General features: G+C 42.5%; 6 protein-coding genes, 1 long non-coding RNA gene, 5 other non-coding genes and 1 pseudogene across 21 annotated transcripts; 8 read left to right on the top strand and 5 right to left on the bottom strand.

Moving 5' to 3' along the window:
- Positions 1-16,553: 16,553 nt before the first annotated feature.
- On the bottom strand, positions 16,554-61,036 carry IFIH1 (interferon induced with helicase C domain 1). 4 transcript variants are annotated; one of them, XM_020812581.3, is made up of 16 exons: positions 60,343-61,036; positions 56,655-56,814; positions 54,259-54,432; positions 48,341-48,412; positions 42,990-43,216; positions 41,761-41,971; positions 39,036-39,253; positions 36,681-36,797; positions 28,220-28,343; positions 27,884-28,114; positions 25,743-25,999; positions 25,270-25,419; positions 23,908-24,069; positions 23,352-23,542; positions 17,386-17,479; positions 16,554-17,285 (listed from the first exon to the last, which is right to left on the bottom strand). In XM_020812581.3, the coding sequence occupies exons 1-16, from the start codon at positions 60,802-60,804 to the stop codon at positions 17,103-17,105; spliced, it is 3,033 nt and encodes a 1,010-aa protein (XP_020668240.3). In that variant the 5' UTR covers positions 60,805-61,036; the 3' UTR covers positions 16,554-17,102. The 4 variants fall into 4 exon arrangements, with proteins under 4 accessions (XP_020668240.3, XP_020668241.3, XP_078250902.1 ...); XM_020812582.3 differs by having other exon boundaries at positions 56,661-56,814; positions 60,343-60,938; XM_078394776.1 differs by lacking the exon at positions 60,343-61,036 and adding an exon at positions 60,236-60,334.
- A 15,762-nt stretch (positions 61,037-76,798) lies between these two features.
- Positions 76,799-99,490, top strand: GCA (grancalcin). 2 transcript variants are annotated; one of them, XM_020812580.3, is made up of 8 exons: positions 76,799-76,998; positions 79,172-79,348; positions 88,892-88,961; positions 89,918-89,961; positions 91,508-91,655; positions 92,916-93,029; positions 95,323-95,381; positions 99,274-99,490. In XM_020812580.3, exons 1-8 carry the CDS (start codon positions 76,975-76,977, stop codon positions 99,298-99,300), a joined length of 663 nt encoding a protein of 220 aa, XP_020668239.1. In that variant the 5' UTR covers positions 76,799-76,974; the 3' UTR covers positions 99,301-99,490. The 2 variants fall into 2 exon arrangements, with proteins under 2 accessions (XP_020668239.1, XP_072838337.1); XM_072982236.2 differs by lacking the exon at positions 76,799-76,998 and adding an exon at positions 80,547-80,648 and having other exon boundaries at positions 79,209-79,348.
- Positions 99,491-107,634: 8,144 nt separating this feature from the next.
- On the bottom strand, positions 107,635-484,165 carry KCNH7 (potassium voltage-gated channel subfamily H member 7). Of its 6 annotated transcripts, none has more exons than XM_072982177.2 (17): positions 483,710-484,165; positions 479,090-479,320; positions 271,142-271,297; positions 238,883-239,311; positions 237,880-237,900; positions 237,094-237,117; positions 234,318-234,532; positions 199,212-199,637; positions 184,011-184,410; positions 164,978-165,177; positions 141,945-142,197; positions 139,892-140,097; positions 136,950-137,049; positions 128,885-129,136; positions 120,755-120,923; positions 109,638-109,827; positions 107,635-108,763 (listed from the first exon to the last, which is right to left on the bottom strand). In XM_072982177.2, exons 1-17 carry the CDS (start codon positions 483,783-483,785, stop codon positions 108,497-108,499), a joined length of 3,615 nt encoding a protein of 1,204 aa, XP_072838278.2. In that variant the 5' UTR covers positions 483,786-484,165; the 3' UTR covers positions 107,635-108,496. The 6 variants fall into 6 exon arrangements, with proteins under 6 accessions (XP_072838278.2, XP_072838283.2, XP_072838295.2 ...); XM_072982182.2 differs by having other exon boundaries at positions 128,885-129,133; XM_072982194.2 differs by lacking the exon at positions 237,094-237,117.
- On the bottom strand, positions 208,727-208,892 carry LOC140703428 (U1 spliceosomal RNA). Its single transcript, XR_012082831.2, has one exon. It is a non-coding gene; the product is annotated as a U1 spliceosomal RNA (small nuclear RNA).
- On the top strand, positions 209,203-209,363 carry LOC144586168 (U1 spliceosomal RNA). Its single transcript, XR_013540928.1, has one exon. It is a non-coding gene; the product is annotated as a U1 spliceosomal RNA (small nuclear RNA).
- LOC140703528 (U1 spliceosomal RNA) lies at positions 247,313-247,477 on the bottom strand. Its single transcript, XR_012082874.2, has one exon. It is a non-coding gene; the product is annotated as a U1 spliceosomal RNA (small nuclear RNA).
- Positions 247,994-248,137, top strand: LOC140703521 (U1 spliceosomal RNA; annotated as a pseudogene).
- LOC140703311 (U1 spliceosomal RNA) lies at positions 255,990-256,153 on the bottom strand. The gene has a single exon (XR_012082750.2). It is a non-coding gene; the product is annotated as a U1 spliceosomal RNA (small nuclear RNA).
- Positions 342,762-342,928, top strand: LOC140703459 (U1 spliceosomal RNA). Its single transcript, XR_012082845.2, has one exon. It is a non-coding gene; the product is annotated as a U1 spliceosomal RNA (small nuclear RNA).
- Positions 484,166-535,124: 50,959 nt separating the features above from the next.
- Positions 535,125-547,268, top strand: LOC140702552 (uncharacterized). Its single transcript, XM_072982703.2, has 8 exons — positions 535,125-535,260; positions 536,578-536,845; positions 537,637-537,773; positions 543,366-543,476; positions 543,749-543,898; positions 545,706-545,825; positions 546,280-546,405; positions 547,174-547,268. Exons 2-8 carry the CDS (start codon positions 536,824-536,826, stop codon positions 547,192-547,194), a joined length of 687 nt encoding a protein of 228 aa, XP_072838804.2. The 5' UTR covers positions 535,125-535,260; positions 536,578-536,823; the 3' UTR covers positions 547,195-547,268.
- Positions 547,269-548,595: 1,327 nt separating this feature from the next.
- Positions 548,596-556,652, top strand: LOC144589630 (uncharacterized). The gene is made up of 5 exons (XR_013545869.1): positions 548,596-548,619; positions 550,239-550,358; positions 550,725-550,798; positions 551,150-551,281; positions 556,550-556,652. It is a non-coding gene; the product is annotated as an uncharacterized LOC144589630 (long non-coding RNA).
- A 2,320-nt stretch (positions 556,653-558,972) lies between these two features.
- On the top strand, positions 558,973-564,077 carry LOC144583026 (maestro heat-like repeat-containing protein family member 1). Its single transcript, XM_072982159.2, has 5 exons — positions 558,973-559,526; positions 562,250-562,404; positions 563,108-563,270; positions 563,472-563,632; positions 563,996-564,077. The coding sequence occupies exons 1-5, from the start codon at positions 559,452-559,454 to the stop codon at positions 564,075-564,077; spliced, it is 636 nt and encodes a 211-aa protein (XP_072838260.2). The 5' UTR covers positions 558,973-559,451.
- A 337-nt stretch (positions 564,078-564,414) lies between these two features.
- Positions 564,415-572,528, top strand: LOC110084754 (uncharacterized). The gene is made up of 6 exons (XM_078386964.1): positions 564,415-564,609; positions 566,794-566,949; positions 569,044-569,163; positions 570,885-571,398; positions 571,833-571,952; positions 572,203-572,528. The coding sequence occupies exons 1-4, from the start codon at positions 564,415-564,417 to the stop codon at positions 570,909-570,911; spliced, it is 498 nt and encodes a 165-aa protein (XP_078243090.1). The 3' UTR covers positions 570,912-571,398; positions 571,833-571,952; positions 572,203-572,528.
- Positions 572,529-576,716: the final 4,188 nt, after the last annotated feature.

The raw sequence follows: 576,716 nt of genomic DNA, 5'->3' as shown, positions 1-576,716 counted from the left end.
TCACAAGGGAGACCCATGGGTGAAGTGAAATTAAGTAAACTCTGTAGTACGTGGGAAGGAAGCATATGATGACATTCAAACCAAGCGAACCCCTTGTTTTCTTTGACAAAGCATATCGCTGTTTCCATGTATAGTACACACGTTTCTTCCCGTGAACGGCCCCGGGAAGAGGAAGAAGACGTAAAGACTTCTGCATCTGAAAGCATTAGAGTGAGCTCTAGTGGTCACTTGCCCCAGCTGCAGTCATCTCCTAAATAAGGGATGCTGCAAGAAAAACAAAGTGCAACGGCTGCTGTGAGGATGATCAGAGGAGTCTATAGCTTGCCTTTGGGTTCGCTTTTGGGGCAGCTTGGTTCACCCTAATTTCTGGTGACCAAATATTTTTTTCAATAAGAGCGATCCAGCCCTTCGACAAGCTGTCCCACGCCTTTCTGACACAATGCTAGAGCTGCGGTATATTTGGGAGTGATCCTGATGATCCTGTTCTGTAGTCTGTGTACAGTAGTTCATTGATTTGACCTGTGAACAGTGTAATCGGAGGTGACAACCACATGACATATTCAGCAGGTTATCACATTGTGAGGACGGAGAAATCCCCTTCTGTATTTTCATCTTAAAAAAACAAACAAACCCTCATGCAGCACAATTCTAATTCACTGGAGGTGTCTTTCAGTACAATACTGTATGCATAATATGTATACTATGTAAGGTTCATGCATTGCGGTAACTCTATGTCACTTACTTTATTTAACCAAAAAGGGGGGGGATCTCCATGGTCCACTGAATGACAACTGAATAGCTCAAGTGCAAGATACAATAGATCACATGGAAGATAAGAGCCTTTTAAGCAGGAACTGGATCTCTCCAACTTCCTTATCCAGTTGTGCTGTTTGACTTATGCTCACTCCAGATGAGACAAAAAAATAGGAATACACATATTGTTTAGTGCACAAACCTTTCTGGACTCTCAGACCTAACAAAATTGCTAGTCTCAGCTAAAGTGAGCCCACTGCACTAACTGCTGAAGAATGAGTCAACACTTGCACAAATCTCCTTGATTCAATGGATCTGTTCTAGGTTGGAGTGTTCCCTCACTACTTGTGATTATTCTGTGCTATCAACTTGTTACTGGCTTATGAAGAACCTATGGTCATCTATCTACCCTGCTCATGTCTTACATGGTGAAAATTGTAGCTGCCTTTACTGAGTCAATGAATTTAATGTTATGCCTTCCTCTTTTTGTCATTATAGGGGACTGGAATGGGAAAGTAGGGAGTCAAGAGATAAAAGGAACAACAGCCAAGTTTGGCCTTGGAGTTCAAAACGAAGCAGGGCAAAGCCTAATAGAGTTTTGTCAAGAGAACAAACTGGTCATCAAAGACACTCTTTTTCGCAATTTAAGGGGCGACTCTACACATGGACATCACCAGATGGGAAATACCGAAATCAGATTGATTATCTTCTCTGCAGCCAAAGATGGAGAAGCTCTATACCAGGGGTCTCAAACTCAATTTACCTGAGGGCCGCTGGAGGCAGAGTCTGGGTGAGGCTGGGCCGCATCAGATTTTCCGCCAAGTGGAGCAAGAGCCCGAGGAAGCCGCCCAGGAGTATCCTTAGTCTGACTGGGGATCCGAGGAGGAGGAGGAGGGTTGTGTGAGCCCTTCTCGCCGGCCACGACGCCCTCTGGCTCCTTCTTCACTACCACCGCCAGCAGCAGCAGGACGAAGAAACAGAGGGAGCACCGGCAACTGTCTAGCACCGGGGGGGGGGGGGAAGGGCACAACATAATTTTTTAAAAAAACCCACAGAATTGCCTTGCCAAAGGAGAAAAGCCCCCATCGGTACCTGCGAAATTAAACAGAACGGGTGGGACACACACACACACACACAAACACAAATGGAGGTCCAACAACCTTCCTCTGAGGGACCCCCTCAAAAAAAAGCACACAAAAAAGCCACACACAAAAAAGTCAGCAGCTACCCCCACCACAACAGGAGCAAACTTTGTGAGGCGAGCCCAGGCAGCCTCGAGAGCCGAGGTGGCTGAAGCAGGACGAGGAGGAGGAAGCACTGCTGGGTGCTGAGGCGGCCACTGGCCGGGCTGGTGCTGGGCGTGCCGAGAGAGAAAGAGAGCCAGAGAGCCGCTTCCCTGGAAAGAGGCGGTGGCAGCTGCTGTTGGCAGCTTGGAAGCGCTCTTCAAGGACAGGACAGGAGCAAGCTCTGCTCTCAGGCATCGCTCGGCAGCGGCTTGGGCCCTCGGGGAAAAGGGCTGGCAGCACGCCTCACTTGTCGGCTCCCCCCAAGACAGTGCCTCTTGCACCCTCCATCCGGAACTGCAGTCTGCCAGCTGGTAGACAGGCTGGCGGGCTGGCAGGCTACAGTTCCAGATGGAAGGCGCAAGAGGCGCTGTCTTGGGAGACAGCCAGCGAGTGAGGTGAGGCTTTTTTTGACTCTTGACAGCAGAGGACGTGTGGGCGCTTCAGGGGGGCAGGCAAGGCAGGGGCCACAAACTACCATCCCGTGGGCCGCAAATGGTCCCTGGGCCGTAGGTTTGAGACCCCTGGTTTAGATTATACAGTACCTGACTAGTCCAGGGTTTTTTCCTACTTTCTTCAGTTTAAGCTTGAGTTTTGCTATAAGAAGCCGATGATCAGAGCCACAATCATCTCCAGGTCTTGTTTTTGCTGACTGTATACAGTTTAGGGCCTTGATACTTGGTTTTCTCCCACCTAGATCTACCCATACCACTTGATCCAATCAGGAAGGGTGACTGAGGAGCCTAACGCCGAGGGAGGTCCGGAAAGAAAAAACAAGACACCGGGCCTTCTCGGCAGTGGCTCATTCACTTTGGAACAAACTCCCTTCTGAGATCTGTTTGGCCCCCTCGCTGGGCATTTTTAAAAACCAGCTTAAGACCTGGTTATTCAAACAGGCCTTCCCTCCAGGCACTGCTTAAATTTCTTCTTCCCATCTTGAACTATTATTTTCATTGTATAATGCTGTAAAACTGTTACTATATATTAACTGTTTTTATCTTGTCTGCTGTGAACCACCCAGAGTAGACTGTGTTTAGATGGGCGGGATACAAGTGCAATAAATAAATAAATAAATAAATAAATAAATAAATAAATAAATAAATAAATACCCTGTTTTTATTCTCGTACTGCAGATAGATGTCTGAGGATAAGAGAAATAAGGCTTTGCAAGGCCACCATATCAATTTCTAGATCACTTTTAAAAAGTTTGAGTTAAAGTGAAGTCTGAACTATAGCCAATTCAATGCACAACACATATTCTCCAGAACAGATACCAAGCATGAATTACACAACGAGGGAAATCCATGTACTGCAAACATTTAAGATCTTGGATATTTAATACAGCTGGGACCTGGATCATCTAAGGAGCAAAATGGCTTCCCAATGGGAACTCTTGCTTATGTGGAAGAAGTCTTCCTATGTGTCTATTATTTCTCTTACCTCTAGCAGCTGAGGAGCCATTTCATCAAGTGTCTGTTCAGGGAGAAAATGCCTCCTTTGGAGTAACATTAACAGCAACCTTTTTTGCTTTTGGTCTGTCTTCCTCTTTTGGTGAGAAGGATTCTCACAGAATTCCTCCAGAGGGTCATGGATTTGTTATTCGGAGGAACAATGATTTTCAGAATACCCATCTAGAATGGCTTGAATATTTTCTTTGTGGTGCTGTATTGCGCGAAAAGGCTGAAAATGGCTGTTAGGTCATTAACGCTGGGTCATTAACGTTAGGTCATTAACGTTGTGTAAGGTGGAGGAAGAATACAACATGAATACTCTCTGCATTGCCATAACTCAAAATGCTTAGCTTTGGGATAGTTTGAGCTGTTAGGTTAGGGTGGGGAACCTTTGGCCCTCCATATGTAGACCACAGCTTCCACAATCCTATGTCACTGACCATGAGGCTTGTGAGAGTTACAGGCCCAAATCCAGTGTGTTTGTGTGAAATACTCCTGGCCCATTTCATGTCTCAAGCAGGCCAAATCCTTTGCTTCTTTCTTTGGGTCAAGATATACTTTAAAAATTATTGAGTACAGGTGAGAAACAAAAGGAAAAGGCGACAGATACAGGGTCAGAATCTGGAATGCAGCTTTTCAGCAACTGTCATGTACAGCTGTGCCCCGCTTTACGATTACCCCATTTAACGACGAATCCGCTTGACAATGTTTTTTCGATCGCTTTTGCGATCGCAAAACAATGGTTTGAATGGGGAAAATCCGCTTTGCAATGATTGGTGTCATGGTTTAGGTTATTGAAGCTAGAAGGTAATTTCTAAATGGGATTTGTAGTCATGGAATGGTGTAGAAGGAATCCATCCTAGTCTGTGTGTCATGAACTAGATGCTTCGAGAAGCTGATTTTTTCTTAGAGCTAGTTGGAATTTTCCATGTAGCAGCCTTGGCCAGAGACGATAAGGACCAAAGACATAACATCGAGGAAGAATGTCAACAACACCTGCAATCCCATGAGAAAAGGAGGTGGAGAGAGATGAGCAGTCCTTCGTCCTGATTTGTTGACATCAGTGGAGAATGAAGGAGGGTGTTCCAGCATGAGAAGAAAAATGGAGAGATGCTGACACAGAGAGATCCTTTTTTGAGCCTTTTTGATTTTTGGATTTTACCTTGGATTATGTATTTTTAAATGGACTTTGGAGTTCCCATTGATTTACTAGGATGTAGTTCATAGTAAGGATAGAGAAAGGGGGGCTCAGCCTTACCCATGTTTCTAGCTAGTAGAGTTTTCTTATTTTATTTTTATACCTGAGATTTGCTGTATTTCTAACTATTTTAGTTTATGGAAATGTATATGGAATGCAATGCTTTGCAACAAACTGAATATCTCAAATTCTTTATTTTTCTAATAAAACAATACTACTTAAAAACTTTGGTCTTTTGAGCACACAACCTGCTTAATTACTTAATTCCTTTTTAGGCCACAAATATGCTACTGAGTCCAATTAATTACCTGAGTTTTGCTGGTTTTGGCAGACTCTGAGACTCATGGTTTTATCTTTGGTTTTCTCAGTTAATTATTAAATGGGAATAGACTTGGGAAAAGAGTGCCAGGTGTGACAGCCTAGTTGAGAAAAGGACTCATCTCAACTTAAATAGGGGTACACTGGACTCTAGAACCTCTCTATTCCAAGCCCCAGCATTCTCTTAGGAGAGCTGAATGCTTACATGGTGGCAGCGGTGGGATCAGGTCCACGTGCTGTATTTACATTGTAACAAAGTGGCTATTTTGCTTGAAACTCTGATCACTAGAGGTGGCACAGTGGAAGTATTGTTTTCTGGCAGTGTGCATCAGAAACAAGCTACAGTGGTGCCTCGCTTAACGAGTGCACCGTATAGCGATGTTTCTGTATAGCGATCCCTTTTTCGGGATCGCTATACGGAAACATACCCGATCTTCGCAATGGGGAAAACCCACATTGTGAAGATCGGGTATTGCGGCGGCCATTTTGGAGCCGCCGAACACCTGATCAGAGGTTCCAAAATGGCCGCCGGAAGCCCAGAAATGGCTGCCGGCAGCCGTTTTCGCGCCCTGCCCTCGCTTAGCGAAGGCGCGAAAATGGCTGCTGGCACCTGGAATCCTCGCTGAACGGGTAAGTAACAAAGGTATTGGAACGCATTAAACGAAGTTTAATGCGTTCCAATACATTTCCCCTACCCGTTTAGCGATGATTCCGTATAGCGAGGGTTAATCCGGAACGGATTAACCTCGCTATACGGGGCACCACTGTATTTGGAGTGTTCTGGATGCTACCTGCACAATAACTGAAGGTCTTGTAACAAGACTTTAGTTCAGGTAAATCTGGTGAGAGACCAAACTACATGAGCTTCGGGAACCGATTTTCGCTTTACGGCGATCAAAAACAGCTGATCATCGGGTTTCAAAATGGCCACCGGGTGTTTTAGGAGCCATTTTTCGCTTTACAGGGACCCGAAAATGGCCGCCCCTATGGAGGATCTTCGCTGGACGGTGAGTTTTCAGCCCATTGGAACGCATTGAGCAGTTTTCAATACATTTCAATGGGCTTTTTTATTTCACTTTGCAATGTTTTCGCTTTACAGTGGTTTCGTTGGAACGAATTAATGTTGTTAAGTGAGGCACCACTGTACAAACAGAACTATTATAATCACTAGTGAAAAGAATCGGAGAACAACAAAAGGGGGAAACAAGATATCTCTTCTAGAAGATTTATTTATTTATTTTATTTATACCCCGCCTATCTGGTCTTTGCGACCACTCAATTTTTCAAATCCAAGAAATCAAAGGAAAATTTAAGCCTACATTAGGAATGCTGAAAGACCAACAGGGAAGCACAGTATCTGATGTGAAGAAAATAGAGAAGGTGAAAACAGTATATTGAATACCTACTGTGACAAACCCAGACCTACTGGGATCTATCACACAGTTACTAAGCTGCCACCAACCATTCCCTATAATAAGTCACACAGACCAGGGATGGATTTTTAAACAACAAAAAGAATAAAGTTTATTTTAAATACACACAGGGAAAAATAAGCAATCAGGTGAATAAAATAAAGTAACGTGGCTTATTTTCACACACACCAGCATACAGTTTGGTTCACCTAGAACCTTTAACTTAAAGCACAGACCCTGAACCCATCAGTTCTGGCTAACCAACAGACCCCTGAACCTTTCAGGTTGGTACTCTGACACACAGTAGTACCCTGTCAGACACACAGACTCCCACAACAGCTTCTTCTTCCCCAGCTGCTGCTTCGTCCCTCCCAGTGTCTCACAGTCTGTCTCAGCATCTCCTCTTCACCACACAGGCATCACATATTTATACAGTACAGCCCCTCCTCCTGATGTCCCGCCTTCCACTCCCCATAGGATGGAACTTTCCCTCCAAACCCATGACAGACAGGTAACATCAGTGCTGTTATGTAACACCTCCCCTCTTTATAAGTTGTTTTGTAGGGGGAAAGCTAAGGTGCTTTTCACCAAAAAAAACAACCTGTATAAAACATACAACAACAGTTATACATACCCTATAATACTTACATATACTTACACTCCAAGTTAAACATAGCAAATAGGCATTTCAAACATTTACCATATGCATTACATCAATTTTACCTTTATTAATACAAACCAATTTAAAACCAGGTACATTTTAACTTTTTGTCTTCATTATATACATATAGTCCATGTTCTTTCGCCGTCTTCAGTCTTCAGGTCTTCTTGATAAGGCGTCAGCAACACAGTTCACTGACCCTCTGACCACCTTCACTTCAAAGTCATAGTCCTGTAAGTTCAAAGCCCACCTCATAAGTTTGCTATTGTGGGTTTTCATTGTCTTTAACCATTGCAATGGTGAATGGTCAGTACACAGAATAAAATGTCTTCCCCAGATGTAAGGCTTGGCCTTCTGGATCGCGTAGACTATGGCCAAACACTCCTTCTCCACGGTTGCCAAATGTCTCTCACCTTTTTGAAGTTTCCTACTCAGGTAGGACACTGGATGCTGGTCACCATTCTCATCCTCCTGGCACAGAACTGCTCCTACCCCGCTGTTAGACGCATCGGTGTAGATGATGAACTCCCGGTCGAAGTCTGGAGCACGCAGGACAGGATAGTTGATTAACGCCTCCTTCAACCTCTGGAACGCCGCCTCACAGTCGCTGGTCCACGGGATGCGGTCATCAGTCTTCTTCCTCGTCAGATCGGTCAGCGGAGCCGCAATCTCGCTAAACCTTGGGATGAACTTTCTGTAGTAGCCCACCAACCCAAGAAATGATCTGACTTTTCTCTTGGTGGTGGGTCTAGGCCAATCTCGAACTGCTTCTATTTTGGCCTCCAGGGGTTTTATCATTCCTCCCCCTACCATGTGACCCAAGTATTTTATTTCTGGGCTACCCAGCTGACACTTGCTGGCCTTTACTGTTAGCCCTGCTGCACTTAACCTCTGCAGCACTAACTCCAGGTGTATCAGGTGATCTTCCCAGGTATTACTGAAGATCCCTATGTCATCAATGTAGGCCACTGTAAAGTCACTGAGCCCTGCCAAGGTCTGGTCCATCAGCCTTTGGAATGTGGCTGGTGCATTTCTGAGACCAAAGCTCAGGACTCGAAACTCATAGAGACCAAAAGGGCTGCAAAAGGCAGTCTTTTCTTGATCCCTGGGATCAATTCTTAATTGCCAATATCCCTTTACCAGGTCCAATGATGAGATGAACCGACAACCCCCTATGGTTTCAATCAGGTTGTCTAGCCTGGGCATTGGGTAGGCATCAGGAGTGGTTACACGGTTTAATTTCCTGTAATCGACACAAAACCTAATGCTCCCATCAGGCTTGTCCACAAGGACTATCGGAGAGGACCAAGGACTAGAAGATGGGACGATTATGTTCTCCCTCAGCATCTCGTCCAGCTCCTTCCGCACCTTGTCCCTATAGGGTCCCGTTACTCGGTATGGGGATACTGCCTGCGGGGGTGCATCCCCTGTGTGGATCCGATGCATCACTCCCTTCACTATCCCCGGCTTGTTGGAAAACACCTGTTGATATTTACTAAGCAGCATTTTTAGTTCTTGCTGCTGGTCTTGGGTGAGTGCAGGACTGATCTTTACCTCCTCTGGGTTGTATTTTACTTCCCCTCTACCCTCCCAGAAGGGTAATTCAGCTTCCTCACTCTCAGCTGCTTTTATAGCAAATAGAACCCTCTGTTCCCCTCTGTAGTAGGGTTTTAGGGCATTCACGTGAACCACCCTCCTTGCTTGGTTCTCCTCTTGCTCTATTAGGTAGTTCAGATCTGACATCTTGGAAATGACCCTATATGGTCCTGCCCATTTGAGCTGCAGCTTATTCTCTCTGCAGGGCCTAAGCCAAAGCACTTCCTCCCCTGGGTCAAAGTGCCTCTCTCTAGCTTTGCGGTCATACCATGTTTTCTGTTTGACCTTCTGAGCTTGCAGGTTTTCTGCTGCCAGCTCTAGATTTCTCCATAGGTCATTCATCAAGGTGTCTATGTATGTCACTACGTCTTGTGGGTCATCCTGGGTGATCTGCTCCCAATTTTGTTTGATCAAATCAAGGGGCCCTTTCACCCCTAAGTGTGCAGCAAACATGTCAGAGTGACCCCTTTGTAAGATCATGGGGCGATACTTTTCAGGTACCACCAGCTGACTTCTGATCCCATCTCCCCCTTTTGAGATGTTCCTCAGGGTTTCTCTATATAAAATCCCCTTTTTCTCCAGAAATCTCACTGGGGTTTCAGGTGTTAGCTGGGCGTCAGTCACCTGTTCAAAACACTTTTGGAGAGTGGCGTCTGCCTTTTGCTCCTGTCCAAATCTGCTGTCTGTGGTTAAGGTTTCCACCACAGCTTCTGAACTCCCCTCTGCTTCCGCCTCTGGCTCATCATTACCCCCCTGAACTGTCCCCGTGGTGGCTTGTGAGCGTGTAATCACTAGCACCCTTTTCACATGTTCAGCCAGGTCATTTCCCACGAGCACGGCTGCGGGCAGAGTAGATGAAATCGCTATCCGCCAATCTCCCCTCCAGCCTTGAAAGTTGACAGGTACCTCTGCTACTGGCAGAGAGATTACCTGCCCCTCAATACCTGCTACCTTTATGCTCTCATTTGGGATTATAAACTCCCGGGGAATGATATCTGGATGGCACAGGGTTATCTGGGAACAAGTGTCCCGCAGCCCCCTATACTGACGGTCAAGTATTCCTACGTCCACCCCGGCTGTCTCAAACAACTGAGAATCTGTTTTTACCAGCAAGCAGCGCTTCACCTCTATAAGAGGACCATTTTCCTCAGCCTGATCAGCAGAGGCAGCTGCTCCAGACTGAGTAGTCATGGCAACAGGCTCCCTCTGTGACACTGAGCCTTGCTCTTTCTGGACACAGAACACAGCTTTTGGCTTGGTCCCACTAGAATTCTGAGGCACCATTCCTTTTAGCTGCTTTAATTTCTCACACTCTGAGATCAGATGACCCTTTCCCTGACAGAAATAGCATTTTCTGGTGTATTTTGATTCTCTCTCCTCTTGTTTGGGTTTTCCCTCCAAATTCTGAGGGCTTGGTTTCATGCCTGAGGGCTTCCCTTCACCATGGGCCCCTCCCCCTTGCTGGCTTTTCCCTGGTCCCTGAGAGTACTTGCTGTAGGTTTCTTTGGGTTTACCTACAGATTTCCCCTCACCCAAGGGCTTTCTTATTTGGGAGATAAAATCCGCGATTTCTGCGGCTGCTGCCACAGATTTCGGTTTCCTTTCCCTCACCTGGAATTTCAATTCCCCATGCAGAACTGAATAGAACTGTTCCAGGGCTATCAAGTCTTTAAGCTGTTCATAGGTCTCTGTTCCCTCCTGCGACAGCCATTTCTCAAGCAGCCTCACCAATTGGGCCCCCACTTGGGTAAAAGTCTGTTCTGGCTTCTTGGTGAGGGACCTGAACCTTTGTCTCAGCTGCTCTGCATTTATCCCATGTCTTGCAAACACCAGTTTTTTAAACTCTGCGAAATCTTTCATCCGTTCCTCAGGCATCTCGGCATAAACCTCAGCCAGGCTACCACTGATTAAAGACCGCATGATGGTCATCTTCTCAGTTTCCCTCACTGAGAAGTCCACAAACGCTCTTTCCACTAAGGAAAAGAACACCTCAGGACAATCTCCCTTGTGGTACACAGGGAATTTCTTCAGGTCAGCCTTAGACAGTTGGCCCCCCTCAGAATCCCTATTATTATTATTGTTCTGGTTCATCAGTTCCAATCTCTTTAATTCAAACGCCATTCTCTCTCTCTCTAATTCAAATTGCCGCTGTTTCTCTCTTTCCCTTTCCTCCATTTCCCTCACCCTCAGTTCATGCTGTTGGGCTATGAGTATTTTTCTGAGTTCTGGGTCTTGCTCTCCTGTGCTGTCACCTTGCACTGAGCCAAATTCATCCTCAGAACCTTGGTCAATCTGGGGGTCTTTCACTTCACTCATGTCTGCTATCTTGCTTCGAGTCAAGGGCATAATCCCCCCTCAGAACAGGCTGCTTTAAAAAGTCAAGCCTCAAAATAAAACGACCACTTTTTTCCTTCTTGCCTCAGAACCAGCTCTCCATAGAGATTGCTGCTGTTCTTCAGCACTAAATTTGCAACAGTATCGAGTCAGAGCCTACCCCCCTCTGCTGGGCCTCTCAGCTGGCAAGCTAGCTCACTGTTGCTACGCAGTTTTGCCTCAGCGTTTTCCCGCCAAAACTAGGCTGCCTCAGAGCACCTTAATCTAAGTCTCCCCAGTTGGCACGTTCTTCTACTAGCGCACCTCCCCGTGAGGTACACCTAGAAGATTACCTACGCGCCTCAGACTGTCCCTGACTAGACCCCCCTTGCTCTGGGCACACTTGCCAAGGCTTTGCTGGACCACTGGACAACTGGACCAGTCGTATCCCACACGCTGGACACCAATCAATGTGACAAACCCAGACCTACTGGGATCTATCACACAGTTACTAAGCTGCCACCAACCATTCCCTATAATAAGTCACACAGACCAGGGATGGATTTTTAAACAACAAAAAGAATAAAGTTTATTTTAAATACACACAGGGAAAAATAAGCAATCAGGTGAATAAAATAAAGTAACGTGGCTTATTTTCACACACACCAGCATACAGTTTGGTTCACCTAGAACCTTTAACTTAAAGCACAGACCCTGAACCCATCAGTTCTGGCTAACCAACAGACCCCTGAACCTTTCAGGTTGGTACTCTGACACACAGTAGTACCCTGTCAGACACACAGACTCCCACAACAGCTTCTTCTTCCCCAGCTGCTGCTTCGTCCCTCCCAGTGTCTCACAGTCTGTCTCAGCATCTCCTCTTCACCACACAGGCATCACATATTTATACAGTACAGCCCCTCCTCCTGATGTCCCGCCTTCCACTCCCCATAGGATGGAACTTTCCCTCCAAACCCATGACAGACAGGTAACATCAGTGCTGTTATGTAACACCTACCTATACAGATGACAGAATCCTATGATGAAGAACCTGCAGTTCTAGAAAGTGAAGTGAAAGCTGTTCTGAAAGAACCAATCACCATGGATAGATGGGATGCCAGCAGAACTATTTCAAGCCACAGAGACTGGATCTGTCAAAATCTTAACAAGAAATACAGAAAACAAAACTGGCCCACAGACTGGAAACATTCAGTATGCATTGCAAACCCCAAGATCAGAGATGCCAAAGAGTGCAGTAAGAATAGGGCCACTTCTCTAATTTCGCATGCACGTAAAGTGATGCTCAAATTGTTGCAGCAAAGGCTTTTTACCTTATATGGAGTGAGGTGTATGTTTGAGGTGTGTGATATTCAAGCTGAATTGTGAAAAGAAGCACTAGAAAGCATATTGAAAATATCCACTGGCTACTGGAGCACACCAAAGAATTTTAGAAGATATTTCTATGCTTGATAGTAGTCTATGTGGATCATGAGAAACTATGGATTGTTACAGGAATGTGTGTGCCTCAATCCTTGATTATACTGTTGCATAACTTGTATTGTGGACAAGAACCTTTTGTTAGGGCAGAATATGGAGAGACAGAATGATTTCCTATAGACAAAGGTGTCAGACAAGGGTGCAATTTATCCCTTTACTTCTTCAATCTGTACGCAGAAAATGCCATACAAAAAACCAGACGAGATTCAGATGGCAGAGGAGTGAAAATTGGTGAAGCAACTATTATTTAAGACATGCAGATGACACCATCTTACTGGCAGAAAGCAGCAATAACTTGAAATGATGATCCCAGAAGTGCCTCCCCCAACTTGAAATGAGTTTAATGAATGTGAAAGAAGTGCCACAGTAGGACTGAAGTTGAACACGAAGGATGACAAAATTATGACAAAAACTATATAACCTTAGTAACAAAAAATGAAATTATTAAAGATTTTTGTATATCACAGTTCAGTCGTCAATCCAAACGGATACTACAGCCGAGAAATCAGAAGATGAGACTCAGGAGCAGCATAATTTTTTTTTTTTAGAAAAACAAATCAAGTGTAAGGATGTGTCACAGGAGTCCTAGGCCAGGATCATCCAAACTATTGTATTCCGATCAGTCACTATGTACAAACGCAGCAGGAAAAGAGAAATACCAAATATGTGATGGATTGATGCCATCAAAGTTCAAGACTGCAAGAGCTAAGCAGGACTGTTAAGGACAAGATTTAGAGATTGCTTATTCATAGGGTTGGCAAAAGTTGGAGGCGACTTGATAGCACATAATAAAAACAAAGCAACCGAAAATACAGCATATAGCAGAGGCTGTGACTGGCTATCTGAGAACAGAAAGACAACAGAAAAAGTGAGTTTGATGGCACCAACAACAGAAGGTTTGCAAACTTGCAGAAAACTGGTCTTCCAAATTCCAAATATGCTCCCATGTATCGCACAGAATCCATATAAGTAGGAAAAATTTGTAATACACTTCCCAAATGTGATTGGTTAATTTTTCCTGTTATATGCTGTCAAGTCATTTCCAAATTTTGGAAACCATAATAGGTTTTTAAGGTTATGTGAGACAGCCAAGGAGTGGTTTACCATTGCCACACTCACACATATACACACGCCTGAGAGTAGTTGTGGGTTTTTCGGGCTCTATGGCCATGTTCTGAAGGTTGTTCTTCCTAATGTTTCGCCAATCTCTGTGGCCGGCATCTTCAGAGGACTGGAGTAGGAACTCTGTCCATGCTCTGTTGGTGTTTGTTGGATTGCTGGATTGTTTGTTGGATTACCGGAGTAGGAGCTCTGTCCATGCCAACAGAGCATGGACAGAGTTCCTACTCCAGTCCTCTGAAGATGCCGGCCACAGAGACTGGCGAAACGTCAGGAAGAACAACCTTCAGAACATGGCCAAAGAGCCCGAAAAACCCACAACCATCAGATCCCAGCCGTGAAAGCCTTTGCAAATACACACCTGAGAGTTTGCACAGCTGAATGGCGACATAATCCAGGTGTCCTGATTCCTAGTCCAACTATACTACAGTGGCTGTTATTGCTATCCCTCATGCCTGTTAAGGCATGAATATTAATATTAGGTGAGTAGAATTTTTTAAATTTATCTATAATAATCTATTATCCTTGGAAAACACCAAAAAGAAAAAAAATCCAGAATACAGTAGGAGCCCCGTATCTACTGAGGATTGCTTCCAAACCCCACCATGAATATTTCTGCAAGACTCAACAGCTGCATGTGTACATTAATTTATTTCACAATTTATCACAATTGCAAAAGTGCATTCACTAAAGTAAATCCTCTGACATCTGAGGAAGGGAAAACTGATGAATAAAATTGATCCATCCCATGATGGAACCATTACAGCCGTGCTGAAAAGAGCAAGAAATAGCCTAAATAAAATCACTATTCTTATTGTTTTGTGCTGTCAAATTGGAATTGACCTATCACAGACCTAATAGGGCTTTCGAGGGAAGTGAGATATTTAAAGGAGTTGTTTTACCAGTTCCAATCCCCCAGTGAGCTTCCATGGCTGGTTTGAACCCAGGCTTCTCAAGTCCTAGTCTGACACTTTATCCACTACACCACACTAGGTTCCTTAAAGAAAATCATTGTTGTTGTTGTTGTTTAGTCGTTTAGTTGTGACCAACTCTTTTGAAAAACCTTAGCAGTGCTCTTCCAGTCTACACCAGGCTAGCACTAAAATTGTACTTTTAACAGAAAAGCTGAACAACCTCCTCACTCAACAATTTATGAAAAATTGTTGTTTAGTCGTTAGGCTATGTCTTACTCTTCATGACCCCATGGACCGGAGCATGCCAAGCCCTCCTGTCTTCCACTGCCTCCTGGAGTTGGGTCAAATTCATCTTGGTAGCTTCAATGACACTGTCCAACCATCTCGTCTTCTGCCATCCCCTTCTTCTCTTGCCTTCACACTTTCCCTGCATGTATTGGAGCCTCAGCTTCAGGATCTGACCTTCCAGTGAGCATTCAGGGTTGATTTCCTTCAGAGTAGATAGGTTTGTTCTCCTTGCAGTCCAGGGGACTCTCAAGAGTCTCCTCCAGCACCACAATTCAAAAACATCAATTCTTTGGCAGTCAGCCTTCTTTACGGTCCAGCTCTCACTTCCATACATCGCTACTGGAAAAACCATAGCTTTGACTATGCAGACCTTTGTTGGCAAGTTGATGTCTTTGCTTTTTAAGATGCTGTCTAGGTTTGTCATCACTTTCCTCCCAAGAAGCAGGCGTCTTTTAATTTCATGGCTGCTGTCTCCATCTGCAGTGATTATGGAGCCCAAGAAAATAAAATCTATCACTGTCTCCATATCTTCCCCTTCTATTTGCTAGGAGGTGATGGGACCAGTGGCCATGATCTTAGTTTTTTTGATGTTGAGCTTCAGACCGTTTTTGGTACTCTCCTCTTTTGCCCTCATTAGGAGGTTAATTCCTCTTCACTTTCTGCCATCAGAGTGGTATCATCTGCATATCGGAGATTGTTAATATTTCTTCCAACAATCTTAATTCTGGTTTGGGATTCATCCAGTCCTGTCTTTCGCATGATGTATTCTGCATATAAGTTAAATAAGCAGGGAAACAATATACAACCTTGTTGTACTCCTTTCCCAATTTTGAACCAATCAGTGGTTCCATATCCAGTTCTAACTGTGGCTGCCTGTCCTACATATAGATTTATCAGGAGATAGATAAGGTGATCAGGCGCTCCCATTTCTTTAAAGACTTGCCATAGTTTGCTGTGGTCCACACAGTCAAAGGCTTTTGCGTAGTCAATGAAGCAGAAGTAGATGTTATTTTGGAACTCTCTGGCTTTCTCCATAATCCAGTACATGTTAGCAATTTGGTCTCTAGTTCCTCTACCCCTTCGAAATCCAGCTTGTACTTCTGGGAGTTCTCAGTCCTGTATTTTATGAAAAATACAATAAAAGACAAATGGAAAGCCCAGGAGACAATAAATCCTGTACAAAAACCAAGTGAATGATGTCCATTCCAAATTGCTAGTGTGTGAACAACACATGTAAGTGTAAGACTTCACAGATATGCAAATGTGAAGTTGCTTGCTCTTTCAATTTGCTTCTTTACTGAAATCTTAAGAACACACTATTTAATTGGTACACTAGACTTTGTTTTACTCAGAGCAAGTTACCAAGAAGCAAGGCCACAGGTGGGGGAAGGGGCCTCCTGCTACCGGAAAAGTTGCAAACAAAAAACTTGTTGTGACGTCCTGCCTGCATAATGAGATTGACATCTCAAGTCAGCAGATTGGTGTTTGCATGATTCATAAGCAATGAGATAAAAGCCATGTGCACCCCAGAATAGAAAGCAGAAATCTTTAATTAGTGGCAATCTGCTGCTGACAATGTCTTAATTCCTCTTGCTCAAGTGAAACCGGCCCAACAGGATTTTGGTCACATTTATTTTTTGTTTGTTTGTTTGATAATGTATCCTTAGGATAAAGATGATTAACACTAAGATAATAGGCCTGACTACAAAAAGCCCAGGAAAGGAAAGAAGAAGAAAAGTCAATGCTGGCATATTTTATATATTTTTTAATGTGATCTAGATATTTAACCACAAACTCTCCAGTATTAATACGAACTACATAGTTAAAATACATAAGTTTTGGTAACATATTAAACCACACTACCGTATTTCCCTGAAAATAAGACAGGGTCATATATATTAATTTTTCCTCTTGGTTTCATCAAGGCCTAATAAACCTGTGGTCTGTTTTTCACATATTGGACAATGATAGCATGGCAAAACACAAACTTCCAAGCAGACTAGTTGCACACCCAGCATAGTGACCCTCTCATGTTAGAATTATGGGACATGGGGTTACTTTTCACATTTGTGCATGTCACAGAACATTTCTTCTCACTTAGTGACTCATTACTCTCCACATGAACTGCCTCTCTTCAAAGTAAAAAAAAATCTGTTGGGATACAATGCATAGACATCATCCCTAGATCTTTGCAGTTCTTGAGTCATAAACATCTCCGTGTGAACTTGTCCTTGGACCTGTATAATCTAAGGTTTCCAAAGAAACAAATGCATCTTCTTTTACATTCTCGGCGTCCATCTTAGTCTTCTTCACTGGAAACATAATGATCTGCATAATTGAAAGCTGGAAACTTAATTGGCAACTCTCCCCACCTTTTGTAGGTTTGGTTTGAAGTTTTCCGGTCTCTGAATTCAACCACAAAATTGTTTATTTTTAAGCAAGGCAGATCTAGACTTCGGTGTACCATCATACTTCCCCATGTCTGGAAAAATAATATGTAAGTTATATTCAAGGAAAACAAATACGGTTATTAAGCACGAAAGAACACAGATTCTCTTAATTAACCCACAAGAGAGACTTACTTGTCCACAGTCTCTGCAGATAATTTCTCCATTTGTTTGATAACCAGCTTCTTTTGCTTGCAATGTCTTATTTTCTATTACAGTGTAAAGATCCCTAAAATATTTGAAAAATATGAATTAATTTTTTAATAAGCAAACGACAAATCATTACTGGTCTTCTCAGAGGCAAAAATTCATTTGGAGTTTTGACCTCTTGGAGCACTGCAAAACCTCTTCCTAAGTCATTCTGAAAGTGGAGGTTGGTGGGCTATGATGTAGAAACATAGGAAGCTGCCTTAAGCTGCTTGTTAAGTGATACCACTGGTCCATCTGCTGTTAATTCTTCCTTCCACTAGCTATCCAGGGTTTCAGGTTCTCTAGTGCAGTGGTTCTCAAACGTTCTTGGACTGCAATTCCCAGATGTCTTTACCACTTGCTGTGCCGGCCAGGATTTCTGGGAGCTGCAGTCCAAGTCTGAGAACTACTGCTCTAGTGCTGCCTGGGGTTCCGTGGTAAATCTATCCAAATACTAGTAAGGCCAGGATATAAATAGCTTCTGAAATCAAATAATACTGGATCAGGTCAGTTTAGGGAAGTGTGGTGCCCAGTGATATACCCCTACCCTGATCACAAACCATCTATGGCTTATCTTCTCTCTCAAAACAACAAAACTGGGCATGAAAATTTGAAAAAATTTTTAAAAATTGTATCATCTCAACATACTTAATTACAGTGGTGCCTCGCTTTATGACGTTAATTCGTTCCAGCGAAATTGCTGTAGAGCGAAAACGTCGTAAAGCGAAATAAAAAAAGCCAATTGAAATGCATTGAAACCCATTCAACGCGTTCCAATGGGCTGAAAACTCACCATCCAGCGAAGATCCTCCATAGGGGCGGCCATTTTCGCTGCCTGTGCAGCGAGGAATCTGTCCCTAAGCACAGTGAGGGGCCACTTTCTTCAGCTGGTGGCCATTTTGAAACCCGACAATCAGCTGTTTTTGATCGCCGTAAAGCGAAAATTGGTTCTTGAAGCAGGGATCCGATCATCGTAAAGCGCAAAAACCCCATTCAAACCATCGATTGCAAAAACATCTTTGTGATGCGGATTCGTCATTATACGGGGTAATCGTAAAGCGGGGCATGAATGCACTTAAAGCTATTTCTCCTCAGATGGGAGTCATATCCTGGAAATAAGTTAGCCAGGAGGAAAGGGACTTAAAGCAGCAGAATGCAGCAATGCTTCCACACACAGGCATTCAAAGAAAATGAATGATCTGGGAATGAAACACACGCACCCTAAAATAAGGTCAAAACTCAAGCTGACTGTGTAACAGTGGATCCTAAACAACAGGAGTGCGAAATATGAGTTCCTTCAGACAATGTTGGACTGCATCTCCCATCAGCCCTAGCCAGCATAGCTAATGGTCAGGGATCACAGATTCTGCCAGTCAACAAGATATAAATGACCACGTTTCCTGCTTCAGCTCCATAATAAGCAATCTGGAAGGCCACACTGGTTGGGGGAATTATGGGAGATGTACGGTAATTAAATAATGTAAAGAATATTCACTGTATTCTTCATTCCTGTTGATACAGGCCGTCTCAACTCAATGGGACACTTCAACAAGGAATTTTCAAGCCCTATGAGATTCCTTGTCTTCAAACGATAGCACAAGAAGCAGAGTTAATTTTTTTTCCTTAGCATTGCCTCCCAAATAAAAAAAATGAAAGGGATGATAGGCAACATTTACATATATTTTTTAAATGTTTTTAAATTGTTATTAATTGCCATCAGTGAAGAAGAGACCCACAGTGGATCTAATGGAACAGGAAGGGGGGAGGGTGTTGGAGGGGGCAGCCATTGAGGTGGTGCTGGGTAGGGGAAGGAATGGCGGTGGAGGTAGGACATGCCCGCGTAGGAGAAGAGAGGTTAGATATCTTACATCTATCCCCTCTTCTAGTTCTACCCCCAACCAGATGGTATCAGGCGACCATATCAGCAAACCCTCGAGCCACACGGTGCTGTTGATGAACGCCAGGTCAGTACAAAATAAAACTGCCCTCATCCATGATGTAATTCTGGATGAGGGGTCTGACCTGGCGTGCATTACTGAGACCTGGGTGGGAGAGGAGGGTGGTGTTCCCCTCTCCCAGCTATGTCCGCCTGGGTACTCAGTCCAGCACCAGGGTCGCTCAGAGGGTCGGGGAGGGGGAGTTGCTATAGTCTATAGGAGTTCTATCTCCTTGACCAGGCTTCCTGTCCCTTTGAGAGGAGGTCTCGAGGGCCTGTATTGTGTGTTGGGCTCGCGAGACAGGTTAGGGATTCTGTTGGTGTACCGCCCACCCTGCTGCGTACCAACAGTCTCCCTGCCTGAGCTGACAGAGGTAGTCTCGGACCTGATGTTGAGGACTCCCAGGCTGTTGGTGCTGGGGGACTTCAACATCCATGCCGAGGCTGCCTTGACTGGGGCGGCTCAGGACTTCATGGCCACCATGACAACCATGGGGCTGTCTCAATGTGTCATCGGTCCGACGCATGAGAAGGGCCACACCTTGGACCTGGTTTTCTCAACGGGACTGGAAGATGGTGGTTTGGATGTGGAGGGGCTGGTCGTGACCCCATTGTCATGGTCAGACCACTTCCTGGTCAAGTTCAGTCTATTAGCGTCTTCTTCCCTCTGCAAGGGTGGGGGATCTATTAAGATGATCCGCCCTCGGAGACTAATGGATCCAGATGGATTCCTGAATGCTCTGGGGGATTATCCGTCTGATATGGTCGGCGCTCCTGTCGAAGCTCAGGTCACCCTATGGAATAGGGAGATGACCCGGGCAGTTGACACGATTGCGCCTAAGCGTCCTCTCCCTGCTCGCCGAGCCCAGACAGCTCCTTGGTATACTTCTGAACTGCGGGCGATGAAGCGAGAGGGGAGACGGCTGGAGCGCAGGTGGAGGAAATCCCGCTGGGAGTCCGATCGAACACGACTTAGAGCCCATTATCGGGCCTATTTCGTGGCAATACGACTGGCGAAACGGCAATATTTCTCCAGCCGTATTGCTTCCTCAGAATGTCGTCCAGCAGAGCTGTTTCGGGTGGTCCGGGATCTTCTTCAACCGGGAAATCCGGTGGAGGTCCCGGACTGCTCATCAGCTCGCTGTGATGAGTTTGCTATACATTTTGAGGGAAAAATCGCTCAGATTCGCAGTGGGTTGGACTCCACAGTTACTGCAGAATCAGAGGATGTGTCCAGTGTGCCGTGCTTAGGTCCAGTATTAATGGATGAGTTTCAATTGTTGAGACCTGATGATGTGGACAGGGTGCTTGGATCTGTCCGTTCTACCACCACTCCGCTCGACCCTTGCCCATCCTGGCTAATTGGAAGATCAGCCAGGGGGGTTCGCACCTGGGTCCAGGAGGCCGTGAACGCCTCTCTGAGAGAGGGAGTGGTCCCTACCGCCTTGAAAGAGGCGGTGATTCGACCACTCCTTAAAAAGCCTAACCTGGACCCAAGGCTGGTGGTCAACTACCGACCAGTGGCGAACCTCCCTTACTTGGGCAAGGTGTTGGAGCGGGTTGTGGCCGGGCAACTCCAGGCGCTGCTGGATGAAACGGATTTTCTGGATCCATTTCAATCGGGTTTCAGGCCGGGTTTTGGTACAGAGACTGCCTTGGTCGCCCTGTACGATGACCTTTGCCGGGAGAGAGACAGGGGGAGTGTGACCCTGTTGATACTCCTAGACCTCTCAGCGGCTTTCGACACCATTGACCATGGTGTCCTTCTGGATAGGCTGGCTGGGTTGGGAGTTGGGGGCACTGTTTTACAGTGGTTCCGCTCCTTCCTGGCTGACCGTGTCCAGAGGGTGGTGCTGGGGGACAGTTGCTCTGCCCCATGGCAGTTATGTCATGGGGTTCCTCAGGGCTCAATACTGTCCCCCATGCTGTTCAACATCTACATGAAACCGCTGGGAGAGGTCATCAGGAGGTTTGGGCTGAGGAGTCAGCAATATGCTGACGATACTCAGCTCTACCTCTCGTTTTCCACCAATCCAGGTGAGGCAGTTTCTGTGCTGAACTCGTGTCTGGACCTGATAATGGACTGGATGAGGGTTAATAAATTGAAACTCAATCCAGACAAGACGGAAGTGCTGTTAGTGGGTGCTTCGCCGGACAGGCTGGAGGGCCATTTCCCCGCCCTGAATGGGGTTACACTCCCCCTAAGGGACAGGGTCCGCAGCTTGGGGGTGCTCCTGGACCCCAGTCTAACACTGGAAGCCCAGGTGGACTCGGTGGCCAGGGGCGCCTTCCTTCAGCTGCGGAAATTATACCAGCTACGGCCCTACCTGGACGAGCGGAGTCTCATGACAGTCACACATGCACTGGTAACATCCCGCATAGATTACTGCAATGCGCTTTACGTGGGGCTGCCTTTGAAGACGGTGCGGCGATTGCAACTGGTCCAGAATCGAGCTGCGCGGCTGGTGAGTGGTGCAGCTGCCGCGGAACATATCAAGCCGATTCTGTATAAGTTACATTGGCTACCAGTTGCTGCCCGGGCCCAATTCAAAGTGCTTGTTTTGACATATAAAGCCCTAAACGGCTTGGGCCCTGGATACCTGAAGGACCGCCTCCTTCCATATGAACCTACCCGGCAGTTAAGATCTAGCCAGGGGGCCCTTTTGAAAGAGCCGTCCCTTAAGGAGGTAAGAGGGACGGCTTGTAGACAAAGGGCCTTTTCGGCAGCTGCCCCCAGACTATGGAATGCCCTCCCGACTGAGATTCGTCTGGCGCCGACGCTGATGACATTTCGGCGCCAGGTCAAAACCTTCCTGTTCCAGAAGGCTTTTAATTGAAATTATATTAGCTGTGGGTCTGATGGCAATTTTAATTGTATTTTAATTGTATTTTAATTATTTTATCTTTTGCTATATTGAATTTTAATTATTGTAAGCCGCCCAGAGACCTCTGGGTAGTTTGGGCGGCATATAAATTGAATAAATAAATAAATAAATAAAATAAATAAAGTATTGACAGAGATGGAGGACCAACAAATTAATCCTTAAACAATATGAAAAGTTGATTTTGGCAAGAAAATAAGTAACAAGGTGTGGAAGAATATATGGAAGAAAATAATTTTAAAGAGTAGGTCTGTGAGAATAAAGGAAAATTATAATAAAATATTTTGAAGATGGTATTTAATGCCAGTAATGTTGAATTGTATGGATTCTAAATATTCTATAATATGTTGGAGACGCAGCTAAGATGTTGGTAATTTTCATGTGTGGTGGAAATGAGATTCTGTTTTGAAATTCTGGAAGCTGGTATTCAAAGAAATTAATGAACTATTATGCACTAAGGTGAAATATGCCCCCAAATCACACTTTTGACCATTACTGAGATCAAAGGGGATGTGCAAAGAAAAAAAGAAAGAAAAAGAAAAAGAGAAGAAAAAATAACAAATTTAATTATAGCAGCAAAGCTAATTATAGCAAAATATTGGTAGGTTAAATATAATTTTCAAATAACTGAATGGTATAAAATATGGAATTTAGCCTATTGGTGACAAGTTGATATGTGAAATAAAAATAAAAATGAGTTTGTCAAAAACAAATAGATTTAATGATATATCAGGAGATTTTATACAATATGTTTTTGTGCAAGGGAAACGTCTGGTTCCTGCACAAGAAACTTAGCAATTTTGGAAAAGACAAGGGGCTTGGAATGAATAACTAAATGGGTATATCTCTGGGGAAGGGAGCACTGAATGTCAGCAACATGAGTAACTGTGTATGAGAGGTACTATTTGTACTAACAATATTATTTTTGTGATTATTATTTTCTTTTCCATTTTAGTTTTTCTCCAAATAAAACAAATGTAAACAATCATTGTCTCCCATAATTTGTATAAATGTTCTGGAAACCACCTCTGAGCTATGGAGCCCTGACAGACATAATGCTAGTAGAACAAGTTCCACAGATGACATGTACTTACTCAAATTCCTTTTTGACACTGACGTGATGCATATCCTCAATAACCTGGATGTCTTCCCCTGAACAGACTTGCTTAGTGCAGTTTTTGCAGAGGAAACGTACCAAAGATGGGTTTTTCGTATATGTTTTGCGCTGTAGTTTCTTGTGTTTCATTTTTATCTCCATTATACTTTGCAGCTGAAACCCTTCAATCTGATAAAGCAAAACAGACACACATACACACACAAATCATCCTCCAGCAATGCCACAGGAGAGGCCAACTGATTTTTGAGATTACTCAATCAGAATCTCAACTAGCTTGTTTAGAAACAATGTAAAATCACTAGATTCTTTTCTCTTTCTTGATTAATTGATCTTGAAGCATATGTCATGAAGTACTGGACAACCATTACCTGCCCAAAGGTCTACACCTGAGTAAATATGCATCTATCTCTCACACACATACATACAGAGTGGGAAAATCTGAGACCCACACTTCTAAGTCACTTTCAACACATTAGTTAGCAAGAAAACCCATTACTAATTTGAGAATAAACACTGCCATGTGCAGGCTTCACCTTCTGTAAATACTCCTCTTGAGGCATCTGTTGGACATGCTTAATTGCTTTATGCATCATTTTTTCACGGAAGATATTAACGTTTTCCCGTTCAGCAGCCCCTGATCCACCTGATGCCACAAGGACATAGGTACTTTCCTCAGCTCGAGCTCGTCCACGAGCCTGAAACAAATTAAACCAAATAATGCTTTTTCTTAGAGGGTGCACAGACTGAGATAGAGATACCGTCTTCTTCTATGCCATTTTTAAAATGAAAATAGTTCTTCCTAATTGTTAGTGTCTCAATAGAAAAAATGCAAAAGTACACACATTTTTATGGAATACTGAACATGAAATCTGATATAACATAAAAGTGAGTTAGCAGAATGGTACTACCTTAAAACATTATATTTAGCCATCAGGATCTTTTTATATTTCTTGATTAATGAATTTTTCAGGGAATAATAAAGCAACTGCAGCAATTCAAAAAAAAAAATTGCTACAAAATGATAATAGTCTTTTCTTTGACCTCCAACCATGCAGCAGGCATGGAAGGATCTCTCTTGTACATGGCAAGGACTCTTATCCTTTTATTCCTCTGAGTGTAACTGCATGTTGTAAGTAACAATACCTTTTTTTCCTACCTGTAGTGCTCCACTTAGTGCAAATCCACTACTCTGGCACAAACAGAATTAAACCCCTCCTAGCCATCAGACAAATAAAGATAAGGAAAACTAAACAAATAACAAACTGGAGCTATTAACTAACAGATGAAGACAATTCACTAAGAAAAAAACAAAGACCACTGTCTAAGGGGAAGACTGTCCTTAAAGGCCTCTTGAAGAGTTCAGTTTTTAGTAACTTTTTGAAAGTCTGCAGAGAGGGTTTCTAGTAGGAGACCAATCCAAAGTGATGAGGACCTCACCGAGAAGGCTTGATTTCTAGTGGAAGCCCTACTTGCCTCCTTTGGCATAGCTACCTATAACAACACAGCCTTGGGAGGACCAGGCGAGACCAGCTAAACTGGGTGACTGAAAAACAAGGAGGAATCTCCAAGTCTGCAAACAAGCACCGGAAGTTCCTTGTTAGGGCTTAAAAGAGAAACAGCACAGTAATGGCAACTGAGTATGTTCCATGGCAGCAAAATTCTGAATATCAGTTGGAGGAAGAACAAAAAACGGGAAAGTGGAGGATGGAGAGGCAGAGTGGAGTGGAGAGGGGCATGGATGATAGCTGGCTAGATCACTGAAAAGGAGCACACTTCTCATCTAATAATGGCTTCAGAAAAATAGGGATTGGATTTATTTCTCCAGGATCTTTGTGTCTTCACCATTACAGAACCTTTATAGATCACAAGGCATCTGAATCTTGAAACAGTCGTACCTGCATCATGGCAATCTCGTTGGTGACAAGGCCATAGCGTATGACAATGTTACACTCTGGGATATCCAGGCCTTCTTCTGCCACAGTAGTTGCAATAAGCAAGTTGATTTTGCCAACACGGAACTTTTCAATGACATCTTTTTGTTCATTCTGTAGAAACATATTGTCAACAGGTTCATGACCAACGTCCATGGGCTAACAGGACAAAATTCTCTGTATTTAGAGGTTGAGGGGCAACTTAAAAATGCAGTTTCTGTCTTTATAAGAACATGAGAATAGTCCTGCTTTCAGGAAAGCAACAAAGTGACTAAGATGCTGACTTTTAAAATGTGTCTTTCTCAAACACTATTTTGTGTGCATATCACAACTCCATACTAGTGATTTGTTCAAATACTTGCTGAATCAAACATCAGGCAAGAGGAGTCAGGATTCCTGCTTGCGACCACATGGTAAAGGGAATTGTTTTTTTTTACCTGAGTCATGGGCTTAAATTCACTATTGTGTCCTGCGCCGATAAGGTAGCGAGCCTTCACTCCAGCTTCTTCAAATTTGGGATTCTCCTTAATCCACTGATAAAGGGCAAAGGCACTTTGTCGAGTTTTTGTGAAAATGATTCCCCTTGCTTTGTCTGTCTTCGCAAACTCTTCCATTAATATTGCACGCAAGTCTTTCAACTTGTTGTTTTCATTTTGGTCGATTCCTGCTAAACTATGCAGCATCTTCGCCTTATCTTTAAAAGTATAATTGAACAAAATGTCACCACAAGGCAAAACTTTACAAGAGCAAAATATCTCTCTGGCACATTAACGTAACAGCCATACTGAATCAGACCTAAGTCCTCTCTTGTCCAACATTTTGTTCACATGGCCACCGCTGATACACCCATGGAAAACCCGCCAAAGGACATATGAACAATAGCACACTTTATCACATACTCCCCAGCAACTGATATACAAAGGTATGCTATTTATAATACTGGAGGTGGCATGCAGCTACCCTTAGTAGTTTTTGCCTGCCCTAACTTTCAAAGATTTCCCCAGTCCCCTTAAAACAGTCCATATTGGCAGCCATCACTCCATTTTGTGACAGTGAATTCTAGAGCCTTAAAAAACATTGGTACATATAATGATGGGTATGAAAACTACAACAATTAGAGATAATGCAGCATAGAGCTTCTTATACATGTGTGTTCAGATTAAGTCCTCATAGGACCACAATGATTTACTCAATTAGATTTAAATTTGAGGATTACAGTCCTCAAAGACTCATGTAAAAATCTCTACAGCTTCTCAGGGAAAGCAACTATAATTGGACTTAATCAACTGCCTTATGTTTAATGGTACACCATGGTGCAATAAAGCAGTAGGCAGCACAGTTCACACCATATATTTTGGACAACCCAGATCATGCTCAGCCTTCATAGCCAATAGTCAAGGATGATGAGATTTGTAGGCCAAAGCACCTAGAGGACACCATAGTTCCTATCCCCGGTTTAGGGCTACATGCATGAGTTGAAATGGGTACAAGACTTATCCCTGCAACCAGAAGCACTTCTAGCATTTAGTCCAACATCCAAAAATTGTTACCTAGCATCATGTATAAACTAGAAAATGGTTCAAATCAAATTTTGATACGTTTTTAAACATGCCAGTTTCAAAGCTGGTGGGTAACACTGGCTCACTGAACAAACCAAATTTCTAAATCATGTTCATCTTTCGTGCTAAGCCAAGATATGAGCTAATGATAAGAAAATAATGTACAAGCGGAAGCCTTTTGTTCAGAATCCTTTGTGCTCATGCACATAAGCAGAAAAGTATGGATCACAGTTCTATGTGAACCAGGAACGTTGCAGTGTGTCCTTGTGAATTAAAGGCAACCAATAGCCTGTGGCCTCTATCTGCAGAAACTCACGGCATACCCCAAGAACTGTGTTTTTAAAGAATGAAATACACACGATCACACTGGATGAAAACTTTCAAACTTCATAAAATATCTAAAGAAAAACAATAAACATTAAACAAATCTCACTGAAGGTTCAGTGCCTTCATTAGCAAACCAAGGCGAAGTTGATGGGTCAGCCAGTTCTGGCTAGAAATTAATTTCTGAAACCACAGTTTTTCCTTTCTATAGCTAGACAGGATGGATTGAAATCACAATTTAAATCAATTTGATTTTTAAAAAATCATTGATTTTAATCCACTGTGTTGCTAGATGAATCTCATCACCGCTTCAATCACAAAAAATGGAAAAGTCAAGCCTAGTGGTGTATCCATCCATCCCTCTCTCTCTCTCTCTCTACCTATACATGCTTTCATTTGAGACTTGGCCTTCAGGGAGACTTTTGCTTAAAAAAGCTTTGTAACTGGTATCCCTTAACATATATACAAATGGCAGGATCCACAAAGGCACATGCTGGAGAAATAAATTCAGCAGATAAATTTACGAACACCGAATAAAACTGCCAGCATTAGCTGGCACCTCTAAATTGCCTCTTTCTGAACACCTCAACTGAGGACCTCGCTAAAAGGAGTGGCCAAGGTGCTCATCCTTGTCTGCATCTGTATACAGATGCGTACAAATATATAAAGCAATTTACAAGATGTCTCATTGTTACCATAGAATAAATCCATCAGGAATTTATCTGTTTCATCTCGTTTTGGTGTGAATGGCTTATCCTCATCATCTTCATTTATTGCCATCTTCTTGTTCTTCTCTTCCTTATAAAAGTTCCTGAGGTGGTGATATGCATCAGTCATCCGGATAGTGTCGTTGATGAGCAAGGCATCGTTATATTTCTTCAAGTGCTCTGCGCAGAGACGTTCCTTGCGGTTTTTTTCTTTCGCAGCTAGGAGAAGGAAAAATGCCATTACAAAACCAGTAAAGAGATCTCTGAGACAGCTTTGGATAGTGAAGGAGGGAATACATTACAATAATTACATATGGAAGTTACCTTTTTTCTCCTCTTGGATTACCCACTGTTCATAGGTTTGAGAGCCAAATTCAGCATTTGGGTTGAAATGGCAATACTCCTGGATCTTTGTCATTATATCTATGAGTTCTTCTCTAAATGGATCCTAAAATTACAAAAATCCCACAGAAATTCATTGAAGAGAGGCTAGATAGCCTATCACCATCAACAAGAGACAGGATTCCTTCTGCTTAAGTTCACCCATAAAAAGCAACATTCAAGTTTTCCTTAGTATGAACATTTGCTGGCATGAACTCTGCAGAAAGAGCAATTCATTCCACCTCCAAAAACGGAGAAACATATACATATTTCCATTTTTATTATTCATACTAGAGCTATAGTCCAAGATTCCAAGATTGAGAACATTTACTCCATAAAGAGCCATTTAGCTATTCTCAGGATGTGATCACATAGGTATATAGCTTGTATTTTGGACCACTGGTGGCACAATGTGATTTGTGCAATTTCCAGTCAATTACATCACATACAGGGAATAGTGCTCTAGCCTGATCTCGGTCCATATCCTAGCTGGACATTTTTAGTCCAACAGTAGGGCTACCACTTTTGGGGGGCAGGCTGCAGTGATTTCCTACTGGACAGAAGGGTGACCCTTTCTGATGACCTTTCTTGCCATCTGATCACACCCTCAGTTACAAGGATTAGAATCCCCTTTCTTTTCTTTTTTTAAACAAATGCTTAGTATAATAGAATAAGACCTTTTACTGAAAATATGTACAAAACATCCTTTAAGTCTGCCTCCCTCATCCAAAATAGCTGGTAAGAACATGGTGAACAATTCCTATCACACCCGAATCAGTTCAACATACCTATCCCAAAACTTGGAAAAAAAGAAGTAATGGATAGAGTGTGCTGTCTCCCTGGAGCACAGATTAGGGAATATAACAGAAGGACTAACATCACTCATAAAACCCACAGATACATATCCCTTTCTTCTCATCCTTGTGGGAACAAATGAGACAGCCAAGAGCAACTTTGAAGACATCACATCAGAGTTCAAAGCTCTGGGAAGGGAACGTAAGGACTTTGGGGGCCAGATAGATTTCTCATCCATTGTACCAGTATTCAGAAGAGGAAAGGGAAAGGAAAATACTCCGGGTGAATGACTGGCTATGAAGGTGGTGTTGACAGGAGGGATTTGATTTTTGGGATCACAGGCTGAGCTTTCTAGAAATACTTTCAAATACAGTGGTGCTTCGCTTAATGAGTGCACCGTTTAACGATGAATCCGCATAGCGATTGCATTGCGATGTTCTGAATAGGCAAAACATCGCATTGCAATGGTTTTTTAAACAGCTGATCAGCGGTTCCAAAATGGCCGCCGGGTGCCCAAAATGGCTGCCGCAAGTGTTTTCGCGCCCTGCCCTCACTTACCGAGGGCGCGAAAATGGAGGCTGACAGGTCTCAAAGTCAACCTGAGGAATTGTTCATCGCAATTCAGTGTATAAGTTGTTACAGAATCAGAATTTAGTGAAGCAACATGTAACAAAGGAGCACAGCTGGGTTAATTGAGGCAGCTGTGTGACAACCAATTTGATTGGTTCAACCAAGAATAAAACTAGTCAAGCTTGCAGAGACAAACTGTTGGGTAGTTGGGTAGTTGGATAGTTTGTGTAGTTTGTTGTGTTGCTGGTGATCGTGTTGTTGAGAGCTGTATTTACTGCATCGTTGGATGAAGACTTGCCATATTGCAAGGAGAAGATCCTGGAAGAAGACTATCTCCGTGGTGAGAGGAGAAGACTTCGTGGATGCTGGACTCTTTATATTGGTAACAATCTTTGGTTACTGAAACTGTAATTTACCATTGCTAACTGAAGAACTACTGTGAATGACCAGGACTGTATAAAGACCAAGAGAAGCTGTATTTACCCTGTATATATGGACTTTAATGTAAATAATACTATCAACACTACAACAGTGTCTGTTTGGTTTAATCTCTGAGCAGTTCACTTCACCATTACGCCCCCTGGCGTAGTCTGGTAACGCAGCACCTCTGTCAATTGGTTATGGGCCCAGACAGCGCACCAGACTGCATCCAGGTATAAATTTAAGAAGTTATTGAAGAAACTGCTGACCAGAGAGAGCCAAGTAGTGTGGCTACAGTCTGTGGTAAAGATGGCCAACGAAATGTCTATGGCTGGACTGTGCATAAAAAAGTTGAATGGGGAGAATTATGCAACTTGGCAGCAGAAGGTTCAGTTGCTACTACAAAAGGAAGCATTATGGGACATTGTAGAAAATCCCCAAGCAGTCCTAAATGAGAGGAAAAAGAAACTAAATGCAAAAGCTCTGGCTATTATTGGGTTAACTCTAGAAGACCGTCTTCTTATCCACCTGAGAGGCCAAAACTCAGCAAAGAAGGCATGGGAGGATTTGAGGAGACTCTTCGTAAGAGATAATGTTGGAAGCCAGATTCAAATTGCCAGAAAACTTTTCCGAACTAGACTGCAAGCTGGAGGGTGTATGCTTCAACATTTAGAGGCAATGAAGTCAATGTTGATGGACTTACGAGAAAAGAACATCACATTTACAGAAATACAGGAAGCATTTATTATCCTGTCTTCATTAGATGAGTCATATGATCAGCTGGTGACCAATTTAGAAATTCTTCCTCAAGCAGAGCTAACAGTAATTAATATAACGGGCAAACTGTTGGAAGAAGAACAAAAGAGAAAAGATAACAAACAACTCCGAGACTCCAAACTTACTAATCACCGTGATAAGCTGAAAGAAAGTGAGGAGGAGGGGGGACACAGCTGCAAGCATTCATTCTGGAAAACGCTGTTTTTCCTGTGGCTCAAGAAAACATCTGATGAAAGACTGTAAATTTAAGAAAGTAAAAGAAAAACAAACCAGACGCAAGAGAGAAACACTAAGCCTGACTGAGGAAATTTATAACTCTGAACAGGGAGAAGAGTGGATTGTCGACTCTGGAGCAACTGCCAGCATGTGTAAGAGCAAACAGCTAATATTTAACTACCAACCTGTATCCAACCAACAAGTATGCTTAGCAAATGGTGTTAGTGCTAAGGTACTTGGAAAAGGTAAAGTGAAATTACCTTATATAGCTAGACCAATAGATGTTTTACATGTTCCAAATTTGAAGCATAATTTACTTTCTGTGAGTTCATTAGCAAAGAATGGGTTTATTAGCACTTTCTATGAGGAGAAATGTGTAATAACTAGCAAGAACAATGAAAAATTGAATTGCTATGCTAGAAACAATTTATATAGACTAAACTGTACTAAGGCTAACAATGTCTATGAAAACAAATGTATACACAAAGATTGTATTCATTTATGGCATCAAAGGCTAGGACATGCAAACTACAAAACATTGAGAAAAACAATTGAAAACTCAGTAGGAGTTAATTTAAAGCAATGTAATGAATATGTGAATTGTCAAGCTTGCCAATTAGCCAAGAGTAAGAAAGCTCCAATAATGAAACATAGTGATGTACAAGTGAAAAATATATTAGATTTGGTGTCAGTTGATGTAATTGGACCCAAAAGTGCATCATTAGGAGGAGCTAGATACATTCTCTCTATCCAAGACCAAAAGTCCAGGTTTGGATATTGTTATCTCATGAAAGATAAAAGTGCAGTACATGTAGAGTTTGAAAGATGGCTCAAATTTGTAGAGCGCAAAACAGGGAAAAAGGTTAAGGTGGTACAAACTGACAATGGAACAGAGTTTACAAATGCCAAATTTCAAGCAATATTAAGAAAAAATGGTATTACTCACAGGAGAGCCGCTCCCTATACACCTACTCAGAATGCCTTTATTGAAAGAAGGGGCCAAACTCTGCAGAACATGGCTGAGGCAATGATTAGGGGGAGTAGACTATCAGAGAAATATTGGGGTGAAGCTACACTTTGTGCGAATTTTTATATTAATATTCTTTGGCACAGTGGAATAAACAACATACCTTACACAGTTTGGACTGGGAGAAAACCAAATTTAAAATTTTTACACGTATTTGGATCTCCTGCATGGGTTCACATCCCAAAAGAAATAAGGAGAAAGGGAGAGAAGAAAGCCAGACTGATGTATTTCCTTGGATACCAACAAAATAGGAGAGCATTTAGGTTTGGGTTGCCAAATACCAACAAACTTGTAATAAGCAGCAGTGCTTCATTTAATGAGCACAGTAACTGGGACAAAATATGTAAACCCCCAGAAACAATAATTAAATTGCCTGAAAGGAATGAAAGTAGTGAAGATAGTGCAGATGAAAGTGACTCTCAAACAGAGCAAGAAATAAAAAGAGAAGTAGAACCTGAGGAAATGCAATCTGATAAAGAAATTCCATCCAACTCAGAAAGGAGGGAAACTCTCGAGGAGGACAGGGAATTACCTAGGAGGTCTAGCAGAGAGAGAAAAACTCCAGACAGGTACAAGCCTGAGACCTATTATTGTCTCAATGTGGCTGAACCAGAGACATATGATGACATATGTAATATGCCTGAGCAGGAACAAATAAAATGGAAAGAGGCAATGGAGAAGGAGTTAAATTCATTAAAACAACTGAAGGTTTATGAGGAGGTGAAACTGCCTGAAAAATCAAAAGTAATTGGTTCCAGATGGGTATTTAAAAGGAAGGTGGATGCCAATGGTAATGTGAGGTATAGAGCAAGGTTAGTGGCAAAAGGATATGCACAAACTTCAAACGACTATGATCAAGTTTTTGCACCGGCCCTAAGACCAGAGACATTGAGATTTGCTTTAACCTATGCAGCCAAGCATAATCTCATGACCAGGCATGTTGATATAGAAACAGCCTATTTATATGCTGACCTGAAACACACAATTTATATGAAAATACCACCAGGAATTGAAAGTGAAGGTAAATGCTGGATATTGAAAAAGAGTCTGTATGGTCTCAGACAAAGTGGCCATGAATGGAACCAACATTTAACCAAAACTTTAAAGGATAATGGTTTTGTGCAAGGAAAGGCAGACCCTTGTTTATTTATAAATGAGAAGACACAAGCTATAATATTAGTATTTGTGGATGATTTAGCCATATTTACCAAAGATAAGAAAGAGGCTGAAGAAGTAATCCAAATGTTAAAGAAACACTACAAGTTGAGAGATTTGGGAGAAATAAGTAACTACTTAGGAGTAGAAATAGAAAGAAGTAAGAAAGGATTTAAAATAGCCCAAAAGAGCAAAATATTAAAACTCCTAAAACAGTATAAGATGGAGGATTGTAAAGGTGCAGCAACTCCAATGAACATAGAGTTTGAGAAAGAAGATATGAATGGCCCAGAATGTGATATTGATGTATATAGGTCCCTGATAGGCAGCTTACTATATTTGAGTAGATGGTCAAGGCCAGACATCTCTATAGCTGTAAACTTGTTATCTAGGAATGTGAGCAAGCCGAATGCAAGGCACTGGCAATCAGCAAAAAGAGTACTTAGGTATTTAAAGGAGGCACAAAATAAAAAGCTAAATTTAGAACCAGTGGGAGAACTATCTATTTCTGCTTATGCCGATGCAAATTATGGTAGTGATTTAACAACCAGAAGATCAACATCAGGCATGACTGTGCATTTGGGAGGAAGTTTGATAAGCTGGAAGACAGCTAGACAGAAATTTATATCATTGTCTTCTGCCGAATCTGAGTATGCAGCATTATCTGAATTGTGTACAGATCTAGTATTCTATAAACAATTGGCACAAGATCTGGGAGTGAATATAAAAACACAAATTAAAGTTTTTGAAGATAATCAAGCTGTCATACAGATGGCGAACTCACCAAATGTAAGAAGCAGATCTAAACACACAGATATCAGGTACCAAAATGTAAAGCAAAGTATAGAGAATGGGTTAATTGAACTGGTATACTGTGGAACAGAAAACAATAAAGCTGATTGTTTGACAAAAGTATTGGGGCCAACTAAACATAACAAAGCATGTGAAATGTTGGGAATGATATAATGTATGTGAATGTAAAAAAGAACTCTGTATATGTTCGAAGCAATGTACTATGTAATTACATGTGTTACAGAATTGCTATAAACAATTGGAGGAGATTGACAGGTCTCAAAGTCAACCTGAGGAATTGTTCATCGCAATTCAGTGTATAAGTTGTTACAGAATCAGAATTTAGTGAAGCAACATGTAACAAAGGAGCACAGCTGGGTTAATTGAGGCAGCTGTGTGACAACCAATTTGATTGGTTCAACCAAGAATAAAACTAGTCAAGCTTGCAGAGACAAACTGTTGGGTAGTTGGGTAGTTGGATAGTTTGTGTAGTTTGTTGTGTTGCTGGTGATCGTGTTGTTGAGAGCTGTATTTACTGCATCGTTGGATGAAGACTTGCCATATTGCAAGGAGAAGATCCTGGAAGAAGACTATCTCCGTGGTGAGAGGAGAAGACTTCGTGGATGCTGGACTCTTTATATTGGTAACAATCTTTGGTTGCTGAAACTGTAATTTACCATTGCTAACTGAAGAACTACTGTGAATGACCAGGACTGTATAAAGACCAAGAGAAGCTGTATTTACCCTGTATATATGGACTTTAATGTAAATAATACTATCAACACTACAACAGTGTCTGTTTGGTTTAATCTCTGAGCAGTTCACTTCACCATTACGCCCCCTGGCGTAGTCTGGTAACGCAGCACCTCTGTCAGAGGCGCTATGGGGGAACTTCGCTGAATGGTGAGTGCATTCCTATGGCTTTTTCCGTTCCGTTTAGCGATGTTTCTGCATAGCGACAATTAATCCAGAATGGATTAATGTCACTATGCGGGACACCACTGTACTTGAAAGGCTGTCATTGAGGAGGATTTGTTTTTGATCACCCCAGAGTATAGGACATGCAACAACGAGATCAAGTTACAGGAAGGCAGGTTTCAGTTGAGTATCAGGAAAAACTTCCCAGCTGTTAGAGCAGTACAGCAATTGAATCAATTACCTAGAGAGGTGGGGAATGCTCCAACACTGGAGGCATTCAAGAGAAACTTAGATAACCATCTGGCACATATCCTTTGATTTGTATTCCTGCACTGAGCACACGGTTGGACTATTTTATGATTCTATTCTATGATTCTATAGCCTCTGGAAAATGAAAAACATACAATCTGCACGGACAATTTGAATAACCCTCCCCAGAAGGTCTCTGCAGATCCTTCCAACAAGAGATTTGCCTGCCTTATAGAGGGTAGAGAAGTTGGCTGCGTACAAAGAAACAGATGAGACAGCCTGAGGAATTCTCTGCTGACTGGAACACAGGATTACCAGAATGCAGCAACCTCAAACCCTCTTACCCGGGACTAAGTTTCATTCAACTCAGTGAGAATCACAATTACTAACTTCCTCCATTCTAAATGTTGTGGTAAAAGGTCACAGTCACTGCCTTATCTATTTCTTTCTTAAAAAAAAAAAAAAATCTGCATGTGCAGCATAGTACACTTGTAACATGCCTACCCAGAAGTAAATCCCACTTCATTAAATAAAGTTTCTCAGATACCCCAGCCAGCTCCAAAGAGGAAAGGTGTTCAATAACTGGAACAAGAAGAGAGATGGGCACACACTGGTTCATCCCAGTTCCAATTTGTGATTTTACCTATAATTAATTGCTCTTCAGTTCTAATATTCCATGCTTTAGTTCTGCCATCGGGGCTGGCCTTATCATAAAGCACAGAAAGCAGCTCTCTTAGGGTGCAGATACTGGGGCTAGAGAGGTGCTGGGAGACAGAGTGGTATATGCCACACAGCCTGCCCCGAACCACATCAGCTACTGTGGAGGGCTGCTCCCATCACCAATGTCAAACGAGGAGGGGGAATTGCTTCAGGCAGTAAACCACGTTGGGTCAGCCTTGTACCTCTGTGCTCCTCCTCATGTGTGCCAAGGACGGAAGACAACTCCTTTGTTTTCTACTATTTGTAGGTTAGCATTGTAAACATTAACACCAATGTTCCTGAAAGGCTGAGAAGCCAGAGAGTCAACAATGAGCCCATCCACAATGACAGACAGGCACTTGGTTGAGTTCTGCTTATGCTGGAGCAAGAGAGTAGCTAATTTCTCTTCTCTCACATCTTGCACCAGCCTCATCTACCAGGCTGTACCAGATGGTGGTTGATCTTCCAGAACAATGTATGTGGTTGCATCAATAACGGCAGAGAGAATAAGAGCAAAACTGCTCCCAAACCCTCTTCCTTTAGCAAGGGGATTCTCTCAGATCCTAAATCCTGAAAGAGTCCTTTCATTCACAGGATACGAAATCCAGCTCTAATGCTAATTATTGTTATTTATCTGAAATCCTCTCCTCTCTCCAGTTAGTGGAACTGTACCTTGAAAGACTGGAGCAAACACTAATCTTTATTTGGTTAAAAAAAGGAAGAAAGGAGGTGAGAAAATAAGTGAGAAGACAATTTACAACCATAGGCCCCAAACAAACTTCCTACCTTTCTTTTGTCGTCTGCAATCTCAAACTTCTTAAGGGGCTCCTTCACCTGATTTTTCAACTGAGAGGTGTGTTCCTGAACTGTCATAATTCCTTCTGCATCAAGATTGGCACATATCTGGAGGAAGCAATGTTACGACAGATATAACACATGCATTTTGTGACTCATGTTGCCTAAAGCTGTTAACAGTCCCCCCAGGGAATTAATCATTCTCATTAAGCTTTCATTACTACAGATGATTAATGAGGGTGTCCGACCATGAAGAAATGTGTGCCTGGGAGATTTGTTGTTGTTGTTTTCTGCTTCAGTAACTGAATTCTGTCCAGTGCAGAGTGTAGATTTATGGCTACCTAAATCTGGGTTGCTCAGAATGATTTCTGGTTTCCTCTTCTTAATCTTCTCCTCTCCAGCTGGCATTTTAAAACTCTTCCCATGTTTGCCTTTGCAACTACCAAGGCAGACATGCCTCCCTCCCATTTCAAGTACTCAAACTAGGTTAATTCAGGAGTTGTTTTGCCATCAAAGCAGCTCCAACCCATGGGAGAACTATGCTGGAGAAAGGGAGGGAGGAAAGACCATGATCGTCAATTCTGTCCTTCTCCTGCAGCTTCTGTAACCTCCCACACTGTTTGGGAGCATCCTCCACCATTTAGATCAAGTTTTTAAGGTGAGGTAAGGAGAAATGAGCAATTGTCTCCCTTGCTTCCTCTAGTACAAGCCAGGATCCAAGCCTTCTTTCTCTTGCTAAATCCAGTGCAAAGGCTGCAAATGTATCATATTTTATGCTGTGGTACAGATGTAATGCGCCCCCAAGTTTAATTTTAACATGCGTTGTGGTGTTGCCTACAGGCACCCACAGAATATACTACGCAGGACTCTGTCAGCTGCTCCTAATTCTATTTCATGCATCCACAAGTGCTATTTTCTTAGAACAAAAATTTTCGTAAGAGACTGTCAAATTCCTATCCCTTTCTGAACACTGAAGAAACTCAAAGAGGAGAGATAAGGCTCGTACCACACACACACATCTACCACCGAAAATCAACTGGCATCTCTCTTGACAAGTTTCCCCCTTCTCCCCCCTCCAAATCTGCAATGCTGCTTAGCCTGTTTGTCACATCATCAAACTGTATTTAATATACTTAAATCTTCAGTTCACCCCAAAATTATCAGAAACTACCCTGTTATCTCCCCACATCAGGATAATTTCTCTGACGATGCAATGAGATGGGCATTTGACTCGGTCAGCTATTTGCTTCTTTTTCTGTTGATTACACGATGTAATTGCTGGAGCCAACCAGCCCAATCTTAGAGCATTCCCACCTGAATCTTTCTGGGCCCCTGTCAAGGGCGTCTACTTTTTCGGCACAGATTGCTCTGTTTTTTTGGTTCATTTCCAGTGCATGCAACTGCTGAAAATGAACATAAGCAAGCCTTTAGCTGTCAAGGCTTTTTCCGCCATAATGTGAAGTGGCTTAAGAAGAGAGCAGGACACTGGCAAATTAAAAACTTCTGCTCCTCTGTTCTTCTTCTGCTCCTCCAAAGGAGCACACTTTGCACAGGAACTTTTTTTTTTAAAAAAAAAATGGACTTCATTACAGCAGCACAGATACACTGCATCACTTGTTTAAAAGAAAAAATAGAAAACTTCCTCCCGAAAGTGGGAGGAGACAAGGGGGGGGGGGATAGAATAATGAAGGCCATTTTTTTTCTTTGACTTGTTTTAAAGGTCTGAATGAGAATCCGCCTGCAGCTGAATCCACCACCAACTGGTACCCATATCCCATCCTGCATCATAAATGTCTCAGAACAAGGTACAACATAAAGCAACTCAAATATTTTAAGATATAAACAAGTATTTGCATGAGAGGAAGTACTGGTGTAGCACTTGCCTTTCCCTCATTATCCTAGTGGTCCATGAGAAACGTAGCTTTCCTCACTCATTGTCCTGAGACTCTATGAGGCCTAATAATGGGGAGAGCCTATGCAAGAGTGCAAATCTCAAATGCAATGACTGAATTAGGACTGCCCTAATCTTCTGTTCTTGTAGAAAAGTTAGGACTCGTTAAGTGTAATTACTGGTGACACGATGTCATCAGGAATCACTATGACATAGTGCTGATGACATTATGACATCAGCCTTGGCAATAAGTTCTCAACCTTCTCAAATACAGCTTACCAAGCAAGCAAGAGCTAATTTCCCCTCCCTTGATCTTCCACACTGTCATGGTTGGGGAATCTTAGAATTTCAGGCTGAGGAACTTTCATTCATTTATCTAATTTTGGTTCTCCTTCTCTTCTTTCAAACCGCAGTCCTACCTTCTGTGACAGCTTTCCTGCCCAAGATTGACTTACTTTCAGAATATGTTCCACAGCCTTGGAAGCGTTCCGTGCACCTCCGACACCAGGGGAAGCGGTCAGTCCCAGAACCTGAGGTTGGGGGATTAGTGGTTCACCCCGTTTGCTCCTCTTCTGGTTTTCCCTCTTTTGCTTTAAATAACGGCGCATGATATTATTATAGACAGCTTCCTTCTGAGTATGATGGCATTCATCAATAATCATCAAAGAGAACGCTGGAAGATAATGATCACGGATCAGTCAGTTCTCTGGTACACACAAAGCCACCGTTAAGCATTCCACTTTGTTTTTATTAAATATGCCTACATTTGACTGGCAGCTCAGAACATACATCCCCCAAAAGGACGCAACTCAGGACAGTGCTATAGCATGCCCAGCAGAGCACTTCTTTTATTCAAGGCACGTGTGTTATTTTAAAAAAAAAAAATAAGTGGAGCATACTTTGAAACAGCCCTTTCAAAAGTTTTGGACTAAAACTCCCATCCCACTGGCCAATTAACTATGCTGGCTAGGAATGATGGGAGCTGCAGTCCAAAATACCTGGCAGGATCAAACAAGCCACAAATGTAGGAAAAAAGAAATAGGTTGAAAATGTAGACCTATGCCAGTTGACAAAGATCTCCAGACACAAATAACTCAACCAGCAAAAGCAGTCTGTTGAAACAAACGTACAGCATCCCTGGGCTTGTGATGTAGGAGAAACAACTCTTGTCCATGCAAGTATTTTCAACTAGACATAGTAACAGGAGTGAACGATAACATGAAACTGTACAGCACTCATTTCATACACCTCTGGGGGGGGGGGGGGTTTATAAATTTAAAAGCACATCAATATCCGTTTGCATTCTATGACATTCCAGAAATTATAATCAAACAAATGCACCCATAGGTTTCATTGGCGATACTTACCTTCGTCCAGTTGACCACACTCAACTCAAACATAAAGCCTAAAAATTCTGCCCCATCCTCCATCTCTTATCATCTATCTCAGCAGTCTCTTTGTTTGATTGGCAACTCTCTTTCCCAGTGTGGAAGAGGCCATGTTGCCGAGTTCTCTTGTGAGTAAGAGATCAGCAGGGGCAGAAAACAACAACAACAACAACTGGGCAAACTATGAAATAAAGAAAACTGCAAGTGGTTCGAAACATGGTACATTTCAGCAGTGTGGGTATTAAACAGCTGATTTCAAAACAAAACAAAGCTTCCACACAGAAATTCTAAAATAGACCAATGAAGTAGATACCTCTGATCTGCCTTCAAAAGAAAAAAAAAGGGTGAGTGGGCAAGGGAAGGAGAAAATCCACCTTGTTCTCAATAGATGCAAAGTGAAACCTGAAGAAAGGGCTCATTTACATCTGTTAATTCAAAGGGGCAGAAATGGGGAAACCCCTTCTTCACATATTGAACACCCAGGCTGTAAAGTTCTTTAGAGGCTAATGTTGCCTTGCATTTAGCTTAGAATTGGTAAAAACATGAGAGACATTAAAAATCCAGCTCATAGTAAATATGTATCAACACCAAATGCTAATTGCGTGCTGCCACCTTCAAAATACATAGTCTGGGTCCCATCTTTATGGATGTGTACTTCAGCCTGCATAGATCTTAAAGTGGATAGATGTGTACTTCAGCCTGTACAGACTATTTCCCAAAACACCATCAAGAAAGATTTATCCACACCTGTCCATTAATGAGAGAGTGACTCTTAAATCCTATTCCTATATATTTTTTGCATATCTTCATCCCTTATTGCTTCCCACACTTCAATTATCAGGTGTGGAAAAACTTGCTTCCTTGGGCCCAGAATGAGGTTGAATCTGTATCATCTCTGTCTCTAAATGCTCTTAGATTACTATGCCCATTATCCCTGACCAGTGATTCTGATGGCTGGAGCTTATAGGAATTGCAGCACAACAAAAGGGTCAAGGTTCCCTGTGTCTGGCTGTTAACATAGAAGACATCAAACATTCTAGATTTACATGGCTAGCATTAATGTTTCACAAATGAAAATGCAATGAAGAATGAGTATGCATGAGTCCCCAAATGCTAATTACATTCTAGACTGGGGCCTCATGGCAACTCTTCTTCCCAAATAGAAGTGGTCACTTCAAGATTATAACATCTCATATGTGGTGGTCATGCAGAGTAGCGAAACAGTATTGGAAAAGAGTACATGCTGTGCTGCAACAAATATTGCTTTGTAAGGTTCCATTAACCCCAGAACTGTTTTTATTGAGTATGATACCTGATAACATAGATAAGACAAAGAAGTATATAGTTATATACATAGCCACTGCAGCTAGAATTCTTTATGCCAAAAATTGGAAAAGTCCGACGGTACCGAAACAAGAAGATCTTATAGAGAAGATACGGGAAACAGCAGAAATGGACATTTTATCAGAAGTGATGAAGGATTGTCCTCTACAAAAGGCAACTGAAAGATGGGACTTATTCTACAAATGGTTTGAGTCATCAGACATCGCTTGAAGAACATGCATTAAAATGAGAACTTAAATCTGGAAGGCAGAAAATAGTAAAAAGAGCAACTTGGAATTTTGATATGGCAATATGTATAGAATGGATGTTAGTATGTCATTGTTTCTCCTCTTGCCCTTAACCTCAATCCCAAAAATAAAATAAAATAAAATAAAGATTATAACATCAAGAGTATAACATACAGACTGGACCACACAGCCAGAAACACGCTGTTATTGGTGATACATGCCTGATAACTGGACTCCTTCATCATCACTTGTGTCTGCATTTTGCAAAGCATTCTCAAGAATTTGAGCTGTACAAATGATGACGTCATGCTCTCTGACAACTTTAGGGAATGAAATTTTTAGCTGTGTTGCACCACTCAGCCCAGTCACTCTATATGAATGCTTCAAGTAGGGATAAAATTCTTTCCAGTAATGCTGCTCCACCAAAGGTACCTGCAGAAGAGTTTCCAGGAAAAAAAAAAGCAGCAATGAGGTTGGAACTTAACACACATGCCAGAATAAGGTGTTGACGAATGGTCATCCCATCCAGTATATACAATTTGGCTCTTCTGGATCTCGAGCAATACGTATCGCCCTACAGTTCCATGTTTGGGGTGAATCATACTAGGAGCTATGGCACTGTTATACAATTTTAGTCTCTGGGCATCATGGCTTAGGGGGCAAAGGAGGCCGATCAAGATGATAATGTTATAGGGAATCTGCTTTCAGAAGTGAGTAGAAGTAAGAATGGGATCTGAGGACAGATCTCTGAATTATCTGCAATTGACTAGCAATGGTTTAATCACTAAGGCCACCATACCAGCCTGAATGCAATCTCATCCAATTTCTAAAGTTAAGTAGGGCCAGGGCTTGGTAAGTACTGGGAGCAGGAGAGCATCAGGGAATACCATGGCTCTGCTGACAACGTTGGTCATTGGGAATTATGCCTGAAACCCCAGGGAGCCATTCCCAGTTAGAGATGACAATACCAGCCTAAAAGGATCAATTGTTTAAATCAACACAAGGCAGCGCCCTATGTCCCTGTACCTTCCACTCGCAATTATTTAACAGCTGCCATTTATAGGTCTAAATTACATTGTTAGAACCCTTAACGTTGTAACTCCACATTTGTGCCTGCAAGTTATTTTAAGTGAATGATTCACAGGGAGCAGTAGCTATCTGACCCTGCTCCCTGCACCACCCTTTCGAACCTCCAGTACCTCCACAGTCAGTAGACCATGGGGTTCTGAAAAGAAAGTTGGTTTTGCAAGTCTGAAGCCTGCCCCCTCCTATGTTAAAATATGATCATCCAGCCCTACCATACCTGGGGACCTCCTGTATGGGGCTCTGGACCTTGAGCTGCAGAGCTGGATGGGATAGTGAGGAATTGAACTCCCAACTCTGACTCCGCAGCCAGATCCTTAATCCCTAAATCATACCTTGATGACACTAAGATAATGGAATAGCATACCTTGTTGACAAGTACTATAACTTTTCCACTCCCTTTACCATCTTCTTTTTTCTTATCCAGGTGGTTTTTGGCAACGTAAACAGCCACTCGGGTTTTGCCACTGCCTGTAGGGAGACACAGCAGAATATTCTTCCCTTCCAAGGCTGGTCTAGCTACTTCCATTTGGTAGTCCCTGAGACTCAGCTCTCGCTCAGGAGAACCTCTCTTACCTCCATTCTCAGGATCATCTGTAGGTGAGAGAAATCAAAGATAGATGCACTTCCATAACAACAACAACAACAACAACACAAAGATGGCAATGATTCTTCTCAGCTAATGCCTCATTTTCACATCCAGACTTAGCAGTAGATCAAAATTGTACAATCCATGACCTATCAGACAGGATAAGTCTTCAGTCATATTTCCCTACCTTATTACAACTACAAAAATGTGTGTGTGTGGGGGGGAGAGAGAGAGATAGAGAAAGAGAGCATGCAGGCCAGCCCAAGACATTCTGCCGCAATTTGAGGGGCAGATAGGGCTGTCATTCCTTTCCCTTTTAGAAAAGCTAATCCACTGGTGGTGGAATAGCATCCTCCACTATGCCTATCAACAAATGACAAGGAAGGCTAAATGGCGCATGCAGCTCTGTCCTCAGCACCACCGCAGCCGGGAATGATTTTTTGTTCTTCCAAATATTTGGGATTATTCTTTACTTCTAACCGTAACATGAATCAACTGTTTGTTCAGAGGGGTTTGGAGAGCCACTACAGGTTGTGTTCAGCTGCAGTCTTACACACACTTTCCTAGCAAAAAAACAACAACAACAAAACAAAACAAAAAAACCCAATACACTCAGTAGTGGGGTTTACTCCTTTTTTTAAATTTTCTTTTATAGGTCAGGTGAAGGGATAGGGAACATGGGACTGAACAGGGGTTGTAAATCAACATGAACATTTTACAATATTCATTATTATCTATTACATTTTTAATTAATTAATTTATTTAATTTTTTATTCATTCATTCATTCATTCAATTTATATCCCGCCTATCTGGTTGTTGCAACCACTCTAGGCGGCTTACAGACTCGTAATACTATAATAAAATAATAAAAAAGAGTTATTACATTAAATAGTCAATATTTCAAGATGGGAAAGAAAAAATGAAAGATAAACCACAAAAGAAAAAAAAAGGAGAGAATCAGATATTAACTGGAGGGGAAGGCCTGCCTGAACATCCACATTTATAGTTGGTTTTTGAAAATACCCAGCGAGGGGGCCGCGCAAATCTCCGGAGGCAGATTGTTCCAGAGGTGAGGAGCCACCGCCGAGAAGGCCCGGTTTCTTGTTTTTTCCTTCCGGGCCTCCCTCGGTGTCAGGCTCCTCTGCCTCACCTCCTGGCTCGCACAAGTGACACGGGTAGAGTAGACGTTCCATCACGTATGGAGGCCCTAAACCGTTTAGGGCTTTATACGTAAGCATCAAGACTTTGAAGTCAATGCGGAACCGAATGGGCAGCCAATGCAGTGCGGCCAGAATAGGAGAAATATGGTGGTATTTTCTCACTCCACTAAGGAGTCTGGCTGCCTCATTCTGTACCACCTGGAGTTTCTGTGTCAACTTCAAAGGTAGAGCATATTACAGTGGTCTAATCTTGAGATTACAAGCACATGTACCAAGGTAGTACACGTGCTTGTAATCTCAAAGTAGATATGCAAGTTTCCGGTGTAACTAATTTATGTAGTGGGGTTTACTTCTGAGCAGACGTGTGGGACTGCACCTCTCTCTCTCTTTTTTTTTTTTACTATTAACACAGAAAACTTACCAAACACATAAACACAAAATACAAGTGCATCCCTCCCACTAAGGACCATTATATCTTACATACTTTATAATCATAATCTTCCTTCTCCTTTATCCACCCCCAAAATCCTTCCAAAAATACATATATTCATTGCCTGTTTTTTCCTTTTACACAATGCAGCTTTTATAAATTCTTCCCACCTTTCATTGAATCTATTATTCTTTATTTCTCTCTTTTTAAACTTAATTTCTGAAGTTAGTTTATCATTAGTCACTGTATTCCATATTTCACTGTACCAGTCTTGCAGCTGGAAATCCCAATTCGGCTTCCAATTCTTCACTATAAGCAATCGAGCTGTAGTTACCAAAATTCATTAACCTTTTTTTTGTATTATTCACATCAGAATTTTCTATCATCAATAACAATGCTGTTTTTGGAACCATTTCAATACAGTGGTGCCTCGCTTAGTGATGTTAATTCGTGCAGAAAAATCACTGCTAAGCGATAACATCGCTAAGCGAAAATAAAAAGCCCATAGAAACACATTAAAACACGATTAATGCATTCCTATGGGCTTAAAACTCACCTTTAAGCGAAGATCCTCCATAGCGCTGCCATTTTCGGTGCCTCTAAAGTAAGGAATCCGTGCCTGAAAACAGTGGGCGGCCATTTTGAAACCACCGATCAGCTGGCTGAAAATGGGGGCTTTGCAATTATCGCTTCCCTGCGATCATTGCAAAGCGAAATTTCCCCATAGGGACCATCGCAAAGCAATCGCTTTTGCGATCGCAAAAACAGCGTTGCTAAGTGATTTCATCGCTATACGGAGCAATCGCTATGCGAGGCACCACTGTATTGACTTCCAACAATTCTCTAATCTCTTCAAATATTTAACCCATACTTTTTGTATAACTTCACAATTCCACCACAAATGAAAACATGTACCAACTTCTTTGTTGCATTTCCAACATTTCTTAGAATATTTATAATTTATATTTAATTTTACCATTGTTAAATACCATCCCCATAATATTTATAATTATTTTCTTTTATACTAATTGACATATCTTTTAAAAAACCCTTTTATTCCAGATATTTTCCAAGTCCTCTTCATCTATCTTCTCTATGAGTCTCCCATACCGTTTTTAAATCTTCCAGCTGTCCCCCCGATCAATCAAGGTTCTATAAATTACCCATTCTTCCTTTCTCTTTTTTCCATCTATTTCTTTTTTCAAATTATTTTTAAACTTAGTAATTTTCTATCCTATAGTTTTAATTTCTTTATTCTTCCCATTTTAATTTTCTTTAAATCTTGTATTTATTTTGTAAAATCTATACTCAGATATCTAATACGCTCTGCCTCATTAAATTTAACTTATTTTTTCTATTTCTTCTCTGGAATGGTTATAAAATATCATTTAAGATTTATTCCAGTTGATTGTTAATTGATTTAATTCCCCCAAAATCATTTAAATGCTTCTGTATCCTATCTACTATAACTTTTACTGGGTTTTCTGTTGTTAATGAAGTGTCATATGCAGATAGACTTATTTTAGTTTTCTGTTGAAATCCAATCCCTTTTATTATTTCATCTGCTGTTATTGCATTTGCCAATAGTTCCATTATTAATTCAAACAATGACTTCCAATGTGCTGTGATCCTATGGAATAATGAACTCAGAAAAGTCCTATACTAACTTCTCTGCTTAGGTTTTGTAAACTAAAGGCTGTGGCACCTTTTTATGAGTCAATCCCTCTAATCCTAGGTGTGGCAGTAACCCAGTCATGGACCCCCTTCCATAGCCACTCTGCTACATAACTCTTCTTGTCTATCCTGGGCTGGGCCAGCCCAGGGAGAAGTCAGATGTGATAAAGGCAATGGAACTGGACTGGAACTGTATCACCTCCATCCACCACCATCCACTCAGACACAGCACCGCTCCCAGTGAGTTCAAAACAAAACCCACAAGGTTAAGCACAGAGAAGCAAGGTGCCTCTCTTTCAAGTGTAGACTTGCCACCACACCCACAGAAACACCAAACATCCCGGTAGCTTGGTCATGGCAGAACCTGGTTTTAGCACCATAAACCCTCTAAGCCAAAAATCCAGGCAGTTGCTTGAATGGATTTTTGTATTTTATTAAAAGAGAAACAAGAAGGTTAGAAGAACAAACGGCAAATGTTCCAAAAAGTTACAGAAAGGCTTCCCAAAATGCTGGAGCAAAATACAGACAGGATTTAGGCCATCAAAGAGAAACACACCAGAAAAATAACAAAAACTAAGGTAGGCTATCTAATGTTCATCCCTTAAGAAGAGCAGTAGCATAGATCTGCCACATGCATAGAGTGCATCTTTCCCAGCAGTTTCATAGGACACTAAATGAAGAGAAGGTGAGCCAAAGCACTTTTTCCTTAGAGATATGCTAGGCTGTCTAATCAGTTTTCCTAATCCCTTTAATACGTTAAATGAGCTATTCCGAACCTGCTGCAATCAGCATTTTAATCCTCTTCCAAGTTTCCCCAAAACAAAAGCATCTTCCTCCTCTCTTCCTTTCCCACAGCTTTAATTTGTATGACTCTCAGAAAGGAAGCGGACAGGCTTTTGATGTCCCATCAGAAGAGATAAACATGGAGGTGTCATTTCTCTCTCAGTTCTTCTTTGAAGTCCTCTTTAACAGGAGGTCAACTGAAAGCATTAATGTCCTTTTTGTTCGGGGCACCCATTGGCTCACACATTTGTAGCCAACCTTCCTAGTCACACTCAGAGAAGCCTCGAAGCTTCTAGATGGATTCTGTGGTTCATGCTCCCTAGTTTCTCACTTTCTTCACACTAAGTCTTCTTTTCTACTTTTCCTATTACTTGTTTTCTTCCATTGAGTCTTCTATTCTCATGGCATTCCTAAAATACTCTAAAGTTTTAGCTTCTAGTGATTTCAGGCTTGATTGATCTAGAACTCACTTATTTGTCTTTCTGGCTGTCAAGAGTGTCCATTAAATTCTTTTTCAACCCTACATTTCAAATTAATAAATTTTCCTTTTCCTGTCAGCTTTCTTTGTTGTCCCATTTTTGCACCTATACATAGTAATCAGGAATACCACAATCTGAACGATCCTGTGCCTGATCTCCAGTGAAACATCCTTTATGGCTGAGTAACCTTTATAGCTGCTTTTCCAAGTCACAATTTCCTTTTGACTTCTTGATTACCATCTCCATTATGGTAAATGACTAAACTAAGGTATAGAAAGTCCTTAACAAATTTGATTTCTTCATTGCTCGAACTAAAATTTTAGAGTTCTTCTCTGGATGTTACTTTTGCCTTCTTACATTCAACTGTAATTCTTTCTTTTTAAACCTTCATAATGGCTAACAGGCCCACTCTGTAGTAGGTATACTTAAACTTAGTTTAAAAGTCAGTGATGTCCCCCAGCATAACGAAGTGGAAAATAATACCTTATCAGTCACCTCTCGTTGAATCACTGTGAAATTTCTGCTCCAGCAACAAAGAGAGTGTTATGTATGATTCCAAATCTCTTTTTATGCTTACTAGAGAACAATGAATAAAGATGTACCTGAATCACCGCTGACCACAAAGCTTTCACTGGTCTCACTGATATTTGCATCAAGCAAGCTGACATCAGATTCTGGTAAACAAAATACATAAGTGTAAGTCTAAATATGCCACACAGTATCTAGTTATTTCTGTGCTAGGGTGACACGCCCTGAATATTTCTTACCCTTATCCATGTTGAAACAGCCAAAGTAAATCTGAGGATTTTTAGGAGGCCACATTTTCCTCTAAAGAAGTGTCCCGGGTCTCTTCCTGTGTATCTTTCCATGTTAATTTCCCCCCTAAATAGGAAGTGAACTCCCAGGCATCTTTGGATTTAAAAGAAATGGAAGAAAAATGTTCTGGGCAGGGAAGCAGTCCTCCCCTACTATGTGGTAGGGCAAACTATATAAGGCGATCTGACTGACCTGATTATCCAAGTAATAAGAAGACCTGTTCTTATTCGTACTTTCTGTGCTGAGATTTGTATCCCACCTTCTTAGTTTTAAAGATCTGGAAATCATACTTAACAAAATGTGTCACAATACTTTCAGTTTTATTGTTGAAACAGGCTAACACAGTCAGTAACTTGAAGCCTTCTTTAATACTAAAGGCAACTGAAGGGTCCTAATAAAGAAAAAAAGCTGAGCAAACTTCTCATCATTCAAGAAATAGGCCGGATTGTGTAGCTATTACTGTGAAACACTCCCTCTACTACAGGGGTCAGGGAACTTTTTAACCTTTTACCCCTCAAAAAATTTATATACGCCGACATTACCCCCTTGATTTGAAAGGAAGGAAATCATACATTATTTGAATTAAAAATATTATTGAATCTACACAGGCTGTGTACTGAACTAGCAGGATATATCATAAGTATCAATGGCTGCCAGGCTATGTACCAAACTAGCAGGATGCAACAAGTTTAATAAAGATGTGCACTATTTTTGCTAGAATACATTGCACTCCAGCCATGGGGTGGTATAGGGAGTGGTAAGGTGTCCAACGTGCCTAGCAAGTTGCATTAAATTTTTGCTAGCTCGCAGAGGATTTAATCATCATCAATGGCTGCCAGAGTGGTGCTAGCAATGATATGCTTGCTAGAGACAGTCAACACAGAGTTGGGGGGGGGGGCTTTTCCTACCACTTTAATCATTTTGTGTATGGTGTGCAAAAAGGAACAAACCAGGGTAAATGTCATGTCACCCACCCTGGTGCCACAGCCCAATATCAAAGACCAGTGTGCTACTTTTTATCATCATCAATGGAAAACTCAGCAGTGGCCAGAGGATTGGAAAAGATCAGTCTACATCCCAATCCCAAAGAAGGGCAGTGCCAAAGAATGCTCCAACTACTGTACAATTGCATTCATTTCACACGCTAGCAAGGTTATGCTCAAAATCCTACAAGGTAGGCTCTGCTCATTACCCCCAGGATTTTCATTTTTACCCCATTTGGGGTAATTTACCCCTGTTCCCAAACCACTGCTCTACTAGCAAAATGCAAACATGTTTTCTGTATAACCTTTAATGAACAGAAATTTGTCCAAATAACCTGTTTTACAAAAGCAAACCTTCAAGTCCCTGGCTATACAGGAGGCCTGAAATATAGCACAAAATGGCTGCCAGGCTCCCTGCTGGGTGCCGGCTTTTATCTGTTTGCGGCTCTTTTTCCTGCAGTTTGGGGGCTACCAAGCCCTGGTAAGTGACTTTCTTTTATTTATTTTTAAGTTTCTGACCCTTTTTTCCCCTCCAGAAGCCTCTAAGGGGAGGGATGGGGCACTTTTTTTCCTGTTCGTAACTTGAGGGAAGTTCGTATGTCAAGTCCTTATTTCCCTATCGGGCGGGTTCGTAAGTTTAATTGTTCGCAAGTAGGGTTGTTCGTAAGTCGAGACCCCACTGTATTAGATAAGAAGCAGATGATCTTCTTCAAATCTGCTCTTTGTCATTAGCTCACTAGGGGTCCAAAACCAAGATACATACTCTCAGGGTCATTGTGTGGGTTCAAACAAGATCATGACTAGAATTCTATAGGGATTTGAAAATAAATGGAACTGCAGAGGTCACAGCTGTTTAATGAGGTACCAGATCCATGCCTGGTTGTATGCCTGGTAGTATGACTGACATGATAATGCACAAGATGAACATGATGTTCATCAGCCTCAATTTGCCACTATGACTTACTCAATTTCATCTACTCCAGAATAAACTGCCAACAGGATTCTAGCCCATGGGGTGCAAACCACTAAAAATGCTTGCAGTGTTCTATCCATACATGTTACCTCTGATTGAATTCTTTCAAAGGCAGGAACCTGTTCTGCCTGTGCAACCCCCAAGACAGCTGCAGTAAAGAAGATCTGGATGTTGAGTCATGGCAACTGGACTTCTTTCCTTATAATAATAAATAAATAAAATAAATAAGGTTGAAATGTTTTGTTACTCATCCAAGTAGCTTCTTCAGTCTGAGGAGAGTTGGTAGGAGACCCCTGGTTGGAGACTCCAGGTTGGTTTAACTTCCCCTTGGTCTGAATAGGCTCCTTAGATGGACAAAGGGCTGGGGGCGAGTGAAAATCCCACCTCTGCAGTTCTTCTCTACCCACTGCCATGGGTTGTTAATGATCATTAACAGTGGTCTTTCTGGTATGTGCGGTCCTAATCTTTCTGGGGATGGATGAGGGATTTTCTATATGCACATGTATGGCCTTCCTGACCCCTCTCTCTAACCACCTATCTTCTCTGTCCAAAATGAGTACATCCTAGTCATCAAATGAGTGCCCTTTGTCTTTCAAATGAAGGAACACTGTTGATTGTGGTCCTGAGTCATTGCCCCTCTTGTGCAGGGACATTCTCTTGTTTAGTGGCTGATGGTTTAGTGAAACCAACCTGGAGGATAGATCAGGGATCTCCTACCAACTCTTCCTGAGACTGAAGCTACTTGGATGAATAGCAAAACATTTCAATCTAATGAGAAAGAAGTCCAGTTGCCATGACTCAACTTCCAGATTAACTCACCTGGATGACTAAGAATCTACACAGATGTAAAGAAGATCTTACATTTCATCATCTACAACTGGGGTCCCCAACCCCCGGGCCTTGGCAGGACCAGGTTGCATAGACAGATCTCCGGCCCCCCGCACACACACACCCCACAAGCACGCACGGGTGCCATGCCCCCCACGCATGGACGCCATGACCATCCATGCATGGACATCGCCCCCCACCAACCAGTCTGTGGTTCGGAAAAGGTTGGGGACCACCAATCTACAGTGGGGTCTTGACTTGAGAACTTAATCTGTATTGGAAGGCGGTTCTCAAGTCAAAAAGTCTGTAAGTCAAGTCTCCATTGACCTACAGTGCATTGAAAACCGATTAATCCCGTAATAGGCCGTTTTTGTTCCATTTTGGTTTTTTTCTGGTCTGTAAGTCAAATCTCAGTCTGCAAGTCAAACCTAAATTTTGTGGCCAGAGAAGTCTGTAACTCAAAAAGTCTGTAAGTCAAGCCGTCTGTAAGTCAAGGGTCCACTGCACAAGGTCTGGTCAGTCATTTTGAAAGCATGGGGATGGTGTGTTCTAGCCTTGCTCCCTCTGTCGTCGCTTTAATAATGAAAAGCTACAGTCTGTAGAAGAGTTTTCTATCCATGTATGCACCCCCTTCTGAACCAGAACACATAAAAAATAAAATCCCAGCTTATGTAGAGAGATTTGCATCTTTAGACCCCCTTTGCATGGAGAAAGCAAAGATAGAGGAGGAAAGGCAGTGCAATCCCCTCATCGTGTGTGGTGTCTACCAGCCTTCTGAACAAGTAGGGCCGTGCTCCAATTTCAGTACAGTTCTCTAAATCCCATCTCTTTGGCAGCACAAATCAGCATCTAAAGAGGTACAGTATCAGGTTTATAGAAGTACAGAATTTGGGGTGGTGGTGGAGCAAAACAGAGGGAATCCGTCCCTCCGAGTGTGAGCCAGGATGGGAGACGGAGGCACCTCTCTCGCTGGAGTGCCGTCCATTCCCACAAAGGAGGGGGAGAAAGAAGGGGATTATGGACTGCCAGCTCCCCCCAAACAATAGGAGGATTCTCTCAAGGGGGTCAAGAGAGAAGATTCATCCCACAGCCTAGGGGGGATGGAAGAGCTAAATGAGCAGTTAGAAAAGGCGGGAAAGAAGGAAAAGGAGGAGACAGAAAGGAATAAGAAGGGGGAGGAAGGAGACACAACAGTAGTGGTAGAAGCAGGAGAAGGAGAGGAGATAAAAAGAATAAGAGAGACTACCACCAGGGCGGAAATTAATCCCGTTAGAAGACCCTTGGACTCACAGGTGAGAGAGATTAAAAGTACCTTGGGAAGAAGCAGACATAGGAGGAGAGTGGTGATTCCCCCAAAACCTTCATACTGGGGAAAAACCAAGGCAAGGGAGTGGAGAAGGTGGTTAAGAGAAGAGAAAGAAGAACACAAAAGACAAGAGAGGATTGAATGGCAAACGTGGGAGATGAGGTGGAGGCCAGCACCGGAAGAACCTGGGAAATCATAGAATCCGGGGAGAGGACAAAGTGGGAGGAATTTTTGAGAGAAGCGTTGGTGCCCGTTACCTGTATTAAGTGGATACCAGCTGAGCAACCGGGCCACTGGAATTTGATTTTTGGGAACCCTTTCGTTCAGGAAGAGTGGAAACCCTTTCCGGCCCAGTTGGTAGGAAAGGAGAAACACTATGTTTCAGTTGAAGCAAATTGTTTGTTTGATAGTTCTAAAAGAAATGTTCAACTGTTGCAACCACAATTGGTGTCCGTGTTTGGAGATGTGGGAATTCGAGAGGATGAGAGACAACTTGAAATTCAATCCGAACCCTCACACCAAGCACAAAAAGGACTAAGCATACTCCATGCCCAAACAATGCCAGCTGGCTATATTCCAAGTCCGAGGAGGAACAGAATAAAATGACTGGGAAAGGGAGATGATAGAAGAGGCACAGGTACATACACCTGCCCATTCACGTACCTTCTCACAATCATTTCTCTAACTCCGAACACCCTTCTGGGAGAGTTCTGAAGGTTCTCCCCTATACACAGGGTGCACCCCTTGCTTCCTATATTCAGGCTATGAGTGCCATTTCTGACACAGCCAAACTACACATGTATGCGCGCACAAACAAGTATCAGGAGGCCTGGGGAAGATGTGGTGGTGGGGAATACATAGGCCTTCAAATATGAAAAGAAATTCGGGAACAATCCAGTGAGGATTGGGAATACTGAATGATTTGGGAGTGAGATACAAAACATGGGGGGAGGAAAAGTGGAAGGGGTGTGTGGCATAGCTGACTATTTCCTCACATCACAAAAGTCTGCAGGAAATACGGTAAGAACGGAACACTTTTAACAGCAGAATTTAGGGATGTACCTAAATGGCTGCTCCAATTTGTCATTCTTGTGTTAATATATCCACCAGAGACAGAGGGCTAAGCCTAATTTTCTTCTTTTTTGTGTGTGTGGAGTACTTTTCTCCAATGTTTCCTCCACACCCACACCCGCCCCGTGGCTTTAACTTCCACAAAAATCCATTTGATGGTTTTTAAAAGCTGGCAGCATTGCTGGTTGTTTCCGTGGCACTTGCCAGAGATCATCTCAAACTCTGCTCTGCTCCTGCTGCCATTGACATAATCAGCAGATTTTAAACAGAGTTTAATTAAAAGGTGAGCGCTAGGTGTTACAGAAAAGGAGGGGGAATTGGAAGTGGCTTTTGCTGTCCCATAGTAAGCATTCCTTCTTGTCTTTCAGTAACCTCTTCTGGCAAAATAACTGCTCCATCAAAATGTGTGCCACTTTCAGAGAAAGCTAAAATGTCCCTCTGGTATCTGATAAAGAACTAATTTCAGGGAGATGCCCTAAACTTTTAGTGGAACCCACTGTACAGTATGGAGGGATTTGTAAAGGCTAGTAGCTGATATGTCACCTGACATTGCTGAGGCGCCGCTGAAGGATTTGTCTGAGTCATTCTTCTCACCAGCCTTCATGTTGTGCCTCAACTCAGCACCCAGATTCAGGTCTCCCACATCTTCAGAAACAAGGGGATTGCCTGCGGCCATCTCCTCATCCTCAGGTGCAGAGGCCCCATTAACATAATGTTCTGTGTACACAAATACAATGTTAGAATCCATAACAAAAAAAGTGCTTTTCAGCTGGAGTTCATAATCACCCATAGGCCAAATGGCCACACACGTATGATAATGCAGTTCAACAAGCTATAATATTAATTAACCCAACTTTCTTCCTTATAAGAGTAGTTTACTACATGCATTTTAAAACAGATAAAACAAAACAAAACCATAACCATTATATTATAGTATTAAAATATCATTATGCAGAGTATAAAAAATAAGGCCTTTCCTTATTGACAAATCAGTAGCCAAAGTGGGTATAAATAAAAATGCTTCTACCTCCTGGCAGAAGGACAAAAGCCTCTCTCAAAAGGGAGTATTGTATCCTGAGAGCAGACACCAAGAAGGCCCCTACCTGTGGCTTCACAACTGTGCCTGTGAGGGGGATAGGAGAGAAAGAGAGGCCTTTCCTGAAGATCCTAAGCTCTGGGCAGGCTCATGTGGGGAGACAGAATCCTTCATAAAGCTGTATAAGAGACCTTTGGGTAGAGTGGGCGGCATATAAATTAAATTAAATTAAATAAATAAATAAATAAATAAGCCACAGCCACTGTTTTGGACTGCACCCAGAAAGCCGACTAGAAGGCTGACTAATGTCACTATCAAACATGAAAGTAAGCAATGGGCATTCTTCAAGGACCAGATAGACACAACATGAGATCTCTAGCATGTTCTTCTGTCAAAGTATTGTAAATTTTATAAGCCTGAACAGGTACAGATGTAACATTAATGAACTGCCATAATGAACAGCTGTGTGACTGCTGAGTCACTGTGACTAAGAGGAAGATGATGCAATGCCTGGAGAAGATGTGACACCCATATGGAGGAAGATGATGCAACACTTCCAGTGATTGGACAGAAGGATAAGTTTAACTGTATATAAGGGAACAGTGTGAACATTAATGTATCTTCTCCTTCTTTCCTATGCTACTATCCTCTATGCCACTTTGCCTATATTTTTGCCTGCTACGCTGAAGGTCTGCCAGTTTGTATATTTGTATATATTTGTTAATACACGTGTCTTTTTGTAGAAGAGGAGAGTGTGTGTGTTTCTTCAATCAGCAAAGTCTGCACATTTCACAGCGCGAAGCTGACATCTTCCATGTGCTGTCTTTTACGAGTGTAGCACAGCGTACAGGTGGCTAAATAACATGTGCTTCAAGTCACAGTACACAGGATGAGCACTAGACCTGAAGCAGGGTCTTTTAGAACAGGTGCAGGCAAGCTTTTTTAGCCCAAAAGACAAGTTGGTAGGTCATGGGTATCCAAATGCAGTTTGCATGAATGGACACATACTTTCCTCTCCATAACCATACTAGGTAAGGGACATTTACAGTGGTGACTCACTTAACGACAATCCGTTCCATGAAAATCGCTATTAAGCAAAAACATTGTACGTAAAGCGAAATTAAAGACCCACTGAAACGCATTGAAAACCTTACCTGCTGAAATCAGGACTGCTAGGGGTGAATAATCCTGACCCAGACTATTATTTTCCCACTAATATCAGCAGTGGGGATACAGTGAACTGAGATGCATCATGAATGTCGTGCATAAAATCTGTTCCCAGTAGTCCCTATCATGATCTTTGTCCTACTGTTGCTAACAATATCTGAAATGATACCCCGCACCACTTCACTGATGGCTGACCAGCTGAGCTGCAGGCGAAAATCGCCTGGTGGGCAATACAGAGAGTGGCTACGGGCAGTAAGTAACTTTTGTCTGTTCTAAAATGAGGAATTAGGAACAGAAACAGTGTCAAATTTTTCAGCAAACATACTGAGTGAATGATGGAAATAAAAGCAGTATATAAACAAGCAGCATTCAAATGGGGCCAGTAACTATTTGTTTAACTTTAGGGAAAAGTTTGCAGGTGGAGAAAATGACTAATATAGATAGAATAATATACGAGAAGGAGGATTGTTTCTTCCAAAATAAAAGACAAAAGGAAAAAGGGGTTTTGGAAGACATGGAGAAGTCTAGCTACGATTAGACACGTATTTGACAGGTCTAACCAAAAATAGCCACTGTAGTCTGGCGATGTGAATGTTGACTTCGGACTCCAGAGATTTGGATTCAAATCCCCATTGAGACATAACACTCACCAAGTAATCCTGGGCCAGTCATTTGCACTCTGGATGTGTAAACACGGGTCAAACACTAGCTACTTATGAAAATCATAAAATCATACCATTACCATTTTCCTGCCCACTGAGCTTAGCGGCTTCATCCCCATGCCCTGATTCACGGAGGGCTTCCAGAAATGGCGAGAACCATCGTTTCTTCTTCACTACTCTGCTCAGCAGCTCCCGTACTGCTTGTCTGTTCCCTTTAGTACTTTCAGCTTCAACCTGGTTAGAAGAAAAAAGGGGGAGAAGGAAGGAACGGGATCAGTGACATGTCTGTAAGACATTTTACAATGCAGATAAAATACATACCTACATTGCTTTCTTCTCCTGAACTAGCTCAGTGGTTTATGGATCTAGCTGTGGTGTCAGAGGTTGGGAGTTCAATTCCCCACTGTGCCTCAGGGGAGAAGAGTCAGCCTGTGTGGCCTTGGGGGCAAGCTGCACACTCCCAGTGTATCCCAGAAGAAGGGAATGGCAAACCAGTTCTGAGTATTTTTAACTAGAAAATAATGACAGTACAGTGGTGCCTTGCTTTATGACTGCCCTGCTTTATGACGAATCTGCTTTACGACGATCTTTTTGCAATCGCAAAACGATGGTCTAAATGGGGAAATTTCGCTTTGCGACGATCAGTTCCCTACTTCGGGAACCAATTCTTTGCAAAACAATGTTTTTCTAACAGCTGTTCGGCTGTTTCAAAATGGCCACCGGGTAATTAAAATGGCTCCCCGCTGTGTTTAGGGACTGATTCCTCGCTATACAGGCAGCGAAAATGGCCACCGTATGATCTTCACTGTATGGTGAGTTTTTACCCCATTGGGACACATTGAACGGGTTTCAACGCGTTTCAATTGGGTTTTTTATTTCGCTTTACGATGTTTTCGCTTAACAGCGATTTTCCTGGAACGGATTATCATCATTAAGCGAGGCACCACTGTATATTATTATAATGATTGTGTGTGCTTGCGTGTAAACAATGATGAGCAAAAGACCTTGTGACGGCTGCGATGACGTCACCTGCATATCATGGTTATGCTGGAGCCCATCTGCCTATAGCAGAGCAGGGGGTGGGACTTCAGGAGGTGGAGCTGTGTATATAAGGGGGGGGAGTGAATGATGGGAGACAGTTTTTAGTTAGGAGTTAAGAGTTTTTAGTTAGTTGAGAGTTATGAAGAGTTAAGGTCTGAATGATAGTGTGTATGAGGGAATACTTTATTATTACTGATTGCCTTTTTATTTTAGTTGATAAAGTGATTTACCATTCCTTCTGTTGTTATCAATAAAATACAAGTTTTTATTTTTAAAATCATACATTTGTCTGAAGAGTCTTATGAAGGAGTGGTTGGTGGCAGCGTAAATAAAGTGTGAATGAGAGAGTGTCCTGACCGTTGTGACGTGAAAGAGGGACGTCACAGACCTATAATTTCAAAAAGGAATATTGAAAGTGATTGCCAGATGGACCAGATTGAAACAGCATCTTTTCTTATAGGAATCTGCCTGAAATCAACGGTCATTACTCAAGAGCTTAGAAAGCTGAGGCCATTGGGAATGCATCCTGACTGTGGAATACCTTGTCCCTCGGATGTTAAGCGAAACTCTTTATTATTCTTCATACAGCTGGTGAAGACAACATTGTGCTGTTTCTAATAGTTAATGACACCCTCTTATTTTATTATGTAGTTGTGGTTTTCCAATACAAACATCTGTGCTCAGCGTTATGGAGTTTGTGTATTTTATTTTTTTCTCTTGACTTGTACATCACTTTGAGTACTAAATTAATTATGAATTTAAAATTAATAAAAATTAATTAATAATTAATTAAACAATATTCAGATAGATAGATAGATAGATAGATAGATAGATAGATAGATAGATAGATAGATAGATAGATAGATAGATAGATAGATAGATAGATAGATAGATAGACAGACAGACAGAAAAAGTAACCTCTTGGGGAGGTACGTGGTCCCACCCATTGTTTAAAAATGCTTGTGGCATGGAGTTCTATGTAGGTAAATACAGAATGATTTTGAGCTGGGAGGCTTATACCCCCCTCCATCTAGCAGTTATTTACATATTCAGTAGAATCAAAAGGTAATGCTAATCCTGGACTACAGAGCTTTAAGTCACACATAGGCTGAATGTTCCATTTGTCTGGTAGAAAGGGGGAAGGAGTCTCCATATAGAACTGTCACAGCATTCAGTTGAACTCATCTTATACTTCATAATCTTCTTAGAACTGCAGAGCTGGAAAGGATCCTACGGATCATCAAGTCCAACCTCTGTCTTCCTGCAAACTTTACAGCCTCCTAAAGCAGAGGGCAAGTAGCAGACTGAGTCTGCATTTAAAGAGGCAGTGTTAGAGTATAGCTGTCACCCTATTTTGAACAAGAGTGATTTAAACCCAAGCAATGTTGCAGTATCTGAGAATGTCAATAAATTACATGTATGATGACTCACATAAGAACAAACAAATCTGTAAATGAACCTGCAGGGTGTGTGCTCCCTTGGACTGCATTTTTAATTCTCTGGTGTCTCAAAAATGAACAAAGGAACGACTAGAACTACATGAAAAGAAGACAAAATTGCTTTTAAAACCTCCAGAGATTAAGAAAATTACTTCTGTGGGCTATAGTTTCCAAAATCTCTCTTCCAGCATAGCTCATGGGAACTGTTGTCCAAAATATTAATTCTCCTAAGTCAAGATCTGTCCTCCGGCCTAGGTGAAGACTTGACTCTTATCGGATTTCACAAGTTTTATATTTATATTTTCTGCTTCATATTTATATTTTCAAGCAAGCTCTTAAACTGAAGAAATCTTGGACCCCTCTGGTGCTGTAGCAACCAGCAAATGATAGAATACTGTACTCTCTCAAGGTCTTCCTGTCCTCTCTGAGCAGTGTGTGCATGCCAGTGTTGCTCTCAGGCTTATTCCACACCTGTTCTATTTCAGCTCAGCCCATGCTGTACATTAGCCACCTCAAAATCACACACAGCGACCCTGGAGAAGACTTTGAATAAGTCACTTCTTCCAATGACAGCCCTCAGAGTGAGTCACCCCATATGGGAAGAGGGCCACGCTTGGAGGCAGGCTACCGGGAGCAGTAAAACAACAGCATTTTCCCCCAAGCACTCCTCTAGGGTCAGACAATAGTTGGCCCCTGCTCATTCACCCATGCAAAGGTACACAGCTGCCCACGGGCCAACACAGCTATCCATGTGGTTGGGTAGCCCTTAGGACAGTGGTTCTCCACCTTGGGTCCCCATATGTTCTTGGACTACAACTCCCACCCTTAGTGGTGAAAACTTCTGGGAGGTGCTGAGGAGAACATTTGGAGACCCATGGCTGGGAAATACTGCCTTAGGGGCTTTGCCAGGATCAGCACCTATGTGCCAAAGGATAAAGCTGCCCCCTCGTCTGATCTCTCTCAAAACGAATCCGAGAGCAGGCCCTCTGGGTACAAGGGGAGGCAACCAGATAATGCGGGCTTGCAGCCCCCATTATCCTGAACCCCGGGCTGGAGCCCCTGGATATCACAACTCAGCAACACTGGGATGGCCAGAGGTACGCTCTCACCCCCCCCCCGGTCCTAACCCTGCAAAGGCTCGCTATATCAGTAAGGGATCCTTTTTATGCGCTTACTGCCCGTGGGTGCCCACGCCTTCCTTCCAGCTGGTGGGAGCCCATGCAGAAGAAGGGCCTGATCCTTCGGCCAGAGAGCGCGTCGGCGCTGCTGCACCGCCACCTACCCGCTCCACGTCCTCGTCATCGAAGAGCTGGTTCTGCAGACAAGCGGCGGCCACCGTCGGGGCCCTCAGGCGCTGCACCAGCTCGCCAAAGAAGACGTCCACCACCAGCTTGGCGACGTCGCTCTCCGCCTCCAGGGAGGGCGAGGGCAGCTGGCTCAAGGTGGGGTCCACGTAGCCCGAGGCCTCGAAGCCGCCCCGGGCCAGCGCCTGGCAAAACTCTTGGCACAAGCCGGGCGGGCGAGCGGCGGCGGCGTTCTCCAGGGCGCGCAGCAGCACCTCGGCGGCCTCCACGTTCCCTCGGGCCCCGGCCGCCGCTCGGATGCGATCCTTCTCCTCGCGGCTCAAGGAGGGCATCCAGTCGAGCACTTGGGTCACCTGGATGGTCTCCTTGATCCTGCGCCTGAAGCAGTGGATCAAGTAGAGGATGGTTTCGTCGCTCGACGGGCTGGTCGCCGTTTCCATCGCGGGCGCCCCTCGCCTCCGCCTTCTTGCCAACCGGGTCTCTCCCTCTCGCTCCGTTCCCCCACGAGCGCTTTCCTGGACGTGAAGCGGGCGATGGCTCCCTTCCTCGCACCAACACAAGCGCCCAGCCTCTTGCCGGATTAGCCCCTGGAAGAGACCCGGAGCAACCCCCGCGCCGCTCCCTTCGCTTCCCTTTGTCTCGCCTGGCACTGGCCGGTCGGCTCCGCCGGGCGCTTATTATTAAAGGCGGCAGTTTCAGTTTCTATTCCCGCCGGGGCGTCGCTTTCCAAACGTAAAACGCGCTCCCTCGAGTTGCTGGGAGGCTTCCCGGTTGAGTTTCGTTTTGTTGACTCGCCGCAGAAAAGGCTGGATTTGCATCATCGCCCGCTTGCCGTGGTGCTTTTTTATTTATTTCCCACACCTTGGACAAACGGTGTACTCCTTGGCGCGCAGTCTCTTAGGAGAACGCTGTCGTCTCCTGAATTGGGTTCAGATCACCCCTCAGTTTTTAGGGTGCTGCAAAGAAAGGGGTTCTCTGGCCCTAAAACCAAGTCCAGTTTTATGTTGTGAGGACACCTTTACGAGGCCCAGTAAAAAGGAACAGAAACCTCTGTTCAAACGTTGGGGATAAAACAAAAATCTCTTCCTCAGGTGTTATGATACCAACAAAAAAAAAAAGGAGGAGGGACACTGAGGAACCATGGTAGTGGCAGTATGGTCTGCATGTATGTTGTGTTAGGGTGTAAAAGAAAATAAAATGGCGGACATTACAGCGGGCTGCCCTCGGTGTTACAGCTCAGCCTTAATGGCTGGGAACAAGAAAAACTTATCAAATAAACAGCTATAAAATGTGAATATCCATTTTGAAAATGCAACAACAACCCCCCGCCTTGAAGCCCAAACCTGCCTTTGAAATCTTAATGGTTTTCTCAGTCAGGACAGTATAAATCATAATAAAAATAATCCTCAGAACTGCAGAGCTGGGAAGAGACCCAATGAATCGCTGAGTCCAGCCCACGTGGAGGCACAGCGGGGAATCGAACTCTCAATCTAAGACACTGAGCTATCCAACAATTATTCCTTTGTTTATGGACATTTATTTGGAAGTTATGTCCTGGTTCCATTGAGTGAAATGGGACTGACTGCTTACTAAAGGTATGTCAACTCTGGGCAGTGGTGCCCTAAAGGTGGGACTCGAGGAAGGCGGATGGGGGTGAAATACTGTACTGTAAGTGGAGGGCCCCACTCCACAGAATAAGCAGGATGTGCCCTTACCCTGTCAGGCCTGGTTTGTCTTGTCCTACAGAAAGGGATATCATGCCCCTTCTCTGCCACCTAAACTAAATTTACTGTATACCATAGTTGGGAAGCTCCAGTGCTGGATATGGACGTAAGACGTTGGCGTTTGCCATCTTTGAATCAAGGGTAGTAGTGCCTGAATTCTAAGTGCATAGTGTGGACAATGTTATACAACAGGGTTTTGCAGGGTTAAAAAAAATTGTGTACTTTGCTGTAGTTTTCACAATTTTTATTTCGCTGTCAGCTGCGAATTCAGCTTAGTGTTTGACTAGTATGACTCTACCTACATACATAGCCATCGCCATCCCAGAGAAGCTTTCCTGGGGAAAGCCTTATTGTTTCAGTACAGTGGTGCATCGCATTACGACGTTAATTCGTTCCAGCTAAATCGCTGTAGAACGAAAACGTAATGCGAAAATAAAAAGCCCACTGAAACACATTGAAACCCCTTCAAAGCGTTCCAGTGGGCTGGAAACTCACCGTCCAGCGAAGATCCTCCATATGGTGGCCATTTTCGGTGGCTGTCTTGCAAGGAATCTGTCCCAGAAAACAGCAGGGAGCCATTTTATTTACCCGGTGGCCATTTTGGAACCGCCGATCAACTGGAGGAAAATAATCATTTTGCGAAGAATTGGTTCCCGAAGCAGGGAATCGATCATCGCAAAGCGAAAAAACCCCATTCAGACCATTGTTTTGCGATCACAAAAAGATTGTCGTAATGCGGTTTCATCGTAATGCGGGGCAATCGTAAAGCGAAGCACCACTGTATCAGGCAAATATTTACCAGGGTTTGGTTTTGTTCATTTCTAACATACTAGTAATTTTAATGTGCATATTTTAAAACCATGCTAAATATACATATGTACATACTTTTGCTTAGAAGGTTTGCACTACCCTGTTTTCCCCAAAATAAGACCTAACATGAAAATAAGGCCTACAGTAGTATGATTTTTCAGGATGCTCGTAATATAAGCCCTACCCCCAAAATAAGCCCCAGTTAAGTGCAACCCCACCCTCCACCATTCTGCCGCATTGTGCAGCAACCAGAAGATTACATGATTGTAAAATAAAACATCCCCTGAAAATAAGCCCTAATGCATTTTTGGACCAAAATTAATATAAGACCCTGTCTTATTTTCGGGGAAACACGGTAACATTAGGTAGGCATGGTAAGATGTTTGCCCCATATCAGCAAGGTTGACTAGTGGAGGCATCAGTAAATAATTATTTGCCCTTTGGGAAGAAGTCACAGCTACAATTTTTATTCTAAGAAAAAAAAAGTGAGATGTGGGGTACCATGAAAGGGCAGCACATTGTTTATTTAATTTGTCTGTTGTATTTTCACTACTAAGGAAAGGAAAAGTTACTTTTAAAATTCTTTCTGCCTCATATTTTAACATTAACTTGTCTGGTTTTGGATAATATCCCCTTAAGTTTGCTGCTTTTTCCTGTTCTATCTCAGACACAAAAAAGTCTTCAGCTGGCCCTACTCATTTGTATTATATTGATATGTCATTAAGAATTTCTAATTTCAGTATTCACCCATCTAAGGAGAATAGGGTTTTCTTCAAGAAAAAACACAATACACTTCTTTAAATTGCACAGGGCCGAACAGCATGGCTTTGATTAGACTTACAAATAAATAAATATTTCAAAAAATAAATATTCAATATTTGTCTCCAGGAAGTGGCTTGAGAAAAGTGGGTCTCCGATTTACAGAGGTCCCCATTGTTGACAGCAGCTTGGCCAGCCCTGTCTCTTGGCACCATAGCTCCACCTGGTGGCTGGGGCAGTTGTGGGGCATGCAAGGAGGTTAATCAACTACTGTACAGTGGTGCCTCGCTTAATGAGCGCTTCGTTTAACGATTAATTTGCTTAGCGATTACTTTTTCGGAGCATTTTTGTGCTCCGTTTAACTATGTTTCCTATGGGCGATTTTTGCTTAGCGATTTCGGGACCATGCTTCACATAACGCTTAGGTTTTTGGGTCCCCTGTTTCACTTAACGATAGTTTAACAGCCTCATGTTTGCTGTTTTTTAAATGTTATAAAGTTAATGTTTACTGTGTAAAATGTTTGAAATCATAAAGTGCACTTAATAAACCCTTTGTTAACCAAATTTGACTTTGTTCTGACTCTTTTTTAATTTGTTGTTGAATTTTTCCCCCCATTGAGATGCATTGAATGGATTTCAATGCATTTCAATTGGGGAACCGCGTTTCGCTTAGTGATGTTTCCTATGGTGATTTTCGCTTAAGGACGGCAATCTGTTCCTGTTGGAATGGATTATCCAGTTTTCAATGCATTTCAATGGGAAACCGCGTTTCGCTTAGCGATGTTTTCCCATAGCGATGATTTTTTTGGAACCAATTAAAATCGTTAAGCGAGGCACCACTGTATATGCTTTATAGTTACATTTTTGGGGCATAAGAGTTATGCACAGTTTGAACTACACAGGGATCCTAACCTCAGCATCGTTGGAGGGAGAAGTATATCTTTTCTTAAGTAAAAGTAGAATGAAAGATTAGACCTAACCGAATTGAAAGAACAATAAATTAGCATTTAATTTCATCCAAATTAGATTTGCCATTTGTATTAAATTATTCAAGATAAGGCTGATAGGAGGATGACCCTCTCATTCAGCCTCATAATAAGGAAGCCAAGTACGAGTCTAGAGGAAAATGTACCTTATTGGGTTATAATAGAGTGGGGTCTCGACTTACGGAATTAATCTGTATTGGAAGGCAGCCCGCAGGTCGAAAAGTTCGCAGGTCGAATCTGTATTTCCCATAGAAATGCATTTAAAACCATTTAATCTGTATCTGCTGTTTTCCATCCACAGAAACTAATGGGAAGCTGCTATTCTGCATTCTACCACTAGAGGGGGATATTTTTTTTCCCTTAGGTCAAGAAAAGTTCAGGAAAGGGGGGAGTTTTAAAAGCACTCTTGAAATCGTTTTTTCATCTAAGCCAATTTTAAACACAGAGACAGGAGTCTGGAATTCACCTTAGCCCAATCTTTGCAAGCCAGCATTCTGACCCACAGAATTCAGCAAAAAGACAGGCGGGACTCTGGAATTCACTTTTTCAATCAAACCAAGCCAAGCCAAACCAAGCCAAAGGCAGGAAAGGAGGGAGGGAGAGAACAATAGGGAAGGAAGGAAGGAAGGAAGGAAGGAAGGAAGGAAGGAAGGAAGGAAGGAAGGAAGGAAGGAAGGAAGGAAGGAAGGAAGGAAGGTCATTACTGGGACACACAGACCCCTCAGACAAGGGTTTGTGCTTTGAAGCACAAAGAGAGAGAGAGAGAAGACATTTTAAGAACATTTTTTAAACCAGCAACTTTTAAACCAAACACAGTTTAACAGGAACAAAGCAACTTTTCAACCAACCAACCAACCAATCCACTCATCCACCCACCCCACCCATCCACACCTTTTAAAACAAAAGAGAGGTGGCTTACCTTTCATTGTCTTCTGGAGGTCCCCTCCTCTGGGTCATCTTCTGCAGGGGATTCCTTCTGCAGGGGGTCCCATGGTGGCGGTGAAGCCTTCGGAGCTCTCAAAGGGCTCCCCCTCCACCAATGCAGGCTTTCCCAGGGTGGACGGGCAGGCCTGGTCTACTGCCCAGGAAAGCCTGGTAGACTGGGCCTACTGGCAGAAGCCCTCCCCTGGGAGGCCTGGTCTACCAGGCTTTCCCGGGCAGTAGACCAGGCCTCCCAGCGAAAGCCCTCCCCTGGGAGACCCATCCACCCTGGGAAAGCCTGCGTCGGCGGGGGAGATGTCCAGAGGCCTTCCCCGCCGCCATGGGAGGCCTCTTGGAGGTCCCCCGCCGCCACCGATAGTGGCTCCGAAGCACTATCGGCGGTGGGGGGGACCTCCAAGATGCCTCCCATGGCGGCAGAGAAGCCCTGGAAGGCATCCGGAGGCACAACCTACGGCCTACGAACTGGAAGGGGGAGGCAGGGAAAGCGCCAAATTTGAATTGGGCGCTTTTCCCGCCTCCCTCTTCTGGTCCATAAGTCGAAAAGTTCGTAAGTTGAGCCGTACGTAAGTTGAGACTCCACTGTACTGATTTCAGCATGCTTCAATAGTTTGGGTTCTGGCAGCACAAAGTGAGTACTGCATAATGTGGAAACTGCCCCACCAGACCTGAGAGGTCTAGTGAGTTATATAGTTGGAAATTACGTTTGGACAGTAACTTTTTCTGATGCGTCAGGAATAGAGATGGGGTGCAAATAACGAGGGTCCAGCCCTCTGGGGCCAGACTGCCCACTCACAATCCCGCCGCTACCGCCAGCTCCGCGGAGCCTTCCTATCGCTCCATTGCTCGCGATAGATTAGCCAGTCCTGGCAAAAGGCAGGATGATGAGCCTCTCTGCCAGGTTGCAGAGCGGCTAATCCATTGCAGACCATGGAGTGATAGGAAGGGACCGTGGAGCTCGCTGCACAGAGAAGTCATGAGTGGTCAGTCTGTCCGCAGGGGGCCAGACCCTCATTATCTGCACCTGTGGGGGGATATTCGTATTTATATATGAATACCCCCATCTCTAATCAGGAATTATCTATGTTGAGCATATGTTCCTTCCTCTCCTTCCCCCACTTGCAAGCCAGAGTTAATATACTTTTAAAACCACAGTATGCCATTTTATCTGAATTAGCAAGTGGTGGCCTAAACAATGGCATCAGAGCTCATTGTTGTCCTCTGGAAGAGCTGGGGAGGTGTTTGAAGCAGTTCCAATTTCTGTTTCCTTCTTCTTTGCATTACTACTCTTACGTTGTACAGTATATTATCAACTGGGTCATCCCATGTCAAATCAACCAATGCATGGAACCTTGATGTCATGGATTTGATTAATTTTTGGTACATTGGTTGATTTGACATTGAATGACCCAACTTTCTTATTTTCCATTTCCAGCATTTACTTTTTTTTGCTTCTTGCTGTACTTCAGTGGCTTTTGGTGACCAACTGGACACAGAGTTTTCCAAATCTAAATGGTTGTGAAACTGGGAAAACGATTTGGGGAAATCTGGCAGAATGAATGATCCTAATGGGAGTGCTTGTGACATCACAATATGCAGGCTATGCCTCTTCTTTAATTGTGTTGCATTGGCCTGGCAAGACATAGGACTGGGATTATATTACATCAACATTGGATATAATGGAACTACTGTATAGGATTGCCCAGGCCATGGAACTTCTTTAATAATAATTATGTCTGGAACTGCACCTCAATATGAATTTCATAATTAGACTTAAAATTTCAAATAATTAGACCTAAACTTTCAAATAAAGTAAAATAAATATAAGCTGGTTCTTAAATACTTTCCACACTATGGTACATAACTTCTTGATTGCAACTGGATTTGAAAGTTTCCTTTGCATTATCACTTTCATTTCCCTTCTTTACTTATTGGTTTTATTTCACAATCCTTAAGTACATGTTTCCTTCTAGTTAACAAAAGAATTAAAAAGAAAGGCGCACATATCATGTGCTAGGTCAAGACTTTATAAATTTGCTTTTATATTGTTATATTGTCTGTGTTAGCTTGAGGATATTTCCTAGCTATTACATCATATTTGCAAAACAAAACAAAAACATGACTTTGACTTGCTCTAAATTAAAAGATTCACTGTCTAGTTAGGACACATAAAAACCCTCTCATTTATTTCTCTTTTCCAAGCCAATTTGAACTGTATACTGTATATAACCTTTTTTCAAGAAATGAGAGGGTTTTTATGTGGATCTTTTCATTCAGAGAAAACCAAAGCCATGTTTTTTTTTTATTTAGTTTTAGCAAATGCAATGTAATAGCTAAGAAATATTTTTAGGCTAACAAACATGACAGACAATAATACTGTAGAATCATAGAAAGTGAAGTTGGAAGGGGCCTACAAGGCCATCAAGTCCAACCCCCTGCTCAATGCAGGAATACAATCAAAGCATATCTGCCAGGTGATTATCTAAGTTTTTCTTGAATGCCCCCAGTGTTAGAGCACTTACCAACTCCCGAGGTAACTGGTTCCACTATTGTACTGCTCTAACAGTAAGGACGTTTTTTCCTGATATTCAACCGAAATCTGGCTTCCTTTGAGCCCATTGTTGTGTGTCCTTCCCTCCAGGATGATCGAGAACAGATCCTGTCCCTCCTCTGTATGACAGCCTTTCAAATATTCTTTTCTCAAGGCTAAACATGCCCAATTCTTTTAACCTTTCCTCATAAGGCTTGGTTTCCAGCCCACTGATCATCTTTGTCACCCTCCTCTGAACTTGTTCCAATTTGTTAGCATCCTTCTTGAAGTGTAGTGTCCAGAACGGGACACAATGCTCAAGGTGAGGCCTAACCAGTGCTACTTGTCTGTACTCATCCTTGGTGGCCTGGCCTTCTTTCCACTTCCTGTACATGTCTTCTTTTGGTTTTTAGGTCCTCCCTGAGCTTTTTGTGAAGCCACACTCGCTTTTTTTTGCCGCCTCCCACCTTTTTTTTTAATTGCTTGTAGTTGTGCCTTTAGAATTTCTTTCTTTCTTTTTTTTTTTTAGAAGTTCCCACGCTTCTTGGACTCCTTTTCTTATTAGTATCTCATGCCATGGGACCTTACTTATCCTTGTTTTGAGATTATTAAAATTGGCTTTCGAAAAATCCAGCAGATGTTTGCAGCTACACTCTGCTTTCATTTCCTTTGAAATCAAGAATTCTAGAAGGACATGGCCTAGAGTTCCCCCTACACTACAACCACTTCCCCCACCAAGTCATCTCTGTTGGTCAGAATCAACTCAAGGATAGCCAATCTTCTGGTTTCTTTCTCCACTTTTTGTAGGACAAAATTATCAGCCACACAAGCCAGGAATTTCTTGGAAGGGGCATACCTGGTAGAATTTGCTTCCCAATATCTATCTGGATAATTTAAATCTCCCATTGCTACTACGTTGTGTCTTTTTGAAAACCCTGCAATTTGTTTTTCAAAAGTTTCGTCCACTTCCTCTCTTCGATTGGACAGTCGGTAGTAGACTCCAGCTACCAAGTTCTTTTTTTTTTTTTTTTTTTTTTTTTTGCCCCAACTAGATTGATCCAGATGCTCTTGATGGGACAGCCAATCTCCTCCTCTTTTATTTCTGTGCAGAAATGCGTATTTTTTACATGTACTGCAATTCCACCTCCCTTTTTATTCTCTCTGTTCTTTTTGATCAGTTTATATCCTTCAATTGCTGTATTCCATTCATGGGAGTCATTCCACCAAGTTTCAGTTATTCTAATCAAATCATACTTACCTTCCTGAATTAAAATTTCCAGTTCTTCTTGTTTGTTTCCCATACTCCTGACATTAGTATACAGACACTGGAGGGTGTGTGATTTGTGGCCTGTACATGATGATGATGTTTGTTGTGTTTATTATTATTATTATGTTTATTGCATTTATTATTATGTTTATTGTTACATTTATTACTGTGATTATTATTCTTCCTGTTATTATTATTGCCCTTTTAATCAGATTGGTCCATTCCTCATATTGTGTGTAAGGCTTCATCTACCCTTAACTTTGTGCTTGTGTCACCCTCCTCCTTCCAATTCAGTTTAAAGCCCTCCTGATTAGGTCCTTCATGCTGTGGGCAAACACGTTCTTCTCAGTCCTTGTTAGATGCAAGCCATCTCTTGCTAGCAGTCCTTCTTCCAGGAAACCTAGCCCGTGGTCCAAAAAAACAAATCCCCCTCATCAACACCACCTTCATAGCCAGATAGCAAGGTTATCAACTCTTGACCTAGCACATGATACGTACGCTTTCTTTTACACTGGGGTCTCTACTTAAGAACATCCCTACTTAAGAACAATCCAACTTAAGAACAGCTCCATTTGCTAAATTTTGCTTCTACTTGAGAACAGAAATCCAAGATAAGAACAGGAAAAGAAACCTTTCCCGCTCTTTTTTTAACCTTAGGTCATCTTAGGTTAAAAAAAAATTCTCCCCCTAGTGGTAGAGTACGTATTAACCAGCTTTGCGTTAGTTCCTATGGGAACTAATGCTTCAATATACGAACACACCTCTACATAACAAAAAAACAGCCAGAACGGATTACAATCCATTTTCAATCCATTCCTATGGGAAATTTTGCTTCAACTTAAGAACGTTTCAACTTAAGAACACTATTCCAAAACAGATTAAGTTCTTAAGTAGAGGTTCCACTGTAGTTTCTACGGACGGAAAAGAGCAGATACGGATTAAATGGTTTTCAATGCATTCCTATGGGAAATGCAGATTCAACATAAGAACTTTTCAACTTGAGAACCACCTTCCAATACGGATTAAGTTCTTAAGTAGAGACCCCACTGTAAATTCTTTTACACTGTATATATTTGTTTGGAGATGTCAGAGTGGAGCTAACATCAGTCCTGTATTATTATATTTTCATACAAGAATCCCCATGATCTATCATTGTGTTTTTTAAATTTTAAAGCAAGATTGTATACTTGGGATCTCTTAAGAACAGTTTAAGTCATAGAATGACTGAGCTAACCCCCTCCAAGCAAGTGGGGGGAGCTTTTATTTTTTTCCTAGTTCCCTGGCCATTACTTTCTGTTGAAGAGAGACCTGTATGTACCACCAGGTTTCCCTATACTGGTCTGCTTCCCTCAGGGGTGGTGGTAGCAGTCTAAGTCAGCTTTTGTCTGTCAAATGGGGGAGAGACATTATCTTATCCTTTATTTCAGTCAATAAAATGTCTTCCACCACAACTCTTGACTATTTCATTAATTGGTGTTCATTAGACTTTTCCTGATTGAGGAACATACAAAGTGGCTTGTTGGCTTAGACTGAAGTTTATCTCATCCTCTATTTTTGGAACAAAAACAACAGACACATTAAAATAAAACCAGTATAACCAGAAATTATCCAACAGTTGGCCATAGTCTACCTTCTCAAACCATATCTGTTGTGACCTTAGTATAAGTGCTGGTTTAATGGCTCAAATAGAGAAAAAGATAAGTTGTACTGATTTCTATGGTTTAAGTAGGGAAGAAGCAGAGTCCATGTTACTGTTATCACATCAACAGGTCAGAATGGATGACTCGTCTAGTCTAGTTTAGACTCTTTCAGCTTTATGATTTTAGTGTGTAGTGTCTGCCAGTTTTCCTTTTTACAGTCCATTGTTCTCCCTGTTTACAGTAATGTGAAAGATAAAGTACGCCTTCTTTGAATCCTATGGTTTCACAGCTCAGGACATCATAAAAATCATCTGTTCCTTAGCAGGTCTGAAATTAGGTAAATACAACCTCAGATTAACAGCAGCACATATTACAAGAATTATTCTAATTGGTTATTGTTGATGAAGAAAAACTTGATATCAAATTTGTTCCCAGTCTAATGTTCCTATGTAATTAAATGTTATCATTTTTACTCTTGAGCCACCAGGTCTGGTATAGTTAATTACTACGGTAGTGTCAGACATGCTACTGGAAATATGTTTTAAAAGGGGACAGGCCTGGGTTGGGGTTGGTCACAGTTGCGTTCAATCAATTTGTTTTGGTTTTTGGTCACTGCTGATGCATCACACTGTGGAGTCTCTTGTGGACTTGTGGTCTGCTAAGATCCTTAAACCCTTTACATACAAATTGTATTTATTGAATTCACTGGCATTGCTTAAGTTTTTCCACTTTTATAAACACATGTATATATGCATACAGTGTGTGTGTGTGTGTGTGTGTGTGTGTGTGTGTGTGTGATTATCCACAAAGCTCATGCCAAAATACATTTATAATTTGACAAAGACTTTTTGATGCACTATGTTAATTAGCAAGCCTACCCCAGAGAAAAGCCTATACGAAAGTCACAAACTACATAGTGGAAGATTATGGCAAGGTATTCAGGTGTTTCAAGTAATTCCATTCCTCTCTATTCCACTCCCATGCAAACTCTTTGTTGTCCTACCTCTCTAAGGGGTTGGCTACATTAACAAATAGTACAACAGCTGCTCCAGGATTGGCATGGTTAGAGTCACAGTATTTTTTGCTTTCTATACAATGTACAGCTCAGTGTGAACCAGACTAGGCTTTCTCCCTTCCTAATCTGTACTTTTTTCCTCTGCTCCTGGGGCTCCTATTTTTGTTTGATAGCAAATGTATTTGAACTGGTTTGCATCAATTCATCTATGTGTGATCACTTGTGCCAATGTAGAAAAGCAGTGGGTGTCCGTGACGACATTAAGGACTTGGGGAATATTAAACATGAAAGTCAGTTTCTGCGGGTGGACACACATTCCTTCGGCCCCTGAAAATGTGGAAAATATATTATGTGGCCCTCACAGTGAAAAGTTTGGAGACCCCTGGTCTAGAAGGTCAGGAAAGCTGCCTTTTGTCTTGTAGAAAGATCAAAGAGGGTTAAGGGCAATTACATGATAGCAGGCACAGGTGCTAAACGGCCCATTTATTTGTATAAAAATGGGAATTAGGAAACTGAGCAAGATAGCCTAGCAGATCTCTGCAGAGACCTTTGCTTCCCAGCAGCAGTGTGACTTGTGAGAAGACGTTTGTGTGCTGTTTTACAAAGCTATGTGGGGGAATGCTCCGGGAATATCCCATGGAATGTGAGGGTTCAAAAGGGGCCTCTTTCTTGTCAGAAACAAACGCAACACATTCAGTCTTTCAAAAATCAAAACCAGGGTTTATTGAAACATCAAACAAAGGTTCTCCCATTTTGTAATCTCCAACGGTTTTATCTCTCACCACCAATAGGTCTAGTGGGCATCCAAACATCTTGTAAGAACGGATTGAACACAGACTCGTTCCACTTAGTAAAAGGGTTAGTGTCCTCTAAATCAGTGGTTCTTAACGTGGGCGATAATGCCCCCCAGGGGGCGATTTCATTTTTCAGGGGGGTGGTAGAACGAAAAGGGGCGGCATGGGGGTGCTGGAGCAGAAGGGGGGCGGTAGGGGGGCGCTGGAGCAAGCCAAACCTGTTAAGATGGCTGCAGCCTTTTTACAGTGTGCATGAATATATATTTGCCTCCAATCTTAATTTAGTTTCAGAGTTTTCGTCTTGAAATTTTTAGTTCCTGCATTGTGGTTTGTTTTTATGCCCTTTTTATTTTTTTTGTGTGTCTTAAAATTCGCTTGCAACTAAATCATTAAATGTTACTTTTTGGGGGCATTTCATTTTCTTGGAATTGAATTTTGTTTTCAGGGGTCATTGGATTTAAGTGTCATAAATAAATAAATAAACAAACAAACAAACAATAAATAAATAAATAAGAAAGATATCATCACCGTGGGGAGGGGGGCGATGATAACTTCCTCAATGGCTCAAGGGGGCGTTTCTTTCAAAAGGGTTAAGAACCACTGCTCTAAATCAGGTGAGTCCAAGCCAGTGTCTATCAAAGGAAGGGTCTCCTCATCTCTCCCTTCCAGGCCGAAGGGGTTGTCTCCCTTTGTGATGGGTACCCAGGGTCCGGCGAGCCTTCTCCAGACGCCATGCTCTTTTCTCTCGTTCTTCCCTCTCCACAGCTTCCTTCTCCTCTCTCAATCTCCTCCGCCATTCCCTGACCTCTGATTCCCCCCAGTATGAGGGACGAGGAGGCAGACCTCTCCTCTGCCTGTAATCCGCCTCTTCCCGAGGCACTTGGACTTTTTCACACTTCCCTGTCCAGGGATCCTCTACCCATATTAACTCCCAACCCCCTGATATATCGTCTTTCCTCCCTTTTATATCGCCACTTCCCGCCTCTACCAATGGCCGGTCCCTTTCCTCCGTTCCCGCCTTTTCAGTCCTGGTTTGGGTGGATATAGATATCTTTTCCATCCCCTGTTCCAGGTCCTGGGTGTCTACTCCCTGCTGGGCTGTCACGGCGCAAGGGGCTGGTGGGTCTGTCTGCATCTCTTGTTCTCTCTTAGAGGAGGATGACACTCCAGCGAGGGCTTCAACCCCCTCGCCTCTCATCTCACATGGAACTACTCCATTTCTCTGCTTAGGTGTAAGTTAGATAGGGTAGATTAAAATTTATTATTTAATTATGCAAACAACAACTTGCCCCCCAAGCAAGCAGGGTACTTGATCTTCATGTTTATACTTACATAGAAGGAAATCTCTATCCATTTCTTCTTCTTTTAATAAAATACAAAAAAAAAAAAAAAAAACCAAAACCAAAATGAACAACTTTTACGCAACTGCCAGGATCTCTGACTTGAGTTTGGTACTGAAACCAATCCTAGCCTTGACTAAGACACTGAATTTTTAACCCCCACAAGGTTTCTCCTTTTCACCCTTAAAATTAATTTAATATTTTGTTGTTAGAATTATCTATTCTAAACCAGATCACCTGGTCATTGCAATGCTAGAACAGTTCCTTTGTATCTGTCCCCCAGTTACTTCCCAGAATTACTTCCTGCACTAGCCATATCATCTCTTTCCACAGTATTAATTTGTCTTTGTTTAGTTGCTTTTGCTTCACAATTTCTGCATGCATCCCTAAATACTTTGCATATGATTTAAAAGTATAAGACCTGGTGGTCTGTGTTTTCAACAGACCTGTTCATATTATTACAACAAATTTGTACTAGGGCACCTGTAAAAAACAACAACACTAAAACAAACAAATAAAAAAGCAACTCCGACAAACTAGAGCAGACTGGGAATTGCATCTGTGCTGTGTGTATATTGTGTGAGTGTATACCTATTGCAAACCCCACCAATGCCAGACAGGGAACATGAAGAAATCACTAAAACCCTCTGCAGCTAACAGCAGCCCCTGTGGCTGACAGCAAGGAACAAAGCATTAACAAAAGCAGAGGAGGGAAGAGATTGAGGGTCACAAATCGAATTGCAGCATACTGACGTGTGGGGAAGATACTTGAAACAAATCTAATTAGGACTATTTGACTTTTACAAGTGATTGACAACAGTACATGTAGAGCAAAAGGAGACTTTGAACCAACCTGCAAGAGACCCTAATCTGAACAATTTGGATGCTTAATGTAATTGCACTCTATGTGTGGTCAAAAAAACTAATGGATCAAGCAGAAAGCTACAATAAATATATAGCTCAAAAGCAAAGGAACTTCAGGCCACAGATCATAAGGGTGCATCACTTTGTCCTTAGTTTGAATGATGATGGGGTCAGGTTGGTCTGTGGTATGAGGTTCCTTGTTTCAACATTTTGCCTTAGATAGAAAAGTTTTATTCTCAAAAGTAGGAAACTGAGCCTTGTGTCACCATCCATTAGAACATGTAGTGACAGATTTTTAAAAAATAATTATTTAAAATAATATTACAAAAAGCAGGACTTCTGTACTGTACAGTATTATCTTTTTCAGAGAGACATGCTGCTGTCTGGCCTGTATGATGGGGATGGACAACTTTTGGCTGTGCAAATATCATGGCCTTCAGTTTCCAGAGATCCAGACCAGCATAGTCAATGAAAGGGCTTGTGGGAGTTGTAGTCAAAAATACATTGATGGCCCAAGCTTTTTCTACCCCTGTACTAAGGACTTAACAAATTTTTAAGGGTGCATCTCACTTCCTTCTCTGGAGACAAAACAAAACCAAACCAATGAAAAGCAGTTTTCAAAGAAGTACCCTGGCTAATCTGCTTCATCATATATAAATTTAAAAACAGTGGCACCTTAAGGAATAGCATGTTTGTTTCTGCTTGAGTGTTGCTGTTATGTGCTGTCATGTCATCTCTGACTTATAGTGACCTTATTAAAGAGTGTTCTCCAAAATATCCTGTCAACAGCTGGGTTCAACTCTTACAGACTTGAGTTTGTGGGTACTGTTAGGGAGTAAGCCCATCTCATATTTGGTCGTCTTCTTTTCCTGTTACCTCCTGCTTTCCCCTCTGGTAAATCCAGAGCACAGAGTGCTGTCCTCCGAAGATGCCGGCCAAAGAGACGGGCGAAACGGCAGGAAGAACAACATTCAGAACACGGCCAAAGAGCCCCAAAAAACCCCAACAACCATTAGATCCCGGCCGTGAAAACCTTTGCGAATAAAATAAATAAATGTTCACCTTTCTGGCAGTCCAGGGTAACCCCACAGCTCTCTTCCAGCACATTTTAAAAGAATCCGTTTCTCCCCTTAAAGTTGGGTCTTTCATGGGTTACAATTCACTTCCCCAGTCTCTGAACAAATGAAAGCACAGACTGAAATACATCTTAATGGTGAAGGCAGATGTGCATTGGTAAATGCAGGCAGATGGAGCTGCCTATATCAATAAATAATAAGCAGGTCTTTTGCAAATCTAATAGCTTTCAATTGGCCATTCAGGATCACACCAGCCTTAAACATACTGTACTGTATTTCACTTCAGCAGGGACAGTTTGCAACAATATATTGTTCCTAGGAAAATTCATTCCCATCTCAGCTACTGACACGGTTACACCTGAGGTCAGAGAAAACAGGGAAGCGGTGCGTGTGTTTGCAAATGATGGCATAGTTCCAACTACGCGCAATATAAGCAAGTTCTTTATTAGGAAAGTAAAAATACTTCCCTCTGCTGTCGATCAAAGGGGCCCATCTCTACGGATATGACCCTCACCTGTCTGTCATAGCGGCCCCAGGACCAATCACTTTCCCATCCTTGCTTTTTCCGCCTGAAACGCTCCGCCTCCTCCCTCCTCTCGCGGCCCTATCCTGAGCGAAGACGGCACCAACCAATAGTCGAAGTGGGAACGGGGCGGGCCGGGGGGAGGTGACGCGCTGGTGAAAGGGACTTCCGGTTCCTGCAGCATCGCGTCAAGAGGAAGAAGGAAGTTCCGAAGGCCGCGCCTGGAAGGGGAAAACAACTGGCCATTGCGGTCGATTGGAAGGCGAGCGGCGTTTGGGATCCGCGCGGCGGCTGCCTCCCCTCCCCCTCCCGTTCTGCGCCGGCCTTCTCCCGTTACGGCGCCATGACGTATCCGGGGTTCGGAGCGGTGAGTCAGAGGAGAGGGCGGCTGGAGCGAGCGAGCGAGCGAGCGGGAGGGAGGGAGGCCTGCGTTCCTCCATTTCCCCTTCGGCCTGGCGCTGCAGCCTCCTCACGGTCTCGGCAAGCCGGGCCCCAGGCCCACCCCCACCCCCACCCCACGCCCCCGACCTGCCTGGCGGCTCTTTCAGGCGGGGTGCGGCGAAGGGAGGCTCTCGGGCCAGGATGACGCACCCCGGGCCCTTTGTTGGGCGCCATTTCGTTGCGGGCCCGCTGGGTGTCTGCCGCTTTCCCTCTCATTTCCTGAGGAGTTCGGGTGGGTGGGAGGCCTTGGGGTGTGACGAAGAGAGAGAGCGCTCCTCACCGCAGGGGAAGGAAATGGGTGGCCTGCTTCCTTAGCAGGGCTAAACCGAAGAGGGATTGCTGCGATTTAAAAATTACAGGACTAAAAAAAAAACCCACGAGGATATAGGCCTGTATTATGTGTTTTTCATAACAGTGTAAGAGTCACGGGAAACGTTATCCTGTTTCATTTTGGGATGTTGAGCCATTATGAAAAGCACAAGAGCTGGGGTAGTGGATTTATGTATATATATATTAAATTGGCCCTCACTTATGTCTGTTTCATAAACATCCCTCCTAGTAAAGCTTAGACAATAACTTTTATTGTCAATGCACAATATGTGTGCAGTGAAATTGAATGAGCCTCCATTGGTACAACCACACAAAGCACAAAAACACAGAATACATTCAGACACAGAATAAATCTCCAGCCTTGTTAGAAGGTTTGTGCAACTGGCCAAATAAAGGTGTTTAAAAAAAGCTTTACTAGGGTCTGCTGACTATGGAAAAGGTAGTGCTCCACTCAGACTGTGGGGTAGCTGTGTATGGTTGTGCTATGCTGCCTAGAGTGGTTGCAAGACCAGATATCCAGGATATAAATGGAATAAATAAATAGAATAAATAAATAAAATAAATATGCAGGCAAAATATTCACCCACATCAATCCCAATAATAAGATGAATAAGGTATCCAGAGGTGCTCTTGTGACATCTGCATTTTAATAAGGATCCTGCCACTGTTTTGTTTCTATTAAAAGTTTATAACATATGAATATAACTCAGAAATTGGTAAGTTTATCTAATTGGAAATAAACTACTTCTGAATATGTGTAAGATTGCGCTGGTAATTGATTTGAAAGCAACAGGTAAAATAAAGGGTTTCAGATTGGTTGATAGCTATTCATCCAGTCAGTGTAAGAAATGCCTTTTAGCAAATAATAGTTGTATTTCAACCACTTCCTTGATGACTCCACATTTCTGAAGCAATGTTCTTAGACCATAATACTTTAGCTTCAGAGTTTAACAGAATAAATAAAAGTGACATCAGTTGTGTAAATATACAAAATTCAAATGGGAGTAGCTACAAAATTGGAAATTTGAAAACATCCAGGCTATTTTTTCATTAGCGATAAATAAAATACCATTGGTTGCCAGCCAGCATTTGGATGTGTATGTGTCTTGAAGTGTTCTCTCTGTTTTAACTTCAAGATGTTTTGAAGTCTCCTTTTTACCTTACTACTAAAAACAGTAACATGTGCTAAAACCTTCAAACTTCTCTTCCTTTTAGTGGAGCAGGATTCTGGTTGGCAGACCCTCAGCATTAGGACACTAATGATTATTTCATTTTACTGATAAATAGCTCTTGCATTCTTTATGAGTTGCCTTAGTACAGTGGCTTGGACCATCACAGCAAGTGCAGCTGATTTGGTTTGCATTCTCCCTGGTAGTGTATTTTCCTGTGCTGTTTGGAAACCTCTGATTGCTGTAGCCACTTTTTGACATTATGTTGATCTCATCCATATAGTGTTTAGGATATCATAAATGGAGCAAAATGGATATTCTCTTATACTGTATTGAAGTGTTACAGGAGCTATACCATGCTTTTGCTGGCATAACAAAACTTACTGCTATATCAAGAATATCATTTTCTGTAACTGCTCTTTCGATGAGCTGCTGCTTGTTGTATCTTTGCAAAACTATGATACCAATACAAGAATTTAAACATACCCACACTTGGTGTGTAAGACATAGTGAAGCAATGAAAATTTATTCGTCATTGACAATGCAGGTTTGTCTTAAACTGATAAATATAGTGAAACACATCTCTTTTCTTTACCAAAGTACGGAGCTTATCGTGGTCAGATACCAATGCAAATGGCAGTGGGCCAGTCTGTCCCTGGAGGAGTACCGAGCGTGGCCCATGGAGGATCTCCCGGATACTCTGTTTACTCTGGTGCCTATGCTGCAGCAGCTGCTGCTGATCCATTGTGGACATTCTTCAGTGCTATTGCTGGACAGGTATGTTGAACTTTGTAATTTTCTGGAAGAGTTCTCACGTTTTTGGGTTCAGTGTTGATAGGATAGTTTATCAAGAACTTGTTTGGCAACATGTAATATATCAACAGTAATACCTGTATCGTAGCCCTGTAATTAATGACTAGCCTGCTAGGCTTTTTTGTTGGCCTGCAGTGTCCCTTCCATAGCTGCATGGAAATGAAGGGTACTAGCTTGTTAGCAGACTAGTCTTTTTTTAAAAAAGTCTTCTGCAAACCAGGTTGATAGAGGACAGACAGGGCTTAGGGATGGATGCGTCTTTCTCCCCAGCTAGGATGGAAACCAAGCAGACTGGCCAGGAAGAAATGGAGGGATCCATCCTCCAGCCTTTTTACTTGTCTGCTTATACAGTATTTATGGTCACATACAGTTAACCAGTTGTTAAATACAGGGCTGCTGTATAAAGGTATCAGGGATTTGTTGCTAAAAATGTAGCAAACCAGTAGCAATTGTATATTGTTTTCTTCCAAGGGTGGGTGAGGATACTTGTGGCAGGATGGCTGGAAATTGGCTGAGCCACATGGTAATTAGCTTCCCACAGAGCAGGCACTGGCATGTGTGGATTTGGCTTATCATTTTAGGCATGTCTCTTGGGGAGTCTACAGTTTTAATACTGCTTTTTAAAAAGAAATAGTGGTACTATTTCTTCCCCATTTATTTCTGGTCTGCATGCAGACTTCAGATGGAATTATTCCTAGCTAGTGTTTTGGCTATAAAAATACAGATTTAAATGTTGTTTCTTTGCTCATTTTATATGTTGAGAAACACTCTGTAGGGTTTTAATGCGGGTGGAAGATGCTGCTCAAATTTGATAGAGTAACCCCTTGGCTGAAGTTGCTCTGGTTAATCATATTTACAGAGTTATATGTCAGATTAGAATGGGAAGGCTGTTAAGTGGAGTAAAGCTCATTTTTCAAGACTGCATGGGTTATTTAGAATAGTCTAGTTATAAGTGGATGAATGCATAACTGAGGAGCATGCAGAGTGACTGTTTAATCATATTTTTGAGTCTGCATTGGGTTTTTGGGTTGGAAGACGCAAGTACTTTTCACATAGCTAACTATTTCTAGAGTAGCACCAGAGATCTATGTAATCTAGACAAAAGGACTGGTTAAAAGGTTATAGTAAAGATTCACAAAAGGGCATATGCATGGCCCCACAGGTCATTGGTCTCTAGAGCGTTTTGGGACTTGTGATGCCAATATGCATTCTATCAAGAGTGTGGACCTGCAAAGGCAATGTTTAAGAAGAACTTCAGTTTCAGGTGAGTAACCATTGTTCAGATATTCCATCCCTTTCTCTGGCATTTCAATTTGTAGTTTTTACAAGCTAAGGTCTGAAGACACCCATTTGTTACATCCTACATGTTACTGTTTAGTAAACACAACTCTTCGAAGGCACAACTCTTAATCTTGGTTCGATGTCTTGTCCACCCTAGGAGTACCATTTTGGATTTTGGTATTGAGAGTTTAGGTAAGGTCCAAGGATACAGTTTTCTTTGCATTTAAGTTTGAATGGTTAAAAGGTAAAGGTTCCCCTTGAAAATTTTTGTCCAGTCATGTTCGACTCTAGGGGGTGGTGCTCATCCCCATTTCCAAGCCATAGAGCCAGCGTATGTCCGAAGACAATCTTCCGTGTTCACATGGCCAGTGCGACTTAGACACGGAACACTGTTACCTTCCCGCCAAGGTGGTCCCTATTTATCTACTCGCATTTGCATGCTTTCGAACTGCTAGGTTGGCGGGAGCTGGGACAAGCGACGGGCGCTCACTCCGTCACGTGGATTCAATCTTACAGCTGAAGTTCTACAGACCTTACAGCACAGAGGCTTCTGTGGTTTAACCTGCAGCACCACCATGCCCCTGAATGGTTAAAAGTATTGTATTTAATGTGTTAACTTTCATCAATAATATTGTTATTCATACCTGTTTCAGTAAAGGCAATGGTATCATTTGCATGTATGTGTCATATTTAAGGCACTTTGGCTCTGTATGGTGCTCCATTTTCAGAGCGGAGGAGCGAAACAGAGTGAAGGAAAGATGCTGTTGAGTATAATTACCTGTGATCTGAGTCAGGATTGCCCTTGCTCAGTAGGAACTGAGATGGACATGAACTTAGGCTCAGAGCTTCATGCTGGTTTATATGCACGGCACCACAGGGGCCGAGCATTCCCTTAAACCACCTCCCCAGCTAATGACCCACTCACCAGTTGGAGCATGCTTATACCCTCTTCTATTCAGACAGTCTTTGGCATGGGTTTGTCTGTCCTGCCTCCTTGAATGAGTGGGCAGTCAGCCAAGGAGGTGGACCACGGAAGTCTGTGCTCCTCCTGGAGACTGGTTGAGGAGCCAGAGAGGAGGAGGAGATGACTGTGGGCGGGCTGACAAGTGGGGGATCCAGCTGGGGAGGTGGGGGAAGGGAACTCGTGGCACCTGGTGTGCCATGTGTATGAACTGGCCTTAACCTCTGAACCAAGGTTCATGCCCATCTCTAGTAGCAACCCTTTTCTATGAAAGTTGACTCCTATTGAAATGAGCTCCTGCAGAAATATGGTGTTTCCCCAAAAATAGGACAGGGTCTTATATTAATTTTTACTCCAAAAAACACATTAGGGTTTATTTTCTGGGGATGTTTTATTTTACGGTCATGTCATCATCTGGTTGCTGCAAATGGTGGAGGGCAGGGTTTCACTTAACTGGGGCTTATTTTCAGGGAAACAGAGTAACTATTCAAACATAATATCTAATGGCCAGAATCTGCATGGATATTTATGACTCTGTAAGCACGTTGATGTAATTCAGAATGTTGAATAGCCAGTAATTAATAAATCTCATGTTGTACTTGTATGGCAATTCATGCAACTGGCACCCTGCTAGAAAATCAGTTGGGGTCTTGTTAGTTAGCAGATGCTTGCTGTTCCATGTTACAGTGGTACGATTGTACAAGCTTATATTCACCTGGTAAGCACACATTTAAATGTAACTGTGATAAATCTATTGATAGAGATCCAAACCATATTAAATTTGAATAACTGCTAGCAGCTCTATATTCAGATACCAACTTTGCTTAGTACCTTTTAGTCTGGATTTTAAAAGAGACTTTTTAAAAAAAGATCAGCATGTGTTGCATTTGATAATCAAAGAGAAGCATTATTGAGAGTGTCTTTGTTTACCTGAAGGGATATACTGGGAGGGCATACAAAATATGGAACCACTTCTGTGGGACCTTCTCGGCTCTTTTCTGTTTGAATGGTTGCATGAAGAACAAATAGATACTCAAGCCATTTGTTTTCCATCTAGGGCAGCAATGGTGAACCTATGGCGAACCTATGGCACATGTGCCACAGCTGGCACGCAGCACCCTCTTTGTGGGCATGTGAGCCATAAGTTGCTGGATCGCTACCCCTGGCAGCCAAACCTAAGGAGGAGGCTGCAGCCACGGTGCTAGTGCCCCAACAAGTGGCGGGCCAGGATCTGGAGCAGATGGCGCTGGCGGGCTGGCTGAGGTATAGGCAGTGGTGGGGTTTGGCATGACTGGAAGTGGATCCTCAGTGGGGTCTGGAGGTACCTCTGTGCCCAGGATTCCTGCTTCTGCCGCCACTGCTGCCATCATTTCCGCTTCGACCACCAACTGCTGGGTTGTGGTGTTTTTTTTTTTTTCCCCAGTTTGGGTACTCGGGCTCAAAAAGGTTCGCCATTGCTGATCTAGGGCAATGGATGAGACAGTGTTATGTAGTTGCCAGAGCTGTGCCACTTAATGGAGATGAGGATGAATAGCTTCTGAGCCTGCTTAGCCCAATCAAATACAGTATATATATGATGGAAAGCTGAGAGAAAAATAATAAATTAAATGATAATTGAATGAGATTGTGGCTGAAATCCTATAGTTCAGCATAGTAACAGTTAGAGCAGGCCTATTGAATCAGTGGGAATTTTATGAATAAACTGTTCTGTAAATTCCATTGAATTGACCTGTTGTAATTGTGATTCACTATGCTAACCAACAGGATTTCAGCTAGTACAGTGGTGCCTCGCATTATGAGCACTCCGTTTTACGACGAAAGCGCTTTACATTGAAGATTTTGCGATGGCAAAACGATGTTTCCTATGGGGGAATTTCGCTTTGCGATGATCGGTTCCCTGCTTTGGGAACTGATTCTTGCAAAGCGATGATTCTCGGCCAGCTGATTGGCGGTTTCAAAATGGCCGCCGGGTAAAAAACATGGCTCACCGCTCTTTTCTGGGACGGATTCCTTGCTGCACAGGCAGTGAAAATGGCCGCGCTGTGGAGGATCTTCGCTGGACAGTGAGTTTCAATCCCCTAGGAACGTATTAATCAGGTTTTAATGCATTTCTATGGGCTTTTTAATTTCGCATTACAATGTTTTCATTCTACAGCGATTTCACTGGAACGAATTAATGTCGTAATGCGAGGCACCACTGTATACTAAAGGATGATTTTGGAGATTGGTGCTTTGGAATAGAATGAGGACTCTGAAAACTACTATACAGTACTGTACACCCCTTTGTGTCCCTATATTGAAGACTATAGCAGTGTATTATGGGACATCACTAGTAGCTCATATGCAGTTGAACCTCAGGAGTGGCTGCTTATCCCCTCAAATTGTAAGGTTGTCATTGTTACTAAACCAGAAGACGTGTGAGGAAATGAAATTTTTTCATAATTGCAAAATGTCTTGTTCATATCTCTTCTGGTAAAGATGAAGAAATAAGATAGAAGCTACTGAATAATTGTTTCAAAGCATCACTGAAAAAGCAGATACTAAAAGGGCGGGTCCTTATGTGGCATCTTTTCTAGACTCAGTTCTAGAAAGGTGGCTATTGTGTAAATTAGCGTAAATAGAATAAAATTTCTTTAACAGTTCTGAGGCCATCTAGGAAAAGTGTTGTAAAGTATACTGAAATTACACTGAAATTTTGGGTGTATCCTAGAATTCAGATCCATAGCATACAGCTGAAGTAATTAAGATAGGATTTGATAAAGAGCAGCCAGAATTGGGGATGTGTGGGTCAAAGGTGACATTTGAGAAATCTAGGGAAGTTTCTGTAGAAATGTTTTGAAAAAAAGAAGTTATGTTCCATTAGAAGTAGAATTGTTCAGGTGATAGCAGTAACAGAAAAATGAAAAATAATTACCAGTGTGAGGGTAAATGAAATGAGAGAACCTTGTGTATATACAGTGGTGCCTCGCACAACGATGTTAATTGGTTAAAAAAAAACATTCTGTGAAAACATCGTTCTGTGAAACACCATTTCCCATAGAGATGCATTGAAAACCAGATAATCCGTTCCAATTGGAACGGATTGCCGTCCTTAAGCGAAAATCCCCATAGGAAACATCATTGTGTGAAACAATGTATCCACCATTCAAATGCATTGAGTAGGCTTCAAGGCATCTCAATGGGGGAGAAAAAAATTCACCAAAAATTAACGAAGACTCAGAACAAAGCCAGATTAAGTTTGCAAAGGTTTCACAAGCTGCACTAACGAGTCCAAACATTTAAAACAGTTTCTGAGTCTTCGTTAATTTTTGGTAAAAAAAATTCTGCCCCATTGAGATGCATACACCCCCCCAACCAAGAAGCAGCATGGCAGCAGTTAAAAATTTTTTAAAATCAGATTTGAACTTGGGCATCCAAATCCCAGAGGCAGGCATGGCCACAAGAGAACAGCAACCATTTCCTTGTGGAATTCCACACACACAAAGCATAACCCCCCCCCAACCAAGAAGCAGCATGCAGGAAAAAAAATTAAAATCAGGTTTGAACTTGGGCATCCAAATCCCAGAGGCAGGCATGGCCACAGGAGAACATCAACCATTTCCTTGCAGAATTCCACACACACAAAGCATAAACCCCCCCCCCCACCAAAAGCAGCATGGCAGCAGTTAAAATTTTTTTAAAATCAGATTTGAACTTGGGCATCCAAATCCCAGAGGCAGGCATGGCCACAAGAGAACAGCAACCATTTCCTTGCATAATTCCACACACACAAAGCATAACCCCCCCCAACCAATAAGCAGCATGCAGGAAAAAAAAATTAAAATCAAGTTTGAACTTGGGCATTCAAATCCCGCACAAATCCACAGAAACCCCCAGCTAAAAAACCCCCTGCAATTTCCCCAGTGAAAAAAAAACCCATAACCAAAGCCAGACAGACCCAAATTCCCCCTTGCAAAAATCATCAGAGTTTTGCAATACAGTATAGTACAGATACACTGTAAAACCCACCACCCACCTAGGAGAAGAAATGCAAGCTTACCTTTGAAAGTTCTCCAGCACAGAAAGCACCCACAAGACAGAGCAAAGAGGCAAAGCCAACCTTTGAACTGCATGTGGGAAAGTAAACCCAGGATGCATGGGGAAGGTTTTTTATCCCTTCCCTGCACAGGCGCAATGCATCCTGGGTACAGGCAGTTAGAAGAACAAATTAGCATTGCCAAACAGCCACCTTTCCCGCTCTTTTTTGAAAACATCTTTAAGTGAAACAGGGGACCCAAAATGCAATCGTTCTGTGAAGCATAGTCCCAAAATCGTTGTGCGAAAATTCCCCATAGGAAACATCGTTGTGTGAGGCAGCAAATTTTTCAGAAAAAGCCATCGTTGTGTGAGGCACTAGTTGTGCGAGGCACCACTGTATATAGGAGCTTTGTGTGTGCATTGCAGTTTTCACTGCATGGGGAACTCATGTTTTGAGCAATCTGTCCAAAATTGACTGTAGATAGTGGTTTAAAAAAACAGTATGAGGGTTTTTCTGTGTGTTCCACTTCAGTTTTGAGTGTAGTTCCTTTCTGCAAATAAGAAAATTTTGAAGCACTACTGCCTTTGGATTAAACATAGGTTCAGATCAGTGGTTCCCAAATTCTGTATCTTCCGAAAATCCTTTCTGTTTAGAAGTGTCTGCTGAAGGATTCATTGCCTCTGTGTGAAGCAAAGGATTTTGGACCATGTTCTAGAGCAGCCATTCTCAACTGAGGCCATATGGCCCCCTGGGGGCCCCTGGCGCATTTGAAGCAGCCGCAGACTGGAAACAATTCATCAGACACCATCTTCTAAGGTTTGTTATGTGACTTTTACAGTCCTGATTCAGCCTATATTTCATATTATGTTTATGGCCATGCCCCAAAAAAGTTGAGAATGGCTGGTCTAGAGCGCACACTCTGGGTACTGTTTGGTTCTGCATAAATCGAGGCTGTAATCCTAAAATTAAAATGTTCGGATTGCAAGTTATGGATATAATAGTTCTTTTTACTAAGCTGATGTCCTTTTGGATAAACAACAGAGAAAAACATGCCTAATAGAAGTTGGAGATCTATCAACAGGCAACCTCAGAAGTACAAAAAGTGCCAAACATTAAAATAATATAGAAGCTAGATTAGATCCTCCTCCTCTCTGTGCTAATTTCAGCAACTGAAGTTATTCCAAAACCTTTGGCTAACAATTTAAAACAATTGCCATTAACTAATATTTTGCATCAGAAACCAGTGCCTATTAACTTTATTTCACCTACAGAGTTTTAGGACTTGAGTCTTAATTTCTCAGCTTAACCCCTTGGTCAAACCCTTGTGCACCAGCAGTGCTAAGAAGTAACAATAACAGTGTGCCATTAAGTTGATTCCAACTTATGGCCACCTTTTCCAGGTTTTTTTCATTATAGCATACTGAGCAGTGGTTTACAGTTCCTTTTTCTGAGGTGCTCTGGGACCTCTCAGCTTGCCTAAGGCTACACTGACTGGCTGAAGCCCAGTGGTAATTGAGCTGTGGACCTTTGCCAGCACAGCTAGGGACCAAATTTACTGAGCTACATAGCCAGCTGGGAAGTTTCTCACTAGGACTGATTTTGCTGAAGATTCAAGCTCCAAGCAGTGTATGTGTTCTGTACAATATTATTTTGAAAACCACCTCTGTAGAGGAACTGTATATATGCGAAGGTGTGGCAAAGGGGTTTTCTAATGTATACTCTTATTTTCTGTAAGCAGGATCTCAATTGTTCGCTTGCATATTTTTCTCAACAAGTGTAATTTTTAGTAAATTTAGTTTATTGTAGGATAAATAAATGTTCACTGAGAATATTTACAGTCAAATAAGCACTGTTTGTCTTCTGCCATTTAGCATGACCAATAGGGCCATGGACGGTGGTGTCTTGACACATAAAAGAACTGATCAGGTAGAGATTTGTATAACCTGGATATTGGTTTTTGAGAGGAGGGTGAAAGTAGGATAGTGTTGCATCATGTTCAATGTATTTATCAACATTTCAGTTATTCTTCTCTTTATTTTCTGAGTTTATATAGCAAACATTCTTTGTCTCTTTGTTTGAGTGATGTAAGTACCTTTACACAGTCGTGTAGTTAGTTGTTAAACACTTCGCTTTTAATATGTGGCTATGTAGATCCAGAGCCTTTTAGAGATGTTTGATAGATCTGTACATATTCTGCCTTTTAAGCATAACTCACATCCATATTAATTCTTCTGACAACTGATCGTTATGATGCCAGCTTCATTGATTGAATCATTCAGGTTGTGATAACTGAGACAGTTACTGCCTGTGGGAAGTGTTTTCTATGAAGCCTAATGTGTTTGTAATTTCAGATTAATGGAATTTGCATGAAATGAAGAATCAAAGAAAGAAAATATTAAGTTTATGCCCGATGTATGCACATGTATTGGAGAAGCTAACAAACGATTAATTTTTTTATTGCTGTAAGACCAACATGAGGGTTTAGTTGCCTTCATGTGAGTCGTCTTGTACTGAAAGATAATTTTTTGTGACATCCTAGCTCAATAATGCATTGATGTGCCATGGTACTTGAAGTGCTGTGCTTCATACCATTATGAAAGTCTTCCTCCAGGTGTTATGTTCTCGTTGATCAGACAGGGAGCTAAGCCACATGAGTGTCGAACTTTAGGACTGCTTCAAAAGCCAGCTTAGTTTTTCATTATGTCCAACTATTCATTTTTGTTGCAGGAAGAAGGATATGTCTTTATTCTACATCACACATGGGTATATGCAGAACTTAGATTACTGTTAAGTTTTGGATCTTTTTTGTATGCAGCTGGATTTGCATTAATTTCAGAAATTAGAATGAATGCATAGGATGTGCCTGGAGTTGAGTTGGAAATGGGAAAAGTCCTTCATATTGTTTTTTTTAAATGGCCAATTGCCTGTCTTAAGCTGCATGTGAGGTGCTTTTGAACAAAATCAGCAAAGGTTGTGGGAAAACCTCAAGTCACTTCATAGGAAAAATTATGCTATTATAAGATGTCTTTGCAGCCTTATAAATGAGAAATTGATGCTTAATATTTTTTTTAATTTAGAAGGGATGTTAGCTATACTTCAATATACTAGAATGTAATTAGTGCTTGTGTGAATTCTAATGCTGTAAATTTGGGTAGATGATTGACTGCATTGAATTTACATGGATTTGATTTTGATACCAGATAGCTAGTGTCCTTGAAACACAAATTTGTATGCATTCATTTTACAGGATGGTGAAGTGGATGCAGAAGAACTACAGAGATGTCTAACACAGTCTGGAATCAGTGGAACATATTCTCGTAAGGCTTTGTTGCTATCAGATACAATACATCTAATCTGCAAGTAGTCATATTAGCACCAGCATTGTTGTCATCATTTTAATGATGCTGTCTCCTTGATACATACCCTGATAGTAGTAGACCTGTATTACACTTCTCCTATTTTTGATTATCTTAAAATGCAGAAATACTTCTGTTTAGAATTTGGTAGAGGAGAACTTTGATTAAAGTGATGCTTTTGCATGTGTTTTTGTAGCATGTGTAATTAAAACTATAACAAATTATGGTGTCTTCTACTTTTATTGTCAATATAAATCACCATATGCATTTCCATAGCAAAGCAACACAGAACAATTATGTGTCACTTTAATGGTAGTTCTAAAGGCCAATATGCAGGCATTCCTCTGATCCCCTTCAAATGTTTATTGTTAGGAGAGCTTATTGCATGTTTGAGAACTAGTTTGGACTAGCAGAACTACCGTGTATTCTTATTCATGCATCTACAAACTTAGGATAAACAACAGAACATATTTTTCAGAATACCAAGGATTATTCACTAATTCTGTATCTCAAGAGGAAATGATTTCATGGTTGAATTTTTCAAGCTACTAATTTAATTTCACATTGTATTATAATATTTTACATTTTATGCTTTAGATACTACTATAAACTTTTGAATAATAGCCATTTGATGACATACATTTTCTGTTGTGTTTCATTCTCATGTAAGTTCTTATAGACTAGAGATTTTATAAAACTGAACTCTATAAAAGGGAAATAATGTTCATGTCAGTTTGATGTTGTGACTCTCATCCTTGACAAATCACCCTTTATTTTGCTAGCTGTTACATCTGCTCACATTTATACAGATTAACAATTTCATTATGCTGCTGATTATTGTGCCTTGAACAATAGTTAATAAGCTGAGGTTGATATTATTGACCTCACCTTGATTCATCCTTCCCTTATAATTTCAGCATTCAGCTTGGAGACCTGCAGAATTATGATATCAATGTTGGATGTATCCTTTAAAAAGTCTAGATGGAGCTATAGATTTACTTTTGCATGAAACTAGCTAGGGCATATTTGATATATAACAAAACAGAGTTTCAGGGGTTAGGAATTCAGGGCCTTTTTTTATACATTGCCAAGGAGGGAAAAAGGTGGGGAACTAGAACAACCGAACTGTACTGGACATGGCAGTCTAAGAAAGCAACTGTTCATAGAGCTGCAGCCTTATTATGGGATACATTTACCAAAGTTGGTGGGATTCATTTTTGAGTAAACATTTCACATGTGACTTTTGTCAGATTGTGCTCAAGACTAGGAATATGTGCTCTCTGAGTTGTCCCATAAAACTATAGCAGATCAGTATCTGGTAGTATTTTTTACACTATGAATCTAGCTAGCTTTTAATTCATGAGTAGTAAATAACTAAAAGGTGACCCAGTGCTTTTTTTTGGTAACAGTTCCCTCTCCCAGGATGTGAATGACTTGAGATGAGCAAAAGAAGGCAGCCAATCCTAAAATAAAACAGCTAACTAAACTCTATGGCCCAGTTTTAAATCTGGAAGCAAATACATTCCAGGTGCTCTGTATTGGTTGGAATCCTGTTCTGCAACTTTTGTGCAACAGAAGTGACAGCATCAGCAAATCACACAACTTTGTTGCATTGTGTACCAGTCCCAAGTACCCTGAAACTGCCAAAGTTTCAAGCTGCTAATGGCATTATTCTCATTGCTTAGGAGGAAATATTCAACAGGATTTCAGCCATTAAATCACATGATTTGGTTTTCAATTCTGGATGTTGTGTCCTCTGACAACAGCATCTTTTTGGGATCTCTGGCAAGTGTTGTCATCATATCTCATAAAATCATTCAACAGAATGCATGCAAAACATGCTATTTATTGAGTGGCCTCATCTCAAATTAGAAAGCAACCTGAGTTTGGATTATAGATTAGATGTGATTTAAATCAAATTGATTTAAATCCCAGTTTAAATGAAAAAAAGCTTTGAGAATACATTGATTTTTTAATACTTAAAAAAATTTAAATTGATTTTTAAATTTTAAATTCTGATTTAAAGTAACTTGATTTTTAAAAAATCATTGATTTTGATCCATCCTGATTGGGAAACAGTGCTAGGGTTATAGAAAAGAATATGGAAACTGTAGTCTTAAGAAAATAACTAACATGAAACATAGTTAATCTTTAGGCACTTCAGTCTACTAGGAAGAGATTATAAAGACCGAATTAAATTACCAGTTTTAGAGATTAATTTGGAATGCCAACTAAGCTGAAAGAAAACTCAGTTTGATGCCACTCAAGTTGGTAATTTTTGATGTTATGCTGGGATACTGGAATATCTCATTGCTTTCCATTCTGCAACCTGATGTAAATCTCTTTTAGTTATTATTTTGTAGTAATTGATGGAATGAAATGTAAACACCATCTTTAGTAAGCTCTTGAATTGGAAGTGGAATGTGGCTATTGGGAATAAAAATGTATAACTACAGTATTACCTAATTTCCTGTGAGGCCGTATGTGCCTTAACTATATAATATTAGAGAGAGAACACTGGGAAAATGGGATACAATGAATTTAAGGAACTGTGGGCCGCTCTCAATGCTTGGAAGCAGAATTTCATGATGATTGATCAAGACCGAAGTGGAACTGTGGAACTTCATGAATTGACTCAAGTCATTGTCGCTATGGGTAAGACATCCTCACAAGTCTAATACAAATATTTGGCTCAAATATTTGCTATAGTAATATTCCTTGTTCTCCAGTAACAGGAGGCTAGATCAAGTGTTGTATTCACAGAACGAAAATGCCTGTAAGCATAGTTGCACAGAATTTCAAGTAGCACTGTGAACATGTGATCTACTTTGTGTAGCTGTTTACCCAGCAAACTACTGCCACTTTAGTGCAGACTCTTCACATGTATATTCTTTAGTCCAGTGGACCTTGTACTAGGGCAGTGATCGGACTGGATGGAGGCTTTGAGTTTCTTGTGGTTTTTAAACACTGAAATAAATTGCATTCAGGTTGGAGTTCTACTTGTTTTGTTTTTGCTTTATATAAAAACAGTATTGTTACAATTTGACACTTTTGGTGTTGGGTTAATAATAATTATAATTATAAACTAGTTCTGTGTATGGAAAGACAAGTGCAGAAAACCCTGGGTTAAGTACTATAACACATGAATAAAGAATATCTGACATTTGAAGGATTGTGTTATACAGAATAAAAGCTGCTTCTCATTCACAACTACTGTAAATGCATAGCTCCCATGGCAAGCAGAGGAAAAACACCATCAGCCTTCTGTTTAGGTGCAATAAAGGCTTATTAATATCTAGGAAGGAATATTCAGCAGCAGACACCGGTCTGGAAACTGCTCCTTCAAAACTAAAATGGGTGATCTAATTGCACACTAACAAGGTGCATAATTCTCTTCTGAGTTGCCCACTGTTTTTCTCCTGCAAACAGTTTCTAATAGATGGGGCTTAAAACACAAAAGTACACATTGAAAGTTAAATTGTTTGAGGAGGAAGTATTCCTGGCCCACCACCTGCTTCTCTGCTTATAATTCACCCCTTCCAGCTGCTTGGATCCCCATATTCCCAGATGCAGATATGCTTTTGAATGAGTGTCTCCGTCCTGAGCATAATCAATCCAAGTGGCCTTGTTGCATTTAGGCAAGGTAGACCATGGATACTGTACAAAGTACCTTGGCATTTTATGACTACTGAAGGTAGCAGTACTCTATGTAGAAGGTAATGCTGATCCCCCCCTCACTTGACAGCTGCCTTCTGCAGTTTGTTTATGAGTGTTGAATTTGAGTTTATCTTTGAATAGACTGTGGCTGCCAGAAACTGCATGTGTTAAAATTACAATATTGAAAGGTTCTTCTAAAACATCTACTCCTCTGATAAGCTTGTAAACATACTCTCCCCCCCTTCTGCCTCATCGTAGGTTATAGGCTAAGCCCACAGACATTAATTGCTATTGTGAAACGTTACAGCAAGAATGGGAAAATATTTTTTGATGACTACGTGGCTTGCTGTGTGAAGCTTCGAGCTTTGACAGGTAAGATATGTTGTTTGCCACTTATCAAAATAGTTCAATACTTGGTACCAGTACCGCATTGTTATAACAAAGTGAAAACTGTCAAATTCAGGTGCCATCACATTTCATGGATTTAGACATACAGCTGTCTTGTGTGAGTGGAAAAAGCTCTTTGCTTGATCAAGGCATTACCACCAAATTTTCCTGTTATTTTTTGACCCTCCATCCTGCCACAACATCAGTGCCCCATCCTTTGTTGCTCAGGGATGTTTAGATTCTGTGCAAAGAACTGAAGGAGGACCCAGGAAATCCACATCATGCAAGTGGAATTCTGCTTGATCCTCTCTGGATCCATCCAAAAACCCCATGCAATATTGCTTGAACATTCTCAACTTAAAATTTGGATCAGTTTGAAGTATGTTTTGGCTAAAATCCTGTTCCATAACTTATGCTTCTGGAATTGTGATGGTATCATCTATAGGGGGGAATTTAATAATTAAAGCCTTACTCCTCTCCCATGGTTCATCCAACTCATAAGTAATTTATTTCATTTCAGTTGTACCTTGCTAAACGATGAATCCGCATGATGATGACTTTTTGCAATCGCTATAGCGATTCTCAAAACAGTCATTCCTATGGGCGATTTTCACTTAACGACAATTAGGTCTGTGTTTCGCGAACCGTTTGTTCGCAAGACAATGATTTTTTTCAGCTTCGCAAAATGGCTGCCCTGTGTTTTCTGGACCCATGCTTTGCAGGGCAGCCATTTTTACAGCTGATCAGCGCTTGCAGAATGGCTTCCCTATGGGCGATCTTCGCTGGACGACGAGGTATTTTCCCCATTGGAACACATTAAACCGGGTTTCAATGCATTCCAATGGGGAAAGGGTTTTCGCATGACGATGATTTCGCTAAACAGCTATTTTCCCAGGACGGATTATTATCGTCATGCGAGGCACTACTGTATATGGAAGCCATGGAGTGGAAGGAGAATACAGTGGTGCCTCGCTTAGCGAGCGCACCGTATAACGACAAATTCGTATAGCGATCCCCTTTTTCGGGATCGCTGTACGGAGCACCCAATTGCCGCACCTCGCTTTGCGACGATTGGGGCGTCCGGCAGCCATTTTGGAGCCGCCGATCAGCTGATCGGCGGCTCCAAAATGGGCGCGGGAGGACCCGAAATGGCCCCGCGCTGTGTTTTCGCACCCTCGGCAAGCGAGGGGAGGGCGCGAAAACGCGGCGCGGGGCCATTTCGGGTCCGTTTTGAAGCCGCAAAACAGCTGTTTTGCGGCTTCAAAACGGCCGCGGACGACCCGAAATGGCCCCGCGCCGCGTTTTCGCGCCCTCCCCTCGCTTGCCAAGGGCGCGAAAACGCCGCGCGGGGCCATTTCGGGTCCGTTTTGAAGCCGCAAAACAGCTGTTTTGCGGCTTCAAAACGACCCGAAACGGCCCCCCGCGGCGTTTTCGCGCCCTCGGCAAGCGAGGGGAGGGCGCGAAAATGGCTGCCCGGGGCCAGGAAACTTCTCTAAGTGGGAAGTTTAGGGCCGATTTGGAACGCATTAAATGAAGTTTAATGCGTTCCAATGGCTTTTTACTTCCCGCTTAGCGAAGATTTCATATAGCGAAGGTTAATCCGGAACGGATTAACCTCGCTATACGGGGCACCACTGTATCTTGAATTAGCAGCTTTCACGCAATGAAGTGCATTATTTGTGCGTCAAACAGGCCACACAACAGAAGAAAATTTTTTACTGAGTATCTCCCCCTGCAGGTAAGCCATCACTCTCCTGCAGGTATAATTTAAACTATAGGATTTTGGTCACTGAGAAGATTGAAAACAATGACTTTAAAAGTACTTAGTTCCTACACTTAACATTAGGCAAATGCGGCAAAATATTTTAAATGCCATTAATTTTGTTTGAGAAATATTGTGTCCAATACAATTCAGTTGAGTTGAACAGGGCTTTACTTTGCTGTAGTTGGCTGTGTAGCTCAGTGGGTTCATGCAGGGGTTGGGAATACCATCCCCTCCTGTACTTCCTGGGAGAAGAGCGAGCCTGTATTCTGTTGGCTGAATTTTGTTATCCCAGGGCTCCACCAGAAGAAAGGACTGGCATACCACTTGTGCATACTGATGAGGATAATCCTAAATTTGAATTGACCTGACAACAGAACTTTAAATTTTTATTTTTTTACTTAGTTGTGTATTCGTTCAAGGTGTTACCAGTGAGGCTTAAGTTTATATGCATAAGCTCAGGATTGTTTCTCAAAATGTTCATGGTATCAATTTATCACCATTTTATTTTTCAAGACTTCTTCAGAAGAAGAGACAGCATGCAACAGGGCGTTGTGAATCTTGTCTATGATGATGTAAGTAATAAAACTGCAAATTTGTTACTCAGACTTTGTTAGAAACTATACTGTGGAGGTGCTAGTTTTAAACTGTTTTTTGTAATCTTTCTCTTGTCTGTTAAAATTATGTTGACTATTTCAGTCTCTTTCACAGTTGCATAGGACCCTATTCACTAAGCAAGTTTTCCTTGTCCTCAGATTATTTTTCCCCCCAGAAGCCTAGTACTATTCTAGTTCCAGGATAGTAAATCTATAAAACCTTTCATATGAATTTTAATAATATATCAGGTATGGCAATTGAAAATCCACAAAAATAAGTAATTATTTTTTAAATGGCACAGTATGTGCCATATTTATTTTACCTCAAGTCAGAAAAGTTTTGTTTAATTTTTTATTATTATTAATAAGCTACAATCCTCTAGTCACATAACAAAAAAGAAAAAAGTAATAATTACCTATACAGTTACACTTCCAATAATTTTCTTACCTGTAGTATGCTAATAATATTTGAGCATTTATAGATGTTCTACGTCTAACCCTACAGTTACTCAAACTATAGAGTTTAATACGATAGGTCAGTTTTTCTATCAGAGTCAGTCTCCATATTCTATTTTGAAATCTTTGCAAGAACAAGTCCTAAGCATCCTTCCAGTGTTGGTCAGTTTCATTGCAGGCTCCTCCAAATATAATTGCAATTAGTACTTGATTCACAATGTTTTTATTCCCGCCCGTAAATAACGAAAAAAGTAGCAAAGTTGCATTTGAGAGTATTTTTTTCTTTTGTTATACTTTCTAACCACTTTACCTCAGACCAGAAAATTTTAACTCTTGGGTATGTTAACCACATATGTTCCAAAGTTCCTTTATTTCTGCACTTCCTCCACCACATGTCTGATATTCCTTCATTTATTTTATTTAATTTTACAGGGTGTAAGTGCCATCTGTGCACTACTTTTAACACTATTACTTTAGCTTGAAATGAAAGTGATTTGTAAGGTTGAGAGGTCCATTTTCTTTTCCATGTGTTTTCTAATATTTCAGTTTTTAAGTTTGTTTCCCAAACTCTTGGATCCCATATTGTCCCAAATGTTTTATCTATAATACATTTATATGTTGCTGAAATTAACCCTGTTTTTCTTTTATTCCCTATCTCTATACAATATTTCTCTATTTCTGTTAATAGTTTATTTGAGCCTGGTGTTTTATGCATTTGAATTGCCAAATTTCTGATTTGGGCTATCTGATGCCAATTAGTTGCTATATACCTAGTTTTCTCCTGGAGCTGTCTGATTCTAATAGGTTTTCCTTGTGTAAACAAGTCTCTTATTCTATACGTTCCTCTTTTCATTGTTTAAATTGTGCATACAGCATTTATCTTGAATTTTAAGTTTAGGGTGTTCTAATATATGACATAATGGAGATATAGGGGGAGCGAAGATTATCATATATTTCCTCCATATCCGGAGTAATTATTTAGTAAAAGGATTCCGTATTTGTTTTTTCATTTGTCAAGATTGTTTATATAAATATACAATGGTGCCTCGCTTAGCAATGTTAATCGGTGCAGCAAAAATCGCTGCTAACTGAAAACATCGCGAAGCGATTTTAAAAAGCCCATAGGAATGCATTGAAACCCCTTCAATGCATTCCTATGGGCTTAAAACTTACCTTTAAACGAAAATCCTCCATACGGCGGCCATTTTCGCTGCCCGGTATGCGAGGAATCCGTCCCTAAACACAGCGGGCGGCCATGTTTTTTACCCGGTGGCCATTTTGGAACCGCTGATCAGCTGTAGGAAAAAGATCGCTATGCGATAATCGGTAAGCAAAACAGCTTACCGATCATCGCAAAGCGATTTTTTCCTATTTAAAACGTCGCAATGCAATCACTTTTTCGATCGCAAAATCTTAATCACTAAGCGGTTTCGTCGTTAAACGGGGTGCTCATTAAGCGAGGCACCACTGTATATACAATGACTTTCCTTCTTCTTCTTTCTTCATTCTTGCCCATTCAGGAGTCTTGCAGTCTTGTATAAGTATGATTACGTGAGCCATTTGTAAAGCTTCATAATACAGTGGTGCCTCGCTTAGCGATTGCTTCGTTTAATGATAAAATCGCTTACCGATGACTTTTTCGGAGCGATCTTGCGCTCCGTTTAATGATGGTTCCTATGGGTGATTTTTGCATAGCGATGTTTGGGACCATGCTTCGCATAGCAGTGACAGTTTGGGTCCCCCTGTTTCGCTTAACGATGGTTTTGACAGCCTCATGTTGGCTGTTTTTTAAATGTTTAAAAATGTTTAAAAATGTTTAGAATGCTTGAAATCATAAGTGCACTTAATAAACCCTTTGTTAAACTAATTTGACTTTGTTCCAACTCTTTTTAAATTTGTTGTAATTTTTCCCCCCATTGAGATGCATTGAATAGGTTTCAGTGCATTTCAATTGGAGAACCGTGTTTCGCTTAGCGATGTTTCCTATGGCAATTTTCGCTTAAGGACAGCAATCCATTCCCATTGGAACGGATTATCCGTTTTTCAGTGCATTTCTATGGGAAACCGCGTTTCACTTAGCGATGAAATCGCTTAACAGCGATTTTTTGGGAACCAATTATCGTTAAGTGAGGCACCACTGTATTTTAGTAAATATGGTATTGCTAGCCCTCCGTTTCTACTTGGGCCATAATTAACTGTGTTTATAAATCTCAGGGATTTACTTTTCCCTGCAATAAATTATTTCAGTATGCTTTGCCATTGTTTTATCTTTTTCGTTTCCAATTGTAGAGGGATATTTTTAATTGAAGTTTTGGTAGGATATGAGCTTTTACTATTGCAGTTCTTCCCAATAATGTTAATTTAATCTATTCCATGCTTTTATTTTTTCCTTTATAGAACTAAATACTTTTTAATAGTTCCTATAGACTAGTTGCCTTATTGTTTTGACACATATTCTTCATAAAGTTGGAGACAACATGAGTTTTCTCTTAACACTGTTCTGAAGAAGGTATCACTCTAATAATTTGTAGTCTTTGTTCAGTGGCTAAACATGTGCTTTTATCTAGGCAGCAGTTGTTTCACACATAAGAAGATAAGGCCACTAACTTGCACAATTATTCTTCAGTGATTTATCTGAGCTGCTAAAACTAGTCATAAGAATGACCCTATTGGAGCATAATGGATTTTGTACAAATTGGCATATTAGCATATTAAATCAGGTTTCCATTTTCTAAACTGTAATGGCTGTATCCTTCCACTGTGTGTAGCTTTCAGCCTGCAATGTTACACATATTCTAGGAAAAGATTTTTAGGACCAGGTGATTTCTGACATTTTAATTGTTTGTATGTATGTAACATGTATTACTAAATATTAGAAGAAATGTTTAGGTGGTGAAAATTTCCTCCCCCTCCTCCTCCTCCTTTTGGTGGTATTGCTGTGGCTGATATAGACATGTGCCTCATACATGTCATAATGTTTGTGTAGGTTGAGCTATTCCTTGTTTTTTGTTGTTTCTCCCTTTTTATGCCTGCTTGGATCCAAAGTTGCTCTTTTCAGAATGAAAGGGCTTCTACCTGAAGAATTTTTGATTAAGTAGAGCAGTGGTTCCCAACCTTGGGTGCTCCAGATGTTCTTGGACCACAACTCCCAGAAACCCTGGCCAGCACAGCTGGTGGTGAAGGCTTCTGGGAATTGCAGTCCAAGTACACCTGGGTTATCCAAGGTTGGGAACTACTGCTGCAGAGGATACTGCTGATGGGGGTGGGGCAATTTTCATACAGTATGCTAAAACCTAAGTATTTAATTTACTTTGTATCACTGTCAAATCCTAAATTACATTATCTCCATGTGTTGTTCAGTTAATGTCTGTTTCTAAATGCTTATGGCTATATTAAGCTTACTTTCGTTTCTCAGTTCCTGCAGTGCACCATGGCTATCTGAGTGCCAATTTGGGAAGGAAACCCCCATGAATAATTTCAGTGACTTCAAGAAAACTAACTGAATGCTGTGAGAGGAAGGCTGCCATTGATTTTTCCACATTTCTGCCTGTTAATGCCTCATTGCTGTATAAATATCTTTGAGACTTTTAGTGTGTAGTTTGACAATAAACAAGTGTTCACATTTACAGTAATTCTTAGAAGTGTTCCATTCTTTATACATATGGATGGTAAGCTTTTTATATTTGGGGGTTAATATGCTCAGGACTGATAAATGGAAACAATCACATTTCATGTAATGGTTATAAACAGGGTTCAATTTACCTTGAAAGTGCTCTGACACAGTACCTGTTGGCTTAACTTTCAATAAAGATTGCAACAAGCATTCTAATATTCTACAACATTTGCTGTTTTATGTGCTTTACATCTGTGAAGTACTAAATCTTTGGCATGGGTGAGATGAGATGGGAAAACAGTAGATGTCTCAAGTACCAAATGTAAGAGAAACATTTGAATATTTTTTTGTTCTAGATGTTCAGTAGATTTACTTGATGTAGGATAATAGAACATGTTCATAGTGCAGATTATATTTAATAGTGATTGAATGCATCCTGCTACTTTTAATCCTCTTTAAGTAATCCTTATGGAAATTCATATGCCTGTACAGACCACCCATTTTTCCTTTTAAACTCAATGTTTGAGACTGCTTAGAAGCGTAAAAGAAAAATAAGCTCCTACTTAGCCATTATTGTTCCCATGTAAAATCCAATAGTAGTTAAATGCATCAGTAAAATGCCTGATTTAATAGTGTGCAGATGCAGCTCCCTTCTTGCACTATGGTTGCTGTCAAAGAATAGAATCATGGACTACTCAGGAAACTTCCTGTGAAACAAGTTCTGACATGTCTGTAATAGTTTCAACTAGGTGGAAATGATAGCAGCATGTTTTCCCCCTTCTGGCTGTGCTACTTCCTTATCATTCAGCCTGAATTTTGCATCACTCTATGATTTATGGATTTCAGCAAAACAAAGACAAAAGTTCCGAAATGACTGAAGCTCTGTGTATATTTAGCTGTTTGCAACTGTCCAGTAATAGCTGTACCCTTTTCTTTTTGCCTCATGAAATAACTAGATACCGTTCTAAACTGTATAAGTGATCCTGTAGTAACTGTTTTCAGTGCTATTCCAGGAAATTATTCCAAAATAAACATGAGTTTGTTTTATATTCTTTTATACGAAAGCTGTGTAATTTTGAGATAGATTTTCGGCACAGCTGTAATTATACATGTTCTAAATTTTTCAAAAGACCTTGAAATCTGTGTAAAGCAACACTGCAACATGTTAGTTGGAACTTGGGGGTGGGCAGCAGGGGTGCAATAAATGAACATTCTCAGGAAACTGAGATACATTGCATAATCCAAGTGATTCAATATGTAATTCAGGAGAAAGCCACAATACAACTGTACCATTTCAAACTATAATGTGCAGCACAATGTTGAGATGGTTGTCAGAACAATCCCTTCAAGCATTTGTTGCTTGGCACAAGCAGATGAAAAGAGCAGGAGAAAAATCAAACAGAACAAATGATTATATTTGTCCACTTAATGTAGCATCAGAAAAGAATAGCTAACGAAGGTGAAAATTTGCTGAAAAATAATTTCTGAATCGTAGATATAAAGAATCATAGATGTATAGCAACAAACTGGATCCATTTTTTTGCAGTTTTCATTGGAATTATCCCATTGTCTGCAGTAATGGGGAAAGGTGTGAAATGCTTTAGTTAAAAGAGAAGCATGTTAAAAGACTAATTGGACATGGCACACTCTTAATCCTTTAGATGTATGCCATAGGAAAGTGCTTACAGTGCAAGTGACACACATGGAGAAGTCGAGCCCTGTCCAGAAATTAAGTAAAATCTCTCCCATCCTCTCTCTCCTTGTTTGATTTGGGAGATGATAATATTCCTTCAGTTAAAATAAATTCATTTTAGCTTAGTTGAAACCGAAGCAATCTAGAAGCTTTTAAAATCCCAGATATAGTGACCAGCATAGCTCATGTAAACGTCTTCTAAAAGCACATCACTGTGCAAAGTGTAATCTGGTCGCTGGTTGTAGTGCTGAATATTTCCAGAGGAGGCATGTGAGTGTGAGAGGGAAATGGATAGGAAGGGTAGTCAGATAATTCCTGTTACTTCCAGATGTGTGCAAAGGTGAACCCATTCCTTAGTGAGGCACGTCATCCAAAGAAAGTATGTGGTCCTTCAGTTATTCATCCAGAAGAATATGTAGCTTAGGCAGAAACCATTCAAAGTTTTACTGTGATAATGCTAAGAAGCCCTGTTTATATTCAATCCATTTCTTAGCTGCTTACAAAACCGTAGTTTTCCCAGTCCACAATGTATTCTTAATGATTATGAAATGTAAAGTTCAGATCACTCCTCTTTTATTTGAGGGAACACCTGAAGTTCATTGAAATTATGTGGCTGTTAAGTAGCACACAGCCCAGGGGATTTGCTTTGCCTCGGTGGGACACTTGTAAATAAAAACTTGCTATACATCTCTGGTTTTGAGCCATGCGTAATCTGTCTCATGTTGTGTCTGTGGAGTGTTGGCATTCTGCAGAAATATCTAAAACCAGAAATTCCTTTAGGGAATCAATTTGATATGCCCAAAACTTGCAGAAGCACAATATGTATGACTACAGAATGGCCAGAATCCTGTTGAATTCCCCACTTGTAAATAGGTGATCATGAAGTGAGCATAGATGGACTGCCGGCTGACTGTCATGCTCTTCTGCTTGCTTTGGTCAGGAAAACAATTGCATGCTTGCCCACACACTCAGTTGTACAACAGATGGCAAGCAAAGACAAACTGCACAATTGCCCTTATAGGTCTGGTTTTTCCCAATAGGTTTTTTCCAATGTCCAAGTAAGTTGGGAGAGAAATGTGTCCCAGTACAGGAAAAATATGGATGCTAGAAATGTTGCCTTTGTTTACATTCCCCCAAAATTTATTTTTCCTTGAAATAAACTTCCCTGGTCCGTCTCATTCTCAGACCGTTTAGAATTGATTGTTGTCATTTCCTATTATTGTTGAGCTTACCATAATGTTGCAAGGAGATCAGCAGTACTGGATTTTTCTTTCTATTCCACATCTCTTCCTTGGCTGCCCACCAGTTCTGAAAAAGTCCTGTTCGATGAGTTCCCTTTATGAGACCTTCCTGGGCCTTCAGTTGATGTGCTGGAGCTAATGCGTCTGCAGTGTTCTCCAGAGATATTTGTAACATGAAAGGTCAGACATTCACATACACTCTCATAAGTAATGTAAACACTACCATCCTGAACCTCACCTGTGAGACTTATGTAGATGTTTTTCAACCTTTGACTTTTTTTAAAAAAGGGAATTTTAAATTGAAAGAGAATGGTCAAACTTCTCATGGGAAAATTTGTTGATACAGTGCTAGTTTTGATCCTCGAATGATCGATATAGATCTGTTTTGGTGCTTGTGGAGTTCTTAGCTATCGGAATAGCAATTGGAACAACTCTAGAAGGTAAATAAATGCCTTGATGTGGCAGAGGCACTCCATATGCGAAACTACTGTGTGGTGCGATCAATGTGTTGGGACAACATCTGCTTGTATAAAAATGTTAACGCACCAGGATGAGGCGGGGGTTGTAAGCATGTAATCTACAATTGCAAGCAGTGTATTTGGCCAACTCTGCTCTATCAACTAGTAATTGACAAAGGCAAGTTGGACAGTGTCATTACCTACTTGGAAATTTGGAGCATATTTTTCTAACAGTGCCACACTCCACACATGAACAGTAATAGTCAAGACTGCCTGTGCCCAATGTTGGTCTAAAACCAACACCACAGTGTTGCCTGACAAACACAAAGCGGGTTTTGGGGTGAATATTGTGAGAGGTAGAGGTTGCTTTCTCCCGGTTTGCGGAGAGAAACATTTTCCATCCATGAAACCATCTCTTGGCCATTGTTAGGGGATGCGCAAGCTAGGTCCTGACACAGCAGTAAATACTGTATGCTGTTATGGCACATATAAGGAATGTCTGGTCTCCAGATGATGGACTACAATTCCTAGCCTTCCCCATCCCAGCTGATTGGTTAGGGGTGCTGGGATGGGCTGCAATCCAACAACCCATGCATTCTGCATCCCAGAGCTAGGGTGACCAGATGAAAATGAGATTTTATCTTTCGAACAGCTGTGCAGGGGAAATAATTTCAAGAAGCATACCTTTATGTGTCTCATCTCTTCCCTGGAAGACGTCTTGCACAGAAATATAAAAGTACAGGAGTCCTGTCTTCAGCAGATAACATTTGTGGCTCAGTTTATGACTGTGCATGAAGATCTTTGAATTTGGAGAGGCATAGTGCCAAAAATAAGCGAACAGCTCAACATTTTTGGAATACACATGCTCCTGAAAACGCTCTAAGCTTGCTGTTTCTCACATAGAAATTTTGATTTCCAGAAGCCCTAGGAAGGCAGCCTATAAGAAAGGATTATGGGACCTGTGCTGCAGCGTCATTGCAAAGGAGATGGCGATACATTCAGAATTGCTTGGCTCTTCTGACTCCAGACGTTGGCTCTACCAGCCATTGTCTACCCCACCTACCAGAACCTGTGGGAGCAGCTATCACTGTGTGCAATTGACCATGGTGTGTTTCTTGATAGGCTGCTTAGGTTGAGTATGGAAAGCAGGGCAGCCCACTGTCTTCCACCATGTGAGCCAGGAAGCAATGTTGACACCCTGTTCACACCAGTAGTAGCACCACCACATCTCTCCCCCTCCCCACAGCAAGATGCAGTACTGGTGGCTGTTTCCAGACAGGTGGTGCCTGGAGATGACCGGTTCACTTCATGCCAAATAATGGTTTAGGATTCCAGCCCACTGGGTCCCAGGCTTTCTTCTACGTTATTTAGAAGCAACATAAAACTACCAAGAGAAGGCATCGGCAGGCAGAATCTGATGTGTCACTATTTTGACACCACAGCTTTATAGCTCAAGCCTGTTATAGCTCGGGGCACTTTTCTCCTAACGCAACTTCTGTGAGCTTCAACCCACAGGGCTAATAGTCCAGGTTCAAAATATATGGAACGTGGGCTCTAAAATAGCAGGTTTGCCATCTAGGGGTTGATGATTCATCCAGCCCTACTGTTAAGATATCTAAGTAATCTTTATTATTTGAATCATGGCAAGTCAGCGTTCCTGAGATGACAAATGTGCCCTGATCGTGATGAAGATCACTTGGTCATATTTCCCTTGCCTGTAACTTTCCATTTGGACAACAGCAATTATTTGTACGTGAGGTTGTCTTTAAAAACAGTTTAGAAAGTCCACTTGGTCCAAAATAGGGCCTTTATCCTGTTAACTGGAACTGCACCCTTTGATTTGGTTAGCTGCACTGGCTCCCAGTTTATTTCTAGGCTCAATTGTTTCCGAGTGCTGGTTTTAGCCGTTAAAGCCATCCACGGCTTGGAGCCAGATTCCCTGAAATATGGCTTCTTGGGCTCTTAGATCTTCTTCTAAGGCTGTAATTGAACTAACGTGGACAAGGGAGCTTTTTTTTTATTTTTTAGTAATGAGATCCAAGTTGCTGAATGACCCTTCTAATATGCCGAAATAACAAGTAGGGCAAAGTATAGGGTCTAGTCTTAGTTCTCAAAGTAGATGTACTTGGATTGCAGCTCCCAGAAATCCTGACCAGCACAGCTGGTGGTGAAGGCTTCTGGGAGTTGTAGTCCAAAAACATCTGGGGACCCCAGTTTGAGAACCACGGATCTAGGCCATTTTAAGCTATATTATGTAGGTTTGGCTTCTTTGCTTTAGGGCCAAATTATAAATTTGGAATCACCTATATTAGAGCTGGAATCATGTCAGTGTGCAATAAATGCAACTAAGGTAGTCTCATGTCTCAGAAATCTTACAAAGGAAGAACATCCTTAAGGCTCGAAAACTGATCACAGATCAAAGCAAGCTAATTTTCACATTACAGAACGTGAGAAAATGTCCTATTATGATCAATGAACTCTTAAGGAATTTCCCCTTCTCTATCTATGACACGTAATTGAGCCTTTACGATCCATGTTTTAACTATGGGGTGCTGTGAAGTTTGTTCCATTCTCCTAACTTACGTTGGTTTTGATTTGTATGAAGTTATGACCCATTCATTATCTATTTTGTACTGATGGCAGCATATTGAAAAAGTCATTGCATCAACATTTTTGTTATTATTGGTGGAATAGGTAATTAATTACAAGATGTATCTGTCATTACTTTGATATAGTGTTTGTATTTTGCAGAATAAAAAATAGCCACAAATACGTTTTGATATGGCCTTGTACATTTTTTTTGTTTTGGTTGTTAATTGTAAGTTACCCACAGACCTTCATTAGATGAGACACACATTTATGAGATTCAGCAACCACAGAAGAACAGCAGGGAAAATGTTGTCACCTCTGGTGATGTCACTGTTATTTTTTCAAGCTCCTTCCTACCAGTGTTGACTGAAGTATTGCCTTTATCTAGCATATATGCTGCCTGATCATAGTAGACTTCACAAGGTTGCACACCCATCACCATGACCCTGTTCTGTAAACATGAAAGATGCAAAGCCTGTAGAGTGTGATTCTGGATGCATTTCAGCTCTCTTTTTGAATGGAATCTACAGAATACACATAAAAACTAGCCCTGTGATCAAAAATTCAAATAAATTTGATTTGAAAAAGTTTCAGCACAAATCCATAGAAAAGCTGGAAAGTGCTCATTCATCTTAAAGCTTTTATTTTTTTTTTTTAAAAAAAATTGTGACTATTTTTAATTGGGCAAATGAGCAATGTTGGTTCTCTTCTAAAAGAAATATAGTTTTAAACCATAATAATGTAATTAAATTCAGTCTAGGGATTCTCAAAGCATCATTATGCATACACAGCATACAGTGTATTCAAAGTCTACAGATGATTATTCCTTTTCTTCCCAGTCACTTAAACCTACTAGATTTGTAATATACTGTAGCAGATACAATGTGTGTACTGTATATATACTTCTAGGGCGATCTTCCTTCCTTCCTTCCTTCCTTCCTTCCTTCCTTTTACACACATATAATTTGATGAGTGTGTTAATATATCTTGAGGATTCTGCTCATGCCTGCAGAACTGAAAGGTAAGGTAAGCAGAGGCTCAGATCTGTTGGCTTGTTTTGTGTTGGCTTCTTAGAAAGTAAATCTTTTTGGAAGAGTGGGGGTATGCAGGAGATAGCTGGAGAATACTGTACCTCCTTAGGATTCCAAATGATAGGTATGATCCAGCCGATCCAACAGCTGTGTATAAAGGGATTTGCCACAGAGACCTGTCTCTCAACACAACCCCCTGCTGTGGCTTATGTGCCACAGTATGGATTCTAATCACTCACACAACTTGCATTGGGCAAAGAGAGAGAACTGGATGGCTATTAGGCAGGCATGTACAAAACCCCTGCCTGGCGTAACATCTAGGTTCATTGTGCAACCCCTGGACTAAGAGAAAGAGGTGTATGGCAAGTCCTGGGTTTTACTGAACCCTATGGTGACTTCCTCCCATGTGGACACTGCACACAAGGTAGGATGGATCTACCCCAACCATTGTGCATCACTCAGTGGAAGAGCTCAGCTAACACAGAAAGAGTCTTTAAACGAAGTCACTTAGTGCTTTTGTGTCAAATTCCCCTAAAGATCAAAATAACCCATATGGTGAAGCCTATATTGAACTAGTCTGTCTGTGTTTGGGGGAGGAGGGGGCAAGAACCCTCTAGCCCAGGGATGAGATAGGCCCACAGCATTCTCCATCCAGCCTGTGAGCTTCTTCTCCTATACCAATGATGGTGAACCAATGGCACATGTGGCACAGCTGGCATGCAGAGCCCTTTCAGCTTGCACGCAAGCCATCAGTTGCCGGATCGCTACTCCCCCCCCCACCTTAGGAGGTGGCTGCAGCTGCGGTGCTGGCGCTTCGACAGGCAGCGGGCCAGGATCTGGAGCAGCTAGCAACGGCAGCAAATCCGGAGTGGAGTCTCAAGGCACCTCTGAGCCTGGGATTCCTTCTTCCGGTTCCACTGACGCCGCAGCCCACCATCCCCCCCCAGTTTAGGCACTTGGGCCCAAAAAGATTCGCTGCCACTGCCCTATACTCTCTCATCAGTGACTCAAGATGTGAGGCAATTAAAGCCCAGGAAATTGTTGCAGGGATCTGAGCCACCAGGAGGTGTGGTCGTGAACTGCAAATGTAATTGAAAGAAATATTTGCATTAATGGTTTGGACTGAAGAGAGAAAAAAAGAGAGCAAAGCCTTCTATATATGTAGAAATTATATTTATTGCATTTGATTATGTTTGAGGGTCTTGACATTGAACTGCCCTTGTAGCATGGCAGCTGATAGCTATTATGAGGTTTCAACAAAGAAAATAAATTTATAAATCAATTATTTTGGTGAGGTTGGTGCAGGCCATTCCACTGTGCAGACTAGTTACTCTAGCTGTTTCCTCACTCCATCACCATCAACAACAAAATAATAAGCTCCTTTGCTAATTACGTTTTACAATGAATAATTTCCAACTCAGAGACCTCAGCCACTCCGCACTTTCCGAGTTGCTGAATGGCTCTTGGTGGCTGTAAAACGCTCAATGCCAGAAGGGAAAGTTCTGTCAATTTCAAATGGTAAACTGGAAGAAACATTTTGCTTGAACTGCAGAGCTGCTCAAGAAAAACAAGCAATTTCTGGATCACGGGGTGGGCCCTCAATTCAGTTTTTTGGAAGGCAAATATATCTGCCATGAAGTAGGGCTTCATCAAAAACAGTAAATAGTAATCTCCATGCAACAGAACTGTAATCATTTCCAAACATGCAAGTGCTTTAAAAAAATTAAAAAATATAAGGTGCCTTGACAATGCTGGCAGTTTTATATTTGTAACATACAATTTGTATATATATCTATATATATATCTATATATTTATATATTTACATTGTTACTGTTAACTTTACCTTACAAGCTACAAAGTTAGGAAAATATACAGTACTTTTGCATATAATGGTAGATCCTTGTAGCCCCTGAGTCAAGTATAGAGGATTTAAATTAAAAAAAGGAAAAAATAAACCCAATCAAGCCATTAAAAGCACTTACATTTTAGGTGATGTAAGAGTACAAAAAAGGTTATTTTCCAGGAAGACCAGGATCAGAAACATGCCTATGGAGACCCAAGATACCTATAGTACTTAGGGAAGAATCAGGCAAGGACGGGTGCCGAATTGGGTGGAGGTAAGTCTTACTACGTTGTGTGGGTAGCTCTGGAGACCGGTCATGCTCTTGTTCCAAAAACGAAGCCAGGTTGTCTTCTGAAGCTGTATTCAGATGAATTCCACTGGAGAGGGATTCTTTGGATTTCCGTTTTGATTTTTCAAGGTCTAGGAATTCAGGACACTGGGAAAATGAAACACAACAGTCATATCAAAGAATACCTTACGAGCCAGTGGCTAAAAGAACGAAAAGTGGGCTTGTGGGAGAGGGTCTCCGCCATCATTAAGACAGCAAAGGAGGCTGGTCACAACATATATCTTGTTGTGAACCTGTCCAGATTCTAACATCTGCAGGAGAGGCCCTCTCGAGAGGTTGCAGAAAAGCTGCAGAGGCCTGCATCTGGCTGTCGCGTGGGAGAGGTGTTTTTTCTGCGTGAGGCCCAGATTGTGAGGTGCACTCCCCTCACCGCTGTTTCCACCCTCCTTGCTTTCAAGAGGTGTATGGGCACACATCTTTTTTTACATCACTTTATGATACTCTTCCATTTCTTGTGGTGATTTTGGCTGTCAACATTCTGATTTTAATGGCTGTGTTTCGTTTTGTTTGATTTTATCGTTTGTACAGTGAAAATTGATTTTTACTTATTTCTATTATGTTTTATGGGGGCTGGAAGTTGCTTTGAGCATCACCCAATAGTGGAAAGGCAGGGTAGAAATGTGATTGCTAACAACAACAACAATGTTGATGATGTAGCTGTTTGCTACTTCCATGGGTTGCATGTTTTGGAACACCGTTTGCTGGGGAATGACAGCAGGAGACGGTTCTTGTGCTCATGCCCTGCTTGTAGCTTCCAGGAGGCAACTGGACTGGCTACTGTGAGAAAGAGGCCGATGGACCAGGAAGGTGCCCAGCTGAATCTAGCCCAGCTCTTTCTCCATTTGTATGTAGGTTCTGCTGGTGACATGTCCTGCTGCCAATAAGCAGGGGAAGCAAGTATTGGTTGTTGTAGGTGTTGTAGGAAGCAAGTATTATCTGTATTCCTGTCCATGCATGATACCTGTGAAGGACTGAAGCTCCTGTCCGTTTTAATAGACGCTGTGGGATGACGGTTTTGCACTTTCCGGACAGCTGGCCTCTGGTAATCCGTATCTGCGGTCACCACACTATAGGCAGGTGGGATGAGCGCTGATTGTCTCTGCAGGAGCTGCAGGATGGTTTGAATGTCAGCAGTCATTTGGGATTCAAGCCTGGAACAGTAAGAAGAATTCAACACTGTATGTTGACATGAACGACACCATTTGACAAGACAAAGTAAGTCATAATGTGCAAATAGTATTACAGTGGTGCCCTGCATTACAATGAACTCACAGAACGACAAAATCGCATGACGATGACTTTTTTGCGATCGCTATAGTGATCACAAACAATGTTTCCTATGGGTTTTTTTCGCTGGACGTTGATTAGGTCCTTGCTTCGTGAACTGCTTGTTTGCAAAATGATGATTTTTATGGCTCCGCAAAATGGCTGCCCTGTCTTTTCTGGACCATGCTTCGCAGGGCAGCCATTTTAACAGCTGATCGGCACTCGGAAAATGACTTCCCCTATGGGCGATCTTCACTGGACGACGAGGTAATTTCCCCATTGGAACACATTCAATGGGTTTCAATGCATTCCAATGGGGAATTCTTTTTCGCATGACGACAATTTCGCTTAACAGTGATTTTCCTGGAACAGATTATTGTCATCATGCGGGGCGCCACTGTACTTAATAGTGTTGTAAAGGAGAATAAAGAGGATTCTCTACAATGCCGACAATGTTTGCCTGGAGAGGTAAAGCAGGATGTTGGCTAACTCGAGGTTCAGATGAACAGTCTGTTTGCTCATGCATGCAACTTCTTTGCTCCTGGCAAAGAAAGGCCACACAAATTAGGAATAGTCTGTTTATTGTCTTGTTGCATGTTGGGTCCTGGAGCATCCCTATCTTTTGAGTTGGCTTACGGAGTGTTGTAAACTGTTCCTGCTCAATATCTATTATTGTGCAGCAATCATTTATGTCAGCTTATGAAGCCACCTAAAGCTGAGCCATACAACTGACCCATTTACCTCAGCTATCTTTGAATGTTAACCACTCTCTGGTTAAGACCCTTCTAGGCCTGGCTACCTGAGATAGGTTAACGAAGGAAACCAGGGAATGAACATGGAACCTTCCATAAATCACATGCTGTGCCCTGAGCTATGGAATCACTCCCATAAATAGGTTTCCAGCTCGTGCACAGAGTTGAAGTAGAGTGATGGTAATTCTTAGCAATTGCACAGCTGCTTTTAAGAGTTGAGCAATTTCAGACACATTATCTTTGAACTCTTATAAAGGCCTTGATTTAGGTCAGGATAATTAGCTTCAAATTGCTGATGGAGCTCTATGATTGAAAGAGAGAGAGAGCGAGATTGATTTTTCCAAAGCCACCTAGGAAGTTCCAGGTAGAGGCAAGAGTTGAAACACTGATCTACAGTTTCACTTCTCACCAAGCAGTGGAGAGGTCAGATAGGATCAAGAAGTGGATCTTTATGAAAAGCTCCACAATGCCAGCTAATTAATCAATAGATACACCCTTTACAAGGCTGCCAGGTTCTATTTGGCAGAGCCAAAACCTAAGACCAAGGAGTGAGGTGGTCCCTCGTAATGTCAGAGGTAGGGCAGGGAGCAATTGGGAAGAGGGCTGGAATGGCTTCTTGGCCACTTGCTTGCTGGAAAAGGTAAAAGAGGAATCTAGGTAAAGGGGCCTGCAATCTGGGTAAAAATAGCTAATAATGCTTAGCTGGGCCTTCTGACAATCCACAGCCATGTATATGATTAGTGAATGAGGGGACATTTTCTGGCAGCCTGGCAAACAGAAAAATGTGCCCCACAGCTACAGATTTGCCCCAGTTCCTGCTTGATCTTGTGTCCTGGATTATCTGACTTTCAATGCATAGACACATCGTCAAGAATGTTTCCAGGCTATTCTGTTGCTGGCCAATGAAACAGACATACAAGTACAATTGTACTGAGCCACCGAGAAGTCGCACCAGATGGGAAAAGGCAGAGATACTGCATGGGCTTGAAAGCCCCCTCAGAAAAATATATTTGTCAAAAAAAAAAAAGTCATCTTCTAGTGCTGTTTGCTCAGAGATTTGTCTCCTCACCTAAAAACCATGGGAAACCAAGCAAGCCTAAGCCTTCAGGGGCAGATACTTCCTTAACAATCAAGCCCAGCCAGTAAACTGTCCTCCTTTTCAAATATAGGGCCTCCAATAGTTCATGAACACATCTCCTTCCTTCCTTGGTATAACACCTCTGCATCTTCAAAATCATGGATACTGGACACGTTGTACAAATGCTTTCTATAAATGGTTTCAAATGCTCATCTGAAGTATGCTGCCTGCTTCAAAACTCAACACAAGTGGAATCAACCACCAAGAAGCTTCCATTAATGCTCAGGCATGTGATGGGGCTTTCTCAATAGAGGTGCTTGAAATATCAACTGCTGTTTTTTTCCCCTGCGCCTCACAGGGTTGTAAATGTTGCTGTTATTGCCCCTATTTTTGGTTTTGTTTTGTGTTATGAGTTGTAATTTATTTTAAAAAATTCTTACTGCATCCTGCTGTTAACTAGAGGCGTGCTGGGTGACCGTGTTGCTTGGGGAATCCTGGGAGCGGTAGTGCAAACCCACATCTGCACACTGTTACTTTTAACTGGTTTTAACTGACTGGGAGCCACCTTGAGTGCCCTGGGGGGGGGGGAAAGGTGGCATATAAAACAGACAAACAGAACTCATAGAAACGTACACACATAACAAGTCAGTCCTGTTATCAAACTATAGGATAATTTATGAAGATATTTGGGAAAGCAACCATTCCCACTCTCTTTCAGCTCCTCAGATGTTCGCAGAAGCAATAACACGGGCACACTTGACTATCTCTCCATTAAGTTAGATAAGGAGCAGGAAGTTCTCTACATATTTTGGATTCTAGCTCATGACTCTCTTAACTCTGGACCATTGGCTATAATGGCTAGGGCTTATAGCAGTTGAAGACCAAAATATTTAAGCAGTAGAGACCCTATTCTTCAGCATGTGATGGGTTTCTCAGTAGAGGCAGCAGCTACATTTTTCAGTGGCTCCCATGCTGAAACGGTTGTTTGACGTCGCCATAGATTCATCAACAAACAGGCAGCTGGAGTTCTCGGCACGTTTCCTACTACCTGCTGCCTTGCAACGTATGTCATATTGCTGTGTTTTATGTTTCCCTGGAAATTAGGCCACTGGCGTTCAGGTTTTATCGGCTCATAGATTGCAAGGGAAAGGGCTGACCCTTACATTGACTTTAAATTGCTTGTTAAAATGTGCATTCGACATGCCCAGGAGCACTCAGTGACTAATATAGACTGAATTTGTCAACTCAGGATTAAATTGCCCATTTGTCATGACAAAAGTGATGACAGTAATGGAATCCTGGGGAAGTGATATTTTTAAAGAAAGGTTATATGCCTGAACAAAAGCCAATTTCCAATTAGACACAGTTTTGCCTGCTTGCAAGTTCTTTTTGTGCCTGGGGGAAGATTCGTTCCACTTGGGTAGGGGCAGGGGTGCGGCCATGCAAGTTCCTTCAGAAACCAGAAGTCCAACAGGAGCTGAACAGTGGTGCCAAAGAAGGTTTCCTGTTTCATGCTCATTCGTGACATTTTTAGCATTGATAGGGGAATGGTGACATTCTCTCTCTGTTAGGTGAGGATCAGGTTTTATTGGCTGAAAGCTTGAATTCAAATCTAGTGTTTAGGAACCTGATGAATCTGTCAACAGATGATGAATCAATCATGCTAGATTATAAAGAATTTAGATTACATCTGTCACATGAGGAGATCTTGGCTCCCTTCTGCCTATGCCCTCCAGATTTGCTCCAGCTCACCCCTGATCTCTGGAACAGAAGGGGGGATACGCGCAGGGAGTTTTGGAGGAATCCAATGTGCCACCAGTATTCTTTTCATTGGCAGAGAAGAGATGAATAACAGACACAGCCATTTGAATCTGTAGGATACTGTTTGGCTTTGTCTCCTGTAATATTTCCTGGGGTGTTTTTAATACAGAATTATAGTAGCCGCCTAGAGTGGCCCGGTGGGCCAGATAGGCGGGGTATAAATCAAATAAATAAATAAATATATAAAATAAATAAATACTCAGGTTGGCAGCGAGATGGCTAAATGCATGAAGAACTGCGAACAGCAGAGTTGGATGAAACCTGTTTTATTCTCTATATGGGTAATTGTTTTTAGTTTAATGGTAGTTTTGTTTCCATTTTTAAATTTTAAGATGACTATCATGTGGCAGCAAAGAAGGCTTGGGAGTTTTTTGCTATTAAGACACAATTAACTACATTAATTGACTACAGTTAACTACTCTGCTAACTTTACCACCAATTGTAGCCACCAGTATTTTTTTCGAATCAGCTTAGGAAACATTCTGAAATTTCTAAAATAAGGAACAAATAATAATTAGTGATCCTAGTAATATATTGTAAATAAGGCAGTTCATAATAACTGGAACATTACTTCAGCACCTTCCCTAGCCAATGGACTAAATCTGCAAAGTTGGTACCACTTGGATTAAACCCACTGAAATAAAGGGCGTTTACATTAGTTGTGACGTAGAAGGCCTGTTCATTTCAATGGCCTGTACTCTATGTAGGAATAATAAGAGATTTATCCCAATGAAGCTGCAGACCTATTAATTTGCTGACCTATCATTCTAATAGTGTGACCGCAGTGTATTGGGTTATGAAATTCAGAGTGATTATTCACGAACTGATGATGAACTCCCAGAAATCCAGAGGTGGTGGTGAAGGCTTCTGGGAGTTGTAGTCCAAGAACATCTGGAGGCCCAAGGCTGGGGACCACTGCCTTAAAGGACCAGCTGAGAAACTGCTGGTCCTTTAATTGCAGTTTCTTGACCAGCCCTTCAGACAAGGAAAATAACTTTAAAACATAAATTTTATAAGTGATGCAGTGCATCAGCAATGGTCTACTACAGATGGAAAAAAATTACTTCCCCTGCCCCTCTGCGGTGGAGCAGCGGAAGTGTTCAGTTTGCCAACATCCTGAAGTAGCCACTTCACAATATAGGAAATTCAAACCAGAAGGAGCCTTGACAGTCAGGATGTTCACTTTTGGTCTGTTCCCAGTGATCCTATGCACTGGAAATGGAACAAACCAGAGCGATCCTACCCATACCAAAAAAAGTAGAAGCCCCTGACAGGGGTTCAGAAAGGTGCAGGTTGGAATTCTCTGGGGATGATTTGGTTTGATCCAGGGATTACAGCAGAAAAAGGAGTAAACCATCTGTCCCAGCAGCAGACCAAGCAGTGAGTTAAATGCCCATGTAAATTAGCTTGTAAGTCAATCAGAAGGCCAGTATGGGTATGCAAATCTCAGTATGATTCCTTTACTATCCAATGCCAAACTGCTACAAACCCAAAAGGATCTTGTTTCAAAGAAAATTATTAACAAATTATTCAGTTTTGGAGAACTCAGGATTGAAATAATTGTACCTGTCATTGTTACCTGGCACTAACATGCTTCTGCTTAATGGTTCCTCTGTAAATTACTGACCTACAGAAGATCCTATTATTTACAGCACTGCTTAGAGCTTGCAAACAAAGAGCTGTGGCTTTGTGTATTTACTCAATGCATCTCTTGTTTGGTCTTCCTCTTTCTCCCATTGCCTCCAAATTTTCCTAGCATTATTGTCTATTCCAGTGAGTCTTGTATTCCCATCATATGTCCAAAGGACAACAGCCTCAGCTTTGTCATTTTAATTTCTACTGAGAGCTGAGACTTGACTTGATGTAGGATCCATTTATATGTATTTTGAATGATCCGTGCTATCTGCAAAGCTCTCCTCGAACATCACAATGAATATATTTTTTTACCTGTGCCTGTCCATGTATAATAATAGGGTATATTACAGTACAGTACACTTCATTTTCAGTGACACATGCTTACTCTCGAGGATCTTTATTAGTTCCTTCGTAGCTGCCCTTCAGAGTCTCGGTTTTCAGATTTCTTGGCTGTATTTCATATATTTGTTTGTTCAGCCCCTGTAGTTTCACCTCCTGCTACTTACAAGAGGCTTTAGCTCCTGTGTTAGTTTTGTTTTAGATGCAAAGTTTATACTTTTTTTATTGTTTTGTCTTACCTGACCTTCTATGATACCTAGAAAACAGAATAATGCCAAGTGGACACCCCTCTGGGCTGCTGCCATGCCATGACTAAAAAGGAGAAGGTGGTGCACAGCGACCTGCTCCCAAGTCATACTGGCAAAGGGTTCCATAGGTACCAGATGGTGTCTTTAGCCAGCAATTCTGGACTTCATATGAATTCATTGTTACTTAAACATGAAGAATTATGGAACACAAACTTGACTGCTATCTAGTGAAATCTTGTAGGGAACAAATCTCCACTAAAGACAAGCTGTGTTTTCCTACCGGTCTGATTAACTGCCTTGTCTCAATGACAAACAGCTCTTCTTCCCCAAAGGATATGGGGGAATCATCGCTGCTTTGATATTTATTATTTCTTGGAATATGACTGGCTGGAACACTGTTTCCGGGGGAGAGTTTTCAGAAACAGCCCAGAAGGCAATAATATTGTTTAATCAAAACTCTGTCGATATTGATTCAGATAAAAATTATTTTATCTGGGTTTAAAGCTAATAAACCGGCACAAAAGGCAGATATTTCCCCACCATCACCCAACATGACACTGTCATTTTTGTTGATATAGTCGTAGATGTGAAGAGTAAATAAATAAACTTGAATTATGCCCTTCCCTTGTATTTAAAATGTGGGTTAAAAAGGGTTTCTTTCTTTTAATCGCTAACCTCTATATGCCCCGCAGGAACTCAAAATTTTATACAGAATTAATGTGGAACAAACTGTGCTCTTCTATTGAGTTAACTGGAATGTAGATATGTTGACTCTGTTATTGTCCTGGCAGGTGATTTTAACACATGTATAGACAGGGATAATAAAGCACCAACAGCTACATTATGTCTTGAGAAAGATTCCCTCCCCCTTTATTTGCTGCAAGACGTGAGAAATGATCAAATCAATCCCACTGGTGTTCGCTGGTAAAGGACCTCTTCAGATTTAAGCTTTGTTTCTAAGATGGAAAGAGCGCCAAGATAAATCTGGTGACTCCACTTCTGTCTTAAGTGGCCATAACAGATTAGATCTGTATTTCATCAGATCTTGCCAACAGTTTTAGTGATGTCAACTTGCTTCCACTTGGCTGCAAATAATTGCCAACAGTTTAATCATCGTATTCGCGAAGGCTTTCACGGCCGGGATCTAATGGTTGTTGTGGGTTTTTCGGGCTCTTTGGCCGTGTTCTGAAGGTTGTTCTTCCTAACGTTTCGCCAGTTTCTGTGGCCGGCATCTTCAGAGGACAGCACTCTGTGCTCTGGTGTAGTTGGCTTGGGAGTGCAGTATTTATGGCTGTGAGATGGGCTTTTGTCTGGCCCCAGGGGCTGGACCCTCGGTAACTCCAGCTGTGCGGGGATATTCGTATACGAATGCAAATCTCTAGTAGAAAATGCTAAAAATACTTGTTTGCACAGCATGATTAATCTTCAACAGAGACTGGAAAATAATTTTTTACCTAATCTGATTTTGCCTAAGTCCAGAGGAACCAGAGAGCTTCAACACATGGGCCTGGCACACCTGTAGGGTTTTGAGACCCCTTTCTCTTCTTTGTCGAGCAGCACACACTGTTTTGCCACATGACAATCTCCTTTTGAATGTTCCCTTGGATTAAAAAGGGGTTTGACATGAGGCAAGAGTCGGCAGACATTTTACAAAAAGGCAAGCCCCGCCCCCCCCAAGCGAAGGAGTCCTAGGAGTTGCAGCCCTTGACATCCCAGTCTACATGGGCACCAAGGAAAGCTTGTTCAATTATTGAGTTTTTAGAGAAGTGCTTCGGCTGGGTTATACCGGCAGCAACACAGCAATTCCATATAAACTTAAGATGCGTTTGTGGCAAGGAAGCAGCAAAGAATATCCTACATCGTTTATCCTGAAACTGAGCAGAAAGGATTCCTCTGAGCACGTGTCAACTTAATAAATCAATGGAGATTGCATTTTTTGTTACTTGCAAACTGAGAAATAATTTATGATAGTGATGTTCAACGAACAAAGCTCACATTTTGTTAACTGCTGCAAAAGACTGATGAAAAGTCGGGGATGACTATACAGCTGAATGTGTATGGTTTGTTATTTTATTCTGTTTCCTGTTCTGCTGCAAATGTCACATTTATCATTTTTATCATTCAAGCCAGTTGAAACAAAAGGAATTCTGAATACTGTGATGCAATTACAGTGATGTGGTGAACTGTGATATATGACTGATCTGTTGCCTTCATTTCATAGAAAGCAGACTACTATGTTTCTGAATGAACAATTGCAATAACATGTCGGGGAGGGGGAAGAAACTATACGGAGTGCATCAGGACAAAGAGGCTTGTCTAAGTAGTATTTTGACAAAGAAAATAAGTGTTTTCTAATAGCTCCGTAAGAACAAGTGTTTGAGCATTTGTGGTGCTTCCCCCCTTCCCTTCCCCTCCCTTCCCCTTTTCTCTTTTTTCAGTTGTTTAGTATGGAGTAAAAGCAGATTATTTCTCACAGCAGAGAATGAAAATTTCTGCAATGGAATGTAATAGATGTGTAGCTGCAGCTGACTCACTGGGTTAGCATCCCCAGAAGGGAAAATAATCATAATGACACTGCAAAGTTCCACTTCCCAGGAAAAGGAATGTGATATTGGACGGGGGGGGGGGAGGGGGAGGAGATCAGATGACATAATTTAAGAAATAAAGGCAGCTGAGTAATTAAACGCCTTCAGTTTCTGTCCCTGATGCAACTGATCTGTTTGTTCTTTTGATTAAATTCTTGGGAAGTCAATGAATTTTGAGAATCAGTATATCATCAGTACAAAGATCCTTTTTCAGTCTGAGGGCCGAATTTTTACATAGGAGATGGTTGGAGGCCTTTCCAGTGGTGGGCTGGACAGACCGGATGGGGCCAACAATGGTCAATGTTGGCTGTTTTTAAGCATATATTGTTGTGTCAGGTAGATTGTTTCTTCAGCTCCCCTTCTAGCCAACCCCCTTCTCCAGCTTTAGGTTGCATCCTCTCATGGTTGTTTCTTCGGTGACCTTCGACATGTTAAGTTGTACTGTGATGGCACTGGCCTATGCAACCATCTTTCCAAATTGTCTTCTGTTAATCTAGCATGAAGCCTAATCCCCAAACGTGGTGAACTTCCAAGCAAGAAAAAAGCCAGGTGGGCAGTATAGTTTCTGTCAGATGTCTCATCAACGGCCAGAGCAGAAGATAAATTCCAAAGCAGAGTCTTTCTGAAACATTTCTACAATTTCAATTGTTTCTTGAATTCTGTCATGCATTGCCTTCCAAGATAAGGCAAGATTCTCAAATAACTTAATTTTGTTTGTACTCCTCTCCTCCTCTTCGGCTGTTTGACCTGGCAGGAGCACGAGTTTGTCTGTCCTTCCTCCTTGTCTGGGCAGGCAATCAGCCAAGGAGGTGGGGTAGGGAAGCCCATGCTCCTGCTTGAAATTGGAAGGAGAGGAGAGGAGCATGTGCCAGCTGGGGAGTGGGGGATCCAGCTGGGGAGGCAGAGGAAGGGAACACTTACAAACCAGCACAAACCTCCGAACTGAGGTTCGGTCTATATCTAGTGCAAGTACATCTGCAGTTGCAGCCATATGTTCCTTCCAAAATGCGTCTTCTGAATGAGAAAAGAATCTTCTTATACACAAACCCTTGTTCTTAATTCCTCACAACCAGAGTGGCTCTTTTAAAGAGGACAGACTCTGTTTCAAAGTCTGCCAGGGGACAGCCTGCTCTTTGTCTGATTAAAGGACAAAGAATGAGAAGAAGGGAGGTCAGGGACCTTGACATCACTCACCTACAGGGAAGACCAGGATAGTAGAATCAACAGACTGTTGTTACCATGTATATACTTCAGTGAGAAACGCTGCAAGTAACAGGCTTTGTTCTGCTAAGAACAGTGCCTGGAGAATCAGAGGGTTTTTTTAAATCTTATCCTCCTGGCTGGCTTGCCACAATGTCAGAATGTTTTCTGACACAAGTAGGTTTAAATTATATATTTTAAAATATTTTCTAATTTTGTGCATATAGATGGCACATATGCAATTTTCTGCAAACTGGTGACCTCTTTCTTGGTGGATCTTTTGGTGATATACAAGATCAGATCATGCTTGAAGAACGCCCAGGTCTTTATAGTCCACAAAAAGTCTAAAACAACTAAAACGAGGCTATACTGTTTTGGAGACATTATAACTTACTGGAAAATATAACAATGTTGGGAAAAGTGGAAGGCAGTAGGGAAAAAAGTCCTACTATGAAATGGATTGAATTAATAAAGGAAGCCACAGCTGAGTTAATTAATTACTATAGTTGCCATGAGTGAGAAGCCACTTATAAAAGCAATAATATAAGTGGCCACTTACCACAACAGTTGTTGGGTGAGACCTCTGAAAAGGAAAGGCTACCAATAACTACACAAGGGCTTATTGTCTTTGGTAGCAGTTCCAGTACAAATGAAAAGCCCTGAAAAGCTCAGAAATGTGGTGAACTGGAGAGTGATGGAAAAGCACAAACACTTCTGAGAGGCACGGAAGGCCTCAGAGATACCCTGGAAAAGTGGGGGCGGGGCTAGAAGAGGCTGGAATATCTACGAAGACCACAGACTGTGTTCTGGTAAACTGGAGATGGAGATGGGCTTCTTGGGGTGGGTAGGGATGTCTAGCAGACCAGAAAAGGCCTGTGGAACAGAGGTTCCTCATCCTTGGCAGAGAAGCTAAAAGACTGAGATACAAACCATGAAGTCCTTTGATCAAATCTAACATCTTCCATAGATCCATTTGTGGTCATAACAACAAGCTACCTTTGGTTACCTTAGTTCCTTGTTTCAATGACTACTGTTACGTGGTTACTGAGGTGGTGTGTCAAACATCAGAATGAGCTATGTAAAATCTAGGTACAGTTAACAGATCTTGTTAAAGATCCAGTGTTTCTCGTTCCCTCAGAGCTGTTTCTTTTTACCTGCTGAGTTGGTCTTGGAGTAAATCCAGCCTCTGCTCCACTTCACCATAGTTGATCTCACTTTCTGTTTCTGAGGTGCCCCACATGGCACGAGGTAATGCTGACTGACTGGATGACTCTTGGTGGCCTCTGTTACAATCCTCCTGCCAGAATCTTCTGTCTGTGATGTCTGCCAAAATGTAAGATTACAAAAAGAGAAAAATCACTGAGAGATACCCACGGTCGGAATGAAGCCACAACAGGAGGGGCGTCCCACATTAGGGCAGATACACAAAAGGGGCTTCCCTTTCTTCTGGTGTTAACGCTTAGCTGCTCCATGGGAATCAAGCTGCAAGTTCTATAACATGTGAGATAAGTCATTTATACAGAACGCTGATGCTGCTAGCAATGCAGTTATGGTGGCTCAGTAATGAGGCTGGCTGAAGTAAATATTTCAGCTTATATGAGCCAGGTGGAAGGCAAAGTAAAGCAGGTATGAGAAGACACAAGGGCGGGCAGGATGCCAAGCAGACCCTTAGTTCTGGAGTTGGCCCATAAGAATGACTTTAGGGAAGCCTTTGACTATACGGAGGATATGATTCTTCAGCTTGGAGAGTCTTCAGCTTGGAAAATATCAGCTACAGAGAGAGACCATATCACAATAACTAGGTTTCGGGACTGTGCAGCTCTCTATGCACAATATTTAAAAGTTCATGAAAACAAAATAGAAAATTGGAAAACAATACAGATTCATAACGAATGGGAAGTCAAGTCATATAATAAAGAACCAGGCAGCTGAGATATCAGCAACGGTACAAATTAGAGAAAAATGTTGAGGTCAGTCTCACATGAACCAATTAAAGGCACTTGTAAACACCCAGGTCCTTGCTTCCTTGATAAAGAAGGAAGCCAAGTACATCTTATAGGAAGAAATTCTGTAACAATGCACCTGCCATATAAAAGGCCCTGTCTTGTGCGCCCAGCAGGCAATTCAAGCAAGTGATCCCCTTACTGGATGAAAATATATATACTGGATGAAATATATATTGCTTCCTGCCTTTCTTACTGATGCATTTTAAATGATCTGTTCTTGTTTACAAAATTACAATTTTAGTTGTAATGCATTTGTTAACTATTTAAAAAAATCATTTATTCCTTATTTAGTTTCTGGACAGGGGAGTGGGTCAGCTTTGCTCCCAAGAAGAGCAATGGTTGGGGAACACCTTCTCCCTGCTAGGGCCCTCACAAGGGTAGCCATAACATCCAACAGAGCATCAGCTGGGAAAGCCCACGCTGACCCTGAAGAGGCTATGAAGGTGGAGACGACAGCACCAGCAGCTCATTCAGCCAGCCTGGGACAGAGAGGGACAGCTCTGGCAGCAGGACGGCCATTGGCATGGCACTTAAGAAGCATTGGACTGCTGGGGATGGTGAACCCTCCCCAGCCCCAGCCACGGATACTGGACAGCAAAGGACTAGAGCAGGGAACTAAGCCCCAATGGTGGGCATGGGTGGTGGTGGTCTAGTTCAAAGACCAGTCCCATATATTTGGTAAAGAAATATAGCTCTAGGCACCCGGAGAGTGTTTTCTTTTGCTTTCTATATATCTTTGCTATATATCTTTGTTTTCTCTCTGCCAGCAAACGGCATTTGTTTTATCTCTATCTTTAGTGGTTGATATGGAATCATAATAAAGAGGGAGGGAGGGAGGGAAAGTAAAGTGAAAACTGCTTTCAGAGCACTTGTAGGAAATAAATCACCAGGAATAAATGGGATAGCAATAGAGTTGTTTCAAGCTTCAGAGAATGAATTTATCAAAATGCTAACAATAATGAACTAATAAAAATGGTAAAAAGAAAAAAATGGCCCACAGACTAGAAATGCTGAATATACTTTTTAGTCCTAAAAAATCAAGACCAAAGAGTGCTATAACTATACGACCATCACATTAATTTCTCATATGGAGAAATAGGTGCTGTATAACTTTTTACCATATATGGAATGAGAAATGCCACACATTCAACCTGTAAGGCACTAGAGATCATATTGCAAATATATGTTGGCTACGAGAGTGCATGAAATTATTTCCACCAAAGCATTTGACTGTGTAGATCATTATCATCTTTGATCATTTGAAAAATAAAGGGTGTCCCACAACATTTTATCATCCTAATGCCTAACCTGTATTCTGGATAAGAGGTTACTATTATGACAGAAAATGGAGAAATAGAATGAGTTTTTCTTGGCAAAAATGTGAGACAAGAGTCCATTTTATTTCTGTATTCAATATATAGGCAGAACATATAATACAAAAAGCTGAAGTAGTAGAAATAGGTAGCAAAAACTATGATATATATGTGACAGAAAATAGCAATGACTTGAAATGCCTACTGAGGAAAGTAAAAAAAGAAAGTGCAAAAGCAGGATGAGAGCAGAACATGACACAACCAATGACTACAGAAGAATTGTATCTAGTCAATGAAGAAACAGATTTATCAATGATAGGACTTTTTATAAGTCAATGATACATAGGGTCACCATATGTCAGAACTGACTTGCTGGTGCATAATAATAAGCAGTGGTTGCCTTGAACACAATGGCTGAAATCCTGTTGCTTAGCATAAGCTGCACTAGAGTAGCCCCACTGAATCAGTAAGAATTTGGTGAGTCAACTCCTCCACAAGTTCTGTTGATTCGAGTTACTGTATGACTTATTTTAGTGTAGTTTAACAATTAGAGTAGGCTCATTTGAATCGGTTGAATTTATGAAGGATTTGACTCATCAAATTCCCACTGATTCAATGGCCTACTCTAATGTTACTTACTATGCTAAGCAATAGGATTTCAGCTAGAGATGGGGGTATCTGTATATGAATATCCCCCCCACAGGTGGAAATAATGAGGGTCTGGCCCCATGGGGCCGAACTGCCCACTCACCATTTCACCATTGACGTGAGCTTGGCGGAGCCTTCCTATTGCACCACTGTCCGCAATGGATTAGCCACTCCTGGCAGGAGGCGGGATGACAAGCCTCTCTGCCAGGTCGCAGAGTGGCTGATATAAATATAGGACATAATAAATGGCATATCATTGGAGACCAATACTGGGTTACAGGTCCACAAACAAAATATTTAACTCATTTTAACAAACCCTCACATTAATGGGTCCTACATGTATTCATTTAAATTATGATATTTAAATATATAAATGTTAGAATAAAATGTTCTGATCAATACCCAGTATAAGATTTACAGAAGTGCTTTCGATCTCAGTTATATCCACAACTTTATAATTATAGGTGTTGTAAAAAATATTGTGCTTCTAATTAATTCAGTTAAAAATATAAGTGAAAACAAGCATATGAAGAGTGAATCAAACATCATTGTAAAAAAACAAACAAAACCCAGAGTATACACACACCTTCATCAAAGATGATTCATTCTTAATAACACAACATAAAAGGCCAAGGAAAGGAACAAAAGATTTTTCATTTTAATTTGTGTTTGGCCACAATGAAAAACTACACCTCTTAAACCTTATAAATTTAGCTGAACGCACAGTTTGCACCAGATTGCCTTGGAAAATGTTGCCATAGCTGCGAGAACACAGTTCTAATAGCCAAAAGGAAACAGGTGAGCTTCAAATCTATGGGTCTCACCTTTTTATAAGCTCATGCGGAATCCAGAATCTACTTCTCATTAGCATTCTAGAATGCCCAAATATACATTCTACACTCCGTTTGGTTCATGGACTGATAGGCAGTCGAGTGAAGTGGCATTCAAACCTAAACCTTTGCTTTAGAGGTATGAATGCAAGCTTGGAAATCTTAGAAGCATGAACACAGACACACAGAGGCACATTGCTTGCAACAAGTAAGCATTATATATGACATAAGAATGTTTAATGTTTCACACATATGTAGGTATTTCTGCTACGTATTCTTAATCAACAGCTTTCACGTTGGTTTACAGTTTTCTCCCAAAAGTGAGACTCAAGGTAGCTCACACTATTAAACATGTGAATGTTATCTATTAGCAGCCACATTATCCTATTTTATTCGTAAAGATCTGCCTGTGAACTTGATCATGGCAACATATTATTATAAATCACAACATGTACATGTTTTGGTTATATTTTTGTTGACACAACCAATTAAACATAATTCTCTTGTAGCTCTCATCAGGCTCACTTTCCTATGGACAAGATTAGTAGAATTTCCCCCTAAACCCAAATTATCCAAAGTTACACAAAGTTATCGCTCAATGGAAAAAAGAATGACTCCTCACAAATCAATCTCATCTACTTTTACTTATTTCCAGTATTTTACGATGTGTGCTTTTGATATATGGCATTAGATATAATTTAGCTACTGATCCTAGGATAGGATGGTGTTACAGTGAAATGTAGCATGAGATCCTCATTAATTCTACAGATTTGAAAATTAGTCCCTGAGATTTCAGGGTCAAAACTAGGGTGGCCCCGTCATTGCAGTCCTTCTTGCAGGCAAATATCTTTTTATTCAGGCAGGCTTTCCATTAAGAACTGGTGGTCCGAGAGGGTTTTTTTTAAATGAATGGTTGTGCTCTGATGTTTTAAATGTGTTTTAGTGTTGATTTTATTTACTGCTTTTAATATAATACAGTGGTGCCCCACATAGCGATGATAATCCGTTCTGGAAAAATCGTCGCTATCCGGATTCGTCGCTATGCAAAAAGAAAAAGCCTATAGGAATGCATTAAACCCCATTTAATGCGTTCCTATGGGCTTAAAACTCACCGTTATGCGAAAATCCTCCATATGGCCGCCATTTTCGCTGCCCAGTATACAAGGAATGGGCGTGAAAATACTGCGGGTGGCCATTTTTTCCGGTGGCCATTTTGGAACCGCCAATCAGCTGTTTTTAAAACATCGCTATGCAAAAATCGGTAAGCGAAATAGCTTACCGATCATCACAAAGCGATTTTTTGCCATTAAAAGGATTGCAATGTGATCACAAAAAACAAATCGCTATGCGGATTCTTCGTTAAACAGGGCGCTCATTAAGCGAGGCACCACTGTACTTATTTATTTATTTTTTGTATATCTGTTGTATTTAGTGTCTACATACCGTCTTTTTAATGATGTAAGCCGTCTTGTGTTCTTTTTAAGGAGAAAGGCGGGATAAAAATATTTTAAATCAGCCTACCTACCTAACTTTTGGAAAAGGGCTTTCACCATTAGGCATATGATTTTCAGAAATCATGTACTATAGCCCCCCCCAATTCCCCCAGCCAGGCTTCTGGGGGCTTTAGTCAAAACAACACATAAAACAAACAAACAAACAAACAAACAAACAGAACTCCCCAAACTCAGTCCCTTTCAGATGCCTGTAATCACTTTCAGCTGAGAAATAATGGCTTCTCAGACATGATGAAAACATAGGAAGTGGGACTGAGTTTAGGAACTCCAAGGCATCATGGATCTGGTGGTCTCTCTGCCTATTATGCTTCATACAGGGTGCCTCTCAAGAAACTAGCAGACCCCTAATGCTGTGGAGATCCCAGAGAGCTTAAGCCACTTCCTTTGTCTTTATTGTGTCAGAAAGAAACCATTATTTCTCAGCTGAAAGAAAGTGATTTCAGACACTGAAAGGGACTGGTTCCCCCCTCCCCCTGTTAAAGTGTGTTTGGGGGGGATTCCTGGGACAGGCAAGGATTGGGAGAGAGGCTGGAACCAAGCAAAGTGGATAAAAGGCATCTCAGGGCTATGGGGACGGAGATAGGCAGTTAGATAGTTGGCTAAATAAACTCAACAGCTGTAGAGTTGTTGCCGTTCCCAATATGGCTTGTCTTCGATATGGCCAAGGCTATATGTTGCTGCTGGGGTTTGTCGAAGAATCACACCCAGTCAATGGGGTATTTTCTTCCAAGGCGTGTGCAGCAAGATGAAGTAATGTTGGTGGCTCCACTTTGCCTTTCTCTGAATGGTACAATGGGTTCAATCACCTACCTACCTATCAGTTCTACTTTCTCTCCCTAGTCCCACCGCCCCCATATAAATACCTTGAGGCTGGGTACAGGAGCCCTGACTCTAGAGGAGAATTAACAGAGATGAGTGCCCAAGCTTGAAAATCATACACTTATACATACATATGCACTTACACTTTCCTTGGGTCCTTTTTAAGGAGAAAAGTGGGTTAAAATATTTTAAATAAATAAAGAGAATGAAATACAAACATGATAATGCAATAAAAATGTCAGACATAATAGCATGTCAGTGGGTACACACTGGTTGGCAGTTGGGGTCAATTTCAGCATCTTTCCTTCCCCTCCAAGGTCCCATCTGAAGGCTGATGGAAGGTTATGAATGGCTTCCTTCCCCAGGCCAGGGAAGAGTGTCACCTCCCCCAGGTGTTAGATCAAAGAGTGTGGAAAGGTAGGAAGATGAAAAGGGGGGCAAAATCCCCACTCCAGGAGTTTCCTGCCCAGCAGAGACTATAAACGAGTAAATTACTACTAGAGGACAGGGAAATCCTGCAAGGAATACAGAAAAAGAACTGGATAGAGAGAGGGGTGGGGTGGGGGAAGGACCAGAAGAGAGGGGGAAAGTTCAACACACGCAGATAAAGGGGAGAGTGGAGATGCCTCTGGGTGAGTAAGTGCGGCTGATGGTCCATTGGTCTATGCCTATTTTGCCTGACTCTCTCTATCTGGTAAACCTTCCCCATCTGAACACAGCGCTCCTGCCAGGGAACCCTAGCCAAGTTTGCCTGGTAACAGCTAAAACAGGCGACTGGCTGGGGGAATGCAGGAGGTGAGCCTATTCAGGAGAGCCTGCAGGAGGTGAAAGAAGGAAAGAGTATGCCCCAAGCGATTTGCTTTTCTCTTTGTGCTTCAGGGTTAAGTGTCACCAGGATTGAAGTGGAACCACCGAGGAGTGACAAAGGGACTGGACTAGAGGCACAGAAGCATCAAGAGAGATGCCCATGGGCCCCATTATTCTCTTGTGAATAGTTCTGCAGTAAACGTTTGGCTGGTTGAAAAGGCTGTTGGACTTTCCTTATGAGGACAAACACACCTAGTGGTCTGTCTGTTGGATGTCCATTTGTCTATGGATGGACTGAACATCCTCACACAGCATTAAAGCTGCACAGGATGTATCTGTACTATAGACGTAGTTTTAGAAGAGGCGTGTGAGCCTGTGCTAGAATATCAGGCAAAACCCAAAGCCAAACCCAACCTAAAACCAAAACAAAAATAACAACAAAATATTAAAAAGACAAAAAACTTGTGGTACCTGAAAGATTAACTGTTATATTTCTTGTGTTAAGCTCACATTAAAATATAACAATTAGTCTTTAAGGTACCACAAGGTTGTTGCCTTTTTCTGTTTGTTTTTCATTTGGATTTTGCTTGTATTATAGAGTTATACAGCTTGATACCTCTCTAATTATCATGGCACCATCCTACAAGAACCTGAGACTTTTAATTGGGTGAAATACTTAGGATTCTTTGCTAGAAAACTCCAGTCGACTCTCTTGAACTACAACACAGAATTTCCTCATCAAACTACAAATCCCAGGATTCTTTTGAATGGGGCCATGACTAGAAATGGGCACAAACCATTTGTGTTTGTTTGTTTTTGGCCAAACAGGTGGGGCTTCCCAGCCCCACCTTCTCCAGAAGGTGCCCACTCTGCAAACCAGCCATGCCTTTATGAAGGGAATGCTTTCTTAAACGGCTGCTGTTTAAAGAGATTAGCTTTACGAATGTTATAAAGTTGGCCAGAAAGAATATTTGGAAATATTTCATGATAAAACTGAAGAACATGCATGATTTTCCATGGATCTACCCTGTTTCTCCGAAAATAAGACCTAATGTGAAAATAAGCCCTAGTATGATTTTCAAGGATGCTTATATTATAAGCCCTACCCCCAAAATAAGCCCCACTTAAGTGAAACCCTGCCCTCCACCATTGTGCAGCAACCAGAAGATGATGACATTACTGTATTTGAATACATGTAGATTGTTGTCTATGAAAAAAATAAAACATCCCCTGAAAATAAGGCCTAATGCATTTTTTGGAGCAAAAATTAATATAAGACCCTGTCTTATTTTCGGGGAAACACGGTATAATTCTAGATATGCTTTGTGAAATAGGTGCATGATTTACCTTTACAAGAATGACTTCTTCTGTCAGTCTGGACTCTTTCCGTTGCATGTAGCGACTCCTCAAAACCCAGTACTGCTGTCTTCCCCAGGACGGACGGGTAGCCTATTACCCCAGAGAACAAGGGTTTCTGCTCATCATCAATAGAGGACACAAAGGAAGATGACCTGCTTCTTTTCTCCTCAAAATGTTTCCTGGTGTTTTGATAAAGTCTGCTGTTATCCACTGAAGCTCTCTCCTCTTTGTCATACTCTGCTAAAAAGGATATCATTGTGTCAATAATATGCAATTTATCCTCCCCCTTGGAAAACCAGGGGAGAACTTATTACAGCATTTAGCACTTTTGTTCCCTGCTAAGGATAATATTACGTTAATATTCTGTTAGAGAGAGAGAGAGAGAGAGAGAGAGGTAGCTGAGGAATGTCGATTTATTTCCTCAGGCAGATCCTGTGATTCATTTTTACATAGCTCTCACGGGCATCCTTGAGCCTAGAAACAAAGAGTATGCACAAATAAGTATACAGTATTAAATGTGGAGAAGTGTATATGAGCATGAAGGATTACTAATCTTTCTATTTTGTATACTTCAATATTTCATTCTGTATGCTTTTTTTGAATGGAAATATTGAGATATGTTGCTAGCACTGAAGATTTATTGCAGGCTATGTTTTACTATGGGAGTCCTAAACCACTCTGTAGTCAAAGTGGTTTGGAGAAATTTCTCAATTTGCTTCTGTTCATGCTGTTAAATCAGCCAAATTCTGCCATCTTTAATCTTTATATAGGAACCATATGGGCAGCCTCAATGTGGATTTATTTATCATTTCATTTCAATTCTGCGTTTCACCCAAGGCAGCTCACAAACTATTAACTCTCCCCCAGATAATAATATGAAATAACACCTTACCTATATCTGCCTCTGCGTGCACGCACACACACACACACACACACACACACACACACACACACACACACACACACACACACAAACACACACACACAAACGAACACTGAACAAGCAATAATATTTACTGTAAAGTAGCATTGATTTTAATACAGTTTGAACCACTTTAAAAACACATCAGAAATCAATACAATGTACAACATCCCACGCTGAAGTTTCTTTTTCTAATTTCTTGGTGGTTTTGCAAATTCTTTGGATTTTGCAATTCCTTTGTAATCCTTCAACTCAATCATGTAAGTTTGTTTACTTCAAAGTAAACCCGCACTTCAGCTGGACCTAGCAGGAAAAATCAAAATATATTTGCTGAGAAGTCATACCCAGGAAGTTGGGTTTCCCTGGGTTAATTCACTTCAGCCAACACAGGATTCAGCACAGAGAGGGAGGAAATCAGACCTCTTTGTATCCTGTTAACCATTTTGATCCTGTCCTCCCCACACTTGGTACCTGAATCTTTTTGTTTCCCTCTTCCCTTCCTGTTCAGTTTCTTTCTTTCCTTCTGTTTTCCTTTTAAAGGCTTTGGGTCCCAGTTGTAGAAGAGCTAGGTGACCAAAGTGGGGAGGAGCACAAAGAGTTGGTAGAGAGATTGGAGAGAGTTTTCACTTTAATCTTGTTTCCAACTTATTCAGAAAAAAGAGTGATAATGTGGCAGAGAGAGAGGCAGAAATTTTAAAGTAACTCTGCTCTTACTGTCTAGATTACAAGAGGCATGGTTATAGCAAAGCTACTTTAAAACTTCCTCCTCTCTCTTTGCTGAGTCCTAACTCTGTTTCTTCCTCTCTAGTCACCTAGCTGCCCTCTCTTTGTCCCTAAGTTCACAGCATTAAGTTTAATAAAGGTAAAGGTAAAGGTTCCCCTTGACACTTAGTCCAGTTGGTCTAACTCTAGGAAGTGGTGCTCATCCCCGTTTCCAAGTCGTAGAGCCAGCATTTGTCTGAAGACAGTTTCCGTGCTCACGTGGCCAGCGCGACTAGACACGGAACACCGTTTACCTTCCTACCGAGGTGGTACCTATTTATCTACTCGCATTTACATGCTTTCGAATTGCTAGGTTGGCAGGAGCTGGGACAAGCGATGGGAGCTCACTCTGCCCCGTGGATTTGATCTTATGATTGCTGGTCTTCCGACCTTGCAGCACAGAGACTTCTGTGGTTTAACCTGCAGTGCCACCAAGTCCCCATAATACAACTTAATCAATTCCCTCTCTAGTGGAAGTTTTGACATCTTGCCTCTTTCTGTACAGATCATATTTTATGAAGTTAGGAATAAGCTTCTGGTTCATGAATTGCTGCTTCACCTTTCTTTCCCATGGCACAATGAAACCCCAGTGTATTTACAGTAACACACTGGGGTCTCATTTATTTAAGCCATATTTCCCTGTTCCATATAGCACATTCAGCACCACTAACCAGGATAACATTGCAGCCCCAAATCTGATTTCATCCTAAAATCCTGCTGAAAATCAGAAGCCTAGGGCCCCTGAATAGAAGTGCACTCTTTCCTCTTCACTCTTCAGGTCCCCTTCTGAAAATACACATTAAGAAAAATAATAATATACACACAGTTAAGCAGCTGGCATCATCTGGATCAAGAAAAGAATCTCAGCCTGGATCCTAAACAGAGGACCAAGCGCTGCCGCTGAATGGCTTCAGGAAAAAGTTTAGAAATCACTGAATCAAGCACACGTTGTGTGGGCCGTGAAAGATAAGAGACTGGAGTATTGATAACAGGATTTGAATTAATCTCTGTGTTGTGACTTGGTTGTCAAAGAAGTCTGGGATTTGATTAAGATATTCTTATGGCCTTGCTTTAATTCCGTGCGAAATGGCGTCACTGAATCAATTGTTCTACTCTTGACAAATTATGTAGCTGAGGCAGTTGAGATAAAAGCATAAAAGAGTGTTGCAGATACTGTCTAAAACTGGTAGCAAGCAACTGCAGAAAGAGTTGCCATAGTAACAGCCAGACTAACATGAAGTGAGGGATGAAGTAAGTACCACCCCATATTTAGCACTTCAAGGAAAGAAAAGCTCAGATGAATGTCGGTATTCTCATACTGGCAAAAAAAGGAAGGAAATATCTGGAAGAGGTTCGTAATCCTTATCGGGAGGGGAAGAGAACTGGCAGTGAAAAGATATCAAATTCTTCTAGAATAAAATGCTCAGAACGAAAGAAGACACCCAGTGGGGAGAAGACATGGCTCCTCCGTTGTTGCTGGACTGCTGTCTCCACCAGTCATAGCCAACATAACCACCAGAGAAGAATCACAAGGAGCTTCAGTCCCACAACATCTGGATGCCAAAACTCTACTCATCCTTGCCCTTTAGTTACTGTACCTATAAATAAGCTTAAGTTACACGTGACTATTACAGCCACACAGTCCTCTGTTCACCCTCGCCTCCATTTCCCTTCACTTCCTCTGTTGGCTTCCTTGCGTTATTCCTCTAGACTGCGAGCTTCTTGGGACAGAAGCCTTTCCTCCAAGTCTTGGTAAAACACTATATAGATGGGGAATAGTATATTAATACTGTATTTGAAAAGGTAATGAATGAATGAATGAATGAATGAATGAATGAATGAATGAATGAATGAAAGAAAGAAAGAAAGAAAGAAAGAACAACAGAGCATCCTGTGTGTGATTGCAAGGGGAAATAGCTACTTCCTCCCACAATTGTCTTCTTCACTTTAGCCACAGTGTCATGGATTTGTATATATGAAGAATTTGCAACGGATAACTGTAGTAATGCTTGTTTAGGAACGGGTCACTGTGAAACCACAAAGACCTTCTTACCCTGAGGTACGAATTGTGGCTATTTAGTTCAGGTTCTCTTGGATGAAATGGCATGTTTAATTCCATTTCATGTTGATCTCTATCCTATGAGACAGACAGGATATTGGTTCTCCTTGGCCTCCCCGTCACTGAGACTTCCTTCTGGACTGCCTTTTTGTTCTTTGGGAGTGGAAAATATGGTGATTCCGCTCCCCCTCTCCAGAATCAAGTACTGGGAGATATCTGATTCAGCTCCTTGCACGTACGCTGTATTTCTCCATCCCTACCATGGTTTTTTTGGTATCTACTGGACAAGGTTATCTTAGTGGTTAGAGTTCAGTGCTGTCTGGATGCTGAAGCTACCTGGTTCTGGTATTCCTAGTCATCTGACTGAGGTGAGGCTGCAGAAATTCTGAAAGAGTGACTTGAATTCAGTAACAACCTGGGTGAATTATTCCTGAGACACAGTGGAAGGGCAACGGGGAGATAAGCTCTTTGAGTTAAGTTTCTTGTCTCCAGGCAGATGGCGTTCAACTTGTGGTGGTCACCATTGCTCTTCCCCAAGAGAGGATGTTTGCGGTTTGGGAGTACTCCTAGACACAGCCCAATCACCAGAGTTTCTAGAAGCCCAAGGCACTTTTCCTCAGGTGCAACTAGTTCATCAGCTGTTAGCACTTACAGACAGGTATAGCCTGGCCATGCTGATCCATGCTTTGGTAATGTTCCAACTCAATGACTGCAATGTATTACATATGCCATGATCTTTAAGATGGTTAAATATCATAAGTAGCTTCAATTAGTAGAAATCTGAATATTGACTGGTGCTGCTTACTTCACCTGTATTATGCCAAGTCTAGAACACCTTCGCTGATGGTCCAATTCAATCTGCTATTTCCTACCTCTAAAGCTCCTGCCACCAAAAAACCTGAAGTTCTTAGTCCCATATCAACCGGTCTGCTTTCTACAGTTCTGCTGAGGCCCTTCTTTCCATACCTCTTTCAGTACAAAATCAATAACAAAATAATCTTGCAGAGATACACCAGTCTGCAGATATCTTCTGCAAAGAGATTCAAACAGTCCCAACACCGGTACTACATAAGAAAGCCAAAACATTTATTTCCCCAAGTGCTTCTATGTTTAATTGTTATTATTATTTATTTTACAACAAACACACAAACTCAGAAAAGACAATAAAAATGCAAACATACTACAATACGCTCCTTAGTGCTTATAATGTTTAAACTGAGTAAGTTTTAGTTTGCTTTAAAACTTTAGCAGTTCTGTCATCTTTTTCCTTTTTTGCATTTGATTTATGATGTACCCCACTGTGAAATCTGATAAGATGAAAGGCAACATTAACATGCTTTCAAAGAAAGAAATATAACTGGATACCATTCATTAATGGGCTAAAACCAGCATGTGATGAACAAAATGTATATGCTTGGTCCAGACAACTTGTGAACGGAACTCCTTTCATATACTGGTCAAAGGGGTGATTTTATCTTTAAAAAGTCACCAATTTTTGCCAATTACCTCTGCACTCACTCAACACGGGACACTCCAATCAGCATGTGAAGTGAGGCTCATCTCTATTGCTTCCTCATGAAGGGTGACTGTGTCGGATCTTATGCCTTCCAAGACAAAAGGAGCTCTTCCATTCACAGAAAGACAAGACTGGATCCAAGTTAGAGATGTACAGCTTTGTGTTTTTGGACTACAACCCCCAGAATTCCCTAGGCAGCATAGCCATACTGCCTAGGGAATTCCAGGGAGCTATGGTCCAAACAATCCTGTGAGCCTTCGATCCAAATTGAAATTTCATTACTTTCTGCCCTTTTTTTTGAAGAGTGCTATGTGAGATGCATGTTGAGATCTGAATGCATGAAAGTCATTTATTTGCTACTGCGAGGCAGCTATTAAAAATTCCGCAGTGGACATGGCTTAGAAGGTTACTATTTCTTCTTTAGGTGGCAACGAATGGTTTCCCATACGAAATGTGAAGGTCACTCAGGCAAGTCACCTCTGTCAATGGCTTGTGTGTGCATGTGTGAGAAGAGCAGCTTAAATATTTCATGGGGACATTTCCTTGACAGATTTGCTGTCACTCTTGGCTTTGTGCTTCAGAGATGCCCCTTTGATGGAAAGGTAATGTCACACTACTGAAAAGAGAAAAAAAAAGATACCAAGCTAAAGGCTTCCTTGTCTAGGACAAACAACTGCTTGGTAACTTGAAAAGTTCTGACATCAGCAATTCAGAGAGACCTTGAATTACTGTATTTATAATGAGGACTATGTCATAGCAAATAAAAAATTGTTCATTTAATTAACACTGTAATCCTATACAAGTTTTTACAAGGATGGAATGCAGAAAGTCTTCATTTCTACACGCACTTGTATCTGGGAGATAAGCTCTTTGAGTCCAGAAATTCTTAGATACATGAGTGTCGGAATGCAGCTTAAAAGACAAAAGATACATAAATCATGTTTGATAGTTATTTAATATGTTGGAATATGTATCAGAATCCTCAAAGGCTTAGGGCTAAACATCCAAAGATTTCCCAGTTTCTCCAGCTGTGAAAGTTTCAGAGCTTTTTTTTTTTTTGCATGAGGGCTTTAAATCCAACCAGCTTGATAAGGCTGGTGTGCCCATCAGGCAGACTAAGGTGCCATCGTAGCAATGTGGTTAAAGTATTGAACTAAGACTCAGGAGACTGTTGGAGTTCTTTGCAACTGCACATTCCACCTCTAGTAGGTTTGGCTGGGAGGGAGCTTTCTGGGCTGAGATGACTGTATATGTTTCTAGCACTAATCCATTCTTCCTTCCCTGCCTATAAGTGCAAAGAAAGCCCTGCTTCTCTGCTCCGTCTCTCCTTTTCCCCCACTCAAGAGTCTGTTGGAAGCAATGAGTCGCTTGAGGCCAGTTGTTCAAAGCAGTCATGTTTTTAGCTTAATGTTATATTTCACTGAAAGTAATGAAACCTTGTATTCTTATTTTCACTAATGTCTCAGAATGAGTTATTGAGACAGTAAGTGCCAGTTGGTGCGAGAAGGGGGTGGACTAAATCTGAGAACTTGAAGCTAATTCTGCTCCTTGAATCCTTGCATTTCTGCTGCACAGCTAGCGTAATTTAACCAACATTGCAACAGAGATATGGGATTAAACTTCCTACTCAGTCATGAAAGACACAGGCAACTTTGGGCCAGTCACACTCTCAGCCTGATCTTCCTCAGGGTGACCTTGTGAGGATAAAATGGAGAGGAAGGGATCCATATACCTTGTCTTCAGCTCTCTGGAAAAAGTGGGGAAGGGGATATAAATAAATAAATAAATAAATAAATAAATAAATAAATAAATAAATAAATAAATAAATAAATAAATAAATAAATAAATAAATAAAACAAACAAACAAACAAACAAACAAACAAACAAACAAACAAACAAATAAATAAGGCTACCAGCTCAGGTAGCAGATGTTGGAGGCCAGCAGCAGGATGTTCCTTCCTAACTGTTCTTCCAGCACTTCCCAAACATTTTCTTCTGTTGGACACTGCTCAGCATCTCCAGGGCCCCTTCAACTAATCAAGTGCTTCTACCCTATCACCAAAGAGGCTGCAAGTCCCAGCAACCTCTATACATGATTGAGGAGGGGACACCATCTTGTCCTGAGACATGGGCTGCAATGTCTCAGGCTAGCCTCGGCCCTTTATTCTGTTTTGCAGAAAATATAATATGACAGCATTCAAAGGAATGATACTACTCAGCTGGAGAGCCACTCAGACAAAAATTCCTTGCAGCCTCACTTGAGAAGCAGAATTCTGGCAGTCATCACGTTTCCATAGAGATCTAATGAACACAACTGGGTTTTCACCTTGTCGGATTAAACCTCCTGCTACGACTGGAACCATGTCACAAATAAGGCAGTATCATGATCTGACTGGTTTCTGAGCTTTGCTCAGGTCCCGCTATCAGATGCTACCCATATCAGTTTCCCTAGACCTTTTCCTGAATTCTGTAGGTTTTCCAAATGGACTTGAATAGCTTACAGCTAGGTAGGCTAAATGTTTCAAGTAACTGAGCAGATCTTAGTATTTTAATTCTAAGGTCAATGAGCAATTTTTGTCACATTAAAGGATGTCAACATCACCCACGCACTACACGGTTTGAACTACAGCAATACATTAAAATTCTAAAATCTAATTCGTACAAATAAGTTGAACGGCTTCAGAGCCTTTTAACAAACTCGAACTTTAGACAATGAGAAGCACTTAGTCTGAGGATGACACTTCCTCCACCATCATCAACACTCATTTTTTTTTTAACAAAAGGAATTCATTACCTTTATCTACTTCACTTTCAAAAGATAACTTCCTTCTTCGGAGTTTGCGGCTGTCCTCATCTGACTCGTTTGTGGGTTGTGGTCTTATGGTGAGGTCCGCCTGGATAAGTGACAGAGCCCCACATGGTAGATTAGACAATGATCTTATGTTGCACACCCCTTCACAGGTTAACTTTGTGTGGGGAACTAGACTTCTCTGTCCGTGAGGTAAACTTTTGTATCCCTCTCCCAGTGTCTGGTGCCCTCCCCTACACATTCTATATATCATGATGCATTCCCTCCATGCCTTATGGCAGTGGTGTCGAACTGTGGCCCTCCAGATGTTCTTGGCCTTCAACTCCCAGAAATCCTGGCCAGCAGAGGTGGTGGTGAAGGCTTCTGGGAGTTGAAGTCCAAGAACATCTGGAGGGCCACAGTTCGACACCAGTGCCTTATGGCGTAAGAGCAGAGGAACCTCAAATCCATCACAGCAGAATTCTCAAGGGTGAAAGGGGATGCAGGAGACTTCCTTTTTCCACTGGCAGAAGGAAACTCTGGATCTAACCCATACATACAAAATCCCAATAGCAATAACTGCACACGTGAGGGTAATCATGTAACTCTCTTCCCCTTCAGTGGGTTGCCATTCAAGGGATGAGTCACACATCCAATTTCACAAACAGTATGCAACCAGTCACTCCTCAATAAAATAAAATAAAATAAAATGCCTGCTAGGGGCAGAAATGCTGGCGGGCCTGCCCTTTCACAGTCACATAGGTGAACAGAATTGCGGCCTCAGTGTTCCTTTTTTTAAGCAAGCAAGAAAAAGTAATCCATTTCTAGGTAAGGCCCATAATCCAAATTAATGTGCACAGCTGGAACTGAAGAGAGTGTGGGTTAATGCTGGCGTTAACATGTTAATTAAAGCATTTCTCCAACTTCTATAATGATTGGCAATTGTTTGTTTTTTGAGCATTGAAAAACAAGCCTGGTGAGGAAAAATATGAAAAGTCCCCTTAGGATGTGTATTACTGCAGACAGTAATGTAGTAACTGATTGTAATTAGTTATGACATTTAATTACACAATAATGGTGATAAACATTACATTGGATAATACTAGGACTGATGAATTATACACGTCTTTGTGTCTTCCTGCTTTGATTTAGATAAATTCAGCTATTGCTGAAACTGGCTTTTTCTGACTGCTATTTTCTTTATTTTAATGAATAATTCGTTCTGCTTCTTTGTGGAAAATTTCAGATACAATACTAGGTTTACAGTTCAAATTCACGAAATTCACGATGCCTCTAACTGGAGAAAGGGGTTCTACTGAGTCTTACAATGATGTCACCCCGTGAGGTGATGCTTCATGTCATACATAGTGTATAAATTTTTAAAATATAACCTTTCTATTCTTATTTTATTCCTAAATAACAGATTGAGGGTGGCAAACATTGTACGTGTCAAACAATGCTCGTGTTATATCCCCCCACTCACAGCCACTAACAATGTAACAAACAACTTTTACATCACAAATTTTCTCATTAGTCAAAAAAAAAGAAAAAAGAAGAAGTGTGTGTTGTGAAAATTAAATCATCCCATTAGAAAAAAAGTGGTCAATCACAGCAACATTTTTGGTCCTGAGTATGAAAAATGAAGCTTTTTAAAAAAAAAATCAGCTGCCAGAATGACAAAAAACCCTAAAAAACCCCCAAAACCAAAAAACCCAAACAAGAAAAACAAAGGATGATGTTTTGGTGCTAAAATTGGTTTCTTTGTGCAGAACTTATATTTTTTGAGAGAGATTTTTGTGCAAAATAGAAGGCTTTTTGTACGTGTGTACAAAATCCATTTTTTTAAATTTTATTTTGGAATAAAATGTTCTCAAATGCAAAAAAGCCACACAAACTCTGGTAATGTCCTCCAGCAGAGAGAAAAACGTGTTGAATTTTTCATTCTCACCTGTGTGGGACAAGGATTCAGATCCCTGTTGATGTTTTTGTATTGTGTTGGCAGCCCTTGGACCAACTTCTATTTCTAGACGTTACATAGGAACAAGGCATAGTTCATTCTGCTGACAGTGGTTTGGCAGTTGGCCCAGAAGACAAGGCCAGGCCAAGCCAAGCCATGCTACAAAGATGGCATGCAGAATCCCATTTCTCTTTCTTTCTCATGTCTTGTTTAAAATACATGTTTAGTTTGACTGAACTATGCTGATGGCAATGCTGATGTTCACTTTTCTTATCCTCCTGCCTTTTGGTAACAGGCTAGAAGAAAGGTTGCTATGGCAAATTCCACTGAACTGGAACAAGGATGTTGATTTTGTCATTTAAACCAAACATTCCACGTAGTGCTAATCAAAGGGAAATAATGCAAAAATAATAACTTAAAGGTTTGACAGTTGGTTGTTTAATAGCATCCAAAATTGTCATAATGGCAGTACATGTAATGTTGTTTTTAATGTTATTTTAATACAGTCTTGTTGTTGATTAATATATTATTATTGGTTTTATGTGTTCTCATTGTATGCTGCCTTAGCGATTCTTGTGGAAAGGCAGTATAAAAATGTCCATCAAGGCATGGGGCACAGTTCTGTTGTGGTTTTCAGCCAAGCGAAATCTTTTATTTTGTTTACTGACTTGTTTTTAAAATTATTTCTCACTTGTCCTGTATCAACAGATCTTAGGGTACAGAATAATCAGTAAAATCACATGAAACAATCGAAAGGAGTCCAAACAATAAAATAATTTGAAGTATTTAAAAAAAAAATAAAAACCCACTTTAAAACAATTTAAAATCCGCCCCTCATTGAAGGCAGCGGTGGGGTGCGCGCGAATAAGCTAGTTTGGTTTCTTTCTAACTTTATTCGGTTCCTCTGCAGTTTCAATTCCATTAACCCGAAGATGATCCTTATCTTTTCATATGTGAAAAAATATATATCAAAATTTCACACGTCATGTACCTTGGGAGTTTCGTGTCTCAAATTGAATGTGAGCTCCAGATTAGTGAGAAACAGGTCTGAAAATTCAGGGTACATGTCCAAAACTTCTAATAAGTCTTCCCGTTGGATCTTATGCAAGTCACAGTAGGTCAGGGCTCTCACATCTGCATTCGACTTCCCTGGTTTTGCATAAAGATGTACCATTTCTCCAAAAATATCATTTTTTCCTGCCCCAATCATGGGTGAGGGAAGGAAGCAGACACAGAAAAAAAATTACAATAAATAAATATATACATGGTTTCCTCAAATAGATATAGAACCAATCTTAAAAAGGGATTTGTTAACATACAATCTTTCTAGAAAAGGCACTTATTCCACCTTGAAACAGGAGATTTGGGATGTCACCTTTCCTACTGGTAGCTGGGGGGTGGGTGTGGCTGGGAGGAATTTATACACTTTCCCTGACATTATGCATGCATACATGCATGTGGGTGTAGGTGCTCAGTTTGGAATCATGCTTCTACTCTAATATGTGTTTGTGTGAATTTCATATGACCCTCCCATGCACTGAAACAACATGTGAAGAGGATTGTGAAGCTCCACATGTTAGCCTTATTTCCTGCTGCCCTCCGTGCTTTGTGTTAGGCCGCCACAGGGAGGGTCTTTACATGTATACTGATTTATGTGTGTAGAGCAGGGGTTTCAATCTGTGGCCCTCCAGATATTCTTGGACTTCAACTCCCAGAAATCCTGGCCAGCAGAGGTGGTGCTAAAGGCTTCTGGGAGCTGTAGGCTAAGAACATCTGGAGGGCCACAGTTTGAGACCCCTGGTGTAGAGCTTCTCCATATAAATCTGGCCAAGTTTCTATCTTCTCTGATAGAGAAGAACATCATGCACATATATCAGGATATGTGCGGAACCCCACTAGAGGCTGGACCAATACATGGAAGGTAGAAAAGCATGGCTACTGCAGGGGTAGTACTCTAGACCAGTGGTTCTCAAAGTGGGGTCCCCAGATGTTTCCAGAAACCTTCACTACTTGCTGAGCTGGACAAGATCTCTGGGAGTAGCAGTGTTTAAGAACATCTGGGGACCCAAGTTTGAGAACCACTGATCTAGACCTTATACTTTGCCTCACTTCTTTCAATATATTACAAGGGTCATTCAACGTACCTAAGAGGAAACTATATCACAGGATTGTGCTATGCTGATATATTAGCTTTGGAAGCTCTACATCTTATGGAGAGGGGACAATGTGCGTTTATGGAGAGGCATCTTTTCCTCAGCTTGCATTCTTAAGTCACAAAATTCTCACAAATGGCTAGTTGGAATAAAGGGTCTTTGAGGGAGAAGGGGGAAAGCGCTTAGTGGAGATGGGCTCTCAGTACAGCTGGCAGTGCGGTCTCTATTCTCCTGTCTTTCCATTTGCTTCAGTGAGATGGAGGTAAGCTGGGTGGCTCACCCTAAGCCCCTTTCAGAACACTGGATGAAATGAGGGCTTATCCAGTAATCTAATAGGCCCCTCTGCTGAGCCATTCTTCTAGTGCAGTGGTTCCCAGCCTTGTTCTTGGACTGCAATTCCCTGAAATCCTGGCTAGCACAGCTGGTGGTGAAGGCTTCTGGGAATTGCAGTCCAAGAACACCTGGGTTACCCAAGGCTGGGAACCACTGCTCTAGTGGAATGGATGTTTCCATAGCAGAACAGGAGTAGTGGACCACCATTCATGCTTCGAACACATTTTCCCTTCCTCTTCCCAGCTGAACAAGCAATGGATGCAGCAGACAGCAGAGTGCTGATATCTCTCTGGTTTTGGCATAAAGTGAGTTTAGGATTGCAGTTCTGTCAGGCTGCAGTCCTATACACATTTGCCTCCCACAAAAACCAATGTGGTTTCCTTTAACTACACAATACGGTATTTTTCTTTGTTTAAAAGTACAATTTACATTTGCATTAAAAAGACAGATTTCCAATTTCATTGATTTTCATCCACTTGAAGTATTGTCTCTCGTAATAACTGCTACTGTGTCAGCAACAACCTCTTTCCAGACTTGATGAAATCTCACAGGGCTTACCGAGAATGGCGACAACCATGTCGTTCTTGAGGATTTCGATGGAGCCCCGCGAAAGGAAGTAAAGGGCAGTCAGAACGTCGCCACAGTGGACCAGTGTGTCCCCAGGAGGTGCATGGGTCGTCTTAAACTTCATAGCCAAAGCCCGGAGACAGCCTTTACTGGCCCCCTGGAAAGCTTTGCAGTTTTGAAGTAAGGTTTGGTTGAGGTGGAGACAGATATCAGCTTGTAAACATTCTGGAAACCCCTTTAGGACCTAATGAAGACAAGGCGAGAGTTTAATCCAACTAACCTGCCAAGTTGCTTACAATTTTGGATGTCTCCTTCTGGGCACTCAGATTAAGAAAAAAAAATCCCACCAATTAACAACTCCGGTAGCTAGTCCAGGGCGATCTGCATAGAATTTGTAACAGACTGGGATCAATATATTATCAGAAGATTGAATTGCAAACAATGGAATAAGTAAAAAGATTCTACACGAATATTGGCTCCTATGGGGCTACCCTATGTTGAAATATTATCTAGTGTACTCCTATTAAATATTTTGCAATCAGATATGCACTTGCATAGTACACTAATAAGTAGAATATTACAGTATTACCCCCCTATCTGTGGGATCAGTAGCTATTGATTCATTTATCCACTGTGTGAAAATACTAAAAAAACCCTCAAAAATATGTATTGTGTGTGAAAATACTAAAAAACCCTCAGAAATATACAGTGGTAACTCGACTTACGAACATCTCTACCTACGAACATTTCAAGTTACGAACGGCTTCATTTACAAAATTTTGCTTCGACTTGTGAACTGAGCTTTGACTTATGAATAATAAAAAAACTTTCCTGCCCTTTTTTTGACCTAAGTTCATCTGAGGTCAAAAGAAGAAAAAAAAATTCTGTCCCTAGTGGTAGAGTATGGATTAACCGGCTTTGCATTAGTTCCTATGGCAACTAATGCCTCTACTTGCAAACAGCACCTCGGCATGAGAACGAAAAACAGCCAGAATGGATTAAATGGTTTTCAATGCATTTGTATGGGAAATTTTGCCTTGACTTATGAACGTTTTGCTGTACAAACGCCGTTCCAGTATGGATTAAGTTCGTAAGTCGAGGTACCACATATTTATTTACCTTTTTATCAGAACTGGCCAATAGATGGAGCAAGACCATGTAATATACTGTATAGCGTTCAATACTTCCACATTTTTCAGGATTCCCTTGCCACTGGCTACTCATGGGAGCTGCGGTTCAAAGTATCTGGATGGGGAAAATTTGCATTGAATGGATGCTTTTAGTTTAAATGAAAAATTGATATGGTAATCTGCCCTTTTCTCTTTCTTTCTTTTTGGTAAGCGGCAGGCAGGACAAATGGCATTGCTGGAGGAAATGTGAAAGAGTTATCTTAAAGGGCCACAGGTTTTGGCTGGCCACGATCCCACCTAGGATGACATTTGATTTGAAGGCATCAGGAAATAGTGAGAGGTCATATTTCTGAGAGCTGAGCTACCGTTTCAGGCATCTCCCTGGCAGTGACAGTTTGTTGTCAGGACTACAGCATGCAGGGAGGCAGAGTTTAACCAATTCCTATCTTGCCTTTGCCTTGACAATAAGTCTTCCTCCAAAACTACTAATTGCATTGAGAGGAAATTACTTGCTGATAATCAGAGCAGTATTTTCTTCCAACATAAGAGGAACAATTTTGCTAGGTCTGCTCAGGAGAGGGCCAATTACTGCCCCAAGCTGCTGGGGCCGATCAGTCCTGCCAATCTGCTTTGCTGTACTCTGCCCACATCACAGCACGATCAACTGAATCTTCAGCCATTTAGAACAAGAACCGTCAGAGTCCCATTGGCCTTTATGTAAGAGCTGTATAACTTACTATAGCTTACTGGGACTGATTTTGATGAACTGCCAGAGCGTGACTCAGTCACACACCTGGTCATGTACCTGACTGTGCAACTGAGATGCATCCCAGCTTGCTGCCAATTAGCTGCAATTAGCCATAGCAAATTGCTCAAAGCTGACACAGATCCCAGCATTTAGCATCTCAAGTATAAATGGCCTTCTCGAAGGTTTTCACTGCCAAGATCTGATGGTTGTTGTGGGTTGGGTTCTGAAGGTTGTTCTTCCTAACATTTTGCCAGTCTCTGTGGCCGGCATCTTCAGAGGACAGGAGTCAGAGCACAGGCAGAGTTCCTACTCCAGTCCTCTGAAGATGCCGGCCACAGAGACTGGCAAAATGTTAGGAAGAACAACCTTCAGAACACAGCCAAAGAGCCCGAAAAACCCACAACAACCATAAATGGCCTTGTCTGCACAGCTACGTGTATTTCATTAGCTGGTGCTGAAAGTTATTTGTTGCACAGCTAAATCCATGTTCTCTTAGATTTTCAGACAAAGGCTGTTCACAGTTCAACTAGTAGGCGGCTGTTATTATTGACACCTGCCATTTATAGCACAGCCACTGTGGTCTTACGTGTAGTATGGGACATACAGTGGACCCTCGACTTACAGACGGCTCGACTTACAGACTTTTCGAGTTACAGACTTCTCTGGCAGCAAAATTTAGATTCGACTTGCAGCCGGAGAATCGACTTACAGACTAGAAAAAAACCAAAATGGAACAAAAATAGAATAAAAACTGCCAGTTATGGGATTAATCGGTTTTCAGTGCATTGTAGGCCAATGGAGATTCGACCTACAGACTTTTCGACTTGCAGCCACCATTCCAATACAGATTAATTCTGTAAGTAGAGGGTCCACTGTATAAGAAATTGTTTTCAGTAATTTCCATCCAGTACTTGGAAGTGCCAGGTTACAAGTTACAACGTTTTTTGCAATTTCTTACTTTTTAAAAGTACCATGACAAGTGGCAACATGTTCTCTTTCTGGTGTAATGGGCATAATTTACTCATTAAGGATGTTCCTGGAGGAGTTATTTGGGGAGACTTTTGCCCATGTTTGCATTTGTATAAGTATCAGGTTTTAAAAATTATTAACATTAATTGAAAGTTACTCATTAATAGTGAGTACTGTAAATGAACTAGTCCGTCAATAACAGGCAATGGTAACAAGGCACTTTTCAAAGGAAAAGAGTAAGAAGTAATGAATTACTTTTAAAAAGCTATTTCCCAAGCTCTGTTTCAGCCTATGATGCTGTAACTCTGCTTTTTTTGTCTTCTTCATACTGTACACACCTCATACAATTGGCACTTACATTATCTCTGTGTTATGCTAACAAGACAAGTTATCCTGCATAGGAGTAGAAAATATCTGAAGACAGGAACTTCCTTTTGAGAATATGAAATAAATTGGATTTTTACTGACTGGGTCTGCCTACCCACTACTTTTAAAATGTGTGCTACATTCATATTTACAACATGAATTCTAAACACGCTGTTTAAAATAGATGATGGCCACACAACTTAAACATTTAATCCTTTCAGCAGAAATTTGTTTCATGTTGCCCAATAAAGGTCCGTGGAAACACTTCAAAGTTTGATCCAAAAAATATTAACCCAATTCCTCCACTTTTAACAAAATAGTAAAAACCAAACAATGAGTGTTATGTTTGACATGAGACTCTCACTGCACTAAAGCCAAGCAATGATTGAAGAAATGACCTGAAATAAGTGTTTGGTACGTTTCTATGATGTGGAAGGAAACAACAGAACTTGTGCTGTGAAAAAACAGAGAACATTATTATAACAGACATTTATACGAAAAAAAGAACCAGCCAAGAACTCGGGAACAGAAATGGTCAGATTTCCAAAAAATAGTAAAAGCTAGAGACACAAATCTTTGCATGGAGACAACCGAGATCTCATCTAACTGAACAGGCTACATCTCAACTGGCTCTGCTGCTTGGGGGAATTAGAATCCAGAACTGGGAAAGAAGGATGTAAGAAGATCAGTGTTGTGTTTATGATGGGAAACATCACAGCAGAGGAGGAAGAAGACGGAGTGTGGAGTGGTGGTGGGACCATATCAGTTTCTAACTCTGATATAAACTGAATGAAAATCAGAGTGGAAAAAAAGAAAAGAGAGGAGTGTGAAAGCATGATGGGGGGTGGGTGGGAAAAGAGAGAGCATTGTGGAGAGGAAGGGAGTCATCGGTTTTTCCACCAGGGTGAAAACAGGTAGACTTGCTAATAATCAATATAACAACTTTAGAGGCTTGCCTTGTTTTAAAGCAAAATACCTAGCAGGTATACCTGGTTTGTACGTCCATTATTTGTAACATTGTTCATTGTGCTGAACTTGTGAGATGGCCCAAAGTATAAATGTCCCCGAAGAGTACCAAAATGTAAAACCAGAGGAACAGTAAGGACAATGATATTCCTCTCCACTGTGTCTTCAAGTTTTTTTTTTTTTTTTGCATTATGCATTTTCCGATGAGTCTTGCCTTCTCAGGACCTGCCTGAAGTACAACAGCCTCAGGGAGCGGCTACATTAGTGGCAGGAAGCGAGGTAATGTGGGCCTCTTAGGAATGGTTGAGCTTCTTTAGAACGATCTAATGAAGCCTGACGGTTCACATGGAAATCGCTCCTGCCAATATTGTGAAGCTGCTTAAACTGCCCGCAGTTGAGTCCACTGTGGGGGCTTTGGCTGCAGGCACTTTCTCAATCAGCATTTTAACAGAAGGCAGAGAGAAGTTTTATTGATTTATTTATATCAGTTATATATATATAACTGATGGAGCATATCAGCAATAGTCCATTACACAGTAAAAAGACCCAAAACCCCAAAACCTCCCCTGGCCCTCTGCTGAGGAGCAAAGGAAGTGATAAATTTGCCAGTATCCTAAAGTGGCTCGTGTATTAAACCACTTCATGATATTTGCAAATTCATACTAGAAGGCTTGCTTTCGATTGGATCCAGAAAGACATGCACTGGAACTAATCCAAACCAAGGTGATCCTACTTCCACAAAAAAATAAAAATAAAAATAAAATACAAAAACCAACCCCCCCCCCCAAAAAAACTCCCCAAAACAGAAGCCCCTGGGGTTTTGTTTGTTTGGCTCAGAAAGGTATGGATAAGACTACTCTGAGGGTAGACTGGTTCTCTCCAACAAAATTGTCATTTGATCACTGTTTCTAAGAGTGAACCACCCCATTCCTAAAGCAGACCAAACAGTGGGCTAAACACCCATGTGCTCAGTATCTTAATTTCATCATTTTTGCTTCCAGATCAAGTTTTGGCTTGATTTGATCTAGGGCCCACATTCATTGTTCAAGCAGTCCAAGGTATCTGCAAACCTCTCTTCCAGCACCATATTGCATAGCTGTACAAAGGAATACAATATTGTGGATTATCTTGCCCTTGGTCTCTGGTGACATGTTCTTACACTTGATTATCTTTTCTAGTTTCTCGTCTTCATTGTTGCCCTTCTGAGCCTCAGCCCTTTTCTAATTTCTTTGCTGCAGTCTTGTTTTAGATTGATGACTGAACTGACGTATACAACATCTTTAAAAACTTCGGTTTTTAAAATTGTGCAGTTCTTCTGTAGTCATGATCTTTGTCTTAAAGTTCAACTGCAGTCCTACTTTTGCACTTTCGTCTTCCATTTTCATCAGAAATTATTTCAAGTTATTGAATATGTCTGTTAGTAATATGCTGTCATCTGTGCATTTTAGATTATTGATGTTTCTTCCACCAATTTTCACTCCTCCTTGTCTGAATTCAGTCCAACTTTCCACATGATGTGTACAGTACTTTGAATTACATGGATATCGTTACTTACGTGCACACAAGTGGCTCAGTTTTATGCTTGTTTACTGGAAAATACTATACATTCCCATGGAACTCACTTCTTCATAAGCCTGCTTAGGACTGGTTCTCCAAAAGGTTGCCATTTTGGCTCCCAGAGTCAGCCACATGCACGAGTTACAGATACTGTGGAGTGATTTCCTACTGTTATCTCCTTTTCTACAACATCTGAATTCCATTCATATACTGTTATGAAAATGCTGAAACATGACAAATATTTAAAATATCTATATACAAGTAGGATTAAGTGGTCCTTCTACATTGAGTGGGTCTTCTGCACTAATCATGTCTCTCTTTAAAGGGCAAGATTATTATCATAGACATACTGTATACTGAATAGGCCATTTAACTGACTGAAAACAAGTCAGACTACGTCATGTTCCTGAGAATCTGTACAGAGCTAGATTGAACAGTGGCTATGACTCATAGTGTAGCCTGGAAATTGTAGTCCAGAAAACTCTCCGCATCACTGTCCACACATGGCAAGCATTTTAAAAAAAACACCACACAATATTGTATCATGCCAGGACTACTGCTGGACAGTATGCGGAGCTGGAGCGCTGGGAGATCATACAGATGACACAGAGGAGCCAGCCAGGGAAGGCAGAAACCATGCAGCAAGGCTGGGGAACCTTCGGAGTTTCAAATGTTTTGGACTACATCTCCTTACAGTAGTGGCAACAAGAGCTTCTGGAAGTTGAAACCCCAAACATCTGGACTTTGAAGGCTTATCCCGAAGTGGACAGTCTGAACACAGAGTCCATGTTTGAGTTTGTTTATTTATAAGTACAGGAGACTGGAAGGGAAGAGCAAGTAGCATGCAAGAAGGATGGGCTTATTAATTCTGGGTGTCAAAACGATGCCAGCTACTGACCCCTCCTCCCTGGTGCTCTGAAAGTGCTGGAGGCATGATAGAACATGTGGATAGATCATTCTCTTCCTTGGATGTTCCTAACTACCAAAGCTTGATCTCAACCTTCTGTAACATAGCAACCTCCAGATGTCTTACATACTAATTCCCATCATCCTTGACTGTTGGCTACGCCAGAAGGCTGAGGAAGGTCCCAAGTATCCGGGGCACATAAGGACAGAGACAAGTTAAAACATGCTGTTTAAGATACATTGCTAAGAACAGTGGCATGCACATAAACATCCCATGTACGTAAAGGCAACTGGTTAAGGAGAAACCAGGCTTCTTCCTGTGCTACCTCTGAAGATGCAAGCACAGTGTTGAAAATTATTTTGTCACAGAGGATACTTTTCAACCAAGTTTTTTTTTAAATGGCAATGCTAAGAACAAGCATATTTTATCTAGGCTAATGGCCTAGATGTTGTCTACTTCTCTCATCTCTTCTGCCCACCCTGTGAAACTGTCTAATATTAGATATGCTTAGTCATTAAGAAAGGTTTACTATTTTATATTGCCTGTGGATACATTTTGGGGAAAAAATGCCTCAGGCATTACTGAGAGGTTTCTAAATATATGCTTAAGGAATACAAGGATTTCATATTCATTCTAAAATACTGTCAGTTTTTACATAATGAAGGTATTTTAGAAACCGTAACTGTGTGTGCCTATAATGAGTGCAGAACATTAAGATTTCTTTGGTTTCTCAGAGCTTTTCTGATCCAGAGGTCTGCTGTAGATGAAAATTTAATGACTGGAATTTGATCACAACCATTGCCTGCTTACTCGCACCCTGCCCAAGTGATCCATTTCCTGTCCACATCTCGTTCATGCCCCGTTCGTTTAATCGTTTAGTCGTGTCCGACTCTTCGTGATCCCATGGACCAAAGCACGCCAGGCCGTCCTATCTTCCACTGCCTCCCAGAGTTGTGTCAAATTCATGTTGGTTGCTTCGCAGACACTGTCCAGCCATCTCATCCTTGGTCGCCCCCTTCTCCTCTTGCCGTCACACTTTCCCAACATCAAGGTTTATTCCAAGGAGTCTTTTCTTCTCATGAGATGGCCAAAGTACTGGAGCCTCAGCTTCAAGATCTGTCCTTCCAGTGAGCACTCAGGGTTGATTTCCTTTAGAATTGATAGGTTTGTTCTCCTTGCAGTCCAGGGGATTCTCAAGAGCTTCCTCCAGCACCACAATTCAAAGGCATCCATTCTTCGGCGGTCTGCTTTCTTTATGGTCCAGCTCTCACTTCCATACATCACGACAGGAAAAACCATAGCTTTGGCTATTCGGACTTTTGTTGGCAATGTGATGTCTCTGCTTTTTAAGATGCTTTCAAGATTTGTCATCGCTTTCCTCCCAAGAAGCAGGCGTCTTTTAATTTCGTGGCTGCTGTCCCCATCTGCAGTGATCATGGAGCCTAGGAAAATAAAATCTGTCACTGCCTCCATGTCTTCCCCTTCTATTTCCCAGGAGGTGATGGGACCAGTGGCCATGATCGTAGTTTTTTTGATGTTGAGTTTCAGACCGTTTTTTGCACTCTCCTCTTTCACCCTCATTACAAGGTTCTTTAATTCCTCCTCACTTTCTGCCATCAGAGTGGTATCATCTGCATATCGGAGGTTGTTGATATTTCTTCCAGCAATCTTAATTCCGGCTTGGGATTCCTCCAGTCCAGCCTTCCGCATGATGTATTCTGCATATAAGTTAAATAAGCTGGGGGACAATATACAGCCTTGTCGTACTCCTTTCCCAATTTTGAACCAATCAGTTGTTCCATATCCAGTTCTAACTGTTGCTTCCTGTCCCGCATACAGGTTTCTCAGGAGATAGATAAGGTGGTCAGGCACTCCCATTTCTTTAAGAACTTGCCATAGTTTGCTGTGGTCCACACAGTCAAAGGCTTTTGCATAGTCAATGAAGCAGAAGTAGATATTTTTCTGGAACTCTCTGGCTTTCTCCATAATCCAGCGCAGGTTAGCAATTTGGTCTCTAGTTCCTCTGCCTCTTCGGAATCCAGCTTGTACTTCTGGGAGTTCTCGGTCCACATACTGCTGAAGCCTACCTTGTAGGATTTTGAGCATAACCTTGCTAGCGTGGGAAATGAGTGCAATTGTACGGTAGTTGGAGCATTCTTTGGCACTGCCTTTCTTTGGGATTGGGATGTAGACTGATCTTTTCCAATCCTCTGGCCACTGTTGTCTTTTCCAAACTTGCTGGCATATTGAATGTAGCACCTTAACAGCATCATCTTTCAAGATTTTAAATAGTTCAGCTGGAATGCCATCACCTCCACTGGCCTTGTTGTTAGCCAGGCTTTCTAAGGCCCACTTGACTTCACTCTCCAGGATGTCTGGCTCAGGGTCAGCAACTACATTGTCTGGGTTGTCCGGGATATCCAAATCTTTCTGATATAATTCCTCTGTGTATTCTTGCCACCTCTTCTTGACGTCTTCTGCTTCTGTTAGGTCCCTCCCATTTTTGTCCTTTATCATGTCCATATTTGTGCAAAATGTTCCTCTAATATCTCCAGTTTTCCTGAACAGATCTCTGGTCTTTCCTTTTCTGTTATTTTCCTCTATTTCTTTGCATTGTTCATTTAAGAAGGCCCTCTTGTCTCTCCTTGCTATTCTTTGGAAGTCTGCATTCAATGTTCTGTAACTTTCCCTATCTCCCTTGCATTTTGTTTCCCTTCTCCTCTCTGCTATTTCTAAGGCCTCGTTGGACAGCCACTTTGCTTTCTTGCATTTCCTTTTCTTTCGGACGGTTTTTGTTGCTGCCTCCTGGACAATGTTACGAGCCTCTATCCAAAGTTCTTCAGGCACTCTGTCCACCAAATCTAGTTCCTTAAATCTGTTCTTTATTTCCACTGTGTATTCATAAGGGATTTGGTTTAGATTATATCTGAGTGGCCCAGTGGTTTTTCCTACTCTCTTCAGTCTAAGCTTGAATTTTGTTATGAGAAGCTGATGATCAGAGCTGCAGTCAGCTCCAAGTCTTGTTTTTGCTGACTGTATAGAGCTTCTCCATCTTTGGCTGCAAAGAATATAATCAATCTGATTTTGATATTGCCCATCTGGTGATTTCCATGTATAGAGTCGCCTCTTGTGTTGTTGGAAAAGAGTGTTTGTGATGACCAGCTTATTCTCTTGACAAAACTCTATTAGCCTTTGTCCTGCTTCGCTCTGAACTCCAAAGCCAAACTTCCCTGTTGTTCCTTTTATTTCTTGGCTCCCTACTTTAGCATTCCAGTCCCCTAGAATGAGAACATCTTTCTTTGGTGTCAGTTCTAGAAGGTGTTGTAAATCTTCATAAAACTGTTCAATTTCAGTCTCCTCAGCAATGGTGGTTGGTGCATAAACTTGGATTATTGTGATGTTGAAAGGTCTGCCTTGGATTCGTATTGACATCATTCTGTCATTTTTGAGATTGTATCCCATTACAGCTTTTCCCACTCTTTTGTTGACTATGAAGGCTACTCCATTTCTTCTACGGGATTCTTGCCCACAATAGTAGATATGATAATCATCTGAGCTGAATTCGCCCATTCCTGTCCATTTTAGTTCACTGATGCCCAGGATGTTGATGTTTATTCTTGCCATCTCCTGTTTGACCACCTCCAGCTTCCCAAGGTTCATAGATCTTACATTCCAGGTTCCTATGCAGTATTTTTCTTTGCAACATTGGACTTTCCTTTCACTTCCAGGCACGTCCACAGCTGAGCGTCCTTTCGGCTTTGGCCCAACCACTTCATTAGCTCTGGAGCTACTTGTACTTGTCCTCCGCTCTTCCTCAGTAGCATGTTGGACGCCTTCCGACCTGAGGGGCCCATCTTCCAGCGTCATATCTTTTAGCCTTTTGTTTCTGATCATGGGGTGTTCTTGGCAAAGATACTGGAGTGGCATTGCCAGTTCCCACTCCATGTGGATTGCGTTTAGTCGGAACTCTCCACTATGTCCTGTCTGTCTTGGGTGTCCTTCATGCCCCAGAAAGGCCAAATCCAGTGGGTAGCAAAATATGCTTTTTACAAAGTTCGTATTGCTATGACTGCATACTTTCTACTCATTCAGGACCTGATAAGTGTGTCAGCTGTGTCTTTGTCCCTTTGAAGCAATTTTGGGAGGGAGGGAGGAAAGCAGTGGTGGGTGAGAAGAAAAGGTGGGGGGGAAGAGGGAGGGAAAGGAGGCGGCAAAGATAGGGGCAAAGTAGGCGCTTCTCCTCTGCCTTCGGTAGCAAGAGAGCATGGGCTCCTGACAGAGGGAGTGCACGTAGATGACATCTTTCACAAGAGGTTAAATGGAAGACGTCTTTTTAGGTGGGTTTGGTTAGAGGAAGGCACAACCTGTTTCTTGTACTCTTGTATAATTGTCTGGTTCCTTGTCATCACATGTACTTCAAGTCATGTCACTGCTGCTGTTTAATGCAACAGCCAGCAAGAATATTTAATTTCTTAAGCATTTAATAAAATGAGTTTCTTTTTCATTGCCTTGACTTTTAATGCTGGAGGTTATCTGAAGCCAAAGACACCTTGTGCTGGATTACAGTTTTAGAATGTCCTGCCTATTTTATTTTATTTATTTATGTATTTGATTTATATCCCGCCTATCTGGTCTACTCGACCACTCTAGGTGGCTTCCAGTATAGGATAAAACAATAAAACACAAGAACATTACATAATCATTTGATACAGTTATAATAAAACAGAGTGAGAATAAAATAAGAAGGAATAGAAAAGAAATCAGGTATTGACTGGAGGGAAAGCCTGGATGTACAACCATGTTTTTAATTGGGTTTTAAAGATTCCCAGTGTAGGGGCCGCACAAATCTCTGAAGGGAGGTTGTTCCAGAGGCGAGGAGCCACCGCCGAGAAGGCCTGGTTTCGTGTCTTTTCCTTCCAGGCCTCTCTCAGCGTCAGGCTCCTCAGCCTCTCCTCCTGACTCGTTATCCATATGGAAAGACGAATTCTGGTATGGAGTCTGAGAAGCAGAAAGAAGAATGTGACCCTTAAAAAGTTGATCCTCCACAACAATTGCTATGATGTACTTATACCAAGATAATAAACTTATTACCTTTGAGTAAGTTCTACTGGTTTAAACTGGGACATTAACAGTGTTTTTCAACCCAACCCATCCATGCATTTCTGGAACGATATCTCCTGTGTTCAATGGGGCTTACACCCAGATAAGGATCCACTGGATTGCAACCTTGGCTAGTATGTTTGAGTGTAGTGATGGTTTATTGTTTTGCTTACCTGTGAAATTCAGCATGATTGTCAGTTCTTCCTTTTAATACAGAATAAATCCTATGCTTCTCCATGTTATTACTAGCTAGTCACCTCAGCAATGCCATTCTGTTTCTAATATTTAGCAAGAAATATCACAACTAGGCAAAATTCGAATTGTTCAGTATCTCCAGTGTTTCCATGTTGCATTATTTCAATCACCCTAATCAGATGTCCCTCATTTGGGTTTCTCCATGTGGTCTTTGTTGAGGCCTCACTCACTGGATTTGATTTCAAACCTCACTATTTTTTCATCATTTTATTTTATTTTGTTTCCTGCTTCATTATGTGTTTCCACAACCTATCATTCTTTGCAACTAAAGTGGAAACTGGAAACTTGAGAAGAAATACATGTCTTATTCTTGTCCAGCTTTGATGGAAACTGATATAAACAAGATCCATGTGATGGAGCAGTTCACTTTTGGGTTAGTATATACTACTAAACCATTAGAATTGAAAGCTAACTGTTTAAACCATTATTCTTAAGCATCTGTTTTCTTTTGTCTTCCATAATCACCTACTGTGATCACCCACAGGTTACTTTTCCATGTCGCAGAATTTTGATTGCTAATCAAATGAGATAGAATTTACTAGCCACTTGCTTTGCCCACTAGAGACAGCCAAAAGAGAGACATGTTTAATTAATGCAAGGGACTTGAGTGTTGTAGCACAAATTTCTCTCATCTTTGGGATTATCCAAATCAGTTTGTTTTGTATTCGCGAAGACTTTCACGGCTGGGATCTAATGGTTGTTGTGGGTTTTTTTGGGCTCTTTGGCCATGTTCTGAAGGTTGTTCTTCCTAACATTTCACCAGCCTCTGTGGCCGGCACAGAATGCTGTCCTCTGAAGATGCCGGCCACAGAGACTGGCGAAACGTTAGGAAGAACAACCTTCAGAACACGGCCAAAGAGCCCGAAAGACCCACAACAACTATCAGTTTGCTTTGTTTGGCAATTGGTTTGAGGGATTTAATACTGGGATTCCTTTGAAATTTGAGCTTACAAATCCCAAAATACCGCTTCAGTTACCTTTCTGTGATGTTAATATGCTTTCAGCTGTAATTTATGGGCTATCTTTAGCATCTATTTTTGGCCTACAATATCAGCCATTACCGGGCAACTATATATTCCAGGGAATATATCATCGTTATAAGGGCTGTTTCAGAGCTAATGTGAATTAAGTAAACTTTGGCATTTGTTTGTAGAATTAAGCTTACACCTTTTTGTTTAAGACTGTTTAAAGTATTGTGCCTGGATGTATATGAGGGGGGAAAATGAGCCTACTGCTCTGGGCTTCGCTTTGCGCGCACAGACACGCACACACGCACGCATACACACACACACACACAGAGGCAAAATGACTGAAAAAATGGCATCGAGTCAGCATTTTAAAACGTAATTGATTGACCCATTTGTTCAGATCCTGTCCCGACTATATCGTTGTGTATAGGTGTTATGTAGCTTTTTCCTTTTGATGTAGGGGAATGCATGGAGGTACAAGCTAGGAAAGAAGGTGCATGCATGATCCAAAGAGCAAGCTCTGAACATCTAATCCTTCAGCAGGGAGTACCATGCAGCCCAGCGGGCACAGAACTGACTGGACAAGGAGAAAGAAAGAGAAGTACAGAACCAGAAATGAAGGGTGGGAAGGGGCACAGCCATTTTAATCTGGGGGCCTGGCAGAAGATTAGAAGGAGGCGTTTGAACTGTAATTTTTAAAATTAAAATTTAAAAAGTCATACTTTTACCAAAGCAACTGAGGAAGGTGGAAGATGAAATGTTCTGCTTCATTTGTTTGTCACCCGTATAATCTGGCTTCTATATCATAGAAGCCAGGATTCCAAGGAATGAGGAAGTTCTGAACCCACCTTTACTCCCTGCCTGCTGGTCCCTCCATATCCTCTACACCTCCCCTCTCCTTCTAGAGACAGTGCCTGTAGGGCCACTACAGAGTTGACTTATATACGACAGTGCTCTGTTTGAAGGGTATGAAGAGGCAAAACTTTTTTTTTTAAGTAGCATCGTATTACTGTTGGCTGGTAATATGCTATTATTGGTCTTTTTAAGGAAAAAGGTGGGGTAAAATATTTTAAATAAATAAATTAAATAACACAGCAAATCAACTTACTATCTGTTATTGTCAATGTACCTTCATCAACCCCTTTCCCTGTAACATGTTACGGTAACGTGATTGCTTGTAATATATTCTTTCCAAGCTCTGGATGGATGGATACAGTCCTCCAGTTTCACATTGTCTTCTCTAACTATGGTTCAGTCCAAGACCAATTTATGGAAATTAACAATAAGGTGAGAGAGAGATGAGGACTCTGGAATATTCAGTACCCAAAGAGCTGACTGAGTAGCTACACAGATGACTTGATCTATGCCATCCTTTTGTCCCTTTGTTTGGTGAAACAAGTCCTCTTTTGGGTGATGTGCGGATGGCCACCCTAACTGCATAGCTTCTAGCCTTGGTACTAGGCACACCTGCAGTTGAGCTGAGACTGGAAGAGCTAAGCAATGTGGGAAAGGAACAAGCCAAGGAGAGAGGAAAAGACAGGGGGGTCATGGCAGCTCCACAAGGTGACAATCCACCCAGGAGAGGGGGATGCTTGATTCCTGCTCTCTTCAGCAACTCTTCAACGACAGATGACAGCCCCATGTTTTAAGCACCTGTGGTTGCTGAGTACTGAATCTGGAAACTGTTGGTCACAGGAAGCAGTCTTTCCACAGTTTCACCCTTTCTAGGGCATACTGTATGGATAAAATTAAAATCTGCGTACATTTGGTGTCAGGATTTGGATCCCAATGGCAGCAGATCTCGAATCCAGTTGATCTAAACCTTGTACATAATATGTCAGTATCTCAGATTACCAACATATTACATGTTGAGGATGAACAACAAAACAAAGGGGGGGGGGAGTAGAAAGAAATGAACAAGTGAATTAGACCCTGAGAATATCTCACTACTAGAATGTAAGTTTTCTTTCATGTATTATTTATTTAAATAGAAATAGGTAAAAGTAAAGATTCCCCTTGACATTTAGTCCAGTTGTGTCTGACTCTAGGGGGTGGTGCTCATCCCTGTCTCCAAACCGTAGAGCCAGTGTTTGTCCATAGACAGTTTCCGTGGTCATGTAGTCAGCACAACTAGACACAGAACGCCGTTACCTTCCCACTGTGGTGGTACCTGTTTATCTACTTGCATTTTTACATGCCTTCAAACTGCTAGGTTGGCAGGAGCTGCGACAAGCAACAGGAGCTCACTCTGTCGCATGGATTTGATCTTACAACTTCTGGTCTTCCGACCTTGCAGCACACAACGCTTCTGCGGTTTAACCCGCAGTGCCACCATGTCCCTTTTAACTAGACATGGAAGGACTTTAACTTTTTCTTTAAAAAAAACCCCCATAAAACCATATCTTAAAGTTTTCCTCTCATGAAAGCAGTTGTGTTTATCTTGATTACTTTGTTTCTCCTTACATGAGAAATTACTCCTTTCTCCCTGTATATGAACACTCACCCATTAAAAAATAATTATAAGGAATGACTATAACTAAATAATGAATGCATTTGTTTTTCCCAGCAGGAAATCTTTTTTTTTTTTTTTTTTTTTGGCTTTGGACTTAAATATCTGATTGTGCAGAATTAAAACTAGCCAAAGACATCTTGTGCTCTTTAGTAACAATTCACTTGATTGTGTCAGCAGGTGACCTGCCTGCAAATCAGATGAGAGGGTTCTTATGATGAACCACCATGCAATGTCAAGCAACTTAAAAAGCACGTAGGTCTCCATCAAACAGGCACATGTTCCAGAACCTAGGGAAAAAAACTCTCAGTGCTCCTTCCTGTTAGCATGCAGATGATGTAGAAAATAAAAATAAAAATAAAAATAAAGCACCAATACAGATGAAAGCACAGATCAATAGGCATGACAACGTTTATCCACCAACAGTGTTTCTACAGAGCAGCTGACTATATGCGCAGGACCTTTTGGGGGCGTTCATGAGTGACTGGAGCCGTGGGGAGAAACCATGGTGAACAGACACGGTGCTTGCAGAAAAGCTTTTGGTTTAAATAATCTCAGTGCAGTTGCCCCTTTTTTCCTTTTTCCTTTTGCCCCATCTCTGATTTTGCCCGTTGATATTTATTTTGGCCCTATCATGTCATCATGCACAAAAATTTACAACTTAAAACAGAATGCATTAAAAATAAGTTTAAACTCAACAGAACACAGATACTCATTTGTTAAAAACATTGGAATTAAATTGTATATAAATACCTCCTGCTCTTACCAGTGGGTGGTGTTATTCCATGTATTAAGGAATGAAGCAGACAAGAAAGAGATAAATCTTTCATAAGTACAGCATACAAAAGACAGTTGGCATTTCAACCTAGAAGTAAGACATGTATCTATCTTCTACATGTATTTCCCTCTCTATTTTGGTGCTTATTTGTTTGGTTCGTGTTCTCCAACCTAATGGACTGAATTTCATGAAAGCATCAGAGATAAATTATTGCAAAATGATCCACTTAATTGTATGCACTGTTTTGTACTGAATTTAAAGTGTATATACTTCACATTATCTCATACTCATTGATTTGGATAGGGGAGTGTCTAGCTGACATCCCAGCATACCATGTTTCCCTGAAAATAAGACAGGGTCTTGTATTCATTTTTGCTCCAAAAAAACACATTGGGGCTTATTTTCAGGGGATGTTTTATTTTACAGTCATGTCATCTTCTTCTGGTGGCCGAACAATGCTGAACAATGGTGGAGGGTGGGGTTTCACTTAACTAGGGCTTATTTTGGCGGTAGGGCTTATATTATGAGCATCCTGAAAAATCATACAAGGACTTATTTTTAGCTTAGGTCTTATTTTCGGGGAAACAGGGTAGATAGCTATGGATATGAAATAACACCACATTCAATATTGCTAACGCATCAGATCTTGTTTCACTGAACAACATCCAGTTCTTTAGAGCTGCTGGCAAAAAGCAGAAATATTATACAACTAGATATCACACCATTTAGGCTGCAATCCAATACTCGTTTTTTTTCTAGCAATATACCCACTGAATGCAGTTGGGCTTACTTCTGAGAAGGTGGACAGGAAAGCGCTGCTCAAGAATGATGTCTAGGCCCTTTGTTAAGGCACTTCTGCCACTTAAAGTCTCCTGAACTAAGCAGATCAAGTCACACCACCTTAGGCAGTGTGCTGAGAGCTTTATCTGATATTATTGTAAGAGTTTTGATTGAAATTTATTCAAGCTGAGACACTTTGCCTGGGTTGTGAAAGCTTGAGCACCAGCGTCATTATTCTTGAGATCTGCCCTCTAAAATAGCACCTCTAAACATACCAGTCCCCATAGATGCAGAACTCAGTCAGGTCTGTTCCTGACAGAAGACTTTTCATAAGGGCCAGTCTTACTCGTCTGGGACGTTGGTCAACTGATGAATCCTAAGGACCATCCTGACTCTTGTGCTCCCTGGACCTACAAACTGACAGGGATCTAGCAGGGTTAGTGCTGATAGCACAATTCAAAACTGAGACTTCTACGACACCCTTATCTCCTTTTTTGTATTAATGCACTAGCAGTAATTCTGCCACTGTGGACTCAGTCATTAAATATGAAGGAAGAAATCCATCATCTTCCTGAGCTGAATAGCCTGTGGCTCAAATCCTCTTGCCCAGTTATGCTAACACAAACAGCACAACTTTAGGAAGGAGATTGCCTGAAGCTAATGTGAGGAGGGGAAGACAGTGGCACCGAGGCCCCTGTTGGTGGCCATCTCATCTTCTACCGGGACCCCCAGAATTTTAAACATATAGCTCTACAGTGGACCTGGGCAAAATCATGTTTAATTGTGATTACCCAGAATAACCTGGGACCCCAGGGAAAGGAGAAAAGCCAAGGATCAGACTAACAGCCCCTAGCGGAGAGAAAAAAAAATTCACCAGGGAAATGAAAAATCTACAGTGGACCCTCAACTTACAGATGGCTCGACTTACAGACTTTTCGAGTTACAGACTTCTCTGGCCGCAAAATTTAGATTCGACTTGCAGCCAGAGAATCGACGTACAGACCAGAAAAAAAACCAAAATGGAACAAAAATAGAATAAAAACTGCCAGTTATGGGATTCATTGATTTTCAATGCATTGTAGGTCAATGGAGATTCGACCTACAGACTTTTCGACTTGCAGCCACCGTTCCAGTACGGATTAATTCTGTAAGTAGAGGGTCCACTGTAAAAGGTACAGACGGGTCAGGGGAAGAGCCCAGGAAGGAAGAAGCAAAGGAAGGGATAGCAGGGGAATGGGGACAAATTAAGAGGGATAGTCTAGAAATTGCAGGAGAGAGAGAGAAAAGGAGGAGGAGAAAGAAACTTAGGGAGATGCAGTGGAAAGACTTGAGGAGAAAGCTTATTTCCTTGAGGCAGACAAGCTTTTTGGAGATTGGGAGTATGTATATAAAGAAGATCCCTGGATGGGGGAAACAGCATAATTACCAAACACTGAGGAATCCTTTGTAACAAGGAGAAAGAGAATCAAGGGAACAATGCCAGCAAGAGAAGGACCAAGCCTTCTCTGAATCCTGATGAACCCTGGCAGAACACAAGGGAAGGTGCGTGCCAGATTCCCAGGTCTATGGCACTAAGGTTAAGGGGAAAGGAGGACCCACTCTATTGCTTCTACAGCATAAGCTATCTCTGCTGTACCCACATGTGCCAGGCTTTCCCCCAAAAGAAAGCACACCACTGATAGGTGTAAGGACTGAGCTTGGAGGTTCAGAGGACAGGATTTTTTAAAAATTCTTAAGGCATGCACAAGGTCATCCCCAAACATTCTGCCTCCTGAGGGAAATGGTAAGACTGGGCCTCCTTTTCTCTCTGCCCCCACCCTTTCATCCACCAAAGCTGACCGGAGTGGCAGCTGAAATATATATATTCTCTTGGACACTGCCCTCTGTTGCACCTGAAGACAACGGCGTAGCTTATGGGGTACAGAACAAGACACATGGCACACACAGCTCTATGAATTCCATGTACCTTAATATCTGTTGCTGGAGGCAGCTGCCTCATTCTGCCTAAAGGGAAGGCCAGCCCTGAACATGTGGCAGGATGAGTTGATGGCCACCTACATGCTCATATAGTCCTTTCAAAACATAGCAAAAAGTCTACTGTTTTCCCTTTGGTGTGAAATTAACTCTGAACAGAATCAGGCTGCTCTGAACTGTTGTTCTGTGTTGTCAAGTCACAGTTGATTTATGATGACCCTAACAGGGTTTCAGAGGTCTGCAAGATGTTCGGGAAATGTTTGCCATTGCAACACCCCCAAGTATTTTCCATGTGTGGGCGGGGATTAGAACTCAGGCCTCCTAAGTTCCATTCTGACACTCTACCTGGTACATTTCACTGGCTTTGAACAAGTCAATTCCATCTCCTTTAAATTTCACAATACCAGGAGGAGCCATTAAAATTGCAGCTATGGAGTAGGAAAATCTAGCAAATAATAAGGTGCCCTCCTCCCACTTCACTGTATTTGTGCCAACAACTGGGTGCTAGGGCCACAACAGATGAAGGAGGGGAGCAGCTCCGTTTACTCTACAGGAATGATCACCTGGACATAACCTCAGCTCATGCACCTCCTATATAAGCTTCCGACAGTTAGTTCTACCGACAGATACACTTTCCATGAATAGCCTATTTACTAGAGAGCAAGGAAATGGCTGACACAAAGCACTATGTGAGACTGCCTTCCTGAAACTATCCTACAGAGTGTTTTTGTCTTCACCCTAACCTTGACCCAAGCTTTTGAGTCGTTGAATTCACAAATTTTTGCCAAACACTGGGAATTACTCTTTTATTTTTAGTTTTGAATTATTGATGCCGCTTGAATCCTGTTAAAAGAAGGGCACTGAGGACAAAGCCAAGGGAGTGAATACTACTGAAGATCCAGACGAGGATATTAAGGGCCACAATTTAGTGGTAGGGCACATGCTTCACAGGTCTGCTTTCTGATGTATCTAGGTAGGGCAGGGAACAAAACCTTGCCTGAAATCATGAAGGCTTTCTGCTAGTCCAGGGTGAGGAAGCAGTTCCCTGTGCTCTTAGCCTTGGTATGGATGCCTCCACTAGTTTTATTATCTTCACTGGGAACACCATACATACTCTACTGGCTTGATTTTAGACTTGTGTGTGTGAGATTCCATGGGTTCTATACGCTCAGCGTCTGAAGCAGAGCACAGAAAAGATACTTGTAAAACTACATCTCCCAGGATCTACCTAGCTGATCAATTGACTTTTCCGAGCTTGCTCTAAAATTATAAAAGCTAGTGCCAAGAATCTTGAATTTAGGCTGTATTTGGACAGAGAACTGGCGTTTCTGAGGGAAAGATTGCCTTTCAATTCTTACTACTATGAATACAGTATTGTCTTTAGAAATAACCTCCCATTTTCCTGCCAATGCCATGCCAGTACAAGATGGTTTAAATTCCCAAGCCCTTTTCCTTAGGAGGCTGAGCTGAGGCTGAAGACCAGGTTTTCCTGCATGGACATTTTGCTGAGGAGTTTGTTTTTGCTGGGATTTCTTTTGTTCCCACCACTACCACCGCATGGCCTAAGAGGTGGGGTTTTCCCTCCTTAAATGAGGGTGTGCCAGAAATCCTCAAATTCTCTGACTCTATCTCTAACCCTAATATGGTAAATAGGAAAGCCAATTAGCATTGCATACACCTAGGAGGCAGGAAAGTTTTAAGGGTCGGAGCATACTTCCGCACTATTAGAGAGCAGACCGGGTAGGTGGGGCTTATCAGCCATGGAAGGCAGCCCATTTAAGAAAAGGAAAACTCCAATTTCAAACCTCCACTGTCTTGTGGCTATATCCACTCATGGAAAAGGCTTCAGGAGTTAACCTAGAGGCAAAATCCGGAGCTGGAGTCCCGAAGGCAGTTCGTGTCGTTCTGCCAATTCCTGCGACGTTGCTGGAACCAGTTGTATTGGCTCTTGCATTTCCATTGGACCATTTCAGCAACGTGGAGAGGGGGGATTTGCTGCTTGGGTAACAGCCTATCCTCCATACTACTTTACCCAGGCTTCATGCTCTGGAGAGGACACTTCTCGATACAGAGCATGTTACCATGGTCTCTCGAGACTGAAGGTTGCCTATGGAAATTCCCAAAAAACATCAGCCCTGTATACCAGCATAGATATATGGGGTGGAATCTGGAAGACTACTTTTTGGTAGCTCCAAGGATTTCAGTGCACCCCATGGGACCCCAGCACACCATGACCAAAGTTCATGTAAGTTTCAAAAGAAGCTGTTTGCTTTATAGAGGGCTTTGATTTCATGAAACCCAGGTCCACGGCTCCCTTGGGAGAATACCAGTAGCTGTGCATTTCCTTGAAAACCAGCCATTTATATGTATATACTCATATCTACATGAAAATAAGGCATATTAGGTCCCATAGTACTAAAATTCTAGGATCTTAATATTAAAATCTTAGGATTAAAACCTTTAGTCCCGTAAATCTTAATGCTGGCCCAGACAGATGTCAAGCAAAGTGCTATGGGAATGATAGTGAAGAGATCCAGCTGTTTCCGGAAAAGGTTTTAAGATGAGGCTAGTGTGGATTGAAATCCTACTATTTTAAAGTCATTTGCAAGGCCAACTTCCTCTGATAAAGGAAGGAGCATTGTGGCTCAGTGGTTAAACTGCAGTACTGAAATTAAGACTCTGCTCACAACCTGAGTTTGATCTTGGGCTCCGGAAGCTGGTTTGAGACTGACTCAACTTTCCATCCTTCCAAGGTTGGTACATTGAGCACCCAGCTCACTGGTGTTTGTGGGGCAGTGTGTAGCCTGCATAATTAAATGGTAAGCTGCCCAGAGAGTGCTTTGCGCACTGTGAGGCAGTATATAAGCAGCGTACTTTGCTTTTGTTGGTATGTTTGCTTTCACTGAAGAGCAGCCCTGAAGGCAGCAGAAGAGCCTCAGGGGTCATTTACCTCTTCCCATGGTTTGTCTTTAACAATGCATGTGTACACCTGCTAATTTGCTAAAGACAGCCCCAAGACAGCTGCTTCTTCCCCTGCAAGTATAAACATGAGTACTGTAGTCAGTCTCCTATGGGGCATTAGTGGGGCATGTCACTCTACTGGTGGAGTAGCACACAATCCCCTGCCTGCACAAGACTTGCCCTTACTAGGATTACTATTTGGCTCATCCTTGCACAGTGATGTCCTAAATACTTTTTTCCCCAAGCAGCGAATAGACAAACTGCTTGTGTTCTGGTCATTCTATGAGTGGTTTGACTCTACAGGATCCTGGCCTCCTTCTCTTCCCTGCTGTTCAGTGGGATACCAGCAGCTGGTTTTATGCTTAGTTTGGATTCAACACAAAGCAGGAAGGAAGAGGGTCCAGCAGCCTCCCTTCTCTTGGTGCTTCTGCTTCATGTACAGCCTTTTTCAGCCTAGAACATCACTGGTAGAGCCACGCAACTGTGTATATGGTGAACTTTGGTCTATGGAAATGGCTACTGAAAAAGTCCTCTCCACCATTCACTTAAATACATTCGGGCTCTTAGTGCCCATAATATGATACCACCCATCTTCCTTTCAGCAATGAAGGTGTTGTAAATGTTTTGTGGAGAACAGCTTAATTAATTGTTCATGTGACCTGTGCCAAGCATGCTTTGAAGCCGCCTTTATTAAGATTAAAAAAAAAGGAACCTTGAAAACTCTGCACTAAAAATGATACATTCTAACTCGTACAAAACCATCTCCAAATTACAAAAACACTGTGCTTCCCCAAAAGAGAGTGGGATATATTCGCTTTCTGCCATGTTGCACCGATTAATTAAAGAATGAATGAATTAACATGGTACAACATTACACAGAAATGCATAATGGCATGAAGGTGAGCCAGAAAACTGAACCAGAATGTGAATGTAGATCACCAAAGCCATCCAAAGTCACATAGGTTTCTTCTTTGGATGTCAGGGCCCATCAATCATTCTATCTGTCTGTCTAGCTATCGATGGATATACAGTTCCAAAAAAACCAGATTTACCTACCATGTTCATGTCAATGCCATTGGTATATGTCCAGGCGTGCTGGAAATACTCCTCAAGGCGCTGCCTCAGAGGGTTGGGAATTTGATGAAAGCGGATAAATTCTTTGACGCGCAGCATCTGCATGTGATATCGTGCTGTCCCTGAATACAGTCTCTGGATTATTGCAGACACATTTCCAAATATGCTTGCATACATTAAGGCTGGAGAAGACAAGACAAGGAAACCAACACAGGGTTAGATAACATCATGGTACTTGGCTCACACATAAAAGTAGATTAACTGTGCAACCCCAGTTCGGTTTTATTATCTCTTGATCTTCAAGGCAGAAGGAGGTGGGGTGGGGAGAGCTAACATTCCCAACTGGATGAAAGATTTGTGACCTGCATTTTGAAGAAGTCTCAGGATTATGCAGAGGTGACAGCTGTACGCATGAGTGCCTGTGCACAGGAGGTGCACAAATGATCTCCATCAACACAGAAAAACGGCTGCCATGTATGAACAAACAGCCCTGGTTATCTGTTCCCCTTCCATTCTGGAGGCACCATTGCCTGCCCCGACAGTTCTGTGCCTTCCCAGTTGGATTCCTCGCCTGGCAGCAGAGCCCTGCTTTTCTACACTTAATCATGCAGAGGCAACGGGTTGTCTGAATCAGGCCAAGCATTCCAGTCCCAAAGGAAATTGTAGCTATAGCAGTGTCCAAATTCTTATGTAGTTATGAGCGGCAGTCTGCCTAAAGCAAGCAGGACAATTCTGTCGATTTCGAGAACTGTGCAATCGCATGCCGAGTTTTGTGCAGATCCAGGTGGCTGTGTGTTGCTTGAACTGCCCTACAGATATCAGGCAGACATGGCCTTCAATACCGCCATGCAACACCCCATTCCTGTGCAGAGTTAGGCCAAGGAAGAGCCTTGCAGTGCCACAGTATGTTGTCCTCCCTCTCTGGCATCATGCCTTGGCTACTCTGCTGTGATAACTCAACCCAGTGTTGGCTAGGTTCTGTTCCCAGAGCAAGGCAACAGGTGACAACAACATGCTGGCAGAATATTTCATTGATTGATGGGACAGCTGTTGACACAAAGAGGATGGAGCACTTTTTTTGGGGGGGGGGAAATATCCAACAGGAGAACTACTAAAAAGGCAAGTCAGTAGAGGAATGATTGCTTAAGCCTCTGTCACTGAAATTGGTGAGGCATGGGGAAGAGGCAGGTAGGCATAAGAAAGGTTGTAGCTTAGTGCCAAATCACAAGTTTTGTGTGCAGAAGGTCCTGAGTTTGATTTTTGACACCTCCAAGTAAGGCTGGGGAAGACTCTTTTTAATTACCACTCCATGATGACAATACTGCCATAGATTATATTAGTGTAGACACTGCCAGTCAGGGTAGTTAAAATAGCTGGAGAGACCAGCTTTATACGGCAGCTTCAAACTGTATTCAAACGGTCACAACTCGTATTTGTTACACTGAGAAGTACCTTAAGGGCAGAGACGGTACGTTCAAGTAACTTCTATCCACCTTTTAGAACAACCTTTCCCAACCTGGTGCCGATGGCGTGTGGTGGGAAATGTAACCCAGTCCTACCTGGAGAGCGGCAGGCTGGGCAAGGCTGTTTTGGAGTATATGGCTCTGCTTTCACCCTGAGAATGCTTCACTTTGCCTGCATTGTAAAAGCAGTTCACACACCCAGAGGCAGACTAGCTTGAAGGGGCTTCACTGAACCTAAGAATGGTGCTGCACCCTAAGAATGTAGCCCTGCCCTGATGCCTACATGTACCTTGTGACTGTCTGGAGGAAAGGCGTCTGTGCAGGCACAGCTGTAGACATGCAGACCCCTCCTTTAGACATTTGCACAACGGTGATTTGTAGTCCAAGCAGGAGGGGTGAACCACCTACAGTCTGCATGAGACACAGAGATGCTGTGAATGGGGACGAGGGGGCGTAGGTAAAATTACTTGCATGGCATTGGAGGTATGGAAATACACAGCACAGCTCCGCTCTCTGGGGTTTATTTAATTAAGCTCTTTTGGAAATGCCTCTAGTCTGTGGAGAGTTTTTCAAAACGGTGAATGGAATAAAAAGGATTGAATCACTACTGTGCTGACGCAGAGGAGAATTCAGCAGGCCTGTACTCTGGCAGTGTTGCATTTTGTAATATTTCACAGCAGGTGTACAGTCATTTTGGATATGAGCTCCAAATACTGAATATGGCACACTGTATGAAAGAGCATTAAAATGTCATTAAATCACAGTTCCATCCTGAAAAGAGACTGTAATACACAACCTAGTTAAGCATGATTGACTTTAAATTGGCTGCCCTAAACAGAAGCGTATGTACTCGTAATGTGATTAATAGCCTTTCAGGAAGCGAGTGAAACGTAACTCATCATGTGGCTTCAACGGGGGGAGGGGGCTACCTTCTTCCTGTGAGTTCTGTTATTGTCCCATGAACAGCAATCGTGTGGCTGGGAGTGCCATCTTTTCTCTTACTATCTCTCTTCCTCCGTCTTTAACAGCAGCCTACTTGGGAACACAAATGATTTGGGAAATCTTTTCCAAACTGGAGGAAGTTTTAATCCGTTAAGTTCCACCAAGCAGCTCTTAAAAATAGTAAGCAAGGGAGGAAAATGGTGGCAAAATCAAATCAAGGAGTGCAACCAGCATACGATCACTACATATGTGATTGTATGCTGATTATCTGAAAGAGGATTGCTCACTACCCAATGCTGCAAATGCTAGGAAAGAAGCATTTAAAGAACAGCTTCCCAAACCTGGGTCTCCACATGAAGAATCCCTGTTTGGCTCATTAACGTATCAAGTCAATTCAGTCCTAGGTAGAGTCCTGTGTAGGACTGCCAGCTCACCAGCGCTGCCTTTCCTGAGATTTCAGGGCTAAAACTAGGGGTGGGTGGGTGGCCCATTGGGATGTCACCTACGAGGCTGGAACAAGATGGGGTGGGTGAGGAGTCCCCCATCCAGCTTTTTTGCACCACTGTGCAGTAAGGAGGCTCATGAGTTGTGAAACTGGTGCTTCACTCCCTGCTGTACTGCAAAGGGCATGAAGGACACTGCCTCCGGCCCAAAGCCTGCAGCGACAAAAGGGGTTGGGGAAGAGACCGTCGGCAATGCACACACCTGAGCCCAACATACTCAAAAACCTTGATGCTGAGCTAGTCAGTCCTGATGCAAGCTAGACACGGGGGAAAACGGGTGTCTATGTTATCAAACCACGTCACACAAAAATATAACAACCTCCTCTCATGCTTCTTGCCCTTTGATTTTTCTCCCTGGTTGGAAGCCCAGGGAAGCCCAACAACACCTAAGACCTGGCAGCCCTCATGGTGCCCTTTATTAACATTTATTTATTATTTTATTTATTTATTATTTGATTTCTACCCCGCCCCTCTAGACAGAGTCTGCTCGGGGTGGCTTACAGTTATAAAAACATCATAAAATACAATCATATAAAAGCATCATTATTACTATCAAAATATGGAATATATTGTAGGTTGACCAATCCTAACATGGTAGACGCCTGACAGATAAACTACTGGTTCCTAAGTTGGTGCTGAGACATGCATGGCCCTCCAGGTATTGGAACACCGCTGTTATCATCCTTTATCATTGCCTATCCTGGCCAGGATGGGTGGGAGTTGCAGCCCTCAACTGGCTCCGACCAGCAAGGGCACAAGCTGGGAAAGGGCGACCGCTTTAATTTCCCCCTCCTTCCATTCTCTCGGGTGGGAAGGCACTTCTGTGCCTGCGCTCAGGCGGACATTGTTCTACAGTTCAGGGCACCCATCAGGAAAACAAAATGGCAGTGGGCCTTTTTACTATCAATGAAACAAACAAACAAAAAATGAGATGGGGTAGCCAAAAAAACCCGAACTGAGCTTTGTAGAAGAAGGAATTTCAGAGCTGGATCTTGCAGAGCTTCACATCTTGCCCATCCAGCAGACCTAGCACCTTTTCTGCTCTTCCTAGGCCACATACAGGTGAAGACAAGGTTTTTACACCTGTAATCCTTCTGTGCAGCCTCTCATGCAAATGCCACCTGGCAAGCGTCTCTCTCCCACGGAACTTTGAGAACTACACAAGTCCTGCTCAGCCTGTCCAACTCCATTTTGAGGGTTTACTGCCATCAGAGCAGTCTCAGCTCCATCCACTCCTGGAAGAGACTCAAAGGTTAGGTCTTCCTTTCTAGCTAAAGAGAGGAGAGCCTGTAGGTTCCCATGGCTGCAAGGTCACCATCCCATCAAAATGTATACATAACTCTTATGGCCACAAAACCGTAACTACGAAGCATAAAGAGCTGATTCATATACAACACACACACACACACACACACACACACACACACACACACACACACACACACACACACACACACACACACACACACACACACACACACACACACACACACACACACACACACAGAGAGAGAGAGAGAGAGAAAGAGCAAGAGAGAGTGCATGGTGCGAGAGAAAAAGTTCCCTCTACCAGTGGGGTCTTGACTTGAAAACTTAATCCGTATTGGAAGGTGGTTCTCAAGTCAAAAAGTCTGTAGGTCAAGTCTCCATTGACCTACAGTGCATTGAAAACCGATTAATCCCGTAACAGGCCGTTTTTGTTCCATTTTGGTTTTTTTCTGGTCTGTAAGTCAATTCTCAGGCTGCAAGTCAAACCTAAATTTTGTGGCCAGAGAAGTCTGTAACTCAAAAAGTCTGTAAGTCAAGCCATCTGTAAGTCAAGGGTCCACTGTATTAGGGTTTTTTCCCATAGCGTTGACAATCCTTTCCACGCAGTGCCATGAGTAATGAGTCTTAAAGGTCCTTAATATAGAGGAAGAATTATAAATGATGCATTCGGGGGCAAGTAGACAAATCCCAGCCCTTTAGTATTGAATTAATGCCTATGGTTCTGGCAAGCCAGGAACACAGTACTCATTGAATATTTATTTATTTACTGTATTGAAATATTTATTTACTTATTTTTTAAAAAAATCTCTGTATAAATAAAACCATACTGTTCAGACCCATGCAATTCAAGGGAGAAGTGCAGAGATGCTATGCCACTATCTTACAGATACAGTTTTGGGGTGTGGGGTGTTTGTGTCTTGCCCCCTGCTTTTAAAGACAAAGTAAACAGAGAGTTGTTTCAATTTTAAGAAAGAGGCGATGGGGAACTGCTATGATAAGATGCTTTTAATGTTGTACTGACGTTGCAGTACTTCAATGGGAATTGTAATGCTGCATTTTGATTACTGAATTCCTAAAACGAATCCTATTTAATTTTTTAGAGTAAGCTTATCTACATAAATGACACACTCTGTTTCTAAAATGACAATGTTCTCTGCAAAGGACATCAACCACTGATGAAATTACTTGAGAATTCTCTGTAGAAAACCTGCAAAGCACAGAGCCCAGATCCATCAACCCAGCATCTCATACAACAAAGCAAGGGTCTGAGAGCTGAACTACCATGCAGAGGTGGAGAGGGAAGTATAGGAAGGGGCCTCCATGTGATTTTTGTTACCAGAGAGGGGATTAATTTGAGAATCTGGCAAGACAAGGTGGCTTTAGGCAAGGGCAGGTCATGCTTTATGGATCATTGAAAGAGGCACTAAGATGATTTTCTGACTTGACCAGCTTTGGATATTATGTGAAATGTGAAGGTGGAGAGGAAGGAGATGCTATCTACCACTTTGCTTTGGACAGCAAAATATCTTGGTTTGGCTTTCCAAAAAACAAATTAAATAGATCTGGGAATTTTATAGCTTTAACACTTGTGTAGAAAAAGGAACTGAAGCTGATTTACAGAGAAGCCTGACCTCAGCAAGGAGTTCTGCATGACAACAGGGTCCTAACTTCTCTCCAAATTGTAAATACAGCAGCGCCCATTGAGTCACTAAAAAGTACGGTATGTGAAGCCCAATCTTGATGACCTGCATTACGCAGTGATCACGGACTAAAGGCCTTTACTTTCAAAGTATGGGGATCAGCGTAATCCTGGGTCCTTCCCCTTGCTTTGAAGACAACCTCTGAATCCCTGGGTCTTGATGGCCAGAAGCAAAGCTGGCTCCTACACTTTTAAGGGTTGTGAAAAAGTGGCAACCACAAGAGACACTGCTAATCATGCACGCTGACGATAAGCAAATTCTCTCTTCTACAAGGACTACCCTTTCATCTTCTACAAGGACTACCCTTTCATCCGGCCAACTATCCATGCAAATTCCTTTTGCCTACGTTAAGGAATAAAAAAAGATCTTTGGCCTTGAAATTGTGAAACAAGTTTGAAATTATAAAAGTCAGCACAGAAACTCCCTTTGCTGATCTATTTTGAAATTATGGAATCAGAAATTTCACCCGATTCTGTCAAAAAGTAAACCAGTGACAGCCACTTCATTATTTCCCTTTGTAAGTCAATGTGGAGACATATAAATACATGGGGTTCCTGCAATGAGTTTTCTGTTATCTCTTTGGATGCAACCAAGGTGAGTTATACAGCTATTATAGACCTAGATATTCACAGCCATTCTATGTCTACAACCCCATGAGTGGTTTTGGATATCCATTCTCAAAATGTTTGTCATATAGCTGAAAAATATGCCAAAAAAAAAAAAAAAAAAAGCAAAAGGGGGGAAGTAGAACAGATCCTTAAATGGTTTTCAAAATACATGTGTACATAGAACTTCAAAAAATGGTAAAGTCCCAGTGTGTTTTGATAGATACTGTATTTTTCTGTGTATAAGATGCTACTTTTTCCAAAAATCATTACACTAAAAATTAAGGGGTGTCTTTTACATGGAAGTAAGCTGAGAACACAGAGAGAACAAAATGGCCCATACCTTGCCTCTGCAAACAGGCTGCCTCCAATTAGGAGGCTTAGCTTCCTACAGTCAGGAAACTTGTTGTTCCTGTTTAGTCATTTAGTTGTGTCCGACTCTTCGTGACCCCATGGACCAGAGCACGCCAGGCCCTCCTGTCTTCCACTGGCTCCTGGTCAAATTCATGTTGGTAGCTTTGATGACACTGTCCAACCATCTCGTCCTCTGTCATCCCCTTCTCCTCTTGCCTTCACAATTTCCCAACATCAGGGTCTTTTCCAGGGAGTCTTCTCTTCTCATGAGATGGCCAAAGTATTGCAGCCTCAGTTTCAGCATCTGTCATTCCAGTGAGCACTCAGGGTTGATTTCCTTTAGAATGGATAGATTTGTTCTCCTTGCAGTCCAAGGGACTCTCAAGAGTCTCCTCCAACACCACAATTCAGCCTTCTTTATGGTCCAGTTCTCACTTCCATACATCGCTACTGGAAAAACCATAGCTTTGACTATGTGGACCTTTGCCGGCAAGATGATGTCTCTGCTTTTTAAGATGCTGTCTAGGTTTGTCATTGCTTTCCTCCCAAGAAGCAGGTGTCTTTTAATTTTGTGGCTGATGTGACCATCTGCAGTTATCATGGAGCCCGAGAAAGTAAAATTTCTCACTGTCAGGAGATTAGCTTCCTCCAATCACGAGCCTTATTGAACTGACATCAGCTGATGCTGAACAAAGCAACTGGAACACACCTTGTTGGAGGTGGAGCCTGTAGGCTCAGATTCAACAAGGACTCCTAATGTCCGAGTGTTCTGAGCCCAGAGGCTGAATACTCACAGCTAAATTTTCTTAACTTTTGGGTTAGAAAAGTAGTGGTGGTGGGCACCTCATAAATGGAAAATACGGTACCTTCCTTGGAGTGCACAAGTACAGTTTGCTGAATATTTCTATTAAGGCAACATATCTTTACTAAATAAATAAAATGTAATATATTGCATTCTTGTCCTCTTGCGAAGTTCTTCCTCTAACTATGCTGGTCATTTTAACTGTAAAATTATCTCCACATTTTTTCATTAGCTGTAAAGAAACTTTGTCAGTCTTAAGCTGTGGCTAAGCAACCGAAATCCTGAGTCAGCTGGCAATTGGTACCTGCTCTTGAGAAAAGCAAGCCCACTAATTCTCTTACCTCAGAGCCAAAACCAGCCCTGCAGGTCAGAAGAACATGTAAATCATTTAATTCCATAGCTGACCAAGGAGTCAAGACTGGATTTAGGACCAGCTCTTTCCTTGTTCTCCACTAAAAATACTGTACACTAAATGTGGAGAAGATTTTATTTTATTGAAAAGCGAGAAAACACCAGTATTAAAAGGAAAAAAAATACTCTTGGAAATGCCAAATTACAAAATAGACAATTTGGGAATAAACCAGAGCACATAAAAAATAACAAAGGATGATCTAACCTATTCAACTGACACAAGTGGGATCTCCCAGGAGGTGGAGACAGATTCCTGAGTTTACACAGAGTGTAAACCTCACCAACATAATGATAGGCTAACATTCAAAGATATGAGACTACAGCTGGGCTATTCGTATTCGTACTCACCGATCCGCCATGGATGGGGATGACATGCTTCTACCAATGGCTCCTCAGCGTGCAATCCACTCACCTGTCTTTGACCTTGCAGCGAGGCTTATCCTCCCGTCACCTGCCAGGTGTGGGGAGTGGATTGCGCGCTGCAGAGCCATTGGTAGTATTGCGTTGTCCGCATCAGATGGGTGAGTGGACAGTATGGCCCCATGGGGATGGACCCTCGTTAACACCACCTGTGAGGGGATATTCGTATTCCTATACAAATACGAATACCCCCATCTCTACATCAGACTTTTAAAAAAATATATACCAATCCTAGAATTATCCAAGAATTCCTCAGACAGAATCCTGGGAATTCCAGCTCACAAACACACATCCCTACTTTTTCATCATCTGGCCCACAACCTATCTCCAACACTGCATGGCTGTCTCGGGCCTTGTTTCCTGCTGCTAATGTACAAAGAAGGAAGGTGGTGTGATGTCTCCTGTGTATCGTAGTTCTTCAAGAGACACTCTTCATAGCGCCTAAAGGACAGTGAGACTACCACTCCCAAGAGCCACTCTGAAGCTTCCTTTTTGTATACTGGCAACAGGAAGTAGACTGCAAAGCAACCAAGAAGGTAGGCCCTGTTTCAAGTGAGTGAAAGGTATGTGTTTGTAGGCTGGAACTCCCAGAAATTTTCCTGGGGGATTCTTGAAGAATTCTGGCATTTGGAGCTCAAAATAAAAATTAAAAAAAAAAATCTCACCCCTAGTTACTTCTTCCAGTTAAAATACTTCCCCCTCCATCTGCTAGATCTCCACCAAGATGGACAACTTGTTTTGTTTTTCAGATTTCTTCACAGCAGCAGGACAAACTTGGGAGTTACATTTTCCCTCCTTGGAATGTCTATGACTTTCCTGTTCTGGAGACACAATTTTGACTCTAAACCCTTTGATATTTTACTGATCTCTAGGAACCCCAGAGGCTGATCTGATGCAATGATTTTCATCAATGTTTATGATTTGGTGACTTCTAGGGTCAAACTGTGCATTAATAGGAAAGATTTTCCCAAGAAAATAACATGTTTTCCCTATAATGGGATCTCCTGAGAAATAATGTCCCTCAGCAATCGGTCTTCAAATCAAGCCTGTATTTAAAAATGCTAAATGCAAGATAATAATATGCTATGGATATCTCAGTGAGTTAGGTAACTAATGGGCTGTGCCAAAGGTTTGGAGTTCAATTCCCCACTGTGCATCCCATAAGAGCCAGCCTATGTGGTCTTGGGCAAGCTGCACAGTTCCAGGATGCCCCCAGAAGAAGGGATTGGTAAACCATTTCTGAGTACTCTCTGCCTAGAAAACCCTGGAAAGAACTGACTTGATGGCACACAATTAGAATTATGGCACACACACCTCTGTGACCAGTTGAGAGACATCTGCAACAAACAAGATAAGCATATCTTCTGAGTTAACTCCCAGTGGCTTTCTCATTTGGCAGCAGAGATAAGGGCACTGTAGTAAGGCCTGTCAAGATCCCAAACCAATCATGATCACATACCCAACTCTCTGAGCTCACTTCCCTGTTTCTCCATTCACTTAACCTCCTATCAGTTTTCTCAGATAATGGTGTAAGATAGTTCGATTTTAAATTCTTCACATTCTGATTTTGCAAGCAAACTTGTTGGCTCTGTGGTTGCTAATAACGGGTGAGCCCGTCACTCATTTTTCCTGTTATTGCTTTCTCAGGATCATCCTTGACTCTATCCCATTCAGGTGGCTGAAGTGCACTGTAGACCAGGGGCGGGCAATTAATTTCTATGGGGGGGCACATGAAAAATCTGAACTGTGTTTGGGGTCCGAACCAACTTTACTTAAAAATAAAATGAAACAGTGATGTTATGTGAGCGTTGTAATTCATTCACCAAATTGGGGGGGGGGGGGGAGAAAAGAAAAAAAACACCTGACACTGAGCTAACTCACTTGTCCTCCGTTCCCCCATAGCCTTCCTCTCCGACTGTCAAGAGGACGGAAGCGATCCTTCCGCAGGCGACGTGATGCGTCATCACGTCACCTGCGCAATGATTGCTTCCGGCCTCTTGAGCTGCAGGCTCTGCAGCCTGTGGCTCAAGAGTAACCGTCAAAACTCACGAGATCCCAGGATCGGATCTCACAAGTTTTACTTACTGCCATGCTCACTCAGCGGCAACGGGCCCCCCGAACTGGAACGACGACCGACGGGCCGGACAGTAGCGGCTTGTGGGCTGTGTGGTCTGCAGGCCACACTTTGCCCAGGTCTGCTGCAGACCATCCAAACTGTGACTCCATATAAGGCCAATCATGTGATGAAAACCCGTATTGGCAAGATCTTTGCCAGTTGGGAGGCTGCGCCCTGCGACACCCCCTCCAGAAGAGAGGTCCTTTGCATGTTCACTTTCAGACAGAAAAACAAGATACCTGCTTTGACTGTCTTGCTGTTTTCTCTTGTCCTGAAATCAATCTAAGTACAATTTCTCAATGAACAAACAAAATGCATTTGCTACCAAGCTCAGCTTAAGGTTTTGGTATTGACTTTTTCTTATTTGTCATCAAATTGATTATGGTGACTTAATGGAATTTTCATTGTTTGTAAAATGTGCAATGAGTGGATCACCTTTGTCTCCCCCAAGTAAGACTCCACGGCCAAACAGTGCCCTGATCCTACCCAATGTGGTGCAGTGGATGGAGTGATGGACCAGGACTCATGAGGCCTGTGTTCAAGTCCTCTCAGTCATGGAAGCTCACTGAGGGTGTGGAACTCATAGAACCACTCCTTAAACATCTCAGTTACCTTGAAATCCCTACTAGCGTTGCTATAAATCAGCTCTGACTTGACAACACATAACATTAACAAGAATGATTTTAGTTACTAGATTCTATCTTGCTAATTTATTTCTAAAGCAGCATCTGTCTGTTCATTTAGCATGGCTGTGACCTTTCAGAATGGTTCCATCATAAGGTGGGGCAATTTTATCGATCAGTTTCCTCCCAGGAGTCGGGATTTATTTTTACGAGTGCAGTTTTGCAGTTGTGATAGTAAAATAATGAAATAAATGTATAAACACTTGCATCTGTTGAGTCTTGCAGAAATGCTCCTCTCTAATTTGGCTTAACAGATATACAGTGGTGCCCCGCATAGCGAGGTTAATCCGTTCCGGATTAACCTTCGCTATGCGAAAACATCGCTGTACGGGCCAGGAAAAGCCTATTGGAACACATTAAATTTAGTTTAATGCGTTCCAATAGGCGCCCAAACTTACCCCTCCAGTGATGTTTTCGCTTGTCCGGCGGCCATTTTGGAGCCGCCGAACAGCTGTTCGGCGGCTCCAAAATGGCCGCCGGACGCCCCAATCGTCGCAAAGTGAGTGCGGCGATTGGGGCAGCTCCGTATAGCGATCCCCAAAAAGGGATCGCTATACAGATTCTTCGTTATACGGTGCGCTCGTTAAGCGAGGCACCACTGCAGTTGAAATATCTCACTGGTGTTTTCCAAGAATAATAGATAAGTAATAAAACTTTACTTGACCTCACATGTATGTATTCATGCCTTTATTGGGGGCTGGGTGTGTTGTTACTCTTTTGAGATTATTTTCACATGTTGTAGCAACAACTGAGAGCTAGGGTAGTATAGTGGATAGGTGTTGGATTAGTATTCAGGGCACCTGGTCCATGTCCCCATTCACACTTGTTGGAAAAACAACCCTGACCACTGCTTTTTGTTTGGATGAGAAGTGGTTAACTGATTTAAAAAAAAGGGCTTCAGGGATTTTTTCCTTTGCATGGTGTCATTTTGTGAACAGTAGTGAGCACAAGAGGGTAACCAGTAGACCATCCTGACTGCTGCCATTGGTGTTCTCAAAATTTAGGCTGCCCTTTGCTATGTAAAGCCTGGCATCCTTTTTCCTGCTGGCATGGCAGGCACAATATTTGTGCAGCAACATTGGGCCATTCCCTGACTTTTTCAATCATGGGTGCAGAAGCACAATATCCCACATTCATCAACTAGAAGTTTTTTTTAAAGAATTGATTTGTATAAATCAAACTTTAAAGATGCCTAGTGCAGAAATGCTAAAACCTGACTGCCAGAAAACTGACAAATTCACTCATCTCTCTAGTGTGTATCAAGTCTCCACATTTCATATAAATCGATATAAAAATAAACAAAAAATGCATAGCTATTGTGGCTTTCTAATGCATTGGCTTTACAAATTTACAAACAGATTCAAATTTTGAATAAATAGGGAAGTATGAACTTGCCTCAATGCTCTACTGCAGCTAATGCCACTGCTAAGAACATGGTATCAGGCTATAAGGTCCCTTGGACTCACCCAGGACCCTTCTTATGACTTCCCCCACCTTGTCACATCTGCAGTTCTTTGAAACACCAGATGCAGCACTTCTCCTTCCCCAAATGACCAGTTGCCATCCTTTCCCTGTTCACCAGTCACCACCGCTAGGCTGCACTCCTTGGACTTCCAGGTTTCTGTTCTCCAACCTCAAAAATCTCAGGATCTGAGCCTTAGGAAGACCCATCAAGCTTGGTGGATTCATGGACAATGATGAGTACATACAGGACAGGGGCTAAATACTGCAGATACTACCAAGATACCCAGCTTTGTGTAGAATTCTCTTCAAAGATCAGCATAGTTTACCCACCTGGCACCACTCATTTCACAGCATACATTTTATTTATCAGCACTTTCTAGAGTACAGTCTCTCTAGTCTCACTTCTCATGATTTCTTTGTTTCCATGTCAGTTTTCCATGTCTGCTCAATTTATCAAATTTGTCATTTCTTTGCACTATACATCTGGCAATCTAAACATCTAAAACAATTAAAGCAGAGAAATACCATCAGATTTCTTTATTCTCTTTCTGCATAATTTTTGTCACAGAGTTTTTCTGTTCCAGTCCCATTGGCACTTCCTGTGGATGGCCGCTGAACCCTCAGAAATCGCACCATTTCTGCAACAGATGGATTCTCACGCAAAAAGATACAGTATGCCCCCTAATAATCAGGATGATGAAAGCTGCAAGAAAAGGGAGCATGCTAGCCCTGCCCCCCCCCCAATCCTAAGTCCCATCAGCCAGCTTTGAAGACAAGTTCCTCCTGTATCTGTGGCCATTCTTCACATGAATTGGAACCCTGGAAAAACTTGGTTCCAGCTCACATGAAGAGCCCCCACGGATTGCTGCCGCTTTCCCTCCACACGCAGGAGGGCAAGACAACTGAAGACTTAGATGAATGGAATGAACACACATACATTCTCCTTGCCAGTTTGATCTACACACACAGCTAATTGCCTATCCAATTTAACAAGGAATTAAACACACTTCTTGATGAAAGTTTTATGCAGAACACTGTGAACATATTCTCAGAGAGAACTTCATCTGACTCAAGACGAGGAGGCGGGACAGGGATTCTGTCTATACAGCCAGTGAGTGGCCGGCTGCCAGAGGAGGCAGAGAAGGGTAGCCGGAGCTGCTGCCTGAACTGGAGCACTGCCAAAGCAGGAGGACCTGTTTAGTGTATGCTGAATTGTAAGTGGGACAGCTGGCTGGGGTGGGGATGGGGTGAGCAGAAGTCATGTGCAGCACTTGTGGTGCCATGTTGACAAATTTCACTGATTTGGGTCAAATCGATTTGTGCCCATCTCTATCCTTGAGTTATTTTATTTATTTATTTATTCTATTTGTATCCCGCCTATCTGGTCATTGCGACCACTCTAGGCGGCTATCACAGATGCTGCTAGAAATTTATTTGAAAAAGGAAATATTAAAACCACAAAGAATTTGGTTTTCAATCAGCCATTTGCATATAAGGACATTTCCTAGAATATCTGTGATCATTGGAAGTCAAAGACGTAAAGTGAGTTCATTCATGTCCTGCATGATACCTTTCTTCTACAGTGCCAAAAGAATTAAATCTGACCCTTTCCTTGCCCTTCTTCTTTCCTTCTTCTATCTTTTTAATATATTCCCTGTAGTGAAAGATGATGGCTTGAGCACAGGGAATACATGGAGGAAATAGAGTATGTGTCCTCTTTAAAGCTCTTTGAAGTTTGGACTGCACATGTTCAATATTTCAATGTATCTTTGAAGCATTCTTGAACTAAATGAAATATATAACTAAATAAATTTCCCAGGCAAAAATGGCATTTTTTTAATTTTAAATTTTATTTTCTTCTAAATTATCGAGTTTTCTAAAGTTGTGTTCATTGTCCCAAATCCAAACCCTAAAAAGAGTAAGCATAATGGAGCCATAAGGGGATGGCTGCTCACAGTAATGGACATTGAAAGCTATTTTAATCAAATGGTCCTCCGTACTTCTGTTACACGGACAAATATTTGTGAACAAGATTGGTGTCAGTTTTCACCCCCATGATACCTTCACTGGTCTTGTGGCCTTAGGTTTGCAAAAGCCTTTCTCTGAAAAAAAAATATTATTGCATATTCAGTATACTATAGTATCATAATGACTGCTATCTTCCATACACACTCCATCAAAATGATTTCAGATCATCTGTGGAGGTTCTTGTTATAGCCCCTCTCCACCCTCTGTTTTTCCAAAGCTTTCTACCTTGATTGTCAAGCAGACAAGAGGCCTCACTTTGCTCAGGCACAACACTTTCATCACTCCCACTTACTCAGCAGAAAGGAAGGGACCTCCTTTTTTCTCTGAACAATTGCAAGGTCTGTTGTGAGTTTCCTTCCCTAGAGCTGGAAGACTCAATAACCAAAACCCAAACATTAAAACCTGGCCTCTCCCTTTATTAACTGTGCAAGTTCCTGGTATGTATGCAGAGCGGATAAGGCACTGAGTGGGCTGGAGTTATGTAAAGATGTAAAATGTTGTATCTATAGTGTGATAATAAAATATAGAAAAAAATTGGTCATGAAAATGAAAGTGTTTTTAAAATTGAGGATTGAACAATAGTTTACTGCAGACATTGCAAAAGAATTACCTAGCGCTTCAGCAGAGAAAGGTCACTGTATCATAACATCCTGACAGCTGAATGTGTTTATGTTGCAATGTGTAAATGTAAAGATGGTGTTTGCTGGTCTTATGGTATGCACTCTTTGTAGTCCCAACATCCTGGAGCTATTGTTGTAATATTTTGGCTTTCCAGAATTCTGGATTTCCACATCTTCTTTGCTACAGGACTTTGTCCCTCCAGGCTCTGCAAACATTTTAGTCATAACAATGAAGTTATCATCATAGTGGAAGCTTGACCGAGATTCAGTTACAAAATTCTGCAGTTACAGTAGATGCAACAACAATTAAGATTCCAATTTAAAATATTTTTCTTGGCGCTCAAGATGCTTGGATCACCAGGTCCCTGGAAAAGAAACTGTTTACACAGAATGGGAGAAGTGGGCAACTGAAAGAATTATAAATATAGGGAGATAGGACATACACAGAGGCATTTAGGAATTCATCACATCAGGCTCTCCTGAAGGAAACCAATGCTGTTGATCCATTCTAGTCCAGGTTCAGGCCGTGATGACGGAGACACCATTGGTTGCCCTGCAAGATGACCTCTTGAGGGTGGCCGACAAGGGCAAAACGTCCTTGGTGGTCCTCCTCGACCTCTCAGTGGCCTTTGATACCGTTGACCATGTTATCCTCCTGGGGAGGCTCTCGGGGTTGGGGATTGGTGGTCAGGCTTTGGTTTGGCTCTGATCCTTCCTGGAGGACTCTCCTCAGAGAGTTCAGCTTGGGGAGATGTTCTCTGCTCTGTGGACTCTCAATTGTGGAGTCCTGCAGAGGTCAATCATCTACCCAATGCTATTCAATATCTACATGAGGCCACTAAGGGAGGTCATCAGGAGTTTTGGAGCTTCGTGTCACCAATATGCAGATGACACGCAGCTCTGTCTCTCCTTCCACCTTTCTGCAGTGGATTTTGTCCCGCCCCTTGAGCACTGCCTAAATGTGGTGCTGGGATGGATGAGGAACAACAGGTTGAGGCTGAACCTGGACAAAATGGAAATCCTGCAGTTGGGGGCCCCTAGTGTCTGTGGTCTGGGTGCCTCCCTGCCTTTTGGGGGGGGTCAGTCTTTCCACAAAGGATGAGTTGCATAGCTTGGGTGTACTTCTGGACCCAGCACTATCAATGGCATCACAGGTAGCGTCTGTAGTCTGTTCTGCTTATTTCAACCTAAACCAGGTCACCGAGCTGTGCCCCTACCTTGACACTGAGTCCCTCACCACGCTGGTTCATGCACTGATAGTCTAGAGATTAGACTACTGTAATGCCCTCTACATGGGGCTGCCCTTGGGACTGCTACGGAGATTGCAACAGGTTCAAAATGCAGTGGCCAGATTATTGAGTGCGACAAGAAAATACCAACTCATCTCCCCCACCCTGGCCACCTTACACTGGCTTCCTGATTGCTTCTGTATCAGTTTCAAGGTAATGGTCCTAACGTATAAGGCACTAAATGGTTTGGGACCTTGATACCTGGCCGCGTGCCTCCTTCTGGTTAGATCTGCCCATTCTGTAAGACTGTTACAGGCAGGGCAGCTGAGAGAGCTGACCCAGAGAGAGGCCCAGAAAACAAATACTAGAAATTGGGACTTCTTGGCCGCAGCTCCACAACTATGGAACTCTTCTTTCTGAAGTCCACCTGACTCCTTCACTGGGCACATTTAGGAAGCTGTTAAAAACCTGGCTATTTAAGCTGACCTTCCCTGAACAAACAACTGTATGATACAACAGTGTTTGCTAAAATATCATCCATCATACCACCATGCTTCTTGTCTTTTATATTTTATGTTTTTAATTGTAATTCATTGTATTGTATTTGTTTCTTTATGATATTTGATTTATGCTCCAATTGTATTATTATTATTTTGTATATGTATTCTGTTGTTATTCTGTTTGTTTATCTGTTGTAAACCGCCCAGAGTGGTCCTGAATGCCAGATGGGCAGTATATAAATCAAATAAATAAAAATAAATAAAAATAAATTGCAGCTCCATGACACTTTGGGCACCCGACATCATCAAAGAGCAACAACCATGTAGCAATGCAGCAGAATCATTTCCAGAAATCAATAACAATCATAAAGGATTTCACTGCATAGATTGAAATTGGCCTGGTCAGGTGATTAATTCTCTGTGTGCATTTTTAACATGCTTAAAGGCTAAAGATTGCTTCATGATGTATTTTAGAGATGTGTTCTTTGTCTTTTGTTTCTCAGTGTGCCTGTTTAGGCTATAAGCACCTGCGATTGTGGGAAGTAAGCTCCTGAAATTTTGAAACATAATTATAACATGATTTGATTTCTGTATACAACTTAATTTTGTTTTGAATGCACTTTTGTTTGCAAATTCTTGTAGCTGTAAAAATTTTGGATGATGATCACATCTGCAGCTATTCACAAGTTGCATGTTGCTGAAAAGAGGGTACAGATATGCACAACATATGCATATGGGAAATTGCACGTGTAGCTGTCAATGCTGAAACAATTACGGCAATATAAAAAGAAACACAACACATTTCATCATAATGCAAAAGAGTATTTAGACAACCCGTGAGCCTGCTGGGTCAAGACCCTGGCTTTCCCTTCTGATGCTTCCTTATCTTTAAAATGAACTTGGACCAGGTAGCCCTTCAAATAGAGTAAGGTGGGGGAAACAGCTGTCATTCAGATTTTACTAGATTTCACCTTCCACCAACCCAAGTTCTAGCCAACATAGCCAAGGCAGAGGCAGGATGAAAGACACAGTTCAGCATTATCTATTGGGCTGCAAGTTGACCACCTCTAAAATAAAGAAGGCTTCACAGAGAGGGATTTTTCGAAAGAAGGTAGGACACATGCCCACTCTAGCATCTCATAGAATACTGCAAATTTTGGTTTAACAGGGGATTCTCCAAAGACTAAATGGAGGAGGGGATTAAAGTAGCCAGCTAAGCCTGCCTATGAATGTAGCAATCGGGTGGGATGGGAAGGCATACATTCCTCCCATCAACCCCTCCTTGTTGATCATGCTGGCTAGAGCTTGTGAGAATTGCAGTCCAACAATATCCGGTAAACTATACATTGCCTAATTTGTCCTAGGGAATAAGGTCATCCAAACCCCATGGGTTGAAATAAGTTTAGGGAAGTATGATCAGCTTGGTAGTTGACCTTTCCCTTTCGTATAGATTCAAAATGTGAGCTGGCCCTTGGAGCATCTAACAATGAGCTTTTGGTACTTGATTTCTAAAAGGAAAGGTGCCTGTCCAGAACCTTAGCTGCAATATGCATTGACTATGCCAGAAGCTTTTACTCCATAACAAGTTAGACAGAGCCATTGTGATGTTTGGGTTAAGAAAACTCATGTTCCATTGAGAGACACTCCTATATTTTTTGATTACTTCACACATTGCACTGTAGTGCCTGACAGAAAACATTCTCCTCCATGAAGAGTGTCATTAAAAGACAGGCAGAAAAAGCAACTAAATAAATAGAAAATTGGTCTAAGATCCTCTGCCTTCTAGCTTGTATACATTACGTTTTTTGTTTATGGTCCTTACTGCTAATTTTATTTAGCATATGGAATTATGTTAATACTTAGCGTTACATTAGACGGGCAGTACAGGAGAGGAAAATATACTTACAGCCAATCAGCATGACACAAATCGAAAATATTTTCTCCGAATTGGTGTTTGGAGACACGTTTCCAAATCCGACGCTAGTCAGGCTGCTGAAGGTAAAATAAAGTGCGGTGACGTATTTGTCTTTGATGGATGGTCCAGAGCTGAGATCGCTCACGTTGTAATGTTTCCCCAACTGTTCTCCAAGGGAATCCAACCAACCGATTTTTGGAGTCAGGTAATGCCTTTCAACATTCCCAATCGCATACCAAATGCAAGCGAGCCAGTGAGCAATGAGAGCAAAAATGCACATAAGCAACATCAGAACAGCAGCACCGTATTCAGAGTATCTGTCCAGTTTCCTTGCAACCCTCACCAACCGCAGCAGCCGAGCCGTCTTCAGGAGGCCAATGAGCGTCGTCGTCTGCAGAAACACAGAGCAAGAGGCACCATTAGGAAAGGAGTTGTACTGTTCTGATTCAAATCAGGAAAAAAAACATGTTTCAAAGTAAAAATAAAACACATTGGCTAAAGTCCAGGAGCAAGTCACAACTAGAGTAGGCCTGCTGAATCAGCAGAAATGTGTGAGTTGACACCTGTATAGGTTCCTTTGATTTAATGGGCCTACGCTGGTTGTGACTTACTACTGGATTTTAGCTGTTATAAATTAAAACATTGAAAAGAAATATGAGGATTCCTTAATAGATCTGAAAAATAATCAGATTTTAATTGGAAAGTATAAACTGTGACCTAATGAGCCATTTTAAGTAATCCTTACAGGCTTGTGCATTTATGTTACAGAAATACATCGATTAAGCCCCACTGCCTACTGTGGACCTTAATTCTGAGCAGACATTCACTGACTTTCTATCTTTTATTGTGTTATACATTCTTTAACAGGGCCTAGCATTAGGGTTCCTAGGAGATTTCCCAACCAGACAGTGATAAGACCCAAGTTTTATCTAGTCAGGCTCATTATTATTTTTGGTTTATAGCACCAACAAAAGATGAGTATAGCTGACCTCACATCACCCCACCAACTGCCATAATACGAACTGTTCCTACTTCTCTCCTGTGTTTAAAAAACAGTTTTCCAACTGATATTGGAAGTGGAAAGATGCAAAACCAACACCTTGGGTAGTAGAAATACCATTTTGAGATCCTTTGGCTCTTCTCAAGCACTATCCTCTGTTTTGTAACAAGAGAAGTAAACGAGTCCCATTTCACTAGTCGGAGAACCTCAGAACGAACAGCACACAGAGACGAATGCCTGGGGCCTATATATGTGCTATGCTTCCACCTCCTCACAGCCTTCAAAACTCTTAAACTTTTCTCTCACATCAAACTGGATTTTAAGCTCAGGGATATAAACAGAAATCTGGGATCCTGATAAAGGAGGCCTTGAAAGATGCAAAGGAAACTTCACAGGGCGGAGAGGCAAGCATTTGCTGATTTAACAATTTGTTAGGAAGTTCCAGTCTATCACCAGAGACTTAAACTGGGAGAATGAATTCTTTTACAACACTTTGTGCATTTATTGGCTTACTCAGTGCTGCAATGTTTGTGCAGAGTTTTGTGAATAGCCAAAGTTTAACTGGCGATAATGTTTGTTTATTGTCCTGTATATTGTCCCCCAGTTTATTTAACTTATATGCAGAATACATCATGCGGAATGCTGGACTGGAGGAATCCCAAACCGGAATTAAGATTGCCGGAAGAAATATCAACAACTTCCGATATGCAGATGATACCACTCTGATGGCAGAAAGTGAGGAGGAATTAAGGAACCTTGTAATGAGGGTGAAAGAGGAGAGTGCAAAAAACGGTCTGAAACTCAACATCAAAAAAACTAAGAACATGGCCAGTGGTCCCATCACCTTCTGGGAAATAGAAGGGGAAGATATGGAGGCAGTGACAGATTTTATTTTCTTGGGCTCCATGATCACTGCAGATGGAGACAGCAGCCACGAAATTAAAAGGCGCCTGCTTCTTGGGAGGAAAGCGATGACAAACTTTGACAGCATCTTAAAAAGCAGAGACATCACCTTGCCAACAAAAGTCCGAATAGTCAAAGCTATGGTTTTTCCTGTAGTGATGTATGGAAGTGAGAGCTGGACCATAAAGAAAGCTGACCGCCGATGAACTGATGCTTTTGAATTGTGGTGCTGGAGGAGGCTCTTGAGAGTCCCCTGGACTGCAAGGAGAACAAACCTATCAATTCTAAAGGAAATCAAGCCTGAGTGCTCACTGGAAGGACAGATTGTGAAACTGAGGCTCCAATACTTTGGCCATCTCATGAGAAGAGAAGACTCCTTGGAAAAGACCTTGATGTTGGGAAAGTGTGACGGCAAGAGGAGAAGGGGACGACAGAGGATGAGATGGCTGGACAGTGTCTGCGAAGCAACCAACATGAATTTGACACAACTATGAGAGGCAGTGGAAGATAGGAGGGCCTGGTCACGAAGAGTCGGACACGACTAAACGACGACGAATGTTTGTTTGCTTGTTTTATATGCCGCTTGTCAAGTCTGTTCTGATTTATGGTGAACCTTTTCAGGTTTTTCCAGGTAGAAAAGACTCAAAAGTGGTTTACCATTCCTTTCTTCTTGGGGCATCCTGGGACTGTGCAGCTTGCCCAAGGCCACACAGGCTGGGCATTTCTCCCAGGGAGCACAGTGGGGGAATCAGACTTTAGAACAGAGGCTCTGCAGCCAGATACCCAACTCACCGAGCTATTTAGCTCTGTATTTAATTCCCTTTACCTTCACTGTCTATTAACCCCTCCCTGACAATGTCTATTGCATATATATCTGAAATTCTGGGTAATATTCCCTCCATCTGACATGCACTGTAGTCCACAACAGTTCACGCTACAATGAATGCAGCAATCTTTAAGGTGCCACTATACTATTGGGTGTTTTTCCTTGGAAGTGGCTGTGTGGCTCTAGTCACAGAAAATGGCCTTATCCTGAACCAGGCCACCCATATACAAGGCTGATGTTCTGTCATCAAAGAACAATCCCTTCCCCACAAAATGCTTGAGCACTTTAAGGCCCCCATGAAGTCAATGAAGAGAGCTGAGCAAAATATTTAATCACTTTAGTCTTTCTTGCCACTATTGGGAGTACTGTACTAAACTAAACAACTCTCTGTTCTGATCTATTGAGGCAATTCTTACACATATTTGGGCGACCTGATAGTAAGCACATGCTCTGTTTCACATTATATAGAAACTACAGCTCTGGAGCAGTGAATCAACTTTTCACCTTTCTATAAAATATCCTACAAGTGACAATTACAGAGGCTTATCCAATATTCATCCTATAATACTCTGCAATATTAGAAACAGCAATTGCTGAAGCTTCCTTTCCCCTTCAAAATCTGTTAAGAATGAATGTACAGTATTAGATGTGAGCCACTCCAAAGGGTCGTTCTGTTGCAGAATTCCCAGAGAATTTGACTTAACCTTGTTCTCAGTCTTTTTTAAAAGCTACAAATAATGTCCACAGATTTCAGCCATTGGCCATAGTTTTTGTTTTTTGTTTTTGGGTCTGCAAATTAAGGTACTCTCTTGTCTTAGCCAGTGGGGCACTGTTTGTCCTAGCCAATATGAATGCCTTATGATAGCCCCCTCCCCAAACCTCGCACATCATTTTCTGGCAAACCATGAGGCTGAGAAACAGAACTGGCATATTCTGCTTGTCTTACATTGGCCTCATTTTTGGTGGGTGTAGGGAAATAGACTTCCCAGTGGGTTCAAGAAATATAAGCTGGCTGGATAGCTCAGTGGCTTAGGAATGGTTGGGAGTTCGATTCCCCACTCTGCCTCCTGGGGAAGAGCCAGCCTGTGTAGTCATGGACAAGCTGCACAGTCCCAAGATGCCCCCAGAAGAAGGAAATACATGGCAAACCACTTCAATGTATTCTCTACCTAGAAAACCCTGGAAAGGGTTGCCATAAGTCAGAATTGACTTGATGACATAAAATTGTTATTCTATTGTTTCAAGAAATATAAGACACACAAACTTAACTGTTTCACTAACCCTGCTGCTAGCTTTCAGTACTTTCCTTGGGGTCAGAAAACACCCATGAACTCAGTACACTTAAAAAAAATCTACCTACATGAGGCTTAGAGCAAAGAGCAATACAGGCTTTCCACACATAATCTCTACCCATCATTACCTCTTCTTTTTTTTCCTTTTAAGGAGGCATGCATAATGCATGATATTTTACAGCTAAAAACATGTATAGTTCTGGTCAGAGAAGCCTGCCTGCTAGTTTCTTTCCACTAAGTGCCATTTTTAATGTTTTATTAAACCTTGGTATATTTTATGCATTGCTGAATTTAGAACTTGATAATAGTAGGCTGGGAGGGAGGAAGAAGGAAGAAAAAGTGCTCCACAGGCCATATTCATTGAAAACAACATATTCCATTTATACCAAAATTTCAACTTTCTTCCTGCAGCAACACAACATGATAGTTCAGTAATAGCAGCTAAATGTGCCACTGCTGCACAATGGCAGTGCCAACAAATTAAGAAACTGGCAGCAGAACTAACCTCCACTGTGGGTGTATTTCAAAAAGTGTCTAACTAGCAATATTGCCATATTTCATCTAAGCTTCCTCCTGTGCCACTTCCTGAAAACAGATGCAACACATGGAGACAGCAGAGACTGCCCTTCACAAAGCAAAGCATTAGATTGGACAAGGAGTGAAAAGCTGGGAACATAGAGTGCTCACTAAATAGCAACATTGCTTCCCTGAAACTTGGGAGCAAGTGGTCTCCTTTGGAAGTTTTGTGGGCATTTTCACAAAATGGCTGCTATGGGATGAGGGTCCATTTATTTACTCATGAAATGCCTTCCACCATCTTCTGGAAGGTAAACTGGTGAGGCTAAAACAAAGGCAGCTTTTTCAAGAAGAAGTGTAAGGCTGAAGAGGAGCTGGAGTTCCAGTGTACAAAACTACCGTATTTTTCGCTCCATAAGACGCACCTTTCCATAAAACGCACCAATTTTTTAGGAGAAGAAAACAGGAAAATATAATCTGTTTTCTTCGCTCCATAAGATGCACAGACTTTCCACCCCCCTGTTTTGTGGGGGGAAAGTGCGTCTTATGGTGCGAAAAATACGGTATTTCTTTGACTTCTCAGTGGTAGCATTTTGTTGTTATACACACTTTCAAGAAGGCAGATTGAAAGGCCCAGAGACAAGTAGCGTAGCCAAGAAATCACATACAAGGCAAGGGTAGGAGCTAAGAACGAAAATCCAAATCATACTTCTTCACACGCATAGCACAACAGTATAGCCATTGGATACGAACTGTCAATGCTTAGGGAAAGGTTCACCCACAACTACAGGCAAATCACCTACCCAGATGCAAAACACTCCCCTAAGAAATGACAAATTTTCACTATAAAGCTTTCCCTGCAAAATCCCAGGTGAAGCTTTATAGATTAGTAAACTCCACAGAAAACTCAGAATATACCAAAACAAACAGTGCAACCAGTGGACACACAAGCAGTCTCTCATCCCAGCATAAGTAAAACATGTTGGATTTTTTGGAGATTGCGATCGGCGAGCCACTCTTCGGCCTTGCAGAGGCTTGTTGTCCCGCCTCTTTCCAGGATTGGCAAGCCAATCACAATCTCTGGAGCTATTGGAAGGCTCTGCTGACGTTGCGGCCGCGGTGGAATGGTGAGTGGACCATCCAGCCCCATGGGGCTGGACCCTCCTTATGTCCACCTGTGCGGGGTTATTCATATTCATATACAAAACCCCTCATCTCTACTCTGAATTCAAAGAAAGCTCCACCTCTCTGCTGAGTGTCTCCATTCCCTTGCATTAGTCTGTTGTTGGAAACTGTTCGTTTGCTGTTGATCTGTTCACAGTTCTAAGTAATGAAACATTCATATTCTTTCTCCTACAAATGTCTCAGAGTAAGTTATTGAGCCCTTAAGTACCAGTTGATGAGAAAGGGGTGGACTATTTGGGGAACCTGTAGCTATCGTCCTCTGTAGATCTCTGTACTTCTGCTGTGTATCTAAAGAGAATTTTACTGGAAATTAGTACTCTTCAACAACCCCCACGCTGCACCCAATACCTCAATATTTTCATCAAGCCCCCTCAAGATGTTTCCCATCACTCCATAAAACTCTCTAGGACACTTCCCCCTGTGTATGCTTTTCTCAGTGGCCCAGTGTGCTGCAACCACTCACCACTTTATTTGCTCGTAAAAGGGCCTCTTGGGCCCACATGGGAGCTGAAGGCATTATGAGAAGTAAAGACGATGCTAGAGAATGGTGCCTCATTTTAAAGTGTAACCAGTTTCCCATTTTTCACCAGTATTGGCCAAAAGCCTATTGAGCGTCTGCTGAGCAGAAATTCCCACCAGCACAGTAAAGTGGGATGGTGCCAGTCACACAAGTATTGCTGTTGGTACCAGTAAAGACTGGGTTTTCCTGGTGGAGGTCTCTGCTTGCACAACAGCAGTGGTTCTGTAAGCAGTACAACTCTACATTACTACAATGGTGGGATTTTACATTCATCGGAAGCTCAATGTGACACCTGACACCTTTAAAAGAAAAACAAGCATCAGCTAGGTAATCCCAGAGCTGACTGGTACCGTCATAAGCTTGGTTTTGAAGTGTCCCTGGCAAGATAAGATAAATCTGTCAGCTGTGGACAAGAAACTGTTCCTGTAGGAGCTACAGACTCGTGTGCTGGCCAAAAGGTATGCATCCCTCTGCTCAAGAAATGCCAAACCAAAAAGGAGGAACGAAGCAAACACAGTTGTACAGTAACTGTCTACATTAATCCCTCCCACAGGAGGCCCGGCTGGCCCCCTCTTTGCTGTCCTTTCTTAAGCAGGCAAAGTCAAGCTTTCCCTGAGTGAATGGCTGCTGAGTGGGTTTTTTAAAAATTAATTGTTGTACCTTACTGCTTTGACTGTGTTTTGCATGGCTTATATTTTTTGTATAGCATCTGTTTGATCCTTTTTAGTATTTGTTAGACTCACTGTTGTTAGCTTCAGCATTGTCTTTTAATGATGTAAGTCACCTGGGGTCCTTTTTGAGGAGAAAGGCAGGTTAAAAATATTTTAAACAAACAATACAAAATATGCAAATCTGGACAAAAATCGATAGAAATAAAGCAAATCTTGCTATAATGGGGAAAGCTTATGCCTGCTGTTTTCATTGCCCAGATGATAACTGCTGATGAATAATGTCAGGATCTCTGTTCTCCCATGTTGTGGTTCTTTACTACACAACTGGACTTTGCCAGGACAGTCATTTAACTTTCCAGCAGGGGCCTCTCCTCTATAAATTTGGATGCTCAGTCACCTTAAATCCTGGTTTAAGCAAACCAAAGCATCTCAGTCCTATTCCTACCACCTACAATATGAAAATCAAACCACAGATTCATTTATATATATATATTTATAGTTATATATTTATAGTTTGATATATATTTGTAGTTATTTCTCAGCCAAGGGAGAGTGGGAGGAGGCTCACTTGCACTGGTTGGTGTGACTTGGTGCCCAATGAGCAGAGGGATCTTATTGGGGTTTTGTCCGCACCTAGTCTCGAACCTCAACTTCTCCTCTCTTTATCAGTTCCTCATCCAAAAAGTGGTTGAAAAGTATGTTTTTGCTGCTGCTTCTGCTTTACTTGATTAGTGCAAAATTAAAAGCTCCGAGAGCCCTTGGCAGTGCACATCCACTACTAATCCACTTTGGTAACCTGCCGTCTTAATAAAATACTGTTCTGAAAAATCTTGGTGAAACTCTGTAAAAACAAAACAAAACAAAACAACTACCCTGGATTTTTGCTTCATGTTGTTCTTCTAGTCAGCCAGAGCTAAACAGAAAGCTTTCGAACTGGGAAGCTCTTGTCCCCTGAACTCCACCCAAAGTGAAACAATAAATAAATAGGAAAGCACTCACAGGGAGTGGTTTAGGCATATACACAAACACAAAACGTGAGAAGGGGGAGGGAGGGAGGGAGGGAGGGAGGGGAGAGGGAGAGAGAGAGAGAGAGAGAGAGAGAGAGAGAGAGAGAGAGAGATTTCAGGGAAGATGGGCCCAACCTTTCGACTTTGTCCTTCCAGCTACTCCCCCATGACTTAAAACTGTACTAATTGCAAACTTGGCAAGGGATGCCTAATGCCCAGTAACTGAAGATGGCCCCTCAGACTTCAGACACATGTAAACCAGTTGACACATGTTTAAAACCACAAAACCTACAGGTGCGCACTCCTAAGATCTCCTTAGCATACACACCAGGTTTCATGTGCCTGGTTTTGACATATTTTGGTTCTGACGCATCCTCTGTATTTATTACAGAGAACCCTAGAGGTACATTATAGTGTAAACTATAATGCCGCCCAGAGACCTTTGGGTAGTGTGGGCGGCATATAAATTAATTAATTAATTAATTATTTAATTAAACAAACAAACAAACAAACAAACGAGGCCCCTGGGAGAGGGATTAGTGATGTGACTTAGAAGCCATTTCTGGCTTCCGACTTCCTTAGAGAAAGAACAATGCCAGCCCAAATGAAGTAGATTGATTTGATTCCACTTTTCTCTTTGCAGATTCTTCGCTTCTTTAATAAACCTTGCTGCTTTTTTCGAGGAAATTAGAGCAAACTTCTTTCCTTTGGAAACAACAACAAATGTTGCTGTTATATGCTGTCAAGTCAGAAATGACTTACAGCAACCCTTGTAAGATCTCCAAGGTAAGGGAGGTATTTAAGAAGTGGTTTTACTAGTTCCACTTCCCCCAACAACTTTTTGTGGCAGAGCCAGGGAATTAAACCCAGGTCTCCTGAGTCCTAGTCCATTTCTCTATCTGCTACATCACACTGTGTATTCAGATAAATACATTTGTTGTTTAGTCGTTTAGTCGTGTCCGACTCTTTGTGACCCCATGGACCAGAGCACGGCAGGCCCTCCCGTCTTCCACTGCTTCCCGGAGTTGGGTCAAATTCGTGTTGGTCACTTCAAGTCAAACTATATAAACACACTGAATGACCTCAACTCAGAAACTGTTGCCTTGTGAATATATTATAATGCTGAAATGTTTTTACATCTCTTTGAAATCTTTGTGTTCTGTACCCTTCTTTTAGTCCTGAAGTCTCACGTATTCCACAGACTAATTTCAATGCTACATGACTAAGGCATTCTTCATGAGTTAGAAGTTTATATTGGACAGTATCTTGTCACATAGGTACCTTGATGTGTAGGGGGAATGATGTTACTTGCAGTGGCAGATTGCCGCTAATTAGAGTCCCTGCTTTAATTCTGGGTTGCATGGAACTCTATCTCATTAAATGTGAGTCTTGAACAATCCAAATTCAACCTCAGTCTATTTAATTGGCAGCAATCTGCTGCTGCTGATGTAGTACTTCTGTGCTGGTACAGTATAGCTATGCAACAGATATTGACCACTATATTGTATCATAGATGACTCATGACTAGTGGGGTGGGGCTGGAATTTCATTTCATTGTATTGCATATGAGCCATCTTCACCCTGAGATTAAAAAAAACAGTAGCTATCTCCTGATGACTATTATATTTTTCCTGTTTTGCAGATACAGCTATGCAATATTATATTATATTATACATTTGTAAAGGGTTCTAGATCAGTCACTCAATTATCACAAGCAAAGCATCAAGATTACCTTACCATATACCTTACAGTATACCTGAACATGGCTTATGTAGAACTATTTGCATGCATGCTCTGCACACATATTTGAGAATCTTGCCTTTTGCAGATTTTCTTAAAGAAAGAAAACGTTTCTGTGCAAATTTCACATCTGCTCAGCTAAAAACACCAGAGTTCTAAGAACAGCCTTAGAGGTCTTTCTTAGAGGTTCTTCTATCAGTCTGAGCACTGACAGGTGCTGGCCAAGGAAAGGTCTGACATTAACTCCAATTACTTTTCAATGTCGGGGAACAACCTTTTTATTTGCATTCATTTAAAGTTTTGTTACAGAGCCTGCAAAACTACAGGTGTCACCTAAAATGTTTCCATATTAAAGGGAACCTTCAAAAGTCAAGATTTGCAATCAGGTGCATAGAGCATATATTTGTGTAATTCTACATAAGCTGTGTTCAGATATCCTGTATCCAAGGGTATGAAGGGGCACTCCAGCTCACAACCATCAACATGTGGCCATGTCCACTGCCAGTGCCTAATCAGTATCTGTCTGAAGAAGGCTACATGGTGAAATATATATTCAAACACAGAGAGCTCCTTCCATAAGTGCATGGGTCCAGTCAAAAAAGGTCAGTGTCTCCATGGAGGGAGCCCTATACATAGAGAGACCCCATGTGATTGTCACTAATTTTCCGTGGGGGAGGCATGCCAAACACATGTGTTGATTGTTGGTCTAGGGTTAGACTATTTGGCCTCTGTAGTTTCACTCAAGTGTTTGTGCTGAATGCCTGAAGAAGGCTAGACTTAAACAGAGTTCAGAATTCAGCACGAGAACTCAAGGGAGTTTGAATAGTAACAAAAAGTGTGGTGTGGGTGTAATGGAAGGGAGGCAAGCTGAGCGCATGCCTCCCTTCCATTTCTGAGTTTCGTTATTATTTTAGTATGAATAGACAAAGACTTTGTTGTAGTGCCACATGTTAAGTATGCAAATTATTGTATTCGCAAAGGCTTTCACGGCTGGGATCTAATGGTTGTTGTGGGTTTTTCGGGCTCTTTGGCCGTGTTCTGAAGGTTGTTCTTCCTGATGTTTCGCCAGTCTCTGTGGCCGGCATCTTCAGAGGACTGGAGTAGGAATTCTGTCCATGCTCTGTTGTATGCAAATTATTATTCCACAGCTCTGCCACTCCCTCCTGGAAAAAATCTTGTGCAACTCCTAGCAAAAGCAGGCACAAAGCTCAGAGCCTCCCAAATGCTGTAGTGTGAAGGGGCAGGTATTTCTTTCTGAATTAAAAGGGAGCTTTTACATCCCCAGAGGTTTATTTTTAGAGTGGGTGAGCACAATGTCCCCCTCCTTAGAGGAATCCACCCAGAGCTGGATTTCTGTGTTTGTACTCTTCTGGGAGTACGGGTAGGTCATTTTGCTGCACCTCTGTTTTAGAAGATTCATAGAGTACAAGGAATCATTTTGTGGAGGGAACTGATCAGCTCCCTAAAGATATCAGTGTCTCAGTTCTGATTACTGAACCCTCAGCCTTCAATTTCCAGATCTCTGCTGCTAAATTGGTTTATGATTACTGACAATTAGGTTTGAAGGGAACAATACATGTTGAGATGTGATGAACCAGACTCATGAATGTATTAAGATGCATTAGCCTGTCTGATTTTGGAGCCACACTTAAGGAAGGTATTTCACAGGAATTCAGCTGTGTGGAAGAATGCGTTCTAATTAACTGAGCAAATGTGTGTCTAAATGTGTTTTCTTCTGGAGGTAAAAACCAATACTAATAATCAGACCTTTGCTTCCGCCCAGGCAGTTTTGCTCTCTCTGTATCATTTGTTTTCATTAGATACTTCTTTTTTAAAGGCTGTTCTATAGTTCTGTAGCCTTTGCAAGGCTGCAGTCTTCTAGTCCCTGGGAGGGCAGCCGAGTGATGATAAAGATGTAGGAGAAAGGGAGGTCCCATCTTGGAGAGGTAGAAAGGACCATATACACTCCATCCAGGCTAGAGGGGCAAAAAACAAAACACAACAGGGCATCTTCTGGGCATCGGAGGGTGGTAGATTGGTGGTGGTGGTGGTGGTAGGGAGATGGTTATGGCTCTGTATGATCTCTCCATTCCTGTAACATCCCATCTTATTCTAGAATCAGTGGTAGTCCAATGATCACCTTGGAGATGGTCTTCATAATTTCCTGCCCAAGGCAACCAATGAGAGGTCAAAAAAATAAAATAAATAAAAAATAAAAAATGGAAAGGAAGAGCCAACGAGAGCTGAAGCTCCTCCTTTAATCACCCTTTGATTTCCAAATGTGTAAGAGCCTCTTACAAGTTACCATATTTTTTCCGTGTATAAGATTATACTTTCGTGTAAAATATTTAGATTAAAAATTGAGTTGTCTTATACACCGAAGTAAGGAAGGCGGGAGGGATCAAAGCGCTTTGATTCCTGCTTTCCCCCTCCACTTTTTTTGCGAAGAAAGTGCTACTACATTTACAAACGGCAAGTTCTGCCTGCTGGATAAATTATTGATAGGGTCCATTAACAAGGATGGCCCCCTTACCACAGAACCTCTGCTCGAAGGTGAGGATCCTTCTCTGAAAACTGTATCACATGTGCTGAGAGGGAATGTGATTATTGGATGGTGCTCACTTAATGACAGTGCCGCAAACCCCGTATTTTAACAGGTTTTAGTGCCAAACTGAATCTGTAGCTCTATTTATAAATCACAACCCTGCTTTCATGAACCTCTGAAGTAAAGTCGTCACAAGCTGTCACCCAGTTGTGGGAACTGGCTGGCCTGCTTCTTACCTCAGCAAGCCGACACAGAAACAGAACCTTTCGCCCCCTGTGCCATGAAGTATTTCAATTGTTGCTTCATGACCTTTCTAAAAGCAACCGGACACTCAGAATTTCTCAGCCTTGGAAAGCCTGCCTGCCTCTGCCTTTGGAAGGGACGCCACTTCATAAGGAGGGCAGTCGACACAGCTGCTAGCAGGGGTTCTGTTATTAGCTGGACTTCGAGATAATGAGGAAATCTATTTCTTTGCAAAGATACCTCAATGACTGGAAATGGCCATTTGTGAACGATACCACGCTGTGGACATTTTACATCCTCTATTGTTCTTCCTGTAAAAGGATCTCCACAGAAATATTAAAAGCAAAGGGCACAAGGGGAGAAGAGGAAGCAGTAGTGAAGTGAGACCTATGCCGTCACCAAAGATCTCTCTTACATAACAAATAAAAAAGGAAAATAAGTGCTATATGTATTCACAGGAAAAGAGGGGAAAGGGCTTCCCTCAGTGTATAAGGCCTGTTGACTCTGTCATTAAATGTTCTGCCCATTGAAATAGGTTAAATTCACAGCATGTGGAGGGAACCTGTTAGTCATTTTATGCATTCTATTGTACTTATTTCCTTGGAATATCTACCACTTTACTACAAAGGCTTTTCAAAGCAATTTACATAGTAAAAACAAGGCTTACAAACATGTGTCAATAGTTTATTCCTCACCACACTTACATCTTTTGTGTGTTATGTACCATCAGGTCAATTCTGACCTATGGTGACCCTTGTAGGGTTTCCGGGGTCTGTGAGCTTTTTAAGGAAAAAAAGCCACACCCCAGTAAGATTCCATGGCTGGATAGGGATTTCATCCCAAATCTCCTGAGTTCTGACTTGAACACTCTATTCATCATTAGACTACATTGACTCTCCTACATCTTCCACCTTCAAATAAAAGATTCTTTCACTTGTTTTCCATGCAATGGCCTTTTCCTTTCCTATTCATCCAATTCCCTTCCCCGCCACAAGCTCTCCTCAAGGGAAGATCTGGAGGCCCCATGGGAGCCTGCAGCACAAACAAAGAACCGGTTTGCCCAGCACCCTCTGTTCCATCAGTAGGTGGTCCTCTTTGTCTAACCGCACAGTATTCTGTGAATTGGCCTTGTTTCTGTTCTTTTCCAGGCAGCAGACTCCAGCCTTCTCTATTCTATGACAAGCCATTTTAAACTGGGTGACATTTTCAAATGTGGCATTTTCGGATAGAGCATCAAGGCCTGCTTCTCAAAGAGAAATGCTAAAAAAAAGAAGTTAGTCTAACTGCCCCGAACCAGTATTTAGTTTTTGGTATGACTAGGTATGATTCCTGTCAATATATACAAAAATCTACATGCTCGGAAATGTTCCTCAATGTTTTAATGATCACTGGCCTTCACAAGCTACTCTTTGGCATTTAATCTGAACAGGATCTGATCTCAGACCAAGACTGGCTTTCCCACGAGGAAGGGGGAAACCTAATCTTGAGTCACTTAATTCATACATCCCCGTCTATCATTAAAAAGGCTGCCTGTTCCTGTTTGCTGTCATGGGTCCTATTTTCCTGGGTGGCTCTGGCTTCTGTTGCTGCTGCCATCATCCCATCCACTAACTGTAGACCATCACCTGCTGTTGCCACAGCACGAGTGCCTGTGAGGATCTCTGAAGTACTCGTTGAACCCATTGAGTCATTTTGGGAGACCTTTCTCAGAGTGAGACATTTGGGATGAAGTAGCTACAGAGAATGTTGATGCCACTGTTCTCCTGTTGCACAGCACACATGCAGTCTCTGTGACCGTCTCACCCATTTATGTCTCACACTGACCAAGGACCCTTCAAGGAGAGCTATGAATAATTGGGAGGACCTTGGTTGCTGCCACAAATGCAGCACCAGAAAACAACCACCACCACCATGCATAGGTAGCCATTTCAGTGGTAGCCTTAAGCAGTACAATGTGTTGTGCCAGCCCTGCCTCAAACTAGGACCTCAAACCATAGTTTGATCCTGTTGTGGGAATCATCTTGATTTGAAGGCAACATATAGTTTGTATACTCCATGGTTTGCAGCACCTAGGTAACACCTAGGTAACAATGGTGAGTCACAAATAAGTTGATTCTAATTTTCTCCTTGCTTGCCAAGGAAACTATGGTTTATCATTATGTCTGAACTGAGTTTGTCAGGATCTCCAATTTACAGTGGTATCTCAACTTGAGAACGTCCCTACATAAGAACGATTTAAGTTAAGAACGGCTCCATTCGCAAAAAGTTGCTTCTGATTTGAGAACAGAGCCTCGACTTAAGAACCAAAAAAAAGGAAGAGGACGAAATCTTTCCTGCCCTTTTTTTGACCTAAGTTCACTTTAGGTCAAAAGAAGAAGAAAAATTTGTCCCCTAGTGGTAGATACGGATTAACTGGCTTTGCATTAGTTCCTATGGGAAATAATGCTTATACTTAAGAACAGCGCCTCGACTTGAGAATGAAAAACAGCAGATACAGATTAAATGGTTTTCAATGCATTCCTATGGGAAATGGTGCTTTGATTTAAGAACGTTTTGACTTAAGAACGCAGTCCCAATATGGATTCAGTTCCTAAGTCGAGGTACCACTGTATATTGGAAATGAGTAAGGTTCTAATAAAGACAAATTAACTTGAAATATGAAGCATGCATATATGATGGCATCACATAAATCCAATAATGAATGAACAAATGAACAAATGAATGGCTTGTTCTGTTTAGCTTACCTCATCTGAGCCAGATCCAAAAATCAGCAGGTCAAAAGGTATTGCGGCAACCATGTCAATTAGGAACCAGCCTTTGAAGTAGTGAATTGCTATTTTTGCTGGGTCACTTACCACTTCTTCATTCTGGTTTACGTACGTTGTTCGGAAGTTTATGAGAATGTCAATGATAAACATAATATCTACAATTAAGTCTACCATGTTCAGTGGGTTACATGAATAGCCACACACCCGCCTCTTCTGTTCTTCATTGTCATTGAGAAGAAAGGCTGCAGAGTAAGGGGTGAATATGGCCGTGTAGATCACCAGCAATAAAATAAGCCAGTCCCAGACGGCTTTGAACGGACTGTAGTGCAATATAGTAAACTTGTTGATGCGAGGTGTTTGAAGTTTGTATTCTGGCAGTACATCTGCTCCCAAGGATAGGACCTAAGAATGTAAAGAAAAGAAAACAGAAGTACTGAAGGAGAAACTGCTATGACAGAGTGCTGTATTTCAGAAGAATTTTGTTAAAGCCAGTAGCCAGTCTTAATTTAGAAATTGTTGTGGCTGAAATCCAGTAGTAAGTCTCAACTAGAGTGGCCCCGCTTAATCAACGGAACTTACAAAGGAGTTGGCTTACCAAATCCCCTCTGATTCAAAGCAGGCTACTTACTACTGGATTTTAACCAATATGTCTATTCAGTATTTTCTGATTTGGAATATTTCTCTCCCAGACTCCTAAGATGGTCCACAGTAAGTTGAAAGGTACAATAAAACAGACCCGAGTCATCTGGGAGAGTCAGAAGTGAACACGAGCTTTCTGTCAGCCCTTAGAAGTCGCAACTGCCTTTCAGTTTCCAAACTGTTCACTGGAAGGTTCATACACTGTAACAACAGGTGAATGGTGTGGCAAGAAATAGCATTGCTGTCTCTCCAGCATCAGCAGGCATACTGGCAGCTTATGCCACCATGCTACCCTCGACATGTCCAATCTTATCTAATTTTTTGAAGGGTCGCACCTTGTTAGTACTTGAATGGGAAGACCACCATGGTACACTTGGGCTCTCCAGGTAGGGCTAGGGAAGAATTCTGCTTCAATCCCAGAGAGCCACGGCTACTCAGAATTGACAGAATTGGGCTACAGTGGGGTCTCGACTTACAAACTTAATCCGTATTGGAAGGCAGTTCTCAGGTCGAAAAGTTCTTAAGTCGAATCTGCATTTCCCATAGGAATGCATTGAAAACCATTTAATCCGTATCTGCTCTTTTCGTCCATAGAAACTAATGGGAAGCTGCTATTCCGCCTTCTGCCACTAGAGCGGGATATTTTTTTCCTTTTTTCCTTTTAACCTAAGATGACTTAGCTTTAAAAAAAAGGAAAAAAAAGAGTTCGTAACTCGAATCTAAGTTCGTAAGTCGAGTCCATATATTCCTATGAGAGCGGTTCGTAAGTCGAAACGTTCGTATGTCGAGCCGTTCGTAAGTCGAGACCTCACTGTACATAGAAGACCAGTGATCTGACTGAGTATGTATAAAGTAACTTGCTATGTTTCAGCTGCACATATGAGGGTTGCAGATTATATAGGCAAACCCAGAATTAAGGGGGCAGGCTTCAGTGAGTTATTCAGACGGGAAGAAGACAAAAGCTGTTAATTTATGTTGACAGATCTATAGATGTAGATGACAATTCAGTAGGAGATCAAACATCTCTGCTTTCGCAAACATGGTCCTGTTTATGTCTCTTCACAATGAACCTTTTTTTAAAATTTAACTTCTTTTCAGAAGGCTTGAAAATGCTGTGCTCTCCCTACTTAAATCAGGCAGGCAACATTAGCGGTTAACCAAAATTCCAAATGGAGAAAATATTGTGAAAACACCGGTGGTTAACCAACATCTTTTTTGCTACTGGAAAAGCACAGGAGGGAATGATTGAGCTCTATGCAGGTTATATAAGCCATTCCAAGCAGCCATTAAAGGAGATGGGCAAAGAGGCAGGAATAAATCTATTATTTACTCTTTGGCACTTAAGGGAGGCTTGCGATATTGCTATGCACCAGCAGCAGTGGTTTATATCAGAAGTGAAATTGCCATTTCAAGAGCTTGTGAGCAGCTCTTCAACACCTGCTACTATTGGAAAACTAGATAGAGAAAGCCATCTTTTTCTCTAAGAGTCTTTCTCTTGAGAGGAAATATCCCTGCCCCTTTGTTCCCTGTTTCCTTGATCAATTAGATGCAATCAAACCCAACAAGGCTATGTTACAATTCCCATTTCCCCCAAGAATACGGCCCTTACTGGGAACTGCTTCTGATGGAACCTATATGGGATTGGTTAATAAAGCAAGAACAATTCACATTATAACAAACTAGACACACTAGTTGCCCAGTCACAGCTCTGCTTTGATTTCAGCTGCAGAGATTAGTTTGTAAAGCCAACAAAAATGAAGGTACGAGAGTCAAATGTATATGTGGGTGTGTGGGTGAATGAAACAGGACTCAGAGTGATTGGATTATTGATTACATCTAATATATTTTGCACAGACCATTTCCCCCCTTCATTTTTGGTGAAAACTGGAAATTTTGAACAGCCATCACAATTTAATATATTCATTAAAGCTAGGAGATCCCTCTGAGGTAGCTTGCGTTGCAAGAAAATATAATCTTTTCTGTATTTCAGGCGTTTTTAACACTTTCATGTGTCCAAAGAAGGAATGGTATTTCCAAAACTCTTCTGCTGTAATAAATAATTTTGGTACTTTGAGAACTGTTTCTATTTTTCTTTTTTCCCTTCTCACATATTGGTTCATGCCACTGAAGCTCATATGGGTTCACACCACCAGAAAGTATGGAAGACCAACCAGAAAAACTGATTTTTGGGTCTCTGTTCACATACCAGTTTTTGTAGCTGCCCAAAGGCTGAGATTATTTCTGAGCTTATAGACTCCATCACCAGATCCACTCTTGTATTGAAGAGTAACCTGGATAGTCAATAGCCCAAATCGTCTTGTGGAAGCGAAATGACACAACTCCCAATGAGAACTCCAAGTGGGAACTCATTCATAAGTAACAATTTGCCCTGTTGAGTTATGCTATTTCCCTTCCATTGTCACAACGATGCACCATGGTTTTGCCCGATGATTATAAGAGGGCCAGAGAATGACAGTAACGGTCACAAGTGCTATGGTACTTTTCTGCTTCCTGATTCAGTATGCCTGATGCTGGAGTATGCATCCACAAAACATCCCAAAGCACTTTTGTTACAGCTCCTGCTTCATAGAATCCAGCAGGGAATCTCTGCAGTGGGCAAACCATTGATTCTGCAGCCTGTTGCAGGAGAAGAGCACTGCGTGCCCAAGTCACACCTTCCCATGTTGCTACATGTACCTTCCTGGATTATGGGCAGCTATAGCTGCATAAGTGGCAGTCAGTACAAATCAGCTTTCCAACTGCCACTGCACAGGAGGGCTTTTAAAGGCAATGACTTTCAAAACCAAATGTCCATAGATACAGTAGCCCTGGGGACACATGATTGACAGCAACATGACTGGCTTTTGGCAGTGCCTGTAGCAGTTGCCATCAATGACTGGTGACTGGTGTTGGTACCAATGCATTTCCTAGACAACCCCATTTAAAGTGTTGTTCTTGACATTTGAAGCTCTGAATCGATTAGGGTCATGCTTCTATGAACCACTGGGTGAGTTTTCCTAGTACTTGAGATCACCTTCAGAGGCCCTCCTGTGGGTCTGGTCTGCTATCTGGAAAGAAGATCCGGGTGGCTCAGGCTGCTGAGTCAACAGCAGCAGCCCCCCATTCCCTGAGCTTTTTAGGTCTAAACCTTGAGATCACAGGGGGGTGGGGGGTGGGACTGTGTGATGTCACATGGGCAGGTGCCTGAACAACAACTGAAAAATTGTGTGTGCAGGACAGGCAGTTGCCCTCTTTTGAGATTGCTAGAGCAGGAGACTCCCCGAAGAATTTAAAAGCCAAAGGGTAAATTACAAGAGCAGCAAAAAGAACATTCACGGTAATGAAAGGGACAAGGGTATTTCTTAATGGCGTATGCTAAAGTCACGACAATGAACCCCACAATCTGGGATTCCAAGGTTGGCAGCACCCTTGAGATTTCAGGTCCAAACATTGAGGTCCAGGGAATGGCTCCAAAAGCAAAGTCTTGGAGCCAAAGCTTGAAACCTGGCAACCCTGTAGGTTGGCTACAAGGGGCAATGACGTTTGGGTGATAATACTGCACATCTGGAACTCTCCTCCCTATTAACTTTCTAAAAAATGTTCTTTTTAAAAAATAACTTCTGAAAATTAATTTGCACCTTGAAGAGATAAGTTGTTTGCTTAGTGATTACTGAATAATTATGCTGGCTCAATTATAATAATTATACTAACTCAATTATAGAAGATTGTTACAGCTATCCAACGTTTGGTTTTAAAACAAACTTCTTTGTTTTAGGACACCCTATGAGCACTGGACTGCCAAAAGTGTGATCAACATAAAATAAACAATAAAACAAACAACAGATAGATGATTGGATTTAGTTATTCATGGGAGCAGAACTTGGAAAGTTACCATATTTCCCAAAAGCAATTACTGTAACTCTAGTTCCAGGGTCCTCCAAAGTAATTACTAAATATCACAGTTATGGCTTTAAATGTTGTGTGAGGCTAGTCTATAATACAAACACATTGAAATAGTAAGGGAACATCCCCTGTAAATAGAAAACTTGTAAAAATATAAGGCTGTTTTTAGAATTAATGTTAAGAATTACAGTTATACTGCAAAAGGAGGAAACATTGTAATTATACTAAAATTGAGTTATGGCTTAATTATTACAAAAAAGAGAGACAATTATGCACCTTGTTATTTGCATTTAGTTGCTTCCACACTTTTACTAGAAGCCATACAAATAAATGTTGTGTGGATAAATCAATATATTCAAAATACAAATAGTCCTAGGACTCGTTAATATAAAACACATTTGGTCAAAAATATAGTTTCAGATCTAAATACCAGTGCCACTTCATTGAAGTAAAATGTATGTCTCCTAAAACTGAAAAGAGAGCTTGATTTCCTACTGCCATTTTCATCAGTTGTTTGATTTGATTTCCCCACATGAGTCTACTTGTGTATGAATCAAGAAAAGTGATAATTCTTTTCGGCTTTTCTGCTCCCTTGAAGTCATCAGGCTCTATCCAGCCAAGCCAACCTTCTCCCCCTCCCTATTTTCTTGTTTCACGAAAGCAGGAAAAAGACTAGAACTTGCTTTTCCCCATCTCTTCTGAAGAAAAGCACGAGATCTAAATATAATTCCTAAAGTCATAACAATTGCAGTTCCACAAGGGAACATTAAGTCAACAATTACCCCTTCCCTCACAATAATCAGTCTTTTCGTCTTTCTGATATGAAGCACTATTGATTTTTACAGGACAGGAGAGAAAATCATTTTGTCTTCCCTGATACCACCTAGGCGCCATTCCCCCCTCAGACACATTTGGAATGCACATCTCAAAAAGACTGCTCCTGACAACATATCCTTAACAGTATTTTATCAGTAGTACTCCTTTCCGTGCCATTCCCCGGTGTCCCCCTGATTTTCTCAAGGCGCCAACTTTTGCTATCTGGCAACATTTGCATTTGCCTTCACACACAGGCACGTGCCTGCCACACTCACACGCACGGGAAGACAGATAGAAAGACACATACAGGCACGCAAAAGGCCAAAACCCACTGTGTTCCAAAATCAGTTTAGTAGCATTTTGAAAACATCCGGTCTGCCTTGCTTCCAGCTGGACTGAGAATGTGGTTAACACCTTTTAAAGATTTCTTGAAAAAAATACTGGCCAAGATTCTATGGGAAAAAATGTGCTGGTGCTTTAAAAAAATCTAATTGCTGAATAACTTAACTAATGAAATTGTTAATAAGTATATAGAAGTATGAAAAAGGAGTTTTGCAAGCATGTTAATTGCTTGAGCCTTTTAAAAAATTATTCTTTGGTAACTTTTTACACAGAGAGCGAGAGCGAGCGAGCGAGAATCTAGAAATTCAAAGACAATGTGAGGAATGCTGCAAACTGGGAAGCGCTAATTGATGAATTCATAGTTACTAAAGAGCTGCAAACATGTGATGGTGGACATAGGCTAATTTCATTAGGCTCTACCTGAGGTAAAATCGAAGGAACAGATGTTAGCCACAGCTAGTTTATCACATGGATTTCCGTGGAGCTAAAGCCCAACCAGCTCAACCTACATCTAACCTACAGGCAGGATGTGACTTCCAGAATAAGCTACTCAGTTCCCAAAAGTTTTACTGTGATTGCAGAGAACAGAACAGATTTCATTTATCCACATATGTTAACACATTAATTTTTCAGTGTACCTCTGAACCAAGCCGGACACAGAGGGGAAAAAGGGTGTGCTTTGTCCCCTTGATGTCAACTGTCTATGGCTTCTTCAAAGAAGGGAGGTTAGCAGTCCATAAAGGATGCTTCAGGTGTCTCACTTTGGAAGCCATGGGTAGTCATGTGTTAATTCATTGTCCTCCCCTCACTTTGAGACAGCTGAGGCTTCTGTACTGGGAGGGCTATTGGTTGCTAATACTGTATTTAGGAACTGGGGAATGTTCTGTCTTGTAACCAAACAGAATAGGGACTGGATCAAAGCTCCTTGGAGGCAAAGCAGTGGCTACGGTTCAGTTTAGCTTTCCTTTGTTTGCTTGTTTGTTGTGTTAATTGTCATTCTCTCCCAACATTCTGCCATTGCTCTAACAATGTTTTCCATCTCTGTTCTACTGGAGATGTGTGCAATTATTACTGACACTTTAAAAAAAGCCTGTTTAGAACAGAACTGCTGGATAACTCAGTGATTTAGGTCGCTGGGTGTGCAGCTAGAGGGTGGGAATTTGATTCTGCACTGTGCCTTCTCGACAGGGGCTAGCCTCAGTCCGTAGGGTCCCTTCCAGCTCTGCAGTTCTAAGATGATAATTCACTGACAAATATGGGAAAATCTGACAGAGATGGGGGTGGGATTCAGGGGCAGAGGGACTTTAAATTTCCTAATCTATATATAAAACTTCTGGGAGTTATCATCCATCAGAAGCTTCTCCAGAATTCTAACTGTAGTGATCAATGCCCACCTTAAAGTATACTTTGTTCTCTGAATGTGAGGAGAAACAGAAAAAGACAAGGCAAGGAATCCTCCCATTAGCATTTGGGTGCCACTAAACAGTAAATCAATTCTGAACATATTCCTTATATTAAATTCATCTGGGATCAGAAAATGCAGGACACAAACCAATACCTATACAATTTATTACAACTCCAGTGGTGGAATTAATTAGCAAGTACAAACCAATGATAAAATAAAAGCCAGGCTACAGAAGTAAAACAAACCCTCTTATTAATGACCATTGAATGCTTTCAACACTCCCAATTAGAGTTAAACATTTCTAAAGAGAACAGATTGAGAGTTTAATATAATTGGACAGGGCTACGGTTTCAAATCAGAGTCCTCCGCAGTGGCCAAGTACCACAAAGCAATAATTTGCAACACACTGTTCTGAATTCCCTGTTGTTAGATGCTCAGTGGTTCTCTTGGGTCTCTGAAATGCTACAGCTCAATGAGAGAGAGAGAGAGAGAGAAACTGTGTCTATAATTAGAAAAGTTTTCAAATAGCCATAGCGAAGGGAGAGAGCAGTATCACCTTAGTGCTTACTCAGCTGGAACTGAACATACATCACTTTCGATTTTTACATCAAAAGCTACCCTTTTGACAAAGCAAAACTTTTAGCTGAAAAAGCAGATAACCTATCAAAAAGAGTAGAAGTTGGGTCTCATCACCTCCACCATTTTTAAAAAGCCTTCTTCAAGAGAAGCAGCCTCCCAAGGTTAGACCCACATGTCTCTCAAGAAAGCTAGCATATGCAAACTGTAAAAATTTGGTTTAAATATTGTTCCAGCTGAGAACCAGAAAACCTGAGTGATTTCTAGCATGGCCTTTTTGAAGGCCCCAGTAACCCTGGATCTACCATAACCAGTGCCTCATCCTTATGAATGGGAACCAGTCCTTTTAGCCCTCTAGCACAGTGGTTTGCAAACTGGGGTCCCCAGATGTTCTTTGAATAGAACTCCCAGGAGCCTTCACTGCTAACTGTGCTGGCCAGGATTTCTGGGAGTTGTAGTCCAAGAACATCTGGGGACCCCAATTTGAGAACCACTGTCCATGTGGGCCCCAGGAAGGAACACTGTGCTCAAAAAGTGGACATGACATCTTATTGTCAGCAGGGAGATCCTGAGGAGCAATCTCCGCCCAGCTTCCTATTGCCTCAACCCGGAGATGAGAAACATTCTACTTTCGGATTGCAAATCCCCTCATTTTTTTTCTCTCCTTAGGAGAAACCAACACCCACGGAAAAAGGCTGCTAATCATCTTGGAGAGGAGCTTAGAAAAGAGTTTCTACCATTACCAGAAATTCCTGACAGTTCCTCCTAATTATTTTAATGTGGTACTTTGCTGACAGGATTGCCGCCTATAGTCCTGCAATCAGTTCTCTCCTAGACTGGTAACTGTGGTGCTATCTGTGGTACTAATGATGCTATTGCTGGACATGAGCCACACTATCATTCACACTTGTTGAAATACAGCCCTGACAATTGCTTTGTGTTTGGGTAAGAACTGGATAACTGATGAAAAAAGGAGCCAGCTTCTTGGATTCTTCCTCACATAGTATCACTTTGTGAATGGTAATGAGTACAAGAGGGTATCCTGTAGACCATCTTGACTGCTCCCATCGATGTCATCAACATTCAGGCTACAATTCTACTATGTAAAGTTTGGCATCCTTTTTTTCTGCTGGCAATGTGGGCATGATGTGCAGTAATATCAGGCCATTTCTTGCCATTTTAAATCTTGGGTACAGAAGCACAATATCCCACATGGAGGTGTTTTTTTTTTTAATTAAAGAATTGGATTCTTGACCTAGTTGCCTGTCTCATGTTGTTCCTGTTCACCTGAGCCATTTTCTAGAACACTAGATGGAATCTAGAATGGAGCAAGATAAATATCATTCTTTGGTGGAGGTACAGTGGTGCCTCGCAAAACCATTTTAATTTGTTCCACGGAAAACACTGTCTTGTGAAACCCAGTTCGCCATTAAAATGCATTGAAATCTATTTAATGTGTTTCAATGGGGGAAAAATCACTGTCCTGTGAAAATTGTCTATAGAAGACATCGTCTTGCAAAACACAGTTCCCCATACCATATTGGGGAAAAGCAATCCTCTCACCTGCACTGCCTTTGAAAATGCAGTGGGTCTCAGATGGCCATCCCCCTTTTTCTCTCTTTAGCAAAGAAATAGGGTGAAAGGAGTCAAAACAGCCCCCTGGTTACTGATAATGTTGATTCCTTTTGCCCTGATCCTTTACCACAGGGGAGAAAAAAAGAGAGAAAGCAATACAAGACATCACCAGGACTTGTGCCTTTGCAACAGGTCCTGAAAAGGAGAAAAAGAGATGAAAATAAATCTAGAAAAACCAGGGAAATCGCAAGGGAAATCCCCCATTAACACAAATTATGCAGTTGAGTTACCCACATTTGGGGAAATCATAGAGATCAGCAGCACACCTGAACTGCAATAGATGAGCCTCCCCCTAGGAGGCCCACTTTTATGACAGGGTATTTTCTCTGAAAGGTATGACTTGGAATGGCCCTTGTAACTCTTAACCCTTCTGTCCCCTGACCCCCCAAGTCATGGTGACCCCCCACGCTGCACCTCCCACTCAGTACAGGGCTGCATATGCTAATACCTGTTCACTAGAGGATTGTGGGAGGAACAATTAGCCCCTGATGGGGGTCCTGCAAGGCACCCCAAAACACTGAGGAGCTCTCTTGGCCTCTGGCAGGACTGGGGCTGTGCAGCCCTGTACTGAGTGGGAGGTGCAGCCAGGGGGTCACCATGCCTTGGGGGGTCAGGGGGCAGAAGGGGGTAGGAGTTGCAAGGGCCATTCCAATTCATACCTTGCAGGGGAAATGCCATGTCATAAAAGTGGTTTTCCCGGGGGGAGGCTCATCCATTGCAATTCTGATGCTGATCCTTATGATTTCCCCAAATGTGGGGAACTCAACTGCATAGTTTGTGTTAATGGGGGATTGCTGTTGTGATTTCCCTGGTGTTTTTACAATCTCTTTACCCTTTGGTCCCTGGCTGTTTTCACCATCCTCTACCATTTAAATTTGCAACCATAGCCCCATTGGCAATGCTTTGCAAGATGGTTTTTCCCCCCTACTGAAACACATTGATTACATAAGACCTACTTTTTTATCCCAAAAAATGAGGGAGAAAGTCTATGCTGCTATTTTTCCAGGAGGCAGACCCTAGAAAGCTAGAAGCATACACTCCCCCCCCCCTTTTTGGGATAAAAAAGTAGGTCTTATGTAATTAACGTGTGTTCCAATGGGGGGGGGGAACCGTCTCTTGAGAAACAGGGTAAAAAAAAAAAAACACCACTAACATCGTCCAGTGAAAATTGCCCATAGGAACAATTGTTTTGCAAAGCGTAGCGTAACATCGTTCAAAAAAAGTCATTGTTTAGCGAATTCCTCGTTTTGTGAGGTAATAGTCTAGCGAGGCACCACTGTATTCAAGAACAGGGTGAATGGCCATCTTTCTGTGTTAACTACAGCCTGCGTTGGAAGATTCTAGAGAGAGCTGGAGGATGAACTACCTCAGAGATCTAGCTCAGTGGGTACATTTGGTTTTTGTTATAAGTAGTATCACAAAATGGCAGAAGATGCTGTCAATTCATAAAATGGCTGCTGTGGATGGGAGTGACCAACCACAGAACACCCCAGAAAGGGAAACTGGTGAGACTAAGAGATTACTTGCCCCAGAATCTGAGTATCAATTAGCTGGCAGTCTGTTATTCTGTAAAGCTAAGTGCCTCTGTTATACCCATGTGCCATCTTCACTCTCTAAGAGCAGTTCTCGGGTCACAGGGGGCTCAGGGAGCTTCTGGGGAAAGCAAATTGAGAGGACAGGTGTCGAAAAGCCAGGTGCTCTACTTTAGAACCAGACAAGCTTTTAATTCTGAGGAAAAAAGAATTTCATTGGGTGCCATTGGAAGTGCCCATGGGCCCAATGCCACCTCCAGATGCCTGCTGGGGACTCCTGGACTATGTCATCACCAAGGTTTCCAACTGTGGTAAGTTTTCAAGAGGAGAATCTTCGGAGCTTAGACTGAAAGCATTGGGTAACCCCCCAAAAGCTGTACTCGGAATAGCTTTGGTACTTGCTAGAAGGTAAATCCAAAGGAGGCGTTCTAGAAGTGTTTCACTTTGCATGGAATGTGTAATATTTAAAAACAATGGGGGGAAAACCAGAAGTATGCAATGGAAAAAGAATGATTTTTTGGGAGTTCAGTTCCCCATTGATTCTTCTTGACAGGTCCTGGACTCATTGATCCAGAGGGTCCCTTCCAGCTATGCAGTTCTAGGATGATGATAATAATGAAATCTGTGTAGACTTTAGGCATACCGAGATGAGTGACTCTGTGTGCAAATGGTAATGTCTACAGAGATTTCTTAACTTGGGGCAATTTGCCTCCAAACGTTATGCCATTTGTCTAGCTGCACAAGAGGATTTGGGCCACCATTGCCAAGTTCTACCTAAGAAAATGCTGAGATGACTGTCTATGTGTGCCCACCATCATAGAGAGGCACATAAGAAGAATTTAAGGCTTTAAAATGACTTCTCACCACTCTTTTTAAAAAGTTCTTTTTGATAAACATTTTCCAATGGGGGGCTGCTGAAAAACGGCTTGTGTTTGTTTATATTGTGTATTTTTTTCCTCTAGGATACTCTGTAACTGACAATGCATAGACATATTTTGCAGATGACACAATCATACCAAGATTTCCCAGCCATCAAATATATATAATAACATAAACATTGTAAGGAAATCAGAGTCAACCAAAGATGGCCCCCCATAACTGTTTTTATAGCAGGCTCAGAAACAAACTTGACTCATTGACAAAATGCAATGATATGCTGAAATCCAGTAGTAAGTCAGAACTGGATTAGGTGGATTGAATCCTTGGAATTTATGGAGGGGTTGGCTCACCAAATCCCCATTGATTCAGTGGGCCTACCCTAATTGCAGCTTACTACTGGGTCTCAGTCATTGTGTTTTGTGGAGGTGAGAGAGGAGAGATATTGATGTTTATGTCCGTAAATAATAAAAGCTATTGGGATGTAATTGTCAAAGCAAAAGAGGGCAAAAACTCCTGCTGAAAATCCACCACAGAAAAGTTATTACCTAAGCCTACCTTTCCGAAGCAGGATCTTCTCCCAGACAAGTGCAGTCGTATTGGTTTTCTGTGGGAAAGACTGGAGATGCTCATTTAGCACCAGCATTCCTTGCAAGCACTCTGTTCCCTAAAATTGAGCCTAGATCACACTGATCCTCACCTCCATGCTGCCAGTAGACATGGCAGACAATTGCAGGATGATGGCAGACTGGGTGGAGAGGACCACATGCTATAGGAGACATCAGCACCACATTTACTCAGGCTAAAGCAAGACCAAACATTCCCCAGAAATGTCTAGGTTAGAGCTAAAATTTTCAACCACAAAAGTGGGAGAAACTCCTGGACTGCTGTTGCCTCTTGATTTTTTTGTTAGACTTATCTGCTGACTATGCTCATGACACTTCAAGAGGGAAGGGCACATATGTGCTGAAGTAGCAGCACCATCTTAGAACTGTCCCACAGTCTAAAGAGAGGATTCTTGCAAGAAGCAGACATTCCTTAAATGTCACAATCTGTCCAATCGGTTTTTCAAATGTGCTGTAGCTTGCAAATTAGCTCTCTATGCTTTGTGCTTGGTTGTCAGGAGTCAAATATTGGGTTAGTGTTCATTATGACACAACGAGAGACACTAATGCATTTTCTTCTTTTAATGATGTGCTAAGTATAGCATCTAATCTGACCCACAGAAACAAACCTGCTTCGGAAGCTGTATCTCAAATTAAACCATGGCTTCTAGCTTTACTGAAGAAATATTCCACCTAATTATGTATGCATCATCTTGTTTCCCCAAAGTGGAAAAATATCTGTACTATTTCTTTTTGTTCTATATCACTACCTACAACAGAAAGACTCAAGTTTTCAATTAAATTCAATTGTCTGCTTAATAAACCTTAAATGACTTTCTGAGACAAAACTGAAAGTTGGTTAGGAAAAATGTTCTGTGTCACCTGGATCTCAAATATGTGGAAGGATGAAGGCTGCAGACCTAAATACAGGCTTTAGGAAGGAAGCCCCACTGAACTTTGTGACAGCTACTTCTCAGTAAACATGTGTGTGTTATGTTCTGCAATGTCAAGTCACATCTAATTTCTGGTAATCATGATAAAGGATTTCAAGATATGTGGTTTTACCATTATCACCCTCTTCTTGTGAGATTCCATGCCCAAGCAGAGATTTGAACCCAGGTCTCTTGAGTCCTAGTCTGACTATCTACTACACCACACTGGTTCTCAAAACATGCATAGGACAGCAGTACTGTATTGAGTTAGAGTCCTATATACACTTACCTTGAAATATAAGCTCACTGAACACAGCGAGCCTTATTTTGGAGTAAAGATACACAGCATCCTACTGTTTATGCACAGTAAGCCATAACTCATAGTCTCATTCTTGAAATTACATTGTCTTCTCTCATGAAGGGAGAGTGCATTTTGATGCATCCCCCCCCCCTTTGTTGATATGCTTTGTGCATATGAAGGACCCAGATTAATGTTGTTTTTTTTAAAAAAGCAAACAGTACAGATCTGAGCCCTGAGAGTTCTTACTCACTGATCTAAAATTACTTTCATATTGGAGAGTATATGTATCATGCAAGACACTGTTTGGAGGCTTAACGTTTAAAGAGACAGATTTACTCAGTGTCATTTTATAAACTGTAACTATAATTCTACTAATTTGAAAAAATATTAAGGAAAAAGGGACTGTTATGTAAGTCTTTTAATGACAAATAATGATAGACTATTTGGAACTTTTCCCTTTGTTTTACTTGCTTTTACCTATCTATATCATTAAGACGCCCTCCTGTTCAGGTGCATGCAACCCATCACTGTTTCCTCCCTCCTGTTTCTTATCATCCTCATTAATCTCAGCATCCTCAGTCCCGCCATAATTTTCATATTGAATTAAACAGTTCTAGCACACCTTTTAATATTTTGTGCTATGGACTAGAAAGGAACATACTGGTAGATTTATTGATTTTTTTCCCACAAACTCAATGCCATTAATAAATAGGTACAATTTATCCAGGAAGAGAATAACTAAGAGGGATTTAAACAACTGCTAACTGTGATAATTCAAAATATACTTTCATCTGTAAGCTAGTATTCTTTTCCCCCATGCAACTGATTTTTAAACAGTATTTGGGGAAAAAATAATAATACTTTAAACATGCTGTCTGTGTTAGAGCCTTCCTTAAACCAGCCTGCTCGAGCGAAATTTAAAATACAGCCCAGCTCTAAAGACCCTCTTTTGTTGAAGGAATAATACAAACTGGAGTTTGTTTCCCTGCAGCCATATGAACAGAATGCCAGATTCAATGCCATAAGCCTTCCTGCTACCATAAATCCTGTACAAAGCATGACATGGACACTGACCCCATTTGTGTAACAATATTACAGTGGTCCAGCAATTTTCTGATGATCTAAAGACCATTATAATACTATTGATAAGGGATAGTAAACAATCCCTTTTAAAAGATTAAAGGTCCTGGGATGTTGTGGGGACCTTGCTGGCTATTGGCTTTTGGGAGTTGTAGGCCAAAAAAATTAAATAAAAAAATAAAAAAATAAAGGCCATCCTCGCCACCTCTCCTATTAGGGGAATCTTTGTATTTGCTCCATCCCGCACCAAACTCCTATCTTCATGTAATGAAGGCTATGACACTGCAGTGTAGATACCTGTGCATGTGCACTTGTATTTTCTTGCTCTCTTTTTTAAAGACTAAAGACCTACATTCTACTGCTAAGGAATTTCAGTCAACTAAATGTAAAAGGATAACTAGGCAAGGCCTGCCTGGCCCAAGATATTTTGCTGCCTGAAGCAAAGGGCAAGTTGGTGGTCCCCTCCTTTCCATGTACAGAAGCCACTGGCCATGAGATACCATACTTCCACCATGGCGACCCAAGGAGAACACAGTGTGTGCACACAGCTTTGTCCTCCAGGGAATGGGGAATACCCGGGGGCTCCAGAGGAATAGAGAAGGGGTGCTGTTGCTACTCCCCAGGATCTGCCCCCATGAATGACTTGCCCCACTCTGCCTAACAGCAGGACTAGCCTACTTCCTCTTTACATTATTGTAGACATTTATCTTGAACAAGTCTACCCTGCCTCTGTTTTCCCATTACTCTTCAATTAGAGGAAGGGTTGACTTGTTCAAGATAGGTACCTACTAAAATGTAAAGGGGAATTATATTAGTATATGTGCAAAGGGACGTGGTGGCGCTGCGGGCTAAACCGCAGCAGCCTGTGCTGCAGGGTCAGAAGACCAAGCAGTCGTAAGATCAAATGCACGCACCCGTCGCTTGTCCCAGCTCCCGCCAACCTAGCGGTTCGAAAGCATGCAAATGCAAGTAGATTAATAGGGACCACCTCGGTGGGAAGGTAACAGCGTTCCGTGTCTAAGTCGCACTGGCCATGTGACCACGGAAGATTGTCTTCGGACAAACGCTGGCTCTATGGCTTGGAAACGGGGATGAGCACCGCCCCCTAGAGTCGAACATGACTGGACAAAAATTGTCAAGGGGAACCTTTACCTTTACCTTATGTGGAAATAAGTGAGACTGGAAAGGAGACTGGATAAAAAGCTGAGCAACGCAGCAAGAAGGCAGGGACAGAGTCAACTGTTCCCAGGAAGTGATTCACCCCAACAGAAGGCAAGACAAGAGAGGTGTGCATTTCCATATATATGTAGCACATAGCTTATGTTGTATAACATTAGTAAGCTCAGGAAGTCATGTTGATTAATGATTCCCCCCCCACAAAACATTCAAGCATACTATAAAGCTGTCTCTATGCTCAGAAAACCAAAACTAAAACATAAAACAAAACTAATTTGGAGAGGAAAGGGATGCCCAGCTTCACAAGAGTAGACAACAGAGAAAGCAGCAACTATGTGCTAGGGCAATGGTTCCCAACCTTGGGTCCCCAGATGTTCATGGAGTGCAACTTCCAGAAATCCTGGCCAGCACAGCAAGTGGTGAAAGCTTCTGGGAGTTTTAGCCCATGAACATCTGGGGACCCAAGGCTGGGAACCACTGCCCTAGAACACAGTTGCTGCTTTCTCTGTTGTCATCTCTCGAAAACCTGGGCATCCCTTGGCTCTATTTCTCTCTGAATTAGCTTTGGTTTGGTTTTAGTTTCTTCAGAAAGTTCCTTTGTTCCACTTTACTTTATATGCCTATTGGTCATACACTGGATTAAGACATCCCTATAGTTAGTCCCACATCCCGAGGCTTCAGCAGGGTCCACAATTCTCTTCCTTTCAAGACTTAATCCAAGTTCTCTTCTGCTTCACAGTATGTCTTCCCCTACCTCTTTCTGTTTCTGTCCCAGAATTTCTTCTACCCTTCCACAAAGGGCCCTTTCCTTCATAAGGTATTGTACAATGGCCAACTCTGTGCAATATTTTTGAATCAAGAATAAAATTGCTCATTATGCCAAACAGAAATGATTTGGCCATTGGCATCAAAGCCTGAAAAATTAATCCTGTTGGTCCTTCCTACCCCAAAAAGTAATGGAATACAAGTAATGCAATACAAGTAACATTTCTAAAGTGTTACTCCTAAATTCTTCATTTCCATCACTGTATTTTCATGAAACCTATTACCTTTTCTTCTCAAAGAGAGATATTTTGAATCTAACATCACATCTATTCCAACCATTTCTAATTCATCTTTATTGCAGATCTGGTTTTATTTTTCTCCCTGCTCACCATTTACCTGCCTGTCATAAGAACCTCTGCCTTCCAGGGAACGTAGATAGTTTTAATTAGCGCACACATGGCATCATGAACCAGTTCCCCTATTAAAGAAACTGAATGGATGCTTAAAATAATTTCTGTTTCTTATTTGGCCCTCTTGACCCCTGGCATCTTAAATGGCACTCCTGAAGATAAGTAGGCAGGCTTTACTTCTGTCCCCATTGTGGCTAAGGCATGAGAAATTATCCTTCACTACTGTCATGTTTTTTTCTTTTTCTTTTTTATATCCCTCAAGCATGCTTATTTCTAGCTGCTTAACGCTGCAACCCTGTTCTAATCCAGCTGGCAGGATGCTTAACTGAACTCAATGGATGGCATCCCCATGTTTCTGCAGGATGGAAAGTCCCAGAAGTGTAGTAATCTGCGATCACATCACTTGTACAAGCACTGCAACTACCCAAGGAGTGTGTGGGTTTTCTTCCAAAGTTCGTTCCTTGCATTGCTGCACTGGGAGGACCTTCTGTTCCATGGAAGCTCAGTAGAACATTAATCACTGGGACTTCTAGGTGCTTTCTCTTTGTATGGTTCTTTGCTTTTCCAGTGGTCTTAGATAGAGCAGTCCATCGCAAGCAGATGTTTTCAAAGAGAAGACTGTTCATGGACAACCTCTCATACTGCGGTCCTTTTTGAAGCAGGACATGTTGCAGTCCTAAACAAATGTTATAGCTAAAGGTACACATCGACTTGTAAGGAGAAGTGGAGTGGTGGTAGTCCTGGAATTCTCCAGCATGGGACTGAGAAAACACAGAGAGGACCTGAGCAACAAAGGCAGAACATGGCTCTTACATGCACACAAGGGGATAATAAATACTACCTTGTGCAACTGGTGTGCAAATACCAGCATGTGTGGAACAAGCTATTGAGCATGTGGGGGAAAAACAAACAAACAGGATTTTGGTTGAAATTCTCACCCAGATGTGTCAGTCCATTGCAACAAAACCAGTAAAGAAACCCAGTCACCTTTAAGACTAGCAGGTTTTATTTGGTACATAAGGTTTTGTGGGTCACAGCTCTATAAAAAAGTTGACTAAAGACCTCAAAACTTCTCCTACTTCTTCTGAAAAGGTGGGCTGCAGTCCGTAAGGCCAATGCCAAATTAAACCTGAGGATTTTGGCCAGTGTGTCTTAATGGCGGGTATCCTGTTGTGCAGCTGCGCATGTGCCCTGGATATGACATCAGTCGCAGTGCTGAGCAGCTGTTGATTAAAGCCTTCCTTTGTGTGTCCTTCCTTCGGGGTGCACACACCTTCATCACATTGTGTGCGAACTTGTGCACACCCTGAAGTCACCTTCAGCATGGTAATTTGCCTACAATCAGCAGCACATTGCTGCTGCCATCCCCACAGTGCACATGGAGTTGTGCAGAAAGGAGCCTGGCAAGGATACATTTCTGGACTGCAAACCTCAGGCTCTGGGAGCTCTATATTCCAAAATGATGATGTTTCAAAGCTCAGGTACAGAAGATCACTATTTTCAACTGGGGGTTTCAGGAACGTTTGTATGCAAACCGCTGCAGAAGCAAGCAAATAGCTTTTCATGGAGAAATGAGCAGACCTGTACCAAAGGCTGCTTCAGCTGCAGTGGGACTGAGAATTGGCAGGCTCTTCTATGATTAGATATCCTGCTTAGCGCTGTTTCAACTTGCCGCTCTTCTACTCCCGAGATAGAAAACACCACCTTAGTAATTTTGGGAAAAGGTCAGACCAAAAGCTTCATTCCCTACTCTCCTGTCTCTGCATTTTATAGTCCTTTATCTCTGCACCCCCCCCCCCGTGCACTGTTGTATTTTGTTGGCATCCTGTATCCACTTAAGGATGGCACAGGTGCAACACAGGGCAAACTTCCTGCCCATTGATCTCTGCTGCTGGGCCCATCTGTGTGAAGTATACTCACCCCCTCCTCCTTCCCTATCCCTACACACAGCTGTTTCTCCACATCTTCATCGTATAATTACACTTTGGAAATGATCATGTAATTAAGCACATTTATATCATTACCATAATTAGGACCTGTGTTGCAATTAACATGGGGCTGCTGCTATATAAAATAAGTTTTGTAACCATATAGCTAAACTAAGAGCTGAAATCTTATTCCACTAAGCTATTGCACGTTAATCTACATTTCCTGCATAGTGAGGTCTGTTAATTCCATATCAGGCATAGGAAGAGACCGTGCTGGAAAAAGTAATAACACTGAATAAATCTCAAGGACAAAATAGTAATGAAGGGGCATCAAGCCTATACTCTAGGGAGGATTCCATATATAATTGGAAGATCCAGATTAAGTATTTGACTTCTCATAATTTAAGGAAGATGCTCCAATGAGTATGTACACATTAGACATTTCTTAAATGATATTCTATGACACAGTGGAGAATGTGTGGCCCTCCAGATGTTGCTGTACTACAGCTGCACTCATTCTTAACCATCTTAACCACTCATTCTTAACTAAGGCTGGTGGAAGTTGTAATGCACCATCTGGATGGTCACTAGCTTCCCATCTATACTCAGTCACCATTCTCTCTATCTTTCTCTTTCCCCTGCTTCACCTTTTAAATAGCTTACAGGACCACCACCACCACCACCGTTTAACGCAACAATATGGCATCATTTTCAAAACTGGAAGACAATTTCTACTTACTTTCAGTTCTGCTGTTTTGAGATTCTTGAATTTTATGTCCGTTTTGGTGTCCCATCCCCCTGAAGATCCATGGGATGAAAAAAAAAAAGGGCCCCAGGGCTGCTCCTGGTCTGGGGGAATGATTACTGCCATCTGTTTAGCTGCCTCCAAAGAATGAAAACCAAGGGTAGGGAAATTTTGGCCATCAAGCTGGACTCTAATGTCTGCGATCCTTTACTACCAAACCCTGGTAGATAAGACTGGTGGGAATCTTTTCCCATGCTTTTTGCAAGATCATTGGGAAAGTTAAATTAATAATCCACATGATCCTCATTATCCTGGTACGAAGGATGACCTCCCAGTTTCTACCATCAATTCCTGAGCATTACAACCCATCCCACCAGATGCTGCAGTATTTGGTGAAATGTATTTCCCTGTGTAGCGGAAAATACAAATATTTGCACATTTTTCTACTGTCATTAGAATAGTGACTGCATACTTGATGAAAGTTTGGAATTCACTTTAATTAACAATGCAAAAGCTGAATAAAACTAGTCAAGCAGGCTATAACCTGTTTGACACAAGCACTATAAAATATGAGAGGGGAGCATGCTTCTACACTATGTCTCTTCCCTATTCCCTCTTTTGTGTGCGCTCCCCAACATCTTACATTGTACCCAGGGATGGGATATCTGGCTTTCTTTTTCAGACTACGGCTCCCAGAATTCCCCACCTAGAAGAGACACATGCTGGCTGGGAGATTCTGTGTTTGTGTTCCAAAAATAATTTCTCAGAGCACTGGCCTGGATTCAAAGCAAGCCCTGGAGGATCATCCCGTGACTGAAATCAAAACAAAACCAAGCGTATCACAGGGAACACATCCTCCCTAACTTGCTTCTCCATCCAAAACAGCCAACGTAAATACAGGAAGGATGATCCACTGCAATTAATGCAATGTGTCAGTCGAGTGTGTCCGAGATCTGAACAGATGGACTTATTTTTAGTTTTTGGACAGCCCTTGATGTCCCTGGATGTGACCGCTGTCTTGCATGATTTTAGCCTGAAAACCTAAAGGTCAGTCTAAAGTCTGAATTTCCCCTCCTTTTATCAACAGTTGTGGCTAGTTCAGTGATATGAAACATGAGAGGCTGCTTGATATCAGGTCACCTTTTGATCATCCAGCTCAGCCCTGCTTACTCGGACAGGAAGTAGCTCTCCAAGGTCTCAGGGAACCTGAGCTTTCTGACAGATTCCAGGGCAGAAGACTTGGCATTCTGTGGGCCAAGAATATGCCCTACCACTGGGGGGACAGGGGATTGTGCCTTTAATTTGTCATAAGGGAAAGATTGTGTCTTTATTTAAGCCTTCAAACAGAATCCAGGCAAGATTCAAGCAGTGCTTTCCCTTGACCTTTGCAAGCAAAGGAAATGCTGGATATGAGGAAGGTCACAGCTAGAAGTCAAGCACTGATAATGTCCTCTTAGGGACCAGGCTTTCAATGGCTACTGGAAATATAAGATACACAGTCTTTCAGCTGTTCTACTAAAAATGGAACAAGATAAAAAGAATTTCACTGCAAGCCAAGCCAGCATGGCTTCATGTACATTATCTGGCCTTGTTGTTGTTTGTCTTAATAAGTGGTGGAGGATGGGCCAAATTGTGAGGTGGAGCTTTAATCCTGATTCAAAGGTTCACATTTGCAACTGGCCTCCCAGTGTCTGCTATTTGTACTGGAGAACCACTCTCACTGCCAAGAGGAATGGCTAGGCCTCCAATTCCAGCTGGGACCACAGGAGAAACAAAGGGTTAAAGTTCTCAGCCTCCACTATCCATGGTCCCTGTCCAGACAAACAATGATCGGACTCTTCTTGTACCATAAGTGGAACATTAACACTTTACCCACAGGGTTCAGCAGTGTCCAGCTTTCTGCAGTAGGGGCTTGGCTTTTGTTCAGACCAGTGGTTCCCAACCATGGGTACCCAGATGGACTAAAACTCCCAGAAGCTCACAATTACTGAACAGGAATATTTGTTGAAGGGGGAAGTAATCCTTCACTTTGATCTCCCAGTGGGTAGAATACCTGATAGCTGCAAGGGTATTACATTTCCCATTCATTGTATCAGCAACACAGGTATACACAGCAAAAAAATGAAAAGCCAGAGAGGTACAGAAATAAAAATTAGCAGTAGTGATTAAAAAAAAAAAAACAACATGGAAGGACTGGCAAGTTAGGTCCTATTCTTAGTGCTACTTTGACTTACTCCACTCAAATTTTGCATGAAAGACTCAAGACATTCACGGCACATTCACACATGAGCTCTCAACTCATTAGATTCTACATTATAATGCATAATGAGATCTGCAGTTGCTTAACAGAAAAGAAGAAAAGTTCTCTGTTCCATATCCACCCTACTGAAAATGAAAACAATGCAATTGGCAATCTTTAACAGACTTTCTTTACCTTGCTCTGCCAAGATGTGAAATGGCTGCCAATCATGGCACAAGGGAATTTATTTGATCAATCTGATCTCTCCCAGAAGCTCTGCTTGGAGTTTAAGCGATTCTGCACTTTTCATTAGTGCCTGAGTTGCCAGTCTTCTTCTGCTTTGGCCTTCCTGGTTCTGTTCAATAATTGCTTTTGCTTTCTGAGCGAGATTTGTTGGTGCTTAGTGCTTGTTTTAAAACTGAAGCAGCAAAGTAATATGTGGCTTTCTGGAGACCCCCCAGTTCAATTTGAATCACCACCTGGTGATTCCTCAATTAGTTTCAGGTTGGTTTGGAAACTGACAAACACCTTTGCTTCACTTCAGATCCTGAAAAATTTCAAATCCAAAGCACATCTCTACCGTGTTTCCCCCAAAATAAGACAGGGTCTTATATTAATTTTTGCTCCAAAAATGCATTAGGGCTTATTTTCAGGGGATGTTTTATTTTTTTCATATATAACAATCTACATTTATTCAAATACAACCATGTCATCTTTTTCTGGTTGCTGTACAATGGTGGGGCAGGGTTTTACTTTAGGGCTTATTTTTGGGGTAGGGCTTATATTACGCACATCCTCAAAAACCACACTGGGGCTTATTTTCAGGTTAGGTCTTATTTTCAGGGAAACAGGTTAATACTAACCACTTGGGGATATCCAGTATGGTACACTGATAGACTAGGACGCAGATGACCTGGATTTGAATCCTCACTAGAGCATGGAAACTCACGGGGGAGGGGGAGAGGTGGAACTAGAAAAACCACATCTTAAATATCTTACTCACCTTGAATAGGGCTCTATTAGACTCACTACATGTGACTTGACAGTGCATAGCACAGAACAATACTGACCACTGCTATTACAAGTGGGGATCTGAAGCTGGCAAGCATGTGACTGAACCAAGATTCAGCAGCATCTTACAAAAGTGGAACTTGTAGACTTTGTTGTACAGATCTGTGAGCATCAGAAGAGTGTCTTAAGCTACTTCCAGGAGGCTTTCAGTTGTTCCACCTGACTCATTCAGCATGATGGAAAAGCACTAAACTAGTCAAAGAAAAGCTACACATACAGTTGTATGATATACAAACTCTGTGGGAGCTAGTATTGATTCTCCAAGTGTATGTTATATGGCTGAGTGCACATAATCCTTACATCTGTAATCCTTTGTCCCTTCTGAATAGAAATACAGTAGAGGGATCACATAGATGTAGTATGCATCTAAATGAGTGCTCTTAGATATACATATGCATATGTATATACATACACATATACATATAAGCCCATGCCCTGCTTTTACACTCCAGTCAGCAGAAGTATGTACACTGGTGACTTATACACAGCAGAGATAGTGGTCACCTGGCTGTTTTATGAGCTCATCCTTGAAGTGAGCCATGCTTGCGCCAGGACCCCAGAGACCAAAGTGATATGGATCCATCTGTGCTGACACAGGGCACCAGAGCCCAAACACCCCTTGGAACCACTAAGCTCAGACCCCAAGATGCCAGAAATCCCCAACATGTTGGAGGTTCCTAAACTACAGAGGCTCAAGGTAGAGATCCTCAACTCTGAGCCAACAACCACACGGCATCCCTCAAAGCCTAGGTCAAGTATGGAGCTACCACACTTGCCTCCAAGAACTCCACAGTCCAATGCCAGCACTGCATTTGGCCAGAGTGGACCTAAGAAAAGTTACTTATTAGGAACAACAACTCCCAGAATGCCCCAGCTGTCTTGTCCAGCTGCAACACTTACAATAGCTGCTACCTTTATCACAAAGATTTGTAACTTTAAGGGAGTTACAACCTCCAGAAGCCCAAAGGATATACTACCTCCCCAATATTATTATTTTAAAAGGCTTTTCTGTTCTGTTCTGAAAACAATCTTTTATGCATTCTAGTGAGCCTCCTTTAAAAAAAAATTACAAATAGTTTGGAGCTATGTGAGGGACTTGGGGATAATGAGATCCTCAACCATGACCTCCCATGTACCCAGAGTGCAGAAGGAGACCATCTGAGCACTTTTTCAAAATCTAATGGTTCCCAGCCTTGGGTAATTCGGGTGTTCTTGAACTGCAACTCCCAGAAACACCAGCTAGCACATCTGGCTGTGTAAGCTTCTGGGAATTGCAGTCCAAAAACACTTGAGTCCCTTACCGTTAAGAACCACTAGGGTAGGGGATGGGACCCCACAAGGTGCTGGGAGGCTGAATTTGGGTCCCTGAGAGATCATATATGGTCCATAACACACCTTCACATCAAGTCTTTCTACCCTGCAGGAAAGGATGAATCCTGGGAAAAGATCCCCTGGCTTCAGTCTGAGTTCAGAGTTTGCTGGAATCTGTTGTTCGCAAGAAGGCCTCCTAGGTGTTGTGTTGCAACCCTGTCGTCTGAATTTCCAGTTCAGTCCAAACAGGAATGCCGTTCAGGTGTTTGTTTTTGGGAACATTTGCAACGTTCTCCAGGGCAAGACACTGTGCCTGCCTTCATCTATCTCCCGTTGTCTTGAACATGCAGAAGTGACAAGTATGAAGAGGGGAACCTCCATAATCTGTCAGGGATTTCCGCTAAACTGGAGCCTTTCGTTCCAATTCCTGCAGACAGCTCTAACAGATAGAGAAAATGTTCCTTTCAGATTCGTTGTTTTGCTATGCATTCACAGCTATGGAAATGACAACGGAGGAAGGGTGGGAGTGGCAGATTCTCTCTCAATGTGTGGTGAATATTCCCTAATATGAAGATCTGATTAGGGTTTCAGTAATTTATATTCCACAGATTTACAGGCATCTATGGGAGAGAGAGCGGCCCAATTGTGTGTGTCTCAATTTCACCATACCTTTCATTTGTGCCCATTTTTATCTGTACAAAATCACCTTAGGTACAGTTTGGACACCATACAACTTATCTGTGGTTAGGTGACGAGGGAAAGGTGGTTGCTGCAAATTTATTTCAAAGCATGAAGCAGTATGAAACTAGACCTCATGACTTTTCTGCAATTATGTCCGAGGGTCAGTTTTCAAGGTAGGCACATGTTTTATTGCTGTATGAGTTCCAATTAACTCAGGGGTGAACAAGGTGAGCCCCTGACACCTGTGCCCCTCCACAATTTTAACTTAAACTCCACCTCACAAATGTCTTGTTTAAAAAAAAAACAAAAAACAACCTAGGGAGTATGAAGGGTTTTTCTTCAGTTAAAAAGAAAATATTTCCCTTGATTGCATTAATGATTTTTATAAATCTCACACAGTTGAACTAAGCTTCTGGAAATCTGACTGCCTTCGTTGTTTTTTTGTAGTCTGTTCTTTTTACCACACAGCTCAACAGTTTTGGACTGTTTGGTAAAGGTAAAGGTTCCCCTTGACATTTAGTCCAGTCGTGTCCAACTCTAGGGGGCGGTGCTCATCCTCGTCTCCAAGCCGTAGAGCCAGCATTTGTCCAAAGACAGTTTCAGTGGTCATGTGGCCAGCATGACTAGACATGGAACGCCGTTACCTTCCCACCGAGGTGGTACCTATTTATCTACTCGCATTTTTACATGCTTTCGAACTGCTAGGTTGGCAGGAGCTGTGACAAGCAACGGGGGCTCACTCCGTCGCGTGGATTCGATCTTACGATGGCTGGTCTTCTGACCTTGCAGCACAGAGGCTTCTGCAGTTTAACCCACAGCGCCACCACATTCCCTTAATGGGACTGTTTAGGCATCAGCAAATCACAGAGCTACAAACCATGTGTAATGCTTGTTCTGATGCTTACTAATATACACAGAAATGTATTTTAAAATGAATTAGTCAGTTTTATTTAATAAATTAGCCTGAAGGAATGAAATGTTATTTCCAAAAAACTGAGTAGTATTTTATGAATTAAAAGCACTGACCAGAATCCTACTGGTTATTTAGATGGGTGTAAAATCAGTGGCAGAAATAGCAGCAGCAAACTGCCACTAGTTAAAAAATTAATACTGCCTGTATTCCTCAGCCAGTGCTGGTTGTTTGACTTGGGGCATAACAAGGAATACAAACAGTAACTTGTTAACTAGTGGCAATTCCCCCCAGCAATTTATGCCGTGGTGCTTAAAGTTGGTCTAAATAGCCAATAGGTTTATGTCCAATATTTTAAAGCATTAACATCCTGTATTTATCATGTTCGGGGTGGGGATTGCCTGATTTTTATTTTATTTAACCAAATAAATGAGTACAAGATTTCATTAATTATTAAATAAATGATGTCCTTATTTAGAACATCAGTTAGCCATTTTTGCCATATGCCTTATAATTATTACTGGTATATCTATCCCCTTGGGTGTAGGATCCTGGAGCTGCTGGCCAATTAAAAAAAAAAAAGTTTGCTAGCCTTGCTGAAGTTGCCGATCATGCATTTAGGAACAACTCTATCACCTTTCATGTTTGTTCCTGTTCTTCCCTCTCCCACACATCTTTCCTCCTCATTTTTCTTTTTATTACAATGCAATGTTACAACTCAATGAGTGTTAACTAGAGATGGGCACGAACTGCCAATTTGGTGATTTGTACTGGCTTGTCCTCCAGACAAACAGGTGTTTCCCATTCCTAGCCCCGCCTCTTCTAATGGGCAGCCATTCAGAGGCAGCGACTTGGTCTCTCTGCCCCACCTCCTCTGAGCGCTGCCTCTGAGTGGGTGTCTGCTGGAGGAGGTGAGGCTGGAAAGGACGAACTGGCACGAACCACTGAAATGGAGGTTCATGGCCATCTCTCTTGTCAACTGTAACCACGGGTAACTTCAAGTTATTGTTTGGAAACATACTTTTAAGGACAGTTGCAAACTGTGGCTTGAGTTACAGTGGTGCCTCGCATAACGAGCGCCCCGCTTAACGACGAATCCGCATAGCGATGCGGATTTTGCTTTAAGTGACTGGGAGTACAGTAGGATTGCCATGTGCTCAGGATCAGTACCTGCCATTTTACTTATTCGCCGCCTGAAAATATTAACAACTCCCCCCCCCCATACATGCTTCCAGTGTGTATAACCTGAACGGGACATGAGAGGGAACCAGAGATTATGCAATAGAGAGAGTTTCCAGCATCTGTGGAGATAGGTGGCTTGGAACCGATCCCCTCAGATACCATGGTCCTACTGTATTAGATTTGCTCTGATCAATGCCAGGGGTGGAGTGTGTTCCAAGCCAGGGAAGGTCCTCAACCCAAAGTGGTAGGGGGAAGTACTCTTCCTTCTCGGACCGTAGGTGGCCAGTAGTCAAGGCACTAGAGAAGATGTAGGGAAGACAAAGAGATGATTCTTTAGTATTGGCGGCCATAAGGAAGCAGATGGTTTCCCCCACAGAGATGAAGAGTGTGAAGGTGGTCTGAAGATTCATTTTGCATTATCTAAGGAAATGAGCACACAATAGTCTAGACATTTTCCTATGATCAAGCAGACATCATGGCCCTTCTTCAGTTTTTGTTTCGAACAATTGCCAAAGGAAACGACAGGTCACCACCCAGTTGTAACACGTCATAGTGGCTTTTTGCTCTTGAGATTACTATCAATGACTGGGAATATCTATAAACAATTACAATATATGAGAGAAAGAAAAGGAAATGGAGAGGAAAACATTAAGGCTCCAGTACCATACACATTTGCATATCAGTGAGACACACTGGGATATTCAGTGCGGTGTAGTGGGTAGGATGACAGACTAAGACTCAGAAGGTCTGGGTTCGAGTCCCCACTCAGCCATGGAAGCTCACTGGGGTATGGAACATGTAAAAGCACTCCTTAAATATCTCACTTACCTTGGCAGTCCTATTACAGTCACCATATGTCAGTTCTGACTTGACAGCACATAACTACAACAAGACCCACTGACATCAATAGTAGTTAGTTCGAAATAGAAAGGTACAGGATTGCAAGCAAGCAGCTCAAAATTATACTTTCTCCCAGCCAAAGTTTGAGCCCTTTCTCTCTTTCTCTCTCTTTCTTCCCTGTTTCACAATTCGTTAAAAACATTAAGGAAGATATGTCAAGATTTTGCAAATCAGCTTTCTTTAACAAAACCTACTTTTCCTGTGCCCATGGGAAAACTTGTCTCTTTCTGACAATCAATGCCAGGACCCCATCTGAACCTGTCAGCATAAAATATGTAGCAACTGGATCGTTCTTCTGTGTTGGTTAACAGGAAAGACGACTAGTACAGAAGGATAGGGGGAAAAAGCAAGTGGATTCCGCCTTCCACCAAAGGACTATAATGCAGTTTGGGACATCTTGAAATTAACTGGAAAATATATAATGAAGTGTGCAGATTGCAGGTTTTATGGCTTTTTCAGGGGCATTAGTTACAGACTAATTATCACCACCATCATTTCAAATCTGTAATCGATTACATTTCTGTTGCACTGTATCAGGATAGTTCTGTTCTTTTGGGACAGATATGGGGAACTTATGGCTGTCCCAGTTGGACTACAATTCCCATGAGCCACTACCATTGGCTATGCTGGCGAGGGATTGTGGCGAATATAATCTCACATCTGCAGTGCTGCATGTTCCCCATCCTTCATTTACAATATTAGTAATTAATCATTTAAACCAGTGTTTCCCAGTCTTGGGTCCCCAGATGTTCTTGGACTAAAACTCCCAGAAGCCTTCACCATTAGCTGTGCTGGCCAGGATTTCTGGAAGTTGTAGTCCAAGAACATCTGGGGACCCACTGATTTAAAAACATCAGAATGAACCAAATGAACAATATCCAATAGCTTTAGAGGAAGAGACAGGAAGAAATATATGACTAATATATATTTGCCAAAATTATCAATACAGATTAGAATATTTAATGGAAGAAGCCATCAAAACTGTAGGACAAATCACAGATGCTTTTAGTTCCAGTTATGAGAATTTCTATGCTGATGTAATTTGCCAGCTGTAATCATGAATGTCATGTATAGCAAAATGGTTCAATATCTGATGGGCATGCAGATTGGGCTGGTGACAAAATGGATACAGCTGGTGTTATCTGACTGAAAGTTATTGTGGTAAATGCAAAGTATTTGGCTGAGAAATTCACTGACTTTGTCCTGAGCACATATGAGACTCCCTCTTCAAAAACCCACACCAGTCAAGAAGCTAAAGGCTGTTGGGATTCCTCAGCTGCCTTTATTCTCTTTCCCTGATAGCAGGCAGAAGGCATATTGCTGTTCTTGTTCCCCAAAGCTGCTGTAGTTTTTAACTTTGCCCCTTTGCCAATTCAAAGTGCTGGTTCTAACCTATAAAGCCCTAAATGGCTTGGGTTCAAGCTATCTCGGGGATCAGAAGTAGGCATCCTTCAGTCTCGAGAGACTATGGTAACGTGCTCTGTATGGAGGACTTGGAACAGTGTCTTGTGTGGCTGAGAAGGCAAATTCGAGAGTGGCAATCCCTTCCACACTGAAGACAAATACAATCTGTCCCCTGTCCAGCTCCGTGATTTTGCTGTTTTTGTGACTGCCTCTTTGCCTCGGCCTGCTGGACAAGGGTCTCTTCAAATTGGGGGAGGCCATGATGCAACACCTGCCTCCAGGCTGAACGCTCAGATGTCAGGGTTTCCCATCTGTTGAGGTCCATTCCTAAGGCCTTCAGATCCCGCTTGCAGATATCTTGGCATCGTAACTGTGGTCTCCCTCTTGGGGGGCTTTCCCTGCACTAATTCTTCATACAGGAGATCTTTTGGAAGCCTTTGGAGAGATCTTTTGGAGAGATTAAAGAACTTTCCATCTGATCTAGTCTGGAGATAGACACTATATGTTGCAGTTTCAAAAGTGTGCTTCAGAATGACAGCAAAAAACATCCTAAATAGAATCGGCGTGAGGACACAGCCCTGTTTCACTCTGCCTTTGATGTCAAAGGGATCTGATGTTGAGCCATCAAAACTACAGTGCCCTTCATTTCCTCATGAAAGGACCTGATGTTGTTAAGGAGTCGAGGTGGACATCCAATCTTGGGAAGTATTTTAAAAAGGCTGTCCCTGCTAACCAAGTCAAAGGCCTTTGTGAGATCTATGAAGGCCATAAAGAGTGGCTGTTGTTGTTCCCTACATTTCTTCTGCAACTGTCTGAGGGAGAATACTATGTCAATGGTGGATCTATCAGCTCAAAATCCACACTGTGATTCTGGATAGACTCTGTCTGCAAGCACCTGGAGCCTCTTCAGCACAACACGGGCAAGCAGCTTCCCTACAATGCTAAGAAGAGAGATGCCACGGTAGTTATTGCAGTTGCCCTTGTCTCCTTTGTTCTTATACAATGTGACGATGTTTGCATCCTTCATGTCCTGTGGTATTCCACCTTCCCTCCAGCAAAAACAAAAGATTTCATACAGTTTGGTGGTGATGATCTCTTTACAGCACTTCAGCACTTCAACAGGGATGTTATCCTTTCCAGGTGCCTTGTCGGAGGCAAGGGAATCCAAGGCTGCTTTTATTTCTGCTAAAGTTGGTTTGCTGTCCAACTCTTCCAAGACAGGCAGGCACTCAATGTTATTTAATGCCTCTTTGGTTACTACGTTCCGTCTAGAATATAGCTAGGATTAGTGCTGCACCAAGCGTTCCATCTGCTGTGCTTGATCCTGGATGATCACGCCTGTAGCAGTCTTCAAAGGAGCAGATTTCTTCTGTATTGGACCTGAAGCCTGTTTGATACCGTCATACATTCCCTTGATGTTACCTGTGTCCACTGCTGTCTGTATCTGAGAGCAGAGCTGAAGCCAATAATTGTTAGAACATCTCCTGGCACTCCCAGTGCGTCATCTATATCAGTGGTTCTTAACCTTGGGTTACTCAGGTGTTTTTGAACTGCAACTCCCAGAAATCCCAGCCAGCACAGCTGGTGGTGAAGGCTTCTGGGAGTTGCAGTCCAAAAACACCTGAGTAACCCAAGGTTAAGAACCACTGGTCTATATGCAGGTTGTCAGAAAAGCCAGGGGTCATTGTCTGAACATTCCAGGTGCCCAACTTTAGGGCAGAAGTTTTCTGATGATTGTTGCATGGTGCACGGTTATCCATCTGCTTGTTGGCTTTCACCCTAAACCCCACACACCCCATGAGCTTAACAGACTGTGACGAGGCAGCACCTTACTGACTGGGGGCAGCCCAGCTTAAGTTGGGCAGTAGCTACCTAGTGAGGTTCAATGCCCTCTCCCACCATCAGATGTCGCCCCTGACGTCATGCTCTATGCCAATCGAGCAAAGACTTATAACCGGTAACTGCTACTTCCCATGTTATTCAACGCTGTATGTGAAGCTGGAGTGTCCTCTCCAGAGCACGAAGCCTGGGTAAAATAATACGGAGGATAGATTGTTACCTAAGCAGCAAATCCCCCCTCTCCATGTCACTGAAATAGTCCAATGGAAAGGTAAGAGCCAATACAACTGGTTCCAGCGATGTTGCAGGAGTTGCCAGAATGACACAAACTGCCTTCAGGATTCCAGCTCTGGATTTTGCCTCGAGGTTAACTCCTAAAGCCTTTTCCATGAGTGGATATAGCCACAAGGCAGTGGAGGTTTGAAATCGGACTTTTTCTTCTCCTAGATGGGCTGCCTTCCAAAGCTAATGAGCCTCACCTACCTGGATGCATAGATTACTGTGCTTTTGTTGCACAGAAAGGAATATAAAAGGGGTGGAAAAGGAAAAGGGAAGGAAAGGAGTTTAGATGAAGTGGAAAAGGAAAAGGGGTGGAAAGGAGTTTAGATGGGGTGGAAAAGGAAAGGATCTCATGGATCACCTCACCCTTTATGAGCCTGCTTGGTTGTTAAGATCATCAGAAGAGGCCTTTCCTTTGGTCCCACCATCCTCCCAGGTACATTTGGTAGGGACACAGATGAGGGTCTTCTCTGTTGCTGCTCCCATACTCTGGAACTCCCTCCCACAGGAGGCCAGGCTGGCCTCATCTCCGCTGTTCTTCTGCAAACAGACAAATACCTTCCTCTTCAGGAAAGCTTTCCCTGACTAAAGATACAATTGTGTGTCTTGCAGGAGAGGCAAGGCTATCCAATTAGATTCCATATCCTAATATGAGCATCCATTATTTTCTTACAGTTTGTTGAGCTGGCTATACATTTAACCATTACATCTACTGGTCCTGAGGACTGATACATACTTACATCCTGTCATTTGCTGACTTTCATTTAATCACTGGTCTTTTAGGGCAATGTCGCAAATTAATGTTTTTATACCATAACAAGTCATGTCGGTGGAATGCATCTTAAACAGTGTTTTTTTCAACCTGTAACTTTCTAGACCTTGTGCACTTCAATACCCAGAATCCTCAGTCTTCAGGGTAAATGAATAAAGGGGTCTAGAAGCTGAAGTGCAGAACACAGGAAAGTTGAAGGCTGAGAATGAGAGGAGTACATATTTGTGTTTATTTGTGTTTGCCTGGGGAAGTTTGGAAGGTGTTGTTCAAAAAGAGAAATACACTCCCTCCCTTGAGAACCACGGTTATAATGACAAATAAGAACAAATTAGTTTCCAAAAGTAGCTTTGCAATCTCTCTGTCTGCCCCACTTGGAATCTTAGAAGTAACTTGTCAGAAATAATTGGTTGCCTGCAGTTAATTCATTTATGCTATAACAAAGGTATAACAATTACATTAAAGTTGTACCATAGGTAAAGGTTCCCCTTGACATTTAGTCCAGTCGTGTCCGACTCTAGGGCACGGTGCTCATCCCCGTCTCCAAACCATAGAGCCAGCGTTTGTCTGAAGACAGTTTCTGTGGTCACGTGGCCAGCACGACTAGACATGGAACGCCGTTATCTTCCCACCGAGGTGGTACCTATTTAGCTACTTGCAGTTCTACATGCTTTTGAACTGCTAGGTTGGTGAGGAGCTGGGATAAGCGACGGGAGCTCAGTCTGTTGCATGGATTCAATCTTACGACTGCTGGTCTTCTGACCTTGCAGCACAGAGGCTTCTGTGGTTTAATCTGCTGCATCACCACATGATGGTTAAATCTGCTTTTTATAATGTTCCTCCAACTGGAAATTATACAAAGTTTCTTGGCTCTGTTTAAGTTCCTTTTATAGTTACAGGGGAATGTGATGTCACTACTGATGCATGATCTAGATCACAGGTCAATCAATGGCTTTTAGGATTCTAGTAGGCTTTTTACTCCCCCGAACAAAAAAAATCACTAAAAGCAAAATAACTTTTAAACATTTATTACCATAAAGGTCAATAAAGTACATCAGGGGCCCTCAGAACTGATTACTTTTTAAAAGTCACCTTCCAAGCTGTGAACATGCATATATTCTGGGGAACAATTAAGAAGAAAAAGTAATAAAGCTCAGTGCTTTGATAATTTCTTTCTCTTCCTTGTAAGCAGTGACGTGCTTCTAAAGCAAGCTTAGCCAATATCACTGGAAAACACATTTTACAAAGCTATAAAGAAAGCCCAAACAAAAACGCATGTCAAAATTCATTGCAAACATTCAGTGAAGAATTCTTGGCACCTTACAGAGCACTTTAAATTTAATTTTAAATCTAGAGAGCTGCAGAGGTCCTGACAAGTCAGGCTGACCTCATTTGCATTCTGCTCAACCTTCTATAAATGTATAAATGAAATGGCTATTAAATAAAACCATATTCTTTCCCCCCCATGTCAAATATTTCTGTTCTGATGCAAAATAAGAACAAGATATAAACAGAATGTTTAGCCATGAAATTATCCCACTAGTGCTTAAATGGGGGTAGGGGTGGGGTGGGGTGTGATTTATGCAAACATGACTTTAAAAAGCAAATTTTGTAAATAAGAAAATGATTTCCATGGTCACCAAATTTAAGCAACCCAAAGGGCAGTGAATCAAATCTAGAAGAGACTAAATATCTTAAAGCTATAAAACTAAATGTGATGGCTAGATCTTTGTTAAAAACCAAACAAAGTTCTCAATTTGTTTTCAGCCATGGACCAATCTCCAAAAAAAGAGAAATGTTTGCTGGACTACTTCCTGTCTCTCATACGTAGTCCCCAATAGAAGGAGGAGAAGAATAGCCGTGTGATAAGGCTACGTAGCTTTACTTTGAGAACTCTTTCAATGGAAAGGAAGGGATTATATGAGATCCATCTGACATCTTTGACCAGATTTTCAGGCACTTCCTCTCTTCTTCAGGCACCTGTCAGGGGCCTTCTGCTACCACAAACCTTAAATTTGTACGCCTCTTTAGCTTCTATGTTTACATGGAGCATTGAACATGTACAACTAGGTCTCAATACACATTGCCTTCTACTGGGAAATGCTGCTATTCTGGCTTGGGGGCGGGAGGCTGCCCCTGCTCTGGTCATGATGTGACTGACAGGTTCCTGTGATTGTCAAATAATGTCAAATAATGCCCTTGAAATTTGTTAACATAGACTGAATTTTCTAACATTTCCCACTGACCAAAGAGTAAGAACTGGTGCCATGCAGTAACAGTGAAATCTGAGATGCACTGTTATTTCACTGGAGTGAAAGCTAGGGGTTGGGGAGAAGAAAAAATGGGCATATTTTATTTACTATTTTCTACCACATTTTGTAAGATCATAGGATTGTAGAACTGGAAGGTACACCAAGGGCCATCTATACAGGAAACCCCCACTTATACAGGAAATCCACAACTAAAACATTCCTGAGAAAATGGTAATACAACCTCCATTTAAAAATCTCCATCAAAATAGAGTCCGCCTCCCATGGTAGTTCATTCCACCGCCAAATAGTCCTTATTGCCAGGAAGTTCTTTCTAATATTTAGTCAAAATCTCTCTTTTTGTAATTTGAATCCATTCCTCTAGTTCCCACCCACTGGAGTGTATGATGCATCTGAGGTGACCCTTGGTTTCTTTTTTTTAAGGAACACAATCTGTAACTAATCAGAAGGCAAGTGCAAGAGAGAATGATATAAATGATATCATTAATACTCCCTTGAACATATGGAAAAACTGAAATGATATACAGAGCCACTCAAAAGGACACATCACAAAGTTCCTACCTGTGTCACCTTCTCAGTTACGTTGTGTGTTCTGTCTTTTACTTTGGGCGCAATAATTGTTTTCTCGGATGACGGAGGTGATGAGCTTTTTTTTTCATTTTTGATATCAGAAAAGTTCAGTGTGAGCTGGGGGAGCCTGTTGATGGTGTTGTATTTGTTGAGGTTTGAATCTGACGTAGATCCTAACAGACTTGACTTGATATGGTTGAAAGGACCTATAAAAAAAGGGAAGGGTGGAGGGAGAAAAAATAAGTGTGGTATAACACCAGAAATCACAAAAGACAGTGTCTGAAATAAAGAATTCACTATCTATATTATAAAAGACCAGTTAATAGGGATAGGTGATTGGCCATCGTGGGCAACAAGATGATGTACTATATAGACCTTTGATCTGAACTAGTTAAGCTTCTCATGTTCCTAAGAAAAATGGTCTAACCCAAGTTAAACTGGTCCATGCTGTCACTTGAGAACATGGAGAACAACGGTCTGCTGTTTACATGAAGCAAGATTAACCTGGGATCTCTCAGTGGCAGAAACAGAGTTGTATCTATGGTGTTCCACCTGTATGGATACAAAGCTTGAAAAGATTATTTTTCTGACTACAGCTTCTAGAATCTCCTAGCCAGCACAGGCTGCTGGGTTGTGGGGCTTGTTGCAAATAGCAACTTCCCAAGTTCTGCATGAACATTATCCCGACCAGCCTTCCTCAGTGGAAATCATATGTATATTGGAAAAACACAGGGGCCCTACCAGAGAGGATGTTTTGTGACATAACAGATAGAATGCTGGACCTGGGTTGGGAAGATTCAGATTCAAATCCCACCTCAACCATGAAGATTAACATTTACCCCTTGAGCCAATCACCTCCTGACAGCTTATCCAACCTCACAGATTGTTGTGAGGAGAGAAGAAAACTGGAAATGAAAGACGATAAACTGTTACTTTCCTACCACCAAGATGTCCAGATCAGGGAGGGGAGGTGATCTAAATGTCACAGTTTATTTAACTTGAACACATGATGAATTAAGATTCCTTTTACAAATCCTTTGGAAATCATGAGCCTCGTGGCGCAGTGGTTAAATCGCTGTACTGCAGCTGAAACTGTGCTCACGACCTGGGGTTCAAATCCCAGGTAGCCGGCTCAAGGTTGACTCAGCCTTCTATCCTTCCGAGGTTGGTAAAATGAGTACCTAGCTCGCTGGGGGGCAACGTGTAGCCTGCATAATTAAATTATAAACCGCCCAGAGAGTGCTTGAAGCACTATGGGGCGGTATATAAGCAGCACGCTTTGCTTTTTGCCAGACTTGAAAATGCTTACAAACAGCAACACAGGAATGTTTCTAATCTATAGGCTTACAACTCTGTTAAAATGTGTGTGTGTGTGTGTGTGTGTGTGTGTGTGTGTGTGTGTGTGTGTGTGTGTGTGTGTGTGTGTGTGTGTGTGTGTGTGTGTGTGTGTGTGTGTGTGTGTGTGTGTGTGTGTGTGTGTGTGTTCATGGCCACAAATATTGGCACCCTTGCAATTCTGTCAGAAAATGCAACCCTTCTCTCAGAAAAATGTTTTGGTACAAAAAACAACCTGAAAAAACAGAGAAGAAAAGTCGAATCTGATACAATCCAACACAGAAACCCAAAAATGCACTGGTCAAAATTATTGGCACCCTGTCTAAATTGTAAGAAATAATTGCTTGTCAAGCATGTGGTGCTCCTTTATTTTGTATTTAGACACAACTGTCACAAGTAAGAGGTGTGGGCAATATAGCAACTATGGGGTGGAGGAGGGAAAGAAAAACAAGGCATAATAAGAACCTCCCAATTCCGAGATCAGATGAGGGGGCCCAGCTCAGTGGCCTATAAGTAAGGTCCAACTCAGGTGATCAAGCTCAAAAAACAGGGTCTTTTCACTGCTGACTCCTTTTGCAAATCCCTGGTTAAACTGCAGGGGTCCTGACTATTTTTAAAGACTTGGATGTTTCAATCCTGTTTTAAGTTTCTGTTGACATTTGACACATTTTATAAATGATCATAAACAAAACAAAAAGCTTGTGCTGTTTTAGTTAACTGTATTGATAATTCTGCTCTGCGCTTTCTGTTTTGTAAATCACCTCTTGAAATTTTTTTGTCATAAAAGGTGAGATTAATATAATAATAAATAAACAAACAAATAAACAGTTAGATAAATATGGACAAGAGCACTCCAAACCAGCACCAAGGCCACTTACAAAACTGATTTCACACAAAGAAGTTCACCACACGACATCTAAACCATTGCTGATGGACACAGGAAGCAAATGGGTGGACTCTGAAAGTTGGCAGCGTGGCCTGTGGCCTTTGCCCCATGCACACCATGCAGTTTCAACAGGAAAAATGCCCTCAGTTGCACACATCCTTCCACAGCATGCATGTCCTCTTGAAAGGGGACTAAAATGAATCATTGGCCTCTTCCTTCTCCTACCCAACCCACCACCCTTCCAAATTTTGGTCCCTGAGGAAAGAGTTGGGTTTAGTATACCCAAGCTTTTTATGCAACATGGAATGTTCTAAATGTAGATAACAAACATAATTAACAGGATCCAGATTTGTTATATAAAAAGGAGAAAGAGAGAGAGAGAGAGGAAAAATGCTCCATTTGTCTGCTTTTGGTCAGCATGATTTTTCTGAGCAAAAAGGACCAATTCCAGAAAGTGATGTACATGATTAAGAATTCTTTCTGCATGAAATTAAAAATGAAATGCATGCATGCACATTTGAAGACCACATTAAGCTGAATCCATACCCCCTGCCATCCAGGAGCGTGAAACTAGTTTTAAGGAGACAAAAGAGGTATAAGTGAAGAGTGCCAAAAAGAGTCCAGGTGACTAGTCAATTTGTCTTGTTCTGTTCAAGAAAAAAACTGCACTGGATTTAAAATGCATCATCGTTGTATCATTGTTCACTAACAGCCCAATTTGTAATCTCTTTGTGTAAATTCATATCTCGGAAGCTTTGGGGATCAGTTTGCCTGCACTGGACTGATAGCACCCATGGTACATCTTCATAGGCACCATCTGGGAGTATAAAAGTTAAGCATTTTTAATTTTTCCCCCTTCAAGCCATTAAGACTTAAAAGTAGAGATGGCATGAACCCACCTCTACTTTAGGTTTCCCTGCCCCACTGCTCTGAGTGGGTGCCCACCAGAGAAGGAGGGGAAGGGAAGTGCTGAACAGTTGTTTATCTGAAGGATGAACTGGCACGAACCATTGGCCTGGGGTTTCACGCCCATCTCTGCTCAAAAGCGATTCACAGAATCAAGCCAATTGAATTTAGAATATATACACGAGCCACTCCTTCCTTCCCAGTCTCCCCTGACAAACAGCTTAAAGGGACTCTGTGGCAACAGCAAAGGGGACTGTGGTGTATCTATCAAGTGAGATAATGGCCATTTCTGTCACGTGCCCAGCCCGACAGAGATGTGCATGGAAATGTTGCGTCTTTACATGTCATCCAGCAGGCAGGTTAACATGCCAAAGAATGTGGCCCTCCCACGCACAGACAAGAAGACACCTGAAACATTTACGTTACCTTTGACATTGCGACCATTATCTGATATTCAGCAGAATAAAGAAAAGCAGAGGGGTAAGAATAAGCTCGATATGCAAAAAATGAAAAGTATATGTTTATCTAAATTGTTACCCCAGCGTAAGCTGAAGGGCCCCATTTTGATTTTGCTCTGTCAGCCAATTGGTCATTGTGAGCGACTGGAAATGAAACATATTTTGTATATAAGAGAGGAGGCAAACATTTCTTCCAATGGGCCCACATTAGAGCAAGAAGCTGGCTTTATTTCATTGCCACCTGATTCCCAATGCAGGAATCCAAAGTAAAGCATATCTGGCAGGTGGGTGTCCCTTGAATTCATTTAAGCAAGTTTGGCTGGGTATGAGGAGCAGGGGTTGAATTTGGAGCTTTGCAGAGCTACATACATTCCGCAGGCTGCTGCATGGCACCGTCCTTTTTTTGCTAGACTCTGCTAATTTACCCCTTGGGATTGTTCCTTAAGTACCCCTAACCTCAGTGGAACTGCTAGACATGTACCACATGGTGAAAGACACTGTCACTTTTGATGTGACTATGATAACACTTAAATAGTAAGGTAAACATAACTTAATGTTAGGAAACATTAGAGGTTAAACTAGGTAAAGAGTAAAAACCTAAGGTTTCAGTTTCTTGGAGATTGAACTGAGGGGTAACGTGAAAACCACAGCTTGCAATCATCCATTTGGTACAATAGGACCCTCTTATCCATGGGATCAGTATCCGCTGATTCACTTATCCACAATCTGAAATTATTAAAGATATTAAAAGGAAAAATTCTAGAAATGGATATTTCTAAAGATGAAGTTACTTGAACTGGCTACTAGAGGGAGCAACAGACCATGCTATGTACAGTGTTTGCTATTGAAAAGCATCACTGCAATCTGCATTTTTCAGCATCCATGGAAGCAATCCCCCATGGATACAGAGGTCTTACTGTATTTTGAGAGCATTTATAAGGAGTGTTTTGCTTCTCCCCCTTTCCCCGTACCTTCACTAGCATGCCGGCCCCTAAAGACATCATTTGGGTGGATGGTGAATCCTTCAATGTTGTGTACGGAAGATGCTCTCCGGATGCTGCAAAGGCTTTCCTTTGATGGAGCATGGGTTAGCGCTGTACTGGAATGTAGCATGTCTGGGTACAATCGATCCCACTGTCGTTTGGGGGAGGAATGATCAAGGGGTCCTGATATATCCACTGGCGGGGAACACGTGCTTGGCTGGATGAGTGCTTTGGTGTCGTCTGCTTCAGAAGGGCTACAGCTCTCTTTTACTGGAGACTTGAAGTGTTTCATAGCCATGGAATCATCACTGTGTTTTGATGAATCAACAATCACTGCATCGGGATCTTCCTGTGGCAAGGACTGCTTTCGGTAGGGCAAAAGACTCATCCTGGGGATCTTGAACCCAAAAAGTCTGCCTAAGTAGAAAAGAAAAAGAAAAAGAACAGGTCTAAAAATAAGGTTTTTTTTAAAAAGATACTGGGATGAGGAGGAGATAGACTTGGTTCTTTTTATCACTTCATACCTCATGTATTACCAAAAGAGTATCAGCCATCAAGAAGTTATTAAACACATGACTGGCATGCGGTTTGGTTTAAGCAGGGGTGGGCAAGTTCCAAGGTCCAGGGGGCATCATCTCATCCCAAGGATCCACCTGGTAAATATGGAACAAACCAAGAACCAAAATAGAAGTGGCCAAAGGTTCCTCTTCCACTTTTGTAAAACTGGCCACCACATGGCAGTGTCGTCCCCATTCTGATTTAAACCCCCAATCCCCAGTGCTCCCTTCCCCTAGGATCATGGGTGGCTGCTGGGAGCTTTCAGAACAGCTACAGAGGCGTGCTCAAGCTGCAAATTTCTCCTGATGCTTTGATCCCACCCAGCAGCCTGGACCTCACCCAGCACCAGTTCTGGCCCCTTCAACTGGAACACAGGCCCTGCTCCCCATTCAGCGCTTTAATTAGCAAAAAGATGATCTACTCCCATTTCACAAGCTTAGTGCCTGACCGCATAAAGAAAATTTTCAAGGGCATCCTGAGACTCATAGGTGGCCTTGAATGCTTCAGATCAGCTGCTCCAGGTTTTGCATGACTGGGATGTATGGCTAGCCTTGGGAAGGCCTGAGAAATAAAAAGTCATGGAACCGTAACGTCCCCCTGCCTCAAAGGCTCCCAAATGTATCTCCTGGGGGGGGGGATATTCCCAATCTGATGCATTCCCAAATCCCTCTTGAAAAATGGACATACTGCACATGATTTCTATCAAGCAAGAAGCCTCTCTCTTTCTCTCCCTCTTTCACTTTGGGATATTAGAGTGGACAAAGCAGCAGTTTGAAGAACTCAACTGGAACCAAGGCGGGTATTGCTGTTCTGGTGACATTGCTAGTTCTCAGTATGTGATCATTGGTGCTTGAAGAAATGTGTAGGCTGTCCACGCTATACGCCTTTGCTGAGAGAAACATGAGTGCAACAGAAGCCCAGATGAAGACAATTTGCCAGCTGAGGGACATCCCTTGTTTTCATTTGTCTTCATCTGGCCTTATGTCATGCTCATGTTTCTCTCAGCAAAGGCATCCAGTGTGGGCAGCCGACACCCTTCCTCAAGCGCTAATGATCTAATACTGAAAGCAGCCTCCTTATTTTGTTAGGTGAGCAGAAATTCCCACAGGTACTTCTCTATTTATGACAACAAACATTATAAGAGCAAGTAAAACAAACATCTGCAACCTGAATGAGCTGTCTCACTCTAATGACAGAGCAGTCCTTGACTGTAAATAATACAGCAACCTTGTTTGCTGTGTAGGAAAACATATTCTGTGAGACCACTTTTGCACAGCCGTCAAGTTAAAAGGCCAATGCTTTGGAAATATTGGAGGGGAAACAAACTCTTCCTAAAGTTATAAATTTGATTAAGAAAAGGTCATCTTTAATAAGATGTTTAAAAAGGCTCTATTTATTTGGGCTTATCGGCAGTCTTTTAATTTTAAATTTATCTTTAACAGAGAGATTTATCTACTGCCATCTTGACTCAAGGATACAATGAAGTTATTTATCTCTCCTATTTAAAATACACGGCAAACGTTTGTGCAGAGAAAGAAAGTTGCTATCCAACTGCTGAATCTTGAAGGCTTACGAAGTTGGTATTTCTATTAAATTTAAATAAGAGATTTCAGCAAACTTTATTTCAAAGAGGACCTGACTAGGAACCACACAATCAATTTTTATATAACTTAACTCAACAACAACTTTATTGTTTCTGACTAAAGGCCTTTACAATATGTGATATAAGAAAAAAAATATCCAGTGTAAAAACTGGTGATTATAATAACTCATTGAGATGCATGTCATTAGTCCAATCATAACACTCTTTAAAACAAACACCCAGACTCACTGATCATACTGATAACAATTATACAACACTGTTATCCTTCGCATAATAAGAATGCATCTTCTTGGCTGCCAGTGCAAATTATGCTACAGTATATGTGGTAAATATCTGATTGTCAGTGAGCAATCCTAATACTGCTCCCTCAGAGGTACAGTTGGACCACGACTGGATGATAGGTGACGGAAACCTTTCTCTAGGATCCATATAAAAGGGACTGTGCCTTGAGCATTAGGTGAGTAATAGAGAGGGGAGAGCACACCCACTGGCTATGCATAGATATACCCACATTGTGTATTTGTGATGGACTTTCCTGCTTTCAGGCATGCTGGCCAATCAAGAGTCCCAAAGCTTTGGGGAGCTATTTCAGCATAGGGCTAATACTGAACACGAGTCATCCTGAGCAAGTCTTTGTATTGGGGTATAGCCAGCTGCTCTGAAATCCTCTCCTTTTTCATGAGTTCACTGACGGTGACAGAAATAATCTGTATGGAGCTTCTCTATGCTTCAAAGAAAAATACTGCTGTACAGCTCTAGAGCAGACTCCGTCAAACCATTTTGGATATGAGCACAAGTAGTCAAGAAGAGAGCAAAAAGGCCACCATTCTCACCCATGGGTGGGCAATGTGTGCTGATTTTTAAGGATTCTTGGGTGCATCTGTGTGTGTGTGTTTCAGGTTACTGTACAGATGGAATGGCATATAAACGGAGATGGACTACCAATAGATGGATTCACCCATTCCTAGCCTTTGAGGACATGGAGACATAGGCTCAGATTTTCTTCCTCTAGCTTCTCCACACACAAAATCAGGGCCAAGGCTGTACAGGATGAGAAGCCCAGTGCTTATTTCCACACAGGGGGCTCTATCCTCATTACACTGCCTTCAGTGGGGCATGCATTCAAAGGGGAGGGAGTGTTCCTTCACGATAAGCTGCATGCTTTTATGTGACTGCTTTCCAAGACCAACGTCATTCTTAATCTCAATCCTCACATGAGGTGCAGAACTAGTGAGTGGAATCAGAAAGATCTCCTCCACACTGCACACAAAAAGGAAGAAAATTCTCCTTATCTGTTCATTTGAAAGGCATGCACAGCAGTCCCAAGAGTACACAACTGCTTTAGACACCCAGTGGTGCATAGTGGTTAGAGTGCCAGAGATCTGGTTTCCAATCTCCAGCTGGCCATGGGGTGACCTTCTGCCAGTCCTATTCATTCTGGTTGACCTACCTCACTGCATTGTGGTAAGGATAAAGTGGAGGGAAAAAAAGAGCCTTGGACACTGAGCTCTTGGAGGAGAGACAAGATAGAAGTTTAACAAAATAATACGGAACAAAAAACTAAATAACTAAATAGTCTTCTGTCTCGTGTGTGGAGGAGTGCTCTGGCAGTGTGCATATGTTCCAAGGATGGTGCCCTAAAACCCATAGGCTCGTCTCCCCATCCCCCAGAGGTCATCAGGGCTGCCTGGCAATTGGCTTGTGGATGCATATCACCCTTCTGGAGTAGGTTTTGGGGTACATGGCAGGTTAGAAGGGGGAGGGATGATTGCCCTCCCCATTCCACTGAGAGAAGCAGTTTCATTAGTGGAACTACACTAGATACTAACCCATCTCTCTCTCTTTCTCTTTTTCCACACACACACCAATTAACAGGAGAGAAATACGATGCAGTAGAGAATTGCTGGGAGATGTCCTTTTTCAGCCTGTACCCAGAGATCCTGAGAAACATGTCTTGGGAGCAGTAAGGCAATGTTATTTTGCGTTTTGTTTTTGTTGTTTGTTTTTTTTGCCTGGCAGCTCAGGTATGAACAACATAAGCTACAGCTAAAAAAAATCACTAAGAGTGCAACTTTACAGTGCTAAGCCGTAAATAATTTAAAAAATAATAATTAAGAGTGCATTAAGACACTACGAAGTTTTGGAATAATCGTGAAACAGAGTCATAAAGCCATTTGAGAAGCAATTGTACAAGCTAATTACATCAAAGCCTCAACAAATATTCAGACCTTTAGTTTGTTTGTGTGCCCATAAAAGCAGGATAATTCCTCTGCATTCTTGCAATGGAAAATGTGAACCTCCCCACTGCCGCCTGAGGCCGCCTGCTGCTGTTCTATTTTAGTAATATTCATGGTGGTGCAGATGGTCTTTTCTGCTTCGCTAGGTTAACACGACCATGTTCGGCTGCATTGCTGATTTAGCTGTCTAACTGTTAGTTCAGCTGGAAAGGAGAAACAGAGAGACTGTTGCTCATTGCTAATATTTTTCAGGCAGGAAATGGAAAACCCTGAGGATAATCTTTGCCTCTCTTTCCCAATGGAAACACATCAAACTTCCATTTCCTATAGTGGCATAATGGCTGTGAACCCGGGCAGAAAGGGGTGTGGATTTGGTGTGACCCAGCTCCTCCTCTGCCCCTCCACTCCTCTACTCCTTTTTGGCTCTTCCGCCAGCTGATCTCAACCTAAACAGAACAGGGAGGATGAATCCAAGATCATCCAGCACAGGGGTAGAGTGGAGCGGGGGCTTTTCCAGAACAAGAGCTGTTGTGTCTCCAAACCCACTGTGCATTATCAAGTCAATTTTAATTTATGCTGACCATTTTCAGGCTTTTCTAGGTAGAGAATACTAAGAAGTAGTTCACCATTCCCTTCTTCAGGGGGCGCTTTGGGACTCTGCAGCTTTCCCAAAGCCACACAGGCTGGCTCTACTCATAGGAGGCATAGTAAGAGAATTCAGCTCCCAACCTCCGGCTCCACAGCCAGTTACCTAACTCACTGAGCTATCCACCCAGCTGTCCAAACCCACTACAGTTAGTGAGTCTTTGAGTTTGGATTGCACTGAAAAGCAGATTAGAAACAAAGTACTGTAAGCGAATAATAAATGGCATTCCCAGAGGATAGAATGACGGACAAGCCATAGAAATTCACTGGGGACTAGAACTGGTCAAACCACTCCTTAAATATCTCAGTTACTTTAAAAGCCCCGTTAGGGTCACTATAAGTGAGTTCCAGCTTGACGACACACACACCCAAGAAATAAATATATTTATGTTTATTTACCTTAAGACATACTTTGCATTAAACCACCATTTGCACAAATTTGCTGAACCAGCACAAACATTCATTTCCTGCCTTGTTCCCTTCCCATGCTGGGAGTGCCGCAAAATGCCCTCTCAGAGGGAAAGGAGAATAAATTCTGCCCTTCCCTTTTGTTCTGTGTGATGACAAGGCAAGTGAGGATAAATATCCATACTATTAACCATGACAGTCACGGGCCCTTTGGGCTCACAATCCGTTACACTTCCTGTAAGAGGGATCCTTTCAGTGGATGTGTTTAGGCATGTGTGTGTGTGTGTGTGTGTGCTTCTTCCTGCCTGCATTGGTCAGGCTGGATATGGACCAGCTGCACATCACATTCATCTCACCAAGACTTGCAGGTACAAGCAATACAATATAGGAAAAGTCCACTCATGAAATTTGGACATCTCACATGTGTACAAAAACACAGCAAAAGTATGCTTTCAGTAGAGGAGGTATGCAGTATGCAGTAGAGGAGCTTGAAAAATGCACACCAAAATGTACATATTTTTTTAAAAAATGTAAACAAAAGAAATAGATTTTGGCTTGCAAATAAACAAACGGAAGAAAGAGAAGTGGCATGTGTAGGTGGGCCAACAGATGCAGCCTTTGCATGTCCCTGTTCCAGTTGATTTCTGGAAGCAGCCTGCTGTCCACTTTGGGAACAGGCTCCTGGTTCAGGTGGGCCATAAAAAGAGCACAGAAAATACCCTTTAAAATAGTAGACGCTCCCCGCTGACAACACACTGAAGAAGAACCTTTCCCAAGCTTTGCCTTAGGTCTCACCCACGTGTGTTTTGCTGACATCATGTTTATAGATCTTTCCATTCACATTCATAAAAGCTTTTCTTCCATGACAGGCTTTTCCGTCCTGCTGGTGGAGCATGACCTTTCCTAAGTATTCCCCTGTAAATTGAACAGGACCCTGAGAGTCTGACGCTGCTTCATGAAAGAAGAATTTGCTTCTGATTTCTAAGCACCTAGTTATTTGAACTGGAAAAAAGGAGATATCTCTGCATCCAGCAAAGATGAGTCGCTCCCCTAAAAACTTCACAAAGGGAAAATACAGAGTTCCTCAAAACAAGAGCCCAATTGTTAATACCTGTTTCTCAGTTGGGTATGTCCAACCAACCTCAAAATGTCAAATGCACAGGGAAAAAAAAGTTCTTTGCATTTTACAAACAAAGGGGACAAAAGGGAGTGTAGCATCTTTGACAATTTCCCTGCTTTTTCTTCCCCATTCACAAATCCTCTGTCATTTTTCAGACTGAGTGAATTTTCTCAATGACAAGGGTTTTTTTTTTTTGTTTAACATACTGAATATAGTATTTGTTTGATCCTTTTCAGTATGTGTATACTTACTGTTGTTTTTAGCTTTAACTGTGGTCTTTTAATAATGTAAGCCACCTTGAGTCCTTTTTGAGGAGAAAGGCAGGGTGAAAATATTTTAAGTAAATAAAGTTCCAGACACTCTCAATCAGCAAGACAGCCGTGTAACCTGAGGGGATTCGGGAGCTGTAGTCAGAAAAGGCTGTGTATGGGGATTGCCTTTGAAAATGGTTCAGAAACATTGGTTGATGCAGAATATGGATGGGAGGATCTAGGAGTTACAAACATTTTATGCGAGTACTTTATTGACTAGCTCCTGGTCTGTTTCTGAGCTCAATTCAAAAGCCCTGACAAGAAAGCGCTTCACAGTCAAGGGCCAGAAGGACAGCCTCTTTCCACATGGGCAAACTGAGGCCCTTTCCCAAATGCCTCATTGAGTGAGGTACAGCAGGTGGCTGCATACAAACAGGTATCTTCAGCTGCTGGACTGAGGCATGCCCACCTCAGAGGTTTCTCTCTTGTACCTTCTTCATTTTTGGGGGACCAAGCAAAGCTCTTTTTTATTTGCCTAGATCTTTTAACGCATGCATTGGTTTAACTCTGTGGATTATTTGTTCCTCTGCTTTTGATTTTTCAAAGCAGAGGAACTGAATGCTGCAGAGTTGTTGTTCATTTCTTTGCTACATTTATATATCACCTTTCCCTCTTAAGAGCTCACAGGAAATGACAGAAAGTTCTCCTCCTCCAGACTTGATTCACGCAACAACCCTGTGAGGTAGCTCGGGCTGATGGACTATGGCTAGCCCAAGGCCACGTAGTGAGTTTCTGATATTAAAGCAACACCCTAGGCTAAGGAGTTTGATGATGAAAAATCTCAAAGGCCAAGTGGGGATTTGAACCCACTCCCTTGGTTCTTTAACTAATAACCACTCTTCTCTGTTTTTGAAGTGATCTTTAAAGAAAAGGAAGAGAGGAGAAAGAGAAGAGATTGTTTGTTTCATTTTCCTGAAGCTTCCTTGTCATTAATGTTATTTTAACTTACTCATTTTTATTTTGTAATATAGTCAGTAACTTTTGGTTTACAGGGAGACATACACACAGTATGTACAAAAGATAAATAATCAAATCAAATCAAATATTACAGAAAGTAGAAAGAAAGGCCAAATCTTTGCTGGATAAACCTCTCATAATGCTCTTTCTGGAGCAGATATCCAATCAATAACACAGCTGCTCTCAGTTGCCTTCTAAAACCAGATACAGTACAGTCATGCCTCACTAGCCGATTGTTCCTATGGGGACGGGTTTTTTACCCTGTTTTGCAAGACGGTTTCCGCCCCATTGGAACACACATTAATTACATAACATCTACTTTTTTATCCCAAAAAGGTGGGGGAGAAAGTATATGCTGCTGGCTTTCCAGAATCTGCCACCTGGAAAAACAGCAGCATACTGTATACTTTCCCCCCCACTTTTTTGGGATAAAAAAGTAGGTCTTGTGTAATTAACGTGTTTCAATGGGGGGGGGAACCATCTTGCAAAGCATCACCAATGGGGCTATGGCTGCAAAATTAAATGATAAAGAATGGTGAAAATACCTAGGAACCAAAGGGTAAAGAGATTGTAAAAAAATCAGAGAAATCACAAATGTAATCTCTCATTAACACAATTATGCAATTGACTTCCCCACATTTGGGAAAATCACAGGAATCAGTAAGACACCCAAAGTACAACAGATAAGCCTCCCCTTGGGAAAACCACTTTTATGACATGGTATTTCCCCAGCAAGGTATGGGTTGGAATGCACCTCATACCCCCTTCTGTCCCCTGACCCCCCACATTATGGTGACCCCCTGGCTGCACCTCCCGCTCAGTACAGGGCTGCACAGCCCCAGTCCTGCCAGAGGCCAAGAGAGCTCCTCAGTGTTTTGGGGTGCCCTGCGGGACCCCATTCAGGGGCTAGGTGTTCTTCCCACAATCCTCTAGTCCACAGGTATTAGCATACCTTATGCTAATTATGGGAGGAACACCTAGCATTCGCTAGGTGTTCCTCCCACAAATCCTCTAGTGCACAGATAATACCTTATATGCTAATACCTTATGCTAATACCTATGCACTAGAGGATTGTGGGAGGAACACGTAGCCCTTGATGAGGGTACCGCAGGGCACCCCAAAACACTGAGGAGCTCTCTTGGCCTCTGGCAGGACTGGGGCTGTGCAGCCCTGTACTGAGTGGGAGGTGCAGCCAGGGGGTCGCCATGACTTGGGGGGTCAGGGGACAGAAGGGGGTATGAGGTGCAAGGCCCATTCTAACTCATACTTTGCAGGGGAAATACCATGTCATAAAGGTGGTTTTCCTAGGGTGAGGCTCATCTATTGCACTCTGGGTATGCTGCTGATCCCTGTGATTTCCCCAAATGTAGGGAACTCAATTGCATAATTTGTGTTAATTGCACTTCTGATTTTCCTGGTTTTTTTTTTATTCCTTTTCATTTTTTTTCTCATCAGGACCTATTGTAAAAGTAGCAAGTCCTGGTGATGTCTTATATTGTAATTTTCTCTTCTATGGTAAAGGATAAGGGCAAAAGGAGTTGCCATTATTAACAGCCAGGGGGCTGCTTTGGTTCATTTCATTCTCTTTTGTTGTTGCTGGAGTAAGAGGGGGAAGGCCATCTGAGACCCACTGAATTTCCAAAGGCAGTGCAGGTGAGGGGATTATTTTCCCCGGATATAGTATGGGGAACTGTTTTTTGCAAGACAATGTTTTCTATGGACAATTTTTGTAAGACGTGTGTTTTTTTTTTCCAATTGGAATGCATTAAATAGATTTCAATGTATTCCAATGGGGAACTCCAATGGGGAGCTGCACCACTGTAAAATGATCCATTCAGCAAAGGGGACCAGCGTGTTGGTTCTGAAAAGTGTATATTGCATGTTACAGCATTTTCCCCAAAATCTGGGTTATTAGAAATGAGCTAACATGAAGCTTCTAATAATTTATGGGAGAAAAAAGTTCATGAAGGCTTTGTTTTCTGATGGGAAGATCAAGGAAAATGGAAAAAACCCTCTCTCCAGTCTCCAGTCTTCAAAATGGACACAAAAAAATAGCATTAGGACAGGGAGGACACCAACACATGATAAGAGGTATGGTAAATTTGGCCTCTATTTCATACAGCATTCAAAGTTTTCTTCCTCTGCATTTATCTATCTCAACTAGAGATGGGGATGAATATAAAAATTAATTGCTATTTTTGACAAATATAGGCGATTCATCATATATATTTGTTTATCCATATTTGTCAAATTTTAAGTCCCAACTAATACGACTTGATGAATATTTTCCTGGTTTTGTTGCTCCGTCAATTCATCTATATTCATTACCCTTTTTGGGGCCTCTCTACGCCGTCTCTGAGCTTGCTGGTGCCAATCAGAAGCTCTGGCTGATCAGGAGATCCTGGATTGGCATATCAGGCAGCCAATAGCACTGTTGAAAGGGTTGTGGGGGTGTACAATGGTGCCTTGACTTACAAACGGCCCAACGTTTGAACATTTTGACTTACGAACAGCTCTGCTGGAAAAATTGTGCTTTGAGTTGCGAACGGAGCTTTGACTTACGAACAAAAAAAAGTCAGGGGAAAAAGGGTGGGAAATTTAAATGTGCTAACCGTTGGTGGCAAAGAGGCTGCTTCTTTGTAGCTCCTTCACCCCAACGGTTCGGGAAAGTGATGCGGTGGCGGCGAGGTGGTCCAGCGTTGGGAGGCTTGAGCCTGGCCGGGGTGCTTTGGCCGCTGGCCTCCCGGCCATGACGGAGGCAGCGGTGGACCAGCGTCAGAAGGTGAGCAGCCGAAGCACCAGCAGTAGTGGAAGCCCAGGAGGCTTCGGAGGCTTTGGACCGGTAAGGTGCTGCTTTTTAAAAAAGTTTTTGTTTTGTTGGTGGGGGGAGTTGAGGGTTGGTGTTCTTTTGTTTTCGGTTTATTTTTATTTTGGTATTTTTTTGAAATGATGGAACAGATGAATCCCGCTCCCATGCATTTCAGTGGGAAACGCTGATTTGACTTACGAACGTTTTGACTTACGAACATCATCTGGGATGAATTAAGTTCGTAAGTCAAGGCACTACTGTATCTTTTACAGAGGCTTTATAAGCTTTTCCCCTGCAGCCATTCCCCACTTCTGTTCTGATTCTCTCCAGAGCGAGAACAGTTGCTGGCTGATGCTTCTTCCATTCTTGTGGCTGTGCTTTCAGTTCTGCGGCAGCAAAGCAAACACTTATTTTTCTTGTTCATTTTTGCCAGTGGCACACACAGTCTTTTCTCTCACCACCCACGTCATTGAGGACCCTGGCTCGGCAAAGCTAAAAATGGCAGGCTCAGCATTGAGAAGCTGTTTTGGGGGCAAAGATGGCAGAGAGAGACTGTTAGGGGGCTTAAATGGTACAGAGATGTTGTTTTGGGGCTAAGATGGCACAGGCAGTTTGTTTGGAGGCACAGAGGGCACTGGCATGATACACAAGGTTTACGCATTTACTGCTAGTTGGCATGATATACAGTACCATGTTTTTGCATTAAAATGGTGTGTTTGTAAAATTCTCCTTCTATTAAAGGATATCTTACCTCCCAATCTTGATTAATTCTTGGAACCAGAACTGTGGCTGCTGTTCTAACCCCTACCCCACTTTTTTGCCTCTTATGTACTCTATGGAGTACTCCATTCAATAGCATGAGTTAATTTATCTCATTGAATATTACAGAATATTATATTATGGTAATAGAAAATTTTGAGTTAAAAACCAGTGATGTGATAAGTCATGCCACTGAATTAAGTCCATTGTGTGATACTCACTTTGTGGACAAGACTGCCTGCATTAATGTAAGGAGGATGTTTTGTGTTTAGTATTAAAATTCTCTTTCTTGTATCTTTTATACAATCTGATTCAAGGCTTGGCAGATCTCGGTAGGCAGGGCTCATAAAATTTCTACTGTTTGTCCCTATATTTTCACATAAAAGACATTTTGGTTAGGTAATACAATCGCAAGACCCTTCAAGACCACAATATAGATGTCAAAGACTGTCATGGTCAGGCATACAACAATGCTAGTCGTATGTCTGGAAAATATAAAGGAGCGCAGACACACATTCAAAACATCAATCCGCTGGCGGAATATGTACCATGTACTGCTCATTCTTTGAATCTGGTTGGACAACAAGCTTTTAGTGTCTCTCCATGTGATGCATTTTCCCCCCTATGGTTCAGACGCTATTTAATTTTTTTTCTCTTCTTTGACTCATCATTGGTCTTTGCTTCTACAGCATCTGAAACCAAATGAAAAAGACATGTACTTTTCTTGAAGCAGCTAGGAGATGTTTGCTGGTCTAGCCATGGTAATGCTGTTGAAGCTTTGCAACTGAACTACTGCAACATTACTGAATTTCTCCAAAATATGGGAAATGATCCAGATGAAAATTATGACACACAACATCAAGTGATATTGTTTTCTTAAAAACAACGAAGATAGAAATAGGAAAATTTCTTCATGTGCATCATATGGAGCAGGATTTAAAATCAGTTTAATGAAACAAGTGTCTGTTTGGAATCAAGGAAGCTGCACTTGGGCAGTGCAACCAGTATGCTTGGGTCACTTGTGTGAAATGCATATAAACTTTCAGAAATGAGTTTCAAGACATGGAAAAAAACAACTAAGACTGCCCTGCCTGGTAGTGAGTATGACAGCTGTAATAGAAAGCGCATAACTTATTTTTGATGAGGCCAAGACTGAAGATGTTGGTCTAGAAGGAAGCAGAAAATTTTAAGTTCAAACTTATGTAATTAATGACAGGCTTGTCAATTGTTTGCATGAAAGAGGGGAACAATATTCTTCAATTAACAGCAAGTTTGGCTTTTTGGATGATGTAGTTTTTATATCAGTTCAACAATTAAGAAAACATGCATTTATTCTACAACAAGCATATCAGGATGATTTGGAAAACACATTTACAGATGAAGTTGTTGCTTTCCAGAGTTTACTACAATACTGCCTTCCCAGCATCATCAGGAGCAAAGAGAACAAAGATTATTCAAAGGGTGCACCCTGTAGCAAATTCTTGCAAGAAAGAAGCATCATCTCAGTCTACCCTAACATTACATGTTTCCGTGGCTGAAGGAGAGTGTTGCTTTGCAAAACTAAAGCTTATAAAATCGGTGTTACGCTCTTCAATGCAAGAACAACACCTCTTAACTGATTAACAAGAATGTCCATTGAGAGTGACATTTTGAAGTGAATCTGTGAAACAGAAAGCAAGGAAAAAATATGTAAAAGCTGTTTTCTGTTTGAAACCTCATGATACTGCCTTTAACCTATTTGTGGTAAGAGCAACCCTACCAAAGACAACCCTCCTTGCACCTTGTGCAGAGCACTTCTTGGCATGATTTATCCAGCCTGGACTCGGCATACTATCTTATCCCTGTTGGATCTCCAATTACATTTTGAGCAGCGAACTGACATGTTCTAAATGTTGATTTGGGCACTGTGATAGGAGGTGGCACTTCAGCCCTTTGGCACCAAGACTCTTATTTTTATTGCAGGTTTTTCTTTGGATACACTTTTCTAGTACTGAAGGCTCGCTTACGGTCATAAGCGAGACGTTCTTTTCATTGTTATGTTGTTAGTTTGTTTACCGAAGCATTGTTCACTTAGTTACTGCTACCAAGTTACTGCTACCTGAGTGAGTCAGTCCTATTTCTGTTATATTGTTCATGCTGTGTGACCTATTTAGGTGGGAGAGGGAGGGAGGGAGGAGGAGCCCCTCCCACTATTATTATTTTTTGTCCAGGGTCCATCAGAATCTTGAATTGGCCCTGCACTGAATGATAGTGAAACAGCATTTGCATGGGGCTCTATGAGGTGTTCTTCTCTTTTCCTTCCTCTCCCTGCATTTTGCAAGGTTTACAAACAAGCAGGTTCAGCCAGTCAGGAGTTGGCAGTGTTGGAATGGACTAAGGATCTACCTAGATTCCTGTGAAGCCATACTGCTCTGCTGACAGATTCGTGCCAGTGCAGCTTTCTGCATTGTAAACTAGAATTAAAATGCCTTTAGAAAATCTTATTTATTTATTTATTTATTTATTTATTTATCTGGACATTTATATTCTGCCCTATATCCTGAGATCGCAGGGCAGAGTGTAACCATAAAAACAATAAAAAAACAATTCGGTACTTTAAAACCATTTTAAACTACTTGTATTAAAAGCAACAATAGTAGAAGTGTCTCCACAGCCTATTCAAGCCATGATCTTTCATCCCCAAAGGCTTTGGTAAATCATCATATTTTAGCTTGATGCCAAAAAGAGGTTAGTGTCAGTGCCTCCTGAACCTCTAAGGGGAGATCATTCTATAACTGAGGAGATACAGCAGAAAAGACCCTCCTCCATGTCTCCACATAATGAATAGTTCTCCAGGATGGGACGTGCAGAAGCTCACCGCTCCCACCCAGCAGATCTTAGTGACTGGATAGCTTCATATGCTGTGGACATGCTGTGTGAAGATGTTACATCTGTACTGGTAGAACTGTACCAATGAATGAAAAGTAAGAAAACTTTGGACCGCCTACAACAGTGGTTCCTAACCTTGGGTAACACAGGTGTTCTCAGACTATAACTCCCAGAAACCCCGACCAGTGTCTGGGAATGGCAGTCCAATAATACCTGGGTTACTCAAGGTTGGGAACTACAGACCTAGAAGAAAAATATGTCAGTAGTATTCCCCCTCCCCAGCATGGTGTAGTGGACACATTAACAGACTAGGACTCGGGATGCCTGGGTTTGATTCCCATGCAGTCATAGAAACTCATTGGTGGGGTGTGACACTGGTAAACCCACTCCTTAAATATATGACTCACCTTAAGAACCCTATTAAGGTTGCAATACACTGCTATTGATTTGACAACATGTAACATACACTTCCTGGAAAAGGCCCTGATGTTGGGAAAGTGTGAAGGCCAGAGAAGAAGGGGACGACAGAGGACGAGATGGTTGGACAGTGTCATCGAAGCGACCAACATGAATTTGACCCAACTCCAGGAGGCAGTGGAAGACAGGAGGTCCTGGCGTGCTCTGATCCATGGGGTCACGAAGAGTTGGACAGGACTTAATGACTAAACAACAAAATATACACAGTAACACTCTCCCTCTCCTCACTGAAATATCCTGAGGATTCTCCACTTGGTCTTTGGTTTCGCAGTTCCACCGGTGAAGATAGTATTCTCCTCATCAAGATCAAATAGTTACTCTTTCTTTTGCTGCTAACTGTGATTCTTTTCTATTCCTCCACTATGTTTGCTCTCTTCTCAGCATTGTCCTCTTCTGCCTTCCCCTGTTGCTCTTCCACCTCCAGGGCTTGCATTGGCTGCTGCTGTTGCTCAAGATTTCTGTCAATGTTTACTTCGTCTTTCCTTATAGCCTTAAGTATGGCTACTCGCTGCTCAAGTTCTCTCACTTTTTCTTCTAACAGTGCCACCAGTTTACACTTGTTCCATGTGAACACTGTGTTACCTCCAGGCACAAAGACAAACAGAAATGTACATAGCTCTGTTTTCAAAACATCTACAACTTTTAAATGGAATCAAACCTGGACCTTCTGTACACAAAGCATGGAGTGGTATTATTGAGCTGTGGGCCTCTCTGCAAATGATGACAGTTGCTTTTGTCCCTAACCCAGTATTAAGGTTGGGGGGGGGGAAATGGCCCAGTGTGCATCAAAAACAGACACTGCCCATTATGCAGACACTTAGCTAGCAGCCATATGCAGTCATGTGCAGCTGCGGCTGAAATGAAGAAGATATATGTGGTAATATCCCACAATGACAGTATAGTTTCAGTGTTTGGAGATACCACTGATATGTAGAAGGGAGAGACTGTTAAGAATGCTAGTGTCTTAAGCACAAAATTGATGTTTTGGTCCTGCTAGTGGCAAAGCATGGAACATATGCTAAAAATTGGAGGTCAAAACAGGAACTTTCTCGAGCTCTGGATAGTAGCATTTTTTGTTTTCTCTCTGACACAAATGACATACTACAGTATAATTGAAATACTATATAATTTCAGGTTCCTAAGCAACATAATATCATCACTAAGTGACAATGAACAGGGATCGATACACATAATTCTGATCAAGTGTTTTTGGCACGGAAAATGATGGTTTTCTTCCAAAATGACTGATTAAATTCCTGAGAGAAGCAATTACGTACAGTGTGGGAACATGAGGTGGGAAGCACTGACCCTCCTTTTGAACATTCTGACCTTGCCAGAATGAGGACTGATTGATCACATAATATACTAGAACCAGGGGAGAGCCATTCAAATTGAGTGCTGGGAGAATGAGAACACACAAAAGTAAAAAAATATTTCTTTACCCAATGTGTTGTTATGGCATCTGGCCTAGATGCCTTTAAAAGGGGATTGGAGAGATTCCCAGAGGAAAAATCACAGGTTAGAAGCCATGTACAGTATAATCTCCAGGCTTAGAAGGAAGGTACCTCCAAATGCTGGATGCAGGGGAGGGATATCAGGAGACAGGTATAGTATCTAGTTGTCTCGTGTGCTCCAAGAGGCATCTGGTGGAGTCAAATTTACTGGCATATGTTTAAAAAGACAGAAACAACCCATTCCATGCTTCTAATGCTCTAAAGCTGATGCAGTAAAGCAGTAGCCGTGGTCATTTTACATAAGCTCTATTATTTGCATTAAATTGTTATTTCTATCAAAGCATTATTTTGTGCAAGTTTGCTTAACTTGCTCCATAATCCTACTTGTTCTTATTCTTTCCCCTGTTGTGTGTACAACAAAATACTTCTCCTTACATGGGGCAAGGGGAATAATTCCGCAGTTCCTTGTTCTTGCCTGTGAAGATGAAATAAGCAAAGGTTTACAGTGGCACCTCACAAGACGATTGCCTCGCAGGACGATTAATCCGCAGGACGATGGTTTTTTGCGATTGCTGTGGTACTTCGCAAGATGATGTTTTCTATGGACAATTTTCACAAGATGATGTTTTGGTCTATGCTTCGCAAGATGTGTTTTTTTTTTTTTTTTGACTGATGCTTCGCAAGACGTTCCCCCCCCCCACCGATTGGAACACATTGATTATATAAGACCCAGTTTTTATCCCAAAAAAATGTGGGGGGGGGAAGTATATGCTGCTGGCTTTCCAGGATCTGCCTCCTAGAAAGCCAGCAGGGCCATGGCTGCAAATTTAAATGCTAGAGGATGGTGAAAACAGCCAAGGACCAAAGGGTAAAGAGATTCTAAAAACATCAGGAAAAGCACAAATGCAATCCCCCATTACCACAAATTATGCAGTTGAGCTCCCCACATTTGGGGAAATCACAGGGATCAGCATAGCTGAAGTGCAATAGATGAGCCTCACCCTGGGAAAACCACTTTCATGACCATGGTATTTCCCCTGCAAGGTATGAGTTGGAGTGGCCCTTGCACCTCCTACCCCCTTCTGTGCCTGCCCCCCCAAGTCATTGTGATCCCCTGGCTGCACCTCCCACTCAGTACAGGGCTGCACAGCCCCAGTCCTGCCAGAGGCCAAGACAGCTACTCAGTGTTTTGGGGTGCCCTGCGGGACCCCCATCAGGGGCTAGGTGTTCCTCCCACAATCCTCTAGTGCACAAGTATTAGCATATGTGCTAATATATATGCTAATACTATACCTTATGCTAATCTTTCCCCCTCATCAGGACCTATTGCAAAGGCAGTAAGTTCTGGTGATGTCTTGCATTGCATTCTCCCTCTTTTTCTCCCCAGTGGCAAAGGATCAGGGCAAAAAGGAATCACCATGATCAGGAGCCAGGGGGCTGTTTTGACTCTTTTCACCTTCCTTCTTTGCTGCTGGAGAGAGAAAGAGGGGGAAGGCTGTCTGAGACCCACTGCATTTCCAAAGGCAGTGCAGGTGAGGGGATTGCTTTTCCCCAATATGGTAGATTTCAATGCATTCCTATGGGGAACCGCGTTTCGCAAGATGATGTTTTGCAAGACAGCGATTTCTGCGAAATGAATTAAAATCGTCTTGTGAGGCACCACTGTATATCAGAAAAAGATTAAAGAGGGTATTAATTTGCACAATGTATGCACATCCCCATCTGTCTGTCATGTCTGATTCTTTCTCTCTTGCCACCTATTCATCCATCCACTTACCTACCTACCTGTAGAAATGCAAATTCAGAAAGAAGTGCTATTTTTTAAAACAAAGTGTGCTCCTTCTAGACCAGTGGTCCCCAATCTTAGGCCTCCAGATATTCTTGGACTTCAACTCCCAGAAATCCTGGCCAGCAGAGGTGCTGATGAAGGCTTCTGGGAGTTGCAGTCCAAGAACATCTGGAGGCCCAAGGTTGGGGACCACTGTTCTAGACCACCCCACAGTGCTTAAAGCACTCTCTGGGCAGTTTACAATTATTCACCATTACACTGGTGGGCAAGTCCACTTTAATTAGAACCTCAGACATCAACATTCCCAGTTGTTTGTCTGCCTGCCTGTTTGCTTGCTTGCTTGCTCACTTCAATAATTATTTAAATAATAAGCATTGAATAATTACTTAAATAATAATTATTGAATAATTGTACATAATACTTACTGAAATAATTAATTATTTAGCCAGGATACAGCCTCCAAATTTGAAGGTATGCTCTGGAACAGAGAACTACCTCAATGTGTATTAGCATGAACTTTAAATATAAATCCCTATATTTCAAAGTTCCCAGGCCTGAAACTGAGAGAGCAGCACAGTCATTAGAGAGATAGACGAAGGCTGAGGAGATGTAGGTTCAAATCCCACATCAGCTGTTGAAGCTTACTGGGTAACTTGAAGTGGTGTCATGAGCTCTTGGTATAATCTTCCCTTCAGGGTTTTTGACAGATAAAATGCAGGAAGGAGAGAAGTGTGAATGCTGTCTTGACTTCCACATAGGATGGGCAGAAAATGAGCAAACAGAACAGGATCACACACATTTGAAGCTGTGTCCAGCCTACAGAGACATGCCAACATTGGAGAGATTCCTAACTTTCCAATAGGCTTTTACAGTGACAGGGATATTCACGTCCAGAATTACAGTCTGAGATTCCGGCAACCGGGGGAACATCCTTTGATCAATTATTTATGGCTTGTCTTTACCCTAATCAGCGGCTTCTCAGATTTATAAGAACAAGTGCTATACTAAATAATAAAACATACAAAAATACAGTGAGTATCAATAATGTAGCATTTTGTCACACAGCCTTTTCTCCTGATTCTGTTCAAACCTTTTCCTATTCACAAACAAATCTTCACAAATGTTGTAACGACCTTGACAAGCCATTCTGGTGCTGGGCCTGACTATTTAAGAGTACAGTATTTTAATCATCATAATATACTCCATTTCCATAATATACTTCCGAATTCAATCTAGAAGGGAGACAGAGGAGATTTTTTGGTGATGTTGTCCATTCATACTTCAGACCCCTACCTGACCCCCTACATTTGTCTAAATCAACAGAAGGGGTTTACTAGAGGTGCAAGGGGAAAACCAAAATAAGAGATAATCAGCAAAAATCATCTCCCTCTTTCCTGCTCATGGGAGTCAAGAGCACAGTGTTCTACTCATGGATATCTAGCTGCAGCCCAATATATTGTTTTGCGTCATGTATTGCATTTTATAACATAGCCATATGTAGCTAGATGTACCATATTCTGCAGGCCCTAAATCTTGAAGTGCAGGTGCTCAACCATTACAACCATTACAGTATCAATAACCACCCCCTGAAAATTCAAAACTCAAGGCTGCTCTGTTTATCCATGGCCAGAATTTTGGCATACATTGCCAGCAAGTTGCTGATCACATCCCTTGTCAAATGCTAGGTGCGGTCAGGGAATGCAAGTGGCTACTTCTTAATTAGTAGCAATTTGCCACTACTGTTTATGCAATTATACTTGTTACGCATTATGTGCCATCAAGTCAGAACTGGTTTATAATGACTCTAACAGGGCCTAACAGGGCTTTCAAGGTAAGCAAATGATTTAACGAGCACTACCCGATTCCCCACTGAATTTCCATGGCCAAGTGGGAATTTGAACCCAAATCTCTTGAGTGCTAAGCCATCACTCTATTAATTGCACCACACTGGATACCGTAGTTTTTGCTCCATAAGAAGCACTTCCCCCCCCGTCTTATGGAGAGAAGCTGGCGAGTTCGCCCCCACTGGCTCCGTGGGGGGAGCCTCGCAAGGGTCCGAGTGAGCCTTCCAGGACTCTTGCGAGGCTCCCCCCACCCCCACGGGGGTGAAATCGCCAGTTTCTAGGACCTTTTCTGAGCCTTTCAATTCTCAGAAAAGGTCCTAGAAGCTGGCGATTTTGCCCCGCTGGCCCTGTGGGGGGTGGGGTGGGGAGCCTCACAAGGGTGGAACAGATCCTAGGACTCTTTGGAGGCTCACCCTGCCCCTGGCCCGCCGGGCCAGAGGGGGCAAAATCGCCACCTTCTGGGACTTTTTTGAGGTTTGGGAAACTTCAGAAGAATCCCTGAAGGTGGCAATTTGGCCCCCTCTGGCCCCCGGGGGGCAGGGTGAGCCTCCAAAGGGTCCTAGGGTGTGTTCCATAAGACAGACCTCTCCATAAGGCTCATCAAATTTTTAGGAGTAGAAAACAGATTATTATTTTCCTGTTTTCTTTTCCTAAAAATTTGGTGCGTCTTATGGAGAGGTGTGTCTTATGGAGCAAAAAACACGGTACATTTACGTGGGCATAAATCTCCAGCTGGATTCTGGCCAACACTAATAAATCAGTTCTAACAATATTCGTCTCTATTAGGAGCAGGCGTTTTATAAAGGTAAGGTATCCTAATTCTCCAAACCAACTTATTCATTGTATGATTTTTTAATGTTGTTAGCCGCCTAGAGTGGTCCTGATACGACCAGATAGGCGGGATATAAATAAAATAAAATAAAATAAAAAAATAAAACTTAAATTCTATGGATAACAATGGCAGAGGCTCACAATGTTACCCAACATATTATAGTTAGGAAAATGTACTGTCTTCCAGTTACTGTGAGGATTACAGTTAAATTCAGAAGCCTGCTATTCAGAAACTCCTGGCATTTTGACCCTATAGGCCTTGCCTGCATTATACCATTGGCCACAGCTTTTCCCCCTGTGGTCTTGTGGTGTGAAGTGGTCCTCATCTTTTCTTTGTACTGCATACCTTTGTAATGGCTGCTGCTTACTCAGGTGAAAATATCTGTACAACATTTCTCTGGACAGATAAATACAGTACAGATAATGGTCCACAGTGAAGCCTTCAATCCTTATTTGAGCTCTCTGGAAATGTTGCCAAAACCCCAATGGAAACAAAAGCAAAGCTGCATTGCTTAAGCCCTGATTATTCCAAAATAAATATAAAAATATCCTATAGAATGAGGAAGCACTTTCTACTGAGAGGGTTGGAGTTTTGCAAATCAATATGACATTTTTCTCCCCTGAAGCACTATCCAAAGTGATGACTAAGGGATTTTCCCCCCCTTCCATAACATTTTGCATAGACTTTTCACTGTTCGGGTTACATGGCCAACATTCACTTTAACTGCTTTTTGAGACAAATCCACAAATTATCAAAGAGGGGGTTACTACAATCAGGGTTGGATGGCTTGATAGAAATGCATGCCGTTTTGCTTCTCTGTTTTTTTGAAAATTGATCCTTGTCCACACTTCCACACACGAAAAAGAGAGAGAAAAAAAGAAATGGAGATCCATTTCTTACGTATGTCCTCTGCTAGATCAAATAGTTACTCCGGTTTATGTATTAGAGGGGGACAGTTTAATCTAGACATTAATTCACCATAATTTCCTGAGTATTTTCTTCAAAAACTTAATCAAACCCAAGAATGTAGTGGCATATTTGGAGGTGAAAGTCCATATGGCCACCCCACCTCAACTCCATGAGTGCCCCAAAATTTGGAAATTGGACTGAATTATAACAGCATTTGTGCACGTTTTTTTCATGGCAATGGGTCTTAATTGCTTAATAACCCACCCTCCAACACTTTGCATTACAAGAGGGGTAAGATGCAATAATTTATTGTTCATGGAAAAACTGATTTTTCTCCCAGCTACTGTGAGGATTGCAGCAGTGAAGCCTGGGGTTGAGGTGGCAGGCGATGTCATAGACCCTGCTTCTCAGAAGCTTGCAGGATTATGACTCTGTGAGCCTTGGCTCCATTATGTTGCTGATCGGACCATAAACTAAATAATTTACCCCAAAGAAAAGGAGTGTGTGGCAATCAATATGATTAAGCTATATGCTATGTCTCATGATGGTCAGACTGCCCACTTTAGGTTAATAAATGGAGCAGCTTCATTCCCTAAAAGAGGCCACTTGATGAAGCCATAGGATATGGTGGATGTGCCACTTCATTAGTAGAAAGCAAGAGCATTGACAGGGTAACACACATGAATATTCAAAAGGTTGTGGGGTTGTTGTTGTTGTTTTGGCTCTTTCATGCTTTTGGACTGTAATTCCCAGAACCTGTAAGTCTCCACTCACCCCCATCCCAGAAAAGGGATTACAAGTTTTTTATTTTTACGAGTTACTTACTTGCATGATCCAGCCTTTAGTTCCTGCTATTAATTTGGGGTGTGTGTGCGTGTGTGTGAAAAGAAAACAATGATAATGCTTCCTGGGAGTTGTAGTTCTTTAGCAGGTATCCCCTATAGAGTCTAATGCGCAGTGGGACAATGACTCTCAGAAAGCATTACAGTAGTTTCCTTTTTTGATCAAATCAACAGCAGGAAATGGATGTCAGAGAAGCCAATATTGAGAGAAATAAATTGAGACTCTTTCTCTAGGCTGGCAAAAAATACAGATGTGCAAATTTTGGGTTGTGGGTTGTAATTTCTGGAATTCTGAGGATTGCAGTCCAAAATATGAAAGAGCGCACTCCTAGTGTTTGCTCTTCCACAATTTCTAGCTTTTTTAATTTTATTTTAGTTTTAACACACATAGGCAGACACGGTGCTGAAAGGCACGTAATGGAATACTCTTGTTTCTCTTCAGGTCAAAAGGCACATAAATGGGCAAATCAGGCTAACATGTTGATAGGCTGCTTTGTTTTGCCTGAAGACAATTCCTGAGGACGCTCTCAACAACACATCAAAGAACCTCCTGGTGTGGTGACAGGAAAGCGCCACCACTGTTAAGCAATCTGAACCTTAAGCCCACTTGTTCCCCAAACATGCCTTGCCCCCAGCCGCATACTCATGTCTTTCCATTCTGAGAAATGGAAATAAAGAAAATTTAGGAAAGCTTATTTGATCACCCACATCTGGTTGATCTGTTAAACAGCAATCTGTTCTTCATGTCTGAGAAAGCCAACAATTCCAGTCCCTTAATGGTAGCCCTTTCTCTGAGCCCTAAAGCTGCTGTTTCGATCTTGGCCTATATTTTCCATTAACTCAGTTTAAAGTGAGATATTGAAGAAGACATCCAAGCTGGTGGGCAAAGTCGCAATGGATGAATGTAGCTAAATTACAGACTGGACAGCTTGGTCTAAAGGGAACTTTAGAAACACAGGCTAGTATCCTGTGGCCTAAATGTAGAAGGAGAGGGAAACAAATTAACAGCGCCCACTCCTTGCTCTGACAGGGTCCCTGTCACATAACCATTTTCTGCCATGGTTGTGAGATTGATCACACAACAGAAAGCCTGCTGCAGTTGGGAAATTTTTGTCTTCCACTTTGTATTTAGGCAAAAGGATATTAGCTTTAGAAATCAGGGCAGCTTGCAATCCAGATTCCTATTTACGCTTTCTGGGAAATAAGTCTTACTGAATTCATTGGGGACTAACCGTAACCCTGAATAAACATTCACAACTCATGGTTTCCCCTTCATGGATTGCTGCCTTGTCGTGGCAAAGGGGCTTGAGTAATTCCGAGAAGCTATGGGCTATGCCGTGCAGGGACACCCAAGATGGACAGGTCATAGTGGAGAGTTCTGACTAAACACGATCCACCTGGAGCAGAAACTGGCAAGCCACTCCAGTATCTTTGCCAAGAAAACTCCATGGGCAGAAACAAAAGGCTAAAAGATATGATGCTGGAAGATGAGCCCCTCAGGTTGGAAGGCGTCCAACATGCTACTGAGGAAGAGCGGAGGACAAGGACAAATAGCTCCGGAGCAAATGAAGTGGTTCAGCCAAAGCCGAAAGCATGTTCATCTGCGAATGTGCCTGGAAGTGAAAGGAAAGTCCGATGCTGGAAAACAAACAAACAAACAAACAAAAAAACCTGCATAGGAACCTGGAATGTAAGGTCTTTGAACCTTGGTAAGCTGGATGTTGTCAAACAGGAGAGGGCAAGAATAAACATTGACATCCTGGGCGTCAGTGAACTAAAATGGATGGAAATGGGTGAATTCAATTCAGACGATTATCGTACAGTATCTACTATTGTGGGCCAGAATCCTGTAGAAGAAATGGAGTAGCCCTGATAGTCAACAAAAGAGTAGGAAAAGCTGTAGTGGGATACAATCTCAAAAATGATAGAATGATTTCAATACAAATCCAAGGCAGACCTTTCAACATCAGAGTCATCCAAGTTTATGCACCAACCACTGATGCTGAAAAGGCTGAAATTGACCAATTATATGAAGATTTACAATACCTTCTAGAACTGACACCTAAGAAAGAGGTTCTTCTCATTCTAGGGGTTTGGAATGTTAAAGTAGGGAGTCAAGAGATAAAAGGGACAACAGGTAAGTTTGGCCTTGGAGTTCAAAATGAAGCAGGGCAAAGGCTAATAGAGTTTTGTCAGGAGAACAAGCTGGTCATCACAAACACTCTTTTCCAACAACACAAGACGCGACTCTATACATGGACATCACCAGATGGACGATACTGAAATCAGATTGATCATATTCTCTGCAGCCAAAAATGGAGAAGCTCTATAAAGTCAGCAAAAACAAGACCTGGAGCTGATTGTGGCTCTGATCATCAGCTTCTCATAGCAAAATTCAAGCTTAAACTGAAGAGAGTAGGAAAAACCACTGGGCTACTCAGGTATAATCTAAACCAAATCCCTTATGAATACACAGTGGAAGTGAAGAACAGATTTAAGGAACCAGATTTAGTAGACAGAATGTTTGAAGAACTATGGATGGAGGCTCATAACATTGTACAGGAGACAGCAACAAAACCATCCCAAAGAAAAGGAAACGCAAGAAAGCAAAGTGGCTGTCCAATGAAGCCTTACAAATAGCAGAGACGTGAAGGGAAACAAAATGCAAGGGAGATAGGGAAAGTTACAGAAAATAGAATGCTGACTTCCAAAGAATAGCAAGGAGAGTCAAGAGGGTCTTCTTAAATGAACAGTGCAATGATATAGAGGAAAATAATAGAAAGTGAAAAAACAGAGATCTGTCCAAGAAAACTGGAGATATTAAAGGAACATTTTGTGCAACGATGGACATGATAAAGGACAAAAATGGTAGGGACCTAACAGAAGCAGAAGACATCAAGAAGAGGTGGCAAGAATACACAGATGAATTATACCAGAAAGATCTGGATGTCCCGGAGAACCCAGATAGTGTGGCTGCTGACCTTGAGCCAGACATTCTGGAGAGTGAAGTCAAGTGGGCCTTAGAAAGCATGGCTAACAACAAGGTTATGCTCAAAATCCTACAAGGTAGGTTTCAGCAATATGTGAACCGAGAACCCCCAGAAGTACATGCTGGATTTCGAAAGGGGCAGAGGAACTAGAGACCAAATTGCTAACATGCGCTGGATTATGGAGAAAACCAGAGAGTTCCAGAAAAACATCTACTTCTGCTTCATTGACTACGCAAAAGCCTTTGACTGCGTGGATCACAGCAAACTATGGCAAGTCCTTAGAGAAATGGGAGTGCCTTATTTATCTCCTCAGAAATCTATATGTGGGACAGGAAGCAACAGTTAGAACTGGATATGGAACATCTGATTGGTTCAAAATTGGGAAAGGAGTATGACAAGGCTTTATATTGTCTCCCTGCTAATTTAACTTATATGCAGAATACATCATGCAAAAGGTTGGACTAGAGGAATCCCAAACTGGAATTAAGATTGCCAGAAGAAATATCAACAACTTCAGATATGCAGATGATACCACTCTGATGGCAGAAAGTGAGGAGGAATTAAAGAACCTCTTAATGAGGGTGAAAGAGGAGAGTGCAAAAATAGTCTGAAGCTCAACATAAAAAAAACAAAGATCATGGCCACTAGTCCCATCACCTCCCGGCAAATAGAAGGGGAAGATATGGAGGCAGTGACAGATTTTACTTTCTTGGGCTCTATGATCACTGCAGATGGTGACAGCAGCCACGAAATTAAAAGACACCTGCTTCTTGGGAGGAAAGTGATGACAAACCTAGACAGTATCTTAAAAAGCAGAGACATCACCTTGCCGACAAAGGTCTGCATAGTCAAAGCTATGGTTTTTCCAGTAGTGATGTATGGAAGTGAGAACTGGACCATCAAGAAGGCTGACCGCCAAATAATTGATGCTTTTGGATTGTGGTGCTGGTGGAATATCTTGAGAGTCTCCTGGACTGCAAAGAGAACAAACCTATCCATTTTGAAGGAAATCAACTCAGATTCTGAAGCTGAGGCTCCAATACTTTGGCCATCTCATGAGAAGACTCCCTGGAAAAGACGCTGATGTTGGGAAAGTGTGAAGACAGGAGAAGAAGGGGACGACAGAGGATGAGATGGTTGGACACTGTCATCGAAGTGACCAACATGAATTTGACACAACCAGAGGAGGCAGTGGAAGACAGGAGGGCCCGGTGTGCTCTGGTCAATGGGGTCACGAAGAGTCAGACATGACTTAACGACTAAACAACAACTCATGGTTCACAATACTGAGGATTTGCCAGAACTACACTGAGATGGAACAAAAAATCAGGTATACCTGGTGCTTGGGGGGGGGGGAATGTGTTGCCTAGCACTGCAGAGAATTTTATCCAAAATCATCTGAATTGCATGCAAGTGTTCTTAAATAACCAACCTAGGTCAAAAGATTTTCTATCAGCCATATATGGCTTTTCACCTCTGACTTAAAGCTGGCGTTGTCCAGTTTTAAGCTCTACTGAAGAGGGACTTTCCATTGTGCAACATGTAGTACAAATCCTTCGGCTCTCTAACCAGGGGTTTTCAGGTAAGTCACAGTAGTCGAGACCTGCTACAGGAAGCAGAATGGTGAAATTGCCATTTTCAGCCCCTCTTCCCAACCCACTGGTTCTATGACACAAATGGGATCAAGGAGAGCTATGGATAGAACTCTCTGTGTACAATATCTTCAAGTCAACCGTTTCACATGGTAAGAATTCTGCCTCCTAATTTTTCATAGCACCGTGCGTTCCTGTGCAAAAACATCACCTCATAATCTATGGAAAGTTTAGTACAGTGTGGACTCATACACACAGATGTTCTGTAGTTGTTGTTGCAAATTAATGTGTTTCGTGTTCCTATTGACATAGAGGGACATAATACTGGCAGGTATGATACTAAAAAAAAAAGTCACGGGAGCACCACTGAGCTCAAGTTGTCGTACTTCTGAGCAGGTATATATTGGGTTAGGTTGCCACCCAGGTTTTATAAACTCAGTGGGACTTGGTATGTATACACACTCATTGTGTGTACGTATACATAATGAATGTGTGGTATGGGGCACACACTCATTGAGGATGGAGCGGCACAAAACAGGCACTTTCACTATTTGGCAAATGGTGGTTGTGGGATTCTGGGCAGGCGAATGAGAGGAAGGATTAGAGTACATATACTCTATGTATGTAAGGGACGTGGTGGTGCTGCGGGCTAAACCGCAGAAGCCTGTGTTGCAGGGTCAGAAGACCAAGCAGTCATGAGATCGAATCCATGCGACGGAGTGAGCGCCCGTCGCTTGTCCCAGCTCCCGCCAACCTAGCGGTTCGAAAGCATGCAAATGCAAGTAGATACATAGGGACCACCTCGGTGGGAAGGTAACAGCGTTCTGTGTCTAAGTCGCACTGGCCATGTGACCACGGAAGATTGTCTTCGGACAAACGCTGGCTCTACGGCTTGGAAACGGGGATGAGCGCCGCCCCCTAGAGTGGAACACGACTAGACAAAAATTGTCAAGGGGAACCTTTACCTTTACCTTTACTCTATGTATATTGTGGTTCTGATCCAAATCAGATGCCTGATACTTCCTTTTATGTTCAAAGCTCTATCTGGACCATAGCAGGTAGTCTAATTTGGAGCTAAGTGGAGGCAGAGAGATGAAGACACACGCACAGCATGAATAACACAAAAAGCACAAGCTAAACCACACATTTCCAGCAACACACATGTTGTATATGGGATTGTATAAAGCAATTCAATCAAACATGTACATTGCACATGTGCACACTCATGTACCCCCTGTGAGTGCACACAAACACATGGCCATCAATACATGGTGCACATTCCTATTTCCATAGGCATGTGTCACAAACATTCATACTGGGCAAGACCCAGAAACAACACAGCTCACTGATGTCCACATTCATGTAGCAAGGTGGTTCCCAAACTGTGCCCTGCAGCCATATCTGGTTGGTTTGCAAGACATTCTTGGCCATAAACCAACACGTGGTTAGAATCTGCTAGAACAAGACTGCGGTTTATAATGGTTCTGTCTTTGTCGTGTCTTGTGTAGATCTATTGAAATAAATGGAAGACGTTTCTCATGGCTGGCTTAAGTCCCACAGATTTCAGTGCACCTACACTAAGCATCACTAAACCTGATTCTAATATTACACAGCCTAGTCATCCAAAATTGACTATCAAACATAAGAGTTGATGACAATTTCCTGTCCATTGCCATTTTCACAACTTAACAGCCTTAGCTAAGAGCTTAGGAGCAACGATGAGCAAATAAATTGACAAGTAATTCATTTAACAAATCTCGCCTTTTATTGTGCCGTTAAAACATCTGCAAGCAGATGATTATTCCTATTTTTTAAAAATAAAATATTTAAAGCACAAACACAAAAACTTTCAGATGATACGGTTTTGTCTGCTAATGGGATAAGCATGCGTGATCTCCTCACTGTTTGCTTTCAGCTGTGAACTGCTCTTTGTAGATGTTTTCAGGAAAAGGCTTTCTTTCATATAATAGTAAGAACAAAGAGGACATAAAACAAGGCCAGTACAAATCCATGACAATTCCTTTCTTCAGTGTTACTAAGGCGCAGTCCAGAAATTAAACCGGTGCCTGGAGGGAAACCTGTAGTGATGAAATATTCCTCTTTATCATCATATCCCCAGGGAGGAAATCTGTTGCTACAATTTTCTTTTTTTTTTATCGAGTAGAAATCCTATCTGTAGATGCATGTTTGAATAATTGTAGGTTCATTGTACAGCAGGGGATTGGTTCCAAGCCCTCCCCTGTGGATACTGAAAAGCGCAGAAAGTAGCGAACACATACCAAATACAGTAGGACCCCTGTATTGTTGCACAGCAAGAACAATAATTATTTCAAGGAAAAAAGCACCTCTCACCCTCTTCAAGTTCAGCTGTTCCAGCAAGCCCCACCACTGCCACCAACTTAGCTAGGCAAACAGATCTTTTCATAAGAACGTAAGAAGAGCGCTGCTGGATCAGGCCAAGGGCCCATCTAGTCCAGCTTCCTGTATCTCACAGTGGCCCCACCAGATGCCTCTGGGAGCACATGAGACACCTGTCTCCTGATACCCCTCCCTCGCATCTGGCATTTGGAGATACCTTCCTTCGAAGCCTGGAGATTATACATCCCCATCCTGGCTTGTAACCTGCAATGCTTACAAGCCAGGCAGAGGAAACAATTTCTTTTATTTTCCCTGAACCCAGAGAATGAAAAGACTCACTTTTTTGCACACAGATGAACTCCTGTACAAAATCTGGGGGAGGGGGCACAGCTGGTTCACATCAGCTGGGAGAATGGATGGGGGGGGGAGCCGGTGATGGAGGCAGGGGAAGTGCAAGAACCAGTTGGGTCTTCCTCCTCCTCCTCCTCTACAAATGTTGATGTTCCATGCTTTGGGGTGGGGTCTGTGCACCTGGGAGCCACTGGCACTGCCCCCTTTGGCCCAATCTCTCCAGTTCCTGGTACAATTGCAGCCATTTTGGTCAGCAGAAGCCAGGATTGGAGCATGCACGCCTCACTTGTTTCACTTTGGTTGAGGGCCAACACATCCTGCGCCCGGGAGACCTTGAGTGACAGGGAAAGAACAAGGAGAATCTCATCCCCTGCTGGGCTTAGCAGGGAGTTCTTCCTCGCCTCCTACCTGGTCCAAGCATTCTGAAAACTTGGCCTAAACAACGGAATGGTTGTCTAACACCCTGAGAGTTGACTGGTCGGGTCACCCATGGCAGAGTGAAAACTGCGGCTATTGATCCAGTGGATGCAGAGGTCCTACTTTATACTTTTTTTGACATGTTGGAGACCAGAATCCAGATCCAGATTAGCATAAGAGCAGAACCATGGATGGTCAGGATATTTTAAGGTCTCCTCTTTCAGTGTCTCCAATGTCCTCTCGCAGAACTGCAGATCCTCCAGAGGGGTGACATAGAAAGCACAAGGAGATGTCAACATCAGAAGGAGATGGTGCCCCTTTTTCTCTATGCACTAGCACAATGGGATTTCCAACCTTGGGTTTTCAGATGTTGTTTTCCATTACTTTTTAGAAGCCTTGATCAACACAGAATCATAGAATAATTAAGTTGAAAGGGGCCTATGAAGCCATTGAGTCCAACCCTGTGCTCAATTCAGGAATCCAGATCAAAGCAGATTTGACAGGTGGTTGTCTAAATTTCTCTTGAATGCCTCCAGCATTGGAGCATTCACTATCTCCCAATTTACTTGGTTCTCTTGTCGTACTGTTCTTAACAGTTAAGAGGTTTTTTTCCTGATATTCAGCTGAAATCTGGCTTCCTGTAGCTCGAGACCATAGGCCAACAGTAGGGCCAACAGTAAGTTGATGATATGTGGAGATTAGCAGAAGGGCTTTCCATGTGTGTCTGGGACTGCATGGACCCCACATGGTGATTTCCTCTGTCAACAGGCTAAATACTTCAAACAGTATGTAGGTAAACAATACACTTTCATATGTTTTTAACAATGTACTTTTCAGTTATATGTCACGGAGAGGGGATCATAATCACCCGCTGGCTGCATTTGTTTGGCAAGTAATGTCAGGAGTGTTAAATCTGCATTTGTTGGTCTCATTATGCCAGGCTTCTTAAATCACATTGAAAAGAAGCTGTGGGCTGGTGTATGCATTGGGCTAATTCCAATTCTTCTTGTTTGCCCCAAGGAGAGCAGATGGGATTTACATAAGTTGTTTTAACAATTCCCATTCATCCAATGAGTCTGCTCTGGCTGGGAATAACAACTGTATTTAGATAAGAAAGAAAACAGGCAAGGAGAAATTATTGTAATGTCCACACTGGGATTATGATTCACTGCACCCTCAAAAACAAGGATTACAAAGCAGCTTTGAACTGGTGTTTGTTGTTGGTTTATCAGTCCTGCTTTATTAGCTGCAATAAACCAGAATCCGCCTTGGATGTCACACAAGCTATCCTGGCCAAACTTGTTTATCCCAGTGCATGTAAGGATCAGTGGACCTACACAAACTCATTCACATTGTGATTTAGTAATCCAGGACTTCTGGTTTGCCTAGCCATGCAAAGGTGGTCATTAAATATGTGAATTCATTAGCAGTTCATTATGATCTTTTTCAGAGCATGACCTATGTTTTTGCAACAGGAGACAGCAGAAATTAAGCCTGAATGCAAAGCAAGGCCTCTAGGAATGTGTTATATTCACCTCATTCTAAGAATTTGTGTGCTGTCTTCTTGCAAATAACAACTGGATTTTATATTTTTAAACTGGGGGTTTCCATTATTGCTTATGGTATTGCTGTTCTATCATCCCCCCAGTGTTAGTTCTTGATGCAAACCTTACAATCTTCTATCAGGGTGAGGTGTGTGTGTGTGTGTCATTCTAGCTTTTATTAACCTGCCAGTCCCATCAGCATAAGCATGTGTAGGATAATGGGACCTGCAGACTAAGAGCAGCTGGTGTCTACAATCCCCCCTATACCTCATGGCTGAACCTAAGATGATTGTCAGCAGTTTTCTCTCATTCTCTGCTTCAAAGCTGTGGCTGAACTCAGACTCTAATCCTTTTGTTTTCTTTAGCATCTTGTCTGACAAAGAGTTCTTGAGCACCCAGAAGCTTGCACACTGTTTTGTGACCTTTGAACTAGGTAAATAAAAGTATTGTGGTAGTACGGGACTTCGATGTGCCAGGCTCCATGTTAAACATACAGTTGTTATATCTGCTATTTTTAGATGCTTGTTCCCTGCCCCACACCCACCCATAATGATCAAATACACACAACTTACGGTTTGTGACTTTGGCCGACAGTATCTGGTTCAATTTCTCTGGATACTCTACATTGTCCTCATCCGTTATGGATTCAAAGTTCATAATAAACATCATGGCTACTCCCTCTTGGTTCTTGACTGGGATGATGTGGGTGTTGCAAATGAAGGTGGACCCTAAGGAGGAAAAACATGTTTAGAATTTGGTAAGTGAGATGTTTTTTTTTTGTTTCAGCAACGTCCGTGCTGTTAACCCTGTGAAGATCAAAACAACCCAATGAAACGCAATCATTATTGTTTTGACTCGACATTGCATCTGCTGTACCCTAATTTCAAGAAACAAAGAAAGGAAAGGATGTGTTTTTTTTAAATCCATATTGACATATTCTTCTCTGAGACTGGAGGGAACCCATGGTATCCATTCAGAAGTTACACTGTGTTCTAAGATGCATGTAAGGGAAAAAAACTCTGATTGTTCACACAGGTGGTATGCATATATTTGAAATAAAACTACTGTATTTTTCTGTGTCTAAGACACCCCCATGTATAAGACGCCCCCTCCCACTTTTCTAATCCAAAATTAAGAAATCTAAATGGGGCTTAGCAAGTGTAGGAGGAAAGGGATAAAAGTGCTGCAGAATCGCTTTGATCCCTGCTTTCCCCTCCACTTGTTTTTGTTCTCTCCTCAGCTTACCTCTGTGTATAAGACGACCCTCAGTTTTTAGTCTAAAGATTTTAGACAAAAGTATAGTCTTATACACGGAAAAATACGGTATATTATTAAACAGTGCAATCTAGCAAATTTTTCATGATAAAACACCCTTTCATTGATCTCAGGTAAGATTTGATCATTAGGACTGGATTATGCCAGGTGTGGCCAAATACTTTGGCAAGACAGAAATCTTGACTGATCGATCCCTTTAAATGCAAGATGGCCACTTAATTGCACAATGAATTTTCTTTGTTTACTACCATCTTTTCATAGTCTCTCTATCCCCAATAATATCAAATGGATTCACAGCCATACATCACAATACATTATTTAGAGATGTGAAGTAATCTCATTAATGTCCTGGTTATGGCTGCACACAGTGAGATGGCTGGTCCAGAATTCTCCAGCTGCCACAAGAGTTCTCGCCTCTAGAGCAAGACCAGAGACATCAAATTTTGGTCTTGGTCAGTGCAATTTCCTCAGAGTATCTGCCATCTTCTCCATTTCTAATGCTAAACATGCATATATGCATGCACATGGGCACACACACACATGTACGCACACACACACCAAGTAGAAAAAGGCAAGCTGGTTGCCCATAATAATGTAAAAACAATCTTCATAACATTCCATTTTTTAAAAGATTCTCTGCAACAGAGCAGCAGTTATCATTCAGCAATGATACTGAACACTGGTCTGGCAGATCTGTACATTCTCTCCAAGGACAACCAAAAAATCATGCCTTTATCTTTTAAAATGTATGTATCCATGTATACATGCATGTATGTAGTGCTTTCTTGTTTGGTGTGTGATGACAAGCCATGTCTTCCTTCCTTCCTTCCTTCCTTCCTTCCTTCCTTCCTTCCTTCCTTCCTTCCTTCCTTCCTTCCTTCCTTCCTTCCTTCCTTCCTTCCTTCCTTCCTTCCTTCCTTCCTTCCTTCCTTCCTAGGTTAGAACCAACACTATGAATTTTGCCCGGAAATGGATTGATATTTACATCCTTACAATTATTTCCAAACTGAAAAAATCCTTTTAAACTACACTCCAAGTTCTCACATTTTAAGCCAGAGTGTAGTCCATTTCCACCAAGGGAACAGCAGGTTCAACTTGTCAAAGGCATACTGTCTGCAGTACAGTGCATGCAGAAAGAAAACAGCAGTCAACAGCTCATCATCCAGACAGAAAACTGACCTGGAAAAGTGGAACTGCTGAAACAGTTAGATACACAGCATCCTTTTGTTATTGTTCAGCTCAGCTTATTAATTACACTGGCCACTAGCTATGCCAACAGGGTAATAATGAGAGCTGAATACATCTATAATGTAGAATCATAAATCATTAGTTGCATAAGAAATCCAGAAATACAAACCCTCTGACCAATAAAGGTCATTTCCGACACTGCTTTCTACACAATTTTGAGCTGCAAATAAGACACGTTTTCCCCATTTTAATTTCTCCATGTAATTAGCAGATGGAAAGAAGGAGATACTGCTAGCTACAAAGCATGGATTAAAATTTCATGCATAGATATTTAAGGCAAGGTAAGATTATATGTAACTTAATAATGAAAAGGTACTGTTCCTTGCGACAAGGAAATGCCATCTGTCATATTTTCATGCCTGTTCCTTACTAGAATGACATGTCAATACAAAAATAGCAACAATTCAATGTGAACTGGTTCCAATACATGATGAGACCTTCGCAATTTGGAATCACAGTGAAGAAAAACTGGAAGAATTTCTAAACCATCTCAACAGCATCTACCCAAATATACAATTCACCATGGAAAAGGAAATAGAGGGCCAATTCCCATTCTTAGATGTCATGGTCATACATAAAACTAACCTCCTACTGGGACACAAGGTCTACAGAAAACCCACCCACACAGACCGGTACCTACACAAAAACTCCAACCACCACCCACAGCAAAAAAAGCGGCATAATCAAAACACTGGTAGACCGTGCAAATCGGAACTGTGAAGCTCAATTTCTCAGCACTGAACTTAACCATCTGAATTGGGCCCTACAGGCAAATGGCTAATCCAAAAATCAAATCACAAGAGCCATAAAACCAAGAAAACCATACCATACTGAAGAGGAAAAACAGCCACTCACAAATGAAATATTTATGCCATACATCAAAGGGGTCACGGACCGCATGGGGAAACTTTTGAAAAAACACAACCTACAAACAGTATTCAAGCCCACCACAAAAATACAACTGTTATGGAGAGCAAAGGACAAAAGGGACCCCCTCACCACTGCAGGAGTATACTGAATACCTTGCAGTCATGGCCAGGCATATATTGGAACCACAAAACGCAGCATCCACATCAAAATCAAAGAACATGAGAGACACTGCAGACTAAAACAACCGGAAAAATCGGCAGTAGCTGAACATGCCCTAAAACAAGCTGGACACGAAATTCTATTTCAAAATAGTAATGTACTGGACAACACCAGCAATCATCATGTTAGACTGTACACGGAAGCCACTGAAATCCAGAAACACCAGCAGAGCTTCAACAAAAAAGAAGAAAGTTTAAAACTCAACAAAGCCTGGCTTCTAGCAGTGAAAAGTTACAGCCTCTCTACCCAGCCACAAGGACCAGAGATCATTGCAGAAAAATGACCAGCTAATGACACCCATCAATCACAGTGACAGATAATCTCTCCCCCTTATCACAACAATACACCCACAACAAAAACACACTGATCACCATAATCACCCAATCTCCTCAATAGGACCAAAGCTGATCCTACAGCTATAAATTCTCAACTATCCAAGCAAAGTGCACCAGAATACAGAGTTCTGACTCCTGTCCTCCTGCCCGCTGGCCACAGAGACTGGTGAAACGTTAGGAAGAAGAAAAACCTTAAGAACACAGTCAAACAACCCAGAAAACCCACAACAACCAATTCCATGTGTGTCACTCAATGGGAACCCTACCAATTAAAATTGGTCTTCATCATTTTAAAAAATTCAATCATAGATAGATAGATAGATAGATAGATAGATAGATAGATAGATAGATAGATAGATAGATAGATAGATAGATAGATAGATAGATAGATAGATAGATAGATAGATAGATAGATAGATAGATACTGAAGTCATATATTATGGAAAGAAATCCTAGTTCTGCGATACAGCACCTTCTGTAGTCCCAGATTCACCCGTAGCATTCATGGGCTCCAAAGTAGTGAGATGTAGAGTTTCTTTCCAAGGAACCTGAGCAGGAATTGCTAATTTGAATACTCAATATGGGGCTAGATTTGGGGTAGGCAGAGCATATCACTGCATAGCAAAGACCTGTCTGAATGAATGGGATAGAAATAAATAAATAAATAAATAAATAAATAAATAAATAAATAAATAAATAAATAAATAAATAAATAAATAAATACTAACTCCATGACATAAGACACGTATTAACACAATTAGTACAGCGTTCTAATAGCATACACACCCAAAGGTAAGGATATTCCTACACAACATACATATCCCTAAATGGTGTGGACACCAGCCAAAGGACATCCTCATCTCAGCCTATTAATGTTCCAGGTAATATTCTGACATGAGGATAACAACTCTCTATCCACTGAAGTGTGCTTAGTGTTTTTTTCCAACATTAAACACCAACCTTGTTTCCCGTAGGAAAATGACATGCATCACTGCTAATCACTATACAGTGGTGCCTCGCATAGCGAGGTTAATCCGTTCTGGATTAACCTTCGCTATGCGAAAACATCGCTAAACGGGAATAAAAAAGCCATAGAAACACATTGAACTTCGTTCAATGCGTTCCTATGGCTTTAAAACTCACCGTTAAGCGATGTTGTCCCATAGCGCCGCCATTTTCGCGCCCTCGGTAAGTGAGGGCAGGGCGCGAAAATGCGGCGTGGACCTTCCGGCGGCCATTTTGGAACCGCCGATCAGCTGTTCTCCCGGCTTCATTATATGATATTCGCTAAGCGAAACGCTTAGCGAATATCGCAAAGCGAAAAATCCCCATAGGGGCCATCGCTGAGCGAATGCTCCAGCGATGGCCCAGAGCGCCTCGTTAAGCAATTTCATCGCTCAGCGAGGCGCTCGTTAAGCAAGGCACCACTGTATTCTGGAACTAAATAAAGGGACCAAGAAATGCTTAATGTGGTCACCCACCAAATACTAAGCTGCCCATATGGTGCATTTCTGAGTGGAAGAAAAGTTATATAAACTGCACCAAATAAAAAAACAAAGGGCAGTCTGAGGGACACAGACCTGGTAAACAGAGATGGTAGAACTTACTTATTATTAACTTATTTTTTTTTAAGAATTGCCCCATTTTTCTCTTTAAAAAGGACCCATGGTGGCTTACACAAAATTAAAAACTAAAAACAGAAAATTATTCAAATATTAAAGAAGAACTGATAAAGTTATATTTAAAATGTTAGGTAAAAGCATTAAAACTCACACCCACATTTAGAAACAATAAAATACAAACCACCCCATTTACTGGTTTCTAGACAGTTAGTCACTGAGGGAAGCCTGCCTGGAGGGAAAGGTCTTTGCCTGCTTGTGGAAGGACAGCAAAGATGGGGCCAGTCTGGCCTCCCGTGAGAGGGAGTTCCAGCGTCTGGGAGCAGCAACAGATATGGCCCTCTCTCATGTCCCTACCAAATGCACCTATGAGGATAGTGGGACTGAGAGAAAGGCCTCCCTGATGAATATAATACCCAGGCAGGCTCCTAAAGGGAGATACGGTTTTTGAGATACCTTGGATAGCTTTAGGGCTTTATAGGTTAAATCATGCATGGAACTATATTTTTGCTATGTTATGTTTGTATTTCTGTCTTCTGTGTTTGCTTGATTCTTGCCATATATTCCAGGACATGTTATAGTAAATGAATGAATTTAAGCCTAGTCTTAGACTAGGCTTAAATTAATACTTTATATTACTTCAAAAGCTCATGCCTGGGAAATAATATTGGTAAAGGCCAACAGGTGGCACTTAGAAAAATGGAGCTGAGTATATCCAGTTGAACGTCTGTTCTAGAGCTGTCAAAATATGTTGGAGGGATTTAGAATTTGGTTATTCTTTTTTCTTTTGTGTGTGTGCAGAGAAGATCATGGAAATATTAGTCTAGGCTTACCCCTTCCCCTAGAAGAGTAAAATGAGCAATTTGGATGCTTTTTTTTGCCAAAGGACAGTTTGTGGCTTTCTTCTCTCTTTTTAATACATACGTAGTGTGGTGCTATGTCTCCTCACACATATTTTTCGAGAGAAGAAAATTATTTCAACCTCATATGCTGCCTTTAGTAGGTTTGGTTGGAAGGGCCCCTTCTGGGCTGGGGTGACTGTCAGTCAGTTCAGCAGTAACCAATTATTCCCTCCTTCCCTCTGATTTCAAAGAGAGCCACACCTCTCTGCTTAAGTGTCTCCCCCCACACACACTTTTTTAGTCTGTTAGTAGTTAGTGCATTTAGAGTGCAGTCTGCAGGAAGCTCTTTAATCAGGTAAGTCCTAACATTTTTTAAGAGGGACATGGTGGCGCTGTGCGTTAAGCCCCTGTGCTGCAAGGTCGGAAGACCAGCAGTCATAAGATCGAATCCACATGACGGAGTGAGCTCCCGTTGCTTTGTCCCAGCTCCTGCCAACCTAGCAGTTCGAGAGCATGCAAATGCGAGTAGATAAATAGGGACCACCTTGGTGGGAAGGTAACGGCGTTCCATGTCTAAGTCGCACTGGCCACGTGACCACGGAAACTGTCTTCGGACAAACGCTGGCTCTAAGGCTTGGAAACGGGGATGAGCACCGCCCCCTAGAGTTGGACACAACTGGACTAAATGTCAAGGGGATATATTTTTAAACATGATAAAACCTCAAGGATTTACTTGACACTCTGATTCTTCAGTCTTGGGTGCCTATCAGAACCAAGGTTATGTGTTGACTTATCCAGTTGCAAAGTTCTTTGATCATCCTCTGCAAACTGCAGGGCAGCCCCTGTGGATGTAAAATGCAGTCTGTGAGTGCACAGAGCTTCAAGGGTGGAGACAAAATATGGGTGGAGGCAAGCCTTGTCCCTGTCTCCCCAATATATCCAGACTTTAGTGCCTTGGGCATGAAGATCTGATTATTCCCAGATGGGGGTGTGGGGAGTCTGGACTTCTTGTGCATGTTCCATCACCAGCCTTGGAACCCTGCGTGCTTGCAGGCTGAACACCTAAATAAGGCTGTGGTTAGATCCCACAGAGGAAATAGGTTTTCAGCCACTGCCTTAGCTCAGCTTTACTGGTAAAGAAAGCTCTGAACTCCAACTGATGTTGTTCCACAACCAACTCTCGTAGGAATTCACCTTTGAACCATTCCACTGACATAGATCAGGCTTGGTGGAGTAGAAGAAAAGAGACATTAAAGTGTGATTTTCATTTGAAGTGTTTGAAGTCCACCTCATAAAGCAGTGATGAAAAACCTATCTGCTCCCCCCCCCACTTTCATCTCCAATCAGTGACCAACAATCCAGTCAATGATCATTGAAAGTCTGGGAAGCTTTAACCTGACACTAAGCTGTTCGCCATCCAGGAATCTACTGCAGTAGGGTTTCCTCCAGATGGGAGATGCACGTAACTGAACTGTGGTTTACATACTTGATGAGAATACATCTGAAGTGGCAAATAGCGCAGCTGCTACTACCCATATTGCTCGGACCCTGCTCCATGCTTTTTACCCTCTTCCCCAATTTGGAAATCAGCCTCCATTTGCCTGAAAAGGCTTCCTGTCAATGGAAATTATTCTTACTTGCTACCCTTTTCAGCTAACTTATTAGATGCATCACTGAATATCTGAAAAGATTAAACTGTGTTCTTTCACTTTCAAAACATCCCTTGGAAGCAGTTCCTTTACAAAGTCATTAGACTCCTTCCGTAGCAGGAGAGACCCACTGAAATGGTCATATGAGGCATAATAAGTATTGAGAGACAGTTTGGCTACCGGTTGCACATAAATGCATCTGCAAGAGAATTATCTAACCATAATCATAGGAGGCTGAAACTAATGCCAAAGATCTGTAATATATCCATTCAACCAGAGTCGTTATTCATTAATGCCGTTCCTTATAATTGGCTCTCATTTTAATGTCAGTGGAAAGAAATTAGACTTTAATTTATTTCCACTAGACAGCTTATTCAAGGTACTCTCTACTCTAGATTTCCCATGCTGTAAACCTGCCAGATGTGTGAGACTATTATTTCCTGCCATTGCTGGGCATGTAGGCTATGGATGATGGATATTGTAGTCCGACGTATCTGGGAAATACCAACTTGGGAAAAGCTGTTCTCTTCTACCATGGATCACATAATCTTGCATCTCAAAAATATCATTTTCCCTGTTGCGTAACAATGATAGTACGAGCTGTGCAGAAAAACTAACAAGACTTGCTTTCCAAATGTTGCAGCTCTAACTTCCGTCCATTTAATAAAACAGTTTGGCTGTGACACTTGCCACGGTTTCCATGGGAACAAACAGGATGACTTTAGTAAACAGAAAATAAGCCATTTAAAACTCTTCTATTAGTGCTAAAAATAGAAAGGCTGCTGGCCGCATGCTGAAATGGAGACTAGTTAATCAGAGAATTGAAGAAGAGGCCAGAGAGAAGCGTTACATTTCCAGCTAATTAACCAAAATACATACTGGCTTTAAGGGCTTCAAAATGATCTTTTCTGAAACATTGAGAAGACCTTTGTTCCTGTGCAGCAAGAATTTCTCTGGCATGGATCTTGCTGCTTATTCATTGTGTCAGGCAGATTCATTAGCCTCTCATGCAAATGAAAGGGATGGAGTGTGGAAGAGATGAATTCTGCTGAATTGTAATTTGTCTGATCAGTTGTTGTCATCTTTGGAAATTAGGGACTCTGCTCACTCATCTTAAGCCCGCTGCTTTCTGGATCTGCAGTCTCATACACAGGACATAGCATGGCCTCTGAGGGCATCTCCTTATGCAGTGGAGGAAACGCATCACCAAGACGAACAAAATATAGCATGCATTTGCAGGACACGTGCATATTTTTGCTTATATGATAGATGCACATTTAGCAATAATTATTTCAGTTTAAATACAACACACAGCTTTCTAGTAGGGAAGATAGTGGCCAGATGATCTGTATATCTGTTTACTCTCCAATCCAGGGTTAACTGCTCTGCCTTCTAACACAGTCCTGCACTGGAGAGCCCTTCAGGCAGACAATATATTCAGATGGATGATTCTCCCCTCCAGGGCATGACACATGACCACACTACAGTTGGTCAAGAAGGGGCCATGCTTTGGCATTGCAAACAACAAGGCTTTAAAATGCAGACGAGTTCAAATGTGAACATTTCAAACTTTAAGCTCATAGCTTTTGTCACTCTGACTTGTGGCAATCTTTTGAATGAGTGAGCTCCAAAATGTCCTATCATTAGTAGCCTATTCGTATTTTGCAAATCCAAGGCCATGGATTCCTTTATGAAGTCAATCCATCTCATCTTGGATCTTCCTCTTTTCCTGCTGCCTTCCAACATTTCCGGGAATCATTGCAGTTCCAGAGAGGATTCTCTTGTCATGGTGTGCCCAAGATATGGCAGCCTCAATTTCATCACTTTTGCTTCTAGAGAGTGTCTCTAGGACTCACTTGGTGGTCATTCTTGTGGGCCATGACATTTGCAAAGCTCTCCTCTAGCACCATATTTTAAACGAATCACTTAAAAAAAAACTGTTGGTTTTCTTCACTGTCAATTCAGTTTTAAACATACACAGAGTAACTGGAAATACAGTAGTTTCTTCCTAGCTGCCCTTTTTGTGTCTCTGTTTTCTGATTTCTTGGATGCAGCCTCCTTGACAAGGGGACACAGGGAAGCCCTTTCAATTCAATAAACAAAAATGAATTTAGATGCCCACATACGTAAGCCAGATCCCCAACTGCTGGGTTTTGGGCTGCAGTCCGATACACAGTTAGTCGATCCTATTTAGTGCAATGACAGAGCAGTCAACACTGGGAAGGACCGCGCGGTCAGAAAATAGAGCAGGCTTTCAAAAAGTGCTCATCTGTTCAAAGGCTAGAAAGTCCTGATGGTGTGAATTTTAAGTACAAGGTACACTTAATTATTCATAATCACAATCAGTATCAAACACACTTTATTATAAATGAACAAAACCAGAGACAAACAACACAGTGTGCTAAGTGCTGTGGTGGGAAGAAAGCAGGAACGCAGCCTTTGCCAAATGGGCTTATATAATACTTGCTATTAGTTTTGGTTCATTAGTGCTATATGGAGGCAAGGCGTCCAACTTAACATCACAGAAACACATTAAGCGGAAGTTAGCCATGGTGTGCAAGGACAAACCCAAAACCCAAGAAGGGAACAGCTCAGCTTTGAACGACTGTGACTGAACATTTTTCACTGAAATTTTCCACTGGCAGAAAAAAGAAGCCTTAAATTTAAGGCAAGGGGAATCGGTCAACTCAGACAGCAGACTGTGTGAAGGGAAGGCAAGATATTGGGGAGCAGACCTGTGTAGGCTGTACACCCTGTTCTTCATCCCTTTAAACTAGCCTGCTGCTCTGCAGTGGAGTGGGAATGCCACCCCGCCACCCCTGTTGAAGGCATTGGATTCAACTACTAACTTGGCTGCGTGGAAGAGGGGAACACCTTCTCATCCTCCACCATCTCATCCAGCAACGTATCTTGAGCCAGCAATGAAGAGAGCCCATGTGTCCCCATTATTCTCTTCTCTGGAGAATAAAATAGAAAGCAAGCCAGAGGCTCACAGAACCAATTTGATTGGACAGGTCTAATAGGGAGGCATTGGCACGAGGTCATTCAAGATGTTACAGAAAATATTAAAAAGCAACTAATTTTAGCCAGAGTGTGGAAGAGTTACTATTTTGGACTAAAACTCCTAGAATAGGCCAGTAGACAAGATACTCTGGACACTGTAGTCCAAAAAGCAACTTTTCAGACTTCTGATTTGCATGAGTAGGGTTGGGGCTCACTGTAATTTCCTGTTAGTGCCTCTTCTTTTCTGTCTTTCCCTGCTGATCAGTGCACAGCAAAATGTCCATGGTTATTAATAGCATTTTGTGTTTTCAAACCACTTCTTCTGCTGTAGTTTATGAGAAGTGTTAGATCATTCTGCCTAATTTTTCTAATCCTCCCTGGTATAGTCCCTAATTTGGAAACAGCATCAGATTTCATTAGCACACTCTTTTCTTTATCATCAAGGTTTTTGATTAACACTGATTTAAATGGTTCCCAAGATCTGAGTTTCGAACAAACTTCACTAATAGCGTCACACTAACAGCCTTCTCTCTGTCTTATCTCTACAGTGTTGATTTTTTCCAAGTACTCCCTCCTTCCCTATTAAACTTGCTTCATTAAACTGTTGGATAGCTCAGTGGCTTAAGGTCTCTGATTCTGGAGAGTTGAATTCTCCACTGTGCCTTGGGCTGGACTCGAGGATCCATGAGGTCCCTTCCAGCTTTGCAGTTCAAAGGTGGTGGTTTTTATTGTTGTTATTGCTATTGTTATTATTATTATTATTATTATTATTATTATTATTATTATTATTATTATTATTATTATTATTATTATTATTATTATTATTATTATTATTATTATTATTATTATTATTATACTGTTCTTTTCTGCTTCACCTTCATCATTTTTCTGATAGCATCATATCTGCTAGTATCGAACACCATGTTAGGTGGATTAAATACTTAGAAAAAAGTATAAGTATATATCTCTCATTTGACTCAGGTCTGAGTTAAAAGTTTACTTCTGATGTCCCACTGTCAGGGCTAGGCAAAATAAAGAGGGGCATCTACTGGCCTATCTCTGGGTGACTTGCAAGAGTTGATTTTTGAATCCAAGTAAGAAAAATACAAGTTGTGCAATCCTTGTGCACAAAGCAAGAGCAAGGTCGGGTAATACCTTTATCAGGCTGTTGAAAAACGGGGAATACTGAATGAACAGCAACCTTTTGTGAAACAAGATTAGGAGAGACATTCTAACCTGAAACCTACCACATCTGAGCCAATTCGGTAGCTCCCGTTTTAAAACTTGCTTTTTTTTTTTTTTTTAAAGAAAACTTGGCCCATACCTCTGTCTGTGGATTTTAGAACTTTCATCTTGCTTCTGCAGCTCTGTAATGTCCAGCCTGAGTAAGGCTTGTGTGGAATCAAAAGCCACAGTAGCTTGCATTTGTGATCTTTTGTTTTGCTTTGTTGGTCTAATAAAGGTATCAGGCTGCTTGAATAGCTTGGCGAGTTAGGATTCTGGCTATAGAGCTGGAAGACAGGAGTTCACGTTCCTACTCTGCATCCCAGAAAAGCCAACCTTTGTGGCCTTGGGCAAGCTGTACAATCCCAGGGCACCCCCAGAAGAAGGGGAAGATAAGTACTTGCTACCTAGAAAACTGTGAAAAGGATCATCATAAGTCGGAAATTACTTGACAACACACAACAATAACAAAAACAAAGGTATCACCTGCCTTTGTTTTTGTATCACCTGTCTTTGCCTTCAAACTCCCACTGTTCAACAAGAGCAATTGAGAATGTCATTCTTGCCATCTATTTGCTGAAATAGATAAAAGCTTTGGAGTGGGGTAACCAAGAGTGGATTTTTGGGTGAAACAACTGAAAGCCTGCTTCTGGCAATAAACACCCATATCTCAGCCAAAGTATATTCCAAAAGTATCCTTTAATTTTAAGTGTGTGTCTTCCCCACTGAGCCATTATGCCAAAGTGCCTGCCTCCAGCTGGTAGATCTTGGGGGTTTATTTATATTTTTTTTAAAAGCTGATCTTCCAAGTTGGCTGTCTTCCTACTCCTTTCTTGCATCTCTGAAATCTGATCACTCCATCTCTGAGCCCAGTTCTGTAGATGGCAGAACTATCCAATCAATTCATTGGAACTGAGCGGTCTACATACCAAATAGTAGGTCTGTTTCCGTACTAGGTGGGGCTTTTGCCTTTCACCATTCACCCACCTTCACAAAGTTTAGGACTTTCTAGTTGCTGCTGTTTCTTCTCCTTACATGAAGATGTATTGGAATATACAGCATTTCAGCTTTGGCAAATATTCCTTCTGATCACTTTCAGAATGATTTTCTAGGGCTGCTCCAAAAATGCCTCCAAGAAACAATGGCAACGACTTTTTTAAATGACAAATTCAACCATTTTCTAATGCATTGAGAAGGAATATGTACAGTAAATCAACGTGCAACCACCTCCCTTCAGGAACACCAACACGTATTTTTATTTATTGTGTTTGGAGACGTGTATTTTGATCCATTAGAGTTCTCACTGAAATGAATCTATTGTGTTTTAAAAGTGTTCTAATATTTGCCTTCCCCCCTCTCTTCTCTTTGTCTTTTTGCCAACATGAAAGATAGCAATTAATACAAAGACGGATTAGCCCCCTCACCAGCTGTTATCTCTGTTTCTAATTTCCAGATACACGCCACCACTCTAGAGCTACTATCCCTGCAAGAGTTAAACCAGAATGTTCTTGCAAAGAGCCCTTATATCTTCTGAGGTAAGGTGACCCTAGTGGCCTTTAAAAGGACCTGCCACTCACAGCCATGGTCAGGTCTTGCCAACTGGCTCAGCATCCAAGCAAAATGGTGGAATTAAAATGGTACGAGACAAAAAAAAAAAACACCAGCTGAACCAGTTTGTACATCAGCTCTTTTGATTCCCAAAATAGCTGACTGTTAAGCTTCATGCATGAAACAGATGTTCAGTATTCACCTGCCAGGTCAGTCATAACTGAACAGATGTCTTTTCCCCCAAATGCAGTTACTATACTGGGATCTCTGCTGTATGTTAGTGAAATGAGGCTTGGAGGACACCATTTTGTTATGGTTCAAGTTCATCCTTGAGTACAGTTGTCAGGCAATGGTGCTGGGTGACTCATGCTACAGCTTTTCTCCCTTGGATTGGGGTTCATACCTTGTGCTTCATTCTTGTTTTTAATCATTTGTGTATAAAATTATTGTGAGGTATCATTTGAGAGCGTGGAATGTGTTTCCCTCAGGAGGCTGATGAGATCCCACCTGTACAGCATTGTCCTTTCATTTTGTGGAGACCACTGAGGTCATGAATTGGAACTCCACGCAGTGACAGGTTAGATGAGGATTAACAGACTGACATTACATCTGGTTGGGATGGAGGTACTATCTGTTGGAATTTTTACAGCCTTGAATGATGCCTGTAGTTCGTTTGGCTGGGAGGGATCTTTCTCGACTGTGATGACTGCCAACGGTCTATCCAGCACTAAGTTCCCTCCTGCCTCCGAGTTGAAAGAGAGCCCTGCCTTTCTGCCAAATGCTTCTTTCCTTCTCTTTAGCCTGTTGGAAGCAGTGAGTCTGTTGGAGTCTCTGTTGAAAGTACTGTAGTCACATTTGTCAGCTACTTACTTGATCTGTAAGTAATGAAAAGTTTTATTCTTTCTACTACTAATATCTCATAGTTAGTTACTGAGACTGTAAATGACTGTAAATGAGAAAAGAGGTGGAGTGTTCTGGGGAGTGTGAAACTATTCTGCTCTGTGAATTTCTGCACATCTGCTGTGAAGCTAGAGGAATGTAACAAAACATTCACAACTCTGCAACACTATTGGTTAGAGCAGTGGTCCCCAACCTTGGGCCTCCAGATGTTCTTGGACTGCAACTCCCAGAAGCCTTCACCACCACCTCTGCTGGCCAGGATTTCTGGGAGTTGAAGTCCAAGAACATCTGGAGGCCCAAAGTTGGGGACCATTGGGTTAGAGGATCTAACTTTAAAGGAGAGAATGTCAGTCTGTCTGGATGAAGTTGCACGTCCCTTGAAGGGCATATCTCAGGCGTTCTCCTGGGGAGAGATGTGGCTGAACTACAGCTCCCAGAATCTCCCAGCCAGCACAGCCATTTACCTTCCTAGCTGTGAGATTCTGATTGTGAGCGGTATTTTATTAATGAACTTTCCCCATCTTTGCTTCCGGACTAGCAGAACCATGGGATGTTCAGGTGGACAGCTATGGCCAAGAGTGCTACTGGCAGCTGAGATTGGGTGTATCGGCCAGCACAATAAGATCTGACCACAACTAAGACATGGCTCAGTTGCATCCCAAATGAACTATTTCAACACCCTAGTTCATTGGCCTTGCCCATCCATTAATACAAGCTGTAAGGTTTGGAATTGTGTTGGCCTGGAGAAAGAGCGAGCCAGAAAACAACCAAGTAGGTACAGTAACAAGCAAACAAAAAATTATCAAACAACAGAGAACAGAAACTGGATTTTTCCATTAATACAGGACTCCAGTGTCTGTTCTCTTTTGTTGGAAAATGGAAAAAATTATTGCAGGACTCCGGAGTGGAACAAGTTGTGGCACTGAAAAATGCACACACTGCTGAGTCCACTTATGAGACTGGTACCTTTTTTTAAAAAAGGAACTTGGCAGGTTTGCTATTTCATTTGGGCAACCCTCATGATTATAGCTGTCATCATTCTTCCATTTATAAAAGGACTTTCATTGCATTCCTTAATAACAGGGTGCACTGTGTTAGCAGCACCCAAGAAAAAACAGAAGGGACTACCCTAGGATACCCTATAGGGTCCAGTATGGATATTGCATCTTGGGAATATTTACAAAAATACAAAAGGCAAAACAAATCAAATTTCTCTTGCAACTTGATTGACAAAAGAAAGGCATATAATTCGAAACATTTTCACAGTATCTCTGAAATGCCTTATTAAAAGGTGACTTTTGACGGTGACTTGAAAACATTACTCATAACAAAATGTAGTGCTATAGCTACTAATCGGCTGAAATCCAGTAGTAACTAGAGTAGGCCTACAGAATCAGTAGAGTTTTGAGAAATCAGCAACTAGGTAAATTCCATTGATTCAATAGGCTTACTCTGCTTCTGACTTACTAATGGATTTCAGCCATTACATTCCTCTTAGCCTAAAAACTAGACCTACCATGGTACTTGTAACTTGTTGCTTCTGAACCCTACTCTTTACTACAAACATAAGCCATAATGGGATCCTTATGAAAAGACTTCATTGGCTAATTGAAAGAATATCTTAATGTAAGGGACTTTATATAATTGTTAAACATCATAAACTTCTCTGTAGTACTTGTACTTGTTCCCACGAACTCTTGTGTTTTGTTGGGCTTTTCTGTTGTTGTTGCTGTTTACTGAGGCATATAATAATGATACAATTTCCTCCTGTTTGTACTGTATTAACTAAATTAAGGCAAAGATTTTAATTGGAATAAAACCCGCAAAGATCAGCTAGTTTGTAAAAAAAGACTCTTCTATTAGGAGTTGTCCTTTATTTGATGACTAAGTCCAAGATTGTTTTTAAAAAGATTATTTTAAATATATATATATATATATTTAAAAAGGGGGGGAGAAAAGAGGCATCAACAATTATCCTGTGAACAGCTGATGGCACTCAGGTCATCCGATCACAGTTTTCTCTGCTTGGTGACCCAATTTTACATCTCTATTTCAGCTATAGCCCTTATTTCTCAATGTACATGTCTAAATATAGATTAGGGTATGTAAATTTTATGCATCCGTGTCCCTTATTTGGGTGGTGCACCTCCTCCTTTTTTGACAGGGGAGCCAGGCCTTTCTTAATGGAGTGCACCCCATGGGATGATATGCAGGTGGTATGTCCTCCCCCTCCCTCTCCCAGAGGTCCAAACATGGCTTCTTACTTCCTTCAGATTCCCCCAACACTCCCATAACCCACAGTTTTACTTTTCCTAGTGATTTCTTTTTAGGTTAAAAAAATCCTATCATGCCCTCTAGAGTGGGTCCGGGGGGGGCGGTATTTTATTATGTCTCTTCCTGCCAGATGCCTTGGAGGCACAACCCCAACATCTATTTTTATTTGGCCACTAGAGGTCGCAAGAGAGCTTATTCCATTTACAAAAATAATAACAGAAAAAAGTTTTTGACAAAGGGGGGGGGGGTTTGCAGAAGTAAGTGCAGCCCTCCAAGTTTAACAGATACGAAGGTGCAGACTGTGGACTTCTGGAGATTGCCCCCCCCCCCAATAGTCCTAACTTAGTACCAGCCTCCTGGGACGAAGCTGTTTAATCACAGCATGCCTATAAAAAGGTAATGTGTTTTGATGTCACCATTATCAAGTTTCATCAGACTGAAATGGCCTCCCTAGCACAGTGACAATGGGGAAGTGCAGGCTTTCTTATTAGACGGTGGCGGTGGCAGATGGATCTTTAAGATCATCCCTTTCTTTGCAAAGTTCATTGCTGAGGAGCAAGTAAAAATAGCTTGCAGGTGGAACTGCATGACACCTGCCTCTATATCATGGTGCAACACTGAAGATGGCGGGGGGTGGGGGTGGGGGTGGGCTGCCGTAGAGGAACGAAGATATTGGGTCGGATATTTATGAGGGAGTTTAGGCTACAAAGGCTGAAGTGAGATCTTGTCTCCTTGACATTTTCTCTTTCCCCCTCCTCCACATCCTACAGTCATTCATCCTGTCACGGGAGCTGCTGCTGAGACTCATCCACATGATTTACTCAGCTGTGGAAGGGCTTCCAGGGCATTTCGTTGGCACCATTTGGGGAGGGAGATGAATAAACCCATCACGAAAGCCATAAAATTAACCCTCTTAGAGGGTGGGCGCAAATATATCGGATGCCATCTGAAAACAATCCAAAGCTGCCTTCTGCCGGGTTTTGTTCTCCCTGCATTTCCAGACTGTTTCGCAGCTATAAATAAAGACTGCTCAGCCCACCCCCCACCTCAGCGTTTCTTATAATAGCCACACAGACCCAGTGCTGGCTAAGGCTGTGATCATAATTCAATAGTACTTTGTATTTATATACGTAATTTTTGACTGTTTGGATACAATATACAGCAGCGGGTTCTGTGTACTTATGTGCAATGTAGCAACTTTTGAGAGCTTTAGCCAAAGACTCTGGAGTACTGGGTTCAAATCTCCACCTGACTGTAAAACTCATGGCATAACCTTGAATCCAACCACAGTTTCCTAACTTGACCTCTCTCACAGGTTTGTTGAGAGAAGAGACTGAGGAAAAGACACCTATATATGTTGCCCTATACTCACTGACGGAAGGGTTCGATATAGAAGTGAATAACAGCAATAATAAGAAATCTCGGTAACTCTTATAGTAGCTTTGGCCTCCCCGCTTCCCACTGCACACACAGTGGGACTGGAGGATCATAAGGTTGTGTTCAGTTCCCAAAATCACAAATCTCAACACCAGTTGTTGGGTCAGAATTGAGACCTCAGAGAAGGGGCAGTTAAAAAAGGGACGAGAAAGAACTGTTAGGATAAGATGAACAAGGATGGGGCAAAATGTAACTCATCTTATTTTGGTTTCTGTCATCTGTCTAAATTAATTGAAGCACACTCAGAGCTGATTGGATTAAGTCAAATTTTAAAAATCTAAATAAATACATAAGGATGTTTTTAAAAACAAAATACAGATTGTAGATCAGGAGTGGAGGCTGAGATATTGTGGCTTGCCTATTATGGAAAGAATTATTACCTCACACTATGACTATTGTGCATCAGTGTATATAGATGCATGTTCATATGTGAGAGTACACACATACACATGCATAGAAGCATATCATAGAAACATGGGATAATGGAGTTGGAAGGGGCCTATAAGGCCATCAAGTCTAACCCTCTGCTGAGTGCAGAAATCCAAATCAAAGCAGATCTGACAGACGGTTGTCCAATTTTCTCTTGAATGTCTCCAGCACTGGAGCGCTCACCGCCTCCCAAGGCAACTGGTTACATTGTCATATTCCTCTAACAGGACATTTTTCTTGATATTCAGCTGAAATCTGGTTTCCTATAACTTGAGCCCATTATTTCATGTCCTGTACTGTGGAATGATTGAGAATAGATCCTGCCCTTCCTCTGCATGACCACCTTTCACCTGGAAACCCCAAGTCCCAGTAAAGCAGGATGAGAAGCATCCTGTCTTTCAAGAACAAGATGAGATGTAAGCCAAATTCATATAGAAAAGTTACTTTGGGAAACCCAAATTCCCAGAATCCTCCAAACAGCACAGTGTGTGCTGGATCTGGCAGTTCTAAGATGCTCTATTCATTTACTCAAACTTCTTCACAGAGGGGAATAGAGGGTGAAGGCACAGACTTCAGAAACTTTCTAGATTACAAATGAGGTTTGAAAAAAATCTGGATTTTTCTTGGAGGTGTGAAAGATTTTGGAAACATTGCTGTGCATAAGGTGGGAGTGTACACCTGTCCCAAAATGTTGGAAGGACATTTTGGACTCTGCTAAGAATACTGTAGGGTGTGAAATACCGACATGTCCTTCATTTTGTAGATCCTTATGTAAGAATCGAAGAACATCACATTCTGGTTAGACAGCTTTGGCTAGAATAGTTGCTGGCAAAATATCGGCAACATCGTAAGCTATTGCCCAAAATGTACATGCAACAAATCAATTCAGACGTCAGTTCCCATTTCACAAGAATGGCACCTATTTGCTGCCTCAGTCTACCCGCTGCCTTTCTGTAAAGGTCAGTGGCGACAACCTGCAGGGCTATCTATGCCTTCCCCTCAGCGGTCAATCCATCCCTGAAAACCATCCGCTGCAGCAGCTGGGTTTCGGGTCCTATTGGTGCCAATGAGAGGTTGTTTTGCAAGTTTAATTGTCATGGAAGGACCAGAGCTAGACAAATGGACTAGAACAGGGGTGTCCAACGTTTCACCTTCCCTGGGCCACATTAGAAGAAGAAGATTTGGTTTGGGCCACACATACATTTGGTTTGGGCCACATGGGGGGGGCAGCCCTAGCCGTCCTCCGCAGCCCCGCTCCAAGTGCGCTTACCGGCAGCTGCGATCTCAGACAGCAGAGGCTGCCAGCTTCGACTCCAGCGGCTTTATGGCGCCGGGAGGGGGTCCACCTATTGACGGGGACGGCGCAATGCAGTCACGCACCCCCCTGTCCCCTCCCCTCCCGCTCCTTCCATCCTTCCCTCTCTCCCCCTCTACTGTTGTGACATGCCCCGGCAGTGTAACTTGAAACTTTGGAATTTCTTTAAAAATAAAAAATTGCACTGGGCCGCATTATGAGCTGACCTGGGCCACATGCGGCCCTCGGGCCGCGGGGTTGGACAAGCCTGGACTAGAAGATTCTAGAAGCTGTAGTGTTAAAAGGGTAACTTTCCTAAGTTCTTGCAGGGGCAGGGGTAAAAAAAGAGGGAGGCCGTGAAATGGTTCTAAATGTATCACAGGCTGAGGTTTCCTACCTTTAGCTTAAGGCAGACCTGGGCAAAGTGCGGCCTGAGGGCCACATATGGCCTGGGAGCCGCTCCTGTCCAGCCCGCCGGTCGTCGCTCAATCTGGTGTTCAAGCACTTGTTCAAGCCCAAGACAGACTGGATTGCTCTCACTGAACAAGTTGAACATCAAAACCATTTATAGCTTTTTGTCTAAAGTTGATCAGTTGCTTATCTTTAACACACCACAAAAAACCTCTTTAATACTGGTGAAGATTAACAAGTATAAAAATAATATGCATCTTTTTATATCATATTATATTATTATAACATATAACAATATATAATTATAATTACATATAAAATAATGTGTAATTATAATTATACATTATTACATGATATAACATATAATAATGTATAATATAATATAATACAATACATAGCAATTACATATATAATGTTTAGGAATGTCTGGCTCCTAATGCTTTGTTTATTATTTTTGGGGACTACATTTCCCAGCCTCCTGTGATAGTTGGGGGATTCTAGGATCTGTAGTCAAAAAGTAACTTTTTCAAGCTTTGTTTGTCTCTTCCACTTCCTGTGTGAAGGACCAAGTAGAAAACAGTTCATAAGCTAGGCTGTAATTGTAAGAACATCATGATCTGTTTCCTTTGGTGAACGCTAGTAGAAGGCACAAGAAAGGGAAAGCTTGGGCCCACTTATGTAAAACATATGTTGTCTTTTGATGTGGCTCTGGGTTCAAGGAGATAAAGTGGGTTTGTTTGTCCAGCAAGAGCAGGCAGTATTGGACAATGGCAGCATCCTGTCTGTCTGTCTGTCTGTCTGTCTGTCTGTCTGTCTCTCTCTCTCTCTCTCTCTCTCTCTCTCTTTTCCTTTCTTTAAGAGAGATGCCTCTGTTGTAAATCAGAGTACTGCAGTACAGATGTCTAGCCCAGAAGTCCACATCTGTCTCCAACCTAGAAATCCTAGGATTCCTTAGAATGTAGCCATGGCTCTTAGTCAGTCAAAAGGCAAATCAGGGGATAGGGATTCAGCTTGTACTGGATGGGGTTGACTTTTTAAAGTCAAGTCTGCCGCTTGGGTGTGCTTCTGGACTCAACCCTGAGCTTAGATCCAAAGGTTTCAGCAGTCACCAGGAGTGCCTTTGCACAGTTAAAGCTGGTGTGCCATATATGGCTGTTCCTTGAGATGTTCTATCTGGCCATGGTGACACATGCCTTAGTTACATCCCCTTTCAATAACTGCTCCGTGTGGGGCTGCCTTTCAATAGTGTTCTGAAAATTCAGTGGTTCCAAAACACTGCAGCCAGATTGTTAACTGGGGCTGGTTATGGGGACTGCATAACTCCCGTTGCAGCAGCTCCACAGGTTGCCAATCCATTTCCAGGCACAATTCAAAGTGCTGGTTATGACCAATAAACTCTTATATGGCTCAGGTCTAGGATATTTGAAAGATTGCATCACCCCATATGAGCTTTTTTGGCCCTTAGAGGTATTTTGGAGAGGCCCTCCTCCTTGCCAAGTTTTTTTTGGTGAGGGCAGAAGAGGAGCCTTCCGCTCCTGGGCTTTGGAATTGGGCTGCCCAAGAAGTCAGGTAGCCTCCCTCTCTCTTGTCTTTCTGTCAGGCAGGCTTTTAAGCAATAAATGTCTCAGGAATGCTTTGTTTATTCACTTGCACATTTTTTTTTAAATGTGCAAGTGAATAAATTTTGGTACTAATCTTAATATATATTTAATTGCTTTTACTATTTTATATAAAAAATTAAAACCACTGAGCTATCTAGCCGGCTAACATATGTATGTATGTATGTATGTATGTATGTATGTATGTATGTATGTATGTATGTATGTATGTATGTATGTATGTATGTACGTACGTACGTACGTACGTACGTACGTACGCACCGTGTTTCCCCAAAAATAAGACAGGGTCTTATATTAATTCTTGTTCCAGAAAATGCATTGGGGCTTATTTTCAGGGTATGTTTTATTTTTTTCACGCACAACAATCAACATGTATTAAAATACAGTCATGTCATCTTCTTCTGGTTGCTGAACAATGGTGGAGGGTGGGGTTTCACTTAACTGGAGCTTACTTTTGAGGTTGGGCTTATATTACAATATAGTTCATACTAGGGCTTATTTTCAGGCTAGGTCTTATTTTCAGGGAAACAGGGTGTGTGTGTGTGTGTGTGTGTGTGTGTGTGTGTGTGTGTGTGTGTGTGTGTGTGTGTGTGTGTGTGTGTGTGTGTGTGTGCGCGCGCGCGCGCGCGCTATGAATGAATGTATGAATTAATGAATGAATAACACTTAAAGTGATGTCAGACTGATACAATTCTAGTGCTGATACACCTTTAGGATATAGTGCTGCTTAATGCATCTGACAAGCATCAGCCCAGGGTCCCGGAAGCTGCCCAAGTAAACTGCCCAGCTTTCTCCACAAACTCTTGTTTGTTTTGGGAAGGAGCTACACATTCTCCCCTAATAAGGTACTGAGAAAATCCAGTTCTCTTTTGATCCTCATTCAAACTCATTCAAACTCTAGTGTTTTATCAGCCACAGTATTAAAATGTGTTCCTCCCCTTGAACCTTTTTTTTTAAATGTACTTCCATTTAGGACTTTGATTTCAACTCCTTCATGGGGAGGCAATCCACTAATTGTTGAAAAAGCACATCTTGTGACAAACTATAGTTTGTTAGTGGAAATTCATGTTAACCATACTTACATTCAGCAGAAGCAGGAGTGGAAATCTTCTCTTCTTCCACTGAGATATTTCTCCCTAGTTATCATAACTTTTTCCTATAACTCCCTGCACAAATGCTTGAATTGCAGAGACTGGGCACTGAGCCGGAATCTGCTTTGTTGTTTTTCAAAGTTAATCCGTTCCTGAGCGGAATAACAGGGGACACATCCCTCCAAACTTCACAGAAAGACCTTGATGTTGGAATCCCAGCCAAAGAGGATGCCCTGGCTTCCCTGTGCAAAGCCATCTGTTAAGTTGGCTTTGTGCCTTCCTGTCCTTGCTCACTGCCAATCTCTTGCGCATGAAAGGAAGAACACAGTTCCATGGTAGAGCCCATGCTGCATAGACAAAAACTGTCATGTTCTACCTTTGGAAGCTGCTACCAGTCAGAATATGAGGCAACAACAATACTGGACTAGAAGGACCAGTGGACTGACAGAAGGGAAGACAGCTTTCTTTTGGTGCTCAGTGGTGGAGATAGAGCTGAGAAAAGTTGCTTTTTCAGATTACAGTTCCCAAAATCTTCTAGCCAGCACATGATGGCTAGGCGATATTAGGAGTTACAGTATAGTCTACATCTGTCTTCCAAGGTCTAGGAAAACCACATTTTGCATGCCAAAAATGCCAAATTCAGTCCTTGGTGCCTCCACATAAAGTATGGATTTCCTTCCCTGAAATCCTGGAGAGTGCTACTATTTATTCATTCATTCACTCAGTCATCTACCTGTTTATCTATATCCCACTTTTCCACTAACATTCCTGCAAATAGTTCATCAGTGGCATTCATGGCCACTGCTGAGGTCCTTTGGGTGGGTGTCCCAGACATCAGGGGTCTGGGAAACTCCCTCTCCTTTGGGGGGGGGTGACTCTTACCACTAAGAGTGAGGTTCGCAGTTTGGGTGTACATCTGGATTCGGTGCTCACCATGGAGACCCAGGTGTCGTCAATGGTCTGTTCCGCATATTTCCACCTTTGGCAGATTGCCCAGCTGCATCCCTATCTTGATGTGGGGGGGCCCACACCACTTTGCACTCATAGTCTCTAGATTAGTGTAATGCGCTCTACATGGGGCTGCCTTTGAGACTGATGCGGAAACTTCAGATGCTACAGAATGCGGCAACCAGAATTCTTACTGGAGTGAAAAGGTACCATTATATTTCCCCCACTCTGGCTGCCTTGCATTGGCTGCCCATTCATTTCTGCATTGATTTCAAAGTTCTTACAATTACATATAAAACCCTAAATGGTTTAGGACAGGGGTGTCCAACCTTTCACCTTCCCTGGGCCACATTAGAAGATGAAAATTTGGTTTGGGCCGCACATAAATTTGGTTTGGGCCGCATGGGGGGGCAGCCTTAGCCATCCTCCACAGCCCCGCTCCAAGCGCGCTTACCGGCAGCTGCGATCTCAGACAGCAGAGGCTGCCAGCTTCGACTCCACCTATTGATGGGGACGGCGCAATGCAGTCATGCAGCCCCCCTCTCCCCTCCCCTCCTGCTCCTTCCTTCCCTCTCCCCCACACCGTTGTGACATTCCCCAGCCGAATTCCGGCCGCAAGTGCCGGCACTGTAACTTGAAACTTTGGAATTTCTTTAAAAATAAAAAATTGCACTGGGCCGCATTATGAGCCGACCTGGGCTACATGCGGCCCTTGGGCCACAGGTTGGACAAGCCTGGTTTAGGACCTCGGTATCTGGCAGAGCGCCTTCTCCCACCCAGTTCTGCCAGAGTCATTTGTTCCAGCCAGGACAGGCAGCTGAGGGGTCTAATGCCAAGGGAGGTCCAGAAGGAAAGAGCAAGGAGTAGGGCCTCTCAGCAGTGGCCCTTTGCCTTTGGAACAACTTGCCAGTGGAGATCCGCCTGGCTCCCTCTCTGGGTGTTTTCAGGAATAAACTTAAAACCTGGCTATTTGGGCAGGCTCTCCCTCCTGCATCGTAATGTCTTATACTTTCACCACCTTGGATCTATAATATATGTTTACTGGTTTAATTGGTTTTAAATTTGTAAACCACCCAGAGTAGACCTTTAGTCTAAATGGACGGGATAGAAATTCAATAAATAAATAAATAAATAAATAAATAAATAAATAAATAAATAAATAAATAAATCATAATGTATCGGAGTGGTATTTGTGAGCCATAGAAGCAATTGCAAGTAACCATTGTACTGTATTGACATTTAAATGCATGATGAAATGTCAAATGATATTACATAAAATGCAAATAAAGTAACTTAGGCCAAAAATATAAGCTGAGGAGAGAGAGAAAGAGAGAAAAAGCCAAAACCAGATACAAAAATATAATAAAGACAAGACCAAATCGATCAGATTTCCCCCCCAAAAAAGGCATACACATGGGGCTTTCTACAATTAGTTGACACACTTCGAGTGGCTCTGACTCATAGGCAGCTTCCTCTCTTGCTACAAGTAAACCCCAGATGGCTGCTTTCTTCTGCTGTGATTTTTATCCTTCCTCCGCAAGAACCACACATACACACTTTCAAAATCTGACGATCTTTATATTCTATTGCTTTTCATTTTATACTACTTTTCTTCATTAGTGGGGCACCCAAGCCCTTTGGTGGACAAGAAGAGGAAAGGATCTTGTGAGGATGACTCTGGACTCGTGAATCACAAATCTTTGCGGCAAGACTTTGGCCCCAACTGGAGAGGAAGGCACAACCTAGATGGTTGCATTCCAACCAAGAAGGGCAGCCGATCCATTAGGGCGAATGGGAAAGTGCCTTACTTCAGGCTCAGTTCACATCGTGCCAGTTCACTCTTGCTTGGTTTTTTTCCCTGGAGGTGGGGAGTCAGGGCTCCGCTTGCATGTCCCCTACCCCTCCGCATGATGCCTGTGTGAGAATACTTGGCTCCTGACATGGGCATGGATGTCTGTGCACCAGCACCCACTTTTGCACTGGCTTCTTCCATCTCCCGTTCTATCCACCTGTGCTGTGCCATCGGCCCTGCCAACTGCAGCTGGTGTCACTGACCACCATCGTCCGATGTCAGAGCCCTTTTCCTTTGAAGCAATTGTGAAAATAAGCATCAAAAGCACCATATAGCTCATTTTCAGACACAAATATGAAAAGCCCTTTCTCAGCAATTGCTAACTAGACTTAGCTTTAATGCATGCTAGCACAACAGTGCGCTATTGAAATCCTGTGCTTTACTGGATTTATTGTGGCAAGATAATGTTACTTTAATGATGCATATATATATATATATTTCCTTTCCATTTTGGCAGAGTTGAAAAACAAACTCAAGCCATGGATGTGAAACTCAATAGACCATGACAGAGCTTTCATTATGATCTTGAACTGTAGCACTATAAATGAGTTTTAAATGGATGTTATTTACCTAATGGGCAGTAATAGTTTCCGTGAAGTTATTCAAAAGTAATGGGCAATTTCTTTATTTAGATATTTGGTGCTTTATCGTGGCAGCCCCTCTTCTAACCCATTAATTTCATGGTAAATATACTTTTGATGGGCACACCATGTCTATTTTGCAGTCTCTTTAACCAAAAGTCTACATTTTGATGCATACAAATTTAATTATGCAGGCTACATATTGCCCTGTCCCTCAGCAAGCTGGGTATTCAATTTACTGACTTTGGAAGGATGGAAGGTTGAATCAACTTTGAGCTGGCTACCTGAGCCCACGATCAAACTCAGCTCATGAGCAGAGTCTTAACTGCAATACTGCAGTCATGAGGCTCCTTAACAAAGGAACATCCGTGGTGCTGGGAGGAGCATGGGATATAATCTTGGCCAGGATTTCTTCAAAGGTGGGATTGATCCTGCCACCTTCATGCAATGAAGTAGTTAGTGTGTCCGACTACAGCATGAGAGGGAGAACCTATGTTAAAGGTTTGAGTCAAGAAACATCAGGTGAGCATGGATGAGTCATCGCCTCTCAATCTAATCTACCTCACAGAGCTGTGAGGATAAAGCAGGGAAGAGGAGAGTCATGGAGTGAGGTGCTTTGGAGGAGAGGCAGGATATACATGTAACTAATAACCAGATGGCAGGATTACTGAAGCTGGACAGGATGGGTTTTGCCCAGTGCTTGGGTGGACAAAATCACTTGGGGATTTCATGAATGCCACTTGGAGTTCCATGGGCAACACATGTGTAATGAATAAAACCCCTGAGTGACTGCCCTTTGGAACTGAAAGGAGATTCTGTTGTGATGGTTTTTCCCACCAGTGGTTCTGATCCCATCAGCAGAACCAGAGTTTGTGGGTCTCCTGATTCTCTCTGAAGGCACTCCTGTGTGAGCAGATGTGGGGATATAAGAGGTTTGTAGAAGAGAGAGAGAGAGAGACAAAGTCCCATTGCCTGAACAGACCCCTGTTTGCATGACTGAGGCTTATTTTCCACTATGAGATTTTGCGTCTTATTTAACATATAGTCCTGCAATGCTCAGATAGGTCTGCAACCCTGGCAATACTTAAGTGAAAGAAGCATTTATAAATATTTTAAAGTTAATTAATTAGTGATGAATAGAAATGGCTATTTACAGCAAATTATTATATGTCGCGGCTTATTCCAGTGCTTGGTATAAATTATTTAAAGTACACACACTGTTATAGGGTAAGGCCATTGAAAGCTAGCACTCAAAATCATTCATATATGACTGTGCCTATGACTGTAATTTATTAGGAAAGCAATTAATATTTCATTAAATGACGAAGCATGAGTTCTGATGTTGTTGGTGTTTTTTCCCCTTTACAAAATTATTACACTGGACCTTGGGCAAAACAACAGAGTAGCATCAGGAGGAGGGAATGGTTATGAAACATGAGAGCAGACAAGTACTTTAAGCCTAAGAAACCCCTCATAAGGGTTGGTATCAGTTGGATAGACTTGATGGTACATTGCTGTTGTTGATGACAATGACGCTACCATAGTTGACAGCATTGTAGAATGAAGTGAGAATAATTCTTCAAATAATTCTTTGGCCTATATACCCATCATAGTACCAAGGGCCCATCTGCAGGTAAGGGCTTTGCCTCTGTATCAAAGGGTTATAATATAGCAATAGTCAGATGGTTTGGACCGACTGGGACTGATGGAAGTTGTAGTCCAAAAGAGCAGGAGGAAGTTGGTCTATCTTTTACAGCTACAGAAGGCCCAGAGTTTTAAAAAAATTAACTTGTGGTATCATATCGCACTGAGAATTAGCAAGATGGCTAAGACAGAACTGGTCAAACTAAATTGATTCGTGTGGCCTACAAAATATCTATTTTTGAAGTCTGGAGATCTTGCATCCTTCAGACTGATGGAAAACAGTCCATGTCCCTGATACCATCTTCACATCTCTCACACAGGCCAAGAATTTTTCATTTCACCCCCAAACCCATTCCAGTTTTCATTATTAACCCCTTGCCATTGCCTCTCTTAAATGTTTGGAATGCTTCTTTTAAATGCCAAAAAAGGCAATTAAACTCACACCCTCAGGATACAAAAGGAAATATTGTATGACAAACATTGCAAAAGGAACCATCACCATCAATGTACCCTCTAACTTTCAGCTCCATTGGGTGGAGTTTTGCCTCTCTCATGTGCAACTTTGCCCGTGTGCACGCGTGACTCCACCCCTCCCCCGCATGCAGGGTTCTGTTGCAACCGGAACCTAATGCAATCATTGCACGGAGGAGGAAGACAGGTGCATGCAGGGAGGCAGAGGTGTGTGCATGCGTGCACGCACACACCTTAGAGCAGGAGTGAGCAATTAATTTCTATAAGGGGGGTATATGAAAAATCTGAACTGTGTTCGGGGGCCGAACCAACTTTATTTAAAAATAAAATGAAACAGTGATGTTATGATTGTTTTTATTTTAAACTTGTTAATCTTTACAAATACTAAAGAGGTTTTTTGCAGTATGTTAAAGATAAGCAACTGATCAACTTTAGACAAAAAGCTATAAATGGTTTTGATGTTCAAAACTGTCCACGGGCCGGATAGGAGCGGCTCATGGGCCTTATGTGACCCTCAGGCCCACTTTGCCCGGGTCTGCCTTAGAGGGAACCTTGATCACTATATTTATGCGTTCTGTACTGTCAATTCAGAACTCAAGTACAGCTATCCTAATAGAGTTTTCAAGGTAAGTGAGATATTTAAGGAGAGGTATTACCAGTTTTGCTCCCCCAGTTAGTTTCCATAGTCAAGTGAGGATTCAAAGCCTGTTTTCAAGAGTCCTAGTCCATCACTATATCCACTACATTACACTAGGAATCCCACATTTATACAGACCAAAAAGGAAGGAAGGAAGGAAGGAAGGAAGGAAGGAAGGAAGGAAGGAAGGAAGGAAGGAAGGAAGGAAGGAAGGAAGGAAGGAAGGAAGGAAGGAAGGAAGGAAGGAAGGAAGGAAGGAAGGAAGGAAGGAAGGAAGGAAGGAAGGAAGGAAGGAAGGGGGGCATGATTGGGAAGCTGTAAGGGGAAATCCTGACCACTCTCTGTATTCCAAGGATGAACAAAGTGCAACCTTTTACAAAGACACCCAAGTCTCTGTGTATCTTTCTCAACCACTGTCCATCTGTCCATCTGTCCGTCCGTCCGTCCGTCCGTCCGTCCGTCCGTCCGTCCGTCCGTCCGTCCGTCCGTCCTTCCTTCCTTCCTTCCGTCCGTCCGTCCGTCCGTCCGTCCTTCCTTCCTTCCTTCCTTCCTTCCTTCCTTCCTTCCTTCCTTCCTTCCTTCCTTCCTTCCTTCCTTCCTTCCTTCCTTCCTTCCTTCCTTCCACATATTATGCAGATATTTTATTTGTATTTTTGTAAAAATTATTTAGGGCCTAGAACAACATTGTAAAGTTCTGAGAATGACAAAACTGGGAGGAAAATGTATCCTAATTTGTGTATTCATTTCAGAGGTGGTGGATCAGGTTAGGTTCAAATGGTGAACCAATGAAAATTCTCCCTCCTGCTACCTCCACTACAGGAAACACATGAAACAGGGGTCTTGCACAGAAAAAACAAACTTATTGCTTCTATCTGCCTTTGTTAAAAACCAATAAGTAAGAGAGATCAAATTATGATTTCATGGAGATAGAGAGATAGCCATCTGGAGAACAGGAGGTATGGTTCGGGATCTGGAACTGGAGATTTCTTACTCGCTCTTAGAACTCTCTGCTTTTACCAGCCACTTAAAAACAACAAATAACATACTTTTAAATGACAATCCAAATGTTGGCTTTCCCTGATGAAAAAGAAATGTTGATTTTGCAGATAGAGGATCATTTGCTCATCATTTGAATGCTCCCTCTACCTTAGTCATTCATACAATAAGGAGCATGCAGCCTGTGTTGTTGGACTTCAAATCCCATCATCCTTAGCCAGCATATGCAGATGATGGGCCCTGCAGATCCCCAAGATCAGGAAGGCCACAGGTTTCCTGTTGCTGATGTACAAGAATGACAGCTCTTGTTCCTTTTTATACAGTTCTTGAGAACCAGCTGAAGCATGCAGGCTCATTCAAAGCGAGAGCCAGGGGCAATTAAAAAAAAAGAATGCAGCAGCACTGTCAGAGGTCCATGTAGTGGAATAAATAATCAGCAAACTGCACCGCCTTGCCATAAAGTGAGATGCATGGATCCACTTTCAATCAGATGAGTCGCTGAACTGAAAGAGGCAAAGGGAGAGGCATGGAGACCAGATGTGATGTTCAACTTGACCAGGCCCCCCCCCTCAATCTGCATGTGCACGGATACAAACATATCCAGGAACACAAAACAAAACAGAAGAGACCAAAGCATTGTGGCATGTTTGGACAGTGATGTCTCAAGAAGTGGATAAATCCACAAAAGCTCCCGTTGAAATATAACAGTGGATCTTAACGTTGCCACAGTATTTTTGGTTTTTATATTTATTTTTGTCTGGTTACCAATGTAGTCTGAAGGGATTATTGTTTCACGCATACATCCAAGGACCATGCACTCATATGAACAACAAAGCTGCCCTGCTACCAATCTTTAAATAACTCCATGGATCAGGCTTGGAGAGTGATGCATTTGTGAGTTACGAGGTGCTGAAGAATTTTCCAGAAACTTCCCCAGGCCATAGTTAGAAGTGAGATCATGTACTATCAGGGCAAGTCTGCCATACCTGTCCCACTCCTCTGCACATTACATCAGTGCTCAAGCATATGCTCTCTCTCTTTTTTAACTTCCTGGGCACCAAGACTGATACGAACTAGATATCTGAGATTCTAACTTAAGTTGTATCACGATCCTCAGGATCAAATGAGAGCAATCCCCAACCGCAAAATACCTGTGAGCTGAAATGTCACACAGAAAAGGGCATGCTCAATATCCATGCCACATGTGTACACACTTGGCTCCTAAAAGTCTACCAAGTTCTGAGCTTATATATCTTTCAGAAATGTCTGTATACATAGCACTATAGTAATAAGAAAAAAGACCACGATCTGAATTATGTGATTTAATAGCACTGGCTGAACTCAATGATCCATAGGGTCCCTTCCAGCTCTGCAGTTATAAAAGGTTGTTGATGATGATGATGATGATGATGACGACGACGATGACTTTGCCCTGCTTCTTTAGGGACTCTGTCATCCCAGAAAGGCAACAGGTCAGGCAAGGGAAGCTGTACAGATCTGAATTCAGCCAACCCTTTTCAGGACCTTGGACAGTACTCCAAGCACCAGCCTGCTGCAGTATAACTTGACTGACTCAGAACCATGGCTAGAAATCCTGCCCTTAAAGTGAGAAGTATTAAAACATTTGTCAAAATTTTACAGACTAGTTGGGAAACCATTCTGAAGGTCAGTCCCTTTTGCCTCCTTGAGTGCTACGTCTAGCTTTCCTGAAAGGCTAGCCCCCCCCTTTTTTTTTTGCAGTTTCAGGCTTGTTCAGGGTGTGTGTCTGACAGAGAGAATGGGAAATGGATACCTGCTTGAGATCTTCTTGATGGCTGGAAGAACTTGGATGTCCACAACTTGTGGACAGAAAGACTTCCCTGAGATTTAGGAGGTGGGATGCAGAGTCTAAATTAAGAGGGGCCTATCTGAGAAAGACTGGGGGGGCCAAGTCCTGCTTGGAAACCCTGGTGGTGGTAAGAGCCTGAAAGTTCTCCAGCCTAGGCCATAACAAAACATCAATGCATTTCAAGGGTTCTGAAGGTGAAGAGTACTGATGTTCACTTTCTGTTAACAATCAATTTTAAAAAGAAACGAACGCATTAGGAAAAAGATAAATGAATCTTCTTTGTTCCAGACTGGGTACCCCTTGCGACTTTGAGTGCCACTCCACTCCTCAGTGTCATTAGTTATCATTGTAGTTATGTGAAAGTTACTCTCCGGCATGAATAATGATGGCAGAAATCTTGTCTTTTGATGAGTATGATTATCCTACCCAAGGACATAATCTTTTGTAGCCTGTAGGGGAAATTGAACTATCTTGTGTGGGAAGCTGTAAAAAGTTATTGGGTGAGTTCTGGAAAGATGGATATAGAATGATTATTAAAAAGGGGAGAATGAGAAGAAAAAGGGAAATTTGTGTCCCCTATGGTAGATCAAAAGACAATGGCAAAACAAGAATTATTGTGTGATAAATGTGTCCCCTATCCGATATTTGAAGGATAATGTTTGATTCCACCACCACCCCCGTGTGTGTGGTAGGGGGAGATTCCTTTTCCTTCAAATTAAAAAGTTATTTGCTTTTTTCTTTTATTATAATTGAAGATTCTCTACTATGTTCTCTCATATTTTCAGCAATAAGAATATATCTTGATCCAAACTTTTTGTATCAACTTGATTGTACAAAATACAAGAAAGATTATTATAACATTTTAGTTCTAAAGCTAAATGCCAAACGTTTATTGAAGTGACTACTACTAGTTCTATTTAATTGAAAAAGCTCAAATATTCAGAAACAGCACATAGTCCAGGGCTTTTTAACATTCCACTTCAAAATACAAGGGTAATGATGGTAAAGGTTACACTTAACAGAAGAAAGATTACTTTAATGTGGAAAGGTAGCCTGTTATTAGGATGGAGTGTGGTCATGCCTTCCATCTGATGTGCAAGGTTTCCATAGATGCCAGCCCTAATCAGGGGTTCTTAAGCATGTTGACTCAACAAGGGAGGAAAAGGGGAACACACTAGTCCCACCCTACCATCAATACCATGCTTGCATAAAAAGTGATAGGTCCAAAGACTCTACCTCTGGAAGCTCTCCACATGAGGCACAATCCCAACTTCTCTGGATTCTGGCTCCTCTGGAGAGGCTCCATGGACACAGGAGTCTCTCTTATTCAGATTCGTTGCTTTTCATGTGAGTGACGCTACAATGGAAGAGAGTGGGACTCACAGAATCTTTTCTTTCTGTGCTAAATATAATGGGCTTAAGAACATTTTAACAGACCTATTGTTATTGGGATGTCAATAATTCAAAAAAGCTGAGTTTATGGGGTGCAGAGGTGTTGCCCTAAAAATGAAATGTTATTTTCAAATGGTGCAGGAAAAATGTGATCTTAAAGTACTTTTAAAGGGAAAGTAAGGTGCAAGTGTAGCTTGATTTTCATTGTTTACAAAATAACTCTAGTTTGTTTTGGAACGAAGTCACTGATAAGATAACAAGGCATAAGTATCTCATGCAGTTCTGTGCCAGTTTTTGTGAGAAAGAATAAACAATGATATGACAATCTAATATGAACAAGAGAACAAGAGACAACAATGTGTATTTTAAAATGCCACTTGTGTTGTGCTTTACCTACTAACGAAGCAATACTACAAAATAGATGTGGAAACCTGTGTTAGGAAAATGAGAAGAGTAACATATTGTATAATAGAAATGTCTACAGAATATTATAAAAGGAGAAAAAAAATTGATGTTTGTTTAATGATAAGCAAGTAAAGAAGAGAAAGAAATGTGTCATTTGTTTTATAAGATACTAGCTGCATAATAAAAAGTGTTTTGATAAGGGCTGTAAAATTATATGCCATCCTGTATCATCATCTATTGGCATCAACATGACCCACACCCCTACAAAATACACTACCTTAGCAGATTGGTGTTATAGCAGAGTGCTATACTTGCCCTTGACAGGAGGAGCAGAATGTTCCCACAGCGATGAGATATGCCACCTGGTCACTATCATAGAGATGTTCTACCCTTGCTAGATAAAGGCTTGTTGTTTTGATCTAAACTAGACTATAAATATAGGATGCAATAATGTAGAGTGTTATGAGACACGATGGGAAACACAGACTGTTACTGAATGGAGAGACATCTTATCCAAAGAGGATTAGAAGGTGTGAGGCAGAGAATAGAACTGATGCAAGGCAAATGTCCTTAGAACAGCATAGTATAACAGTGTGGCACTAAAAGTCAACAATAGATTTTACATAAGGCTGGATAAGAAAATGCTTTTCTGTATGTGCCTAAAATTATGCTTAGAGCTAAGTAATACCTTTTTAATTTTATATATTTTTACAATTTAAAACTATAATATGTTAACACATACTTTTGATCTTTTGCCATTTTGATGTATCTTATTATTAGTCTGTAAGCTATTACATTTTTTGAATGTATTTGAAACATTCTGATTGTTCTTTTTCACTTTGAAATGCTCTTTACTCTTAAGAGATATTATGCTCCTATATTTTAAACTTAAGTGACTGGTTACAACTTAAGTTCAGTTTTCATATGTTTGAGCATTTATACCTACAGCTTTGTTCATAGCTGTAAGGATGGTTTCTAAAGCAATGTGCCTGTGACTTCTCAAAAGTTACATGTTTTTAATACGTTTGGATTTTGTGGTATATTTTGGTATCTAGAACATGTCAATAAACTTGTTGTTGTTTAATCATTAAGTCGTGTCCAACTCTTTGTGACCCCATGGACCAGAGCATGCCAGGCCCTCCTATCTACCACTGCCTCCCAAAGTTTGGTCAATAAATTAAGCTTGTAGAAATTAACAAGTTTTGGAATTGCCTGGAATTATTGCAACAATGAAGTCACTTCTAATGAGATACCCACATCAGTTTGAAAATGCTTGTCTATGATTGTCTGGTTTCCATTCTGGGATTAACCCTTTACTGGGATGTCAGCTACAGCACATCATAGGCATCTGTTCTTTGCCTGAGAAGTCTATAAATCTCTGTAGGACTCCTGGGGGAGTCAGGCAACCTTATCAGGTTCTGACAATATAGAGTGTAGTTTTGTGTTTGTGTTTACTCCAAAACATTCAAAGGACAGCTCCAATCTCCTTCTAAACCAAATGCTGTTTCACAGAGCTTTTTAATGTGGGCAGTGCAACCAATTATATTAAGAGAGAAAGTCTCTGGAGTTGTCGTGGCAACCTGGGAGCATCCAGAAAATTATTTCCCAGTGGAAGGGGAGTGTCTGGCCATCTAGAACTGCTTGTGACTGGAGAATGGGAAGTCCATTTAACATCCAGCTATAAAATCTCAAGTCTACCAAGCTTTTGTCAGCAGAGAACTACGTGCTCCCATCCCCTCTCCTTAGCTCTTTTCTCTTTGGATTGTTTTCTGTGTCAGTCTTCTCTGCTAACAAGACACAAAGAAGACAAAGTCAAAGGGTCAGTGTGTGCTAATGACTGGACAAAGAGTCTCTAGTTTCCAAGAGATTTCCTTCAGGCGAACTGATCCCTTCATCAGCCTTGAATGAGATTAGGAGCATAGGGCCTAGTCACATCTCTTCACAGCAGCCATTTAATTCACAGCCACTTTTTTATTTTAAAAGTCAAGAGCCAGACTGGATGGAATCAAAGGCCTATTAATCCAGTGCCCTGTTCACATAGTGACCAACTGGTTGCCTATGGGAAACCCACCAGAACATCACTCCATTCCTGCCTGTGCTTCTCCAAAACTGATATACAGAGAATATGTAGATTGCGTCAGCAAACATATCAGCCTCTATTCAGTAAGAAGTCTCAGAGTGGCTTACAATAAAATGACAAAACTCCCATTTTTAAAAACAATGATCCACAGAACACACTATAAAACACAATGCAGGAGAACAAATAAAACAAATTAAACTGGCAGCAGGTGACTTCATCAGACACTTCAAAAATGTGGGGAAATACATTTCCTTGGCCTTACAAAGAGAATTAAAATGGCGTAAGTAGCAGTTCCAAGAAAGAGAGAGAGACTGTCAGCAACAGGGTGCTACAACGCAGAAGGCCCTTTTGCACTAACTGTGGTTTTGATGGAAGAAATTGTAACACTTGTTACACAGATGAACTAGCAGAACCCTTGTGCCTGTGCATAGAAACAATAGATTCTAACAGCGCTAAATGCTGCTGTTTCACTAATGAATGTCATTAAACAGTATATTTTCCTCTTTGTGAACCCACTATTTTTCATGAAAACAATTCATTCCAAATGAGGGGCTTGCAGTTGACAACAAATCGATGATTACCTCTATAGTCCACTTTTCTCACAGCATGGCTCAGACAAGTATATATAGTAATTTGAAAGAATGGTTTGATTATTATGAATGGTTCCTGAAAATAAAACATGCCCAAACTTAAACAGTTTGTGAATTTTTTTAACAAGAGTCTCTGCGTGCCCCCAGTTGGACAACTGATGAAGTTCTCAATAAAAAGACAATTATCAATGAAAAGACTTTACTATCCTGTTTTTCCTTTCTTTAATGAGTGTTCCAAGAAAAGAAAAGAAGAAAAGAAAAGATCAGAGACACAGTGGGAAAACATGAGAGCATTGCAAACTGGAGACAAGCAAATCAAAACATATCAAAGTCTGATTCCACCCAATCATCCACCACCAGCCCAGTAAAAATCCATGACTATAGCAAGGAGATTGCAGAGTAAAATTCTTGTCTGGAAGCACCTTCTATAAATCCATGAAGGTAATTTTTCCAGCTTTATTTACTGGGTTAAGCCAAAAAACTGAAAGGTAAATACCTCAAACAACATACTTTTGGTTCTGAGAGGCACTGTAACATTACACAAGGAAATTTCCATTGGGAACCAGTAGGGGATCCCTCGTGACAGGATGCAAATACATGGCCCATACCTCCAAACATTAAGAGGTGGGCAAGAAGCTACCATAAAAAGTGGCTCAGTCTTCAGATCAGGGTGACTAGCAAAGAGGATATGGAGTCCAGGGAGAAGCCAGCATAGGCAATTCTGGATACAAAACTGTTTCCTAAGAGGCTCACTCACCATGACTAGAATGGATTTTTGTACTACGTTCAAAATAGAATAAAATCCAAGCTCTCTTAATTCTGTTGAAAACAAGGCCACCCGAGTTATGCTGCTACGGTCCATAAAGCTATCACATCTGTGGGTGGATGCTGAGGAAAGCAAAGTTGCAAGAGCTGCCTTCTCTATACAGACAGCTGAAAGGGAGGGGTGACATTTCCCCTCTTTGGTCTGTTTTTCCCCTCTTCAAATTTCCCTTCTGGAGGACAGAGTGCCTGAAGAACTTTGGATAGAGGCTCGTAACATTGTACAGGAGGCAGCAACAAAAACCATCCCAAAGAAGAGGAAATGCAAGAAAGCAAAGTGGCTGTCCAACGAGGCCTTAGAAATAGCAGAGAAGAGAAGGGAAACAAAATGCAAGGGAGATAAGGAAAGTTACAGAAAATTGAATGCAAACTTCCAAAGAATAGCAAGGAGACACAAGAGGGCCTTCTTAAATGAACAGTGCAAAGAAATAGAGGAAAATAATAGAAAGGGAAAAACCGGAGATCTGTTCAAGAAAATTGGAGATATTAATGGAACATTTTGTGCAACAATTGACATGATAAAGGACAAAAATGGTAGGGACCTAACAGAAGCAGAAAGCATCAAGAAGAGGTGGCAAGAATACACAGAGGAATTCTACCAGAAAGATCTAGATGTCCCGGACAACCCAGATAGTGTGGTTGCTGACCTTGAGAGAGTGAAGTCCAGTGAGCCTTAGAAAGCATGGCTAACAAGAAGTCCGGTGAACGTGATGGCATTCCAGTTGCACTATTTAAAATCATAAAAGATGACGCTGTTAAGGTGCTACACTCAATATGCCAGCAAGTTTGGAAAACTCAGTAGTGGGCAGAGAATTGGAAAAGATCAGTCTACATCCCAATCCCCGAGAAAGGCAGTACTGTACCAAAGAATGCTCCAACTACCATACAATTGCACTCATTTCACACGCTAGCAAGGTTATGCTCAAAATCCTACAGGGCAGGCTTCAGCAGTATGTGGATCGAGAACTCCCAGAAGTACAAGCTGGATTTCGAAGGGGCAGAGGAACTAGAGACCAAATTGCTAACATGTGTTGGATTATGGACAAAAGCCAGAGAGTTCCAGAAAAACATCTACTTCTGCTTCATTGTCTACGCAAAAGCCTTTGACTGTGTGGACCACAGCAAACTATGGCAAGTTCTTAAAGAAATGGGCATGCCTGACCACCTTATCTATCTCCTGAGAAATCTATAACTGGGACAGGAACAACTGTTAGAACTAGATATGGAACAACTGATTGGTTCAAAATTGGGAAAGGAGTACGACAAGGCTGCATATTGTCTCCCTGCTTATTTAACTTATATGCAGAATACATCATGCGGAAGGCTGGACTGGAGGAATCCCAAACTGGAATTAAGATTGCCAGAAGAAATATCAACAACCTCTGATATGCAGATGATACCACTCTGATGGCAGAAAGTGAGGAGGAATTAAACAACCTCTTAATTAGGGTGAAAGAGGAGAGTGCAAAAAATGGTATGAAGCTCAGCATCAAAAAAACTGAGATCATGGCCACTAGTCCCATCACCTCCTGGCAAATAGAAGGGGAAGATATGGAGGCACTGACAGATTTTACTCTCTTGGGCTCCATGATCACTGGAGATGGTGACAGCAGCCACAAAATTAAAAGACGCCTGCTTCTTGGGAGGAAAGTGATGACAAACCTAGACAGCATCTTAAAAAGCAGAGTCATCACCTTGCTGCCAAAGATTCACATAGTCAAAGCTATAGTTTTTCCAGTAGTGATGTATGGAAGTGGAAGCTGGACCATAAAGAAGGCTGACCGCCAAAGAATTGATGCTTTTGAATTGTGGTGCTGGAGGAGACTCTTGAGAGTCCCCTGGACTGCAAGGAGAACAAACCTATCCATTTTGAAGGAAATCAACCCTGGAAGGACAGATTGTGAAGTTGAGACTCCAATACTTCGGCCATCTCATGAGAAGAGAAATCTCCCTGGAAAATACCCTGATGTTGGGAAACTGTGAGGGCAAGAGGAGAAGGGGACAACAGAGGACAAGATGGTTGTCATCAAAGCTACCAACATGAATTTGACCAAACTCCAGGAGGCAGTGGAAGACAGGAGGGCCTGGTGTGCTCTGGTCCATGAGGTCATGAAGAGTCGGACACAACTTAATGACTAAAAAACAACAATTTTCCTTCCATTAATTCTGATGGGATGGGGTAATCCATGCTATCTCCAGGGCTAGGGCAAATCTGCTGCCCACTTAAAGCACATCAGAAGAATGGATAAGCTTTGGATCCTATGGAACTGAGCCTTCAAACACCCACAGACTACCATCACCCCTTGCCTCTCCTGGCTTCAGAGCTCTGATGTTATGAGGCAACAGATATAGCAAGGGAATTCTGAAGCCATATTTCCTCCCTCATGGACCTCACTCTCGAGTCTCTGACAGGGAGACCCAAAACATTCCCTGGGACACCCTCTGAGGAAACATGAGAGTGCAATCTGGATGACCAGACAAATGCATTAGAAAGCAGCCAAGTAGCAGGTTGAGGTTCTGAGTCTTCTCCATCAAAGAAAAGTGCAAAGTGAGATGCATGACCGACCAATTTCTCTCTATCCTCATAGTGTTCTTTTGCAATTCCTTTTTCTTTACCAGGAGGAAGATATTTCTGGGGCTGGCAGATCCTGCAATCATTCAGGCTGCAGAATGCAAACGACCATGGCAGAACACATTTTCAGTGCTGAAGTCAAGTTACCCCACTTGGCAAATTATTAAAAGGCACTTGCAGCAAGATATGTACTGTTTCAAGATGATTGATCGTAATGGTGTACATGTTGCTTGAAAAGCACTGCGGTAGGTACATTCTGTATACCAAGATACTGAAAATGATGGGAATCGGCTGCCAAGCTATCAGTTTTATTATGTCACTTTGTCATGCAACTAACATGATGAACTCTGTGCCTCTATTCACAGATCTTGTATGTCTGAGAATAAAATGGCAGGTTGCCTATGCGGACAAATCTTTAGTTAAGGAAGCTTAAACAGTTCATGCTACCCCTGAACTGGGCTCCCATATGCTGAAATCTTCCTGAATCCCATTGTGAAAGTTCATGTCTCCTTCTCTCAAAATGTCATGTTCTTCTTGTATAAAACGAAAAGATTATTTTTATCTCTGGCTCCAGTATTAATAGCAGGTCAATGGCTATTTCCATCTGCCTCTCCATCAAAGTGTCAATGCTGATTAAACACATCTAACCATATTATGCAATGTAACGGCTGCCCAGGTCGAGCTAGTGTTCTGCCTTAATGGAAGTATTCCTTTTCCCAGTTATTGTAATGCCAGTTTCACAAATGCCAATATCATGGGTTTGACCTAGTTAGTCATAAAAGAGAGCAAAAGGGCTCAACACCCTTCCTGGTTCGTGGAGGAACGCAGGACGCCAGCTTTGCAGAAAACTCTTTCACAGCAAAAAACATGATCAGGCTTGGTCTAAAAACATGGTAGACCAAGTGGTAAAATTGTTCCAAAATGGATTTGACTAGAGGTCTCAATGTGTTAAAAATGCATCCCTCTTTTTTCCCTTTTCCTTTCTTTTTAAAAAACAAACGAACATGTATATGCACATACATATTAAAAGAACAACTGCAACCTCCATAAAAAAAAATAACATTCAGGAAGATTCAAGTATAGCTCTTTTAATGGCAACAATTTTCAGCATGTGGTAAAGGCAAAGGTTCCTTTATAAAATTATAATTATAAAAATTATAATGTAAAATATGTTAAACATTGTGTTGCATCTGCTGAAATCCCCAGCTAACCAGTGCCACCTCATAAACCCTGGTGGTGATTAGAGATACTCATTAAATTATTGTTCCTGCTCATTATCTGTAGATAAACTGAGCCACCAATCGTGTCATTGTTTACAGAACAATGCTTCCTGGGAAATGAACTGAATATCAACAGGGGTTTTAGAGGTCATTTCCGGGTCAACAATTTGTGCCCAAATACAGTCTCTGATTTGGGTCCATATACGGTATAAATATTTGCCATGTAGTCACATTCATCCGTCTGAGGAAGTGGACTTGTCCATGAAAGCTAACATGAAAATGTAGCAGCTAGACTTTAAGGTGCCACAAGGTTTTTATCTTCTGTCTTGTTTATTTTTCTTTGGTTTTTGCCTGACATGCTAGCACAGACTATCATGGCCACCTCGTCTAAAGCCACTTCCTTGTATGTTGTTAATTGTAACCCTTGCCATCTCTTACCATTAGGTATGCTAGCTAAAACTGGGGTGAGATCTGATAGGCACGGGCCAGGCATTCGCCACCCCTGACTTATGAGTGTTATGTATTATGACACAGCACAGGTCTGGGAAAGTTACTTTTTGAAACAGCTCCTAGTAACAAAAGCTAACTATTGCAAACTCTGGTCGAATAAGACTTAGCCTCGTCTGATGCTTGAAAGGATCAGGCCTTGATTTTTTGAGAATCAATGATCCATTTTGAAAAAAAAATGTTATATGAGATGTATGAAAAATTCAAAAATAGGATACAAACACATTTCAAAGCAACACAAAAAATCTGAGGCACCACCAAGTACAATCTCATGCAAAATGAAAGAGAGCTGAGAGAATAATATAGACCTTTTTTTTTTTTCCAAATTGTGCATCTTAAACTGATCAAAGGCAGTTTGGGAGCAATTTTAATAATTTAAGTTCCTAGTGGAGATATCCTCTTGACTTCACTCCTCAACAGTTACGGCCTAAAGCACTCAGATTACAGAGGAGGAGTCCCCTGAGGATAAACTAATGACAGCACCAGTTGCACAGTTCTTTCCAGCACTTCTGCGGGCTTTAGGGAACACCTTGGTGGAGAAGGAGAAGTGGGGTGAATAGAGAAGGAGACAGGAGGAAAAACATGGTGGTCTTGGTTTCCTGGGGAAGTCATGGGAGGCAAGTGGTGTCAGAGAAACAGAGTTGGGACAGTGTCCCTTAGAAGCATAAAAATGTTGGCATGAGGTCCACAGTCTGTTGGTAGACATCTGTTCAGGACTAGTGGTTTCAGTTCTCTCACCAAAATCAGTATCTCTGCTGATGAGAGAACCGCTGTTAGTCCTGCAGTCCCTGTCCACTGCAAAGGCCAGCAGGGGATATTCTAGGAGAACCTCTCAGCCAGTTTAGGAACCCAACCTTCGAAATAACCCAGAAAGTTCCAGGTGCTGTTGAACTTTTAATTGTCATCTCCTCCATTGAGCATGGCCAATGGTCAAAGATATTGAGAACAGTTCTCATCTAGAGACCCTTGACTGGGAGCCATTGTTTTAAAGGCCCTCCAGAACCCTTTCCTGGTGGACATCAGAAACATCAGGTGGGAAAAGTGGCTTATGGTTCTGATGAGAGTCCAATCATGTAACAAGGCTTAAATTTTTCTGGGAGGATATCTGTATTCTGACTGTCTGTCTATCCACCTGTCCATTCCATATACAACCAATACAGAAGAAAAGGACAGCTTTTGAGGTCTGAGCGTTACACATGCCTGTCAGGCTACGAAAGCCCCCTGTACCCCAAACCCTGCTCCATTATTTAAAGAGTCCATGGAGACTTCTAGGTGGCATAGGAAAGTCTTTTACCACACAGCAGGCTGGACTAGTTTTAGGGCTGGGGTGTTTTTTTTTCTTATTTTCTAAATTTTAAGTTGAACGTGGGCCAAAAACAAGTCAAAGGTACATAGCAAAATTGCCCCCGCACCCCCAGAGAGGGTCTGAGTGGGATTTTTCAGTAAAAGAAAGAAAAAGAAAATGTGGTATCAGGGAATAAGGAGCTTGAGCATTCTAGGGGCCCTGGAGGCAGCCCATGGGGTACAGTATGACCTCTTCTCCAATTCACACAACACCACCTATATATGTATATTTTTTTTCAATAAATATTGTTGGCATGTTCTCCTCCAATTGCTATAGAACAGAAGCATAGAATCGTGGAGTAGGAAGGGGTCAATAAGGCCCTTGAGTCCAACCCCCTACTCAGTGCAGGAATCCAACAATGCAAGAGTCGAGTAAGTGTATCCATAGAATGGAGATCCTAGCTGTGATCAGAGAGTTTATGTTAGCAACTCTGTTGCATTGTCATATGTGCTTCCCCCCACAAACATTTTAAACTTTCTTTCAAAATTCATTTACATAGGAAAACTTTTTCCCATCTATCATGTCTGGTCTGCATCACACAGGATAGACATAAGGTAGTGTAAACCTGTCACGGCCCAGATTTCCTTCGTTCAAAGAAATGAATGTATTTCAAGAGATGCATTTCGACAAGGAGCAGTTTGGTTTCTGATGGCAAACCATTCACAAAGCTTGGAACATTCCTCTTTGGTGTAATACATTTTTGTTGTTGTTACATCTGTTGCAAATGTAATGGGAGGCACTTGATCAGGTACAAAAATGAGAAGAACACTTAACATGCATCCGTATCCTCAGATGAGAAGCAACCCTGACTTTAACACAGAAACATACCTGAATCCTTTCCTGTTTTTAATTCCACTTTTTCTTCCAAATGTTCCATGCAGCATAGAGAGGGAGGTCATCTTTATTAATGTTTCCTATCAGCAGTTCAATAATCTCTGATTCTTTACACTCCATGTTCTCACCTCGTGCTTCATCCACAAGATGAAGGCTCCTTTGTTTTTGTTGAATGAGAGGAACATTCTTCCTTATACAAAACTTGCTAGTTGTCATGCAATGTCTGGTCCCATCCTTTCCTGCCCTGACCCTTCAAATAAAGGAATTTTATATGGCCATTAAAATATATATAACTCTAGGGATTCAGATGATGAGTTGAAGGCTGCTGGGATTTAACTTAATGGCCAAACTGGCTTCAGCATTCTTTGGCAGTTCCTTCTTTTGGTGAATTATTTACAAAAGCTCTTACATGCTTTCGAACAACTCCAATACCAAATTGCAACTGAGTCTTGAAAATAAACATGTAACAGTTTCACCCTTGGTTCCATGGCAGCTTAGAATTAAAAAAAAAACACTTAATAGTTGGTTAATCATTCTTGCACTTTGATACATGCAGTTTGGTTTTTAACAGAATTCTCATGTAAATCAGTTTGAAAATGTGATTACCCCTTTTACACCTAAGTATCTAAAACAAAAGATGAGGCATGCAGCTGCTGCAAGGGCACCAGAGAGGGTATGTGAAGGGCAGATTTCACACATGCACCTTGATTCTTCTACACTCCATTATACGTTTAGAGCTGAGTTATTTACGGAAGTTCATTGCTTGATGCCCATGATATTGGCAAAGACTTCCAAGTTCAGATGGAACACTGCAAATGGAACATCGTGTCTTAAATCTCTCATTTTTAAAAAAATGCTTTTCCGTGGAAGCCCTTCGTACATTTGTCAGTCATAAAGTTTGCTCCATGCAAGTGTGAAGTCCTGGAAAAGCAACTGAAACATATGGATACCAGAAGGACTACTTGTCCTCAAGAATCAGCAGGGAGATCCTGGTCTACTTTCCATCACTGTTAGAACAACAGTTTGCGGTTATTTTAAATCTGGACCTTTTGGTTCTCATTTCCAGACATTAGAAGGCTCTCCCTTGTGTAGCCCACCTAGTTCCTCCCACTTCTTGATTCCTAGAGTCTGGTAAAAAAAAAAAAACCCAACACTCTATAATTAGAGAAGCCTTTTAGTTTGGAATGATCTGTTTTCCTCAAAAGCTACTGTAAAATTTTATCTGGCTCTGGATGGTTTTCTGCTTCTGCTTTCAGAGTTTCTTAATTTTTTTAAGTGTTCTGTCAAAAGCTTTTATGGCACACCTCTCTGGGGCACTTGCCTTCTAAACAGACCCCCTTCTCTTTCTCTCTCTTATTTTCTCTCTCTCTCACCACCCCACCCCAGCTCTTGAGGATACTTCCTGTTTCTCTAAACTTTTCTGGTTTTCTCTTGAAAAGAAAAAAAACTGTTGCATCCTTCTGTGGGATCACCCACAGATGGAAAGAAGCCCGCCCCTCCACAACCTCCACACAGACCTATGTGTGTATCTGTATAAACCACCCATGTATATAAAGCAAAGTGTGCTCCTTATATACTGCCCCATAGTGCTTTAAGCACTCTTTACGTGGTTTACAGTTCAATTATATAGATTACACACTCCCCCCCCCCAAAATGAACTGGTTACTCAGTTTACTGACCTTGAACGGATGGAAGGCTGAGTCAACCTTAAGCCAGCTATCTGAATCTGTTGGGATCAAATGGTCACGAGCAATGTTTTGACTGCAGTATTGTGGTTTAACCACTGCGCCGTGGAGCTCCTAAATTATGTGTAAACTACCAACACAAGACAACATTGAGAAGAATCTGCTCATCCTGGGAGCTGAGTTGGGCCCTTCCAAGGGAATGTATCATCTTTGACAGGGTTTATGTAAGCAGGCCACAGATTCATCAGGAACAGTTGGAGGGAGTCAGTGTTTTTATTTTAGCCTGCTCTTCCTTCATCAGGTCATTTTCAGGATTCTTCCTCTGATGCTAGGATGGCTCACCAGCAGCTGAGTCACAGGTTCACGGGGACTATTTCTTTTCTGCATATGCAGGCTGATTAGACTGGTGCGCTGCCTAAGAAGACTGCATTTCCCTCTCCACGGAAACCAGACATCACACACTGGGAGTAAGCAGACACAATTCTATTGCACATCTCTCTTTAGAATCACTTTAGCCTTTCTCTGAAAACGCTACAATTTGTTGTTTGCTTCCTTTTTATGCTGCCTGTATCCTGGAGAAGCAACAGGCACTATCCTTCCAAAGCTAAGCCCTTTTAATTTCCATTGGCTTCTATGTAAGAAACACAATTTGTCTAAACTAAAAGACCAAAACGTATCCAGTTTTTAAGCTCCCATTGCCTCTATGGGCTACCCAAGATGAAATTTAACACCATTGCATCACCTTATGCACCTCACTTTACTGTCTGCAGGCTGCATTAACATCCCAAGAAAACATGCAGATTCATAGGCCTTAAATGCCCTTCCCCTACCAGCATTACCCTTGGATAGAGATGTAAAATTTCCAAAAATTTCCATCTTTTCCCATAAAGAACGAGAAATTTTATAACATTACCCTTGGAACATCTTGCCTGTTTGAAGGATTGTGATCTCAGAAGCTGGCACTCTTTTGTGTCTTTTTTTCTGATTGGCATCATCCCCGTGTTGGTTTCAACTTACATTTCACGCCAACGTATATTTCCTGTCTTTTGAAGAAATGCAATGATGCACTTCTTTCTTTCTGGCAACTCAATGGCCATTAAAAGTCCTACACTTTGGACAGAACTTGGGGAAATGACCTTTTTCAAAATCCTAAACTCTGCCAGCTTCTGAGATCACAATCCTTCAAACAGGATTTTCCAAATTTTCCAAATTCTGATTTTGAGAGAATTGGGGCTTTGAAACACTGAGATAAGGAGCTTCTGCTTTTTAAAATAGATCTCTTTACCAGGTAGATGTGTCCAGGAGGGCCATGTGAGTCCTGATCAGCCAGAAGGAGCATTTATACATTCCTTTTTTTTACTCAGCACATATTGTTAACTGCTGTTGATGGTCCTACAGCCTAATCCTAACTCTATTTACCCCAGAATAAATCCTACTTATCTACTCAAAGCAACCTTGAGTTTTGGTTAAGGCTCTCCCTTGGCTTAAGCACAGGTCTGCAAAGGGGGAGGGGGCGAGGAGGATGGGGAAGGCAATAAATTATGTTGTGCTACATGTTTCTGCCTGCTCTGTTTTTGGCAATATGCTCTTTATCTTTTGCAGCTCCCCCTGCCCTGTCACATTCAGTTGTGTTCCTTCATTTCTCAGAGGAGCACACTTGGGAGGACGAAGAATAAAGAAGCAATACGCAGCAAAAAAACGACAACTAGCACAAAATACATAACAAATGTGCTGGTTTCAACTCTGACACTGCTATTAGCTGCTGGTGAATAGATGTGTTCTTATCCTAAGCACCCATTCCCCAGACAATGCCTTTTGCTACCCAAAAGGCATTTGTTCAAACAGGCAGTGAAGGGAGAAGGATGCTGGCAGTTACATGCTTCAACAGATACTACACATCCTTGTGGCCGCAGGATAAGAGAGATGGGATGTTTGTGTGTTTGTGCGTATGTGTGTTTGTGTGTGTGTGTGTGTGTTTTCCTTTGGACTTTCCTCCTCTCAGAATTAATGGAGCAGGAGGGACTTTAGAGGTAGAAAAGAATGGAAGGAGAGGAAAGACACTGTCATAGGAGCAAGGAGAACGGAACTTCTTAAGTGGAACCACAACTTCCTTGCCATCTTGTGTTGGTTTTTGGTTTCCTCCCCCTTTTCTTTTCAAAAATTCCCTTGGGAGAGAAGATGTCTCAGCTCCACAGAAGGTGCAGCTCTTTGCCTTAATTATGGGGTGTTTGTGTGTTTGTGTGTTGTGTTGTCTGAGGAATGCCGGGAAATGTGGAAGGCAGCCAGAAGAGATTAAATACAGGACGAATTGTCACACCCCCCCCCCAATAGCCTTGGGTTTGTTAAGAGCTAAGCAAGGCTGTTGAGGACAGGACAGGACATTTCGGAGACCACTCATTGCAGGGGTCGCCATAAGTCAAGGGTGACTTGATGGTGTATAAGAACAACAGCAACAACACGATGCTACAAGCATGTTGTGGACAAGGTTTGGGCTTACGGCTGTTAAGAATGTGTGTTACATGCCCTCAACTGGCCTCTGACTTAGGGTGACTTGAGTACAGTTTTTTTCAGAGTATGTGAGATATTTAAGGAATAGATTTGTTTTTGCAACCCCATTCCCTCAATGGGTTTTCACGGCTGAGCAGCAAGTTGAATCTAGACCTCCCGAATCCTAGCCCACTACATAATGGATGTAAAAAAACTAACATAACTACAGAAAAAACTTGTAATCAGGGGAAAGTTTTTTTTTTTAAGTCTTACATTTATGGCTTCAGGAAATCTTTCTACTGATAGCACAGGACAGAGGACGGAGGAACTTGGTTACGGAAATCCCTAATGTTAGTTTTTATGCCTGCCATTATGAAGGACACCTTCTGCACTAATTTTCTGTAACAAAGCAGAAAGCCATCTACATTAACTCTGGAAAATACAGAGAAAGTAAAGCCTCCGTGTAGAAATTTACATGTCAATAAGAGCAAAAGATGCAAGTAGTCAAGATGCTTGTCTGTTCATCTTTCTGTCCCTCTGTGTATCCACCCATTCATTCCCCACCTGCCCTATGGGTTCAGTTCATTGTAAGATGCATTATCTGCCATAACCTCTAAAATGATACAGTTAAGACTTTCGATACCAGGCTTTGAAACTGCTTAGATTTCCTCTGACACGACCTGGTTTCATCTGTTATAGCATGGTAGGTTCAGGGAATGGACAGCAGCTCAGATTGGGATCACCTGTTCTGTGTGTGCAGAGGAAGTTTGGCTCGATCCCTGACTCTGTATGTGTGCGTGCGTGCGTGCACGCATGTGTGTATTTCATTCATTTGGATCCAGATGTCACTGTACTTATGAAATGCACTGCTGGAACTAACAGGACGTGACTTAATTGTGATTAGCGCTGTGAGTGCTTTTCTTTTCTTTTCTCTTTTTCATTGGATAGACAAGTTTTCATTGTAAATACAATGAAAACCAGTCTCGGGGGCATGATTTCTGACAGCAGGGGCGGGCCTTTGCCTGATGTTCTGGAATGCTTCCAAACAAGGTGTGTGTTTTTGTTTGTTTGTTTGTTTAAATCCTGTAATCTTCCTTGCTTGATTCATGGAATTTTACTGAAGCTACAGGCACTTCACTCAAAGAATGTCTCAGGCAGTATGACACACCTGGACATAGCCAGTGTGTCTAGAACAGTGGTTCTTAACGTGGGCGATAATGCCCCCCAGGGGGCGATTTCATTTTTCAGGGGGGCAGTACAACGAAAAGGGGCGGCGTGGGGGCGCTGGAGCAGAAGGGGGCGCTGGAGCAAGCCAAACATGTGAAGATGGCTGCAGCCTTTTTACAATGTGCATGAATATATATTTTCCTCCAATCTTAATTTAGTTTCAGAGTTTTCGTCTTGAAATTTTTAGTTCCTGCATTTGTTTTTATGCCCTTTTTATATTTCTTTTTGCGTCTTAAAATTTGCTTGCAACTAAATCATTAAATGTTACTTTTGGGGGGCATTTTATTTTCTTTGAATTGAATCTTGTTTTCAGGGGTCATTGGCTTTAAGTGTCTTAAATAAATAAATAAATAAATAAATAAATAAATAAATAAATAAATAAATAAATAAATAAATAAATAAATAAATAAATAAACAAACAAACAAACAAGATATCATCACCACGGGGAGGGGGGCGATGATAACTTCCTCAATGGCTCAAGGGGTCGTTTCTTTCAAAAAGGTTAAGAACCACTGGTCTAGAAGAACTGTTGTACCAGGTTCTTTCCCACCCAGTTGATCCAGTAGTGAAAAGCCAAGGGCAAAAGATCAGCAAGGCTTGTGCCAAATATTTGCAACATTCCTAAATTTTCCTCAAGGACCAGTATTTCTTGACCCACCTTTAAGACTAAGCAGAACTGGCAGAACTGCACATATTAAATAGTGAACATATTCCACCAATGCATTTTTTTTAATTTTCAGGAATTGTTTTTCATTAAGATCAGAAGAAAATAGCAAATTAAATGTTTTTTTTCAGAAAAATATTATCCAGATCATTTTCCTCCCTCACCTTTATGTTAAAGTGGGAGAGTTGCCCTCCAAACGTTCTTGGACTGTAACCCCCATCCTTTCCTGGGAGTTGCAGTCCAACAAGGTCTCTAGGGTTGCCCTTTCCTGACCCTGGTGCTAAAGCGGTGGTGGTTCCCTACCTTGGGTAATCTAGGTGTTCTTGAACTGCAGCTCCCAGAACCCGTGTCTAGCACAGCTGGTTGTGAAGGCTTCTGGGAAATGCAGTCTAAGAATATCTGGGTTATCCAGGATTAGGAACCCCTGTACTAAAGGAATGTACTTTAAATACTTTTAATACCTTTTGCTTTTTTCTCGCTTTGTTGCATCAATTAACTGTCACTTCCTAGTGTATGAATTTTCACCTTAAGAATTTTTATCTCCTAAGGGAAGATTTGTTACGGCTGCAGTCAAGGACCTGTCCATTATAAAGCCAAGAAGATGCTGATTGCTGCGTTCTTTCCTATGCTTCATCTGTTCACTCTCTGGTTACCTTCCTTAATCTCTGGGAAATCAAACTTGGCCAAGTTTTCACATTCCACTTTCCTGTTTTTTCAGTAATAAGAGATTGGCCTTCTGCACACTGCATTGCTATTTCAGCGCCTATTATGAAGACAGTCACTAAATCCTACTGATGTCTGAGATCTTATTTTATGTTGACCACAGATCGTAAGTGAACATGACAACCCAGAGAACTGGACAGCTGTAGTGTCATAACATTTCCAATGAGAAAAGCTTACAGAACCTCATCATTGACTGAAATATACCATGTGGGAGATTAGTGGGGTTTGCAAACTATTAAAACAATCTGCCTTGCATTTCACATATTTATTTAATTCATTTATTTCAAACACCTATATCTCACCTTTCCTTCCTGAGCTGAGATAATTAACAGCATAGCATACAACTACAACATAACAATTTAAAAAACAATTTGGTAACAACAACAAATATGATAAAGCATCTCTTAAACACTAAATGAGGGAGGGAGATAGAAAAATACTGCAGTTCACTAAACACAACTTAAAACAAATGTTATTTAACAGCAGCCATGAAAACATTTTGAAAAAAGGAAACCTGTGATCACACTATAGAAATTCATGATACAATGGCTGAAATCCAGAAATAACTTGTAACTAGAGCAGGCCTACTGAATCAATGAAGTTGATGTGCCAAATCACCACTGATTCAATAGGCCTACTCTTGTTGCAATTTACTACTGGATTTCAGCAAGTGGGTGAGATGGGTGCCTGAGAAAGAGTGTCAGAAATAAGGAACAGCCACCAAAAAGTCATCCACCAAGGTCACAAAGGAGATGCTAAGGCTGCCAGGAGTGGTTCTGATGATCTTCTGAAGAAATGACCAGCTCCATAAGGGCCCCACCACTACTCACAAGTGCCATCATGAAGATACTAAGTGGATCATAGGACCTACAGTGCGTGAACAAAAAGGACTACATATGAAATGCAGCAGTGCTGAACCAATGGTGGACACTTATTCCTATGACCCTTCTGAAAGCTTGGGAATGACAAATATGTTGCCTGAGAAATGGATCCGAAAATGAAGACTTGAAAAAGACAACAACACAAAAGAGGTGGGAAAGAGATCTCCCTAAAGGTGACACACATAGAAACTGGAGTAAACAAAAGGTGTTTTTCTTCTGAAGGACAGAACTTGCTAGGCACGCTACTGAAATTCAAATTCATTTGGTACATCTGTTGGATCTAGTTGTTTTATCTAGCAATATGAATCTGCAATGTGAGCCTCTTGCTCACAGGAAGAATCTAAAGAAGGGGCTGTTTTCTCCTCACAGAGAGAGTCTCTCCTCACAAGTCTTGCTTCCCTAGGAAACCTCATGGGATTTTGCAGAAGTTTCCTGGTTACTTTTTCCCTGCAAGAAATGCCAAGCAGCTCAGAATTATTACAATTCCCACTCAGAATGGCACTTTTCCTGGACAAGATCCACCGGAAAGGGCATTGAGCTGTGCTGATTTTGGCCATTTTGCTGTGCAAAACAACAATTTTTTTAAAAAAAAAGCAAGGTGGCCTAGGGACAAAACTAGGGTTTTTCTAGGAAAAGGGGAACTCGGTGGTGAAGGGCAGTTCTCAGTGGAGATTCCTGATGTGGGAGAACTTTGAAACTGCTGAAAACAAGAAAACAGGTAAGTTCCTATTACATCTCTTAAATTTTCCCATTCTCAAGTATTTTTAAAAAAACTTCAGTTCAAGACTGACAACTTTAGATACCTACTGTCTTTGGGCATGCTGAGTTGTTCGCTGCTGCAACCTTATTATTTTCCAAAGGAATTGGAAAAGGTCTCTTTTGCAACTCGCAAGAGTGAAATGATTTTACTGTAACCCTTCAGTTATTTGTAGACAAATCAGCGAACAAGTTTAAGAACGTGGTCCTAAAACTGTACACCTGTTCATCAGGATGAAGAAGCATCTTGTTGCTGTTCTGCTTGTCCCGGTGACTGTCCCATTCCTGCAGCCACTGCTGTAACAATGGTTCCATGCCAATATACTATTTTTGGAAAAGCACATGTGAAAACAGCCCATCAGTGAAGGAATGTGCTGCGAGGTACTGGGTGGAAAAAAATATTCTGTCCTGTGGTTGAAATCTTGCTTGTGCAAGTTCCATAGTGAAAGGCTGATCAAATGACACCATTGGCAGCAGAGGTTTTTAGTAATTAAAGCCTTCCTCCTCTCATTCCACTGCTTCCTGATGGTGAAAGAGATTACTTGGGACCTTGGGCGCTTCAGGATGGGAGGAGGAAACGTTTAATTTCCCAAAACCTGCCCCAGTTGATGACATTATCATCCTTCCACTGTAGAACCCACACAAACAGGATTCCAGTCTCTGTATGCCACCTTTCCAGTGTATATTTCAAAGATATGCTTTGAGGTTGTTCATTTGCAAAATATCCCGAAACCTCATAATAACAGAGACATTTCAGCCAGATAGAACTCTGGATTTGCAATGTGGCCAGTGCATGACTTGCTGTCACTGCTATCGTGATCAGAGCTTGACCAAACCCCTGAAATGAGCTAATAATTTTAAAAAGCAAATTCAGCAATGAATATAGAAGTTGACAGAAGAGTGGGGGATAAAAATAGAAACCCAAGTGTAAAAACACAAGAGGAGAAATCTTCCAAATAAACCAACAACTACTTTTTTTTGCCTCAAGAGAAAAATATTCTTGGGACAGGACAGAGATAAACAGCCAGCTGAATCTTGGTAAGATTTATCATTATTATTATTGAAAAGGCTTCCTATCACCACCAGACAAGGTGACTTGTCCATCTCTTGTTTATAAGCAGAGAACATGGCAAAGCTGCCAAGTTGCACATTTAGAAGATAAATAAAAGCTGATAAATACAAAGTAGAGTTCATGTTTCTGGATGATGGAAATTTCATTAGAGTCTATTTCCACTATCAATTATTAAATAAATTCACCGGAGTCTTCCACCAGCCTCCCCCTCCCCGCCGCCGCGTCATGGTGAGGCTACTCCAATCTCTTGCAATACATGAGCAGATTGTGAGCCAAGAAGTGCTGTATTCCTTTCACGCAGGCTGAGGGTTTCCTGGAGTGCTCCACAAAAACATTGTACATCATATGCTTGTTTGTGCTTTTGAGGGACGAACCTGATCTTCAGCCAGTGGAAAGAAAATGAGTGGGCTTCAGCTGAGCTAAAGCTTGCAGTTGAGAAGGAAATTCCCACCTCTCTATCTTTCATCGAGTACAAGCGACAGCACATCAACCAAGGTGTAGTGCAAAGAAACACTTCCCTTTTGATCACATGTCGTCCCCAGCAGTGGGCATGGCACCAGCAGAAGCATCCATGAGGTGAATTAGAGTTGAGTTGGACTTCTAGTAAAGCTACTGACCTGAATTCAGTTGATCTCAGTACCTCAGATTGAGATAGGAAACTCTTTGCTTTTTTTGTGGAGGAGGGGGGGGTAACTTCGTAACATAAGTTCTTAGTTTTTCTAATGCACAAGAGTATGATTTAGTTAATACTGTACACAAGAAAAGTCTACTGCATCCTAAAAGAGGCATTTGAGTTGCTTATACGGGCTTTTTCACAGATCTGATACAATTCACCAAGCCATATCACAACCAATCAGGAAACCAATTTAGGCATCGCTCCTCAGTAAGCTGACTATTCAAAGAGGTGTTGATATAAAGACCAGAACAATGAAGACACCTAAAAAAGTGGGAACAAGAGAAAGTGAAAACAAGAAAGCACCAGATATGAGTGTACACGTGTGTGCCTGTGAAGGACTAAGATTAGGTTGTGATTAATTAGCAACTTAAAGTCATGTGTTTCCCTTTGACGGCTGAGCGAACAACATTATCAAGATTTATTTAGCAGAGTGCAAAGAAAATACACAAGAATTCCTAAAATAAAATAGTAAAGACTAGCGGTCGTGGTTCATGCTTCCTGTTTACAGCATATACACAGCACCCTCCACAAGACCATTAAGTAAAGAGTTTAAAATTACCTAACATCTTTATTAGATGTAGGAGATTTCTTCCACTTCTGTACTATGACTTTCTCTCAGCTGTATCTTTCTCAAAAATGAATCACTTTTCTTCCTCTCTAAACTAATAAGCATTATTTTGCCACTGATATACTTGACTTTTTGACATTGTTACTAAGCTTCCTGGACAGTCATGTCGATTTGCCCTTATCAAATCTCCTAACTCACTAATATTTAGTGTGAAAAATGGAACCAAAGGCCCTAAGAAACAGAACCAGCTATTTTCAGAAACATATCTCCAAAGCTTTCAACAGCAAACATGCCATTTTAATTCCTTAAAAGCTAATGAAATCCCTTCTGCTCCTTTGCTGTTGGTGGCACTTTGCACTTTGACGTCCAGGGTCAGCTTGCTTGGCTACACAGCAGCCTCAGAAAAATCAATTCATTCCCAGAAGAGAGAAATGCTGCTGAAGAAGGTCACCATGCCATCATTGTTTGCTGTTCTGCATCAGAACCATGAAATGGGATTTGTCTATGGGTGAGGTTGATCTAGACAAACGTAGCTGATTAAAATCATTTCTCTTTTTCTTCTGCCTTTCCTCCATTGTTCTATACCAATAGTTTGTGATGGCTAGCAAAAACCGAACAAAGATTATTATTTTTTTACAGTAGTATAAATATGATCATGTTTCCTTTTTCTTTTTAAACTGGGAATGATAGGGGTGTGAAGCTGGAATTCATAAGTTTTTAACAATCCCCAAACATTTTGTTTTGTTTTGTTTTGTCTCAGGTCATGGAATCTGTGTTTGTCTTGTAGGATGGAAGTTATCCAGTGATGAATTCTTCTACCTACTCTGAGGTAATCAACACTGGAGTTTGATTTATTAGACTGGCTATGATCATCTTGCACCTTTGAAGAAGATGAGTGTGCACTCATCATCATCATCATCATCATCATCATCATCATCATCATCATCATCATCATCATCATCATCATCATCATCAGGTCCTGTGCAGAGCACATTAGGCAGGAAGTGTTCTCCAACTAACTTGATCATTCGCAACATGTTTGGCATCATCCCAAGGAACATTAAAGGTTTTGAGATCCCTCTTGAGTGTCTGACACCAGTTTTTTCAAGGCCAGCACTCGAGACAGGTATGTAAGAACTCATTTGCCATGGCATGCCCAAACCAAGCAACAACAGAGGAGACATCTCCCTTTACAGAAGTGGTCAGGTTCTGGGCAACAACATAAATAGGTATCTAAGACTTCATATATTCTTTGTTCCTTGTCCTTTCTAATCCTGTAGCCCCACATGGATGTTCAGTTTGCTCCTTGGGGTGGCTTCACATGAAGAAGGGATGTGTATGTACATGCAAGCTGTGCCCTCAACCATCAGACCTTGGAAAGGTTACTTTTTTAGATTGTAAAACAAAACAAATTTCCTAGCTCTCTATCTTCTTAGATTGGGTTGGAGGTCTCGTATTCTTCAACAGAATCAATGAATGAATGAGCCTCCACGTGATGAAGGATCTTACTTCTCTGTGTTTCTGATCCTGTGGAGGTGTCTACTCAGATTCACGCCAAAAGGAGTGGGAAGCTCCTTATAGACACTGTCATGCAAATTGCAAAGTCAGAAAATGGGGAGATGGGGCCAGCATGAATGTGGACTTTGAGACAGATCTTGATTCCTGAAGGGTGCAAGTTGAAAGCCTACATTGGGAAAATATTAGACGAGACAACTTTCGTGGGTTGGATGAGATGTTCTGGCATTACTGGGAACCTACCCAAGTCTATCACACCCTCTTGGTGCCACCAAAAACCTGCTGCCACCCCCTATATTTCCAGCACCGCCTGCCAAAGCTCAACATTTCTATTGGGATATAAAGCATGTCACATGCATGCGTGCTGCTTTCCAGCAGAACTGTGCTTCTGGCAACTTGCTGGGAATGCAGTTTTGTTGGGCTTTTAGGGGTAGTAGTGAGGTCCCATAAGGCCCTCCAATATAATCAGGAGGAAGGCCATCCAGCCTGTGGGCTACATTGCCCACATATGGTTTAGAGGAGTGGTTCTTAACCTTGGGTTACTCAGGTGTTTTTGAACTGCAACTCCCAGAAACCCCAGCCAGCATAGCTGATGGTGAAGGCTTCTGGGAGTTGCAGTCCAAAAACACCTAACTCAAGGTTAAGAACCACTGGTTTAGAGCAGTGCTTCCAAACCTTGGATCCCCACATGTTCTTGGACTACAGTTCCCAGAAATCCTGACCAGCACAGCTAGTGGTGAAGGCTTCTGGCTTCTGGGAGTTTTAGTCCAAGAATAATTGGGGACCCATGGTTGGGAACCTCTGGTTTAGAGAGATTGTCTTGTTTGCAGTATTTTTGCAATTACAAAGTGTTTCTTCTTGAAATCTTGTTCCGACAAGCAAAGGTGACCAAAATATTGTGCTATTCCAGCCTAATCTTAATTTTTCAATGTAATTTTCTCTTCCTTTCTACCAGGTGTAAGACGTACGACTCAAACTATATTTTGAAAATGGTTCCATATGGTGAGAAACCCTTCCTTTGTTGTTTTTGCAAGAAAAACAAAACAAGGCCATGTTCCAGCTGTTCTACATGGTGGCCTACATTTATATGCACAGCTTTTTAAAAAACAAAAACAGCAGCAACAACAAAACCCTCCAGCACAAGAAGATGACCAGCTGGCAGAGCGAAGAGGCCACTGAGGAAGCAAATCAAAATGCGCCTTCCCACACAACCCACCAAACAACATAACTCATTACAGCTCCACTATCAGCACAGTGAACTGGAACATATTTCAGAGTAAAAGTATCATGACAGGTATGAAAATAAGGGGCAGAAGTCTCTAACTGATGTCCTGTGGAGGTCAAACTCCCGTGGGGGTCAAAAATGTCCCGTGGGGGTCAAAATATGGAATTACATGCAGCCTCCCTTCCTCCCGTTGTGACAGGATGTGTGCTTTAATACAGCATTGACAGAGAGGTTCCAGACCCCAATAGGAAAGCAGAGTTAGCTTTATGTGTGAAAATTCTAAGCCTCTTCCAGCAGGTGTAGGCAGTGGCCTTGTTGGCTTGGGGACTTTGGGAGGGGGGTAGTATAAAAAAGAAACTTTTCCAAACTCTGCAGGAAGTGCATGGGTGGGGGAAAGCTTTGTGAAGCCTTATTCTTCGGCTAAAAATGTTTTGACAACTGACAAAAAGGCAGTGTTATGGACACTTTCGTCTCACCTTTTGGGAAAAGGTGCATCTAAATATCACTTTTATTTTGGGCAGAGATGACGTAAATTAGTTTTGGGGTTTTTTGGATTGCAACTTCCAGAATACCAGAATTGATATTGGGTATTTGGAAGCCACAGTCCAAAACCAGGACTTTTGCTCATCTCTGGTGTTGGCCCTACACAATAACTCTTAATCCTTAGCCTTGACCTTAGATATTCTGGCAAAACTGTTATCTTGATGCAAAGTCTGGAAACCATGGTTGCTGCACTGCTGTGAAATGGAAATGAACTAGGATGGCACCTGCTTTCAGAAAGGATGAGTTTTATGCCTGGGCTATTACCAACACACAATGGCTAGAATCTTGGTGTTCATGTAAGATCTGCATATCTTGTCATGGTTAATAGCTACTAATTAACAGGTTGCTGAGACTAGACAGACGGCTGCTTCTGCTAATGAAGCGACTATATGAAAATACCCACATGAGAGTCCTCTGTAATCCAGCTGGAGTTCTATCCAATCCAATCCCAGTTTTCAATAGGGTCAAACAGGAATGTATACTGGCTCCCACCTTATTTAACTTCTATATTAATAAAATAGTTGAAGATTTATCTAAGCCTGAATTTCATCCCCCCAAGCTGCACTCACATCTTGTATCAACACTGCTTTATGCACATGATGAGGTTCTACTTTCATTAACATGTGTGGGACTGAGAAGACTCTTGAGGGGGCTTTATTCCTACTGTAATCAAGAGCAGTTAGTAATTAATTGCCAGAAGCCCAAAGTTCTCGTGGTCAGTAGAAGAAGAGTGAAGCACAATTGGGTTATCAATGGTCAGCCCATAGAGCAGGTTTCCAGCTACAAATATTTGGGCATAATCTTTCATGCCTTGGGCTCCTGGGGCCCCCACATAAAGCATGCAGCACTGAATGCTCATAAAAGTGTAGCGGCATTAACAAGATTTTTTCACACCAAAGGGGGTCACCATATCCCCTCAGCTGTTCAGGTTTTCAAGGCTAAAGTTGTTGCTCAAATGCTCTACAGGTGCCAATTGTTTGTTTTATCTGACCTATGTACCCTTGAAGTAGTTCAAACCAAATTTTTGAGATATATTCTAATTGTACCCCCCTGTGCACCTAATGTAGCCCTTCATTTGATGCCATAAGATTATGCACCAGTCCTTATGTTTAATTACTGGCTAAAGCTTATCTTCTCTTCAGAAGGCTTGGCACAGATGCCACTTTTTGACTCCTTTCAATCAGACTGGAAACTCCAACTCACAAAAGAAATAAAGCAAATGGGTTTTTCCACCAACGTTCTCTTGATGATGGGGCATGTCGGTGCTAAAGCAGCTCTCAAACAAAGAACCTGGGACATAGAACTTCAAAAGTATATGAACCAGTCACACAAATACAGTGTTGTTACTAATACAGTGGTGCCATGAATTGCAAACTTAGTTACAGGATGATGGTTGTAACTCAAGTTGATTATAACTCAAAGCACCATTTCCCATAGGAATACACTGAAATGTGATTAATCCATTCTAGCCATTTTTAAAGGTTAAAAAAAGGGCAGGAAAGGAGGGAGGGAGGGAACAATGGAGAAAAAAGGAAAGAAAGGAGGTCATCACTGGGGTACACAGACCCCTCAGACAAAGGTTTGTGCTTTTAGGCACAAAAAGAGAGAGGATAGAGAGAGAGAAGACAATGGGAAGGGCAGAGAGTTTGGAGTCTAAAACAAAAACAAAAACAAAAAACCCAATTCCAGCAGGGACTAAAAATAGGGACTAATGCAAAAGCAGTTAACTCATCCACCAGGGGGAGACTTTTTAAAAACCTAAAATGACCTCTAAGGTTAAAAAAAGGGCAGGAAAAGAGGGAGGGAGGGAACAAAGGGGGAAAAGAGGCCTTTTTCCCTGGTTGTATCTCAAAGTGCCAGTTGCAAGTCAAAGCAAAATGTTGTGACCGGAGCTGGTTGTAACTCAAATTGGTTGCAAATCAAGATGGTTGTAAGTCAAGGCACCACTGTAATGCCTTTACACTATCTTCATAGTTGACTAGCACAATGACAACAATGACCAAAAGAGCCTTCATATTAGCGAGACTTAATGTTTTACCCTCTAAGCTCATGGAGGGAAGATTTCAACATATACCTGTTTCAGATTGCCTGTGTCCATGTAACAATGGCCAAGTGGAAACTGTAGGTCATGTTTTACTGTACTATAGAGATCTACACACCAACTTCCTGAGCCCAATTATTCTCAGATATCCAGGGAGACCTGATGAATTTTACATCAAGCTATTTCTTTCCAATCAAGACTCCCTTATTACAAACTCTGCAGCAAAATTTTAGCATGAGGGTGATTTATTGTTGAGCGTAGAAAAATGTTGTGGTTCCAACCGAAGGGAGGAAATGTTTACACATCTTTACAAATATGTAGGAAGGACGCCTTATAACCCAAAGGCCCCGTCCAAACCAGTTTGCCCTAGACATTCCAATGGTTTAAAGCATAGCTATAAAAATGCTGCATTTGATTCTCCCCATATTCTACAACTAGTACACAGTTAAAATTATCTGTTGTATACTTTAAAAATTGCATTTTGTGTATTTTAGCCACATAATACGTTTTATGAACTGGTTGTACACTTTTTAAATTGCATTTTGTATATTTTAGCCACATAATACATTTTATTAACTGGCTGTACATTTTAAATTGCATTTTGTATATTTTAGCCATAAATATGTTTTATGAGCTGGTTACTCGATTGTAATAAATAAATTCAATAAATTCAATTCAAGTTGCTAAGATGCCTCTTTGTTGCACTGTTGGGCACATAACATAGGCACATGACCTGAAATGTCCACTGGTACCTTGTCGATTATCTACAATTAGCTGTGGCAAGTTACACAAACATTACAAGAACACCAAAAGGATTCTAGCCAATACAGTGGTGCCTCGCTTGATGACGTTAATTTGTTCCAGGGAAATCGCTGTAGAGCGAAAACGTCATCAAATGAAATAAAAAACCCATTGAAACACATTGAAAACCGTTCAATGCATTCCAATGGGCTGAATACCTGCTCGTCCAGCGAAGATCCTCCATACGGCAGCCATTTTCGGTGCCTGTAAAGCGAGGCATCCGTCCTAGAAAACAGTGGGCAGCCATTTTCTTCAGCCGGCAGCCATTTTGAAACCTGGCGATCAGCTGTTTGCTGATCGTTGTAAAGCCAAAATTGGTTCCCGAAGCAGGGAACCGATCATTGCACAACAAAAAAACCCCATTTAAAACATTGTTTTGTGATCGCAAAAGCGATGAGATAAAACTTTGCATGGGATAAATGTTCTTTTTGGGGGGAGGGGCTAGGATTATTAATGATGAAAAGATACAAGAATTTTCCTAAAACCTTTGCTATACAAGGAGGGGAGGGTTCCAGGCAAGTCCCTAAATGCTGTTGACTGTTAGGAACCTCAGAGGTTTTAGACAGCAGCTGGTACTACATGAACAGAGTCATGACTGATCTCCCATTTGCTAAAATACAAAACATCTTTAAACAAAGGAAAAGGAACATTAAGTCCTAGTATTTCTCACTACCAACTAAACTGGCTTACAGCTGCAGCCTAATAACATCTGGAGGGCTACATCCCTCTCCCCCATATCCACTCGAAACTATCAACCTTATCTCTACACTACCCAGCCATAATTAAGCCCAATTAACTTAATTAAGGGAGATTTAATCATGCATTTACAAGGGCCTCCATTTGTTGGGATTGTTTTCAGTGGGTTTGCTGATCCACCAATGACTTTGACATTGGCAGGTGCCTTCAAATGGCATCGTATGACAATGCACCCCTTGGGAGGAATGTGAAAGACAAGAAGGGCAGAGTGAAACATTTAATCTGCATGTGACATAGTGCCTTATTATTACTGGGATTGTGTGTCTCCTTCAGATTTACCAAGGACACCCAAGAGTAATTTTTACACTCTTAAAAATATAGCCTGAAGAGCAAAGAGGGCTTCCATATTTGTTTCCAAAGGAAAAAGGAGGAGGAGGGAGAGAGATCCAAGATGTACCATATTTATTTATCATTTGCCAGCCTGACAAACTTAAAAGATGGTGATTTTGGCTAACTTCAGACCTCTTCAATGCTCGTTCCTTTATTGTTTCCCATCACTTTATACATCTCTGTCCTTAAGCTGCAAACACATTAAAAAGGGACATAAAGACTAAGATATATAAGAAACATGCCTTATGCACTCCTTGTAAATCTTGCCTTGCTTGTTGTATTGATCAGATGATATTCACAAAATGAAATCTTCTGCAGCCAGATCAGAACAATGTTGTTCTGAGCCTCACAAAGGGCAGGCATGTGACTGCACAATAACTTCCCTGCATAAGGAAAGGCTCCACTTGTATCATATGCTCACGCAAAGGGTTATATCATCTCTGCACATGTTGATTATATAGAGAGGTCAAGGACAACATTGTTTTGCCCAGATTATGAGTTTTGCTCAGATCCCTCAGTTACAAAGTCCTTTAGATTAACTATGCTGGTTTCCAAACCCTAGGGACTGGTGTAAACTCCCACTTTTCCTTAAGCGTTCTTTGACAATAGATTTTCTGAGTTTTTGTAACTCCTCTCTTTGTTCCCTGTGCAATAAACAACTATCTGTCCAGAATGTGCCAAAAAAAGGAGGGAGGTGGGGGGGATTTAGTTTCTTGCTTTCCAGAACTTGAAAGTAATTAGTTACAAATAACTAGTCAATTATAAAGAACTTGCTTTCCTAATGATCAAGATCTAACTGTAACGTAATGGGTGGAATTCTGTAGCCGTTAAGTTATGTCATGGATTATCTGGTGATAGTTTCAGGACAGTAAAATCTTCCCATTTTCTCTCTGCTATGCTATGGGGATCTCTAAAGTTCCCCTTCATCCTGGGGCAGCCTTCGGTCCCAGTGGTGGTAATTTTCCTGCTTCAAATCATTCCCCTTTCCCTTCCATGACTCCCAAAGTCTGCCTCAGAATGAAGAGGGTTCCTAAGGATCTCAAGAGCATGGCAGAAGGGAAATGGGAAGCTTTCCATTTCCCAAAATAGCTACAGTATAGCTGTGGTTGATGACGTCACAAGACATCTGTGGTGTAACTTACACCAACAGGATTCTGGTCAATGTGGAAGAACTTTATTCCTTTTGAGACAAAACTGTAAGTGTATCATTATGTGGGGATCATGGATCACTTAATGAATGACACAGGAGAAGTACTGCTAGTTCAGATGCTGGCTCAGGCTGTGCTTGTGCTTTGTGGTATGCTGTTCAGAGAACAAGGGTAACCAGAGGTGAATGTGTTTTGTACCACAGGCTATCAGCTTGCAACATTGAGGCTTCAAAAGAGAAGGATGTAACAGGAAGTGCATTCGTAACTCTTGAGAAAAGACGGAGTAAAATATGATAGCAGTAACTAACTACATTTTGAATTTTGGAACTACAGTAGTAACCAATTCTTTTTTTTTTAAAGCAACTTGCTAAGCTCTGCTGTTTTCATCAATTCAATATACCCAAGTGACTGGTTTGCTTCAGTGCTAGATCCAATAATTGCACGGCGCTTAATATCCACTTAAGAATTGCACAGAGCAACAGAAAACCAGGCAATACTGAACAGCAACACTAAGTGGTAAATAATGATAATACTTACTTAGCTCTTGGCACAACACTAGTTATTAGAGCTCAGCAGAAACGGCCACTTGAAAGGCTCCACTCTGTTTGTGGGCAGAGAAAGTGAATAAGCCATTCTGGTGAATTTCTTTAAGCAGAGGGGAAATTCTCCAACTGTTTATTGGGGTGGAGCTTATTTTGTCTAGAAGTAGCAATATCACTTTGGGTTTTTCCCTCTCTCTCCTAAATGTGGCATGGGGTAGGGTTCACATGGCTGCCCTGTAGTCTCCTGAGGCCAGTTCTGCATAGGTCCAGGACCTCCCTCCTTCCTTCCTTCCTTCCTTCCTTCCTTCCTTCCTTCCTTCCTTCCTTCCTTCGGCTTTTATACAGCCCATCTGGCTGCCAAGGTCACTCTGGGTGGTTTACAATGTTTTGACATAATGTAACATAACAAACAGCAATATAAAAACCGTGAACATAATAACTATAGAAATCAAAATTAAACACATACACAACCAACATAAAATTAACTAAAATAATTAAAATAGTATAAAGGCAAGGTGGCGATATGGATAATATAATCATTTTAACAACCTCTGTGTCAAGATGTTGCTCCTTCATGGATTGCTGCCTTGTCGTGGCGAAGGGGCTTGAGTAACTCAGAGAAGCTATGGGCTATGCCGTGCAGGGACACCCAAGACGGACAGGACATAGTGGAGAGTTCCGACTAAACGCAATCCACCTGGAGTAGGAACTGGCAATGCCACTCCAGTATCTTTGCCAAGAACGCCCCCATGATCAGAAACAAAAGGCTAAAAGATATGACGCTGGAAGATGGGCCCCTCAGGTCGAAAGGCGTCCAACATACTACTGAGGAAGAGCGGAGGGCAAGTACAAATAGCTCCAGAGCTAATGAAGTGGTTGGGCCAAAGCCGAAAGGACGCTCAGCTGCGGACGCACCTGGAAGTGAAAGGAAAGTCCGATGCTGCAAAGAAAAATACTGCATGCATAGGAACCTGGAATGTAAGATCTATGAACCTTGGGAAGCTGGAGGTGGTCAAACAGGAGATGGCAAGAATAAACATCGACATCCTGGGCATCCGTGAACTAAAATGGACAGGAATGGGTGGATTCGACTCAGAGGATTATCATATCTACTATTGTGGGCAAAAATCCCGTAGAAGGAATGGAGTAGCCCTCATAGTCAACAAAAGAGTGGGAAAAGCTGTAATGTGATACAATCTCAAAAATGACAGAATGATGTCAATATGAATCCAAGGCAGACCTTTCAACATCACAATAATCCAAGTTTATGCACCTATCACCATTGCTGAGGAGACTGAAACTGAACAATTTTATGAAGATTTACAACACCTTCTAGAACTGACACCAAAGAAAGATGTTCTTCTCATTCTAGGGGACTGGAATGCTAAAGTAGGGAGCCAAGAGATAAAAGGAACAACAGAAGTTACAAGCTGGATTCCGAAGGCGCAGAGGAACTAGAGACCAAATTGCTAACCTGTGCTGGATTATGGAGAAAGCCAGAGAGTTCCAGAAAAATATCTACTTCTGCTTCATTGACTATGCAAAAGCCTTTGACTGTGTGGACCACAGCAAACTATGGCAAGTCCTTAAAGAAATGGGAGTGCCTGACCACCTTATCTATCTCCCGAGAAACCTATATGTGGGACAGGAAGCAACAGTTAGAACTGGATATGGAACAACTGACTGGTTCAAAATTGGGAAAGGAGTATGACAATGCTGCATATTGTCTCCCTGCTTATTTAACTTATATGCAGAATACATCATGCGGAAGGCTGGACTGGAGGAATCCCAAATCGGAATTAAGATTGCCAGAAGAAATATCAACAACCTCCGATATGCAGATGATACTACTCTGATGGCAGAAAGTGAGGAGGAATTAAAGAACCTTGTAATGAGGGTGAAAGAGGAGAGTGCAAAAAATGGTCTGAAACTCAAAATAAAAAAAAACTAAGATCATGGCCATTGGTCCCATCACCTCCTGGCAAATAGATGGGGAAGTTATGGAGGCAGTGACAGATTTTACTTTCTTGGGCTCCATGATCACTGCAGATGGAGATAGCAGCCACGAAATTAAAAGACGCCTGCTTCTTGGGAGGAAAGCAATAACAAACCTTGACAGCATCTTAAAAAGCAGAGACATCACTTTGCCAACAAAAGTCCAAATAGTCAAAGCTATGGTTTTTCCTGTAGTGATGTATGGAAGTGAGAGCTAGACCATAAAGAAAGCTGACCGCCGAAAAATTGATGCCTTTGAATTGTGGTGCTGGAGGAGGCTCTTGAGAATCCCCTGGACTGCAAGGAGAACAAACCTATCAATTCTAAAGGAAATCAAACCAGAGTGCTCAGTGGAAGGACAGATCTCAAAGCTGAGGCTCCAGTACTTTGGCCATCTCATGAGAAGAGAGGACTCCCTGGAAAAGACCTTGATGTTGGGAAAGTGTGTAGGCAAGAGGAGAAGGGGACGACAGAGGATGAGATGGTTGGACAGTGTCATAGAAGTAACCAAGATGAATTTGACACAACTACGGGAGGCAGTGGAAGATAGGAGGGCCTGGCGTGCTCTGGTCCATGGGGTCACGAAGAGTCGGACACGACTAAACGACTAGACGACGACGTGTCAAGATGTTATAAGGTTCGGGAAAGTCTTGATCTCCACTGCCATTTCTTTTTTGTTTGAAGTTTCCAAGAGGACCAATTTATCCATGAGATTGGCATGCTCTCCAACTTCTTGTTCTTGCAGAAAAGCCATGTTTCTACCACCCCCTGCCACTGTATGTCATTTTTGAGTACATATGGCAAGGCTCCTTGGGGAACCATCATGACTGAATATATGGAGCTCAATCTCAAAGTTTAAAGTCTTAAGCACTCAAAGCCCTGATCCTGGATGCATGAATTTGTCATCTCTGTCTCTCCTACATTCATGGTTGTTCGCTCAGAATCTCAAATTCTTTTCATCCCAGATATGAAGGTAATCGCAAATTTTGGTAGATTCATAAGAATCAAACCAAAATTGTCCCCATCCCTAATTGCTAGATTACAGATCTCATGATCCCTGGCCCATTGGCCATAGTGGCTGGGAGTGACAACAATATCAGCTAAGGGCATGTCAACATGATCTCACAGGTTGGGCTAAACAGGGTCACTAGGAGGTCATTTGGCGCTATTCTCACATCAAAATAGCAAAATCAATTTGCCTGCTATCAATTTCGCCAATATTGTGAAGTGGCTTAATAAGAGAGCCACTTCATATGTCGGTATATTATACACCTCCTCAATTATACCATGTAAAAAATTATATAAAAGCACTTTTAAAAAAAGCCAAAGCAGTAAGAAATAGGAGCGGACAAAGAGGAGGGAAATTTTCTTTGCTTTTCTCTTTAGGTCTGGTCAAGAGTCTGCTTGCAGCTGAACAGGGCAAGTTTTGACCGTACCGTACCTTTAAGAGAAAAGCAAAGAAAAAATCCCCCCCCCCTTTGCCTCTACTTTAGCATTTTTTAAAGTGGCCTGCCCTAAAACATTAAGAATCTTTTTAACTTCCTCCACAGAACAGAGGAAGTGCTTAATTTGTCAATATCCTGAAGTGGCTCTCTTCTGAAGCCACTTCACAATATTGGCAAATGGAAAGAGGAAGGCTTACTCTGGATCATTTTCAGTTATCACATATGCTGGAAATGATCCAAACCAGACTGATTCTACCTGAACCAAAAAAAGAAGAAGCCCTGCAACAGGGACCAGAAAGGTGCAGATAGGATCACTCTGGGGAAGGCTATTTCATTCTGGCAAAAACATCATCTGATTGTCATCTTTAGGAGCCAACCCGCCCATCCCATCAGAGGATCAAACAGTGGACTGAACATCTATTTAGCCAGCCTCTATGTCAAGCCATGGTAACACCTTTGCCTTGTATATGCAAAGTTCTTGCCCACCTTAGTGGGAAAGGCCAAGGAGGGAAATATTGAAACCATTTCTAGTGGGATGGATCGTTTTCTTCTCCATGAATCTTGTTTGGATGTAAGAAGAGATGAAGAACATACAGGGAATCTAAAATACAGATAAGGATGTCACCTAGTTCATCAAAGGAGCAGCATTTTATTTTCATCATTATCCAAAGAACAGGGAAGACATACAACGGCGCCTCGCTAGACAGTTACCCCGCATGACAGTTTTTTTTGCTAGACGTTGCCTTTTTGCAATCGCTATAGCGATTCGCAAAACAGTGATTCCTATGGGGGAATTTCACTGGACAATGTTTGGTCCCTGCTTCGCAAAGCGATTTTCGCTAGACGACGATTTTGACAGCTCCCTTCACACTCGCAAAACGGGTGTTTTCGGGATCTAAGCTTCGCAAGACAGCTATTTAAACAGCTGACTGGCGGTTTGCAAAGCGGCTTTCCTATGGCCAATTTTTGCTAGATAACGACGATTCTTCCCCACTGGAAAGCATTAAACAGGTTTCACTGCATTCCAATGGGGAAATGCTTTTCGCTAGACAATGATTTCGCTAAACAGCGATTTCAGTGGAACGGATTATCAGCATCTAGCGAGGCACCACTGTATTGCAATGAGAATTTAAAACCAACAACGTTCAAGTGGTTTAGATATATTTACAGGAAATAGGGAGATTTCACAGCAGGTTGTTTAAGAGAAAGCAATTTAAAAAAAGAAATAGGCAAGGTGTTCTTTGCTGGCAGTGAGAAGTCAAGAAAGAGAAAATGGTGGAAGTGAAGAAAGTAGTTATTAATATATTTTATCACCAGTTACATGGAAGATAGTCCACATATTCTAAGAGAGTCCATTTTGGAGAGCAGACCAAGGGATCTGAACATACCTGAGGAAAGGTTCATGCTTTCACTATCTGAAAAAAACAAGTATTTCTCCTACCCATCCCCACATTACCATGGTCCCCCAGATGGAATAGAAGAGTGCTTCAGCCCTGTTCAAAAGTAACAGAAGAAAATCAGGACTACTTCTTCCTTCTTTCGTATTTTTTCAGCGCTCCAGAATTATGGCATGTCTACTGTCTCACTAACAATGAAGAGTCCAGAAAACGAACAAGCTTCTCATCGGCATAAGCTTTGGTGGACAGTAACCCACTTCTCAAGATGTGTAAAGGCACCACAAGTGTTTTTGTTGTTCTCACTGCAAGACACTTATGTATCTCCTTCAATAGTTTTGCATTTACTGTGACCATAACTAAAATTTGCCAGCTGCCTTATTCATCCTTATGACTTGCTTCTCCCAATATATTATTAATGCTGTGGTCTGCAAACTGCTCACCGAACTCTGATATGCATTTGTTACTGTCTGACCAAAGTATCCTAACAACAGTATTCTGGGGTCACAACATAGGTGTTTTTTTTTTTGTCTAGGAGACTTTTAGATTATCAAATGATATTTTCCCCAAAATACTCTCTTTTGAGGGACCATGAGATTTGATTAATATCTCAATTGTGCATACTTTTATGACATCTCTGTGTTGTAATGGGGCATATCACCTAGAAAGGACATGAGACTTTTCTCTGAATACTATAGATGACAGTAAAATCTTCATTAAAATGGAGAAATAGCAGATCACTCAAAAGAAAGACTTTTGGGATGAGGATGAGGATGATTTAGATTCTTCTCCAATCATTGGAAGAATTAGCAGTATATGATCTCTGGAAAAACATATCAGGCAGAACCCTAATAATAATATTTTTTAAAAAATTAAGAAAAAGGTAAAGACCCATGGCACCTTAGAGACAAACTGTTATACTTTAATCTGAGCTCTTGTGGACAATCATGAGTATATGGTACTTGGCATACAACATCTATTCCTTGCCTTCCTACTTTTCCTCTGCTTATATTTCTTCACATGGTTTGTCTGGTCATAAATGATTTCAACATCCAGCTGAATGTGCATGTTTAATAAAATATGATGCTGATCTGGTTGATTTGGACTCTCACGAAGGCATCACAGCAGAGGAATGTGGAAAATGAATGTAGAAAAACACCTACACAGCAGACACAACTACTTAGGTTATAGTATTTTCTGACCAGTGGGACATCCCTGATTGTGCATGTGGGGCTTGAGATTAAGGCTGAACTTCTTATTATATTTATCTTTTTATTTATTTATATTGTAGTCACATAGGTACAGTATGTAGCTACAGATGAAGGGTGATGGCTCTCAGACGTGCATGCCACTTTTTGCCTAGCAAGAAGTGAGCAACTGCATTTGAACCACTCTCCTGTAAAGGCTTTTTATTTTTAAAATGGTGTTTAGAAGTCAAAGACAATAGCCATCATTTTATCACTACTGGGAGCTATATCAACGCAACCGATAATGAGTTGCATGTATGGTTCAAGGATATTATATAGTTTTGTAGAAATACAGAGATGGCAAGAATTCTATTGTCCCTACTGATGCATGGGCCATCTGCCCCACTCTGAAATACGCAGATATGTGCAAGAGCATATGACTCTACTGCCAATTTAGTCAATTGTTTTCAGAACCAAGAACAGCTCCATTAAAGCGGAACTCCTGCTTTTCCCTGATTTACATGTCACAAGAAAGCTAAAGGAGAAATCCTTCCTATACAGTATTTAAGATGCAAGGAGGCAAATTCAATTTTAGATCCCAGAGCAGGTCCATGGGTCTATCCTAGTTATAACTATGATGGGATTTAGCCGAATTATATTAAATTAATGGCCTTATTCTTTTAGGAATGTATAATATAAAGTCAATAGTATAGTAGAGATGTGCTGACTAGCTCTGTCCTTCTCAAGCATTACCTCCTTCTTTTCCAAAGCCATCTATGAACTGAAGACTGAGCCTCTAACAACAGAAGTTTTCTCCACTTACTTGAATTTCCTGACTGTGAAAGCAATTCAAGTTTGTGTCCTTAAGAAACAATGACACTGGGATTTAATTAAGACTGGAAAATGGTCAGTGAGTTTGGTTCTGAACCAGTACAGCTGACAAGCTTGTGACATAAGAGTGCAGCTCACTCAGCTACAATTAATAATAAATATTGACCATTTCTTGTAATACAACACTATGTTTAATTCTTCCATAAGAAATGTGTCAAGATTAATTTGAATGTTCATTAGTACAGAACCATTTTATTTTTCAGTGATTCTCTATAAGCCGACGTTTGCACTGTGGCACCAGTGCTGCCATCATCTGTATTAAACTATGAAGTAAAACAAACAAACAAACAAATGCCTCTTACTGGCTTGAATTACAATTTCAAAAACATATGCAATATCCAGAATGTTTGCTACCTTGCTCCTGAAACCGCCAGCACGTAAGTCATAAAAGCTTACATAGAGTCACACCCAAACAAGAAGGTACAATGCTTCTTCTCTAAAAAGAAAGTTTGATGGTGATGATTGTTCTAGGCTAACTGGGCACCTGAAGACAAAAAGCTGCCTAGAGAAAGCTCTCTAGTGGCATTCCCTTGGGGAATTCAATCTCAAGTGAACACAAATATTGTTAACTTTTCGTGGATGTGTACTAAAAGCTAAATGTCAAGGCTGATCCCTCAGATCATTCTTGCCTCATTTCCAAGACTCCCTTCAGGGAGCAAGCTAGCAAAGAAGTGTTAAGCTGCAGCTCTATATACACCTAGAAAACATTTGGTTTCTGGGTTCTTGCCAACCTGACTTCCATTTATGGATATGACACTGACAACTGTGCTTACAGCATGGTTGATCATGATCATCTGAGAATTTTTCAGGGAGAATCCTACCTATTTGTTTTAACTTAATCCTTCAGCTGCCTTCACCCTTGACAAAGAGGCATATAATAAGCACTGGGGGTGTTCAGGAAGTCTTGCTGCTGCTGCTGTTATTCTTGTTGTTGATTCTTACAAATCAAGAATTGGCATGATGGGTGATGGAGACAAGGATCCCCTACCAACCAGAATTAAAATTTGTTGAACGAGATCATTATGTATGTCTCACACCTCTTGTGCATCCTTGATAATTACTCATACTTCGGTTACCAGAAGAGAATGGATGATAATACTGAACTGAGACTGACACAATGGTGGTTGGAAAATATCGGGATGATTCCACAAATGAATGTGATTGTTCTTGGTCAGGTTTGCAGATTTATAGAATAATCTCATGAATATCTGCTCAGACATTCCATTTAGGCTGGTTGTGCTTACTCTCAGGCTAGTGAATATAGAACTGCAGTCTTAAGAGTACTACAGAGGAACTCCCAATTGAATTTGTGGTCAAGAGCATTTAAAGAATAAATATTTCTTTTCAATACCATTCCTTAAATCAAAGTTTGGTTCATTGTTTCTCTGGTAGCCAGTCATATCAACACAATAGCATATGCTAATACCTGTGCACTAGAGGATTGTGGGAGAAACACTTAGCCCCTGATGGGGGTCCTGCAGGGCACCCCAAAACACTGAGGAGCTCTCTTGGCCTCTGGCAGGACTGGGGCTGTGCAGCCCTGTACTGAGTGGGAGGTGCAGCCAGGGGGTCACCATGCCTGGGGGGGTCAGGGACAGAAGGGGGTAGGAGGTGAAAGGTTCATTCCAACTCATACCTTGCAGAAGAAATACCATGTCATAAAAGTGGTTTTCCTTGGGGGGGGAGGCTCATCCATTGTACTTTGGGTGTGTTGCTGATCCCTATGATTTGCCCAAATGTGGGAATCTCAACTCATAATTTGTGTTAATTGGGGATTGTCTTTGTCATATCCCTGGTGTTTTTACAATGTCTTTACCCTTAGGTTCCTGGCTGTTTTGACCATTCTCTACCATTTAAATTTGCAGTCACAGCCCCATTGGCAATGCTTTGCAAGATGGCTTTTTCTCTCATTGAAACACATGAATTACATAAGACCTATTTTCACCTTTGGGGGAAAGCCATCTTGTGAAACAGGGTCCCCCCCCCAAAAAAACTGTCTTGCCAGGCAAGGACCCAAACATTATCCAGTGAAAATCACCCATAGGAACAATTGTTTTGCGTAACATCGCTCAAAAAAGTCATCGTCTAGGCAGTGGTCCCCAACCTTGGGCCTCCAGATGTTCTTGGACTACAACTCCCAGAAGCCTTCACCACCACCTCTGATGGCCAGGATTTCTGGGAGTTGAAGTCCAAGGTTGGGGACTAGTGGTCTAGAGAGGCACCACTGTACAAGATTTTTTAAATGATGTTTTAATAGTGAGGGAAACAATGCTAGCTACCTTCCTCCTTCTTGTGGATTTAAGTTCTCCTGACAAGAGGTGCCTCTAAAAGGCATTTTAAAGCTCCCCCCTCACACAGAGAAAGGCAGACAAACAGAAATCAAGCCCAAAAGGCTGAATGTTAAGCAAGACGGCAACAAGCCAACTAGCACTTTGAATTTTCAAATTTTTAAATGAAGCAGCAACCATCCAAGTTTTGGACAAGCCAGACAATATGCTCAGTTGTGCAATTTGCACCATTCTGCACACACACACAAAAGCAAATGTATGGTGTGTGTGTGTGGGGGGGGAATGGGTGAATTTAATGCAACAAAAGAAGTTAGTTTTCACCCAAAATGCAGTCCTTGCCAGCATGAGAACTCTCTGAAGAACAAGAGGAGATACTTTACCATCCCACCTGAATTTGTAGTTCTTCGTCCTTGCCTGGAAGGATGAGACAAGTGTGGATTTATGTCCCCCCCCCCTTTTTTTTTAAAATGCTGCTTTTATCTTTGACTCTGCTGTTCTCTCCTTGTGGATTTACAGCAGTTTGGGGTTGTTTGTATTTTATCATGTTGCATTGCTTTTATAGGTTGTTATAAGCCACCTTGAGGATGTCTATGTCAAAAAGCAGGATGTATGTCTTATAAATAAATAGACCTCCCAGGCTGCCACTTCACTTTGCCCTCTCACAATCTCTAATACCAAGGAACCGGCACCTCCTTGTACTGTACTCAGTGTCTATGTACCAAATCCAGAATGAAGGAACATGCAGGAACCTTTTTGGTAAATGATTCATATTGCCTAAACCCGTGGAAATGATCAGGATTTAAGATACGTATGCTCTATACCTCACCCTTTGCTTCTCCTTCAGCACAAATTAGAAGAGCTTTGGGTTCCAGGTGAGAAACTAGAATTCATTTCTCTATGGTTCCAATGACACAAACAGAAAGCCATGAAAACGGAGGGTTGTGACAGAACAGCAATATGTTATGTAGCAATTTGCTCATCTGCACACCCCCATGATATTTACATGAGCCACCCTATCAGACATAGGGTGTGAGCGTGCCCTTCTGACAGTGACTGTCCCTCTCTCAGTTTTAGCTCAGAGATGAGGGACCCGCAGCCCCATGGGCAGCATGAAGCTCTCAGTGGCCCAGATTTGAACCCCAACACTCCCAGTTTTCCCCCCAAATATTTATTTTAAAAATTAAAGATTAGGGTCCTCAACACTACAAAAAGTCTGTCTGTAACAAAATGTGTGGAGGCAATATTTCTCTCCCCCCCCTTCCTTCATGACGCCCATTTTTTTTAAATAATTTGCCACTTGAGATTGCAGGGAGTGTTTTTGATTTTAAAAAACAGGAAAGGGGGAAAGGAGGTTTTTGCAGGGGATTAGGACACAGGAAATCACCCTGCATTAGACAAAGTGTAGATGTTTAAGGAGTATCCATACAAACACACATACGATATGCAAACATATGCACATGCCGGCAAGTAAACACAAACATTCTTCTTGCCTTTCCATGACAGACAGCCATTCTGAAGAGGAGATGCTTGCTAGTAGGGATGGCTACATATTAATTATCTCCAGTACTGGAGGCAATACAACTGGAAAATCAGTTGCTAGAGAACGTGAGGGTGCTCCAGGTGTCCTCAAATCAATTCTGAATTATAGGGACCCTTTCTTTCCAGGGTTTTCTAGGTAAAGACCCTCAGAGCAGTAGTTTCCAAGCCAATGTTCTCTGTACTAAAACTCCCAGAAGTCTTCCCCACTTGCTGTGCTGGCCAGGGCTTCTGGGAGTTGTAGTCAAGAACATCTGAGGATCCATGTTTGGAAACCACTGCTATATTACACACAAGTCCTGCTAGCACACTCCCAACAGGCAACTAACTGGCCACTCTGTGTGGCTAGACGGACCTGTGGCTTCATCCAGCAGAGCTCTTATGTTTATATGGTCTCCCTGCCCCGCAAAACTCAGTTCTCAATGACATAAAGACAAAAACTTCCCTCTTTAAAGCACTCTGTGCCTCCATCTTATGCCAATCAGCTGGGCAAGGGGGGCAGAGATGCACAATTTAAGTCAGAGAGACAGCATACAGAAAGGACTGTGGTGTGGACTCCCAGCTATGTGACAGGAGTCTGGAGTGTGGTTTGAGTGAGAAATTAGCAGCACAGAGGGTGATGGTGAATTTGGCCACAAAGTGTATGGCTACCCCTAAAAGGTGGCACACAGAAATTCCCAGGGCAATAGGCATCTGCCTTAGGCACATGGGGAAGAGGCGGGTTCATACCTATTCCTATTGTTAAAAGTATTGCTGCTCAAGCACATGACTGGACTGCCCCTAACAGAACTCCACACGTCACGTTAACTACTTTGGAGCTGCATATATCACATTTGTTATGGTTGCTGTCAGGTTGTCTTCAACATATGGTGACCCTCTGAATTAATGACCTCTGGAAGGTTCTGTCCTTAAGAGCTTGAGTCAGGGCTTAATATTGCAAACTAAAGGCTGTGTTTTCCTCTTGAGTCAATCCATCTCATGTCATGTCTTCCTCTTCTGCTATTGCCTCTAACCTTTCCTAGCACTGTTGCCTTTTGAGTTAGTCTTGCCTTCTCATGATGTGTTCAAAATATGATAGCTGCAGTTTAGTCACTTCAGCCTCTAGTGAGAATTCAGGCTTGATTCAATCTAGAATCTATTCCAGAAGTCCATGGCATCCACAATGCTCTCTTCCAATACCACATTTCAAATGAGTCAACTTTTCGCCCTGTCAGTTTTCCTTGCTGTGCAGTTTTCACATCTATACATAGTACAGTACTCGGGAGTATCATAGCATGGATGATCTTGGCCCTGATCTCCAGCAAAAGATCCTGTTACTTGATAAGCTTTCCTAGTTTATTTACAGCTGCCTTCTCAGGGTCAGTTCTGAAATTACTGGCATTCAGTCAGGATTCCTGGATGAAGCAGTACAGTTACTGTATATTGTGTGAAATGGGTAATTTGTTTGTAAAGACATTTCTGAGGTACATAGGTACAACTCCCATTAGATTTAACTCTTGTTATTATACCAAACTACCTTTAAGTGCAGTTATTTCATAAAGTGTGACTTAAGTTTAATGCTAGTTATTTTTAAGCCAGTCTGAAGTGAATAAAAATAAATGTGTAAAGAAAAAAAAACATTTACAACAAATAGGGCTGTGCCTCCATCTATGCTTCATAAAGAAGAAACACTGGATTATTGATCAAGTCTCAGTTTGAAGGGCAATAGAAAAACAAGGATGGGGATTTGAGTGCAGGATCAAAAAGGCCCCTCACACTTTATCACAGCAGGATCAGTGCCATAAGAAAAACAAAGAAGACAATGCCAGAAAGAATGAGGGAATGAATGAAAAGCAAATTCATGATCTCACACAGTGATAAATCGGCATAGTTGTATGGCCAACTCTAAGGGAGGACCTTCGGTTAATTGAGCCACTACAGGCAGCCATTTGCAGCCATAACACACATTCATTCATTCATTCATTCATTCATTCATTCATTCATTCATTCATTCATTCATTCATTCATTCATTCATTCATTCAATCTTTTTACCCAACCTTTCTCCTTAAAAAGGATGAAAGGCAGCTTACATCCTTCACATACAATATATAAAGCTAAAAACAGTAAATATACACATATTTAAAAGGATAAAATGAATACCATGCTAAAAATGGTTAACAAAAATGACACCAAAATACATTCAAAGCAGTAAGGCATAACAATCCATTTAAAAATTCCACTCAGGCAGCCAGTCACTCAGGGAAAGCTTGCGTGAAGAGAAAGGACAGCAAATATGGGGCCAGCCTAGCTTTCTCTCGGAGGGAGTTCCAAAGTCTGGGAGAAGCAACATAGAAGGCCCTCTCCCCTGTCCACTTGTAAGAGTGGAGGAACTGAGAGAAATGCCTCCCGGGAGGATCTTAATGCCTGGGCAGGCTCACAGAGGGAGATGTGGTCTTTGACATAGCTTGGGCCCAAGCCATTTAGGGCTTTAAAAGTTAAATCCAACATTTTGAATTGTGCCAAGAAGCAGATCAGCAGCCGATGGAGCTGCTGTAACAGGGTTATGTAATCCCTGCGACCAGCTCCAGTTAGCAATCTGGCTGCTGCATTTTGGATATGGTCAGTAGCAATATGCAACAATGGCTGGGGCTGCTACAATTGACTGGAGGAGTTGTAATATGACTAGATGTGGCAGGATTAGACATTACAGAGTGGAAACTGTCATCATGATTCATGGCTGTGTCTCTGGCCACTACTGTCCTGATGAACTGTACAACTCATCAGATTCCACCCAGGCATGTGATGTTGCAAGCTGACTAAACCCACAAAGCCTAAACCTGAAAAAATTGAATAGAGGCCAAATGTTTCCCCTGTGTCATCTTTACAAATGTGACAGAGGGTGGGATTGTTGCTTTCTTGTGTTTCACCACAGTGGCCAGAATCTTCCACCTAGCATAGCCACAGCCCATGGCAGCTGAGAGGATTCTGGGAGTCGTAATTTTAAAAAAGATTCTAAGCTTTCAACATAATGTGTAAATCAATAAATCCATCAATTAATCAAGCAGTCTGGGCTTGAGGTGGTAAGAAATGATCAGAATAGAAGAGCGCTCCAGCAGAACTGTGAACTACAATTGTGTGTGTTATATACCATCAAACTGGAACCAACTTACCGTATTTTTCCGTGTATAGGACGCCCCATGTATAAGACGCCCCCCCTACACTTTTCTAACCCCAAATTAAGAAATCTAAGTGGAGCTTAGCAAGTGAAGGGGAAAGCAGGGATCAAAGCCCTGCAGGATCACTTTGATCCCTGCTTTCCCCTCCACTTGTTTTTGTTCTCTCCTCATTTTACTTCTGTGTGTAAGACGATCCTCAATTTTTAGTCCAAAGATTTTAGACAAAAGTATAGTCTTATACACGGAAAAATACGATATAGTGATCCTAATAGGGCTTTCAAGATAAGTGAGGTATTTAAGAAGTGGTTCTGCCAATGCCACCCTTGCCCCAGTGGCCAAACAGTGATTTGAAACCCACGTCTCCTGAGTCCTAGTCTACCTCTATACCACGGTAGATACCCAGACTATGATTGCCCAATAAGAGTGGTGCATAACTGAGAGAAGAACACTAGAAAACATGGCAAAGAGAAGGAAAGAAAATATTTAAAAAGCTACAGCAACTGGAAGAGGGCCAGAAATAGCCACTGGGGATGCCTATGACATTTCTGATTGTGCCAAGAGAGGGCGCCAATGTTTCCTTGGGGCCACAGCCTCTCCAGTGCATGTGGAGAGCAGAGGGCCTAGAAGCGGAGAAGGATATAAAAGTAGGAAGCACAGAAAATTCTCGTTACTTTAATTACTACTCCCACTGAAGCCACACTTTACAGTTGGAAATGTCAAAGTAGTAGGCAGCGATAAATTAATTTATCTTTGGTACCAACCTCAAGGGAAAATAAAAACATTCTCCATTTTAAACATTTAGGTAAACTTGAGGACAAATTTATCACCTTCTGCATTGTTTATGGCTTTTTGCAGATGTAATCACTGAACAAGTTAACTCAGGGGCCGTATTAAATCTGAAAAGAAAAGACTTGGCTAGCTCTTACTGCACTGTTTGTCATTTTAACCTCTACAGCAACCTTTAATTAAACATTCTTTCCAGCTCGAAAGAGTTATGTAAAAACAAATTTTAAAATGCAAAATGGTCCATATCATAGCAAACCCATCTTCAGTCAGTAAAATGGGCATGCTGCATACCCATACATGAGTTATTGAAAAGGGCAGTGGGGAGGGCATGAGTGCATCAGTACAGTTGGGGGGATGTGGAGTCTAGAAGTATCCAGGAACTTAATATTTTAATGAGATGATTCACACCACACAATTATAGCAGACTGGTACCAGTTTAACTGTACTTAATTTGTAGTTTGGTAAGTTACTAAGACTTCTCTGCTTGGGAGGCTCTAGCCTTCTTGCTTGAATCACAGCAGACAATGTAAGTTCCTAATCAAACTACAGATCGCAGGATTCCTCAGGACAGCCACACCAGCTGAAGTGTTATCAAAGAGCTATAACTGTGTCAATTGGATCCCCTCTTAGTTCCCTCTTATTCTTCTGAGACGACATCCTAGAGGGGTGGCAGGTCTTGTCCTCTATGCAAAGGATTCAATAATTCTGAAGGACATGCAAGGACAGCCAAAGGATGAAGAAACACCATTGGTAAGGTGCAAGGTTATGATAAGCAGAAAGAGAACAAACTCAGAAGTCTGCTTACAGCCAAAGAGTTACCCAAAAATACTTCTTAAAGAAGTGCTTAAAAAAGAAAAAAAAAGGAAGAGGGAGATAAAATATATCTGTGAAAATCTGCATATCATTGACTCCCTACCTTTTTCTAAAGCTCTACACTTCTGAAGAATGAAAAACAAACAAAGACACTAAAAGCAGCAAATAAGGAAAGTGGTGGTGGGGAAGTTCTTAGAAAAACCAGGATGATTCAATAATGAGAGAGCCAGGAAGTTTCTTGGGTGTCCCCGAGGAAGGAATTGTTATTTTCCAAAATAAAATGTTGGGCTGGAATACACTTGGCACTTCTGACAACAGCTTCTTCTTTGGTATGTTTTATGCCTTTCTGAATATACAGAGAAGATGAGTGAAAGGAAATGTTAGACACTTAGAAAAGACGAGGCAGCTACATGAAGTACAGATGGAAAATTAAGGAACTGGGGAAATGCCATCTTGACTTCTAATGGAAATGATCATACTACCCCACCCCCACTTCTGAATGTTATAGGAGAGATTCATTTGGATTTGATCACTAAAATCAAAGACAGTAGCTTTTCTGCTTTTGTTAATTAAAGAGAGAAGTTTACTGGGTTTCTCTTCTATCTTTGTTCTGCTAGCTGGTCATACAATGATGGAGAGGAAAGGCCCATAGTAGAAATGTGACAGAATTCTCATATGATATGGAATAAATTCCAGGTTCAACCCCTGGCATATCTGAACAGGGCTGGGAAAGAATCTTGTGTGAATCCCTAGAAAATGGACATATTTCAGTGTAAGCCATGAGTGGGGAGGCCCTCTAGAAGTTCTAGATTTCAGTTCCCATCATCCTTGGGAATGGGTTAGAGAAGCTGGGGAAGGGTCAAAACTGTCCTGCCTCTGATGTACACCATACTAACAGCCAGATTTACCTCAAGGAAACCTTTTGTGTCCCTTATACTGACAAGACCAAGTCCTAATGACTATAAAAAGCTCAGGCAAACCGAAAACCCTTTGCCTCGCCTCAAAAAGGACAATGCAATGGGGGCCAAGCAAGCCTTTCTGAGCAGAGTGGTCTACAACTGGCACACCACCAGTGAGAAGGTCTAGTTCTCTACTAACTTTGCCTCAGTATCCATTGTATAACCATCACACCTCCTATTCTGCGCACATCAACTTTAATATTAACAGATTTATTTGAGTGTGAATTTTCATTAATCACAATCTAATCCAAATTGTGCTCACACTAAAATGAATCTGCTAGTCTTAAGGGTGCCACAAGACTTGCTGCTAAGATTGATTTATTATTTACTATTTATTATTTTTGGAGAGAAGAATGGCATATAAATGAAAATAATAATGATAGAATAATAAATAAATCTTAGCTACATAAGCTAGCTTGATAGCTCAGTGGTTTAGATATCTGTCTGCAGATACCTTGGGAGTTCAATTCCCCACTATGCCTCTTGGGAGAAGGGCCAGCCTTCTCCCAAGCTGCACGTACACACACACACACACACACACACACACACACACACACACACACACACACACACACACACACACACACACACACACACACACACACACACACACACACACACACACACACACACACACACACACACACACACTTCATATAAATGATAAAATGCAGTAAAACCTAGTGACAACCTGAACAAATTTATTTTATATTAAAATGCTCACCACTTAAGTGGGAGAACAGGAGTTCCCAGTCTCCAAAGTCCTGCTGAAACAATTCCACCTTACACTCCCTCTTTAAGACATGCAAAGATGTCATACTTTACAGGGACTGTAAAGTACTGTATGACATTTCCTCAAGAAGAGGAAATCCAGAGCACAGGGGCAGCAACATGGAAATATATTTTTCTAAATGATTCAAGTTGAACTGCTTTGATTACTGGGACTTTTAGAAGGGCAGTTCGCGATGACCTCAGCTGGAACAGAGACTCATAGAGACAGAAGTGGTCCAACAGGAAAAGCAGACAAGACTGGCTTGCTTTTCAGAGTAGGCAACTGGCAAATTTCTGATTCCTTTAAGAATGGGTGGGTGAAAATCTTTATGGCAGAAAAAGCCTCAGCAGAACCAGAAAAGCAGTGACTAGGTATGGTGTAGTGTACAGTATAGAGTGATGGACAAGGACTCTGGAGGCCTGAGTTCAAATCCCCATTCAGCCATGGAGACTCACAGGGTGTGTGGAACTGGTAAAACCATTTCTCTATTATCTTGAAAGCCCTTTTAGGGTTTCTATAAGTTGCCTGATGGCACACAAGAACAACGACGGTTGCCAATTCTGTTCTATCCCATTCCCTGAGATTTCAAAACCAAAATCTGAAATAAAGGAAAAGATCTTCATGAAATCACAGAGTTAGGGCAGCCAATGGCTGAGGGAAGATAATTTCATTTGAGTCAGATGATTTTAGAAGTGGCCACAAGGGGTAAAAAAAGCCCAGGATAGAGGTAATATCAAGTCTTAGAATATTAACACATCAATATCACAGATATCAAAACACTTTTGCAGTGAGACAAGCCTTAGGAGTGAAGAAAAGTTGGTCACCCAGGCGTTAAATCCATCTTGCGCACTCAAATAAAAGGTTATCCTCTACCAGCACTATTTGCCCTGAAATTTATCTGCCAGCCTGGAAACCCACAGAAAAAAGTGCTCAGAGACATCAAGAAGGCACTGCGAGACGCACCAAACATAGTGGTGACATTATTGAAGACATGTGGGTGACATTCTTTGTAGATACACCCTCAGTCCCCTGCAATTTCATTTCACTTGAGCATAGCCCAGCAGGTGGACCTCATGCTTTGTAAGCAAAGAGACCCACACTGAATCCCCAGCACCCTCAGCAAAAGGAACACAGGAGAAAACATCTCAGATCTCAGCCACAGGAGATGATGGTTGGTGTGTGTTTGACCCAAGAGAACATGGTCCTTTCATCTGTGAAATCACCCCTGCGCCTCCTATCTCTCAATTGTTATTGAGGAAAGCAGGTTGAAGGTTACAGTGCATTACGTTTGATGAAAACATTTCCCTTGGCATCAAGGGACTCCTCCCTCCACCCCACAAAAGCATGACAAAGGCTTTAGATCAGCAGATGCGAAAACATGGAATAGGCAAAGCACTTGCCATTCTAACACAACTGGCTGTGCCACTTTTCATTATGACTGTGTAACTGGAAAGCAACCTAGAAAATAAATATATAAAATGTAAATCTATCATATGCAAATCAGACTGAAGGCAACAGATGGTCCCTTTGCAGGATTTAAAAGTGACTTTTTAAAACACTGGAAGTATATAAGGTAACACTTGGGGGCAGAGATTTCAACACTCAGCTCCCACGAGCCTTCTTGATTGACTCCACAGATTATTGCATAGGAACATGGCATTATTTTGGCCTCTGGTCGTGAACTGTGTCCTTCTCGTGGGAAGCAAAAGTTCACAGAAAGACTGATCACCCGTCGAGAAAGTCATGCTCCGCTCGGGCCAGAGGCGATCTCCTTGCCCTAGTGACAACCAACTAATTAACCGGCTGTATTTTTAAACTGCAGATGTTCTCTGGATGATGTACACATCATTAAAAAAAAATTTAAAATGTAAACCAAAAACAAGAACTGGAGACAGTACATTAAAAACATAAAGCTAGTGGCAAAAAATGGAAATGAGGAAGCATACAAAAACAAAGTAAAACCATCAGAAGTGGAACAGCGATAGCAGCAAAAAGTGTAGACTTTTTACAGCACATTGGAAGTCGACCCTTGACTCCAAAGAGGTCATAATGTAGGTACCTGGTGAGTCTTCAGGCTGGGCATTCCAGGGTAAGGAAGCACCTTGGCCTTGGCAGCTGCAGGTGGCTTTTGTTCCGAGAGGCACTAAGAGCAGGTAGACTCTCAGCTGCACTTAGGAATGGACGTACCCTCTTCTCCTATCAGATTGGTGGTCTCTGCTACCAAAGGTTGACAGTACATGTAAAGGGAGGTGCCATTGTATTAGGCAGGGTGGCTAGGATTCATTTTTTTTACAGAAAAGAAATTGGTCTACCTCCGGGAGAGGCATTATTTTTCCAACGCTTGCTTGCTTGATTTCTTTAAATTTGGAAACAAAGGGGTGGGGGGGAAACACGGCACAAGACTGGAGGAGCCAGAATTTTCATGAAGATAAGGTATACCTCCAGGGATGTTCTTCAGTGGATGCCCCTGGAGGTGGCATAAACATCAGACAGGGTACAACCCCCTAGAATAGCACTGTTATCAATATCTGATAAGCAACAATGGAAGTGGGTAGTACAAGACTTGATAAACTTTATCAAGGGGTTGATAAAAATATCTTTAGAAATGTTTGGGGAGTTTTTATTGTCTATATATTAATTAAAGAGAACTACCAAAAGAATCAGCACAGTTTTGGAAAGGTAATGGGGCATCATAAATTAAATCAATGCAGGATGTCTTCAAGGGTTCCCTGTGGAGGGGGGACACTCTATGTATGTATGTATGTATGTATGTATGTATGTATGTATGTATGGATGGATGGATGGATGGATGGATGGATGGATGGATGGATGGATGGATGGATGGATGGATGGATGGATGGATGGATTATGTATATGTATGTATATGTATGTATGCATACATGCATCTATCTATCTATCTATCTATCTATCTATCTATCTATCTATCTATCTATCTATCTATCTATCTATCTATCTATCTATCTATCTATCTATCTATCTATCTATCTATCTATCTATCTATCTATCTATCTATCTATCTATCTATCTATCTATTTACTTCGTTTTTAATTTGTTCATTTTATAAATGTTTGTGTGCATTTTGCATTCTTTAATAATACAAAAAGAAAGAAAGAAGAAGAAAAAGGTACCACCAAATGCACCATTTTAAAATTGTGACACCTGATGTGTCCATCAAGCTTCATTCCAATCACACCAGGGTCTTAGATGCCAGAAGGAACCATTTCAAACTCTTGTAAGGAATCACATTTGTAATGTTTCTGCATTTATAAACAGAATAAATCGAACTATTTCCTGAGCTGGCTAATAGCTCAGTGGTTTAGGTGTCTGGACTGCAGGCCCAGAGGTCGGGACTTCGATTCCCCCCTGTGCCTCCTGCAAGCAGGGCCAGCCTGTGTGGCCTTGGGCAAAGGCCCAGGGCAGCCCTAGAAGAAAGGAATGACAAACCACTTCTGAGTTATCTCTGCTTCGAAAACCATGGAAAGAAAGGGTCACCGTAAATCAGAATTGACTCTGACAGCATGCGATGATGATGATGATTTCCTAAGAGTTAATAACTGGCAAAACATATGCAGAAAATGAAGTGAGAACCATTCAGCCTCATGTAGGTGCTGTAACTGCTGCCATCTGTAATTTGGCAAACCAGTCAACTTCAGGTTTATAACAAAACAGTTTTTTTAAAAAAAAAAATCAGGATATTTACAACAATATAAAATATAAATATAAAATATTTCCAAGAATATACGATACAAATGCATTTTATATTCTTACTGTGGTTCAGCTATAGTGCAATGCACACACACAAATATTCAGGACAGCTCTACTGGAGGGGCACTAGGCAGAGAGAGTTCACTTGGAACGTGATCTGAGTCAGAGAAAGACCTTTGAGAGTATCTGCGGGTGGTGTGAAGGTGATGGAAGTTGTGGAAGAGTTCAGGGAAAGTTGAAAGCAGGTGCAAATGCAGCAGCCCCACTTGAAGTGCTATTGGTATCTGTCTAGCCTATTATCTTGTTACAGCCTGGTAAATAAAATGTCCTGTTGTGTTCACTCCTGCTTGAACCTGTTTCATTTGCTAACTCTAGACCGCAGAGGGAATTTAGTTGGGACTGTGGTTTGAGGCACAGAAAAAGTGTTTGATAGGTAAAAGCAAAACAGAAATAAAAAGGGGAAAGGCAAACGTGGTGGCACCCTTTTGGTTTATGAACTTTGAATTGTTACGTTACCAACAACAACAACAACAACAACAACAACAACAACAACAACAACAACAACAACAACAACAACAACAACAAAAAGCACACTATACATATACCCTACCACTTGGTAAGGCTCCTTTTTTTCAAACTACAACTCCCAGTGTGGCCATTCCAGTTGAGGATTCTGGGAGCTGCAGCCCACAAAGGACCACGCCCAAGCTCTGGTATATTCTCCCTTCAGATTGCTCTTTTCTTTTGCATTAAGAAAACATGACCATAGATGACAGAACCATTTCCTCTAGTATTCCTTTATTTCTTCAGCAGCCCTGTGGCGGCTTGGAAGAAAAGAAGAGACGGTGGCACGGGAGCCGGAGAAATTAGAAGTGGTCACCAAAGTAAGAGAAGAGGCTGGATGTGCAGCCACGCACCAAACTTTGAGAGTGAACAAGTATCTCTTCAGGCTGCTTTATTCTTAGTGATTCCATTGACCTATATGTTATACCTAGATAGTATTTCTCTCTCTCTCTCTCTCTCTCGTGTGTATGCGAGACACACACATACACAAGCATGCACGCGCACACACACACACACACACACACACACACACACACACACACACACACACACACACACACACTTACTTCCTGACAAGATGGCTTCTGCCACCATCACTAGGATATATGGCTATGTGTGGAGGCACCGTAACTGTGCCTCTTCTTCCTGCCAAGTCTGGCTCCCCAGGACTCTATCAAGTCCTCTTACTCTTTGTTCTGCTGCTCACTATTCTCCTCCTCTTCTCAAGATACTTTTCTGTCCCTAGCAAGGCAGGCCACAAGCACTGCATGAAGTGGGGGAGAGGGAAGAAATCTCCGCCAACCTGCTGTGGAGGGACAGACACACACAAAAAACACAACTCCTGACAATTGCCAACTACTTGAGTCTCCCTTATCAGGAGAAAGACAGCTGATAAATAAGACCAATAAATAAATAATGTCACTTCCTGCGATTTAAGGCTGGCTACTGCCAGCTACTATACTCACTCTTGCCCATGATGATATGCATGTGTAGTCACAAGCTCCTCTTCCACTTCCTGCTCTGGCTCTGTATGGTCACTTCCCACCTGGCCGCCACTGACTAGAGAAGTCCTAGCGATGGAAAGTGCTATTGCCATGATAGAGAATGGCCCTTCACTTCCTGCTTGCTTCCTTCCTGTCAGAAGAACTTTGGCCACTCTTGGCTTTCGTTATCGGTGTGCAATGTTTTAGGTGAAGCCAGTGGGGATGGGGACACCGGGACAGAGACAGGTTCATAGCCCCATTTCTCATCCGTTCACCATTGAACATATAGAATAACTTGTGAAAAAGTCTACTGTGAGGTGTACACCTGGCCTAAGCCACTGCATAGAGCTGGAACAAGTGCTCAGATCAACTTTACCCACCTGAAGCTTTGTCATATTTTATGCATGCCAGTTTCCTATTTCAAAACAAACTCAAATCCTTTACTCAAGGGAGGACAGCTGATGCTGAATGTAAGTATCCTCTGAGGAATCCATTAGCTGCTTTTTCTAGCACAACACATTCAAGAATTGTTTTATCTGGTAAGCTTAGCCAAAGTTATGAATCTTCACAGCTTTCATTTTATTCATAGTTGGAAGAAATTTCAAAACCTGAAGGATATTTTCTACATGTTCTCTATTTCAAACATGCTCCAAAACCCCTGTCCTTTCCACTCTCATTATGCTTTATGACTGCACTTCAAACTAATCCAATTAATGAGACAACCAAGAAGTTAACGAGGAGATAACAATGAAGTGGGAGACCCAGAATCAGAAATAAGCAACATGGTGCCCTCTATAACTCCCAATAAGTCCCACTTAGCATGCCCAACAGTAATAGATTACAGTGTTTGGAGTCTAAAGCAACCGGAAGTCGTGAGGTTGCTTCCTTCTATCTTAAATAATAACTGGGTTTTCTTACCTAGAGCTACCTGCAGTTCCTGAGACCCTTCTCTTCGATCCTGCCTGGATCTCCTTCCCTCTACTCTTGCGATGCATTCAGGGCCAGCTCTACCATTGGGCATAGAAAAGTGACTCCCTACCCTCTCCCCTAGGCTCTAAACACTGGGGGGACAAGGGCAGCATCTCCCTTGAGTAGTTTTTCCTGAGCCGTTGGACACTCCTTTTTGACGGAGGGCAGAGCTCTATATGCCACGTAACCTCTCCTGAGCTCTTCAAACAAACTGTATTGTCAAAGCTTAGGCTTGGAGTGTTTTAAAAGTGTTTTCTCAGAACTTCTCCTTCTGTTTTTATACTGCTATTTTATTGCATACCCCTTTATTGGGGTGCATAGTGAGAATAAAGATTATTTGTAAAACATGTACCATAAATTATAACATAGAAAAGCAGGAAAACTCATTGCCTCCAGTCCATGGACCAGCACTACCCCATCATTATCGGAACCATAACACCATCCTAAATGCATTACAGTGGGGGCTTGACTTGAGAACTTAATCCATATTGGAAGGCGGTTCTCAAGTCAAAAAGTCTGTAGGTCAAGTCTCCATTGATCTACAGTGCATTGAAAACCGATTAATCCCGTAACAGGCCGTTTTTGTTCCATTTTGGTTTTTTTCTGGTCTGTAAGTCAATTCTCAGGCTGCAAGTCAAACCTGAATTTTGTGGCCAGAGAAGTCTGTAACTCAAAAAGTCTGTAAGTCAAGCCGTCTGTAAGTCAAGGGTCCACTGTACTCTTGTCTGATTTATGAACCTAAGCAGCATCAGGCCTGGTTAGTATTTGGATGGGAGACCAATAGGAAATGCTATTTATCTCCAAGTAGAGTTAGGAAAGAATCTGGATCAATGACCTGGCTCAGTATAAGGCAGCTTCCTCTGCTCTTAATACTTTCAAAGCAGGACTCAATGGCAAGGCTAGTCAGCTACCATACACGGAAGAGGTAGTGGGAGATATCTTGTGCTTTTCATCAGGTTGCAAAATATCTTTGGCTAGCCCTGCCCAGACTTACAACACCTATTCTCTCTTTGCTCCTTTATGCGCTTTGCCTCACTGTGACTGAATGATGTTAGAAGAAAGCAGGCAGGGCGCTGCCCAATCATGGGAGCAAACGAGCCAGCCCATTTGATCAATCTTCCTTTGTATGCAAAAAAAGACTTCGCGTTTCTGGGTACTCTAGCTAGATCTTTGTTTTCTCCTTCAGGAGACCTCCAAAGGTCAAACTAGAGCATATGGTCCAATCTGAGCAGAAAGGCAAAAACCTCCGCACCATTTTGCAGGCCCTGGGGAGCAAGGAAGAGTGACCTAATAAAAACGTGCAGGAAAGATTTATCTTCTTGATAGAGGAGAAGAAATCGTCTTCTTAGTAGCCAGGGAGCTATATTTGGGTCAACCTGTAGCTGTACAAGGGTCTTCCTCTCTCATTAGCGTGAACTGAGACTGCCCTCCTTTTGTGCATTAACATATCTGTAGTTCTGCTTTCTCCTGAGCTATTTCCCCTTTTCTCTCCTAGTCCTCCTTCATGTCTTTGCCACTCTAGAAGAAAATGGCAGGCACCTCTTCCATTTTCTTTCTTATCTCCTGTCCTGGAACCTTTCCTCACTCCTCTTCTGCTTTTTTTCCCCTTGTGATTCCTATGGCAAGGTGGCCCATGTCTCAAAAGCTGTGCCGTCATTCAGAGGATATGCAACTTCCTTCTAGCATTTTATGGGTCACCTTAGTTATTTCTACAACTTCCAAGAACATACCTTTTTTATTTTATGGAGGAGTATGGGCTTCCCTGGGTTGTAAAAGAAGGTTTTCTTCCCTCAACCCCATCACCCTGAAACCCTCCATCTCCACAAGTTATTCTTGTCTCTTGGAAGCTCACCAATGGAATTGAATGTAATCTATTATGAAACATGCTGTTAAAAATAAAATGTTAGAAATAGCACGTTTCTACCCAGCACGGAACAAGATTGATTACTGCAGTGAGTAAAAAAAATAAAATATAAAGAGACAGTTTGGAAAGAATGAAGTACAATGCGCTAGATTAGTAGAATGAGACTCTAGTGTTAATTATGTCCCACTTATTATGTAAGAGTGTCAGCAATGCCCATATTAATAGCACCTGTGGTTCTTCACACAAAATATTTCAAGAGGTAGGTACAGAATTGCTGATATATTTATGATACATCAGATTACATCTTGCACTAGAGTCACATTTATACCCTTAATTTTGCACACACTTTCATGATGTAGAAGATTCAGTAGTTTTACCACCATTTTTTCTCTCCAAAGGCCCTCCAGAAAATATCTATGTATTTAGAAAAATAGCACAATTGTTTGTTTGCTGTATTCATGAAGGCTTTCACTGCCGGGATCTAATGGTTGTTGTGGGTTTTTCGGGCTCTTTGGCCGTGTTCTGAAGGTTGTTCTTCCTAATGTTTCGCCAGTCTCTGTGGCCGGCATCTTCGGAGGACAGCACTCTGTGCTCTGGACACTCCATTGTTTGTTTGTTTGTGTTAGAGGTCCTTTGCAGAGACCTGTCTAATCAAAAGATATTTCACATGTTACCCCACCTAGCCTCTCTTACAAATTGCTGCTATTTATTTTAAGTATACAGGAAAAGAGAGAGAGAGAGAGAGAGAAGAACCCTACCACTGTACAAAGAAGTGTACCACAGTCCTACCCATTGTGGTGTAGTGGATGAAGTGACGGATTGGATACATGAGACCTTGGCTTGAAGCCCTGCTTGGCCATGGAAAGGGGATGGATGAGTGAGTGGAGCTGGTAGAACAACACCTTGTATATCTCACTGACCACAAAAGCCCTCTTAGCGTTGCTTTAAGTTGGTTCTGACTTGACAGCACCCATAGACATGAATTGGTAGAATTTATTCTATGATGAGCTGTAATTTTGAGAGTTTTCCTTTGGAAGGAGAGAGATACAATATAAAATAAATAAAAAAAATTAGAAAACAAGTAGTTTACTGAAACAGCTGTTGTGGAACCAAGCTGGGTGGAACTTTAAAAAGTTCCCTTTTAGACTATTTTCAGTGGCTTGGGCGTTCTGGAATCTATTGTCCAAAAAGGAATTTTTCCTTGCTCTGCAAGTGGAATGCTATCCTTCCCTTCCTAGGTGTATCTGCATTGCAAGACAAAAGTAGCACTAGGAATTTCCCAGTGCCCAGAATGATTTAGGACTCCAACTGAAACTTTGGGACAGTTGCTCACACAGGGATAGATGGGAGAAATACGCACTGGCTTGACCTTACCCTGCACAAAGTAAGAAGATAATCTGACCTGGCTCATCACTTTGCACACATATGCACAGCTGTTTCACATTGGAACATTCACCACCTTAGAAAGTGATGCACACTAGCCATGGCTTAACACAATGGTGATTCATGTACTGGGAGAGTGTTGCCTTCCCCCCAGATTCAGCAAGGGAGCATATCCCACCCCAGCTTCAAGCTACTGGTGGCTTTATGCCCAACAGTGCATTCTGTTTTTATTGTTTCGACCCAAGGTAACAGCCACATTCCATGGCAGCTCCCATACTAGACATATAAGTTGTAGTTGAACAGATAACATCTTCCTTCCTTCCTTCCTTCCTTCCTTCCTTCCTTCCTTCCTTCCTTCCTGCCTGCCTGCCTGCCTGCCTGCCTGCCTGCTTGTTGTAACAGTTGGGATTAGTTTATGGCAATAGACTTTGAAATGGACCAAAGACTCCCTTTCAGGGGCAAAATGTGTGTTTTTGGGGTGGGGTGTGTGGGAAAGTCACAGCAAAATAAAAGGCCCTACTCTTAAATATATTCATTCAACAGCTAAAGCATTAAATCACAATTAGAGTAGAGTCACTGAATCAATGGAATTTACAGAGCTTGGCTCACCAAATCCTCAACTGATTCAATAGCCTAACTCTACTTGCAACTTACCACTGGATTTCAACCAATATTAAATTGTCATCTACTCCAAGTAACTCCCCCAGTGCATTTTAATCCAGATGTTTTGGTTACTGAAACTACATGGCCAGCAGTGACCAAACAAATCCCCAATGCCTTTCTGAAACAAAAGGGCTTGTGTCTTTGGCATGCAGACTTAATGCACAGGTTCATTTAATTATCCATTACAAAAGATGTTTACTATGGTCCTGTACTGACCTGTTCATGTTTCTGTTGAAAAATAAGGTGTCACCCACAATATGCAGAGGGGAGCTACCTCTCCACTTCACTTAAATGGAACATCTCTATGATCAGTTATGAGAAACGGATACATGCAAAATCAAATATTTCAGTGTCTGTGGAATCAAAAGAAAATAAATGGTCAAGGAGTTCTGCTACATTTGGTGCAAAAGGTATCTTACCATAGCTATTTTCACTTTTAAGGCCTTATTGTACTCTGAGTTACCTTTTCCCTTAGACCCACAAAATATTTTCCTCTTAGTTCTCACTTATTTTATTTGCACATGTGTTCAGAGAGAGTGAGAGAGAGAGAGAGAGAGAGAGAGAGACTCTTTCTTAGAATCACTGTAGGTTTTCACTCCCCTCTCCTGTTATAGACAAAATTTACAATGAACAGAGATTTGCCACATAAAAGGGAAGTGAAAAGACAAAAAAGAGGGGATTTATTAGACCTGTACAGAACATTAGCTGTCAACATTTGGCCCCAAACACCATGCTAAGTAGAAAACATCCTTTGCCACTTAGTTAACCAGTTATAGAGAGGGAGGAAGAATCTCAGTCAATGATTAGAATGAATGCAGATATGTAGATGGATTAAACTGTCTTTAGGATCTTTCTAGCTTGACAATCATGCAAGATTAAATTGCTTTACATGTGCATGTTCATTATTTAATCAGTCACTGAACCGCCTTCATTGTGTTTCTGTTGACGTTGGCCAAACAAAGAAGTCTAGCTGTAGTGATGAATTCTTAATGGTTTATTGGTGGCAAAGGGCCACTAATATGACATGTTGAAAACATACCTACCGAATGGGAAGTTGGAACTTGTTAAGTGGCACTGTGCACAGTAACAGGCACATGAAGGACAAAGGTGCACTTCTTCAGGAGAGAACGGAGCACTGTTTGTAAAGGACTAAACTTGATTACATTTGAAGAGTTCCATCTTAATGAGGTTCCCCAACTCTCTTGAACACCAGCCCAATGGGCTCTGCAGTCCTGGGGAGGAGGTAAGCAAAATACTGTATAGTCTGTTTTTATCCTTGTGGCACACCTTTGGAACTTCCTGACATGCCTTCTTTTTCAGCGGATGGGACCCTACCATTAACCTCAGATTGAGACATGATGAGTCCCCACCATCATTTCTATCTTTCAGGCTACTCTATCTGACAGAAGCTCATAGATATGAAATCAGGTAAGGGTTTTTTTTAAAAAACCTTCAGAGAGTCCAGGCTCTGTCAGTTTCCGTAATGCTTCCGTTCACTTCTGCACTCTGCTGAGATTACATTCTGCTAGCACAGGGGTGCCTCGACTTACAACCTTAAGTTCCGGAATGATGGTCATAACTCGAATTGGTCATAAGTCAAAGCACCATTTCCCATAGGAATGCATTAGAATGCGATTAATCCGTCCCGGCCAGGAAAAAATTACAAAAAAGCAAAACAAAGCATTGCAAGCCCCATCGGAATGTGCTGGGGCTGAAAAACAAATACACCAAAAAACAAAAAAAAAATGCAAGCCCCATTGGAATGCATTGAGGCCAGGGAAAAATTCACCAACCCCCCCCCCAAAAAAACCAATGCAAGCCCCATCGGAATGCGTTGGGGCCAGGGGGAAAAATCACACACAAAAACAAACAGAGCAAGCGCCATCGGAATGCACTGGGGCTGAAAAACAAACACACCAAAACCAAAACAAAAATGCAAGCCCCATCGGAACATGCTGGGGAAGGGGAAAAATCACACACAGAAAAAGCAACAACACAGCAAGCCTCATTGGAAGGCACTGGGGCAAAAAAAACCCAACAACAACAAAAAAACCGTGCACCAAATACACCAAAAAACATTTCAGCACAGAAACACAACCCCCCCCCAAACCCACCCTGCAAAACATTGTAAGTGAACTTACTGAGAAGCAGAAAGCATCACCAGGCAGTCCCAAGCCTCCTCCAATGCACACTCTCTAACCGTTGAGGCGCAAGAGCTACCAGGAAGCAGCCTCTTCACTGACCAATGGTTAGTACATTTGAATTACCCACCTTTTTCCCTGTCATAACTCAAAGCTCCGGTTGCAAGTCGAAGCAAAATTTTGCAGCTGGAGCTGGTCATAAACTTGAAATGGTCGTAAGTCAGGACAGTCGTAAGTCAAGGCACGACATCGCAGAAGGAAGGAGAGGTCATGTCAACACTGGGAGCTGTCCATGGTACAAACTTCCCTGTTGCGGCTTAAAACAACTTGTCCTGCTTTGAACTACAGTACTGTACCTTTGTTTCACTTGGCCCTGCCTGACTTGACTTGTTCCAGGATAACGAGAATAGCTACTTCTGAAATAGACCTTTCCTTTGGCTGATTGCATGCCCTCTTCTTCCAAACATCTTCCCTTCTTTGCTTTTCAACAATTCCCATTCTATGGACAGGAGACAATGAAAACAGGAACTTTAAAATGAGTTGGGAATACACCTACTTGATGTCCTGAATGTTTTCAGACGTGCCTTCCAAATATGTTAGTCCACCTTCTGGCAATGTCTTTATATTTGAGGACACTGACACAGTTTACTCAGGTTACAGTCAACTTTTACTTTTTAAGCAGAGTTAAAATTGGAAAAATTAAACATACACAGTATCGTGGTGAGGTTCTATATAGAAACCTCTGATCTCTTTTACTAGGGAAATATAGAAATCATTTTAGGACTGCTATTAGATCAACAGGTGGTTAGGGCAGGTAGTTGTGTCCAATGGATTTTAAGCATGGTGCAACTTCTACAGAGTTCGAAAAGCCCGAACAAAACCTGTTTCTTCCTTTGGAATCACTGCTGATATCCTTAGAGCTGAACGCCAGCAGTAGGTGGGTCCAAAGCAAATGTAAGCAGGGGCATCTCTTGCTCTCTTTCTCTCCATTGAGAACATGGCACCTAGTTCAAATTTTACTCTCACAGTTTACTGGGGGGGCACAGAGATAACTTCTCCTTGCATCTTCTTGTCCTACTGTTTTCTCCATTTACAACCTACCATCATTATTTGATACTAAAAATAACACTACAAATTTTGCAAACTGGTTGTCTTTATCCAGTGCTTAGCCTTATTCTTGTGCAAAAGAAAAGGTTCCATACCACTGCCCCAACTTGATGAAGAATTCTATTGCAACAAGAGAGCTGCATAGAAAGATTATGGCTAACCACACCTCAGGAGCAGAGTTGGAGCAATGGAGCAAATGTGAAATAGGAGCTTTAAAAAAAAAACTAGGCCTATTTGTGTTGAATGTGTTTTCTTTCCATTGTTCTAATTTTATCCCATCATGAATGCTCCAGCTGGAAGCTATGTCTTTCAGCTGATTTGAGGGAAATTTTATTTTTATTTTCATACTGAATAATTGTAGCTTGCCAGTGAAAGCTTAAGGTGAAGGGTTTTATTGTCAACTAAATGGTTTGAGCTACTGCATCACTGAAGCATGAGATTTTTAAGATCCGAAGATGCCATGAATTTTCCAAGTGGAAGATACACTTCTCTCCTTACCTCCCCACTGTTCTGGTTTATAAAACATGGATAATCAGTGAAGTGATTCCCAGAAGAAATCAAATACAACATATTCTCTCTCTCTCTCTCTCTCTCTCTCTCTCTCTCTCTCTCTCTCACACACACACACACACACACACACACACACACACACACACACACACACTTTTTTCTCTCTCAGTGTACAATCTAGGCACAATTGAGTTCCTGTAATTAATTTAACCAGAAGAGTTCAGCACTTATTTAAAAAGGGTTTTTAAAATGCTAAATCTTCATTGGATTGCTACCTTTAGAGCTAGCTTCATGAAGCACCTGTCAAAGCCCAGACCAATTCATAACTGACTTACAGAGCTTCCTAGTTCTGCTGCTAGGCTGTCCAAGTCATTTTGCTGACTGAAGAAAATGACGGCATATCCACCCATCCCATGTACAGGAACCAACAGGACTGGCTGGTGAATGTTACAGCTGTGGGACAGTGTCCTCCACCACCTTTAAAGTCAGCAAATTATGACAGGATGCTAGCTATTTATTGTATTTACCTTCCTGCCTTTCTACCATCACTAAATGATGCTCAACGGTAGCACAACATGGTTAACAAATACTGTATAATTAAAAGAGACAAAGAATACGTATGTTCAAAAGAGATTGAACAATAAATAAAGGTGACCCAAAAAAGGCCAGTTTGAAGAGATACATCTTCACACGTCTTGAAGAATCAAGACAGTGATGTGAACTAATAGTCGCTTTGAAGCGAGTGTGCTCCACAATCTGGGAATAAGGCAGAAGATGATCCCTCCTGAAGATGATACTGTGGAGGTTCATAACGAGACTGCCATCCCTAGGAAAGCCAGGTTCCAAGCCATTTAGGGCTTTAAAGTTTAAAACCAGTACCTTGAAATGGGCTCAGAAAGCATCTGGCAAACATGGCAGGTCTTTCAACACTGGAGTGACATGATCTTGGTAACATGCATCCAGGTGCCAGATCTCTTCAGGTTATCCTCAAGTGGGCTAAATAAGATGTAAACTGCCCAGATTAGTGCTTCTGGAGGAATGGCAGAGGAGCTGCCACTGCCACACCCATTGTCTCCCATCTGAAGCAACTACCTCTCTTTGCTTTGAGGATAGGGCTGGCCTTCTGTGCCCTCACATCTGCTTGATCTTTTGCTCTTTCCAAGCAGGGATGCAAAACTAGGATCAACAGTGCACTTATTTGCATGGTGTGTGTGTGGAGGGAGTGAGGCATCAGTTCATTACCTTTGCCTTTGACCAGATGCTTTAATGAACTGATTCTGTCAAATTAAAAACTGCACTACATGCTGATTGCTTCTGCTTTCCCATCACTGGGAAGATACGGGGATGTTTTCCCCATTCCCCATTATAAATAAACAAATGCACCCAAGTTGAAATGCATAACATTTAAAAATGCACAAATCCACACTTTGGACCACAGAAATGTGTTCAAAATGTAAATCTTAAGAAAATACACCAGATACTCTGTATGCACCAAAATATGAAAAGTTTTCCCATCTTCACAAACCTCAAAAGGAGTTTTAAAAACTCCCACAACTAACACTCTTTTCCAAAAACACATTCCAAACCCATGATTAGTTGCTTCATGATGCCTCATCTGCATGTCTTACACTTGGGTTGTGATATTATTTCCAACTTCACAGAAGGCCATGAGGCAAAAAAACTCACCTCCAAATGTCTTCTGGCAGTTGAAAGACAATTGAATTTCTTGTTTAGACTTGTATCACTCCACTGGCTGCTGCCAGAATTTTTTACGTTGCTTATACTCAGACAGAGTAACTTAGCTGCCTCTCTGTGAAGTCCAAGAAGTGCTTGTATAAGTACCACCTTGGTTAACAAGTGTTTCAGCTTCTACCATGGCTCGGAAAGTTCTGAAATTGAGTACCACTTCCTTTTTGCAAACTTTGCTTGAAAGGGCTTACCTGCCATGTATTTTATCTGAAACTATGAACAGGCAGAGAGAACTCCTTTCATGTCTTGTTATGTGGGCCATTTAAATAAAAAAAAATCTCTCCTCCCCTCACCTTGAGAGAGGGAACAGCTCTTCCTAGGTGAGAAAATCTGCCAGAATGTAAGTCATCCTGAGGTGATAGGAAGACATGATGCATGCTGGCTTGACTGTGTCCTCTGGCCTGTCGCAGGAAACTCTGGCCACACCTCATCCCATGGTGCTCCAGTTTCATTGTTATCAGAGCCAAAAAGGGGGGGGGACCTGAAGGAGGGAGCAAGACAACAGGGAGGCATGGTTCCATTAAGGCAAAGGAGATGCTTATTTCACCATTTAGGAAGTCTGGGTGCATCATTCTGTAGGGCTTCAAGCAAGCCAGATGTTCATGAAATAACCCAACTATCGACAAAACGTAGGGGGCAATTTTCAACTCTCCTCCCCTCCTCCCATCCTTCTGAGTTGTTTTGTAGCCAGGAGAGATTTTTGCTCAAAACCTAAAAGACACGTGCATGCAGAGTGTGTGTGCATGTCTGTGCCAAGAACCACACATTATGATCTAGAACTAGAAAGTGCTATTGGGAAAGTTTACGTTAGCCTTTCTTTTTGAACAAAAGTAATTATTTGCTAAAGCTCATTACTCAAAAGTAGCAACTAATAGTACTCATTATTAATACATTAGTTTTTAATTTAAAATGGCAATCATCACCACCATCTTCATCATTCAAAGATGGCCTCTCCATACACAAAACATCCATTTGGAGGATCAAGCAAATGTAACTCATTATGCCAAACAAATAAAATAAAAACATTAGTAGTCCTTATACTGTTTTTTAAAATGCTTTTTTACCCCTCTCCAAGAATCTGGATGTCACAGGCAGTAACAGCAGAAACATGGAAGTAGTAGTCGGAGAAAACACTCATGCCATGTAGAATCACCAGTCATTCTGTATATTATTGGTCTGACCAGTTTCTGGATGGTGATGGGTGACTCTGTCTAGCTCAGTTTTGCTCAAGTTCTCATTTTTGAACAGTCAAGTTCATTATTTCTCAATTAGCCTCTATGTTATTTTTTCCATAGTAAATTGTGAATATTTTTGCATGCATTTTTCCCAAAATAGGCACATTTTGTTTGTTTCAATTATTACTATATATGAATCAACACCAGCTGGTTCAACTAAGAGGGATTTATTATAACTTAGACAGGGATGTCAAAATTGACTTCTTATCATGGCTAGCCAACTCCCATGTTAGTTACCCTCACTGGCCTAGGTGCAGTCTTAGCTTGTTCAACAATCCAAGTTAACAACTCAGGGGTGTGGGAATGTCTAGTCTGGTTCACTGGTGAGTGCCACATGTTGTCAAGGCTGGAGGTCCAAAGAAACCTCTCACAGTCACATAATCATCATCATTATCATAATCAACACCATTGTAGTGAGAACACTAACAACCGAAGAATGACCACCAACCCAACCCTGGCATCGCCAAAACAAGGATTTAGAATAAGCAAACTTTATTGATTACCTATGAAAGTAATGATGCCATTAATCATTATGCAATTTTACAAAAACAGCATCATGATATCTTTGTCGTTCCACCAACTATAGTTCTGCATGTTACGGTGTTACATGTAATGTGTTGCTTCCATTCTCTCTTTGGGATGCAAAATGTTTCCTCAGGACAGACCTTGTACTGCTTTGGCATGGCGCCCCCTTTATGTATATGAAAATGTATCTTTAGCTTGACTCTGCCAAGCTGTATGAAAATCTTCCTTGAGGATTTAAGGTCTCCCATAGCGAGGGATGAAAGAACATGGAAGGGCCGCCTAGCATTCTGAAGGGCAAAGGCCATCACCACACCTCCTGCCTCTGAATGATGCCAGAAAAAAAAAGAGAAATCAGAACAGCAGTAGCAGCTGCACCCAATGAGCCCGTGATTCCCCATTCTGATCCACAGTACTTGACTGCTGAGGGTCCTTTGAGTTTAGGCCCATGGCAGAAATGTCCCAAAAGTTCACCACCACAATCCTTTGCTCCAGTCATTATTGAAAAAGATGCCTAGATTTTGGAAGTGGCCAGGAAATGTGGAACAAAATGGGGGAGCAGCAATGGCTATCTTGCAGTAATGGTCTGCTGCCTGTGGCTGTCTCTGTGTGTGTTCAGTGCATGGGCTGGCACTGAATCCCTTCATGATTCTTTTGTGAGACCATAGAATCGTAACAACTACAAAATATGTATAAACTTTTGTACTTACTTTTTTGGGGGGTACTCCTAAAGAAGATGATTTTGATTCACTTGACTTTTACCTATTTTCTATCTATATTTTTGAACGTATTTTTGAGCCACTTTTCTTCTCAAAACTCAGAAAGCAACTGAACATCTCTAACACTCCTATTTATCAATTATGAATCAAACAAGTTCGTGCAAAGCTTTACAAGTACGTACGTGTGCAATGTGTGTGCCCATATAGTTCAGTAATGAGAAATGACAAAATGTCGTTGATCCCATTTACAACACACCAACATTTACCATAAAATTTTACTAATAATTTTACGAACTTACACATGAATGCAGCCCACCCCAATACTGATAGTACACAGTACTTGATTAAATAATATCATGAAATATTATGTACACAGAAACTGTGTTTGGTATAATTACGGATTGCTTAAATATTTATTATGATCTGTCTAATGGGATCTGCTCACGTAGACCCCCATTTACATCTCATGCACGCCCAATTTTTTCTCTCTCTGACGTGGACCCCTGCAAGTCCATATCAACTGAAATCAACCCCTGAAGGTCCATATAGACCACTTTGGGAACCTATGGATTAGACAGACATGTCACTTACTTTAATTGCAAAACTCAGATCTCTCTCTCTCTCTCTCTCTCTCTCTCTCTCTGTGCATGTGTGTTCATGTATGTGTAAATAAGATAATGCTGGGCTGAGTTAAAAACAACAGCAAAGCCAAGAAACTCTTCAGCAACCATAGAGTGTGCTCATCTCACATCTGACAGCTTGAAACAGAGTGAGTATAATTATTTGCATGTCCTATTTCTACCAAATGGAAAGGAGTATTCTTCATTTACAAGCTATATAAAGCAATGGGGAAGGTATCTGAAATAAAGCGCTAATGATAATTTTCAGCATAAAGCACCTGCAAGAAAAGAACAAATTCACGTAGCAATTAAGGGACTGAAACAAACTGAAGGTTGTTCACTCAGATACGAGGTGGGGTTTTCCATTTAACATCAGTAGGAACTTCCCACCCCACCCAAGATACGTATTTTTCTCATTCCGTAACAGAAGCTCATTAAACAATATACTTTGCAATATATGTTGCAACATTTCAATCTTGATATTCTGTCCTGGGGCTCCACATTGAAAAAAAATAAAATTACACCAAGAAAAGCTGAACACTGAGCTTTTGTGTTTTGAGTAGATTTGCAGACTGCTTCTTGCAATTGTATCATTCAATTTGCAGACTGCTTCTTGCAATTGCATCATGCTATGGAAGGAATCTATCAAGCCCTCAAAACCACTGGCGTTTCTGTACATTCCCCCCAGTCCTGTTTTTAAAGAATTCAGGAGCTACCATTCACACATCTGTGAAGGCCAGTGTAGCGAACAGCCCTGCCCTCACCTGCCCGTCACAGCAGAAACAGTGGAGTAGGAGCCAATGAGAGGATGGAAGGTGGAGCCAAGGGGGGAGGGGCCTGGATATAAAGGCTGGTGTATGGAGTATGAAGGGAGATTCTGGTAGTGAGAGACAGTGTGAAGCTTCAAAAGTGAACTAAGAGTGAGTTAGAGATCTGTAAGAATGCTGAATGGAACAGAGTGTTAATAGAGTTTTAAAGTTAAAGTAGGACTGATTCAAATACAAGTGATTAGCAACCTGTGATTTACCTATTGAATATTATTCATATGTTTACTTCCCTGATCTAATAAATGAGTTAAGTTTTAAACGTACACATGTCTCCTTGAGTGAATGGTATTGAGACAGCAATACCTGTGGCAGTGAAGAAAGAAGAAGGGCGAGGACCTCGTGAAGGCCTGAGGGGCTTCAGAGGAAATCGCCCCAGCCAGCAACCTCCTTGATTTTTGTTTGTTTGTTTGCTTGTGTTTTTTTAAACACACAAACCAAGATACTCAAGGGGCACTCAAAATAATATTTCACCTATCTGTGCTCCTAAAAAAAAGAACATTAAGGCCAAAATACTCTTCTATAGCTGTACAAACAGTATACCTTTTGAAGGCGAATCATCCTAAGTTTAGAAATCATAACTGACATAATCAGTTACATGCTGAGTCATACACCTCAGTACACAACTGGTCGTGTCTATGGTTATTTCTTAATTCGGGGTCATTCACCTCCAAACATTATGCCATTTGTGTTATACCAACATAACTGGTAAAAAGATTTGGAACAACTCCCAAAAACTTGTATTGAGAGATATGTAAGGCCACATCTCCTCCACCTTTAGAGGTGGGCAAAGTATGGCCTGCGTGTCACATGCAGCCCTTCAGGCAACCAAGTGTGATCTCCCAGCAACCCCACCCCACCCCATCTCCATTTTTAAAGGCTCAAAAATCCCCTTTTGTCCTTCATGGGGTGTTGGAAGCAAGCTTTCCATATCGAAGGCCTTTAGTCACTTAGCCTTCTCCGCTTGACAGGTGCTTGTAAACTAACTGGCCACTAAAAAAAAAAAAAAAACCTTTTAAAAATAATTCTCATGTGTAGTGGAATCAGATTTAGTGCTCTGCACCCTGGACGGCACATACAGCCTGAGGATGTCTATCCTTGCCTTACATTCCTAGATTCCTTACAGCCAAACCAATGACCAGTAGGAGACGAGTCAGAGGAGATCAATATGATCTCACCCTGTTAATTCCTTTTGACAGTTCACTTTGGAGAGTTGTTATTGAGTTAAGACCCCTTCCAATAAGGAAGGGCTGAGAAAGAGTTTTCAAACAATAGCAGGATAATAGCAAAAGCAATCTTGCCACTTCTTTCCCAACAGGATCTGTAGAATAACATCAATTGCTATTACAACAACTACTAATACTGCTGATATTCTTCTAATTTTAAAAGAACTCCTTGTGGATAAATAAAATAGATTAGAACCCATTAAGCCAAATTAATTCTGCTGACAAAGGAGTCACTTTTGCCTCTCCCCCCACCCCAACCTGGTACAGTCTAATACATGAAGCCAAAGACAATTATCACTTTGGTTCCTGAACTCCTCTGAAGACTGTAATACAGAGCTCTGTCCAAAAATGGCAAGTGAAAATATCTACATGAGGGTAGAAAGAAGCAATCTGCTGGGGGAAATTGCTTAGGGGACAAGTGCACAAAAATATATACAAATGTCGATGCGTGGAAAAAGATGCCCACAAAATGTGATTGTATGTGGAAATAACCATTTGCCAAGGGATACAGGAATAGGACAGAAGAAACCTCTTGAAAAATAAGAACATGGTTGAAAGTGAAACACAGCAGGTTCATCTATCCATGGCTTTGAAATTAAAATCTCTTGGTGCATTGGATGGTACCATATGCTTGACAAAGTAACATGATTTCTTTATGCAATTTCTGCAGAAGGGCCAGCCATTCTGGTCAGACCCCTCTGAGCATCTTTGTTCTTTTCTGGATAATGTTATATTTCTAAATAATTCCACCCAAAGTCCTGCTGCACAGCTGGACATGCACCAATAGGGATGATGTCACTGTCAGCAGCAAATCACTGCTGATTGAAAGCTTCTTTTGGGAATTTCAAGCTGCACTTGACTTTGTCGCATTGTTGTAAGTTACATGCACCCTGAAATCACCTCTAATCAGCAGCAATTTGCTGCTGCTGTCATTGCCCCTGTTGTGCACCTGGAACTATGCAAGAGAGTTTCAAGTGTTAAAAGCACAGTGTGAATGAACAGGATCCAAAAGGGTACTTTCGCTGGTGCACTCTGAAATCCCTTAGGAAGGTCCGTAAGGAGTCCTGGAAGGGAGGATCCCCTCCTCTTGCGACCTACGTGCACCTCAAACCAGATAATCCCCTGGAGCAGATTTCAAGTGGGTTCAATTAGCAACGTTGTGTAGCCAACCCCTGCAGCACTTGACTAATTCACATGAAGTATCTTGAATTGCCTCTCCTGTAAATCTCTTCGCAGTCTCGACCTCATTTATTCAAAGGAGGTAAAACATTATTTTAGAAGTAGAAAACAAAGTTTCAAAAGCCCACTAAACCTCCCCATCTCAATTGTTCTTTGAGTGACTCCTAATAAGGTAGGTCTTCACCCCGGCAAGGGGAGGGGGATTCCATCATCTGAAGAGCGGCCACAGAAAAAGCTTTCTATGCATCCTCACTAAGTGTTCATGTGAAAGTGTTAGGAGGACTGAGAGACTTAGCTGACTTCTCTTCTCTTGATAACTTTTTGGTCCCTTTTAGCACCATTACTCTGTGTCTCTGAACAAGGAAGCAAGCTCTCAGATACTGCCAAATCAGCCAGTAACAGATTCATAAAGCCATTTAATCTATTTGGGCCAATTTTGTGGGGTTTTCACACTACTCTTGATTTTGACGTACCTTCTCTTCAATAAAGACATGCATATAAATGTTCGTCGCAAACTCACTGATTTCTAGACTCAGTTCATGGACTTCAAGACAACAACATAAGATTAATAGCTTGATTACAATTTGGGTAAACGGTACAATTTGTTCCATCAAAGACAACAAACACTTAAAGAAAAGCTGCTTTTGTTCAGAACAAGAGTGTATTGCGGGACCATTAATGTGGAAACCTGGTAGGATTTCTGCAGGAGGTGACCTGCTTTTCAGTGTTCTCACTCGGTTTAAGAGAACGTGAGCCTGATAAGAGAAGAAAGATGAATGTGGGTGGGTTCATGTTTCACTATTCCTATTTTTCATATGAGATGCACTACTGTATATTGCAGAGATGCATGAGGTGGGGTGGGTGAACTCAGCTTACTGCATTCAAGCTCTGCGAGCATGCCCTTGATTCCAAGGGAAAAACAGTAACAAAACCAACACCTCTAAACTGGGTTACAGTTTGTTAAAATGATGTGCTTGTTGTAATAATGGATCACTTCCCATGTATGTGCCTGTAGCGGGCCACTTTGAAGCCTCTGCCAGCTCAGGCCTCCGGAGTGCTCACTACTCTTCTTCAACTGCTGCCACCACTTATATTTAATATTCCAAAGACAAGGGTTGTTCCAAAACAAAACGTGTTTATTGGAATAACAAAATAAAATGAGTAAATCACAGGTAGATAATCAAGTTGCAAATCATGGTTTCTCATTCACAAACTCACACACAGACTTTCCCCTCACTGACTATTTGGCTCACAGGCCTACTAACATGCTAATCACTAACTCTCAATCTCTCAATCTCTCCATTTCCCTCTCACACCTCACACACCCCTTTTATATTTTCAGCTCCTCCCCCTTCTGCACCACCCTCCGTCCCCTCATTGGCTGATGTTCCACCGCCCAGCTGTGACGGACAGGGCTGTATGTTACAGTGCCAATCAGATAGTACAAAAATCAAAAGTGTGCACAACAGTAGCCACTTGATCCCAAAGGTCACTCAATTGTACAGTTTATCATTACTACTTGTTGGCTTCAAATTATGCTTCCAAGTTCTCAGCACAGGACAGAATTAGCCAGTGTTTCATTTAAGAGCTCAGATGTTTTCCTAAACATGGTTTTCCTGCTGTGCCTTTGGTAGGTCCAGGTAAACAGATTTTTCTCTCAGTTTGAAATAGGTTGTTCTAATTGTCTAACACTCAATAAGCATTTAAGCAGAGCTAAATTTTTCAGGGACCAAGAAGCTTCATTAGTAGACAATCCTGACAGGTAACTCGTTTGTAGTCCTGCCTGGGAGATTCTGGGAGCTCTAGTAAAAAGAAAAGAAAAGAAAAGAAAAGAAAAGAAAAGAAAAGAAAAGAAAAGAAAAGAAAAGAAAGAAAGAAAGAAAGAAAGAAAGAAAGAAAGAAAGAAAGAAAGAAAGAAAGAAAGAAAGAAAGAAAGAAAGAAAGAAAGAAAGAAAGAAAAAGCCACTTTCTAAGGAGCCATTTTCTAAGGAGCCACTTTCTAAGGAGCAAACATCAGAAATATTTCACTGCACAATCTTGGAAGCCGATCATTTTATCCTGTTACAAGAGGTGGTAGAATCCTGAGGTGAGAGAATAGATCCATTGTTCTGATTCAGATTATAGGATAGGGGAAATATTCCTGGCAATTTTTCCACTCCACACACCCCATACAACGTAGCACTGCATGGAAGTGTTTACTTAAGGAATCCCTACCATCTAAAACAGAAGAGATTGCCCTTCTTTCTCTACTGTCTCCTGACACTGATAGGATAAAACAGCAGATTTGCACCCCAACTCACTTTCATTTTGATTTGTGGAAGTGAGTAGGACGGGGAGCTCCTCTTATAAACTTCTAAGCAGTAAAAGCACTACATGGTTAGTGTAAGGATAATCCGGTAATCTTATTTTCACAGGCCAGTACAACAACAAGGCTCTATATATTTGTAGGGTATGAAAAGTATATTTTTTCCTGTGCCTCCAGTCTCTTCATTATAACACTGTTAGAAAATGCCCTTGACTGTTCAGCACACTTTGGTGTGAAATCTGAAGAAATCGGGCTCTCCTGCCTACTGCCTGTCTCATTTTGCAACATTGAGAGATTCTGACAAGCCTGAAAAGCTTTAGATAGTTATCTCCAGCAACCCATCCATAGGACCATAAACGGACTGAAGTAAAACATGAGGAACTGAGTCTCTCTGTGTTTGCCCACTCTATCACAGATCAGCTTTTACCAAGCCTCACTGCCTTCCCCCCCCCCAGCCCCGTGCCTATCCACCCTCCCCAAAAGCAATTTGATCAATGAATCAAATGCTACTGGAATGTTAATCCAGGATCAGTTCCACTGCTGGAACTGAACCTGGCTTCAATGTCCATTTCGAGGGATGGCCCTTGCCATGTTCCCAGAACACTGAGTCAAATTTAAAGGGTCTTTATTTTTCGCTTACAACACCCAGCTTATTTTAGCACAACACATTATAAGCTGCTAGATTTGCATATAACCAACAGCTCATCCTTTCCTGGTTTGTTTGCTCAGGAAGGGAGAGGTAAAGCAGGAAGAAATGGGCTGTAGTCACTAGCTGCTTTGCATTCAAGTTCATTAAGCTATAATATATGACTGCAAGTGACATCTGGGTGTTGCTATGTAGATAAAAACACAGAGAAGGCTGCTGTTCACATGGGCAACCATCTTGTAAGGCAAGCTATGTTACCACTGTCAGCTTTTTTCAAGGGGATGCTATTTATCCATGAGGAAGTGTGGTGAAGACAAACAGGAACAAGAAACTGAAGTTATTCAGAGGCATCATTCTCCTAAAGTGGTAAAACTTGTTTGGCTTTGGATTAAAGGTGGGGGCTCACATGAAGGAGCGTTTCTCCACAGAAGAAAGTCCCCTTCATGTAAAGAGCTAGGAGGTTACAGGACAGGCTAGGAGAGAGCTGTCTTCTGTGCATGGACAACCTGTTTGCATGAAACAGCATTCAATCGTCTGAGATCTCCTCTGGAGTTTGAAGTGGTATTGCCGAGACACAAGCTGCTACCTGACCACAAATTAGGAATATGCAAGGAGACAAAATTGGATAGGAGGGAGACTGAATTATCAGGCTGATAATCATAATTATTCATATTTAGTTATATCTATATCTTCCTTTCCCTCGTGCGTGGCCAGGGCAGCTTTCATGGGTCGCGTTTTATCCAACGTCACTTCATCTTCATGACAACTGCAGGATGTAGGTACCCTCATGTTGGCAGAGAGAGATAAGTCAAGTTGTTTCGGGATTTTCATGGATCAATAGAGACTTGAACTTGCATCTCTGAAATTCCAGTCCACTACTGTAACCACTATACTACACTGTCTCTCCCTTGCCTTTATCCACCCATTTCATCCTTTTAACAGAACCAGGTTATACAGCCCTGGCAAAGATGGGGAAGAGAATGTGGATTCTATAACATAGTACAGCTTCCATATAGACTTTCCACCTCTGGTCTCTGCTCAGTGTTGAATCGTTGTGAAGCTTATAACCTAGCTCAGTGATACCATATTTAAATATGTGAGGTTAAATCTAGCTCATAAACTAGAGATGTGCATTCAGATCTAGAAAAATTAAGAATTCACCAAAATGCCATATTTGGCTAGTCCTGAATTTGATAATTCCAAATATCTGTAATAATAACTCCTAATATTCAGAGTCCTATTCCTTCCTATAGGTTAGAAATTAAAAGGCTAGGCTTTTGCTCACTAGAGTTGTGGTCTCCAACCCCTGGTCTGTGGCCTTGGCAGGACCGGGCCGTGGAGAGAGATCTCCCGCCACCACACATACACTCCCATGCATGCACACAGAGACGCATGCCCTCATGCATGCACATGTGTCCCACCCACCCATACATGCACACACAGGTGCCCCCCCACCCATGCATGTACACACGGGTGCCCCCCCCACCCATACAAGTCTGTACGGGTGCTCTGCCCACCCACATCGCACATGGGTGCCCTGCTCACCCACACATGTGCGCACAGGTTCCCCCCAACCACCCATGCACAGACGACAATGCCCTGCCGCCCGCCCCCCCCCAACTGGTCCGCGGTTCGGAAAAGGTTGGGGACCACTTCACTAGAGGAAGAAGTGAAAGTAAAATCTAATTCTCAGGTATCCTGGAGTGATTTCTTGAGAAATGAAACACTCTGGTACCAAGCATAGTGGGGGCAAAGAACTCACTGATTGGAGTTGCCACCGGTTTCCCAAGGGAGGAGGGCTGGGGTAAGAGCAAAACCTATGTATGATGCCTGTCTGCACCAATGAAATCTAGAAGCAGTTGCTGTCACAAAAAGGCATTTTTCCACACTGATTCTTTCCAATTGAAAGGTGGTTGTAGTTATTTATAAACCCGCTGAGCATTTGCTGTGAGGTATGCTGTGGTTTAAGCCTGTACTGCAGCAGTTTTCTCTGTGTCTTTTTCTGAGCATGCAACTTACAATCTGAAATACATGAACCAGATTTGAGCCTGTGTTCATGCTTTAACTGTTAAGAGCACCCACACGAACACTCCCTCACATGGAACATAAGAATAAGGTTATAGGTCGGGATCAAAGATCTGCCTTTCCCTCTGACGTGTCTTCAATATTAGACAGCAGATGGCCTTGGAAATCCAAGCTGATAAAGAAGGGAGAGTGTAAATCAATCAATCAATCAATACCTATTGACTTTCCTCTTTTTTTTCCAACAGAGCACAATAGGCTACTGTTTACAGTGAACATTAACTCCGTCCATGTCCCAACAGCTCGATAACCATTTGGACCCCTCCCATGCATTTATATATTGAATAAACACATTTAGAAGTAGATTTTAAAGAAGAAATGTTCCTTGTCTCGATTCCTGGCTGAGTAAGTGTGCATGAATAGGCTTCTTCTGTGCACGTACATTTTGCTGAATGCAGTCAGAGTGCCTTCTGGATAACCCTGTTTAGGACAGTGTTTGATGCAGTCTTTGATTCTGTGCAGCACATCTTCTTTTTTGGGGGGGAGGGTCACATAGATAGGTGCCAGAGGGCCTGCTCTGCATGCAGATGGTCCCAGGTTCAGTGTCCACCAGTATTTCTTAACTAGGACAGAAAAATGTTTTGGTCTGAATCCCTAAAAATCTCTTCCCAGTGTATAAAACAATATTAAGCTAAATAAGGGTATTTTTGCAGTAACTAACATTTCCACACTTGCTCCCAAATTAGAAAAGGGCTTTAAAAGTCCCCCTTACCCTCTAGGGGACAATCTTTCCATGCTCTGAGTGCCCCACACACTTTGGGGTGGAATGGGGTGGACCTTTCAGGACTCCTGGAGTTTTCATAATCTCCCATTTTGTTAAAATTGCTATGAAAGAAAGTAGGATTTTTCAGGGGTTTTTTTTTTTAATCATTAAAATGTTTATGTTTGGGTTGGTTGGGGAGCGGGCAGGGATGAATGTGTGCAACCTCTGCAGTTCTGGATGCTGTCCATGTAAACATGCTCACTTTGTCCATGTACATACGAATAATCACCAAGAGAGGGAGGAGGACAGTCTGTTACGAGGGGCAAATGGATTGAAAGGTCTAATTTAGCTTATGTAAAAGAGCAGGATTTCAACCAATGACTTGCCTGTTTGCCTCCTGCGTGACTAATAGATATATTATTAATATATTATCTGTTGCTTGACAAACAGATGGACGATGCCGGCAAATTATGAAGAAATCATATTTGTGACTTCTTGCAAGGCATATGGGCTTTTCCATCCATTTAAGTGGTCACTGAATACAAGTTGTTGATTCAAGGAAAGGGAAAACTACCGTATTTGCGGGCATACAAGATGACTTTTTGGCCCTGAAAAACATGCCTCCAAGTGGTGGGGTCGTCTTGTATGCCGGGTGCATGTCCAGCAAACCCTCCCTCTCTCCCAGCGAAGTCACCTACCTGGTATAAGACTGAGTAGAGCCCTGCTCCTAGCCTGGGAACAGCCTGACTCTAGCGCCGAACAGCTGACTGTCGGGAACAGCAGAGAGGAGGCAGCCATTCTGAGATGTGACCACATGGCTGCTGCCTCTCAAAATGGCTGCTGCCTCTCTGCTTTTCCTTCTTCCAGCAAACCCTGGCTCTCTCCGAAAAGGAACCAAAAGGGGCAAAAGGAACTCTCCCCATGATGCAGCCAAAGCAGAATCACGCATGCAGAAGAGGGGGTAGTCTTATACAGCAAGTATATAACAAACTCTACATTCTGAGTGGGAATGTTGGGGGGTCGTCTTATACGCCCAGTCGCCTTATACACTGGCAAATATGGTATACCACTAAATGACCTAACTGCTTCTTATACTCTTGCGGACGGTTTTGTCCTCTACACCTTTGGAAGACAAAGCTCTCCATAGGCAGCCAGTGCAATACTGGAGACATGGCTTCCAGAGACAAAACACCTGGATGTTTTGATTGCTAGCAATTATGACACCATCTGCCAATCCCCTCAACTTCTTTGCTTCCCTTTTAACTTAGCCACACTCCTCCTAGGACTTGTTAGCAACAATGCATTGCTATGAGTTCTTCTTGCTGTAATACAGAGTATTTGGGGTTAGACTTGTCTTGAATACATATCTAAGATCCCTTTACTTCTACAAAAAAGCTGCTCTTTGTAGACACAAAAACTTTTAGAACTGGCTTATTGACATGGACAAACACAGGGGCCCATGTTTTGGGACTCTTGGTAGAATGACTATGGGGACTCTTACAACAAATTTATGACTACACTATTGAAGAGAGATAGATCCCCTCACCCTTTACAGACAAGTATTCTCAGCTCCATAGTGCATTTTATCATCAGAACCATATAGGCTAAGGGCTTGTGTTTTTCTTCTCTCTGTTCACATCCACCACAGTGCATATCAGATCCACACATTTCTATTGTGTCCTTGCTACCTTTATAAATTATTTCATAGTGCCGTCCTGGGCATATAAACTTGGCCCCCAACTAGCACAGTGGGACTTTTTTTTTCAATGAACATTCACAATGCTGCACTGTTAGACTTAGAATTTTATATTCCAGTGCATTCAGTGCATGTATATTGACTGTTGTGTTAGTAGCATGTTTAAATATTACCCATGACTTGTTTCTGTGCTTTGCCTGTTTTCAGTTTCATGTGAAAATACGTTACGTTCATAAAGCAATTTTCAACTCTGCACTGGGATTTTGTTTGTCACAGTAGTCCTCTTCAAAGCTGTGGGGTCTTCTTCTTCTTCTTCTTCTTCTTCTTCTTCTGCTTCTGCTTCTGCTTCTGCTTCTTCTTCTGCTTCTGCTTCTTCTTCTTCTGCTTCTGCTTCTTCTTCTTCTTCTTCTGCTTCTTCTTCTTCTTCTTCTTCTTCTTCTGCTTCTTCTTCTGCTTCTTCTTCTTCTTCTTCTTCTGCTTCTTCTTCTGCTTCTGCTTCTTCTTCTTCTGCTTCTGCTTCTTCTTCTTCTGCTTCTGCTTCTGCTTCTTCTTCTTCTGCTTCTGCTTCTTCTTCTTCTGCTTCTTCTTCTTTTTCTTCTGCTTCTTCTTCTTCTTCTTCTTCTTCTTCTTCTTCTTCTTCTTCTTCTTAACCCACCCCAATAGAAACCCACTAAAGCACCTGTGTGGTAAGCTTCCAGGCACCAGTTTGGTCCCTCATCATAAGGACCTTCATCAGCCAGAATACAAAGATAAGCAGGGCACACCTGAGTCAAAACACAATAGAAGTCTCCCTCTAAGCCCAACCATGCAAGGTTTAGACTGAAATCCTGTATTTACTTACCTGAAAGCATTTCCAATTAACTCTGTCAGACTTACTTCTGGGTAAATATGTATGGGATTATCCTGTTCGATTTTAAACAGAGGAAAAAGATGCCATTGCAAAGCTGTGCCGTTTTAGACACAGAAAGTTTTGAGCTGCTAATGCACTGGCTGTTATCATGTATTTGCCACTAGAAGTACAGAGTTGGGAGTTACCCTGGAGTCCATCTAGTCCAACCCTTACTTAGAGAATGATCTGCAATGCAGGATGCAATAGCAGAAGTCCCCACAGCTGACCATCTAGCCTTCGTTTCAGTGTTTTCACTTAAAGGCTTCCTTGTGGCCTCTAGAGAATGAGGGGGTACTTCTGGCAGGTTTTAGGGTCCCTGAGCACCCCTGCCCCCATACTTCCCAAACGTCTGTATTTTTTTTTTTTAAAATGGCCGCTAGAAGGCAGCAGGGAAAAAAATTGTTCAATGTTTTGAAGAAGCCTTTAAAAAAGAAAAATACATGAGGTATGCTCACAGGGCGCAGGAGTGGATATGGCCCTCTGAGGTCCAGGGGTGGATATGTGAATCTTCTCAAACCTCTCAAAGTTGCCCGTCTTTGGCTTAAACACTTCTGGCTCAGGAGAGACCACTGCTTCCTAGGACAGCTTTCCTCAGTGTCAAGCAGATTTGCTTTAGCAATGCTCAACGCATTCTTCTTAAAAGTAACTTTCCAACTCTGGACCTGCTTTCCTGCCCTTTCTCTGTCCAGGCTCTGTCCTCTGAAGCCAACCAGTATGAGTCCCCCAAACATAAATAGGAAAAGGTGCCATTTAGAGTATTTTTATGTCCATGTGGGTGAAAACTTGGCACTTTCTTAAGCACGTGTAAGCACTTCTTTTATAAAAGCAGAAGGTGGGTGGGTGGGTGGGAATCTCTGTTTTATCCTGGCAGGAGCCCTGTGCCTTTATAACTACTGCTTAAAGGTACCCAAGAGAGGATGAAACATATTTTTGGGCTACCACTCCCAGAATGCTGGCTGGTGGATTCCAGGAGTTGGAAACCCTTGCCTCAACTCAAAAGGTAGGATGTATTCAGCCAATGAATACATTCCCCACCATTACCTCTATATTTGGACAAGCTGTAGCTGTTTAATTTCTCTCCGACACAAGAGCCTTGCAGGAAAGGGCAGTAATCTTCCAAGCTATAAGCCAGTGCACTTGTTGGTCCTGCACTAGATCCATCCTCTACTTATATTGCAGCAAAAATGTTGCCATAAGGGTAACTGTGTGAACAGAGTCCTGGGCCTGATGGGTTTCAGCACAGCAAACAACATGTTTTTGTCACAGATTCTAAAGTGATCACATTGTAATATTTCCATGATTTCCCCCTTCTAATTTTAGTAAGATGTCTAGTTAATGCTCGGAAAATGCTAACATTAGGGAACCATAGTCCAGCGTGATGTAGAAGGGGAGCCTGCGGTGAAGACATTCCAAGAGGTCATAATTGTTGAGTCAGCTCAGGAGTTAATGAGATAAGCCCAGCCCATGATATCCATGTCAAAAGGTATATGGTGGCAGTGGGGATGCCACAGCCTTGTTATAAGTGGCAGGATGTTATTGCTATAAGTGGCAATTTTGATTACGAAATTATTCTGGGCACTGCCTTCAGCAAAAATCTTACATATCTGATTCACCACATATAATTTCAGACTGGGAAGAATAGTAAAACACTGATCTGGCAACACAGTGGAAAAATTGGAAAGATGAAACTGGAGTTTCAAAGTCACTTTTAAAAAGTAATTTGTTCCCATTGCTCATTACAGTATTTGTGAAGTAATAAGTCTCCATGACTCATTGCAATATTGAAAAAGTAACTCATTGTATTACTTGTTACACTGTTACTTTTTCATTATTTTTCTCTATTTTTCTCAAAAAATACATCCCTTTGGAACAATAAAAGAATAGCACAGGATATGAAAAAAAATGCCCTTTAAAGATAAATTTTGAAAGTTTATTTATTTATTTGATTTAAGCACCACCCCATTAGTGCAAGTGCTACTCTGGGCAGTTTACAGGTTAAAACTAAAAAGCTCCACAAGACCCCTCATAAGAAAAAGTTAAGTACAAAATGTTGCTTCTTATATGATAAGGTAACTTGGATTGTTATCACTATGTTACTTTTTTAAAAGGCAACTTTGATACAGTCTCATTAGTACAAAAAGAAACTAGCAGCCCAAATCCTATGGGTGGTTTCTGACAATGTAAACATGCCCCCCAAAGGGAAAATTGCATTCCACCATATTCTGAGGAGCAATTTGTAACGTGCAACCAAATTTGTCCCCAAGAGGTTGCTTTATGCTTCAAAAAGCAGCTTAGAAAAAGTGATTGACTCATTTCTTTCTGTTTCTAGAATAGGCATTTTAAGGCCTAAAACAGGCCCAAGAGAGAGCAAGATGTATTACTGGGAAGGCAGGGGTGGTAATCTATCACCTTGCCTGGTAGAATTAAAATAGAAGCTCCTAATGGAACTGTCTGCTCACCTCTCGAGTTCTGTGACCTGACAAATGTCAAGAGACAAGTGATAAAAAGATAGAAGCAACACATACTTTGCCCCCCACCCCACAAAAATGATTCCACTCTAAATCCTTTTTCTTTTATTTCATAGTCAGAATGATGAAGAGATCTGTGTAACCTGAAGACGTTCACCCTGCATTTTAAACATGACATGGCTTACTACACGCAGCAAGTCCTTTTTAGGCTGGAATCCGATATATTCTTTTTGGGGGAGAATATCCAATTCATGCAGTGAGACTGACTCCTGTACAGAGGTCAGAAAAGTTATTTTTTTAAGGACTACAGCTCAAAGAACCTCAGAATCTGAGATTTGTGGCACAAATAAGCCCCTTTCAAAGTTCTAGGCAGATGTGAATAGGATTGCTGGGAGGTGCATTTTATTGCTTCTCCTTTCATTGAAAGAGAAAGTGGAGAAAGGAAACAATGGATGACCTTTCAGCACAAAAAAGTGGAACAACTGCTGAAATGCTTTTGTGATCAGAAGTGGTTTCATATCCCCAGAATTTATTCAGCCAAATATGAATAGGTTGCAAGTTATTTAAGAAGCTCATATTCTAGTATGGTAAGAGCATTCTGACTATGGAAAACTATGAAAACACAACTGACTGGAACCAGCAACAAAACACCGAATGCTCTTCATCCAGTCTAACACTTTGAACATTATCAAATTAAATGTTATATAAAATAGTTTTGCTAATATAAACACTTTTCCAACCAATAGGAAAAATTGCAAAAAAACAGTGAAAGGAGATCAATTCAAGGAGTTTTGTTAATGTTATTATTTGGATAAGTAATAATTGCTCAAAGTATTTTGCTTTATTATCTTGGTAATCCTTAATCCTCCAGAGTAGAGCTCACTTACAACACAAGGAATTCAGATTTCCAGAGCTTTCCCACAATGTTTGGAGGGAAGACATATCTCTTTTCAAGCTTTTTCAAAGGAAGTCTGGAAAAATTACATGCAGGAAAACTGGATGCCACCTTTCCTGCTAAATAAACTGGCCTAGTGGTAGAAGGCAAGGGGTGGGGGGACAGCACCCTAGAAGAGGGGAAGGCTTAGAGGAAACAGGGGAGGAGCAAAGGGGCTGGGAGTAGGGAGAGGAAATGACACTCTGTTCACATCTTACCCACAAGGCCTCTTCTGTTTGCAGTGAATCCTCCCCACCCCAGCTCCTATGACCAGTATTTTGCAAAAATAAAATTGGTTGTTGTGGGTTTTAAGTGCTCTTTGGCCGTGTTCTGAAGGTTGTTCTTCCTAACATTTCGCCCGTCTCTGTGGCCGGCATCTTCAGAGGACAGGAAAAACACCAGAGCACAGAGCACAGAACCCACAACAACCATTAGATCCCGGCCGTGAAAGCCTTTGTGATTACAAAAATAAAGTTGCTTACAAAGGTCTGCTTGGTGCTAAAGAAAAAAAAATCACCTATTTTGTCAAACCATTCAGACGATGGCACTGTGCTCTCTGCAGCCAATCAAAACATTTGAGGAAGAGCGGGCATTTTGAAGGTGTGAAGGCCCTGGATTGGTTGGAACCCAGTGAGGAGGAGGAGGAGGAGGAGTGCCGTTTATGCAGGGGATATCTGTGTTAGTCTTTCAGGGGAGAAGAATACGAATATCAGCAGCATAAGTGCTGGGCCATTTGGATTCTCCCCCAAGAACCAGCAAGCCCACTTACCACTCGCCATGCACAGCCATCACAGTTTGTGCTTCTCCAATCGTGGAAGTAGCCTGGCCAGCACTGACCACGCTCAGCAGCTGAGCAGAGAGACTCATCATCCCATCTCCTTGCCGGAGTGGTTGGCTGTGCAAGGAGGTGGGGAAGCGCTGGCTGGGCTACTTCAGCAGTTGGTGCAACATAAGCAATCAATGACAGCCGTGCATGCTGCATGACAAGCAGTAAGTGGACCAAACAGTTCTGGGGGAGTGTCCAAATAGCCTAGGCACCTGAAGGGGTGGGGCTTTGTTGCGGTGCTGCCAGTAGCTCCAGAGAAGAGCACTCTCTGGAAAAACTGGAACCGTCCGGTCCGGGATCCTCCCTTTGAAATGGGGATCGAAGGAGAGTCTAGGAGAAGTCTCTCTGAAGCAGATGGTGAGCAGCAGAAGGAGAAGAATGGGAGGCAAACCCAGACTTCTTCCCTCTGAAGAAATCACCCAGCACGGATCGGAGCGGGAGCCATATTTGGCACTGAGTCGTGAGTAACCCGGGGCAGAAGAGAACAACAATATAAGCTTAAAATATATAACAACTAAGTAAGCTGAAGCCTTTGATTTATGAAACAGCCCCATTAAGCTGAAAATAAGAATGAAAATATTTGGCTGAAAGAAGAAAAGCAGCGGCGAACCTATCTTATCAGTCTGCTTCAAAAACGAAACTAACTCTCCTCCCCAAGTGAACTCTTAATATAGCAGGCTGGTTTCAAAGCTGAGAGAGTAAGACAGAAAAATAAATCTTATGTTTCTGGAAAAGAATCCCAGATGGTAATACCATCGGACAGGATTTAAGAGACATGAGTTTTGTGAATGCAGTTTGGCTGGGACATGTTTCTCTTTGTCTTTTCCTGGACTCTGTGAACTGTTAATAACAGAATTTGGTTGTTTTCTGGAGAAGAAAGAAGGAGCTGACGTGGTCGACTGGACTGAGGAGCATCAGGGGGTTAATGGAAAGATCATAAGACGGTCTTCAAAGACAACTACTGGACAGTTTGAGACTCTGTGATTGTTGTTTTGTTTGCCGGACTGCGTGTGAGACTGATAATAGAAGCTTGTTAAACTTGGGAGAAGAAGAAATAATTGTGCCACAGTTCTATTTTATTTTGAATTTGCTGGGTTAAAAGTTAATTTGTATATTATAATGTTTGGATAAAGATTGAAGGGAGATCTAAGGGGAGGTTTATGATTAGGGGTTTGGATTGTTGATAAAATTGTGGAAACTGTTGAAGGATATATAAGGGGTGATCATTGTGGTTAAGGACATAGTATTATCTATATAAACCCCATTCATTGGAAAGCCTGAGATGGCCTCCAAAAATTTAAGACAACAAATGGAGACCTGGTCTGTTCAATCCCAAAGTTCTGGAACAGTGATACAAGAAGTAGAAAAGGAATGGCAGATTACTAGGCAAAAGACAATAATAACAGGGTTTCAGCAAGTGCATGAAGGTCTTAGCAAAATAGAAGATCTGATGAAAGTGACGAAAGAGGGGACATTAGATGCCAAACAAAACTTAAATGAAGCTGCACAAACTTTAGAACCGTCTTTATTGGGGACAACACCAGGTAACATAGATGGGATAGAGAGTTATCCAGTGACCTATGCAGCTTCCAAAATTAAAAAGCATTATGGTAAAAATCTCAAGAAAGCAGAGATATGGAAACAAGAGAATCTTATTGTGAAAATATGGGAAGTGACAAAAAATGGATATTCTGTCAGATGGGCTGAAAGACTGTTCAATTCAAAAGGAAACTGAACGATGGGATGTATTGTATAAATGGCTGCAGTTACCAGATAGTGTTGGAGTAACACAGAATTAAACTAAAATTAAATGATAAGATGAAAGCAGGAGGGTAATCAATCTGTGAAAAAGCAAAAAGTTGATTTGTTATTGTAATATGAATTGACTGAATGATGATATACTCTGTGTTCTCCTATCCCCCAACCCTTTTTCCCTCTTCCCTATTCCACCTTACTTTTTGTATTCCCTACCCTGTCCTTAAATAAATATTTAAAAAACAACAACAAATAGCCTATGCACCTGTGGTGCTGATATCTGTATTTGTTTCCCCTGGTAGATGAGTACAAATACCCCATGTCTAGTGCTGCTCTTTCTTTGCATCTTCAACATGATGGTGCAATTTATGCAGCTTGTGAAGGAAGGATGTGCATGATGAAAACTTCCAAGAGCCAAGACAGAAGCCTGGAGTGGAGTGGAGTGGAGTGGTCTCTGGCTTTTCTTTCAACTCTTTTTAAAATACTGTCACTGAATCAGTGCTGTTCCTATGGGAGGTGGGATGGGGAGCCAAGAGAAAAGGGAGTAGGAGAGGTCTCTGCCTTTTCTATTTTTCGAAATTCATGCCCTTGATTCATTGTTCCATGTTGGATTTTATAACATGATAGCCCTGACGGTGAAGAACATTGACGGAAAGGCCTATGAAATGCAATTTAGCAATACAAACCTTGAGCCATGAATGAACAAATGAATGAAAGCATCGTTTTGGAGGAAATAAAGGTAACCTACAAACGGGTCAGCATATACAACCTTGAAAGGCAGGAGACCCCTGTTGCCATAGGCCAGCAGTTGAAACATACCTAAGCATTAGAAAGCATTGCACAAAGCAAGGATGGCTTATTTGAAAACACGCTTTCAACAGCTGAATCAAATTTTTTAAAAAAACTTGCATTCATACTGCAGTGCTGCATAGAGGTCAAGATAGGATTTTTACCTTGGCTACCTGCAAGGCTGCAGGGATGCATACTGCCTCCTTCATGTGAAAGAGAAAAGAAAACTAAAAACAAAACAAAACAAAAAGAACTGCTGTGTTCGTGTTCTGTGCCATCTGCACTGCAGACTGTCCATAACTGGCCCAATAAAGAGCAGAGGAAGAAATAATACCCAAGAATATAAACCTTTTAACCTGCTCAACATGCTACTCATCAATTATCCCCTTATTTATTTACCAAAGCATGTCTTTGGAGGGGGGGGTACTGATATTGGTTTCCTTAAAACTGATAATAGAAACAGTCCATAGAAACACATAAAAGTTTTCAAGACTTATTTCTGAGAGTGACATGAGAACCCCATTATCTGTGCAGAACAATAATGGAAACTTGATCTCTGCCAGCTTTGACGCAAGGAATTCTGATATTAAGCATCTTTTGATGGAGTCATTTAGGCAGAGATTAAATGATGTAGTGCCTAATATACGTGGCTCTGACAGATATCCCTAGTGGCAAGAACAAGATTTGCCAATTTACCTTAATTTTAATTAATTATTATTATTAATAATGCAATGTAACCAATCCTCATCACATATATATATAAAGAAAATAGTATTATATTTACAATAGGCATTGGAAAAGTGACATTTTTTTTAAAAAAACTGCATATTTGAAAATCTCCCATCCTGCATCAACAACATTCTGGGAACTGTAGTCTCCTGAAATAACGCCTCCGAGTTCTGGAATGTTGAGATAGTATGGATGGCACAGCTTGTATAAATCTGTATACAGTATTTCAATAGTATTAATCCAGTAAACAATTGGCTGTGTCTCAGTGGGATCATGTGCTGAACTGTTATAAAAACCAAGCCTAATTCAGAGTCATGAGCCAAGCTGTGTTTCTGATGTTAGAGTTCTAATGAGTTCTGCTTCAGTAACAAAGAAGGGATCAGCAGATACTTGGGAAAATGATATAAAAATGGAAAATAAAGATGGAGTCACTGTGGGTATTTTCCACAAATCCTGCAGAACACAGTGGAAGCTACTGTGTTTGAATAAGTACAAACAGTGAAGTTAATATTTCCATGAGTCAGACATCAAGTGAAACTGAGATTGCAGTTGATGGAAATTACTGTAACCTCTGCTGGCCTTTTGCAGGCGGTGTTCTGTTCTCATGCTCTGCAGATAATTGGCCAGCAGCTATCTCCTGCATTGAAAAATGAGATGCACTAAAATGGGATGTGCAGTGTTCTTTTTAAAAAATAATTAGGATTGAAGTGAGGTTTAATCCCATAAATTTTGTTCAACTTTCTTTTCCACAAAGGTGCAGATCATTTTGATATTTATATTTACTTACAATATTTTCATTAGAGATGGGCACAAACCTCAGTTTGGAGGTTCATGCTGGTTCACTGCAGCGGCACCACAGGTGCTGCATGTTTCTTTTCCCTCCTCTTTGCACAGTTGTCTAGTCTGAGCAGGAGCAGTGCTTCCCTTCTCCGCCTCCTCCAGCAGACACCCACTCAGACAAGGAGGAAAGGCAGGGATTCCTGCAGTGCTCCTTTGAGTGGGCGGCTGCTGGAAGAGGCAGAGGAGGGAAGCACGTGTCCCTGGTCGGAGTGGATGAAAGCATGAAGAAGAGGGGAAGAGCAGCATGTGCCAGCTGGTGAGTGGGGGAGCCAGACAGGGGTGGGCTGGGTGAAGGGAATGCATCGTACCATTGTGACAAACTAGCATGAACCTCCAAGCCAAGGTTCGTGCCCATCTCTAATTGCCATACTGCCCTTCAGTAGAGTGAATTACATTCAAGATGTAAATTCAGATTTTGAAAGAATAATGCTGCATTCAAAACTTATGTGTAAAGGTTGCATCTGATCCTGTCTATCCATGAGTTCAGCTTTAATATAATATAATATAATATAATATAATATAATATAATATAATATAATATAATATAATATAATATAATATAATATAATATAATATAATATAATATAATATAATGAAGCTTTCTGTACACAGAAAGCCAGCACATAAGGGAAAAGCCTGTTCTCTTGGATGTACTAGTTTGACAAATCCAGGTATATTTTCATGTCAGGCATATGCATGCTAAAATTATGCAGCCCCACATGTCTTTTTAAACAGATCAATTTATTTTCCATTTTCTTGTTTCCTTTTTAATATATTTATCAAGCATCTTGCAGTGCTAGATTTCCCCCTGAATTCACTCACTCAATATTAACTACAGTAATTTCCTCCTGGATATTTTTTCTCAAAGTACAGAAATTGAGATTCAAACAGTTACTTTATAGATCCAAAGTCAAAGAACCAACAGATTATCTAATTTAACAGATACATACTGGGTCCCACCCTCTCCTTTACAAAGAGGCATTGTGTTTGCTGAAGGCACAGGTGCATCAGTTCTACCGAAAGCTGAAATGCCAGCAAACTGTTAAATTTTTAGGTGACATCCATGTTTACACAAGATGGCTCTACCAAATGACTCTTATGCCAATACTGCAGAAGCCCTATGGCTCTGCACATAATTTGACAGCTGGGCCATTTATTATGACCGACTGGTCAAAGTGGTCTGATCTTAAGAGACATCTGTTGTGAAGAATGGCTGAACACCCGGTTCTGTTCTGAATGGTTAGCTGCCACCATGTAATATGGAAGCGGAACTTAATTGTAAACTGCTGAACTGAAACCTCAGTTTACCTACCAATGGCAACACGTGCCATGTTCTAGAGCTACACAGTACAAGTGAATGACAATCTATATCCTCCTTTCAGAAATGCTCACAGATTTGTCTCTGTACAAGAAGTTCAAGCCCCTGAATGGATACATCAGCCTCAATATTTAAAGACAGCCAGGTCTGACTCTGTGATTTGAATCAACACCTCCATGTTTCTCTTTCCCGAGGTCTATTCAGGATAGTACGAATACTCTTTAATAGCCTTCTGTTCCGATCAATGATTTGTTCTTAGTATTATTTACACTGAAGCAGACCGGAGCCGTTTGAAAACAAACCACTTGGAGAGAAACTACAATTAGGACTATCAGTACAACTGATGTCTATTATATGGGGGGGGGGGATATTCAGTCATGCAGTCCCCACCTGTGTTATTAAGTAATACCAGCTCTGTTCATATGGTCAAGTGATTAGAATTCTTTAAAGGCAGCCGAGAGTACATACAGAAGGGTGATGTATATCTCTGAACACACTGCTTTTTTTCCAGAATACTGATGTACATTAGGCCTCAGATTAAACCTGGGGTGAATCCATGCAACAAGGGCACGTTTCATCCTTTCTGAATGAAATCACAGTAGTGTAGAAAACAGAAGACATATGAAACTCATTATTAGGACAATGATCACAAAGTTTCTTGGGTCTCTGCATGCATCCACAATTGGTGGCTCTCTCACACAATTGTTGCCATTTGGATATGGCCATGGATAAATTCTAGTCTGAAGAAGTGGACTTGTCCATGAAGCTTACATTAAAATATAGCACTTAATCTTTAAGGTGCCACGACATTTCTGTCTTCTTTATTTTATTTTTGTTTTGTTTTGTTTCTGCCTGACATGCTAGCACTGACTAACACAGCTACCTCTTCTAAAACCGATAAAATCCAGTTTACCAGCAGGCAAACCGGACAGCTAAAAGAAACATAATATGCCCAATAACCAAAGATCAAGACTGAATTGGGGCCTGAGCGCTAAAATGTCAGGCCACTCTTTTCATTCAGCAGTTTTCTCCCCCAAGACGACTCTCCTAGAAGTCAGACTAATGAGACTCAAGAAAACAATGTGGACAAGAAACTGAACACAAGAGGAGGTGAGGTCCTGGGCCTCTTAGGCCAAGTTACATATTCCCACCTTGCAATTCACAATGAAAGACTTGTTTCATTAGGTAGACAAGTGATGCTGAGAGAAACACACATAAACACCACCAAAAAAACCCCACACGACCAAAACACCAAACCACAAGATTTGCACATGGAAGGTTCTATCTTCTTCCACTTCTCTTAATATGCCTCAAATCCTGAAGAGACAGAGTTGATCATACTGGCCCAACCAGAGTGATGGCAAGACTCGGTATTATAAGCTTCCTTGTGCTCCTACATGACCTCTGGATCCTAACATGAGAATGAAGATTTCGATCCCATTGATCTAGAATAACCTCCAATGCACAACAGAACCCTGTTCCAAGGTCTGCTGCTGATAAACATACCAGCAGCTGTAGATCTATAGCTGCAGGTATATAAAGGAGTTGTGCAGAAAACACAAATGCATTCCCCCCCTCCATATACAGACCACCAAAGGGGCACGTCTACCTCACTGAAACCACGTTAGCTAGCAAAACTTCAGGGTAGGATTGCATTGGGCAATTAAAATCCTAATTCCTACTGTAATTTAAGGCTTTGAATAGTTTTACATTGTAATCTGCTAATATACCTACATATACAGTAATTCATAATTATTATTAGAAACATTTTATTGTTTTCTTTCAGCCATTCTTTGCATTGTTTCAGATATATCCCAGCCTTGAAAGGAAAGGGCGAATGACAAAGATACCAAGTCACACAAACAACATTGATTGAAATACACCTTGACTGGTGAAGTGAAATGATGAATAAAATTGCAAGCGCTCTCTACTGCAGAAAGTAGAAAGATAGAATGAACAGGCTGGAACCAAGCAATGTGATTTATAAAAAGAAAGCAGCCACAACACCAGACGAGGTAGATGATGCAGACTAGAGAGAAAAGCCCTGCAGCACCTTAAAATTTGTCTCCAGTATTTTTTTTGTTCTCATCACAGTATCATATAAAGATGCACTCGTAACAGTATCACAATATGTCAGCTGGTAAAGATAAAAATAATAGCGTAGATTAATGATACGGCATATCACTGAAACAGATGAACTCTTAGACTTGTTACAATACTTTCCATCATAGGCATCCTTCAGTCTCGAGAGACTATGGTAACGTGCTCTGTATGGAGGACTTGGAACAGCGTCTAGTGTTTTGATTTGTGATTATACGAGAAGGTTTGAAATCTATACCTGATCTGATTCATATTTTACACCATTTAATTATTTATTTGGCTGGTTAATGGAACAACAAATTTAACGCTCTCTCATTAGCCTAAGCCAAGTATATTTCATCTGAACTGTGAAGTATTTATTGATCCAAATTAAATTCCAATATATGGTAGAGAAAAAATATATATCCATGTTTAGAAGAGTATTTACTTGTGAAGAACCAAATTTATCCTTCGCTGATCTACAAAAAAGAAGATGAGTTAAAATTGAAACAAGGTCACATAAAATGAAGCAAACAAAAACAAACATGGCTACACTGTGGGATATTTCTTGAACCCCATGAATTCCAATGTTACAGCAATGGGGAAAAACATATCTGTCTCAAATAGGGCTATCGTACTGATCTCTAATATATGTCCGTTCAACTCCCTGAGAAGCAGCATGGGACATGACTTGTTGCAGCAGTTTGTACAGGCTGGGATGGAAAAGTTAATTGCAGTGGCAAAAATCAATAGATGTGACGAGAAATTTTTTGTCCCAACTGTTATTTTTGTTTTGCTTTGTTTATAATAAAAATAAAATTGCACAACAAGCGGTTGAAGTCTGGCGACCTTGTTTACAGCTGTGGAGGTGCCAATGTTGGACAATGTTTATATTATAGTTTCATTTTGTGTGGAGTCTGACACAAAATACTATTCTGGTGGGCTAAAATGCCCTGTTGTGATCAAAAAAAGTTTTTTAAAAAGCATGAAAAGCACTAATAGAATGATACAGATCTGGTCCATAGATGTGAAAGCAAGATTTAATTTTCCATACAGTGCTCTCAGCCCGGCAGCCATGTTGGGAGGAAAACTCCACCCCACAGCAACCTGCAGCCTTTACACTGACACTCTTTTGCCTTTTGACCACAAGGCTGTGAACACACAACATCAATCCTTTGTCTTGCTTCAGAAAAGCAAGTGACACGTAAGGTTCTAAACAATAGGGAGGCAGGAGAAAGGGGTTTGGGAGCCCCATCAATAACATCTAGCAAGAAATCATGAACACAAGAGAAACATTTCAAGCCTAGTTCCACCAATAAGCTTAAACTCAGCATCATCCAAACTGACTATTTCCCTCCCCCCCTCTCTTTTTTACATTTCCCAAATTAAGTCGAGTCTCTGAAGAGTTTCATGGCTGAAAAGAAAGCCACTGAAAACACAACTCTTTTTGGTCAGAGTAATGATAAGAAAATATTCTCAGCTAATGTTAGAGTTAGAACTGCTGGAAGGAAGGAAGCAAGGAAGGAAGAAGCAGAGCCAGCCCAAAATTACATCCCACATGTAGATGTGATTGGTTCCTAATGAAAAAAAAAAATCAACACCAGAGCCTTGAATTGTGCCTGGAATAGAATGGGAAGACGGAGCAGGAGCTCTCAAAGTCACATAGATCCCTTCCAGAAGGGATGTTCTGAAGTACCTTCATTGGATGACTAAAATGACATGGCAATGTGAGTTTTCGAGTTCTCACTCTAGTGAACCTCCGGGTCAGCAAGAGCCTTTATTTTGCAGGACTTCTCATCAGGTTTGGCACTGCCAGCTTGCCTTTCTATGATTTTTTTTATTTTATTATTCTTTTTTGACAGTTCACTAAAGGTATGACCCTGATTTTGAGTTTTGTACATGGAGGGCAGAGCTGAATTGTCTTTGTGTTCTAAAACGGAACACAAATTGCAGCATTTCAGCTGAGCTGTTGACAATGACCCCTCTCTATGCCTCTGTTAGGAACAGAGCAATTGTTTCCTCAGAGTGTCAAAACTGACAGCGCAGGAAATGAATTACTGCACTTTCATGAGCCAGTTCCCCCCCCCCCCCTTAAACAACACAAAGCATAACGAGCAGCTCATTCAGAACGACAGCCCATGAGATTGGGGAATCATTTTTAACTCTTATATTTTGTCTCTGCCATAACCAAGGATAATTGGAGAGGGGGACACAAAAATAGATTTGGGGTCATATGTGACCTCAGAGTTGCACTGCGCTCACCCATGAGTAACAGTAATGTTTGAAAATGCTCTTTCATTCAATATGACAGCTAGTCTCTTCAGAGTTTAACTCTGAGCCAGACTATTCCTTCAACATCCACACTCTTCTGGTTACGGTACTTTCTGATCCTCCCGCGAGGACTGGCTGTTGACCAGCCTTTATGTTTTTCCTTATAGCCTTTTGCAGTTCTGGGTCTTTGGTCCTTATTGGCAGACACTCCAAAGTGGCAACAGAGACAGATTTTGCAACAGTTTCCTCATTCTAACCCTTAAAAATATTAGTCATGAACAGAATGATAGGTCTTCACAATAACACTCTGTGCCATTTAGGATCATAAACAAACAGAAAGACTAGCCATGGATCTCCTTTGGCTGTGCTCATCCTGTTTCTGTTTTATCCCCACCCATTTTGACAACTCCACACAATGGCTGAAATCCGGCTGTTTAGTCGCAACTAAAGTAGGCCAATTCAGATCAATAGAACAGTGAGATGTTGACCCATCAAACCCTCAAATGATACAGTGGGTCTCCTCTAGTGCAATTTACTACACTAAGCAATAGGAGTTCAACCAATATGTTTGCAGATCTCAATATAACTATGCTGGCCAGGCTGATTATGCTCAGACCAGCTTATCTCAGCATTTCTAGCTCTGGGAACCTGTTAAAAAAAGTGGTGTGGGTATCAGTATGTCTTTAAAAAACTGTGTAAGAAAAATTTTGTGGGTGTGGTGGTTGTGAAATTATCAGGCTGTGTTCTGTTCTATTACTGCAACATTTCCCCAGAAAACGGATGAGATTCCGCAGCTGTACAGGACGATGGAAAAGTGTTAGAAAGAGGCGAGAAATCAGAAATACACTGGGCTGAGAGGCGCTGTTACTCCTTCATAGAACTGTGTGTGTGCTCTTTTAAGGGAATAGAGATGGGGGGGGGGACCTTACATGATCTTATTATAACTGTAAAACTGTGGCAGCTGCCTCTGAGACTGACACTGAAACTACACTTCTCTACACAGCAGTCTGGAAGTTCTTCTGAAATCAGTGGGCCTTTGATCTGATGACGCATGCCTGAGACTGCCTTGCAAGGCACTTGATGGTACTGGCCTAGAGCTGTGTATCTTTGTCTTCTTGATTCCAAATTATTTACTCCATGATCTTAGGGCAAAACGAAAGACTAGACTGTCTGTTTATGCATCATTATTGTACATTTTAACATGCTATTCAATACGTTTATACTTTCTCAAGAAAATGGAACATGGACTTGGAAGGGTTACATATTCATTACAGTATGTTGATTGACCCTTAGGTGGCTTCCAACTCCTGTCAGCCTTCGGAAACATAGCCAGCAGTGGCTCTAATATCCCAAGTTCTTCAGTTTTGTCCTTGATATGTTCTACTTCTTCCAGTAATACCAAGTGTGCTGCACTTGCTACAAATGTCTGAATGGCACTGATGGCCCAGCTAGCTTTGAAGAGTGATCACTTGATGGAGTAAAACACCGATGTTGGGCTTACTGGGGAATGAATGCATTGGGAAAAGACTAATCCCCCCCTTGGAGTTGTGGTAGGTATCTCTGAATGCATCAATAGTTGCAAAGTGTGGTATAATAAATCAGAGGGGAAAAAAGAAAAAGTAATCCAAAGTAGAAAAATCAAAAGACAACAAACACTGTGGCAGTTTAAAGACCAACAGTTATATTTTTATGTGAAATTTCATGGATCAAGTTCACTTCCTCATAATAAAGTATCAACTTGGACCAGGAAGCTTCTGGTTCACAATGATCACTGTACAGTGGACCTTCTACTTACAGAATTAATCCGTATTGGAACGGTGGCTGCAGGCCGAAAAGTCTGTAGGTCAAATCTCCATTGACCTACAATGCATTGAAAACCGATTAATCCCATAACTGGCAGTTTTTATTCTATTTTTGTTCCATTTTGTTTTTTTTCTGGTCTGTAAGTCGATTCTCCGGCTGCAAGTCGTATCAAAATTTTGTGGCCAGAGAAGTCTGTAACTTGAAAAGTCTGTAAGTCGAGCCGTCTGTAAGTCTGTATCTCGATGGACCATGAAATCCTCATGAGTCCATCTGCATATAATGCACCTCTACAACTAATTAATTATTAATGCATTGTTAATTAATAATGTACTCCTATGATTTTTACTTTAAAGTAAACGACATTTCACTTGTGGAGTTTTTTAAGGAAACTGGGGGTACTGGATTGCAGCGTGAGTTATTGCTGGAAGTCTTGCTCATTTTTATACAACTCCTGAGTCAAAAATCAGGATACGCAAGATCCTTTTAACGGTGATGCCAAGTTTGTGAAACTTTCTGCTTCCAAGCATCAGTTTCACTTTAGATACCATGTCAAAATGTTTCTGTTCCAATGCCCTTTTCAACACTGGTTGCTAGATCCTCCTGTCTTATTTGGGTTTCTCCATCAGTTCTCATGATGTCAACAGTATTTTTAAAATTAGTTTTCATTTAATTAATTTCTATGATTTACTGGCTGAGTGAACACCAGTCAAGGTCCTTGAACGGAATAGAAAGACAAAATAAAAATAGTTGTTAGATAGAATCTTTGAAGTGAAACCTTTGTCTTGGAAACACAGACTTCTCAAAAGAAATAGTCAGATCAAATTTGATAAACAAATACCAGATTGCATCCTGCATCCGCAATGTCACTCAGTGTCCCAGTCTATGACAAAAGCATATTAGGAGAGGTATAAAAAGCTACATTCAGAAGTAGGCCCAGTTATAACAATTTAAAAGCCTGTCCTTAAAAAAATACTCTTAAGTTGTTGTTTTTTAAAAAATCATTGCTGTTTGGTTGATCAACAAATGCCTTTTCTACTGCGATTTAAAGAATACAAAGCAAGATTTAGTAAAGAGAAAAATAATAAGCACTGTAATAACAAGACAGTCCCATTATCATTGTTATTCAGAAAATGAATTATTTGTGGTTCAGAGGGCTACAAGGAATAGATGATAAAGGAGGGAAGAGAGAGAATGGGCCAAATTTCGTAAAAGGCTTAAGGGTGCACACACTTGAATTCACACCTAAATCACTTCTTCTTTTTTAAAAAAAGATGCATTTTTTGTGATGAAAAAGAACTTTATATGATAGGAACGGAAATATTCTATAGGAAGAATGGGGTGAGAGTGAGCTATGCATATGTTGTTTCCACTTAAACAGTGTGTGGTGTTGAGGAAACCATGGAGGTTCTTGCTATACTGAACTGACCTGCCCCCCCCACTGGTGCAATGGTCCTGCTGTCTGTTCATTCATCTAGGCCCATAGCTCCCAACTTCGGACTGCAATTCTCAGAAGTTTTCAGTGCCAGCTCTGAATATCTGGATTACCCAAGGTTGAGAACCACTGATCTAGAATATGGAAAGACTCTGCATGCTTAATGATGTGACCATGGAGCAGTACTTCAGAGGGGAGTCTGAAGGCCTGTTCAGTCATTACTGGCAAGGATGTACTCGCCAAGCTTACTGAAGAACACCTGTCCTCTTGACTTTGGTGTTTTCTCCACATGGAAAGCAGCACGTCTTCAGATAGGTTCTTCCTCACAAATACAGCAGCAGAAACAGCTGGCGACTTCAGCCCATGCAGCACTTAATCTGCACTTCTCGGGAGCTAGCCAAGGTGCTGAACCCAACTTCCAAAATAGATTCAGCACCTTCTATATCTTCTTAAGTGCAGGCTAAAACTTGCAATGGATTCACAACACATCTGAAACTGGATCACCACTGCCACCGATGTACAGGTTCATACCAGCAGGAACCTCTCCTGTGCAAATGTGTCCCTTTCCAAATGGAGAAAAAGACAATGAGCTAGGCATTTTTCTTTTAGGTAGGAGAGTGTATAATGATGAAACAGTCTTAAGAGTCTCCTCTCACAAGCCAGAACTCACAATATCATACAGCACTGAGGCAGTTACCTCAAATGGTAAAGGCAATGAAGGGATTAGGAGCACTGAGGTAGTAAAAGACAGGGCTATGCCAAGCATGGAATGTGCTTTAAGACCCCAGTTGCTAAGAATTCAAATGTTCTAGAGCTTTTTTCCTCCTTTCCCCTCCTTTTTGTTTTGTGTTACTGCCAAAATTATATATAGTCAGATTATAAGCACTTTTTTCCTAACACCCCAGATACTCTTGTAAAAAAGGAAAGTCAATATTATCAATCTTATGTTCAATATGTTATCTTAAGCTTTATTAGTCCTAAACCTTTCTGTTCACAACAGAAAAGCTGGTGCACTTTCTTTTCTAAGGTCCTTTGGGTATTACTAGACAGACTCCTTTGAAGTGGGCTGGTGTGGAACTCAGTGGAAATGCAATGTGCCACTTGGCGCACCCAAATGGCATATCAGAGCTCAAGGGATCCTATTTGGTCCAGCTCATTCAATTTTTGATATTCTGAAGTGGCTTAATAAGCCAGCCACTTCAGCGTATTGGCAAATTGAACACTTCCTCTGCTCCTCAGCAGAGTGTCAGGAGAAGTTACTTTTTTAAAGACAGTGTAATAGACTATCACTGATGTACTGCATCAGCTGTTTTAAAAAATTAAACATATTTCCTTTGCCTCATCTTAAAGGGCTGGTCAAGAAACTGCTAGCAGCTGTATCCATAGCAGTGGATCCAACTACGGGTGTTTTTTCAACTGGCACTATAAGACAAGGCAAAGAAAAGATTCTTTTAAAATATATATATTTATAACTGATGCAGTGCATCAGCAATGGTCTATTATGCAGTCTTTTAAACATTTCACTTCCCCTTGCCCCTTTGCTGAGGAGCAGAGGAAGTGATTAATATGCCATTATCCTGAAGTGGCTTGCTTATAAAGACACTTTACAATATTGGAAGGCTTGCTTTTGATTTGTTCCAGTGAGCCCACATGCTGAAACTAACAGAACCAGAGGGGCTCTACTTGTACCCAAAAAAGTAGAACCCCCTAATAAAGGCTCAGAAGGATACAGACAGGAACGCTCTAGGGACAGGATGATACACTCCACCCATCTGACAGCAACGAGGCACCTTTAAGAGTGAACCAGCCTCATCCTGCAGTGAACCAAACAACTAGCTAAAAACACTCATTTAGTCAGCCTCTTTGTTTGTGATAGAAGAAGTGGTGTTCTTTGTTACCTCATGTGCTTTATTTTATGTGGAAGAGCTTGTGTGCTTTCTTTTCAATGAAGGGAGCTTTGTTTCTGCAGAAGAATTGGTATGCTTTCTTCCTACCTGGTATGCTTTACTTTCTATGGAAGGGCTAGGCTGTTTTGTTTTCTACCTAGTGTGCTTTGTCTTCTATTGACCTGCTGCTGCACTTTGTTTACCTAAACTTCACTGATGGCCACCTGCAAGATCAAGAGTGCTCACAATGCAGTGAATATCAGCATCTGCTGTTGTAATAACACAGATTACCATGGGGGGGGGGGGAGAGAGAGATGGAACCTTTTATTTTGTTTCTTAATGGCAGACATATCTCTTCTTCAAGATCTAGTAAACCTGATTCCAGGTCTACAGTGATACACATTGGGGGTACTACTCTACACTAAAAACATGATAGATACTGTATAAGACAGGAAACACATTAGGATAGAAAACAAATCATTGCAACATCTAAATTATAATGCTACTGTCATATTTCCTTGACAGTAACAAGTATAATTTCAGCACTTAATTTACAGGACACAGTCTAAGGGGTTATTGCAAATTAAAAGATAATTCTGCTAGAATTGTGATCTAAAATGTTGACTCTGTGTTACCTTTCCTTAATTTTTTTTTAAATAAATACTTCTGATGGGGCAGATCAATAGCAAGAACCTGAAAGTATGTTTGCTTTCCTTGTGCTAGCCTGTCTCAATATTCATAGAAATGAAATGCAAATAGATCATTGATCTGTGCTGAAAAGGCTGGTTCATGTGGGAAAAGCTAACTCCTCAAACTTTTTTTCCATTATCAAGGTTCACAGATTCCTTACAAACATCAATTGAAATGAAGCAAAATAATAACCTCCAATAAAATGATATAATTGAAACCTATAACAAATTAATTTCTTCACACAGGGAAAATTACTTGCCAGTTTCCTCTACTTCTGAGTGATTTATCTTGCCAGAAATTACAAATAATGATTTGTATGTAATTAATCCCTTTTTTAAAAGCAACAAAGTTAAAATTACGATTCCAGCTTAATAGTTGAAATCCTGTTGCTCAGCATAGTAAGTCCCAACTAGAGGAAACCGATTAAATCAATGGAACTTCTTATGGAGGAGTTGACTTCCCAAATCCCCACTGATCCAATGGGGCTACTCTAGTTCAGACATTCTGCAATAAACAATAGGATTTTGTGCAGTGAGGGATAACTTTATTCCCTTCATAATACATCTGTAGTTAGTTACTTCAATGGCTGCAGATTGTTGATGATTTTTTCCTTGGGTGTATATTTTCTTCCACAGGTCAGCAGCTTGTTTTTAAAAAGCATCTGAAAATCTGTTTTTTGTGTACTTCGGAGTAACGAGAAAACCACAAAGGGTTTTGTTGCACCTTGAGATGAACAAGTTTTATCTCACACAAGTTTTCTTGTGTGAGATGCAACAGCAGGCTGCAGTCCATGAAAGTTTACATTAGATACACTTGCTACTATCTAAGGCACAACAGGATGCTTTGTTTATTCTACTGCAACAGAACAACACACTTACTACTCCTTGGGAAAGTAAATTATTTTAAAATTGCATTGACTTCTAGCTAATTAACTACTTTTCTAGGTCCTGTTTCATATGTCTTGAGAGTGTAACTGTAACTAAGTTTTGTAAAAACTAACTTTCCAAGTTCTTTGAAAGAGCAGAGGTAAGCAAAGTTAGTTTTTTTGGACTTCAGAGGAGGAGCAGGATCTGTTCTCAATCATCCTTGAGTGCAGGACATGCAACAATGGGCTCAAGTTACAGGAAGCCTGAATATCAGGAAAAACTTCCTGAAGTTAGAGCAGTACAACTGTTAGAGCAGTACAACAGTGGAACCAATTACCTTAAGAAGTGGTGAATGCTCCAACGCTGGAGGCATTCAAGAGAAGTTTGGACAACCACCTGAGAGGTACCCTTTGATCTGGATTCCTGCATTGAGCAGGGAGTTGGACTTGATGGTCTTATAGGCTCTTCCAACTTCAATATATGATTCTATGAAATCCTAGAATATTCCAGACAGTGTGGCTACCATGGCCAGTGAGGAGGTGGAGGAGGAAGATTTTCAGGAACTGCAGAGAAAAGAGGGGGAAAGCCCCATTGTGTCCAAAGCATCCCATCCTACCCCATGATGTGGCCTCTGTTCCATTCATGGAAAAGAAGTGATAATCTCTTTAAACTATCTCAAAAAATCATTTAACACTTCAACATTTCTCCAAAGTGTCATTTGAAGTTTTATGGAAATCCTGGGGATAATGCTCTGAAAGAGAACTAAACTAAGATCCCCTGTGTGCCTATGTTAGGAGTTGGGCCGCTTAAGCTGAATTCTAAAAGTGGCTTGGACTTCTAATGCAAATAATGTCTTATGTGCTCACAAATACTAATTTTGTTCCATCTTCTGGTAAGTACATCTCAGCTCATGCTGATGAGAACCATATTTTCTCTTCTCTCTTTCAAGATCCCCAGAAGTATTATCCAAGTAATTAATATTCTAGTTTAGATAGTTCACACACACCCCAAAAAAATACACCCACCACCTCAGAAAATCTTTACTCACTGGGATTCCTTTGCACTGTAAAGCCTTGAAGGATCTCATATTTGCTATGGAAGATAAGGGGAAACTCCATCCTCATATTTCGCATGTGCGTTAATACACAATAAGTCACTAGCTTTCCTGTAATACTGTACCCAATATTGCAAGGTCTTTTTACAGTGCTTTTATTATTCATGACAACCAAACAAAAAACTGCCAATTACTATTTGCTGGGAATAAGCAGTAAGAAATGATTGTTTTTTTGCATGGGATCATTTTTTGTAATCCCCTATCGTATCTAACTGGTCAGTATCCGATATAATCTAGACCAGTGCTTCCCAACCATGGGTCCTCAGATGTTCTTGGACTAAAACTCCCAGAAGCCTTCACCACTAGCTGTGCTGGCCAGGATTTCAGGTAGCTGCAGCCCAAGAATATGTGGGGACTCAAGGTTAGGGACTACTGTTTGACGTGATCCCTCATAAAAATTCTTAGAGTCACAGAAGAGTCAAATAACTGTGAAATATAATGGAGTCTTAATTCACGTTTCCATTTTTCTTTCCTGTGTGCCCTTTAAGCAGATGTATTCTACTATAGCCTGAATATGATTGATTATTCTAATTTTACTGGGCAAATACAGATTTGTGACCTTTAATGCTAGAAACATGTTAAATAAAACAGATTCTGGCAAATACAGATTGTGTCAAGCTAGACATCCATCTATGCAAGCTGTAAAAGAATACAGCTAAATGGATTTTTGCCCTACACATTTTGCCATGTATGGGCCTTGCCTTGATGTTCTTCTGAGGCACATCCTTAAATTCTCCCCATTTATTATTGGATGCTATTTCTTTAAACTCCTGACCCTATAATCAACATTTATGCTCCATTTTGCATAATACAAAGCTTGGCTTCTACCTTCTAGCCAGTTGCAACATCTGTCTTGTGAGGTCTTCCCTGTTTAAACACACGCATCCCTCCAGATATAAATCTGGTGTTCCTAATCAGCATATTTAAAATATCTCCAAACAGAAACACCAGTGCAGAACTTTTAAAATACTGTAAAGGGGGAAAATGATGCATGAACAGCATACTGAGACTCTACTAAAACTGCCAATTCACCCAAAAGAAAGGTATGTCTTTTAGATTGCAGTAGTGCTAAGATGCACACTTCTGAGAAAAGAATTTCCTTCCCATATGCTTCGTTTTTCCTGTTAAAGTCAACTGCTTCTCGATCTGAAAATCCCCCTCAATTCACTCTCTAACTGAATCAGAATGTGCCTTCAAAACATTCATAAGCTGAGAAAATAATGAAAGTGAAGCAAAAGGAGCTCATTCTGAGTGAACTCTGTTGCAATAACCCAGGCGTCCACATCTGTCCAATGAACACACAAATGGTGAACAAAAGAGGGCCCAGGGATGGCTCTATCATTAATCAGAGGGAGGAAATCACCTCAGATGCTGCAGGGGGGGGGGGAGGGAGAACAGGTAGATCAGCTTTCTATCTGTCCCTTCTACATTTTCCACCTGTTCCCCTTTAAAGCTGGATACAACTATTGCAGTTATTGACTATTTTATTATATTATTTATTGGATATTCTGTTTTATCATATTATGGTTTATATATTTTGGTTCACCTCCTAAGCCATCAGGTGGTGATCCTTGGTCACCTTCCTGTTTTTGTTTTCGTTTGTTTGTGGTGTTATCTATGCATTCTTTTATTATTTTAGTTTGCATGTTTTGCTTAATTATGCAAACTATACAGAGTACGTCAGGCGGTCTAGAAGCTCAACAAACAAAACAAAACACAGCATTTCCCTCTGTTAACAAGCATATCCTAAGTGAGTTTGGTCACAAGAGAGGTGGGGGGGGCCACAATCACCTGCCAGCATTGAAGCAGAATTCAGCTGCCAGTCTGGCCAGCTTCTGTTCATGAAATGTGAAGGAAGCACCATCTTGTTCTTCACTCAGGCAGCAAAATATTTGTGGTGGCCCTGACGAGGCCATTCCTGTCCCAGACTGCATACACACAAATAAACTCGATCAACTGACTGTTGAATATGTATGCAATGGCCATGGTTCTTCTTGAGCTATCTAAAAACACTTAAACTCAACATGCTGCCACTGTGCATCAGGAACATCTTTTGAAGGCGGTAAGATATATTTTGATAAGATAACTGATATTCCAAAATCTCTTCTGGGCCAGCCTCTGCTCTACCTCTCCAGCCTGTTCTCCTGAAATGTGCGTATGGAAAAACACGCAGCAGAGCTTCAAAGAGCTACCCGTTTTAGAGAGGCCATGCAAGCAGGTGGCTTCTGTGAACTACACTCCAAATACTTGTGAGGGAGGGGAATGTTCAGAGCCCTAATATATATAATTGAGTAAATAACTAATGGCATAGTTTATTCTGTCACACGGGGATGAGGGCTGAAAAGTTCTCAGAGGTGAAAAGAAAACTCCAAAACGTTGACCTATTTTGCCTACACCTTTTAAAAATCTGCACAGGAACACGGACATGTTTTCATTCCATGGGCTCCAAAGGAAAGGGATGGTTGAGGGGAACTCATCGTCCACTCAGTTCTCAGGAAGTGTGAATTGATTTCCTCTTCGCAACGAGGAAGCCCACTGGGAGAAAGTGTTCCCTTTGTCAGGTTAAAATATCAGGGGGCCCCTTCAGGGCAGGACTGGACAAAAGGCGAGGGAAAGGACCACTTCATGAAAAGGAAAGCTCTGAGCTGAAGGAGGGCAGGATTTCTCCTGGGCTGGCTGTGGGAGGGCAGGTGGAGCTTACAAATTAACATGTGTCTTGCTGGATACGAGAAGCAATCTGGACTGCATGGTTACAAGCCAATGCTGGCCAGAGGGGTTCTGAGAGCTGTAGCCCCCCAAAAAGTAACTTTTCCAGATTCTGGTTACAATAAGATGGTTTGCAGTAAAGTCACTGATTTATTTTTTTAAAAAAACTGTGGCCAAAAAGCAGTTTTCTATTGAACTAAGGCAGTTTTTAGCATCAGTAATTAATGATCTGGTAAAGCAAGGGATCCGAATTAATCCTGCCACAACTGAAAGGGAGCCTTACCATTAGTTTGCTGCCACAAACATTAGATGCTGGGAGGTGGCGGTGGTGGTGGTAATAGACCAGGGGCATCATGCTGGAGCATGGATCTATTTGTGATATGAAATCCCACACTGCATTCCTCAAGCTGCCTGTCTCCAGTTCAGCAGAAAACACCATTTTACTGTAAGGGCTCAAGTAAGGGCTTGTCCATACAGAGGCAAAAGTACCTGGTTCAGTGCTATTCATTTTGGGTTTTGTTCCTGTGAGCTGAATTCACCTGGATCTGTGCTTCTTTTTTTCCTTTCTGTGATTTTTTCCAAGGCTCCCTCAGAGTCTTGCATTACAGTATTTGGATCAGGCTTTCCTGCAGTTGGGGGTGGGGGTGGGGGGGGAGAGCTTAGCGCTACAATGCTTTGCTATGCAGTGTTCATCTCCTTGTCAGAGGCTCCCAGCTCAGGAGCCTTTAATTAAACCTTTAATTGGCTTTTAAAATGGGGGAGAGGGTCTCCGGAGGCATAGCAAGGAAAGGATTTTTCAGTATTTCATTTCTGGGAAGCCTTGAGAAGCGATTTTCAAGGGCCTGGCTATTTCAGAACAAAACAGATGTGTAAGCCTTAGTTCCTTTCAAGATGAACTATGCCTACCCATGTTGGGTACCTTTGCCCATCTGGACAAGCCCTAGGATTCAGCTGCCAATCTAAGGATCTCCCGTATGTGCAATGGCGGAGGAAGGGGGTCTGACTTCAGGCTCTAAACACAAGGATGAAGAAAAAGTGATTTTTTTTTTTTTACTAACACCACGTTCCTCAGCTTTCTGATCAGCTGCAGAAGCATGCTAAAATTCTTAGAACCATGAGGCAACCTGGTTCAGGTAACTGGCTTACCACCTCAGTATTTCCTTGCACAATGAAATGTAAAGGTGTTTACATTTCTCATGTGAAGAGATAACCCTTCTTTTAGCCGAGATAATTTTCTGCAACCTCTTGCAGTTAATCTGCCTGGGATGTGGAAGCCTCAAAAAAGAAAAGAAAAGAAAAGAAAGAAAAGAAAAGAAGAAGAAAAGAAAAAAAAGGACTCCTTTCTCTTCAAACACGAAAGTGTTCTGTCTAATTCTGATCTGATCCGATAGGGCGGAACAGTTGTTAGGCAGATGCTGATGTTGATTTATGTCTAAATGGCAGCACAGTAAGTAATAAGGCTAAGGCATGTTCATCCAATCTAAAGGTCCAGCTGGATGAACATAATAGCAGGAAGTTAAAAGGGATTTTGGACTCCCTGGGAGAGACTCATCTGTGTGTCATCATAAAATACACATAATAAATGGAGACAGGAAGAAAACCACTCTAGATATTTGAATACGGAGAGGTTACAGCAACAAAAGAAAACTGATCTTGATACGTCAACTTTAGTGGTGGTGGTGGTGGAATCTGTTGGAACTCCAGATCTTTTCTGCAGTGATCTTTCAGCCTTTCTGACCCTTTACTCTGCAAGAACAAGCCCACGAATAAGCAAGTTTGCTAAACCATCATGATTCATATGATGTAGGCAAAAGGGCAAACTAAGTCCTTATGTTTCCAGATACAGTACATAGATTCAGGTGGCACGAAAAACTATAGCTGCACTGGTCCATGAATGGGATAGGTGGGGTGGTAGGATCAATAATTGTGCAATGTCTTTGTTAGGACCAACCAGAACTCCCCCCCCCAAAAAAAAAAGATTGCAGGTTTCCAGACTTTCCATAGTCCTTTATCAGGTTAAATGGTACAAATTGTACGGAATGCAGAAAGAAAAAGTCAAGCGGGTTGGTCAGATTCTGTGGCCCTGAGCAGCACTGGCCAGTTACTAGTTCATCCAGGCAGCAATATCAGTCTGCGGGTGACCTCTGAGAGCAGGAGCCATATTCGCTTTCAGAGAAGCTCTCAGAGAGGCCACACACTCGAATGATTGATATGGCCAAGGAAAAACAGAAGGGAAGAAAATACAAGCATCTTTTAGCTGAAAGCATTTACAATAGCATAGGATGGAGAAAGACTCATACAAAAGCTTGGTAGCCCCCCAACAATGATGTCATGGGGAAGGTGCTGTGGTCATCTGGAAAAAATCTACAGGGTAAGATTGGGTCACCAGGAGGGGCAGATTTAGCCCCCCAGAACCTGTAGCTCCCCATTCTTTGTCTAAATCGGGGACAGGCAACCTCTAGATGTCTGGGGGGGGGCACAGATGCCCACCTCTAGATACTGAGTAGCTTCAGCAGCAACCCTCCATCTACCTCCATGTTTTTTCCTCACAAAAAGAGGTAATTAAAAAAAACCTGAGAAAGTATCTTTGCACCTTCTATTGGCCAAATGTTTCTTTCTAAATGTTGGGTGAAGGCTGTGGGGCCAGGAGCCCCCTAAAACATGGAACAATTTGCAACCATATATTCCACAAAGGGACTTTTTTATCCCCTTTAAAAGCAATTAACTTGGGTGGTTTTGAAGCAACACTTGGGCTTTTGGAGGTTATATGTCACACATTGTCCACCCTTGGTCGAAACAGTTTCTGGCCTCTTTTTTTTTCACTTTCCTTTTTTTTTATTCCCCCATCACTTGCTTCCTCTGCCACCTAGTATGGTAAAGACCTCTGGAAAATGCAAAAGCCTTAAGATCCAAATAGATGTGGTGTATGTACACATTTTTTTCCATGTAAACAGCAGCTCAAGGGAGTTTCTGATGGAATACTTTTTAACACTTTGGTATCCCTGTCCTTGGGTTTTAAGAAAACAAATTGCCTGTCTGAAATTTCTGTTTGTGGGCTCAGAGACGTTTCCTTCAGTGGCAATGAAGGGTCCCTTGAAATGCAAGTATCAGATTTTATATTTTTGTCACGATCATGGGGAGGCGGGGTAGAGACAAGGAGTTGGAAACACACACACCCCACTCCCAAGATTGCTCATACTTTCCCTCAGCTGTTATTTACAGAAGAAAACACGGTACATTAATTGCATTTGCATAGTTAATGCCTCTTCTGGATTACTGCTCAGGCACAAGGGACTAAGTTAAGGGACTAAGTTAGACATATTACTGGCTTCGGCAATAATAGGACTGCACTTGCCCTGTCATTAACTTACAAAGACAGCCAACAACACAAACTAATGTTGCTGTATTATTGCAGAGGTATGCCCTGAGCAAACCCAATCCTTACGTCTGGCTTACAGTTTGAATACATTTGCAGATAGTTATACAGTACAGCTCAGTAAATAAAAAGACTTACACCTTTCCTGTGCTGCTCCCATACACACAATTTTAAATCTATTAACTCTTTTGTAAACATTGAAAGTATTAGTGTTTTGAAAATATTAACTTTTATTATATTGGAATGTCTGGGTGTTAGAATCAAACATGAACTCTGGGGAAGTACGGAGGCATGCTTCAAAGATATATCTATCCTGCACTAGTAGGCTTGGACTGCAGACCACCAAGTTACTTTGCAACTGTATCATTCCATATTGTTCTCCACTTGGAAGCTTTAGCTGCACAATAGTTTCAGTTTCAGACAAGTGCAATTCTGGATTTTGGTCTTTTTACTCCACCCATGACAGCTGTTCAGCCCTTAGCTAGTGGGGCAGCTGGAATTAACCACAGGACAAAATTCTGTACCATCCCCATTGTTTCTAACTGATTTATCTGTTGAGGGCACAGTCCTTAACAGCCACGGTTTCCTAACATTTTGGAAATATGAACGGAAAAAGCCCTGAAGACAAAATGTTGAACTGAAAGAAGTACAAAGCTGAAGAGTTTGAAAACAAAGGACAAGGCAAGACTAAAAAGTCTTACCATGCATCACATCTCCGCATCTCAATTTCTATCCCTAGTGCATTCAAGGCACTCAAAAGATGCACTTCAGTCTGGGAGATCTGGATTCCAGCATTATCTTTGTTATAGAAACAAGATCCAGAGGGGGAGCTGTGCTGATCTGCTGAGGACAAAAACCGAAATGCTTTCTGATAATTTTAAGCCTAACAAATTGACTATGACATAAGGGTTGGGATCCCTTTCTCAGGCAAACCTCTGGGGGCTACCTGGCAGTGGGTGGGACCAACCCCAATGTACATGAAGCCAAACTCACTGATACCTTCGTCTTTTACATACACACAACAGTTCATTCATGGCAGTGCTCTGCAGGCACTTTGCTTCTGAGTTTAACAAACATGCAAACCAAGACAGTGAGGATGCCCACTTCAGTTCTGTCTCCCTTCTCCACTGTTCTCCAAATGCTGGAAAATCAAAATTCTAGATAATACAAGGAGCCTACCTTGTAATTATTTTGTGCCATCAAGTATGATGACCCTGTGAACCAATGGCTAAAATCCTGTTGCATAGCACAGTAAGTCACATTAGACAAGGCTCATGAAATCAGTGGCAATTTTATAAGTAAATTTCTCCATGCATTCAATTGATTCAAAAAGGCCTACTCTACTTTTGAGACAGCCTACTGTAGTCAGTTGCAACTAGAGTAGGCCCATATGAATCAATGGAACCTATGGAGAATGTGATTTGCCAAATCCACACAGATTCCATGGGCCTAGTCTGCTGCAACTTCCTATGCTAAGCAACAGGATTTCAACCAATGTCTTCCAAAAGGTGTTTAATCTCAATATGCAAAAGGGGAAGATAATGAATATGGAGGGATGGGGCCCTCTTCTCCTTGTTAAACTTGGAAACTGAGTGTCTGAACTGAATGCCTACATCCATACTCCATTGTGCATATTCATTTATGCACGCATTCCCACTTCATTCACAAGCAACTGTCCACCCTATGCAAACTCCTCACATGCATGATTCCCTCCCCTCATTCACAACTATATTCTGTTACACATGCACATCTATCCATTCACATAACCATACTCCTCCAGTTTTTTCCATCCATCCATCCATCCATCCATCCATCCATCCATCCATCCATCCATCCATCCATCCATCCATCCATCCATCCATCCATCCATCCATCCATCCATCCATCCATCCATCCATCCATCCATCCATCCATCCATCTCCAAATGTATACACACGAGCTGGAATACAGAAGTGATGTATGCCCTTAGCAACTCACACCTACAAATTTATTTGTTGTGACATCTTTAGAGGGGTTTTATAATCATATCTCTCATGATTAGGAAAAGAGAGAAACAAAAAGAAGGCCAAGCATTCCGCAAAGAAAAGGTGTTATGTAAAGCATTAATGAGAAACAGCCAAAATTAGCTGAACATTTGCTATCATTGTTATCTTTATTAACCACAAAGCTATCAACAGCTATCACTGCTCTTCCTGTAAAAATCTATCAACTGACAGAGCAATAGGAAGTGCTCAAACATTAACCATTTTTTTTCATGAGTTTATTATAATTCTGACAGCACTGGACAAAAATGGAAACAAAACTAAAAAAAGAACCACACAACCTTCTTGGAACTAAACAAACAGGGGTGGAATCATAGGTTCATTACAAATTTCATCCATGTGGAACTTCTATTTCCTTTGCTTCACCCTGCAATCATGTTTAAGGTATGCGGTGCATTTTCTGAAAGGTCTATTTCTCCCATTCTTCAGCCATGAAGTCACAGGATGACCTTGGACCTGTAATATTTTTTTCCTACTTAACTACTTTACAATGCTTTATCACAATACAAATTTATTTCTATTGTTCCTTGGACACATCACAGTGATTCCTAGTGGCTCAGAACCTGCAGAAGGAGTTAGACTGGGCTCACCCAATAACTTATTGGAAGCACTGCAGGAACACAAAGTTACTTGATAGGCAGGGCACCACAGGAAGCAAGAATGAGCACAGGAGAATATTCAGGAAGCAAAGAACAAGTAGACAGCTCCAGTATGGCGACTGTTACCAGGAGACACATTGTGTGGATGAGTTTCAGAGCAGGCTTAAATATACCACCTCTTGTAGCCTCCACCTTTCGTCTAAGTAGTGGAAATAAGGGCTGTGAAGGAGAAAGGCAAATACAGTATTATACATCTACTAGCACAGTGGTTCCCTACTTTGGGTAAACCCGGTGTTCTTAGACTGCAATTCCCAAAAGCCTTCACCACCAGCTGTGCTGGCTAGGGTTACTGGGAGTAGCAGTCCACAAACACCTGGGTTACCCAAGGTAGGAAGCCACTCTATTAGTAGATCTCTGGATGGTTTGTAATTGATTGGCAAAAATTACTCTGACTTCAAATCATATTATAAACTGGAGCAACAAAATTATTTGCACCCAACTCTCCCTCAAGCTAAACTGCTGGAATAAAAAGAGCTTAGAATAACCAGGAACATTATGTGTGTGGAAGGAGTGAACTATCTGTTCTGTCTAGGTATCCAAAACAGATTGAGGGTCAGAATCCTTTAATTCTGAGGGTCAAATTACACATGAAGGAAACTCTACATTTTCTGCTATTGCAACATTTTCCTTAGAAGCACACCATTCCTTCAAAGTGTCATGTGTGAATATCAGATGTGTGAATGGAGCCTGTTTTCCCCTCCCAATAACCACCCATAAAACAAAACAAATTTACAACAGGAGGATGGGGGCAAGTTCACACTGTGATAAACAGACATCCTTTAGCTCTTAAGGCAGCTTTGCTTCTAGTAATGTGGTAAATATACCATCTAGCTTGAGCCTAGATGTAGGTCTTATTTCCACCAGGTTCCAGTTATCTGATCTCAAAAGTTATAATTTTTTTTTAAAAAAATGTGAATCCTGAAAGCCTGAAGTCTTCCTCTAGTGAAAAAAAGAAAATACAGTAAAAGAAACAAGTCAGTCTAACATTTTACAGGTTAGCTCTAAAATGCCTTCACCACCCTATGCTTTTGATGTGTACCTATCAGAAACAAACACAAAGCACCAAACTAGTTCTGCACATTTCAAGCAAAAGCAATTGGGTCTGTGGCAAGGTTGGCCAGTCCTCATGACAAGATCACCAGGATTTTGCCTCCTATAATCTTCAGATCATTTTTGCATTCTTGAAAAAAAAAAAGGTGGCTTTTAAAAACCTTCATAAGAAAACCAATGAATGGATGAAGACACAAAGAGTTCTATACCAGTTTTCCACAATTAAAAAGGGGAAAGTGGGTAGGGCTCACAACGGAGCTTTCCAGTACAGTGGTGCCTCGCTAGACAGTCACCCCGCATGACAGTTTTTTCGCTAGACATTGGCTTTTTGCGATCACTATAGCAATTCGCAAAACAGTGATTCCTATGGGGGAATTTCACTGTTTGGTCCCTGCGCAAACCGATTTTCGCTAGACGATGATTTTGACAGCTCCCTCTGCACTGACAATGATATTTCTGGAGTTGTAGTCCTGGAAAGTAACTTTTGCCATCTCAAAGAGTCAGGAGGAATGCTAGACTCTGTTCTAGATCCAAAGATTTACTGTGATATTATATCTATCCTTAATAACAGAGTGTGGTGGAAATATATATAAATATATATTTATATTTCCACCACTGTTTTTGTTGGCTGGTTGTAATAGCAACTTCTTTTGAAGGTAGTAATAATTGCAAAAGCTGGCTGGATAACTCAGTAAATTAGGTATCTGGCTTCAGATTCAGTGGTAGGAAGTTCAGTTCCCCAATCAGAACCCCAGGAGAAGAGCCAGCCTGTAAGGTGTTTGGCAAGCTACACAGTCCCAGGGCACCCCCCCCCCCCCCGAAAGAAGGGAATGGTAAACCATTTCTGAATATTCTCTACCTGGAAAACTCTGAAAAGAGTTACCATAAGTCAGAATTGAACTGATAGCACACGATGATGACGACAACTGATTATTACAGCATGTCTATTGGAGGGCACATTTTTCATCTCTATATTGCCTGATTTCTCCACCCAAAATATTTTTAGATTAGGCATCCTTCAGTCTCAAGAGACTATGGTAATGTGCTCTGCATGGAGGACTTGGAACAGCCTCTAGTGTGGCTGAGAAGGACGATTCGAGAGTGACCATCCCTTCCAGACTGAAGACAAATACAATCTGTCCCCTGTCCAGCTCCCTGATTTTGCTGCTTTTGGGACTGCCTCTTTGCCTCGGCCTGCTGGACAAGGGTCTCTTCAAATTGGGAGAGGCCGTGATGCACCGCCTGCCTCCAGGCTGAATGCTCAGATGTCAAGGTTTCCCATCTGTTGAGGTCCATTCCTAAAGCCTTCAGATCTGGCTTGCAGATGTCCTTGTATCGCAGCTGTGGTCTCCCTCTGGGGCAATTTCCCTGCACTAATTCTCCATATAGGAGATCTTACAGGAGATCCAAAATATACCCAGGCTTATTACAACCAATTGTCACTTGTTAAAAGCATTATTAATGGTTTTAAGTCAGGTTGGAAATTGCCCATTAGACGAAATGTACCAGAGTTTACTGGAAGAATGTTCTTATGGCACCTTGCTTCAGATTCCCCATGTCATTATCCATCTTAATTTCCAAAACATGTTTGGTCTACTTCCAGTACAGTCCATTAAATGAGCTAAATGCACATTATACAGGTTGCAACAAAGAACATACTGGCTGGAAGTGTTGTCTAAAATGGATTCGGAATGGATGAGTTACTTAGTCCATCTAATCTGATCCATAAAATGAATTTTTTTTGGGGGGGGGTGAGAAAGAAATTGCAAATCACTGCACAGGTCAGGAGAATCCCATCTGATTCATTTTCAAGGTCTAGTCAATCATGGATGGCCAGGCACAACTGATGAAAACACTTTGCTCTCTCAGAGCAGAAGGCAGAAAAGACTGCAGCAGGTATGACTTGCCATTCTTCTCAGCATCTCTCTGAAATTAAAAAAATCTGGGAGCCTGCTTAGTCAACAAGGATTGGCCCAAGCCGTTTTGCTGTCTGAGGGGGTGCAGCAAATAACACCCTCCAGTCAAGGCGCAGAGGGCTCACAGCTAGATAACCTTGTTGGTTTATGTAGTAGATGATCTAGAAAGTGCCTCTGCCCATCACCATCAGCAAAAATACAATAGTAGTAAATTAAATAACTGTTTGCTATCGTTTCATGATGCTCAAAATCTGTTTCTAGACCAGCTGCCTTATCCTGCCTAATGATAGAGCTGGCCTTGATGAAAACATAGTGTGAGATTAATCATGCTTCACAAAACTGATGCATGTGAGCTGCTTCAGAAGCTCATGGCCGTTTGCAAAATAGAGTGTACATGTTTTCTTAAGAAGCCACCCAGAGATCTTTGGGTAGTGTGGGCGGCATATAAATAAAATAAAATAAAATAAAATAAAATAAAATAAAATAAATAAATAAATAAAGATGCAGTGCAGGCTGGGTGCTTTGCAGGATTTTCTCAGAAACTTATTGACCATGCACTCTACAACACGTCCTACAACCACACATATGAAAGTGCTGCTGTTACCAAACTGGTATTTTGGGGGTGGAGTAGTTTACTTGGTGGTTTACTAGAAAAAGAAAGGGCCAGAGGAAGGAGACTAGGGGCTGCAGACAAAATTTTGGGGGCCTAATGTGGTTCCCACAGCCAGAGTTTCCCACCTTTTTTAGGCAACGAAGTTGAAGGCTGCAACTGGAGCTTCGTTCCACAGCCCTGCTTGTGGGGTTTATTTTTTTAAAAAATCAAATTAAAAAAAGAAGTTTCTCTCCACTATTAGTGCTGCCTCCACTTGGTAATAGAAGCGAAGGCAAGACAGGATGTTCCATTCTTTTTTCATATGGGGGTAAACACACACACACACACACACACACAGAGAGAGAGAGAGAGAGAGGGAGAGAGAGAGAGAGAGAGAGAGAGAGAGAGATTTTATAAAGGCTGCTGGTCTGCCTCTTACACTCCATGACCTTTGTAAAACATTTCAGTGGACCATTCCATCTTAGTTCCCACTGCCTCAAAAGGACAGAGGGAAAGAACGTATACAACTACTGGGTTGGAGAAGAAAGTAAGAAACGGAGGCAGTGGAGCATCCAGGATGGTAAGCATGGCGGTCATGGAGAAGCCACCTTAGAGACTGCTCATGCCTGGGAGCACCACTGCTGGTAGTGACAGTGAGTTGTCTTTCAGGGGAACATGTCTAGCCACCATTTTCTTGTCTTTGCGCTGCCGAACTCAAATACGTGTTTCAAGAATGCCACAGTTCCGTGGAGTATCCATGCAAGACCACTGCAAGCAGGATGATGTGATATGTCTCTTGGCAGTAAGGACATTCCTGTAAACAAACCTTCCAGTTCTTTATGGTTCTATCATCTCTTTTCATTTCATTTATAACATGGCCTTTCCAAATCAATTATTTAACTTCATAACTGAGATGCCAGCTATAACAATACACACTTACAGTATTTAGAAGAACATATTTAACTGGCAAAAAATGTTTGTTTGCTCTAGTACATGTCTTCCTCATCTTTATATCTTGTATTCCAGCATGCTGTGTTTTGTGACTGGTCATAAGATGGTAAATATAGACTTAATGGGCAAATCTGATTGCTGAGACACGCATCTGTAAGGAAATTCCACTGCCAGAGAGAAAGCATGCTAGTTACCAGCAACATGAAACCTTCCTGACATTGTTCAACCTTGAGCAAAGAATGTGTAACTGTATTTCCCTAGTGCTAATCCAAGACTCTAATCCAGGAGTGGACGGCTGTATCCCTCCAGATGCTTTGGGGCTGTGGCTACCATAATCCCTCATCACTGGCTATGGTGGGACACATTTTGGGCCAAAAAACATTTGGAGGGACCATGCTGCCCCCCCCCCAATTTGGCCATTAGACCTCTACCTCAGTCTTTCTCCTGTACGCATATAGGAGAAGATCAAATGAGATCCTTCAGTGCAGGCAACTAATTCATACTATTTTTCAGTGTAAGGTTAATTTTTAATCTATTCTGGATATAGGAGTTTCCTATATACAGGAATTTTTAATCTATTCTGCACACGGGAATTCAAATGAGATCCTTTATGGTAGGGAACGAATTCATACTACTTCCCAGTCTAAGGTTAATTTTTAATTAATTCTGTCCAGGGAAAAACCAAAAGAATTATCCTCTCCAAACAGAGGATAGGATGCAAATTACCACCAAAAGCAACACTTCCTCTCTCCCCCCACCCCACTCCATCCCTTTTCTTTCTGTGTGAGTGTGAGAGAGGATAGCTATGAATTGCTGAGAGAGCTTTCATATGACTCCCTGGTTGCTATAGAAACAGCTTCTTTTGTTTGTACATATTCAAAGCAGCTTGCCCTTTAGGCAGAGCAGATCCCAGGGAGCTTTGTAAGGGGGAAATAAATGCTGTCCTGACCCAACCCCCCCTCTCCCTCTCCCTCTGTGTGTGTGTGTGTGTGTGTGTGTGTGTGTGTGTGTGTGTGTGTGTGTGTGCTTGCACGCACACGCACACGCACATGCACGCAAACAGTCTAAGAAGCCTAGTATTTGTTTTCACACACTATTAGAGGCAGTGCCTGACTGCCAGGCAGGAGACTGAAACCACCCGCGGGTACCATCAGAGAGTGGGGGGGGGGGGTGCTCTTTCCACACTGTTACATCTTTCTCAAGACCACTTAGTAGGGGAAGATCAAGGCAGCCAAGTGCCCTCCACTACTTAAACCTTTAAGGTGTGATGCTGATCCTCTTGCTCAGTCCCAGTTTGCCATGGGAGGCTGTGGCTCTGAGAGCAGATGGATTAAGGAGCCATCCTATGTATATGCTAAAGAGGCAATTTCAAGGCCTTAAAAAAAGGGGGGGGATATTGAGATACAGATGGATCCATAACCCCTTACTTACTTCACCTCCTGTAAGATGCCCCCCATGGTATTTTGCCAAAGAGCAAGAAATTTTGTGTCTTTGTTTTTTAATACACCAGTACTAATTCTTCTTCTTCTTTTTTGCATGATAGATTAGCTCAGCTGCAGGTGTTCAGAAGGTGAGTGAGAACTAAGAGCACATGAAAAGCAACATCCTTCAGAAGCAGAACAAAGCAACTCTCTGAAGTGTTTATTCTGCTGCCAAATTGTTTTCATCAAGGTAGAAATTCAGCGGGCACTGCTCTTCCTAGCAGTGAGTTGTAAGGGTGGGGGAGCTGAATTTCTAACATTCATACATTGTTCTTAAGTCCAAAAGAGCTGCTTCCCCCAAATTTGCACAAAAGGCTCCTATCAATTCCCTAACGTCTCCCCAGTCAAGTTTGGAACCAACTAGTTACTTGGAATTAGTTGTATTTTCCAAAGGTCAAAGGCAAAGTTAAGCAACACTATGACTGTAAATTGATGATAGTATAATGTAACATCATGTAATATAATGACAATCATTTCGGATTACCATGAACCACGAACCCCTGGAAAAATAAATGGTTTCTGGTTCATGCTGGGGAGTACCTGCTCCTGCCACCACTGCAGACGGATGCTCAGAGGCGGTAGCAGGCTCCAGGCAGGGATACTAGGCACTGCCTCTGAGCATGTGCCTGCCCGCCCAGCTGATAAGCCGGCACATGCTCAAAGGCAGTGTCCAGCTCCTGACAGAAGCCAGGCCTGCATCCTTTGCGGATGACATCCTTGGAGGCTGCAGGATCAGGTAGGCAAGAGGTGACAGGGCTGTGGGAAGGGCCAGGCAGGCATCACCTTTTCCCAAAGCCAATGAAATGCTGAAGTGAAAAAAGTGTAGTGTTTCATTTTGTTTTGGCCAAACAGGATCCCCAAACTGCGTCATGAAACAAACCATGAACCAGTCCCATTTGGGGGTTTGGTTGGTTCATAGTTTGTTTCATACCCATCTCTAACTATAACTGGTTTAATTTTAAAACTAACTTCTCAAGCTCCTTCACACACACACACAAGGCCTGGAAGGGAGAGGGGAATTCATACTTGCGGAAGGGGAGAGAAGACTGTCCCCCCCTCCCCTTATCTTTTGTGATAGTTCTTTGCTAAATGCAATTTTGAAAAAAAGGGTATGGGTGGCCCATGATGGGTTAAAATGGGTGTGTGTGTCAGTGATTAAGGGTTGTGGGTTTTTATGAAGGACCTCCTTCCATTCCCCCACTCTGTAATGTGAGTGAGAGTTAGATACTTATTTTTTGAGAAATTGAAGTAGGATAAGGACGGGTAGGGTAGGGTAGGGTAACCTTAACACTTCTAGGTGTCTTTAGATTTTAACTCCTATTGTTTGTGATCATTGCTCACACTGGGAGTCCAAATAGGAGTCAGGGCCCAACAACATCTGGAAAAACCCTGGATCCCCACCTTTGATGTAATGTGTGGTAGCCATTTCTTGATCCTTCAGTAAGCAGCATGGCATACTCGGCTCTTTTCCTCACATGGGCCTCAAAGCAAAAGCTTGGCAAATCTATATGTAGACATATGGGCAAGAAGAGGATCAGTCTCTCTCTACAACCTCAGAGGGCTTGCATAGCTCAGGTGAAACCCATCCTTACTCAATCTGTCATAGTCTGTTTGCCAAAAGAGAGCCAGTTGTGAAGTAAACTAGCATCCTGTTTATAAGAAGATGAGCTTTCCTAAAACCACTTTTAAGCACAAGTGGAAGAGAGAAGAAAATGCTTAGTTGCTGCGCAGGCCTCTGCAGAGGGCTACGTTTAACCCACATCTGCTGATCTGCAATATTCTGCAATCTGTAGTGCATTTCACAGTCATTAGTACCAAAAGGGCGGCTGAACATGATAAGAACTGTCAAAGGATATGACCTATATTGGAGGGAAGAGTTCTCGCAAGCAAATCACTGAGGACTGTGAACATTTATGAGCTGGGGTTTTTTCCACTTGATATTTTGCCCAGTCTTAATTAGCACAGGAAAGAAAGACAGACAGACAGACAGACAGACAGACAGACAGACAGACAGACAGACAGACAGACAGACAGACAGAAAGAAAGAAAGAAAGAAAGAAAGAAAGAAAGAAAGAAAGAAAGAAAGAAAGAAAGAAAGTTCCCTTCCTTTCTTCCTTCTTTGCTTTTCAAGTGTCCACTCTTGATCTATATTTAGATGACAGCCACTAGTAATCAGATTCAATTTGTTTCGTTCTTGTTAACGTTTTTGGTTCAGTTTCAATGTTTTCACTGGACTGCCGGAAAACTGAAAGAGAAAACTGAGACCTATGAGGAAGGTTCGAAGAGAAACACTAGCAAACAAAATTAATGAACAGAAGGCAAGGGAATCCTCTGCCTCCCATAGGGAAAGCAAGAGAACAGCAGTGGAGGGAATTCCTCGGTATTCACTGGAGAGAAAAGATAGGACTCTTCGTCTCCCAGACAGACGTGTGGGAGGAACACCCCCATTTGTTGTTGTTGGTAGAGATCCCCTTTGGGGAGTAAACGCTGACAGGAGGGAAGGGGAATCCCTGACAGCCACTGAGAGAGGAACAGGCTGCTCAAGAAATCCCCACACTACATTTTATCCACCCAACCTTAATTGGTCTTGAAAGGTTTGCCCAGCTAATTATATCAAACCAATTCTGTACATCAGGAACAACCGCCATCCTTCTCGGTGCACAGTGAAGTCAGAGAACCAGAGCGTCAGATGGTCTTGCAGGGAGGCGTTTGTTAACATAATGTGGTCTGATGTGTTTTTATGCCTTTTGAAATCTGATGAGCAATGAGCTTGCCTCAGGCTTCCAGCTAGGAGAGTTTTAAGGTTATGGATCTCTTCCCATCGTGGTTTATGTGGTGAACAGGAACGTTACTGGGGGGAGAGGCAGCTAAGAGTTCTCAGAGTAGCAGACTGAACAATGTTCTTTAAAGTTAAATAAATAAAGCAAGCAAACAAGGAAGCATTTATTTTATGCAGTTGCTTTATTCATTTCTGAATGCCTGTGAGGGAAAAATAGATTGATAAATATGTTATGCTTTGATCAATTTTGCCATGATTTGAGGTGGGTCTGGCTATCCTTGCTGCTCATGGGCCCAGCTGACAGTGTTCCTAGGTCCATCAAATCCATCAAAGTAAATAATACTTGATTTCCTGTCAGGTGTAGATTCTTATTGCCTGGATAGCTCAATGAGGTAGTTATCTGGCTGTGGAGTCAAAGGTTGGAAGTTCAATTCCCCATTAGCCATCTAAGAACAGGCAGGCTTTATGGCCTTGGGCAGTCTGCACAGTCCCAGAAGAAGGGAAGGGTAGACCACTTCTGAGTATTCTCTACCTAGAAAACCCTGGAAAGGGTCGTTGTGACTCAGAATTGACTTGATGGCACACAATTATTATTATTATAGTTTACTACAATGCTGAGCTTTACATGCTCATTAGTTGTAAGATAAGCAGGGATATTCAGACTTCTCATGCAGTAAATTAAAATTGAAGTAAACTGTGTATCTCACTTTCTGCATCTCGACACACAAATTTCCTTGACCATAGAATGCTTCTTCCTCCCTTCTACAATATAAGGGGAAATATGTTTGGATCTGTGAACCCTCACTTACCCAACCCATTTTAGCAGTGCCTTGCCCACAGAGGACAGAAACAAGTATTACTGCCTTCTCTAACATAGGGTGTCCTCCAAATCTTTTGGATGACCATTCCCAGCATTTAGGATCATTAATAGACATGACAGCTTCATACTTGTATCCCCCCCCCCCGGACACAAATACGAAGCTTGGCACCACAGGTGCCATGGTGGTCCATTCCTGCCCCCAATAACCTGCCTGGTCCAGGCACTGGATTTCTCACAGTACACGCATGTCAAATGGCGGTAACATCACGCCAATCGTGGAAGTAGTCTCACTGCCCTGCCTCTCCCCACTGCTGACCGCTCTGGCAAGGAGGCAGGAAGAAGAGTCTCCCCACTCAGTTGCTGAGTGGTCAGCTGAGGGAAGAGGCAAGGCAGTGCTGGAGGGACTACTTCCACAATTGGAAGTGCAATGTTCCCACCACTGGACACATGTGCTGTAAGGAACCGGGTGAATGGACCGGGCTGTTTCTGGGGCAGGTGGGAATAAACCACTGTGGCACCTGTGGTGCTGAGCTTCATATTTGTATCCCTTGTCTAACATTAATCATGCTGGCTGAGAATGACCAAAAAAACAACAACCCACAAATAAACAAACAAAAAAACCTTAAGAAGTACCAGATATTGGGGAAAGGTATAATACCCGTTGAGGAAAGCTGGAGTGTCTCTGGAACCCACTTATGCAGCTTTCCAAATTTTGCGTTCAATGACTATCTCAAAACCCTTTTGTGTTCCTCAATAGCATATTACCAGTAAAAAAAATAAATTCAAAAATGAATCTGGAAAAGATGGCATCATCATACTGAAATTATAGGCTCTCTTCTGACCTCGCAGTCACTTAAGCAAGATCTTAATTAATTTCAATGGAGGTTTCTACTTAATAAGCTATGCTGCAAGAAAGATCCTTGAAACTGAAGCTGTTTTCTCCCATTCAAGGTTTGTTTAAATGTTTGGACAATTTGTTTTATACTATTGTTTCTACTCAAGGTAAGATAAAAGCAGATTATTCTTGTCCAGGAGAGGCAAAATACTAGTGGTTAACAGAAAGATCCTGGAACTAGCATACAGTACAGATGTGCAACAGGATATAGGGGTCAAAGTCCCTGCCACCTACTGCTACTCTCCAGTGCCCTGTTACTTCAGATATCTGCAGCATGAGGAGACCACTCACAGGATATTATGTTGCCTAGAGACTCACTAAGATAGTCATTGTCTGAGTCCTGTAAACCTAGAAGCTTCATCAAGGTAGCACAGATCTCCTGAAAACCTCAGCCTGCTAGTGTCATGATAAGAGCGGTGAGTGCAGATGCCCATAAGCGAAGTGCACACAGCTCAAGCTATGGAGTAGGGTCATGGCAGACCCAGCTTTAACACATCTAGTGCTAGCAGCTGTGGGTGAGATAGGATCAGAGCTTGAGAGTAACAGAAGTTGTCAATAACAAGTGTACTTGCAATTAATTCGTGTCTGCCATAACTCTAACAAACCTGAAGGTGTGATCACATGGAGAAATAGATCACAATTTGAAATGCTTGTGGAGCAATCTGGTGCAATCTATTTCCTGGCAATCACACAATGTACAGGGAACTACATGCTTCATACTGAATGCTTCAGTCAAACCCTGATCTGTGCCCAAGCAGGGGGCTTCTACTTTTTTGGGACTGGGCTACAGTGATTCCCTGGCAGAATGAAGGATCCCTTTAAGGGAGATTATTTCCATTAATGCAGTCCTTTTTGGTGTGATCAAGCATGTGACTTTGCAGCTGTCTGACTTAGGTACATTGCAATTGCCCTTCCCTTCATTAGGTTACACCTGTAATGTAACAAACTACTGTAAATGTTTACTTTTATAATTATAGAGCTTGTGTCAATTATGGTTAAGTATGTTTTGCACCACAGACTAATGGCTTAAACTAGGCAGGTGGTATTTTTTTAAATAAAAAACTTGGCAAATCTTATCTTGATTCTTTTAAATTATGAGGAAGTATAGCAGGAAAAGAAATTTTTTGAGGACTACAACAGCCAGACTATCCCAGCAACCATGATCAATGGCGGTGGGTGCCTGGTGAGTTCTGTATGTTAACTGCATTTCAAAAAGTAATGTTTCCTATCTCTGCAAGCAAAAATAAATAAATAAATAAAAACTGTAACTATAATGGTAATCAATTACTTGTTTAATGTTTCCTAGATCTAAAGAAGAAGAGATGCCTGATTCAAAAACTGAGAATAAACTTACATCAGACTTGTACATGCTGGCCAGAATCCTACTGGGATTTTACTCCGGAAAAAGTGAAATTGCATTGACTGTGGTGGCTAATTGCAGATAATTAACAGCCAATTAACCAGCTGCCCGGCAGATACCTGGCCATGCGCCCAGGTGTATAACTGGCATGCACCTCGTTAATTAGCTGCAATTTGCCACAATTTATGTAATTTAATAACTTAGAGCTGCAAAGCTGGAAGGGACCCCATGGATCACTGTGTCCACCCTCTATATACTCCAGTAGGATTCAGGCCCCTGACTTATATAGAGACAAAGATGTACTGTAGTTCAATGCAGTTAGAAAGAACTGTGATCTTTTCAGCAGCCTATCCCACCTTTGGGAGGAAGACTGTGGCCAGGCAAGTTGTGTGTTTGCTCAGCCTGCTGCTATTCAGCAGTGGACCATGGCTGGCCACCTTCAAGGCTCCTGGTCTCCCTTCCTCTGGGTCTTTACCTTCAAGCTCAGATGGATGAAGACTGCAAATAGCCCCACAGGCCTGAAATAGAGGCCTGTCTTCTGCAAAGTAGGACACAGGGCTGTCCTCGCCCCATCTGTAAACTCATTGCAAGTAGGAGGCAAGTTGAGACACCGAGTGATGTCGCATGACAAGCGTTCATAGCAGAATGGGGGGAAAGCCACCTGCTCACCCTGCCATTCCGCACAGTAAATGCTTCACCTGGAATGCCAAATGGATTTGGTGCCTTCTGCTGATCTGTCACTGTTACATAACAGCACTGATGTTACCTGTCTGTCATGGGTTTGGAGGGAAAGTTCCATCCTATGGGGAGTGGAAGGCGGGACATCAGGAGGAGGGGCTGTACTGTATAAATATGTGATGCCTGTGTGGTGAAGAGTAGATGCTGAGACAGACTGTGAGACACTGGGTTGGGACGAAGCAGCAGCTGGGGAAGAAGAAGCTGTTGTGGGAGTCTGGGTGTCTGACAGGGTACTACTGTGTATCAGAGTACCAGCCTGAAAGGTTCAGGGGTCTGTTGGTTAGCCAGAACTGATGGGTTCAGGGTCTGTGCTTTAAGTTAAAGGTTCTAGGTGAACCAAACTGTATGCTTGTGTGTGTGAGAATAAGCCACGTTACTTTATTTTATTCACCTGATTGTTTTATTTACCCTGTTTGTATTTAAAATAAACCTTATTCTTTTATTGTTTAAAAATCCATCCCTGGTCTGTGTGACTTATTATAGGGAATGGTTGGTGGCAGCTTAGTAACTGTGTGATAGATCCCAGTAGGTCTGGGTTTGTCACATTGATTGGTGTCCAGCGTGTGGGATACGACTGGTCCAGTTGTCCAGCGGTCCAGCAAAGCCTTGGCAAGTGTGCCCAGAGCAAGGGGGGTCTAGTCAGGGACAGTCTGAGGCGCGTAGGTAATCTTCTAGGTGTACCTCACGGGGAGGTGCACTAGTAGAAGAACGTGCCAACTGGGGAGACTTAGATTAAGGTGCTCTGAGGCAGCCTGATTTTGGCGGGAAAACGCTGAGGCAAAACTGCGTAGCAACAGTGAGCTAGCTTGCCAGCTGAGAGGCCCAGCAGAGGGGGGTAGGCTCTGACTCGATACTGTTGCAAATTTAGTGCTGAAGAACAGCAGCAATCTCTAGGAGAGCTGGTTCTGAGGCAAGAAGGAAAAAAGTGGTCGTTTTATTTTGAGGCTTGACTTTTTAAAGCAGCCTGTTCTGAGGGGGGATTATGCCCTTGACTCGAAGCCAGATGGCAGAAATGAGTGAAGTGAAAGACCCCCAGATTGACCAAGGTTCTGAGGATGAATTTGGCTCAGTGCAAGGTGACAGCACGGGAGAACAAAACCCAGAACTCAGAAAAATACTCCTAGCCCAACAGCATGAACTGAGGGTGAGGGAAATGGAAATCAGAAGAAAAGAAAGAGCTGAAATCTGTCAGGCAGAGGCAGATGCCAAGAAAAGGGGAATGGCCATGAGGATAAAAGAGATGGAACTGAAACACCAAATTAGACTGGTACAATTGGAATTGAAGTTCCTGAATAAGTTTATTAACAATTTATCAGTGGAAGAAATGTCAAAGAAGGAAAAGTATGAGGCTCAGGTCAGACAAAGTGAGCAAGATCTTGAAAAATATACTCAGCAAAAAGACATTAAATTAAAAGAAATCAGAGATAAGACTGAAGAAAAAGTAAAAGAGATAAAAGCAAGGGCTGAGGAAGAAATTTTACAGATCAGGGCTGAGTTTGAGGCCAAGCAAAAGGAGATGGATTTGAGAATAAAAGGGAAAAGCCAGCAAGGGGGAGGGGCCCATGGTGAAGGGAAGCCCTCAGGCATGAAACCAAGCCCTCAGAATTTGGAGGGAAAACCCAAACAAGAGGAGAGAGAATCAAAATACTCCAGAAAATGCTATTTCTGTCAGGGAAAGGGTCATCTGATCTCAGAGTGTGAGAAATTGAAGCAGCTAAAAGGAATGGTGCCTCAGAATTCTAGTGGGACCAAGCCAAAAGCTGTGTTCTGTGTCCAGAAAGAGCAAGGCTCAGTGTCACAGAGGGAGCCTGTTGCCATGGCTACTCAGTCTGGAACAGCTACCTATGCTGATCAGGCTGAGGAAAATGGTCCTCTTGGGGAGGTAAAGCGCTGCTTGCTGGTAAAAACAGATTCTCAGTTGTTTGAGACAGCCGGGGTGGACGTAGGAATACTTGACCGTCAGTATAGGGGGCTGCGGGACACTTGTTCCCAGGTAACCCTGTGCCATCCCGATATCATTCCCCGGGAGTTTATAATCCCAAATGAGAGCATAAAGGTAGCAGGTATTGAGGGGCAGGTAATCTCTCTGCCAGTAGCAGAGGTACCTGTCAACTTTCAAGGCTGGAGGGGAGATTGGCGGATAGCGATTTCATCGACTCTGCCAGCAGCCGTGCTCGTGGGAAATGACCTGGCTGAACATGTGAAACGGGTGCTAGTGATTACACGCTCACAAGCCACCACAGGGACAGTTCAGGGGGGTAATGATGAGCCAGAGACGGAAGCAGGTGGGGGAAGTTCAGAAGCTGTGGTGGAAACCTTAACCACAGACAGCAGATTTGGACAGGAGCAAAAGGCAGACGCCACTCTCCAAAAGTGTTTTGAACAGGTGACTGACGCCCAGCTAACACCTGAGACCCCAGTGAGATTTCTGGAGAAAAAGGGGATTTTATATAGAGAAACCCTGAGGAATATCTCAAAAGGGGGAGATGGGATCAGAAGTCAGCTGGTGGTACCTGAAAAGTATCGCCCCATGATCTTACAAAGGGGGCACTCTGACATGTTTGCTGCACACTTAGGAGTGAACAAAACACAGCAGAGAATCACACAGAATTTCTACTGGCCTGACATAGGGAAGCAGATCAGGGAGTTCTGTAAACAATGTGATGTGTGTCAAAGGCAGGGGAATAACCGCGACAGGACTACAGCAAAGTTGTGCCCTTTGCCTGTGATTGACACTCCGTTCAAATGCATAGGGGTGGATATTGTGGGACCTTTGCCCAAGGCCACAAAGAGGGGGAACAGGTTCATTCTAACAATTGTGGACCATGCCACAAGGTATCCTGAAGCCATACCCTTGACTAACATTGAAACTAACACAGTGGCCGATGCTTTGGTGGGGTATATGTCCAGGATGGGATTTGCCTCAGAGATAATCACAGATTTGGGCGCATCGTTCACATCAAAGCTCATGAAACGCTTATGGCAGATCTGTGGAATTAAGCACAAGGAAACCAGTGCCTATCATCCGGAAAGTAATGGGTTAACTGAGAAGTTCAATGGGACTCTAATGCGCATGATTAGGGCTTACTTGGCAGAGAATCCAAACAATTGGGACCAGAAGCTGCAATCCCTTTTGTTTGCTTATCGATCAGTGCCACAAGCCAGTACCGGGTTCAGTCCATTCGAACTTTTATTTGGGAGAAGGGTGAAAGGGCCCCTTGATTTGATCAAACAAAATTGGGAGCAGATCACCCAGGATGACCCACAAGACGTTGTGACTTACATAGACACCTTGATGAATGACCTAAAGCGAAATCTAGAGCTGGCAGCAGAAAACCTGCAAGCGCAGAAGGTCAAACAGAAAACATGGTATGACCGCAAAGCTAGAGAGAGGCACTTTGACCCAGGGGAGGAAGTGCTCTGGCTTAGGCCCTGCAGAGAGAATAAACTGCAGCTCAAATGGGCAGGACCATATAGGGTCATTTCCAAGATGTCAGACCTGAACTACCTAATAGAGCAGGAGGAGAACCAAGCAAGGAGGGTGGTTCATGTGAATGCCCTAAAACCCTACTACAGAGGGGAACAGAGGGTTTTATTCGCGATAAAAGCAGCTGAGAGTGAGGAAGCTGAATTACCCTTCTGGGAGGGTAGAGGGGAAGTAAAATACAACCCAGAGGAGGTCAATATCAGTCCTGCACTCACCCAAGACCGGCAGCAAGAACTAAACATGCTGCTTAGGAAATATCAACAGGTGTTTTCCAACAAGCCGGGGATAGTGAAGGGAGTGATGCATCGGATCCACACAGGGGATGCACCCCCGCAGGCAGTATCCCCATACCGAGTAACGGGACCCTATAGGGACAAGGTGCGGAAGGAGCTGGACGAAATGCTGAGGGAGAACATAATCGTCCCCTCTTCTAGTCCTTGGTCCTCTCCGATAGTCCTTGTGGACAAGCCTGATGGGAGCATTAGGTTTTGTGTCGATTACAGGAAATTAAACCGTGTAACCACTCCTGATGCCTACCCAATGCCCAGGCTAGACAACCTGATTGAAACCATAGGGGGTTGTCGGTTCATCTCATCATTGGACCTGGTAAAGGGATATTGGCAATTAAGAATTGATCCCAGGGATCAAGAAAAGACTGCCTTTTGCAGCCCTTTTGGTCTCTATGAGTTTCGAGTCCTGAGCTTTGGTCTCAGAAATGCACCAGCCACATTCCAAAGGCTGATGGACCAGACCTTGGCAGGGCTCAGTGACTTTACAGTGGCCTACATTGACGACATAGGGATCTTCAGTAATACCTGGGAAGATCACCTGTTACACCTGGAGTTAGTGCTGCAGAGGTTAAGTGCAGCAGGGCTAACAGTAAAGGCCAGCAAGTGTCAGCTGGGTAGCCCAGAAATAAAATACTTGGGTCACATGGTAGGGGGAGGAGTGATAAAACCCCTGGAGGCCAAAATAGAAGCTGTTCGTGATTGGCCTAGACCCAACACCAAGAAAAAAGTCAAATCATTTCTTGGGTTGGTGGGCTACTACAGAAAGTTCATCCCGAGGTTTAGCGAGATTGCGGCTCCGCTGACCGATCTGACGAGGAAGAAGGCTGATGACCGCATCCCGTGGACCAGCGACTGTGAGGCGGCGTTCCAGAGGTTGAAGGAGGCGTTAATCAACTATCCTGTCCTGCGTGCTCCAGACTTCGACCGGGAGTTCATCATCTACACCGATGCGTCTAACAGCGGGGTAGGAGCAGTTCTGTGCCAGGAGGATGAGAATGGTGACCAGCATCCAGTGTCCTACCTGAGTAGGAAACTTCAAAAAGGTGAGAGACATTTGGCAACCGTGGAGAAGGAGTGTTTGGCCATAGTCTACGCGATCCAGAAGGCCAAGCCTTACATCTGGGGAAGACATTTTATTCTGTGTACTGACCATTCACCATTGCAATGGTTAAAGACAATGAAAACCCACAATAGCAAACTTATGAGGTGGGCTTTAAAACTACAGGACTATGACTTTGAAGTGAAGGTGGTCAGAGGGTCAGTGAACTGTGTTGCTGACGCCTTATCAAGAAGACCTGAAGACTGAAGACGGCGAAAGAACATGGACTATATGTATATAATGGTGAACAAAAAGTTAAAATGTACCTGTGTTTTGAATTTGGTTGGTATTAATAAAGGTAAATTGATGTACTGTATATGGTAAAATGTTTAAATGCATATTTGCTATGGTTAACTTGGAGTGTAAGTATATGTAAGTATTATATGGTATGTATAAATGTTGTTGTGTATTTTATGCAGGTTGTTTTTTTGGTGAAAAGCACTTTTAGCTTTCCCCCTACAAAACAACTTTTAAAGAGGGGAGGTGTTACATAACAGCACTGATGTTACCTGTCTGTCATGGGTTTGGAGGGAAAGTTCCATCCTATGGGGAGTGGAAGGCGGGACATCAGGAGGAGGGGCTGTACTGTATAAATATGTGATGCCTGTGTGGTGAAGAGTAGATGCTGAGACAGACTGTGAGACACTGGGTTGGGACGAAGCAGCAGCTGGGGAAGAAGAAGCTGTTGTGGGAGTCTGGGTGTCTGACAGGGTACTACTGTGTATCAGAGTACCAGCCTGAAAGGTTCAGGGGTCTGTTGGTTAGCCAGAACTGATGGGTTCAGGGTCTGTGCTTTAAGTTAAAGGTTCTAGGTGAACCAAACTGTATGCTTGTGTGTGTGAGAATAAGCCACGTTACTTTATTTTATTCACCTGATTGTTTTATTTACCCTGTTTGTATTTAAAATAAACCTTATTCTTTTATTGTTTAAAAATCCATCCCTGGTCTGTGTGACTTATTATAGGGAATGGTTGGTGGCAGCTTAGTAACTGTGTGATAGATCCCAGTAGGTCTGGGTTTGTCACAGTCACAACAAGTTTTTTTTCCAGCAGAATTTGTACGAGAGACAAGGTGGTGTCACAAGAAACAATTCTTAGAAGTTAGTGAGGCATTTCCCTTTCTCTTTCTTGGTAATAATTTCATTTGCTGTCACACCACATTGGAATATGTAGTCTTGCTCTCACTCCCAGTGCTCAGAAATGACCTGCTGTTGGAGCAGGTTGAGGAAAAATGAACTCTACGGAACTCTAATCAAATGCATTCTGTGTGCTGGAACAAAGCATGCAAATGTCTTTTTCATAGGAAGCTGCATACGGAGGGAGAGCCACAGCAAGTTCCAATCTAAAAGGGCCTGAGCCAGCATTTTATTTATTGAAAATATTTTTACCCTGCCTTTCTCCTAAACTTAAAAAAAAAAAGGACTCAAGGCAGGAGACATTACTTTTTAAAAAGACAATATTTGAAAGTTAAAACAGTAAGTTGTAAAAATATGAAAAGAGAAATAAACATTATACTGTATTAAAATATTAGAATAAAGTAATTACTAGAACAGACTGAAAAACAAAAACAAAAAATAGTAGTAACCATACTGATTTTAAAACCCCACTCGGGCAGCCAGCCGCTAAGGGAAAGTCTGCCTGAAGAGGAAGGTCTTTGTCTGGTTGTGGAAGGACAGCAAAGATGGGGCCAGCCTGGCCTCCCATGGGAGGGAGTTCCAAAGTCTGGGAGCAGCCACAGAGAAGGCTCTCTCCCGTGTCCCCATTAAACGGTTAGGGCACTGGGCATATAATGACATGGCTCAGTACTGTTTTCCATCAAGCCTTTAAAAAAAAACACATTTACCATGAAGCTTAGCAAGTGCCTTTGAGTCAGTCACTCAATCTCATCTTAAATTATATCACAAGATTATTTTGAGGGCAAAAGGGAGGATATGACTACCAGAAATGTTGTCCCAACCTCTTTGGGAGTTAAATCCTTGTCCACCTAAGCCTGGTTTATCAATACTGTATGTGCAATCTATTCTTATCATGAAGCAACAGAAACAGATTCTCGGTACCTCATCTCAACCTTGTTTTGAACTCAATCATGAACTAAGTGTGAACTTAACTGTGGGCCTGTTCAGTGTGCACTCTTTCCCTGGGCCCCTGTTTTGTTAATTAATTAATTAATTAATTGCATTTATACCCCACCCATCTACTCAATTGACTACCCTTAATGCCAGCCTGGACACTCTTTGTTCAGACTATAGCTGTGTCTCACTCAGAGGCTGGATGTAACCCATTACAAATAAGAAGTCGCTTGTAATCCACAGTGTTTTATGATCCAAGGAATGCCTCAAACTCACATTTTGAGACAGGATGTCCCATACGCCAGCCGTAAACTGCCTATGATTGTAACCTATTCCTTTTTGCAGTCACTAAATCACATTACGATAATAATGTAACAAGAGATAATGTGGGCATTTTTGCAGTATCACTATTTTAGCTATTTCTAAAATTCCAAGGTATGTGTGACCTCACTCCTTAGGTGTGTATCACAGATTAGGGCTGTATACACAAGAGCTTAACTACCGAAAAACCTTCAAATTGTGATTCAGAGCAACTAGTTACTTTTTTAAAGTAAGATTCCAAGTTATGATCCCAGCACACCCCAATCAAGAATAGGAGAAGAAAGGAAAATAGAAAAATACAGTAATGGTTTTACATTAGCTACATTAGCTTACATTACTTTTCACACAGTGTCTCACAGGGACCAGTATGATAATACACATTGATCTTTATATTCCAAGTTGTAGAAAAACTTAGGTGATATATCAAAGATCCTTCCCCGCTCCTTCCTCTGTGGGAATGCATTCTCAAATCATTTGGACCCAGTGCACAGCCCACTCATTTAAAAGAGAACGACAATTAGGCTATGACTGAAATCTTGTTGCTCAGTGTAGTAAGATACCCTCGAGTAGGCCCACTGAATCAGGAGGGATTTGGTGAATCAACTCCTCCATAGATTCCAATGAGCTTATCCTAGTTGCAACTTACTTGAGTGTGGTAGGTAACAGTTAGAGTAAGCCTATTCGAATCAATGGAACTTAGGGAGGAGATAAAAAAATCCAACCTGATTTGTTGGTCCTAGAGAAGACTCCCTGGAAAAGACCCTGATGTTAGGAAAGTGTGAAGGCGAGAGGAGAAGGGGACGACAGAGGATAAGATAGTTGGACAGTGTCATTGAAGCGACCAACATGAATTTGGCCCAGCTCCGTGAGGCAATGGAAGACAGGACGGCCTGGCGGGCTCTGGTCCATGGGGTCACAAAGAGTCGGACACGACTGAACGACTAAACAACAACAACTTTTCTGTAATTTAATATGCTAACCAACAGGATTTTAGACATTGTATAGGGACGTGGTGGTACTGCGGGTTAAAACGCAGAAGCCTCTGTGCTTTAAGGTCTATAGATCTGCAGCTGTAAGATCGAATCCATGTGACAGAGTGAGCACCCATCGCTTGTCCCAGCTCCCGCCAACCTGGTGGTTCGAAAGCATGCAAATGCAAGTAGATCAATAGGGACCACCTTGGCGGGAAGGTAACAGTGTTCCATATCTAAGTTGCACTGGCCATGTGAAGATTGTCTTCGGACACATGCTGGCTCTACGGCTTGGAAATGGGGATGAGCACCACCCCTAGAGTCTAACATGACTGGGAACCTTTACCTTTACCTTTTGCATTGTCAGAGGGCAAAAAAGGGATGGAGCAGCTTTGCTACTGGTTGTGATCTGTGCCTGAACACCATTTGAGGATTCCATAAAGGCCACTTTCCCGTCCACACATCAGATATGGGATATCAGTGTAAACAAAGAACAAGAGCCAATCTATGGTCAAGTTTCCCAGACTGAACAGTTGTTGTTGTTTTATGCTATTCAAGAGATAACATGAATTCAGATGGAAGCAGTGGGATTTAGAGGAAGTACTATTGGATCCTGGCCAATATAAATACCCACAACTAGAAATTCTATGTTTGGGTAAATGGAGGGGGGGATATCTTACATGAGGCACTTCTTGTTTTAAAGATACCTGTTGCTTGAAGGGCTAGCCATAAAAAAGGGAGAGCAGGGGAACTTGAAACTGACAGTCAACATGCCTAGATAACTGACATCATACCTGAATAACTCATGAAGGAGGTATATAGTTCTTCCCCCTTCTTCTAAAAGCAAGGTAAAATGTTATTTCTAGATTTGCACCTAAGCATATGAATTGCACTTGCATGCAAACCTGTGTCCACTTTTGGAGATGTGGAAGTGACTACATTATGTACAACACTTACTGTGGAAAAAAGTGGAACAGACATAGGAAAGAAAAAGAGAGTTAACAACCAAATTCATCCCCACTTCCTACCACAAAAAAGCTAAATTGTATTCAATATACATTAAGGATGGCACAGATTTCCATGACAATCAGCGTCTAAGCCAGAAAATTAGGTCCCTTATACAATAGTATTCCCTTCTCCAAGTCACCAGTTATAATGGACCACTGGTTTCTCCCCTGATTCTACAATCCAGTTGAGAGTTTGGATAGAGTGGAATGGAATTGCACTGCTCTCTATTTAAATTTTTCATCAAAACCTGGAATCAGTTATGAAAAATTATTAACACATTAGCCTTTGTCACTGTTACATAACAGCACTGATGTTACCTGTCTGTCATGGGTTTGGAGGGAAAGTTCCATCCTATGGGGAGTGGAAGGCGGGACATCAGGAGGAGGGGCTGTACTGTATAAATATGTGATGCCTGTGTGGTGAAGAGTAGATGCTGAGACAGACTGTGAGACACTGGGTTGTGACGAAGCAGCAGCTGGGGAAGAAGAAGCTGTTGTGGGAGTCTGTGTGTCTGACAGGGTACTACTGTGGGTCAGAGTACCACCCTGATAGGTTCAGGGGTCTGTTGGGTAGCCAGAACTGATGGGTTCAGGGTCTGTGCTTTAAGTTAAAGGTTCTAGGTGAACCAAACTGTATGCTTGTGTGTGTGAGAATAAGCCACGTTACTTTATTTTATTCACCTGATTGTTTTATTTACCCTGTGTGTATTTAGAATAAACCTTATTCTTTTGTTGTTTAAAAATCCATCCCTGGTCTGTGTGACTTATTATAGGGAATGGTTGGTGGCAGCTTAGTGTAACTATGTGACATATCCCAGTAGGTCTGGGTTTGTCACATTGATTGGTGTCCAGCGTGTGGGATACGACTGGTCCAGTTGTCCAGCGGTCCAGCAAAGCCTTGGCAAGTGTGCCCAGAGCAAGGGGGGTCTAGTCAGGGACAGTCTGAGGCGCGTAGGTAATCTTCTAGGTGTACCTCACGGGGAGGTGCACTAGTAGAAGAACGTGCCAACTGGGGAGACTTAGATTAAGGTGCTCTGAGGCAGCCTGATTTTGGCGGGAAAACGCTGAGGCAAAATTGCGTAGCAACAGTGAGCTAGCTTGCCAGCTGAGAGGCCCAGCAGAGGGGGGTAGGCGCTGACTCGATACTGTTGCAAATTTAGTGCTGAAGAACAGCAGCAATCTCTAGGAGAGCTGGTTCTGAGGCAAGAAGGAAAAAAGTGGTCGTTTTATTTTGAGGCTTGACTTTTTAAAGCAGCCTGTTCTGAGGGGGGGGATTATGCCCTTGACTCGAAGCCAGATGGCCGAAATAAGTGAAGTGAAAGACCCCCAGATTGACCAAGGTTCTGAGGATGAATTTGGCTCAGTGCAAGGTGACAGCACAGGAGAGCAAGACCCAGAACTCAGAAAAATACTCATAGCCCAACAGCATGAACTGAGGGTGAGGGAAATGGAGGAAAGGGAAAGAGAGAAACAGCGGCAATTTGAATTAGAGAGAGAGAGAGAAAGAATGGAAATGGAGAGGGAGAGAGAGAGAATTGCTCTGGAAAAAGAAAGAATGGCGTTTGAATTAAGAAAACTGGAAATGATGAACCAGAACAATAATAATAATAGGGATTCTGAGGGAGGCCAACTGTCTAAGGCTGACCTGAAGAAATTCCCTGTGTACCACAAGGGAGATTGTCCTGAGGTGTTCTTTTCCTTAGTGGAAAGAGCGTTTGTGGACTTCTCAGTGAGGGAAACTGAGAAGATGACCATCATGCGATCTTTAATCAGTGGTAGCCTGGCTGAGGTTTATGCCGAGATGCCTGAGGAACGGATGAAAGATTTCGCAGAGTTTAAAAAACTGGTGTTTGCAAGACATGGGATAAATGCAGAGCAGCTGAGACAAAGGTTCAGGTCCCTCACCAAGAAGCCAGAACAGACTTTTACCCAAGTGGGGGCCCAATTGGTGAGGCTGCTTGAGAAATGGCTGTCGCAGGAGGGAACAGAGACCTATGAACAGCTTAAAGACTTGATAGCCCTGGAACAGTTCTATTCAGTTCTGCATGGGGAATTGAAATTCCAGGTGAGGGAAAGGAAACCGAAATCTGTGGCAGCAGCCGCAGAAATCGCGGATTTTATCTCCCAAATAAGAAAGCCCTTGGGTGAGGGGAAATCTGTAGGTAAACCCAAAGAAACCTACAGCAAGTACTCTCAGGGACCAGGGAAAAGCCAGCAAGGGGGAGGGGCCCATGGTGAAGGGAAGCCCTCAGGCATGAAACCAAGCCCTCAGAATTTGGAGGGAAAACCCAAACAAGAGGAGAGAGAATCAAAATACACCAGAAAATGCTATTTCTGTCAGGGAAAGGGTCATCTGATCTCAGAGTGTGAGAAATTGAAGCAGCTAAAAGGAATGGTGCCTCAGAATTCTAGTGGGACCAAGCCAAAAGCTGTGTTCTGTGTCCAGAAAGAGCAAAGCTCATTGTCACAGAGGGAGCCTGTTGCCATGACTACTCAGTCTGGAACAGCTACCTCTGCTGATCAGGCTGAGGAAAATGGTCCTCTTGGGGAGGTAAAGCGCTGCTTGCTGGTAAAAACAGATTCTCAGTTGTTTGAGACAGCCGGGGTGGACGTAGGAATACTTGACCGTCAGTATAGGGGGCTGCGGGACACTTGTTCCCAGGTAACCCTGTGCCATCCAGATATCATTCCTAGGGAGTATATAATCCCAAATGAGAGCATAAAGGTGGCAGGGATTGAGGGGCAGGTAATCTCTCTGCCAGTAGCAGAGGTACCTGTCAACTTTCAAGGCTGGAGGGGAGATTGGCGGCTAGCGATTTCATCGACTCTGCCAGCAGCCGTGCTCGTGGGAAATGACCTGGCTGAACATGTGAAACGGGTGCTAGTGATTACACGCTCACAAGCCACCACAGGGACAGTTCAGGGGGGTAATGATGAGCCAGAGACGGAAGCAGAGGGGAGTTCAGAAGCTGTGGTGGAAACCTTAACCACAGACAGCAGATTTGGACAGGAGCAAAAGGCAGACGCCACTCTCCAAAAGTGTTTTGAACAGGTGACTGACGCCCAGCTAACACCTGAAACCCCAGTGAGATTTCTGGAGAAAAAGGGGATTTTATATAGAGAAACCCTGAGGAATATCTCAAAAGGGGGAGATGGGATCAGAAGTCAGCTGGTGGTACCTGAAAAGTATCGCCCCATGATCTTACAAAGGGGTCACTCTGACATGTTTGCTGCACACTTAGGGGTGAAAGGGCCCCTTGATTTGATCAAACAAAATTGGGAGCAGATCACCCAGGATGACCCACAAGACGTTGTGACATACAGAGACACCTTGATGAATGACCTAAGGAGAAATCTAGAGCTGGCAGCAGAAAACCTGCAAGCTCAGAAGGTCAGACAGAAAACATGGTATGACCACAAAGCTAGAGAGAGGCACTTTGACCCAGGGGAGGAAGTGCTTTGGCTTAGGCCCTGCAGAGAGAACAAACTGCAGCTCAAATGGGCAGGACCATATAGGGTCATTTCCAAGATGTCAGACCTGAACTACCTAATAGAGCAGGAGGAGAACCAAGCAAGGAGGGTGGTTCATGTGAATGCACTAAAACCCTACTACAGAGGGGAACAGAGGGTTTTATTCGCGATAAAAGCAGCTGAGAGTGAGGAGGCTGAATTACCCTTCTGGGAGGGTAGAGGGGAAGTAAAATACAACCCAGAGGAGGTAAAGATCAGTCCTGCACTCACCCAAGACCAGCAGCAAGAACTAAAAATGCTGCTTAGTAAATATCAACGGGTGTTTTCCAACAAGCCGGGGATAGTGAAGGGAGTGATGCATCGGATCCACACAGGGGATGCACCCCCGCAGGCAGTATCCCCATACCGAGTAACGGGACCCTATAGGGACAAGGTGCGGAAGGAGCTGGACGAGATGCTGAGGGAGAACATAATCGTCCCCTCTTCTAGTCCTTGGTCCTCTCCGATAGTCCTTGTGGACAAGCCTGATGGGAGCATTAGGTTTTGTGTTGATTACAGGAAATTAAAACGTGTAACCACTCCTGATGCCTACCCAATGCCCAGGCTAGACAACCTGATTGAAACCATAGGGGGTTGTCGGTTCATCTCATCATTGGACCTGGTAAAGGGATATTGGCAATTAAGAATTGATCCCAGGGATCAAGAAAAAACTGCCTTTTGCAGCCCTTTTGGTCTCTATGAATTTCGAGTCCTGAGCTTTGGTCTCAGAAATGCACCAGCCACATTCCAAAGGCTGATGGACCAGACCTTGGCAGGGCTCAGTGACTTTACAGTGGCCTACATTGATGACATAGGGATCTTCAGTAATACCTGGGAAGATCACCTGATACACCTGGAGTTAGTGCTGCAGAGGTTAAGTGCAGCAGGGCTAACAGTAAAGGCCAGCAAGTGTCAGCTGGGTAGCCCAGAAATAAAATACTTAGGTCACATGGTAGGGGGAGGAATGATAAAACCCCTGGAGGCCAAAATAGAAGCTGTTCGTGATTGGCCTAGACCCAACACCAAGAAAAAAGTCAAATCATTTCTTGGGTTGGTGGGCTACTACAGAAAGTTCATCCCGAGGTTTAGCGAGATTGCGGCTCCGCTGACCGATCTGACGAGGAAGAAGACTGATGACCGCATCCCGTGGACCAGCGACTGTGAGGCGGCGTTCCAGAGGTTGAAGGAGGCGTTAATCAACTATCCTGTCCTGCGTGCTCCAGACTTCGACCGGGAGTTTATCATCTACACCGACGCGTCTAACAGCGGGGTAGGAGCAGTTCTGTGCCAGGAGGATGAGAATGGTGACCAGCATCCAGTGTCCTACCTGAGTAGGAAACTTCAAAAAGGTGAGAGACATTTGGCAACCGTGGAGAAGGAGTGTTTGGCCATAGTCTACGCGATCCAGAAGGCCAAGCCTTACATCTGGGGAAGACATTTTATTCTGTGTACTGACCATTCACCATTGCAATGGTTAAAGACAATGAAAACCCACAATAGCAAACTTATGAGGTGGGCTTTGAACTTACAGGACTATGACTTTGAAGTGAAGGTGGTCAGAGGGTCAGTGAACTGTGTTGCTGACACCTTATCAAGAAGACCTGAAGACTGAAGACGGCGAAAGAACATGGACTATATGTATATAATGAAAACAAAAAGTTAAAATGTACCTGGTTTTAAATTGGTTTGTATTAATAAAGGTAAATTGATGTAAGGTATATGGTAAATGTTTAAATGCCTAATTGAAATGGTTAACTTAGAGTGTAAGTATATGTAAGTATAAGATGGTATGTATAACTGTTGTTGTGTATTTTATACAGGTTGTTTTTTGGTGAAAAGCACGTTAGCTTTCCCCCTACAAAACAACTTATAAAGAGGGGAGGTGTTACATAACAGCACTGATGTTACCTGTCTGTCATGGGTTTGGAGGGAAAGTTCCATCCTATGGGGAGTGGAAGGCGGGACATCAGGAGGAGGGGCTGTACTGTATAAATATGTGATGCCTGTGTGGTGAAGAGTAGATGCTGAGACAGACTGTGAGACACTGGGTTGTGACGAAGCAGCAGCTGGGGAAGAAGAAGCTGTTGTGGGAGTCTGTGTGTCTGACAGGGTACTACTGTGGGTCAGAGTACCACCCTGATAGGTTCAGGGGTCTGTTGGGTAGCCAGAACTGATGGGTTCAGGGTCTGTGCTTTAAGTTAAAGGTTCTAGGTGAACCAAACTGTATGCTTGTGTGTGTGAGAATAAGCCACGTTACTTTATTTTATTCACCTGATTGTTTTATTTACCCTGTGTGTATTTAGAATAAACCTTATTCTTTTGTTGTTTAAAAATCCATCCCTGGTCTGTGTGACTTATTATAGGGAATGGTTGGTGGCAGCTTAGTGTAACTATGTGACATATCCCAGTAGGTCTGGGTTTGTCACAGTCACTACTATACAAGGTTCATAACATGCTAATATTTGTGCTAGATTTACATTACTACTGTGTTATTTTTAATTAAAAACAAAACAAAAACCCACTCCTTTAAAAACAATAGAAAAATGGAGAAAAATGGCCACCCCCTCCAAATGAGCCTTAAAATAATAATATCTGAGAAGCGGCAAGTAAACATTACTCATTGCTCCATCCCTAATATCATGTGCTAGTGTACTGTTGACCTTATAAATTGGGGTGGGGGGGATATCCCTTGTTATTCTAAAAAAAAAAGGTGAAGGTAACACCACTTCTTGTAATATGTCACGTGCAAGCTGTTCTTTTCAGGCGCTAACCTGACCTAGATAGAAATAGGAAGCTAGTTGGGCACTATGGAAACAGCTGCATTTCTGCTCACGTCCTTTTCTCATCAATTGCTGGAACACATTTCTGGAAACCACTGAGCACTGATATTCAAAGCCTTTTTAGCATGAATATGAAAGTCATGTTTACAAGAAAACAGTTGCCTCATGACAGCCTGGATCCAACCTGGTCACACCTATTCCAAGCATGACAAAGAAGTCTTCCTCTAAAAGCCTTTATAACTGTGGCTACCTAAGCAGACTTGACACATTCAGAAATCAAAGCTCAGTATGTGCAAAGTGCAAAGGAGTAGCTGCTTCTGAACAGTAGAAAACCAAGACCCATTACCCAAAGCCAGTCCCAGCATACTTCAAAGGATCTGTCTGTTACTAATGTAGAACAGGTCAAAAAACAGGATTCAAACACTCCCCGAGATTGTTCTGCCATTACTCTCTTATGGGGTACCACGTTTATATGTGATGTTTCAACCAGTTGCTTATATTTCCTGTGGACAAGCTGTCATTCAGAAGTTAAATGTAAGAATGCTTAAAAAAACCACTGAAAATAAGATACATGTGTCTCTCATGTTACTGGGCAGAAGGGTGTATTTGTGCTCCCCTTATAACCCACCCACCCTGGCCACCTCCCCCACTCACCAGCACAGACTGTGAAGGGAGTCCTCCCAGAAGCAGACTTCTAGAACCTTGACAAGGTGACAAGACAGCTAGATTCCGGTGAGATTTCAGCTCCACGGAAGGAAAGGTAGTGGGCTAAAACTGGAATTCAAATGCTGGCAAGGAAAAGCATGTTTGCAACCTTGACATGAGGACTGCAATATTCAAATCATCCCTTAGTGAGCTCTGAGAAACCTCCTACAAATTGATTTGCAGTATGGATTTGATAAACTCCAAGCATGGTGAGATCAAAGACTCAAAAAGCAGTTTTCCCTTGCAGAAAGTAATTAGAAGCCATCATTTCCCATTAGGAGAACCTCAGCTTTGCCAGTCTTTGTTCCTTATCAGAAGGCTGGCCTACAAATATAATAAAGAAACTAACTGTGGATTGTTTGAATTATCTGCAATAATTATCTGTGTAATTTTGTGTAATTTTTTTTCACAGACCTTGCAATTCCCCAGCCTGTGGTTATGTCCAACAGCTGCAACCAACCTTCTCTCTTACCTTCCATTCTTAAAACCATCTAAGCTGGTTACAATTTGGAAGTCTGCAGTAACAACACACTCTACCTGTTTGCATTCGTTATGGGTTAATGAATCATAAAAGACATAAAAGAGGAAGCATCAAAATAGCTGGGTAGTGCAGAGGTGACTTTCCAGAGAGGGGATGCCAATTCCCAGAAGTCCCAGCTGCTCTAATCAATGAGGACTAGAAGATAGTGAGGCATACTTGTCCAGCAACATTTGGCATGGTGGTGGTGGTGGTGGTGGTATTCAGGTTGCCCTCTCTCAGGTCTACTGTAACCCTCATATCAATGGCAAGACCACCCATTTATGCTCCAGAAATTGACTGATGTTTAAAGAAGCTCTGGACCAACAGAAACCATAGTACAAGGACAAGTGAAAACCCATGGGGTTGGGAACCTCTAGCCTGTGAATGCCTTGCCCGCAAGAGTGAACTACACAGCCACATCATGAATGAAAAATGTGTGGCTATGTGCATGTATCACAACCAATATATTAAGGCCATGTTCAGTTTCTTTCTGGTGAGCCATATGTGGATATTGGTTCCCCTCATGGGTCAGGCAACTTCCCAAATGAAACACATCTGGCTTCATAGGCCTCTAAGACACTAAGAGTGAAAGGAGCAGATCAGGTAGCACAACTGAGCACCGATGGCAGTCCTCAGCTTTCACCCCTGCTGGAGGACAAAACTGTGAGATCCTGACAACATGCTGGCATGCTATAAGGCAGCCTGCTGTCCACAGGTGAGGTGGAGGATGCTGTCGCATCACCAGTGTTGGTCAGACTGAATTATCAATCTCGCTGACTTTTGTACATGGGATGGGAAGAAGGGAAGAAGCTTTCGACAGCAAACCTTCTGGGCCGGCCACCTCAGTGGTGTTGCGTGGCCGAGAAGGTACAGCAGCTCTAAGCAACATTTCCTACACAATTTGCTCTGGTTTCCTTAACTAAGTCATTTCCTCTGCTCTTTGGGGATGAGTCTTTGTTTGATAAATATACAGATATGTAAATATGTAAATAAGTAAAACTATAAATGAGGATAAGATGCTACACAAATCCGATCTTTGTTTTCTTTGATGTCAGGCGTAAATAACAGTTGCAGACCCTCTGCCATCCTTCTAACTTATATCAACCAATGTACAATACTGTCCTTTAATATTTGCATTTTTCTGTCTTGTGGTTGTTGTTGATATACACAGCACACCAGATGCTGGCTGGATTTAGTACCTTGAGCATTGAGTTACAGCTTATGAAGATGAGAAGCATGCAACATTTACTAATTACTCATCACATTACCAAGACAAACAAAGGAAAACAGAGGTAAAAATTACAAATCATACAAAACTTTAAAAAACCTTTTTTCACTCCACCCTTCCCCTTGCAAAGGACCCAAGACAGCTTAACAGTGAAAGACAATATTTAAAGTTGGAAATAATGAGTATACAATGGTGGTTAGCATCACTGAAATACAATATTTAAAGCTAAGAATAAAGAATAAAGAGGCACTTTACATAATTAAAGGGCAATATTGAAGCTAAGAACAAAAAGTATATAATTACAAAAAATCAGTGTCACTTTGAGAAATGGAAAACACAAACATGAAAAATACAAGTAGTACTAAAAATTCAGTCAAAGCAGTAATGCATAAAAATTCATCTTAAAAAAAAAAATCACATACAGGTAGGGGGTTACTGAGGGAAGGCTTGCCTGAAGAGAAAGGTCTTTGCCTGCTTGCAGAAGGAGAGCAAAGATGAGGCCAGTCTGGCCTCTTGTGGGAGGGAGCAGCAATAGGGAAGGCTCTACCCCGTGTCCCCATCAGATGCACAGGTGAAGGTGGCAGGGCCGAGAGAAGGGCCTCCCCTGATGATCTTGACACTCAAGTTGACTCATCATGGAAGAAGTGGTCTTTTAGGGCTTTATAGGTTAAAAAGCACTCTACATTGTGCCAAGCAACTGATCAGCAGCCAGTGGAGGGGATATGTGATCCTTATAACCAGCCCCAGTCGGAAATCTGGCTGCTGCATTTTGGACCCCCTGAAGTTTCCTGACACTTTTCATTGGCAGCCCTACATAGCGTGTGTTACAGTAATCCACCCGGGACGTAACAAAGGCGTGTGTCACAGAGGCCAGATCACATCTCTCAAGAAGCAGATGTAGCTGGTGCACTGCAGTAGTTTTAATTGGGGAACTGAACTCCTGGCTCCTGCTGAGACTGGGCATCCAAGTTCAGGGATGAATCCAGGATATTTGGATAGAACGGGTGCAAGAAGAAGGAAGAAGTAGAGTAAGAAACATTCTTAGTGACACATTTACTGAACTGTAGAATAAGAATTTTTAAAAAATAGATTAGTGTCAGTAACTCAGTTGCCCAAGATATGTTAAAAATAGATATCTGAAACAAGTACTCATAGGGTTAATCAAATCTGTGTGTGTTATAATCATGTAAGCTCTTGAAAGTTACAATCAGCAGCACCAGTGCAATAAATAAATAAATAAATAAATAAATAAATAAATAAATAAATAAATAAATAAATAAATAAATAAATCCAGGAATGGCTACCCCAGCACTTTCTGATGACAATACAATTTCACACATTAACACCAAGACTTCGTAGCTCTTGGTTTCTTGCTCATTAAACTGAACAATTAGGTTTAAGAAAATCTATATATTGAACTTGGGCTATATTATTTGGGTGATGACATTAATTAGGCAGAGGATTAGTTGTGCCTCAGTGCAGTATCACGTAGGATTTAATGTTATGTGAGTTAATCACTATGCAATACAATTATGTTGCAATTAGAAAGTAATTTTTCCCTGAACTCATCTGCCAAATTAACTCTCTGTAAATGTAAATCTGTGCTTGCTACAAACAAAAAAGGATAATTATGCTTTTTTAATAAGATCATTGGAAACAGAATTCTCCTTTTCAAAACAGGATATTCCTGCCATTATCTGGAATGCATGGAAATGCTTCATATATTTTTTCGCTCTCAGACATCATTTAGCATTTTTTTCCTGCAGTCCTAAGAAGCTTAGATATTTAATCCTCTCCTTTCCTGCCCCATCCAAAAAGCGAAGGCCACCACATAACGTTAAACCTATGCTGTTTTCAAAGTCAGTGTCACAGGAAATTATTGCTGCAACTGAATGAAACAGGCAGAGAGAACCAGACTGCGATTATTTCTCAGATTAACCTCCAGTGTCAGCAAGAGAAAGACGATTAGATAATATAGATTTCCAGTAATATTGCTGATTGGTGAAATTTCAGCCTGCTGCTCTATTCGGCAAGGGCACTGTGATTTAAAGACTGAACACACTGCTCTAATCCCAGAGGTGAATTTACACCCGAACTGGAGTCTGTTATCTAATGCCTGTTGATCTCACTTTCCTTTAAATCCTGACCTCTGCAGGAGAAGGGAGTTGAAACTTCACCTGTAGGCTGTTTTAATATTGGCTACTAAAATGGAGGAAGCCACATTCCACCCTAGGCAAAGCTTGTCGGGGCTCTTCTTCAAAGTAAAAAATAGCTGCTTGAAGAACAGCCAGAAACTGTGGTGGGTCCTATAAATTTGTTAAACCTAGGAAGACCACTAAATGATTTCACATCTCCCATTCTAAGGACAGGGAAACAATTCCGCTTCAGCTCATTTTTAAAATAAGAACAAGCTAATGTCGGGATGGAAGGGGATTTGCGATGCAAGGTCTCAAATGTGGGAGAAAATAAAACCTACAGATTGGCTTAGATTGCACACCAAAAGCCAGCTCTGCATATCCAAAACAGCCTTGTACATTGGAAACGGGGGGGGGGGGGGGCTGCCACTTCTCCCCACACACACACCCCCCAAAAGGCATCTCAGCTTTAACACCTAGGTAGGAAGCAAGTACAACTTGTTCTTCTCCTTGCTAAGAGTAGTTAGTTATACCTGCTTATGTTGCTGGGTTCAGAGGGGTGAATATTTTGCTTCTGTTTATAAGGCTTTATCAGAACTCATAATTATCTTCTTATTTGGGAAAGAAAGAATTTAGATTAAAAAACAACAGCAATTGAATGTGGAAGAAAGTGAGACAGGCTTCTCTCCCTGCAGCATTGAATACTGATATTGTTACATTTTAACATAAAATTACACTGTATGCCAATTATTCAATATTTTGAGAATCCCAGAGTGGAGATTGTCAATTAGCTGCAATTAGCCATGGCAAATTACGCAAGCCACATGCAAAGATCAATTAAGATTTCAGCTACTGAGTCATAGTAGGGTGGAGCAACCAGGGCTCCAAAATTTAGAAGAGAGTGAAATCTAAAGGTGAATCTACTGGTGAATAGGAAATAAACAGCATCACTTCCTGGCCTAATTCATTTCTCCCCCCCCCCTTTCCCCTCACCTAGTCCTTTTTTTTACGCAAAAAATGCCAAGGATTTAACCTGAGATGTCCCTCACAAAGTTCCCTTCCTTTTGGCAGGCAAACTACTGCACTCCCCTGCTCCTTTCTCACGAAAGGCCTTGTGCCCCCGCTTCAGGATGGTGTGGGGAGACAGTGCCACTTGCCCTGGGGTGCCAAAAGAGTGTGTTGCAGCTCTGCCAGTCACAGATTTCCAGAGAGATCACTGAAATTTCAGCATGCTGCTCAATTCTATAAGGGCACCAACATTCAAAGACCTCAGGCACTTGCTGTTACCAATCTCTAATTACAGGGTTAAACTGATGTGAGAACTGGACTAATCCCTGTACTATTTACAGGCAGGAAATGAGGTTGTGTGCAGGAGAGAGAAAGACACCTAATTCATTTCCTCAAAGTGGGCAGGTATTCAGCTGCGGGGGAAGGGTATTCAGTCTGCTTTAGTTAACCGATCCCCCCCCCACCCCAGTTCCCTTGCACATAATTGTAATGGCAAACATGTACAGGTCACATTAGACTATCAGTCTATTATTATCTGCTGTGAGTGGCAGATGCTCTCAGGCACTGGCCTCTCTCATCACCCCTCACCTAGTCCTTTTTTTACACAAAAAATGCCAAGGATTTAACCTGAGATGTCCCTCATGCAAAGCAGGAGCTCAGCCACTAGATAATGACTCCTTCCTTCTTCTTTAGGCGTTTTCCCCTCACAACAAGGAACAGAGTTTTTGCCAGAAAGGTTCTCAGAAATATAGCTCAAATGCCAGTGTCATGGGGGGAGCCGTGTGGGGGTCGCCATAGCGAGGGGGGGGGCCTTCAGCAGAAGCAGCAGGAGGCAGTAGGATGCTGAGAAGATAAATAGGGCAGCTGCTTCTGCACGGCCAAAATAGAGGGCACAGATTGCATAAAACCTCTATATGCCCAGTGCATAATTTCAAGAGAAATGTAAGACATCCCCATGTAGTGGGGAAAACAGTGACCGGGTAAATGGCAGAATGTGTATCAGATGTACTACTGAGAATTCTCAGTGTGCACACCATACCTTTTCCAGGTTGGGAAGGGATAATTCCTGGCAATATACTACATCTTAGAACCCGTGCCTGTACAAAGGCCTAGATGTGTAAAGGAGTCACTGCTCCCTGGATCAAAGCACCAGGAATTTTTGATTCTCAGACCTTATCATATTGCCCATCATCGTCCTCAATTTTTCCTGCTCGCCTGAACTAAATTGTAATCTTTACAGTGGCTGGTAGGGATGAATTTCCCCAGTAACAACACTCTGAACCAAGCTGTCACTATTATCATGCACAGAGGGATGACTTGGTTTTGAATTGGGAAGTAAGAGGCATTGGATTCACAAAAAGGCTGCTCTTACTGGAGATGAAAACAACTATACCTGGTGGATCGACACTGTTGGAGCCTCCATGATGACATAATTATGGGGGCTGTTGTGATAAGCATCTGCAGTTTGAGAATGACCAGAATGTCATCCCACAGGTTCTAGTACAGATTTGCCAGCCAGCCAGAGAGAGAGAGAGAGAGAGAGAGAGAGAGAGAGAGAGAGAGAGAATGGGGACTTTTAGCTGCTGTTTGTTTTAACGTAGAAATGAATTACTCTCCAGACTCAGGTGCCAGCACTCCTATGAGTTTCAGTGGATTAACTTTGGCAAGGCCCAGTGATGTGATCTGGATCCAGATCAAAGAAAAGAGCCTTCAAGTCTAGGGTCCCAATTACACCCCTAAAGTAACACACCTAACTATTATTTTAGTCATTTCAGGGGGATGTATGGAAAAAGGCAGCCTGCTGAGAATACTGACCTTAAATGGCTAAGGCCTTTACACATAGAACTGAAATCTCGGCTCCAGTAGAAGTGAGTTTTGAGGCTGGCCAGCATGTCTAATCTGTATGTCCTTTTAAAAAGAAAACAAGTTCTTCAGACTCCTCTGTTATTTTTATTGGATGCTATGCCTAATTATAGCTTTCTGCTTAAGCAGCAATTGCTGTCAAAACAAACAGTGTAAAATTTTAAAATAATTATCCCGTACTACAAACATATTCTAGTTGTTCCATTTCTGGGGTGGGAGGGGAACAAGAAACACAACTCCAGAATACCTTATTTAGTCCTTAAACTTTGCATTTTAGGTAAGAGTTCAAAGTTAAATATTAGTGCAGAGAATGAAGCCATGTTGTTTAGTCATTTAGTCGTGTCTGACTCTTCATGACCCCATGGACCAGAGCACGCCAGGCCCTCCTGGCTTCCACTGCCTCCCAGAGTTGGGTCAAATTCATGTTGGTAGCTTTGATGACATTGTCCAACCATCTCATCCTCTGTCGTCCCCTTCTCCTCTTGCCTTCATCAGGGTATTTTCCAGGGCATCTTCTCTTCTCGTGAGATGGCCAAAGTATTGGAGCCTCAGCTTCAGGATCTGTCCTTCCAGTGAGCACTCCAGGTTGATTTCCTTCAAAATGGATAGGTTTGTTCTCCTTGCAGTCCAGGGTACCTTCAAGAGTCTCCTCCAGCACCACAATTCAAAAGCATCAATTCTTGGGAGGTCAGCCTTCTTTATGGTCCAGCTCTCACTTCCATACATCACTACTGGAAAAACCATAGCTTTGACTATGCGGACCTTTGTTGGCAAGGTGATGTCTCTGCTTTTTAAGATGCTGTCGAGGTTTATCATCGCTTTCCTCCCAAGAATGAATGAAACCATACAGTTCACAATTCTTATGGATAAATGGGGCACGTTTTCCCTATAATGTGAAGGAACTGTGCCAATTCAACAATGTTAACAAGGGGGTCGGCACTCTTCTTCCCCATCTGGGCAACAGCCTGAGGGCTGTGTGTGAGGCCACTGCAGGGATCTCCCCTATGCACATGTAACTATTCATTACTTACTCAAATCTCTTAGTCTTCCTCTCTCACTATCGTATATACACAGCTTGTTGTTGTTTAGTCGTTAAGTCGTGTCTCACTCTTTGAGACCCCACGGACCAGAGCACGCCAGCCTCTCCTGTCTTCCACTGCCTCCCGAAGTTGGGTCAAATTCATGTTGGTCGCTTCGATGACAACATACACAGCTTATCCCCATATTAAATAGAAAGGACATGAGATAATAGGTCCGGCTCTGGTGAATCAAGAACTGTGCAGTAGTGGGAAAAAGATAATGCCCTGATCTATTTTGCCACCAAAATTATGGTGTTGAACCATGATGCCTGGTTTACAGGAGAAGGTGTTGCGCACTGAGGTGCACATCAGGGACTATTTCCAAGAGACTGCACAGCCTAAAAAATACTACACAATCAATAGGAAAATCTGTCAGGTATGTTTTATAGGTTTCTGGGGGCATTTGTGCACTTCGTTCAGTAAAATGATATGTATGTGTATATGTATATGCCTTAGATGGTAAAAGGAAAAAAACCCAGGGGGAAAAATGTTTTCACATGCATTACCAGAATTGGTCACTAGAGACCACCATATACTATGCCATGTATTTTTCACTAACAAAGATTCATAACATGGTCTCTGGCTCCCTCTAATGGCCACCCCTGGCATTACATGTGAAAAAAATTCAGATTCCACCCCCCCCCCCTTTTAATATTTTCAGACCATGGATGAGTAAAACCATGGATACTGATCTACAGATACAGGGGTCTTATTGTACACAAATTCATATGATGTAGAGTACAAAGTGCCTTTAACCACTAGGGAGCCTCAGCAAAAAATAAAATAAAAATGACACTCCTCTAGTCCCTTCTGAACCCTTACACTTCAGCCTGGTCAGCCTTATGAACAATACAGCTTTGGTCTCAAGGCTTCAATTTTGAGAGCTCAGGGTACACTACATGTGTGGTTGAGGGTGGTTCTTATTCCACCAAGTATTGAACACTAAGAACAGTCAGTTTCACCAGTGATATAATAGAAGAATTCTAAAATGATTTTTAATATGTAGAATATGATATCCTTTGCATCAGATCAGGTTTTTTCTCCCTCTCACTTTTCTCAATGAGACTGATATTCAACTCTTATCTGTTTGTTGCTGCTGAACATTATATACTAATATCTATAGTCGGTGTCCTTCCTGAAAATAGGTTTTCCTTTGAGAAACCTAGAGGGAACTGCACTGCTGGAAATGGCAAAAAGTTCTAATATAGCTAATATATCTAATGACATACAGTGTCCTTTTATCCTTTTAGGGCCAGCTTGCACTTTAAAGGCAAAGACCATTATTTTATATGCACCGAAAGGAAGATTTCAGTAGAATTCCCAATAATATCCAAGAAAGTTGCTTTCTCTTTCCAAAGGAACCCCAGTGAGTTCCTTGTTCCTGGCCTTTGGACATCAGCAAATGGCTTCCTTTTCAGGAAGGAATTTAATTTGCAATTTTAACATGCTGTTCAAATCTGTCTCTGTTGTTTGAATACAGTATTTTAAATATTATGACTTGTAATTTTATCATCTGTCAGTGCTTTGGGTTTTTCAAGTATAGTCAGCTTTTTGGAACTTTAAGGATTTTTCAGTGTTAAGTATATGATTTCTATTGCTAGCTGCTTGAAGTTCCTTGCAACTCTACAAATAAAGAAATTAAAATCAAAATGCCCTATCTGATAATAACACTTGAAGTGTATTTCTTTTATGAACATGACTTTCCTGCTAACCTTGAGATTCTGTTTTAGTCATTTCCAGGTGGAAACAGAGCAATTATCTACTGATGGTTTTAATATTCATGAAGAAGCTAAAAATTTGTCCTTCCAGTTCAACTACTAAATGGAACAATTTCTGCTGCACCTCCAGGCACTCACTTGAAGCACAGAGCAGCCAAAATATTCAGTAGTTTGCTTCCAGTACTAAAAATTACCGTTAACTTCCTAATGATAATTTTTCTTCCTGTCGGGGTAGAACAGTTGAAATTCTTTTGAGTAACTTACTCCTATGATGATGATGCTGACAGGGACAGGTTTTTGGTAATGAATATTTCCTCTTTCTATCCTGTGGCTTCTACATCTTCCACACCTAGGAAGGGATTACATAGGAGTTCGGAAAATGACAGGACAAAAGTTAGGAAGTTTTCAATTTCTGAAAAATCGCCTCCTGCTGGTGAGGTCATCACCTTCCTGCAGGCTGAAATTAGGTAACATGGCTTCGGCCAACAGGACTCCCAGAATTCTCCGTGTGTGGCCATGATGGCTCTGGGAGTCTGTGAATTCTAGTCCAGACAGAGAGGAGGAGGAGGAGGAGGAGGAGGAGGAGGAAGTAGTAGTAGTGGTGGTGGTAGTAGTAGTAGTAGTAGTAGTAGTAGTAGTAGTAGTAGTAGTAGTAGTAGTAGTAGTAGTAGTAGTAGTAGTAGTAGTAGTAGTAGAGCCCAAACTAGATATTACAAAATATAGGCCTTTGATTTCCATTCACCTACTGTGCCAGAGCAGGAATTGCTTATAGGAAAAAGTATGCAACTACCTCTTTGAAGCAAAACAGGCCAGAAACAAAGTCCCAGTTAGCTTTACCGCCCAAAGCGGGAGATCCGCAATGCAAAGAAAATTGCTCCAGGTGTACAATATTTAGATCACATTGAACTCTTAATGTGTAGTCACCTTCTGACCCCTGGTACACACACACACACACACACAGGTCCCTGAGGCTTAGCATGGCCAAGAAAAGGGAAACATACCTTGCAGGCTGTTGCTTCCTATTTGACTCTGTTACTCTTGTCCAATGGCTTCCTAGAAAACTGCCAAAGGCTGCCACCAAGACATCAGCTCTGGGTCCACTAGCTGACCAGTAAGAAACCATTAAGCCCTCTAGGAAAAAGTAGAGCTGCTTCAATGTCTAGAAAGGCCTGCAGGTAAGAGCCGGAATGCCAAGTGTGGTTCAAGCCAAGTCTCAGTCTTACAACCTAACCACTGTTTCATACAGTTGCTGTCCCAATCACACAGAAATATGCCACTCATCACAAGGGCCATGTATTCATTGTTTCTGTCTCAGGACTGGCAAATCTGTCAGTTTTGATTTTTTTTTCCACACTTGACATTACATACACGGTATATGCATGGAGGATATGTGAGGAGATGAGAGCAGAGGGAGTTGCTGTTGAGGGCATGGACGTCCACTAGGATGATCCTGGATGGAGCCTTATAAAATAAGAAGCATTTGTTCGAACCCTAAAGTAGAAGCAGAGGACCTAAATCAACCTAAATCCATTGACCTAACTGCAAGGATCTGATGCATTTTGTCAACAGTCCTAGCTATTCTGACCCAGACATAACCATCACTAACAGGATATTGGAAAGGAAAGGAAACCACTTTATAAAACAAACTCATTTCAAGCCTATGAAGATTTTATATTCAGGGGCAGAAGATGCAAATTTCCCTTTCAGGTTTATAAGCAACACACTTCTCATTTAAATAGCATCTGCACTGAATTCCTTTGTCTTGTTTGTTGGGGTTTTTTTGGTTGGTTGGTTTTGATGATTCCCCGGAGAGAATTTCTGGAGTAGATGCCACCCAATGCTCTGCCACCTTAAAGGCCAGCCACCTACTGGAAGTGCCAAGGCAGCAATAGTAGAAATAGCATCTCTTGCACGACCATGTCACAGAAAGGGCTACCCTGATGCTTTTGTGATGCTTCTATGCAGCCCCTAGCAACAGCAAAGATGAGGGGTGCCTCTTGATTTGGAGTAAAGCTTTATAGGCATAGCAAGCAGAATGAAGATGCAACAACTCACTGTAGCCAGAGTTTGGGGAACTCTCCCATGCTAGTTGGAGGGTGATGGGAGCTGTTCTCCCAGAACCCTCCAACTGTTCCAGAATCCTCTGCTTTCCCACTGTCTGATGCATGACTGAACAGAAGGAAACAACACTAGGAGGTAAAACAAAGCACAAGTCTGTTGATGATTCAGATGCCATTCTTTTAGTCTGGGAGCCTGTCAGGGAAACCACAAATCTGTTCTGCGTGGATTGTGAGATAACTTGCAATTGATTAGCAGCCCCGCTTGACATTTTCATGAATCTGGAAGCTGTGTTTACTATCTCCTTCATCCCAATCAACATCAATCTGTCACCACCACCACCACCATCACCACCACCGGCTGCAGCAATAGCAGTGGCAGATGTAATAAACTCAGTGCTTGAATTATCAGCTGGGGTGGGGGGGGGAACCGGCCAGCAGGGATCTCTCCCCTTCACCATTTGTCACAGTTCTTCTGGCTGCTATTTTTAGAGGTCTATGGGAGACAACAGACAGCACCATTCTCTACACTTCTACTCTCACGTAAACCCAGTGGAATTTGACTCCACATGCTCAGAAACCTTACCTGTGCACAGGGAAGAAAGAGAATACTGCAGTCTCAATTAATATTAGGGAGTTAGGGATGGGGTGAGGCTTGGAGACTTCATTGAGGGATCTCCTTTTTCTCCATAATATAAACATTGTATGTGACAAAACCACTTGCAATGATAAAGCTAAGAAGGATACAAGTTAGGGGGAGGGAACCTTTGTATCTCCGAATCTTTGGTGAGTCCTTTGCCACTTCCACAAGGGACGTGGTGGCGCTGCGGGATAAACCGCAGAAGCCCGTGCTGCAGGGTTAGAAGACCAGCAGTTGTAAGATTGAATCCACGTGACGGAGTGAGCGCCCGTCACTTGTCCCAGCTCCTGCCAACCTAGCGGTTTGAAAGCATGCAAATGCGAGTAGATAAATAGGGACCACCTCGGTGGGAAGGTAACAGCATTCCGTGTCTAAGTTGCACTGGCCATGTGACCACGGAAGATTGTCTTTGGACAAAACGCTCTCTCTATGGCTTGGAAACGGGGATGAGCACCACCCCCTAGAATCGAACACGACTGGACAAAAATTGTCAAGGAGAACCTTTACCTTTACCTTTACCTTGCCACTTCCAGTGCAATATAATGGGGGTGACAGGCTGAAACCTCTACAGGGCCAACTGTTTCACATTCCTGGGGGACAGTATGCATTTCCTGAGGGCAAGGTGATGGCCGCTTGCTTTTCTTTCTGGTACCATTGTTATGAGAAACAAAAGCATTTAGCCATAGTGTCTGTCTAATGCCACTAAGGACTGAAGTTTGGCTCTGTGATGTTTGAGAGTGCCTACATATTAAAACAATCCCAGTGAGCTTGGCTGCAGAGCCAGAGGTTGGGAGTTTAATTCCCCCTGTGTCTCCTGGGCATGGAGCCAGCCTATGTAGCCTTAGGCAAGCTGCAGAGTTCCAGGGCCCTCCTAGAAGTAGGAAAGGGTAAACTACTGTACCTCTGAGCATTCTATAGCTAGAAACCCTAAAAGGGTTGCCATAAATCAGGACCGACTTGAGGGTGTATAATTATTATTAGATATTAAAACAACCTCTCCCCAAATTAGGGCAGCCAATATAGAGGGAACAGCTTTTTCTTCCTTTCAGTAGCTAGCATGCAGCTTTGTTGCCTCTGACTAGAGATGGGTACAGTTCGCTAGTCTGGTGGATTGGCGTGATTTGTTTCCCAGATGAAAAGTTGATCTATGGTTCGGTGCCCGTTCAACAGCAGCACCAGAAGAGGCAGAGTGGGATGCTGCTGCTGAATGGGCACCCACTGGAGGGGGTGGGTGGGACACCAAACCACAGATGAGCTGTTTGGCTAGGAAACAAACCATGCCAAAAAGTGGAACCAGGGGTTCATGCCCATTTTTACTTCTGACCTGTATTCCTGCAACTATCAGTTTTCCTGCTTTTGTGAAGGATTCTCAGGACTGGAACTCAACAGTAAAAGTCTGCATAATGTTTATCTCCTCTTCAAATCCCTTCTCAAAACTTGGAAGCCGTTGGCTTGAGGACAAATTGCACATCATATTAATAGTTGGGAGTTTGATTCCTTCGCTGTGCCTCCTGCAAGTCGAGCCAGACTGTGTGGCCTTGGGAAAACTGCAACGTCCCAAGGTGTCCCCAGAAGAAGGGAACGGGAAACCACTTCTGAGTATTCTCTAAGTGGAAAATCCTGGAAATGGGTCCCCACACGTCAGAATTGACCTGATGGCACATGGTTATATTAATGTTCTCAGTTTAATCTCCTCTCACTTCCACGCATTTTAAACCTCAGGTTCTTTCCATTCTGAACATGAAGACATTTGTAAATTAGGGTAATCCTTCCAAAAAAAACACAAATGAAACAAAATTATTTCCTTTTTTGGACTGGACAAATGTAATAAGTCACTTTTTCCAAGCAAGAGATTCAGCATTCACATGATTTAAAACACAAGAGAGACAAGCCTCATCTTGTAAGAGCTCAATACTCAAAGCTCTGAGCTTGGACTGACAAACCTGTTCTGTTCCTTGCATCCCATTCTTCTTCATCATCATCATCATCATCATCATCATCATCATCATCATCATCATCATCATCATCATCATCCCATGTCTTTTCCCCCATTCTTCTTATGATGACATTTCCAAAGGCTGCAGCATTCTTAAATATTAAAAAACATGAACTGAAATTATCTCTCATCTCTGTATTTTAGCACTTGTCAATGTACATTAAATTTCATCTGGGTGTACATTCAACTGTAAATATCCTACAGTATATGAAACATGTGCGGTGTTGACCACACCAGAAGGCAATGTGTTCTAATGAAGCATCTCTCTCTCTCTCTCTCTCTCTCTCTCTCTCTCTCTGTGTGTGTGTGTGTGTGTGTGTGTGTGTAGCAAATCAAAATTTCACAAACATTTCATTTTGCCAGTCCTGACGGTCCCTTTCCTTTTCCTCAGTAAGCATGTTTCAGAAGACAGGGAAGATACGAGAGAACAAGAGCACAGTGATACAAATATAATAAAATAAAGCTTTTTCTTTATTCTGTCAAAGCACTGCACAATTTAAAATTATGGAAGTATATGAGATATGGATAAAATTAAAAACAAATTAAAATTTTAAGATAATCAGACATTTTTGACCAGAAGTGGGCTATTTGCTACAATGTTCACTTCCAGAAGTGTTGCACTGTAAACTTTCTGATAAAATAAATGCCAGGAAAGTACACCATTCACATGCTCCACATGTGAGCATAACCTAACTCCAGCCAGCTCAAAGGTTACTGTTGAATATCACTATATTATGTTAGATATTCCAGCACTGCTATATGAGAATCTATTAAAGGGTTTTTTAAAAAAACATAAAAAATAGATTTCAAAGTGAGAGGAGAAATTTAGGAGCTATCACTCTGCTGGGCCACACGTAATCCCAGAGAGGAGGCCATGAATCATACTGTTTCCTGCTGTTCTGGTTAGCTGTTTCACCTATTAATGTGAGAGGTGCCCACTGGACTTGATTTCCACTAGGGCCAACCTGTATCCTACAGAGAGAATGTGATTAGAAGAGGGAATACCGTAAGTTTCCTCACCTCCCATAGTCTGTATATAAGCTTACTTTGTTTTGCGATTGGTCTTCAAAGGTAAATATGGTCTTCATTTGCAAGTACGTCTGCTCGGCCACTAAGGTCCTGAAATCACTTTAACCTGAATCACTTTAACATTTAACTGATTTCCAGCTTCTAATGACAGGCTAGTTGCAATTTTTAAGCTTAGTCCTCAGGCTCTGTCTGTACTTTTGGAGAACTCTGGAGGCAGAGCAAAGAGCAGCATGATTGACACCGGATACTGCGTTGGGCTACAGCTCTCAGACGCTCACAGCCATCTTCATTAAATAAGCTATCCTAAGAAACCTAATGAGGTTTATATTTTTTTTTCACATGAATATGAACTCCACTGATTCCAAACACAATAAAGTCAATGTACTGGCTCCATTATCTCATCTGCACTGAATTCTTTCGGTTTTATTTGCCACCAGAAATGAACACACTTAAATTAAATACTGTGCTACCATAATATTATAACTGAAGGCTGTAATTCTGCCCAGGGCTTCTGCTAATTATATAATTAAAGAGCCTATCAATTAAGATCCTATCATTAAGAGATGCAATTTAATATGTCAGTGGAATGTAGACAGACAATGTCCTTATCTAGAGTTGACACGTTCTTTTTCATTCCCCCCCACAAACATTCATGCAAACAGCGACTGTTAAATTAATATGAATGATAATGAATGCACAGATAATGGATATCAATAACAAAAATAAGCTCTTCACCCATGTTAAGGATGACCTTTGACACATATGCTTTTACTAATTAAAATGGCATAGAAGGCAGCTTTTTACATGGCATTTTTCATTTAAAAACAAAATTCTCCTCCTTTGTTTAGAACCATAGCATCAGTTTGGCATCTTGTCCTGAATTTCACTGCTGAATAACCAGGCTTCTTCTGGAATACTGCAGGTTGTTGAAAAAAAAATATTCTCTGCAACCTACTAAACAATGGGAACAAAGCATCAAGGGCTTGGAGGTGAAACATCCAGATCTTATTTTGTAGGGTTTAGGAACAAGCTGTTCTTGCCCATATCTGGATATAGCTAGTTTTTATTTCAGAACTTAAGTATGAAATCTATGAGGCCTCTGAAGCAGTAGGTCTACAGATCTCCATGTTTGTGAAAACTAAAGTAGGAGTTCAAAGAGAGGAATGGGGCAATGAGAGCAGAGAACCAGCTCCATTCAAAATAAGGGGAACCAGCTGCCAATGGCTATGGGCAAAGGGTGAGAATTCAGAGGGATGGAGCTTCTCCCTATGGTCAGGTTCTTCTTGCACTGACTGAAGAGCACATGAAAAGCCACCTATAAAGACAACAAAGGCCTTGTTTCCCACAGTGGTCAATGAGATGTCCATGGGAAGCCCACAAGCGAAGTGCTGTCACAATTTTGGTCCTGCAACCAGTATGGAAACGCAGGGTGCATGCTGGAAATAATATACACAAAGAGGAAACACAAAAGATACAAGAAGGGTGCATCAGTGTACCCCTGTCCCAAGGAGAGTATTTGTACTCTAAATTTTCTTGCCTTGGCAGTATGTCTTCAGCCCTGACTTTTTGCTTTAAACCAAAAAGACTGTTCCCCATTTTGGGGGATCTCGCTGTGTTTTGAAATGTAGGAACACAAAGACAGGCATCAATGCATGGAAAATAAGCTTGTCTTTACTGAGCTACCTAAATTATTTATGTATTTAACTTATATGCTGCCCACTCTACCCAAAGGTCTCTGGGTGGCTTACAACAATTAAAATTCAATTAAAATACAATAAAAGATAAAATGATTAAAATACAATTAAAATTGCCATCAGGACCCACAGTTGATGTTATTTCAATTAAAAGCCTTTTAAAGTAAGAGAATTTTTTTAAAAAAGGAAGTTAATTGCAGATAAACAAATCAAGATACCAACAGCATCTTCACACTGCCTTATGCGCAAAGAGGAGTATGTTATTGCAACCAGTTCTGTCTAGATCTCTAAAAAACACACACCATGCACAAAAGAGAGTTGTCATTTAAGCTTTTCTCTTAAAGAGAGAGATCCTTTAGTACTACAAGGTGTTACTCATAATTCTGCCCCCTCCATAGGATGCTGGTATGCTGCTGAATGTTTTCCCTCAGGAAACATATTCCAAGAGTAGACATGTTCTATAAAAAGGCAAACCTTCCTTTAGAAATGTTAGAAATGCAACAATATTCTGCATGTGATTGCCACTCTGAGTTGTCCACTTGGGTAAAAAGCAGAAGCAGAGACATCAAGCTTGCAGAAGGTGGCGAGATGGACAGAAACAACGGCAGCCTCAAGGAACAATATGAAAGGAAGAAAATTAAAACAGAGTCTTCACCATTCATCTCTGCAGGCGAGATAACATGGAAAAAGTGACTATAGATACCATATAATATTGTTACCATGACTAATAGCTACAGGCAACTTTATTTCCCATGTATTTATATTCACCGCTTCCAACTCTACAAAATCTCTGGAAGTTTTTTTTTTCAGATGCAGCAAGTAGAACCACAGATAATGTTACAAGCATGTTCACACAGTTACATTAGAAACTGTACATCCGGTTCACTGCCCCCTATGTTACTTACTGACTTCCTCCTTCTCCTCTCATCTCCCCTTCATGATGATGATGATCATCAGATCATCATCCAGGAGATGATTGCTCAGGCAAAGTTTAGGAAATTTTCTTTCACAAATCTCCTTGAGAGTTGCTTATATAAGACAAAGCAGGAAGCGGAGACCAGAAACTTTACCTTGGAAATGTTGGGAGTTATCGTATCCTGCCTCTGGTGGGTTTGACTGGGAGAAACCTTTCCAGGCTGGGGTGATTTTCAATCAATCCCACAATAACCAATTGCTCCTTCCCTGCCTCTAATTTTAAAGAGAGTCACTCCTCTCTGCTTAAGTGTTTTCTGCCCTCTTTTTAGTCTGCTGGCAGTTAGTGAAGTTTGCCACTTGTGCTGCTAAAATGTCTTCTGCAGGAGCCTGCTGGAAGCAGGCAGTGAATTTGCAGAGGCCTGTTGCTGTAAACAGTCATTTTTGTACAGTACCCTTTTTTATCTGTTCAGAACTCTGAATATATGAAACCTTTTTATTCTTTTTCTTACCAACGTCTCAGGGTGAGCTATTGAGACAATAAGAGGTGGTCTAATCTGAGAAGACTTTAAGTTAATTCTGCTCTGTAAGTCCTTGCACTGCTGCTGTGCAGCTAGAGGTTTTTTTAAATCAAGAATTTCAAAACTCTGCAAGAGTAAGCAGGAAGAAAAACAAAAAAAAGGATACTGATTTCCACAAAATTGGGAATTTGAACTCTATACGTATATATTGGATTCACAAAATTGGGAGTCCAATATATACGTATAGATGCAAAACGATAAATTACTTTTAGAACTTGAACAGAATTTCAGTCACACTCAAGCAAAGAAGGCTATGATCAAGTAAGTGATGTGTGCTTGCTGAGTCTCCTGTCCATCTGCTTTTAACTGTGGATCAGCAACTTCAAGATTCTAATCTCCCCCTGTGTGGGTTTTTTTCTCTCCTTCAGTCAGATTTGGACAGGACAGCAGGGCTTTCTTCAGCATCCTGCTAACCAAGCAATGTGCTGCTGGGGGGGGGGGGGGTGCAATTGGAAACTGACAGATATGCAATGGGAGAAACAGAGGGGAAAAAAACCAGACAGGCTGTGTGTGTATGTTTACTAGGAACTTAAAAGGTGTCACGTAACACTATTTACAAAATGGTTAAGAACTGCTTGACTCCCACAATTAAATCAAACTGCCCAAACCATATAAGAACACAATCTTCTTTTTCAGACAGTACCTTCTTCACCTTTGGAAGAACAGAAAGTCTGAGGGATTGTCTGATTTGCAATGTAAAACGGTCCATTTTACACCACCTGGTGAGTTGTGTGCTTTGCAAGTCAGTCAGGATGAAAGCTTCCACTGTACTTAACAGACCCTAAAGAAACCATTCAGCTTAAATTCACAACTCTGCAATAGAAGATATGCTTGGCTTTGAGGAGGGGAACGGTCTTTAGAATTCACTTTTAAAAAAGCCCACAGGGCAGAAGATTGTACAAGGGCAAGCTTTCCAGCATAAAACTGCCCTCCTTCTTCCTTCATCCTTCCATCTTTTCCAGCTTCTGCCCCTATATCTTTCCATCTCTTCCAAAACAAGACACTTTACACGCATAACTGTGCAAGATACGCACAGAAGTGCACATACTTTGACACTGGGAGTCATATTCCATTTAGTAGAGACATTAAGAAACATGACATTGGAACTTCCTGTTTCCCTCCTCTCTTCCTTGTCCAACCCAAAGCCGCCACCAGCTTTCAGACCAAAGAGAGTAGTTTTTCAAAGATCTTCTTTAAGCGATTTTCCCCTGAAGTATTTTCTCAGCCCTTGTATTCCTGGACTGAAAGCGGTCTACCAGCTCATTTCCTGACTCGAACTAGCATTCGTTTTCTCTCCTCACCACAGCCCAAAGCATTCTTCTTCTTATAATGGTTTCCAGCCATACTCTGCAGGGCAGCATCTGCTTCAAAAGCACATACCACATTACTACTCATCGGATGTCTATAGCCCTCTGAAGTGCAAGTAAAGCACTTTAAAAGCTGTCTGGTGTAAAATGTGTATTTGAAAAGGTAAAGGTATAAATATTTATATCAACATAAAATACATAAATAGTCCTCACTCCTCTGGATTTGGTTGCAGGAAAAGGGAACTTAGAAGCAGATGTCTAGAGGCGTGACAAGTGTCAGGAAAAGTGTATGTCAGTCCCACTGAATGGAGTTCATTTTGCCATCAGTTTGACCAATACAGAAATGTCTATTACAACGTCTACATCCTTTCAACCTAACATGAATTATTCTCTTTTCTTTTGATTTCTTGTCTCACGGAGAGAGAGAGAGAGAGAGATCCATATTGGCTGAAATCCTGTTTTAGTCTAGTAAGTTGCATTTACAGAAGAATTGGTTCACTAAATTCCCAGTGATGCAGTGTGTCTACTCTCATGCAACTTACTACATTAAGCAACAGGATTTCAGCCATTGTGTATTTGCATGTACAGTATATCTGCATGTGACCTTCTTTAAGACAACTTTCAGAAATTTTGCTTCAGCAAGGATTGTTCCCAAATAAGTATGTACAGGAGGATGTGGTCATAGTTACTCCAATTGGATTGACTTGTTTTTGGAAGGTCCTTCTTAAAAAAACATTCTCTTACTTCCAGAACTGAAAAGCTTTTTACCAGTAGATTTCTAGTAAACAGCCAAATCAACCAATGTTGGAGAGAAACATGGAACCTGGAAGGTGCATGTGGATTTGTGATGAGAAAAGAAAAAGAAAAAGAAAAAAACTCATATACCATAAAAGACTTCAGCAAAGCCTGCCTCCACTAATTCAAAGAGGAAGGAAGATGATAGAGAAGTGCTTGAGTTCCTTTGACCGTGGGAAGATGCATGCAGGAGAGAGTGATGTGCACCCTGGAAAGGCCGGGTGGTCTGTAGGCGTGAGGACAAGCAAAGCAGAGACATCTTTCAGCATCCTTTGCTGAGAGATGAAAGCAATGACAGCACGGGAAGCCAAACAGAGGACAAAAGTTCTCCCTTTTTCATCTGACCCAGATAAGAAGCCTAGGCAATGAACTTTTTCTTTTAAGAGAAGGAAAAAAAATGTTTCGCAAAGGTTATCTTGCTCCAGGCTCCCTGACACTCTGAAAAGAATTCTGTGCCAAGTGAAGAGTGTTCCCACCCTTTGAAGCTCTGCTTTTTGTTGGTCTTCGCAAGTAAGGCAGACGGAGTGCTGAGTAATGGATGCCACGCATATCGTAATTGTATGACAGCAGCAGAAAACAGCTCATTATCTCTTACTACGAGGAGGTTCTTGATTAAGTCTCTTAATATGGTTGGCCGAAGAGACACTCCTGGAAAAGCCAGTACCACCTAACAGGTCCACGTTAGACATGGGGATGAATATAAAAATGAATCAGGATATTCAACAAATATCCCTGATTCATCAGATATTCGTTGCTTCGTATTCTTGAAGTCCAGAAACCCCAACGAATACGAAGCACTGAATATTACCCTTTTATATTCATCCCTTCGTTCCCTATCTGCTTATGCCCCCATGGATCAGCTGTTCCTCAGGGGCATAAGCACAGGATGGCTTGGTTCCCCTTTTCTCCTCTTCCTATGCCTCTATGGCATAGGAAGAGGAGGGAACGGATCAAAGTGGAATCAAAGTGATCCCCCAGCCCCACTGCCTTTGCAAAGGCAACCGGGCAGGGGGGATCACTTTGATCCCTTTCCTCCTCTTCCTATGCCCCCACAGCTTAGGAAGGCTGTGGGGGCCAGGGCTTTTTTTTTTAAAGATAGCCCCAGGGGATGTCTAAAAAATCATCCAACAAACCAACATATTGATTGATGGTTTGTCAGGCCACTGGGGGCAATTCATGGTTTAAGAGAAAGTGTCATTTGGGGTGCTTTGTTCCCCTCTCTAGTCCATGTACAAAAAGCTGACTAGACTGGCAGCTGGATCTTACCACACTGGCAAGGGAATGGCATCCTTCACAAAACCTGAAGGGAGGTGCTATGGGGGTGGGAGGTGGCAAGGTGGCCGTGTGTCCTTCACATTCCCATAGAAAGGAAGAGCTAGGAGGTAGCAACTGCTGCCCACCCCTGCAAGCAAGGTTCACCTCAGGGAACTGCCTGACTGCCTGATGTTAGAGTCAACCACGTTCCTCCCGAAGGTTTAAAGAAGAAGAGAAAAGGCTTAAATCCCACCTTTACCACACTGGAAGTCAACCTATCTACTTGACTCTAACCTTTCTCCAATGCTAGACAACACCCATTTCAGGGAAGTGGAGTCTGGGAAAGAAAGGGATTGATATTTTATCATTTCCATACTAATGAAATATTTGAGTTATACAGTACAATGAAAAAAAATATTTAAGACTTTAAGACATGAATTTAAAAAAATGGCATTTACGCTGGTTTCTAACAAAGAATTATCATAACAATTATGGACACTTCCTCTGTGCCCGATTTATTTCACAGGATTGTTGTGAAGAGGAGGCTAGAAGAAGAGGACCATGTGTATCACCTTGACCTCACTGGAGGAAAAGTGGGATATAAATGTAATCAATGCTTCTCATATTGGGCATCTCAAACCCAGATAACAAAGTTCATATCAGAGACATACAGCCTACTTCGGAAGAAGCCCCCAGCATTTCATTAATCTCTGTGAAGTAATCTCTAGTGATTGGAATCATGTATTCAATGTACAAGGAATGAAAGGAACACCACTGGAACAGTTCAGAACCACAATTTTATTATTTTACTTTATTCTATTAGGAAGAAATGTATAAACATGAAGCCCAAATCATGCTTTTCATCATTAGTCAAAGAAGATAATGCTATGGGTTATAGTACTTTCTGTACAGTTTTTGCTGAAGACCTTTCTTCTCAAGCAACCATCTACTAAATTCCAACCACTGTTGTTTATTTATTTATCTGCATTTCGTTGTTTAAATTTATGGTATACCCATAGAACTTTGATGAGGAGCTCTTTATAAATTCCATCCACAGGCAAACGAATGAAGAGGACTGTAAATGCAAGCATCCCATGGGTGCATTCTGCCACTCAGCAAGAGCACCAAGTGCACTCAGTGGGAACATGTGCAAGCCTGACTTTCATCAATGCAAACACCATTCATTTATAGTCCAGTTTTAGCCAAATAAATGTAATGTTGGTTCTAGGTATTTTGGCAAATCCTATTATGAACTTTATTTCCAGATATTAACCGATGTGTCAGTTGCACTGTAAGGTCTGTTTGCTGGACCAATAAAATGATTGACTAAATATTAAGCTTTGTGCAGTAGCACATCCAGAGAATTGTCTAAGTCCAGACTTAACGGTCTTATACAATCCCCTGCTTTTAGATGCTAGGGTGCATCATATCACTTATTTCACATGGTTTTATATGGAACCTTCTCCTCAGATGGAAACAAATATTGCTTCACATTATTTCAAAGCATGGCAAATCAGCATTGTTGCATGCACCTGCCCAGTCCATTCATTCTGTTGACTCTGGACACTGACCCCCAAAGTCCTGAATGCCCCACTGGGTTTGTGGGTGGGGAATGACTGCAAAAGGGGGCATATTATAATGAAGGATATGAACAATGAAACCAAGTGCTGTTTGAAATGACACTGTATTAGTGTTGTATTGAGAAAACATCACAATGGACAAATAACAGCCTTCTATAGGTTGTTGAACTATCATCCTAGAGCTGGTGAGAAGTTGTCATCCAAAAAAAAAAAAAATCTGGAGAGGCAGACATTACCTACCTGTGGCATGCATGTGGCCTATACTTACTTTGGGCCCTCCTTTTTTCTTGTGAAACATAGAGAACTGCATCCTAGCAAGTGGGATTTTCCATTAAACTAAGGGGCATTCCTCTGTGCATCCTGTTGTGGTAAAACAAAGTCAAGAACACGGACTTTTTCTTTTTAAAACACAGGGTGTGGACTTTTCAACCACATTCAGTTTATACAGCTTAGGCTGATGACTTCCACTGTGAGTCCAGAGGCCGGATTATCAGTTCCTAGATTCTCTTGAGTTTGCTTGTCTCTTGCTCTGGAGGGTCTTCTAATGGCATTCCAGCATTGAACGTTGGCACACTTTATGCCAAGATTTGCTTCTAATGTGTTTACATAAATACAACACTTGTGCTCTTCCAATTAGAGCAGCAATTAGATGATGAGCCAGGATTATTTTTAAATAAAATGCTGACATGAAAATACTTTAAAAACACATTTCCATTACATTACGTCAACATTTGTAATCCTTTTCCTCCCGTTTAATAGTAAAACCTGCCCATTGTATACTCATTACCATCTTGATTCCACTAGAACCGTCATGAACTAGGGTGGGACACTTTCTTCCCCTACACCTAAACCAGTGAGCTGTCTATCCAGCAGTTCTTGCCATCTCAGAAAGAGATGGAAGGGACCCTACGGATCATTGAGTCCACCCCTGTCAAGGAGGCAGAATGGGGAATCAAACTCCCAACCTCTGGCTCCACAGCCAGATGTTTTGTTGCAGAATTCAAAAAGCACACATTCTATAGCATTGTCACCTGAACAGTTGAAAACAATGTCCCTGAGTTCTAGCCTTATACAATTTGTTTAACTGGTTTGTTGGTTTTTCAGGCAGAAGTGGTTAGGGCAAAAATCACCCCAACTAATCTATTCCTTTATACTTCTTGGCCTGAATTTTTTTGGGGGGCTGTGCCTCAACAACCATAAACACTGGGGGGCGGGGGGAAGACTTTTTCTCTGCAAACCATAATGCAGAGAAGCAGAAGTGGCATATTCTGGTTGTCAATAGATTAGCCCCATTTGGCATGGGCAGAATTTTCAGACGGTTCTGGAAATACAAGATGCACATATCAGAGACTGACCTGTTATCCTAACCATAAACATACTGCTAATCTTATCACTAGCCACTAATTGTTACACTGGGATTTCAGTGGCATCCGGTAGCAGCTCATAAAGGATTTTCTGCTGGTACATGAGGGTTAACCGGTCAACCGCCCGGAGAGTGCTTGTAGCGCTATGGGGCGGTATATAAGTCCAATAAATAAATAAATAAATAAATAAATTAACAATAATCATTTATCTGTTTTGTATCCCCGCCTCCCGCCTCCGGTGGCCTCCAAAGGCTTCTTCATATCAAAAGGGATGCCAAGGGAGCCTTACAACCTTCAGGGGTGGGTGGGAAATCTTTCATTTACAAAAACTGCTATGACTGATGATATCATCAACCTTGTGCAGCTTGACTTCTAGCAAGAGAATTTCAGCCATAGAAGCCTGAGGTTGGGAGTTTGTTTCCCTACTGTGCCTCTTTGACAGGGGCTGGACCCAATGATCTATAGGGTCACTTCCAGCTCTGCAGTTCCAAAATGATGATGACAGTGATGATGGTGATTTTGATTTTAGTGTATGATAGTGTAGCACAGTCTATGTCATTTCCAATCATAGTTAAACTCCGGGTGACTTGTGAATGAATGAAGGTGGTTAAGCAGTGATGTCTTATAAGTGAAAAACTTGCAATGGTGTAAATCTAATCTTAGTCCTACTTGGAGCAGACTTTGTAGGTCTACTCTAGGTAGGGCTGATGATAAATGTAGACTAATAATTCAAAACAATATGTCTCTTACCAATGGAGGTTGATGAGCATGGGGAAAAAAGAAAAAAATAGACGGCTCAGCTGGTCTGCTTCCTAACCTAATACTTCAAAGATGTTTTTAATTACAACTCCATTCAGTATGATGGGAGCTGTAACCTAAGACATCTAGAGGATGCCACAGTGGAATAGGTTGCAACCTTTTACTGATAGCAAGTGTACTTAGACACAGAGAGACAGATAGAATACAGGCAAAAGGAGAGAACACTGACATCATTACACCTGTACATGAAAGTGGTTGCTATTTCTTCTAACTAGATGCACTGGGTCTCATTTTCATTTTGTGCTTTGGCAAGATACCCAAGAACAAATATGTATGTGTAACATTTAAGTGGGGAATGGCAACTAGGAATACAATGCCACGAGGCCAAGCCTGTCACTGATTTCAGCATATTTTCAAGAGTCACAAAACGAACATTACATACATCTGAGCTTCAAACTTAACAGAACCTGCATGCAGTTGGGCACTGAAGAATCTATATTGAAGTGCAAATTATAAAGTGAAAATCAGCAGTGACTTCAGGAGTTAAATCCCCTGTGAAGCAACCACATCTCAGACTTCTACTGGAGCTGGTGCTATAGCTACAGAGCTGAAAGAATATGGTCTCTAGCTGATAGAATTGTGTGGGTGTCATTGTCTTTATATCTAGTGAAGTGAACCTATAAAGCCCATCTTACTCATTTGTTAACATTTTCCTGGCGGTCTCCCATCTAACTCCCTCCCGCCACCTGCTTTCCTATACGTTTAGCATCATAAATCAAGCACAGAAAAAAACAAAACTTGTCTTCTAGTAATCATCAATTTGCCGTGTCTTTCCTGGACAATTATTTTATGTAATCTTTGCTCAAAACAAGTCATTTCCATGCTGACTGTGCTTTGTAGGGAGAATGTCCTCTGTAGCAATCCCGAACATACTCAAGAGCCTTTGCAGCCAGCACAAGAGACTATGCACAGTAAATGACCCAGGACACAGACCCTACAGAATGCAACATAAGCATTAAACAACTTCCATTAAGCTTGATAGTCACCTTGTTGCCTGAACAGTTGATCGTGCAATGATCAGATATAACTTATTTCCATAATGTTTATAATAAGGGCAGTTGCAGTTCCACTTAGATAGAATGCCTCAGTAGTACAGGATTATCTAAATTGATTCCAGAGCTTGTTATAGAGTAAAATTCAAAATGTCAAATCAATGAAGAGATGAATGAATGAATGTGTTGATATCACCTGCCCTTGAATAGTACACCTTCTAGGAAAGGAGATCCACAGTCAGAGGCAGATACAGTATCTCCCTGAAGATTCAGGACCACAGGCAAAGGTGAAATAATTCCATTTTGAAATACAGCTCCCAGATTCTGGAGATTAACTGAACAGGAGTCTATATTCCCTTTGCCAGTGTTACTCATGCTGTGTTACTCATACTCAGCTCAGGTCATACTGTGACCTGAGCTGGCAGCATAGCAATAAAAAGGTTTCCCACAATGAGAACAGAGAGAGCTGGCATAAACAGAGCTGGCACTTCCATCCCGATATGCATCTATAAGCAAAGGGCAAAGTGAGGCATTTGCTTCTGGTGGCAGATAGTGGACTCAGCAGTGAAATGTGGTGTTATATAGTTTACTCGGAGCAAGGTTACTTGTGGCCCTGAGAAGCAGCATAACGTGTCTGTTATGAATCCTCAGTGTGGTCATTTTTAGAAGACAAATAGGAGGGATGTCATCTTGCCTTTTACTTTAGCTACCTCAAAACGTCCTGGTACTGAGCATAAGAATCTTGTGCTTCAAGATTCCACACCTGCTATGGAGTTGAGAAAGAGAATGCAACTTTGCCACCTAATACCCTAAGCAAGGTGGAATGATATTAGCAGCCGATCTCCTGCAATGAAGTGGTGGTGGTGGGGAGGCGATCTTCTGACCAACATATTGGAAACACGCTCATTCCACTGACCACCAGCACAGTAGCTTTGCTGCTGGCATGATACACTTATAAAATGCTCCCAAGTTAATAAACAGTCCTACTTGTTTTTCAGTTCAAAATCAGGTGAGGGCACAAGAACCAGAGGCAAGGTGTTTGCAAAAAAAAAGTGAGAATTAGCATAGGAGAAGGGTGTTCTGCATTTTCTCAGACTGAAAAACTGCTGGAATCTCATCCGTGTAAGGATCTGTGAAGGTATTATAATTACTACAAAAAACACCCAAAGTAAATCTCGACAAGACCTGGAAATGCCTTCATGACATTTAAAAGGGTTCTAAGTGAGGTGGATAAATTTTTTTTAAAAAAAGGAGAAAGAGAGGGAAATGAAGAAAGAAAAGCAAGCAGAAAATGCAGATCTATTCCTGGCCTTTGGGAAATCTACATAAGAAAATGAAGGTGTGGGACACTGCCAGATGCTTTGTGATGGGAATTTCTCACATTAAATAGTGTTTCTACATTGGTAGCTATAGAAACAGCCAGTCACTGGACACATAGATTATAACTCCACACAGACAGCTACTTGCTAAGCAAGTGATAGTTGCCCCAGGACCATAACAGCAATCTGATGTAGGCCCCCTCCATCTGGAGTAAGTTACACCTAATTTAAGAATGCACAGGCTGCAATAAAGCTGCATTTTTGCTCTCCCAGAAGGTGTTTTTTCTCTCTGTATAATAGTCAGTTGGCATTATATTGTCTCAGAGAATATCAAGGAAACAGAAAGAAAAGAGGCAGTTTGGGGAGGAAGAGATGCAGAATAAAACAGTTACCTGTTTCAAAGGGAAATGCCCAGAATCTCACAGCTGCTATGGTCAGTAGTCATATTGATTGCTGGATTCTCAGAGCAGTGAAATTGCTTTTTGAACTGCAGCCTGAACACACTTGATCTTGCTAGATTTCAGACTGTTGGACTATCAGGAAACACCAGGGACTTCAAAGTAGAGCTGAGGAAGAATCCTGCATAAACTCCTGAAGAACTGATGTCACTCAAGAGTTGGCAACATTAGGCTGAGTGGGCCAATGGTCTGACTCAGGGTAAGGTAACTTTTAATGCTCCTCACTTCCAGGATTCCCAGCGGTTGGGATAGGTGGGGGATTCTGGGATTTGGAGATCAATGAAGTGACATTTCCAAGGTCTGCTCAAATCTTAATTCTGATGTGGGGACAAACAATGTGAAGACACACCTACATGGACAGGAACATAAACACACACAGAGAGAGTTCCTTGCAAACTCCTCAAAATCAATATGGGCTGACTATACATAAGGAGGAGGTTGTGTAATTCCTCTATGACAAATGACAGTAACTGGGCAATGTAGAGTCGTTCTCCCTCTCTCCCCTCCTCAGAATTGATTATGGAAAATAAGAGATGCAATTAAGGGAACAAGTTAGCATTAGGATTTATTCCGGACTGCCCCACGCTTTCTTTGTTTCAGCAACACGAAGTAGGCCAAGAGAGAGTTATTTTGTTGCTGCTTTGATGAAGCCAATGGGAGTAAAACCTTTGGGTAGTGTGGGCGGCATATAAATTAAATAAATAAATAAATAATAAATATTTAAAACAACAACAACCCAAAACCAACCCACCCTGTCCAATATACTGTGGATATCCCAGAGGATCCAGATCTACCACCTGCCAACCTTGACAGTGAAAAGACCAAGGAATTGTTCAGAATTATTCATACAAAGTATTGGCGGGGTCATTCCTCACAGCAATACAACATGACAACAACTGGTAGAGTTTGCTGACAAGTTCTCCTGAAGAGTGAAAGAGGATTGAAAAGCAACCAAGGGCACGGCCATACTTTTAGGCACTTACAGGTCTCTACTGGAGCTGTACTGTGGGAGAGACCTCCAGCAAGCGTTGCCTTGTAGTAGCAATGGGACTTATTTCTTCCCACACATCAGGATGTGGCTGGTTTCAAGTTACCAATAAGATAGAAACAACAACAAAACCCACAGGGGTTTCACATAACTCAGTGCCACCACACAGAAACAGAAATATTAACCTGACCTGCTCTTCCAGCGAAAGGCACGACTAGTGAAATGATACAGGGTACCACGACAATTGCTAAATTTCACCTCTGCCATTTGTACTCTGTCATTACTTCAAAGGATTTTGCAACAGAGCTTTGTTACAGGCTATTAACCTGGGCAGTGAGCTTGACTGATAAAACATCACTCTGAACACTAAAGGCAAATAGGTCCGACAGCCTGGAATGAAGAAGTCGTGTGGAGCTTTCCTAAGGTAGCTTTAAGGTAAGAGACGAACCTCGCTAAGTTGAATAGGTTAAACAACATTTGAGGGCATGGTGTAGAATCCAGGAAATCTTGGTTTGTTTGTTTTTTAATGTCTAAGAAAACTTAGGGAAATGTGCAAGTTTTCTAAAAGTACACCAGCAATCACATTTATTCAAACAACAGAAGATATAGAAGAAAAAGTGGGGACTAGAGATGGCAGTATTTGTATTCGTACACAGATACAGATATCCCCATGCAGCTGGACTTAACAAGGGTCTGGCCCTGACTTTATTAAAAAGTTTACTACTGGGATGGAGAGTCTATGACTGTGCATATGTATGCATTTCTCTTATATGGGCTTTAATTGCCTGTTTTTCTCCCTCCCCCCCCCACTCTTGCTTTTTCCCTCCTTTGTGGTGGCATAAATCCCACTATCTAAAATCTACTACTCAACTAATTGTGTGTCGTCAGGTAGATTCAGACTTATGGCAACCCTTTTCAGGGTATACGAGCTAGTGAGTACTCAGAAGTGGTTTATCATTCCCTTCTTCCGGGGGGCACCCTAAGACAGTACAGCTTGTCCAAGGCTACATAGGCTACATCTTTTCCTAGGAAGCACAGTGGGCAATTGAACTCCCAACCTCTGGCTCTGTAGAGCTCAACATACTCAATACTCAAACTCCCACAGTCACAGTGAAGCTCAATACAATGAATATGTCAGGATTAAAAAAAAAGATGTCAGATATTAATAAGATGTGAATAAGCCAATTTCCTGTACTCTTAAAATGATCAACAATGAAATTTGTGAATTTGTTTATCAGTTCGACCCTAGCATGCTGCCCAGTTCAACACTAAGGTGATGGCAATAGTCTCTGTTGGCTCCTTTGGCTATCAAAAGAACTGTCAGACACCATTATTCCCTTTCATCATGTTTGTCACCATGTCCTGCCCTTGTGTTTCTGCTCTGCAGACTCTCACCAGTCTTCACAGCTAACAATAAGCAACTTCACTTTCCTGTCAATAATCAAACTTCATAGGCTTGCATACACTCAAGTACGTCTCACTTTGATCATCCCACAACACACTCACTATACAAAAAGAAACTGATGGAGCACAGTCCTCCTCAATTTAATACACAAACCCATCCTCAAACCCTGCATGATTATAGTTTTTATGTCAAAGCTTTACAGCTTTATCACCTCAAGCAATATTTTACAGCTGTCAGGAATGATTTATGCAATAATAACTTTAAACGGGCAAAACTGGAGTCCTCGGAGGAAGAACCGTCACACATTTCCATGGCAAAAACATTATTAAAACAAAAATATTGATATGCTGTGTAAACACTATCTTACCTCCAAAGATACCTAATCAAATCTGTCCCTACAGATAAACCAATTGTAGAAAGGATGTTATGAAGCTGATGAGAAGAAACGCTGGCTCTCTTGCTATGAATTTAAATTGCTGCTAAGGACTATTATGCACTTCTGGAAAAACTGAACTAAATCCACTTTTGAGTCTCAAGTAAAGTAGAACCACAAAATCAATGGTAATTTATATAATTCATTCAAAGGTTTTACTCTAATCTAACTTAAAAATGGCTTTAAGCCTAAATGAAAGTAAAATTTCCATGTACTTTTGTGATTTAACCCTCTCACACTTCCCAGTTTGGGTAAGGTCACAGAATGTGGTTGCTAGGCTTTTCAAAACAGCCCAACCAAAATCATGGTTGGGCCGACGTTAGGCAGAATAAGGCAGTCAATCCGAGCAGCAGATTTTGGATATCATGAAATGGCAGCCAATTGCTAGTCTTTAAATTTCTTATTATTATATTCCTACTGTCAGAAATGGAGAGAAAGCTTGTGGGACTTCCTGCCTCACCAGCCAAAGCAATCCAACTGGCTTTTCGCCCTGTGCACCTTGAATAGAGAGCTGGTGTCATTCACTGCTCTGCATCAATCAACACAACCTCTTGGGCTGCAGGTGCATCTCACATACCAGGCTGGGTTTATTCAGCAGCCATCCTTGCCTATTTCTGATAAAAGTCCCAACATTTTGATTATTTTACAATTATCCACTAAGGAATAGCTTGTGGCATAGCAGAGGATCCAAACCTTAGACAAACTGACTCTTTTGGAACAACGTGCAGAAGGGAAATTGAAACAAATATATACATATACAGAGAGAGATTGCTGCTTTAGAACAATTCTGTAATGGGGAGATTGGTTTCCTCCTGGGTACATAACTCCCAGAAATAATTTTCAAGGACCGTGGAGGTTTTACCATGTGTCAGTTTAACTGGATCAATCGCTTGCAGCATGGTCATCTCTAAGCTATCTCATTAAAATCTTTTCCTTTTTTTCTGCCTAGCTTTGTGCAAATTGCTGGGAGCACTGGAAGATCCCAAGAGCTGAATCTTTTACTGACAGGTAAGAAAGATGTTAATTCTGGCAATTCTTTAATTTCTTTCTTTTCAAAAACCCAGGAAACCAGCAGTGACTGGCTGACCAGCATTTCTATTTCCATCCTAAACTTCACCACAGTTACTGCACATTCATCCACTAATACTTCAGTGCTGAGACCCTACAGAGAAGGTGGACTGTCGTCTGAACAACAGCATTCCAGAATTTCAGGGTGCCATCTATTTGCATTCACTTGGGAATGAACCACAGTGAGCTCAAGCGCCTGGGTAGATATGTATATTATGCTGTTATTCACCCAGTTACTGTCATAAGAATAGAAAAAGAAATTATCTTTTACTTTTACATGAGCTAGAATCCTGCTACTCTTTTCTAGGTATGCCATGGCCCCACTGCCTTTGCAGCTGGCAAAATGCATGAACAGTGCAAGGGGATTTTCACTATCTCTTTGTGCAAGCCAGAGCTTTGTTGTTTCAAAGAGGGTGATCTGCATTTTGCATAACTGCAAGCCAGAGGCTGCGTGAAAATGGCAGCATGCTCTATCAGTGCAGGAGTTGTACATGACAAGTACAAACAGGCATCTGGCCATCAAGTCTATCTGTAGCCTTGCCGTCCAATTCCCACGTCCACGTCTCTTTTCAACACTCCATTCCTATTTTGGGTACAGGGATCCATGACACAGGATGCTGCTGAATTTTGCAGACCAAGTTACAACCACCTGAACATCTTGATCTTCTTGGACTCCGTCCATCAAATGGCACCCTGTTGACCACAGAAACTCAAGAAGGCCCTGCTGTTTCATCCGTACTTCTCCTCCTCCTCCTCCTCCTCCTCCTCCCCCCACTACTGGATGACTTCTGATACCCTATCTCCAACTGGGAGCACAATGGTGAACCCTTTGTTCTTATTAAATATGGAAAGATTCTAAAGTAGTGTTGGTATAAATTTTCAGAGTTTTGTCCCAGTCCAGGCAGTCCAGTTGAATGTCAGCATAGTACAGCAGTTAAGAGTGTTGGACTAGGACTCTAGAAACCTAGGTTCAAATCGCCTCTCAGCCATGTTAATTCACAAGCCAGTTGCACTTCCTTTGTGTAACCTCCCTCACAGGGTTGTTTTGAGGATAAAGTGAGGATAAAGAATGCCCACCACCGTAAACTCATTAGAGGGGAAAGAAGGATGTAAGTACAACAAATAAATGAATAAACATGAAGATATTGGAGGCAGAGCCTGTGTGAGTATTCACATCCCCTGCCTGGCTTCTTGGTGTTGCAGACAGCTGCACAGAACTTGTATAATATCAAAAATCTAAAATACTCAAGACATAAAAGTGGAAAGTGAAACAGACAATCTACAGGGGGGGGGGTTAGCATGCTACAGGGAAGACACCATATGCTAACATATGACCTCCATGTGGATGTTGCTCTAGATAAACCATTGTTATGTCTGTAATTATATGCTATTTCTTTGAAGTGAAGGGAACTGCACTCACTGCATAGTTGTGCAGTTGTCTCTAGATCAGTAAAAGGATTTCTTTGGGGGCATCTGTGAATGTCCACAGTTTTGCCCTCCACAACTGGCAAATGGCTCTGCAACTCTGGCTTTCCACAGGATATCCACATGTGAAGTAAGTTCTCCAGATGGGTTGGCCAACCACTCCCACTACCCAGACAGTGTAGGCAATGAAAGGGAGTGGAAGTCCAAAATATCCAGTCAGCTAAATGTCCATCAATTCTGCTATAAAGCAATGTAAATCGGCATCTCCAGTGCCAGAATGTGAAGGTTCTGCAGGTGAGACTTCTGCTTCAGAACAAATTCTGTTTCTACTGTTATGAATGAACCAGCACAGATACATTTGCAATGCAGGTGTCTGATCTTAGATCGATCACACCAGAGTATATAATAAGCATCCCTCAATGCACTCAAAATTCAGCATTGTTTACTCCTTGGATTTACTTTAGGCTTTGGTGCCTGCCTTGCTGCTTTAATAGCCAGTATGACACATTATTAAAAAGGATAAGATTCTATAAAAATGTGGAAAACCAAATCCTCACAGAAACATTTTAATCCTTGAATACAAAGCAGAATGTATTCAAATACTAAAACTTGCACTCTCCTGAATTTTGCAATACAAGTTACAAACAGGCAACCAAACTGAAATAAACTAAACAACCAGAAAATGCCTTCATTTGAAAAATTATTATTGCAGAAAAAAGTGTACGTCTGTAACAGTGCACACAAAAAATGTGCACATCTGGACAGATTCATATGAAATTCAGATTCATCATATAATGGGGTATGTACATTTTTAAAGGAGCACATAGAAATATGCACAAACATATGTCTGTTTTGTTTTTTGGGGGAAATGCATACAATTGTTTATGCAGAGAAATTTAAAGAATTGCCATCTGATGAAGAACCAGGATGGAGACTGAATCTAGCAGCAGAAGAATCAGAATCTGAATAAAATCAAGCTTGACAGAGTCACCCATCCCTGTTCTCAGCTGCGATGTCATTCTTCTGGGCAACAAGACAGCAAAAGTAGGAGGCTCAGTGAAGCGTAGTGGACAAAGTGCTGAACTGGGACTGAAATTACAACCGAGAAGATCTGCATTCAGCCTAAAGATACAACTAGCTGTCCTTGTGCCAACTAAACTGGTTACAGCTGCACTACAGACCTATCGTGTATACAAGATTAAAGGTCAAGGGCTTCCCCAAAAGAATCCTGGGAACTGTAGTGAGAGACAGAGTGAGAGACAGAGGGGTGGAAGTCCAAAAGCATCTGGAGTACCAGGCGGTCTCCATGCCCATTGGGTATGCGTGCATAAAGCATCCTTGGAAAAGCCCAAGATACAAGTGTAATAACATAAGTCCATTCTCTAACAACCTTAGAAGGAGGACAAGACATAAGAAAAGGAATCAGTGTACTCATGCCTATTGAACATTACAAGCACTTTTGGAACAACAGGTATGTGAGCCTCACCGCCCTCGCCCCAGGTGAGATCAGTGGGCAAACCTCCATGCCCCTGTCCATTAGCTCCACACCATCTAGCTTGAGTCGAACAGGATTTATTGCAACAGGGGGTGGGACAGTAATATCAGTGGGAGTTTGTGCCACTCCGGTAACCTGTCCCAGGTCACTTGTGCCTTCACTGTCTGGCTAGTTCCATGCCCTGTTAACTTGATGGTGGTGGTGGTGGTGGGGAGGGTATGAGTCTTTAATGTCCTTTAACAACAGCCTCCACAGTTGTACAGAAGGCGCTGGGAGGAGGGACAGACTGAAGCCCACAGTGAAAGCAAGCTGCAGATCCAGTGATATCAGCAGCAGTGGCAGCTGTTGCTGAAGGCTCTGCTGATGTTCCTTCGGCCTCTTTTGTCTCTGGTGCTGCTGCTCCATCAGTGTGGGGGCCCCTTGGCCCAGCTTAGGCTGTTGAAGGTGGTTTCTCCAGTGAGGCCAGTGGGAGGGGGGGGAACCCTCAAGTCAGTAGCCTCCAGGGCACATCCTTGCCCTTGGGGCACACAGGGTTCTACAAGGACCCCCATTCCTGTGATAAACGTAGTCCCAGGCTCCCTCCAGCTCCAGGACCGTTTCCACACTGTAAACCTCATTCTAATTCCTCCTCAGCATCTCCGTAGGATCCTTTCTCCTCTAGATCTGATGACTCAATGCACACCCCTCATCTTCCTTCTGAACAACCCCAGCCTCCTCCAAGGCCCTTTTAGATGAGGGGAGGCTCCCCATCCTCATGTCTCCCCTGGTGTTTCTTCTTGACACCGTTCCCCTCCTTCACCCATGTCAGGTGCTCCCATCCCTCACCCATCTCAGATCCAGCAGTTGCTGTTTCCCAGGGTCTTGCCCAGCTTGTCAGGGGTGCTCTCAGTGACCCTCCCATGAGGTATATCTTTTTTTCCTGACTATTCAGAAAAGCATCAGATCCGAAGCACCATTGGTATTAATAATAATACAATTATTAGCAAAAGCTCATTTTCTTTCCTAATCTCTAGAGCTGCCCCCTAATCTCAACCTTCCAAATGCTTGCCTGTCAATACCATCAGAAGAATCCAGGAACCACACTTGTCACTGCTGCTTTAAAGAATGGTTTCCCCTCTATAGTCACAGTCCTCGAATGAATGGAAACGGCACACTGGCGGATCTCCAGCACTAATTAAAGCTCCCCTTTTGAACATCCAGTATGAGATTGCTTTGCATTTTCCTTTTGAACACATATACACAGAGCAAACAAAAATAGAGTACAACATGCTTCCAACTTGATTCCAACTTGCTTAGCATCTGACTTAGAATGCTGAATAATCAGTAAAGAAAACCAATTTAAACCTTCTGAAACCATTAGCCTTGTCACCTCCTTATCAAGATGCATGCTGGCAAATGAATAATCAACCTCATTTTCTTTTCGTTTTCAACACCAACTTCATCTTTAATTTTGTGAGGTATATTTTAGACAGCTTGTAGTCATTTTTTATACAAAAAATAAACCCCCAAATGGTTTGAAAGAGGTGGATTTTTTCCCTAACTGCCCTGAAGTAATTACTTAGCATCTTAAACAGTGTTTAAAATCAACAATACAGTAGCAAGATTTCACTGCTGTTTACTTTGATTGCTGAGCATCTTACACAGTGTGTCACCACATTTAATTCAAACCTCAAGGACATGACCATGTAAGTTCCCCTCCTGGCCTCCAATGATGTAAAGCACCAATCCACACAGAATCTAGATCAACAGTGAAAAATGTCCTACCCATAATTCATTATACATTATACATTTCTACAGAGAAGAAGCAACACAACCAAAATAGATGCTTGTCTCTATCTGTCTTTAAACGTTGTCAGTTTTATGCCACAGTCTATGACACTGAATCAGTGTCACAGTAATTATATAGTAACTGATGGTCGTATTTTGTCCAATTCTTCCTTTTAATCTAGATTCTGCAACTAGGTATATTATTAACTCAAGTTGACAAGGGAGCCACCACTGGAAAACATGAGACTGGAAACCTGAACTCAGATTTCAGTGGTCATCTAGACCCAGCATAGTGACAGCTGTACAAGCCCACTGCTTCCATTTGTCATAATGGTTTTAATTCTGTGTCTGAATGCGTCCACCTCACTGATTTTATGCAAGTGACATCTATTCTCATAGTCATACTTTTCCACCCATGAAAGAGAGACAGCATTGACACACTTCATGAGTATATCTGACAACAATGAATGTGTTTGTGTGTGAATGAATTAGACTTCCAAATGCCTCTGTTCACCAGAAATACCTTCACCATAAATCATCATCACGAGGATCATATTCCTTTTTAAAGGACCTATTCAATATCTGCTTTTATATACAATGCTCCAGTTACCTATTCCTGGGGGGTGGGAAGCAGAACCACAGACATGCTCACACATAATCATCGCTCCCAGAAGTAATTCATTTCTTTTAAATATATTTATATATAATCTTTTCCTGAGATTTAATCTTCTATTGAAACTACTCCTTCATATCACTTCATGGAAATCCCAGTCCTGCATCTAAGACAGGTCCAAAATAAATTTAACTATAAAGAATTTCCACTAGTTGGAACAAAGCTCCATACTTCCAAACAAAACAACAGCATTGTCCAGGAGACAGGCATGACGCCCACCCAAATACAGCACAAAACCATTAAAGGCGCATCCGAACAAACCAAGAACCTTTCAAAATCTACTCCAAACCAAACGAATTGCTCATGAACTTTTTAGAACAAGATAAACCACTTTACCATTTTTGTGATAATAGGTGACTTCCACTTTCCTCTCCTCAGACCCCAGCAATGCCTGGGCAATCTGGGCAATGTGGTGCTTTTTGGTCTCTGGTCCATGAAGAAAGTCACAGGTGCATGGTTTCTGCATGACATCTGGCCTGGAGAACCCTGTCATCTCACAGAACCCGTCGTTACAGTAGATGATCGCGCAGTTCTGCACTCGAGCATTAGCAATGATGAATTTTTTATCTGCAATTTAAAAAAAGTAATGCATTTTTCAACAACCTTACAACATCTCATAAAAATCTCACTGCTCTTCAGACAGAAGCTACTGCTACATCTGATCTGCACCAGAATGATGTGTGCTTCAACAAGGACTCACTCCAGTAGGTTGGAGGTCTTTTTTTTAATCCAATAAAAAGTAGAAATAAATCTCAAAATAATCTGCAATGCGAGTGGGGGGGGCTTCAACCTAGGAACAGGAAGCAAAAACATTTGTAACTGCTGAATATATTCTTATTCTTATTATTTATCGTCGTCGTCGTCATCATGTATCAATATGACTGTAATTTTTTATGTTAGAAGTCTTCTACAGCTCAGGGACTGGCCAACACTGACCTGCCAGTAGTTTGGGTAGTGGAGATCAATCATTCTCAAGCTCTCCTCTTCACTCCCGCTGTTTGCCAGAGTTCATAGGCAGGACTCAAATAAAAGCCAGAAACTAGGAAGCTATACCAGCTGCACAAAGAGCAGGCAAAGCCACCAGACAAACAAGATGAAAATGTTCACATAATATTAATCTAAGCCTTGCAAATAGTTTTATTAAAAGAACCAGTTCATTATAATATCCTTTTTTTTGCCAGTATATTAGTTTCTGCCACGAGATTAGTTACAGTGGTTGTCACTTTTGCTAATCATCTGGAGAACGCAGATGACCTTAAAGTAATAAAAAGAACAAACAGTGTATAAATGTTTCCCTGCCTGGTGAGTAAGGTTCAGTGTTTTGGTTCAGCTCTCGAATACCCGGTCAAATTAATTGCCTACCCAGCCAGAATCATCTACTCCACTGGTTCTTAACCTTGGGTTACTCAGGTGTTTTTGGACTGCAACTCCCAGAAGCCTTCACCACCAGCTGTCCTGACTGGGGTTTCTGGGAGTTGCAATTCAAAAGCATCCCAGTAACAAAGGTTGGGAACCACTGATCTATTCTAATCCTCAGCACAGAATCACAGACTTGTAAAGCTGAAAGAGATCTCAAAGTTCAGTGAGGGAAACTCTTTGCCAGGTTCTCAGGTAGAACTCAGAAAAGTTTATTTTTGCTATAGTTCAAGTTATTATTGTAGTTCCTAGAGCTATCATTCGTAGGACTGTTCTTCCCAGAATCCCCCATTCTCCGTGGTAAGTGGCTATGCCAGCTGGGGATTCGAAGTCCCACACACTTGTTTCCAAGCCATGGTAGGTGGCAGAAGCCACCACCTGGTGGCTGATCTTTTTTACCTCGAGATGCCTGGCTCTGCAGCTGGGACCTTCTGTGTATAAGAGAGCTGCTTTACTGTCTCACTGAGAGATTAGTCTCACTTATCACACGATGAGGCAATTTGTTAATTTGTAATTTTTGCTTGATTTGCTGTTTAAAGAGGAGGCCTGAACGAGAGAGATCAACTCCTCACATTTAAAACAAGAAGTCCCCTTCACTATCCAGACACCAGGGTGCTCTCTCCCATGATAACAGCAGCATGCCTTTAAGGCTTCCTATGCATTTGCATTGTAAAGTGATGCCACAAGGATCAGGGTCAGACCAAGACACTGCACTGCCTGAGGCAAAGAAACAAGAGTGTGCCCTGTCTCATTCCAGGTACAAAAGTGCAGGGGATAAGCACCTGAATCTTTCTGCAACACTGAGAATGAAACAGTACCCTCCACTGCTCCAGACCTCAGCAGGCCATCTTAGGACATGCAGGTGCAGTTGTGCAGCATACAGCTCAGCTCACCTGCTCTTTTCTCCTTCAGTGCCTTGCTACCACTTCCTAAAATTTGATGCTTACGGCAACAACCTCAGTTTGCCTAATGGCAGGGCTGGCTTTGACCAGGATGACTATGGGACTCTTTAACAATACTCACATTACAGAATTTCGTTGTGACGTGGTACATATCTACATGCCAGTCCTCAGCTGCTGACCCTAAATCAAAAATCTTTATGGGACTGATATTCTTTTTCACCTCCACTGTACTGGACAGATGTAATCACACACAAGTACATATCATGGCAGAAAGTGAAGTCGGTGGAATGGACTCCATTGTAGTCTCAGCTATTGTTACACAACACAAGAGTGCTTAAGCAGGACATTTCTCATCCAACTCAGTCAATAGTTCTCTTTCACTTTTCACTCTTGTTTTCAATGGCAAGTAAGGCTTTGAAGCCAAGTCTGTATTTACATAATGACCTATGGAATGATTCACAGGTACAAATTTAATAACCTGCTATAACTTCATGCTACAACTCCACTACATAAAATATTTGTCCCCATGAGTAGGAAAGGATCAATCTCTGTTTTTCACTTGCTCCTCCATTTGATTTGAAAAATGGGAAATCTCAAGTTCTTTCTTGGCAAAAGCTGCAAATTTATTAAGTTCATATCAAAAACAAAACCTATCACAGCCATTTGCACTGACTAAATTCAACAGATACCTCCCCCCCCCCCAATATGGAGAGGACAATGGTGTACTGACCTACCAGGCATTTGTGAAAGATGATGCATCTTTCAGAGTAACAAGGTGGCAACCTAATTCAACACCATAAAGTAGACATAGGGATTCAAAGTACAACTTGAGTGCTCAGCACTCAGTCTTGAGTCTGGATTTATGATGACGTCACTTTTTGTACATTCAGTTAATTTTTAAAAAAACCTCAATATTTTCAGCAGAATATATGCAGAATTTTGAAAATGTTGGAGACTTCATATGACATAATTTAACAAAGAAAATTCCCACACATGCCTACCCAAAGGGAGAGGAAAAAATGCCCAATGTTCATCGTGGAAGGCAGGATGCAACATTTGCACAGTTGATACATTAAAAATAACTTCCTTTTTATTTTCTCTCAAATGTCCACCATTATTTGCAGTTTGTCACAAGGAAGAGTGCCTGATTATTTACAAATTATCTTTGTACCAGCAAGAGTTTGGGGTAATTTAAGGGTCTTCTTATGCACTCCCTTACCTAGATAAATAAGTCTGCTGATGTTATTAGGCAACTTACATTCCAGAGGACTACAGAATTTTACCTCTACCTATCTTTCATGGGCTACAACTCTGTTATGTTGATGATAGAAATGGTAACTGCCAATGAAGGAAGGTCTGCAATAAATGCTTCTTATTACTAGGCTTTACCTTACCAAGATAATTGGAACTAAGCATTTAAGGAAAGGACTCCAACCTATCTTGCAACTTTATTATTTTCCACAGTATGACAGAACTAGACCAGGTCAGATGTTACCTTCTTTAAATTTTTGACCATTACCCAAAAGATTAAGACTGCAATCCTGCACACACTCATTTGACTCTAAGCCATACTGAACACCCTAATTGGCCTGATTCCACTTAAACCATGCTCGGTCAGGTGGCAAATTCAAACACATTTGACTAAGGAATAAATCTCCCACAATGCCCAAAGACATCCTCTGAGTAAACATGCTGAGAAAAACACTTAAGACAGCACACATGACTCTCTTGTGTGGGACCGTCAGCTGTTGAATTTAGGAAAAGACCTTACAGGTCAGATGGAGAGCTGTGCTCGGTCTGTTGGAGCAAAAGCAACAGAATCTTATGGCAGCTTCAAGTCGGCCAAGTGGCAACGGGCATGAGTTTGAGGGGACTGTAACTCCCGGCTTCAGAGGCATCCCATCAAGTCACTGCAAACAGCGTTTCAGATGCCACAAGTCCCTTCCTAGTTTATACAGATCGGACAGCAAGCGCCCAATCCATCCCAGGCAGGACCTCTCCTGGAAATGCCTTGGAGGAACTAACTGGCCCTGCTTGGCTGCGAGGGGTGTGCGTGTGCTGAATGGAGGGGAGGTCAAACTTTTCGTCAACTCCTGCTAAGCAAGAGGCATCTGGAAATTTAAGGTCAAGGTTTGAGGCCAAAGGAGGAAGGAGCCTCCTGCCAGGTCTCTCACCCTGGACCGTTTTCCAGGGCACTGGAGTCTTCCAGGACCACCTTCCCCCCCCCAAAAAAAACCCACCAACAACCCTATCATCATCCTCTGATCCCGGGGGGAAAGCGATTGCATAAGCAGGCAATGGTGCGCGAGTCCGGCGGTGCCTCCTCGGAGCCGCTGCCCGGCAGGTGCGAAGCGCACGAGTTGGCGGGAGAAAGGGGCGAGCCGGAGGGATGAGCGGAGGGAAGCTCGGAGGCGAGCTCAGCACCGCAAGGGCTACCGTGTCCGCCACCGCCTCCGGCTCGTCCGCCCTGCCCGGGATCCGAGGTGGTGCTGGGCGCCCCGTTTCCTCTCCCGCCTCCAGCTCGCTCGGGGGGCGAAGGGGATCGAGGACGAAAGAGCGCGCGGGGGGGGGCGCGGGGGGGGGGTCCCCTCTGGTGGGGGGGAAGTGGAGGGGGGGAAGGCCGGGCGCGCGAACTTACTTTGCCCTTCGAATTTGCGGATGATGGTGCCCAGGAAGGTATTCTGCGGCGCCACATGGCCTCGGCGGACGGGCATGGTGCTCGCTCTTCCTCGGCAGCTGCCGCCAGCCCGGGCGCCAGGGCTCCTCTCTCTCTTTCTTTCTCTCTTTTTCTCTCTCTCTCTCCCTCTGCCTCTCCCGCACGGCTGGCTGGCTGACGAGGTAGCGCTTCCCGCTTCTCCGGCTTGGCTGGAGCGCGCCCGGCGGCGGCTAGCCTTTGCGAGAAGCCATCGCCCCTCTCGGCTGGGCTCGGGTCCGCTTGGGCGGCGCGGCTCTCCCTCAGCGCGGGCCAGCCGCTCGCCTGCCGCCCGGAGCCGGCTCCATGCTGAGGGCGGGTTGCCTCCCGGCGAACCTGACACGCGCGCCGCGAAGGGGAGGGCAGGCAGGGGAGGGGAGGGGGAGAGCAGGGAGGGGCGGGAAAAGGAGGGGAGGGGAGGAGGAGGAGGGCGCCGCCGCCGGGGAGGAGGAGGAGGAGAGGAAGCAACCCCGGGGGGGGGGCGGCGGAGGGGGGGAGACTTCGCGCCAAGGCGAGGGTCCCGCCGACTCCCGCGCCTCAGGCAGCCGAAGGCCGGAGCTCGCCGAGGCGGAGGCGGCGGTGGAGGTTCTTGGGCGGCTGCAGAAGGGATGGCAAGCAACCTCCGCGCCGGGTGGCGGGAGAAGCGGGAGGGAGGTTGCCGAGCCCTGGCCGAGACGCCCGCCCTCCGGGCTCCGGGCAGAGCGCGGCTCGTAGAGGCGGCGGCGGCGGCGGCTCAATCCGAGCGCGCTTTGGCGGGCGGCAGCCGCCAATAAATCTCTCCCCTTCTCTTCCCCCCCCGCACCTCCCCCCCCGCAAAGCCGGCGGCGAGAGGCTCCGAAGGCTCCGAGGCACACGCCCAGCCACCGGCAACCCCGAGACGGGCGGGAGGGGAGGAAAAGGGGAGGCCTGCGAAGTTGGAGCGGAGGGAAAGAGAAAGAGAGAGAGAAAGGGAACGCGCTGTTGGGGCTTTCCTCTGAGCCCACAGCACCGAACGATGGCGAGGCCTCCCGTTCTCGGAGGAGACTGTGAGAGAAGAACGGGAGTGCCCGGGAGCATGTGCAGAGTGGCCCCAGCCCTGCCCTTCCCACGAAGGGGAGCCACCAGGCGAGCCAAGGGCTCTTCCCCGAAAGGCCATAGGGACCCACGAAAAGAGGGCCCCCAAGGCTCGTGGAGACTCAACCCCTCGGAAGAAAACGGGCGCGGCCTCACCTCAGGCCGGGCCCAACCGGCTCCCTCCTTCCCACCACCCCTGCCTGTGACCATGAGGGGGACCCGGTTCACAGGCTATTTTCCGCCCGCGGCGGCGGTGGTGGTGGTGGTGGGGAGGCTTTGCTAGGGCTTAACAATAAAAGCTACCAGAAAGGACTGGAGTGAAAAAGAGGTTGCCTTGGAGCATGTGCAAAGTGCCCTTGCAAGTAACAAGACAGTGTCGAGACCCCTCTGGGCTCAGCAGGGCCAGGTGAGCTGAACCCGAAGCCCTTCATTTCAGAAGGGAGACACGGTGCTCCTCGGTGGCAAGGAAGGCAGCGCTGTGTGGCCCCCGCCTTCCCCTCACCTCTTCCTGGGTTTCCACCACCCAGGAAGGATCAGGATTTTGACAGGATGTGAAGGTGGGCTTCTTGTATTCCACTGAGCTGAGCCAAAGCAGACCATTCAGGACCCTGGTCAATCCTGAGAGCGACACATGAGAAACCCTATTTATTTGTTTGTTTGTTTGTTTGTTTGTTTGTTTATTTATTTATTTATTTATTTATTTATATCCGGCCTTTCTACCTAAAAAGAACCCAAGGCCGCTAACCCTAACCCTAAACCCCCTCTACAAAATCACCAGTCGGTGCCCTTACACAGACCTGTCTTTTCCCAACCCAGCTCTCTCCAGATGTCTAGGACTAAAAACCATACTGGTCAGTGATGATGCCAGTTCTAGGCTTGGTCTTGTTTTTTTATGTGGAGGAGGATGTCATGACACAGTTCCCTATCACAAACACTCTGGAGGCAGTTACAATATTAAAGGCTTACAAACTCAAACTTGGAGTTCCCCTCTTACCTTTCCTTCCTGGGGGAGGCAGGACAGTATTTGCTGATGAGAAATTACTTATGTAGCTTGGTCCTCTCCAGGCTGACTTGTAAGTAAGCCTTATGGATTCCAGTGGTTCTCTTTGGTCTCAAGTACATATGTCCGGGATGATAGCACATCTCTTATTTCTACTATAGCTGAGGTGTTCAGGTATCTCGTTATTTCATCAGTGTAGATTCCATTTTGATGCTTTGAAATAGCTTATAGCCATCCATCAATAAAACACAGCTTTTTAGTAAATCGTGGGATTTGTTCATGTAGTTCCATGTCTAGGCTGGTGCCACAGAATTATGGCATAGTATACCATCTCTTCTCAGCACCCTGTAATTCTTGGTGCGGAAGAAAAGCTTCCACAAATCTTTAGTTTATCAAATCTTATTTCATCAAATCTCACCAAGCCATCCAGCTATCGTCCAGCCATTAGGTTTATCTATTTAGAAGCTGCCAATTTGTCTAATGCTTAATGGCAGGGGATAGCTGGAGAATAATGAGTAATGATGGCATGGTTGCAAATGTGGTACAGATGGGGGACACAGAGATTTCCATTTATATACAGCGTATAACATACAATTGTTATAATGAATTAGAAAAGCTAATTTAGTGTACACATCATGTTTTTTAAATTTAATTTAAAAAATACAGATTCTGAGGTTTCAGCATTTGACCAGGGTGACTTCTGAACTTTTCCATTTCTGTCCCCCACACCCCAAAATTTGCAGTTCTTAGGACCTGGAAGCACTATGCACCATCATGTTGCTGTCAATCTATGACAACCTTAGTGGCTTCAAATGGTCCTATCAATTTAGGTCGTACAAACTAAAGTCAATGGTACCTTTTATTGAGTCAATGCATCTTACATTTGGTCTTCCTCTTTTACAGTGCCTTTCATTTTTCCTAGCATTATTGCATTTTCCAGTGACTTCTGTCTTTTGTGTCCCAAGTATAATAGCTTCAGGACAAAACATTAGTATTTCTCACCCATTTTTCTTAGTTTAAAAATGTTTCTCCCATTGTGCACAGGTTGACAGGCATGTTTTGATGCATCATGTTTCTGAAATAAAATCCAGGTAGGTGTTCATGATCGAATGGAATATTTTGTAGACTCAAAATCCCACTTGAATTGAGAAAAGGTGGCAACCTCCAAGCTAGCCATCTCAGAAACCATATGAGCATCACCCAAGACTTCAGGCAGGTTTCAGTGCATTTGAAACCTTCTGGCCTTCACTGGCTCCAGGCAGGTCAGGACAACATGGTGAGAAAGGAGGTTCACTGGATCATAATCATAAAGCCAGTAGAATTGTTCAAATCTCCAGTTGTCATAGCCCAGCGGTGTTCTATCTGGGCCTCAAATCTGGGGCACAAGGAAAGCTCCTAATGCTCCAGAATAAGTTCAGCCTTTGTATTATTATAGAGCCCCTATAATTATTAGACAAGAGAGACTAAAGGTGATCTAAATCTAGTATACTAATAGCAGTACTTGCATCTACTGTAGCCTGTAAAAACAGCCTTCTCCATCCTGCTGTCCTCCACACCAGACAGAAAACCACCTCCCAGTCCCAGAGTGAGGGGACTGGAGGCTGTAGTCCAGCATGCCCAGAGATTACCAGCCTGAGAAAGGATGCCAAAGAGGGCCAGATGGATATTGCTTTGGGCAGAATAATGTATCTTTGTTCATATCTGTGCCCTGCAAAAGAAGAAAGTTGATACTTCAGAGTCCTTTCTACATACACATTTCATGCTGATGGGGCAACTTGTATATACAGGGATGTGAATTCTATGTTTGTTTATAAATCAGGAGGCCTGAGTTCAAATTCCTACTCAGTCATGGAAACACAGTTGGGGGTAGAGGTGGCACTGATAAAACTGCTCTTTAAATATCTCACATTGAAAACACTATTAGGATGGCTATCAGTCTGGTGTGACTTGACAGTACACACCTGCTAAAATCAATAAGGATTATTTGTACATTTTTAAAAGGATTGTAGCCATGCAATACAAACCTAAATAGGCTCAGTCATCAAAAGCAAGTAAAGGAGGAAAATAACCTTTAAAATAATTGAAGTTTAAAAAATATGAGAAATTCATGGTCAAAGAATATTTATATTTATATACATGTAATGTGAATATTTTGTTTCAGGTTTCAGTGTGAACATTTTGATGTTTCAGTTTACTCCAGAAGTGTACAGTTATTGTGTGCAAGTGTGAAATAAGTGATGTGGGGTATCTAAAGAATTCTTGGTAAAGAATGAGGGGATGCGTGAAAGTGTTTCATAAACCAAAATACTTCTCCCCTAACCCACAGGGTTTCTCCATTTGTGAATATGAGCTTCCTTTGGCCCCCAACACTTTTGTGGTGCAATGCCATGAAGGATGCCCCCTTTCCCCCTCTTCAGGAAACCAAAGGCTGTATTTGCTTGATAGGTGAGCGGGATACCCACTAGGGAGGAGGGAAGTCCAGGACAGATCAGAGAACACACTGAGAGGATATGAGAGGAGACTTCCAAGAAGAAGGAAGAGGAAGAAGCATCCATTACGTCAGACCCCGGGAGAACATAGCAGGGTAGATTTCTTCTGAAACAAATTGGTCACTGATCGCTAGTGGATTGGAGTCCCGGGGAAAGGGCAGGAAAAAGAAAGGGACGAGAAAAGAAAGGCAGGCGGGGGGGGGAGGGAAGTCACTTGAAGAGCAGGAGGATAAAAGGAAAGGCGCGCGGGGGGGTTTTGCTTACACAGGACCCCAAGAACTTTAGGAGGAGAAAGCCTTGTGAGCAGCGAACGGCGGCGTGGAGGGTCACCCTCCTCCGTCCTCGAGGGAGTTTCTTCACGGTGGCCAAAAAAACCAGCCCCGCCCCTCCGTAGTACCGGGAGATCGGCCATGATCCTCTAGCAGCTCCTTGAGCTTTGACCAAAGGGTGAGAGAAGAGGAACCGAAGCGGGTTATTATTCAAAATGTGGGAGTAAGAGCTCTCTCGATGGTGCGTTTCTCAGAGAGAGATCTCTGGCTGAGAGCGCTCTGGCTAGTTCCTTTAATCTCTCTCTCTCTCTCTCTCTCTCTCTCTCTCTCTCTCTCTCTCTCTCTCTCTCTCCCCCACCCCCTCGCGCGCGGAGACACACGCGTATTGACGCGCAACAATTTCCACTCCGCGTCCATCGTTCAGACATAAATCAATTTCCACTCCTCCTCCTCCTCCCTCTGCTCTGCCAGTCGCGATCGCCCATTGGGATCGGAGAGGCTGCCTCTCCGGGCGAGGGCGGGCCTGCCTCTCTGACTGCGAGCGTACGTGACACCGCCCCGGGGGCTGAAGAAGGGGCTTCTTCGCCCTGGCGGAAGAGCCCTTGCCAGTCGCTGGCGCGTCGCTGCCCAACAAAGCGCCCCCGACTCCCACCCTGCCCGCCGCTAAACACGCGGAACCGGGCGCGCCTGGGACGCGCACCACCAGCCGCCGCGGAGCTGTCCGTCGTGCTGAAAGTTCCCGCGCCGTCTCCCGAAGGGGAAAGGGGCGCCCCCGCGTTCTGCCGGCCCACCAGCGTCACCCGGCGACTCACGCAGCAGGCGCGCCTCTGTCCTCCTCCTCCTCCTCCTCTCTCTCTCTCTCGCTCGCTTCCGGCCCAATCGCAGCTTTTCCCGCAGTCATAACTCAAGCGAGCTAGAACCGGAGCCCCTGAGGGAGGCGGCGCGCCCAGGAAAGGCCCGTGCGGCTGTCGAGGCACCACGAAGGGAGACCAGTATCCGAGTTAGAGCTGTGAAATTTCTGAAAATTTCCATTTCCTCCGGGGGGAAAAAAACGGGGGGAAAAACGTGCTTCCCCCCGTCGGGGAAAAAAAGTGTGTGTATAGCAAGTTCTCTAGACCGGATCCACTGAGGAATGGAAATTTCTTCCCCCCCCCCCTCGTGGGAATTTTTCCCCCAATTTTTCCCCCTGTGGTTTTCTGGAAAAACTGGAAATTGGAAATTTTCCGAAATTTCTTATCTCTTAACGAGCTATGGCAAAGGCGGCGCCGGGCACTCGCTCTAGGCGAGCGAGGAATAGAGGCAGAGCCGCCGCCGCCCCCGCACTCCCCGGCGGCCAGGAGGGCTGCTGGCAAACCTTCCGCCTCCGCTTTCCACCTTTCCTTTGGCAAGACCGGCAGGTGTGGCTTTACTCCTCAAGGTCTCTCCCAGGTGTCGTTTTAGTTACTTCTTGTTCTCTCTCATCCAGAAGGCTTGGCAGCCCACGAAGGGCTGTATTCTGTTTGACGGAAACTGGGAGGCATTCCCGCAGCATCGCAGGGCGATGCTCCAGGTTTAGGCAAGAGCCTAGAATCAGAGTTGCCTTTTGAAAAAAAGAAAGAAAAGTCAAGAGTCCTGCGTCTCTAGCCCTGATAAAAAGAATTTCAGTGGTTGTAGCTTTGTTTAGTCCTGCTGCAAATTTGGCTGCTAAAGCTATGCGTCAGAGGCAGAGGGACCCGATCTGCGATTCTTGAAGGGAGATGGTCGAGGAGCAAGGAGGGGGTGCAGAATGCAGGCCCGCTTAGACCTAAAGGGTTGTCGCTGCGGGAAGGGCCAGAAGAGTTCGGGTTTTGCTCTCCCACCCCGCCCCATGAACTCTCCCAGAGCCTTTGATTTACTGGCCACTAGAGGGCCCTCTGAGAAAAAAAGCATCTGTTTTCCCCAAACACTGCCACATCCGCCCCAAAAGCATGGCTTGCTTAAAAGGAAAAAGAAAAAAAAGGGGGGGGGTGGAAAGTTTATTGTGCAATTACAGGAGAAAATGAGAGAGGGAACTTCACTAAGGAAAAAAATGTCTGTTTATTGAAATCTACTCCTATCCTGCTTGAAACTAATCCTAGGGAGTTAACAGTTATCCAGCTAATTGGTGAGCCTTCTTAAAACCATATAATGCACTTTAAAAAAAGATTAAAACACTACATGTTTTAATGATCACTGCATGTGATCCATCACATAAAATCAGCAATAACCCATAAAGAAAATGCACCTACACAACAGAGGTGCTGTCACTCATGGACCACTCCATTGTGCCCTGGTAAATAGACAGCTGCTGAATATGTCTAAAAATGAGTCTAGGCATAACTCATAGAAAGGGATATTCTGGCATCATGCCATGACAGAGAAGATCCTGTTCATGCACAGGATCATTTTGTCTATTATTGGGACGAAGAAATGTGCTCTTTCTCTTCCCCCTCCCTTACACCCTCAGCTCTAAAAGGAAAAAGGCAGGACAACAGAGAGGAAGAGAGAGTCCTTCAGATGCTTGGGCCCCAAATTATTTAGAGTCTTGCAAATCAATAATTGTATCCTGAATCCAGCCCAGAAACAACCATCTAGAATAGCAGCTTCAGAATCATATTGCAATGTATTCTAACACTAGGTCTTTGCAGGCATGATCATTGATGCTATCACATGGAAAGAGAAAGAAGGGGCACACCCAGTGTTCATGCACCCTTCACATCACCTACTTATTGCAAGAATATCTGAGGATGGAAAGATGTAACCAAATCGTTGGACAAGCCTATGCATTCACAATGAGCATCCAATTTACAGACACTCCCCCAATGTATGGATAATTGCAGAGAGGCAGGGTGAATGGCACAATTTTCTAAGCAATGCTCCCTCATCCCACCCAGCATGGCACACTAACTGGCAATGGTAAAGGTTGCAGTTTGAAACATCTCTAGACAGTGCCTTGTTTGGAATGTTGGCATCACTTTGTTATAGTTGTATAGAGGTTAATGCTTTGAAAAGTCTATAGTGGTCAAAGGCACTCTGTTGAACATTGCTCTGTCTGAACAATCAACATGCCAATTTAGACCCATTGCTTGCCTCCTAATGGGCAATCATTAAACAAAATCAAGCTAATTTGCAACTTGCAGGGTTGTGAAACCTTACTAGAAAACAATAAAATGTCACTTACTTCCTAAGGCAGCTCCACTTCTAATTGTGAAGCTGCTGTCTCATCTAACATGGCGTGTGAAAAAGATTCAAAAGCAAAGCCATAGTTAAGTGAATGAACCATCACCGCAGTGACCTCAAATGCTGTCAGGCCTTCTTGGCTAACTCCAGTAGTGAGTAAATTTTGGTGAAAGATTCATGCTTAATGAGCAAGTGGATCTGCCTGACTTGTTCACTGCTTCCATTTGGAAGAGCAATTGATTTTTCTTTTTCTTATTAAGCAGAATCTTGAAACACTCTGGATATTTTGGCTAATGTGAATTTTACTGTTTGCTAATGCCTAGTCTAGTGCTTTACTTCTTTTAGGGTGCATTTTCATGGGAAGGATCTCCATTGGGATTAAACTGGGCTTTAAATTTCTCAAAACAGAGAGCCCACCCCCTGCAATAGCTTATACTCACTTTCAGAAACTCCGAAGGTGACACCAGTCAAAAGTGCAATATGAACATTAGATCAGAGCTCATCTATCTTTTATTACCAGAGCCGGATTGAAAGACATGAAATGCATGCTTATGATTTAGCTTGATAGAAGCCAGGAAAGATTCTGTTAGCCGGATACTCATTTTCTAAATTGGAGAAGGAAACATGATCCTGCTTCTCTTCTGTCTTCTGAGAAGTCCATAGTGACTTAGTGCTGTATGTTGCATGGGATGTTAGATTTTTCTGCTCCAACAGGCACTGTTTTGGGGAACTCCCAGAAATCGATGCCTACCAAGTAGCATAATGCTGATCTCCTCTGCCACTTTTGAAGCATGGTGGTTAATTGAATCATATTCAAGGAGATAGATTTGGGGCAAAGGGTGGGGAAAACGCCTCATGCACCAGGAATCATCTTCTCCTCTAATACTGAACTCAGGGGACTAAGTGCTTACCAATTTGGAAACAAGATGGGGCCATTATAAAACAAGATAGTTTTCATGTAATAGTTGACCTTGGTGTGATTGGAGATTGTTAGAATATTGAGGGCAGCTGACTGATTCTGTGCCAGTGGGGTGGTGGTGGTGGCATCTAGAGAATCTTTTCCCTGCCAGAGTCTGTCCTGGCATGGACAGCGACTCCCAACATTCCCAGCCATGGGCTTTTAAATAGGGGCCAGTGAATCAGTTAAAGGTTCAAGATTGTCTTCACAGTGGGAAAACAGGAACACTCCAGTGTTTCATTATTGTGTGGATTCTTTGTCCTGACATATGGTATAGACTTAGTACAGGCAAAGTATAGTCCTCCAGATGCTGTTGGACTGCAGCTCCCACCGGGCCCTAGTTAGCATAGCAAGTGGTAAGGAATGCTGGAATTTCTTAGCCGAACAACACCTGTACAGCCAAATGTGCCCCAGCCTTTGTAGACAAATGCATTTTTTAAAAAATTATTCTTCTTTTTTCTTTTTTTGGTCTAAATCAGTTGAAAGCAACACGGCAAACCTGATTGTGTTGATCTGTGTATAACCCATTAGCATATGAGTTATCTGTACAATCCTCCCCATCCAAGGACCTTTCGCTTCCAGGGGCAAAGGCCACTAGGGCATCCCTTCCCATTCCCTTTGCAAAAGCTGATTGGAACTTCATCTGCAGCGACCCAGAGGCAGCACCCTGCACTACACTCTGGCCAGTTGGCTAGGTTAAAGGGGTAAAGGGGAGGCTACCTGGCAAACAGCTGCCACCTCTAGCACTTTGCTGCCACTTCCCTTCTGGATTGTTTTTATCTGCTGCCTTTTTAATGTTTGTGATTTTGTTGTTTAGACATTGATTTTATTTTATATATGCCATAAGCTTCCTTGAACATTCCCCACCCACCCAACAGAAAGGTAAAGAGACACATACATTCTTTTAACAAATTAATAAAATATTGTGTTGGGGGAAGACACTAAAAGCTGGAAACAAACTGATGTCAACGAAGAACTATAATCCCAAGACATCCATAACTCTGGGTCTTTTCCTGCATGCCTTTCCAAAGCCTCTCCACCGCCAAACCTGGCTGGCTTTTGTTAAATTGTACCATACATTTTGCACATAAGTTTGACTGTAGCATTCTAGCTTAGTGCCATGAAAGATTAATTATGAATAGGAAGACTATAATTACTTTAATTCCTCTTGTTCATTCAAGCTCTGAGAATGGAAAAGAAAAGCTAATATCACAGGGTAGGCCAACGAAGCACAAGCTTGTGTAATTTCTTTGCAGGCTCTTGAAGAGATTAAAGGTTGTGACTGTACAGCACGCCAGCCAAAGAGATTACTCTTGTTTCTTTTTACCTATTACAGGAGTCCGCGAAAGGTTAGAGAGGAGAACATAATTACTGTAGCTCGTCAGTGTGTTTTACAAAGCTATAGAGTTGTCCTTAGTGGGCCTTCCCAATTGTAGCTTTATAACATTGAGCACCACCAGCCTCCAGATTTTATTAGCACGCTGACAGCTTTCTTGTAGATGATAATTTACAGAAAAGAAGATTATCCCCCTCCAGGTTGATGGAATGGCCCGTGTCCCTCCATTGTGAAAAATGAGGCCCAGCAGCAGTCCAGGGCATCGCTTACCCAGTGGAAGCTAAGGGACTCCAGTTCCACATGGATATTGATCTGTTCCAGATTTTTAACCTGCCCTTTGCAGGTATTATCTGAGGTGTTGTCAAACTCCACCCCACAAATTGCTCCAGAACTTTGAATAGCTCCTCTGAAGTTCAAACTACAAGCTGGTGGAGATTTACCAATCCCACAAAATCAGGGTCACCAGCCTGCCCTCTAAATTCTGCTGACTTAGGTCTTCTGCCAGAGGTGGCTCCATTGAGGCAAGCTCCAAACAGTATGTTTCGGAGGTGAGTCCAGTGTGGCCATAGGTTCGCTGGATCCAAAGCCCCAGCATTCATCTAGAAGGCCCCAGGGCCCAAGGTTTTTGGCCGTTCTGGGCAGGGCTCCGCCTCCCATGGGCATGGCTCCACCCCCTGCACGGTTCCATCCATGACCAGAACCAAACACTGGCTGTGGGTGTGTGTGTCTGATGGAGTGCTGTGTGTACCTGAGACAGCGCCACACAGCTGCACAGCTTAGAGAGAACATTGCCTAGGACTATCAGTTCTGCCAACCATTCTTAGGATGGCCACATACAAATCATGCAAAAAAAAAAAAAGCAGAAAGTTATCACCATCAGAAACACAAAAGAGGACAAAGATCGGTATGCAATTTTCCATGGGCTAATAGAAAAAAAATTTAGAGTAACTGTGGTGGGTGAGAGCAAAGGCTCATCCAGTCTCCCTTTTGGCTCCCCAGGAGTTTATGGAAAAGCCCACACCTGAAAGCAATAGCAGTGTCCCCAATGATGCACTCTGCCACCCCATTCTGGGTGACATGTAAACAGCCTCAATATTTTCTTCTGTTTGGACAGCATGAATCTAGCCATTACTCTGAAAGGCATTTCACACAATACCTGTAAGAGTGATTCTCAAATGTTTAGCATAGGGGAGCTGCCAACTGAATGCTTACATTGGCTTTAGACTAGGACTCGTCTGGATTCTCTTCCTTGTCCAGAGATTTGACCTTTTGTGTCACACTTTCCACCCAACCGTTTTTGCCAACACACTTGACAATTATATCAGGCTTCTAGCACAGCTTCAGCAGAGCACAGCTCCGTACTAAGCCACCATCTAAGAATGATTGCCACAGATATAATACTCTCCTCTGTTCTCTTGTAGCCAATTTCCTCTCCTGCTCAGGTTTTGCTCCCTTTCCTGGGAAACAGAGATCAGAAAGCTGCTTTTCGGAAGCTCAAGTAGAGTTTGGAAAAAGCTATCCTTTCGAAATGCCATTCCTGGAGTCTCAGAACCAGTATGGCCAGTGGCTAAGCTAGCTGTGGCATTCCGGGAGCAGTCACTCTAAAAAGAAACATTCCCAGTCAGGGGTTCCCAACCTTGTGTCCCCAGATGTTCTTGGACTAAAACTCCCAGAAGCCTTCACCACTAGCTGTGCTGGCCAGGATTTCTGGGAGTTGGAGTCCAAGAACATCTGGGGACCCAAGGTTGGGAAGCACTAGTCTAGGCTTAAGGCTATTTAGGGTTATTACAAAGGATATATAAATGGCATCACATCAGCTCTAAACAATGGACTTGCAGGTTTTCTATGTGAAGGGAACCCAAGAATATATGTCCAGGAAAGAAACCCATTCTTTTCAGGGATGTTGGCAAGTCTTTGGGTCTGAGTCCCTTGTCCGGGTCTGACTCTTTGGTACCAAGTCTGAGGCTCAAGGCTCATTCCCCAATTCTGACTCCCTATTTCTTTAATTTTTTTTTAAAAAAATTAATATTAAAACTAAAATACAAATACAATAATAACTACTTACAATGCACACTGGACTATCCCCACCCATGCCACCACCTTCACCCTTGGGACTAGGTGACCACAAGTATCCATTTATATCCGTTTTCACCCCGTACTCCTCAAAAAATGCATTGATCCTTCTGCTGGTCTATAGTCTTTCTCCTTCCGAAAAAGAATCATGCTCCAAATATGAATTCCATACATCTTTGGTATCATTAGACTTTAGCAGTCCTCTTCTTATTTTCATTTCACATGTTAACTTATTGTTAATTGCTAAGTTCAACAGTTCTTTATACCAATCTTCAAAATTAATTTGTCGCTTTTCCAATATTAATCTTGCTACTGTAACCACTATAACAATTAACTCTTTCTGTTCTTTTTTAAGATGATCATTCTTAATTATATTTAGGAGGGCAATGATTGGTGATACTTGAATATCATATCCAATAATTTCTCTAATTTCTTTAAAGACCAGTGGCCATTCTTTCTTATTTCACAAGTCCACCACATATGCATATAAGTTCCTTTTTCCTTTTTGCATCTACAGCATTGAGATGGTATATATTTTAATTTATTATGTACAACTGCCTGCCTGCCTGCCATGTAGCTCTTTGAAGATGGGAAAGTTGTTTTCCTATTCAATAAACCTTTCTCCGAAAAGTTTTTTAAAAGGTAACAACCCTAATTCACCACTCACTTGGTGGAATACACCAAACCAAGTTCAGTACTGCAAGCCCTTAGTCTCTGTGGATGGATCTGAACATTTCTCCCCCCTTCTCTCTCTTTTTAATTTTTGAAATTATATTTTGTATCTCAGTTTTTGTCTCTTCCCAGTATGGAGAGGTTTGTGAAATTTGGCATGTTCTTTTCAAAATTAAACCAGGAAAAATCCTTACAGGTCCCTAAGCCAAAAGATCAGTGGTTGCTCTTGACAGGTACTTGGGCTGGTATCCAGAACTAGCATTAATGAGGAGCTGTGGGGGTGTTTTCCTTGCCTAAGTATTGTTGTGCCTATCCTTAACCTTATGATCCATTGTTTTATTCTTTTCTTCTCTTGCATTTTGTTAACATGTGTAACACAGTCACTGGACCTAAGCAAGCTCATGTGATATTTTTTTCTACTTAGTACAGTATTATCAACACTGTTAACTAGAAGCTTTTTCTAAGACTAATTTCTGCAAGGTCCTCCAACCAATTGGTCCTCTATTCCTGCCTAAATTTGATGTAGCATTCCTGTTCCAACAAGGAATATCGCCTCAAAACAATTCTATACTGCCTAAAATTCCATCAGCTTATTCAGTCTGAAGCAGGATTTATCACTGCCATAACTCATACATAAGCTGAAAATAATCTAGTCATCTTAGGTCAAATGATTTGTCATCAGTATACAGTATTATTTTATTTGTTTTTCTTACGATGCTCTCAAATGCTCACGCTGTGCCACCTCTTTTTGCTCATTGGAATAGACAGCCATGTCCCAAGAACAGCTTCTGTTAAGAAGGTGGAATACATAAATATAAACTTTATTGTTTCTGGCCATGGACCTTTACAAAAAGGTGGAATACAGTTCATGTCATATGTGTTCTGTGTGTTGGTCTTAGAGGAGGGACCGTGATCTGTGGCTCTCCAGATGTTGTTGAACTTTCTCATCATCCCTGGCCATTAGAATAGTTTGGACTGCAGGGATATTATTCGAACAACATCTGGAAGGCCACACATTTCCCACCCCTCCCTTAAAATGTTCTTCATAAAGTCTAGTTGAAAATGCCTGTCTTTCCATAAACAAATCCTCCCCTAACTAGTGGCTCTACATCTGCAGTTCCTATTTCTTAGTAGAGATCTATGTGATCTGCATTGCAAGGAAGAAATCCTAGGCTTAGTTTCCTAAGGCTAATCAGGCTGAACAAAATGGGTTTAGCTATGCATAGCCTGGATTGCATAGCAGTAATCCTAAGCACCCTTACTGGAGTAGGAATCGCTGAATCTCCTAAGCCATACCTTAGAATAAGCTTAGTTAAGGACCATCTTGCATATTGAATCAGATGCATGATGCACATAAGAGTGCATATACAAATCACCAGCTCTGTTTCTGAGTTGCTGAGCAATGCTAATACATTTGTATTAGAAAGTACTGCTGATATAGTGGCAAAATTAGAGGCACAAGCATTCATGCGTCTATCTCAGACAAGGAAGCCAGACAAATAGTTGTCTTCATCCATAGCAACAAAACTGCCAGCACTAGTTCCACCTCCACCAGGAGCAGATGTGTTGTAAAGCTGGTGGTTCTCAGTCATTGACTGAGCCAACTCAGAATGCGACTACAAAGAGGGGAAAATATGCTTGGATCCACTGAGATTTGCATTTTTCAAGTCGAGTTCCCACGGGTAAACTTGCTGTAGCTGTCCAGACGTCAAACAATTTGTAGGAATCAGCAGGGGCAGAGGCAGAGAGCTGTGTTCACAGAGCAGAAGCTGCCTTTGATAATTGTCAATTTCCATCTTTTTTTAACATATACTTTTCCTGAAGAGACCTAGTGATGCAGTGTTGTGGTGCTACATCAAAAACCTTTTTTAAAAAAACACATTGTGTTTGAGAACAATAGGTGCTTGCCTGAGGGGAACTGACATCCCTATGAATGCCCCTTTGCCTTCAGATCAGGTGACCACACTGGATAGAACGTAGACAAAAGTGATGTCAACCTGACTGGAGCATATTTAAGCCACCCCTGCTGATTGAACAAAGGAAGATGATGCCCTGCTAAAAAGAGACAACTCTGCAATGAGCACACATGGAGCTTTATGTTGCAGAGTTCGTCGTCGTTTAGTCGTTTAGTCATGTCCGACTCTTCTTGACCCCATGGACCAGAGCACGCCAGGCCCTCCTATCTTCTACTGCCTCCCGGAGTTGGGTCAAATTCATGTTGGTTGCTTCACAGACACTGTCCAGCCATCTCATCCTCGGTCATCCCCTTCTCCTCTTGCCATCACACTTTCCCAACATCAGGGTCTTTTCCAGAGAGTCTTCTCTTCCCATGAGATGGCCAAAGTACTGGAGCCTCAGCTTCAGGATCTGTCCTTCCAGTGAGCACTCAGGGTTGATTTCCTTTAGAATTGATAGGTTTGTTCTCCTTGCAGTCCAGGGGATTCTCAAGAGTCTCCTCCAGCACCACAATTCAAAGGCATCAATTCTTCGGCGGTCTGCTTTCTTCATGGTCCAGCTCTCACTTCCATACATCACGACAGGAAAAACCATAGCTTTGACTATTCGGACTTTTGTTGGCAAGGTGATGTCTTTGCTTTTTAAGATGCTGTCAAGATTTGTCATCGCTTTCCTCCCAAGAAGCAGGCGTCTTTTAATTTCGTGGCTGCTGTCTCCATCTGCAGTGATCATGGAGCCCAGGAAAATAAAATCTGTCACTGCCTCCATATCTTCCCCTTCTATTTCCCAGGAGGTGATGGGACCAGTGGCCATAATCTTAGTTTTTTTTTATTTGAACCATTTGTACCTGGTCTGTGCTAATTGTGGGGCATTTTAGCCACTCCAAAATAGTTTATTATAAAAGGAATAGCCTTTTACAGCAGCTGATTTCTGCTGGGAAATCCATTCTCCCTCCCTAGCTACTCTGAGGATTTCAGCCTAGTTCAGAGACAACAAGAGAGCCTGGAATGAGGAAGGAGACAGATAAGACAGCGATCCCTGCTAATTATAATCCGAAAGTCCTGGGACTTCAACCCATGAAAAGGGGCACTGCATAGGCATCTCAGAGCTCAGGAACGTACTATGGCTATCTCTGAACAGGTTCCGTGCAGGACTGTGTTTTTGTTTTTACTACGCAGTGCTTATGAACAAACTTGATATGTCAAGTATATGGATGCCTTTTTTTTTTGTTGTCGTTTAAATAGCCCCGGGGAAGGGAATCAGAGGTGGGGTATATGCAGGGAGAAGGATTTAAACTTCCCTCTGTGGTAGAGTCTTCTGAATGAAAAAATACTCAGCCCTCCAAAGCTGCTTTTTGCCCCGGGAAGGACACAGTTCTCAGCACGACTGTCCGTTTCCTTTGTCCCACCTGAGGCAGGAGTGCAATGGAAGGAAAAAGAAATGTCAACCCTCCCTCGATGACATGTTCTGCTTCTATTTACTGTTTAAATAACAAAGAAATAAAGAAAAAAAGTCAGAGATGTTGTTAAATATATCAGTGCATTTAATGTATAATCCATTTCGGCACTGAGGAGCTCAGGTCCAGGGCAGTGCAGACAAAAGGGCCTGTTTAACTATTAAAAGGATTGTATTTCTTAAAGTTCCTTCAAACTTCAAACACGCATTAATAATGCAAAGACGTGAGGGAATGCAAGGCACGCTGCAGCCTAATTTAAGCACTTTGAGGTTCCATTGATTTCCATGAGAGAGATTTGAGAAGGTACCTAATTCTTCCTCTGGAATCGATTAGGTTAGTCCTGCATTAGTGGGTGGAAGAAGCCCCAGTTCCTCTTTCCATACTGATTTGCTTCCAGCCATTTCTTTGCTCTTTGCTCATCTCACTTCTTCTCTAAAGTCTAGCCAGGCACATAATGCTTAACCCTATTCTGCCTGTTGGGTGTACCAGAAGCAAGAAAGCGAAACAAGGCAGCGCCAAACTGCCCCGCAACAAGTGCAGAATGCAACAGCCAGCCAGTTGGCCATGACCTCATTCAGAATTCTCTGTTACACTCACCTGTCCTATGATCTTCCCTGACATTCTACGTTCTTTGTGTGACTGGACTTCAAAACAAATTCTGATTTTGACTTTCTGCAAGATTGCATGTCATTAGAGGAACAAATAGCTTAGTTGCTTAGATTTTCGGAGCAGATGCTTTCCACACCTACCATTAAGGGCGGCAGAGTCAGAGGTGTGGAGTTTAATTCCCCACTGTGCCTCCTGGAAGAAGAGCCGGCCCATGCAGTTTTGGGCAAGTGGCACAGCTCCAGGTAGCCCGCCCCCCCCCCCAGAAGAAGGGAATGGCGAACTGTTTGTAACCTAGGAAACCCTGGAAAGAGCCACCTCAACGAAACATTTTTAATAATTTATTTGGCAATTAAAGAAAAGATTGCTCTAATCAAAAGTGTATATTGTTACCAGTTTTAATATTTCTCTTTTCATTTGTGTTTTCTATTTTATGAGATCATAACCTGCCCAGAGTAGTGCTATGACAGAAATGGAAGCGGGAAACAAATTGAATGAATGAATGAATGAATGAATGAATGAATGAATGAATGAATTAATTAATTAATTAATTAATGTATGGTTGAGTAAGTAAGTAAGTAAGTAAGTAAGTAAGTAAGTAAGTAAGTAAGTAAGTAAGTAAATAAATAAATAAATAAATAAATAAATAAATAAATATTAGCAACTTGCTGCAGGAGGAAGGGAGGGGAGGAATGCTGCTGTGGAATATCTAGAATGTTGCTCACTGTTCTGAAGATCCCCCCCCCCCAGGCCCATACAGTATGTATTAAATCAGCCTTCTCCTTCTTCCTGTTGCCTTCCAGATGTATCATGATCAGCAACACCAGTGCCATACAGATGGTGGGGTCTGAAGTAAAAAAATTCTAGAGGGTTAGGGGAGGTTGCTATAGACCACTTCCTCTTATCCTTGGATCTTGTAATTGTTGTAGATCAAAAGCTGAATATGAGCCAATAGTGTGATGCGGCGGCGGCAAAAAAAAAAAGGCAAATGTGAATTTAGGATGCATTAACAAAAGTAAAGCCTCCAAATCTTGTGAGGTATTAGTCCGCCTCTATTCAGCATTGGTTAGGCCTCATCTAGAGTACTGTGTCCAGTTCTGGACATCACACTTTTAGAGGGATGCCAACAAACTGGAGCAAGTTCAGAGGAGTGTGAAAAGGGACACTCAATCATCCCAGAATGCGGGACACATAATAATGGGCTGAAGCTACAGGAAGGCAGACTTGGCTGAATATCGGGGGGGGGGGACCCTCTTAAGTGTTAGAGCAGTACGACAATGGAACCAATTACCTTGGAAGGTGGTGAGTGCTCAAATGCTGGAGGCATTCAATGGAAAATTGGACAACCATCTGTCAGATGCTTTGATCTGAATTCCTGCATTGAGCAAGAGGTTGGATCTCAATGCCTTACAGCCCTCTTCCAGTGTAGCTATTCTATGAGTCTATGAGTGTGTGATTTTATGAACCTGTTGTCCATAATGCTCTTTCACTAGTTGTGGATCAAAGCAGAAAATACAACCCTTTTGAGAATAGGTATGAGAAATAAAACCAAGCTCCTTTTGGATTCCCTTTTACCTGCATGGAATCATGCCAAGGAATGAGAGAGAGAGAGAGAGAGAGAGAGAGAGAGAGAGAGATCCTTCGCTAGCTGATAGGTGTTTGAAATCCCTTGATCAACCTCATGTTTGCTGCAATGTAATGTTGCATATGAAACCCTAACAATACACACCTGCTATCCAGCAAAAACTGCACTGGCATTTCACAGCAGGAGTTGAGTGTAACTGGAGCAGAGCTTTTCTATGTCACATACAGGAAAAAAAATGAAGAAACAAACACAATGCTTTGAAATGCAATACAATTATAGAAATACTGGTACTGTTAAAGTGTTGTTTTGGTGCCTTAGGTAAGCAAGAAAAGAACCCTAGGAATCTCCAAAGTGAGTTCACTGGTTTGTGATTTTCCAGTTGGTCCTAATAAAATGCTTCTGTCCCTGTTTAAATAGGAAGGATATTTTGGTATTTTTTATATTAAAAGAGTGCAGTGGGCTAATGTTGAGCTTATGGCTTTCAGAATGGAAGAACATCCCTCCGGAAACTCATTATTAGATAAAAATAGAAAAATGCATTTATTGCTTCAGAAAATCTATGCAGGGGTTCAGCTGGCTTTCATTTGTGCCATTCTGCTGAGCCATTATCCTCTAGCTATGAGGGGAAACAAGGAGGCGGTGACCTGAGAGAGAGACGGAAGCATAGCAATCTACGTGTTGTTCTAAAAAAGACATGAAAGAAAAACACACCCAAGCGACCAGCCTACTGTCCCTTCCCACTATTTTGTGACCATGGGTAATAATTTTCCAATATTAAAGGCTCCCCACACCTGTCTTGGGGTTCCTAGGGGCTTCCCAATGGCAAAAAGGATCCCCAGGGATCCTCGGGAACTTAAGGGGGTGGATAGTAAGTTTTTCATTTAATTACATTAAAGATATCTGTCCCTGAATGATGACATCATCTGGCTTGCAGAACATAAATTTATATCAGCAGGATTCCAGCCATTATTTATTTAGGGTTTCTTTCTCACAAAGGCCCAGAAAGCCATATAGTAGCTCAAAAGATTGTTGAATGGAGAGCTGGGGGATAGCGAGATTCCCACATTTTGTGGGAATATAGAGTGTTACCTTAAAATCAGCCACAACACTGGTCTATTTAGTCCAATATTGACAGCAATAGCTGAGAGTAATGACTGTCCAAGGTTTCAATGAGGATAATCTCCTAGCCCTCCCTGGAGATCCCTGGCATTACCTGCTGGTCTCTCATCCAAGTGGTAAGCCAGCCTGATCCTGCTTAGTTTCTCTATTCGGACAAGACAAGATGTATCCAGGGTGGAACAACCAAATATAAGTTTCATTCATGTACAAAACGTGTAACCCTTATGTTTATAGATGGAACACATGTTTCAATAAGGAAAACATCTGTCTCCTGAAATGCATCTCCTGAAAGAAAGCTCAGGAAACTGAACAAGCACCAAACGGTGGATTCATTACAAATCCACTTTACCCATTTTTCCCGAAACAGATGTCTGCCCAGTCCAGCAGCTCGGATCCTTTCTCAGAGTCAGGCTAGTAAAGGCATTTAAATACCAAACAGGACAATAATCCACATTCTCCATCTCCCTGCCCCACACTCGCCAACTTTCCCAAATCAAATTTGCTTTAATTTCGTTTTGCGAAAACTTAATTTAAGAGTGAGACCTGGAGTCTTAGTGCAGATGGCAAGTGTTAGGCAGATCTTATTACCCGCAACAATCGAATTGCCTGTGCCTGCTGCGGTTATAATTGGCCTGCTTTGCCTTCGAGTAAAAACATTATGGCAGGCTCTGAATGATGGCTGGCCTAGGAAAATAGCGCACTTGTGTACTCTTGGTTCCACCAAGGGAAGAAGAAGAAGAAGAAGAAGAAGAAGAAGAAGAAGAAGAAGAAGAAGAAGAAGAAGAAGAAGAAGAAGAAGAAGAGGAGGAGGAGGAGGAGGAGGAGGAGGAGGAGGAGGAGGAGGAAGAGGAGGAGGAGGAAGAAGAGGACAACTTGCAAAAATTGCTTTTAATACTAGAGCTCCCAGAATCTGTCAGCGGTGTGGCCAGCAGCCATTCTTGCCAGGGGATTCCGGCTAGTGTAAACCTACCAAGTAACTTTTCCAAGCCCTGTTAATCACTAGGAAATGGGGTGCTGTATATGTTTCAAACGGGTGTTCTTCCTAAAGTCTATAAAATAATTAAGTACCGATAAAATTATCATATTGGCCATCATCCTTTGTGTAGTGGCTTTGTATAGTAAATTGCTCTAGAGTAAGCTCACTGAATTCCTGGGGACTTGGTGAATCAACTCCTCCAAAAGTTCCGTTGATTCAAATGGGCTGCGATAATTTACTATGCTAACAAAATCTCCATTTAATTCAGTGAGCATGGAGATTGCTTAACTGGAAAGCATTCCCACTTGTATAAATTTTCCAGAATTCAAACTCATTGTCCTTGCTAGTTGGGAGATTTTGGGAGTTGTAGTCCAAACTGGGAACTCTCCCCAGTTCTACAAAGTACTTGGACAATGGCATAGGATCTGCTAAATAAGGACAATCCATATGTAGAACCTATTTTTTTTCTCCCATTCCAAGCCCCAAAGAAAATGATAATTATTTTGAAATACATTTGAGTAACAACTTGGACAAATTCATACTCCTAGCTGGGTAATTTTGAATGTTAGTGACATTGGCTTTCCCCATTCATTGATATTAGTGATGAAGGCAATGGCCATAAATGATGAAGCTCTGTTCTAGGCATCATGGAAACCAACCTTGCATCTAGAGTAACGGTTTCTTCAACTAAGCTTGAAGGGGTTTAGGGCGGTCTGCTCAGTACATAAATCATTTTGCTGCCTCCAAGCATTTACCACTTGAGGCCACTGCTTCTTTTTACCTAACGGTAGAGCTGGTGCCTAGAAGAGAAGGTGCTCCACTGTTGTAGGATGCAACTTTTGCAGTCTAGGATTTGAGAAATAGGGAGTGACTACATTGCAATTTATACCATGGTTTCTGCTGGAATTGGCATGGTTAAAATCAAGATATTTATTAGGAACTACATGATGAAAGGTAAGCACAGGGAAGCCTATTTTCCACCATATATTTTTTAATTCAATTGACAGGAGGTGGTTTATTTTGCACAGATTCAGTTGCCCTCACTCTTAAAAAAAAAAACCTTACCAAGCCGAGTGTTCCTGCTTGTGTAATCACACCTATAGTTTAGCTGAATGAGGAAAGAAGGCAAAAGAAAGTCATTCTCGAAACAAAACAATCAAAGACAGATCCGTCATAGGAGGAAGATTTTTGGCTCTTGACAAACACAGATAAGCTGCTCAGAAGTAGTAGGGAAGGCTGAAGCGTGAGCCCACATAATTCTCTGGAGTAAAATTAGGCACAGATTTTATTTTTCAGAGGGCAATATGTTCTGCACAACTCCTGATCCCATGTCACTACTTGGTTCCTAACACCCGAGCATAATTACGGAGTACTATTTGCATTCTTAACTATCCTCATTATAAGATCAAACAACAACAAACTTGCACATTAATTAATCTTTGAACCACTTAGTAACTTCAAATATAATGATGACACTAAGTAATTTTCAAGGATGTAATTACTCTCAGGCTGTGTCTGTCAGGAGTGATCCGTGAGAGCCCACAACAGCTCCTGAAGGTCATGGCTGACACCTTGGCTACTAGCCAAAGGGCTTGTCTGAATTTTGGCCTCGTTTCCCTTTCTGCATGGGATAAGTTGAGCCAGATGTTTCAGTCAGTAATAACGGGAATATTTTCTTTGACTTGAAGGCATGATGTCAACATATGCCTTTTATTTGACTAGTTTTTGGTAAATGAAAATATTTGACCCACATTATGGCTGGATGAACTGCTGGATAGCAGAGCCAGAGGTTGGGAGTTTGATCCCCCACTGTGTGCCTCCTTGACAGGGGCAGGACTTGATGATCCATTGGGTCCCTTCCAGCTTGGCAGTTCTCACATTATCATTATGTTCTCTAAATGCCTCTCGTTTGCAGGTGCTCGTATCTTGTTGGTTGCATTTGGTTTATGATCTCTCCCCATATCCCTTCCACATCATTATTTACAAAATGACTATATAGCTTCTCAATCTGTGGAGAAGCTTTGGTTCCCTTCCATTGCTCTCTGTCTCTGCCTCTCATTCATGTGAAGGGCAGAACTAGTGCAATCCCAATAATTTAGGTCCTCACAGCTTAACTATGCCCACTACAAAACATATCCAATAACGTCACTAGCAGAAGGCGGCATTTATTTGTTCCACTGATTTCTCAGCACTTAGTGGTCAAGACCTCTAACTTTAGGCTCTGGAAGAACATTGTAACAGGTTTATCTTGACTCTTCATGTGTTTACATATCATACAGGGAGCTTCCCCCCCCATAAACATTGCTTATGAACAGAGCATTGAAAGTTATTTTAAAGAAGTAAATAGCACAGCATGTTCAGACAAATCCCGTATTGTAAAATAAATTCACCCGATTCCAACCAGTTTGTATGAAATCTGAATAAAGAGAAACACCCAGATTTGTTTCCAGGGCAAAGTGAAGTTAATGGAAAAACTGATCCAGACAGGGAGGACAAATTGAAGTGCATGGGATGCAAAGCACATTGGTTTGCTAGGTATTTTTCTAAAGTGAAGGTTGAAGATCCTTAATGCGCAACCCTCTAAAGTTAATCTTCTGAAGCTAGTTTTCTGAATCTGGGCAGGTTTACTCCCCTGTTTAAGATCTATCAGGTCTCCATATTTCATGTTTATCAATATATAAGTGGAATGGTTAAAGCACTTTATTTTACAATGCACTGATTTCACAAATCTGCAAATCAGTTTGGTTCCAGGTCACCAATTGGCTGAAATCCAGTAGTAAGTCACAACTAGAGCAGGCCAATTGTATCAGTGGGGACCTAATGAGTCACCTTGATAAGTTCCATTGATTGATGCTTATTCTAGTTGTGCGTGGCTGTAGGAAATGTCAGGGTTAACCTAGGTCAGAGAGGCGCACACTAACCGGTGAGCCACACCACCCTGATTTATCCCAGAGTGGGTGACGTCCAAGAGGGCTAAATGTGCTGATGGCTGGGGGAAATCTTCCTGCCTGGTACCCTCCTAACAACCTTTGTCCACCTTAACTGTTCAGTTATCATAATCCACAAGATTACGTGTTTTGACTCTAACTCCAACCCTGCAAGGTAGGAACACTGATGCACTCACAAGTACACAGGCTCCTGAGAGATAGTCAAGGTAATTTCTTCTAGTTACTGTTCCTTTTTTATAAAGTCTGAATGCTTCAAACCACTAGCTTCTTGTACAAATCACACCTTAATCACCTAGAACAATATTAAAAATAGATGTACACGGAATATATTTTTTTAATCGATGGGATTAATAAAATAATGACTTAACAGTATGTCAAAAACTGTCCACTCCTAGCAGTGCTATTCAAGAAGAATGCAGAAATATTTTTAAAACTTAAAAAAAAAAAATGCTTAGAATGCAGTTTTAAGCCTACACCACGCTCTGCTTTAGAGAAATCAGCTCCTCAAGGAACCCATTGCTGAGTAAAATAAACAGGATTGAGAGACTGATGTCCTCAACATTTTAAGGCTTTCAAACAAATAGTTTTCAAAGCATTTTGTCCTGCATGTCTCCTCTGTTCAGAAGAAACAGTCAAAAGCAGCACGGCACACAGTACAAACTGTGTCTCTGCTTGGAAATGAAACTGACCCGTTCTAGTCTGGGTTCAGGCCACATCATGGCACGGCGACGGCATTGGTTGCCCTGCAGGACGACCTTTGGAGGGAGACTGACAGGGGCAAAATGTCCCTGCTGGTCCTCCTTGATCCCTCAGCAGCCTTCAGTACAGTTAACCATGGTGTCCACCTGGGGAGGCTCTGTGGGTTGGGGGTCAGTGGCCTGGCTTTGTCCTAGCTCCAGTCCTTCCGAGAGGACTGTCCTCAGAGAGTACAGCTTGGGGACATGATGTCAAACCCTTGGACTCTCAATTGCGGAGTCCCACAGGGGTTGATCATCTCCCCAATGCTATTTAATGTATCTATACGAGACCCCTGGGGGAGGCCATCAGGAGTTTTAGAGCTTTGTGTCACCAATATGCAGATGACACCCAGCTCTGTCTCTCCATCCACCCTCCTGCAGTGGTTTCCGTCCCTTTCCTTGGGCACTGCCTGGACATCATGCTGGGGTGGATGAGTGGCTATAGACTGGGACTGAACCAGGACAAGACGGAGGTCCTGCGGGTGGCTGCCCCTAATGTCTGTAGTTTGGGGTTCTTCCTTTCTTTTGAGGGGGGCTACTCTCTCTGCTAAAGACAGTGTTGACAGTCTGGGTGTACTTTTGGACCCAGTGCTATCAATGGAGTCCCATGTGGTGTCTATGATTTGTTCTGCTTTTTTTCCATTTGAGATGGATTGCCCAGCTGTGTCCCTCTCTTGACAACAGCTCATTCACCATGGTGGTCCATGCACTGATAATCTCAAGGTTAGACTACTGCAGTGCTCTTTAGGTGGGGCTGCCCATGAGGCTCCTATGGAAATTCCAGCAGGTCCAGTACATGGCGGCCAGATTAGTGAAGAAATGCCACCATATATCCCCTACCCTGGCCTGCCTTGCACTGCCTGTTTGTTTCCTTGACAGCTTCAAGGTGATGATGTTGACATTACAAGGCCCTAAAGACTTTGGAACCTCAATACCTGGCATTCCAGTATTTTAAAAGAATTTTCTAAGGAAGACCTCTTTTTTACTTTGTAGGGAACAAAGTATTTTCCTTAAAAAAAAATAGAGAAAGCATCATCATCATCATCACAAAACAACAATAATCTCAAGAAATGTCACACAAGCAGTTGCAGATCTTAGAAGTAACACCATCAGAGCTTCAAAAAACAGCAATATTAGGAACAGCATACATAATTGTGCTGATATTTAATAGATACTTAGGTTTTTGGTTAAAACTTTTATCTGCGATATAATACCAGTGATTGTTACAATTTTGATTGACTGTGCCTGGTATTTTTGAACAACAATGACAACAACAACAACAACAACAACAACAACAACAACAACAACAACAACAACAACAACAACAACAACAACAACAACAACAACAACGTATTCAAACAAGTGATCCATATTCTCCAAAGCAGAAGTAAAACATGATGTACTAACTACACTTGAAAAAGGATATTCACAACAGCCTTTAAAGAACCGATTAACAACCAGAGCAACATGTTAATCTGCCTGGCAGATTGTGTTTCCCCAGAGGAAAGAACGTAGCTGGAAACCCACTCACGGGAGGCTGCTGCTGTTTTGGCTCATCACTGGCAACTTCTTTCTGGGCTACACACCAAGGCAACAGATTGCAGGCCAACGCATTTGGACCTGTGCCGTAACCTCCTTTTCATCCATCAATATTTGAATCTGGAAAGCATGACATAATGACAGCATTTGCAGGCAGCAGTTGTGGAGGTTTCGAGCTGGCAATCTAGAGAAAAGGGTCTGTCGAAGAGAGACGCTACAGATCCGTGTCGATTGGAGACCTTGTGGATTGAGACCTTGAACAGATCTGTTCTTCGGCCTGTGAGAGGGAGTGGGGTTCTGCTGCTTGTGTGAATCCACAGTGATTTCAGGTGGAATCCCATCTAACTCTTGAAGATAGTTATTGCAGCCGACCTACTCTGCTTCTCTGTAGTCCCAATCCTTGGAGCCTCCTGCAGATCCAAGGTCTGCATTTGAATTTTATCTGCTGTTGCCTCAGGGACATTTTTTCGTCGGTTTTTATTATTTGTGGGTCTGTGGTTGGTGGGTGAGTATTTGTTTTCCATTGTTGCTCGCTGCCCAGGGTAGTCCCTTGTCACTAAATGGGCTCCTCCAGCACCACTCACAGGCTCCCTTTGGGCAGGGGACAAGGTAGCGGCGTGAGCTGGAGGTGAGCCTTGGCAGTGGCGCTGGAGGAGGCGCTTGGGTGGTGGCGCTAGCAGCAGCAGGAGGCAGAGGCGAATGAGAAGCTGCGTTTGGCTGCCTCTCATGGCCCCTCATTGACTGCTGCCGATCACCTCATCCAGTGCCACTGGCGTGGCTCACCTCTAGCTCGTGACGCCTCCTTGTCCCCTGCCCAAAGGAAGCCCGTGGGTGGTGTTGGAGGAGGCGATCCGGTGTGCGGTGAAGGCAGTCCAAAGGGCAGCCTTGAGAGGCGGCCGAGCATGGCTGCTCCTTCCCCTCCGATTCCACCTCCTTCCTTGTATAACATGACCCCCAATTTTTCCTCTAATGAGTTTAGGAAAAAGTGTTGTTTTATACATGGGAAAATACGGTAAATAAATCTCTGGACAGAGCCAAGAAGGATCTCTTCTGGAAACCTCCAGGACCCCTGCCAGTCATTGTATGTAGACCAGAGTTTGGGAAAGTTAATTTTGAATGACCCTCCCTGGAATTTCCCCAACCACTGGCCACGGCGGCTGGGGAATTTTGGGAGATGAAGTCCAAGAATAGTGTTTCCAAGCTGTGATATAGATGCATTATTTATTAATTGCTGTTTCATGTGTAAATTATTCACCATGGTATGGGTCTGGGCTTGTATTTCAGGAGTCATGTGAATTAGCTCAAGACATGGCCTGGAAGCAGGGATTAACTGAGCCTCCTTTCAAATGGTCTTTCTGTCTACCAGAATACAGCTTGCCGGCGTTTCTGCTTTCAAAGGACGGATGTCAAGATGGTGGTTGCACATGAAGAGAACCTCTTTGTTCGTGTGCTGTCCAGCCAGTGTAGATTCAACAGCTTTCTTTCCTCAAGAAGAGAAGGTCAGCTCATGATGAAATGGAAAGCAATCATTCAGGGAGGCTGATTCTAAAACTTCTTTGAAGGGGGAAAAAAGCCAAGCAGTCTTAAAAAGAGAGGGGGAGAAGAGAAACCCTTTCAAATGCTTATTTTTCTTCTTCATCTTCCAATTTTATGTTGCCTACCATCTGGGAATCTGTCAACATATGGTGCAGTTATTCGCCAAGCTTAACAGCTGTCTTGTGTGCTCACCTTCTCAATGATTAAAAAAGGGCAACCATATCCGGTAGCTGACCTTATTCAGCCTTTTTAGTCATGGCAGTACAAATAATGGCACAGGTCGCCCTTGGTATGCCTGTCAAACCCTTACCTACAGCTTCTCCATAAAGGTGTATCTGCAAGACAAGCATAGACCAACGTGAAACCCGTTGTGAGGCCATGTATTGAACAGGGCTCAGCAACAATGGGGTTGCATCAGGGTGGAAGCATTTTTAGGCAGAGATCCTCATGCCTTCCGAAAACTACAATTGCCAAGTTTCCTGTATTAAATACAATGGCAGCGAAATATGAAACGCCCTAATAAATTATTGCTTGCTCTTTCACTGTTGGCTGGGAAAGGCCAGTTCCAGTCTTTGCAGCTTGCTGGCTACCAGCTGGAATGGGTTTTCAATTCCCCTCTGCTGGAATAGCACCAGGACCATTCCCTTGCATTACATACCTGCAATGCAAAGGAGCAGTCACTGGCCACAACAGTCACTGGGTCAGCGTCAGAAACCTGGGAGAACATCAGTACTTCTGCCTGATCGTTTCTGGTTCTCCCAAGTATACCATGTTCAGCCTGCTTTTGAGCATTCAAGTCACACAAGATCACTGATACTCAAAAAGGGAGGTATACCCTTTTGGGCAGGGGGAGAAGAATTCATAGGGGTCCTGAAATGGAGACTGTAATTAAAAAGGAAAAAAAAATATTTTTACAAACTTAAACTTCTTGGTTGTTACGGGGTTTCCGGGCTGTTTGGCCATGGTCTTAAGGTTTTTCTTCCTTAAACGTCTTCTTTTTTCAGTTTTTAACTTTCATACCACAGAATTAGTTTAAAATAACTTTTAATTGGGCTTTTGGATTTATTTTTAGTCTTAAATTGCAAATTGTATTTTGTTGTTGTCATTAAAAGGAGGGGTTGGATAATGATAAAAGACAGGTGGGAAGGCATGAGTGTTTTTCAGAAACGGGAGGAGGCTATGATGTCCAAAAGTTCAGTATGACACAAAACCCCATCATCCACACCTTCTCCGGGTGATCTTCAGGGGCCCCTATCTCAGGAGGCACTGTAAGAATTCGAACTCCCAGCCTCTGCCTCCACTATTAAGCACACTAACGTAATATGAACTATACCAGCTGCATTTGACTATATATCTCAGTTGTTATTCCCCCGAATTACTATGCACTTGCTTTGCACTTGCCACAGAGTTACAAACATTTGAAAACAATGTGCATCAATAAAAACAAAGATTCCTCTGACAACACAGTGTAACCCCAGAATTTACTGTTCAACATCCCAAACAGATAAAACCTGTTAAAGGACCAGACCCGTCCACACTGTCCAAATCTTCCTGGGATATGTTGTAGTCTTAAGAGGAAGCTGATTAATAGTTCCTTAAGATGGAGTTTTACTGAGATGTATAAATTTCTAGGCCCATTTCTTTTTTTCTTTTTCTAGAACTATTTTATTATTACTTATTGTAACAGCCACCCTTAAACCTCAAAGAGTGGTTGCTACTTTAAAACTCTGCTGCCACCAACTCATCCTTAAAAATCAAAAGAGGGACAAGTGTAACTTTGAAAACAAAAACTGGTTTATTGATTACAAAAAAAAATAAGAATGGTAAATCACTGGTAAAGAATCATTAAGTCAATAACTGTAAATACATCACTGGCTCTCACAGACTATTTCACACTGATGGGCTCTCCCACACTATAACTGACAATCACTTTTAACCCTCAGCACAAGCTCTCATCTCTAATCTTTCAAAACCGATCTCTCAAACACCATAGGCATAGGCATCCTTCAGTCTCGAGAGACTATGGTAACATGCTCTGAATCGAGGAGTGTCCTCTCCAGAGCATGAAGCCCGGGTAAGGTAATATGGAGGATAGGCTGTTACCCAAGCAGCAGATCCCCCCTCTCCACATTGCTGAAATGGTCCAATGGAAAAGCAAGAGCCACTACAACTGGTTCCAGCAATGTCGCAGGAGTTGGCAGAACGACACATGGAAAAGGCTTCCTCGAGGCAAAATCCGGAGCTGGAGTCTCTCAAACACCATACACCCCTTTATATCCCAGCTCCTCCCCCTTTAGCACCACCTTCCGTCCCCTCATTGGCTGCTGTTCCACTGCCCAGCTGTGACGGACAGGTGAGGGCAGGGCTGAACGTTACACTCATCCATACAAAACATACAAAACAACAGAGTAAGACATAACAAAAACAACAAAAGACAACAAAAACTAAACCTTTATACTACATAAATAGAAGAGAGATTTTGCCATCATCATCTAATATCATCAAAGGGTTCTTGAAAGCACTGGTTCACCACACTCATTTCTTCCCCTAAGTTCCTGTCTGTTTCTGGGCCCAATTGTACATCAGCTTCCAGCTTTCCTTTACATACTATCTCAGTTGATCCTGTATTGCCTCTGAAAGCATATCTAGTTCTGCAGTATCCAGTAACTTCTTTAATAGCTTCTCCATCGTTGGTATTTTTCCATTCTTCCATTTTTGGAATACACATCTCCATATATACATATAATACATATATGTGTGTATTCTAACAGATCCAGGTCATACTCTAACAGATATGTATACTTTTTTAATTATTTTCTCTTTTGTGTATATGTTCATCCACGTGAACTTTCCACTCAAAAAAGCCCATATTTTTTATCCTTTTTATATCTTGATTCTAATTCCAACATTGACCACCAATCTGTGGATAGACCCAATCTCTCTAAATCTCATGTATTCTTCAGAGTTTGATCTTTAGTTAACAAGTCTTTATATGTGAGTAAAGCTCGCTCCTGGCTTAACACTTTCAATGTAAAGGCCTCTATTAGTGCTACCCATATGGAATTTTCTTATAAGTTTGCACGTGGAATTTTTGCCATATTAAACATAACACTTTCCTCACAATATGTTCTGAGAACTGTGTCTGTTCTTTGAATTCTCCATGCTATACATATGTGTACCAACTCATATTTAGATCATGACCTTCCAATTTCAACAGTCTTTGATTTTCTAACATTATCCATTCTTTAATCCAAACCATAGCTCAGGCTAGACCCATTTCTGAAGACTCCTGGGGTCAAAACCTCACCAAAGAGGAGTATAAATAACGCTAGGTGGATCAACACTAAGCTGTTACTCGTTACAAAGAACAAGTTGTTGTTGTTGTTGTTGTTGTTGTTGTTGTTGTTGTTGTTGTTGTTGTTGTTGTTGTTGTTGTTGTTGTTGTTGTTGTTTTGTATGATAACTAAGACATAACTGATAAACCCTATGTGGGGTAGTGGACAGAGCGATCTACTAGGACAGTGATGGTGAACCTTTATGAGCCTGAGTGCCCCAATTGCAACACAAAATCAATTTATTTATTTCAAAGTGCCAACGCTGCGATTAAAAGCCAAATGTTGAGGTTTTAGTTTAGCAAAACTCCACTCACCTGGGTCTTTGTGACCTCACAGGGGCCCCACCTCTCTGCTGACAGATAAAAGGGGCTTGCTGGGCAGGGCAGGAGACCAGAAGGGAGGCCAGTGGCCAGAGGGCAGTCCGGCAGAGAGAGAGAGCGGCAGTGACTGCAGGGGACCCAGCCCTTCTGCCCCAGGCAAGTTCTCTCCCGAAAGCAGAGGAACTTGCTAAGTGGGCTGGCGAGTTAACAGCTTGAGGCTGGCGGAGATCCCTGGCTTGAAGCTGGCTGATGTCAGCGACGGACCCGGGGGAAGTTGGTGGATGCTGGCAGACAGAAGCTGGTGGAATCTGCCTGCGAAAGCTGAGGCCGCAAGGCGGAGGCCGGCAGAGGTTGGTGGATGAAGCCAGGGGATGTTAGCCTTCTGAAACCAGCTGGTGGAAGCTTGGTGGATATCGGTGGATGGAAGCCCGGGTGTGTGTGTGAATGGCTGGTGGAGTGAAGGTGTGTGTGTGTTGGGGTGGTGGTGGCTGCTGTGTGTGTGTGTGTGTGTGTGTGTGTGTGTGTGTGAATGGGCTGGCTGGCGTTCCGTGGGCATGTCACCGGGGCGTGAGTGTGACCCAAGCATTCAGGAGCTGGCGGAGGCTGGAATCAGAAGCGGAGTGGAAGAGATCAACGGGTAGATATTCCTGGTGAAACCCAGTGAATATTGGCAGGCGGAACTTCAGTTGCCAGAATATTGGTTGGTGGATATGCCTGGGTTGAAGCCAGTTGACGGCAGTGGGCAAGCTCGCCCCCTTAATTTTTCTCTCTCTCTCTCTCCCTTGCAGGGCCCAAAACTTCCTCTTCCCCAGAGGGATGTGAGGGACCAGAAGGCAGGCGTCCTGCTGGAGCTGAACCAGGCCGTTGTCTCTGCTGAGGATACCTGTTTAGTCTCTTTTCCAAAACCAATACAAGAATTTTTCCGGAATGGTTTTGAAGTGTTGTCTTGTTTGTCAGGGGCTGCCACAGGATTATCTTTCCCCTCCCCTCATTATATCTGGGGCCCAATGCCTGGGGTGGGTCTTTGTCAAGTCATAGTGTGGGGCCTTCTGATATCACAGGAATTAGGAACATAATCTTTCTCCATGCAAGTGTGAGGGAGTGAGGCATTATGGGTTCCCTGTCTCAGCTCCTAAGCAAGTATGCATCGTGTTGGACAGACACAGGAAGCCAGTGAGCCCTGGTGCCATTCGGAGAGGGTTGGAGTTGGGTACCCAAACACTATGGCCACCCTGTAAGAATAAATGTTACTCGCTCTTTCCCTTCCACCACTGCTCCTCACATTTGCTTGGCCTGGAGATTTAGGGGAGCCTAGCCATTTCCTGGCACAGCAGCTCATTCTCTGAGACCTGGCAAGCCTCATCTTCATCATCAACACCATGAGTACTCCATGGACGGCTTCTTGCAGAGTACAAGTGGGGAGCAAATATGCCACTTCGAAGAAGCTTTCAGTCCAACCTCTCATGCTAGTGCCACAACCAAAGAAATGGAGAAGGGCAATGATTTGGAGATGAGCGTACATTTAAATTCATGTGGATCCATGCCATGGATAGATGGCAAAAATACACTGGTACTACAAAATCTGCTGCTTGAGGGCAGTGGCTTCTTCTGAGCGCCTAGTGCACTGATGGTGAATCTTTTGGAGCCCAAGTTCCCAAACTGCAACACAAAATCAAAGTGCCAATATTACAATTAAAACCCAAATGCTGAGGTTTTAGTTTAGGAAAAAAAACTGCTCCTGCACTGCAAGGGTTAAATGCTTGTGTCCCCCCCCCCTCCCATGGGTGGTATTAACAAATAAATACTTCCTGGTACTCCAATCCCCCATTGGGCTAGACTGGTAATGGTCGCCATTGCACCCCTCCGCTGGACCACTGCACCAGCAGAGGGGAGTACTGAAATCCAGGATCGGAGGACGGGGAAGTATTTCTCTATGGCGACTTATGGCTCGTGTGCCTATGGAAAGCGTTCTGTGTGCCAGCTGTGGCACGCGTTCCATAGGTTCGCCATCTCTAGACTAGGACTCTGGAGGACAAGGTTCAAATCCTTTGCTCAGCTCTCACCTTGAAAGCCTGGTTTGGACTCGATAGCACACAACAACAACAAGACATAGCTAAATTACAGGATGATTGTAACTTAACAGGAGATAATTCATTCAGTGACACATAGCATTATTATTTTTTTAGTTACATTTAGTTACATTTATTATGGAGCTGGCCACATTAAATGGTGGCCAGGAAATATCACATGATTCAACTGCTATCTCGTACTGTGCCTCATATTCTTAGTGGTTGGTGAAGTGACAAGGAGATGGACAGAGGAGTCTTCTTCACACAGTCCTTAAAAACACACATGCACACAATAATTTGGCTACTAAGAGGCCAAATAAGACTCCCTTTATTTGTGTAAGAATTTTTTAGAATAGGGATCATAGATGTGGATATGACTCTTCATGTGTCAAGGATGGACATGCATGACCCATAGTTCCCTCCCTAGACTAGAGGTTGACCACTCTATCAGTATACATAAATACATATATACATGTATACATAAATACATATACACACACATACACACATACATACATACATACACACATGCATGCATGCATACATATACGTGCATACGGCATGCACACATGCATGCGTGTGTGCATGCACACATGCATGCATGCATGCACACATACATACATGCACGCATGCACGCACACATGCATGCACGCATGCACGCACGCATGCACGCACGCATGCGTGCATGCATACATACATACATACATACATACATAGAAAAATGGAGTTGGAAGTGGCCCATAAAGCCATTGAGCTCAATGCAGGAATTCAAATCAAAGGATATCTGCCAGGTAGTTATACAATTTTCTCTTGAATGCCTCCAGTGTATCACACACATGCACGCATGCATACACGCATGCAGGTGCGTGCGCGCGCGCGCGCACACACACACACACACACCTCTGTTTGTGTAATATAAAGGTAAGGACAATTGCTTATTCAATTGTCTTTGAGTTTTTTAAAAGCAGCATCATTAATATATATATAATCAGTTAGGACAGTAAATCAATGGTATGCTAGTTGTTCTCCCACATTTCTAGGAACCAAAAATAACAGCGATGTTATACAAAAATGTTATTAGAATCTTATTAACTTTGCCACCCACTGTTATGCAAAAGCTTGATTTGTCTGATGCCATTTGTTTCCAAAACCTCTTTTTGTCAGCATAAATTGTACTGTTGATCATAAGGAAAGGGAGCTAATGACATTTTCTTTACTGATTTGCTGCAATCTTTTATTTATTTTTTTTTAAATAAAAATAAAAAGCAAAGAAACAGTTCCTCGGCCAGGAGACTCCTTGTTTTCTCATTTGTCACAGGGTTTATTTCTGCAAATGTCTTTCAAGAAAATGGTTACTGTTTAAATTGCGTTAGATGCTTACAGCAACTTCTCACCTCAGAGCTTCACCCATGCAGCTCCAGAGAGGTTTTTTTTTTTTTAATGATACAGGGAGGCCAAACGAACGATAGCCCTCTATTTGAAGGGCTGCTGCCCTCCTTTTGAAGGTTTCCTCTGTTTGGAAGGCTGTCCTGTCAAAGTTGATCTGAAGAATCACAAGGAGGAAGAGCAGGAAAAACAGAAACTTTTAAGTTGGCCATCACCGCGTCAGGACAGCAGACTTGGCAGGTACCCGGGTCACCTGCCCACGGTCTTCCTCACTGCATTCCTGGTGAGAGGAACAGTAACTGTGTTTTAAATTGTAATCCTCTTTAGTTTTGCCCCTTGTGAGCGGCCCCCATGCCCCCTCCACAATGACACCAAGATGTATGTGCAGAAACAAGCTCTTTCTTCGAGCAACAGAATTCCTCAAAGGGGCCCACAGGGCTTAACAAGAGGACCTGAAAACTCAAGGCTCCCACAGAGTTGACCTCACTCCCAAAGTCTTTGGAGGAAGTGAAACCCACCTCCCTCAAGTCTTTTACTGGGAGGAGTGGAGCCCTGCTTCCTCTACCAGTTCCAGGACACCTCTCAGGTGTGCCAGATATGCAGTGCCGCAACAGGGGTGCTGGATCCCTGCCATCAGCTGTCCCTGGAGGTGGGTGGCAGAGGCTCCTTCCCCTGCTATGCCTCCGTAGTTTCCACTGGCAGCCACCACCCCTTTGGTGTGCTAATTCTTTCTCTCTCTCGGGGGAGGTGGTGGTGGTGGCCAAATTCTACCCGGACCTGACTAGGGTTCCTGGTGCAGAAGGAGGGAGGTGCAGCTGGAGCACTGCCCCAACTAGCTGGGGGGGGGGGGAGCAGGTTGGCTGGGAGGCCTCTGCTGCAGGGCCACTTGCCCCTGCTGCTTCCTCCACCGGAAGCGGACTTGCCTCTGGCTCTCGAGCCCTCGGGTCTCTCAGCATTTCATGTCATTGAACTTCGGCAGCCCCTTCAGGTGGCACCAGAAACTCCTCCCAGCAGCCTGTATTGAGATCCCGGTGGCATATGGTCTCCCAGCTGGCCATCGAGCACTCCGGCAAGGACAAGGCCTTTTGGGCCTCAAACCCCTCCCTACCCACAGTGTCAGCCCAAGAGTCCTCCTCTCCTGCCTCACTCTCCTACTTCAATCCTACCTTGGCCATCGCTACACCTGTGGCCTAGAGGGCACCATCCGTGTCTCCAGTGCCAATGCCCAGTCCATGGGTTGAGAATCTTGCCCAAAGAATTTTGCCCTGACTCTCAGGAAGGTGGAGAGCCCACTTCTGCAGGTGGCAGGGATCGGGCCCAGTCCCACACATCTTTGCATTTACAGTATTCTCTCTCACCCTCCCTCTCTGTAGAATTTGCTTGCTGCCTGTCTGACCAAAGTAACATGAAATAAATTAAAATGATTAAAAACATTTTAAAAAAACGATTAAAAGCATTCCTCATGAGCAGATCCAACCATTTCTTAAAAACTAGTTGTTTGGGTGTTTGTTTGTTTGTCTGTCTTGTTTTGTAAACAACCCTTGCAACCAAAGACCCTTTGGAACACTTCCATTTTAGCCTTTCATCTGAAACTCGACAGAGGCAGGGCACAATAAATAGCCCTTGGCAAGTTCAGTCCCATTGGTATCTTCTGTCCTCTGTTTTGGTGATATACTGCATATAAGAGCCAGGCCAATATGACAGGATCTCCTGTATATACTTGCATAATGTCAATGAGTGCTGTTTCATTTTCTCCTCACTCTGCTCTTCTGATCCCAGCACCTAGGATAGGCATTTCTGGGCACCCAGTCAGTTCGTGATCGAACCTCTGAGGGATTGGATAGTTCCGTGTGTTGGGTACCTGACTGTGGAGCCAGAGGCTGGGAGTTTGGTTCCCCACTGTGTCTTCCAGGAGAAGACCCAGCCGAAGTAGCCTCAGGCAAGCTGTACAGTCCCAGGGTGCCCCCAGAAGAAAGGAATGGTAAGCCACTTATGAACATTCAATACCTAGAAAACCCTGGAAAGGGTCACCAGAACTCAGAACAAGCTTGACTGCATGCAAATAGTATCAGCAAAGAGAATGTATGGCATGGGCGTTGTAGCAACACCTCATGTTGGGGATGAGCAGGCTTCTAGACAGGGGCAGCTCCAGGCATTTTACTGCCTGAGGCAGAGCAGGAAATTATGCTCCACATCTACTCAAGCCACCCCAATCATAGTACAGTACACAGTTCCTGAGAGCAGTCAAATTATTTGGACATCTGAAGCTGAAGATCAGATCGCCATTGCTCTCAGTCTCATAGGCAATAAAAGTAAAAGAAAGTAAGAGAACATCATGATTGCTGTTTATAATACATAAAATCTGTTTCTTTTAGCAATTGCTTCACTCTGCCTAATGGTAGGGCTGGTCCTGCCTCCAGGATCTACTTTTATGTTTATTTGAACCCTATTTATTTATTTATTTATTTATTTATTTATTTATTTATTTATTCATTCATTCATTCATTCATTCATTCATTCATTCATTTATTTGCAGGCTACTGCAAAGCAGCTAGAACAACATAAATGCAAAACTTGGACATAGGCCAAAAATTGAGAAATTATGAAATGCTAATCCAAGGCAAACCCAACAGCTTTTGGTTTCCAAAAAAGAATGATGGAAATTTAGAAAAGGAAACAGCTGAATTGTGACTTAATTGAACAACAATTAATGGACCAGAGAAGGTTTATCATCTGGAATAGAGTATTTTCTAATCTCATGAAAACTACAATTCAAGGAAAGAGTGATCTCAAAAATAGATAACTGTAATGCTTTCTATGTAGGGCTGCCTTTTGAAAACAGTACAGAAACTTCAGCAGGTGCAAAATACAGGCTAATTTCCAGGATTAGCAAATTCAATCATACATCCTCAGTCTTGATGAGCCTTCATTAGCTATCTGTCAATTTCCATGCTCAGTTCAAATGCTAGTTATGATCTATAAAGCCTATAATGTTTTAGGACCTCTGTACTTGCTGGAGCGTCTCTCCCAGAAATCAGCTGCCTGTTTCACCCATTCTTAATTCATGTTGCTAAAAGTGGCCACACTGAGGGAGGCCAGAAGGGTGAAGACAAGGATTCAAGCTTTCTTGGTGGTAGCCCAGAGTTTCTGGAATAGGTTAACAATGAAAATATGACATGCTCCTTCCCTCCTAATGTTCAGGAAATTGCTGAAAACTATTCAAAGCTTCCTTCAACAACTGAGTCTTATGGATGATGTTAATATTAATTTTACTTTTTTCTTTTCTGGTTCTCTCTTTTCTTGTATTTTTTTATTGTTATATTGTTGTATGTATTGTTATGTTGGGTCTGTGGGATGTTAAAGTTTTAACTTGTAAAGTGCACAGAGTACTGTAGTGTGTACACTAATGGGCATGATATATGAATGAATGAATGAATGAATGAATGAATGAATGAATGAATGAATGAATGAATGAATGTAAACAGCAAAAGTCAACTCTGCCAAGAAAAAGATGCAACTGTGTCATACCTCATCTGTTAACAAAGATTGTCAGGCAGACTACAAAGCTAGACACAATGGAGTTGCAAAATTAATACACTGGTCATTATATTAAACACATTATCTGCTAGCATCCACGGGAACCTCAGGTAGAGAAGGTGTCAGGAAACAACCAATTGAAGATCTTGTGGGACTTTCAGATACAAACAGACAGACACCTGGAGCATAATATACCAGACATAACAGTAACAGAATGAAGAAACGTCCGGATAATGCACATTGCTGTTCCAGAGGATGCCAGAGTTGAAGATAAAGAATTGGAAAAATTAACAAAATTCAGAGACTTGGCAAGAGAAGTAACTCACTTGTGGATGAAAAATATTCAAATAATTCCCATAGTCATAGTTTATAACATATTACAATCAGCTGCAGATCTCTGAAATAACCAAGAGCTGCAAAAAAAAAAAAAATGCCATCATGAGGAACAGCACACATACTGTACTGCACTGATATTTAACCGATACTTAGGTTTTTGGTTAAAACCTGTATGCCACACTTTAGACAGACTCTTCAGCCCCAGCCCTTCATGAGTGTGTCTCCTCTCCCAGGCAGTAAAAATACAACAACGGCCAATGGAAATACTATTTGAATGCTGTCCTTTATGATTCATAAGGGTAGCTCAAACACAAATAAAGGACATTGAGCTTATCCATCTTTGCCCTCCCCCTCCCTCTTCCCAACATTGCTGGGAAAAGGGGTGAGATCTGGAGTGGGATTCTGCTTGCATCCACTTCTCTACTCTGATAGGAAGGCGACAGATGGAAGGAGTGGGATTGGCATACATCAGGATGCGGGACCCAAGCCTTTTACGTATGCTTTGTCCCTGGATATGGCTACAGTGTTATGCAACAGGAAGAACTCAATATTATTTTTCTTAAACAGCTTTCACAAGGCATACCAGACCTAGGAAGCTTCCTTTGGACTTTCTTTAGAGTTAATTATTTACTGTATAGTTAAAATGCCAAGCCCTTGAAAGGTAGTTCCTTTACCATCATAGCTGTAATTTTTGGAAAAGCAACTCTTTACTATTTTTTCTCAAAAGTATCTAAAACAAGTCTCTTTAAGCTACTCAACAAGCAAACATCTGAATGCTACCAGCCATTGGACTGTGACACAGAACACATTCTCCTCCCATCTGCCCTGCAGTGCTCACAACATAGCACAAGGCAGAAGCATGATGTAGCACATGAACTATGGGGTGTGAATCCTCTATCATGTCCATAACCTTGAGAACTTAAGAGTTGTAGTCGTTCCACAAAGGAAGTTGTTTTTTGTTCTATTACTATCGTGATGCAGCTTAATTGTGTCTCAGTATCTGTGAAAGAGCCTTGTGGCGCATTCGTTAACCTGCAGTACTGCAACCAAGACTCTGCTCAAGACCTAAATTTAATCACAAACTCAGGTGGCCAGTTCAGGGTTGACTCAGCTTTCTGTCTTCTGAGGTCTATACCAAGCTCATGGGGGTGGGGGTGGGGAATGTGTAGCCTCCATCATTGAATTGTAAACAGCCCAGAGAGTACTTTAAGGACTATGAGATGGTATATAAGCAGAACACTTTGTTTTGCTGTGCTTCACTTTTGAAAAGGAATTCATTAAAAGTAACTTGTTACTGGTTACCAACTTTTCCAAGGTCTGGCATAACATTTCTTACACCTTGCTCTCCTCTCTCTTTAATGTATTTTAAAAATATTTTTATCAACATTACTACAATATACAAACACAATATTTTAAAAAACAGAAGAAATGCATATCTCTTAATACTTAATAAAACAAAAACAAAAACAAATAAACAGCAACAACACCCATATTTGAAATTAGTGTACCAACCACCGGGACCAGTAGCGATATGTTTCGTTTAAAGTTTTGATTAGGATGTCCCATAACCCTTCCAAAATAACTTTATTTCTTGTTTGGGTAAACAACCTTCACTTTTCAATAATACAATGTTTAAAAAATCTTGCCACATTTCAACAACCTTCTTCTCTTTTTCGTTTTTCTGCAGAAAAGGATCCAAAGTGGCTCTTAAAATTTTATGTCCCCTGTCAACTTTTATCATTAACTGCTATTTCCCAAATTTCATTATACCATTCAGTTAATTGAAATGTATATTTCAGTTTCCAATTTCTCACAATCACTAATTTAGGTGCCATCACCATATTCATAATTAACTGATTTTTTTTTTTTTCCCAATCACGCAATTCTTCCTCAAAAATAAGAATAATGCAATTTTGGAGAAAACTTCTATCATTATTTGTACTCCACACACCCTCATTTCTTTAAATACCAGCTTCCAAAATTTCAATACTATTTCACACTCCTACCACATATGGAAAGAGCTACATCTTGTCCACATCTCCAACATATTTTAGAGTATCTACAATCCATCATATTTAACTTCATAGGTATCAAATATCACCATATTAATTTATTTAAAAATTATTCTATTCTGACAGACATGGATTTTAAAATTCTCTCTTTAATTGAATGAAATATAAAATTTTTGTTTACCAGAAATAAATCTTGGCTTAAATTTGGACTGCAAATCTATAAACAAATGCAGGAGGAAATTTTTAACTAGTATCCTATCCTGCTCCCAGGTACAGCAGATCCACTGATTTAACTGTTGATTTAACTGCTGATTTAATTTACATAAGTCAACACTTATGTAAATCTTGTTGAGTCAGTAGTTTTCCTTTACTAGGGATTATCAATAGGATATTGCCTTCACATACTTGGTGTGGCCACTCACACTCAACTGACCAAGAAATCCTTCTTTCAAATGTATTGAGTTGAGATATCTTCATCATTTTGTTCTTGTTTTTCTGCAGAAAAGGATCCAAAGTGGCTTACAAATAAAATCAGCGCAGCCAAAATTACTTGAGAACAAAATGAAAGAAATGAAAAGCACAGCAGAACTGAGCTTACCACAGATCAATAAACCGCAGAGACAGAGAACAGGAATAAATAAAATGAACCAAACAATTTAAGCAGGCTGTGATGAAAATATAAAAGCCAGGAGCAGCAAACTAAAACCTCTCTCCAGCTCTAAAAGCTGCTGCAAAGCAATTGTCCAAAAATAAACAAGGAGGAAGAGCACAACCATTCAACAAGATCATGCCATACCCTCCTTACTTGCTCAAAAGAATCATCTGTATTATTTCATTAACAGTGAAAAAACAAAAAGCAAAAAGTGTGCTGCTCCTATACCGCCCCATAGTGCTTCAAGCACTCTCTGGGCAGTTTACAAGTTAATTATGCAGGCTATACATTCCCCCCCCCCCTCACGCGAGCTGAGTACTCATTTTACCAACCTCGGAAGGATAGAAGGCTGAGTCAACCTTGAGCCAGCTAGCAGGGATTGAACCCTGGGTCATGGGCACAGTTCTGCCTGCAGTACAGCAGTTTAAACACTGCGCCATGGGGCTCTTCTTTTATATACCACTTTTCTTCCCATGGACTCAAACTAGCATATATTCTGTCCTCCTTCCAAAAAGACCAGAAAATATGTCAGATTAAGAGGCAGCTCAAGGCTGTCCAGTGAGTGTCATGGTTTGGAACAGTAGTTCCCAACCTTGGGTCTCCAGATGTTCCTGGACCACTACTCCCAGAAAACCTGGTCAGTACAGCTATTGGTGAAGGCTTCTGGAACTTTTAGTCCAAAAACATTTGATGACCCAAGGTTGGGAACCATTGGCTTAGAGAAAGAGGGTTAGAATGTAGAGTTCCCAGGTCTCAATGAAACACTGCAACCACTACACCACGTAGGCTACTAACATACCCTTCCTTCTTTCTTCCAGAGACTAGATGGATGGGATGGCACCTTCGCCATCTATTTTATACCAGCCAGAATGTCTCTCTCTCCTTCACATCTATTCAGAAGCAGTTTTTGAAGAGCTGAAAGGGAAGCAAATCAGGTGGAAGGAGACAGGAAAGAGAGTGGTCCTTTGATGTCAACCAGTGTCTCCCCCCCCCAACTTAAATCTTTCCCCCAAAAAGAATTAGAAAAACCACTTTGTAGAAGGTGAGATAAATCAAGTGAATATAGAATTTTGGGGGTATAGGATGTTCCCTTCCATCTATGAATTCCTCAAGAGTATCATGGCTTTTAGATTTATGGGTTCAATTTCACGAGATATCCGGCTTGTATTTAGAAGCTGGTGGCCCTCCTGTGATGGAATTTTCTGATTTCCTGAGCCATCAGACTTAGAGACAAAGTTCATGATGACCTCCTCATGGCCAGTCATCACATGAAACAAGCTATTTTGCAACATGTGGAAGTGAGAAAATTGGAACATCACTTTTTAAAGGTGGAGCCAAGTTTCTCATGTAGTCTGAATTTTGCATCTTTTTTTTAAAAAAATTGTCTTTTTTTCTGCCAAGGATCCTTCTCCATCGCTGACCTGTCCCTAACAGACAGACTGATTTGTTTCTTCTATGACATCTTGAGCTTCTTGGTGCACTGTGAAGGTCACAAACTGGCCTCTGTTGTTTATACATATGCAAAACGTGAAAGTCTGGGAGAGGGAGTGCTCCTCATCCTTGTATGGTCATCCAAGCCTATTTTCAGGTTGGATGGTTCCATAGAGCTCACTGGGAGGAGCCCCATGGCAGGCTTTTGCTTCCTCTTCTCAGCTGTCACCTAAACAACTAGGAAGGTGTAAACAGTCCTTATCTGCTGGATGCAGAGTAAATGCTGTGGGGGTAAGGATAATAAACATTATAAACTGCTGCCTATAGAGCTTTGCCATCACAGGAGACTGAACTGAGAAAGCTCTCTCATCTAATTTTGCAAACTTACTATAATTACCTTTTTTCAAGTGGGAATTAAATCATCCATGCACTTAATAAAATAAAGCAAATGTGGTTGTCATTCATTTCTAGTGCATTGGAAATTTAATCAAATAGGGATCCTGGAGGACATATTTTAAACTGAACACTGTTTTACCTGCAGTAGAAAGATACTTTGAAATCACAAGGTGATTATCATTGCTTGGCTTTAATTTTATCAGATTGTGGGCTTTGTTTGCATTATGTGAAATTATTTTAGGCTGCATAAAGCTGTTTTAAAATAGGTTTGTAAGTGTTTCGTTGGGGGTATCCCATGAAAAGGTCTTCAAATACCACATTGCACAGGATATTGAAATTAATTAACAACATTAGAGATGCAGGTGCCTTTGAGTGTGCTAGCAAGCACCTGAAACAGCCATCTTGATGAAGCTCAGTGTCACAATTCCACATGGCCCCTGATTGTTTCACAAAACTAGGAGCTCACGCTATGTGCCCCTCAGCTGCCACCAGTTTGTCACATTCTCACTGTGCCCCGTTTACTATCCTCAAACAAAGGCTCACGTCGCGTTCTCTCTTCGCTGCCACCAGTGGATTACTACAATCCACAATATAAATGACCTATGTCTGAACATTTGTCATGTGAACAGAAACAGAACTTATTTACTGAAGTGAAGCAGAATGAATAATAACAGAAGTCTCTAAATTATTCAGTGTACACAAGCATTTCGTCATCAGTTCCCTCAGTACATAGTTTTCTCAGCTTACAATCTCATTACCACCCTCCCTACCTGTCTCCCTAACTAGCCCTATCTGACTCCTCCTTCTCCAGCCAAGCCTCATGCAACTAATGACTCCGCCTCTCCAGCCCTCTCATAGGATTCATGTAAATCAGCTCATGAATATGAGTGGCATGAGTGACATGGGCGGTCGCCACACTCCGTAAGGAAAGTGGCAGGATATTCAACACAATACTATACCATACATCATTATGATCAATATGCTGGACTTTTCTAGCAAAGCTTGGGAATGGTTTTTGAGTATGGTTCCCAGGATCCCTAGTCAACAAGACCACTTCATGGCCATGCTGGCTAGGATGTCTTGGGAACCATAGCCTAAAAAGTAACATTTCCACAGCTCTGTTGTTGTTGTTTCACTGTCTCCATTTGCATTTCTTCCCAATGGACCAAGCCAACTCGCTTTAATTTTATCTCCAATATTAGTAGTGGCAAAGTGCTCACTTCAAAGTGTTTTTCTCCTTCTCCCGCCCCACCTCTAGCCATTCAGATAAGTGGCAGGCTATCGTTCTCTCTTGGGCAATGTCTTGAGGGACTATTTTCATCGTGGGCCAGAGGCAACACATGATGAGATGTCAGCATGTGTGAGCAGAGATAGTATGCCTTGTCATGTGCTGATAGGCTGTACTCTGCTGTAAAAACGATGGCTTTGTCTTTATCACTGTCACAGCTTGCCAGAACAAGCTGTGACTCTGGTTCCTCACAAAGGGGCCTGTCATCTCTGCATGCAGGCCTTGGACGTCCTTTCATCATCTTTGTCGGTAGGGATTTTCATGTGCGATCATGCAAAACATACCTCCAGACAGACTTCTAGCACACAGGGACAATTCAATTATATGGTGTGCACATGCAGTCTGATTCTTTTTAATCTGGTCCTTACCTGTAGCAGCAATATTCTGGAAGGACTCTGCTCCTAGGGATCACACAGAGCATCAAATTATCCGTGAAAAATAGCACATCATTATGTATGCCTTCAAGTTTATTCTGACTTATGATGAGCCTTTTTAGGGTTTTTTTGGCAGAGAGTACTCAGAAGCGGCTTACCATTCTCTTGTTCTGGGGGCACCTTGGGACTGTCCAGCTGGCCCAAGGCTACACAGGCTGGCTCTCTTGGCATGTACAAGGGGAACTGAACTCTTAACCTTTGGCTCTGCAGCCAGATCCGTAACTCACTGAGCTATCCAGTCAGCTTAAACAAAGGCAAATTTCCTTATGTGCTGAAAATGTCCAATAGAAGCAGTATTTCAAATCTCCTACACTTTGCCAATTAGCTCGTTTTGTTTCATGACTGGTCATTGTAAGATAAGCAAAGGCTTCCTCCATACGTTTGATTACTGAGACATGAAAGGCCAATGAAGTCAATGGTTTGGAAGATTGACACGTTTCAGCTTCTAATGATGTGCAATGTAGAGACCACAAATGGGATATTAGTATTCATATTTGTCTACCATGGGAGACGAATATGAATATTGCCACCATAGATGACTGGACCAATTGAACCCTTCCGCCCCCCCCAGACCAGACCGTCCGCTTACTGCTTGTGGTGCGGTGCATGCTGTTGTTGTTCACACTGCACCATTTGCAGAAGTAGCCTGGCTGGGGCTTCTCCACCTCCCTGCAATGCTGACCACTCAGCAGTTGAATGGGGAGACTCGTCATCCCACCTTCTCGCCGGGTTGGTCAGCAATGCAGAGAAGCACGGAGGCCCTGGCTGGGCAACTTCCCCAAATGAAACAGTGCAAACAACGGTGGCCATGTGCACCATGCCACAAGCAGTAAGTGGATGGTCCCGTTCCAGGGGGTGGGGGGGGAGGGTTTCCAATTGGGTGGCTATATTCATATTTGTCTCTCCCAGGAGACAAGTATGAATATATCACCTCTAGTAGGGACACAAAATTTTTAATGTGTAGCACGCAGCTCTCTGCACACTAGAGTAAAAAAACAAATATGGACCGCCTTATGTTAGGGCACCCTAGTTGAAGGATGGAGGAGGCTTGGACACTGTCTAACCTGCCACTGTTCAAAACTAAGCTCTCTTACTGCAAAGGAGAAAGAAACCACATTCAGTCCTAATCTGGTCTGGGACTAAAGTGGGAAACTCTGGTTTAAGAAGCTCTCTAGAACTTTATAGAATGTTAAGTCTGCAGTAACTGGATAACTTATTTCCTGCTCTTCCAGAGCAAGCTATTGTCAACACAGCTCACAATAAATGTTCCTGGTAAAAATATTTTGGGGAAAAGGAGGAAAAGAAGATCATTTTACAGAACACTAATCAATCTAGAAGCAATGTAAAAATGGCAAGATAAGTACATTACAATGAAGTTGCCAGGGCTTAATGCACAAATAAAATCAACATTAATAATGTCAAGTTGATTCTGACTTATGGCCACCCTCCCAAGGTTTTCAAGGTCTAAAGAGAATGTGAACAGCAGGGGAGGTGTTATTCCAAATGGAATAATTTCCAAGCACCATTTTTCTCCTTTTTGCCTGCTGTTCTTGGACTCAGCCTTCTTTCAGTTCTTCCAATCAGTTCTTAACCCCTTGATTGCACTGGAATGTTAATCTATAAAGCCGCCTAGAGTGGTCGAAATGACTAGATAGGCGGGGTATAAATACAATAAATAAATAAATAAAATAAAAATAAATGTTTATATACACAGTTGCATGGACGTGGTGTTACCGACTGAGTGGAAGCCGTGAGCCGGAAAGAAAGGACACACCCCATCCAGCACTCACCAACCTTTGGCTCTAAGAGCAGCCTCTCTTATCCAGGGGATGACCTGTTGACTCCCCCACCACCACCCTCATGAGAGGGCTGCTTGCTTCTTCGGCATGAAAGGGGGCAGGCCAGTCCCATCCCTCCCCACAGCAGTTGGCAGAGAAAAGGTTCTCTCCTCCTCACCCCCACATCAGATCTCTCTGTTCTCACAAGCTGTCCCTATTAGTTTAAGAGGCGTTTTGTCCATAATGGGCAATGAAGGGGCATTGGACCTGCAAAAGACCAGTTCCTCCCATGCTGATGGGCTAGTTCATCTTTCTGAATCTTAAGCGTTGTCAGAGGATTTCCACAGAGTCTGGCAAGACCAGCACCTCCAAATTTTCCACCATACACCACTGTATATCTTTCCCTGTAGAAGGGGGAAACTCTGCACATGTTCAGAGGCCTCCGACCTCCTCGGGCCACACCTCCCTCCAGTTTCCTTCCTTCCCTCCTTCCCTCGCTCTTCCACTTCCACCTTCCTTTCTCTTCCCTCTACAGCCAGGATGGCCAGGTGGACCTTGAGGATCTTGGTGTTGCCAAGGGCAGGAGTCTGCCAGGCGACTTGCGAGTAGATCCAGAGCTCAGGGTCCCCACTATCATATGAAGGACTGGACAGTGGCTTCACCTTGAATTGGGCCATTGAGAGCCATTGTTTATAACACCCTCCACGGTGAGGGACCAGGGTTACCTGTCAGAGCATCTCTCCCCGAGGTCATCTTCCCTGGCCACCAGATCCTCCCAGGCCCTCTTCTTCCGAAGGAGGCCAGAAAACCCTCAAGAAAGACTCCGCTCCTGGTGGAGGTCTCCCTTCCCACCCCTCCCACCCGTTTGAAGAGGCAGCTGGAAACGCTTGTCTTCCCCCCCCCCCCAGAAGTTCTCAGAGGGAGCAGCGTTGGGGCAGCAAGAGGTCTGAAGGTTGGTTTATTCTCCTGTTGTGTTCGGGGCTCACGTTGTGCTACTTGGCTGGTTTCGGAGCGAGAGTGACGTCCACGAAGGGGATCATCCATTCTTCCATCCACCGAGGCTCCTCCAGCGTTCCTCGGGGCCAAGACAGTGGTGGTCTGCCTTTGGGGACCTTCCTTCTTGGGGTCCCGCGACCGGACTGTGCGCTTCATGGAGAGAGACCTCTGCCTGTGCTCCGGGGCACCCGGTCTTGACCTCGGGGAAGGACGTGGGAGCAGGAAGCACTCCGGTCCTCGGCCTCCCTGCTGGTGGTGGGGCTTGGCTTTCGCTTCTCTCCGAGGCTGGAGGGCTGGGCGTCCGAGGCAATCGGGACCAAGAGGTGGAAAAAAATCACATCTCCAACGGGTTGATTTGGTCCGCGTAAGAGGAGGGAAGATCTTTAGTCCTTTGGTACCAAGGCTCCTGTTGCCCCGGCAGGTTTTCTTCTGGATGCACTTTTTCTTTTCTAGCCCTGAAGGCTTGCTCGGGGTCATCATCCTCACACACTAGACGTCCTTTTCACTTTTCACAGCCATGGTGTTAGTATCTGTTTACCTAAGGATTGTTCCCTTCTTAACTGCTGGCAAGATCACGTTAGCGAGAGTCAGCCTAATTCAAGTTATAGTCCCTTGTCCGCATTGGGTGACCTATTTAGGTGGGAGGTGAGGAGGGGGAGATAGGCTCCTCAGCCCCCACTATTATATTTTTTTTGCCCAGGGCTCACCAGCACCTTGAATCAACCCTGGACACCTCCAGGTCTATCCTGCCACTTAAACAAGGAGGGTGTTGTCCTAACCCTACCCCCCCCCCCGGTGGCCCCCAGTTGTTCCTGGCTGGCCATTCTTCTCCCTCCTAAGCTTTTTTCTCCACTAAGGTTGCCTTGAATGATCAGCTGTAACAAGCTCTCATTTTTGTTTCTCACCCCCCCCTCACCCTGTCCTTTCTCAGCTGGTGCCCTTCCACGGGGGGGGGGGGAGCAGGAGGGATTTCTAGGGGCCAAACCCTCTCCCTTCTGGAGCGGCGGGAGCCCAGCCGAGGGCTAAGCCCAGATCCGCCTCGGGCCTTTTGTGAGGCCCAGTGAGGCTTCGCCCCTCTTGAGTGAAAGCTTCCTGAGCTTTGCTCAGGGCCCACTCCTGGGAGAAGAACCATTTTGGATTGGGGGGGGCAAGGATCGGCGAGAGAGAGAATTCATTCTCTTTCCACTAAAAACAAGATGAATAGGAGCAGAGCAGGAGGTGCCGTCCTTTCTGCAGCGAAACCTGGAGAACGGGATGAGGCTGGTGTCCCGACACTCGGAAGAGAGGGCCCCACACTTTAAGAGCAGCTTCTCTTATTCAAGGGAGTAACCTGTTGCCCTCCGCCCCCTGCATGGCTGCCTACTTCATGGGCATGAAAGGGGGAGGGAACATGCGGGGAGGGGCAGGAAGGGACTGCTTGGCCTTCTCTTCTCCCCCACCAGCAATTGGCAGAGAAGAGGCCCTCTCCGTTCTCTCCCCCTCTGTCCTTCATCAGAAGCTGTCCCTGCTGTAACACGAAAGGAGTTCAGAGCCTTTTTTTTTCTCAGAACGGGCCGTGAAGAGCCATTGGCTTTACAAAAGACCCGTGCCTCCTATGCCGAGAAGGGCTGGTCCAGTTCTCTGCCTCTTGGGGGAGGGGGTGTCACTCCCTCCCTCCAGTCTCCTTCCCTCCATGTGGCTTTCCCTTTCTTTCCCTCTGAGGGAGAGGGGGCCTCGGTGGCCATGGATCATGACCTTTAGAGGCCCTAGGCACTGAAATGTTCATAGTGTCCCCTGAGAATATTATGGCTCGAAAAAGCCCATGGCACACACGTTATAAACACGTAAACATGGTCATTTAGTTGTCTAGCACGAGGCCAAAAAGATCCATGTATTGTATGCAAAATCATACGTACAGCCCAATGATCAGCTTCCGGTAACAGAAATGAGCTCAACCAAGAGCATAAAACCCCTTGGGGGGCATGTTTAACAATGGCGGTTAATGGGGGACAGAGGCCATGTGTCTGAAAGACCAGCAGCTCTTTTTTATCTTTGTCCTCCACTCAGCCTCCCAAAACACAGAAGACAGACACCAAGCAAGGATGATGGTGATGTTGCTCGAATGTGTCCCTCCAAGGAAGGGTTTTCTCTGTTGCCAAGTCTTTAGACTTTCTATTTTTTCCTGGTTTGTCCTCCATTACTTTAGAAGAGAGGTGGTTGTCTTGGGGGGGGGACTGAGTGACGGAGGGAGAGGAGGGGTAGGGGTAGATGGAGGTGGGTTTTTAAAAGCAGGGTCCACCATTTGCACCAATGTCCATGCACGGTAAATCCGGCAATGGAAAAAAACCTCGGCGGTGCCCCCCCTTCCCTCCTGGGTGTCCTGAGTTATGGGCCTCCATGTTTACAAAACCTTCGAATGTAAAGATGTTTGGATGTAGAAGAAACAAGCCGGATGTTGCCTGGAATTATGGCAACCATGAAACGAAGTAGATTTAGACCTAGGAGATGAAAGGCTCATCAGGGCAGGTCTGGCTTCCTGCTGGGACCGACCCTTTCCTGGGAGAATTGCAGAGAAGCGCAGGCTTCTCACCTTGGCCCGGGAGGTCTAGAAATGGGCTCCCCGTGTGGGGCCCAGCGGATCGAGTGACGGATTAGGAGGCCTGGGTTCGAATCCTTGCTCAGCCATGGAAAATCATGGGGTGGGTGGAGGAGGGGGAAATAATTGGTAAAATCATTCCTTAAATGTCTCATCTTGGACCGTCGATTAGGGTCGCTTCTAAATAGGGCCCCCTTCATGGATTGCTGCCTTGTTGTGGCGAAGAATCGATGCTTTTGAATTGTGGTGCTGGAGGAGACTCTTGAGAGTCCCCTGGACTGCAAGGAGAACAAACCTATCCGTTCTGAAGGAAATCAACCCTGAGTGCTTACTTGAAGGACAGATCCTGAATTTGAGGCGCCAATACTTTGGCCATCTCATGAGAAGAGAAGACTCCCTGGAAAAGCCCCTGATGTTGGGAAGGCGTGAGGGCAAGAGGAGAAGGGGACGAGAGAGGACGCGATGGATGGGCAGTGTCATCGAAGTGACCAACATGAATTTGACCCAACTCCGGGAGGCAGTGGAAGACAGGAGGGCCTGGCATGCTCTGGTCCATGGGGTCACGAAGAGTCGGACACGACTAAATGACTAAACGGCAACAACTAAATAGGGCAGCTCCGAACCGCTTCTAAATAGGGAAGTTCCGAAGCACCCCCAAACACGCACAGGACTCCTGTCCGGGCATCCTCTCTGGCATCTGGGGAGGGGGACGTTGGGGAGGAGCCCCTAAGGACACTTCCTGTGGCCTGTCCCTCGCTGGGCAAGGGGGGCTGCTTGCGCACGCTCTGCTCTCTGCCCATGCCTAGGGATCCAGGACCTCCCTCTGTCCTGCCTCCCTCCCTCCCTCCTCCTGATCCTCCAAACAAACAAATACACACACATACCATCCACATTGATTTCAAGGTATTAACAATGACATATAAAGCCCTAAACAGTTTAGGACTTCAATATCTGGTGGAACGCCTCCTCCCACCTAGATCTACCCGTATCACTCGCTCTAGCCAGGAGGGGCAGCTGAGGGGCTTAATGCTGAGGGAGGCCTGGAGAGAAAGAACAAGAAATTGGGCCTTCTCGGCAGTGGCATTTTCTCGCCTCTGGAACAATCCTACCCCTATCCCCCCCCCCCCCGGAGATCTTCCTGGCTCCCTCCCTGGGTCTCTTCAAGAGCAAGCTCAAGACCTGGCTCTTTAGGCAGACCATCCCTTCTGTCATTATTTAATTTATACCTGCCATCTTGAATCATATGTTGTTATCTTAGAGTATTATTGTTTTATGAAATTGTTTTATGAACTTATTCTTAGCCACCCAGAGTAGACTTTAGTCTAGATTGGGAAGGATTAACAAAGAAACAAACATCTATTTATGCCTTCCAGGTTGTTTACATGCGTCTCCAAGACTATCTGGACCTGGGTGAGAGTCCACCTCCCCTGTCCAGCCACACTTTCGTTTTCGCAACCGCCTTATGAGGTAAGCTGCCCTGAAGTCACTGAGAGGGCTTTGGCAAATTGGGCTGCCCCCCACAAAGACTGATGCCTGACAAGCTGAGTGTGTTTGTGTGTGTGTGGTGTGTGTGTGTGTGTGTGTGTGTGTGTGTGTGTATGTGTGTGTGTGTGTGTGTGTGTGTGTGTGTGTGAGAGAGAGAGAGAGAGAGAGAGAGAGAGAGAGGTCTCTTCCTGAAGAGTGCCCTGAACTAATGGGACAAAGAAGGCACCATACAAACTGATCCCCTTGCTCTGAGCAAGAGATTTCACACAGACACCCCCCCCCTCAATTTCTAGGTTCTAGGAATGAACCAGTGGCCTCAACTCACTGGAAGGCATCTTCTAGGAACTAGCGTAAATGCCGGGATACAACTACAGTACATTCACTGTTTTTCTGAGTTACCTTTTAGCCTGAGTCAGGAAACATGCACACCTTGAAAAATAAATTCTGCTCACCCACTCCTTTTAGTTAAGCTTGGATTTATTAAAGAACTAACTGACCCCTTTCTCCTTTTATAAATTCCCCTCGCCCCAGAGAGGGCTTTCATCGTCTGCACGATATGCAAGCTCTGAGAAGAAGAACAACAAAGCTTCCCAGAGAACAGATAATGACTTCTTGTAAAGGAGGCTTTGCTTCTTTCTTGGGGGAACCTATACAAAGAACAAGAGACACCCCCCTTCCCGCCAGAGAGCGGCAAGGGCCTCCTGGGCCCCATTTGTACGGAAGGAGCAAGGATGGAAGGGTGTTCACCAGGAATGCTCATTCTTTAGGAGGAGGCCTGATTCATTCAGAGATCAATAGGGAATCCATCTTTTCCATAAACACGTTGAGGGGAGGACTTTTCCAGCGGTCAGGGATTCATCCTGTCTCGCCTTCCTGTGGAGTCCCGTCCGTTCACCTGGAAGGCGGGAAAGCTGCCCCGGAGAGTGAAGGCGACGGAAAGAGGAGGAAGCCTTTTCCTGGGCCAGCCTTGCCCACCCTGGTGCCCTCCAGAGGCTTTGGACCGCCCTGGCCACCCCTAGCCTTGGCTGTGGGGCCTCCATTTTGGGAGGGGGATGATGGGAATCATGCTCCAAAGCATCGGGAGGGTGCCAGTGAAGGAACCCTCTTCCAGCCGAGAAGAAGAACAGCCTGAGGAGGCCAATGCGAAAGGGACACAATCCCTTCCACACGGAAGACAAATCCTGTACAATCTCTGTCCCCTGTCCAGCTCCCGGATGTGGGTGGTTTTGGGGCGGCCTCTCGGCCTCGGCCTGCAAGGAGTGAAATAACTTGTAACCAATAAACCTGTTTTTATTTCAGAGTTAAGTCGTGAATGGACTTCAGTCTTTCCTAGGAGATATAATTGGTAAAAAGATCAACAGGTGGCACTTTATTACCATGAAAGGAGCCCCCAGGCCAGCAGCCTCCCTAGTCAGTTTGAGTCATCATCTCCTGTCACAATGGGAAAACCAGCCTTCCCCTCCTCACACACCTTTTGCCTCATCACTTTACTGTTTCCAGTAAAGAGAGCCCATTGCGAAAATTTGTCTGCCTTTTCAGGCAATCATGGATGTGAAATTAAAGAAAGGTAAGTTGAGGGAAGGAGGGAGTGGCGTGGAAACCATTCCTTCTTCACACTTTTGGTCTTCTTCCTTGAGTGTGTGGAAGTAGAAAGGTGAATGGTGCAATCTTGGTGCTGTTTGGTAGACTGTTAATTCAATCTGTCTTACATTTGCAAGAAAAGCAGGGCTCCAAAATGGTAAAAGTGGTTACCCAAAGGAGTACAGGTAGAAGAAGAGGTGAGTGATGGTCTTAGAACCACAGAGCTGGAAGGGACCCTCTGGATCCTCGAGTCCAGCCCCTGTCCAGGAGGCACATAGCAGGGAATCAAACTCCCAGTGTCCGGCTCCGCAGACAGATGTCCAAATGCAGATGCAGACCAGCTGGAACAGGTGCCAAGACGAGCAACAAGGAGGATCGGGGGACTGGCAACCAAACTCTATGAAGAAAGACAGAAAGATCTGGTGGCATGTTAGCCTTGGGAAAAGAAGGTGGAGGGGAAATAGAATCACACTCTTCAAAGACTGGAAAGGGTGCCCGACAGACGAGGGGCAGGATCTCTTCTCAGTTATTCCAGAGTGCCTAAGAATGGGCTCAAGGAAGAGGAAACCAGAGTTCAGCTGAATATCTGGAAAGAACTTACTGACTGTTAGAGCAGGATGCAAATGGCTCCAAATATACCTTGGAAAGTTAGACAGCCATCTCTTAGATATACGTACAGTAGTTGGATTTGGAGGCTTCCTCTCTAGTGCTTATTGTGGCCAGGGAGCGTATTGTTAAACAAGTAACCACCAATAACGTTTCCCCCCCTTCTTTCAGAAGTTAACCATCAGATCAGCATCCAGCTGAAATGCTGGAAAGATGCTGATCAGGCTGTCCAACATCTGATGCTCATTGCTGGAGAGGGGAAGACTAACTGGCTGGCCAGTCTCCTGATGGAAGAGATGTTGGCAGAGGTAGGAAGCCATCATGCAAAATTAACAGAGATTTGTTTGAAAGGATTTCTTCTGAGTTATTCGAGGTGCACAGGAGTGCACTTCTGAGAGGACCTGACCAGTCCTGTCATTGTTCCATAAGCCCTGTCTGATAGGAGGGGGCAGTCTGAACCAAATGTTATTAACTTTTGAGTCCAGAACCATATGGGGCAAAGCAATTGTCGATCATATGGGCTTGCGCTGTGCCAGATTTGGAGAAGGTTGCACAAATGCTTTAACATACCTGATTTAGAAGACCATTCTTTCCACACTCCCACACCCTGTTCACATTTAAGCTACTCTTTTTGGTAGGGTCATAGAAACATAGATATTTTTCAATTGTTGACCATTGCTTAGAGATACTATTAGAGAAGAATGCAAAATGACTATTCCTATCAGCAAAATTAATTTTTAAAAGCCCAGAAGATCTATTGAAGATAGACAAAGTGCATAAAGATCTAGTGGAGATAAATCAGATGCGCAAATTGTTTCAGAGGGTACAAAAGATGGCAGAATGTTTAGAGAGACAGAAACAAAAAGTAAAAAAAGAGAAATAAGAGAGGGAATTACTTAGAAAGATGAAAAAGGGAAAAATAGGAAGGGAGCCCTTAATGTTGAAAAGCATGTACTGATATATTTATCTTCGGGAATTGTAAAGGAGCATATCCTTTATATCAAAAAGGAGAATTAAATTGAAATAAGGGAGCTCTAACCAGGGTAATATGGTGGGTTTTCTTTTTAGGTAAATTTAACTAGACATAAGGTTGGAGCAGTGGGTTTTCTTGATCCGTTCAGCGATGTTTTCACATAGCGAGGGTTAATCTGGAACGGATTAACCTCGCTATGCGAGGTACCACTGTACTTTTATCAAGAATGTTATTAGAAGATCTTGAGAATATTGTACACTATGAAAGTAATATTATAATAGTAGCCAATATTATATTCTAAAATATGTACATTAATGGTTTGAATGTCTGAAAGATGTCTGGAATTTGGGGGGGGCAAGTGGGAAGACACTAAGATGTAACAAACAAATAATTGTAAGCAAATCATGCAACACGATGTTTGACAAGCACAAATCAAATGTAGATAGAATGAAAAATTAATAAAATGTATTTTAAAAAAAGACTATTCCAGTATTCTGAAAAAACGGAAGCCTAAGTGGATGATGGTAGAAGTACTTAAAATGGTTACAGAGGAGGTGAGAAGGAAAAATAAAAGGTGATAGAAGGTGAAGGGGAGATTTTTCACACTGAGTGGCTGCAGGCGCTCCCTGAAGTCCTCTGTAGCCATGGCCCAAACATCTTGCCAGTCCTTTGGGAAAAGAAGGCGTCTCCCCGAGGTGAACGAGGGTTCCCTCTGGGCCAAAGGGAGCAGGACTTCAGCTTTACCCCAGGCGTAAAGGGTCTTGGAAGAAAGATTGGGGGGGGGGAAAGAAGGGGAGGACAATAAGGAGTCACAGAGGGAGAAGGAGGATTCGGCCTTTTTTGGCCCTTCTCCCTGGGCATCCTTGGTGGAAGGAGAACAGCAGCAAAGAGCTTTGCTTTTAGGCATTTTGGCCTTTAGAAAGTCAGGCTCAGCTTGCAAAAGTCCTAGAGAAGTTTTTTGAAAAGCCAGCTCAACACCGCATTTGACAGCACGCGACGGTGGAGAGGTGGCTTGGTAGGGGCCACGGGGAAGGGGATAATATTCAGCCACCCTTCTGGAATATGGTAAGGAGAGGGTGGGGAGAAAGGACATCATCCTCTCCGTTATTTTCTCTTCGTCTGATCTACCTCACAGGGTTGTTGTGCAGGGGGAATGGCAGGGAACGGTTAGGCAGGCCATTGGTAGCTCCCTGGAGGAAAGGTGAATAGGAATGGAAATCCCAGACCAGGGCAGCAAAGCGGCAGCCGCCATCTTTGCAAAGAGCAGCCGGGATTCCCTTAAGGCAGTCCGTATCGGGGGAGGCCATCGCAGCAAGCGGGTCTGGAGGGTGACTGAGGAGGCTTCCGTGGATGGTGGTGGAAGCGGCAGTGGTAGTGGCAGCAGGGGGCATGGGAAGTGGGCAGGTGGGCAGGGTGTTTGGGAATAAGCTTTTTTTTTAGACAGCCTCTCGCCATCCTGCTTCCCCCATGAACCAACAAATAAATCTGGGTTTCATCAGTTCATGGGAAGGAGATTTGTGCTTTGTGCTTCGTCAACTTTGACGGATCACGAAGCGGGATGACTCGTCAAACTGGCGATTCGTCCCCATATCTAGTGGTGATTCTTCCAATAACGGGGTGGAAATAATGTCATGTAGTTGTTGTGGGTTTTTCGGGCTCTTTGGCCGTGTTCTGAAGGTTGTTCTTCCTAATGTTTCACCAGTCTCTGTGGACGGCATCTTCAGAGGACAAGAGTAGCACTCTATGCTCTGGTGCAGTTTGTTTGGGAGTTGAGTATTTATAGCAGTTGGATCAGCTTTTGTCCTTTTCAGGAGATGGGTGATTACGGTGATCAGTGTGTTTTTGTTGTGGGTGTATTGTTGTGATAAGAAGGAGAGATTATCTGTCACTGTGATTGATGGGTGTTGTTAGCTGGTCTTTTGTGTGTAGTGATCACCGGTCCTTGTGGCTGGGTAGAGTTGACCTTTTGCACGCTGTATTTTTCAGTGCAGGGAGCCAAGTTTTGTTGAGTTTCAAACTTTCTTCTTTTTTGTTGAAGTTCTGCTGGTGTTTGTGGATTTCAGTGGCTTCCCTATGCAGTCTAACGTAATGATTGCTGGTGTTGTCCAGTTTTTCAGTATTTTGAAATAGAATTTCACGTCCATCAGTGTCTCTCATGTTCTTTGATTCTGGTGTGAATGCTGCATTTTGTGGTTCCAATATATAACTCACCACATCTGCAAGGTATCCAATATACTTCTGCAGTGGTGAGGGGGTCTCTTTTGTCCTTTGCTGACCTTAACATTTGTTGTATTTTTGTTGTGGGTCTGAATACTGTTTGTAGGTTGTATTTTTTTCAAAAGTTTCCCCATGCGGTCCATGACCCCTTTGATGTATGGCAGAAATACTTCATTTGTGGGTGGATGTTTTTCCTCTTCAGTTTGGTGTTGCTTTCTTGGTTTGATGGCTCTTTTGATTTCATTCTTGGAATAGCCATTCGCCTGTAGGGCCCAATTCAGATGGTTAAGTTCAGTGCTTAGAAAGTGAGCTTCACAGTTCCGATTTGCACGGTCTACCAGAGATTTGATTTTGCCTTTTTTTTGTCGTGGGTGGTGGTTAGAGTTTTTGTGTAGGTGTGGGTGGGTTTTCTGTAGACCTTGTGTCCCAATAGGAGATCTGTTTTGGGTATGACCATGACATCTAAGAAAGGAGCTGGCCCTTTATTTCTTTTTCCATGGTGAATTGTATATTTGGGTGGATGCTGTTAAGATGGTTCAGAAATTCTTCCAGTTTTTCTTCACCATATTTCCATGTATCTGAACCAGACTGTGGGTGTGAACCGGGCTGAGGGGGCTCCCCATTGCCACTACACCTGTCTGTTCATAGAACTCGTTATCCCACTGAAAGTAGCTGGTTGTTAGGCAGTGTTGGAAAAGGGCCTTGATGTCTCCTGGAAAGATCTGCTGGAGGAGTGTCAGAGTGTCCTTTATTGGTACCTTGGTGAACAGGGATACTACGTCAAAGCTGATCAGTCTGTCCCCGGGCTTGGGTGCTGATCTTGCTTATGAAATGTCCTGAGCCTTTGATGTAGGATGGGATTTGTCCAATGTGGGTCTGTAGGAGGGTGGCTAGGTGTTTGGCTAATTCATATGTCGGGGAGCTGATGGCATTTACAATGGGCCTGAGTGGGATGGAGTCCTTGTGGATTTTGGGCAGTCCGTATAGTCTTGGTGGGAGAGCTTCTGTCTTGCAGATTCATTGAAGGACGTTGGGGTGCAGGGAGGAACTCCTGATCAGCATATTTGTTTGTTTCATGATTTTGTTGGTTGGGTCCCGTTTCAGTTTTCTGTAGGTGGTGGGGTCTAGACGTTCCCCGATTTTGTCCTTGTATTCTTCTGTTTCCAAGATTACTGTGGCATTGCCTTTGTCTGCTGGCAGGATGATGATGTCTGGGTCTGAGTTCAGGGACCTGATGGCATTTCTCTCCTTTCTTGTTATGTCGCTTTTGGAGAGTTTTGCTTTTCATAGGATCCTTGCCACATCACCTCTTATTTCTTCTGCTTTTTGTTCTGGAACATAATATAATGCTGATTCCACATTGGCAATGAGGTCTTCCACAGGAATTTTGCTGGGTGTGACTGCAAAATTTCCTCCTTTGGCTAAGACTGAGGTTTCTTCCGGGGAGAGTTGGCATTCCAATAGGTTGATGATGATGCGCAAGATGTCTAGTGTAGGTTTCTGTTGGCTTGTTTGGCATTTGTTGAATTTCTGTTTTTGTCTGGCTGTGTGGTTCGCCATTTCTTTTTCCATCTTTTTGTAAGAGAGGGTATTGATCTTGTCCCAATCTTGACTTCTCTCTCTCTCTCTCTCTTTTTTTTTTTTTTTTGGCTGATAGTGATGTGTAGGAATAGTAGTTCTTGGTCTGTGGAGTCCATTTTTTGTGCTTTGTGCTCTGGTGCAGTTTGTTTGGAAGTTGAGTTGTAGTGATCAGTGTGATTTTGTTGTGGGTGTATTGTTGTGATGAGGAGGTGAGATTATCTGTCACTGTGATTGATGGCTGTCTTAGCTGGTCTTTTGTGTGTAGTGATCACCGGTCCTTGTGGCTGGGTAGAGTTTGTTGACCTTGTTGCACACTGTATTTTTCAGTGCTGGGAGCCAAGCTTTGTTGAGTTTTAAACTGAATACAAGTTCAGGTGGTTTTCATTTCTCACGGCATTATTTGAGTACATCATGACAGCCTGCATCCCTCTAGTCCCAAGCTGCAATGAGACACTCGGTCCAGCCGCAGCACCCACTGTCCCTCCCTTTCCTGCCCATTGAGAAGAGGCTAGTCTAAGGAACACCTGAAGAGGTTAGCCTTAGGAATGTCAGAAGACGTTCGCATCAAGGGCGTTCGGAGGAATGGGGGAAACCAGGTCTGCCCAAGTCTTCTACACCTGGGAAGCCTCCAGATAGATTGGGCTCGGAGTGTGGGAGAAAAGATGGCTTTAGAGGACAGCGCTGAGGATCTTTCAGCGAACTCTCTGGGAGGTTCCTCTGAAAAGAGGTTTCTCAAGCTCTAGGGCATACTACGCTTCCCATCCTCCTTCAATCATCCTCCTCAAGACGGTGCTGGTTTGGAACGGTGTGCATGAGTGTGTGTGCAGTGCAGCCCATCTTGGAGTCGGCCGGGTGGGGGAAGAGGCACCAAACTCTCAGTTTCTGGGGGTCTCTTCCCTCTCAGCCACAGCTAGGTTGCACCTTTTAACGGGGGCACCTCCTCACTGTGCTTGCACCACCGCCTGGTTCGACGGCTTCCCAAGCATCCTCTTCCTGGGCTGGCTCTTTGTGTCCCTGTCTCCACGGGGGGGGGGGCAACCTTTTCAGAGAGTGGGGGCTCTTTTCTGGAGCTAGTCCTGGTTTTCTGACCTGGCTATTTCTGTTTTTCTTGTGTATCTTTGTATGGCAGGGCCAAGACTCTGTCGGAGTCCTGACTGAAAAAGAAGAGGAGGTCCCTTTCCAAGGACCGTCCATTAAGGTGCTTGAGCATCTGAACACTTCAGCCCCAGGAATGTATAAAGTGAGTGGCTTGCCTGGGCTGGAGCTGAAAAGTGCAGGTCGAGTTTCATGGGACCTGCCCCCCACCCAATCTTCCCACTGAGGGTGTGATTACACAGGGAAACAGCTGGCATTTTAACGTGGGCGTGGAGGGATCTGTGGCAATCTATTTCACAGCAGTCACAGGAGACTCAGTGCCGCGAACTCCAGCCTGGCCCTGTTCCGTGCTGCAGAGCGGCTACGTGTTGGGACTGGGCTATGCTTCTATGAATGTCACCTCTCACCTCTTTGCAGGTTCTGTGGCCGAAGCTGTTGTCCTTTGTGGTGGCAGAGGAATACACTCCTGCTCTGACGCCCCTCTGCAGATGCCTGAAGGAGTTGGCCACCCTTCGTCTGGAAGGATCCATGCTGTTCCTTGGGTCTTGCAGAGGAGGAGGTTGGTTGGTTGGTTGGTTGGTTACCAAAGGCTGTCCCCTGTGCTTGAACTGTGCATGGCTGGGTATGATTTGTGCCCACCCCTCTTCCCAAAGAGGAATGGATTCCACTGGAGAGTTCATATATTGTTGAACAGGCACACGATGGGGATAGGATAGCTTTTAAGGGACCAGTTTTAGTCACAGCCCACAAAAACCCAACCCAACCCAACCTCACATGGGCCAGAGATCCATTTCCAATGTGATCAGATGCAAGGCAAGACGTCTGGGCTTTAAGGAGACTCCCCATTCGTGAGGCTTGAGGGGATGGGAATCCTGTTTTTCAGTGAAAGGGTTGGCTAACTGGAGTTAGGGGCCCTCTGGGAAAGGGCAGGGCCACATCTGGCCCACCCAAGATCTCAATGATCTTCTGTGGCTTTCAGAATGAGTCCAGTCAGTTGCTGGAAATGATCCTGGTAAGGAGATTTGGGGAGTACATGACAAACAATAGGAAACTTTTCCATGATTCTAGGACTGCCATAACAAAAGTGTCCCCCCCCCCCTCCAAGTCCTCAACAGCTCCTTGTGCGGCTTCTGGTGAGCAATGCTTATAAAAAGCATTTTTATTTCATTTATTTATTTATTTTTGTTCTGAGGGAGGCGGGAGGTACATATGTTCAAGGTACTTTTAGTTTCAAGACATCCCTTTTCCTAGAGCGTGTTGTGGCTTCTCAGTACAGTAATTTCAAATGTATTGCAGAGAACAAATATCCCAAGTATCTAGGCTGGATCGCTCAGGGAGGGAGGGAGCTGCCGAGTTTGATTCCCTCTTGGACTGCTCAGGAGGAGATCCAACCTGTGCGGACTTGGGCGAGGAGCACAGTCCCAGGGCACCCCCACCACCACCAATGGAGGAAATTGTCAACCTCTCCTTCCTACCTAGGAAACCCGGGAACAGGTTGGCATAAGTCAGAACTGGCTGAACACACACCGTTGTTGTTATAATTAGAAGTATTTCCAATGGATCTTTGCAGAGATTAGAAAGTAACTTTTAAAAAATAAATTCAGCCCAGTTACTCCTTGTAATATGAAAAAGCAAGTTGGGACTATTGCCGATTGCCCCACCGCCAGCCCCTGCTTTGAAGGGGTAACCTGTTGCCTTGTTCATTTCAGCAACACAGAGCTTGGAAATAACATAGTAATGAATAACGTAGGTACAAGTTAGTAGTTAGTGATGGGCTACGAGGAAATGTAGGAGCAAAGCAACTCCATTATGGATGGGAAAGTTACTTAAGCTGCAGTGTCAGCTTGCTCTAGGAAAACACAGCCATAGGCAAAACTCCGCCCTTGACAAGGTTAGGGCCCGCCAGCCCAATCCTTCTGCAAAAAACATTAAAACACAATATCGTAATGAGCCACTAGAGGGAACTAGACAGAACAGGTCCCTGTCTGGTTCTGGTCTATCCGTAAGGAAACCATGAACTTGCTTTTCTGGAGTAGTGCTGGGTTGGAGAATGTCCTCTAGTTACACCGATCGGTTCCCTGAAAAGGTTAGTTCCCCAGTTTCTCTAACCCAACCTTTGGATGAAGCAGCCGCTCCTCAGCACAGGACGTCCCACAAGCCTAAGCCCATTGAATCAGTGGAGATTCCATTCGGTGGATTCAGGGGCACTTCTCCAGTTTGATTTCCCCCAGGAAGCAGCAGCAGGAGGTCGACCCCAGTTGTCCAGCCTCTGCTTGAAGACCTGCAGGGAAGGACAGCCCACCCAATGGTCAAGAGATGTCTCTTGATTTTCCTCTGAAACCTACCCTCTTGTCCACCCCTCCTTCTCTTCCAGAGCTTCCTCTATAAAGCGCTGGGAGTGGCGCTGGCCTGTTGCGAGGACTGGGCGTTCGTTCAGCGCAGGCTGGAGGAGCTGGTGGAAAAAACTGATTTCCTGGAAGCAGCACAGATAGAGGTGAGCCTCCAGCGAGCGGGTCAGGCTGGTCTTCTTCATTCTGCCCTCCCCTTGATTCTCTTCCCTTCTGGCGGCGGCTCCTTCTTCTTCTTAATTGAGGCCCAAGGTTTCCACTAAGAAGGCTCCTCAGAGGGACTTTTAAATTTAAAACCTCCACAGCACCAGTAACAGGATTAAGAACACCCTGCTGGAGGGGGGCGCTTCTGCCCTAGAGCCAAGGACCCGATGGTGTACAAGGGGCGATCTTTTCTCTCCCTTCCCTCTCAGATTCAGGAGTCCCTGAAGGGACCATCCAGTTTCTTCAAACGCTCACAGATCGTCTCAGAAACCGGGTGGTGGTCAATCCGGAGAGACTTTCCCTCTGGAGCACCAAGGGTTTCTTCAGTTGAGTCCTTTCTCTCCTCAGCCTTTCCAATCTCTCTCTCTCTCTCCCCCCTTGTCTCCCCCATGACAGAAAGTGGCCAAGATCCTTTCCTTCTCTGCTGCGGGGCATTTGGGCCTCACCCTGGCCACATTAGAGGACTGTGTTGCTGGGATGGAGCTGAAAATGAGGCTACCTGCCCTCCTTGCCCACCAGAAGGTAGGCCAAACCTGACGGGGGCAATCAGGTAGAGGACTACTCAAAAGTAAGCCACCCAGGATTCGGCAAGATAGAAAACTGGAGCCTGAGTCTCCTCGTATGTGACACATAACTGCTCCCATTCAGCAGGCGAAGCTGAATCACTGGGTCTAGCTAGAAGAGGTCGGCCGAACCCATGGGATGTGCATAAGAGTTACCACTTCCCACTCAGCAGGGCCTTTGGTGGCCAGAATCCTGTTGGGTAGCTCCACCTGGACCTGGGGGTGACCTCCTCACCCTCAGGGGCCAATCACGGTGAATGGACAGCCAATGGCCAGCCGTGAGAGGCCACGTCAGAGTGCAGAAGGGAACCAAGTGGCAGACACCTCGAAACTGCCCAGACCTTTGTGTCTGAGAGGACTCGGGGCTGTCAGTTTGGGCACAGAAGCTGCTTGCCCAGAGAGCTGCTGAACAGGATTCCCACTGGGAAGCATCCACAGAGGAGACGGGGGGGGCTGGACTCTGTTTTCCAGATACTGAAAAATGGACTTAAGCACATGATCCTGAAGTATTTTTCAAGGGGAAAAGGTGTCCTTAAGCCTCCAGCCACCCACAGGTAACAATGGGACATAAGTAATACTTGGAAAGCGAATTAGTGCTGCTACCGTGGCGATAAAACAAGGGACAGAAGAGGTCACCAGACAGACAGACAGGCAGACCAACCAAACGAGGATAAGGGAGGAGCAACAGCCACCTGGCCCCATATAACCCCTTCTGTTGCCCACCTAGTATGACCAGAACAGCCGGTGAGGCCAGCTCCACCAAGTCCTGGTTTTCATCTACGGCCAGATTGCCCCCAGGCCCCGAAAGAGCTCCTGTCACTGAAAAGAGCCCTCGGCCATTACAGGTCCAGCTGCCAAGTAAGAATGGGAAGCCGGCCGGGGGATGGATTCTCCCGGCCAGAGAGAGCCCTTGGGTGACTCCGGCGAAAAGGAGCCAGGAGGGAGCTGGTCGCGATGGGGAGTGGTGGGAAGGGAAGGGTGGGATTTCACCTCCCTTCAGACACAAGCAAAGTCACCTGCCCTAAAAGTCAGGTGCAGAGTTGCACCTTTTATCGCTCAGGGTGCATTAGCTTCTAGTCTTTTCTTACCTCACTGAGAACTGAACTAGAGGATACGATTTGGAAGAGGTGCTCCTCAAGTGGTAAAAGAGGTCTGGTTGCCATTGTATCTGATTTTCATCACTTTCATATCCTGCATCTTGTATGCTTTGTTTCATAAGGGGTTCCCTTCAGTGTTAATCTCTGATTGCCTGGGCATCTGGCTCTGAGGAAATCCCTTTGTGGGGGCAGAAAGAAAAACATACAGAGAGAGAAACAGGCAGAATACAGTGGTGCCCCGCATAGCGAGGTTAATCCATTCCGGATTAACCATCGCTATGGGGAAACATTGCTATACGGTGCAAAAAAGCCCATTTGGAACGCATTAAACGAAGCCCACTTCTTTTAATGCGTTCCAAATGGGCCCAAAACTCACTGTTATGCGATGTTCCTCCATAGCGCAGGTATTTTCGCGCCCTTGGTAAGCGAGGGCAGGGCACGAAAACGCTGCACGCGGCCATTTGGGGTCTTCCGGCGGCCATTTTGGAACCGCCGATCAGCTGATTTTTAAAAAAAGCTATGCGAAGATTGGTAAGCGAAACGCTTACCGATCGTCGCAAAGCGAGTTTTTGCCTACCTAGGCATCGGTATGCGATCGCATTAGCGATCCCAAAAAACGGATCGCTATGCGAATTTGTCGTTAAATGGTGCGCTCGTTATGTGAGGCACCACTGTATATGTATCACTCTTAATGTTTGTATTAACCCTTAAATCTCACTTCCATCATTCATAGCAAGCAGGGGGTGATATATGCCACTTGCCATTTCGCTTTTGGGTTTTTCCCATTTAGAACAATAAAAAAATAATCCAAACATTTGAGGGGGAAAAATTTTCTGATTGTTCTGCACCATTTGCTTAGCAAAACTTTTTTTTCTTGGCCCAAGACTTGAGTTTTTAGCATTTTTTTAAAAAAAAAATAAGGTCAGCTGCCTTTTTAGGTTTGTGGTAGGAGAGAAATGTTGCATAAACGAAACCAAACCTCCGTCTCATGTCGTTTGTTGGTTTGCAATGTCTACCTTACAGCCAACCTTCTCCATTTCATATTTCAGCTCCTGGGTGTCACCACTGAGAACAAGGTAAGCTATTAAGAGGATCTGAATGTGATCAGCCTGTCCGAATCGTTTCCCTTCAGGGGGAAGCAGGAGACTGGGAGCAAACAGAGGCTCCCTGCTAAAGTAGGTTCCCCAACCCCTGGTCTGCGGCCCTAACCCTAACCCATGCCAGTCTGTGGCCTGAGACGGACCGGGCTGCAGAGACAGACCTCCCACCCCCACCCCTGCATGCACTCCCCTCCCGCAAGGCCTGTTTGCGCCTGCGCGCATGTGCCTGTGCCCATGTGAGCACTCACCCACCTCTTCATGGACGCACATGAGCACCTCCTGAGCGCTGTGCTGGCCCTTTCCGCATGCGCACATGCCTGCACATGCCCATACAAGTGTTGTGACACCCTTTTCCGCATGTGCATAAGCGTGTCACCCCCATACAAACACTGCCAGCTCCTTTTTGAGCATGCACAGGAGTGCGCGCACACCAGTGCGAGAGCACGCACACTCATTTGCACATGCGCACAAGCGCAGGGGGGGGTGACCTGACTTCCCCAGCAGGTCCGCGGGGCTAAAAAAGGTTGGGGACCCCTGCTGTAAAAGATGTTCCTTTCCATCCCCGTGGCATTGGGGTTTGCTCACGGTTGTTTCTACAGCTGGTCCTTTTACAGACTTCTGGAAGGACGGGGGGCCAGGCTCTTCAACTGGGAGCCTTCTCTCCCAACAGCCTTTCCGGGTTTTAAAATTTCTGAGAGAGACCCATCCTCTCCCAAGGCAAAACGGGTGGAAAAGCAGGAGAAAGCCTTCTCGGTGGCCGCTCCCAAGTTCTCGATCTCCCGGCAGACGGGAGTGAAATCAATACAATCTAGGCAGGCCAGTCACCTGTTGGCCAAGCAGGAGGAAATGGATGCCCCCTGGACATTCACTGCCTTACCTGGGACGATCAAGGCCTGACACCCCCCCACCCTTTTTCACTCCCAATAGCCCTGTTGGGGGGTTTAGGCTGAGAGGGGCCCAAAGGGACCGGTCCATTTGTAAGTGCCCCCCAGTCCCAACCTGTCAGGTTTGGGATAAACCTGAGTAAATTGTTAAATGCAGTTTGGCAACAAGATCTAAGTATTGTAAGGATCAGAGCTGTAAAGTAAAGCTAAGCATGAGTTAATGCAGCTGAGCTGATTGTATCAGCAGGATGAACAATCACAAGATTGGCTAATCACTGGGATATAGCCAGGAGACCAAGCAGACACCATTGTGGGTGTTGTTGTTGGTCGTGGAGTGCTGTTGTTAAGCTGGAGAATCCTGTGGAAGCCGTATCTACGAGCTTGGGAGAAGAGGAACTCTGGTGAACCGGACTGACTGCAAGGTATATTGACCTTGACTATTTACTGGACTCTGACACTGATTTATGCATTCTGTACTCTGTGGAACTGCCGTGTATGACAATTGGAACTGGACAAGGACTACGCTGTGTATATACCTGTACATATCCTGTATATAATACATATATTCTACTATCAAGATTGTTTGCTGCCTGTATCTTAATTACACTTTGGGAAGCTCTGCTGGTTATCACCTCCTGGGGTAATCCTTGAAATACCGCCACTCTGTCACAACCTGTCCTTCTAACCATGTGGGTTCTTTGGGCAAAACAGGGCACCCCCGTGGAAGTGACATTCTGCAACAGCGTGATGGACATTTGCAATGCTGTTCATGAAGCCCAGGACGCCGACTTCCAGCTGGACTGCAAAACAGAGTTACTGGAGACTTTGTTGGTAAGCCAGGAGGGGGCCCTGAAGTCTCCGGTGGGCTTCCCACAAAGCACAAAGGGGGTGTGGGGGTCTCTCTTCAGACCCGGGGTCTTCCCAGTGATACGAAGGAGGCTGATTGAACCTCTCAGTGGAATCCCTTCTTGGAGGGCTTTCACGATGAGGTCCACACCCAGATCTTGGGGGTGTAGTGGGAGCAAAGCTTCTTTTGGTGAGCATGCTACCCCTCAGGGAAACAGGTTCAACCCCCTTCTTGGCCATCGGAAGGAGAACTTGAGCTGTAGACCCTGGGGTGTGAATGGACCCACGGTCTCCACTCCTCGCTGCTTTGCCCCCTTTTCATTCCATGCATCCCCCCTTTTGTGTCTTCAGGGCTTTCTTGGAAGGGAGCGCTTATTCAAAACATCCCTTTGCCCAACAGTCATCACAGCCTTAGTCTCCATCAGGTAAGCGATCTAGAGCTAAGAAGCCAGCTGGGCCAGGGAGGCGTGTCTCAGGCAGCAATGAGTGAGGGGCGGCGGCATCTCTGCAATGTGAAATGGAGGATCCTCCTTGCCAATCCCTGTGGTCATGAGATGGGTGGGGAATTTTTCCCTCCAGAGACACAGTCCTTCAAAGCTGCTGTGCTGGACTGTCCAATGATGATACAGAAACAGGCCATCTGGTTTCTTTTCATGAGGCTGTAACATGTAGATCAAAAGTAGAAGCAGCCAAACTGAGATTTGGGCTGCTGTTCTCTTTCGGGGGGACATTTGTGAACCTCTGTCTGAATTCTCAACCCACCTTTCTTCCGGTAGCCAACTCAAGCCGTGCCTGCCAGCTGAAGACCTCCGGCGTCTGCTGGATCTCATCACCGGTTGCCTGTTCCCCCTCCCCTGGAGCGCCTGAAAAAGAGGACCAGGACGGAGCAGGAGGCTTCCGATATAGAGGTGGGTGAGGAACGCTTTCTTCCGGGTCCTCCCTTTAAAAATCTGCTTGTAGGTTTCCCCGAAACATCCTCTTGGGCATCCTAAAATATACCTTTTTTGTTTTGGATCCCAAAGGGCTGCTTTAACTACCTGGTTTCATTGCAGACGGACAACTATGGATGCACCAGAGATGCATTCTTGAAATGGGTGGTTGTTCCGTGTAATTGATAGTCAAACAACCCCCACTGTTTCCTTCTCAGTGAATGATTGCTGAACAGAAACAGGCTCCTTTGCCACTTGAAGAGCTACAGACCCTCACTTGCACAATAACCGAATGCCCTTTCCTTCTAAAGGCAGTTCCACTTTTAACAGTGGGAGGTGAATGCCTTGTCTGTTTCCGCTCTTCGCTGGGCCGTGCTTTGCCCATCCTCTGACACAGGAGGAGCATCAGGGGAATGGGGTCTGCTGTCTGACCTCATGGTTTGGGTTGTGCTGTCAGATCAAGCACACCAGGTCCATGGAAGCCGTGGGGAATCTCATCCAGGTCCTCGTGAAGGAAAATCCAACCTCAGAGAGGAATGAGGAAATGATCCAGGTAAACACCGTGCATGCCCTCAAGAGGAAGTCCCCTTCATTGACATTGACATTCAGTCTGCTGGTAAAGTTGTCAATAGGACGGGCTAGCTATTAACTGAAGTCAATCTGTAATTAGCAAACGATGACTGAAATCATCTGATGATCACCGCAGCAGGTTCTCTCACCTCCCGTAATTCATGGCTCCGCTTGACTTGTTTCGCGATTGGTCTTTGAAAGCTAAAGGTCTCACATTCCCTGGCAATTAGGGGAGGATCATAGAACCCTGGTGGTGGTGGTGGTGGTGGTGATGATGATGATGATAATAACCACTTATGACTTAACCAACTCCTCTTCATCACATTGTGCAACCCACCCACCCCCAGGCAGGACTAGTTCCTTCCTCTTCATTCTTGTATTTCAAATCTTCCCATTTCTCTCCAGTAACACACTGTTTCTTTTCCCCCAGTGTATACTCCTTCCTTTTCTGCAACACATGTACCAAAACCAAATTCCATATTTGTTTAAAATCATTACCTTTTTGCCATTCCTCTTCTAATCTTAATTTCACATTAATTTATCATTATTTGCCATAATCCACTTACTATGGAGAAGTGGTACAGATAAAGTGTATACTGTAATTACATTTCCAACTTTTTCGCAAATATTAACCTTCCCACCATCACCATTATAGGAATTAATTGGATTTCTTCTCTCTTCCATTGACGATTTTTAACCAGATTCAACAAAGCCATCCTTGGGGTGAACCTCCACACCAATTGTTCCTCTTCTTTCCTCAAAAATCATTGGTCATTCTGTCTTCCTTATTTCCCACATGTATATACATCCCCTTAAGTCCACCCCCTAAGTCTTCACCCTTGTCACACATTGTAGAAATTAAAACAAGAAAAAAAATCCCCCGATAATCTTAAAGGGAAGTTCAAAAGGTTTCAAGGAATTATGAAGATAAAGGAATGGACAAAACGAATGCAAGGTAGGGGATGTATAAGAGATTGGGAGAGGGGATGCTGTGGTTAAATATACTTCAGTTAGAAAAATGGATGAAAGATTGGAAAACGAAACAAGGAGAGGGTAGGAAAATGACCCAATTTGAGATTATAGAAAAAGAGGAAGAAAGAGAGATGGGGAAAAATAGAAAGGGAAAAATAAGCATAATATAGAAGATGTTAATACAGGCAGAATATTAACCAGTGTGTTAAAAGAGATGTGGCAAGAAGATTTGAGTGAGGAAAATAAAATGGAAGATTGGAGTAAAATGCAGAAATGAAAGAATAATGAAAAGTATGTCTGTAAGGGTGAAGGGAAATAGTTACAAGTTAGTTTGGAGATGGTATAGAAGACCAATAAATCTGAATTTAATAAAAGAGCTATCTTCACCGTGAGGGAGATGCAAAAACAAACCAGCAAAGAAACCGGGCCCACTTCTTCCAGCCTTTCTCACAGGGCTCAGTTTCCAGTCCCCTGATCATCCTCGTGGCCCTCTTCTCAACATCTCTGTCACAAATCCAGTTCAGGTGATTGGCTAACACTTATAACTTCTTCAGGAACCTCACTATTTCCATAAAGATTTTCTATCTTTTCTGTCTGTGAATGTGTGGTGATCACATAAGTCTTAATATAATTAATCAAATCTAAACCAATTAAATAAGGCATATGGATCTCGTGTGAAACAGCCACTATAAATTTACCAGCCCACCCTTGATAATTTATATGTACTACAGCTACTGGTAGCTTAATCACTTCTGTCCCAATTCCTTTAACTGAATTTTTCTCATTTGGAACGATGTCTTCCTGGGGAAAAATATCTGTATGACATATAGTTATCTGAGAACAAGAGTCTCTCAATGCCAGATATTTGATATTATTAATATAAATATTTTCTCCAGATGACTTCATCAATTCCCTGTTAGTTTTAATGTAATAGCAGTGGACTATCTCTGCTAGAGGAGCAGTTGCTCCTGCTCCTATGAGTCAGTTAAGCTGCCATCTTGGCTTACTTTAGAATCCTCATTCTGCTTTTGTATATAATACATCTTTTTAGGTACAACTCCCCCTGTTTTCTGTTGTCCCATTTTTTTGTTTTTAATAAATTCACAATTTGAAATATAATGATCTGCTTTCCCAACACCAAAATAAGTTTTTTTTTAATTTCTTTGTTCATTATATGGGGTTCTGTCTCCCTTTTCTTCAAAGCTTTTATCTATCTGTTGGTACTGCTCTGAGGGGCTCTCTCTAAAATGGCTTCCAACTGCCAGTTCATCTTTGATGTACTCTCTGGGTTCTGCTTTCTATCTTCCCCTCCAATTTTTTTCTCAGAATACTTTGAGTTTATTACTTCTTTTATATTTTTAGCTGTTTTTGATATATTTCCCCCATGATTTGAATCATTATTAGTATTTTTATTCTGGGCTGATAATTTCATTCGCTTCTTTTCTAGCTGCAAATTCCTCTCTTTTATTCTCAAATCCAGTTCCTTTATCTTGGCTCCAAACTCAGCCCTAATCTGTAAAATCTTTTCCTCAAACCAAGCTTTGATTTCTGGGTCTGAAATTTCCTCTTCCTGAGGTAAAATCTGACTCTCAGCAAGTTCCATAACTGCCTTCTTCCCTCTCTTGGAAGGCACACTTAACAGTTTATATTTATTATTAAATTGGTAGGCTGCTTTCTCACCAATTCCAATATACAAGCCTCTGTTTAAAATGACCTCTTTTTTCCTGTACAGTATTAGAAATTTTAACTACATAGCTTTCTTTTGGCAGCTTGTATCTTTAGGCTTCAGCCTTGCTGTTCCTTATGTCTGTTACTTTATATCTCTTGGTCTACAGATACCCAGATTTTCCAAGCAATATTTTTTTTTGTAAGCCTAATTTATTTTCACCTCAGCTGTTCCTTTTAGACCTTGGCTTCCACTTTTAGATCCCCTCAGTGCTCTCCCTTTCTCAGAGCTTTGGGATCAAAAGCTAGCCCTCTTGGTCCTCACACTCTCAGCTTGAGGTAAACTTTTAACTATAGAAATCTCCTCAGAGTTCTTTTCCTGCCTTTGTCTTTCCACACTTTTAGGAGTCCCTATCAAGCTATTCACCTTAAGCCTTAGGGTTTCCTACTCCTTCAGTTGGACTATTGACAACCAGGTCTCTTAGACTCAGAGATTTTCTCTCTCTCAATCTCTCTCTCTCTTTTTTTTTTTAAGGCTTTCTGGATTTCTTTTTCATTCGTGGCCAGCCTAATAAATTTCACTTTATTATGGCTCACTGAATTTTATTTGAATCCCACACCCTAATAAATCACTCTTTATTTTGGCTCACTGGATTTCTTTCGAATCCCAACCGCTGCTCACCATTTTATGTCATGAACCCAGTTCCCCTGTTTGTTCCTCCACACAACCCAGGTTCACTTTTGGGTGTGACAGTTATTTTCCAACCTTTTCCGCTGCCACCAGAGGAGATATTCCTCACTATATCAAATAGGACTCTTCAATCATTGTGATTCAATTAAACAATATTTATTAAAGTGTTCATAAGTAAATCATATACAGTGGGGTCTTGACTTGAGAACTTAATCCGTATTGGAAGGCGGTTCTCAAGTCAAAAAGTCTGTAAGTCAAGTCTCCATTGACCTACAGTGCATTGAAAACCGATTAATCCCGTAACAGGCCGTTTTTGTTCCATTTTGGTTTTTTTCTGGTCTGTAAGTCAAATCTCAGTCTGCAAGTCAAACCTAAATTTTGCGGCCAGAGAAGTCTGTAACTCAAAAAGTCTGTAAGTCAAGCCGTCTGTAAGTCAAGGGTCCACTGTAAAGTAAATCATGGATGGTCTCAATTTATTCATTCAATAAATTGTGCTTTGGTAACATTTATATTTGTTTATTTATAATCATTTCAGTCAAGATATTTATTCATTTCTTATCATGTTCTCTCTCTCTCTCTCTCTTTTTCTCTAACATCAGGCTAGTCTTAACTGCCTAAATTTCTTCTCTCTAACTGACATCTCTAACACAGACTCTCACTAACTTCAGACACAGACTCTAACTCATTTCTCTAATTCTCAAATCCTTTCTCTAACTGCCAACTCAGACTCTAACTGCTCTTTAACTGTCATCCATTCTCTTATATATCCCTAGTTCCATTGTGATGGATTTTCTGTACAGCCATTGGCTCCTGAATCAGGGTTCCATTGTGATGGACAGGAGTGGTTCCTGACCTGTCTGTCACAGTCTCCCAGTTAGCCTGCGCCTCACAGACCGCTATCTCAGATGCGAAAGCTTTCCTGAACAGGGAAGGAAATCAGCCTCTTAGGGCTACCGAGCTGGAAGGAACCCTTAGGGAGCACCAAGTCCAGCCCCTCTCAAGGAGGCATGCCATGGGGAATCGAGCCCCCAACATCTGGCTCCCCAGCGAGATACCTAAGCCCCTGAACGATCCAGGAGTTCTCCAAGGGTGGACGGTCTGGATCCTGCAGATCAGGGGCTTCCCTCCCCGTGGGCTTTCTCCACCTCCTTCCACCCGGAATGCCGTGAGGAGGCAGGGGGTGGGAGGGCCGTCTCTGGTGGCCAGCTGTGCTTGGCAGCAGGATGTGGATGGACCACCTGGCTTCCATTCATTGGTGCGATATCACGGATAGTTTTGTAAAATTCAAAAAGTTTCCTCATCAGAGATGCTTCTTTGACTCGAGCTTTGTGTTCTTGCTTCGCCTCCAGCTGATGGAGCCCTGGCTGACACGATCAGAGTGGATCCGAGCGAGGGTCCTGCAGGCCAGGTGCCAGGTGCTGGCTGCCTTCCAGGCCACGGCGAGTCTTCCGGTGAGTTTCCCTCCTCTTCCTCCTCCTCCTCCTCCAGAGGACCATGTGGCCCCAATCCCCCTATTAAGACAGGCTCCCTGGAAGCCTCTCATCTGTTTCTTTTAAGTTTGGCTCAGTGAATATAGACCAGCCTTTTCCCAGCCTGGTGGCCTCTTTAGAATAATTATTTCACCTATTAATGACTTATCCTACGTGGTCTCCGACATTGGATCAGAGGAGACAAATGTGAGAAAACTCTTCCTGAGTGCGATGGGACCACAGCTGTCTAGATGAAGTGGCTGCCTTTTGTCTGAGGGGTGCAAGTAATTCTTGCTCCGCTCTTGGGCTACCTCTGTTTCATTAAAGGAAAGAAACAGGATGGTTTCCTTCTCAAGTAGCACCAAAGTGACTTTGTTGAACTGACACCTCAAAGGTGACCAAAGGGTTGCTTAAGCAGAGCGTCTCCAACAGAAATGCTGCCTTCTCTCTTGACCACTACACACCCTTTCCACCATGGCACTTCCAATGGAGGGGCACTATAGCCGGGTGGGCTCAACTCGGACCCAACATGGCTATGGCCCGTGCAGACCACCGAGGCTTTCCGCCCCGTTTCTCGCTTCTCCTTCCACACATGTCAGCCTGATGTTACCTAAGCATGGGGAGCAAGGCAGTAAAAAGGGCTGTTTACAGGTCAGAGCAAAAACCTTTGTCACCCCTGGGGTTATGCAGATCAGCTTGCTTTGCTTCCTTGACATTCATTTGAACAAACAGAGAAAACCCATCTCAGTCCCCTCTTGGCAACCATGATATGCTATTCCTTTTAATGTCTCTTCCCAACCTAGGAGGATCCTTTCCAGAACAGATCTTAGAGGACAGGTTGGTCCTCCGGCTTTCTGAGGCCCTTTCAATAGGTTTTGTACTTTTCTTGGTAAGATGGAGAAAATCTGAAAGCCTATGGTGCCCGGGTGGCCTTCCTAGCCCCATATACCTGGGAGAGCTCCATTGAGTGCTGGCGATGGGCGGCCAAGGGCATCACCCACTTGATCTGCATTCAAGGTGAGAACGTTGGCGGTGGAGATGGGATCCATTTATAAACGTTGGTTATGACCCCCTTCCAAGAACGGAGGGCTTCAAGGCATATCAGTGGATGCTTTCACTCCATGGTTGCTGGTGTTTCTGGAGTGACTCCGTCTGGATTTAATTTGGATGGCTGTGAGGACTCCGGGAGACCTCTTGGAAGCTTAGATTGACCCCACTTCCAAACGGATCAGTAGATCCTCCAAAAGGGGAGGCCAAAGGTCCCAAGGGAAGAAAACAGTGTCCTTCCAAGGTGGCTTCATCTCAGAGCTTGGAAATAATTTCTTGAGAAATGAACGAGATGACCTTCATCCATCAGATATTTTGGAAACCTGTTTAAAACATTGATTTAATCAATAAATGAAAACATCAATCCCAGGTTGACCAACTGTCAATGTTCCATGTTCCTTTGAAGTTTTTTTGGGATAGCGTAGAAATAGGGAGCCCTCTCTTGCTACTTCCAAGAACTTTTTATGTGTTACTAATTCATTCCATTATCAGGCAAAAAACAAAGACAAAAACTAAAAGAGAGAAAAATGTTGCAGCCCTTTAAAGACTGAAGTGCTATATTTTAATATGGGTTTTTCTGGACAAATCCACTTCTTAGGCATGACAAATACATATGCATTTGTTTGTGACCATGTATAAATATATAAAAGGGACGTCATGGTGCTGTGGGTTAAACCGCTAAAAGCTTCCGGGCTGCAAGGTCAAAAGATCAGCAGTTCGAATCCACGCCTCAGAGTGAGCCTCCGTCGCTTGTCCCAGCTCCTGCCAACCGATCACTTCGAAAGCATGTAAAAATGCGAGTAGATAAATAGGTACCACCATGGTGGGAAGGTCACGGAATTCTGTGTCTAGTCACGCTGGCCACGTGACCACGGAACAAACGCTGGCTCTATGGCTTGGAAACAGGGATGAGCACCGCCCCCTAGAGTCAGACATGACTGGACATTTGTCAAGGGAAACCTTTACCTTTTTAATAAATATATAAATATTTGCCATGTGTTCCCACACTTACATCTGAGGAAGTGGACTTGTCTGCAAAAGCTCACATTAAAATATAGCAGTTTTTAAGGAGCCACAACATTATTGTCTCCTTTCTTTTTTTGGGGGGGGGGGGGTTTGCCAGATATGCTAGCAGAGACTAACACGGACACCTCTTCTAAATCTATTCCAATTCCTTGCCTAGGATTAAGGGAATGAATTGAGTTCAGAGCTTTTCAGCAAAATGGCTAACTCCAAATAATTTGTTTTCAGTTTAACACTGACCCATGAGCGCTGATGCAGGTGTCTCCATCTGCCCTCTCCCAGATGGGCCACATGGCTTGTGTCACTCCTGCCAGTCCCAAAATCTTGTATGAAGGACGTTGTTTCTACAAACAACCCCTCTCTCTTTACTGGATGGGGAAATGCCACCATTCCCAAATCTGGATGAAGGTGGGTCATGACTAACGCAGGAGGAGGCCTCGTTCCAAAATGTGCGGATGACGTCACCCAGCAAGCTTTAGTATGTGTTTTTAAAAAAGAGCACAGTTTGCTGTCCTCTGAAGATGCCGGCCACAGAGACTGGCGAAACGTTAGGAAAAACCACTTTCAGAACACGGCCAAAGAGCCCGAAAAAACCCACAACAACCATTGTTTTTAAAAAAATCTACGCAGTGCATGACGCAAGCATTGTGTTTTTCTTCACCATCTTTCTTTTCCAGGCCAGTCAAGAATCACAGAGGAGGAAGAAAAAGAAATGGAGTCCGCCCTCTGCGATCTGCAAGCGGAAGTCCCCCCTGATCCAGTTGGGGCCTCGGCCAGACTGGCTAAGGTGACTGGCTCCATTTGGGGAGCACCCCTAGAGTCTGGATGACCTCCCTGTCCCAGATGGGTTCACATTCTGTTCTCTCAATGCTGAAAGTCAATGGCCAGGTTCATGTGTCAGGCGGTCATTTCTGAGATGAGGTGCCGAGGTCTGAAATCCTGGCATGCAGGGGCCCCCTCTCCCATCTCCCCCATTTGTGAAGAAGAACCTAGAAATGGTGGCCTGACCCATCCTGTGTCCTCTGGGAGAGAATCCAATCCTCGCTCAGGGCTCTGCCCCTGTTTAGGCCTTCCTGGATCTCCAGGAAGACCCTGTTCAAGTCCATGGGGAAAGGGAAAGGCAACCACAGAGAAAGATCTGACACTGATCTATTACGTGGGGAGGGGGGAGAAGGGGAGAGAGGCTTAGTGGTCTTTTGTTTACTCAGCTCAGAATCCCGGGATGGCACCACTTCAAAAATCATGGAGAACAAGATGTTTTTCAAGTCATCTCCAGAGCCCTCGTGTCCTGTCAGTGACACAAAAAGCAAGCCCTGCCCCCTGAACACCAGGCTTTCTTTTTGGGGGGGGGCAGGTGGTGAGCACCCACCTCCCTGAAGATCAGGTGCCAGACTTCGTGGAAGCCCTCCTGGAAGACCTCGCCTCCAGGATCCCCGTCTGTCCCAGGGCTGGGGGTTGCTGGCTGCTCGCCCTCCTCCAAAACCGCGGGGATGCGATAAAGCGCCAGGCGAGCCTTTGTGACCACTGTCCTTGGGTCCGGCCAGCAGATGCAGAATTCAGAAAGAGAGCTTGGCCTCTGTCGTTTTAAGCTTTGCCAGAAGGACCCTGAACCAGAGTTTGGGAAGTTCCTTTTTCAAACCTCTTTGGTTCCGTAGAATCCGGAATTTCCCAGCCGGCAGAGCCGTGTCCACCTCGGTTGGGGGATTCTGGGTGCCGGAGGGGGTGGGAAAGGCCCTTCTCCCCATTCCGTTCATCTCAATGGTCTTCTCAAGTTTGGCCCCTCCTCTGGACAAAGTGGTCTTCGGAATGTCTTTTTCACCGCATCCAAACGTAGATCAAGTTCTGTTAAACAACATACATGGTAACTTCACATGAAATTGTGCCTAGCAATTCCCTTCTTTCCCATCTTTTTGAAATCCATCAAGAACCTTTATGTGAAGCAGGACTGGCCCAAGTGAAACCCATGAGCCATTGGCTGCCCCACAGAGGCCTAAATGCAGCCCCACAGTACTCTGAATTCTCCGCAGACCTTCCCTCCCTTTTCAGAAGAAAAATTAGAGACTCTCCTTGTGAGCTCTCCCGGAAATGTTTTTGCCATCCTTTGGCAGCCGCCAGCACCCATGGGCACCCACACCCGCCCCAGACGCTTTTAAAAATTGGTCCATAGAGGACATGACGGGACTTCTTCCTTTTGAAAGAAGCAACCTTTTTGAGGTGGTGGGTATGGGAGCGGGGGTGGGTTTGGCCCACAGTCTCTGTGCGCAGCTGCTGGATCTCCGGAAGGGGCTTCCCTCTGATTTTAAGGGCCATCTGGGTTCCAGATCCAGCACTTTCTGGCCATTTGCAAATTTCAGTTTTAAAAGGATGGCCAGAATCCTACTGGCTGTTTACACGTGCAGAAGAGCATTTGCAGACATTACTGGACCTAATGGATGGAGTGTGCATTGCATGTCAAATGTTTTCTTGATCATGGGTGTGATCATAAAATCACAGAATCATAGAAAATGGAAGTTGGAAGGGGCCTACAAGGCCATCAAGTCTAACCCCCTGCTCAGCGCTGGAACACCATCAAAGCAGATCTGCCAGGGGATGATCTAAGTTTTTCTTGAATGCCTCCAGTGTTGGAGGGCTCGCCAACTCCCCTTGAGGTCACTGGTTCCACTGTCGCACTGCTCTAACAGTTAGGACGTTTTTCCTGATAGTCAACCGAAATCTGGCTTCCTGTAACTTGAGCCCACTGTTGCGTGCCATGGACTCTGGGATGATCGAGAACAGATCTTGCCCTTCCTTTGTATGACAGACTTTCAAATATTTTAAAAGTGCTCTCCTGTCACTCCTCAGTCTCCTTTTCTCAAGGCTAAACATGCCCTATTCTTTTAGCAATCTCACCCCCAAACCTGGGGAGATGGGGAGCTGCTGTGGTTATGACCTCCCTGCTGGAGATTGGTTTCTGTTCAGATCAATTTCAGCAAAACAAACACTTGTAGAAATGATCCATGTTCTCTTTCAGGGAGAGCTGTGTATGGTCACTGCTGTTGTTGTTAAAAAAACAAACAAGCAAACAAACTTATTAAACCAGACATTATTTTTATGATTAAATAATCAAGAGGGTTATCTTTTTAAAATAACCTTTACTAGAACAAGGGGACGTGGTGGCACTGTGGGTTAAACCGCAGAAGCCTCTGTGCTGCAGGGTCAGAAGACCAGCAGTCATAAGATCAAATCCACATGACAGAGTGAGCTCCCGTTGCTCGTCCCAGCTCCTGCCCACCTAGCAGTTCGAAAGCATGTAAAAATGCAAGTAGATAAATAGGTACCACCTCAGTGGGAAGGTAACGGCATTCCGTGTCTAGTCTTCGGACAAACGCTGGCTCTATGGCTTGGAAACAGGAATGAGCACCCGCCCTAGAGTCGTACATGACTGGACTAAATGTCAAGAGGAACCTTTACCTTACCTTACTAGAAAAAAAAAAGATGAGCCGTGTCTCTTCCCTGTCTTTCTCCTTCCAGATCCCAGGGCTCCTGGACCTTTTCTGCAGCCACCTGCCAACCACCATGCAGTATGGCTTGGAGGAGGTCCTGATGGAGGCGATCTCCACCCTGGCCCATCAGCACCTGGACACCATTGTGAGCCACCTCCTCCGCCAATGGCTTCCGCTGGCCAGGTGGGTGCTGGTGTTCAGGCAGGGTTTTCGGTCCTTTGTGGAGGAGGCTTCCTTCCTCTCAGTCATGCCAGCCCATTCACTGGTGTGCTGAGCTTGCATTTCGGGGAAGGCAGGGTGTTTGCTACACCGTGCAATGAGACAAAACTCTGATGATGGAGGCCTTAACTGTAGGACGAAGGGTCAGGAGCACCGGAGGGACTGAGTCTCCTTGAACCATCTTGACTCTTGGGCTTGTCTTGTCTTTGGCTCTCAAAGAGACCCTATTTGGGCAGAGAAATCTTACCCCAAGCACACAGACCCTTGTCTCCATCTTCTTCTGGAGGGCAGAGAACGAGCAGGGTTTGAAAACTCCTTGCCACAGTGTCTTGGGATGTCGAGACAACTCCAACTGATGAGTGCAAGGAGACGAGGAAGAGTTTTCCTGGTCCCTCATTGAAGATCTAGGCAACTCTGGCAAAGTCATGGGTCGGAGGCAGGGGAGATGCTGCCTGGGAGATTCTAGTTCTCCTTTAAAAGTCAGTTCCCCAAGCACGGAGAAGGTGAGAACCAGAAGAGAAAAGGGGTCTCAGATTGTCGGCTCTGTCCCACGTTGGTTTCTCACTGCCGGGAGTGACCAGCCCACCAGGGGCTCCTGGCATCCCATCTGCTGAAGGCAGAGTCTCGCTTCAGGCAGTCTCTGTAACTCTGGCCTTCTTTCCTTTAGTGGGACCAGCAGGATCTGGAGGCACTTAGGTGGGGACCCATCCCTAGCCTTGCTGATCCTACCGAAGCTGCTGTCCTTCATGACCCAGCTGTCCATCCTGGGGACCATCTCCTGCCCTGGCCGCGAAGAGCTTGAGGAGGAGGTGTGGGAAAAACACTTCAAGGTAAGCTCTCAGGGGCCACTTTTGACCCATCCTGGTAGAAGAGGTTGAGCCCGAATTCTCTGTGGTTCTCCTCCTAGAGCTGCTGGCCTGGACGGCTCCAGTCTGACCAAAATCACAGCCTTTTGGAGGAGAGGGCCTGAGAACCCAGGAGGAACTTCTGGTCTCTTCCCCCTCTTCTCTTCCTCTTCCTCCTCTCTGCAGGCTACCTGTGCCATGTATGAAGTGCTCTTGGGGCTGCACATGGAGGCGATGGTGCAGAGCGTATTTCCCCAGCTCCTGTACTGCCTCCCGGAGCAAGTGAAGTCCTGGGGCTCATTTGGGGATCCTGCGACTCGCCCAGAGGGCCTCCGCATGTTGACCAGGTCAGTGCCTTAGGAGTGGCTGAAAGAGAGGAAATGGCTGTGCAGGCTGGGAGATTGTGGGAGGTGTCACCCAAAAGAGAGACAGGTTCTGTATCACTGCAATGGCTCTAGGTGGCCTCCAGGCTGTGCGGTGTGCAACGCGGGCAAGCAAGAAGCGAAGGAGGGAGGGTGGGGTTTCCTGCATCTGCATCCGCCAAAACATTTTCTCCTTCCCCATGCTCCGGCCACCCCTCCTGCCTGACAGGGCAACCTGAAGAAAGCCACCACTCTCTCACGGCTGGCCACCTCTCCCTGCCAGATGTCAAGCTCTGCCCTGTCCCTTCCCTTCTCCCTCATGGTTCCGTTCTCCATCCTCTCCCCCAGGTGCCTGCTGCAAACGGGCATGCTCAAGGGTGTGCTCATCCAGAGGGTCCTTCCCTGGATGCAGTCAGAATCACCAAGGTAGAGGTAAGAGCCATGGATTGGGCCACTGGGGGGGGGTCTCAGTCGGGTCGGGTCCCTTTGAGAGGCCAAGGAGGGACAACTCAGCAGGCCCAGGAGTACTCAGAGTTTCATCCAAAAAGAAGCAAGCACCATTTGGCACAGTTTGCACAGTTTATGCAATGTGCACAAAAGTTCTTCTTGCAAACTCATGAAAGTAGTTGACATTGGCAGGAAACATATGGCCACCTCATGAAATGAGGAGGAAAAAAAATGATAGGTCATTTCACATGAAACTATTTACATCCTATTCAAAAATCAGAGTCCATTGATTGTGACAGGGTAAGAAGCCTGAGCTTGGGATGGAGAGATCCAGGGACACCTGCCATAATGAACCTCTCGAACTCTTGCAGGTGATTCCGCTCAGCGGCAAAGGAAAGATCCAGCTGAGAGCCTTCCTTCCGGTCCTGAAGGAATCAGCCGAAGACCAGCAGCCTGACATCTGCCTCATGGCTCTGAGAAGCTTGGGCCGGCTTCTCTTTTGGGCACCGGTTGAGGTCAGCCCTTCCCCCTTAGTGCTGATGTTGTTTCAGAATGTGTGTTTGTAAGGTGTTAAAGACCCTCCCTCCTTGTTCAGTGCTCAGATGGGGGTAGGGGTGGATTCACAATCTCTTTACTTGTCATTTCAATCCACCATGGTGGGCCCTACCTTCCGGTAGAGCAGAGAGCAAACTTTTTTTGGACAGGAAGGCCATGGGGTGTGCGGGTCACCCACTAGGGAAGAAGGCACGGCCCTCAATCAGCCACCTCCTTTCGGAAGAACTCGTGGCTGATAGAGGGATTTGGTTTTGTCTCCTCCTTGCAGGTGAAAGGACAAAGGAAGGTGATCCTTCAAGTCCTTTGCCGTCACCTACACGACGCCCCGGTGGTGGCTGAAGTGTTGGAAACCTTGGCCCTCGTTCTCCAGCACCTCAGGTGGGGCCAAGTGGCCTTCTTCTTCCAGGACATCTGTAGGAACGTCACATCATTCCTGTCTGACGTACATTGGTGACAGACTCCCCCCCTTCAAATACCCGCCCCTTTGCCAATTCTGCTTAGGAGAGCTGAGCTCTTCCTCAGCTTCTCTGCCCCTTTTAAGCTTTCTTCTTCGTCCCTCTCCCACAATGTTATGGAAGAACTCAGCCTTCAGGGCGACCCATCCCCTTAGGATCCCATGGATAAGGAGACCTTCATCCTTCCCTACGGGGTATCCCAGGCATGCAGGTTGCCATAGGTTACCACCAGTTAATTACCCTGTTTCCCCGAAAATAAGACCTAACCTGAAAATCAGCCCTTGTATGGTTTTTCAGCATGCTTGTCATATAAGCCTGTCATGAACTCAGTTCCCCTGTTTGTTTCTCCATACAACCCAGGTTCACTTTTTGGGACTGACATTTGTTTTCAATCCTTTCCGCTGCCACCAGAAGAGTCACTCCTCACTACATCAAATATGACTCTTCAATCAGTGTGATTCAATTAAAGAATGTTTATTAAAATGTTCACAAGTAAATCATGTAAAGTAAATCAGGGATGGTCTTATTTTATTCATGAAATCAACTGTGCTTTGATAACATTTATTTTTGTTTAGTTATAATTATTTCAATCAATATATTTATTCATTTCTTATCATGTTCTCTCTCTCTCTATTCTTCTCTAATACCAGGCTGGTCCTAACTGCTTAAATTGCTTCTCTCTAACTGACATCTCAAACATAGACTCTAACTCATCCCTAACTCTAACTGAAATCCTTTCTAACCCCTAACTGATCTTTAACTGTCATCCATTCTCTTATGTATCCCTAGTTCCACCTTTTCTGTACAGCTATTGGCTCTTGAATCAGGGTTCTATTGTGATGGACAGGAGTGGTCCCTGACCTGTCCGTCACAAAGCCCTACCCCCAAAATAAGCCCCCCGTTAAGTGAAACCCTACCCTCCACCCTTGTGCAGCAACCAGAAGAAGAGGACAGGACTGTAATTGAAGAAATGTAGATTGTTTTACAGGAAAAAAATAAGACATCCCCTGAAAGGAAGCCTGAATGTGTTTTTTGGAGCAAATATTAATATAAGGCCCTGTCTTATTTTTGGGAAAACAGGGCACAACCCCCTCCTTGCCTGAGGGTGGCATGGCAGCTAGCAAGCCCCCGAGGAGTGGATGGCTGTCAAAGCCCCAAAAGAGACTCCTGGGCAAGCCCTCAGCCCCACAGCTGAGATCTCTGCACGTCCCCTTCACTTCCCGCACCCCAGAGGTGTGCTCTCTTTCGCAGCTGCCAAGATGCCTCTCTCCTCCCTGTTTCTGGGCTTCTGGAGGGAGGGAGGTCAAACACACTGGCTGGATATCCTCTCCCCTTGCTGTGGCCTCCATTCCACGCAGCCTCCCTTCCCCGAGTGTAATTCAGATCCGCAGGTGGAACCCCTCCAGAGCACGAAGGCATCGCCTCAGCCTGGCACAAGCCTTGTGTGGATGCCCGTGGAGATGCCCAGAGGACGACAAGGGTCACACTTCCCCTGGGAGGTCCTGCTTCCCTCCTTGCATGCGCACGTGCACGACACTGGTTGCAGGAGCAGTTTGGCCAAAGACGAGGCCACACACCAGTTCAGAGGCCTCCCTTCTCTTCGCCTAAGCTTTGGGGTGCCCTTTTGACCTCTTAGAAGAGTTTCTTTGCTGTCCACGAAGGTGAAATCCTGTCTTGCTCTGGTTTCAGGAGGATGACTGTGTATGCGAGGCTCCTTTCCACCTGTTTGTAGTCTTGGCCACCTGGGCAAAATGGGAGTGCCTGGATTTTTTTGCGGAGCAAGTGAAGAAAAATCTGGTGCCCCTGCTCGTCCATCAGAGTGACCCCAACCGCAAAGTCTTGGAGGCAGGGCTGTAAAACTAATGCGTTGTTTGGCATATCTTTTTTTTGTTTGTTCAGTCGTTTAGTCGTGTCCGACTCTTCGTGACCCCATGGACCAGAGCACGCCAGGCCCTCCTATCCTGCACCGCCTCCCGGAGTTGTCCCAAATTCATGCTGGTTGCCTCGATGACACTGTCCAACCATCTCATCCTCTGTCGTTCCCTTCTCCTCTTGCCTTCACACTTTCCCAACATCAAAGTCTTTTCCAAGGAGTCTTCTCTTCTCATGAGATGGCCAAAGTACTGGAGCCTCAGCTTCAGGATCTGTCCTTCCAATGAGCACTCAGGGTTGATTTCCTTTAGAATTGATAGGTTTGTTCTCCTTGCAGTCCAGGGGACTCTCAAGAGTCTCCTCCAGCACCACAATTCAAAGGCATCAATTCTTCGGCGGTCTGCTTTCTTTATGGTCCAGCTCTCACTTCCATACAACACTACAGGAAAAACCATAGCTTTGACTATTCGGACTTTTGTTGGCAAGGTGATGTCTCTGCTTTTTAAGATGCTGTCAAGGTTTGTCATTGCTTTCCTCCCAAGAAGCAGGCGTCTTTTAATTTCGGGGCTGCTGTCTCCATCTGCAGTGATCATGGAGCCCAAGAAAGTAAAATCTGTCACTGCCTCCATATCTTCCCCTTCTATTTCCCAGGAGGTGATGGGACCAGTGGCCATGATCTTAGTTTTTTTGATGTTGAGTTTCAGACCGTTTTTTGCACTTTTGCACAGAAGTTTGATGTCATGCTCAATATATTTTCTATTTTTAATACAAGATTCTTTTTGATCTAACCCCCCAGCCCATTTAGAATATATTATACATGGCCCAGAGAAACCTGGTTAGTAGATATCTTAAAAGGGCCAGCCTTCATCCAGAAAGACCCGGAGGACTTTCCCTAAGCAATGGTCCTGGAATCCCAAGAGGCCCGATTAGCGCTTGGCGGGGCCTCCATTCTCCCCTCTGCTCAACGGCAGGACATTTGGCTAGCCTTTCTTCATGGCTTGGTTCTGCCCCTTCCATAGGGGCTGATGTCTCCTGGTGATGCCATGATTGAGCTAAGGGACCTAGAGAAGCCCACGGTTTGTGAATTGTGGCACAAACTGACCCCAGCGTGTTTGGGACTCGCTAGTATGGCTAGTGGGGGGGGGAGGGTCTGGGAGGTGTTATCCAAATAAGGAAGGGATTTATTTTGCATCAACTCCTCCTTTAGAGAAGCTTTTCCAGATTGCAATAGATCTGATCTGGATCACCTAGACTTCTGTTCTAATCAGAGTGCCACTTTTGAGGGACCAAATCTCACCAGCTTTTGGCCAGGATACCTGGAAGCTCACCTTTTCTGGCTGGGAGACGAAATCTTTGAGGCAAGCCCTTTTGCATGTCCCACTCGGTTGGAAGGCTTGGCTGGTGGGCACATGAGAAAGGGCTTCTCCTGTACCAGCGCCTCCATAGTGGAACTCCCGCCCGGGAAGTCAGGCTTCCGCTCACCTGGTCAGGCTTCCAGGGGTCAGCCTGGGTGGTCTGGAGTGAACGGTCCTTGCCTTTAAAAGACTGGCTTTCAAATGGACTTTCGACTTCTTTTTGAGGAATCTTGTTCAATCCTCTGTTTAAATCATGTTTTAAATCACATTAATCAGCTGCCTGGAAACACTTAAGAATCTTCAGGTGAAAAACAGGGATGAAGAAAGAGTTGAAAGAAAGAAATCTATTTAAATACAGAATTTAGACTTTAATTATCTACTTTGGCCATCGTGAGGTTCAAATGTGCTCAGGATGCAGTTTTCAGCTGAAAACAAGCAAATCTAAAAACCCCACTCCAAATCAAGGTGTATATCAAAGTATATGGTTTGGAGGAAGATGGCTTTAAAAGGACTTTGTAAAATGTGACTTTCCGTGATCATTGGCAAGATAAAGATTATTGGCACTCGAGCTTACCTAATTCAGAAGAGAACTTGTGACTCTGCCAGCTGGCATTCTGTATACTTCTTGTTTGTATTATGCCTGCATTATCGATGTATGCGTACCTTTGCAATTTGAAAGGTTTTTTTCCCTTTCTTTCCTTTTTGATTTTAGGCATGCAGAGGTGCTTTTTCCCTTGCTCTGGACTTTGTGGCAGGAAAACGACTTCAGCAGCTTTACAAGAGGAGAGAGATCAGCTCCACAAAAATTATTTTAGACCTATGCCAGCAGCTGGTGAGCCAAAACAAGAGAGAGCCATTTGGACTGGGAGAAAGAGGAAGGGGGAGGGATAGACCGTTGAATTAACCCACCTACATTTAGTGCCTTCACAACAGAATACTTACTTATTGATTTAAAATATTTTAGGCCACATTTTCCCCAAAAGATCCAAGGTGGCTTATACTATTAAAAGAAACAAAGTTAAGATCTAAATAATAAACTATTACAATATTTAAAAAGCATTGAATGGGTATCATATTATGACTCATAAGAAGAACTATATTAAAAGCACAAGTAAAAAAAACAGGATAGAATAATCCCTCTGTCAACCAGTTAGTTGCAGCTCTGCTGAGACCTTCTGCGTACAAAACAGAAAGGTCTGCCTTTGAGACTCTCTGTAGGCAAAGCAGACGATGTTTGTCCTAAGCTAGACACCCAGCAACCCACGAAAATAGTCTTGGCTTCTAAGCAGTGGAGCCCAGAAAATAGCATTTCACAAGCTCTGCTTCTCCTGGGTAAGACCGGGGCTTCCTATTGCACAGTGTAATCTGTACAGTACTTGTTTGCTTGCTTGCTTGCTTACTTGCCTTTTCATTTGTTTGTTCATTTGCTCATTTGTTCATTAAAACCTTGCACTTCTCCTCAAGGGGAACCAAAGCTGCTAAGGTTCCTTATTTGGGATCTGAAGCAGAGATTTGATTCCAAAGCTATTGCTTGACACCCTTCTTTGAGCTGTTGCTAGGATCTGAATCCAGCTCCTTCCGCCCTTCCAGAACAAGATGCTGTGCTCCATAGTCAGCCACAGAAACACCCCCCCCAAGTGTGGAGCAGTGAAAAGATTGGTGGACTAGGAGGAGTCCTGAGTTCAAATCCCCACTCCGCCACGAAAGCTCCCTGGGGGTTTGGAGCTAGTCAAGCCACTCCTTAAATAGCTCACTTCCCTTGAAAGCCCTATTAAGGTCCCTAGAAATTGGTTCCGACTTGATGACGGATCACAACGACAGCAAGAGGGAGAGCCCGAGGCCTTGGCAATCAGCTGGGCCTCAGAAAGGTCAATGGCCGTGCCAGGTTTATTCTGTCACCAAGCAAGCGACCCAGGCCAAATATTGAAATCCAGTCCACCTTTGGGTAAGCTTTCCATAACTGGACTGTAGCTAATGGGGACTAGTTGACAAGGTGCCGGGGCAAGTTTCGGTCACATGCCTGGCCAGGACACAAACCCTAGCAGGAACACTGGCCCTTTTCATGAGCTGGGAAACGGAATCATTGATTTTATTTACATGGACAGTAATAAAGAAAAAACACCAAAAAATGAAACAAAAAAATATATAATGCAACACAGCCTTGTGAACTATCTGCCCAAGGCTGGGATAAACCATCATCCTCATGTTATTTTAAACATGGATTTTGGCAGCCCAACACACTCAAATAAAGCCCCAAATGGAGCGTGGGCCTCCTGAGAAAAACTGCAACCTATTTCTCAAGCGGCCAGGACGAGGTCCGGATGAAAGCTGTGAAATTTCAGGTAATCTAATCATCAGCTTAGATCTGGGGAACTGGAAGGGACCCCATGGATTCTCAAGTCCAGTCTTGGTCAAGGCGGCCCAGTGGGGGATCGAACTCCCAGCAAGAAAACTAAACCAGCCTGTCCTTTCTGTTCAAATCCTCCTTTGAACCAGGACTTGGGAAAGGATGGGGCAGCCTGACCCTTTCTTGCCTCCGTTTCCTTGTTTTAGCGGCCCTTTTGCAGAGTATCCCGGTGACTGAGATAGAAGACAAGACCCTGCATCTTCTTCTGACTGGTAAAGAATGTCAACGGTGGTGGTGGTGGTGGTCAGGACCTGTGGGTGGTTGGTCACCTGCACTCTCTCCTGGCTGCAAGACCATGCGGGTGGGTGTAAGAAAGAGAAAGAGGGCGAAGAGGACCCATGGTTGTCATGGAGGTCATGAAGTCTTGACCCAGCCTGCACAAAGTTGCTTCAGTTCCCTAGCAGAGGAAGGGTTAGCAGAGAGGGGGGGGGGAGAAGCTACCTTCTCCACAGGTGGATGTGTTCCTGGTCAGAAGATGCCTGAGATTCCGCCGGGTGGACTGAGCCCTTCCGAGCCTCCTTTGCCTCTTCCAAATCCCAGAACGCTCAGAGCCAGCATGGCCATCCCATCCGGACAAAGGTAGCCCGAGGGAGAACACTGGCAAGCTCTAGTCCTGCAGCATCGATGGAATGAGCCCTTTTGAAGGCCCCCAGTTCACATGTAAGAAAGTCGAAGTTGGTGCTTTCATTCATTTAATTTGATTTAATCAGGGAAGTGGCTATGTACGAATGTGGACAATCAATTCACGCCTTCTGTCCACAGCTTGGAAAAATTACCTCTTTAGTAATTATCCTCCATAATCACCTCTGCTGGTTGGGATATTCTTGGACCTACAGATAGCCTTGGGGAAGTAGCTTTTTAAAATATTTATTGTAATATTGTAAAGAGAAACAGAATATAGCCTGATTCAGAATGGTTTTCCAGGGGTTGTTTGTCTTTTGGAGGGGGGCATTTAACAGCACAGTGACTGTTGATGGTGGGCAAATTTTGGAGGAACACCTTCTTGCATAGGGGTCTATGCAGGCCTCATACACAGAGCACCTTCCTATGGGAGGCTGGGGTGCACTAAGAGTAACTCTTTCTTCTTTCTTAAGGGTTTCCTTAACGAGTCATTAGGGAGAGGCTGGTGATTCCTAGGCACTTCATGGCTCTGGACTCCTTCCTTGCCATTGTTTTCAGGTGGTGGGCTTCAAAACGGTTTCTCTGACATGAAGGTGAGTGACCTGAGTCTTCAATTCAGAGAGATGACCTTTTTCCACACATCCTGGCCAAATCCAGTGGCTGGTCAGAACTAGAACGGAGCTGTTCAGTCAGTGGGATTGGTGTGCATTGACCTGGCTGATTCAGTGGTTGACTCAGAAGCGGCCCTCAAGGGAGGACTAGTAATGGCATCTGGACCGGAAGAGGTTCCTCCTTTCCTTCTCCTGAGCTGATGCCTCTTTTTGATTCTCTCTGCCCATCTAGGCAACACCACGATGCCAAGCAATGAAGAACAGAGGATTTCCGAAGAACAGAATGACCCCCAGCAGGATTTTAGGAGCGACCCATATCTGCCACCTGTACAATACAGGACTGTCCCTTGCATTTTTTCCATCACCTAGAGGTGGGAGATGCTTGCTCATCAAATCACAGCCTCGAGGATGAACCAACCCACCCTGTCAACTAAGAACAGAAAGTTATGAATTTTTATTTACATTTGCGAGAAAGCTTTGCCCCTTTCCTAGTGATGCCTCATGTCAATACTGTATGCTATTCATGGAGACTGCATTAAATTTCTCTGCATTTTAAAATGGCTGTACTTTGGAGTCTTCTGTATTGAATTCTGACCTCTTCCTGGCCACTCCAGAAATAGGTTGCAGTTTTTCTCAGGAGGCCCACGCTCTGTTTGGGGCTTTCTTTGACCTAAAGATTCCGGTAAAAATCACTTCAGTGTGTTGGGTTGCCAAAATCCATGTTTAAAATAACATGAGGATCACTGTGGTGGTTTATCCCAGTCTTGGGCAGATAGCTCACAAGGCTGTGTTGCATTTTTACTCTTTTTAAAGATTCACTTTTTGGGTTTTTTTTTCTTTATTACTGTACATGTACATACATACATACTTTTATTGTTACAGCATCAAGCCATATACATAAAACAACATTAAATGCAGAGCTTCAAGTACTGACATATACTGCAAAAAGCCAAAATAAATAAGCGAAAAGCAATAAAATTACAAATATAACAATGTAAGACCAATGTCTAAGTTTGGCTATCTATTCTGGCTACTATGGCATGCCGCCCAAAATTTCGCTACCAGTTCTGTAGTAATCCAATTTTGATCAATTAACAATTGGTTACAGTAGCACATGTAAATAAAATCAATGATTCCATTTCCCAGCTTATGAAAAGGGCCGGTGTTCCTGCTAGGATCTGTGTCCTGACCAGGCATGTGACCGAAACCTGCCCCAGCAGAGCCGGAAAGGGGGGGGGCAGCGCTCAGCACCCCACAGAATGAGATTGGGCGCCTTCAGGTGGGAAATTTCAGGTCTCCTGGGTGAAGCCTGCACAGGGGGAGAGGGGCAGTTGGGGAAGGAGCTGTGCGAGGGCATGGATCTGTGCGCAGAGGAGGAGGAGGCCCAAAAAAGAGAGGGCAGCCGGCCTCATGGAAGAGGGCACTGCTTGGCATGAAATTGCCTTGGCTGGTTTCCAGGCAGAGGGGCAAGGCTAGAGATGGTTTTCATAACCGGAGGGGCAGGAAGAGGGGGTCTCTCCCTAATGGAGAAGCTGGGGTCTAGGGGACTGGCGCCCATCCTGCTGAGCCTGCAGTTGGAGTTCAGCCAGCTCAGGAGGGGCCCCATCCCGGACCCCAGTTGAGCGCGTTCCTGGTGTCTCCGAAGTCCGGGTTCGCCACAAGCATCTTGGAATCCCCACACCTGCCACCAAAGAGCAGCTGGCAAGGGTGGCTGGGGATCCCAGCTGATTGTGGGGCCGCTCCTTGTGCCAAGGGGCACTGGGCCACTAACCCCCTGCCTTGCTCCAGAGAGCGCCATGAAGGGACCAAGCCCCAACGGGGCTCAGGCATTACCCAGGCTTTAAAGCCCCCTGCCCCCCCCCGGAGAAGACCTTTTCCTCCGCTGTTCTTCCTCGCTCCCCGTGAGATTGGTTTCCCTGCCAGGACAGAGCAGTGGGGCCCTTGCACCCTTACATGTTTCTACCAGCTACCAGTTCACAGATCTTTGAGACAAACCAAGACGCTTATGAAAATCTTGAAGCTACTTGAACTGAAGTTTATTTGAAACACTTTACAAAAGAGTCCACCAAATACCTACAACCGGACACTAATGAAAGCTAATTATGGGGGTGGGGGGAAGCTTTGGGGGAGCCAATTTTGAGCCATAATGCACCTCAGACTGGGAACTCAACAAGACCAATGTAGAATGCCAGGTTTTTAACTCTGAAGGTTTCAAAAAACTTTCAGGCGAGATAAACAAACTTCTGGGATTTTTTTAGCCAACTGGTTTTTTAGTACAGTATTCATTTTTATTGTGAACCAGTTTGAGATTTATTTATGTATTTTTTAAAAAATAAGAAGTGCTTTGAACAGGCTCTAAAAAGACATCCATCCACCTAACTAAGCCCGTTCTCTAAAAATTGGTAAAAACTGAACCTGGGTAACTGGTAGGGAGGTCAGAAAACCACGTAGCAGGAAATTTACCTCCTGGCTAAAGAGAGGCAAATGTGATGGAATGATACAGAACAGGGTGTGATTGCAAGCTTTTGAGATCTGAGAACTTCGTGAAACCCCAAAGCTAGCCAATTCATGGACTGATCTAAGGTACCCACTCCCGGAAAGACAGAAAGCTTCATCTGGGGATTTGTAAATGCGAGTAGATAAATGTGGACCACCTTGGTGGGAATCACGGCGTTCTGTGTCTAGTTGCGCTGGCCACATGACTATGGAAACGATCTTCGGACCATCGCTGGCTCTATGGCTTGGAGACGGGGATGACGCACCGCACACTAGAGTTGGACACGATGGGACTAAATGTCAAGCGGAACCTTTACCTTCCCTGGGTTTGGGTTCTGTCTGCTTTTGAAAATCTCCAGCGGTGCAGCAGCGACTGCTGGTGCGAGAGAAAAACACAACCACTTGCCTTTGGACCACGTGAAGGTTGGTTGTGATTCCGGGATGCCGGATGGCTGGATTTCCTTCTCTTTTCCGGCTCTGCTGAGCCCAGGGCTTCCCTTCAAAAGTTGCCAGAATCAGCGTCAGGATGAGGACGTGTTCTCCGAGGCTGCTGACTCTGGTCTTTCCCTTCAGGAGAGACCTTTTTCTCAGCCCCACCACCTTCACAGGTGTGTTTGGTGCGGACACAAAGGAGAGTGACTTGCCTGTGGCTGCTCCGAGACTTTGGAACTCCCTGCCCCTGGAGCTCCATGACTGGGCTTATCTTTGCTGTCCTTTTGCAAGCAGGCAAAGACTTTTCTCTTCAGGTGAGCTTTCCCTGAGTGACTGGCTGCCTTAGAGGAGGTTTTATATGAAGGGTTATGCCTTACTGCTTTGAATGTCTCTTTGGTGTTTCTTTTGCTTTTTATTATTATATTTGCTTGATCTTTTTTAGTATTTGTATACTTGCTGTTGTTGGATTTAATATGGGCTTTTAATAATGTAAGCCAACTTGGGTTGTTCTTAAGGAGAAAGGTGGGGTAAAAACATTTTAAATTATTTGTCATTGTTATCATCTATTTATTTATTTATTTATTTATTTATTTATTTATTTATTTATTTATTTATTTATTTATTTATTTATTTATTTATTTATTTATTTATTTATATCCCGCCTATCTGGTTGTTCCAACCACTCTAGGCAGCTTACAGACACATAATACAATAGAAAATAATAATAAAAGAGAGTTATTACATTAAATAGCCAATACTTCAAGATGGGGTAGAAAAAATGAAAGATAAACCACAAAAGAAAAAGAAGGAAAGAATCAGATATTAAAAAGGAAATAGAATTAAAAAGAAAAAGGACAAATCAGATGATAATTGACGTATTGGGAGGTTATTCTGAACTATGGATATATTAATTGGTACCGGGGCTCAAAGGGGTAATGAGCAGTGTTACTCCACTTGTGCGATGACAGTAATCACGTCAGCTCCTATGAGATGTGAGATCCAACAGTGAGGCTGGTGGATCAATCCCATGATCACAGTTAGCATTAAACCAGGAGTTACTAGGCAAACAGTTGATGCCATGAGCACTTTTTCTTCTTTCTCTTCAGAGTTTTGCTCTTCTGTTTGTGAGGTCGCTGAAGAAAGCAGCTACTCCCCCACAACAAACAAGCTTGAGGCATTTTCGGAAATAGCCAACATGACATCGGTACCTGTGTGTGTCGTAACTTGGTTTGTTCACCGATGCTTGCTGAAGGGGTCGGCCACATTGTCCAGGAAAAAGATGCCGGCCCTATTCTACTTAATCTCAGTGCTCAGTGAGGCCATGGGACACATTTTACAGCTGGAGCCCTGATTCTGCAGGCTAAATTAAGCTCCTTTTTTGGGTGGGTGGGTAGGATATTAAAGTATGAATATTTCATGAGTGCTTTGCATGGGTTTCCATCTGAATTATGGGCACTTAACGTCCATCGGCACATTTCTCCTTCCCAGGGATTTGGTGGTTTTAGAATTTCAGGCCACTGATGCTCCGAAAGCCTTTTCGAGTTCTATTAAGTGCTGAAGTCAGAAACATGAGCTGTGGTGAGGTGCTTAAGCTTTCCACCCTCCATGGTGCCAAAGGAAGGAGAAGGTCACAGCTAGACAAGAGTGTCCCCTGACAGGGTAAAATTACAAGGAAGGGCCAAGATAGAACACAATGCAGAGAACTAAAGAGGAATCTGTTGAATAAGCCAGCCTTTCTGATTTGTGCTGTTTTGATTCTGTTTGAAATTGCTTGATAGATGAGGAGAAGAGAATGGCATAGTCAATACAATTTAAAGG

Source organism: Pogona vitticeps, chromosome 1 (genome assembly GCF_051106095.1).
Source record: "Pogona vitticeps strain Pit_001003342236 chromosome 1, PviZW2.1, whole genome shotgun sequence".
Taxonomy (NCBI): Eukaryota; Metazoa; Chordata; class Lepidosauria; order Squamata; family Agamidae; genus Pogona; species Pogona vitticeps.
Note: the sequence above shows the minus strand (reverse complement) of the source record. Positions and strands in the feature narration are given on the sequence as shown.

Excerpts from the sequence above, each read along its gene's own strand:
- IFIH1 (XM_020812581.3), bottom strand. The coding sequence starts at position 60,804 with ATGGAAACGGCGACCAGCCCGTCGAGCGACGAAACCATCCTCTACTTG. Across the intron at positions 43,217-48,340 it reads TGTGGTCAGCGGTGATTCAG|ATGATCCTGAGAATGGAGGT; the intron begins GTACATCTTTAT and ends TCTCACCTACAG. Across the intron at positions 39,254-41,760 it reads TGAAGGAGTCCAGTTATCAG|CGTTCTCTTTGATGATTATT; the intron begins GCATGTATCACC and ends ATTATCTTCCAG.
- GCA (XM_020812580.3), top strand. The coding sequence starts at position 76,975 with ATGACGTATCCGGGGTTCGGAGCG. Across the intron at positions 76,999-79,171 it reads CGTATCCGGGGTTCGGAGCG|TACGGAGCTTATCGTGGTCA; the intron begins GTGAGTCAGAGG and ends TCTTTACCAAAG. Across the intron at positions 93,030-95,322 it reads GAAGCTTCGAGCTTTGACAG|ACTTCTTCAGAAGAAGAGAC; the intron begins GTAAGATATGTT and ends TTATTTTTCAAG.
- KCNH7 (XM_072982177.2), bottom strand. The coding sequence starts at position 483,785 with ATGCCCGTCCGCCGAGGCCATGTGGCGCCGCAGAATACCTTCCTGGGC. Across the intron at positions 237,901-238,882 it reads GGGCCGGCATGCTAGTGAAG|ATAATGGTCGCAATGTCAAA; the intron begins GTACGGGGAAAG and ends GCTGAATATCAG. Across the intron at positions 108,764-109,637 it reads GGAGCTTCAGTCCTTCACAG|TGTCCTGAATTCCTAGACCT; the intron begins GTATCATGCATG and ends TCATTTTCCCAG.
- LOC140702552 (XM_072982703.2), top strand. The coding sequence starts at position 536,824 with ATGGATGTGAAATTAAAGAAAG. Across the intron at positions 536,846-537,636 it reads GGATGTGAAATTAAAGAAAG|AAGTTAACCATCAGATCAGC; the intron begins GTAAGTTGAGGG and ends CCCTTCTTTCAG. Across the intron at positions 543,899-545,705 it reads GCAGAGGAGGAGGTTGGTTG|AGCTTCCTCTATAAAGCGCT; the intron begins GTTGGTTGGTTG and ends CTTCTCTTCCAG.
- LOC144583026 (XM_072982159.2), top strand. The coding sequence starts at position 559,452 with ATGGAGTCCGCCCTCTGCGATCTGCAAGCGGAAGTCCCCCCTGATCCA. Across the intron at positions 563,271-563,471 it reads TGTGGGAAAAACACTTCAAG|GCTACCTGTGCCATGTATGA; the intron begins GTAAGCTCTCAG and ends TCCTCTCTGCAG. Across the intron at positions 563,633-563,995 it reads GGCCTCCGCATGTTGACCAG|GTGCCTGCTGCAAACGGGCA; the intron begins GTCAGTGCCTTA and ends CCTCTCCCCCAG.
- LOC110084754 (XM_078386964.1), top strand. The coding sequence starts at position 564,415 with ATGGAGAGATCCAGGGACACCTGCCATAATGAACCTCTCGAACTCTTG. Across the intron at positions 564,610-566,793 it reads TCTTTTGGGCACCGGTTGAG|GAGGATGACTGTGTATGCGA; the intron begins GTCAGCCCTTCC and ends CTCTGGTTTCAG. Across the intron at positions 566,950-569,043 it reads CCAACCGCAAAGTCTTGGAG|GCATGCAGAGGTGCTTTTTC; the intron begins GCAGGGCTGTAA and ends TTTTGATTTTAG.